Source organism: Miniopterus schreibersii (assembly GCF_964146895.1).
Source record: "Miniopterus schreibersii genome assembly, chromosome: 8".
Lineage (NCBI taxonomy): Eukaryota > Metazoa > Chordata > Mammalia > Chiroptera > Miniopteridae > Miniopterus > Miniopterus schreibersii.
Window position 1 is genome coordinate 43,513,681 of NC_138109.1, and position 499,843 is coordinate 44,013,523.

A 499,843-nucleotide genomic window follows, 5' to 3' on the forward strand; every position below is an offset into this window, starting at 1 on the left:
CTGGTCAGTTCTTACGTATGACTTACTCTGGAGTCTGAGGTAGAAATGTTAGGCTTAAACCCTTCATATGAAATCAAAGAGAAGGGGAGCTATTGATTGTTGTAGATTATGTTAAAGGCCCCCAATGGATTACATCTGATATTCACACCCTCTTTAGTCACCTCCCACACAGATACACCAGCATGCCCGCCAGCTGAATGCAGTTGGATATGGGAACCCACACCAGGAAAACCACCCCGCTGACCCACAAAGCTATGAACAAATGAAAGTTTGGTTTTTAATCTACTAGATTCTGCGGTGGTTAGCAGTAATAGCTAACTGATACGGTGATATTCTTAGGTAATGATATACTCTGAGAAAAATCCCCAGTAGTAATGGTAGAGTGCCAACATATTTTAGCTACATTTATTTTAAGAAATCTTATCCTATGGTTTGTTCAATCATTTTGGAATTTCTAATGGTTAGAATATAAACTGCTTTAATTTCTTATCTGAAAAAAGAATATGAATGAACATAACCATAAAATTATCTGAAAATAAGTGGTAAAGTGGTTATTGTGGACCGGAAATTTTAAAAAAACTGAGGATACCAATAACATTATCAAGCAGACGATTTTCTATAACTTCAGAGAATAGTACTGTGAAGAATAAAACCTGTTGCCCAGCAGGGCTACAAAGTTATTCTGCATGTTTGACTCAGAGCCATTCAGGGACCGTATCTCCTAGATTATAACTAATTCCCTCTGAAGATATGGCTCTGCCTATTAATACAGATTTGGGAAACTTCAAAAAAAAAAAAATACTTTTGCTGCTATGCCATTGTTTTCTGGACTACATTTATTGCTTTCCTTTTCACTTCACACAGCTGAGAGTTAAATTCAGCTCTGCAGGACTCAGTTGTCCTATGTTCTTTTTTTTCCTGAATTTAGCAGCAACATACTGTGAAAGCTATGCTTTCGCTTTGGATTTGTGTTTTTCTTCCTCTTTAACTGATAAAGTCCCTTATTTTTTCTATCATATTAAAACCCGAATTGTCCTACTGGCCAGCTGGCCTGATAGATATACAAGCCAATTACTGGCCACCATATCACTTTAGTCTACACGACCAGTTGATCAAATTGCAAATTACTCTGACTTTAAGGGGTAAAAAGTGGGCAGAAGAATGAATGCTAGTTCCCCCATTTCCCAATCTCTCATGTGTAAAGGTGAGAAGAACCTTCTTAAGATACTATACTATTAGCAAAACCCTCACTGAAAGGAAAAATAGATGTTTCTATGGTCTTTTCTCTTAACTGGTTTTAAATTACAGTGCATTTACATCTTATAAAATAGATCTTCAATACATCAAGGAAGAAAATGTAGTAAAGCAGTTGAGTCAGTGGGTTCTAGATTCAGATAGACAAGGAATTACCTGCCAAGGTGGCCATGGGCAAGTTACCTAACTTCTCTAGTCTTTAGTTTTCTCCCATGAAATCAAATAATAAGCTTGTTGTAATGAGTCAAATAAGACAGTTGTTATAAAGCTCTGGGCTGAGTTTGTTGCATATAGTGAGTGTTCAATATCAGTAGCTGTAAACAGTGGCCATGCTTGTTATCTTCATATATTTGCTTGAAGAAACAACAAAAAATACCCCAAATTTTAGTCAGCCCAGTAAATTAGTAGAAGACAAGTCTTTATCAGCAACTTATTTGCTGGCCAGCAAAATGCTTCATAGCTCAGACAGGAAAATGTCCCTATTTCCTGTTTGTTATAGAAGGTAATTCTGAGTGGATTCAATGAGCTTCACCCCTATAGGGTTGAGGCTGAGTCATTCATCAAAGGCTGTTAGAAGTCATCTATATCTCCTCTCTTGGTGACCTCACGTTGCACTGTTGCTCGTGGGTGTTAAATGGGCTCTCTCCAGGGCATGGCTTTTATACATAAACTCTTTAAAGGGAGCACTAAAGTGCCTCAGCAAAATTGGGCACTGAAAATGAAAAGCCCTTTGTGTGTGTTGAAAGTTGTTAATAATACACTATCTCAATAATTGCTATCACAGAGCAAATATTAGGCTGCTTGGGTTTATGCAGCTTAGGAAGCTATATGTGGGGGGGGAAATCTTTTTCCTAAGATAGAGCTTCTTCATATAGAGTAAAGCTGATGTAGTGAGACAAGGATTGAACTTGGTGTCAGGAGAACTGGGTGGCATGCAGCTCAATTTACATTTAAATTTTATTCCAGTGGTTTATCTCCCTGTCTCAGTTTCCTTATTGGGAAATTGGAAATAATCATACCTATCTACAAGGCTCTGTGAGGTAATGTGTGTGATAAAACATCCCACTGTAAATATTTTTTTATATTTTTATATTTTTTATTAAATATATCTTTATTGATTTCAGAGAGAGGAAAGGAGAAGGAGAGAGAGGAGAAACATCACTGATGAGAGACTCATTGATTGGCTGCCTCCTACAGGCCCCTGACTGGGGATCAAGCCCACAACCCGGGCATGTGCCCGGACCAGGAATCGAACCCTGATCACCTGAATCCTAGGTCGATGCTAACCCGAGCCATGCCCGGCCGGGCCCCACTGTAAATACTAAATAATATGTGCAAAAATATGTTTGCTTAGACACTTGTTAAAATGCCAATCCCTGGGCCCTTCTCTAGAGATTCAGACTTATATGTGGCATGAGCCTACAAATATAAATATTAAATATGCAGTCTATAGACCCTCAGACCCTCTGCAGGTACCTGTGGACCACTGTTTCAGAAACCTTATAATTATTGTATATTGTATACTTTTAAGTTATTCAGTACAGCTAATGGTCAGAAAAGGAGGAAGTGTACCAATTTTTTTCTAATGTTTCAAAATATCAAATATGAGAATCCCTGAGAGAAACATATGAATTCAGAATGTCCTTCCCCCCAAATATTTTCAGCATAATTATTCTTATCAAGGGTGAAGCAAGGGATGAAAACATTAATGTGCCAATAAGGAAAGACAGATTTTAAGGCCCCAACCGACATAATACCATGTGCTTAAGCATATGAAAGGCTTGAATGTGAATAGAAATATGAGAGAGAAGACAAAGGGTGATACAGGCCAAATTGATATTTGTTTTAGCTTGAATACACTAGGTAACACAACCGACCTGTGACTTCTTCTTAACCATGTAGCTGTGGCCTCCAAAATAACCTGTGTTTGTCTTAATCAATAACAAAAACCCAGGACAAAGCAATAAATGGGGGGGAATCAAAATGTAATTCAATTTCACAGTATTTCTTTTTTTCCCAAACCAGATTCTGAGCCATAGCTGTCATTGTACAATAGAAACAGGTGTTGTCACTAGTTTCCAAGTGCTGCTATTACAAACACAGATAATCTCCACTACCCCCATTACCAGGAAAGTGCTTACAAAGATGGAACCAGCATCTTCCTCTTGGCTATCATTTGAAAGATGCTCAAAAAACTCCCTTCTGTGGCCAAAAATTTCTTTCTTCCCCTGACCTTCACCAGTAGATCCCACATAACCTCTTTTATTTTATTTATTTATTTTTAAACATATCTTTATTGATTTCAGAGAGAGGAAAGGAGATGGAAAGAGAGAGAGAGACAGAAACATCAATGATGAGAGAGTCATTGATCGAGCCCGCAACCCGGGCATATGCCCTGACCAGGAATCGAACCCTGATCGCCTGGATCCTAGGTCGACACTCAACCGCTGAGCCACACCCGGCTGGGCCCACATAGCCTCTTTTAAAGGAGCATTTGGAAGTCACTACGAACTTATAATGAATTAAATGAAATATATGTTTTAATCTATATCATCAGAAGAAGATAAACATAAATTTGCTGGGTTCCTATCTGTTTTAGGAAGTGAGATAGCCAATTCACCCTTGAAAGTTTTGGGTTTTTTGGGACAATGTAAACCAGTTTATTTTGAACCAACTCATCTGCTTAGAATATCTAGAAAAATTTAGACAAAATAATAAAGTGAGATCTGTCTGTGAGCATTGTTTGTAAGCTACCAAGGAAGTTAGTTTCATCAGACTAAGATTCCAAAAATGAAAGGAAACACAAAAATGTGAAGCTGAAGCCTAAAACAACTTCTTCCTCAAAGCTTTTGCTGATTTGATAGTGGTAGCTGAGATGCTGAGGAATTTGGGTAGATTCCCAGGCTGGGTAACAACAGTTGGAGATCAGGACCCAAGAGTAGAGGGGTCCCAAAAGGGAATATCAAAAAGTTAGACCCCCCGTAATAAGGGTTGACCTGAAATATACCAGCCCTCTTAGGGCTTCAAATCTTCTCAGTTCCTGTGTCCATTAAGACTACATGCCCTTAACCTAGAATCTGACAGAAGCAAGTCTACAACCTCACTATTTATAAGCTAACATTAATTTAGAACTTCAAATTTTCTCTAGTAAATTTCATCTAATCTTCTGAACTAGTGGTGCTGGGTTAATTGAATATCTGTACAGAAAAACAATGACTAGATTTTTATTTATAAAAACCCATAAAAACAATGTTTAATAAAGTTAAAAGTGAAAGGCAAAACAATCACACTTATAGAATATAACACAGAAGCAATAACTGTCCAGGAGAACATCTTTGACTACACTAAATATAAAGAATTTATATAAATCAATCAGAAAGGTCAGACAGCCCAATTGAAAAATGGACAAAAGATTTAAATAGGCATTTTACATGAGAGGATATTTAAATTACCATCTTCAAGGAAGTGTCATGAAGTGAAAAATAAGACTGCAATGAGCAATTACTACACAGCCACCATAGCACTAAAACTTTAGATTGACAATAGTATTGGCAAACATATGGAGCAATGAAAACTAGCACACACTGCTGGTAGGAGGACGCATTGGTACAATTACCCTAAGAAAACTACCTGGAAGTAATAATTAAAGTGACCATGTGCATGCTTTATGACCTACAATCCCAGACCTAGGAATGTGCATATAAATGCACCAAAAGACATGTATTAAATTAAGAATATGTACAGCAGAATTATTATAATTGTCCCAAACTGGAAATAACCCAAATGTCCATCAACTGAGGAACAGATAAATAGGTTGCAATATATTTATACAATTCAGGAAATTCAGAGCATAAAAACACACACACAAATCTTTGCTACATACAACAGTATGAATGAATCTCACAAACATAATGAATAAAAGAATCAATTTTTTTGGTAATTTTGTTTGTATAAAATTCAAAGTAGGCAAAATTAATCTTCGGTGTTAAAATTCAAGAAAACAGTTATCCTTGGGAAGGAGGTGTTCAATACTTTGGAAGTGTCATGAGGAGAGCTTGGTTCTTTGTCATTTTCCTATTTCTTGACATGAATGGATATTACATGAGTGTGTTCTTTTGTGGTCATTCACTGAGCTATACACTTGTGCCTGTACTTTATCTATATTAAGTTTTAATTTAAAAAGTTAACATTAGCCCAGACGGTGTTGCTCAGTGGTTGAGCATCTTCCAGTGAACCAGGAGGTTCAATTCCCAGTCAGGGCACATGCTAGGGTTGTGGGCTCAGTCCCCAGTGGGGAGCATGCAGGAGGCAGCCGATCAATGTTTCTTTCTCATTGATGTTTCTCTCTCTCTCTCTCTCTCCCTTCCTCTCTCTGAAATAAAATTTTTTTTGGAAGTTAGCATTATATTCTTGGTGAAAGCAACTGATTTTTGTAGTATCTTTTTCCTTATATTAGATTGTCAGCTCCCTGAAATCACCAGCTAGGGCTATTTACAAGATTAATTGTGGCCATGGCCTGCAATTGAATTAGAATCTTTAGGCATGAGACCCAGGAGTTTGTTTTTTAGAATCCCCCTGGATGCATTTTAGCAGCCAAGATTGAGAACTACTACACAAGGACCTCCAAGCCTTTCTCAGTTGCATTTATTTTATTTTATTTATTTAAATTTTTTTTTTAATCCTCACCTGAGGATATTTTTGTTCCATTGCTTTTCAGAAAGAGTAGAAGGAAGAGAGAGAGGGGGAAACATTGATGTGAGAGAGACATCAATTGGTTGTCTCCTCCAAGAACCCTGACCAGGACCAGGGACAAGCCTGCGACCCAGGTATATACCCTTGGCTGGATCAAATCTGGGACCCTTCAGTCCACAGGCTGATGCTCTAACCACAGAGCAAAATTGGCTAGGGCATCGGTTTCATTCATATAGACAAAGCTCTATTTCCCATTTGGTGCTCAACAGTATATATATACACACACACACACATATATATATATCCATGTACAAATATGTATAATGTGAGAATATACATCTTTTTTTTCTTCCCATAATGATCTGTAAGCTCAATATTTGCAGGAAAAGATGATTGATCTTTGCGTCCAAATTGAACTACCTGTGCTTAAAAAGTAGTTCAATTTTTGTTCATAAATGATTATATAAAAACTGTAGGTTTCTGTTATATTTAGTAAATTGAATCTTGTTATATCAATATAGAGTTCACTGGGATTTCTCAAGTATTACTTAAAATAGTAAAGCTCATAGTACAATAATTCTGGGAATTTTGTTATTATCACCATAGTATATCTGAATGGGGAAAATAATAACTGAAGCTGGTTTGTGTAGACCTTTAGAGACAGACTGGGCTATATGATATTGTTCAAGATTATTAAAATATTACTCTTAATGGTAGGCAGAATCCCAAGATTTCCCACCCCTCTGGTATGCATACCTGGTATAATTTTAAGGATTTTAAACTATGTATCTATAATGACAATAATAGATTTTGTTTCGGTGATTAGGTTATGTCATCTGGCACTGTTGACTTTAAGAAAGGGAGATCATCCAGATGGGCTTGACATAATCATAGAGACCCTCTAAAAGTAGAGAGTTTTCTCCAGCTGGTAGTGGGAAAAGCTTTTAGAAACATGCATTCTGGCTGGCCTGGAGGACAGCAAACAATAATTTTGTTAACTGCTGATGGAGAGCGGTGATCTCAAGGAGCTGTGAGTGACCCCTATTGAAAAACGAAGATCTCAGACCTACAGTCATTAGGAACTGAATCCTTCCAACAATCAGTGAGCTTGGAGAGGACCTCAAGCCAAGATGAGAACTACAGCTCCAGCCAAAACCACATTTTTAGCCTTGTGCTACCCTAAACAGAGAACACAGCCATGTCGTGTCCAGACTTCTCAACTACATAACTGAGTTAATAAATAGGTATAGTTTTAAGATGCTAAAGTGTGGTGATACTTAACAAATACCTAAAAATGTGGACTAGCCTTGGAAGTGAGCAGTGAGCAGAAGTTGGGAGAAATTTGAGGGGAATGTTGAGGAGCACACTAGAGTCTACCTAAATTACCTTGACCAGACTGTTAAGGGAAACATGGATGTTGAAAATGCCATTGATGAGGGCTCAGAAGGAAGTATGGCATGTACTGTTGGGAACCAGAGCAAGAGGGCTGGATCCTTGTTATGTACAGGCAGAATGTATGTCCTGTAGTCATGTGGAGAGCAGAAATGATGAGTGATAAACTCGAGTGTATAGCTAAGGAGATTTTCAAGCTGCTTCTGTTTAATGTAAAATGGGAGAGGAAAGAGACAAATTGAGGGAAGAACTATTTAACCAAGAGATTCACTGCCTAGATAGCATACTCTACAGAAAAGGCTGAGGGTGGGACTCTACAGTCCTTTGCTGAAACGTCAGAAAGATCAAAAGTGCAAAAAATTCATTCACAGGAGATTAAGGATATGCCTTACAGATCTCAATCAAACCCAAGAGACCTCCAGGAAATTTAAGAATGTTGTTTCTAATCCTCCTCAACAGGAGGTCAAGATAAAGGCATTATCTTAAAAATCCGTGGATGTAGCTTTTGACTAATGGAGTGGATCCCTGTGAAATCCACACAGGACCCACAAGATTCCTGAGAAAATTATGTCAACAGAAACACTGTACGCTTGGATTACAAGAAACAGAAAAAGTGTGGAATTCAAAGGGGTTCCTGAACCCCCAAACTTTACTGGCAGGCTGATAAAAATACTCAGCTGCAAACACTTACTACTTATCATGAAAAAGGTAGAATGACTCAGAGGGCACAACCAAGAGCCCAGAGGATATCAGGAAGGACCCAGAGGCAGGTCTGAGCCTTGGAATATTGTTCCTAGACCTTACACCAGGATCAAGGAGCTCTAGCTGGACTATGCCCAGATGGGTTTCAAAATTACATTAGACCCATGACTGTGTTTTATCTTCCATTTTTCACCTTTAAAAACAATTTAACAGTGATGCCTATAATTATTATCTTATGCCTGTACTATGATTGTATGTTGGGAGTACTGGGGCAGATAATTTGTCTCATTCCTGTCAAAAGTCCAGAGATGGAGAGGAATTTTGCCTGCAAGCTCATTTAATGGATTGCTCATTGGAACCTTCTTTAGATGCTTTAGATGATGGCATTTTGAGCTTTTAACTGATGCTGAAATGGGATAAGACCCTGAGTCACCTTGGGATGTGGAAGGGGAAAGAGTAGGGTGGACTGAAAAATGTGTAGCACCTTAAGGTTAGGATGAGAAGTAGGCTATTCCACAGGCAATGGAGAATCACAGAGAACTTATCCATTTTTCACATGACAAAGTTCAACAGATGCCTGAAGGAAAAGCCTCTGTTGCTGTAATGCAGGACTTTTTAAAAAACCGTGTGTGTGAAATGAGGCATGATTCATAAAATGGAAAAACTTCACTATAAAGTGGGCTTCATATACTCACAGAGATCTGGTTTCCTGTCGTTGTACAGGTCCAATGAACAATGGCAAGATGGTCGTTCATTAATCATTTTGGAATTTGCCTTTTGTTGGGAATATTTGTCAGGAACTCTTTGATATTTCAGAAATTACAAGCCTCTTTTCTGTCAAGAAAAGACACGTAATGGGCTTGTGTTTGTATTTATTTACGCCTTGCAAATTTAAGCAGTCTCTCATCAGCATTACATCTGTGACAGCTTTTTAAAGTACAAATTAGGAAAACCTTTTCCCCCTAATTACCCTCATTTTAACTGCAAAGGATGTCATTTCTCCAGAGTTTTAGTGTATCATATAGTCAACTATAATGAGGCCATTTTTCCCCTTTGTTTAACAAACTCCAGAGTTGCATGCTTTATAATTCCCCAAATTTTGTCATGGTTTCTTTAGCAGATGATGGTCTCCTGCACTGTAACTGATTACAGCACGCCCTGGATTGACACCGTGAATGAATCTCCTAGGCTCTCCACTGACTGTAGTGCTTCTGGAATTTTGGCAGAAGCATTCAACCGTAGACCATCCAATTAATTAGAAATTCGTTTCAAAAACAGAGCATTTTTATAGAAAGTTTGACATAGGCCTAAGGGATCTAGAAACCATGGCATATGAGGAATGAATGAAGAAATGAAGGACATTTAACCAGATGGAAATAAAGTGTTACATGTTTATTTAGAGAACGATATATTTAGTGTTCAGTAATGTACTGGTACAAGTAGGTGGACATTAAATACAAATCACTATTTGGAAGGCGGATCTAAAACCTCAACTTGCTCAACAAAATAAATTTATTTCTCCTAAATGATTTGTGAACATTTCGCAGGAGAACTAATTGAGAGCCTATCAAATTTGTATTGGACATCAAGACTGCATTATTTGTGTAGACTGCATTGGGTTAAATGGGCACATGACCTAAAGTCCCTTTGAACTCAGAGGAGAGGATTCTGTCTTGCAGGGTTTCTGATGTAAAGAAGGCCAGCTCAGCTGGTACCAAAAAAAAAAAAAAAGAATAAAGGTGACCTATATTATCTTTGTAATAGAAACTTTTCCTGACAGAATTCAAAGCAAAAATAAAAGCATCCTATAACTAAGAGATCTGAAAGCAACCTGGAATTCATCTTGTCCAAACTTCTAACTTTACCAGTGAGGAAACTGAGGCACAGAGAGTTGATATGACTTGCATAAGATGACACCAAGTTCATACCCCTAAAAGGTGGGCAAGTCAATCCAACTCCTGGTACTGAGGTTGTAGCTCTTATTAGTAATTTGGGCTGTAATTAGTAATTGTGGGTCTTTTGCTTATTTATTCCCTTTTAAAATATCCTTAAGGAACACTGTGTCCTTCCTTAATTTCCCTCCATCATCTCACATAATAAATTGACAATATTAATTTCCACTTCTCTTCTATATCCCTCACCTCATTTCTAATGTCACACTAAACACTTAAAAGCCCCACATGCTTCTTCAGTGAAATAACAATGGGCGATGGCTGCATGCTTTAAGGTAGACTGAACCTCAGGTTTAGGGACACAGATAGCAATACTAAAAATGAAAAGACTGTTGCTTGCTATTGTCCATGGTGCCGCAGAGGCCAAAAGTCATGAAATGAGAAGAAAAGGGAAAGAGGCCGTAGTGCATGGAATTACATCTATTCTGTCACTTTTGTCTACTCTATTAATTACAAGCAAGTCTCAGGTCCTGCCCATGCTCAAGGAGAGGGCATCACACAAAGGCATGAATGCCAGGATGCAGGGATTGTGGGAATCACCTTAGGGCCTGTGTGCAGAGTCAGTCAGACACACCTGTTCTTTAAGTTGGCAATAGTGACATGGAGAATTAGGGACAGTGAGGATCTTATACTTAAGTAAGTAGTAGCAGTGGCAGGAGCATCAGGCTCCAGGGACAGCTGGTGGCAGTCCTCGGGATCCGATACTGGCAGTTTGGTAGGTATGCCACAGAGACTGGCGTTTTTGAACAGGGCCAGTGGTGTTGTCATAAAACTAGTTCTACAGCATGATTTTGGCTGTGGCTTTGGCTACAAAACTTCCCTTGTTTCTCCACTTTGACTTACCTAGTGATTTCTGTGAGTTAGTGAATACTTTCCAATAAATTCATTTTGTGCTTTACTTTAATCAGCCAGACTTGGTTTCTATTGTGTGTAATTAAGAACCCTGACTGGTACGCTTAGTAAAATAAAAATTGTTTTCTGGGATTCTAGCCCACCTATACCCCTCCTGCCTTCCCTTACTATAGACAATGAGACAAGATTATAGTCATTAAATTTGGATGTAAACAACATTAGAAGAGAAGTAAAATATGTTTCTTTCTCTCTAGAAAGTCCTCCCCTGACTCTTAGATTAGGTTAAATACCCAAGCTACATGTTTCTATGATGTGTGCTTCTCATAATAGTTATCCCATTCTACTATCATTATTTAAGAAAAGTCTTCCCCACTCCAGTCAAGTCTTCTTTGTCCATAGATACCATCAGTCTAAATCAGTGCCTACTACACAGTAGTTTCTTAAGTGCTTGCTAAAATAATGAATGTGTAAGCAAATGGACAAATGAATTTATAGTATTCCTTCCTCTACACTCCTTATCCCAACGGAGTAATCAATTGTGTCTAATTTTGGCAGCTCCAAGTGTTAAGTGTTCTAGAATTAACCTTTATTTAGATCATTTTGAACTGTTTTTCTGAGAATGCTGTTTCAAAATTTATTCATAGCTAAATTTTCTAATTTTCTTAACATCAAATCAGCAAATAGGTCCTATTTCATCTTTTGACCTACCAGAGATTCCCCAGATAATTTTCTAAACTTTATGCCATTTGATACAATATCAGATAAAATTCTTGGATGATGTTTGCAATTAATTTTATCTGTTCTGTTTCCAAATTTTACTACACTTCCAATATTTTCTCTTCTTCACAAATTTTTTATCTACTCTATTTCTCATCTGTCTACAATGTTCTGTCACCATAGCTTTGTTCATGCCAGTCCTTTCCCTACAACACTCACTTCCTCCTTCTGCAAGTATTCAACTGCTACTCATTCCTTAAGATCCAACAAAAAATATGATCTCTTCTACTGTCATTTTCCTGCCCAGCCCAAGATAACCTTTTTCTCCTTCGCACTCTTACATTTATTATTTTCAGACTTCTGTAATGAGTATGCATGTTTTTATCTCTTTTTGTACAATGTCAATTCCCTGAGTATACAATGTACGATGATTCATTTTCATATTATTTGAGGACCTTATAAATAATGTGTATTCAGTAAATACACAGATGATCTCACAATAGGAGAACACAGGATACAGTAGCTATAAAAGCAACCCCATTAAAGACTACCTGTGGAAACTGATCATCTCCCAAATAAAATATGCCAAGTCCTCTAGATTGCTTTATGTAGGTATAATCTAAATACCACACATGAGTATGACCTCAATTGTGCAATCAAAATGATACTACTCATAAAAATCTTATAAAATTGATCACTTCTCTCAGTTTCTATGGTTGTCATTAATGGTGCTATGTACCAAATACTCCTGGCTTTTTAGCATCTACTTTCCAGGCACAATTTGAAATTGTGTGGGGCCTTGTGACTCATCTTGACCAATGAGTGTGAGTAAAAGGAACATTGGCCAGTTCACAGCCAGAACATTCAATTGCCTGGTGAGACTTTGAGAGTCCTCCTTTCACTCTGGTATGGTAACTTATTCATTTAAGATGGTGCAGCTCTCTCCTCTGGGTCCCTGAGACATTATGATGGAGAGAGGTCCCTGATGATTTACAATCAATAAGAAGTAAAACCTTGGATACTTAAACCATTGAGAATTGGAGTTTTTCCATTTCCACATAAACCAGGCTACTCTAACTGATGGCACCTTTATTTTCTTTTCAATCTAGCAAGACTGGATATACTTTATAACACAAAATCCCTACAGTTTTTTATTTCACTCTCCCTTTTGTATTATACTTATCACCCACTGCTTAGAACGTCAGTCATAATTTATGCACACATGAAAGGGAGATAGAATCATTGATGGGGAAAATTGGCTATTATGAATTGAATATCGTGACAGGCTTATGTAATGAAAACATAAGGGTGTAACAGAATAAATTTCTTGAGAAAAGAAGAAATGATTCAACCTTAGTTTGAGTGTAAAATGCCATGAATGTTAAACTACAGGCTGAAATTCCCATGGACATTTGTTGTTTATTTTGAGAGTTACTTAAAAAGACAAGATGATGAATGCAACTAATAAAAAAGCTTGGGTTTTTAGACTATGATTATAAAACAAAAGTTTTCTATGTTAAAGTCTGGATTTTTATTAGATAAGCATACTCACAGAGGAAATTTATATTAATCTACAAATAAATTGTTATACCTTTCTAAATAAGGGTGCTATCTTTGTCACACATTTTCACAAAATTTCAACAAATCTTTTTTTTTTTTTTATAGAGAATCTAAACTTTAGATATAAGTGACTTGCTCTAGGACATAAATGTAAGCAATAGAAGTTAAAAAAAAAAATAGTATGACCTATGGACTCAGTCTTGGAATGGTGTTTATTTTAACAACCTGCTTCCTGATAGCCAAAAAGTGATTTGAGCATGATAGGAATATTTTATTGAAGATCATAGTAAGCATTTTATACTAGAGTAAGTTGCAGTAAATTCTTAATTATTATGTCATTTGAACTCACAATGACATATGGGTGTTAGGAAATTTCTTTAAGCTGTGTGTTTAAGGAGGACCATAGAAACAATAAGAAAGTCTCATCCATCGATCTTGAAAGAATTGCTGACATAGCCCTTATGAATTCCTGACACAAGTAGTTTTTGTGCCATAATATTAAGAAAACATGACCCTGGGAAAGACAAAATTCACTGGACCAACAGGGAGATGATGCTCAGGTTATTGTTAATAGGGAGAAGGTTTGCTAAAGAAGAATGTCTCATAGAGAAAGAAGGGGTCTGTGTTTCACAGAGACAAGTAAAGAAGCAAGTCATCGCAGTCTTAGGAGACTCATGAGGGAGGGTGGAGGAAGGCCTTACCATGGGACAGGTGAGGGCAGGAGTGGCTGGGAACAAAAGGGTGAGGTTACTTCATAACTATCAGATTATCTAGGCATAAAGGGCTCACAAAAAGTTCATCATCAATTCCATATCTGAGTTTCGGTCAGGACACAACATCACTCTAAGTGTTGTTACCGAAAGGGGGCTTACTACAGGGAATTAGTTGCAAAAGGAAGGGCTGAAGATGCACACAGCAGGGGAGCTTTCACTAGCCGTCAGGTTCACCACCGCATGGGTAGTGTGGAGAACCGAGTGGTAACCAGGCTCTGCCAACCAGGGCAGAAAACTGCAGGGAGCTCTACCTGATGATCACAGCGAAACCTCTGCGAAATCTCACATCTGCCGAAGCCCATGCATTTGCCTGCTGCTGCCAAAGGAAAAAATAATATGGCTCTGCCTCCCTTCCACCTTGCAAATCATGCTCGAATGCCCCTCAGCGGTAGAACATAAATAGTATTGCAAGTCCCGGAGACAAGAGAATCTGGAAAATGTGTTCCCTAAATACCCAGTCACTGTGACACAGAAGAAACCCTAGAAGGGTTTGGCTGCTGGTAACATTAAATTTAATTACCATGCTAATTTTTATTCTTTTAATAAAAAAAATAAAGAGATTTAATTCCTGACACTGAGCAATGTTTCTCCTTGTCTCACCTCCTCAGATCTCTCTTACTCCTTGCTACTCCCTCACCTTTCAGTTGCCAGACCTCCACCCCCAATTTTTCATTCTCTCCCCTTTTACTCTCTCCTCCCCATCTCTTTTCCTCAATTTCTTTCTTCAATGTCCCATAGTTTTCTGAGTACAGGTCTTTTACCCCCTTGGTTAAATTTATTCCTAGATACCTTATTTTTGTTGTTGCAGTGGTAAATGGGATTGTTTTCTTAGTTTCCCTTTCTGATAGTTCATTATTGGTGTCATCATTTCTTAATGCAGACATAAGTTTCCCAGTTTCCTTCTATCCTACAGTGGGCACAGGGAGATAAGGAGCATCTCAACTTCCCTACTCAAAACAGCCTATGAAAAAATATTACTTTTGTTGTTAAATAAAAACCCAAAATGTGGGTAAAAGTGTGCAGTCCAAACTCTGCCTGCCTGCACTTGAATCCTGACACTGGTGCTTAATTGTTATGCAACCTGGGATCTAGGACATCTTACGTTTCTGAGACTCCGTTTCAAGAACAGACACAGGGTAAAAGAGAGATAAAATAAAGACCAATATCTTGTCTCATTCAGAGTTGTTGAAAGTATTAGTAAGGTGTAAAGCATTGAATACAAATACTTCATAAAATACTTTTATGAAGTACCAGCCACCGAAGCAAGAAACCTCACAGTCATTCTAGGCTCCTTCCTCCATTTCACCCTCCACCATTAATTGATCAAAAAATTTGGCCAACAATACCCTTCAAATCATCTCCCACCCTACTCTAATTTAAATGCTCAGCAACAGTATCTCCTACCTGGACTGCGGCAATCACATCTTAACTCATTTTTCTTATTGTTGTTGTGTCACTGCCCCTCTTCCTCGTTTACCTCCTACCTCTGTAGCCAGTGGTCTTATAGTATGGAAAGTGTGATCAGTTTAACTACAATTTTAAAACCTTCACTGCTTCCCAAAGACATATAAAGTTTAATCTCCAAAGTGCAGCAGATAAGAACCTCATCTTCCAAATTGGCCAACCTGGACATCAGTGGATATCAAACTTCACAGCAAATCAGTGTCACCTGGGATGTTTGTTAAAAATGTAGACTTTAGATCCTACTCCATGAATAGTATCATATGATAAGCTTCAATTAAAGGCTAAAACTCTGAATTTTTAACAGTCAGTTTAGGTAATTCTGGTGTGGGGTTTTGAGACCATTTTCTGAGAAATGAACTGTTCCATAGGTCCGATAGCTGACCATTTTTCACTACCCCTACTCTTGCTCCATCCTATTTAAACAGCAAATATGACATGCTTTATATGCCTTTTTACCTCTACAACTGTTATTTCCACTTCCTGGAAAGGCCTTCCATACTTTCTATGTTGCTAATTTCCATTTTTCTTTCAGTATTTCATTCAAATGACACTCCTGTGTGCGGAGATCCCTGGGTCCTCTCAGAGAGCACTTAGTTATATCGTCTGTATTTTAGTAAGATCCTGTACTAGCTTCCACTTAGCCTTGGGTTATAAGGAAATTTTAAATGTTAGACCTCTCTACTAGACTAATAAAGGCATGGCAAGCCGGAAAAGCATCCCATTCATTCCTGTGTGATCTTTATCCAGGGCCTGGCACATGTTAGGTGGTCAGTAAGTATTCATTGGCTGAAAGAAGGAATTAGTAAGTGTTAGAAGCTCACTTACTTGTGATTATTTAAGGACTCAGGTCATCTCTAAAGGGAAAATTTTTCCTCCATAAGCTTTCTGATCTTATCTGAACCACTATCGCTAGACATTATCTCAATTCTTCAAAAGGCTAAGAGATAAATATTATTACTTTATATAAGAAACTCCTGACAAGAATGAAAACTATTTTCTGTTTATTTGATTACTTTATTTCAATGAAGCAGAAACTGCAATACACTGAAGAGTTAGAAGGTGAAAAGGGGTTGTACTTTTTAAAAATTCCTTATTAAATACAATGTCCAGACTAACTCAGGTATCACCTGAAGTGTGGGTAACTTTGCCTGAATGTAGAATTTTGTAACTACCCCAAACAGTTCATGGGTGCTGCAGCTGGTGCAATTTGCTTGGCCATGGGAGTGCATGATCCATAAGTTTACCTGGGATTTGAAGCCAAGCTTTGTCTGCACAATGCAGTGATCATTCAAAGAGGGGCTGGTGTCCTTTCCAACATTTTACTATTTCACTAACAGGAAGTATTAAGAACTGGCATTGTTGACTTTACCTAAGGCCTGTGCTTCCAGAAAGCAAAAATGGTTAAAAAATTCCTCAGCCCTTTTGTATGTATTCCAGGCAACGGTTTCCTGCAAAGAATCGCTCTTTCCCATATGACTTATATAAGGCTCCGGATGACCTCCTGTTTATCTATAACAAGTTCAGACACAACTTCCAAATTCCGATATTTGTCTTATAAATGGTTAGCTAAACTGTTTGTCCCTACCAACAAATCTGGACAAAATGCCCACTAATTTGACTTGACCAAACTGGAATCAGGCTTCTCTCCTTTCCCGAGGCCCCCGAATTTGGCTCACCATTGAGCTTAAGTAAGCAGTGAGAGCTTAAACAGGGGTTGGAACATGGAGCAACCCCCATTTAACAGCTCCTCCCAAGATCAGTTTGCAAGAAAGACATTTCCTGTCCAATCAACTGCCCATCCCACTCCCAACCCTAATGGTAACAAAGAGATGGGTAAGTCATGGTTTTCTTCACCTCCAAATGTACTGGTCTATTATAATAATTTCTTTTTCAGAATCATCAATTAGTCTTGACATCAATAAGTACAGACAGATGAGGGGAGTGATGAACAAAGGGCCTATCATTTGATGTGTAGAGTTACTACTATGGTCCAAGGAATGTGCTAGTCACTTTACTTGAACAAAATTGGGGGAAACTAGAGTTTAAAGGTAATTACTTAAATAAGGTAGCAATGCATCATGATTGAGATTTAGTCATAGGAACCAGTCAATACACAAGAAGAGGTAACCATTTATCAGAACGTTCTTATTTTCAATAGGTGAAGGTACAAGATATTAGCAGCTTCAATTTCTGGGACTGGTCCCCTAGGATTTGCAGAGAGAAAAAGTGTAAAAAAATTATAAAGGAGAATTTTCTAATACAAATGTTATATTGACTTTTTAAAAATTATTTTACTTAACTTCAACTGGGCCCTGACATAAGGGCACTGAGGGATTTTTTGTGTGGAGGGTAGAATCTTAGGCAGCTCTGTTTAGCATGATTGATGATTTTTTTTTTTTTTCAATTGCATGATTCTCATTAAAAGAGCTCTCTTTCCAGGGTATTTTTAAATTGAGGCATCACTGTACAAGGCAGCATGCAGTACATTTATTTTAAAAGTTTCATTTTAAAAAACGGCATTGTTCTTTGGCTTGAAATTCTACTATATAATGCTGTAAAGTTTAGGTTCTGTAAGTGTACAAATTGAATGTTTTAATTATGTTCCAATTCTAGGCACATTATGGAAATCATTATTTTTGGCTTGTGTATTCTAATTATATTCCTAAGATTTATAGATGTGATTAGAAGCATGTGGATATTCAGTGTAACACAATGACTTTTTGAAAGTGCTATTTACAGCTGGTAATGTGTGTGCTTCATCATTCTCCATCTGAGCTATGATTGTCTTGAAGAACAGAGGTAGCTACACTTGTAACAAAGAGGATAGAGTATACAATAAAAATTTAAAATGAAACCAGAAAATAACATTTTTTAAATTTCAATATTACAACAGTGGGGTAACTTACAACAAATAAGAATATCAAAGGAATAAAATAGAAAACTATCAGCAATTACATTTTATTTTTGCTTTTTTTAAAAAAAGTTTTACATTGATTTTTTTTAAAGTTAATTTTATTATGGAGAGGTTTACAGATTTCCCCCGCTTTCCTCCCTCCACCTATCTCCTACCCCCTCCTAGGCTTTCACCTGTCTATTGTCTGAGGACAGGAAGAGATTAGACAATTAAAATTTACCTATAAAAAAGAATAGTGGTACCAGAAGTAAGGGTAGAATACTGAAAAGCTATCATTGGTACATATAATTTCTAATGTAATATTTTATGAAGAACTCATTGCTTAACCAAACTAGAACATCCTGTTACTTTCACACAACACTTAGTATTGGAATAGCTCTTAATTTACATTAACAGGGATTCAAATTTGCTGTATAGAATAGGACTACAGCTCTGCTTTATTATGCTAATTTAATTTTGACACATAATAAATAAACACATTATGTGTTTAATTATTTTAACTATTCATGTATGAAGAAAATAGGAAGATTATTTTTCTTTGAAAGACAAGGGTCCCTGTGAGATTTCCTGGCAGCAAGCGTGCTGAAATCAAATCTTACCATTTCCAATATATGCTATTCCTCTTCACAAAATCTTGGTGAACTTTAATTCTTCTATCCCCTTCCTCAACCCTTTTGTGAAGTCCAGTTACGGCCATAAAAGGGACAGCAGCCTATTTTAAAACATATTTCTTTCCTTACAGGACAACACCCAATTTCACAAGGTTTTACCTCCCACATGGCACCATAGCTGGTTAGTTAGTGAGCCATTCCTACATTTTATAAGGCCAGCTGCAACAGGATAATGGAGAAACAAGGAATTCCATAGTTTTAATCCATTATTATATTTCTTTTACTGTGAAATTAGTACTTTGGTCAAGAGCAATGTTCTGTGGCATATGATGACCCTAAACAAAACATTCTATTAGTTCACATGTAGAAGCATCACAAGTATGACTACATAGCAGATAATAGTTGGTGGTTACCATAGGGGGAGGAGGGGTGGAGAAGGGTGAAGAGGGTAAGGGGGGTCAAACACGTGATGGCAGAAGGAGACTAGATTTTGGGTGGTGAGCACACAAAACAACATACAGATGACATGTTATAGATTTGTACACTCGCAACCCATATAATGTTATTAACTAATGTGACCCCAATAAATTTAATTTAAAAAGTGTCTGACCAGTTAAGATAAACCACTGTCCACTCCACGAGGGAAGGAGTCCAATGTAATGTCCAATCTGCTAATGAATAGCTGGCTTGATCTCACCCTGCAAATGGTGGTGTGTTCTGGGCTCAACATTGTTCTCATTTGTTGGCAGGCTGGGAACACTGCATGTGCAGTAGCCATACCAGCCTTGATGGTTGAACATGTGTATAGCCTTCAACCTTGATGCCAAGTCCACTTTTCCATAAAGCAAGCACCATATATTAACTTCTTAGGACTGCTATCACATCCCAAACTGGGTGGCTTAAAATAACAGAAAATTTTTCTCCCACAGTACTAGAGGCCAGAAGTCTGAAATCAGGTTGTTGGCAGAGTTGATTCAGACAGGAGGCCTTAAGCAAGCATTTGTTCTATGCCTCTCTCTCTCCTACTTCTGGAGGCTGCCAGAAACCCTTGGTGTTCCTTGGCAAAAACTATAATTTCTGCTTCCATCTTCTCATAGCCTTCTTCCCAGTGTGTCTCTATGTCTCAGATCTTCCTCTTCTTTCTTTTATAAGAATACCAGTCATTGGATTTAGGAATTACCCTAAATCCAGGATGATCTTATCTCAAGATCCTTAACTTAAAATTATATCTGCAAAGATCCTATTTCCAAATAAGGTCACATTCAGAGGTACCAGGGGCTAGGATCTGTACATATATTTTGCAGGGCACAATTGAACCCATTGTGCAGCAGGTTGAAGAAAGAAGTTGATTGAACTTGACTGATCACAGCAAAGATTCATGTTATTCAAACTGGCCCAAACAACCCTCAGGTTCTTTTGCCTGCCTCAGTGAAACCAAACATATGGCACAGGTGCTGATGGAAGGAAAGTGATTTATTCAGGTGCTAACAACCTGAGAAGATTGCAGGCTTGTGCCTTAACAATCACCTTAACATCTCAGGGTAGGCAAAGGGCTTGTATAGGGAGATCATGGGAAGAGGGGAACTAAGGAATGCTGGTGATGTACAGTTTCACATTCCAGCTCTTAGGTGGTTTCAATAGTGTCTTTTGTGTGTCAGCGTCTGGCTTTTTTTTTCTCTGCAGGTTGTATTGATGATATCTGGAGACAGAATGTTGCAGGTCTGGCCAGCCATTGGCATCTGTTATACTCCTGTGGTTGAAGCTGGCAAAAAGGGGCACTGAAACTACTGCTGCCTATAACATGCTTAAATATGAAACTATTAATATTTAAGCTATAAGTTTTGCTAGCATATTCTTCTTTTTAATTCTTGGTAAGTTAGTTAATTAAATGTGAGGTTTGTTATTTTACCCTACACCATGTTACATTACTTCCCTAACTACTGAGATATTCCTCTGCTCTGAATGCCCTTTGTTAGTCATTCACATGGAGCACAAATATCATCATAATCTGTGCCTATCCTGAGACACCCATCCACATACCTCATCTGTACATTTTTTTGTTAACAAGTTGACAAACTTTTCTCTCCCAATCCTGACCATCTGGCCAAATTGTTAGCTATGCTCCATGAATCAGAGCAGATACATTCAGTGTAGATCTATCATCTTTCTATTAAATTGTCAATTAGATATACTGTTTGAATTTTTGCTATTTGTGAGAATCTACTACCTTTCTATCTTTCAGGACTTTGCCTGTAATGTTGCAACAATTCTTTTCTGGCTAATACCATCATATTGTGCAGAATGATTAGTAAGCCTAGGACTAATATTTTTCTTCATCAGTCAACTAGTTATAAGGGCTTTCTTTGACAGGGGATGGCAAACTGTGGCTCATGGGACAAATCCAGCCTGCTTTTATGAGTAAAGTTTTATGTGAACATAATCATAGTCATTTGTTTACATACCATCTATGACTGCTCATATACTCTAATGGCAGAGTTGAACAGTTGCAATCATGACCATTAAGGCCCATAAAACCTAAAATATTTAGTATCTAGCCCTTTACAAAAATAGTTTTCCAACTTCTGTTCTATGGGATCATAGAAATGGTTGAAGGAAAGTAAATAATATAGTTACCATAACAGTCTAAAATCATGCAATTTACTTGTGCCTTTAATACCCGTCCAAGCCCAATTTGGTATTATTTACTTCCACTTGGTGGTGATGTACTGCTGTACTCACTGAATTGGTGGATCAGATGAGCCCAGTTCTTGTCACTTGCTGTCCCATTATGTGGGATTCAGCAAGTGAGGCACTATTTTTAAAAATAATAGTTCTTTTCTAAAGAAGACTTGATTTCTTTCCCTAAACCTTGTGATTCACCCCAACTAGGCTTGTATCAATAGAATTTCTATCTATCATATATACTTTCAGCATCATCTGATCTATTGGGTCACATGCACCAAGTAAAGGAAAGTTTACATTGTATATTGGATCTGTTGCAAATTCTTCTCTTACTCTAGGTTCCTCTCAATACTGTTAAGCTTATTGGTTATTTAGTAATTGAAACAGAGAAGCACCTATAAATATAGTTGTATGTTGTTCCTAAAATCCAAATAGGTCCACCAAGCATTGTGTTTTTTTCTTAGTAGAAGGTTATATAAGGAGTGAAATATATCATTTGTTCATGTCCCTTAGTTTTCATAAATGTATTTTCCATACTGGGATTTTTGTGTATTACCAAGTCATTTAGAATGCTTTTTGCTATAATATCCAAAGAGCATGATGTCATCAGTGTAGTGGACAAGCATGATATTTTTATAAAGGCAAAATGACCAATATTCCTGTAGTATAGATTATTACAAGAGAGCCACGGAGCTAACATAGCCCTGAGATAACACAGTTAAGGTGCACAATTGTCACTGTGAGATGAAACCAACTACTTATCATCATCCTTGCTAAACAGTATATGAAAAGCATTTTTCAGCTCAATCACTGTACCAAATGCCAGAGGCTGTGCTGATTTACTCCAATTAAGAGGTTAATCTGGAACACAAGCTGCAATTGGAGTACCCACCTGGTAGGTTTATGATAATGTACATCCTGCAGGACCCATTGGGCCTGGCACAAGTCAAAAAGTAAATTGAGTGAAGATGTTATAGGAATCACTACCTCGAATCTTTCAAATCTTTGCTAGTGGCACTGCTTTCTGAAATTCCCCCAGGAATTCAGAATTAGATTTGATTTTCTATTTTGGTTATTACTGACTTCTCAGTGGTTTTTACATAGCCCTTCCTAATAATAGACCTTACTGACATAATAATAGGTCAGCAAGCCAATGTAGGATTTCACTAGTTGCCAAAAATGTCTATTTAAATGATACTTTCAGGAACTGATTATGTCTGCATAATCACCGGGACTCACTTTGAGAAAGTCTTAGTCCAAAATTTGATTTAAGACCTAACCTTTATAAGCCCCTACTATTGGACCAGAGGGGTATTTCAGGTCCTGGGGATTAGTGTCAAATCTGAGCCACTGTTTAGTAATCCTCCCCAAGTCTATTTTCTTCCATTTCTTTAGTAAAGGTTTGAAGATTTATGATACTATGTTGTGGCGGTGCAAGGGAACTTGACCTTCCCTTCAATAAAGTGACTCTTGATCTATGAATTGGCTTAGGTATGGAGACTGGGAAAAGTCCTTTGTGACAACTCAAATTAGAGTTCTGGCAACCAGACTCAGAGTTTTATTTTTATATTATTTAGATCAAGTAATATTTTAGTAAGTTGTTCATCTGTTCTATTCCAAGGAACAAAGCGATTATTTAGCCACCGCTAAAACTCCCTGTGGATAAAACATTTTGATTGTCCTCTGACTTTGCTGCCTATTATGTTAACTATACCCCATATTGTATCTGGTGTTTTAAGGATTTGCACCAGGCCTTCACTACTCCAGCATCATATTATTCCTACTGTCTCCAAACTATCATTTATGACCTTCAGAGGAAATTCACTCTAAAACTTTTAATGGATTCTGGTGCGCCCTTCATCAAGAAATCGAGAAGTTCCTTCGTGAAAGGAATGCCTATGTACTTGCCTAGGTGATTATCAAATTGTGGTCCCTAGACTAGCAGCCTCAGCATCACTGGGAAATTGTTAAAAATGCAAATTCTTTTTCCTCAACTCTCAGAAAATTTGAGGGTAGGGCCAATAATTTGTGCTTTAACAAGCCTTCCAGGTGATTTTTACTTACAGCCCCAAGGACTACCATTCGACATGATACCAAGTAAGTTCTGGTATGGAATGTTAATTATCACTGAGTTGAGCTATCAAATGAGCTCAAAATTTTCAAATCAGTCACATGAACTGCATGATCCATTCCTGGCTGCTGCTTCTACCACATTAAATATTGAATGTTGATGTATTAGTTTGCTAGGGGTTCCATAACAAAATACGACAGATGAAGTAGCCTAAACAGCAGAAATTAATTTTCTCACAGTTCTGGAGGTCAGAAATCCAAGATCAAGCCATCAACAGTTTTGATTTATCCTGAGAACTCTCTCCTTGGCTTGAAGATAGCCACATTCTCAATGCATTCGCATGGTGGGCCCCTGGTGGTTCTAACTCTTTTTACAAGGACACCGATCATATTGGATTAAAGCTCAATCCTAATGGCTTCATTTTAATGCAGTCCCTTTATGAAGGCTCTATTTCCAACTATAGTACCATGGCTTATCCCAATGTTCTCATTTAACTTTACTACCTTAAGGGATCTATCTCAAAATATTCTAAGGTGCTGGGTGGTTGGCACTTCAACATATGAATTTAGAGGGGGCCCAATTCAGTCCATAACAGTCAAATAATTGCAGGCATATCAATAAAATCATCCCAGTGTAATGTGGTTTTATTCTCCTTGATCTAGCACAGCATATATTCTCATATGTATTTCCAAGTTTCTGCTAATATAAATAAAAATCTTGCAATACTAATTAGTGGCTAGGTTTCTCCTTTATATTGAGACTTTATACTTGTTCCACTGAGGTATATTGAGGATATTTGATTCTAGTCAAATAGAAATGGAGGTTAGTGGGATGGAAATTGAAAAGAATAGAAAGAATTAGATGAAGTCATTGATGCTCTTCAGGCAAGGAATGCCTAGTTTCCTCAAATAGAAAAGAAAAGATTGTTTCTATATTAAAGGAAGGTTCATGGTAATATGGAGGTTCAGAGTTCTCAGATACATTCAAATCCACACAACTGTAACTGTTCTCATTCTTAGGGTCCCATTCATTCACAGCCATTGCCTTAATTTCAGAGACATGGCAGAACTGAATTTAAATTGTGTTATAATTCTAAGACTCACATAAAAGTCTTTAATAGCCCCAGTGTGGTAGCTATTCAGTATCTTAAGAAATCCTTCACCATAACCACCATAACCACTGCTTACGAGAATGGGATAAAACACAAGCCTGGCTACCCAAAGTCTAAGAATATTGGTCTTAGATAAAGTATCAAATCAGATAAACAGAAACAACTCAAGGTTTTTGAAGTAGACAGGAATTTAATATAGTGTATTAGATAATGAGGGCTGGAAAACAGAAGGATGTGCGTTATTACCTTTAGATTAAGAACTATAGGAAATCATCATCACTCCATAGGATCCCAAGAGCTCACACAGCTGATATTCCTCAAGCTTCCATCTCTGTTATTTAACAGGGCTGAGTGGCCCTCATTCACCTTTGCCTCTTCTGGAGCCACTGCTGGAATGGGCATTGCTGGTGTTACTGCTGTTGCCACTTCCAGAAGTATGGCTCCTATATCCCTCCCATCTTCTAATCTCAGTAGACCGCCTGCCACACCCTCTAGAAATACTCTTCCATAACATTTATTTTTGTTGATTTGTTTTCCCAACAGGATTCTTCTAACTTAGAGATATGTTTAAGGAAGTAAAAGTTTAGAGAGGTTTCCAGTATATTCAAGCACAGACACCTGCTTTAGAGTGGGCTACATGGATCCTCCTCTCTGGGATTCTGCCAACTTCAACAGCCAAAGCCAATCCTTACTGCTTCTTTGGACTCAGTGTGTCTTTGTTGACCATCACTCCTCTATCCATACTTTTTTGTTTTTGATAGGTCAATATCACTGATTGAGCTATAGTTAAATCACTGATCCTACCCACCTGGCAGACTTTCTGTATTCGAATATGAGTTATCTAAAATTTTTCAAACAAATATTGCTTTAAGTGCTTTAAAATATTTATTATAATATTAAATATTAATTTAAAATATTAATAAAATATTAATTCTTATATGCACTTTATGAAATAGGTATTATTATTACCTGCATTTTACAGATGAAAATTGAGATAAACAATGGTTAAATAACTTGTTTAAGGGCTTGGAGTTAATAAATGTTTGAGCTGAAATTATCAACCCAAGCAGTCTAACTCCAGAGCCCACTCTCTTAAGCAAGATGCTGTACTGTCCATGAAGTTAAAACTTTATATTTCTCTAATACAATTTATATTTTATAATTCGGTCTTGTAGTATGGATTTCCAACTGTTCTCCAGTCTCTTCTCTATCTCACCTTTGTTGAACCTCCCTAATATACGAGAGTATACACATGTCCACACATGTGCACGCATGCTCTCTCTCTCTCTCTCTCTCTCTCACACACACACACACACACACACACACACTTCAGAATTCAGAAATATAGAACTGCTGGTAGTTCTCATAACCCAACTCATTGCTTTCTACTTACATTCTTCTATGTATGCTTCTTCCTCCATAGTATACCTTACCTTACCTCACCTCACCTCACCTCACCTCACCTCACCTCACCTCACCTCACCTTACCTTACCTTACCTGCCTGGAGAGCACTTTTATCTTTAAACTTCACCTCCCAAACACACACACAATTCCCAATAGAATTCTTAGCTTTTATATAATCAATAAAATCTGTGACAGTTATATAGACTTCTGTTTTTGCAATTATTATTTATATGTCTGTCTCCATTATTGCACTATAAACACAATGAAGATAGAATTCAGGTCTCATTTATCTTTACATCCCCAGGGCCTAGCACAATTCCTGGTGCATAAAATATATATTATAAATACTTATCATGTGTAATTAAAACTCATTTTGCCTATCCTTTGCTTTAAAAATCTTCAAAAATTCTCTGTTGGCTACTAAAAAAAACAAAAAGTCTAAAATTCCTTAGCACTCTAATAAGCCCTTCTTAATATTTGCCCCTAATTTATTTTTCCAGCTTTTGTTCTCAGTTAAACACACACAAAAATAAACACCACTTTGCACTCCAGCAAAAGTTAACTAGGACCACTTGAAGGTTCCAGAAGACAATTTCTTCTTGTTCTTTTTTTAATTGAGATATAATTGACCTCATAGCATTGCTTAAGTTTAAGGTGTACAAAGTGTTGATTTGATACATTTATGTATTGAAATATGATTGCCACCAAAGCATTAGCTAACACCTCTATCAATCACATAACTGTTATCCATTTGTGGTAAAAACATTTAAGGTGTAGTTTCTTAGCAACTTTGAAGAATATAATACAGTATTGTTGACTATAATCAGTATGCTAATGACTGTCCCAAGTTATTCATCTTCTAGTTGCAAGTCTGTAGCCTTCATCATTTCCCCAATTCCCTACCCCCTAGTCCTAGGTAAACACCATTCTACTTTTTATTTCTATGAGTTGGGCTTTTTTACATTCTACATGTAAGTGATATCGCATAATATTTGGGCCAAACCTCATCATTCTGTAAGCATATCCTGTAGTTTCTTGCTTTCGTGTCTTTGCTCACATTGTGTTCTTCATCTAGGATTCACTTAATCCAGTTTTCACTGCTCTTTGAAATTCTGCTGAGCTTTCAATGCCCACTTAAATGTCACCCTCATTAAACCATCTCCTATTTTCTAAGTCAGATAAAATGTACCTTTTTTGATCATCTGTGAGGCCACTCACTATATTCAGCTTTCTTTCTTATTTATGTAAAGCCACAGTTTATTTCATACAAGGCATCATTAGCTCCATGGGGGAAGGTACCTATCTACATCTGCATTTCCCATCCCAGCTCACCCCCAGCAATTACTCAGCATTAGCTACTGCACTAACAATAAGATGCTATTCTTGTCCACATGCTTACTCATTGTTAATTATAATCACATGAATGTTATGGCTCAATAATGATAATCAATAGCAAAAATAAATATATTTTGTCAGTCACATTCTGGTGTGTCAGGAAGTATGTTATCCATTGGTCTAGTATTTCAGGTTTTAGTATTCCTGTTTTAGAAATAAGGAAACTGAGGTTCAGAAAACATAACATATCTAAGATCACACATCTAGTAAAGAAAAGAGCCTAGACTTAAATCCTGGTCAGTCTGTCTTCGGCACCTGTGCTCATACCAATAAACTATATTCCCTACTTACCATATACAAATGCACTACCCCAACCATTTTACATATATTATCATATTTGATTCTCAGAACAACCCTATGAAGTATGTATTATATTCTCCATTTTACAAGTGAGGAAACCAAGATTTCTATATGAAGTCATTTCTGAAAATTCACATAGCCAGTAAGTGATGGAGTTGAAATTTGAACCAAGACCATCTGATGCAAATCTTATCTTAGATCATAAACTGTCTTCAGCATAGGTCTTTCTGCTCTAGCATTTCTTTCTCTTGGTCTATGGACTATTTAGAGTATATAAGGGAAGAACAGAGTCACCAGATATTTAAAATGCTTTCTTCTGGCAAGTAAAGGACCTCAAATGCCCCTAAGTCACAAGGCATTATCCATTTCAACAATGTCTTATCTTCTCTGAGCCCCAGGGTAGAAAAGAGACCCTAACCTTATATCTAATTGATTATTAGTCACCTAGACCTCTTTTCAGGAATTAGTTTTGAAAGGATTATTGATTCACAGGTGTGCAGATTTTTAATTAGTTTCTCTCTTCTTACAATAGTATTTATGGTTAAATTAATCAACAGGCAGGTAAATGACTCATGGCAGGTACATATGCAAATTATCAAGTAGTGTCTGACATTCTTGGCTTTCACAGAAACTCTGTGTTCAGTGGTTTGTTGAAACAGATTAAAAATTTTAATGGGCAGAAGCCCACACTGTCAAGCAACAAGCAATCAGGTAAACCAGCCCTGGGAAGAGAGGAAAGCAGGACAGAGTCCCCAGGATAACGCAGCCCTGGAGCAGGTGGCCAGCCCTCACCACACTGCATCTACCTGTTAGAAGATGCCCCATGGAAAAGACAGCTTGCATACTGGCTTCCTAATTTGTTTTACTACCAAAGTCGTGTTTTTATGATCAAAATAATAGTAACAATAATACTCTTATGGCCTTTTACAGTTAATAACTTTAAAGCCTTTTTCTTGTAGCCATCTTCTCATAGTACATGGGCATATACCATAAAGCTATGTAGGTATGGGAGGGTTTGGAAAGGCTTTCTAGATCAATCTTATTTTCTTTTAGGCAATGTAAAACATTGAAATATGTTTGACTTAATATTCATAGGAGTAGGCTGTAAAGTAAGCATGAAATTTCACAATAAATGACTAACTTTCAAAGAAATATTATTCTTGCTTCAGCTAATTTGTGTGGCACTTCCAGAACCTTGGGAGTTTTGCTTTTACTATGTTCTACCACTCAGGGAGAAAGTTTGAGATGCAGTGGTAAATATTATTTCAGTTCAAGTTTATGAATTAGATAAGCATTTTTATTAATTTTGCTAAATGGATTTGGGTGATTTTTATGGTTGCAGGGTATTTTAAGGATGTTTCAAGCCACATTTTCTATTTCCTGCCTTTCCCACTATCCACTTGTAAAACCACTCAAAATTCTGGGTAACTTGTTGGGCCACATGAGAAATGAATAGGTTCTCTAAGGAGATGAAAGCAACCCACTATACTCCACCTTCGCGCTGCCCGTGGGTGTTTCATGATTATTCACTGACCCTTTCCTAATTCGTATTTTCCTACCTCTTTGATTACCTTGCTTGTCATGACTCAGGAAACCCTTCTGGATGGGACCTGTGACCAGTTGACATTTTAGGTAACCAAGGGCACACTCTTTCAGACCTCAGTTCATCAGAGTCAATAGCAGTCATTCTGCCAGTGTTATCTGGTTTCTTTCCTAACTTGATTGCAGCAATTATGTCCCAAAGGGGAAATCAGTCATTCTAGCCAGAATGTTTTATGACACGTCTCATTGTTTCATCTCTACCAACAGACCTTCATCATGCAGCTGTTCCCTAAAATGTGTGCGATGTAAAATAGCATTTGGAAACAGTATCACGGAGTAATTTAGAGCGTCTCTTCTGAAGTCAGCACACCTGAGTTTCAAACCCGGCTCTACCACTGACAAGAAAGTTGTTAACTAGAGTCAGTTTCTCATCGGTATAATTGATACAATGTCCTCATGAGAATCATGTAAGAATTAAATGAACTAATGATTTAAGTAGCACTGTGTCCTTTATTTAGTATAAGAGATCAACAAATGAAAGTCACATTTATTATTGTTGATATTATTATTGTTATAATACCTTTAATTAAATAAAATATGAAAACTTCAGAAATCATTGGTATATAGCTTGACGAAGTGAATGAATACAGCTACGTAGACACCACTCAAGTCCAGGGTAGCAGCACCCCCCAAATTCTTGCTCATGCCTCCAGTCAGTCATTAACAATCTGAACGAAACAACATTTTTGCTTCTATGACCATCAATTAGCTTTTGTCTCTTGCTATAACTTACATGAATAGAATAACATTATATGTACTCTTCTGTGTCTGGCTTGCTTTTCTCAATATTACATTTGCAATTTCTTTGTGTTGCTGCCTGAAGCACAATTTATTCATTCTTATTTCTGGTTTACAACAATACAAAATGTTCTTATTCATTCTTTTGTTAATATTCATTCCGCTGTTAAATGTTTTTAACATTTATTTCTAGTTTGGGACTCTTTTTAATAATGCCGCTATGAACATTCTTGTACATGTCTTTAGTTCTCATTTTTGTTAGATGTATACCTAATCGAGAATCACAGGGTATTTTCAGTTTTTGTAGATACTGCAAACCAGTTTTCCAAGTGTTTGGTCTGATTTACACTTCATCTAGTAATACATGAGAGTCACAGCTGCTCCACATCTGCACTAACAGTGGGTAATGTAAATTTTTAAACCGTTCTAAGTGGAATGGCATCTGATTGAGGGTGTAATTTGTATTTTCCTGATGATTAATGACATTGAACACTTTTTAATATGCTTATATTTGGTCATTCTGATATATTGCGTTTGTTCGAGTCTTTTGCTAATATCTCTGTCCCTTTTTTTATGGCTTAATACAAATTTTGTATATGCTCTAAATATAAGTCCTTTGTAAAATATCTATCAGATATTGTGATCTAGTGTGTGGTAGGGGTTTTCACTTTATCAATAGAACTTTTGATCAACTTTTAAAAAAAATTTTGATGAAGTTCAATTTCAATCTTTTCCTTTATAATGAATGTTTTTGGTTTTCTATTTAAAAATATATATTTGCCTATCTCTAGGCTGCAAAATATTCTTTTATATTATCTTCTAGAAGGCTTGTTGTTTTAAATTTCACATTTAGGTTTACAAACCGTGTAAAACTATATTTGTATGTGTGAATGAAATGTTAAGGTGCATGTTGTTATCTATATTTGCACCAGTTACCACAGCATCAGTTATTTAAAGACCATCCTTTCCCAACTGCATTGCTCTGTCACCTTTGTTGTAAAATGACCACATAGATTTATTTTTTAAATTTCATTAACTTCTATTCATATTGTCATTATTTTCTTTTTCCATATTTTGGAGATCATTTGCTGTTCCTTTTTGTAGCTTTTTGAGACAGATGATTATAATCATTAATTTTTAGTGTTTTTATTTTCTAACATATGGATTTATAGCAAAACATACCTTCTAGCTGCTCTCCACATGTTTTGATAAGTAGCATTTCAATGTAATTTATTCAAAATATATTTATTTTAAAATAACCCATGATTTATTTACAAATGTATGACTTAATGTCAAAGCCTTGCGGAGGTTTTCCTTTTTATTACAGTAGTCCCGCCTTATCCACAGTTTCACTTTCCACAGTTTCAGTTACCCATGGTCAAGGAGGATCCAAAAGAATTAGCTGGAAAGTTTCAGAAATGCGTAACTCATAAGTGCCATTCTGAGGAGGAGGATGAAATCTCAAACTGTCTTGCTCCGTCCCACTCAAGAAGCGAGGCATCCCTTCTCTAGCCTGTCCACTCTGTATACCACTACTCTCCTGTTTGTCACCTAGCAGCCCTCTCCGTATGACAGTGCTTGTGTTCAGATAACCCTTATATGACTTAAGAATGGTCCCGAAGCACAAGTGTAGTGACACTGGCAATTGGGATATGCCAAAGAGAAGCTATAAAGTGCTCCTATAAGTGAAACAATAAAACATAGTGTGTGTTTTAGGATTCGGATACTATCCATGATTCAGGCATCCACTGGGGGCCTTGGAATGTATCCGCTGAAGATAAAGAGGGGCCACTGTATTAGGTATTAGCTTCAACCAAGTTCTTCATGGTCAGCAAATCCTCTGAATTATGATGAGACTTGCCAGACATAATAATTCGTCAATTTTGGTAAATGTTTCACATGTACTTGACCATAAAATGTTTCCCGCATTTGTTGATGCTGTGTTTTAAGCATGTGAATTAGAACATTTTTGGTATTCACATTTAGATTTGGTATCTAAATCTTCTATTCCTTGCTGAATTTTGGTCTATTTTTTCTCTCAGTTAGTGACAGAGATATGATAAAATCTCTAGCTATAATTATAGGTTTTTCTATTTCATGCAAGAATTTGCCATGACTATTTTAGATCCATGTTATTAATTGCAATATAATTCCACAAATTATGGAATATTAAGTTTCTGTTGAATTAACCCTTTTATATTGTGAAAATTCCCTTTTGTCCCTAATAATACTCTGTGTCTCCAAGTGTTCTATTAGTAAAATTTGCCTGACATTCTTTTAGCTACAGTTTTTACATCATGTTACCTTTTATCTTAATTTTGCCTTTATATTTTTTATTCCAGTTTTAAAATCTTTCTTTTTCTTTGGGTATTTATCTTATACCTATAATGTAAATATTAATTTTTGTAGAGTTTAATCTACCATATTATTTTTTGCTCTTTGTTTCATCTCTTTTTCTGCTCCTTTGTTTATATTCTATTTGTTGTATCAAGCATGTTTCATTATACTCTTTGTTCCCCTACAGAACTTATTAGTCATACTGTCTTATTACCCTTCTAGTAGGTTCCTTAGAGATACCAACAAATACCCTTGACTTGCTACATTCTAACTGAAATTAGTACATTATCCATTTTGTAGACATGCTAAACACCTTAGAGAAAGAACTCTTTTACCTAATTCGATTTTTATGTTACTATTCACATGCACTGCAATTATACATATTATTAAACCAAAAAGACACATTGTCAGTGAACCGAGATCCAGTTATTGCCCTCATCTCCAAATGTACCTTTCTCTGCCTGCTTTGTGATCCTTAAGCTGCACCCTCTGTTTCTCTTTGCCATCTGGAGCAATGCTAAAATTTGTCAGTAGGGGACCCTGCGGTGACAATGGAAGGCAATGCCAGCAGGAAGACACCTTCCTTCTGGGTAAAGGTCCTTAGTGTTTTTATTTAGCTCGGGTGCCCTGCAGATTTCACCAACAATTTCAACTCTACTCCTAGGCCTTGCCTTCTTTATCTGATGGCCATTTCCATGGGCTTCAATGTGCTTTTTTGGCAAGCACATTGAATCCATTTTTCCCCACCTAAGGGCTGCTTCTGAGAGGCTCCAACGGGCTGTTTGCACAGCAGCGTTAGAAGCAACATCAGGCAACTGTTTTCCACCCTAGAGACCTATTTCTTTAAAGCAGCTCCAGCCTGCCCACGCTTTCCAGCCATGGCAGGTCATTTTTAAAGATTAGTTTGGGCTTGTGCCCTCTGGGACCTTTCTTTACTACTGTGAGGTAGCATGCCCTAATGGTGCCCATGCCTCTTTTTAGAAAGTCTGAGTCTCAGCACTGGAATGAGGCAGGGGGAGAAGAGAGAGGCATTGGCTCTCGAGTCCTCAGTTCCTTTGCCTGTCCTGCGCTCTCGGCCTAGGAATAACAGCTGCTTGTCGTTTCTTTCACACACTACAATGCACCCCCTACAGTACTCTTTTACCCCTTTTAATAGCGATCTTTGACTAGTGAACAAATCTTTACGTTCAATTTTCTCTGTTCTAATAACTGGTTTGGTTTCTGTCTCCGAGCTAGATCCTGACTAATACACTCAGATTTCCAGAAGTGTTTTCTATTATTTATCATCTCTGGTGCTCTCTAGTCCTGTCTGCGTTTCCGTGGTTCTACCTGAGATTGTTTTCTCTCTGTCTGAAGAATAACCTTGAGTAATTTTTAAAGTGTGTGTCTAACAATAAATCACCCCAATCATAGTCTAAAATGCTTAATTTTGCGTTCGTCACTAACGAATACTTTTGCTCTGTGTAGAAGCTGAGATTGGCAGCTACTTCTTTTGAGCACTTTAAGGATATAATTTGTTGTCTGGCTTTATCATTCCTGGTGATGAGTCTGCTGTCATCTCATGGATATTCCCTGGAAAGCAATGTGCCTTATCTCTGGTTACTCTGAAGGTCTGCAATTGTTATTTAAGTAGATTTTACTATTATGTGCCTTGGAATGGCCTTGCTATTTCTTCTTAGGCTCACAGAAATCCTTGAATCACACTGACTGATACCTTTAATCACTCTTTAAAAATTCCCAGCCACTATATTTTTTCAAATATTACTTCTATCCACTCCCTCTTTCTCCTGCTTTATGATTTCATATATATTTATATTAAATCTTCCCACCGTGCCCCTTTCACGCTTCTGTGTGTCTTCATCTTTGGTTTCTCCGCGTGTACCAATTTGGAAAACTTTTACTGCTTTGTCTTCTAATTTATTATCGCTCCCTTCAGCAGGTTGAATTTGTTGTTATAACAAATCTATCAAGTTCTTTACTTCCATTATTATGTTTCCCACATAAAGTTGTGTTTTTTTACATAGACTAGTTCTCTCTTGACATTTTTATTTATTTCCATAAACATATCAATAATAATTATTTTATGTCTGTGTAATTTTACTCAAATGTCTGGGTCATGTGTGGGTCTATTTCTATTGTAAACTTTCTTGGCCATTTGGTTCTGCTTCTTTAAACATCTATTAATTCTTCAGTAAATTTCAAAAACTTTATAAAGTAATTATAGTGTCTACCTAGTATTGCTTTTATTTTTGCATTACTTTAAAACTAAAGTCAAAATTTATATCTAAAGAAAAGCAAAGTTTACTCTGATATTTGAGGGTTTGGTGGTCTGTGTATCTCATTATATAGTTGAATTCTAGAATTCATCTATATAATTATGGTCACTATTTAAGTCACTGTATATTTATTATTGGCTTTATTGATTTATTTTGACACCTTCTAATACCTTTCTATGTAAGAGTGCATGGAATACACTTTTTTGAAAGACTCTAATAAAGAAATCCCAAATAAATACTATCTTTATTTAGGAAATAAGTTGTAATTGGAGAAATTTGCTTTTGTCTTGAGAAATTCATGATATAAATATATTGAACACATAATTATTTTTTAAATCTAATAATTTCTATTTAAATGACGAAAAGTCTTCCAAGCATTTGAAATTTTTGTAGTCAGTAATAACACAAAAGTCGCAGCTAGATATTTAAAGTCTGGGTTTATCTTATCATCAGGTATTGTTTTAAAGTCAGAGTTACATATTAAAAAATATTCATGGAGTAAAAAAAAATCTTTAAACAGCTATGTGACTACATGACTATGGGGAAAGAGGGCCAGAGACAGGAAGAGAAGAAAAGAATATATAACAAAAGATAATAGTTTCAGTGAATTTCATATTTCACTATGGTGGAAGAATTATATTTATATTAGTCCTATCTAAATATAGCGGAGCAACTCAATATGCTGAAGACAGGGTATTAAAATAGAAATACTTGGGCTCAATTGTTAGCAGGTAACATAAGCAGACTTCAAATCTGATTCTAGTAAAAGGTGTTTTCTTCTTATGCTCTAGTCCCATATCTGCACCTCCTGTAAGTGTAGGCGAACAGTATTTTTCAGAACCAGCACTATCAGCCTGGGCTGATTCACCTTAGGACCACTGTGTATACTTTTGACACCTACTCTTTCCTTTGGAGCTGCCCTAAACCTCTCAGTTTTTAAATATTGGACACTGATCCATATGACCTTAAGGTATTCAAGGGTCTCTTTGTTTTTAGTAGCAATACTGTTAATTACACAATTGCAAAACTTATATAAATAAAATTAATATTCTGTCTTCTTCTGTGTCCCACAAAATAAATAAGCAGATTTTTCACAAAACCTGCTGCTTTGTCTATAATGGTCTAAATTAACATGATTGAGTGTCAGGGTATTGATTGCTAACTCTAGGACCTATTAAATATTGAACTTTGGTGAGAGAGGGAGAGACACTAAATAAGACTTGTTAAATAAATCTTTGATGTTGCTTATAGAAATTCAATATAAAACATTGAGCCCCATGGACTGAAGTTCTTGGATTTCAAGAGACATTTCAGGTATAAAAATTACCACACTGCAATGAGAGAATTGATCAATTTTTAAAAAATTATTTTTGAATTGAAATTATTTTGTAACTTAGAAAGATAGGAAAATGACAAATTGTAAATATTTTAAATACTTCTATTCAGACCTTCACAAATTGTTTCCTATTTATTAAGAAGCATACTAAATTTTTTTCTGTAGTTGGTCAACAATCAAGCTTTTATTGGATTTAGGAAGTATATATTTTGAGGTACTGCACTGTTCCTAAAAACAAATCTTAATGGCACTCTCAGTGAGCACTGCTACTTAAAATTTCTTTGAAAAAGCTTGCCATGTTAGTTTTACTCTATTCAGACTTATTCTGTACGAAGAACTGTGCTAGGCACAGGGGATATGGAGATGAGTAATATAGATTTCCTGTCATCAAAAAATGAAATAAATTTGCAAGAAGATTCACTGTATTAGTTTAAGTATGAATTCAGCATGGTTTTCTAACTTACCTTCCAGCTTCCTAAGGAAGAAATTTTCTAGATATTTGACAAGGTTTTGCCTCAAAACATAGTAACAAATTAAAGCGAATGTACATACAAGCTATTTTCTTTCTTATTTTTCATATGTACAGAGTTTTTGCCTAGTTGAAGTAATAAAAAATAAACTCTTCTTCAAAACTAAGAAAATCTGTCTTAGAGATAAAGTAACAAAGCATTTTCTAAATCTTTTCTTCAAAACATTAGTTGTGTACGATTTTAAGATTTTCTATATAAAAACACTTTGAATCAAAATGAGTTTGTGAAATAAATTTTCTTATATAACCTCTGTGAAGAATCCCAACATACATAAAATATCAAAATTTTTGAGAGGTCCTGTGATTTAAAAATTCTATGTAAGTTTGTTTAGCCTAGCATTTCCCACTTACTTAACAATACAGCCTCCCTTATGAAATACAAAAAATAATAATAATGCATTGTGGAAAACAGTGGAATAATAGAGTTCACACAGCAAGGAAAGCAATACCTAATTTTTTATTCTCAGGCCTGAGTGCTTTCCACTAAGCACACTTGCCTGGCCAAGTAATGATAAGAGAGTAAAGTTAACATTCTTACAGGAGATTGAGTCAATGGCCCATTAGAGCAAGAGACCAAAAGGTGGGATGTTGACCAGAATGCAAAAAGAAACTGTATTAGAGAGGGAACCAAAATTTCTAAAAAGAGCCTATAGAGTAGTTAACAGAAAAGGCTTTGGACCCAGACTACTTGTGTTCAAATAAACTCGTTACTAGCAGTGTGACCTTGAAAAATTTGCTTAACCCTATGTGCCTCACGTTTCCTATATGTAAAATGAAAATAGGGATAGAGGCTACCATAATCATATATTATGGTCACTGCATTAGTTAGGATTGCCAAAGCACTTAGACCGTTGTATAGCACATAAGAAACCACATCAAGTTGTATAAACAGTCTTCACAGTTCTCTGTCTTTACTGGGTCTCCTAGTTGATGGATTGCCTTCTTCCAATTAAAAAATCAATTTTCCTTACAAATTCAAGCTCACTGAGCTAATACCCATCAAATATCATGTTTGGGAAATTCACAAAATGTGTTTATGGAGTAAATAGAGCAAAAAAAGAAGAAAAGAAAATATTTATATATGCTCGTCAAATCTTCAGCCATGTTCATATCCAATATCTTGGGGCATGCTCACTGGAGAAAACCAACTAATCTCATGTAATGAGAACAACAGATTATTTTCTATATTGGTCCCTGCTGCCTCCAAATGTTTGCTTGTGGACTTGGTTACACAATGTTAATAATACCAATATGTTTACTGAGTGCTTGCCATATACCCTGTTCTCTTCTTAGGGATTTATATGTAATTTTTTTTTACTGAATTACTACAAAAATCTTATAAGTTAGATATTGTTATTATTCCTATTTTATAGTTAAGAAAATAATAGAAAATTTTTTCTTACTACTAAACAAATTAAGTTTAGAAAATTTTTTAAACATTGCAAATATTTTAAGTTCTTGCGGCATAGAAAATAGCCCTTAAACATGAGTCTTTCTAAGATGGGGCTGTTGGAGAGAATGATTCATAGTTTATAGGTGGTGAATATTCACAACTTGCCATTTTATACATTAAGAGTGGTTTCTCTTTGATACTTACCGAAACTCATAAAATTGCTATTATTATTCCATGTTACAGAGAAGCAAATTGAAGTTCAGTGAAGTTAATTTGCCGGTCCATGTTCACAATGAAAATGATCCACTTATTTCTTTAAAAATGGGAAAGAAAATCTGAACATGAAGTATACATACTTTTATCACTGACACTAAATAAAGAAGAAATGTTGGCAGTAATGGTAGGTCCATAAGACATTATCAAAGAAAGAAAGGTCTCCAGTGCTAAGCTAGAAACACACAAGATAATCAGAACATCTTTAATGAGATTTTTTTTTTTTTTACTGCTCATTTTCACTGTGCAAAAGATGGTTATGGGTTCATTTATTTCATCAAGAACAAAGCATAGGAAAGTTGCTTTAGTATGTACTAAATAGGAACAAAAATTACATAGGAAATGAGAATCTATATAATTCAGTATTTCCCATGAAGGCATATGTACATCTCTAAATTGAACATAGGCCTTTGAACCACTGCTGAATTACAGGAATGTTCAGAAGAAAATTCATAGTGATTTCTTTTTGTATTTACTCATGTCTGGTTTTCCTGTCAAAATGACATGGAGCATCCCCCAAACAGCATAAATATATCTCTCTTAGCTATCTGCATATTTTCAAATCACTCCAAGACCTTCAGTTCTAACAAAATGTGCATTGTTTTTCTGTCTTTATGCTTGCTATGTGTTTGAATCCCCCATGAGCTAAATAAGTAAATTTCATGACTTTTAAATTATCATCTTGAAAATATTCACACCTTAGTTTAGCTACTTAAGGAAAAGAAATCTTTATAATGCATCAAGTACTATTTACTTCATTGTCAAGTTTGGAAAAACATCAGCTAATTGTCAAGAAAATTTCAAGTTTATATTCGAGGTTTCAAGCATTAAATATTATGAAAATGCAAAGAAGACCCTGTAGTTCACTTCTCACTTGTTCTAGGATTTAAATCTACTGCCTAAAATATAATAAATTATTGGGTGACAATTAAATTTTCTTTGAATAAAAGTTGTGGAAACTAAAAAAAAAAAAAAAAAAATGTGATTCAACTCTCTCCTGTCTATATAAATGCAAGGGAACAGTAACCTAAATGTAAATAATGCCTGGATTATAAATCATAGCACATTCAGAGAACTTCAAGTAGTTCGTTGTAGCCAGAGTATGGAACATAGAATCTTGGGTTCTAACAGTAGGCTGACTTATATTTGAATCCTACCCAGCTATGCCACTAACAAATTGTATAGTGATGGGCTAATAACTTTAGTTTTCTTAATCTCAATGTCTTCTTTTTAAAAATTATAATAATTATAAAGACTGATTAATTATGAAACATACATTATAATTATATACCTTTGCATATTAATTAATTCCCATATAAAGGAATGTTATAAAGTTTACATGAAATAATGAATGCAGTCTACACACTGAGCATTGTAAATGGTAGATACTTTTCTTTCTTTGGTTAGATTAAAAATCTGATTTAAACTGAAGAGGTGAGAGCCACAGCTTGAAAAATCTGTTATGCCATTTAAGGACTTTAGATTTCATACCATGGTATACAATGGAAAGCCATGGAAAAATTTTACTCTGAAGAGTACCACAAAACCTTTTATAAAGATCATTCTGCTTGCCGTGTGGAGAGTGGATTGGAGAACACAATAAGGAAAACAGTTACAAGAATATTTCAGTGATCAATGAGGGAAATAATAAAGGCTTGAACCAAGTGAACCACAGAAACCACAGAGATTATAAGGAACCAGGAATAATGGAGCATGGCTCCTAATATAATGTTGCAACATTGAGAAGGGAGCAATCAGGAATGACATCCAGCCTCGGGAAGGGAGGGCTAGATAAGTAACATAAGGTTGGTTTTAAAGAAGTAGAATTTGAGTTGCCTGAGGACATAAAAATGCAGAGGTCTATCATACAGCTAGTTATGTTGCTTCAACTTGGATTTTGGAGTTCAAGACATTTGTGGATCACCTACATATAATAGGTAGATGAAGTAACGGCACTATACATGACTGCTTATATAGATTAGTGTGATGAGAGGAGAGCTAAGTGTTGAACTTTGGGAAACACCAAAATATAAAAGATAGGTAGATGCTAAAGAACTTAAAATGGAGACTGAGAAGGCACATCTGTATAGTACAAGGGAAATCAGGAGATACTGATGCCAAGGAATCCGAAGTAGAAGTATATCAAGAAGAAAGAAGTGGTTAACCCTGTCAAATGTTGCAGGTAAATAAAGTAAGGTTAGGAGAGAAGAAATACCATACGCTCTGACAATCATTGGGTCGCTTGTGATATTTGCAAGAAGTTTCATTGCAATGGTGGAGACTATAATAAGACTATAGAAGTTTGAAGCATGTATGAAACATGCTGGTAGACTTTTTTTTTTTCCATAAGTGGGCACAAGAATATTTATGATCTTAAATCTTTTACCAGAATTTTGTTACATCTCGTCAAAGGTGGAGTCTATTTCCTCAAACCAGAGTGGGACTTTGTGACTGTCTCAATGAACAGAACGCAGCAGAAGTGATGCTGTGTGACTTCTAAGTGTAGATCATAATAGGAAATTTTATATATATAATCATTTCTGGTTCTTGAAACCTCCCAACCACATTGTGAGCAAATCTAGGTCACATGGAGAGTTAGGTATTTTGGCCAACAGACCCAGCTAACATCTCAGCGCTAACACCAGCACCAATCGCTTGAATGAGCAATCCTTTGAATAATTTTAGCCTCTAGCTTTGGGGCTGTTTCAGCTGATATGTCTGAGGCAGAGATGAACTATCCCAATTGAGCACTTCTCAAACTGCAGATAAAATATTCTAGATGTTTTAGGACACTAGGTTTTGGGTAATGTTTTACATAGCCATAGTACATACTATAAATACAGAGAAGAAAAACACCATAGATGTAAATTATTCTTTGGAAGTAACACTGAAGCATTGCAGGAGAAAAAGAAATTAATAACTGAAGGAGGTTAGAGAATCCTCATTCATTTGGGAGTTTTTAATTTTGTTATTAAAAGAGTATCATCCTAAGCCATACAAGATGCAACATGACAATAAATGTTAAGAAGAAATAATATTGGTGCAAATTCTGTGTCCTGGTGGGTATAAAGGATACCGCGCAAAGATCATAAAGGGTGTGATTGGTTTTAGAAAAGGGAAACTGATATTTGTATGTATATAGGTGCTCATACATGTGGGCAGAAGAAGCTAAAGATCATACTCAGTATTCTAAGTTGTCTCTATGAAACCAGAGGCAAAGTCACCTGCACTGAAAAAGTGGTGAGATAGGTGGGAAACGGGCAGAAAGAATAAAAGCATCTGCGTGCAGTTAGCCTGTAAGTTTGTTCACACAGCAGTACATACACATCTTTTGTTCCATAGATTTAACTACCAAACACCACTGAAGACCCCTCATACCCAGTCCTTAACTGTAAGGCAACCGTTATAGTGGCAGCTATCAGTGTTGATTAGATGCGTTTTTTTTGTTTTTGAAATATATATAAATGGAATCATAGTGTAGGTACTCCTTTGTGCCTGGCTTTTGTTGCTCAACATTACACGTATTAGATTCATACGTGTTTTTTCAAATGGGAGCAATTTATTCATTAACAATGCTGAATGGTATTACATTATATAAATATAAAATTTATTTTTTCAATTTAGTATAAGTGGACATGTGAAGTATCATCTCTTTGACCCACCTACATGGCAGGGCAAACTTTTATTATTAAACTCAAACATCTGATCTTCTTATCGCCCTGCAATAACCCTTTGAAGTCCCAAGGTGCATTATCTCACCCTAGCTCAGAATGTCTTACATACCTACATGCCCCTTTCTATCTCTGACCCTCTTGTGCATGTGGGGCCTCTGACTCTCTCATGTTTGTGGGTTATATACAGTTATATATATATATCAGCCACATTTGCTGAAAAGTCTTTCCTTTCTCCATTGGATTTGGTACCTTTGTGAAGGTGAAGATTTATTTATGAGCTGATTATTCTATTTCATTGTTCTAGTTATCAACCTTTACGCCAGTACCATACTGTCTTGATTTATAGTAAGTCTTGAAGACAGGTCATCTCAACTTTGTGCTTTTTTACCATAGCTTTGATAGCCTAAATCCTTTGCATTTTGTTATAAAATATTAAATTTCCAATCAAAGAACAACATGGATTGTCTGTTTATTTGGGTCTTAAAATGTTCTTGAAAGTTTTTTTTAGTTTTCAGGGTAGAAGTCATGCACATCTTTTGTTAAATTTATGATTTAATTTGATTTGGGTTGCTTTGGTAAAGGAAATTGTTTTTTAAATTTCATTTTCCAATTGTTTGCTACTGGCATATAAAAATACAATTAATTTTTTTATATTAACCTTGAGTCCTACAACATTGTTAAATTTAACATTCAGTTCTGTATTTGTTTTGGAGATTTTATAGGATTTTCTATATAAATAATCATGTTATCTACAAAAAGACAGTTTTACTTTTTCCTTTGTGATCTATGCCTTTCTTGTCTTATGGCTAGGTTCTCTAATACAATGTTGAATAGAAGTCATGAGAATGAGAATTTTTGCCTTTTCTCAATTTTAGAAAATCTTAAATATTGTATCATTGATTGTCATGTTTGTGTTAGTTTCAGGTGGTTAAACAATCATATACTTTACAAAGTAGTCCTCCCAATATTTCAAGTGCCCACCTGGCATCATACACAGTTATTATAATATTGTTGACTATATTCCTTATGCTGCATTTTAAATCCCTGTAACTATTTTGTGACTACAATTTGTACTTCTTAATATCTTCTTTTTCACCCAACCCACAAACCTCCCTCCCACCTGGCAACCATCAGTCTGATCTCTATGAGTCTGTTTCTATTTTGGTAGTTTGTTTATTTTGTTCTTTAGATTCCACATATATGTGAAATTATATGGTATTTATCTTTCTCTGTCTGACTTATTTCACTTAGCATAATATCCTCTAGGTCTATCCATGCTGTTGCAAAAGGTAAGGTTTTTTTTGTTACAGCTGAGTAATACTCCATTGTATGTATGTACCACCCCTTTTTTATCCAGGTTGGCACTTGGGTTGCTTCCAGATCTTGACTATTGTAAATAATGCTGCAATGAACATAGGGGTGCATATATTCTTTCAAATTAGTGTTTTGGGTTTCTTTGGATATATACCCAGAAATGAAATGCTGGGTCATAAGGCCAGTAGTGCTGCTCAGATCACCTATGTCTTTACTGAGTTCTGTTCTATTAATTGCCAAAATAGAAGAGTAAAATTTTCAACTATGCAATTTTTTAAAATTTCTCTCTGTAGTCTTACCAACTTTTGCTTCAAGTACTTTGAGATTTTGGTATTAAGTGCATACACATATATGATTTTTAGTTCATCCTTATATGTTGACTCTTTTATCATTGTAAATGTTCTTTACCTCTGGTAACATCTTTTATTTTGACGTTCAACTTATATTCTAGCCTTCTTATGCTTGCTTTTTATATAGAATGTATTTTGTATTTATTTTTATTTTTTTGCTTTTCATGTATCATTTATTTTTTTATTATTTTTTAATTTATCTTTATTGTTGAAACTAATATAGACGTCCTCTTTTCTCCAATGACCCCTTCTACCCTCCACCACCCTCCCCCCCACCTCAGGCCTTCACCACACTGTTGTCTGTGTCCATGGGTTATGCATGTTTGCATGTAAATTCTTTGGTTAATCTCTTCCTCCTCCCCCCCCCCCAACTTCCCTCTGAGAATCTTTAGCCTGTTCCATGCTTCTGTGTCTCTGGATCTATTTTGCACATCAGTTTATTTTGTTCTTTAGATTTTTAACTTCCTTCTATCCTTATATTTATAATATATATCTCTCTGACAACAGATATTTTGCTCTTGATTTTTTAAATTCATTCTTGCAATCTCTACCTTTCCATTAGAGTGTTTACTGCATTAAATATTAATACATTATTATTAATATGGTTGGATTTAAGCCTGATGTTTATTATTAATTTGCTCTTTGACCCTGTTCCCCACTCTTAGTTTTTGGTTTCTGTCCCCCTTTTCTTGCCTTCTTTTAGATTACTTGACTAGTTTAAGGATTCCATTTTAATTTCTCTATTAGTATTTTAGTTTTACTTTTTGTGTTATTTTTAGATGTTCCTCATGATTTTTTAATATACATCTATAATATTTTGCAGTCTAGAGTTAATATTATTTCACAAAAAATTGTAGAAACACTGAAATAATGTAGATTCGTTTATTACCCTCTAATTTTTATGCTTTGATTATGTTATATATCTAACATACATAATAAACTCCACAAGAAAATGTCATATTTTTGCTCTAAATAGTATTTGTATTTCAACATTTACAAAACCATGATATTTAACAAATTTTGATATTTATTTTATCTTAAAGAGCCAAATTCCTATCTGGTATCATTTTCCTTCAACCTGAAGAACTTCTTTTTGGAATTCTGGAAATGTAGGCCTGTCGGCAATAAATTCTCTTAGTTATCTTTCATTCAAAATATCTTTATTTTGCTTTCTACATTGAAGAATATTTTTATTGCATATGGAATTCTAGGTTGAATTTTATTTTTCTTTAGCACTTTGTTAAAATGTTATTCACATAACTTTTTTACTGAGCAGTCAGTAGCGTTTCTTTCCATCCTTGAGCATAGCTCTATAGTTACTATAAAATTCTCCAAGGCTGATTTCAACAGCTAGGTCTCTTGCGGATGCTCTCTATTTTGTTTTTTCTCTTAAGAATGGGTCATATTTTCCTGGGTTGTTGTGGAGTTTTTTGTTTGTTTTTTGGTAATATTGTGCATGTCAATATTGTTTGCAACTCTGAATTCTCCTGTAGTCCTCTGAAGAGTTTGGATTTGTTTGTGTTGCCTGTTCTTTTTCCTGATCCTGATTCTTGGTACATCAAAAAAATATTTTTTAATGTTGGATGTTACATCTGAAAACTTGTGGGCTCAGGATAATATCTCCCTTTGGAGATGGTTTATTCCATTCTCTGATAGGCAACAGAAGGCAGATCACCTCAGTCTAATCATGGACTCAACTGACTTGAGGCTGGTTTTCAATCTCTAGTGGGCTCTAATTTTCTCTTTTTTTTCTAACCCATGTTCCTGGAGTATAGCCTTCCAAGGGTCCCAAATGACAGGCTGGGTTATATTTTAAAGCCCTCATTCTTGGTGACTTCTAAACTGTTTTTTTTCTCTCAGCACTAGAAAACTACCAAAAATTCTACTCTTCTTTACAGTCACGCTTGGCTTGATTTCTTAATTTTTGGCATATGCAGCTGAAATGGCAAATGTTTTGGTGGTTAAACATGTGCCCAGTATTAAGGTGACACATTTGCACCTTTCTTCTCACTGAGATCTGAAACTGTCAAATCCAGGTTGCTTTGGTAGGCCCAAACTCATCTTCCCAGCCTGAGGAGGTTGCTTTGAAACTCTACTGGCTTCTCTGCCAACATCTAGTTGGCCAGCTTCTTGACCTTTTGGCCTCCTGACCTATGCTGAAAATGAGCAAAGGCCCTAAGAGGAAAAGCAGCATGTAGAAATTGGGCACACCCTGATTAATTTCCCTTCTCCCTTTTATCTGGTCCCTTACATCCTGACTACCTTAGAAACTTTCTATATCTTCATCAAGATTTTGGTGGGGTTTTTGTTTGCTTATTTTCCTGACATAAAAATCATTCTAGAAATTTTCTAAATCATTTTTATAACAAAAATGTTTATGATAACATTATATTCAACTGAACTCATGTTCTACAACTTCCTTAATGTCTTCTCATTTTACAACATTTATAATCTCATTTTCACAAACTTTTACAGTAAGCATCTTAATCCATGTAGCTTTTTTTCTGAATAATTATTTTTCAGAATGAATTGTCAGGAATACAAGATCCATTAATGTTTCCAGGGACATGAACAATGTAGATCTCATTAAAGGCATTTTTTAATAATCTTTCAAAAAGGTTGTGCCAGTCTACAGTATCACTTGTACAATTGCTGCGTTTTTATCACATGCTCTTCATCACTGAAGAATTTTATAATATTTAATTTTGAATGATTTAATAATTGTAAATACTCTATTTCAATTTGAATTATCTTTGCTTAAAAAGTTAAATATTGTTTTATATTTGGGAAATGGGGAGTAATTTTAAAGACTGCATGCCAATAGAGCTACTAGGTTAATTTCTATAACTATAACAATATATATATATTAGTCCATTTACCCAGTTGTTTGGGGTATACTTTTTCCTTGTATTTTAAGCAGAATCTTTCATAATGTCCAACATAGGATGTACTCCATAAACATTTATTAAATTGAATACCATTTTCTCTTTCATTTTTCATTGATTTCAGACAGTCTTTGAATAACATTTCAGAAGCTTTATTTGCACATGGTACAAAATTGTGGCTTATCTGTTTAAACCATTTACCATATGTCCAATGTCCTCCTTTCCTGAATGCCTCATTTTGACCTACTTTACCCATCATGAGAAATAATAGATTCATAAGTTATATATCAGTTATCTAGACTTCTATCAGTAGGCTTTTTTTTTTTTTTTTTTTTTTTATCTAAAGCAAACTGGCAAAGGGGACACAACTGTATTCCTGGACTTGAACAGGAACATAATAATAGGGTTTTGAAAAATGATGACATTACTCAAGGCTGCTAGATAAAGCATGTCAGCCAGTGCTGTTGATTGGAAAAACAGTAAGTTCTGCTCAACCATTATTCTCTACACTCCTATCTGTCTGTAAGCAAAGATAATGGAGCTAACTTGTCATCAGTAATGTGGTTTTGAATTGCTTTCCTAGGAGTAGAAATCAATTTGCAATGATCCTTTCTTGTATTGTAAAATTTCTGGACAAGTTGAAATCATGGCAAAGCAGTTTATTATTATTAATGATATTTTATATATGGTCTTCTCATATAAAAGAGCTGCTGTTCTTGGTGTAACAGCCAACATATTATCAATTTGGCTAGTATAACTGATTGTAATAGTTTTGTAGGCAGAAATATTAATGTTATTTTAAGGAAAAAAATTCACATTAAAATATACAATGCTCTTTTAAAATTCTCTATAGATTTAAAATTATATAGAAACATAAAATATAGTATATGCATCTTGACTCTATAAAATCCTTATATGTGCTATATTAAATTTAAAAGTATCGTTTATTCAGGCAATAACTGCAAGTGTCTCAACTGAATTTACTTATAGTTTATTTAATTAATTATTAAATTAATGAATTATTTTTGAAATATGAAGCCATAAGCTACATTAAGGATTCTAAAATCTCATGAGGCATTGAGAAGCAGGCCAAAAGTTATGAAAAGAAGAAATTTTATTTGTTAAATAAAAATAAATATAAAAAACAAATTTCTACTTTACTTATTTTTATTTTTATTGATTTTTAGAGAGAGAGGAAGGGAAAAGAAGAGAAAGAGAAACATCACTATGAGAGAGAAACATCAATAGGCTGCCTCCTGCAGCAGGATCAAGCTCACACCTTTTGGTGCACTGGAAGATGCCCAACCAACTGAGCCACACCAGCCAGGACAAAAATAAATATATACTTTAGAGTTCCTCTCTTCCAGAACAGCGAACTAGTAGGAAAAAAGTGTTTACATTTAAATGACTCAAAGAAATACAGAAAAAAAAGTCCTTCAACTCTTGAAATAAAATTGTATTTATTTGGTTCTATTTCCAGGTTTGACATAATGAGGTTGTTCTATTCCTCATGTAGCCAATAATCAATTACCCTTTCCACCAACTCTTATAGATAGTTATCTACACTGGGATTTTGTGGCTAATGAAAGATAGGCATTTCAAGAAGTATCCAGGGAAGCCAGTGTTATTTTGATAACTCATCCTTTTGTCTAGTTAAAAGCAATTAAAATATCAACCAAGAAAGCCAAAGATCTACAAAATATTATTTCCCAATAGAGAGGGTATCTTAACCCCACTAAAGTAGAAAAGACATAGTCTCAGGAGAAGACAGGCTTTTCACTGAATATACTGTACATTGAACTTTGTAGAAAAGTCATTACAACTTTTATATTTTTTTGCTTTTATCTTTATTACATAATATTTTATTTCTAGACCTGAGTGTTGGTTACTTGGGTATGCCTCAATAAAACAAAAATTATTTAAAATTTAAAAAAAAGAAACTTCACATATTAGAACCAATTTCCAAACTAGCATATATCTAATCTAAACACTTCCTGCCACATAAACTTAGTGTGTTTTAGAATTGAGAAGCCCTGAGTTTTTAGATATATTTTTATTATTTTGAAATAAAGTCTATTTCCCTATCAAATCCCTCCCCCCCCCCCCCCCAAATACCTAGGTCTATCTTCTAGAACTATATGGAATAAGTCTATGCTCCTTTTCTGAAACACACCCCTATAAGTAGTAAGACAATTTTTGAAGCAAAAATATTGGGATCATATTGGTAGTTTCTATATGTCTTCATGCCACATTTTATTATTTTCAGGGATTCATGAAACCCAAAACTTTGAACATATTGAGAGTGACTTTCTATAATTTAATGGGCTAGTTTATTTCTTGACTTTGAATTCGAGCAGACTTGTGAGTTTCAGATAATGGCAGACAGCTCTGAAGTAAGAAGCAATCATCAGAGGCCTTACCACAGAGGGCCAGAAGGCTTTTCCTAGCAGCATCTTGGACTGCATTCCTGGATCAAGGAGCAGAAGTTGTACTCTGTTCTATAACTGTTGAAAATGCCTTCCCACCATGACTCCTCATGTCCAGCGTGGTTTTCTGTTCTATTGAGTACCATAACAATGCCACTGTATCTAATATGGAGTGTCCCTGGAGGCAGACAAGAATCTGGCTTGCTTTGAAGAGTGAATTATTTGTCCTTGGTTACAGAAATAGTAATGATCTGTTCCTGTGTAATTTAACAACCCCTTCTTGCAACATTTGTAGGAATCATTCTGGGGAGTAAAAGCTTAGTAGCAGCAGTACAGCATTTAACCAAAGGGATTTCATTCTAATATTATTCTCATCCTATTTATTTTCCGTGCTGCTATAAATCTTCTCTGCAAATATGTTTATCACCTTCATACAGGCACCCCGTAATTTTCAGGGTAAAAGGCAGAGTCTTCTTGTGACATGGAGAAACTTTCTGACCCTACTTCTCCCTGCTTTATCTGCATCATCTATTGCCATGACTATCTCCACTCAAACCCCAGCCACAAAGAACCACCAGCACCCCAAAGCCCCACATGCATTCTTGCCTCAGCTGCCTTGTGTGAGCTATGCCCTTTGCCTAAAATGCCCTTTCCTACCACATTTCTCTTCAATGTATACACACCAATAGTTGTCATCTCATCAAATATGCTTCCCCTAACTCCTGAACATCTCTGTGTGCAGCTCCATCCTAGCACAAACCACACCTATATTGGAGCTTTTATTTTGCCCACCCATAGATTGTGAGTGTCTTGAAAATCAGGGGGTCTCTGCATACACCTATGTATCCCCCGCATCTTGTACAATGCCTGGCACACGGTAGTCTCCCTGGAAAATTTATTTTTCTTGTCTTGTACTTTGATAGTTGATAAATGTTCTTTAATATGATCCCTTTACAACCAGCTGCACACATTTATAAGAAAATTGGCCAGACACTGGGATGAAAATGTAAAGAAACAAACCTACCTGTCCCCAATACCTATCAAAACAATGTAATAATTAACCTTGTTGCCAAAGTTGTACAACCACATATCGAACAGATCACAGACCTTTTGGAATCTGTTGTCTCACTAGGAATAATGGGCATTTTCCTTTTTGATAATGGCTGATGTTTGTTATTTTTGTAAAGATACCTCGAGTTCTACTGCTAGTGACAACCATAAACACCTATGTGACCACTGTATGTAGAAAAGCTGACAACTGTGAAGTCCAGATAACAATACATTTGTCATGCTCTTTTACAGTGACAAGTAGAAAACACTGCTTTATATTTTCAGCTTCCTGGTAAATACATTTTGTATCTTCTTTCAAATATTTCCCAGTCATCATGGCTGATGGATTGACAAGCTCAAAATCATTTTGTCACAGGGAAAATTTAGCAAAGCTACACAGCATGGTTCAAGATAGAATAAAGTTCAGAAAATAAAAGAACATGGGTAGAAGAAAATACTGTCTACATCAGGGCATGCTACACTTAGATTAAAGAGAAAAGTCAAAAAACATTTCTCTGCATAAGATTATCCCGCCTTTATATACACAAACATATACATTGTTTTTTTCATTCAGTAAAATAATAAAAGCTGCCAATAGAGAATTTAAAACACAAAGCATGTCCTTTTACTTAGGAATAACTACTAATAATAACAATCTAGTGACCACCCATTTTAATTAAAATAACCCAACCAATTCCTGTTTGTAATTCTAGGCACGTCCGTTGCTATAGATATGACCATTGGAATTAGCCTGACTGTGTGGTCAGCCCCGCCATTCTCAGTAGTGTTCAGTTACCTGTATTGTATTGTGAGTGTGGCATGTACAGAGATAGGGGATTATGTGAGAGAAATATTTACTCAGCACTAACTCTTTGCCAGGTATTGGTCAGTTTCATTACATGTTTTTTAAGCATTACAAGAACCTGATGGGTATTTGTAGGATCTGCTTTTAACATAGGAGGAAACTGTAACTCAAATTAATAGCCACGTCAGGATTAAAATCCATATCAAAATGACTTCAAAGCCCCCACTCATTCCATAGCATCACATTATCAGTGCGACACCTCCCTTGGGGTTCCATCTTCATGTAGTCGGTGTCAGTACTGAGCAGGATGGGGAGCTGCCCAAATAGGCGACATCTGTATTCTGTCCTATCAAGTTGGCCTAGTTTATCTGCTTCCATATCACATGCTTAAATTTTAAAATATGAAATATAAAAATAAAAAGCTTTTCTCATTTGTAAAAAATAAAAAAGGAATCTATAGTTCTATAGCTTTAAAGCTTCACAAATGATTCTCATGTGGATGCTAAACAATATTCTGAATTTTTCTATCTGCTTAAGCCAAATCCCTTATTATCTATTAAAAACCTACTAAGGCACACTGACAAAGGCCAATTTTCTACTAAAACCAAATAAGTAGCAGAAAATCCATCTTATGATTTTTCTGAGTTGTTCCCAGAGCATGGAAAGTATCCCTCATTGACCAGAGATTGTCCCAAAAGTGCTTTTGACATAAAAAGAAGTCATCAGCCCACCAGAGGAAGGGCTAAGTGGTAGAGAAAAGATTAATAGTTTGTGATTAACCTGGAACTTCCATACACATTCTAGAGTCCACCCAGGGAAAAGGGGAGGGGATTAAGGGTTCAGGTGGGTTAGTTTTAAAACAGAGGCAGCTTTTCAAGATGGACTCAGCTGTGTCCACACAAAGAGAAATAAGCTTACAGGGCAAACTCTTACGCTCAAATTGAAGAGACAAAGATGTGGATGAATCACAACTTACTGGAGCAGAAACCAATGAGTAAAATTCCTCCTGGGAGCCAATGCAGAAGTAGGAAAGCCTAAACTTTAATTGATGAATCTCTGGAGACTGTGTGGACAAGTCTGAGAAATAAAAACTCCAGAAAGGACCTAATCATCAGGGGCTCCCATACTTTTGTGAGTTTTACTGCCAGGAGCTCTCCCAGGTTCTCACCATGGGAGAAAAAGCCCTCTATTCTACCTACAGGAGGAGGGAGAAAAGGAATCATTCTGAAATATGCCAGAGCATTCAAATTATGGAAGATGATTTTTCTAAACAATTTTGTAAAAATTAGCCTTGATTAGACCTCGAGACTATTAAAGGCTGTGATGACATAACATTGCCATTATTATTATTATTATTATTATTATTATTATTATTATTTTAATTTTCACCTGAGGATATTATTCCATTGCTTTTCAGAGAGAGTGGAAGGGGGAGAGAGAGAGAGACAGAGAAAGAGAGAGAGAAATATCCATGTGAGAGAGAGACAGACATCTATTGGTTGCCTCCCACACACACCCCAACCAGGCTGAGGATGGAGCCTGCGATGGAGGTACATATGTGCCCTTGGCTAGAATAGAACCTGAGACCCATCAGTCCATGGGCCAATGCTTTCACCACTGAGCCAGACCAGCTAGGGCCATTGTTATTATTTAATGTTGAATTTATAGAGAGTATATATTCCAACCATTAAGAAATGAAATTCACAGAATATCTTTCAAGGAGATGAGGGCCTTATAAGATAGAAATCAGAAGAAAGCTAAGAGAAAGTTTACGAAATTTCTGGGCATCTTATATAACTTACCTTAATCAACTTTGGCAAGAATCTGTAACTCCAAACATTTTGGAGGGATATTATTATACAAAGATACACTCAAATGGTTTGAGCAAAACTCTGTTAGGTAAGGACAGCACTTGAAGCATTAATGTCCATGCTGTTTACTTTTTTAACCAAAAGCTAACTCTATAACTATATTTTTTCTACAGTAGTAAAATAGAGTTCAGTTTCACCTTTAGACAGTTACTAAATTATAAAGGTTTTATGGAAGCAAGACGGACATTTAATTACTACCACAAGAGCAGCACCATTCCAATGTAACATTCAATAACACATTATCAATCAAATTGAATTCTAAGGCTGCTTTTTACAGAATACACTCTCAATTATGTACAATGTCATGAATAGTTTTCTAAGGACCTTAATCCATATTGGCTTTAACCCTGTCCCCTAGGGTTCTTTTCAGAATTAAATCTGAAGTGAGAAATTATGATGATAAAATAAACAGCACGGCACAGCATTTAACAGTACTACGCACAGACTCAATTCTGTTGCTGTGTCACAGCTAAGCACGAGCTGCAGCAACTTGACTGTGACCTGAATAATTAGAACCAAACCAAACAAAACAAACTTGCATTAGTTTTCGCCTTGAAAAACTATGCCGAAGTTTTATTTATCAAAGAAATTGTCCACAAAGTCTTCTCTTTCTTCTAGTAAATAATTTTAAAAACAAAGGTAATTCTACGTTACATGCTGTACACCATGAGGGTAACTTGGACAGGCTCATGGGCATTAACAAAAAAACAAACAAAACAACAGCAACAAACTCCTGCTTATTTTTTTACCAGATTAATAAGTTGGAAAAACAAATTTTCTTTTCAGAGATATTTAAGCTTAAACCTAGAATATGAGAAAAGGCTAGATTTCAAGGAGCTTGAAAGAAAGTTGATTCTACTTACAGGGAAGAGAACTGCAGAGGCTGAGCTAGACAAAGGGCTTAGCATATACAGCCCGGTGCTGCTTGATGACAGTGTGATGTGTTGTGTTAGGATATGAGGATGGCTATGGCATCACGAGGTGATAGGAATTTTTCAGTGTTATTATAATCTTATGGGACCACCATAGTGTTTATGGTTCATCATTGACTGAAATCTCATTATGTGGTGCATGATAGTACAAGATACTACTGGAAGGTCAGTATGGCTGAAGTGTAGGAGTAAAGCAACGGTGAGAGTGATACAATTTGAGTTTGGAGAGATAAGCAAACAACAGTGCATGCTTGTTGCCTGGCAGTGTCTAAAATAATAATAGTGAAACTAGTAATATTAATAACAACAACAATAATAAAACAGACTTCTTTCCAAGGACAGTGGGACTATATATAAAGGTTTTAAGTTAGAAAATATTATGATCACATGGGGCTTTAATGAATGCAAAGTGAAACCATGGAGACAAATTAGGAGATAATTTAGATTGGAGACAATAATTACTTACCCTCGGGTAGAAGCAATGATGACAGAGTGGAGCAGACATATTTTAAATGGATTGTATAGAACCAATGGAAGTAGGGTGGATTGGATATGCAATCTACAAGAGATGGAGATATTTGGAAGGATTATCAGGTTTTTGAGTTTATGATTCAACATTAGTAACACTTAGTGAGATGGGAGAAGATGGGAAAAATAGGTTTTGGGGAAAAGTCAATAGTTCTGAAAGGTTAACCAAAAAAAATGTAGTGAGAAGCAATAAAGATGATTCTCTCAAAATATTTTACTATGAATGGAAGCAAAGAAATGTGGAGAAACAAGGAGGCATATGTGAGATCAAGGGCAGATTTCTTGGTACAGCAGGAAGTACTCTGGAGGTTTATATCCTGATGGGAGTGATATACAGTACAAAAGGAGAAAACAGTGGTGCAGAAAAGGGGGATTGTTGTCAAAGCATCCCTCTGGCTGGCTGACATAAAAATTTAAGGAAAGGAAAGAGAATGATGAAAGTGTTGGAGTGTTAAAAGTAGAAGTCGATTCCTCAAGTAGATGAGAAGGGTGGAATATGGAACACAGCGAGGAGGAAACCTTTATCTATCATAACTGGAGGAAACCGAAGCAGATGGGACAAGGTGTGAAATAATGATTTCAGAGAGTGAAAAATGAATTTTATAAGAAAACACAGCAGAAACTGACATGCAGAATCAGGGACCTCTTTGAGGTTTGCAATGATGAACTTTAAGTGAAATCTGTGCTAGGTGATTTTTTCTGGCAATAGTCATTTCCTTGGATCCAGGCACAGAGGAGAAAATAAATTGGTTTCTCTAAAGGTTGCAGATACATTAGGTGATAACTGAGGGAGAGAGGGACAAGTGAGGTAAGGATGTTTGCAAAGATGTGATTATCATTATAGACTAGGGCATTTAACCTGAACAAGGAATACAGTTAAGACAGGAGGGAAGAGGCACAGTGATAGTGAGTAAAGGTGGAGTCTGTGTTTTTGATCAGAAGGAAGTTAAAGAATTAAAGTTGTGCTTCTAGAGTCAATATCTTAGAATAGAAAGTATGGTTACATATTGGGATATTTAAAATCCAGATCTAAGAGAAGGCTCAGTTTCTGATGATGACAGCATCCAATGTGTGTCCAGAAGAGCAGATGGCTGAGGTAGAGTAGACGAAATAGTCATTGTAGGTGGAGAGGAAAAGAACAGAGATCCCAGTTTCTGTAGACGTCATCGATACGTAAATCACTAAGGATGTGTGGAGGAGAGGAAGACTGTGAGCCAGGAACAGAAGTTTTCAGTGTGTGTAGTAAACTAGGTTTCAGTTGCTGCATCTATGAGGAACAGAGCATATTTGTTTCTTTGAATTGGTCTTTTTAATGCAACCAGATTTATTTCTCTTTTGTTCACATGAGCTCATGAAAAATGGAACTTCTCTCTTTTTTAAAATATGTTTTTATGGATTTTAGAGAGAGGAAGAGAGAGAGAGAGAGAAACATACATCGGTTGCCTCCCATACACACCCCAACCAGGGGCCGAATCTGCAACCTGGATATGTGCCCTGACCGGGAATCGAACCTGCAACCTTCTGGTGTGCAGGGCAACGTCCAACCACTGAGCAACACCAGCCAGGGTGAGAGCTTTTTCAATTATGTATCCTGAAAATTTTATTTATTACAAACCAAAATGCTCACCACTGCAGGTCTAGGAAGTGCTGAATCCAGAAATGATTGTGAAGAGCTAGACAACACCAGGGAAATCACAGAGGAGCTGGAACAGCAGGAGCGGAGGAGAGAAAGACATTCAAGAGCAAATTACAGGGAAATGGAAGAGAGTTTAAATTTGGGGGGGGGATCAAGTGATTGTTAAAAAATGTCATGAGTTATATATTTAACTCTTTTCTCCACTATATCCAAGCTGAAGATGGGCATTACATAGACTAGTTTCTTGAATATTAACATAGAGATAATAACACGTATGCCATCTGGTTGTTTTGAAGGTTAAACAAGGGGAACTATGTAAAGCCCATTTATTATGAAAGGTATAGGCTAAGATGCTACAAGAAAAAGACCTAAAATTATAGTTACTTCAAAAAGAAATGTATTTTTCTACCACCTAGCAGACCAAGGTGGGTAGATGAGCCCTGTTTCACAAGGCCATTCAAATTCTTTATATCTTAATATTTTCTCATATCCTATGGCATGGTTTTGCTCATGGTTGAAGCTGGCTGACCTCCATTTCTGTGTTCCTGTTTGCAGGGGTTGGGATGGGGGGTGGAGAGAAAGAATCAAAGTCCAGGACAGACAGTTTATCTTCAGGAAGCTGACACATGTCATACATGTTTCAACTTCTAACGCACTGGCCCAAACTTAGTCACATGGCTAGTGCAGTTTCTAGCAGGCCAGCCCTGTTCTAATCCTCAATTTTGGAGCTTTTGGAGTCAAATACCAAAAGAAATAAGAAGAAAATGGATCCTAAGACAGAGTTGCAGTCTCTACCATAGCACCTATGACAATACTTGGTCCATGTTATTAATTATTAGTTCCATTACTTACTCTTTTCAGGAATACCTTTAGTCCTCCTTGATAGACTTGATTGACTTATATGTGAAAACACATTCAATTTTTATTTATAAATATACAATAAAATTGGATTCCTTGATGATTATTGACATACCCCCAAAACCAATTCAGGAACACTCTACATGTACAAGTGTTTAACCCCATGTACAAGGGTTTTTCTGAGTCCATTCCCATAATAAAATGATGGCACAGCATGTGGTTTAAGTATATGGAGAACTTGAATATGGAGTCTACACTCAAACACTTGGTATATCTGGATATGGTAGAGATTTATTTATTATTTGACTAAGTGTGACAAATTTGTGTATATGGGCCCAGCCCAAGTAAAAATACTCATAAGTAGCAAATTAGTAAACGTCCATACATTACTTTCTGTTGAGTTACTTTGGTAATTGCCCTCACAACAACATATTGTCTCTGTGACTGTCTAGTCTCATTACGGTTTGCTCAGCAAGCATTTGTTTGCTTCTGAGTACCTCTCTCTGCCTGTCCAGCACATGTCCCATGAAGTAAGAGAACATTTGCCTCTGATTCTACCAAAGCGTTTCCAGTGATGATCCCATGCTGAGTAATGTGGCTGTAGCAGTACTAGGGACGTGTAAATTAGGGTGTTAATGAGGAACCTAATCCGCTCAAATTTACAGAGTTCCCAGGAATCAGGCTCATAGAACTGAAATAGGTCATTACTACACAAAGTCAATTTTATTGGGAAAATAAGGCACTTAACTTCTATTGGCAAATAAAGAACTTTATCACAGGGACTCTGTAAATTCAATGAAAAAAATTACACAACTAATTCCATTTAAAACAACAGCTTTTTACATGTGAGTCTGTGTATAGAGCAAAGGACTTTCTGACTCTCCTCCTTTTGATCACTACGCACCATCTCCTGTAAAGTCATTTTGTCTGTTACCTTGTCCAGAGGCTTTCCTTGATAATTCCCTGTACTCTTGTGTTCTATTTTTAACACTTTAAAAATATTTTTAAACTGTTTAGACTTGTTAATGCCTGGGTGTGCAAAAAAAAAACAATGTTATTATGATTTCATTGTTTAGCTGCTAATACCATAAATAGAGAAAGAAAATGACATGTAGCTAGCACATGCTATGTATCAATTTTATTCACATACATATTTTCGTTAAATCTAATGCAGTTTTGTACGATGGTTGAAACTCATGTCTGAGTTTTGAATTACGGTCTTAGGTTTGAATTACCTGCTTGCCAATTTTTGTGTAAGTCACCTTAGATGAAATAAGCCTAAATTTTCTTATTTTCATAGTTACAGAAGCTACTCAGTAATGTTGCTGGATGGTGAAATAAAGTCATGTGTACAAAGCACGTAGATTATCCTGATATGGAGTAAACAGTAAATAAAGGTCAGCTATTATTTTTGTTATTACTAAGTGCTTTTGAAGTTGGAGGTATTGTAAGTCCACTTGTATCAATGACAAACTTTTAGGTTCAAAGATTTTAGGTAATTTGAAAAATCTAAGTAGAATGGAAGATGTGGAATTTAAAAATCTGTCTTTGTTTTTGTTTGTTTTTTGTATTGTGTTCTTGACCAACACCTAAGCAAATAGTTGTTTTTAGGACTAAAAGCAGCAGCCCATTTTTAGGCAGGGAGCTGGTAGTATATCCTGTATCCTGGGTGGGTTGAGAAAGAAAGACAATATTGTTTTCTCATACACATTGGATCCTGTTGTTTTTCACATGGTATTGTTAGAGAGACTGTGGTTTTTATTAAGTAGCTTTTGTTTTGCAAATGCAGCTTCCTCCTCGCTGCGCCTTCCCTTTAAAGGGAAGAGAAAGGAATCCAAATGGGTCAGACCTGAAGCTAAACGTGTAGACAGTGAAGGAATTCTGCACTGGGTTCTGAGAAGTCTGCATTACTGTCAGCTTCCTAATCCAAAAATTGTATTGTACTATACTATGCTATTGTTTCACTTTTAGAGAACTAATATTATCCTCTTAGAATCAGAGTAAAAACTTAAGAGTTGCAAGTGTTGAGTCAAGCAAAGAGTTTAAAGAAAAATTAGGGTTCATGTAGCAAAGAGAAAACATATAAATACCAAGTTTAAAGACTGTATCATTCATCCTGTCCCTTGGGGGCAATTTGCAATGCAGCCATAGTAATGATATTCAAGTATACATAAATATATATACTCATGTGTATATAAGCCATGACATATTGTATATAATATGTCATATATAAATCATATGTATTTATTATTATATATAATGTATGTCACATATAAAAATATATATATAGTTTAAATGGAGTTCGTTCTAAAGCTTGGCACTTTGTTAATTCACAGAAAATTTATTTCATTTATCTCAAGGAATGCCAGTGATTTTGGCAGACATATTCTACTTCTACACATATCTTTTTGTGAAGCTAGATGAAAAAAAAGCTCTACTTGATTCCAGTGCCCTGGTGAATGGACCTCACTTTTAGAAGCAATGATGAAAGTTGCTTTGGTTGGGGAGGGAACTAGTGGCAGGGAAATAGAAGATAATTGCAGTGTTCTGGGTGACAGGTGATAAGAAATTAGATTAAGTGGAGATGTGGTGATAGAGAAGATATATTTTTAAATACCTGGAAGTATTATGTTAGAAATAGTACTTAGAAATTAAGAGGAAAAAAGTGGAATGAATCTTGGATTTGGACTTTGATGACAGGTGAATAAGTTTTTAAAAGACAAGTAACAATAATTAGAAACAAGTTGAGATTTAATAAAGATCATCAAGATCATTCAGATGAAAGTTAGGTATACACAGTAACCGAAAGTTTTAAGAAATTTTATAAAACTTACTATTTAATTTTTTAAGAACTTTATTAAACACCTATTACGTGCTTCATAGCAGCTTTTTACAAGCATTGTTTAAAGATTGTATTATTAGTCTGAGATTTAGCCTCGAGTATAATGTAGTATTTTTGAAGAAATTAATTGAAAAATGTTAAAGCTGTAGTACTTATATTTGTCTGAGGCTCTTATCTTTATTCAAAGATTTGTTTTGTTTTAATGTAAGGTTCTCTGACCCAATATAAAGATATTTTAGTTTGGTTATTGCTGGAATACTTGAAGACCAAAAGTCTTATATATGATAGTATGGGTTATATTTGTTTTAGTGAAATGTCTAAACAAGGATTTTTAAAAAACCTTAATATTGCTCTGTTTTTCTTATTCAAGCAGCATCCATTCAGCTTAGGATGTGTAGGCACCCACATTGAGGTGACACATCCAGTTAATTCCCGTGAGCCAGGCACATTGCAAATACCACCTCAAATCAGCAATTCATTTTAGTGTATTTTTCATCCCAAAAGTGAATTTTCTCAAGATTTCTCAGATTGCAGGATTATATAGCTGTTCTAGACCATCCAGCTGTTTACCCAAATTCAAATTGAGGACTTCGTTATGAATATAAATGAAATATGTGTTTTTATTTAGTCGCGTTCTTTTGGCACAGCCTCAGATAAGGCAGCACAACATTAATTAACACCTCATATTTTTCTTTCTGTCACAGGAGACTTTCCATTTCAGTTCTAGTGGATTGGGAATAGAAAATGATTTTGAAGCGGTGATTACAGCTTTATTTATCATTGTTCTCATTTTCCACACACAGGCCCTTGACTACTGTAAAGGAAGCATTCTAATACTATGGTTTTCTAACCAATGTAACTCTTTGTTTTATCTTTTTGTTGAAAACTTTAAAAATTACAAAATATGTGTCTACCTTCCCAGTGTACAAAGTAAATATGAACACAAAGTCACATTACCTTAGATTAGGAAACCAGGCATTGCAAATTTTACAGCAATGAACAAGGCCTTAAAACTCTCTCATCTTCACATCTTTTACTTATAAAATTACAGTAAGGAAGTTTAATTCTTAGATAATGTAGACAGTAATTGAGATAGCAAGTAAAATAGTAAAATACAAAGCGTTTTGTAAAACTGTAGTAAAGTTCTTTTCATTGCAAGGAGTAACTTGTGCACTCAACAAATATCGAACACGTACTATGTGCCAGCCATTAGCAGTATGAAAAAAAAATAAGGTGAAATCCTTCTTTTAAGAATCTCTCAGCACAGACAAAGATGTAATACACTAAAGAAACACTGCCAATCCAAAACGACAGAAAGCACAGTGGATATGAACATGGCTTTGAGAGTACATAGAGTAGCACATATCTAAATCTGCAGAGAGATTTACCTATGGGCATCCTCGAAGCATGAGTGGAGTTGTTCATTGGGTTAACAATGGTACAAACGAAAAGTCTCCTTTAAGATCTGGAACAAGGTAAGGATGCTCACTCTCATCCCTTCTGTTCAACATAGTATTGGATGTTCTAGCTAGAGTAATTAGGCAAGGAAAAAAAATAAAAGGCATCCAAATAAGAACAGAAGAAATAGAATTATCTCTGTTTGCAGATGATATGATTTTTTTATGTAGAAAATCCTAGACTCCACACACACAAAAACACTAAATTCATTAAAGTTACAGAATACAAAACCGATATACAAATATCAGTTGCATTTATATACACAAACAACAATCTGAAAGGAAAATTAAGAAAATAACCTCAGTTACACTAGCATGAAATGATATGGTACTGGTATAAAAACAGACATATAGGTCAATAAAACAGAAAAGACAACCCAGAAGTAAACCCATGCATATAAGTCAACTGGTCTTCAATAAGAGTGCCAAGAATACATGCTGCGGAAAAGATAGTCTCTCCAATAAGTGATGTTGCGAAAACTGCAAATATCCATGCAAAAGAATGAAACTGGACCTTTTTCTTACATCATAAACAAAAATCAGTCCCAAATGGATTGAAATCTTAAGTGTAACACTTGAAAGCATAAAACTCCTTGAAAAAAAATCTTAGGAAAAAATCTTGCTGACCTTGGCAATGATTTTTTGGATAGAACACCAAAAGCACAGAGAACAAAAGCAAAATTAGATTAATGAAAAGCTTCTACACAGGAAAGGAAACAATCAACAAAATAAAAGGGAACCTATAGAATGGAAGAAAATATTTGTAAACCGTATATCTGATAAGGGGCCGATATTCAAAAAAATATAAGGAACTCCTACAAGTAAGTAGCAATAATAGTAATGATGATGATGATGATGATGATAATCCAGCTTTAAAATGTGCAAAGGAACTGAATAGACATTTCTCCAAAGAAGGCATGCAAGTGACCAACAAGCACATGAAAAGGTGTTCAACATCACTTATCATCAAGCAAATGTAAATCAAACCTACAGTGAGTTATCACTTCACACCTGTTAGAATACCCTTTTGTTTTTAATCCTCCCCCGAGGATGTTTTCCATTGATTTCTTTTTTTAGAGAGAGAAATATTTATGTAAGAGGAAAACATGAATTGGTTGCCTCCGGTATGCACCCTGACTGGGGACTGAACCCTCAACCTAGGTATGTTTGCACACCCTGACTGGTGATCAAACCTGCAACCTTTTGGTGTATGAGACAATGTTCCAATCAACTGAGCCACCTGGCCAGGACAGAATAGCTTTTTTTTTTAAAGATACATGTTGACAAGGATATGAAGAAAAGGGAACCCTTGTACACTGTTGCTGAAAATGTAATTGGTGCAGCCACTATAGAAAACAGTACAGACATATTAAAAACACAATTACCATATGATCCAACAATCTCACTTCTGAATATATACCCAAAAGAATTAAAGTCAGGATCTCAAAAAAAATATCTACACTCCCATGTTTATTGCAGCACTATTCACAATAGCCAAAACATGGAAGCAACCTAAATGTCCATTGGTAGATGAATGGATAAAGGGGATGTGATATATATATATTTAGCCTTAGAAAAGAAGGAAAACCTACCATTTATGACAATATGTATGAATCTGGAGGACATTGTGCTAATGAAATAAGCTAGACACAGAAGGGCATGATACCACTTACATGAGGAATCTAAAATAGATTCATAGTGCCCGGCCGGGCGTAGCTTAGCGGTTGAGCATTGACCTAGGATCCAGGCGATTAGGGTTCGATTCCCGGTCAGGGCACATGCTCAGGTTGCAGGCTCGATCCCCATTTGGGGGCGTGCAGGAGGCGGCCGATCAATAATCTCTCATCATTGATGTTTCTGTCTCTCTCTCCCTCTCCTTTCCTCTCTCTGAAATCAATAAAGATATATTTTTTAAAAATAAAATAAAATAGATTCATAGAAGCGGAGAATATAATGGTGATTGCCAGAGGGTGGGGGAGGGGAGAATAGGGGGTAATAGGCAAAGTGCACAAAGTATCAGTGACAGAATGAATAAGTCCTAGAGGTCTACTATGCAGTACAGTCCTTATAGTAAATAACAGTGTGTCATATATTTTAAAATTTGCTAATGGGTATATCTTATAATAATCACAAAATACCAAAAATAAAAAGAGGGTAGAGGGAAACTTTTGGAGGGGATGAACATGTATGAAATAGAGTGTGGTGATGGTTTCATGGGTATATACTTATCTCCAAATTCATTAAACTGTATGCATTAAATATGTACAGCTTTTTGCATATTAATTACATCTCAGTAAAGTAGTTAAAAGAAGTACACGCACACACAATTACCAAAGGTAACTCATAGGGAAAATGATGAAAAAAACTGGTTATGGGGAAAAAGACAAATAGAAATCTAAATTAACAAGATCAAATTTGTTATTATGTAAATAATACTTGTATTATTTCAGTAATATTCACAGAAACTTTTTGAAGGAGACAAAGATTAATACTGTGTTCATGGATCAGTAAGTTCAACATATTAAGGATGTAAAATCTCCCCAAGTTGATTCATAGGTTTAATGCATTTTTATAAAAAAGATGAACTTATTTTGAAATGGGTATGGAATGTATAGTCTCTAGAATAACTAAAATAATATTGACAAAGTAGAAGAAATCACTCTATCTGATATTAAGGCCTATTATATAGCTACATTGATCAGGATAATATGATATTGGTAAAGAGATAGACTCTCTTATATCAGAATAGCAAATCTAGGAATAGGCCTACACAACTATGGCAAATTGATTTTTGACTAAGGCGCAAAAATATTCAATGGAGGCTGGAGGGTGAGTTTGATTTGCATCCTGTAGTATTCAATTTTTTCTTCATTGTGTACTCTATTAGTAAAAATGTCTAACCATGTGCCTCCAAGATTTGTGGACTCATTTAATTATTTATGTGTGTGTGTTCTACTGTACTAACTTAGGAAGAACATGTGCAAACTATATGAATGTTTGAAGTATAAGATAAAAATAAACATAACTAGGGATTTTAAAAGTTTATTCCTGCACCACAATCTTGTATACCCTTGAGATGTAAGCACCACAGTTTGAAGATGGCATCGTAAACAAAGGGAAGTTATTAAAAGATATTTTTTCTTTTTTTTTAGTATGACATTTGTTTTTATTTTTCCCCTGAAATCACTGCCCTGAAATGTTAAAAAGGACTAATAATATAGATGATATTCTCACAGTGTTAGTCAGAGCATACCACCCTTCTCTAGGGAATATTCTCTGTATTATTAATAGTGGAAACTTAAGCAGTTTCTGGAGGCAACAGAAGTGTGAAGAATCTTGGATTTGCTCATTATATTTAAATATGTGTGTTAAGTTTTGTAGTGCTAAGAGTGCAGAAAACCAACATAGACTTTTTAACTTTCTCCTAACCAATTTCTTCTTATACTTTCTCTAATTTATCTCCCTGCTAAATAGTGATTGAGAACTGTACCTTGTTCACAGTGTGCATACATATGTGTATACATTAACATTCAGGATGATGATGAGGAATTACTAAACTCAATATATTACCATTAAATGTTTATCATTTTATTTAAAAATGTCTTTTGTTAGTTTTTTCTGTAGCTTATGGAAGGTCAGAACAAATAAATCTGGGGTCCTTCATAAAGACAGGACAATGTTGTTGTGTTGTATTTCTTCTAATATGACCAATAGATATTATTTGGTAAGCAAATGTTAGAAATAATATTTTGTACATAAAGTGCAAAGTAATGAGCTAAACATACCATGAAAAGCACTAAGAAGGACTTGGCTGAGTATTATAAGAAGTCTCACCACCACGCTGACATTGCAGGGAGCAGGAAACGGAAGGGAGATGTAATGGCATTGCCCCTTCCTAATAACGGGAAGACTTGAAAATCACACACATCACTTTTACTTGCATTGCACTGGTCAAAAATTTAGTCATGTGGGGAAACTTAGATGCAAATGGAGATTCGGAAGTGTAATCCTTATGTGAGTTGAACTCTACCTAGCCAAAATCTCTATTATTCTAGATGAAAAGAGAAACAATATAAGGGGAAATTGAAAGTCTTTGTCACACTTTCTAAAAAGAAAATCTTCATAATTCTAATAACAAAAATCCATCAGTGATAGCACAGTTTAAAGTTCTACTGATATAAAAATGTCAGCTCCATTAACCATCTAAAGACTTGCATTTTCTTTGGGTGGTGCTAACCTGACCTTTCATTATATTTCATTTTAGATATTATGTGGAACATTCTTTGACTTGTTGAATTACTTGACTAATAGATTGTCACATAAGTTAAGTAGACACTCTACATCCAAACAAAAAAATACTTCATAGATCATCTGTTATAATTCCAAATTATATTGAATATATTTTTACTTTATTCCCCATCACCCTTGTGGATTTTTATATTTATAAAGGTCTATTCTATTTCAAATTTGATGGCTATGCATAGTATATGAAGCAATCTATATTTATGTTCCTTGCAAAGGCCAGAAGTTGACTAGACTCATCTAGAAACAGCTCCTGTCAAAATGTAGTTGTGCACATCATGAATACATTATTGCTGCTGCAGCATCTGCAATGTATGTGCACACACTGCTGCAGACTTTCCGCAGACTGCAGCAAATGCCAGACACATGCTGCTCTTTGGTACAAGGGGGAAATCAGCATGTTTTTCTGTGAAAGTGTGGTCCCCAAATTAGTGTGTACTGCAAAAAAAACAAAACCCCACAAAAACCAAGTACTATTACAACAGTTTCAATAATTAATCTTCCACTTATAGAAAATCTACACATATGCTAATCTATAAGAAAATTTTATTATCCTATATTATCAATGACTCAAAAATATAGATTCTAAATGAAACTTAAATGTCAATCTCTATTTATTAAAATAGTAGTTTTTACCAGAATACCAAAGGTATCATCTACAAATGTAGATGTAGAAGGAAGAAATAATTTCTAGTTTATTAAATGATGTAAATACTTGCCATTTTATATTACTTACATTGTCTGTATAGTAATAAGCAGACCTATAGTTAAATAAAAATAATGGAATGAAAGAAGTAGATGTTTTAATAATCAAGTTTTATTTATTTTCAAAAATAAAAATCTTCAATTTAAAGTATAGCAGTCAAGAAATGATCATAGTTGAAATCACTCCTAATTTACAGTCTCCTGACCAGTATGTTTTGACAAAATCAATGAAAAATAAAATTAATATCATCAGAAACATTCCACTGATAAAAAGAGAATTTTATAAAAGTAGAACACAGAATGAATTCTTGAAAGTGAGAAATATGATGACCAAAATAAAAATATTCAAAAAAAATCTTTCAAAGTGTTGGAAAACAGCATCACCTGAGAGAAAAATAAAGAGACAAAGATAGCAAAAGTAAGAAGGAAAAGAGATAAAATTAAAGAGGCAATATAGGGGTTTATATACCTAAATAATATAAGTTCTTGAAAGAATAGAGAAAAAGAAGAGAGATATTACCAAAGATTTAATAACAAGATTTTCCATAATCAAAGAACTTGAGTCTGCATTGATAAGAGGTATACCAAGACAGCATTATAAAAATATCAGAGTCCTGTGGATACCAAGAAGATCCTAAAAACCTTTAAACAGGAAAAATAGGTCAAATACAAGGAAATAAGGAGAAAACATGGCATTGTACTTCTCAGTAGCAATTCCAGATACTAGGACACAATCAGCAATGCCTTCAATATATTGAGGAAAATGAGTTCCAACAAAACTCTAAATCTATTGCGAGAGTAAAATTTTCATGCATGAAAGAAAAATCACATTACATCTCATGCACATTCTTAGGAGACCAACAACAGATGGTGTACCTCAGCAAAACAAAAAAAAATAAACAGAGAAAAAAATATGAGCAACAAAAAAGATAAGCAAAGAGAATTTCCAAAATAAAATTAAAGGAAGTCCCTGAGTGACACCTATTTATCAGGCTGAAGGGGAAAAAAAATCTGTACAAATTGAAGCAGAAAAAACAAACAAACATGAGTTTTATACCTTGATCCCAATTATGTTAAAGTAAAAATCCCAAATTTTATATTTTTATATGAATGTACATAATAAATACAAAGAAAAAATCCAAAAGAATACATAACACATTGTTAATGATACTTTTGAAAAAGCAAGTTAGACTGTTATAGAAGGAGGCTATGGAAAAGGGATTCTATTTTTTTCTACTGTGCATATGTATTTTTAAATTATGTTTGTTTAGTAGTGTATTTTTAAATAATGAGTATATATTTAAGCATTAATTCAAGTTGCAGAGCAATATGTATAAAGAGTGATCTTAGTAAGGTAAAGAAATAATTCTGGAGTTGTATGAAATAGAACTTTTGCTTTTTCATCCATATAATCTCTATTGCTATATTTTTTTATGATAAAATGCATTTATGAATTACTTGTGTAACTTTAAGATTTAACCATTAAAAATATACAACTTTAATATAAAAAGAGCATCGTATGAAGGAAAACTGGAGGGAAGAGAGAGAGATGGGGAGAAAGGAGATGAAAATAAAGCATGGAAATAATAAATCATCTGATGTTTGGCAATATTTGTGAACATGACTGTAAGGTATTTGACCGACCAGTTAGAGTGTTTAGAAAAAAATATATAGCAAGCGGTACATGTAATATTAAACAAATAGATAAAAATGAGACAATAATGAGCTCTAGGTAAAATTAAATGTGTTTTTTTAAAGGAAATATATTCATAGTACACTACTTGGCTCTGCAAATTGCATAATTCTAGTAATGTAAATACTAATAATTTCACCAAAAAAATGATATAATTATATGGAGAAGATGAGGAAGAATGTTAACTCATAACTCTTAACTACTTTAATGAAAAATTTAATAGAGTCAGTTAGAATTCATAAATCAAAAGAAATCAGAATATGCATAGTATTTAGAAATACGAATGTAAATACCAGAAGCAGCAGCTAAAAAATTGGAAAGTGGCTGGTTCTGGGTAGCATAACAATGGAGAAAAGGTGCTGGACACAGATTTTTTTACAATATAAGGGTAACTATTTTATTATAAGGATTCATTAGGGTGCAAGTAAAAAATAAACTGATGCCTCCACTGCTCTTTCAAATATACTCTGTAGCCTCTTCTTTTCTCTATCTCTTGGGTGAAATTTCCAGTAGGCACAATAACTAGTTTAGTTTATTCTCAGATAACAAAATGTCCTCTGCTCATTTTTGGACCCAAGCATGGTAATTACATTGTCCAGACTCAGCTCTCCATAGTCTTCTTCATTTTAAAACATTTCCTCAATCCTCAGGATCATTTTAGGCTGGGAGTGAGTGGCAGGCATTCTGGGAGCTGCACAATCTAAAGCAGGCAGCTATTGCTCAGTTTCGGCTGATGGCCACACAGTGATTTAAAACCTCCCAATTGCAAAGAGAAACTAAAGGAACAGACTGACAAATCTCAGGGTCGGGTAGGGGGAGGAAGAAGGGAAGAGATTAAACCAAAGAATGTACAAGCATATATGCATAGCCCATGGACACAGACAATAGTGTGGTGAAGGCTTGGGGCTGGGTGGAAGTGGGTAAAGGGCAGGAATGGGGGACATCTGTAATACTGTCAACAATTAAAAAAAAAGGAAAAATATTTAAAAACTTTTTAAGACAAACAAAACTTGTGTGTCAGCCAGATCCAGCATGTAGACAACCCCTGATCTTCAGATTTCCTTGTACAATGTCTGTTGTATATTAATGCTGTTAAATAGATGGATTATTTCCCGTGGTACTGTGTACTTTCCTCTAAGACTATTAGTCCTAGATTACAGAGCTGCCAAAACCAAAGTCAATAACTCAGTCCATTCAATCATTTAACATATGTTCATTAAGTGCCTACAATGTTTCAGGCACTGTTCAAGGCACTAAGGACACAGTAGTGAAAACAAGCAGGCAAACAAACCAACCAAAACCCTGTCTTATGGAACTGAGTCCACTGGCAGACAAGCAAATATACCAGATTATAGTTAATGTAAATGTTTAGGGCAGAAGCATTTATTTAATCCTCATAATAAAAGATAACGATGATCGCATCAATTTCCTAATTTCACAGATGAGAAAATTGAAGCCTAAGAGGGATTAAGCACCTTGATTAACCTGACACTGATATTAAATGGCAAGGTAGAAACTTGAATTCAACATTGCCTAACTCAAGGACCTGCATTATAGTATGCCAAACAAAGACCAACAAAACAAGGAGTTTAGAAGGTGAATTAAAGCAAAGAGGCTATGTGGAAAACATGATACAAAGATCACACACGCATCACAAATGTGTGACATCAAGAAATAACTCATAGCCTGGTTGGCATGGCTCAGTGGTTGAGCATGGACCTATGATCCAGGAGATGGCGGTTCGATTCCCGGTCAGGGCCCATGCCTGGGTTTCAGGCTCGATCCCCAACAGGGGGCATGCAGGAGGCAGCCAATCAATGACTCTCTCATCATTGATGTTTCTCTCTCTCTCCCTTCCTCTCTCTGAAATCAATAAAAAATATATTTCAAAAAAGAAAGAAAGAACTCATAGACAGAATATTGGGAAATTACAAACAGGTGCACACACTTCGTATTCAGATATCAAAGAGAAAGAAATTCTTTAGACAAACACATGATAAGTATGCAAATGATAATTGTCTCAGCTGAGATGCATTTGGTACCAAATAAAAGATGTGAACAATATTAGCTTACATTGGACAGACATTTGGTGTTTATGCACAAAACTAGTAGTAGATGGTCCTATATTTGTTTATAGCAGCTCAATATTGTTAAGATCCCAGGGTCTTTTCAGTCCTTCTAAAATATATGCATCTTGCTGGTGTTTTGTTGCCCCAAGGTCACAGTGTCTAAATGAGGGAGAGAAGGAAGGGTTATTCTCTCTCTCTTTTGTGGGTCTCTATCAGGGAGAAAAAATATTTCCCTGAAGTCCCTCCATGTATTTCATGTATTAAATACTAACTAAAACGAATGGGGTTGTTCAGACAAATTATGATAGGTTTTGACTACTGTTGATTTATCTATGTGGCCAGACACATTGTTTCTTGGACAAAATTAATGTTCTATTAGCAAAGAGAAAGGGATAAATGGTTGTTGATTAAGCCACTAATAAAGTCTTCTAAAAGAGTAGACAAGCAAATATTTGCTATGCCCATTATATACAAGGTACTTTACAATTCAAACAAATAAGACTGTGCAATGATCTGTGACTACAAAACCTTCCATTTGTAAATATTAGGGTCAGAATTTTGAGTCAAATACTTTATGGATTTGATCAAATGTATAAAAAGCACTAACCTATAAGAAATGAAAAGCCCTTCAAAGAAAAGTCACAAATAAAAACTAAAATACAATCTTGACTTGAGTATAGTATGAAAAGGTAGTGGATTCTTGCACAGAGATCAACTGTACAGTTGGTGACAATATCTTTTATTACTACAATTTCTTAACCCTATTGGAATTGGTTACACACAGAGACACAATCTCTTTTAATAAGCAGTAAAATCAAGAGCTTCATGAGTAACTTTTAGAAACTGATCCCTCTCAGTCTTTCAGTTGCAGGCAGGCAAGAAAATATCTCAAAATGAAATTGCCTCTGTACCTGGGAAACAACTATATATATGTACTAGATTAAATCAGAGCACCAATTACTATTACAATTTTTTTTTTCTTTCCTTGTGTTTCTAGGGTTTTGCAGACAAATTAAATATAAATCCCGTTAATTCACACACACACACACACACACACACACACACACACATCATTTAAAGGACAGTGGTGTTCTTCATATATTTTCTATTGTTGTATCTTTTTAATAATTTACTCTCATTTGTTCCCATTTTTGTTCTTCCATGATGCTCACAACAAATATGATTTTTAAGCTTCACAAAGTTATTTATAGACACTCAGCACACATCTTATGTCTATAGTAGGAGTCTTTTTCCAAGTTTATTACCTCAAATAATGTAGAGAAATACAACCACTAGGATCTCACTAGACAGAAGGCAATGGAGGCTATGTCTGGTTTACTTCCCCCTTTTCTCCAGCTCTGTATCATCCCTTCATGCTTCCTAACCCATTGTGGCAGATGCTTTCAGTATTTTGCCCATATTCGCTCAGGCTCTTTACCTATTTTCCACACATAACCTTCTGCTGTTTTTCCTTTTAAGAGCTGACAGCTAGCGCCCATGGATCTTTGTTTATAGGCTGACCTCTGGCTGCCACAACCAGCTTTGTCTGAGCAGAAGGAAAGCATAGGAATTCAAAGGCTCCTACTCTGCCACCCCTGCCTCCACCCAATTGTTGCTCATGAAGTGGTTAAATCACTAAACTAGCATGCTGGCTAGAGAATGAGAAAGAGGCAGAACAGACACTGGCAAGGTAAAACCAATGTCTACTACAAATATAATTCTGTGGTCTAAAATTTGTTTTCAACTCATAGACCCATGGCTTCCTTAGTAAATGCAATCAAATGTAAACCAAATCATCACCATATAGTCTATGAAAATGCTTTGAAATGAGAAAAAGTGGGTAAACATCACAGTGAATAGACAAGTTATATTTATCTAAGTCAATCAATGATACATTTAAGTCTTCCCTTAAAGAATTGCTCACCCTTCAGTTGCCACATATAATGTCTTCTTTGCTGGACACCCAGACTCAAGTACCAAAGAATGAGAAAGAAAAGAAGAGCTTAATCTGATCTAATAATTTAAGTATTTAAGTAAAGTGTTGATCATTTATACTTAACAGATCAATTAGGCAATACATCAGAGAAGGCTGCCTTAGTTAAGTCTCTGTCTTTCCTGGTTCCGCTATATTTGAGTTAGTGATCTTTGATTATATTGTTATTCTTTGGCCTTGCTTCATACTCAAATTTAAGAGTGATCTGGATTACTGACATCGTCTTTGATTATGTTAGCCTCCTTTAAGATGCCGAGAACCATGGTTAACACAAAACCAGAAAATGAAAAGAGCCTTAGATCATCCAGAATCACAGTATCTCAATCCTTGACCAGTGAATACATTTCTATCTGAAAACAACATCATCTGGTTTGGATGACTAAATTCTATGTTTGTTTAATTACCTTATACATCTCAGTGATCTAAACAATTCAATACAAATTTTTCTATTCCAATTTATTAGGTGGTCTAAGTTATCTTAAAGGCTTTGTGCAGTCACAGTCATTATAGTAGTAATAAAAAGTAATTCAAAATTATAGGTTCAAAGAGGGGAATGATCATTGCCAGGGGTTGAAGGGGGAAAGAAATGGAGAGTTGCTTATCAATGGATATGTTTCAGTTAAGCAAGATGAGTAAGCTCTGGAGATCTGCTGTCCAACATTGTTCCTATAGTCAACAATAATGTATTGTAGGCTTAGAAATTTGTTAAGACATTGATCTCATTCTATGTGTTCTTACCATGATAAAATACATGAAAAATAATGCCACCACCACCAACAACAACAATAGCAATAGCTGACTCATTCATTAACTATGCATCAGGCACTCTTCTAAGCACTTTGCACATTTAGTTCATTTCATTCTGACAATGGTATTATAATCCGAATTCTACGAATGGAACTGAGGCACAAAAAGGTTGTCATTGGCCCAGAATTAAAACCAAACAGTCACTTCAGAGTCCATAATTATCACTGCTATGCCTGTAAAAACCTGTTATCTATTCTATTGTTTAATATTTTATATTGAGAGTTATTATTGGAAGAAGTCAATTTTTCTGGTGTCTCTAATTGCAAATCTAGTGACAAACATTGAAGCAAAAAAACTAGATTTAACATTTTTTAATATTTTAATGTGAGCTCTGTATCATTGACTTAATTGATTTCACCATGTACAGCAGCCACATTAAAAATAAGGAATTTTCAAACAAATTGATTTTGTTGTCTAAATAGACACAACTTGATCTAGTAGAATACAGAATAGTTGAATCTCAGGGCTAATGGATACTTTAAACACCCAGTTTAAAATAAATAAAATAAACATTTTGTTTTGTTAAATTTGTTATTTTACTCTTTATATTTCAAAATGAGAAGAATTGCAACAGATTTGAAAGGTTGTAAGACTAGTATTTTAGACTTGGTTCTATGTTGTAAAGTTATTTCATCTTTGAAATAAGGAGGGAGAACTAGGTTATCTCTAATTTGCTTCTAGTTCTTATAGTCATACATAAAAAACTGATAAAATTTCTTTAAAATGTATTTCAAAACATGATTCTATTCTAAAGTTGAAAGGCATCTGAATTGTACACTTAAACATTTATTTATATACGTAATGTTTTGGGTTATATATGAATGTATTAATTAAACAGATAGCCTTTTCTATAGCAAACAAACGACTACAGGCTGTTTCTATAGACAAGTTGCAGTAGACCTGTTGAAACCATAATTCATTTTGCTAGTATTCTAAAAGGAAATGCAAGATATGGTTTTAGAACCCAATTATGGTTCCCATCTTGTGTCAAGTCAATTTTTAAAAGATAGTAAGATTAAATTCATGACATAAGACACAACATTATCACACATTAATACTTTCTTTCCCCCATATAGTTCATATGAAGTAGCTGATTATCATGGATTCACCTTGACTTAAGAGCTTTGTCCACACTTTAAATCCCAGGACAGGCAAAATTGACACAGCACATAAATATTGACAGAAATTCTGGCTTCTTCCTTATACTGCTTTGTATTTTATAACACTCATTGAGGGTAACGAGTCAAACCTTCATTACATAGCATAGCACTCATGTTGTCTGGAAAGCCTCAACTAACACATATAAGCAGCCTTAGGAGGGAAAGTTCTATATTTGGAGTTAATGTTTTCTATAATCATTCTGGTTGTATATGCTGCCTGCGGGTAATTTATATAATCTCATCTTTGATTTCCTTATCTATAAAAAGGTGAGCAGGAGTATGTTTACTAAACAGGGTTGTTGTTGGGAAGTCTCTAATAAGTTAAAAATGTATGATCTTCTTAGTAAATGAATAAAGTAAATGAATAAAGATCTCTCTTAAGCACTAGATCTCTATATCTACCCAATTGCTCAATAATAAAACCAAAATTGCATTAGTCAAGTACTTATTATGTGATTATGTGTCAAAATAAAAAAACAAATAGTTCTAACTTCATGGCAAACTGAGTTGGAATGGGAACAGGCTCCGGCTCAAATCTGTAGATATATTTGATAAAACAGCAAATTCTAAATACATAATCAACCTCAAATGCAAGAGATGAAAAACTCCAGGTGGTAGAAAAGAAGTAAATGCATGCCGTTTCAATAAGGACATTAGTTGATGCTGTGGAAACTTACAGAGGCGTTGGGCCAGATATATAATCCCTACAGGTTAGGGCTTGCGATTTTAACAACAGCAGGAAGCAGGAGATGGGTCTTGGTCCAGAGTAAGGTGAGGATATAAAACCCAGATGCCTGTACAGGGGATATGCTGGAAGAGCTTATATCTACTCTAAAATGAGGGGGGACACTCTCATCTTACCCTGGGTCTTGCATGGTTTGGGGTTCATATTGATACTACTTAAATAGAATAGACATTTCAAGATTTGAAGTTCAAAAGTCCGACCATGAATAGCAAAATTCTAGGGAGTTCATCCAAAAGCAATACTTTGCATTATGGAAAGTTTCATAACCCAGGGCCCTTGGGATGCTCATAAGAAAAACAGAACAGGGGAGAGGAAACAAGATGGCGCGTAGGTAACAGCGGCACCCGCCGCCTCCCGCAGCTACATCAAAATTATAACTAAAATACAGAACCACCACCACTCAGAGCCTCCTGAGATCTGGCTGAACAGAAGCCCCACAATCAGGGAACCGAAGAAGCACCGAGACGAGTAGGAGGGGGGGAGACACGGGCAGATCGGGGCTGAAACCAGGAGACGCGGCTTCGGGCCCACACCCGGTGCTACCGTTTAAACCGGGGAGGGAATCTCGGCGGTGGGGGTTTCCCGGAGGAGGGAGGAGGGAGGGGTCCCAGCCCCACAGCAGGCCCCCAGCCCAGGGCTTCAGGCCGGGAAGAGATGTCCCATAACTTAGGGCTGTGAAACCAGCGGGGACTGTCCCTGAGGGTCACGGAGGCTGCGGGAGCCCCAGCAGCTCCTCTAAAGGGCCCGGCACGGACTCACTCGGACGCTCCCTCTGAGCCCAGCGCCGGGCAGCAGCCTGAAAGGACCCGGGACACTCGGGGAGGAACTAACCTGCCTGAGATCAGGGCGAGAGGTGGAGGGGCGGCTTCCTCCCGGGCAGAAGGGCTGGCGGAGGCCATGGCTCCTTTGGCGAGTCCTCCCCGGACACAGCCGGCAGGCGGGCGCCATGTTTGAATCGCCAGCACCTGACTCCCACCTTTGGCCCCGCCCCGTGATTCCCGGAGGCCCCGCCCCTCCCCACCTGCAGCTCATCCAGGCCATTTCCAGGGGCTTTTCTGTGCAAGTGGCCTCTCAAGCCTCATGCTTAGGACTTTCCTAAAATCCTCAAATAAGCAGCAGCGTGACCCACACAGCTTGATAAGTTGCCCCAGGCCTGGCACTAGCGGCAGCCTGCATTGGCTCAGAGCTTGGCCTCTCTTGGGCACCTCCAAGCCCAGCACAAGTAGCAGCCAACTACGGTTTGCTGAATAGCTCATGCTGGGTGGCCCTGGGCAGGGCACTGGCACAGGCTGACTTTGCACCTCCTGGGAGGCCTCAGAGACAGTGCACCTGGTGGTCAGACTCGACCACCCTGGGTTACAACCTACCACATCCATGAGTGACACTCAAGGGGCGCACTTGGTGAACACCAAAGCCCCACTGAAGTAAATCCTGTTCCATAGGGGTGTCTCCAGCACAGCAGCTCTTTGGCTGTAGTTCCACTTGGTCCTCACAGCTGATTGGCCTGGGGGTCAGTTCCTCCCAGGGACACCAACAGCAACTAAGGCTCAACTACAACAGGACAGTGCACACAGCCCACACAGGGGAACACCTAGAAGGCCCAGCTCAGGTGACTGGGGAGGCTGAGCCACTGGACCCTACAGGACACCTACTACACAAAACCACTCTACAAATTCCAGGAGACATAGCAGCTCTACCTAATACATAGAAACAAACTCCTGGAAGCAGCCAAAATGTGGAGGCAAAGAAACATGTCACAAAGGGAAGAAGAGAAGAAATGTCTAGAAGAGGAATGAAATGAAATAGATCCAAGCAAGTTAACAGATACAGAGTTCAGAATTTTGTTTATAATGATGCTCAACCATATTAGTAACAGTTTTACAAAAATAACTGAGAAAATTAATAACATAATAAAGTACCAATTTGAAATGAAGGCTACATGAACTGAATTGAAGAATAATTTACAGGGAATCAACACTAGAGTAGAGGACACTGAGAATCAAATCAGCAATTTGGAACATGAGGAAACAAAAAACACCCAACCAGAAGAGCAAAAAGAAAAAATAATCCAGAAATATGAAGATAGTATAAGGAGCCTCTGGGACAACTTCAAGAGGCCCAACATTTGTATTATTGGGGTACCAGAAGGGGAAGAAAGAGACTAAGAAATTGAAAACCTATTTGAAAAAATAATTACAGAAAACTTCCCCTACCTGGGGAAAGAAATCGACTTACAAGTCCAGGAAGCACAGAGGATCCCAAACAAGAGGAACCCAAAGAGGCCCACAGCAAGACAGATCATAATTAAAATGCCAAGGTTAAAAACAAAGAGAGACTCTTAAAAGCAGCAAGAGAAAAGCAATTAGTTACCTACAAGGGAGCACCCATACGACTGTCAGCTGATTTCTCAACACAAACCTTGCAGGCCAGAAGGGAGTGGCAAGAAATATTCAAAGTGATGAAAAACATGGAACCACAACCAAGATTACTCTACACACAAAAGCTATCATTTAGAATTGAAGGTCAAATAAAGAGCTTCACAGATAAGAAAAGCTAAAGGAGTTCATCACCACCAGACCAGCACTACAGGAAAAGTTGAAGGGTCTTCTTTAAGAAGAAGCTAATGAACAAAAGAATCTGATGAACTAAATAGATCCTGAGACATTGATGCATGCAACAGACGATCATATTTCAGAGGAAAAAGGGAAGGAGGGTGGAGGGTGAGAAGAGATTAATCAAAGAAGTTATATGCATATAAGCATAACCCATGGGCACAGTCAATAATGGGGTGAGGGTCTGGGGAGGGGGTGACAGTGAGGTGGAGGGGGTCAATGGGGTGGAAAAATGGGACACCTGTAATACTTTCAACAATAAAGATAAATTTAAAAATAAAATTAAAAAAGCCTCCCAGGAGGTGAGCCCAGAAAAACAACTGATAAACCATGAAATTGCACCCCTAACTTTCACCACTCACAAAAATTAACTCAAAATAGGTGAAAGGCTTAACTGTAAGACATGAAACCATAAAACTCCTAGAAGAAAATATAGGGAAGAATCTCAACACTGGTTTTGGCAATGATTTTTTTTTTAGATATGACAACAAAAGCACAAAGAACACTACCAAATCAACAAGTGGGACTAACTCAGACTTAAGAGCTTCTGCACAGCAAAAGTAACATTAAACAAAGTAAATATGCAACCTACAGAATGGGAGAAAATTTTTGCAAACTATATATCTGATAAAGGGTTAATACTAAAATATATAAAATACTCATACAAATCCAATAGCAAAAACACCCCAAACAATCTGAATAAAAAAAAAAAATTGGCAGAGGAACTCTCAATTTCTTGTTCATGTAAGTTGCCTGCACTCTCCCTGCCCATTTTATTTTGCATAATACTAAATTCAGTATGAACTTCTACCCTAAGCTCTCATAGCCATGTCTATTCCAGTCCTCAGAAAAAAAAAATAATAATAAACTCATCCAGATACCATGAATCATCACATCCTAGAAAACAATGAGAATTATAAATAGTTTTCAAAGATTTGTATGTATTTTACCCCCTTTCCTGGATTGAATATACGTCAAAGATTGCACTCTACATCTGTGTGTCATCTCTACCTTTTTATATGAGGTAAACACTCTTTTCTATGTTATCTGACTTGTCTAGATAGAATAGACCATTTGGGAAAGTAAATAAGTAGAAAAGAAAATGTCCATATCTCCAACGGTTCTGGAAAAGGGTATATTAATGAGTTTTTTGTTACTGCAAGGAAAGAAACCAATAGTTCATTTTTGTTACGAGTTTTTCGAAAAACATCTATGTGAACTCACTGGACTCGAAGCCCCTGAAAGCCAGAGACTGGCTTTATTTCATCTTCATGGTGAAATGTCATGGGAATTTAGAAGCGGAAAGATAAGAGTTGCATGACTGCTCTGCTCTGTGGTGAGGAAAGACAAGGATGTGAGAAGCAGGAGGAGCAAGGGTATGTGTCCACGGTCTGCCTATGTTGAAAAAGCTTATCTGTGTTGCCCTTGGATTGACCTTGCATGCAAGTTTAAGGCAAAAAAAAAAAGGTTTGGGCCCTTGGAGAGGCATCATCAGAGTCTGGAGGTAGAAATAATGAAATCCTTCCCTGGGGGAAATAAAAACAAAACAAATTTAAAATGAAACTTACTTTCTGGGTGCAAAGAAAAGATCAGCATTACATTGGGGCACTGTAACAGATATTGGCATCAACTGTATAGATTGTTGAATAAATATCATCAGGTGAATGAAGATTTTGCCCTTGTTCCCATTCTCTAAGAGACCCAAATGCCCTTGCCAGTCCCTGCCAGTCAGTTTATTTATATTCTCTGTTGTACTTATAGTGTTTTGAACAGAGTAGGTATTCATTAACTGTGCTAAAAAATAATTTTATACCATTAATCATATATTCATTAAAAGTAGAATTTGAAAACAGAATTCAAAAAGCCTTAAGTCGTCATGAAAATCAGCTAATGGCACATAATTTCCAAAGCCTAGGCATATTAATAAGCATAGAAAACAATGATGAAAGAAAAAATTAAAATAAATTTTTACTTTAATCATTTTGGTATAGATTACAGCTACAAAGATATTTAAACACACATTGTGAGTGATATAAGCAGGCAGTTCAATTTTAAACTAAGGACTGTTTAATGGGATAACTCTACTACCTATATAAAATTTTGATTTATTTCCAAGAAAGTAAAATAATCTCTTTAAATTTAGTATTAACATAAGCATGGAAATCTTAAATTGACCACATGTGTGCTTTAGAGAAATCACAATATATCTTGACATATTTACAGGTAAACAATACATAAAGGTTCTGCCCTGGTCAGATAGCTCAGTTGGTTAGAACATCATCGCTATATGCCAAGGTTGTGGATTCAGTCCCCAGTCAAGGCACATACAAGAATCAACCAATGAATGTATAAATAGGTGGAACAACAAATCAGTGTTTCTCTCTCTCTTTCCTTCTTTTCCTTCCTCTCTCTAAAAAAAAATTAAGACAATACATAAAGGTTAAATAGCAATGATAAAATCTTCCTGGTCATTTTAGATATGCATTTAATATTCTAAAGTACCTGGTTAGTATCTGCATCCTGCTCCAGTACCTAGTTATATAATCAAAATAAAAACCACTTTCACTGTTTTAATGCTGTAAATAAATTGCATTCAGAATGATTTTCATTTTAAAATGCTTTGTAGTACATAGAGAAACTACTATTGAGAAAAAATACAACTTGTTTTTATTTGAAATCAAATATCTGAAAACAAATGATTGACAGTGAATTGTACTTAATTTTCTTTTCTTATGAAGGAACAAATACACTAAGCAACCCAACAGAGCCACTGGCCTATGGCATTTTCAAGCAACAAAACTAAGAAAATGTTATTGAGCTTGAAGATTATACGCAATGTCAACTGTGAGTGGCTGGTGGAAAGAATAAAGTTATGAAAAACCTTTGGTTGTATCTAAGAAATGCCAAACTGCCGTCTGAACACTAAAACATCCCTTTAAATGAACTGGGTGAAAGTTAGTTTGTTGATGTGGTTTAAATCCAGGAAGATATCAGAGATTTCTCAGATCTGTGACCTTTTTCATCGTAGAGAAGTGAGGAGAAGGAGCTTGAGGTTGGGATTGTGGGGATATGAAATGAACTGATAAAACTTCAACAAGTTTTCCCTGTACCACTGTTTCATGGCACTTAATAAAAACTTGTTTTCTATAGGGAAGACTTTGATTTCTTCATTTTTACCTCATTTCTGGTTATTTTATTGCTGCAAATAAACACCTTGTTGAAACAAGATTGTCTTGCCCATTTATAGGTAATAAGGAAGACCGTCTGCATTTCAAACTTTTATAAAAAGGCATAACGCTTAAATTCAATCTATTAAATATTGCAAGTATACAAATCAAATAATGTAATGTGCTTGTCTATTAGACTGGGAAAGTTTAAAAGGTGATTGGTACCTAGGGTTAACAGTGATGTGAAAAACAAGAATTTTGATACACAATTAGTGTGAACATGAATTAGTTTAACACTTGGGGAGGGATTTTGTACTATAAACTTTTTATATATGTATAGTTTCCATGCTATCAATAATATCTAAAAATATGTTGTAATATCTTACATTCAGGTCCTCTGCCCATTCTTAAATTAGATGTGCGTCTGTGTTAAACTGTATGAGTTCCTTATACACCTTGGATATGAACCCTTTATTAGATGTATCATTGTCAACTATCTTCTTCCATTCAGTAATTTATTGCCCTTGCCCAGGAAAACATCCAAAAAAATATTGCTAAGACTCACTCATGTCAGAGAGTTTACTGCTTATGTTTTCTTTGAGAAGTTTTATGGTTTTAAATTTAAGTATTTAATTCATTTTCAGTTTATTTTTGTATATAATGTAAGAAAGTGGTCCAATTTCACTTTTTTACATGTATCTGTCTTTTTTAATATGACTTATTAAAGAGACTGTATCTTCCCCATTGTATATCCTTACCTCCTTTATCACAGATTAATTGACCTTATAAATAAGGATTTATTTCTGGGCTCTCTTTTCTATTCAATTAATCTATATATATCTTTTTTTATGACAATACCATACTGTTTTGATTATTATAGCTTTGTAGTATAGTTTTTCAGGGAGTGTGATACCTCCCAGTTTGTTCTTTCTCAAGATTTTATTGGATAGGTGAGGTCTTTTGTGGTTATTTTTTTACACTATAATGTGTTGGCGAACTCATTTGTATTATTTTTATAAATACATTTAATCCTTCCTAGTTGATCTTTTTACTCATATTTTATCTAAGATAATCTTCCTGTTGGAGTACTGGCATGATAAATTTAGTCTGAACTGCTTATGAGGGGGAATTGCCAATACGATATAGCACTAGATAGAACAAGATTTTGTGGTTTCACAATCTGTTTTCAAGACATGTGTAGTGTGAAAAAAATTAAAGAAGCTACCATGGATCTAATAATGCTTAAGAATTAATAGCCCAAAAAGATAAAGAAAAGCAAAAGACATTTTGAAGAAGAAGATAAGGTGTCTTGTTTCCTTATATATCAATACTGATTATGAAGCCACAGGAATTTATGACAGTTTTCAATTGAGACAGTATGTAGAAACAGGTAGGACCAAACACACAAGCCAAAAATTGACCAATGAGCTGGTATATGATAGAAGCAGTAGTATGTACAGTGTTATCTCATGAGAAAAAAATGAAAACAGAAATAAAAATTAACCTCTTACCTTGCACCATACACAGAATCAATTTCAGATGGTTAAAGACTGAAAGGTAAAAGATCACATTATAAAGCTTATAGAATACAATATAGAAAAATATATTACAATCTTGTAGTCAAGTTTTCTTTTTTTTTTACTTTATTTTTTTTTTAAGTTTCTTTATTGTTGAAAATATTACAGATGTTCCCTTTTTTACCCCCAGTGACCCCCTCCACCCCACATCTATCCCACCCTCAGGCTTTCCCCATACCAATGTCTGTGTCCATGGGTTATGCTTATAAATATATAAGTTCTTTGATTAATCTCTTGCTATCAACACACCCCTCCCCACCTTCCCTCTGAGATCCCTCAGTCTGTTCCATGCTTCTATGTCTTTGGATCCACTTCATTCATCAGTTTATTTTGTTTATTATATTCCATATATAAGTGAGGTCATTTGGCACTTGTCTTTCTCTGACTGGCTCATTTCACTTAGCATAATACCCTCTAGTTCCCTCCATGCTGTGCCAAAGGCTCAAAAGGTCCTTCCTCTTCACAGCTGCATAGTTCTCCATGGTGTAAATGTCCCACAGCTTTTTTATCCACTCACCTACTGATGGGCACTTGGGCAGTTTCCAGATCTTAGCTATTGTGAATTGTGCTGCTATGAGCATAGGGGTACATAAGTTCTTTGCGATTGGTGTTTGGGGTTCCTTAGGATATATCCTAGAAGTGGGATCACTGGGTCAAATGGCAGGCCAATTTTTAATCTTTTGAGGAACCTTCATACTGCTTTCCACAGTGGCTGCACCAGTCTGTATTCCCACCAGCAGTGTACCGGGTGCCCTTTTCTCCACACCCTCGCCAGGACTTGTAGTATGTTGATTTGTTGATGGAGCCCTTCTGACAGGTGTGAAGTGATACCTCATTGTGGTTTTAATTTGCATCTCTCTGGTGATTAGCGATGTTGAGCATTTTTTCATATGTCTCTTAGCCATTTGTATGTCCTCTTTGGAGAAGTGTCCAGTTAGGTCCATTGCCCATTTTTTAATTGGGTTGTTTGTCTTCCTTTTGTTAACTTGTATACGTTCCTTATATATTTTGGATATTAACCCTTTATCCAATGTGCTGTTGGCAAATATGTCCTCCCATACAGTGGGCCCCCTTTTCATTTCGTTGGTGGTTTCTTTTGCTGTGCAGAAGCTTTTTATTTTGATGCAGTCCCATTTGTTTTTCTCCTTAGTTTCTCTTGCCCTAGGAGATGTATCGGCAAACATATTGCTATGAGAGATGTCTGAGAATTTACTGCCTATGTTTTCCTCTAGGATTTTTATGGTTTCATGCCTTACATTTAAGTCTTTTATCCATTTTAAATTTACTTTTGTGTATGGTGTAAGTTGGTGGTCCAGTTTCATTTTTTTGCGTGTATCTGTCCAATTTTTCCTGAGGTATTAATCTCTCTTGTAGGTGGGAGTCTTAGAGGAGGTCTCAGCAGAGTCTCTCAATAGAATATTCATCAGCTTTCCAGCTGTGGTCTTTCAGGGTCTTGGTCCCCGCTTGTTGGTTGGTGTGGGAGGGGGAGGGGTATTAGGGAGGGCGATCATTAGTCAATGGCTGCTTTTCTGGGCCTGGAACTGAACCACAACTGAGACCTAGGTGTGATCTTTAGGGAGGAAATACTCAGGCAGCCTAAACCACAAGGCCAGCTAGCTGTATTCTGGGGAAGGAAAGGTTACCCTGGGGACAAGGTTCTTGTTTTCCCAGTTTTGCCCCTTGCTAGGCATCTGGTGCTTTCTGCCCTGGTGAGTCTCTGTACCAGGCCCATCTTCCTTGCTCTGCTCATGTCTGTCTAACAGTCACTAGCAAAACTGCCCTGCTTCCTACCTTATGCACTGTCCTCCAAAGTGTCATCTCAAGTTTGTTTTTCTGTAATAAAGAAGGTTGGCTACAGTGAACAAAAAAAATTAGTGAACCAGAGTGACACACATCAAAATTCTCACAAACATAATGTTTTTTAATCAAAAGCAAGTTGTGAGAGAACGTATACTGCATTATATCATGTATGTAAGGGTTAAATTTCCAAAGCAATACAAAAATATGTTTAGCCGCAAAAGTGCATGAAGCTTAGTAATACATAAATGTACAAACAAAACAAAATTTAGGAATGAGGTTACCTCTGTGAGGTGGGGGAGCAGAAACAGAAGGATATGAGTGAATCTTCAACTTTCTTTCTTAAGGTGCTTGATGAGTAAGTACATCAGTGTTCATTGTACCTTGTATATCTTAAACATGCAAATTTATGTTTAAAAATAAAAATTATGGAAATGAATGAAAACCCACAATAAAGAAGCATTCTCCTTAGCTAGATGAGATTATTAATCTGAAAGGTTAGGTTCATGGTAAAAGCCATCTAAGGAATTTGAAGAAGAATCGTGATGAGTTTCACTTCCTATTCAGAGCTTCTCCCCTGCTTTTCAAGAGCTAACCACAAAGCAGCATTTCCTGCCCTTCAGGTATCCCACTGATGCTGATCTTGTCTTATCAAACTCTAAACTCTTCAACCTGTATCTCCATACATCAAAATTGAACGATGTTTTTTATTTCCCCAAAGACTAATCTCTAATTAAGTCAATCCTGCTAAGATATTAACTGTTGGTAAAGCTAAAATCATTGTGCTTTCTATGCATAGTTATATTTTAACCAGGAATTGACAAAGAGACAATCACTTAAGGCAATGGAGACATTTCTGGCCTTTAAAGAGAAAGACTGGGAAGATAGTTGGCATCTGATGGTTTAATATCAACATAATCTCTTTTTAAATTTCAAATAAGGTTAGTTCTGCTTGTCCTAGGAACAGATTATCATTTCAAAAATTTTAGTAGTGTGAATCAAAGTAATTGATTTAACAATTTACAAAATGTTATAGGTTTAATGTCTAGTCATTCACAGATGTAATCTGAATAACTAATCTGTTAAAGCTGGCTTGATCTAATTTTTAAAGTTGTTACAGTTTTTAGTGTTGGACCTCTGCTTGAATGACAGCCTGAGGATATTTAACATTCGGCTTTCTTTCTTCAATTTTCAGATAGTCATCTGTATTTCCAGAGGGTTGATGACAGGGCAACTTGGAGTTTAGAGACAGCATCTGAATTTGCATTTCAATAGTTCCATCATTCTATGAAACCATTGAAATCTCTTCAATATGCTTCATTGTTTAAATAGTGAAGGTGGCTAAATTTTGTTCAAGATTCATAAATCTTACAGAGAAAAAATTCGGCCATTGTATCCAAAGCCTATTCTACAGAGAACACTCTTCTCCCTTCATTTATTTATTTATTGTATGCTACAGTCATGTTTGTTAAAACCCATAGGCACTACATCACATCTGCACATATTTAAAATCATTTATCCTTTTGGATCTTTGAGGTCTGAAATTGTGGTTCTAGTGTAAAATAAAGAGGAAGGGAGAACATATGGTTTAAAATATATTATAGGGGAATCATCAATTTTTAATTTAAGGTTCCAAAAAACATCTTTCTCCTCATAGAATAGAAATAAGTTTGTTTCCGCTTAGAAAAACAAGTCCACTTAACACACGGAACATAACACCATTGGTAGGTATGTTGCCTGTTTGCAAGGGCCTGTAGTTACTCATAACTGGCTGTGATATTAGAATTCTGTGAAATAGGATTTTTGTAAAATATTTAGGTTGAAGGGAATGCATCCTGAAGTTAAAATATGAAATTCTGAGTTGAGCCTTTGTGTCCTTCCTGTAAATGTGGATAATATTATCCACTAAATAATCTTAGGAAAGGATTGAATGAAAGAATATATGTGAAAGTTCTGTGTCAAATGTATCCAAAAGAACTGGAAGCCTATAAAGAAAGGATTGCTACAATTGTATAATTGTTATGTCAGGTTGTTATTATTAGATTTTTCTATTCCTAATTTTTTTTCACATCACTTCATCCAGCTGAGACACTGAGATGTGACAAAATGTTTACAAGGACAAAACTATGGGGGTGGGGAGAATAGAGCTCTACAGAGGTCAATTCAAAAATGTATCCTTTCAATATTTTTTTCCATCTCCTTGCCATTTCAAAAGCCTTTCTCAGTGGTGTTTTTAAATGATATGGCTTTTCACAATATACTCATTCCTTTTTCCGTCTACACGACAATCATGAAATACTGGGAGGTTGTCCTTAAGAGTCAGCCCACCTTCATGGCCCAGATAGAGTAGACAATAATCCTCATTCTCGGTACTCCGCAGATTAGGTGTCAATCTCCAAAGTCTCTTCCTAGAAAATCCCTAACAGACAGGAAAGACTATTTTTGACCTTGAAGATGTTAGCCCTGCAAATCTAAGAATATAAGCAAGTGCATTTTCTTTTTAGTGAACCGTGAGCTTCCACCCACCCCAGAGTGGCAATGGAAAGCCACGCACCCGGCTGCACTTGCACTGTGGGACTGGAGAGAAGATGCTTGCTCTCCCCCAACGAGAAAGCAAGACCTCCAGCCCATCTTGCGCAAAAGAATGATTCCTGGATAATAAAGCCGTTTTCAAAGAAGAAATCAGGAGATGGGTTTAGAGAATAAAAGAGAAATCTAAATAGAGTACTAACTTCACCAATATGTGCCCTAACGTATTGCTGCTTATGAGAGTTTAAATAGGAGCGTGTGAGCTACAGTGTCCGCGTGTGCCTTTATTGAGGGGGTGCATGAATCTGCGCGAGTGTGAGAGTGCTCGCGGCAGGAGGAGCGGTGGTGAAAGCACCAAGGGGAGTTGGGAAACCCCTTCGCTTTTTGCGCACCTCCAGGGCAGCAACCCCGGCCTCCTCCCCCCCAAAAAAGGAACGTGAGAGCAGGCACAAAGATCGCTGCCTTGACTGACGCGAAGCGACCGACCCGCAGGCCGACTTTTCTCCTTGGCAGCCAACAACCTGCAGCGGGAGAGGCGGGCGGGGGAGGAAACCCCGCGGAGGCGCTCCCAGCCGCCCCTTTGCTGAGGTTGCAGGAGCAGCAGCCTGCGGAGCCGCGAGCGCAGCGTCACCGAGCCGGTGCGGGTGCAGAGGCGCTCAGCGAGCGCAGAGGCGGGAGCCGCCGCCGCCCGGGCGCTGGCGCTGCGGGACCGTGCGCCGCGCGAGCGCCGGGTCTGGTCCGGCGGCGGGAGCAGCCGGCGGTCGCGCGCTGCCGGGCGCCGAGCCTCCGGCCCCGGCCTCGCGCGCCGGGGGTGAGAGAAGGAAGCGAGGGAGCTCGGCCCCTTGCCCCGTTCAGTACACGAAGCCCGTGACAAAGCCTGGAGAAGGCGAGGGTTTCAGCTTTCCTCCGGGCTGGGATTTCTCTCCTTACGTTTCGGGGGAGCCCGAGTAGAGGTCAGAGGGGCGATCGAGAATCTCTCGAAAGGGGGCCGAGAGCTGCGAACGTGGTTACCCCTCCGGTCGCTGGAAAATCTCCTTGACATTTTTCACACTTTGAAGCAGCTGCAGCTGGTGTCGTCGGAAAAGGGGGTGGGAAAAAGAGAGGGGGCGGGGAGAGCGGGGAGACACAGCCAAGAGCCACGAGCGGCGCCTCCTCTCCTGCCGATCCCGGCACCTGTGCGCGGAGCCACTGCACCGAGGAGGATCCCACTCCGGACGATCCCCGGGCTTGCAGCCACGTACACCCAGCCCCTGGTAGCGGGCTCTCGCCGGAGGGGACCTGCAGCCCCCCACTCGGGCCACCGCGGTCGCCTGCAGCCGCGGGAGCGCACGGCCCCTCGGAGCAGCCCACTGTGCCCCGGTCCCCAGGGATCCTCGCCCACCTGGGGCGCGGCATCGGGCAGGGGGTGTTCCAGAGTTGGGTGCACGATTCGCCTTTTCTGCTCATCTCTTCTCCGCGCAGGATTTATTGTCTGTGGAGCCTTTTGGGGGTGGGGAGGGAGCCGCGCCGCCGCCGCCGCGGTTGCTGCGGTCGCTAGCGCGGCGCGCACGGCGGGCGGAGGCTGCGAGTGGATGCGCTCCTGACACCCCCGCCGGCGCTTCGGGCTTCCCCTCGGCGTCTTCCCTCGGGAACCTCTCCAGCCGTCCACCTGAAGGGCACCGACATCATGGTCTAACGTGGCACCTGCCTGGAGTCCCCTCCCTCTCCCTCCTGCTGCCACAACCCTCCCCGGCACCCCCTCCGAGGACGCCCGCGCCCACCCCACTGCGGACCCCGAGCACTTTACGGAATAACCTTTGGCAGCCGCACGATTCACTGTCTGCGGAACCTCATGGGCAGTTTCTCCTGCCGGCCATGTGAGTAGGACTCTCGTGCGGTGGCGCGGGGGCCGCGGCGACCGCGGGCGCGGGAGGAGTGGGACCCCGGCGGGGGCGGGGGCGGGGCGGGGCGGGGCGGGGGCGCGGGGACCCGCGCTGTCGGCGCTCCGGTAGCTGCTCGCGCGGAGGCGGCGGGGATGTGGTAGGTTTCGGGGCATTTGGAAATGGGGTGATAGTTGTGTGGGTGCGTGGGAGCGCCGAGTGGCCTGGCTGGCGGGAGACCCTAAAGGTTTCATACTGCAAAAAGGAAATGTAAAGAGCGAGCGCCGGGTGCGAGTGCTGGGACCCTTGGGAGAGCTGAGGTTAGTCTTAGCTCCTTCTGTGATCGTGGGTGTCTCCACTCAGCCCCCCCCAGGTGTCTGAGGGTGAAGCCCCCTTTTTTTTTTTTTAAGCGTGTCACACACACACACACACACACACACACTTGTGGCAGGTCTCTTGTGTCCCTTTATCTTGGAAGGTGTAGCATGACTGTTTGAGGTCGGCTTGTTTGAAAAATACAATTAGAAGATCTTTGTGCCATTAGGGATCGAAGGGAAAGGGTGGGGTTTGGGGACATGGAGGGGAAGGGGAGCGTGACAGACGGCGGGAGGACTGGAAGAAGCGGGGAGCCTTGGAGTGCGAGCTTCGCCCGGGAGCGGGGGACCGTGCCTCCCCCGCAGGGCTGGACAACTCCTGCGCGCCGCGCCTTTGTGCTGCTCGGCGGCGCCGCTCCGGCCCCGTCGGCGCCTCTGCCCTCCGCTCCGAGTCCCTGAGGATGCGGGACTAGTCTCGGATCCTCGGCGGGAGGCGGGAAGCACACCGGCGCCGCGACAGTCATGGCACCCCCGCGCACCCACAGTTAGACCGGTTGCCGAAGGTCTCCGGTCTTCGTGGTTTGCGGGGTCAAGAACGGGGCCGCGGGGTTGTGTCGGATGCCTCGCATGTGCGACTCCACGGGGACAGCCAGGGCCGCCGCGTCGCTCCCTCACGCTACTTCTCGGCCGTCAGGGCTGAATCAAGGACCCGCCCCCACCCGAGTCACAAAGCCCGTGGGCCGCGCGTCGGGGCGCAGCGCCGGGCGGAGGGAAGGGGTCACTTTCACAACTCGCGGGAGTCGGCTTCAGGAGGGAGCCACCCGCGCCTCCCGCGACGCCCACGCTGCCGTCGAAGTTCTCCTGCCGCGGGAGCTGGCGGGGCCGCGGCGCGGCGAGGCGCGGAGGTCCGGACCCGCCCGCTTCGGGGACTTCCCCGCACCTCTCGGCGCGCCCCGTTTCCCCGCAGCGGGAGCCAGGCCGGCAGGTGAACGCGTGCACCTGCGTTCGGTGCCCCGGGGCTCTTGATAGATGTAGAGAAATTGGCATGTGAGCATATTCCCCCCCCCCCCCCCCGACATCTCTAAGCACAATAGAGATTTTTATAGCGTGGGCGAGAGGCGCGCATTCCGGCGAAAGCGCGCCACGTGATCGCTCCCACCCGGGAGAGACCGTATTCGGAACTCGATTTTCTTTGTTCCAGGCTGAGCCTATGAGATGCTCCGCATCCCGGCTGCTTAAGTCCTGCTACAGGAGGGAAAAAAATATTAAAGTTGATGGGAGCCGGGGCTGGGGGAGCGTAGGGGGTCTAGAAGCAGAGGCGGGCAGACACCTGCGAGGGGCTTTAATCTTCTCTGCCCCCCCCCACCGCCCGCCCCACGCGCCCCTCCCCCTAGCCAGCTCCCTAGGTAGGAGGCAGGTCTTCCCGGAGCTGGGCTGGGAAAGTTCTCCAGCCCCTGCGCACGTGGGCTCCCAGCGCCCCGGAGCCGCGGCGGCCCGCGACCCGTCCTGCCGCCTCCCCAGGGCCAGGGTCGCCCCTCCGTCCAGGCGGCCGGAGCGGACCTCCCGGGCTCCAGGAGAGCCACCAGGAGATCTCCAGAAGGCAGCAGGGCAAGACTGGGATCCCTGCGCCTTGGAAACCACTGGTCCTGGGCAGAATGAGAAATCAGCACAGGATGCAGGAATGATTTTATTTTTTTAAAAAAATAAGACTCATAGGACCACGAAAGGGTGATGCTTAGCTATGCCTGCGCTGGAACTCCTGGAGGGATGGCTCAGGCCTGTGGCACGTCCTGGCATGTCACTATCAATTTAATGGAGGTAGCACTTGCTCTCGACCCAGCATTTAATTAGAGTTACCTAACTTGGAGATTTCTTATTTTATTTTTTACTCCATGTTTTATAAGCCATAATGGGCTGAAGTTTTTCAAATGTGGGCTATTTCCGTCCTGTGCTGCATTGCATCATACTAATTTGTTGTGGTAGGGAAAGCAGTCAATTTCCATGACATATTATGAAGTGAGAGTTCTTCATACATTTTATTTTTATACTTGACTGTCCAAGAAAAGATGTGTACTTACCATGGCAACCGTTACATTCTCCATCACGTGTGCCTGCACATATGCAGCTTCAGAATTAGAAACAACTTCTTAAAGAAAGAAACCTGTTTCAATGACAGTTGCCATGTTTTATTCAGAATTTTAGCACCACTTTAGGCTGGCATTAAAATGTTCTTAATTAAAATAGCATTTTACTTTCTTTTGTAAGCTTTTAATGTTTCTGCATCCTCTAGAAAATACAAATCATAGCATAAGGTGGTTTTGCGCATATATAGCTTTGTTCACTTTGGATTTTTAAAAATTGTGAAGATATAGTTAATATCACTGACCTTTTATCACTCATGAAAGTCATTAAATAACTATACTATCCATGTGGTGGTAATTCTCAAGGGAAATTTTTTTAGATCTCTCTTATTTTCAGTATAAAGTATATGGTAATACTTGATATAAAAACCTGGCTTCTTTAATCACAACTTAAAATGTACACTTTTTAGAACAGCTGAAAATTTGAGGGTAAGTTATGTTTTAATTGATGCATCAAAATTACATTTAGTGAAACTATAATTTTATCTTCTGATGACTGTGGCCTCAGTATAAGGGTAGATCACACATTCCATGATATTATAACTTCATTCCATACCCAGGTGAACAGAGTACACAGAGTAACCAACTATCAATAAATTACCCTCTGAGTTATTTCTGGATTCTTATTACATTTTTTTCCCTTCACATAAATTATCTCATCATTTTTGGAAAATTATTTATGTAAAGAATATATGCTATTCATGGAGTGTGACAATTATAATAGCCACACCATCAATAAAAGACATGGTAGTATTTTGTTCTTTCCAATACCAGTATCTGCTTTGTATAGTACCATCCACATTATTTTTTAGGTGAGTCAAATCAGTCATGTAAATTTGCAAGATAAACTGAGGAAAAACTCAATTCAAATCTGTGACACAGAATAGACCTTTAACTTGTGCCAGGATAACTGAGCATTAAGTAGTCCATACCTCCAAGTAAAGACACACTGGAAATGATCCTAGAATATTCTGAGAAGTTTTCACTTTGAATCTCTTTAGAGGCCACAGCAATATTCACTGGAGGGTTTTTAACACCTTGGGATTAAAAATGGAATTTTAATATTAAACTACAACTGACCATATAGTGTGGCAATTAACGTCTATTCTGAGGAAGCACAAAAGCATAAGGGAGATGCGTAGATGGTAGGTTTTGCATATGTGTTAAAATACTAAATCATCAATTGTAAATGAAAACCCCAAACTGGAAGTAGCACTGTCAATCAACGATGTTTGGAAGACGGTGGTCACAGACCAACACTATTTTTGCGTTATGAAGTTTTCAGGTGTGTTTTGTCAGTCAGGTTTGCACCATTCAAAATGTTCCTGTTTTTATAGAAAATGTTCTAGTGAATCATCCTGAGGTGGTGAAAGACTAAGAAAACCTTAGGTACCTCCAGAATTAACATGTGATCTTAAGTAACATAAGCCAGCCTCTTTTAATGATATAAAGCAGAGGTAGTAATAAATGCTATTTTATCCTAGTGCACAGCAAATGATAAGACAGGGTGGCACATGAAAAGTGGTTTGGACATTTTGGAAGAGTGCAACATAAACTTTTTGGTACAAATCAGTTTATACTAATGTGTGTGTGTGTGTGTGTGTAATGATGGAATAGTATGTTTTAAGGTATGCTATTTAAATAGTTAAATCTATCTATTTCCTGTTTCTGAAATTATGCTCAGAAACCCATGCGCTCGTGTGATCAGGACCCATCCCTTGTCACCTTGCTTCCCTCACCTCGGCACGTGAATTGTAACCATAACCATAGCAACAGCTCCCTGTTACTAAACACCTACCATGAGTCAGAGGCATTCCTTCAAAGTAATCCCCTAAGAAGCATCACTGTCACCATTTGAAAGATTAGAAAACAGAGCTCGAAGACAACAGTGACAAGTCCATGTAAAATAGCTAAAAAGTGATGACAATTTAAATGCAGATTTGGCTCTTGCACCTTTTTTCGTACCATGCCCTCTCCTTGGTCAGCACATATTGGTGACTGATAAGTGACTGAAACCTGTAGATCATAAAACTAGTTCCTAAAGAATAAAATAAAATAAGATAACATTTTGAACTAGCTTTTCAGAGTGATCTACATATTTGGTAATAATGCACCATCTTACCTTTGTGACCATCATTTAATATTAGTACAAAAGACACCGGTGCTTATCTCCTGGCATAATTAATTCATGGCAGAAATATTTAATAAGCTATTAGAATCTTTCATATGAAGGACCTTAAGGAAGGTTTCAATAAAGCAAGTTTTGAGTCAATAGCTGTCATATCTACTTTGAAACTATGGTGACATATCTGATATGTAAGTCTCTGGAGAGTTATCGTATGTGCTATTTAAATTATTAACCATGATAGAAAAGTTATCATTTGTCATTCAATGACAAGTAGAAAATTATTAAGTAAATTTAATAACCCAAAGTATTTTCTGCATACACTCATTCTTATTCCATGGTTCGGTCTGATAAATTACTTAAAACCTTTATACAAAAATATTATTTTACTTTAATACACATGAACGCAATAGTAGTTGCCAAAAATGAAGTATTGAAATTTATATGTGCATTGACATGATCTGTTTAAATATTTTAACAATGGAGCTTACATTGTTTAAGGAATTAATTTACTGACTTTTTAAAGATGGGTTTCCTTCCGTCGTGCCGGAATATTTCTGCTCTACATGAAGTTCAGTGAGGCTGAGAGCATCCTGGACATCTGAAGACAGTGCTCCCATGCCCAGGGTTGTAGCATAACAAATTTGTTAAGTCAAAACAAGAAAACTGTAGAATACATTTAATGTGTGTTTGTGCGGATGTGTATGTGTTCAGATAGAATTAAATTGTGTGCTGTTCAAGAGGTAAAGGAGTATGAGGACAAGTGAGAAGCTATAGGTTGCAATTACCAGGAGGAGACAGCTAACCTGAAAAGAAAATGCTGAGAGTATAAGTCCTATTACTATCATTATGAGATTTTCTTAGGGAGAAAGAGAGGGCAGTGATGTGAAATACAGAGCTAGCAGGAGAATAGATGGGAAAAAATAGTTGAAAAAGAGCTGTTTGACTTAATTCACCAAGACAAAATATTATAGCTATTTAGGCTATTATCATATTGAAAGAGATAAAGATACTTTCGTGGAGTGGCAAAATATTTTATGGCTGACTGGCTGCGTTATCAAATTATTTAGTAATAGAAGGAAAGGCAAGAAATGAACCTTACTGAGACAGACAGTGCCTAAGTGTTATGAAGACATTTGTTGCACTAAAAAGGTAAGTAATGGACACAAAGCTAACGTGTCAGCTGAATTTAAAGAATTAATATGACACAAATGGTGTAACTAAAATAATGTAAAACTACAAGCAATTAGACTTCTTGAGTAGTAAGTGCTTATGTGTTCTGCATCTAATGCATTCACCATTGTAGTTCCCACCATAAGTAAGCGTCTTACAGTCACACAGGATGGAGATGCACCTTAACCACATATTTTGAGCACTGATATCACGGTAAATGTTTACGCCAGTATTATTTTGAGTCAGTGTGATTCAGGACACGAAAAAATCTTTTTCACTTGACTTCAAGTGTGATTAATTTCGTAAGACAATTATAAAAGTTATTGTAATTAAATCAAATACCTATTTAAACTCCCAGTGATTGTTAAATATTAGCAATGTCCTTAGGGCAATGCCATATTTTTGAACATGGGGCACACCACGCAGATGCACACACAGCTGTAATTGCTCTGCTTTACAACACACACAGGCACAAACAGCTGTAATCTTGACTATTTTATGAGTTCATAACACTTTGGAGATGGAAAATTCTTAAGCAGGTCCTTTTTTACAAAAGAAGAAACTGAGCCCAGCTATGTTTCCTTTATTGCTGAAGGGCACCCGACAGTGCGAGAAACAGAAATGGAACCAGATCTCTTGGCTCCCAAACTCTGTTAGTAAAACCACACCGGTGACATGATTGGAGTCCTTTATACCTGGGCAAAGGGAAATAGAAAAAAGAACCTTAATGCGATAAATTCAGTTAATGAAGCAGGCCAATACGACAACCTCACTCAAAAGGCATTTCTTTCTCATTTCATTTTTAGCCTGAATTTTGGCCTGAGTTTCTATTTGGCCTAAGGGTTTTTGGACAACTGCCTTATCTTTCCACTTTGATTTGACTGTCTAAGCAGTTTAATGCTATAAATTTAACATCTATTACATATTCTATTTTTAGAAAGACATCTTTATTTTAGCCCTGGCCGGTGTGGCTAGGCTGGCTGAGGGGGGTCCCATGCTCCAAAAGGCTGCTGGTGTGATTCCTAGTCAGGGCCCACGCCCGGGCTGTGGGCGGGATCCCTGGTGGGGGGGGAGCAGGAGGCAGCCCACTGATGTTTCTCTCTCACACTGATATTCCTCTCTCTCTCTTCCCTCTCCCTCCTTCTCTCTCTCAAAGTCAATAAAAACATACATTTTTTTAAAAAGATGCCTTTATTTCAGAAAAATGAAATTTCACTAATATTAAAGCAGGCTAAATTTGGATATTATGTCCTTTTCATGAAAATTAAAATGTTTTCTTAAAATTATTGATCTTTTTAGTACAATGCCAACTAAATAAATATGAGATGAAGAATAAGATAAATGGATTTTCTTCTAAATTTGTTGACTTCATTAAAGAGCAATCAGTGAGTCTTTTTACCAAAAAGCAAGAATAATGTCATGTAAAGTTATGCCTTTCTATAAAATATTGCCTTAAATATTACTTAGATAAGCATTCTAATTAAGAAAATAAAATATGATACATTTGGAATTTATAAAACATACTCATTTCTATGAAAAATTTTTTATTAAAAAATTACATTTTGAAGGTCCTTTGAAATAATTCCCTCTTACTACTAAATATCTGTGTATATGTATGTTATGACTTTGTTCTGCTTTCCTAAGACAAATTTAAAATAAATTTTTTCTCATTTGATTTTTTTTTTTCTAATGTTAATATTTTGAGCCCACTCTTTCTAGAAGCTTCAGTTCCTGGAAAACTTAGGACACGATGTTTTTAGCCCTGACTGCTAAAACATATCAGCAATAATTATAAAGCATTTTTGAAATTATTCACGCCTCTTAAAATATGTATTTGGTTCATAAACAATGACATATAGAGATATTTACAAACAAAAGTCTTGATTTAACAAAATATACCTACATAGTCACATATAATAGCCCTCTTTAAAGGGCAAATTAAAATGTCTTAGTACAGCAATAATGTTTAAAATTGGAAAGAGAAAAACCAACAACCCATGGTGACTACATAGTCTATTACAGATCAGCACGTTAGCTGTGCTTTTCATTGGTAGATTGGTTCTTGTTCATGCCAGCTTTCGGTGTACTGTTCTGGGACTCGTGGGCGTGATGGAACGGAACATATTTCTGTATCTGGGACTAGAATCCCACACACCATTTTACATGACAAAATTTAAATGTCTTGGACTAGGTGTTAAAGAGAAGACAAGGTGTCCAACTTTACCAGTCCAGGGTTTGAATTACCTCCATAATGAAACCTGTTTTATTTTTCAAAATATCTAATTTTATTTAATAAGATCATTTAGACATATTAGGAGTTAAGGGCACTTTGTGTTGCTTATTTGCTTGCCTGCTAGCTTACTTGCTTTACTTGACATAGTTAAGGTTTGCATCCTGCAGACAAAAAGCAAGCTGCTGACACTCAAAACAGTAGCCTCCAAAGTGGGATACAAACAAGGGAAGAGAAGTGCAAAGCTGATGTATTTTTGTACTTTGGCACAGGAAGAAATTACTAGAACTGCAGAGCATATTTATTTTTTATATAAAAATAATAAAGAAAATAAACTTTATTAATAGTTAACAAATATATGTATTAACAGGATCCCATTGTATATGGAGATTGGGTACATGCTTATTTATGAAAATATGTTAGAAAAACTAGGAAAACAATGGGTAAAATTGAGAATACACTTATTTTAAAGTCTGAAATGTGCTGGTGAGTAAAAACAGAGCAAGGTTTGTATATAAACAGTGTTTAGCATCTCTTTTTTTCTTAATATAATTGTCTCTATGACAAGCTCTTAGGCCCTTTATGTATCTCACCCTAAATATACTCCCTGAGCCAGGCCAAGGGCACTAGTCTTCTGAAGCAGTTGGCAAGATATATGTCTTTTCTACTGTTTATTAATTAGCATAAACTCAGCCCTGAGGACATGGTTTTACGGTGGCTGCTAAGGGAATAACATGTCAGTCTCTTTGTAATCAGTCTTAGGGATGCCACTCCTTTTGGCTCTGCATGGGACCAGGACAACCCCAAACCTCAAGGATACAATTCTTCTTTGCATGTGTTAAGTTATCCATAATTTTTAGAATAGCATTTGTTCTTAATCTTCTTACCCTTTCCATGGTAGAATTTATTTGTCTGATTATGTGTGAAAAATACATAGGAATGCAGAAAAAAGGAAAATTGAATTTGGATTCTGGGAATATGGATGGATATTTTCTTGTCTTAAATGTCACTTGCTTTTATGTTATTGTTTAACAATGGTTAGGCTAGTCTCTTTTGGGTATAGAATGTAGAACATTTTATTGGGAGTCAAGAATTACAGTCTGGCCCTGGCTAGTAGGGCTCAATTGCTTGGCGTCATCCCATACACTGAAAGGCGGCCGGTGCAGTTCCCGGTCAGAGCACATGCCCAGGTTGCAGGCTTCATCCCCAGGAGGAGGCGTGCAGGAGGCAGCCGATTGATGTTTCTCTCTCTCCCTTCTCTCTCTAAAAGTCAATAAAATCAATCAATCAATCAGTCAATAAATGGAATTACAGTCTGATAAGCTCACATTGTAAAAAGTAATATAATAGCTTCTAGTACTTACACTGAAAAGGAAGGCAATAAAAAAACCCTCTACAATGCTACTTGAAGGGTTTTACACTCTCTTCTGGCTTTGAGTAAAAGAAGACACTTTTTTTTTTTTAAATCCTCACCCGGAAGATATGTCTTTATTGATTTTAGAAAGAGAGGGAGGGGAGGGAGAGAAAGGGAGAGAGAAACATTGGTTGCTTCCTGAAGGCACCAGAACCGGGGATCAAACCCACAACCTGAGTATGTGCCCTGACGGGGAACCGACCCCTTGACCTTTGAGTGTCCCACACACCGCTCCAACCAACTGAGCTAGACCGGCCAGGGCGAGACACTTACTCTTAAACTGAGTAAAGATCACTATTAAGTTGGTAAATTCTTTTTAGAGCGCTTTGTTGGATGAAAAACTATATAGAATATAAATATAGTTTGATGAAACTTTAGAGTTCCTTGATTACCTTTTTTTCAAAAACAATCCTTTTTTTAAACAATCAAACCTTTCAATTGTATGATTTGTGTAATCACCTAAAGATCACTTTTATTTGGTCTTTTCTGGGATGCTTCAGTTTTTTAGTGTGCTTCCTTCAGATGATCCTGAAGTAATTGTTTGTTTAAATGCTGTCTCCAAAACCAGCACATACAAAGTGGCGCACCTGATATTTTACCCCTAGCAAATTAGCTCACAGCATAGTGCAGAAGGAAAAAAAAAGCATCTTCTGTGAATGAATGGTTTCCCTTATGCTTCTGAATGCCTCTAAGTAACTCTCCTCGCCATTAGTGTTGTTCCCCTCAATTTCTCCTCTTTATTTTCTGAGAACATCATAAGATTGTACTTCCCAGACCTTCTTTGAAGTTAGGCATGGCATGTGGCTTACTTTGGCCAATGCAATAGGAACAAACAGTGAGGTGTGTCTCTTCTGAGTCAAAGTAGTTATGATCCAGTGCACTGTTTGTTCTTCCCCTGATGTAACAAATATAGAAGCACGTGTCAAGATGGAGCCTCCATCAGCCTGGCCCCTGAACAAGTCAAGTCACCCCTGCCCACCTGCATTCAGCATGTAGCATGAGCAAGAAATAAGGCATTGCTGTGTTAAGATTTGGGGAGGGTTGTTTGTTACCCAAGGTAACCTAGCCTTTCCTTCCTCTCAAATTCATTGAATGATGTTCTAGTGAAAGTAGTATCCTGATGTCCAGTGTATGGCATCACAACAACAGGGGTGTTATGCCTCTAATTTAGATTTTTAATAGAAAAAAAGTATTCTGTTTTATGACTGATTAAAATTATAATAATTAACAAAGCTATACTTAAGAGATACAAAGACTGATCTGATCTACTTGGTAAAATTTTATGGGTTTCAAGCACTATGACTTTCTCAGTTTGTAATCTTGTGTACACACATATTTTGATACACCAGAAGTCTAAGAACTCTGCTGCTATTCTCGTACAATGCAGTAATGACTCCTCGGATTTGTGAAAATAGAAACCAGGGTGAGACAGATATTCTCATTCTGTAGATTGTTGGGACAATATTTATAACAAACAATCTACCACACCTATGGAAATGAGCAACATTTTCTCAGTTCAATAAATTTTACTCAAGTTCATGCATTTATTCATGCATTCTTTCTAAATAGTTACTGTGCTGTTACTACTCTGTGCCAGGTCCTGTGCTAGGTAAGGCTGGTTACAAATAGGACCCTTCATTTCATGGTGCCTATTGTCCAAAGGGATAGGCAGACATTAAACAAATAATCACTCTAGGGATATATAATTTTAAGTTATGCTAAGTAAGAAGGAAGAGACCAAGGTACTGAGAGTGAATACAATAAACAGTCTGAGCAGGAGAAGTAGCATATCTGATGAACCGATGTTTAAATAAGGCCTCTAAGTTGATACGAGTTACCAAGGCAAAGAGAGGGAGCAGGAGAATTCCAGCTGTGCAAGTGGCATTTGCAAAGTCTTTTAAGTCCTGAGAAGATGGTGCAGTGGAAGGCAGTGCCATTGAAAAAAGGCCAGTGTGGCTGGATATTAGGGAGCAGGGGTTGATTGGCATAATATGAGACAAGCATAAGTCAAATCCTTTTAGGATTTATTGACCAGTTTAAGAATGAGATCTTTTTATTCTGCAACCTACGTGAAGTCAGTAAGCATTTTTAAACAGAAGGAGGCCAGAGTGGAGGAAGGGATTTATAAATTAGGTGATGTTTACAGTAGGTTAGGAAAGAGACTAAGATATCTTGTGCAAGCATTTTGGTAGTGGAAATGGAAAGAGGTGGATAGAACTGAGATATGCTTTGTAGAACCTACTGGACTCATTGTTGGATTGATAGTTGGACAGGGCTAATGAAAAAGTGTGGTATGAAGGATAATACCAAGATTTCTGAAAGGAATAACTGGATACATGGAAGTACAATTTATTGTCTGGAGAATCCTGGAGAGGGAGTTAATCTATTCGAGTATAACTAGAACACTGATACTGATGTGAAGGAAACTGAATAACTGGCTGACATATTGATAAAACATGAATCAGAGCATGAATTTATAAAATTAAATACCCTTATATAAAATTACTGGAAACATAGTGGATACTTTTGAGGTGGGAAATAATTAAAGCCTCTTTTTAAGGAAAAAAGTTTTCAATAAATGATCATTGAGTGTGCATTAGAGGGACCCACTTTATATCTCTCTCTTGGTTTTCTTTTGATTTTTTTTTTTTTTTTGCACGAAAAGTAAACATGAATGCATACTTATTCCTTCTGAATACTAAATTCTTCCATCTTTTTTTATTATGCTTTAAAGTTTGGAAATAACAACTTACTTCTGGTCCTTTTGTGTTTGGTTTACTGCGATAAGCAGAAGGGTGTTAACCATTCATATAGTTTCTTTTAAATAACACAACTCAACTACTTTGTAGTCTCTTGTAGCCCTGTAGCTACCCAGATATCTGTACTGTTGACTTCTCTGGGCATGGCCACACACATTTGCAATCTTCCCCACATGGTTCCTGCTCTAGAGCCCTTCCCATTTATAATATCCTGGTGCTAAGTTCTATCAGTTAGGACACACAGTAAATTTCTGCTCACAGAATGCATATATAAGTGAAGTGATAATCTTTTATTCATGTATAAGTTGCCAATTCATTATTTTGGAATGTGTTCAGCTTCAAGTTACCAAAAATTAGTGGTTTAACTCAGTAAGACAGTTATTTCATCCCTCCAGTTAGTACTTGCAGTGGTAACTAACAATTCCAAAACATCTCAGTGGCTTACAGCCACAAACATTTATTTCTCACTTACAAATGTGTGAAGCAACAATAACTCTGCTTGGCTCTGTTCAATCAGTCTTCTCACTCCAGCATCAGACTGAAGGAATAGCCCGTATCTGGGATGTGTTGTTGTGGAAGAGGGCAGAAGCAAAAGGCCAACTGACCCACTCCAATTCAATGAAAGTTTCTGTTCAAACTTAGCATATTTTATGCCCTTAGACATTCCTTTGGCCAGAGCAAGTCACATCACCCAGCGTGGAACTGCAAGGAAATGAATGAGTGAACATCCCTGCTGGTATCTAGGCTCAGTGATGCCATTAGGAACTCTTGACTCTTTCCAAATCATTGTCTACCTCTTCGGTAGTGTTCTTAGCATTTATTTTCTGAAAGAGTTTTCCTACCTTAACAGACTGCCTTCAAGTGGACTGGCACCAAAGATAATAGCAACAGTGGGTATCAATTTTGAGTTCTCTAGGTCTCTACCTCTCGTTTTTTTATCCTGGCCTCAGCATACAGATTTACTTAATACAGTGGTACTTGTGATTATATTTTGATTTTTCTCCTTTGATTGAGTTGAAATGCATTTTACAAATTTCTTAAATAAATTACTTTTGCTATGTTTTGCCATTTCCTTAGCATAGCTATTTCCCTGGCATGGGGCACTTGGATAAAATAATATTCATCTTGAAGTTTAGGTTAGTAGTAATTCAGTTTTTGCTTGGGGAAACAAAATGTCATATCTTTTTAAGCATTGAGGCTTAGTTATGAAATAGAATTTTGTTTTTTATGAACATCTAGAGGATCTGTAGAGTAATTTAGATTTTAAGAATGGATGTACTTTGGAATGTTCAAGATAGCTATCAAATGATAAAGCTATATTAAGTGCCATTTAAAACCTTTTGCATTTTATTTTTGGTTTTATTCTACTTTATCTAGAATTTTGGATTATAACCATCATATATTTCATGAACCGTATTTTCACAAAAAAATTTATTCTTTGTTTTGTCAAACAAAATTATTAAAATTGGATTATTTCTCATTAAAATAGCTTCTTCAAAAGTAAATGGATTAGATCATTCATGTTTGACCTCCCTCTGTGTTCTTTTGAAGTCACTTAGACTGGTAACTACTTCAAATGGTAACACAATCACCACTAAATGAGTGTTCTTAAAATTTTTGTAATCACGGAGTACTTTTATGAAGGAAAATAGTACAAAAAACTTCAGTGCATGAATCAAAGACAAGAAAGATTGCTATGTTTGAAAATCACTATGTTTTATATTCAAGAATTGTCATACTAAATTATAATTATTTCATGATTTCTCACTTTCTATTTTAACAGAAAAATACTTTATCCCCAATTGGAGAAACTGTGAGAAAACATAGGCATTATTTATTTTCAGCTACAAATTATCAACAAGTTTAGAGTAGCGCTAAGTCATCTGAATTGTCTTATGAGCACAGACAGGGTTGCACTGTATTAGCTCTTCTTTTTTGTGTTGATTGACAGAGGGTGATATTATCCACACAAAGACTCCTAGAGGGTTTCACTTTATCACACCAATTATCAGTGTGTATTCCAGGCCTCTCCAAGACAGAAAGGTATTTGGGACTGCCAGTTCTGCCTCTTAATGAATATCTTCTGTGCCCAGCTAAATAAGCAAAATGATAGAGAAAACACAACGCCAGGATAATCTGAGACACATGAAATGACTTGCTTGTTTTGCTGAATATGGCTCATTAGGATGGCTTCTGTTTTCATACTCGTCGGGACTTGGGATCACTTATTTCCCTCATCCTAAATATCCTATTGAGACTGGTTACAGTTTTTGTGAAAGTGAACTCCAGGCTGGTCAGCAAAAAAAGCGCTTCAGAGGCAAAGGTGGACAGAGGATTATTTCCTCAAAATTTCATTTCTCTCTTATCCCATTGACAGAAATATTTGAAGGTGTTTTGGGGGTCTTCTATTTTAGAAGACATGGAGTTCTTGTTCCTGGTGTTAGCCAACGCATAGGACTCTCCTGCCTTCTGCCACATTGATATTGAACTGTTTGTTTTATCAAATATTAGTCAAAAATTTATTTTTCTGACATCTGTGGTTTAGTGAGTGGCACGCACAGTTAAGTTGCAGTCAGACCAAATTTATGGATTTAAACATTTTCTGTTTCTTTCTTGCTAGGCAACCTTAGGAAAGTTATTTTTAACTCTACATCGTAATTCATTCATCCTTGAAATGAACATAATGCTGCTCATTTCACATAAATGTTGTGATGACTAAATAATTGATGTAAATATAAAAAGCATCTAGCACAATATTGCCTTAGTAATACTTCAGACATGCAAATCAAATCACCTTATTTCCTTCCCATTGAAAGTGTCTATTGACTTGCCATTTATTTTGGGATAAAGACTGCAATCCATAATTGTCCCTACAAGTCCCTCAAGCCTGGTGGATCTCCACACTGCAGCTCCACTCCCTACACGCCCAGGAACGTTGGCCTTGCAGCCTTGAAAAGGACCCTGCTCTGCTCTTCTCCGGGCTGCTCTCCTCACCTGGCTAGCTCCGGGCCTGCCTCCCTGTGGAAACCTGCTCGCAGAGCCGGTTTCGACACTGTGCAGATAGCACAGTGCTCTACAGGGTGTTCCATACAGGCGCACTGAGTGTGAATTGCTAAAGTGATCTACAATTTTATCTTTCTCATCCTTGAAATGTTTCACCTTAAACATTTACAAAAATGCTGCAAAATGAAATTATGCAAAATAGAATAAAAAGAGAAGAAAGGAGCTCACGTTTCTTGGAACCTACTGTCATTTCAGGAACTCATCTAGACATGCTGTATGTTTTTTTTTCTTGTGTAATCCTCACCAACTCTGTAAGAAAATATGATTTTTTAGGAAAGAGGTAATATGTATGTAGCATTAAGGTCTTTGTGCCAAATCAAGAGGAGGAAGGGTAGCATGCAAATTCATTTATAGATTTAAAAAGCACTTTTTGTTGCAAAGCTAGAGAGTTACAGGAAAGTTTTATTACATAAGGAAGATTTCATGTCGTAGAATATTTTAATCCTTTTTAGGGGAGCATACATTTTCCTTTTGTATATAGCTCAGGCTAGATAAAATATAAAGCATTTGAAAAGATGATAGTCTACATCTTGTACATAATTTATATATTTATAAATAAAGTCAGTATTATGAAAATAATTTCCATGACATAAGGAAGTATCTATGATGTCAATCCTCATTTGCACCATAAACACAAAAAGGGAAGCTTGGAAAGAGCCTGTGGATGTCAAGAATAAGTTGTGGACGACCGCAGTAAACATTTCTTACAAGTACAATATGCGATAAAACATTCACAGCCAGTTAAATGAGGGCCACTGACCTTGTCAGAATAACACAGCCAGCCTCCGATGAATTCAGAAAGAACTACATGAACTGTTACTAAGAAATATATCCTTCTGAAATTTTTAATTAGCAAATTGTTCTTGTTTATCTTACATGTTTTATAAGATAATTCCTTTAGTTTCCTTACACCCCAAGTATGGTAAATGTCAACTAGATAAAAATCTTTGCTCACAAAAATGATTCTTATAAGAATCTGTAGAGAATGGAGGGTTATTGTAGACTTAAATCTACTACTGTTAAATAGTGGAAGTACTAAGAGCTGGTCTGATACTCAGCCAGGCTTGCAGTCTCGACTTATGTTAGATGATAAACCAAAATTCCAAAATAAAATGATTTTAAGTTTCTGTCAATTTAAAATATTGACCTACCTAAAAGTTTTTTTTCTTTCCTTCTACCGTCTTTCCTATATGTAAGAATTTAATATTATTGTAATTGGTGTTTATTTTTTTAATTTATCTTTATTGTTGAAAGTATTACAAATGGCCCTTTTTTTCCATTGACCCCCTCCACCCTACCCCCTCCACCCCACCCCTCAGGCCTTCATCCCACTATTGTCTGTGTCCCTGGGTTATGCAAATATGCATATAAATTTTTTTGTTAATCTCTTCCCTTCTCTCCCTCCCTGCCTTCCCTCTGAGATTCGTCAGTCTGTTCCATGCTTCTGTGTCTCTGGGTCTTGTAATTGGCCTTTCTGACACTAGTCTCCCTCACCCATCTGTCAAACTAATCTTTCTGAATGCCTTTTTAGTAAACTTAATTTTCCTTCTGGGAGATCTCTAGTAGTTCCCACTGCTTATAAGAAGTCTTAATTTCTGAAGTTGACGCTCACAAGACTTCAAGTTCCACTTACAGCTCTCTCAAACTTATTCTCTCTTTCTTCTTTTTAAATTTTTATTTAAATGATCAACACCTCTCTCTCTTTTTAAATATGTTTTTACTGATTTCCAAGAGAGGAAGGGAGAAGGAGAGAGAGATAGAAACATCAATGATGAGAGAGAGTCATTGATCGGCTGCCTCCTGCATGCTCCTTACTGGGCATTGAGCCCCCCCCCCCGCCCGGCATGACAGGGAATGAGACCGTGACCTCCTGGTTCATAGGTGGACGCTCAACCACTGAGCCACACCGACCAGGCCATTCTCTCCTTTACACTCATACTCCACACTGTAGAAACTGAGCTGAGTTCTCCAAAGAGATCAAGCTCCCTCATAGGAGTGTTTTAAAGATTACATAGGACAACAGATAGAAAGCAACAAGTAAAGAGCCTACCACTCACTATTTGTTAAGGGTTAATAAATACGAGTTCACTTACCACTTGTTTTACTGAGTTCATACTTCCCTTAAAAGTAGCAGTGAATTAATTGTCCAAAGTCAGAGTGAAATATATGTTCTATTGATTATAAGGATAAATGTGAAGGAATGTGGTGTAGGATTTGTGGTCAGTAGCCAAGGGCTTTGGCTTCAGCTGGGCTGGAACAGGCTGTCTCACTGCCTCCCCTCCGCTGGGAGACTGGGAGGGTTAGTCTTTCTCAGGCGTGGTGTCTGATGTCTAAAATAAGCCAAGTCTCCCTGTTCTGACAGGGTACTGGGGAAGACTAGATGAGATAATGCATGCCACTTACTTATAAAAATGCCATTCCTTTTCAAACATTTTTATTGATTGATTTTGGAGAGAGCAAGGAAGGGAGAATGAGAGAATGAGAGAGAAAGAGAGCTGTTTTTAATTTAATATTTTAGTAGGTTTAAATTTATAGACACAGTCACAAACTGATATGCCAAATACAACTCTTAAAATCTATTTGTAAGATACCAAAGTATCTCTCAAGGTCTCATTTTGTACTTGTTAAGTTTACATGTCTTACAAACTTTATCAACTCACTTTTTGTCTGAAACAGTATATTCTTCATCTTAGTTTTCCATGCAGCTGCTGCCCTGCTGGTGCGTGTGCGTGTGCGTGTGCATGGACGAGCCTGTGCATGTGCCCGTGAGCGTGAGGGAGACGCACTGGGGAGGGGGCCGTCCCCCTGCCGTTCTCTTTCTCTGCGCTCGGGTCTCTGCGGAGGTGTCCAACCACCGGATCAACCGCCCGCACTACAGCTGCCCTGACGTTTCTGTGTATCCCACCTGCACCTCTTCACTCGGGTATCTGTATTTTATGTTCCCCTTGTTTCAACTCCCCATCCCTTCAGATACACCCACCCTTCCAGCACTTCATGTTCATCTCAGAAACTTTTCATCTCACTGGGGTATGAAGAACTTTGTGAGGTGCTCCCAGCCCCAGGTCTGGAGATCTCCTTAGTCTGTTGCCAGAGTGTTTTAAGAGGCTTGTAGACTTTCGGGGTTATATTTTGGGAAGAGAAGCACAATCCCTGAAGAGATGCTGTTGAAGCTAGTTGGATGTTTCTATCACACCCACCCTGAGATTTTAATCCTAATAGTGGACTGATCATCAGGCACCTATGGTGTCCATACTCTGGTTTTGTTCACTTTTAATCATTTTCTCTTCCTATTTGAGGGAATGCCTGTTTCCTTTGGAGGTAGTAAGTCACCGATTAAGCCCTCAAGCACTCTTATACTCTGTGACTGATAGACATAATCTATGCTCATTCCTCCTAACTTGATCCTTGATCCTTAATGTCCAGCTATTGAAATCCCAAGAAAAAACTCTCTATCTCAAAAAGTGTTTGACTCTAACTGTTGTGCTGGATAAAGACTTTAAACACTCTATTTTGAAGTTCAAGGTTGAACAATAAATTTGTTCTCAGCTATGTTCATCCTTTCCTTCTGTTCGAAGGCCATTGGTCCCCACAGTTCTAAGGGACACAACAGGTATAGGAAGAAAATATTGGACAGAATATTGTCCATGAAATATCTCTGCAACTTAGAAATTCCACTAATTCTTTAAAATAAGAAACCAATTATATACTAACATTTTCCAAAAGATAGTTAACAAATTTGTTTTTTTGTTCTGTATCTTCAACTAGAGTGTAAATTGAAGACAAAGGCTATGTTAAGCTTATCTGCACACTGAGGCTAATAATGTCTATCTCATCAAGTTATTGTGAGCATTAAATGTGATAATGTAAATAAAGCACCCAGTAAATTTCTAGCACATGGTGGGTCTCAATAAAATTAGATATTTACTCTTCCTCTCATGTTGTTATATTGTATTCTTCCATAGCACTTAACAGAGATGGTTGACAATCAGAATCAGCAAAGTCTAATAATATTAATAATACATTTTCACAAGATGAGGATGATAATGACTTATTGGAATAGAAAAATAACTCCCCCCCAAAATCCTATAAAAACAGCCAGATATAATCATTGATTGTTGATTCTGGATAGCATACCAGAGGAATATGCTGTGCCCAGCAGTTATAGGAGTTAATTCAATTTACTTTTTGAAACTGTCCAAAGACTTTCTGAAAATAAAGAGGCAAAAACAAAAACAGTGGTAATCAATGCCAAAAAAATTGGGTGTTCAATTACCACTGAAGAACATCCACTTTATCTACTTTTTAGTTACATTTGTTCACACAAATATCTGATGTTGAGAAGATTTTATGCTGCCACTTCATGAAAAGGCAGAATAGTGGTTTCTTCATAGATGTCAAGATGGGGAAAAAAATCTCTGCCCAGCAAACATAAATCACATATGCTTTGGAGTAAGGCCATATGATCCTCAAATACGATCCTCATATCCTCAAATCCAAAAAGCATAATAAAACAGTAACTTTCATGATGGATTTACTCTGGGGACATTTATAAATATGATCTTTAGTAATTTGACAACGACCTCTGATTCCACAGTTTTTCATAACCCAATATCACCAAAACAAATATTCTTTATTTTTCTACATTATCTGGAAATTTACAAGGATTCTAATCTGTGAATCAGGATTAATGATCAGGTGGGTTCTTAACTACCTAATTCTTCATCCAATTAGATTAAACAGAAATTAGATGAAGCGAGGAATGGCCATTTTTATTCTTATTAATAAGGCATTAGCAAATTTATCACATCTACCTATACAATATCTCCTTAAGGCTGGCATACAGTTTTACCTCAGTAATACAAAAACGCTCCTCATCTCTCTCAGCATTCTCATTACTCCTTTTATTTCCTTTTTAATTTATTTTTCTCCTCCTTCCCCTGTAAACACTTATTAAAATATAGTGATCTAATTATGTTCCCTATATGCAAAGCTTTAAGTCAAGGGGTGGGGATGGACTTAATTCCTACTCTTAATCACTTTATAGTCTAGAGGGGATTAAAGGGGATTCCATTACTTTATGCCAGATGCCATGAGAGGGTAGCATAGGTTATCTCTCCTCTCACATGTTCTCTTTCCTCACACCCTTCCCCCTCTCACACACACACATGAACACACACACACACATACACACTCCTACCATATGTCTTCAGCCTGTAAGAAGCAGCATATGTTCCAGTTTAATGGAAGTTTTGAATAAAGTCAAATCATTATATAAAATATGCTCATTCAAAAGAACATAAGAACATCACCTGAAAGAGATCAAGATCCAAACTTTCCGAGAGATTGTATTTTATTCCTAACATAAGAATAAAAAGAAAAAATGAGAGAGCAAGTAACTGTTTTTGGCTCAAAAATGCTGACTTTTGGGGAACACTTGAATGTTTTCATCACTTTTGAGTCATTACATTACAAGTACCTAATGCCAGACAAACACCAGTGCATTATTTTTTTAATCTAGAGGGAGAATATTGCCTCATTTGTGTTCAGGACTAGATATATGAGTTTTCTCTCTACTGGGATTTTGTCTAAAACATAACTGAGCATTTAGGGGGCACTGCAGAAATTTAAGAACAAACATTGGGAGTAGAAATGCCAAGCATCTTACTTTCCGTTGAACAATAAGAGCTAATACTTTCATCTATCAGAAGTACTTTGACAAATGTCTTACATCTATTTAAGCTTCTCAGCATCTCTGGGAGCAAGGATATTTTATCTTCCTGATTTTTCAAATGATTTTTCATCTGATTTTGCAGATGTGTGACTGGAGGGGATGAGTGATCTTCTCAAGGCCTTAAGAGGCAGAGCTAGGATCCTAACTCAGGAATCCTGACGCTTAACGTCTACTTCTCAATGCCTCATAAGGCTTTTAGGTTTTCACCTTTACATAACTATTTCTAATCAATATGTTGTTTTATGCTGTATACAAATTTTTCAAAGACTCTGTGTTTGGTTCATTTTCAGAGAATTAAATTTGACTTTGTAGCATGTGGTATGTAAGGGAGGCTGAGTAATGAATGGAGCATAAAAGTGAGAATTCTGTAATTTGTGTTATTTCAAAATTTAATTATTGGAATTTTAGTTAATTGAGAAATAATCATATTTTAATATAAGCATATTAATAAGAAAAATAATGTAAGTGCACGAAACCCACAGTAGAATCCAAGTGACTCTAACGATAATAATAAAAATACTATATTTGGATACCTAACAATGATTTATATTGTTTTTTATTGCTTTGCTTTTAGAACTAATTAACAGATGGTTAAAGGAATATTTCTGCTTTATTCTTAAGCAAATAAGAGATATTTGATAAATATTCTTTTTAATTGATTTTTTAAAAATAGACTGACAGTTTGAGATGTCTGCAGGAAGCTTGGGTGTGTGAAATGTAAAATATTTTTTTTAACTTTAATATTTACTTGTTTTTAAATGTCCTTTATTTGTAAAACCAAATTGCAACAATATCTGAGGACATTTTTAAAACTTTCAAAACAGCAGTTCTCATTTCTTCTGTACCCTCCTCTGATTTAGCTGTTAGGTACACACGTTTTAGAGTTGACGTTCATCTCTTGACTCGGTAAACCCAGCATTCAGAATACAGGCTTTGCAGTCAGAGGAACCTGGCCTGAGCTTAAACCTTTGTCCTGCTACTTCCTCTCTGTGAAGACAGAAGCTGGGAACTTCTTACAGCCCTTAACACACACAACTGACTCTACATCCCTTAACACAACCTATCCACAGACAAAATCTCCTGTCCCTTTGCCATTCATTAGCTGGGTGACCTTGGGAAATTTGCTTAATATCTCTGCAGTCTAATTTTTTTCCTTGTAAATGGGGGATAACAATACTCACTATTGAGAATTGTGATGATTAAATGAAATAATCTATAAAGTGTCTAATACACTGAGCTCAGTAAGTGGTAGGAGTTATTAATATGTATATTTCTTGTTTGTATGACATTCTATGAAGTTGATATACTACATAATTTATCTCCTCCTGAAGTACATTCAGTCTATGCAGACATTCTCCCTATTATCAATAATGTCCAAATTACATCTTATTGTATAGTTCTTTATCCCTTTATTGACTAAAGTCATTGAAATAATTTATTAGAAGTAAAAGTCTTGTATGATTGATTATGAACAGTTTTATGCCTCTCTATACATACCATCAAATTTGTTTTCCCTAAAGGATTATACTAATTTTTGGAGCTTCCTCTGACCAGTTTTATTTGGCAAGCATTCCAGAATACAAATAGTAACATAAGTGTAACTGTACTCTTTTCTAACCCCCAGGAAGGCTCAGTTCATGCTAACAATTCTGTTATGGCTCCTAACAATTCTGAAATGTCTATGGAATTACTTTTACAACCTACTTCTCAGGGCTTGCTATTGCATTCTCCCTCTCCTTAGCTTCCTTCATCTTACTCATTGCGAAGTCCCATTCATACTTTGTCCACACAGATTTTCCTGCTCACTCATGCTTTTCTCTTCCTGTTATCAATGCCTTAGTCCAGATTTTCATCATCTCTGGCCTGAAATGTTCCAGTAGCATTTTGCCTGGCCTCTCTGCCACTCATATTTTTCCCTTCTAAGTCACCGTCTCTGGTGCCAGCAGGTATCTTACCAAAACCTTAATGTGGTCAAATCCTGCATTTATGTTTATTCTTTATGTTGCTTCTCTCCTTGGTGACTTTGCTACTTGTTTGCCTGGCTGACTCCCACTGGACCTGGAGAAGGTGTTACCTAAACTGTGTTACAGGATGAGAGGGAGTCTTACATCATTTCCTTTCAATATCAACATATATAATCAACACACATAGAAGATGATGCACCGTACCTAAAGAGAGTTTTGTAAAAATGATCATAGTTATATTTTTTGAGTATTTACCGTACATCAGGTGCTATTTTAAACATTTCACATGGATTAATTCATTTAAACCTTACAATTACCTTCTGAGGTAGGTAGTATCATCGTGTCCTTTTATTAAAAATGAAGAAAGTAAGGCACAAGAAGATTCATTAACTTGCCAGACGTCTCAGCTGGTAATGAAGAGGGCTGGGTTTCAAATCCAGAGAGTCTGGCTTTTAACCTCTACTAGACGGACAGCTGCCTGGTAATTCATATTTGTTCAGTAGTAATTACTCCACTGCAACTGCTGACTTGCAACATTATTTCCTTACCTTGGTTTTCCTGCTCTAACAGTGCAATGGGCATTACCACATGTAGTCAAGTTCAGCTGGTGCAGGCTTCCCCGTGTGTCAGATGTGGTGAAATCCTGTAGCACATTCATTCTAACAACAGTTCTGCCAGACGGCACTTCACTGATGGATTATGGCCTATTATGAAATCTGTACAGATATCACATCATTTGCCTCTTTTGAAAATATTTAACTACAATTATTCCATTTAAGTTTCCAGTAAATTTTCCTTGCTCAGCTTTTATAATAAAACACATCTTTTTATTTTAGAACATCTATACTTAAGTAAGAGACGGCCTACTCTTAGGCTATTAAACTGTCTCATAAAGAGTAGACAGTGTGATTTGATGTGAGGATTTAATTACCTTTACTTGACTGTTCTAAGTAATCATCCTCAATCATACACAAATGGACAGTGTCTGTGGGTCTACATCTGTAGGATGAGGACTGTTCAGATGCTTTAAAGCAAAGATTTTGTGCTTTCTTTTCTGAGGAAAGTCCTTCTTAACAGTAAGAGCACTTAATTGGTTCCAAGGATTATTCTTCTACTTTATTAGGATTACCTCCTTTGCTCTTCACAACAACACTATTACTATCGTGTGTGGTTTTTTTGCATAAAAAATTAAAAATCCAGAGAGATTAAATAACTTGCTCAGGATCACACAGCTCATTAAATGGTAAAACCAGAACAAAAACCCAGGCCATTTGATTCTAAAGCCCTTACTGTTACCCAAGCAGTCTAGTGGAATGTTCCTGAGCCTAGATTCATAGAAGTCTTATAGTACCTAACACCTCACAGAGCTCAACTGAGGCACAAGCAGATTGGCACAGAACAAGGTGCTTTGAATTTTAGAGGTAAACCAAGGGATGGAAACAATAGTGTCTGTTGAAGTATCTAACAAAGATAACCTATTTTATAACTAAATGGTAGTTATAAATACATTTTCAACTTTAATTGGAACAAACATGTTTCATTTCAAGTGAACAGAAATTCAGTCACTTGTGTGAGTGGGAAATACGTCCGTTTGTCAATGTGAACAGGTTCCCTCTCCCCCCTTTCACTGGTATAAGAGCTGCATATGGATCTACACAGAGCTAGTTAAGCACGTCGATTGGGAACAGTCTGGAACCAACCACTTGGTGTGCTGGTGAGGCAGGCAGACACACTTTAGAAATTAATTCAGATTTTCATTGACTACCTTATAAAACTGAAAAATAAAAGTCAATAAGTACTACTGTTATCTTTCAATGTTATAATGGGGTGCTTTTCTGCTTCAATATTATTAATGATACCTACACTTGGCCAGTATTTCTCACTTTGCTTTCACAAAGCTTATCTTATTTGATCCTCACAAAACTCTGTGGAGTTGTTGCTATAAGTTTCCCAACCAGGATTTGAATCCAGGGCCTTAACCTATAAACCAAAGACTATATAATGTATATTCATTAATTTATTTTCTCATTCATGCAACAAATGTGCATTGACTAATTACTATGTGCTAGGATCATTAAGCTCTTGAGGATAAAGCACTTAATAAAATAGTCAAAAATCTCTTTCCTCATGGGACTTATATTCTGATGTGGGGTTGGGGGTCAGACAAGAGGGAAGTAGGTGGCAGTTAATGAGTATTAAAAAAACGAGTAATTTATAGATGATATTGGAAATCATAAGTGTTTCAGTATCAATAATTGATAGCTTAGTTAATTAATTAATCCATATCCAGATATGCTTTATTAAGCAGAACATGTTGAGTATTTAATTTTGATTTTGATATACAGATGTAGAAGCTTAATTCATAATTGTTGAATGAATAAGTTAAATGATAAATGAGGTAGAGACATGAACGTTATTAGATTTAGGGAAAGGATCTGTAGTTTCTCTACTGACTGTGGTTTAACTGACCCATTCATTTGTTTATTTGACAAATATATAGACTGAATGCCTACTGTGTGCCCTAGAGACAAATATCAATCGATAGGTGCATAGCTCCTGCTGTCAGAATGTTAAGAGTTTTCCAGGAAAGACAAATTAAACCAAGCAAGCATTGCAGTTCTATGGTCAGTGAAAGTACATGATCATATGGGAGAGGAACTTAGTTATCTGACTCAAATAGACAGGACTTAATGGGTGAAAGTGACATTTGCATCTTGAGGAGAAAACGAGTAGAAGCTGGTCATTGATTGAAAGATAAACTAAAGTCATGTACAGAGGTCAAGAGACTACAAAGAGTTCACTGATTTTCTCAACTATTGGAATCTACTATCATTTAAAGGGTTTGTGTTCTCTGAGTTTTTAGAAGGAAGAAAAAACTGTCTTTTGCACTTCCTCTAGCCTCTGTCCCCTTCTACCACATACTATAAATACAAATTCCCATTAAATGAAGCTGGCCCCACTAGCTGTAATTTAAGTAACAAATCTTCCACAATGAATTTCAACTCCAGCATCAAGCACAGTGTCTCAGCCCCTAGGAATGTGCCTTACCCATAAAAAAAGCTCAATAAATTGTTGGTGACTGAAAAGAGGTTTTTTGACTTGAAACTCCAAAGTGGCTGGATTTTAGAGTGAGTGCGGAGAAGACACTAAGGAGAGATGTTTGAGAGACAGTCTGCTGGACTGACTTATCTATTTCAGATGATGTCCATTTATCTTTAATTTAACATAGACTGCTAGGATAGTAAGTAAAAGTTAACATCACAAATAACATAGAGCAATATGATCATTTTCTTTGCGATTATCACCTTTGCAAATACTTTTGTGACTCAAGGAGCTCATTTAAGTCATTGTCAGAGAAAAGAGAAAGAGGGAAAGCAAGGAAGACTTGACAGGAAAAAAAATCACTAGAGAATGTTTCATGAGGAACTGTTGCCATCCACCAAGTGGAATTTATATGTGGGAGGTAAACTGATTTGAAAAACAAAATGCTGTTAATGTATCATGTTAATAAATTTAAATCTGAATATGTTGTCCCATCTACTAATGCTTACCTGGAAAGATACGGTTAGTCAGTTAACTAAATTACAGCTTTTTAATGAAGTGTGAGCTTTTCCTATTCTGTTGCTATAGTGTCAGGTTACTAAACTTCATTTACCTTCGATCCTGAAACTAAACTCAGGAATACAGTCTATGGTAAAATATCAGGGAGTATATTTTGATCTGTTTCAAATATATTAAAATATGTAGTAATGGCAATATCTTGGACAAACTCAGTAGAACAATTTTGGGCTGCAAATCTTTGCAGAGGCCTTTTTGAACAGTAAATTGGTGTATGGTTGACACAAGGGCAGGCTCATGGTTATTCTCAGAAGTTAAGGGATATTATTTCCTTGTTTTAGAATTTTTTTCCTAAGAATTTTCCAAAAGCTAAGGTTTAATTTTTGAAACTTAGGCTGTGCTTCCCTGGGAAGTAGTCCCTTGTCTCCATCAAGCAACTGATGTTTTTCTAGCAGGCAATGTGAATAATGATGCTTAATATGGTAAGACAAATTATGATAGCCAATATTATACTTTGTAATTAGAAAATACCTTGTACATACATTGGTATTCATAACTGTCTAGTAAGGTAAGTGTCATCACCACCATATACTAAATATAGAAAACAGAAAAGGTAAAGCAGCCAACTAAGAGGCAACCAGGGAAACTTACCAATAGGAAACGACACCGCTCCAAATGAAGTCAAATCTTCTGTTCCCCTATCTGTGCCTTTCCACTGAAATGTTCAAAGTTGGCCCAGGATACTTACAGCAGTCCTCCCTTGTCCATGGGAGATGCGTTCCAAACCCCCCCGTAGATGCCTGAATCCATGGATAGTATGAACCCTATATATACTGTTTCTTCCTAGATGTACATACCTATGACAAAGTTTAATTTATACATTAGGCACAGGAAGAGGCTAACAACAATAACTAATAATAAAAAAGAACAATTATAACAATATACTATAATGGAACTTATGTGAATGTGGCCTTTCTCTCTCTCATAACCGAGATTCTACTAAGTGACTAACAATGGGCGGTGTATACAGCATGGATACGATGGACAGAGGGATGATTTGCATCCTGGGCCCCACAGAGAGGCATGGGATAAGATTCCTTCACCCTGCTCAGAACAGTGCACAATTTAAAATGTAGGAATTACTTATTCCTGGAATTTTCTAATTCTCCATGTAATATTTTTGAACCAAGATTGACAGTGAATAACTGAAATCATAGTTTAGGGGTGAATACTGTGCTCTATTAGTTAGGCTTCTCCAGAGAAATGGAACCAAAGGATGTAATATATGGCTTGGGGGGAGTAGTTTTTTTTTCACTTTTCTCTATTAAAAATAGTGATTTGGATCGGGTGAGGTCCACCCATATTATTGAATCTGCTTTATTCAAAGCCTACTGATTTAAATGTTCATCTCCTCCAACAAACACCTTCCCAGAATAACATTTGTCCAAATAGCTGGACACCATAGCCCAGCCCAGTTCACACACAATATTAAGTATCACGTATACCAAGTTGTTTCCAGCCAACATGTACAAAGGTATATTGAATGCAATTAATTAAGTCAAGGATGCCATTAGCTAAGTCAATGATCCAACAGTCTACAGACTCCACATGCCAAATATTTCTACTGAACATTATTAACTTTGGTCTCACTGGAAGGCTCTTGCTCTCTTCCTTTTATACCCACCTGCTTCAGACTATTTCAGTCATGCACTCTTCTTACCTGACCTGGCATGGTAAATGAAGCATAATAATTGCTTCAGATGTGCCTGAAATTCTAGAAAGAGTCTGTATAGAGAAAGAAAAAATAAAAACAGTGAATATTGCTTATTTCCCACATTTAACTAATGTGTACCTCACAGGGATGAGGTAGAAATGATCTCAGTTTTACAAATGATGAATCAAAGGAATATAGTCTAAGTTGTAACCCATTTGGATTATAATCTAATGTTTAAATAAAACAAGTAAAAGGCCTAGGATCCCACAAATAAAATAGAGTACATCAATTTCTTTTTGGCTTACCTGTTGTTTTCATTTAGCTACATGTATTAAGAATCCTTGTGTACACCCGAGGAAGCAGACCGGCCACCTTTTTGATCATTTTATCTTGTTCCAGTGTTTCTGTAATTGATCTGTGAGCATAAGCACAAGCTAAATTTTCACGGGCACTTTATTGCATTGCTTAGGACCTTCTCCTCTCATGATGCATGGTGATGGAAGGTGATTTGACTTTGGGTGGTGAGCACACAATACCATGTATCATAGAAATGCACACTTTAAACCTATAGGACCCTGTCAACCAATGCCAGCCCTGCACATTTTAAAAGAAATTAAATAAATAATAGGAGACTAGACAGAATATAGGATGAATTCCAGTCTTTACTTCCTCAGCCATGTTGTAAGTTGTCAGTTTTTTTAAAAAAATTCAGTATAATAAACTATAGTAAGTCCTTTGATTCTATAAGCTTTAGAAAATAATTGTTTATTCACCTGGAAGTGACATCTGATAAACTAGAAGCAGCATACTACCAATGAAAGTACAGCGGCACCTCGGTTTTGGACCGTCTCCGTTGAGGAGCATTTCGGGTCCGAGCGCCGTAAACCCAGAAGTAAACACCTCGGTTTCCAACCCGCCTGGGGAGTGGAACCTGCCCCAGGGCCTCCGCTGAGGGCGAGGGCCTGAGGCCCAGCTGTCGGCTGCGGATCCCTCGGGTTTCCAACGTTTCAGAACTTGACCGGCCTCCCAGAACGGGTCACATTCGAAAACCGAGGCACCACTATAGTGAGAACCGGAGCCCGAGGTCTTAGCCTTGGCTCCTCCACTTACTGGGTTGTGGGATGGCGGCAGACATGACTAGCTGTCTACTTGACATCTAGACGCCTTTTCCTGGCTGGCAGGGCCCTGGTTTTATTTGGGTACCTGCCCTCCCCTACTAGTGTCAGGGAAGGAAGGATCTATCGCCCGCTCCAAGGCAAATCATGCCTGGTCTAGCCCAACCATGGCCATTCCAGTCTCTTTGCCAGTGATTGTTTTATACCCATTTCTGGCCTATGAGACATGAAAGGAGGTCTGCAAAAAAGTGTCCTTCATCTTAGGAAGATACCCAGAAAATAAACTGCCTCTTTTATTCCTATGCACATTTCCTTATTTGGATATTAGACCTGAAATCAATATTATTAAATACATCCATATTTGACAATAAAATGAGCCAGTCTTAAAATGAATTTGAATTTGATTCAGGATTTGGCAGAATGGAGAGATGGGAGCTCCCCAGAGCCACCCTACCTCTAGACTTACCTTATATGTCAAGTTCAAACAATATTATTTATTGTTTAATTCAACATAAGTCAGATTTTCTATTACTTTCAGTCAAATGCATTCTAAATGATGTAATTGCCTTTTAATGAAGAGGAAAGCACTTCCTCTGTGGTGATTCCATAAACCTTGTTTCATTGTTTTTTTCTGTTGTTTATTCAGACATACTAGAAAAATTTAAATTTAGCATAAATAAATAAATAAAACTACTTCAAGTTGAAAAATTAATGCTCCCCAAATTCCAGCACTAATGCTGATGCAAGCAGGTAGATCATTTAACCTTTCTAAGGCTCTTTTTTTTTTTTTACACTGTCCATGGAAATGGTAATAAACCTACAACATAGGAATTTACTATAATAATGGATATAAAGTACTTTACTATAGTGCCAGACATCGTATAAGCTCTAAATAGAGGCTAATTCTCAATAAATGTTTATTGGCTATCTGTACTATTCATTTCTACTGTAACTATTTTTGCTTCAAAAATCTTGTAAGGTGCCTGGCTGGCATGGCTCAGCGGTGGAGCATCAACCTACGATCAAGGAGATTGTGGCTCGATTTCCTGCCAGGGGACATGCCCGGGTTGCAGGCTCGATCCCCAGCAAGAGGTGCAGGAGGCAGCCAATCAATGACTCTCTCATCATTGATGTTTCTATCTCTCTCTCCCTTCCTCTCTCTCTCTGAAATCAATAAAAATATTTTTTAAAAATATATTGTAAGCTTAGTTACTTTCATTTCTTATAGAGATCAAATAACAAATATATAGCTATAGCGAGTATCTCATTGTATTTTTATACAATTCTTATAAGCTCAAAAAGGTTATAGATTTGCTTTAAATTACATTGCTAAAAAGTGGCAAACCCAAGACTTCTCTGTTCTCATGTTCACTCTAACACAACATAGCCACCTTCCCAGAAGTAACAGAATTGAAGGAGGGGGCCTATCCAGTTTGGCTTAGTGGTTAGAGAGTCAAGCCATGGACTGAAGGGTCCTGGGTTAGATTCTGGCCAAGGGAATGTACCTTGGTTGCAAGTTTGATCCCTGGGCCCCGTCGGGGCACATGTGGGAGGCAACCAATTGATGTGTCTCTCACATCAATCTCTCTCTCTCTCTCTCTCCCTTTCACTCTCTCTGAAAAGCAATGGAAAAAATATCCTTGGGTGAGGCTTAAAAAAAAAAAAGAATTGAAGGAGGAAACTGGCTGTTAAAGGTCAGCAAAGTATATGACAAAGTAAAAACTAGAAATATGGTCAAGGAGGAAGAGATAGGTAACCTCCATAGAGTGATCGTAAGGACCAAGTTTAGAACGGCAAGGCATGCAAAAATACAAACCCAAAAGTCCCATTACGCAATCACTGCATTATAGGAAAGTACATACATGGCGTTTAGAAAAGATCATAGTCAGTATGCTATGTCAATTTAAAAAGCAAGATATACAATATGATAATCTCTAAGCACTACTTATTATTTATTATTTTCCAGTTAAATCTAGTAGCAAATTACTATGAACTCCATTGAAATTATGCCACATATATAAAGTATTACTGAATTATGCACAGTGTCTACTGACATGGGATCATCAGAAAATAAAAGAAAACTAGTCCCATGAATTTTATATTTGCCTCCAGTAATATATTTCCATTGTGGTACAGAGGACAATACATTGAACTAAATGACAATTTAATTCTTTCAATTACTTTCATGACCACGAGCAAGTATGTATCTCAGTTGGAATAGGGGAACAAGTCTGCTTCTTTCTCTGGAGTTCCATGAATATAATCTTTATTTTAAAAAACCTTTTTTTAGAAGTAAGGATAAGTATTTAGATTTATAGAAAAATTGCAAAGCTTTTACAGGGAGTTCCCATACACCTCCGGGCCTACTTTCCCCTTTATTATCTATGTTGGTATGGTACATTTGTCACCATTAGTTAACCAGTATTGGTACATTATTATTAATTAAAGCCTGTTCTTTATTCATATTCCCTTAGTTTTTACCTAATGCCCGATTCTGTTTCAGGCTGTCGTTCGAGGTACCACATTGCATTCAGTCATCCTGTCTCCCTAGGCTCCTCTTGGCTGTGACAGTTTTTCATATTTTCCTTTTTTGTTTTATGACCTTGACAGTTTTGAGGCATACTGGTCGGAGGTATTTTAGAATGCTCCTCTATTGAGACTTGTGCTATGTTTTTCTTTTGATTAAAATAGGGCTATAGGATTTTAGTTGAAAAGACACCTTGAAAACTTGCCAGTGCGGACTCATGGATGTTTATTTATACTTTAGGTTTTAATCCAATACAACTTTATTGCTCAAATTGTTCCAGCTTTAGCCATTAGGTACTCTATCATTTGACTTGTGTGTGTTTTTGACATACATCCATGGTTTTTATCACTTCCTTCTTTTGTGGAGCTATAGATGCTCCAGGCTCATCTCGTATATCTCCTGACCAGTCCCAGAATTGGCCATTTCTCCAAGGAGCTCTGGCACCTTTGGTTGAAGAATGGTATTAGAAACCAAACTTGGAGCACTAGGTGTGTTATTGCTACTGGGGTATCGTTGTTTCCAGGCCATATCAGCTGACAGAGCAAGGAAATATATGTGTGCATACTAATGTGTGTATTATATATCCAGAAATATTTCTGTGTGTAACCATTTATATCTGTATTAAGCTAAACATGAGTTCATGCTGTACTCAAGTCTAATGCATTGCACATGGTTTATTCTACCCTCCTCCTCTTGTTTCTCTATAAACTCCCATTCCAATAGTGAGAAACCTGGTTTCCACTCTCCACCACATATTTACTTAATTGTTCAATTCTACTATACATGATAGTGGTTTCAAAATTGTTAAATCATTTATGGGAAACAACTTTATTAACTAGAGGACAGTACTTTTGCCTTTACTGTTACAGACTCCTTTCCCTTCATCTACAGAGTTACTTAGGTTAGCACCCTTTCCTCTGCCAATACAGTCATTTTAACATAACAATGTAATCTCCAAATTGCTAATGATAAATATATTTTTAAAAAATATTAATACAAAATTGTTGCCAGATCAACATGAGAAAATAAAGATACTAGGTTATACCACCAACTTATTTTATACTGTCTTTTTTATTTATTAACAAGAATAAAATGGATACATATGTCTTTTGAAGCCTAAATTGTTTTCAAATGTAATATTTGTTAGTTCAATGTACTACTTTTTGCACCTTAAAAAGAAGCCACTGCTTTTAAGAGCTGGGATCAGTTCTGTGAAGGTACTTCCACTGATTCACACATATATTTTCTTTGTACTTTTATGATCAAAACATTACTCAAATTAGAAAATGTTGAAGTATATAGTTCCAATAATGTAGGCATGATCTTTGTATACTTTTTCTTGTATTTCAAAGAGAATCTTAACGAGTTGGATGGACAAATTTGTCAATGTTACTTTACAAATAAAGAAATTGAGATTTTGTTAAGTCCATGTTCATATAACTTTAAAATGCTAGAGCAAGAAACAGAACACAGATCTTCTGTCTCCCTGTTCAGTGACTGTTTGACAGCATCTTTCTGTCATCTCCATATGGATTTACTCTAACACATATATTTAATTTTTTTAAAAAAATTTATAATTAACTGGTGGTACTAAATGACAAAAGCAATATTTCTAGTAATCAGTACAAGATTGATCATGATGCTTCATAGAACATTGTACACAAAGTTAACTACAAGAAAGTAACTGTCCTTTAAAATAATGATCCATACAAGTTGTATACAGCTAGGTGTTATGATACTTGTTTCATTATGTATCTGAATTCTACAAAACCTTTAAATGGAAAATGTTAAATAAGATGGATTTTGATCAAACAAATTAAAATTAATTTTAAAAGTACTGATATTCACTATCATTTTACCCTCTTGTTCTATGATACCATAGAACAAGTAATCCTAGTTTCCTAGGACTACTGTAACAATTACCACAAACTGGGTGACTTAAACACAAATGTATTTTCTCATAGTTTTGGAGACAGGAAGTCTGGAATCAGGGTGTTAGCAGGGTTGGTTCCTTCATTGAAGGAGAAGCAGGCTGTTCCATGCCTCTTCTAAATTCTGGTGGCTTAGGCTCAGGCAACCAGTGCTTAGCAAGCTTTGTTTATACGTACATCACTCCAATCTCTCTCTCTCTGTTCATGACTTTCTTTTTCTCTTTCCTCTTTTTCTCTCTCTTGTATGGATACTCATGATTGGATGCAGGGCCCCCCTAAACCTGCATGATGTCATTTAGAGATCCAAAAATCCCTTTTCTAAGTAAGATCACATTCACAGGTGTCAGAGTTTAGGGCTTGGTCATATCTTTTTGAGGCCACTCTTCAGTATACCAGAGTATGTAGCATAGATTGTAGAATTCAGATGATTCAAAAGAATGTCAATAAATTTTGCTTATATGATCATGGAGAAATTTGGAAATGTTGATGATGTCTGTGATAAATAGGAGATTTCCTTTGGTTGTTAAGAAAAGAGCTTAAGTATGTTAGAAATAATTTGATGTGCTATAAGTAATTATATTTTATAACTTTTCATTACATGAAATGTAACCTACATTTACAATTAATTCATATTAATTATGTTTCTCACTTAAATATCATTTCCCCAGATATTCTGTATACATTATAACTTCTGTTTGATTAATATCTCAACCCAAAAGACTAATGGAAACAATTTTTTAAGCAAAAAAAAAAAAAAAAACATAGAAATTTTTGTTTCATTTATTGGCTAGATGTTTGGTACAACACAGCCCTAAAATTATTTTAATTTTATATAATATCTCCTTAATAATATTCAAATTTCTGATTTTTTAAAAAATTTTAACTTTATTGTACATTCTTTAGCATACTAGAATATAGATGAGAGTATCAAAACCACTCTCTTTTGTAGCTGTTTTGCTTGTGCCCTTGTTTTTTTCTTTTCTGTATCCTTAGTAGTTTGATTGCATTCCCAGAAATTAGGTTAGAAAATAAATGTGTTTTTTTCAAATATATGAACCATGTACAAAGTTTAATTTATATCAGCTTTTAAATTGTTTCTTGCCTTATCAAGCTTTTGAATATTTTAAGATTTTTTTTTCCCTTTTTTTTTTTTAACCTGGAGAAACAAGTTGTTATTTGGGACTTTTTTAGAAGGCAAATCTGGATGTATGTTATTCCTTCTGGGACTTTACATCGATGGATATGCAGTTTTCAAATTCAATATCTAAAACCCCAAACCTCTCAAAAATTATACAGTTTACTGGTTTTATTTTATTTGGCTGCATTATTTCAAATTCCATCCTAGCCCACAGAGCTACACACCACAATTTTATTTTTGGCCTTCAAAACAATATAGGTTTTTTCATTTTAAATGTGTCGATAAAAATGTTATGTTTTTTTAAAAAATGTCTTTATTGATTTCAGAGAGAGGAAAGGAGAGGGATAGAAACATCGATGATGAGAGAGTCATTGATCCGCTGCCTCCTGCAGGCCCCCGACTGGGGATGGAGCCCGCAACCCGGGCATGTGCCCTGACCGGGAATCCAACCCCCATTGCCTGGATCCTAGGTCCATGCTCAAATTCTGAGCCACGCCACGCCGGGCTTTTTTCTCTTTAATTTATTTATGTCTTCAAGACTATCCCGAGAGGACTTTTTAAAGCACCTTTCTTTGGCTAGTTTTGCCTTAGCCACCACCTCTGCCGCAACCCTCCCCCTCACATTCCTCACTCCCAAAGACTGTGGCACCGTTTCCTGTCATCTGCAACTTCTGCAGCCACCTTTGAAATTCTCCGGGCACTAGCCTATTGGCTGGAGGCAGTCACGTGAGGCGCACCTGTAAGGGGGCACTCAGGGCGGAGTCCTGCACTGCCAAGCAGCATCCCACAGCTCCCTAAAATAACTTAATACATTGGTCATCTTCCCATATTCAGTCCCTGACTTAGTTTCTTTTCAGCTTCTTCAACAAGTGTAGTAAATATTTAAGCGCTTTCAGTGCACGGGACATTTTGTTGGGCAATGGAGTCACAGGAGTGAAGAAGACATTAAGAACTCCACCCAGAGAGACCGTAGTATTCTACCAAATAGTTTACCTAAATAACTTTAAAATAAGAACTGGGAATTTCTCTAAATTGCTATGTACATAGCAGAAAAGAACAAAATTTAACAGAAAAAAACATGTTCATATGATCTAATACAACACAGTATTTATAAAATTGGTATTTCTCCATGGGAAAATTTTCCAGATAAGGAGGTAGTTGATGACTATCAGAGGCAGCGTGAAAACATTAAGCTTTTAGCTGTTTAGATGGGAAAGAACGAGTGTAAAAACAGAGAAAGAAGAATGGAGGGAGACTGTGGACTTCACAATTTGACCTTGAGCCAACCTTGCTTTATTAAAATTCTTAGAATGTTGCTTCTATTCTGTACAGTCAGCCAGATAGTGTGACATTTTATCCTTGGATTTTTCAAATCTAACCCACTTCCTCATACTCATAATGATAATTAATTAGAACAATAGTAGGAAATGATTCAATATGTTAATTTTTACATTTTTCCAACCTTAGCTGAAGAAAAAAATTACTATATGAAATCAAAAGGTTGGATAAATTTATGAGTCTATCTTAATTTTTTATGTGTGTATGCACAGAGAGCGACAGAGACAGACAGACTGACAGAGAGAGAAACATGGTTGAAGAAAACTAAAATTGTAAGAAAGAAAAAAATAAAGTGTTCCCACCCAGAAATAAACAGCGATAACACTTAATCCTAAAAGTGCCTCGATGAGTACTATTATAATTTTCATTTTATGGATGAAGAAATTGAGGCTTAGATGGTTTAAGTACTTATAGAATAATGCTCAGATGGTAGGTGGCATAGATGTATAGATGTGACTTGAACCTGCCTAATTAACTTCAAAGCCCTATTTTTAGCCAATGTGAATTGTCCTTGTAAATTATTATTTCTAATGGTTGATATATATGTATTTTATTTAACTAATACTCCATCTTTAGGTATTCAGGCTGTTTTTATTTTTTTCATATAGAATGCTACAGTGGACTTTGGACAATTTTGTCCACTGTTTGTTTATATAGAATAATGCTTAGAAATGAGAGGATATTTTACAAATGACCTTCCAGAATTATTTTCCATATATGTAAAAAAGTAGAGTGTTAAATTGAAGCCCAGTATGTCCCATCAGCCAGCTTCAACAGTGATCATTTTACTACTCTTGCTTATCTATGCTATTTATTCTGCTTACTATACTATTTTAAAGAAAATCCATATAACATATCATTTCACTGATAAGTGTTTCAGTGTGTATGACTAACAGATAAGAACTGAACTTTGTAATGACTTTGTTTCTTTCTTGCGATTTATGTGTTGAAGAAATAGAATCATATTTCCTCAAAAATTTTCCATGATCTAGATTTGACTAATCCATTGTGGTTTTTTCAAACCTGTTCTTTTTTCCTTCTTTTCCCCCCACTATGAATTGGTGGTTAGATCTAAATGCTTGGTGAGAGTCTGGTTGGATTTTACTTATTTATTTATTTGGCAAGAATATTTTATCTGTGGCACCGCGTACCATATCAGGAGTATTCAATTTTAGGTTACCCCATTTTCAGTAATGACAAGATTGGTCTTTGGATTTGAGCCCATGTCCTTTAGTCTGTCTTTCCTTTTTCATTCTTTTAATTCTTCTTTAGTATTTTCTGATCTGATAGTCTGAAATTAATAACTCATTTTCCATTGCTATGAATACTAGTGATATTGATTTTTTAAAAATTCTCGCTGACCTTAGTAAATTGCCTCTTTGTCTTTTGTTCACTGCATCGTGGAAGAATGAACAAGTTTTTCTTGTATTTTAATGTAGTTACATTAGGGACATGTTTAACTTTTTTACATAGAACATTTTTAAGAGACAGTGCTTTAAAAAATATTTCTAATCTAATAAGAAAACACATTTTTTTATATACTGGTTTAATTAATTATAACCCATAGTGGTTATACGGTCATAAAACAGGTGTGTATATTAAATCTCCAAGGCAAAAATATTTCAGAAACTTAAGAAGAAACACAATTTTCTACACAGGATATTTTAACAAATTTAGTTTTCTGTAACAAATATTTTCAGGTTCACAGTTATACATCAATAGTTCTTGAGTTTTTTATTGAATCTAATTATAGGAAAGATAATTTTTCGTATTAAATACACTTAGGCAAGAAATTCAGCTTTATGATGAAAATATATAGAATAGGTATAAATGTAATTAAAGTATTATGGAAAATGTCCATAAGTATTTGCTAAGTTTTTTCTCTCAGCAGAATATAATGAATAACCTAGTGATTTATTCTCAAAACGCTTTTGTCAACAGCTTTTTTTTTTTAATTTATCACCAATGATTTTAACTATAATTTCAACAAAATTAAAGTAATTTGGCTCTGAATGTATTTTATTGTCACATATTTTTCTATTTTTTTCATTTATTATTGATAACCTTTGGTTTCCTATGTACTGCAGATATTTTTCCTAGGTTGTCATTTCCCTCTCACCTTATTTACTTTGTTTTAAATTTGTAGTAGTTTTAAATTATCTGAGGTAAAAATATGTTAGAACAGTTGATTTTTGTTATTTCTGGTAGTTAAGTTCTCAGAAAGTTGCTACAGACACTGACTTAGTGAACACGGATCATTTCTTGTAGGAGAAATACAGGTTTAGGCTCCTGTGAGCCACTGGTCACAACGTTTTTATTAACCAATCAGTATATAACCTTGTTTTATGTGTGCTCTGTTTAAAGGCACCTTATTTAATGTATATTATTGATTCATGAACATTGAACTCATGGCCAATAACACTGTAACTCAAGCCTGAAAAAGCTCATCTAACTCATTTTCTCTATGAAGAGCATGACAGCTTTCTCTTGCTTAGGAACATGAGGCAGCACATCAGCACTATGCTCAGGGAACATTTAAAGAGCAAAATCACCAACAAAAAAGTACAAAAAATGCAAAAATATACCACTGAATGCCACAAAATGACACATTTTTGATGTATGAGAGATGAAACAAGAGGGCAAATCATCACCTTGTTCAACCTCAGCCAGAAATATGCACATTGAGCTACTCAACCTGTTTGCCACTCTGTGCATAAACATGTCCACAAGTGACCAAAAAGCACCACAAATATTGGCTGGGAGTTATAAATAAATTTTTGCAAAAAGGTATAAATTTGGAATCTCCATATAACAAGATTGACTATTTTCCATTTTGATGTTTCCTTTGCTTTTCTCTGTTATCCACATTTTAATGATGTCTTTGAATAATTCCTCTTATGATCTCACATTATTGAACTGTATTGCATTAAAAATAAATAAATGTATTTCAGAAACTGCAATTAAAATAATATACTGAAACTGTGTTTTATACAATCAAATAATATCATTTAGATTTTTAAGGATTTAAGAGTTGAAGTTGCTACATCAAACTTTGATCTGCTACAAGATTAAAAAAATTAACACATGCTTTCTTTCAATCAACAATTATTTTTTATCATTTTATGCATTGTTATGTTGGAGTTAATATTCTAATATGTGGAAAATATTTGAATACATCTCACTTAAGTTTGTGAGACATTTAAGAATTAGGTTATTGGGAATTCTACTATATGCTTGAATATACAAGGTTCAATTACTAGAAAACATCCATAGCCTGGTTTAAAAATGAATCATTATGAAATATTCTTAAAGAGAAGATCATCAGGGTTATCCTGAAACTTTTGTTACTGACGTGGAAGCTTTCTTTTGACCTAAGGGAATCGTATAATGAAAGAAAGGGTCAGGGATTTTAAACTGTTGGTGTGAGGAACTGGTTTCTTAAATTCGTTTTTGTATTTTACACCGAATAATGTAATTTGGCCAAAACATTTCTAAAGTTTTAAACTTAATTTTATAAGTTAAATATATGTACACACAAACATATAGTCACTTTTATAGCAACTCTATATTGAAGATATCATTACTCTGCTATACAAGTGAGGAAACTGAGGCTCAGGGATTTAAATAGCTTACTCAAGTCAGGTAACTTGCCCAAGATCACATGGCAAGTGCTAAAGCCAAGGCCCATCTTTTCACTCTTCATGCTCTTAGTTTCAGTTACATTAAACAATTTCAGGTTCTCTAATCTGGCACCCTCTTTCTCATTTCTTGGCCTTTCCATATGCTAGTTCCTCTTCCTGAAACAATCTTACCTCCCTCCAACTTCCTTTAATGAACCTCCCTCATTCAGTTTTCACCTCAAACATCCTCCTCCCATCTACGAGAAGTGGCTCCCAAGTGTAGCCTCTGAACACTCGGTGCCTCCCTGTTAATACTGATCACACTCTGTTATGTTTGCTGCCTTTTGTGCTTGTATGTACCATCGGTAATGCTGGGAAGTATGTCTTGTTCACTGCTGTATTTTCAGCCCTTAGCACACTGACTAGCATATAGTGGGTCATTTGACTTGAAATATGTGCTGCTTACAGGAACACATATTTTCAAATGTTGAGATAAGCACTATTTTTCTAGATTCAGCAAATGTAAGCATTTTTTATAACTTCTGAGATGGTGAATTTTCTGAAACATTACAATAGACTTGTGAAAAGAATCTAGAAAAGAGGGATTATTTTGGAAAGATGTCTTTCTAGTGTTGCTAGGTTATACTTACAGGGTAAATGGCTGGAAAAAAATATCCAAGAGGAAGGGATAATGAAAAACAGTTAGGGGTTTTCATTAAAAACCTAGAAAACAGTAAGGAATAATGGGAAGAAAATATAAGGTACAGGGGTGAACAAAAGTAGGTTTACAGTTGTTCACATGGAAAAAGACATGCAGGTTATGATTATTACAATAGCTTTATTAACAAAAGAATATTACAGTGTAACTGTAAACCTACCTTTGCCTACCCTGTATTTATCTAACGTATCGGCAATTGAAGAACATTCACCTAATCATACATCTATTCCTGACAAATTGATTCAATTTTTATTCCATATTAACTAAGATATATCCATGGATACATCATATACATACACAAACTCTTCACTGGAAAGTTTTATTGGTGTACATTATCATGAGAATTTGTTAATCACTTTTGTGCCTGCAGTGGCACCTGGGAGGGAAACCAATGTAAAATGAGCATGACAGAAACAGGTGGTCTTCTCAGACAATTTTATTAAGACAAACACCCAGGAGCATCATAATGAACCATTAATAATAATAAATTTTTCATTATAACAAACAATTTCCAAACCCATCCTGTTGTCAGCATATTTCAAGCAATATTAAATACAATTGGAATAAAACCCTGAAGTGTGTGATAACTGTGTATCACTCTTTTCTATGTCAGTAAAACTGAATGAAAATCAGCTAGGGAATGTGTTCATTTGTACCTATTAGTGCTGTAGGCAGATAAAACTCTCATTTGTCCTGGCCTCTGTGGCACCTTGATATCACTGACCAAACACCAATTTGGGCTGTGTTCTTTTGTGAGGGAAGGAACAGGAGCAATTTAAATTGCCCTTAGGCAACTTTTATTGTCTTCATTCCTGTTCCCTTTCTTGGCACTGATTACTTATCTTACCTCGCCTATTAACTTCTGTGTGACTTGAGGGAAACAGAAATTTAACAACGTGTGTAATCTATCTCATTTGTAAAATGCAACTAATCTACTTACTATGGCAATGAGTCGAAGTCTTAATAAGAGGAAGTAACTCATTATTATAATAACTAGAAACAATTTATAGCAAATTTGAAAGCTAGAGATAGGTTGTATAAAATGTCTCTCAGTGAAACATAGGACATATCCACAATGTATCCTACTGGGTAGGATAAAAACTAGCTTAGGCATGATAGCCCTCAGGAAAAGAATAGTATAATGAGTCCTTGTTTATCCATTACTTAGATTCAACAATTAAAATGTTGCTATAGTTGTTTTACCTACTCATATTTTTTTGTGTTGTCTTCAATAAAATACTTCTAAGCAAGATTAAATAGAAAATAACTAGCTTAGGTAGACTATATTTATGTTTTTGCATGAGCCTGGGCATAGTTTTCTACTTTTCCTTACTTTTAGCCAAATATTTGGCATAAACTATTCAGATTAAATATAAATATGCTGGACCATAGATACATGTAATTACTCTTTCTGCTTTAAAATCATGTGTTAGATTTTTATCAACAATTTAATTCTGTTTATTAAAAAACCTTTAGACACTTCTATAGCAAATACTCTTAGGTCCCTTCTTCTTTGCTAGTTGCATCATAATAAACCAGCCTCCCTTGCAGCTAGAGTTGGACTTGTAACAGTAGTTCTGGTCAGTGAAATATTAGCAGAGGCAGAGGGTGAGAGGGGCTAGGACAGTTCTTAAAATGGTTTTGTTTTTCTTATAAGAGAAGCAGAAGCTACTGATACTGTTTCTTCTCCCTTTCTATCATGTTCAAAGCAATATGCATATCTACAATAGCCTTCTTGAGGAAAAGACCAAAATAATAAGAAAGAACAAGGAACTGACTTTGTTGAGCTATTAAATTAATGCCAACAGCTTCCAACTTTCAGAATTCTAATAGCAAGAATAAAAATAAACCTTTTTTTTAAGCCACTGTAAGTGGATTTATTTTATGTTTAACATATTCTTAAAACAAGATGATAGAGTATATATATGTATATATATATATACATGTATATACACATATATATACACACACATATATATGCAATTATATATACTTATATTCATATACATATGCTAAAAAGGGAAGATATTTGATGGAGGGAATGCAAAAAATTCAGTTGTATAAAATTCAGGTTCAGATTCTAAGATAGCTGTGAAGTAGGTGGAAGCTACACTCACCTCATCCTGGCACCAAACTGGATTTACAGCTAAATTATAGAGCAATCGACCTGAATAACCAACTGAAGGACAGCTGGACAGGAATATTATGACCTAGGATTTACAGAAGAAGCCACATAGAAACTGATAAAAAGTGTGGAGATGCAGACAGGGCTGGGCCTTGCATCCATGTGTGGTTACTGAGAAGCTGGAGGGTATCTCAGCTGCAGAAGTTCTCAGCTGCAAAAGTGCTCCTAGTATCCCCAAACCCGAGCACCAGGGCTTGGAAGAGGAGCCTGCATAGCACTTAGCAGTGAAAAACAAGAGATATGCTATCTACCTATAAGAGGAGGGAGTATGTAAAAACCAAGGTGCTCTCTTAAAGGGCCAGCACATGGGATCTTGCTCCTGGACTATCATGCAGGGCTTTGGTAGAGTGAAGGAGACTCAGGACATATGGGAGTCATAAAGAGAAGACCTGGGAGTCATAAAGAGAAGACCTGGGTGATGTGGCCCCAAGGAGAGATCTGGAGGGCCAGTCACGGAGGTCCCTGTCCTGACTCCCCATCCTGCACTGCCCTCAGGCGACATCTTCTCAGGGTTAAGCACTCATATTCTTACACCACCAGCCTGGGGAGTGTACTGACCAGGACCTCCAACTATTGGCGACACCACCTGTAAAGCTTGATTCCTGCAGAAAGGTCTGTTGGCTGCACCCAACAGGGATCTTTGGTGTGCTCTTTTTCTGGAGAAGCTCTAAGACAGACAGTCATTGAGCTGCATTTGGCTTTGGAACAGGGCCAGTTCTGCCTCCTTCCTGCAAGCTCAACCAGTACCACCCCCAAAAGGAAACTATTTTGATATGTCCTCCCATATCCTGGCAGCTCCACCCTGGTAAGCTCAATTCTGCAGGGGGAAGGGAGTGCTGCTCAGTATTTGGAATACATCTCTCTCAAAGTCTCTTGACCGTGATTTGGATGAACACTGGGTTATGAGGCTGTGGATGGTGGTAGGGAGGCAAACACTTCAGCACCACCTCCAATGGAATACTGTTTTGATCGGTCCTTCTGAATCCCAGTGGCCCAAATGTGCTGAGCTCAGTTCTCACTGCTCAGAGCTGGGACCTTTAGAGTATGTCTCCCTCAGAGGTGCAGAATATACATTTCTTTCAAGTGCACATGGAACACTTGATAGACCACATTCTCTAAGATAGACCACATGTTAGGACATAAAACAAATCTTAATAAATTCAAGAAGATTGAAATCATATCAAGCATCTTCTCCAACCACAATCCTATGAAACTAAAAATCCATTATAATTTAAAAAGCCTGAAAAACACAGAAATATATAGAGACTAAAAAACATGTTAATAAACAACCAACTGGTTAAAAATGAGATCAAGGAAGAAATCAAAAGTTACCTTGAGGCAAATGAAAATGAACACAGAATAACCAAAATCCATGGGACAGAGCAAAAGCAGTCCTAAGAGGGAAATTCATAGCATTATAGGCCTACTTCAAGAAGCAAGAAAAATCTCAATTAAGCAATCTAACCCTACACTTAAAAGAACTAGCAAAAGAACAACAAACAAAGAGTAAGTAAAAGGAAGGAAATAATGAGGAAGGAAATAATAAAGATTAGAGCAGAAATAAATGATATGGAGACTAAAAACAATACAAAAATTAATGAAGCCAAGAGCTGGTTCTTTGAAAGGAAAAGCAAGACTGATAAACCTTTAATCAGACTAATTTTAAAAAAAAAGAAAAAAAGAGAGGACCCAAGTAAATAAAATCTGAAGTGAAAGAGGAGAAGTGACAACTAACACCACCGAAATACAAAGGATTGTAAGAAAATATTACAAACAACTGTATGTCAACAAATTGGACAACCTGGGCAAAATGGATAAATTTCTAGAAACATACAATTCTACAAGACTGAATCAGGAAGAATAAGAAAACCTGAATAGAAAAATTACAACTCATAAAATAGAAGCTGTACTCAAATGCCCCCAGCAACCAAAGTCCTGGACTGGATGGCTTCAAAGGCAAATTTTACCAAACATTCAAAGAAGAATTAGCATCTATCTTTCTCAAACTATTCCAAAGAATCAAGAGGAGGGGAGACTTCCAAGCTCATTTTATGAAGTTAGCATTATCCTAATTACAAAACCAGATAAAGACACTACAAAGAAAAAAAATACATAGGCCAGTATCCCTGATAAACATAGATGCTAAAATCCTCAACAAAATACGAGCAAACCAGATCAATCAAGCAATACATTAAAAAGTTGAGACACCATGATTAAGTGGGATTTATTCCAGGGATGCAAGGTTGTTACAATATCCTGCAAATCAAAAAATGTGATGCATCACATAAACAAATTCAAAGACAAAAATAACATGATCATATCAATAGATGCAGAAAAAGCACTTGATAAATCTAGTACCCAATTATGATTAAAAACTCTCAGCAAAGTAGAAACAGAGGGAACATACCTCAATATAATAAGGCCCATATTTGCACAGTCAACATCATATTAATTGGTCAAAAACTAAAAGTGTTTCCCTTATATCAGGAACAAGACAGAGGTGTCAGCTTTCACCACTCTTATTCAAAATACTGCTAGAAGTTCTAGACACAGCAATCAGACAAGAAAAAGAAATAAAAGGCATCAAGTTGGAAAGGAAGAAGTAAAACTTTATTTGTAGATGACCCTAAACACTTCATCAAAAAACTACTAGAACTGATAATTCACTAAAGTATTAAGATACAAAATAAATATTTAAAGATCAGTGGCATTTTTATACACCAATAATGAAATATCAGAAAGAGAAATTAAGGAAACAATTCCATTTACAATTGCAACAATAAAGAAGTAAGGGACCTAGGAATAAATTTAGCCAAGAAGGTAAAATACCTATAGTTGGAAAATCATAGGATACTGAAGAAAGAAACTGAAGAAGATACAGATAAGTGGAAACATATACCACGTTTATGGATAGGAAGAATTATCATCAAAATGTCCATACTACACAAAGCAATCTATAGACTCAGCTCAATTCCTATTAAAATACTGCTGACATATCTCACAGAACTAGAACAAATATTCCAAAAATTTATATGGAACTGTAAAAGACCCTGAATAATCTTAGCAATCTTAAGAAAGAAAAGCAAAGTTGGAAGTATCATGCTGCCTAATATCAAACTATATTATAAGGCCATAGTAATTAAAACAGCATGGTACTGGCATATAGGTCAATGGAACAGAATAGAGAGCCCAGAAGTAAACCCATGCCCTTATGGTCAGTTAATATTTGACAAAGGAGGCAAGAACGTACAATAGGGTAAAGACAGTCTATTCAATAAATGGTGTTGGGAAAATGGATATGTGCAAAAAGAAAAAAAGAAACTAGATCACCTCCTTACTCTATACACAAGAATAAACTCAAAATAGGTTAAAGACTTAAATGTACGTTGCAAAACCATAAAAATCCTAGAAGAAACATAGGCAGTAAAATCTCAGACATTTCTCATAGCAATATTTTTTCTGATATATCTCCTCGGGCAAGGGAAACAAACAAAAAAATAAACAAATGGGACTACATCAAACTAAAAGGCATTTGCACAGTAAAGGAAACCATCAACAAAATGAATGGGAGAGCATATTTGCCAATGATACATCTGATATGGGGTTAATTTTCAAAATTTATAAAGAACTTATACAACTCAACATCAAGAAAACAAACAATCCCAGTAAAAAATGGGCAAAGGACTTGAATAGACACTTCTCCAAAGAGGACATACAGATGGCCAACAGACATATAAAAAGATGCTCAACATCACTAGCCATCAGATGCAAATTAAAATCGCAATGAGATATCACCACATACCTGTCAGAATGGCTATCATCAATAAATCAACAAACAAGCATTGGTAAGGATGTGGAGAAAAGGAGACCCACATGCACTGTTGGTTGAAATGCTGATTGTTGTAGCCATTGTGGAAAACAGTATTTAGTTTCCTCAAAAAATTAAAAATGGAATTGCCTTTTGACCCTGAAATTCCATTTCTGGGACTATATCTGAAGAAACCCAAAACACTAATTTGAAAGAATATATGCTCACCTATGTACTTTGCAGCTTATTTACAATAGCCAAGGTTTGGAAGCAGCCTAATTGTCCATTAGTAATGAGTGGACAAAAAAAGCTGTGGTACAGTGGCATACTATGCAGCCATAAAAAGTAGGAAATCTTACCTTTTATGACATCATGGACGGCCCTGGAGAGTGTTATGCTAAGTTAAATAAGCCGGTCAGATAAATAAGCCAGTCGGAGAAAGACAAATACCATATGATTTAACTTTTATGTAGAATCTCATGAACAAAATAAACTAATAAACAAAATAGAAACAGACTTATAGATATACAGAACAGACTGACAACTTTCAGAGGGGAAGGGAATGGGGAACTGAGTGAAAAAGGTGAAGGGAAGCCTGGTCAGTATTGCTCAGTGGTTAGAGCATGGGCCCCAGACCAAAGGGTCTCGGGTTCAATTCCCAGTCAAGAGCCTGTACATAGGCTACAGGTTTGATCCCTTCGGGGCTCTAACATTGACGTTTCTCTCTCTCTCTCCCCCCCTTCCCTCCCTTCTGTTCTCTCTAAAAAAATCAATGGAAAAATATCTTTGAGTGAGGATTAACAACAACAAAAAAAGGTGAAAGGATTAAGCAAAAAAACCAAACCAAAACAGACATGGACAAAAGTACTGTGATTGCCAGAAGAAAGGAGGTGGGGGAAGGCGGAAGAAGCAAAGAGGGATAAATGGTGGTGGAAAGAGGGTTGGCTTTGGGTGGTGAGCACACAATGCAGTATGCAGATGATGTGTTCTGGAGTTGTACACTTGAAACCTGTATGGTTTTTTAACCAATATCAAAGTCACCCCAATAAGTTCAATAAAAATAAAATAAAATGCAGGCTCATGTTACTATGAGGTTAACAATAATCACTATATTAACAAAACCAGTGTAATTATAAAGTTTTTTTTAAGAATGTAGACTGTTGTAACCACCCACTGGATTGAAAAACTTCCCATTGATCGGGAAGCAATCACTTTCTAACATCCCACTGCCCACCACCCCCTCCCACCTTCAGACCCTGACGACAGAGAGGACAAGAATTTTAGCTCCCTTGGGACTGGTCAGAGGATGGGATTAATCACCAATTATGTATTACTAGATTCCTATTAATGCAACTATTAATTTACTCTAATTTAAAGGACAAGGCAACATTTAAATGTGATTATCAAAGGAAATAAATATTTCTCAAGTGTCATTTATGAAAGTAATGCTGTGCTAGCATTGTAAGCTATACAAAAGTATAATTTTTAATATCTGCCTTCAATAAGCTTAAACATTGAATATGTTTAAGGTAAACTTCAAGGTTCTAATCAAAGTGAAGTAAATGAAATCTGATGTCAGTTTTAGATACCTAGAAAGTGGGGTTTTAGTAGTAAAATTTAGGTCCTTTTTGTTATAAAAATATGCCTAACTTTTGTACTTATAAAATAATTAATAGATCTGTTATTTTCTGTTAAAATCAAAACTTTAGGACTGCCATACTACATAAAAGCCCATTACAGTACTCACATAACCAAATATTTAGTAAAATAAAAATACATAGTGAATCCATCAAGTCCTATGTGTTTGCTTCCTAAATTAATTTAGCAATCTTTCATTTACAGTTATTATTATATAGAAAGCTTAATGAGAAAGTCTTTTTCCAAAGGCTTAATGACTTGATACATTCATAGACTTTACGATTGAGGGAAATAATAATTTAAAGCCTAGAAAGACCAGTTGAAAATAAATTTCACGTAAAATACTCCACATTGCTAATGAATAACCACGGATAGTTTGGGTTCTACCTCAAAGATATGTTGTCAAAAATGTTAGCTTTATCAGCTCTTCAGATAAATGAAATGGCTTGTATTTCAAACTGGAAGGGACACATTCAGAATGGCATGGGATGGGCCAAAATAGGAGCAATGAGAGTAATTGAAGAATTGTTCCATAACAAATTACTTCCTCATGCCCAGTGAAACTCCCATGTTCAGAACACTCTGCAGGAAGGTGAGAGGAACATGTGGTCCTCAAGAAATTCTGTCAGAATGCATGCCTAACTTTAAATTACTAGATCATATTTAAATGCTGGAAGTCAAAGTTATTCATTGTTCTTTAAAAAAATAATTTCCATATTGAATTTGCATTTTTAATCCTACATATATTTATCCCAAGCTTCAGGACAAAGAAATTCAATTTCTAATCAGTAAAACAATTAGTAATTGTCTGGTGGCCAGTTTCATTGTTCGTGTCCTTTTTAAATAGATTTTACTCACAGCTGTGATAGTTGAATGGATGTCCCAATTACATTGGAATATGGTGGCAGCAGCAAGAATTTAAAGTTCATCTCTAGGCAGGGCTAAGATAGCCTCTAGCATAAATCAAGGTGATATAAGTCAAATGCAAGTAAGTGAGCAAAATCAAGCATATTATTTCTAAGAGGGGAGGGATCACATCTGATTTGCTTACATGGAATCACCAGCACCTACTACAATGCCTGGCACGTAGTAGGTTTCCAATCAATAGTTATTGAATCTCCACTTTAAATAAAAGGTCAGAATTATCTTGTGATTATTATTTATAAGAACATATTAACAATGAGGATAGAATGTGGCACTAAATTCTTTGTGAGCTGAAGGGTGTGTTATATATACTTTCAGTCAAAAATCAAGAAATACTCTGAGAACTCATGGGGCTTCTGTCTATAAGTGGAGGAAATAATTTTGTCTGCAAAATTCAGAATCTCAGTACTTATGGTAAGAGTAGCTTAGCTGACTGCTATAACTAAAAAAAAAAAAAATCCACAAATCTTAGCAGATAACTATAATAAAAGGTTTATTTCACATTCTTTTCAAAGTCCAATGTGGGTCAATAGAGTGCAGGCTACACAAGCAGTCATTCAGGGACCAAGGCTCTTTTTTTCTTTTTTTTTAAATCTTCTCCCTCTAAATCTTTGGAATTTTCTGCATGAGCCAACAGATGGAGAAAGAGAATAAGGTATTTTTGTACTCCAAAATTGGCACACATTACTTCCGCTCACATTCCATTGTCTAAAAATAAGTCACAAGTCCATGCCAAAAGGGTTTGGAAAATGTTCTCCCACTTACTTTGCTCAGGAAGAAGGGGAGAATGTGGAAACTGATCACCACTAGCAGCGTCTCTTATGGTCCACCCTTCAGAACATCACATATCTGTTTTACTCTTTTTCCCATGCATAGGACATACTCATTCTCCCTCCAGAAAGGCAATCCAAAATCCCATTCAGTCACTGGATCTAGGTGAAAGCACAGGGCCAGTACTTGGGCGATAGGCAGTCACCACCATGGGATCTAGATACAATTCCTTGTGGGCCAGCAGCCTAAGAACTAAAAAAAAAAAAGTGATCCAACTACCTCATACGTAACAATAATATACAGTGATTTTAGATAGAGAAATAATGGAAGGCACTGGCCGATAACATTATGAAGTATCTAACTAGGTAGGATGTGAAGACGCCTGCTGTGGTGGGGGTGGGAGGAAAGTTCCTTGATTAAACTTCAGTTCTACTAAGAACGCCCTCATCCCAGACCCCTGGCTCCAGGCTCTGGGAAGTTCTTCCTTCTCCATAACCAACACTGCCATATCTGACATGGGCATTGGTGGTCTGCCTTCCTTGGTGGCTGCCCAATATTGACAGCTTACTTCTGGCACATGCCAGTATTGGGGCCAGAGAGTTATTTTAAATATCAAATGGGTTCAGACTCCTGGTTTATTTGGCCATAAAATTTTCTTGAAAACTTAGTAGGCTTTTGATCTAGTCAACTCTATGTTAGTAACTATACCCGAAGTTCTTTCCTGTATATCCATCTCTACTTAATCACAGCTGCATTCAGCTATCAGACGTGGTTGGGAGGCTGTATCCTGAGTCTGATCTTTGCCATAAGGATTAAGACTTAGTAGGCCTTTGACTGGCTCCAACAGCTTTGATCTGTTTTATTTCCTTTGTTTGGAGCTTAGAAATAGTTGTCTTCAGCATTCCTTCAAGGGTTCAAATTTATGGACCTTCTCTTCTTTATCATTTCTGTCAAACTGCCAATTCTTGATTAAGCTCGTCTCTTTCTCATAATATTCTGCTTAAAAGAGCAGCAATGGCATCCAACATACAAGATCATGTTGATTCTTTCTTTTTACCTCCTCTAGAGCTATGGGCTCTGCGAGCAGATGCCTACTTCCCACATCGTCACTGGTGATAGTTTTACCACATGTTTGAAAAGGCAGAAGAGAGCTCTCCGGCCTCCTAGCTCTGTCTCCTTGCCATCAATGGCTCAAACACCTAGCAATACTTTCACGCCCCATATTTTAATTTTAGTCATGGTAACATCCAACTTCAAATTATCAATTTCTGCCTTCACAGAGGCTTACTGCTGCAATAAACAACCTCAACATTGAGTAGCTTAAACAGTAAAAGTTTATTTTTTTACTCATTTCACAGTCCAATGTTCTCAAATTGTGGTCCATGGACCTTTGCAGGAGTGGTGGGTGGCCTGTAAGGTCCAAACTTTTTTCTTAGTAATTAATAAACATTATATTTCTTTTTCAGTATGCTCACGTTTGCACTGATGGTAAAAAACAAACAAACAAAAAAAAACAACTATGGTGAATAAAACTGCTGGCATCCTTGCACAAATCAGATCAGTGGCATCAAACTGTAATAGCAGTCACTGTCCTTTTCACTGCCACTCATTTGCAGTCAAAACATTATCCGTTTCTATTAAAATAGGTCCTTCGTGAAGGAAGAATAATTATTTTAATAAATCTTAAATCTTGACTTTTGAGTGCAAATCTTTTTCATATTCTGCTGAAGAAATGGGAATTATGCATAAAACACTTCTGCTGTGCACCAAAGTACATCAGTGGTCTAAAGGGAAAGCCTTTGTTTTATTGTGTGAATTTCTGGATGAGAGGTGAAGGCAAGTCTCACTCTCTTCCAACCTAAGAATTCCATCATGCAGCTGTAGATTCTTATTGTTTTATATCCATAGCACTCAAATTATCCTTTCTCTCTTAGATTTCTGGTTGTATGCCAACAATTCATGTGACCACCTTTCTTAGAATACTTTGGAATTATTACAGTACAATCACTGGTGTTTCAGCCTTTGGGAATGTGGCAGGTAATGGTTTTTATGCTTAAGGATGGCCACAAGAGGCCAGTGAATCGAACAGTATAGACAGAAACTTGGATGAAGATTGAAGTAAATATAAAAGAAAATCTGACTAAAGAGGAAAACTTAGGAGTGGGAAGAGGGAAGTGTCTGACATTTAAGTGTTTAAAATAACTTTGGTGTTTGCTTTAAGCTTAGTGAATATGATTAATCTTTAATTACTGAAAGACTAAGAGGAAAAAAATATTACCACTACTTTTAATTAATTATGGAAACTATTATGGGAATAATCATTTTGGTGCATTCAATTAACAAAAGAAGGCAGTAATTATAGAATCTAAAATAGATAATAAAGATAAGATCAAAAAAGGAGAAATCAGAGCTAATAGCATAAATGTTATGGGAAACCAAGTAATGTAACTGTATTTTCAACAGAAAATTTGACTAATTTTTTCATCTTTTTTTGTCCACCTGAGTTCGTCATGAAAATAATTGGAATTTTATTTTCCTGGAATTTATTTTACAGGAAAGGTTTTAATGTAATCTTTTTCTTACTTAGCAAAGTGTATTGTTTGCTCAAGGAAGACCACCAAAAATTTGGTAATGTGTGTGTACAAATTAGCCATATCCATCCAGTGCTTGTGAAACTAAGGTAATGAAAGAAATATCAAAATTAGGTTCATATCATTCATTATTTGTGTTTATTTTTAAAATAGTATGTCATATCTTGGCTACTGTGAATAATGTTGTAATAAATATGGGAGTACGTATATCTTCTCAGTTTTCTATTTTAATTTCCTTCGGATATGTATACCCAGAAGTGGGATTGCTGGGTAATGGTTGTTTCTATTTTTAATTTTTTGAGGAACCTCCATACTGTTTCTACAGTGGCTAGGCCAATTAACATTCTTACTAACAGTGCACAAGTTTTCAAATTTTTTCCACATCCTCAGCAATACTTATATCTTATCTCCTTGATGGTAGCCATTCTAAACAGGTTATTCACAATAGCCCAGACATAGAGACAACTTAAGTTGTTCATCAGTGGAATAGATAAAAAAAAGATATGGCATACACACATAACACACAATGGAATATTTTTCAACCATGAGAAAGAAAGAAACCCTGCCATTTGTGACAATGCGGACAGCCCTCGAGGGCAGTATACTAAGTGAGATAAATGAGACAGAGAAAGACAAATACTACATGTTCTTACTTATATGTGGAATCTAATAACAGCAAACTCATCAAAACAGAGGGCAGCGTGGTAGTTAGCAGGGACTGTGGGGTGGGGTAATTGGGGAGATGTTGGCCAAAGGGTACAAACTTGCAGTTGGAAGATGGAGCAAGTGCTGGAGATCTAGTGAGCAACATAGTGATTATATCCAACAATACTGTATATATATATACTTGAGGCTGCTAAGAGACTACATCTTAAATTTCTCACCACCAAAAAGAAATGTTAAATATGTGATGTGATAGAGGTGTTAGCTAACACTAAGGGTGGTGATCATATTGCAATATACAAATGCATCAAGTCAATACACTGAACACCTTAAACTTACACAATGTTGTTATATGTTAATTATATCTCAAAAAATCCATATTGAAACATAACTCATATCAAATAATCCAATGGACAGTATTAAATTAGTGTAAATAAGCACAGTGTGTATAAGTTTTTAACCACATTCCATGCAGATATTAGAAAAAAAAAATAGATGAAAACAAGTTCCCTTAATATATGGGATTAATTCATCATTTTAGGTGGTTTCTTTGTTTGGGACATACTCTTTGAATGAGTGAATAAATGAATGAATGCTGAACCAACTTCCTGGTTTGAAAGAACCACGGGGCATCAATTCAGTACTACCTAGGTAAAGAGTAGAGTTATGGCCCGGCCGGGCGTGGCTCAGCTGTTTGAGCGTTGACCTGGGATCCAGGCAATCAGGGTTCGATTCCCGGTCACGCCACATGCCCGGGTTGCGGGCTCGATCAATGACTCTCTCATCATTGATGTTTCTATCTCTCTCTCTCCCTCTCCTTTCCTCTCTCTGAAATCAATAAAGATATATATTTTTTAAAAAATTAAAAAAAAAAAAAAAAGAGTAGAGTTATGTATTTCTTGGACAAAGAACAGCCAGATTCATGTTTCCAGGTTGCGCAACCACATATATGATTCTATTCAATTTTGTTCTGCTTTAAACCTATTGAATCCTTTTTCTGTTCCTGGCATATGACAGTTCCTTCTGTTAGGAAGCTTGCATTTTTCTTGAGCAAAAGGGAAGTGTAAAGTCCAGTTAAACTGTTCCTTAACTAACAAGATAAATGCAATGTAATGTCACTACAGACCCAAAGGATCTTATAGACACACATGCGCGCACACACACACATACACTCTATATAAATGTGTATATACACACACACACACACATATACACACATATATAGGTATATTAAGATATATTTTTAGGAGGAAGAAAGGCTGTGGTTACCTAAAGACTTCAAGAATCTTTGAATCATTTGCTTTCTTATTGTGGCTGTGTAGTAGCTCCAGTATCATGTTAAATGCAAATGTTGATGGATACTATTTATGATGATTTAGCATCAAGCATAATATTTGTTGAAGGTATTAAGCAGGTACTTTTCTTGGGTTAAAAACATTTTGGTATTCTTAGTTTGTTGACATATGCAAAAGTCAGAGTTGAAATTCATCTAAATCTTTTTGCAGCTATTGAAGTAGTCATGGTTTTCTCCTTTAATATGCTCATTGGGGAAATTACAGTAACAGACTGTCTAAAGTTAAACCAACCATACATTCTTGGAATAAACTCATATCGATCATAAAACATATAAATATTTATATCTGACTTGATTTAGTTTGCTAATATTTTATTCATGATATTTCAACTATGTTTATGAGTGAAATTAGACTCTGATTTCTTCTCTTCTATTGCCCTTGTCTTGCTCTTTGACATAAAGTTTACAGCAACTTTATATTAGTTGGGAATATTCTTTCCTTGCATTTCACCTCCCCTCCCTCTCTCTTTTCTCTTTTTTCCCCTCTCTTTCCTTTCTCTACCATAGTTTGTGTAAAGTTGTTTATCCAAGTCACCTAAGCTTATTGGGGGGGGGGGGGGATTGTAATGGTTTGATTCTGTGTTGGGTAGATTTTAAATTACTGAATAAATGTCTCTAATGGTTTTAAATACATTATAGATTTTCTAATTCTTCCTTGAGGCTGTTCAATTGTTTATATTGTTAATAATCTAGAAGCTTGAAACAGTAAAGAGGAAATTTAAAAAATACAGAAGCATGCTGTTTGAGGCAGGACAGTCTGACTCTAGATTCCTGGATTTTGTTCTGTGGGTTTTGGGTGAAAGCTGTCTAGGTCATGAAGTTATTATCTTTATCCAAACATCCTGGGTGGAATCTGTCACTTCATGCAGTTGTCTATTTGGTCTGAAAGTCTTCGTCTGACACTTTATCATGTCCTCAAAGTTTGTCTGCCTCTCAAGGACTCCTTCAAGTCTTCAGCTTGACAGTGACAGGAGGGTACAGATGTGAGAAACAACACTCTAGCTTTTGTTTACTGTTAACAGTGCCTACTCACGTCCCTTTCACTGTCCTAAGGGGGATTTTTTTCTGATGCCTTTTTCAGAAGATGGGATCTCCAGGAACATCATCACAATGGTAGAGATTGAAATCCTCTATTTAGGCAGAACACATAATTAATTTTTTAAAATATGTTTTTATTGATTTCAGAGAGAGGAAAGGAGAGAGAGAGAGAGAGAGAAATCTTGATGAGAGAGTCATTGATCCACTGCCTCCTACATGACCCCTACTGGGGATAGAGCCCTAAACCCAGGGCTGTGCCCTGACCAGGGATTGAACTGTGATCTCCTGGTCAATGCTCAACCCTGAGCTATGCCAGCTGGGCCACATAATTCATTTTTAAAGCTGTAATCCATGATTGCCATGGGAAGAAGAACATGTTATAAATAGTGTGAACTTTTTAATTTGTGAGGTAGCGGGCACTATGATTGCCCCTGGTTAGTAAGAATAATGGAATTAATTACCAGAAATGAAATCATCTTAGACTCCTTATACATTGTTCTTTGTGTAATATACACGTATATTCCTGAGAAGTACACAATCACCAAAATTGATATTTTTATTTATATCTAATCAACTTAGAAAGACTGAATTTCTCTTTTGATTTGTCATTTTAAAAAATTCATGGGGAGAAAAAGTGACATTTGTAATATTTTGAACAATAAAAAAATATATATTTTTTTAAATTCTAAGTTTGGTAAATGACATAGCTATTTAATTTTGAGTTAATTAAAACCTAGAGCATTAACCACAATGTTATTTCTATTATCCTTTTATTTGTAATATGAAGGAGCAAAGACAACTTAGGCTTAAATGAAATCTTAATGGTTTATTATTTGGAGTTGGGACTTGAATTTGTAAAAAATAAAATCAATAAAGATTACTGGTGGAGCAAAATACTAACATAAGCCATGATATCTACAAAACAAATAACAATAAATAAAATTATAAGAGGAACTTACTTTTCTTTCAAAAATAAGGGATCAAGAATCAAAATGGTTAGAGGGTTAATAAAATATCATTAGTGATAAAAGGAACTTATTTTACCTGACTAGGGAATAACTTGGACACTTTACAAAAAACAAACAAAAAAACCCCATCAAATTCTAAATTCCTCTACACCTTCCATATAATACTTTACAGTAACTGATTTATAACTTTTTTTTATTAGGAACAAATCCACTAATACTGGGCCAACATTGTAAAACAATTTTGGAAGACAATTTATATATTTCTTCCAATTTACCATCCAGATACTAAAACTCCAGGCAAATCGAAGTTGCCAATCTCAGAGCTTTTACATGTATATGTCTTCAAATTTGTCCTTTTATTAATTATAAAAATTTCAATTAATATTAAAATGTGTATGTTTAGACATAAACAAATATATAACAGTGGAAATATAAGGTAATGTAAAATCTTTTAACTCTAGCTTTAAAAGGTAAGTAAATTAATCAGCATATTGAATAATGTATACATTGTTTAACTTATATTAATAAATTTTATAGTTTCCTTTAGAAACAGAGAAACTATATTTATCATTCTTATGTATATTTTTAATTCTCTGTATTATACCTAACATTATCTCAATCATTTATGTTAATTGCCACCTTTAACCAAAATAATCAGCACTTGTTTTTCTGGAAGATAGGAAATCAAAGAATTTCCAACTATGTTTTCTGTGAACACACTTTCTTTAGAACTTTAACAAATTTTATGGAGAAAGGAGAGAATAAACAGCTATATAATCATGTAAGACATTGGCACATACCACTGGTTTATACCCATTCTACATGTAAATATGTTAGAAGTTAAAACTATGCTTACTGATATGTGCTTTTATATTTTCCTTAGAAATTGTTTAAGTAGTCAACAATCGCTTATTAATTAATTCATTTTAATAATAGTCAAAGGTTTTTAGTTGAATGAAGATCTGGAAGTACTAATTTAGGCCATCCATTAGGACTTCATGGTTGGTACCATGGTAGCATTAAAATAAGCCATAACACTAAACCATTTTAACGATAGGTAATAGTATTGTTTCATTCAGTTGAATATAACTTTATGTTTTTGAATTTATAAAACCTTTGTGGGAACAATAACAATTTATAAGACCTATTACTAATATGAGAATTTTTATGAAGTTTGAATCCTGAAATATTTAACCAAATTTTAGTTTAGTTAAAATATTATGCTGACACTATTTTTGCATAGTGATCAATTCAGAGAGAAGATGTAGATTTGTAAACTTGAGGGTGACATGTATTTAATCAGCTCTCAAGGTAGAGAGCTACATATCTTACATAAACCCTAGAAGAAGAAAAAAGTAAATCTTCTATATGAGGGACACAAGGTGTACCTTGATTGATTGTATGTACTAAAAATATGCACAAACTAAATAATGGAGTGGTTAATGATATATAAAACCAAGCTTGGAACATGTCTTTCTAGAAATAATATATGATGACAAAGGGCACAGATTTTAAAATCTGTCACATTAGCATTCAAATCCCAGTTTTACTATTTCCTATTTAAGGCTTAATTACTTCATTACTTCAGCTTTCTGAATTTTTATTTCCTCATCTGTTAAATGGCTAAAACAAGGTTGCTGAAATTATATGTGATTGTAGGCATAAAGTTCCAGCAAATATATCTTGGAACATTCCCCATGTGCACTTCAAAAGAATATGTATTCTGCAGTTTGGGGTGTAGAATTCCATAAATGTCAACAAGATTAAGTTGACTGAAAACGATGTTCAGGTCTTCTATATTCTTATTGATATTTTCTCTACCCATTCAATTACTGAGAGAGAGGAGTAGAAATCTGCAAATATGATTGTGGATTTCTCTATTTCTCACTTCTATTCTGTCAGCTTCTGCTTCATGCATTTTGAAGAGCTCCTATTTCGTGCATGCACATTTAGGAATTTTATGTGTTCCTGATGAATTACCCTGTTTATCGTTATGAAAAATCTCTCTTTGTTTCTGGTTACATCTTTGTCTTTTATGATGTTACTCTAGTCCCACCAACTTTTTTATATTTATAATTTGTATGATACATCATTTTATATCCTCTTACTTTCAATGTACTGTACCTGTGTTTTTATATTTAAAAGGTATTTTGTAAACAGATAAAGTTGGATTTTGCTTTTTTAGCCAAATAGTTTCACTGGTGAATTCTATCAAGTATTAAAGGAAATAGTGAACCAATATAAAAAAGACTCTGCCAAAAACTGCTGGAGGAGGAAACACTTAGCAACTAATTCTGATACCAAAACTTGATATTACAAGAAAAGTAAAGACCGTCTCACTAGGGAGTAGACACAAAAACTCTTAAATATTTTTAGCAAATTAAATCTAGTAATTTGTAAAAATGAGAATACATCATGAGTGAGTGAGGTTTATCTGAGGCTTAACATTCAAAAATCAATGTAATTTACCATATTAACAGAATAAAGGAGAAAAATCATATGACCATCACAACTGATGTAGAAAGAGCTTTTGACTAAATTCAATACCTTTTAATCATAAAAACCCTTAGCAATTCTGGAATAGAAAAGAACTTCCTCTAATAAGGGCATCTGTGAAAATCCATAGCTAATACTTAATAACTAATTGAATGCATCCCCCTAAGACAGGGACAAGACAAGAATATCCACTCCTATAACTTGTATTCAACATTGTGCTAGAGGTTCTAGCCACTGCAGTAAAGTAAGGCATAAAGTTCAGAAAAGAAGTAAAACCCTTTCTGTATTTACAGATGACATCATTGATTTTATAGACAACTTGAAGGAATCTATAAAACTACTGGAACTAAGCAAAGTTAGCAAGTTCAAAATACGCAAGTTTAATATAAAAATGAATTTCAAAATATTTACTAGAGCATCAAACATTATAAAATACTTAGTCGTATGGTGGACCTTATGACTAAGTATTTTAGTCATAGAGTTCAAGTCTTTGGTTTTCAAAGATTGCCTGGTCTTTCCATAATGTTTCTCCATTGGTGTGTTCTTTTTGGAATTGTAATGAGTCAAGATACTTGACCCTCAAATTTTATAGCTCTAATTTTTTTCTCTACTGGTTCAACTTCCTTTGTATTTTTCATCAGACTCCAAAACACACGATCTTAGCCACTGCATTCTACTACCTCTTTTAGAAAATATTTTTGTAATAAATAATTTTATGTTTAATAAAGAAATATATCTTATAAAGAAGAGAAACCACAGAAAGGTATTACTGTGCATTCATAAAATAAAATAAAAACAAAATCGGGTTTTATAGAAATCATACAATAAAAGGTCCCAACTGTTGTTTTTTTGTTGTTGTTGTTACTGTTTTGTTTTTGTTCATCCTCACCAGAGGATATTTTTTCCATTGCTTTTAAGAGAGAGTGGAAGGGAGGGAGAGAGAGAAACATCAGTGTGAGAGAGACATCGATTAGTTGCCTCCCGTATGCATTGGGGATGGAACCACAACCCAGATACGTGCCCCTGACCCTTGGGTGTGCAGGTGACAATCTAACCACTGCGCCACACCAGCCAGGGCTAACTGGTTTTGATTTAGAACTGTGATAAATCTTGATGCCCCAAAGATTTTTTCAGTAAACAATTAAAATTAAATCCAATGGAAAATGTTTTTTCTTTTCCCAGATTGCAAAATCCTCAGGGTTTGAGACTATGTTATATTGTTTCAAAACCGAGTGGACAATTTGTAAAAGTTTGTTATGAATGATGCATCATGGACATTCTAAGATTTTGGAAATTATATTATTTATATGAATGATTAAAAAATACACATAATAGCTAATCGGGCAACATACTTAGATTTAGGCGGATAGCTTTACTCCCTTTTTTAACACAGAGAAATATGCATAATATATACCATGTGTTTTAAATTTCATTTTTGTAGCTATAAAAATAATTTAGAATTGCTATTAAAGTGTGAGAGCCTCATATATTTATTATACTTTATTCTATTCTCCATCTGCTAAAAGATGCTTTAAAAAACTATCTGAGGGTCTGATGAGTATTTTTGCATAGATTTCCACTTAAGCCATCATTTTACATTTTTCTTTATCTTTTTGGAGTAAAGCAATAAAATACTAGTGTAAATAAGCTAATCCATCATATTTCAAACACTTATAATAATGTGATAGATACATATCACTTAGAATAGCACTGATATAAAAACTAGATATTAGGGAATTGCCCATATTTGTCTTCCTAGTTTCTTGGCACAGTAAATGTTAAATATTGACTTCCAACTTGAATGTCAACATTTTATAACCTAGCTAGTAGTCCTTGATGCAGTATCCTTATGCATATCCCAAATTAGCCAGGAAGAACAAAGGTTGAAACATGAGACAGCAATTAATGAACAAATTTTGTAAAGAGAGGGCTTCTCATTGGCTCCTGTGCTGCCATAAAGAAACCTGTATTGGCCCTGGCTGCTGTGGCTCAGCAGTTAGACCATCAGCCTGTGCACTGAAGGGTCCTGGGTTCAATTCCCAGTCAAGGGCACATAACTGGGTTGTGGGTTCACCCCTGCCCCTTCAGGGGCATGTACCGGAGGCAACCAATCAATGTGTCTCTCTCACATTGATGTCTCTCTCTTTCTCTCTCTCCCCACCCCTCCTTTTCTCCCTCCCTTTCACTTTCTCTGAAAAGCAATGGAAAAAATATCCTCTGGTGAGGATTAACTTATGTATTTTGCAATTTTTTTCTTCAAGGCAAGGCAAAAATTTTTCCTGTCACCTTAATGTTAATTCTATTTATTTCTCAAAAAAAGAGAGAGAAAATTTTTCTTTTAAATATGCTTTGGAGTAGTCTCAAAAACGTTTTGATAAAAAGCCAAGCATCCATGTCATTTGTTACATAGAAATACATTGTTTCATACACACAGCAATTACAGTAAGTCCTCACTTAATGTCATCTATAGGATATGCCACTTTAAGCAAAATGACATAAAATCAATTTTACCATAGGTTAAATGATATAAACAAGAGTTAAGTCCCTGTGGCATCTCATCAACATTATAACAAAACAACACTGAACAAAACATTATTCAAGGACCTGCTGTATTTATTAAGTACGCACTGTGGGCTGTCTGTGAAGTCTTTGGCTCTTTGACACATGCATGTGTATAAGCTTTGTAGTCAAGTAGTGTTTCTACCCATACTTTCTGAATAAAATGTAATGTGCAATTTCTTATAATCATAAAATTTTAATTCTTTTTTTTTTAAATGTACTCCAAGTGCTTCAAATTTGCAGGCACACTTTGGCAGAAATTGGGAACATATTGCAAGCATCATTACTTAGGCATTGTCAAAAGCTTACCTAATTTACTGGCTATATTTTAGCACATTTTTCATTCGATTATAGCTGCCACAGATAGGAATGCTATTCTCATATGCAAGTTATAGTGGTTATGACAAGTATAGATGTCAATTCTAGGATTATAGTCTGAGGCCTCCAGGTAACTCATCCCCAAGACAGTTTGGCACATCTAGATTTATAAAAAATAAGTGGTGAATGTCAGCTCTTTCTAATTAGGTGAGAAGCCAGAGGTAACACCTGAATATAACTAAGTTTTGGAATTAACTCAGAAACATAAATTATAACTTTTTAATATTTTATTCATACTGTTCATATGTAGTTTCAAATATGCAAATCTATTTAAAGATAAAAATGCTTAACAAAGTTGTTTTCTGAGGCAAGTTTACAAATTAGCTATGCTACTGATTTAGAAAAAAAGCGCTAAAGTTTAAAAGAAAATTAACTAACTTTCTATGTAGTTGAGACCAAAATTATGCATCCTTTTGATCATAATGAAATTTTGAAAATCCAATATCTGTGAATTCAAAGATTATTTATTTTTGCCTCACAACATCTACTCAAGTTATTTTAAAAGGTAGTAGCAGGTAAAATTAACTGGGTAATTTATTTAAAAGTCATAAGCACAGGAAGAGCATAACCAAAATACTAAGAAACTTATATTTATCTTAGAAACAGGATAAAAATATAGCAGCATAAGAAACTTAATAAAAGTATCAAAATATGTGGAAGTTTTAAATTTGTCACTAGTTTACTTAGGTTGTCACCTCACTTTCTCTTTTAGTGCAGCTCTTTCATCTTATCAAGGAAAACAGTATGAATAAATTTTACAGAACATTTTTAGATGGAATATAAAAATGTAAACTGCTGATCTCTTTACTTTTTCTTTAAACAAATCCAGGTGAGGGAATATATATCTTAACTGTGTTTCTTCCAACTTAGTTCTTAATAGATACTTGCTCCCAAAATAAGAGTTGTGATAAGAAGAAACAACAACCTTTACTGAATTGCATCTTACGCTACAGAGTGTGTCCCAAATAGACCTTGAGATGCCTAGGTGCAAAGCGAGCTTACCATTTCTAGTACAAAGAGTCTAACTTTTCAGGTTTTTAAAAAGTCATTTCTGAACCCTCACCCAATGTGTTTCTTTCACAGATTCATTTTTAAAAAGATGGGAGCTATTATTTATGCTACAAGAGAAGCTGCAAATACACTTCTGCAAGTGAGAGCAAACTTAAGACAAGTAAATAGTAAATATGGAACTTGCTTGCCATTTATTTACCATTGATAAGTGATAAATTGTTTTACTAACATAAATGGGCTGCACTTCTCATAAATGAAATTAATAAAAAATATACATTTTGATGATAGATTATCAGAATTACTCAAACCAGGCATGCTGGCCAGTATTTTCCTGTTGTCATTCATCATGATCAAGGTTTTTTACTAAGATGGTACAATATTCCGTATCTCACAGCTAATTGGTCTCATCAAGCCAGTAAGCAAATGAATCCCTGTAGTGAGTTAGGCAGATTGAGACAGCTATGGACTTGCTCACATTTCTGCAATAAATTTCTACTGGATAAATATTTAATGGAGTTAGGTAAAAGAATTAACAGACCTTATATGAATGCTTGAGTACAGTTATTACTAAAAGACATTTGTGTCAATTTTGGAGTACATTCAATTGCAAGTAATATAAATCCCTTAAAACACACTAAAGCAGTTATGTGTTTTATTTTTCTACACTTACCTCCAGTACAAGTAGTAGTATCAGGCTGGTGAAGCAGCTCAGAGATGTCACAGGAAACCCGAGCATCTTCCAGTGGGCTACCCAGCCATGTGGATTTTGTCCTGCTTATTGCCTGCATGTTGTATGTGCCATCTCTACCATCACATCCATGCTACAATCAGGAAGAAGAGAAAGGGCAAAGAGACACAGAGAAGTCAGCAGAGTCTATAATAGGCATTATATTATAGGCATAATACGTTTTAGTGTTAAAAGAATAGTTCACTTCTTTTGGTCAATAGTGTGGGCTCTGGAGCTGAATTCTAATTGCCCCAGTGGAAACAGCACAAATACTCATCAACACATGAATGCACAAATCAGGTCTGGAATGTTTACATAATGGAAATCTACTCAGCAATAAAGATGGCCTGACTACTTATATAGATGAATCTGAGTCATTACACTGAGTTACTGATTGCTGCTTGTTACTATGGAGTACTAACTATATAATTTCATTTATATGAAGTTCAGGTGATTTAGAGGTTTTATTTTGTTATTGGCTGGCTTGCATAGTCTCAGCTATAATTCAGAATCGTGAGGCTTCTCAATAACTGAATACAAGATAAGTAAACGTGAATATTTTTAGTACTTTGCAATGAACAATGCTAAGCTCACAGGAGCATTCTAGGTCAATGCTTCTCACTTTACTTTTCCAGGATAGATATCTCTCAAAAGAAAGGGAAGCTTTGATTCTGACCTATAAAATTACCTCCACTCTCACCCCAACTGTAGCTGTTTGATTTATCCCTTTTGAAAATTATTGCTGTTGGCGTGTGGAAAAATTATAATTGACCAATGCTTCATTAAAAAAATCCCAACCCACAGAAAAGTATTTTTAATATCAATACAAAATTCCAAAATTATGGAAGAGATTATTTAAGACTTAAGCTTTTATATTAAAATAGCATTCTAATTTTTAAAAATCTTGACCTACACCTAAACCATAGAGTCAGTCTTTCTCATCTCAATCCAAAGTGACAGAGGCAAGTTCGGCAAACACTTCCTATCTGGCAGTAATCAGACCATAAAACTTCAGTTGATTAAAAAAATCAACCTTTAGCACAAAAGATTAATAGAAATGAAATTGGTGCTTTTTTTTCTTTTATCCTCACTTGAGAACATGCTTATTGATTTTAGAGAGAAGGGAAGGGAGGGAGGGAGAGAGAGAGAAAGAGAGAGAGAGAGGAACATTGATGTGACAGAGAAACATTGATCAGTTGCCTTCCTGTATGCTCCCCTACCGGGAATCAAACTTGCAAACTTTTGGTTTACGGAACAACGCTCCAAGCAACTGAGCCACAACAGCCAGGGCAAAATCTGTATCCTTTTGTTAGGGGTGTCATTACAAAATTCCACAGACTAAGTAGCCTAAACAATAGAAATTTATTTTCTCACAGTTCTGGAGTCTAAAAATAGAAGATCAAGATGATAGCAGGTCTAATTTCTTCTGAGACTTCTCTCTTTGGTTTGCAAATACTCACCATTTCACTTTGTCCTCACATGGTCTCTTCTCTGTATATGCCCCTGGTGTCTCTTTATGTGTCCAGATTTCCTCTTCTTATAAGGACACCAGTCAGATTAAATTAAGGCCTACCCTAATAGGCCTTAATTGATTTAACTTAATCATCTCTTAAACACCCTATCTTCAAATACAGTCACATTCTGAGGTACTAGGGGTTAGGGTTTTAGCATATGAATTTTTGGGGGCGGGGTGCACAATTCAGTCCATAACACAGTCTATTTAGAGATCACTTTTCTTTCAGATATATTTTTATGTTGTAGTAAAACATCATGGATTTCTGATCAAGAACCTGCTTATTAACAAGCACAGAGAGCAACTTATTTAAGTACAAGGCGTAATAACTTAGTTTTAGTGATGAGAGCTATTTCAGATTGGATCACAAATTGACATATGATGTCTTATTAATGCTTCTGTTGATCTAACTTTTTATATTTTCCCCAGTGCCTATTTACATAATGCTAGCCGGTGTGGATAAAAATGCCATTCTAGGTCACAGATTTAGGAATGAGCCATTCAATGCTAGTGAATGTAGACTTTACTTAATACTAGCAAAACAGCTGATGATTGATTCTTTTTAGAGACTCCGGTGTAACAGAGTGTTGCTAAAAGAATGAGAAAATAAATTTTTGTATAAAGGAAAGTACATTCATGACATATTGTTTTATTTGTTGTCATTTTTATCTTGACTTTTCTACTGGAATTGAACTAGATTTAAAAGGAAAATCTTTCTCTCTCCTACATCTTTAAATAGATTTTATTAAGAGTACTCTTGATGTATATTGGTTATTGGTATTTGTTTGGTGCATTCATTGGTGCATATCACAGTGCTTATCATTATAGTGCTGCCAGGCAGATAGTTCTCAAAATCAGTTCAGTGTACAAACTTCTGACCAGGCTACACATACCCAGATATACCCACCTATATTTACAGTTGTACTTCTATTCACTTGATTTCACTCAGCTACATTTTTTGGAGTGCCTACTGTGTGCCAGATATTGTCCTAAGCACCTCCCCTTGCTTTTTTGTAATTTTTCCCTGAACAAGAATATCACCAACCTTGAATTTCCCAAGTTGGTCAAGAATGCCATGTTTTCACACAAGATCTTCCCCAAGATCATGCAATTTAATGGTCTCCAGATATTGGAATTTTACAGAGAAATGATTTTTTTTAATTGGGGCATTTTATTAGACTAATAATAATAAACTTACCATTTATTATCACATCATTTTATGAAAAACAACATTTTAATTCCCAAAAGATTGCTTAACGCAAACCTCAAACATTGCTTATTCCTCTCATTTCCCAACTGAAAATTTTATCATCTGCAGTCTAAAATTTGGGGACCACTGATCTGGAAAACAAAACACAGGGTAAGAAAGGCAGTAAGTATTGAGGGAACTAATTAAAGACCTGTACATAGAATAGTGCATCCCTTCTTAACCTGTAAGTGATTTTCTAATTAAAACATCAAAGAGATTGTTGCTCTGTAATATTTGAAAGAAATGGCATTAGGCTTACTCAGTGTATAATAAAAGATAAACAAAAAAGAACCTTCCTTTTGAAAAATTGTGATGTCACCCACTTGTGTCTTTCGTTTCCTAACAAGATTCTCCAGGTTATTTACCATGTCTTGTATTACAAACATTTTATCAATATAGAAAGTAGAGTTTCAAGGTTTTTGGCATTAAACAGAAAGTTTAGATCCTAAAGATTGATTAAATGCTGATAAATGCCTATAGTAATGCTAGTAAAGATAAATTATTTTATTTTAGTAATAATATAATGAAAAGGACTGAGAAATAACTACCATAATCCTTTACTACAATATAATTATTTAAAAAAAGGAAGGATAGGAAAAGAAAAGAAAGGAAAATAGAAGATACAAATTTTCAATTAGAAGCAAAATAATAGTGATTGATTAAGATATAAAAATCCATATCAGTTATAGACCCCAAATTAGATATTTGCATTGTAAGTCTGTGCATGTGAGAAAGATACTGGTTACTGACCCAAATTCACACTGACCTAATTTCTCACCAGTACTTGTCTTTTTCTAATAGTGATAAATATTCCTGACATATTATACTCTGTGATTAACTGGAAAGAGTAAAGCATAATATTTTTAAAGTATAAATACTAGTCAAGAACATTATAATTATTTGTTTAAAACAATTTATTGAAATCTTAATGGCTCTGTCTTTTGAATTGATGTAAAAAATTACCAGTGCTTCAAGATATTTCTTTTAGGTAGAATTATTTCAGAAAATCATGTAGAACCATATGTGGAACCAGATTAGAAGGTTACCTATATTGCCCAATTTGAAAAGTGCTATAAAAACTCCCAAGGACCCTTCATCCAGGTACTATATATCTGAAATACTATAAGTTAAATACATACCTTTTTTTTTTGCCTAATGTATCTTAGATATAAAATATTGTAAGAGGTAATATCGAGTGAATCCATTAAATATTACTGATTTAACCAGATCTGCAGAGAATCTAGATAGAATAAAGGCAAAGAAAATATGGGAAATGAGGAAAATGAACAAAAAGAGACTTGAGAAATTTTGCCAAGGCACAGTCCTGCTGAAATCAATTTTTATTATGTTATCTTTCAGGCTATTCATTCATTTCAGGTTCACAGATTTATTTACCCCTCATGCTTATTCATAGAACATTTCTGCCAAGTGAAATCAATCCCTTTGATTTGTTAACGCTGAAAATGATAGAATCCATTGGTTAAAAATGTATATAACATTTTACTGGTTCTCCATAGTGTACCTTGTAACAACTGTTTTTTTTTAACTTATCATTTTTTATAACACTTTATTAAATGTGTTGGGGTGACAGTGGCTAATATGAACATATAGGTTTCAGGTGTGGGTTTCTATGTTACACGGTCTGTATATTTAACTTACCATTTTTATACTAATAGAAAGGGCATTGAAAGGCCCTTACTTGAATATAAAGAAAATATATATATACACACACACACACACACACATATATATATATACACACACACACACACATATATATATGTAAAGTTTAGCAATATTATTCTATTATAATACAAGTAAGTCAGGGTCAATAGAGATCTTAAAGCCTAGAAATTTTGGAATTAGAGAAATGTGAATTTGAATTCTATTTTTCCTACTTTCTATTCATGTCATCTCCTACAGCTTATATACTTAGCATTCCTAAGGCTCAGTTCTCTCATATTTTTAATACAATGGCAATATTTTAAGTATTTCCTATAGTTTGTTTTTAATCCCTTCTGAAGTACATCATCATTATAATTAAATTTGTTTGTTTGTTTTTTAAAAAAATCCAGCTTCTATTACTATCAGCATGAAGCACTAAATACCCTGAAAGTACCTTCCCATGAATAATGCGGATAAAATAGAAATGATATTTCTATAAATGAATTGCTGAGCTAGCTAGAAAATAAGAGAGGAGCCAAAAGCTAAATAAAGGAGAAAATCCTGGAAGGGGGTAAGAATTGAAACTAGATCTTACCCTAAGGGCATCTGCTAAACTGTAGGAATCCTAAGCTTCTGTGTTAGTGGCTGGAAATGGCCAGCCAGTGAGGCGTAAAGCTGAGATTTTCTCTGGAGTACATACACTCCAATCTGGACCTCAAAGATAAAATTTCCAAGAAAAATGAGCTCATTGTATTAAATCACAAAACACACAAAGGAAGCAAAAACCATCCGAAGCCTGGCACCAGGCATCAAGGGTCGGCAGAAACAAGGACCAGAAGAATCATACCACAAAGTCTTCAGATACTGGAATTTTCTTAAATGTCTGTGTTTCAAGAAATAAGGAATTAAAATGTGAGAATAGAATGGGAGTCCATCAAAATAACCAGATGGATTAATAATAACAAGACAAGCATAATTAAGGAAGCCAACAAGGTATGATGAGGCATCCTGGGGCCAACAACAGCAGGAGCCATTTTCACTTCTGTGACTAAAGGAGCATGGAAGAGAGGTTGTTACAAGAAACTGGAGCCAGTTGTAATTGGTGCTATTTCAAAGGGTCCCCTGAGAGGAACTACAAACTTTGGTAGAAGAATGCAGCTCCTGCTGACCCACAGCCTACTAAGGACACAGCTTGGGAAATAAATAGCCTCCCTCCCTGCTCCCACACTCAGTGTCCTGTTGGTACCTTTCATCGGCCAAACACAGGGGATGCCAGGGGCAAGAAACTTGGTTGAGGCGAGTCCTAGAGGTTAGCGTCCCAGCACACAGAGCAGAGTGGAGAGGGACGAATGGAAGGGCAAAGAGAAAAGAGGTTAAGAGATATTGAGGATAAAATACAAAGGCCTAAGTTACATTTAAACACAGTTATACAAAGAAAAAAACAAGGAAAAACAAATCTTCAAAGACGAAATGGGCCATTTTTTTAGAATTACTGAAACACAGTACACGTCAAATCAAAAGGCAAACCTGATATAAAAAAAAAATTCACAAATAGTCTCAGAGTGAAACCGAAGAACACCAAAGATAACAAAAAGATCTTAAAAGTCGGCTATAGAGAAAAGGAAGATTGCCTACCAAAGGAGAGCCGTTAGAGTCATAACTGATTTCTCAACAACAGCAAGGGACATGCAAGTTCGAAATAACACCTTCAGTGAGCTATGAGGTGTCTGTCCACATTGAATTCTCATCTTTCAAAGCTATCTCTCAAGAAGAAGTGCAAAATGTGGACATTTTCAGGTGAACAACTGAGAGGTTTAAAATCTCCTGATGTTCAAGACAATTTCAAAGGATCAACTTCAGGAAGAAGTGATCAAAGGTAGAAGGTCTGAGATGCAATAAAGTATTAAATAGGTGGATATATCTAAACATGGACATCATAGCACGTAATTCTGTGATGTCCATTTGAGTAGTTCCAGCTCTTCGGATACTCAGTCTCAAATAGAAATTTAATTGGGTTTTTGCTGAAAGCCATGTTCCTAAATAGATATTATCTTGACATTTTGTTTTAGAAGATACAATGTGTTGCATTTTTCTTTCCTTAGTATAAGATACTAGAAGATTGAAAGTATTTATGCTTTAATACATCTTAGAAATTGTAAATATGATTCTGGTTTTTTTTTTATCAATAAGAATCATTGCCATCAAACAGTTCTCACCTGATTAATCATAACAGTTCAATTGTTTAAACAAAATGCTGAGTATCTTCTCTGCCTCGCACCACATGCCACAACCCTAAAACATTTACTAGGAAAACAGTGTTATAACATTCACAAACCTCAGATCTCACAGTCTTGTGACTAAGAACCATTGGCCTTTGGGTGGAAACCATAGCTGAAAGATTCATCAGGGAGAGGAGACAGGAGAACAGGCAGAACTCTAGGTAAGAACTTGGTCTTCACATCCCCGGATGATAAAGACTATGATGCCATTTATCTTACACACTACAGTATGTGTTTAGATGTGTATGCACATTTTGGAAAGAATAATATTTATTCATATTTGCCAACTCTACCCATTTTACTTTGAGAAAGGAATACATGCTTTTCTTGCCAAATAATTTCGGTCCACACACATTTTTTTTCCTGCATCTACAAAATTACTTTATATGATAATAGTCCTTTTCCTGAGACTTCAGAAATGTCCAAGTGCATGTGGAATAATCTGGGAGCAGGGCAGTTCCTTCGTTTAGGCAGCTGTGCTCAGGTGAGAAGATCAGAGGAATCAGAAAATCCAGACAAGGATCTGGCTTTGCTGCTGACCTTGGGTGAGTGAGTCTCAATTTCTTCATCTGCAAAATACCAAGCCCACAGGCTCTTTATGAGGCATAAATAATATATACGAAGATGTTGTATAACCGTAGATCACATCAGAGCTCTATCGGGCATACATTTATCTCTAATTCCATTCAGTCAATCATTTAAAGATGAATATTTAATTTCTACTGTGTTTTATGAATTGTGCTATGTCCTCCAGGATGATACAACTTCTGCCCTCAAGGGTGTTTAGTGGAGGCTGTAGTGATAAGACCTATGTGTGGGACCCTGTAGTAGGACAGGGAGACAGAAGATAACTGGGTAGGTGGCCGAAATTATAGGAGGTTTTCCAGAGGAGAGAGAATTCTGCATTCTGGTAGCATTAGTCTTCTCATTTCATAAATGTTGACTGAAAATCATGAAACCCAAATGTTGACACAAGTTGTTTCCCTGTTCCTTTAAAGTCAAAGTAGGTGGGGGACAGAAAGAGAAAATGGAGAAAAGAAATCAAACTAGACTCATAAATGTATTAAATAAATGTATTGATTTCTAGGTGGCAGGCAATTATATTGCATTTTTATACTTCATCTTACTTAAAAAATACATTTTTTAAAATAACTTTCATATGCTATTAAGTTTAAAAAGGATAGATAGTCCAGGTGTAATCTTCTATCACCACCTGAGTGGTAATAATCTTATTAAAGCACCTAGCATTTTTTCTGTATTTTTTTTAGCATCAATTGTATCTTTGCATAATTATGTTGATTTGACATTAGAACTTTTTCAGGGATTCTCACCATACTTTAAAGGCTATATTTCTTCTACATTGCCCACTTTGTTTTTGCTCTTGAGAGTATTTTGGATGTTTATTTCTCATTAAGCCATCTTTACATTTTGCCATCCTGTGACTATCATTCATTTTTGTAGGCAAGTGTTTCTATTAATTTCTCCATTTACTTTACATAGTTGTAAGACTTATTTTTCTGAATTACTCTGAGTTTTAGTTAACTTAATTGATTGCCTTTTTGTGATTTCGGCAATGAGCACATTCCTAAATCTTGCATGTAACTCAATTGTTTCTGTAAGGACCTTCACTAAGGGGAGCTTGCTATTTCTTGTATTGACTCAATTAGTTAATAAAATACCTTCATAAAGATAACAGACTTCTGATACAGTATTACTTTCTGCCTGGGTAAAAAAAAAAACAAAACACCACAAAAATTTATTTTTAAATAAGAAGTAATTCAGTTTAAAAACTAGAATTTTGTGAATAGTGTGCTTCCTAAATTTATGAGGAGCTTGACTGTTTTCCATTTGCTACACATGCTCTTCTCATTAATTTTATAGATTTTTTTGTACAGTAATTGTTTGTTACAACCTTATAAAGTAAATCATATACCATTATAAATGAGCTTAGCTGCTTAAATGAAGGAACTGTTCTCCTCATTTCCAGGTTTTTCTACTTTCTCTAGGCTTCTTCTTGAATCTTAGAGAAAGGACTACTATCATTTAGAGATTTTAGATTTTCAAGAAGTCCGTAATGATACACATCTATTTTGAAGTCCAGTTCTTTGAAAAAAAGGTGAAAACAATATGCTATTGTGTTTGTCATTTCCTAAATGTGTGACAAGGCAATGTAAAAACAAGTTTTTCCTCTCTGACACAACTGGTGATTCTTGTATTTTTGGTAAATCATCACCACTTTTCAAAATCCAGCACCTGACTCTCAGCTTGACCCTATGCCACCTATCTTTCTGATCTATTAAACATTTCACTCTCCTAAGCAGTTTAAGTGTAGTTCAGATGTAATTTCTTTTCACAATAATCTTTCTGTTTAACTTCAGTTTGTCCTTATTAACTGTCAACTCAACATATTTGGCTGAGATAATTGGGTATTGATTATTTCTGTGCTGTCATTTGCAGTTCACATTGGGCCTTTATAAACACTTGAGATTCTTTCTAATGGCTATTGCATGCTTAATATGTATGCGCAGTTCTAGTCTGGGGTTAGGGTCACTGTGTGCTGAATTCAGGCTCAACTTCCCTTAAAAGAAAACAGCAGCGCAGTGATAAAGCAAGGGCATTTTCCACTGCTTCTTCAGCTCTTCTCTTTTTTTCCTTGAATTCTAAGCCAAATAAGGAATTCTGAAATTCAGGGGGGAGGGAGAGGAGGGACAGTCAGCTTTATAACTTTGTGAGATGGATGGTCACAGCATGCTGCCCCTTAGTCTCTTTTTCAGGGCAGGACAAACTATTAAACATTATTTCCAAAAATAATATCGCAATTTTATTTTTCCTTTTTCATATGCATGCCTAAACACACTTTTTTTTTTTTTTTATGTCTTTATTGATTTCAGAGAGAGGAAGGGAGAGGGGGAGAGAGAGAGAGAAACATCAATGATGAGAGAGTCATTGTTCGGCCGCCTCCTGCAGGCCTCCCACTGGGGGTTGAGCCCGCAGCCCTGCATGGGCCCTGACAGGAAATTGAACCTCGATGATCTCCTGGATCATAGGTCAATGCTCAGCAGCTGAGCCACGCTAGCTGGGTTTAAGCACACTTTTATTTTTTAATCCCTATTGTTTTTATTTTAGTTTGCCATGAATTACTTCTGTTGAGTTTTAGGACCTACAGAAGCATAAGTCAAAGTGACAATAATTTATATTCAACATTTGAAGATTTCTTGAACATCCGTGACTCACTTGGTGAGAATCCTACTCTGTGAGACACTAAAAAAGCTAATAAACTGACAATATCATCTATGCATAGTATCATTGTGAAACGAAGGTTGGAATTTGGGAGTCAAAGGACCAAAGTTCAAGTCCTTACTCTGGCTTTCCTGTGTTACTTTGCATATGTCACTTGTCAGACTTCCAATTGTCTCTTCTGTAAATAGTGAAGTGCTATAACCTACTTCAGAATGGTCATGAAAGTTAAATAAAGTAAATTATGGGAAAGTATTTTAACAACTGTGCTTTACGATATCAAAGCCCTCAAATGGCTCAGAATCTATGCAAGTAAAGGACACAAACATTGAAATGGAGACTAATACTAGCTGGAAAATCAATGCTTGCTCTTCTGAACATTTAGTAGATATAATATGGAAGATTCAGAAGGCAAGCACTGAGTACATGTGAAGTGGTTGGATTTGTTTCTGAGTGGAATTGGGACTTAAAAAATTGGTCTTCAAGAATGGATACAATTTGTAATATAAAAATAGACTGTTCCACTAGGAAGGAGCAGGCTTCATTCATTCAATCATCTGTTAAATATTTATGAAGGATTTACCATAGTCTGTGTACTGTGCTGTGTGAATGGAATATGAAGTGGCTATGAAAAGAAAAAAAAATACTTGACTTTTTGTCACATGGTATATGTTTTAATCTTTGGGCTCTGACAAATGAAAATGTAGTACTGCTTTTGCCACAGACTAATAGGGTGAATTTTCAGATTATAGTCAACATTGCATGGCTTTGTACTTTAACAGAAATGTTCCTGGACATTCATTGTCAAATTTGAAGGCAACAAATGTTACCATTTTTTATATCTTACTAAACTTCGCAGTCATATTGATTGCTATTTTAAATACAAGGGATTATGTTTATTTATAGGTATGTAGTTTATTGTGTCCAATTCTGCTTATAATCAAGTTAAATAAAAGCTCAATGAAATGCCAGTCTCATTTTTTAAAATGTCTGCATTTGTTTAAGATTATTTAATTTAAGATTATTAAAACATAATTAAAATTTTTACTTTTCTAGAAACTAATAAGTCAAGGATATTTACTCTTTGTAATTTATCTTATATTCATTTAACTAAATAAAAAAATTCCTTGAGGAGCCTTAAGGAGCTTACAGAACACAAAGCAGAGGGGCTTGTAAATACTCAACTCATAGCTTGTATACAGACCTTCATTTAGAGGCTTATCTAAATTGTCTATTTATCTAATAAATCCATTTAAGCACTACAATTTTCTAGTTTGGGATGTGCTCACAAAGCAGCAAATATAATAATAAGCTCAATGAGAAGAAAAATAGCTTTAGTAGCTTTGGTAACTTGGAAACAAAACAAGTTGATTTTACTTTTTAATTGATTTCTTTGATGTCATGATTGAACCACTTTTCTTGGTCGTAATCCTTATGTACTGATGGGGCACCTGGTCCCCACAGAGTTGCATTACACTGAGGAGAGCAGCTTCCAGATAACTCCTCTCACCCTTCTCCTTTGATCCCCGGAGGCCCTGCAGCAAAGGGAACCTGGGGTTGACCTGCCTTCTGATAACTGGTCAAACTTCATGGCTGGTGTGGAGAGAGCAATGGTGAGAGGCTGATGTTCAGGTTGAGTGCAAGGTAATGGCCTACTAGGAAAGTGTTAGGAGGTGCCAGTGAATGGCTGAGGGAAAACACACAGGTTGTGGGTAATAGAAGGACAACATTATTTGGACAGTCATTCACTAGTTTGACTACCTGGTTCACACCCAGTGATCACAGGAACATGCATTTGCCTTTGGGGCAAGATTAGGGGAGATTCATTCATTCAAACAACCAATACTTCATGAATGCCGAAGGCCATGCTAAGTTTTTCCAATAGAGAATAAGACTGACATTATCCCTGCCTTCATGGAGCTTACAGTACAGGAGAAAGGCAGGCATTAAACAGAAATTCCAGAAGACTAATATGTAATTGCAATTTAAAATAAGTGCCACGATGGAAAACTCCAGGCTCTGGGGTTGAACCATATTTGGAGACCTAATTAGATAAAGGGGTCAAAGTGATGATTAGCAGTTATTCAGATAGAACAGGAGGAGGATTATTCGAGGCGAAGGGAGCAGTATATGTAGAGGCCCTGGATAGGAAGGAGTTTTAAGTGTACATTCAAGGCACTTAGATGTGCTAGGAGAGCTTCACAGTTGAAAACTGTAGTTGAATGAAAAAGTGTTTCTGCAAGAAGGCGCATGGGAAGTTACTGTGAGCCAGTTCTACTGTGAGGAGTTAAGTTGTTCATTTGTCTGCAAAGACTTTCATATGGAGCACTTTTCCAAGACTTTACTTCCCTGCTTTTATTGACTTGAGTTCAGAGGTCTTCAGTGGAAATTTGTATTTTTGTCAGTCACATGCTGAATAAGAGCTTCTATATATGCTGTGCTGTCTACTACAGTAGTTAGATGTGGCTATTTAAATTTAAATAAATTAAAATTCAATAAAATTTTAAACTCTCAGATTCCGTTCCTCAGTCACACTAGCCACATTTCAAGTGATCAATAACTGAAAATGGCTAGCTGCTACCGTATTGGACAGCACTGATATTAAACCTTTACATCACTGCAGAAAGTCCTGTTGCACAGTTCACCTGGTAGTTAATAGCATGGGCTCCGGCGTCAGACAGTTCTGGATTAGAATCCTGACTGTGGCACTGACTTGCTGTATGTATGATTCTAAGCAAGTTAAACATCTCTGAGACTCAGGTTAACCCTGAATAGAATAAGAATGCCATAGATAATGTAATATAGAAAAACCTAACATAGCACCTGGCACATAACTGACATTTTAGAAACACTTATACCTGATATGTCTATTATTTTAATCCAGCTCTCTTTCTTCTAGTGATGCCATCCTTCTTTCTCCATCTAGTGAGAATCCATCTCCACCATATATTCACCCAAGCTTTATTTTCTTCATTTACCAGTCATATCCCCAATCCAGTCCACAATTCTACATCAGTCTGAACTTGTTCTCTGACCCAGCTGTCTGCCAAACCTTATCAAAGGAAATTATTTCACTATTGAGATTATCAGCTTTCTAGATGGGCAGTGTTCAGGTTCATATGGTTGACCGCCAGGCAACTTGGCAAGCCTTTAACTATACTTCTTGCTGCTCTTTTCATTTTTGGTAATACCCGTCCTAACTGCAGTCTCCACCCCAGATTCTCACCTCACCTCTGTATCAGCATGCGACTGTCTCCTGGAATGAATTCATTGAACTTCCTTCTCCTACATCTGCAAGTGTATATATTTTATTTACATGGGTTCCAACTGTCAGTATTGGGACCGGTGTGAGGCTATAGTAGAAGCACTTGATTAGTGTTAAAAAATACATCTACCTTGATCTGACCTCAGCCTACTGAATGAAAATCTTTAGTATTGCAAATGGGGGAACCTGTATTTGTTTAAAGCTCCTCAGGTGATTTTGTGAACTCAGTTTGGGAGAGTCATGGACACCTTTGCTTATAATCTCTGATTGTTTTCTCATGCTTTTTAGTATCAATCTGGCTGCCTCTATTTCTTCTCAGCAGTTGACATGTAGGCTGCACTTTTCAGAGCTCTTCAATGAACTGTTAGAGCATCTGTCTTGCCTGTGGTCATCACACTTAATCTCTCCTTGCTGGAACTGTTAACACACTCCTGCTGATGTCTTGCCAAATTTGAGAGTGGCTAGAAGAGCTCCTTTGCTGTGTCCTGGCTGTGCTCCAAGACTTGATTGTTGGTTATTTTGTCTAACCATTTAATGCAAACTGTAGATCATAGATGACACCAGTGGAAGGGTTCAAGCAGCCAGACATGTAGTCTCAGGAAGATGGGAGTCTCACAGCTATATAACAGGTTACACATGAACATCATCCTGTAAAATTTTTGATTCAAAGTGTTTTCTACTGGGCATAACATTTAGCATTCTGGAGAAAAAGGGACATTTAATGCTGTTTTAAAATTTTTTCTTCTATTAGTGTGTTGTATATATAATTTATAGTGAGTTTCTTTGGCCCCTTTATATTTTTGGTGGTTCTCGAAACCTTAAATGTCACGGATAGAAGCAAACATTTCAGTGAAAATACCTAATGATAAAAAATCAACATGTAATTTATCAGATCAACAAATAGACATATATATTTGTGTAGTATTATATTTCTACATTTATAATATGTATACTATTTATATAAGTATATATTAAAATAAATATTAATATTATGTTTAATAAAAATTTCATCATAATTAAATTATGCATTACCTACTGGAATTTCAGCTATTCAGTCTCCCAGTGGAATTATTTCCATGACTCTGATTATCCATTATAATTCTTTATTAAATAAAGCCCAGTTTTCATGTTTCCTAACATACCACACATTTAAAATTTTAGTATATTATTTCATTTTTATTTGGGATACTTATGATAAATAATAGTGACATTTGCTGAGCTCTTGAATTGTGACAGACATAATGTAAAGCATTTTACATATATTAACATACATAATCCTCACAACAATCCTATGAGGTGGCTGTTATCCCCAATTACTTATGAGGAAATTAAGGCACAAAGTGCGTATTTTTTCCTGAAGTTATTATTCTTTAAATGACAGAATTAGAATTTGAGCCAGGTTGTCTGATTCCAGAACCTAGGCTCATCACACAGCTGTGCTCCATATCTAACGCTGCGTATCTACAGATCTGCTCGTGACTGTTCCCAGAGTGCAACCTTTGGGCACCATGATTCCTGGGGAGTTGACTTGGGGATCTCTCCTGCCAATAGCAACCATATAATGAAATTGTTCTGAAGCCCTATTAGTACTTTATAACTTGTATTCCAATTCTTCTGATATACCCTCAAACATAGTTAGATGGACATTAACTAGACCACTTTTGTTTTCAGATATTTGATTGTAAGAGATACAAAAGGAAAAAGAATAGCTCATCCAAGAGAGTGGTTTACATAGATTTCCAACCAGGATAAGTTACCAATTCTCATCAGAGTGTAATCATGATGAGTAAAATTGGTTTCTAAAATTACATCACAATTTTATGTAGACATTTGCATGGGCAGGTTATGTTTGCTCTCTTTCATGATTTTGAGCTTATAAATACTAGTGAATAATTATTAGTTCACTTAAATTGATATTAGCTCATCATGGAAATTCATTATTTGCTGAAATGTAATCAAAACTGCACAATGAATTAATTCAAGAGTCAGAAACTAGAAAGTTTATATAATTTAGTTTATATATCTAAGCCTCATGGGGAAGCTGCAGGGATAAGTCTGGAAGCTTACTTTCCCCCCATATATAGTGTTAAAGCTAATTATGTCATAAACAATTCAGGTTTTCACTTGGTTTCCTGTTATTGTATTATTATAACCTCAAGAGAAATAACTCTTTTTTTCACTTGAAATGAGTTTCAACTGAAACTGTTTCAAGTTATCATTGCACACTGAGAAAGATTTTCTTATACTGCTTATACACAGGCATGAACATATGAACACACAAACACATAAAGCATCTTCTACATATAAATGGACTGGTTTCAGGAAGTATATTTGAAAAAGTGTTTTTAAGAACCAGTGACAGTGTCCCACAGAAATAGTGTTATTCTACTGTTCCAGTACAAAAGGCTATTCATCTCATATTTCACACTATTTTACATAATGCTTTTATGAGATCGCCCTGTCCTAATTTTCATCTCTGGATGCCAGAAACATACTCCTCTGTACCACTAACCCTAGAAGACCCACCAGCACTGTAACCCATAACAACCATGAAGTTTTCAAAGGTATATGTGCTATCGGCCAGCACAGTTATCAAAACCAGTGATATCACATTAGAATAATTATGTGGATATTAATAAGCTATGTTTATAATTTCAAAAGGATAAATAAGTATCATGGTTTTGTTATGAATTTTCAAATTCTGAGCACTCAGCAGTATTTTAGTTTTATTAAAATGAGTATATAAAACTATAAGGTTTACTAAAACCAGAAAATACTGATCACAAAGTATATGTTGTTAAATGTGCTAACCCAAGTTGCATTGGATGGATTTTTTTATTATATTCTGGATGCCAGCATTGCTATGTCACTAGTAACTGAGAAGTACACTTTATATGAACCAGTTTTTCAAGAAGTGACAATTATTGGAATTAGAAAACCCCTCCCAATTTAGTCATTTTCATGAAAGAGAAGCAGCAATTCCTTGTTTGAAACAGATATTCTGAATGTTGGTGAAAGATATATTCTCTTTTCCTAAAAGGTGACCTGATTTTTGATAAATTTGTTTTCTTTACAAGTAATCACCCTTTAGTTAGTAGGTCTCTGCCTTAGTCACCTGGGCTGCTATGATAAAATGCTGCATACTGAGTAGCTTACACAACAGAAGTTTCTTTCTCACAGTTCTGGAAACTAAGAAACCTAAAATCAAGGTACCAGCGGATTAATTTCCTGGTGAGAGCCCTCTTCCTGATTTGCAGATGACAACCTTCTCACTGTGTCCTTATAAGCCAGAGAGAGACAGAGAAAGAGAGAAGGAAAGAGAGAGAGAGGCCAACCTCTGGTCTTTCTTCCATCATGGGTGTCCATCTAAACCTAATGACGTCCCAGTGTTCCACCTCCAGGTACCATCACATTGAGGCTTTAGGCTTTAACATACGAATTTGGGAGTGGGGGGCACAAACATTCAGTCCATATCAGTCTACAATTGGAGAATGTGCATATGAGTGTCCACATGGTGATTTTACATTTTAAAAATAGGAATGCCTTTGCAAAATCAAGCATTTCCCAGTTTACCACAGTCCCTGCCACTCCCTATTGTATTACTCCTTGCTACATACCCAGTGATGTTGTCTAACAAGCCTCTGTAGATAACTTGAATTATTGACTAATGATTTAAAGCACTTATCTTTTCAACCAATATCAAGATTATGATATTAATATATGTTGATTCTCTTTTTTTAGGATGGAGAATCTAATAAGGGGAAGGAATCCCCCACAATATCAGAGAAGTCCTTGTAAAGAAGTTCGTACAGCACTTCGGAAGAGGCCTGAAGAGGAGTGTAAGTATTTTTATACTATTAACTATGTTCTAGATAGATTTTGGTGAGTAGCATTGTAAAACTACAGGGTTGACCTTTTAAGTAATTAATAAAAAAATAGAGGTACTTAGTAAATATTTATTGAATCAAATTGAATTTATTTTTTAAAATGTATTACCACACGGGACTTGGATTCAGACCCTAAAAGCATTGTTAAGATGCTCTACCGATAATTAGGTTTCCAAATGAGATTGAAAAAGGCTATATAATCTACCACATCTTTTTTTTCAGATAATCATGTGATGAATATTAATGTTTTCAGGAGTCCTAAAGTTAAAAAATTATTTTGAAATGTGTTTAAAATTAACATTCTCTGGTTTCCTTTGACCACAATACCCTTTCAACATTTTTTTTTAAACTGAGGACTCTGAAAACCACTGCATTCAACTAAAGAAAAAATATCTAGTGGTAAATATAAACTCATTGAACAAAGAGAAACATTTGATTTAATCCCATTTAGGAAAATATTTTGGAAGACGGGAGACATGTATCCACCATAAACTCATTTTATTCTATCATCATATTATTACATATTAGAGTGTATAATTGTCTGGAGAGATTTTATTTAAATATTTCTAGTTGTTAGCATTTTTGGAAATGTTTGACATAATAGTTGCATTTTAAGTTTCTAAGATGATCCATAATACTAACTTTCCTCATGGTATTTGCATATAATTATCTTCAGGGGAGTAAATCACATTCCATTATGACAAAATTTATCTCAATTTTGTTCTTTTCCAGGAAATTACATTTTATAAGCATAGAGCTAATGCAGTGTGTTCATTGGCATGTACAGTTTAGTAGATTTTAAAGATTACATTGGCATTTTAAATTAGTTTGAAGTACTGTTCTGAGTAAAGACCAAGTACATTAAATCTGGGCACACTCATGTCAAGTACAATGTTTTTGTTTTGCTCTATTTTATTTTAAAGTCAGTAGACAACCTGATTTGGTTGGCATTTATATCATTCAATGTAGTGTTAGTCTTCTTTTGATTGGTAGATTCATAGCTTCTAACACTATAAACAAAATCTAATTAAAAGTAAAATTGTAAGTGAAGATAAAGTCCATGTGTATCTTAAAATAAAAACTATAAGATGCAGACTCTTGCATCTTTTATTGGGTTCATAGGAAGGTCTGGGGGTTTCTCCCCTATGCTAGTTTATCACAATCAGCTTAGTCTGTGGTGTAGTTCTGTAAATTTTATTTAAAAATGTAGAAGGAATCTTTGTAATTAAATATACAGTTGATACTTACAGAGTTACTATTTAACATATACGAAGTAATTTTTCAGGGCTCTTGTACTGACTTGGTCTAGGCCAGAGGTTGACCAGCTATGGTCTATTGAACAAATCCAGCCCGACACCTGTTTCTGTAAATAAAATCTTATTGAAACACAGCCATCTCTGTTTACTTAGATATCATGTATGCCTGCTTTTGCACTGCAAAGAAAGAATTCAATAATTGTGACACAGACTATATGACCCACAAAATCAAAAATATTTACCTGATTCTTTACAAAAGTTTTTTGAATCCTGGTATGGGTCAGTAATTCTTAAAGTGTGGTCTCCAGACCAGCAGCAGCATTTGAGAAGTTGTTAGAAATGCTAATTTTAAGGGCTGCAACCCACTTCTACAGAATCAAAATCCCTGAGATTCAGGTCCAGTAGTCTGTATATTTTGAAATGAGCCCTACAAAAAGTTCAGATACAAGCTCAAGTTTGAAAACCACTAGCGTGAGTCAAATGACTGGCTGTGGATGATATTAAACCATCATGGATGCAAAAGACTAATGATTCTAGGCATATTTCAGAGTTAAGTCTTATTGTTTTCTAATATAAGGCACGTAATATAACTGATGCTTGTGTTATAATAGGAAAGTCCTCATTGATTGGATTACGGCTGTTGGGCCATTTTTTAAATATCACTACAGGAACTCAGCTGGATTGACTATGTTGTAGAACATGGAATGACATAATGATAAATGAGAAACCTATGAAATATTGTCCCCTTTTGGAGAGGTCTTAATTATCCCTTGTTAGTATAATGAACAGTTCTTCCTGTCCTGTTGCAGACCAGTGTCGAATCATTAAGAAAGAAGCCTTTTTTAAGACTAGAAGCAGCATAACACTAGCTAACTAAGATATTAACTTTAGAGTCACACAGAAGGGTTTATTCTCTAATGTGACACTTAATGTGACCAGCTACAGGACTTTCAGTATTTTTTAACCTAAGACTCAGTTTACTTACTTGAAAATAGAGAAAAATTATAAACTACCTTGTAGGGTTGTTTTGAGAATTAAGGGAGATATTTAGATTAAATACTTGGTACAGAACCTGGGACATAGCAAGTTTTCTTTTTTTTTCTTTCCTCTCTTTCTTTTCACTTGTTATTATTGTTGTTGTTCCAAACTAATCATATGTGTGAGGATAATAAACCATATTTCTGATCACAGAAATGAAAATCCACAGAAATTACTACCACTATTTTTAGAAACAAGAACGCATGGCTAAAAATAGGTTTTAAACAACTGACATAAAGCTGAAATTCTTACAGCAGTGTTAGATAGTAATGCATATTAGACAGAAATTTGTCTCATACAATGGCATAATTCTTTCCCATTCTACAAATTCGGTGCGGGATACAAACAAAGACTTGTTGGTCAACTCCCGTGGGAAAGTGTTACCTTAGAAAATCATCATAGAAAAACAAATGGTAGTGGCTTCCCTTTACTGAGAACAGAAAGGGGTAGTAGAACTTAACTCGGACAGAGAATCCTCCAGATTGAAATAGAGCCCTCTTGCATTTAGAAATATTGCATACAGGAAGGTTTTATTAAATAGCATGATTCATACTAGCTTTTTTATAACAGTTTATACTCTTTTAGAATATTTTCAGTGTAAAGATCAACATTAGGTCACCAGACATAAGTCTTAACCAATTATTTCATGTGAACTATATCTATGCTGAATCCAGCATAGCAAAGCAAACTTCCAGTAAAAATAAATTGTTTCTTATAAAAGACAGACTTTTAAAGATGCTCAAATCATTTCCCATTTAAAAAACAAAAACAAAAACTTTGTTCTCAAAACCACAGACCCATTCAGCTACATCCCCACATTCTTGCTCTATTTCCACCTAAACCTCTCTGAAGAGTCATTTATACTCACTCCATTTACTTATCTCCCACTCGCTCCTCCAAACCTGTGTAATCTGGCCTCTCCCCTGTCACTATACTGAAACAGCTTTCATTCCCACCATCAATAATCTCTTTATGTTGCTGTGTTAGTTTTCTGTTGTTGTGTTACAAATTACCACAAATTTGGTGGCTGAAAAGAGCACTCATTTATTATCTCACAGTTTCTCTGTGTCAGGAATCTGGTGGGGCTTAGCTGGGTTCTCTGCCCAGGGTGATACCAGGCTGAAGTCTTATCAGAAGCTCAATTGAGGAAGAACCCACTTTCAAGCTTAGTTAGGCTGTTGGCAGAACTTGTTTCCTTATGATTGTATGCCCAAGAGCCCTGCTTTTTGCTGACTTCAGCTGGAGGTCACCTTTAGGTTTTAGAGGCCTCCTGCAGTCCTTTTATTACATGCACCTTCTCAACCTGACTATTCACTTCATTGAGCCAGCAAGGAGACTCTTTCCTCAGGGAGGGTCCTGTCCTTCTTTTAAGGTGTCTTACCTGATTTAGCCAGGCTCACCGAAAATAATCTACTTTTGGTTCATTCACAATCAACTGATTTGGAACCTTAGCTACAACATCACCTTTTCCATATTCTGTTAGCTAAAAGCAAGTCACAGGTCCTGCCAATCAAAGGGGAGGAGATTACACAGGGCTTGAACATTTAGGGGTGTGATGATCATGGGGCCATCGTAGAATTCTGCCTACCACTAGCTAAATCCATCAGGATGCTTTTTTCAACATTCTTTTTACTTATTAGCTGAAATCAATACTGTTGATCATTTCCACCTTTTGAAAATCCTCTAGTGCCGTGGCTACCATAATAGAATACACTCCTGGTTTTCCTCTGACTCTCTGGTTTTTCTTTTGCATGTGCAACTTTCTCTTTCCAACCACTACATACTAGAATTTCTGAAAACTGAAGCCTTCTTCTAAATATACTCGCTCCATGGACAGTCTCACTACACCCACAGCATTAGTTATTTCTGTAATCAGATGACTCACAAAGTAATACCTCCACTCCCCATGTACCCAAATATCTACTTGACGCAACTCCTTGGATATTTTGCCTGTGCCTCAAATTCACCAAATCCATGATCTTTCCCCCAAAACCTGAGCTTCTGCCAGTGTTTTCGGTGTGAGTGTTAGGTACTCGTAACTATTTCAGTTCAAAGAACATAAATCTGGGAGTCATCTTTCATACCTTCTCCTTTTTCTTCCGACATTCGCTATAATTTCAAGGCCTGGAATTTCACTTCCTGAGTATGGTGGGATTTTTTTTATTGATTTCAGAGAGAGGAAGGGAGAGGGAGAGATAGAAACATCAGTGATGACAGAGAGTCATTGATCGGCTACCTCCCACACGCCTCCCCCCGCTCCAACCCACCTGGGATCGAGCCCACAGCCCAGGCATGTGCCCTGACCGAGAATCGGACTGTAACCTCCTGGTTCATGGGTCAATGCTCAACCACTGAGCTATGCTGGCTGGGCCTGAGTATGTTTTGAACCTGTTCACAAATCATCTCCTCTGAAGAGATTTGAAGATTCTACCAGATACTCCTGTAAATGGCCTTCCTATGTAGTGTTCTGAACACTTTGATCTTAAAATGATTCTATGGTCACTGTTCATTCAAGAAAGACAAAAGCCTTACTGAGTTTATAGGATCTGGCATAGTCTGGCTTCTATCCACCCCTCACTTTCATCTCACACTATATTCTCTTGCCCTTTGTGTTACAACCACATGGGTGTTCTTTTAATTCAGTGATAGGAACATTGAATATATATATATATATATTTAATGTTACAGAACCAGAGAACAAAAAATTATCCTGGAAAAGAATAGTATAGTTTTAGAAAGCAATAAATGCAGAAATTAGAAAAAAATTAGGAAGTTGTTAAAACTTTTCAATAATCACAAGAAGATAAGTACTTTAGGAAATAGCTGCAAAATAAATAATATGGGGGGAAAATAGTAATTTTTTTTCCAGAAAGAAAAAGAAAGAACTAAAAATGAACATTGATGAGGAAAGAAATTATAAACATGAAGAGCAAACTTAAAATCCCCACTGGAGTCAATAAAATAATTAATACTGTAAACATACCAGGAATTTGAAGAACAAATAGTGGAAATCCATGAATACAAAGAAAGCATGACCAAAAAATAAATATGGAGGGACATAAAGACAAATGTGAAGAAATAAAACCTAAGAATTATAAACTGTCCTAAGAAAAATCAGAGCAACTTAAAGGAAAAAATCACCAAGGACTTAATTGAATATATTTTTCAAAGTTATGAAAATATCTGACTACATATTGAAATGTCTTACAATGCACTATACTGTCAGTTAAATGAGAGCCACACCCAGATATATCCAGACAAACATTTTAGCATTACACTATCACCTCTTGGAAGAGCAAGGTAGCTGTCTTACCTACCTTTATGTCAGCAGCAAACAGCATAATGCCTGGAGTTAGGAGATGTTTAACAAATATTTCAGAATGAATAAAGAAATAAGTTACTTTACTTTAAAAACAAAAGTGTACCATAGGAATCTGCTTGAGAGAAAGAAAGAGATAGTGAGAGGAGAGAGAAAGTGAGAAAAAGAGAGAAGGGAAGGAAAGAAGGGAGGCAGGGAGGGAAAAATTTCTGATTATGAAACAGCATGGTCTCACCTTTCCCTATTCCTCCCAAAGTTCAATTCAACACCCTGAAAATTATTCAGCAGACAATGGTAAAACGGTTTCTGAAAGCTTGAATGAAGATAGACTTACTGGGACTGCCAAACTGGAGGAAAGACAACATGATGTGTTCCTTGGGTTTTCTTTTCAATTTCCATGCATCCCTGGACTGGGCACTGGAGAGACCTGCAACATCACCTTGTCAAAAGATATCATCATCATAATTACAATCATAAAAAGCAAGAAAAGCCTGTTCTCTCAATCCACCTGCAGCCGCAGAACAGTGAGGCCCCCAGGCCATCCTAGTCCTACTGTCCCTTTCAGGCAGACCTATCTTATGGTTATGGTGGCAACAGTGAAACCCTGTGTCTTTGTACCTTTGCCCAATGGCATAAGGAGGCTGAGGCCCAGTGGCTTCTGTGCCTACCCTGAAGGTAACTCAGTAACATTAGGGAGCCCAAAAAAACACCTTTCTACCCTGGTAGATGGCACCAGTAGAGTTTCAGCAAGAGCCCAGCAGTGCCAGAAGAACAAAGTAGACCAGAATAGCATTAGCATTACAAGGGATCAGAAACTCCCCTTTGAGTGCCAGTCATGGACTGAATGGGAGTCCATCTAATGGCAGGGCTTCTACAAAGCCTGGTAAGCAGGTGTCTTTGTTCCTGGAGCCCTAGTGGTCATTGCCATGTGCATTGCTGTGGAATTGCTTGGGCCTATGCAACTGCTGTCTTTTGTATGTTTATAATCTGGAGGATTAACATCCTCATGGTCCTGACCCCAAAACAGCTGTTGTTAGTTAAGAAATGTGTGCCTCTAGGGGCCTCATGAGGATAAGTGCCTGATCTTTCAAGAAACTTGCTTTCCTCGACATTGGACTGTTTCAGCCAGACATTGAGTAGAATTTCTATCTGCTCTATCTTATTTACAGACATGAATTAGGCATGCTGTGTTTCTTCTCCTTTAAAATGCTTAATTCTATAAATTTCTGGAATGTTTCTTAAGGGCAAGGCAATACCTGTACCCTCACCTCTAATGATTTTATTATTTTGAAACTCACCTAAGTATGCTTTACATTTTTTTGTTGGTTTTCTGCCTTCTATCTTTAGATTTGTCCAGATTTTCTGGGCACTTGTTATAGTGTCCCCATTCTTCAAGTTGTAGTTCTCTGTTGCTATTGCACTGGACTCCTTAAACACAGCTTTAAAAGGCCACATCATCAGTAGTTTCCCTGATTCTGTGCTCTCTTGGGAATTCATTCTAGATTGCGCCCTAAAATTCTGTCTTGGCTTTGGTTAGATTTCTTCAGGCTTCAGTCACAATTGTTTGACTTGGTAATGCTGACACATCTCTTGCTTTTCTACTTGCCTCTTTAAAATTAGAGCTAGGTCTGTTCATTTCTTTTTCATATTTGTTTCTCTCCACCCTCAAGATTCCAATTTCTATTTCATATCCCATAAAAATCTCAAGATTTCTCCTAAGGAAATCTCTCTTTTTCCTCCAAAATAAGCAGCCAGTTTTCCTTTATTTTGTTTTTATTTTTCTACTCCTCTGTTCTGATAATAAAATTGAAGCATGCCTCTTTTAACACCACTTCAGTTCCTTCTGGAAACCTTACATAAACTTGGTTCTTAAAAGCCAAGTGCTCCAAACACAGTCTTTGTTATTTCTTTGCATAGTTTTTAGCTGTAAAGTAATTTCAATGACTTCTGTTATCTTTTTCACTTTTACCTAGGAGGGCAGATTCTTTTCATTGTCAAGGCTCTCTATTACTTTTTATTTGTTTATTAATCAAACTCACCACCCTTCTTTGGGCACATCCCCAATGAAAGATTTCTGAATTATAAGGCCACAGACAGTGCTTGTGTGATTATCCAGCCTAAAGCTCAAGATCATATAGCAGTAACTCAAACACTGTGGCCGGCATCCGCTAATGTCAGCAGGATCAAGGCGGTGTTGATAAAACAGTCCCATCTGTTGAAAAACAACCACTTGCTTGGGAGTAAATCTGCTGTGAGCCACCATAAATCCTCAAGTCAAACCCTGCATAACCCACTTGCTAAAACTGAAAGCCCACGGCCATATGCGTGGGTCCCATCAAAAATTTCAACTGTTACTTGAGTTACCAAGATCTACTTTTTGTCTATTTATGTTTATTACTGATAAAACTCAAATACTGATATTAGACTGATATTAGAGGATGTGGTTCAAGTGCATGGCTACAATGGTCTTCCTAAGATTTGGCCCATCTGGCCTCATCCTCTGGGGCATGCTGCTATACAGCTGAGGGCTTGGCTGCCAAAATCAAGTTTTCCCAGGCAGGCTCCAGAAGGAAGACAGGGGGAGTGCTGCAGCTATGCAGAACTTACCAATCAGATAACTCCTTCCACATCCATGGAAAAGAGAATGGGGCAAGAGCCAAGAAAGTGTAGGGAAAATGCCTCCTCATGGAATCCTGAGAAGTAAGAAACAAGTCTATCCCCCCCCCCCCAAAACACTGCTATGGCACTTATAACCATGGAACAGCTCTGGCAGAAGTTCTCAGGGGCTCGGTCTGCCACAACATGAGTTCACATCAATACCTAGGACACCTGTCCCAAAATGAAGGGCCAACCCAGAGAACTTCTTCTGATAAAACTTGCATGTGCATGAAGCACCATAACTCCATTAAGATTTTTCTATGATAGTTTAATTTAATTTTCAACCCTCAGTACTTTCTTATGCTGATGCCACCTCTCCGGTACCTCATGAATTTGACCTCCCGTCAAAACACTTGATCTAGAAAGACTTCTAAACCATGCCACAGAAAGCAAAGGCTCTATCCAGAGCTGCCATTAATTAAATCAACAAGAAGCCTCCTATAATTTGAGAATCCATCCGGCTCGCCTATGTTTTCACTCCCCAGGAACACAAAGAAGAGTACACAAAATTTCTGGAGTCCTTTCTTATCTCTACAACCAAACTCATTGCATCCTGCTTATATTCTAGACATCTCTTTATAAGTAAGATTTGAACAACTGTATTTCATGACATGATTAAGGTACAACTATAGTTTTGTCTGCCTCTGTACAGTTAAAGGGGGATAATCTTCCCCTGCCTCTGATGTCATTGACCCACTCTTAGGGAGTAGACAGCCCTGTGATTGCTTCAAGTCACAAAACCCAGCCTCAATTTTGTCCTTAGGTATGTCAGTCCAAATATTTGAGCAATGCTCTAATCTACAGTAGATTTAAGGCTTTCCTTCTCTCACATCCCCATCGCTTCTGTAGTTGCTTGCCTGACTTGAGACAAGAAGGTATGGTCAATGGTGTAATTCATGTTCCTTGGAGTTTACTGATGGACCGATCCATTAACAACTAAAACTCTGATCCACATGAGGCTGTTTATATATGTAGAATAAGTAAGTGTTTTTATGAAATAAAGTCCTGAAAACAAGGAATGTATTCCAGCCCCTTTGGAGGATTCTCTGGTTTCATTAGATTAAAGAAAATGTAACTGTTTAATTAGAGTAAGCTATTTTTTAGAAAGAGTTGGCTTAATTTATTTTCAAATTAGTATACAGGATATTTGTTCTCAAAGATTTTAAAAGTATCCCCAGTATTGTATGGGCCAGAGGAAATATATGTTTTAATTGAGGGTATTCTTTATGAAATATAGCAACAATTTCTAAATTCTGTTTTGAAGTTCATTTACATTCTTCTATAACAAAAATGAGGCAATATGTTGTTTTATTTTGTGTGAGTTTGAACATCCTCGTGTCAAGAGCAAAGCTAAATATGTTCTTTTTCATTTTAAAAGCAAAAATATATGTGATTTATGCCTTAGCAGTTTACAGTCAGGCAAGATAGGAGGCATCAAATAAGTGCATCAGTTCTTACTGCCCTCTTTTGGAGCCAAGTGACGCAGCTGACAGTAAGCTTGACAGCTTTTGTGATCAGCAACATTTTTGTTGGTATCCTGTTATTATTAATAATACTTTGGCTACACAGTATTACCAGGGATAATCCATGGTGGAACAATATTCCCTGCACCATCAGCCACAAAATGATTTTTAAGCTTTTTCTAAGGCTTTTTGTTTTTCAGAGTTTTCTCCCCTTCGGCCAAATTCTTCACTAAACTTGTTATAAAATTAATTGGGAAGGGGAAAAAGGGAGAAAAGACTTTTAAAGGCTCAATCTTTAATTCTTGACTCAAAGACTATGTTTACCAGCTTTTAAGAACTACCGTGTATACTGAAGGATACAATCAAGACTCAGTGTGATAGCGAGGTGACCTTAAAATATATAAAGGATGAGAGAAGGATTTTTGATTGAATATACAATTATAGCACTTGGGAAAGTCATTATCGAAGTGACTATTTCTAATATGTGAAATGTAGACAGTATTCTAGACATAGTATACTATGTACTTAATAGCCACAATGCCTTTTGTGTTTAAAAAAAAGAAAAAATCAATGAGCCAGGAAAGGGTGAGTGGTTTTATGACTAGCCATTATCCGGGCATGTTTTCCTCTCCTAGGATCAATTGCAGTGTTTATTATTTGGACATAATTTATATTTTTGTGCTGTGTATTATCTACACAATCATTAAGCAAAGTTCATGTGATGTCCTATCCCTTAGCTCACTGATCCATCTGTATAGAATCCCAGCCTTCAATTATTGAGTACTCTTTAGTTTTTGTGAGATCCTGGAACACCCTGAAAACACCAGAACTTTTAAATGAATCTCTCCTCAGATTCATAAACCACATTTCATTTTTACCTTGTTTGATTTATTTTTATCTTGAAAATTCCTAACATGTCAAATTCTTTTAAATATTATCAACACTTTTAATATCCTTTATAAATTTTTGTTGCATTAAACTCAAAATTATGAACAGAAAGTAATTTTCCTCATTATTTCAATTTTTAATTTGTAAACTTCCCCAGAATTAGAAAGACACTTTTACCTACTCTTCTTACTCAACTTCTACCACTTCAGCGATAAATAACCCCACGCCTTAGCTTTACAACAACAAAGGTTTATTTTTCACACTATTACATGTTGGCTAAATATTGGCTGGGTCTCTACTCTGCCTTCTCTTTGTTCTAGAATCTAGAAAGAAAAAGGAGCCCATGTCTATGCTTTACCACAGAATGCAAAGAGCACTAGGAAGAGCACAGGATGGCTTAAAGCTTCCCCTTGGCTTGTATTCCATTATTCAAAGTGAGCCATATGACCTAGGCTGACATCATTGGGGCAGGAGGTGTCGTCCTCCCAAAGAAAGCAGCACCCCTAGGAGGAGCCTGATAATGTAGGAAAATGCTCCAAATATTGTTGATCAGTCATGTTCTACTACATCTTCCCTTCAATATCACGTGGTCATATCACTCCCTAATTATTTCTTATGTGAATTTTCAACCCCAGACTCAGGCTGTAGCTCTCTTCTTTCAGCAGTTCTTTTACTGCAGGACTGAATGCTAAATTCTTTTTTTTTTTTTTTTAAATATATCTTTATTGATTTCAGAGAGAGGAAAGGAGAGGGAGAGAGAGAGAGATAGAAACATCAATGATGAGAGAGTCATTGATCAGCTGCCTAGCCTGCAATACGGGCATGTGCCCTGACTGGGAATCGAACCCGATCGCCTGGATCCTAGGTCGATGCTCATCCACTGAGCCATGCCCGGCCGGAGTGAATGCTAAATTCTTATGCTCTGTCAGGCCCTACAGTCATGCTAGATGACCTCAGTCTTCAATGCAATAATGTAAATGAAAGCACCTATTCATCTTTAGCAAATATAGGTAGGCATACATTGTTTTTTATTCTCTTATTTCCAACATCATCCTTCCTGGCTCCATTTTGCTTGCATAGTTATGTGTTTTTGTTCGGTCTCAGTCATCTAAAGCAAAATCTCTCACTTGTGCATGGATGGAAGGAATTTTGCTGTTCTATCACCAATTACTCTGAGTTCCAGTCATTTTGGCTTCAGAAACAGAGCCTTGCATGCACCCCTCTGACTGCTCCAGAAATTATATTTACATTTATATAGCATTTTACATTGGACTTTTTAGAAGCAAGATCACACTGTTTCCTCATATTAAACTAATTGTTGACAATAAGCAGCCTGCACGTCATTTTCATGTATGGTATGGTTTTAGCAACATCTCATTTATCTTTTATGTATCTGTGCACTATTGATTTTAAAGATGCAAAACTAATCTAACTAGCCAGGTTATAGAAGGAATGAAGGGCAGAGGAGTTTAGATTTAATGATGTAGGGAATAGGAAATAATTTCGTTTTCTGAAGCAGGAAATAGGAAAACAACATGGCATCGGTATCATAAAGTAATAAATAGTATGGGTTTTATGTCAGACCATTCTGGATTGGAATCCTGTTACCATCAATATGGCCTTAGTATCCCCATCTATTAATGAAGATCACACTACCTACCTCATAGGGCTCTCATCCATTCACTGACTCAACACATTTGGGTTCCTACTTTGTACTAGATGTTGATGAACAAAACAAACTCAGCTTTTGACCACATTATGCTCACAGTCTAGGGACAAACACAGAGCATATAAAAGAAAAGAATCTAATTAATAGTGAACAGGGCTCAGAAAGAAAGCAAACAAGTGATAGAGAACTGGGATATGTGTCTTTAAATTCAGTGGTCAGGGAAAGCCCCTCTAAAATGGTGATATTAATGAGGAATAAATGAGGAAAAGATACTGTAAGCTGTTGAGGGCCCTCCCATGTCCTCTTGACTCCCTAACATCTGGTATGTGCTTCTGGCCTCTAAGTGTAAGCAGAGTCAAATCCTCCTGAGAACATTCATTCAGCTTGTAGTCAGTGTCCAGAGGAGTTAACATCTCCAAGTGCAACCTTCAGTCACTGACAGATGGGAGTGGGGCAGTAAGTCGCTCTCCTTCCTCCTTCCACTGGCTCACCCTGCGGTATATTGCATGCTCTCTCTCAGAGTCCTCAGCAGGATAGAGCCCTAGTTGCCCAGAGCAGTAATTGCTTCATTACACACCTGTTACTGGCTTCCTTCCCTTTCCTCTTTCACTTCTTTTCTCTTCTATGTTGTTTCCTAGAATTGCCTCCCCAATAAAGTATTTATTCTCAGAACTTGTCTTAGGCAGAGTCTGTTGCAGGGTGCAACCAACCTGCGAGACATATCATCTCCAATCGCCTAGAATAATATCTGGAATAAAATGTGCACTCTGCAAATGTTAGTTGTTCTTTTCACCCTTCTTTCCCTGAGTGAAACATGCATGATGAAAATGTCTTAGGAAGTCACCTCTGGACTATGTTACGGTTTGGAGGTACGTAACGTTAGGGTGCTAGAGACCACTGAGGAGGCAGACTGTTGCTTTAGAACTGGCAAAAAAGCAATAAAGACCCAGACAGGCCAAGGTGAGATGCCAGCAATATTTAGTTACAATGGCTCGTTTATGACTCTTTTGTATCCCTCATTGCATATTATATACTCTGCTGGACCACATGGTTCTATGAAGTGGTGATATAAGAGAGTATTGGTGTCATAAAGATAACCCTGGGTAAGAGAAATTGTAAATATTATTAAATCCATAAAAGTAGGTAGATCAGCAAATTGCTCTGTGAAATTGGTTAGAGCTTCCCAGGTCTCCTGCTCTTATCTGTCATACCTGACCTACCTACCAGGTAGTGCAGCACCAGGGGAACTGTACAAAGACCTCTGATCTCCATCAGGACCCTCAAAGCCCCAATATGTGGTGTGTGTGTATGTGTGTGTGTGTATACACACACATACACACACACACACACACACACATATATAATATTGTTCCTTCTCTGTGGAATTTCATTTTAAGGATGTATTGTCTTTTTCTTTTCTTGTCGGGGTAGCATTGACTGATAAGATTATATAGGTTTCAAATGTGCAGTTCTATGATATACCATCTGTATTGTGTTCCCAAAACCCAAAGTCAAATCTTCTTCTATCACTTTATATTTGACCCCCTTTACTTTTTATTTCCCCTTCACCCCCTTCCCTCTGGTAACCACCATACTGTTGTTTGTGTCTCTGAGTTTTTGTTTGTTTTTCTTGTTTGTTCATTTGTTGCTTTCAGTTTTATATCCTACATATGAGTGAAATCATATAGTTCTTGACCTTTTTTTGTCTGACTTATTTTACTTAGCATGATATTCCAAAGATCTATCTATGTTTTTGCAAATGGCAGTATTTCATCTTTTTTCATGGCTAAGTAGTATTCCATTGTATATATGTACCACAGCTTCTTTATCCATTCATCTAATGAAGGACACTTTGGTTGTTTCCATGTCTTGGCCATCGTGAATAATGCTGCAATGAACCTAAGCTTGCATATATTTTTACAAAAAAGTGTTTTTAAACTTTTCAGGTAGATACCCAGAAGAGGGGTTGCTGGGTCATATGGTAACTCTATTTTTAATTTTTTGAGGAGCCTCCATATTGTTTTCCATAGTGACTACACCAGTTTATATTCCTACCAGCAGTGAAGAAGGGTGTCTTTTTCTCCACAACCTCTCCAGCACTTGTTATTACTCATCTTGTTGACAATATCCATTTTAACAGGTGTGAGGTGGCATCTCATGGTAGTTTTGATTTGCATTTCCCTAACAGCTAGTGAAGTTGAGCTAGTGAAGTTGGTAAATGAATGGGACAATATCAAACTAAAAAGCTTCTGCACAGTAAAAGAAACCACCAACAAAACAAAAAGACAACCAACCAAATGGGAGAAGATATTTGCAAACAACAGCTCCGACAAGGGGTTAATAACCAAAATGTATAAAGAATTCACACAACTCAACACCAAACAAACATTCCAATTAGAAAATGGGCAGAGGGCATGAACAAACACTTTTCCAAAAAGACATACAAATGGCCAACTGATATATGAAAAGATGCTTGGCAGCTAACTTAAAAATTTGTTTTATTTGGGAATAAAGGCAGTGACAGGAGTCAGACTGAAAGGGTGAAGGAGAGGTGCTTAACCACGCCCACTGTATGTTCAAGCCTCTCCCATATAGGATCAAAGCGATGCTTACAGGCATTATTTTATATAGATAGATAGATGGTAGATGATGATAGATAGATGATAGATAGATATAGATAGATATAGCATAAAATCAAAGTAAAAACAATGTGCTTGCTATATAAGTGCATTTTAAAGTTAAGCACTCCTTGTCTTCTCTTCCAACTCATTTTTCACTTCTAAGCTAGCTTTTAATGGACATTTTGAAGTCTCTACTAGATCATGGAAAATTTAAAAATTTACTTCCTACCAGTGCCTACAAGGTCTCACCTGTTACTTACTTGTCTCTCCAATCTATTATTTGGCTATTCTCCTTTATGCCGATTAGGCTTAGGCATACTTGCCATCATTTAGATCTTCAAAATATGTCTCATGCCTTAGTGGTTGGGGGATGTTTTTCTTTCTCCCTGGAATTTTCTTATCAGCTACTTACATAAATAGCTCTCTCCTTCTTAGGTGTCTACTTACATGTTACCTTCTTAGTGAGGTCTTCCCTAACCACTTTACTTATCTGAAGCTTATAATTCAACCTAAATCTGTTCTCTATCATAGCTCCTGCTTGGGTGAGTGCTTATCACATTCCTTCGATATGCAGTACCTGTACTTCATTAGCTCCTAGAAGATTATTAGCATCAAATAGTCAATTATCATTAGTAATCATATCACAAAAAACAGTAAGAGAACATTAACCATGAGACAGAATTAAAGAAAGTTCTTAGCCAATTCAATCTCTATTTCAAAGCATTCTTGACATTTCAAATCCCCTGAATTTTTTATTTATTCAGTAGTTGGAAAACTAAATCTAAAATTTTAGTATTATCATGAGTGTTCATTGTGCCCTCTGGATTCGATAGGTTAATTTTAATGAACATTTAAACACTTGCATTAGGCAATCTCATTTAATTATAATTAAGATGTGAAGCTGGGAGTTGTAGTGCTTGGCATTCTAATCTGGCCTATTTACTGTGTAGCCGTATCTCAAGGGCTGCAGCAACACTTGTGAAATATTGCAGTGTCTGCAGAGTGATAAACACTGATTAGAAGCATATCTGAACAGGTCCTTGCCCCTGGGAGATTATGTTTTAAGTAAGAACTTATACTGTAAGGACTTTTCATATGTATTTTCTACTTTTGAATAGCAGGTAAAGAAGGCAGGTCAAACTGGGGTTAAATGCAGCTGAGGCAATGGAAAGATACGGAAAGTGCAGGAAGGGATGGGCTGCAAGCAAATGAGAATTAGCATCCATCTAATGTATACAATGAATGAGTATGTGCATGTGTGTGTGTCATTTAGATCCAATTAAGGACTGAGTCAGAAGGTTATATTTGAAGGAGGTTAACTGAAGAACTGGTAACCAGAAGTGCCACAAATGGATTATGGCCCAAAGCAAGGGACCTTTCCAAAGGTTTTCAAACAATGCTTCCATTTATAAGCCCTCCCAGCAAGTCTTTCAAAATGGACAATGCCAGGGAGGCCCAGGAACTATATCATAGACCATGAGAGCACTGAAAATAATACCTGAACATTTATTTTTTTGAACACGTTATTTTAGGTTATTTAGTAAAAGAAAACCATCAAGGCTGGTATGTTCATCTCTATTATAACCAAAAGTTTCTTTTTCTCCCCCTTAAAAAATAGCCTTAAAAATGTAATGTTACTTATAACTAACTTATAAAAGAAAAATAAAGTACTATGTATAAAAGAATGTCTTTCTAACATTGTCTCCCATCTCTGAGTAGTGTGCATGCCGTACTAGCTATGGCAGGACCTAATTCCAGGCATATGCAAAGAACAAAAGCAGGTCTACTCATCCTAAAAATAACATAACTCTATATTATAGTATCATAATATAACTATAATGTAAGAATATAACTTTTACTATAATAATATAATATAGTATATAGTATACTACAGTACAGTATAGTATAGTATAATAGTAATAGTATAATAATACAACAATACTAGTAATTTATTGTTCTAAATTGAGACATTTATTTCATTATATTGAATGGAGAACCTGCCTGAAAGTGAAGAGGCACTTTTTATTTTCAATAAAATAGCAACAAAATAACATAAAACAAGATTATGGTAATTTATTTTTAAGTATATATCACTTTCTTTGGTCCTGAAATCATATATTTTAGTCTTGAAACTCCATTTGCAATAATGAAACAATATAATAACAACCTTTCTGGTGAGGAGAGTGCTTGGCTGTTAAGAAGGATTAAAGAACACAAATTCAGACCTGAAGATCTAACTGGCATTACTGAGTGATTCACTAGTCAGGCAGCATCCCACCTAGTAAACAGAGTTTCTCCAAAGAGTTGTAAAATATGGAAGGCTTTAATAGGTATGACAGAAATTTTACTAGCAAAAGAAAAAAAAGGATTGTTTCAGACCAGGCCGCTTTCCTTTTGGGGAAGGCTGGATCTTAGAGGGCAGATTGCCTCAGCTTCCTTTGCAAGGGGGCGTTGTGGATGGAGAAGGCCATGACAAATTATTTCATTGGTACTGACCAAAAACAATTCCAGACTAGTCAATTAAGATTACATTCCCGGAGAAGGTTGAAACTGTAATTAGGTCAGGTATTAAGTCTAGGTTCCATGTGATGGGCTTTAGCACAAGTGACTCCATTTTGGATCTGTGGTTTTCTTTAACAGAACTTAGTTTATATTATTTAAAATGAAAAAACTACTTATGAGACACTTAAGATTAATTATTATTTTGATTTTACAGATAAGTTAAAATAGATGAATTCCGTTTTCTAATCTGTGGACCTAGTCTATATTAAGTAGTATTTAATCAGATTGTATCTTTGTATTTCTACAAAATTCAGAATAATAGATTGTGGACTGTAAGCATTTTATAATGTAACACTGTATCAAAGGTGTGATCACTTTTAAATTTAGTATAAAAGTAAAAAACATAAGTATTAAGAATAATTATAACTACAAGAATTAGTTAATTTCTATTTCATACTAATAATGTATCTGTAATCAGAAAACTACTTCAGCCTGAGCACATGGCTTGCTAAGCTTTATTTAGTCTAAGACTACATGTTTTATACAAGTAAAGAATTGTATCAGTTAAATACATAATCTCCAGCATTTTAACTGCTGTTTAATAATTCACTATAGTTTTTATTCTCCAAAAATATCCTTTAGAGTCCTAATTTTAAGGAAAGGTTATTTAGTATCTAAGTTTTACAATGTACAATTGACTTTACTAAGCAGGTCTTGAATATTTTCTTGGTTCTTTCTCTCCCCCTTTTAATTTTTTTATTAGAAAATTGCGCTAAAGTGTAACAGCAAAGCTTCCCTTTATGACTCCGGAAACCCACTAGGCAGTGCCTGCCTCTGTGCATGAACTAAATACTTCTCTGTTCCATTAATAAGTGGAGGTTCCCTGTAGTTCTGACTTATATATTTAATAATTATATATTCATGGGATTTATAAATGTAAAGGCTTTACATCAAGTACTCAAACAAATACAGCGGTACCTTGGTTTTCGAACGTCTCCATCGATGAACATTTCGGGTTACGAACGCCGTAAATCCGGAAGTAAACGCTTCAGTTTCTAACGCGCCCCGGAAGTAGAACACGCCACGCGGCCTCCGCCGAGGGCAAGGGCCTGAGGCCCAGCTGTCGGCTGCTGATCCCGCGGGTTTCGAACGTTTCAGAACTTGGATGGGCTCCAGAACGGGTTACATTCGAAAACCGAGCTACCACTGTAGTTTCAAGGTATCATTTTTTTTCATTTCCCCTATCAACCGTGGTTTGTAAATGAATAGAGTATAAACTAAAATAATAAATAAATGTAAATATTTTCATTAATCTCATGGAAATCACTTTTTGAAAATAACTTTTAATAATTACAAATGCATATGGGTATTTTAGGCTTAATTGTTATAATTATAATATATGAAACACATTAAGCTATGAATATACACACATGTGATAAGTGCCACTGTCAAAACAATTTTTTTTAATTATCACTAGGAATTACCAAATCAACATTTAAGGTGTAATAGTGAGAACATAAAACTTTATTTTTTCAGAATAATTAGAAGAAAAGTCAGCTCTGACCTATAAGATATGAAATATTTCAAAAGAAATTCTGTTTTTGTAATTTTTAAAAACAAGGAAAATACATTTCTCATTTACTATTTAGTTATTAGGAATAAAACAGGAAAGGAGGAAAATCACTACACAGAGAATTTCCTTGCTGCTATTGAAGTGTTGTTTTAAAAAGGAATATTGTACAATAGTATCATCCTTTTGTTCCACACTGAATTTATATGTTCACAGCTCAAATATTTAAAATGTAGTGTTTGTGGAATTATTCTGATAGGATGCATAACCTGATGATTAGAAAAGCATCTGATTAAGCTTTTCACATTCCATTCTTGCTCATTATGTTCATTTAGATGTATTTGTTAATTTATAAATACAGTCATTTAAAATTTTTTAAATTTTCTTTTTTTTTTTTTTTTTTAAAGGAGCCCGCTACATGAAAAAAATGCAAGTCAAAGTGGTCACAACCTAGAAGTCTGCAGAGACAGGAATAACTAGCAAGTAGATACTATGTTATTTTGCTATGCTTAAATATATAGAATTCAGCAGTGTTCTGAGAATTTTACTCTATATTGACCAAATAGTCTTGTAATTTTAAATTTATATTTAGTAGTATTTGTGTTAACTATATTATATCACAAAAATAGGAAGAGAAATAGTAACTACAAATTTCAGGAAAGTAATTTTCTGTCAGTATTAATGAAATGATTTTGGTCAGAAAGATAAGTTTAAATATTGTCTCTCAGGTCTTATTTCAAGAGCCCTAATTCAACAATATATTTCTTTATGAAAAAGAGTAAGACCCTCCCTATGCCTTGTGACAAATTTAACTAATATGTAAATATATTCATTTCTCTCATAAACCATTAATAGAAATTATATTATAATCATGCTTTTTAAGACTACAGTAAATTACAATCACTTTTGAAGGTTACATTTCAAAATTTCAAGGTGATATCAAATGAAATCCAGACACAAACAGGAGCTTTCCATTTATCAGTACTTACTGACATTTTCAAGAAATTGAATCCTGCAATGTTTGGATGAGTGGATTAAGAAAGGATTTAAGGATGTGGCAAGGGTAAATAAGATTATTTAAATGGCAGGAAACATCTTTGAAGCATTTCATTGTTCCATGTTTAAGTGGTTGGAGTTGATTCTTTCTCTTCAAATGTGTCTTGAAGATTGTAATAGAACCAGGAATGTTAAAGTTAAAAGGATTTTAGAAAACATTTACCTCAAATCTTTTGTGTATATGGATTAAGGAACTAAGTTTGCAATTAGAAACTTATTTTACATGTTAAAATTACATTTATATATACATGTATATACACTGATGCATTTATATGCACATATATACATAATATACATTTTTTATTTTTATTATTGGCATTATTACATATGTCCCCCATTTTCCCCACCTTTGCCCACCCAGTCCCTGCCCTCCCCTCCCTCTAGCCCTCACCACTATGTTGTCTGTACCCACGGGCTATGCACGTCTGTTCTTTGACTATCCTCTTTACCTTCTTTCATCTCATCCGCCCCACCCACCTTTAAGATAAAACTTAAGTCGTTAGTTCTTAATTTAACAAGTATTTTTCAGTGGTGATGATTATATTTACAAACAGTAATGTATAAGAAATGATGGCAGTATCCATAATCAAAATATTTTAGAAATTGTACGTACCTTTATATTAAAATCCTATAATAGTAGAAATTTCTATAATTATAAAAATGTTTAAAACTGTGTTTCGGTTGCTTAACAGTACAGGTTCCTAAAGAATTATATAAGCCAACAGAAGTTTCTACTCTTTCAATCTGCTTTTGTGGCTTTATAAATGACAAGTCTTGGATAATAAATACCTCACCTCACATCTAAACTCTTTTTAGATATTTATACAATTGGAACCATATATTTTGATAAGAATGCGAAGCTGTGACTCAATAGAGATTAAAAAAAACACATCATTATAATGTAAATTATTAGACCTTAATGTATCTGGTTTATAAATTTAGACTTTTTATCTTGGGTTTTCATACAGTGATACAGGCTTATCCTAGCAGCATGGAAAGCAAAAGCACTTTCAAAATTCTAATAACTATTTTAAAATAGTTCATTTGGGCTATATATATATATTTTTAAATATATCTTTATTGATTTCAAAGAGAGGAAGTGAGAGGGAGAGAGAGAGATAGAAACATCAATAATGAGAGAGTCATTGATCGTCTGCCTCCTGCACGCCCCCTACTGGGGATCAAGCCCACAACCTGGGCATGTACCCTGACCGGGAATTGAACTGTGATCTCCTGGATCATAGGTTGATGCTCAATAACTGAGCCACACTGGCCAGGCTCGGCTATCTTTTTAATAAAGGAGAGAAAATTGTAAAAACGTTGAGGAATTCATTGGTAACAGACAACATCAATTTTAGCTCAGAAGGAAATGAAGAACTTAACAGGTATTGAAGAACTTAAGAGACAGTGAAAAAAGGAGAAACATCTGGTAGACTGTTGGGAGGGTCTGGTGGTGGAAGACCAGAAATTTGATGCTTTCAGTAATCCAGGTGGTAAATTTAAAGAGTCAAACTAAAGTGGTGGCAGTAAAGAGTGGGACTTTGATTTGAAACAAATACCTTCGTCACTGTCTTCTACAGAAACTTGGCTTAGGTGAATAGTGATCCCATTATTTGAGATCTGAAACATTAACGGAAGAGAAGATAACTCTGAGCAGAGGATGTTAAAATGCTAATGTTAGTTTGGCCCGTGAAATTCAGGTGCCTCTAGCATAGCAAAAACGGGATTTCACAGGGATGGTGGAAACTCAGCACTGAAGCTCTAGGACCAGAAGACATATGTGCCTAATTTATCTGAATAGAGGTAGTTATTGAGGCCACCAAGATTTAATTAGGCAGAAAACATACAGAGTGAAAGGGGAACATTACCACAGGTATAATTCCTAGGGTCAATATTAGGTCATCAAAATTCTGTTTAGAGGAAGTGGAATCAGCCACAAAAAAACTGAGTAGTAGTCAAAAGTAAGAGTAAAACTGGCTTCTAGTATTTTTGCTTTATTTTAAAACACACACCCCCCCAAAAAAAAACAAAGAAGCAGAAAGATTCATAGATATGAACAGTGTTATGTGCTGCTGAAAAGCCTGGGAGGAAGAAGACTGAGAGAGCAAAAGTTTTTGCACATCACAATTAGTCAGTCATTGGGAACCCGAACTTTGGAGGCCAGATGGATTTATGAATCCTTTTTAATATAGTGACTTTATTCTTTACCTTATCTCCTTTCTATATCAATCCCAATGGTAGAATTATGTTGTTCAGATTTATCTTTAGGTAATTTTAGATCTTTTAAAACTCAGATTGACTAATTCTCAGAATATCTTTCAGTTATAATCACCCTAAAACATCCCATAATTTGAATAGCTAATTCAGTTGAATGTATCTTGGTTCAGGATATCTTTATTACTGGGTAATCCTATCAAATGTATAGACCCCCATTATTAATTATTTCATTTAACAATCTCATAAATGATTTCCCACAGTAGGCTGACAAATATTTTATTTGCCTCTGTGCTGGAAAAAAAAACAGTTTTTCCTTTACTCTCACACTACTACACACTCACAAGACTTCTGACAACAGGTATGGGGGTTTCCTCCCACAACAACCAATTTTCTGTGACACCAGCTGGGCATCCTACAATTTAACTCAATTCTGACACTTTCTACCTGGAGATAGCATCAGACCTCGTAGGTTAAGCCCTCAGTCACTTCAGATGTCCCCCACACACTTCAGATGGCAAATGCAAGTAGTAGGTCTCCAGGTTACCCACAACTTCGGTACAACTTGGCTACAAATTGGAGATTCCCATTACCTCTTCCCCTTGGATTCTGTTATTTGCTGGAACAGCTCACACAACTCAGGGAAACACTTACATTTACCCATTTATTAAAAGGATAATATATAAAAACGATAAAGGATACAGATGAACAGCAAGATGAAGAGAGATATGTAGGGCTAGGTCTACCCATTTATAAAAACGATAAAGGATACAGATGAACAGCAAGATGAAGAGAGATATGTAGGGCTAGGTCTACAAGGGTTCTCAGCACAGGAGCGTCTGTCCCCATGGAGTTGGGGGGCGGGGGTATTACCCTCTTAGATCGTGAACATGTTCACCATCTGGAAGCTCTTTGACTCCTGTACTATTGAGATATTATGGAGGCTTATTCATTTAGGCACGATCAATTTTTAACTCCATTTCCAGCCCTTCTTCCTTCTTTGGAGAATGGGAGATGGGGCTGAAAATTCCAAGCTTCTAATCATGACTTGGTCTTCCAAGTGGCTAGCCCCCATCCAGGAGCCATGCAGGAGCCCACCCAGAGTCACCTTATTAGAACAAAAGACACTCCTATCACCCAGGAAACTCAAAGAGATTTAGGAGCCCTGTGTCAGGAACTAGCATCAAAGACCAAATATTAGAACAAAAGATTCTGCTAGTGCTCTTATCACTTAGGAATTTACAAAGGTTTCAAGAGGCCTGTCAGGAACTGGAGACAGAGAGTGTATGTATATCTATCTCTCTGTCTATCTACCTATCATCTATCAATCTATCATCTATCTATCTATCTATCTATCTATCTATCTATCTATCTATCTATCTATCTATCTATATCTATCTATATCTATCTATCTATCTATCTATCTATCTATCTATCTATCTATCTATATCTATCATCTATCTATCTATCATCTATCATCTATCTATCTATCACCTATCATCATCTATCTTTCATCTATCTATCTATCCATCTATCATCTATTATCTATCTAGTATTATTTCACAGCCGCACAGGTAATACTTTCATACAGTTATACTGTTCCTGGCATGTTGTAGGTACTTATAAGTTATTTTTTAATGAATGAATGAATGAATGAATGAATGAATGGGTGCTTTTCTCCCTTTAGATTATTCCCCCATTCTTTTTAAAGTACTGTTACCAACTTCTTGCAGCAAGTACACTCAGAATTATTTGACTATCTTTAAATCCTTAAATAAATAAGACAGAGGAAAATAAGAGTAACACTTTTATGTAAGATTCCCACCTGATTCTCATTAGCATTATTATTATTTTTTTTTTTTTTGCCCTGACACTATAGACTTAATTTTCATGGTTGTAGTTAGAGCATAATAGCCACCAAATCTTTTTAAACTTTTTCTGGTAAGTCTTTGTACTGCTTTTTTTGTCCACAATAAAAATAGCTTTATTGTTTTATTTCAGGTTATATAATCTATGCTTATTGTAAAAATTTCAACCAATGCATAAAAGTATAATGAAGAAAGTAAAAATTGCTTGAAAAGCCACTCAAATGATATAACGATTAATATTTATCTTCCTTATGGCTTGACCACTTTATCATTATGAAATGCTTCTTTTTATATCTAATGATGATTTTTGCTTAAAGTCTACTCTTTCTTTCTTAATACAACTACTGCCAGCTTTCTTTTGGTTAATATGTGCATGTTTTTTTAAATTAAATGTATTAGGTGACAATGTTTAATAAGATTATATAGGTTTCAGGTGTACAATTCTATGATTCATCATCTGTATATTGCTATATTTCTTTTTGAATCCTTCTACTTTCAGTTTTTTTGTGTTCTTATAGTATTTATGATTTCTTGTAAACATCACATAGCCTTTTTTAAAAAAGCCTAGTCTGATAATATTGGTCTTTTACTTGGAGTAGTCAATTTACATTTATAATTATTTGCTGATATAATTGGGTTTTATCTATCCTCTTACTATTTATTTTCTCTTTAACCCTCCTAATTAGATTTTTTTTCTCTCCTTTATTGCTTTCTATTGAATTTTGTATTAATTAGATACTTCTTGCTGTTCAATGTTTTTCTCTATTATCATATAATATTTTCCATGAAGAATAACCTAAAATTGATGACCAATTTGTACAGGTTATAGGTGGCATCTATATGGACAGGAATTCAGAATCTAAAAAGTGAAATCAATTACACAGTTTTCAGGTCCTCTATTGTCAATATTCAACTTTGGTGTCTAAGATTATTAATATTATGAGAGGAAAGAAAGTCATTGAAAACTGAGTGAGCCACAAAGTAGCTCTCAAAGGAGAAGGAAGCTGGAAGTAAACAGGGAAGTTGACAGTACTTGACTCTCAAGGCTGTGATGGGCAGAGAGAGAGACTAATACCAGCTGCACACCATCGGCTCCTGGCCAGATCTCTGCATGAGCCAGCAACCTGGCTTCTGTGCCCTGAGGTGTTCTGATGCCCTGTGAATGATTTCCCAATGCTGCTATCTTCATCTGACTTAATTCCTAAATTTCCTATGTGGAACAAAGAGCCCAGTTCCTACCTGTGGTCTGGTTCAGTACTTTCTAGCTGAAATTTAGGAACTGAGTTTAGTTGTTTAAATCATAGCAGGAACCATAACCTGGAGAGGAAAAGAAAGGCATAAGGGAGGGAAATTGACATTTATTGATTAACTTTTATGTAGTCCAAGTACATTTATACACACATTTTTTCTCACTTGGATCTCATGATATCCTCTATAAGAGAAATGAGAATCTAAACTGCAGAGAAGTTAGTTAAGTGACTTTTCTATGGTTACCAGTTAGTTACTAGAGGGAAACCAGTGGTACAATCTATTTCTATATGACTCATAGGAACATTCTCTTTCTACTGTATTGCCAGGAGGAATGAGTTTGCATGAGAGACATTATTAGATAGAGGGAACATCATAAAATTTTATCACTATTGAGAAACTATAGTCATAGCTTTATGAAATAGAAATGGAACAACTCCTGCTTAAAGCAACAACAGTGGAACAATGACAATAGCAGTCAGTATTGGTGCTTTGAATGTGCCGTCTCTGGCCATAGGGTAAAGAAAGGGCAGGTAGGTGGGGCTCATGGTGGGAGGAAGGGAGGGAGAACAGCTATCAGGAGCAGCCAGGGGACATCCAGGGAACAATACCAAGTGGGCTTTTGTGACAAAGGATGGATATTTGAGCTAAAGATGTGGATTCAGGGGGTTTACCATAAAAATGGGAACTAAAGCCAAGGGTACAAATGAGATTTCCCAAGAAAGAATACAAAGCAAGGTCAGAAGAGAACCGACAGCAAAACTTGGGTTAATAAAATAAACAACTACCAAAAAATAAAATTTTTGGAGAGGTAGGAAGAGGGTGAGGGTAAAAAGTGAGTTCACAGGAGCAAAGGAGGAAAGGGTGCTAGGGGGGAAAATTGCTCAACAGAGTTAAATAAAGGCTGCAAAGAAACCTAAGAGTTCATGGAATCTGGTGGTTAAGATATAGTAGGGGGCCTGTGGAAGGGCTTCATAACAGTGTGGATTAAGGAACTGAGTGTGTCTTAGGTTGGGTTCCTTGGAGACAGGCTCTGTGATAAAGCTAGGATTGCTGGGAGTGCCAGATAGAGAAATTAAACTATGATGAGGTTGCAGTAGAGGCCTCAATCAAGCCTAGGATAGCACTCGAACTGGGAAAGCCTTGCAGATCACGCCAAAGTGAAGCAAGGTGTCTGCGCTTATAAACCAACACTAGCCAGTCATTGGAGGAGTGTAACCTAGGAGAGATAATTTCCTTCAGTAAAAGGCAGTGCCCAGAGAGGGATGCACCTATGAGCCATTAGCAGGCAACCTTCCGGCAGCTGGAAGAATGAGTGGTTTCTTCCTGCAAGGGACCTGGGTTAGAGAGTGCCTCACAGCACCCCAGGAGAGAGGAGAAAATGAATGTGAAGGACTAGGCTACTATTTTAAATACTTTGCTGTAAGGGATTTTAATGCAGCCACTAATCTTTTCCAGATTCTTCCCCACCACCCACTTCTTGCCAGCCAACTCCTTTACTGACAGGTTTTTTTCATGGATAGATGCTTCATTGACTTATAGGGCTCCAATTAAATAGCTCTCTTTTCCTTTACTGTTCTTTATTAATTGTTATTCTCAATCTATCTTGTACTATAGAGGCAGATGTAAGCCTAAATGCATTCCTGTGGCCACCCCATTAATACATGTTATGTGAAAAATAACCATAGTTTAGAGAATTACTTTTTCCAGATCCATTACCATTAGGAAAGAGGCTTTCCCTGGGAGCTCTAAGTTAAGGAATTTAGAAATTACAAGCCAAGACTTGCTGTATCACTGCAAGGTTCTGAATGCATTGAAGAGTTCGCTTTTACATTTTTCGTGTGGGCCTTTACATTTGCTTAGAACACTCTAAAAAATACTGCAATTATAAATACAAAATCTTAGCATAATCACATGCAAATGAATATAAAAATGGTTAAATAAAAGCTATTAATCACTTTGGTGATTATTAATTTATGGCAGCTCTGAGTGTGGGGACAGTGTAAAAATAGTTCCCAGGAGAGATCTGAGTCAACATGCACTTATATCATCATGTCAACCACATTTATCACCCTGATCCTTATGACCCTATAGGCACTTATTGCTTATCAACTGTCTCTAGCAGTCACCGGGGAAGTGTAAATACTGGCAGTTTTATTACTTTTTATTTTAGAATGCATGGGATTACATATTTATTTCTCTTTTTAAATTATCAATAGTTTAGTATTTTAGATGTTTTGGCAGGTTTGTTTGTTTTTTGTTGTTTTCTGTTTGTTTGGTTTTTTGGAAACTGTGAAGTTTCAATATATTAAATTCCCATTTAACAAAAAAACACCCCTCCAAACCCCCCCCAAAAACCAGAAACGTGTACAGCTTTATGGAGTTCTAACTAGAGACTGTTTGTAAAAGGCAGATTTGTTCTTGGTTTGAAAATACCATACAAACACACACATGCACACACACCAAATCTGTCCCATCTGTCAAATTGCCTGGAGAATGCTTTTAACAAGGAATGAAGCTACATTAAAGGCTATAAAATATGCAGCAAGAGAAAGAAAGATAAAGCCGCCCTGCAGTTCATTGGCTTCACCTACTGTGCAGTGTTCTCCGTGTGAACAAGACAGATTGGGTAGTTATTACTCCATCAAGATATCTGCCATTGTGGAGAGTAAGAGAATCAGAAAGAGAACACTGGATTCCAAACTCCAGCTCCTTCCATAATTATCAGCCAAGGAAATGTGAAAACTAATGACATTTCCTTTCAGTTTAGGGGAGCAGATCAACTTTTTCTACTAGGAAAAATACAAGTTTTATTTGCAGTCAAGGATCTGCAACTCCATTAATAATTATTACTAATTTGGCAAGTGAGAGAAGTGAATTTTAACTTACAGTTTTGCAGCTGTGTCTCATGGAAAGCAACAAATTGCTAAAGGGTATGTTTATAAGCTAGATATTGACAACTTTATAAATTTATTTATTGTTTTACCAAAATGTGGAAGCAGCTCAAGAAAATAAGACTCATGTGGAAGATGCTAACAAAAAACTAAATTGCACCTAATTTAACTTCCTAAAAAACAGATAAGGCAAAGCATTTAGACACTGTTTTGCAAGGTAGATTTTTGCTTGGATTGTAATTTTGAAAGGTGTTCACTTTTCTGTCAAATAACAAATTGAAAAACCATTGTCTGGAGCAAAATCTTCATTACTAAACTTATTGAAAGTGGTCTCCATCTGTGAATGTTAGCAAATCTATCCAAGGATTCTCTGTTGATGCATTTTGAGGACAAGAGAATAACATGAGATGTTCTGAACTGTTTATAAGCACCTATGACATAGGAATGACACTATTTAAAGATCTTGCTTATTAGTAACAAGAAGTTACTATTTGGTATTCCCAAGTAAAATGTGAAAATGTATACCTCCCTAAATGTTCTCCCTTTATAGGGGAAAAAAAAAAAAGACATTTTTATCGTTAAGTAGTTAATTTATTTAAAAACACTATACAGTGTTTTACTTTATTTCCTTTATACAACCTGTGGAGCTAGTCTTCATTTAATGCCTAGGAAGTATAATAAAATAGGAAAACAATCCATAAAAATGTATTACCATTTGCAAAAACAATTCCAATTTAGTAATAAAAATTAAAAACGGATTTTATAAATACTGACTTTCAAAACATCCAGACCATAACTTCAATAAAAAGGATTTTTGTTTTTGTTTTTTTAATAAAGGAAATATTTAGCACTATGGCAGATAAACTGATTTTTAAATTTTTTTTTACAAAATCCAACATTGTTGCCCTGGCCAGGTAGCTTAGTTAGTTGGAGCATCATCCTGGTGCGCCAAGGTTGTGGGTTTTGATCCTGGTCAGGGTACATAGAGGAATCAACCAGTGAATGCATAAATGGGTGGAGCAGCAAATTGATATCTCGCTCTCTCTTCTTTTGTCTCTCTCTTCTCCCTTTCCTCTCTCTCAAATCAATAAATTAAAAAAAAAAAATTGGACATTGTTGTACAATCTAGTGAAAAATAGGAAGCATATACAAAGTTAATTGTCCAAAAGAAGATGTATACAATCACTGAGGAATTCCAAAAGTCCTAATCAATAAAAAAGAAGTACACCTAAAAGCTTAGAAGTAATCTAAATATCTTGTCCAAACTTAGGAACTGTAAAACAGTAGTTATTTTAAGGTTTTATATGTTAACATTCTGTAGTGAGGGAATGAAATAAAGGTTATTTCATATTGACAAATAGACAGTAATTTAGAGAAAAAATAGGTTGAGGTAAATATAATACTGCAGCCCCATATTAAAGAAGATACAGAGAATTTCTGCAATGCTCAATTGAGCTTAAGATATACTTGTAATATTTTGACTCTAAATTTTGACAAAATGAAAGAATTGTCTGTATCTCCTTTTTATAAACAGAAATAATTCTTTTTTTAAATTCAAAAATCAGATGTGGATGAAGACTGGGGTATAACAACATGCCCTTTTGAACATATACATTCATTAAAATGTACTTCTATAGACTAAACCACTGTAACACCTTAGATATAAACCATCTTTATGGTTAGTAGAATCTCTATATATTCCTGAGAGAATGGGAGTTAGTCAATGGCTCAGGAATTGAAGAGGCTCTGTGCCAGCTAGACGTGCAGAGTATCTAATTCCTATGGGAGATTCCAGTGTAGGGAGAGATCTCAATGGGTTTGGGAAGAAAACAACGAAGAAAAAATTATCAAAAACATATATTTCTGTTAAGGCATGGTAAATTTAGAGAATCGTAGAAACGAGAACCAATATAGTCTATACATGAGGACAGTTTAAGAAAAAGTGATTTGACTCAGATCATGTGGCTACTTAAATGGCAAAACTGGGACTAGAATTCAGGTCTCCTGACTCTTAATCTAAAACCCTTTAGTGGAATTCTGGCAAGATTCCTGAAGATACTTGATGTTCCCTGTTAGACATGCAATTAAGCTTCTAATTGGTCCTTGTTCCACTTCTCTGTGAACATGCCTTTCTTCAGATTCTGTGAGAGGGCACATTATTCACCCAGGGGCAGAGAAGAGAGTGTGAAAACTAAGTGAGTGAAGTAATTTTTAGTTGTCCAGTAAACATGGATAATAACATGATTTGATTATTTGTTATTTTGGGCTCATGTTTCCTTTTCTCTGTTAACTGAGTACCTAATTCATTTATCTTAGGTACAAGCGAATCCAAATTTATTTTTAATTTTATTTTTAAATAATAGTGGGAAAATGTTGCAGGCTTCCCCTGAATTTTGATGTTAAATGTCATCCCCGACTGCTCTCTTTTTTAAGCTATGAAAACATTATTTGCTAGCACTAAAAACCTCTTCCACTGATTTCTCAACACTGTGCCTATTTTTATGCAGAGAAATACTGTCTCTGCTAAAATAGTAATTTTTTTCAAAGGCATTTATTTAGCTTTACTCTATCAGATTATGCATCTAGTTGAGCGGTTTTACGTCTCAGAAATCATCCATCCTGCTTTCTTAACGTTGTTAATTGCCCTCATCTACCCAGCAACTCAGCTGGGCTTAGTGTCTCCTCTTGCTATCTTTAGCGGGTCGTAAATAGGAGTTTGAGGTGTTGACTTGGTGCACTTTCTTGCAGTAAGGTGCACTGCAAAAGTTGGAGCTTCATTTAAATGGCATAAATAGCAGGGGATTCATTTGGGAGGGTCACATATATTTATCAAGAATCCAAGATCCTAAAAAAAAAAAATGAATCCAAAACCCTGCTTAACTGTATTTTGTTCAATATTAATTTTTTATCATATTACTAAAGCTAAACAGTCATTGTAGAAAAGTTATAAAATACATACAATCAAAGAAAACTTAAATATTCCATAAACCATCAAAGACAACCCCTATTAAGTTCCAGGCACATTCATCTAAACACACATGCACACATACACACAGCCACACACATGAAATAAATAATCCTGAATATTTGCTATGTTAAGGTTTTTAGTCTTAGTAATATAAGACAAATATTTTCTTTCATTAAATATAATCAGTTTTGAAAAGCAATGGAAAAAATATCCTCAGGTGATTAAAAAAAGATAAATATAATCAGTTTTGAATTAAAAATAGTAATACATGGGTTTTGTGTTTATATTATCTCTGAATTAATGAGACTTGTAGCAGCCCAGCCGGGCGTGGCTCAGCGGTTGAGCATCGGCCTAGGATCCAGGCGATCAGGGTTCGATTCCTGGTCATGGCACATGCCCGGGTTGTGGGCTCAATCAATGACTCTCTCATCATTGATGTTTCTATCTCTCTCTCTGCCTCTCCTTTCCTCTCTCTGAAATCAATAAAGATATGTTAAAAAAAAAAAAAATGAGACTTATAGCAGCCAGAGTAGAGTAATATAAGCAATATAAACATCTTATCATTCATTATTCATCTACATCATTTTTAAAGGTAGCATAATATTTCATTACGAGTACAGTCTATTTATTTAACTAGTCTTCTATTCTGCTTTAGCTATTCCAGAGCTTATAATAATCTGCAGCTGAGTATTTTATAGGAACTCTGATAATGAATCACACCTATTTTTTTAAATTCTGCCAATTTTTACTTTTTTTTTTTATATTGTCAATTTATCAAGCATCTTATAAAATTGAAACCTGGAACTATTTAAAACAAATTGCCTACCTTTTTAAAATTGCCTTTATGTGTTATTCTTATCATACAAAGTGTTTATCAGTAGGTGGCTGTTTGAATGAGGTGCTTAGAAATATTGAATAGTGCCCCTTTGAGAGACAGAGAAAAAAAGACTATTTTTATTCAAAAACAACACGCTGATGGATCTGTTAGTTGTGAAAGGCAAAGCCACCGAGGGGTAGTTTATGTGAGAGAAATTAGACGCAGAAAGAGCTAAACTACATTACTTGGTAAGCTATCAGGTATTACAGATTTAACTCTGGGCAGCTTGAAAATAAAAAATACTTAACTGGATCCTTGGAGGACTCTTAATAGCTTGAAAACAAACAGAACCTAGATAAAGATGGTCAAGTGAGAAATTCCTTAGAGAGGAAAAACAGACTATAAATATGCCCCAAACAGCAGTTTTTAGGTTACTGGGTATAATCCAAAATCCCAATTTTGAACAATAAGAGAGTTTGAGAGACCCAACTAAAAACTAGGTAGCAAGTGGTCACTATGGTAACCAGAGGTGAAATGATGCTGATGGGAAAGAATACTGTTCGATTGAGGTTATGTATAAAAGCCACAGAGAAAGAAATCAAGTTGCTTTTTCCCCCATATATTTCTTTCTGAATTAGAAAGGGAAAGATATAGGGATAGGCACTAGCTGGGAAATTTCACAATATAAATTATGTTGTCTCCACTGGCCTTGTTGGCGTTAGCAGAAGGCAGCAGAGATAAGGGTAAGGACTGTAATTAAAGGTGTTAGTCATAGAAGGGGACAGCCATGGACTTTCAGCAGGTGCATTGTAAGCCCAGGAATATAGAAGAAGTAATGCTTCCATGCCACCAAAGATCAGGATGGCTTGAGGCTATCTTTCCACTGCCAGTGCAGCTACAGGATGATTTAAACTGTACAGCCTCAGAATGGAAACAACATGAGAGAGCATAAGGTTAAAATAAGACAGCAAGCACACTTTTAGAAAGTTAATTGATTTGACTTTTGTGTTCATTTTTTTTCCAATTGCTTACAATATTTACATTTTCTTATAAAAGGGAAAATAAGCCGTTTACTGTTTAACTAGGCAATATATTGGTTAATATATGTGGTAGATAATTTATATTTCATTTAATTTAACGAAGAACTAGTTATTGAAGACATGAAATCATATTTTGTCAAAAAACATTTTACTTTGTGTACAATGATGGCCATAAATCTGAATTTTCAAGATGCCAATCATCAGAGGAGAAACTGGATGCTGGTTTATGATACTAAACAAAGAACTATTATTAGGCAAACTGAATTTACTTGAAAGGTTTATAGTAAAATAATGCCCTTGCCACCTGTTAGTCAGAATCTGGTTTCATAACTACCCAGCATTCACAGATATGAGCAAATTCAAAAGAGACCTCTAATATACAGAAAAACCAAGTGGCGAAAATACATAAGACATGAGCGAGTTATGGGTTCTACTGTATGATTGGTCAGTTTTCTAAATAGAAGGGGAAAAAGATACTGAGTTTTGATGGCTATACACACCAAAAATTGCTGTATTAGTCAGCTAGGGTTGCCATTACAAAATATCACAGTCTGAGTGGCTTAAATGATAGAAATTTATCTCAGTTTTGGAAACTGGGAGTCCAAAACCAAGGTGCTGTCAGAGTTGGTTCTTCCTAAGGCTTTCCTTTTTGGCTTGTAGATGGCCACCTTCTTGCTGTGTTCTCACATGGCCTTTTTTCTGTGTGTGTACATCTCTGGTGTCTCTTCCTCTTCTTATACAGACACCAGTCCTACTGGATTAGAGCCCAAACCTTATGACTTCATTTAACCTTAATTACCTTTATAAAGACCCTCTCTTCAAATATAGTCACATTGGAGATTAGGGCTTCAACCTAATGAGTTTTAGAGGGGTCACAATCCGATCCCTTACAATTGCCACCCCCCCAAAACAGAGAAGACTAAAAGTATCCATTCATAACTTTGCACAGAAATATTTATTAAACATTCACTATGTGCCAGACACTGCGCTAGGCATGGGAGGAAGTGCAGTGAGAAAAGGCAGACTGGGATCTTCTTCTGCAGATGAATGGGTAAAGGGGTTATTTAAACATATTACATTATGTGAAAAGTACTGAGTTCACTGAGCAGTGTAGGAGCATGTAACAGGGGTGGTTAAATGTGAATTTCAAATATTTTTTTAGTATAAACGTGTTCTAAATATTGCACGATACATACTTATACTATCCACTGTTTATCGGACTTTTAAATTTAACTGAGCATTCCATTTTTTACTGTTTTATTTATTCCTTTCTAAATCTGAACTCTATAATTCAATTCACGGAAATTAAGAAAGCTCCACAGAGGAGGTAATATGTAACCTAAGGCCTGAGGGATTGAATGTCAAGAAAAGGAAAGGAAACCAAAAGAAAAGACAAGAAGAAAAGATTCCTGCAGGAAAGAAAGGTGCTGGAGACCAGCAGTGAAGGTACAGATTGCAGGAACGCAGAGTAGATGAAAACCTGTAGTGAGAAGCAGGCATTTGGCAGTGATTTGCTATAGAAATAAAGAACAGAGACAAGCACGAGGAGAAGATGCAAGAAATAATACCCAGTTCTACTAGCCTCCAAAGTTATTCAGCAGAGGAGCCAACTAAGGGAGAGACACCAGCCGTGACTAACTAATCACCAAGTCCTGTGATTGTAACTATTTACTTAATCTTTTACTCTGTTGACTTCTCTTGCTTCTACCTTCTTTCTGGCTGCACTTTCTCAAGAACCCCTTGGGTTTCCCAGCCTTCTTCAAACTATTCTTCACTGAGCAGCAAGAATACAAAACAGATCTGATCAGATCCTTTCCCCCACTTAGAACCCTCAGGACATTTCCAGATGAGCTTTCATCTTTTTAAGCCAGTACAAATATTCAAAAAGTGATGCTAAGATTTAAAAAGCTGATGGAGATTTTAACATAATTTTAAAAGAACAAGAACAAAATTATGAAAACTATATGTGTGTATGTTTGTGTTTATGCAAGTTTTGTGCCATAAAAACTCAGAAAATTGCCTAAAATCCTTACAGGTGCTAAATCATTTAAAGCAGAGTAGAGCTATATATGTGAAATAATAAGAATCATAAGTTACCAACTTCTGGACAACATGGGAGCAATTTCATTCCAAAATTGTTCGTTTCCCTATGAAAAACTAAACATCAAATAGTTTAAGACACTAGTGTGCATCAGAATTAAGATTCAAATGCAGGTTTCTTGGTATCTTAATATACTATGCTTTTTTAAAATATATCTTTTTTGATTTCAGAGAGAGGAAGGGAGAGGGAGAGAGAGAAACATCAATGATGAGAGAGTCATTGATCAGCTGCTTCCTGCACACTCCCGACTGAGGATCGAGCCCACAATCCGGGGATGTGCCCTGACTGGGAATCAAACCCCAATCTCCTGGATCCTAGGTCGATGCTCAACCGCTGAGCCACGCCCGGCCAGGCAATATACTATGCTTTAATCTTGCTATTTTGTATAAATTATATATAACTAACTAACAATATGACCAGTGAAATAATTTCCAAACCAATAGTAGTTTAAAGGCTAATATTTATATTAGAAAAATAATTTTATCACTTTATATATTTATTTTAGGTATGTTTAGTGATTTGTATACATGTGTGTATTTATAAATATTGTGAAATATCTCAGCAATGTCTGTGAATAATTTTGGGATATGAGACCCATTCATTTAATAATATTTACCAAATCCTGTACTAGCAGAGTCAGCCATTCTCAGATTAAAGCAGAAACATAGTGACTAATATTCCACAGAGATATGTAGATCATTATTTTAAATCTTGATGACTGAAAATACAACTACAGCAGTGCTTTTAATTTTTTCAATCATTTTTTTATTATCTGCAGAACATAATTATAATGTATAAATAACTAAGAATTTTCAAAATTTGATAAATATTATTTTGTTCCTGAATGAAAATAGCATATTCTATTGTTACGGAAAGCAGAGTTGGTATCTGGTCTTGTTTATTATAACCTGCCAGCATGTTATTTAGAATGTAAATGTTACTATAGAAGACATTTCATGACAAAGATGACTCATCATTTCAATGTTGCCCATATGTAATGTCTAGTCAAGCATGAAAGTGCTTTGACTTTTCTTTCTGGTGAAATTTAAAAAGAAATTTCAGCTGTATAGGAAAGAATACTTTTAAAGGAAGGAATCCTGTAATTAATTGTCTGTCTTGGTTAGGGTTGGCATCATGAGTCCTCAGAATGAGTTTTGACAACTTACAACAATAAATGCTAGAAAGTGCTCTAAGGGCAAAAGAAGAGAGTAACTTACATCCTAAGGAAGTTGGAAAAGATTTGCTGAGGGGGTGATAGTCCAGCTGTCTCGAGACTGAATGATGATTTTTCCAAGTGAAAAAAAGAATGAAGATCATTCCTAGCAGAAAAATGCATTTGCAAAAGCTGGGAAGAATGTAGAGGCATTGTGGATATGTGTTGTGTTGCAAGAAGCTGGCAACATTTACAGGGTAGGCTATGTGGAAACCAACTAGAAAACTATTTAAGAAGTCAAAGAGAAGGCTGCACGATCCAACATTCCAGCAATGACTACAGAGAACAGGGGCCACATTTGAAAGTTAGACTCATTTGTGACATTGAAAGTGGAAAATGATAGAAAACAAGAGTGAAGGATGGTTCCAGAGGTTTAGCTTAGGAGACTGGATGAGTTGTTCAGTTATTAACTGAAAGATGGCAGAACATTACAAAGGTTAAATTTTATTAAACATTGTTACCAGTTTAAAGGGCAGTGAAAGTAGTTAGTCAATAAGCAAGTTTGTACAGGGGGAGAAATTCACTGGGGAAAACAATCCTAGGAGACTTACCTGAAATAGAAACTTTTAACAAGAAAAAAAAATACTTTGCCTCTGATTTTGAGGTTAAATGATTGTACATATTTTCTCTATTTCTATTTAAAAGTGAAAAATATCTTTTAAAAATATGATAATTTTTAATTTCTGTACTCTGCCCAATTATGTCTGCTATAATCTCTACAAAACAGAGCACCAATATTCAGGATAACTCTTAGACAAGCAGGAAAAATTAATTACTCTAAATATATTCCTTTTACTATGGGGAAAATATTTTAAAATATGAATAACATGTTTAATTTAAGAAGCTAAAAAGATTAAGTATCTGGTACATTCATTTATGTCAAAGCATCCATCTTTTCCCTACGTTGACACTGCATGCTCTGAACTTCAACACACACATGCACACACGGCAATGTATATAAATACATTTAATGAATTATTTTCAACTGTCCTTAAACACTAAGCAGATGGTCCAGGAGAATGGTGAAATTATGTCACTTTTCTGATTCAGATGAGATTTGGCCCCCTGGTTCAGAGATGCTCTAGGTAGACAGTTGTTACTACTTAATGAGAACCCAGGTGGATTTTGTCTCCACTGACGCACATTTCTGTACCTTGTTTTGTTCTACATATATTTAGAAAATGTGAAATAGAAAGATTTGTTCTGACAGCATCCATATGTTAATCTCACTGTGGATTGAGCTCTAACTGGCTTCATGATCAAAGTAAAACATTGAATTTATATTCTAAAAGAATTATTTGGTCCGTGGCATCCTGTGTCAGTTAGAAAAAGAAATAAGATCTAAGGCTTGGTGCAAAAGTTCAAGGTCAGTCAAGAGAAGTGCTACCCGGTGGCATTTCCATTTGAAAGAATTTGTTATTGACAATGGAGAAAAAAATCTTAGAAATATATTTCACCCCATTTATTCATGTTATTGTAAAAATCACTTCCCTGAAAACACACAACCAAATGAGAGCTTAAATTCTATTAACCTTCTCATATAAAAATGTAACTTTTATATAATCATTTACATGGTTCTCTTCTAAGGGATCCACCTGCTCAAAAACTATGGCCAATAGTAAACTTCCAAGAATATCTGGATTATTCACACATTATGCTGGAACTATACCTGAGAATGAGTCTGTCTATCTAAATGAGACTGTTCCTGTAACCGAACAGTTAGAAAACCATGATATAAGCTCTTGTCCAAGAAAGGAGAAGAGAGTTTCCAAGGTGATATTTAAAAGGCAAGTGATTGGTGAAAAATAAATTGTTAGGAAGCCCTTAAGTTAAGTCCATTCAACAAAATGATTTTGTAAGCATAAATCAGAAGAACAAATGAAAGAAGAGATTAAAAACACCTTAAAATATACTTTGCTATATCAAACTGACAAAGATTGGAAATAAACTGATAATATCTGCTGGCAGTGGTGCAAGGAAATGGATTTTCACATCTAATACTCTGATCAATGTGAGTTGGTCCAAATAATTGAGCAATTTTACAATATTTATCAAGAAGAGTAAAAGTGTTCAAATACTTTTCATCTAGTAAATGCACAAGAACATATATTTGAGGTTGTTAATTATGGCATTGATTATAATTTGGGGAAATGCTGAACTATATACATTTCTAGCATAGGAAAAAGATTGGTCAAGTAAATTGGTAGACATATTCACAACAAAATATTTCATAGTCTTCAAAAAGTATGTTTCAGGGAATGTTTAATGATATGAGACATTGTACTGTGAACATATGAAAAAATGTTCACAGCTTAATGTTAAGTAGAAAAGCATGACACAAAACAATATATTTAATCTTAACAATACAAGTGTGTGTTTTGTGTGAGTGGGTGTATATATCTGTCTGTCTGTCTGCCTGTTTATATTTAGAGTGAAACCTTAAATGAATGATAGGAAATGCTCTACTATATTAATAGTGCTTTACTTCTAGATGATAGGAGTATGGTGAATTTTATTTTCTTACACTTTTCTCCAGCTTCCAAATTATCAATAATAAATATACATTACTTTTATATTCTGAAAAAAAATAACAACTGGAATTTTGAGTAGCACAGTTTGGGTTGAGCAGAATTGTATGTCCAAAATGTCTAAAAGGTTCTCTCCTTACTCTTATTTTGTTCTCTCTGTGCCAGTATAGAATGTTCATTCGAAAAGCATCACTGAGGTCTATTCCACATGACTTGGTGGTTAATAGTGTACTTTCTAAGGTAACATAATGTCTAGTTTCAACCTCTCAAATGTTCTTCCATTTGCTCTCATTATCAGTTTGGGATGTTCACAGTGACGTGTAGTGCTCTCCCTTGTCTGTTAGAACTGCTCCCTCCAAACAAGATATTCCCATCATTTCCATATGGTGACCATTATATCAATTTTTCAAAATACTTCTGAAATATTTAACTCTTTGGGTTCAATGTTTAGGTTCAGATCATTGATATTCACTATGTCTACTGATTAAGTACATTGAGTCATTTATTTTTCCGTATTTCCCCCCCCCCAAGAATTTAGTGGATAACCTATGCATTTTGTTCTTTTGATGATGTCACACACTTTTCCTAAGAGTGTCTAATTTTATATGTTTGTTGGACAATTTTACTTGCATCTGAAATTGAAGTTTTAAATCTTTTTCAACAAGTTGGTGAATCTAAGGCCAAAGAAAATTTCCTCCTTTGCCTCTGTTCATTAATCTGTACAAAAAGAATTTTACATTGTATGTCTGCCTTGAATTAGGAATACAAATAAAAGGCAGAGTTCATGGTTTAATTAAGAACTCGTAGTATCTCAATAGATTGATAAGGAAACAATTGTAATAAGTCTATGCCAGATTGGACCCTGGGTTCTATGGATGCTGGAGATGACACGCCTAACTTTTGTTTGGAAGTTAAAGAGAGGGTTGTATTAGTTTGCTAGGGCTGCTACCATAACAAAGTACAAACTGGGTGACTTAAACAACAGAAATTCATTGCCTCATAAGTCTGGAGACTGGAAATACAAAATCAGGTATTATCGGTGTTGGATCCTTTTGAGGGCTGTGAGGCAAGGATCTAGTCCAGGACTCACTCCATGGCTTGTGGATGGATGTCTTCTCCATGTCTCTTCGCATTTTCCCTCTATGTGAGTTTCTCTTCCCATGGCCTTCTTTCTATGAAAATAGGACCCTACTCCAATATGGCCTCATCTTAACTAATTACATCTTCAGCAGTCTTATTTCCAAATAAGGCCACACCCCGAGGTACTGAAGACTGGGGCTTCAACACATGAATTTGGGAAGATACAACTCACTAATAACAGGGACAGTAGAGGCAATTTTTTCTACAAGAATCATCTTTAAGTTTAATTAAAAATGGTAAGGAAGACTAATCCAGGAGAGATAGTAGTTCAGGAGAAGAAACTGGTAATGTAAAGACCTAAAGGGATGGAAGGTACAGTGTGAGTGTGGTGTGAGAGGAGGCTGAAATCTTGGCAACTGCTTATAGACCTGCCTCTGCAATACTACAGGGTGGATAGTGAAGGTGGCAGGGAGCCAGTGAAGAATCTAATTCACATTCAGATCTGAGTTCTGGAGATGGCTATTCAGGTAGCTCTGTAACCTTCGTGATGTACAGTCTGTCTTCCGGCAGGACCCCATCATTTAGGCATGCCTTTCATTTAAAGAGCTCAGCTGCCTTCTTTTAAACTTCTAGTTCTCTTAGCAAAACTTTTACTCTTTATTTTACTCTTGTAGTTCTTTCAAATTCTGTTGCCTTTCATCATCTTCTAAATAATTTAATTCAGTAAGAATTTAAACTCAAAAAATCCATCCATGGCATTTATTACTTATAAGATGAATAAAGATAAATATTTAAATACTCAGAATGTTTTAAATTACTGTTGATGATTGTACTTTTAATCACATATTATAGAATAACAATCAGAAAATTCACAAAACAGTTCAGTTTTAAAATGAACCTCCAATTCTGCCATGGGAAGCTTTCCTGAATGCATTCTCACATGCTTTTAACTTCCTTCCAGCTTTAAACTCATTCAGTTAACTTGCCTTTTATTTTTACTCTTCTTTCAGCCTGAGGGTGACATCAAGCAAGCTTATTTGTTTCATAAATCTCTTAAAATCTTTCCAATTATAAAGTAACTGCCTAGATTTATACCCAAAGCAACTTAATTGATTAAAAGATTATCACTACAAGCCCAGTTTATTTAGTTGAGTTTCAAAATTGCAGCATTTGCTCTAAATAGTGAGAAGGCACAAGTACCGCCATCATCAGCATTAATTAAAATATTAATAAACATAGATAATGCTAGAAGTTATCTAGAGTTATAATTGAAGAATGAGTATAAAACAGCATGAAATGCCATTTAAAAATGCTTTCTTTGAGTTGTTTATATCAGATTGAAAACATAGGTCTTTCATCATGTCTGGTGAAGGGCACCATATTGACATTGTGTCACAACACAAAAGGCAAGGAATCCCTGAGGTGAGAACTACATGGAAAATGCTTTCTTACTAGTTCCTACTAAATGCACCTACTCAAATCTTTGAAAGATGTGGAGTGAAGTGTTTCACATAAAGTGGACTTTTTTACAAAAATAAATATTTACCACCTTGTACCCAAATTTTCATTAAATAAAATATTTGATTAAATGACATCTAAATGTATTATGCACAACTCTGGCTTCTCAATAAATCATGCTGAATAACTGATCTTTTTCTTAATAACTCAGTCATCATTAAGAACATAAATCATCTTATACTATAGTATAAACATATATCAGAAGATATTAAGGTATAAGACCATCTTATGAATAATTTATTTAAGGGTGAGGTACGTGATTAGACAGGTTCAACCAAACTTAAGATTCTATTAATTAAATAGCCTCTATCTGAATACTTCTGTTCTATTCCTTTACTCTCTCTCTCCATAATCAAGCCTTCAGATATCGTTTCAGCAGCTCATTAATTTAGGTTGTCACCTTATGAAAGTTAGATCTTCGAGAGTGTCCTAAATCTTAAAAATTTGTTTCTTCATGATGCTCTTGGCTGAGGTTCACAATTTACCTGAAAGCATATTCTTTAAGAAACATAACTGTAACAGTTTTTCTTTACATAATTAGAACTTTTTTCTGAATTTAGGCTATTACTAATCTAGTCTTGAAGTCTGATTTCTACTGTCCTCTACTGCTATATTTGCATATTTAAGTCAGTAGATAAAAATTCCAAGAGAGAATGTGTGGAGAGAGGATAGAAATATTAAAATACTGTTATTCACCTGTGTGATCCAATAAGGAGACACTGTGAGTAACCTTGTGTATGCCACTACTTGGTGCAGATCTTCTCACAAGAGATTTTTTCCCCAGATTGATTCTATAATCCTTAGGTTGATGTTTTTTAAAGTAGTTAGTTAAGATGACAATGATAATGGCAATGTGGAGGAGGAAGAAAAGGAAAGCAGCATTTTTTTATAGTCTGGAACAGTTAGAGAAATCTTTAAAAAGAAGTTGAGCTTCAATAAATGATCTAAACTCAAATCCAATGGACTTTTTTAATAGCACACACTGTGACTCATAGGCAATGACGTAAATAAAGAGTAAAACAGAACATTCTATTTATCATTCTAAGATGTTCCATTTTATAGGTTTCTGTAAATATCAGTCACTGTAATGTTTTAAGACCTGCAAATGAATTATAATCACCAACATGGTTTATGAAGATAGCATGGGGTTAGCAGAGATTGGCAGGATTGGTATAGATGAAGAATATGGCTAAGAGACAGGAAGTATTGGGTGTAGTGTAAGCTAGAGCACAGAACTGGAATAGTATGCTTATGGAAGTACTAGGTAAACTAACTGAAAAACTGAGTTGAAGGGAGTTTGAACATCAAGCTAAAATATCTTGTAGACCAACCTTTCCTAAAATGTGTGATTCATAATACTGATTCCTAATTACAGTGATAAACTTTAATGTTTTCTGTTTTTTAATGTTTAAAAGGGTGTTTAGGAAACATTGGTTTGAACAAAGATAAGCATATTTCTTTATCACAAGGCTTCTCTGAGCCCTTAATATGCTAATGCATACTACTTATTTCTTAGAGAAAGATATCACCCAGGAACACAGACTGGGAAATGCTGCTCTTGAAAATGTAGACTCAGTGAAGCTTCTAGAACTGAGGAATGGACATGCATTTTAGGAGACTGGTCAAGATAATGTGTATGCCAGTATGAAAAGTGGATAAAACTTTAATATTTTCTTTTAGAGCAATTATCCGAATCTGCAGTTATGGATTTATTTGCACGATGTTTTGTTCAGTATCTGTCTTCCTCACCACCCAATAAATTCATTAGAGCAGGAACCAGAGCTCTTTTATTTCACTGGTATTTCCTACTCATATAATCCAGTGCCTACCTATCACAGAGGAGACATTTAATAAATAGGTGTTGAAAAATGATGGTAAAGGAAAGATACCTGGAAATAGTATACTTCCATACAGCTATGTTTTTGGCAATACTACCAGGATATGATAAGGGTCTGATCCAGATTGAATGAATGGTAAAGAAAGGAAAGAGAAGATGTAAAACATTTACTATAGAAGAAAAGAAAGAAGAAGCAGTGAAAGATGACCCCAAGATACAGAATTAAGAGAATTAAAACATAGCTAATCAAAACAAGAGATCAAGAAGGAAACACAGTGGTCTAGTATGAAGTAGGAGCTTAGTAAATATTTCCAAGCTCTGCTTTAGACTAGTTGAATTTTACTTAAAGACAGGTAGTTTATTAAGCAGAAACTAAATCAGGAATGATGGTTTATATTAGGAATCATTCATAGAAAGAGACCCTTGAAATCTGTAGATGAAAATTCTTGGGAAGAAAGTATATAGAGAGAACAGAAGCATTGTTGCTCTTGGAAGAAGTCACTTGTCTAAAAGTATAACTTGGAAATAGTTGATAAGCTTATTCTTGGTACCAGGCACCATGCTTTTCCTCTTTATTTCTTGTTTTGATTGCTAATGTGATAATATGAGCATTAAAGAACACAAGGGTTTTTTCCTAATGATAGTTCCCTGATCTTTATCAAGACAAACTGGTGTCCATGTATAATAATTGCAGGCTTTCAGATATTGTAATGAGATGAAAACAAATCCCTGAAATCTGAGTATTTTTGAAGTGTGATCATTTTAACCATCAAAAAGCAAGCTTTAGGTGCTCCACTTGGAGTCCTAGAATCAACATGCATATTGTCTTAATGAGGGGGTTTCAGAGATAGACTTGAGGTTAGGTAATGGTTTTAAAGATGTTTCTTGAAGTAGGACGTGGAAAGAACTTGGCAGTTTTCCACATCCCTGTGGCACATTTAGTGAAGCAAAGGGTTTCTCAGTGAATAAATTAGAAACATTTGTTATTTGAAAAGCATAAGTCTGTGCCAGCTAAGGACAGCCAGAGTATTTGTCACAAGAAATCTTGGAAAGATTGAACTTTCCTTTATCCCCTTATCTTTCAAGATATGTAAAATATTCAAGGATAACATGACAGACTTAGGTATAAAGTCCTAAGGAATGCAGAGGTATTGAAAGTTGGGTATTTTTTATCTCTATATTCTTACTAGAGTCAACTACTTCAGGCAAAATTTTCAAAGGGTTGAAATCCTTTTTGGTGTAAATTATCAGTAGAGAAGGATTTGAAGTATATAGCAAGGTGAGTCTTCCTTTGACTTCACCTAGGTGAGGCCTTGTTAGCAAGCCCTGCTATTTAAATACATTTGATTCTGGGAGAATGTTGAAAGGGAGGCTGTTGACTGGACACTGTGGTTATAGAAAAAATCCCTTTAGCTATTCAATACAGATTTTTAAAAATATATGATTCAGGAGAGAAGGGAATCAATGCAGTGTTGTGAGTATCCATAAGAAGATGTTCTCATCTTTGATCTCAAGGAATTTACTAGAAGGGCCTTATCAGGACGAGATGAATACCTGTTTTGCTTGTGCCTTTTTAAATCCCTTTGAAAAACTGAAAATCTAAGAATTCCTCTTTTGGATGTGTGCTGAGGATATGTAGTAACATAAGAAATCAGATTGTTTCTGAGTCAGGCTCCAAACACTGGTATGAAGCTCCATGCCTCTGTGGTATACTGGACAATGGTCATGTTTCAGAAAAAAATACATATGCTTCTGTATATTATGTATGTAATGTATATGAACTTTCTTGTGTTTTGTGCTCAGATAATTCCTGAAAAGCTTTCTCAATTTTACCATATTACATTTCCATACTTTTAACATTCAAAAAATTCTTTAAAACTGATCAGTAAGAGAGAGGACAGTGTTATTTCCCTCATTGTCACTCCTCCATTCTGTTTAGCATCTATAAAGTATTCTATGTGAAAATAACTTTCATATGTGTGAGTGTGTGAGTGTGTGTGTGTGTGTGTGTGTGTGTGTGTGTGTGTGTGTGTGAGGGAGGGAGGGGAGAGAGGGGTGGGGGGAGAGAGGGAACTGGTAATAAAGTCATGTCTAAATTTTCATATGCTAATCTGTATACATTGCTATCAATGTAATGCAGGATCTGCTAATGGAAAAAAAAAGTCAGTGGCTCTTGGGTAAGGAGATATGAGATCCATTCTTAGGTCTAGAAATTATTCTGTGTATGACCTTATGCACATCACAGACTCACTAAACCTTAATTAGTTATTATTAAAATATGGAAAATAATACATGAATGTCTAGATATAAGAAAAAACAAGGTGATAGGTTATAAATTGTTTTGAAATTTTTGCAAGGACTGTGCAAATAAAAGTTATAATCATCTTAGCTTTCATATTCATTGGCTAATACAATTAATATTTTTAAAGTATTAACTCTGGATCAGATACTAGACAAGGTATTGGAAATAAACATTGTTGAACAGGCTAGGCATGGCCCCTCTCCTCACAGAGATTTCAGTCTAGTGAACAAGATTGATATTGAATTAAGTAATTAAAATGTGATCAAAGAGAATTGCAGCATATAGTTGGAACATATGCTCAAGAATCCTAACCTGCCTTGATGAATAGGAAGAGGCTATTTTTCCTTCTTAATCTAATTTTTTTTAAAGACAAGGGAAATGAACTATGCAGAGGCAGCCTTATTGCTGAAGGCCCTAGCATAAGAAATATTGTGTAGTCTTAAGAATATAAAAGGAGCTGTGAATGTAAGATGCACAGAAAAGAATGAGAAGAGTGAGTATGGAAGGCTGCAGTCAGACCACAGTACATTATCATCCTTGGTAGGCCAGAGAAAAAATCTTGGACTTTGCCTAGAGGTCAGAGAGGAGTCATTAAATATCTGTACCAAGAGGGTAACAGCATAATATTGGTGTTATAAAAAGGTGACTCCAGCTGCATTGTGGCGGGAAAGAGAGAGGTATAAGTAAATGCAAGAGATAACAGTTTGAGCTAGGTTGCTGAGAGTTGAAATGAAGGAAAAAAGATTGGTTCAAGAAATGTTTAGGCTATTTAATGGTTAGGACTTGGTGATAGATGTGGGAAGCAAGTGAGCTAGAGGAGTCAAAAACAGTGCCAAAGTTTCTATATTAAGAAACTAGGTGAATGGTATTTCCATTCACTGAGACTAAGAACACAGGAGGAGGTGGAGGTTTGGGCAGAATAGTAGTTGCTAACACTGTGAATGCTTAAAGCTTGAAGACACAATTAGGTATTTTTTATGTGTTCTGTTATTTTATAGAGGACTGAACTGATAGAGGTAAAACAGTGTGCACAAAGGCACACACCCAGGGAGTTAGCTCCATGGTCTTGACCATCATTATGAACTCTGTACCTTTCAAAGCATCACTTCAGTTTTAAACAGCTACCTGTGAGACACCTGTAAAACATAAAGTGGAAATGATAAGCGAAATAAATCTGAGTAGAGATTTAAAAAATTTTTTACAACAATCCACTCATCAAAGTTAAATGAAGCGAGAGTTGGGAAAGGTGAGTGAGATGGAAAGGGAGAAGATTATATAATTAGAAGGGAGTAGGACCAGGCAGGGGGCTCTAAGACTACAAACCTCAGTGTTTGGTAGAGAAGATAACACCTTCTCAAAAGATTGAAATGGAGGAAATGAAGTGCAAGAATAAATGTCAGAAGACTGTGCTGTCAGGGGAGCCAAAGAAAGGGAGTGTTTCCAAAAGCAGGATGTAGTTCTCACCCCCATATTCCTAATAGGTCAACTAATGAGGGATTAAAAGTCTGAAAGCAATTAAAGAAAAACTTTTTTAAACATGGAAGTTAATCTCCCACCTTCCTTATCTGTTCTTACAACCAAGTTTCCACTAAATTAAAGAAATTTAAAAATACATGTACTCCTAAGGACAGAGAAAATAGAAGAAGATATCAGGAGATAAGAAATTTCAACAAATTTTGAGAAGACAGGGAACGAAGATGTAGTTTATATTCATCTACATGCAGAGTACATTGTTAGCTACATTATAAAGTACTCACAAAGGGATACGAAAATTAATTTACTCCATAGACCTACTTAGAGTCTTGAAGACAACAGGTACCAGGCAAGGAACCGAAGGTACTAAGCACTGAAAACAGGAAAATTGACTAAAATTCTCTATATACAAAACTGCATAGCTATGCCCCAGACAGAAGCTGAGAATATTCTTTGGCTTGCTGCCAGATCGTCCTGCAGTGAAACCTATTATGCATACAAAGCTTCCAATTAGCTTTTTAGAGCTTCAGATTTCAATACTGAAGGACAGCCAGGGATCACCAGACATTTTTTTAATCCTTATCTTGAAAGCTAAAGACCTAAATAAACAAACAGAAAATGAAACTCAGAAATAACACAAGAAATAGGAGGAAAGAGATTTAAAGTATATAGTTAATATCTCCTGAGAGAACATGAACATTTTATGGGCCCCTGAAATACAAACAGGATATGATGAAAAAGGAGCATGCATTCAGGAAGCGACAAATAACTTTTGGAGAGTAAAAATATACTACCTGATATAGATATTAGAGCAAGTGGATTTAGAAGGCAAAGTTGAGGAAATCTCCTAGAAAGTTGAATAAAAGGACACAGACATGGAAATTACAAGAGAGAAAAAATAATTATTACCAGATAGATCTAAAAGGTAGGTCCTACATCCAGCTAATCAGGATTGCAGGGAAAAGGGAAAATAAAAACAATGAGGAGGAGGAAATTATCCATTAAATAACAGAAAATTTAACAACATTCAAAGATAAGTGCTTCCAAAGTGAAAAGGCCCGTCAAGTATCTAGTACAATGGAATTAAAACAAAACAGAAACCATCAAAGCACTTTTTCATGAAATTTCAAAAGACCACAGATAAGAAAAAAATTCTAAACTGTTCTGGTGCAAGAGAATGTGGGTGGAAAACAGGATTTTTATTAGTAATAGGCTGGATTTCCTGGCAACTTTAAAAGCTAGAAGATATTAAATTAAAAATGCATTCAAATACAGAAGGAAAATTATTTCTAACCTAGAAGTATATATTCAGCCAAACTTTCAATTGTTTGTGGATGAAATAAAACCATGTTCAGGCATGCAAACTTCTCAATAAAATGGACCTACCATAGGTGCTTTCTCAGTAAGTTAGTAGATGTTATATTCCACCATTGGATGTTACATTCCAATAAGTCTAGATATCAAAAGACACGAGATCCAGGAAATAGTAGATATAACACAAGAAGGAAATGCAAAATTCACAGAATAATAGTGAAGAGACATTTCAGGATGACAGATATATATCAGGTCTAGAAAAGCAACCAACCCATTCTGGCCGGGCGTGGCTCAGCGGTTGAGCGTCGACCTAGGATCCAGGCGATCAGGGTTCGATTCCCGGTCAGGGCACATGCCCAGGTTGCGGGCTGCAGCCGATTAATGACTCTCTCATCACTGATGTTTCTATCCCTCTCTCTCTCCCTCTCCCTTCTTCTCTCTGAAATCAATAAAGATATATTAGAAAAAAAAAAGAAAAGCAACCAACTCAGACAGGAGCAGGAAGATAGAGTGCTCCTGAAAGATAATTTCAGGAGAGGGTGGAATGACTAAAAATCAAATTACATGTGTTTGACTATACCAAGACAAGATAGGATATTAAATTAGTGGAGGGTACATAGAAAACCCAACCAAAGAAAACAAGAGGCAATTTTTATAGAAACAAAAAGATGCACAGAAATAAAATGTGATTAAATTGCAGTGGAATATAATAATCATAAAATAAATACTATTAATTTAAACCTATATATATTATATATAGTATAAATTAAATTAATAGCATATATATTATATATATATATGTTGATTAGAAGTATGAGGCAATTTATTAGAAGAAAATAAACTGCCACATTTCATACTAGAAACCTGTAATTGAAAAATCAGGAGTTGCACTAATTGAGGTATTTAGAATTTTAGGGTAGAAATAAAGCTCTAAAAAGTTGAAAGTTATTATGTGTAGGGAGTATAAGTCAGGAATGGAAGGAATTATCATTGAGCAATAGTCCATGAATTAATATGGAAATTACCAATGGGTGGAGAGGATGACCAAGAGATGATAAGTGGTATGAGGAAAGGCAGAGAGATGTTACTGCCAGGCAATGAGACCATCAAAGGACAGGGGTTTTACAGGATGAGAGAAGAGCAATAGTGTTTAGAGAACAAGGAGGATAACAGTTCCACTTTCCAACTGTGAAGTGTTTAAGGTGTTTGAAATCAACATGCCCCACTTGTAAAGCCCGTAAATCAACCAAGTTTCAGTTGAGACCGCAATGAGGAGGGAGCATTTCGTGAAGAGGATGAGGCTCATTGAATTTGATCATGATGTAGGTCAGAATCTCAGAGTTCAGAGGGAATAGAGGGAAGAGAAGTTGGGCCAGGGGACACCCTCAGCACATTGTAGGGATAAGAGATGGAACAGAAAAGATGATCAGAAGAGCCTACATTTTGTGTCAAAGAAAGGCAAAGCAGTTATAAATGAATTAAATTCCAAAATCTTGGTGGACAGTGAATCCTCTGGCCAAAGGGCTCAGGAGCAGACTTGGATATTCTTTTTTCTTGGTTCACAATAAAAATTTCATAGTGGCAGCAAGAGGTGGGTATCAGAAATAACCATGCTGTTCAGCCCAAAAGGGTAAGTGCAAGGCATTGGGCAACAAAGAGCATGAACAATTGTTTCCTCACTCATTTGTGGGTCACTCAAGTCAGACAGGGTATATACCTTTAGTCAGCTCTATGGCATCATAGCTGGGTGGTCAGTGTGGCTACTAGTGACTCAAATTAAAAACCTGGAATCTCTTAAGACACCTTCCTTTCCCCCATTGCCTCCCCTTTCACCTCTCATTTAATCCATTGCCAACACTTTGGATTCTGCTTCTTAAATCTTTCTAATTTATCACTCCTCTCCATCCTCACTGCTACTATTATAGGCTAAGCCATCATTGCTTACCTTTACAACTGCAATAACCTCAACAAACATTTACTAAGTGCCTAATAAATGTCAGTAATTTAGTAGATGCATTTATTGGTTGCCTAATACGTGTTAGATCCCACATCGAAACATAAAAGTCACCAACTTATAATCAGGGTTGCTTCCATATCTTGGCTATTGTAAATAACACTACAATAAACATAGGGGTGCATATATCTTTTCAAATTATTGTTTTGTATTTCTTCAGATATATTCACAGAAGTGGATTTGCTGGATCATAAAGTAGTTCTATTTTTAGTGTTTTGAGGAAGTTCCATATTGTTTTCCACAGTGGCTGCACCAATCTGTAATCCTACCAACAGTTCACAAAGGCTCTGTTTTCCCCACATCCTCGCCAACACTTGTTTGTTTGTTGATTTATTGACCATTCTGACAGGGGTGAGGTGATATCTCATTGTGGTTTTAATTTGCATTTCTCTGATGATTAGTGACTTTGAGCATCTTTTCATATGTCTGTTGGCCATTTATATGTCCTCTTTGGAAAAATGTCTATTCTGGTCTATTGCCCATTTTTTAATTGGATTGTTTGTTTTTTTAGTGTTGGGTTGTATGACTTCTTCTTAAATTTTGGATATTAACTGATCACATATATTGTTGGCCAGTATCTTCTCCCATTCAATAGGTTATCTTTTCATTTTGTTGGTAGTTTCATTTACTGTGCAAAAACTTTTTAGTTTAATGTAGACTTTGGATTCTTTTAAATCTTGTGATAAGATTGTTTCAACCCCCAAGAGCAGGGAGGGCACAGATCATATGGAGATTTATCTTCTGCTTTTAGGGGAACAGAGTGGTCAGGCTTTTCTTCTTGCAGAATAGTTTAATTTAAATAATTAATATGCCATTTGGAGATATCTTGGGGTGGCCTGCCCTGGGCCCCAACAGAACTCAATTATTATATAGGAAATAGTACAAATAATTAGGAAGCTACATGATTAGTACTCTGGGAACTCAGAGGGAGATACTAGTCATTATTCTTCCTGGGAGACATTCACAGACATAGTGACCTTTTAGTTAGAATGAAAAATTTTTTAAGCGAATTATCAGTACCTGATATGGTTGGGGGAAAGAGTCCCAAACATGTTTATTTATTTATTAATGCATTCATTTGTTCATTCTACATTTGTTATTGAATATCTATTATAAGCACCAAGACAGATGCAAAAAATGACAAAGCAGTTTCTACCCTCAAGATGCCTATTGTCTCTTAGAAGAATGACATGAAAATAATAGATTTAATAAAGTGTTGTGGGTACCATGATACAAGTCTGTACAAAATTTATGGTATTTAGTCAGTTTAACTCACAGAAAGTCATACCTAGGATATCAGACGTTTCTACCACAATTACAAGTTGTTTTCTCCCATTAAAATCATAGGATTCACAAAGATAGGCCCTCATTCTGAAGCACATAACCAATCCAACTCTAATCTGTCACTCCAATAGAATATAAGCTTCATAAAAATGGAGAATTTGCTCAATTCACCACTGTATCCCCAGTACCTAGATCAGTGCTGAGAACCGAGTGCTTATTCAATGAGTATATGTTGACTGATGACATGAATTTGTGTGTCAAAAAGAAGACATCATATCTGTGAAGCTCTTTATCTGACCTTCAATTATAAATGGTAACTTTGCTGGGTAGAGAAATCTTGATTGTAGGTTCTTGCTTTTCATCATTTTGAATATTTCTTGCCACCTCCTTCTGACCTGCAAAGTTTCTGTTGCAAAATCAGCTGACAGTTATATGGATGCTCCCTTGTAGGAAACTAACTGTTTTCTCTTGCTGCTTTTAAGATGATCTCTTTGTCTTTAACCTTTGACATTTTAATTATGATGTGTCTTGGTGTAGGCCTCTCTGGGTTCATCTTATTTTGCAAAGCTATCATTTAGAATTGAAGGTCAGATAAAGAGCTTCCCAGACAAGAAAAACCTAAAGGAGTTCATTACCACCAAACCAGTATTACATGAAATGTTGAAGGGTCTTCTTTAAGGAGAAGTTAATGAACAAAATAAACTGACAAACAAAATAGACCAAGAGACATTGAAGCATGCAACAGACTGTCATATTTCAGAGAGAAGAAGGAAGGAGGGTAGGTGTGGGAGGTAGGAAAAGATTAACCAAAGAAGTTATATGCATATGTGCGTAACCCATGGACACAGACAATAATGGGTGAAGGCCTGGGGAGGGGGTGGGAGCAGGATGGAGGGGGTCATTGGGGGGGGGGATGAGACACCTATAATACTTTCAACAATAAAGAAAAATAAAAAAGAAAAGAGAAGACATCATAAACCTTAGAGATGAAACATGAATATTTTTGCAGAAATGGGCAAAAAGTATTTTTTCAATAATTTCTGGAGGTTTCTGTTCTGCACTGTTATTTGTGTAAAGTTAAAAGCATAGCATAGATCTGTGTTTACAGTGAGGGTGTAAGCATGGTAATAGCATTGCACTGAGTCAGGATTGTATTCTAGCCCAGTTCTGCTTTTCCCAAACTGTGTGATAATAGGAAGTCTCTTACCCTCTCTAAATCCATTTCTTTACTTGTTAAATGAGAATAAATCCTATCTTATATACCTTGTAGGGTTTAAGGATTAAATGATATAATGCATGGGCATGTCCAATATAAACTTTAAAGTATTATGTAATTACAAACTATATACCAACGTTAAACTTCTAAGTTTTAAACAAGAATTCCCTTGATAGGCAGTTGATTAAGTAATTGGGTTTTTTCTCTCTTTTTCTTCAGTGCAGTGCCTGGAGATGACCACCAAACGGAAAATCATCGGCCGTCTGGTGCCGTGCCGATGTTTCCGAGGTGAAGAAGAAATCATCTCAGTCTTAGATTACTCCCACTGCAGCCTTCAGCAGGTGCCAAAAGAGGTCTTTAACTTTGAAAGGACATTAGAGGAGCTTTATCTAGATGCCAATCAAATTGAAGAGCTACCCAAGGTAATTTTGACAGCCTGAAATATACTCTGTATATGAGCATTTCATAATTTCCAAAGACTTGGCATAATGCTAATGCTAACTAAGGCCTGGTAACTGACTAATTACTCAGATTGGTATAAATTTCCTTAATATTCTCATTACCTTTTTATTTATTTATCAATATTACTAATTTATTTTAACAAACACCAGTCAGAATTTTTGGAAAATATGACACTTTTTCTAACATTTAAGAGGAAAACTTTTTTTCTTTATTTTATTTTATTATTTTATTTTATTTTTCTCTATTTCATTTGTAACTTCATGTGATATATTAATAACCAGGTGAACTCCATGGAAATCATCATTTTTTAGATTATGCCTTTTTATTTTAATTTAAAATGACCTCCAAAAAAATATGAATTGGTGGGTTGAGATCAATATCTTATGTTTTTTTGAAAAAGGAAAAATATGACACTTTTCAGAACTAAAAATTTTGTATGTTGTATGTTCAGGTGACATTGTTTTAAAACCTTGAATTATATGGTCTAAGTCTAAGAGATACTTTTCTTAGACTTCACACACACACACACACACACACACACACGTGCAGTTAATACTATTATGAAAAATGTTTCTGGAATTTGAAATCTTTGATTATTACAAATATCACTGAATTTATGTGGCATACGATTAATAAATACAGTGTAGCAGAAAATTTAATATCAAACTTTGCGCGCACACTCATGCACACAGCGAGCCTTTATATCATTGTGCTAGGTAAAGAAAATGTCTCCTGTGATCTTGTCCTCCATTGCAGAAAAGATAGGGTGACAAGAAATTAGCTAAAGCAAACCAAGGCCACACAGCGGAGAAGTTCAAAATCTAAACCACTGGATCCTAATACCACTTAAAAAAGTGACTCAGATTAATTAATCAACATGGCATTCACATGTGAAAGATTTGCACAGTGACTAGGAGGGGAAAAAAATTTATTTTCATTGCTTGTGCTAAATAAAGTGCATATTAAATGTCCAGGAACTAGAAACAGAATCTTCCTTAATAAAACTAACTTCATTATCAAAATCTAAGTATAGCATGCTGATCAAAACAAATTATGAATAATTATTTTTATTTAAGGTTATTAATTATTGTGTTTATAAACACTTCAGAGGCAAAAACTATTTAATGTATATTTCAAAACCAGTATACTTATTTTTTGACAACCTAAGTATATAGATCTTTGCCCAGGAGAACTGGATCAGACCTAAAAATAATTTTGGCCAAATGGATTATCATTTGGATTGCACATCTAGTAGAGGCTGGAATGAAATGGGCTTTCCCTTCTTCCACAAGACTATGAAGACTTGAGGGCAGAAATGACATCTTTGCCTCCCTATACACATGCATACATGGTGACTTTCACATAATGGTTACTCAACGTATTTGTTGTCACTGCCAGGTGAAACAATGCAGAGAACTTCATGTACTATGATACTTGGCTAGCAATTTATAAATGTGGCATTTAGTTCTAATTTAGAAAAATAAGCACAAGTATTTTTGTAGGGAAGGCCAATCTAGGATTTCCAGATAAAAATAAAGGCCATCCAATGACATTTGAATTTTAAACTATAAAGCAGACAATTTTTTAGCAAATTATACCCCAGATGTTGACTGGATATGCTTATACTAAAAAGAAATAGTTTATTATGTCTGAAATTTAAATTTAATTGAGCATCCTATATTTTTGTTTGTTTTGTTTGTTAAATCTGGCAGCCCTAGGTCCATCTAGTCAATTAAAATCTTTTTCTATATCCGTGTGATAGATTCTGTAATACAAATAGTAAAAGCATGATTAATTAATAAAACATTATTTATTTAATATTCACTACAGAGTATTTTAGGCTCGTTGGGTGGAGGTGTTATAAGAGAAATACCAAATCTTGCCTCCAATGATTTCACAAACTAATTGCAAAGAAAACAGTATCACATTTGTGATACAACCTCCACTTCTTCAGAGAATTTCCTTGATTCACAGAGTCACAATGCTATATAATTTTTGAGTAGAGGCAACCTTGGAGACTATTTTATTTAGCGTTTAGTATTACTAATAAACAAATCCAGGCCAGAATAAGTTTTTTCCTTAGGCCACATGGGATGTTGTATTCTATCCAAAACTATTACCAAAGCCTATGTTTTAGTTAGGATAGAATAGGTTATGCTATAGTACCATGTCAGAATCTCAGTGGATAACCAAACAGTTTTGCTTTGAGTCCCATGAGTTTTCAGAGGAACCCATAGCTAAAAATTCATTCAACTTTCCACTCAGTGCAGAAATGGCTACTTATTATTTCTCTAGCAACAGTCATCCAACCTCTTCATGTACATTTCTATTAATGAAAGAAATCACTAACTTAAAAAGCAGATCGTTGCTTTACTGGAAAGTTGTAGTTAGTAGAAAGTTCTGCAAAAAATAATTAAAAACAAAATACTGGAAGAAGTTGGGTACTAGAGCTTAATTTCATGTGTACTATGGACTACAAGGCCCCAAACTGATAAATTTACATTGAGAAAACAATTACACACATGTGTTATAGAAAAATAACATTCAGAGTAATTTGTCTGCATTTCAGAGTGTTATAGCTTATTTTTTTAAAAGTGGTATATGGTATATCCCTACAAGGAAATATTATTTGGCAATGAAAAGGAATAAAGTGTTGACATATGCTACAATATGGTTGAACCTTAAAAACATTATGCTCAGTGAAAGTAGTGAGGAATTTATCAAGAAGGGATGTTTTGAGTGGTGAAAATTTTGCCATGGCCTGCCTCCAGTCACTGAACCATGAGTAGCAGAAATCCTCATTGACTCTTTAAACAATAAATGAGCAACAAAAATGCATCTGAATAGTGCCAGCAGCCAGCAGGTAAAATAAAGCTGCAAGTTAATGACCAGCCAATGGGCTATAACAACTGTGCGGGAGCTGTTTGTGCTCAGCCTTTACATAAAAGCCACACAGGCTCCTTGCTCAGAGCCTTGGCCCCTGCCCTTTCCTCTGCCAGCATTCTTTTTTTCTTTTTCTTTTTAAATTTTATTATTGTTTAAAAAATTATAGATGTCCCTTTTTCTCCCCAATGACCCATTCCACCCGTTCCTTCCCCCTCCCCAGTCCCTCTCCCCACCATTGTCCATGTCCTTGGGTGCCAGCATTCTTTTCTGCATGGTCTGCTCCTTCATTTCCTTCAGTCTCTGCTCAAAATCACCTCTGCAGAGAAGCTTTCCCCCTTTATCTTCTACAAAATAACACCTACCACCACCACTCCTTTATATCTCTAGAAAATTTTCTAGTACAATTCAATTGTTAAATAGTATTAAGATACTGCCTACTTTAATAACTCCCTTTGATAATGGTGTCTGTTATTTTACAGCATAAGACCTTTGACAGTGGCCAGAGGTAAAGGAGGATGGGAAAAGTTAGAGTGTATCTGAAAAGGACACAAAAAATAAGTTCTCTCACTTAACGGAGTTTCATTTATTTAATTGTTTTTTATTTTAATTTTGGGTGTTGAGGTGAGGTGGGATAATTTTTGTGGTTCCCCCACAATTCATTACCTAATATAGTGCACTCTTTGCTTTTTTTTTTTTTTTTTTGTACTCTCAAACTCTGAGTACGTCACCCATATAAATTAGAGCTGCCAGATATTTTTTCCAAATAAAGAAATGTTCTCTCTGATTCTAGAAGCAGTCAAAGAAGGGACATCATAGAACTTATTTTTACATATAAGGAGGTGGAGAAGGAAATCAGTCTTCCAAAATTCCTTTCAAACTTAATGTTTAGTGATTCACTCATTTGAAATTTTTTTTAAAACAGAAAAAAATGATAATAGAAGGAAGCATTCTGACATACAGCCTAGTAGCCATAGTTACTGGTTATCATCACAGAAGTACTACAGAACAATGTAAGGAGTTCTGAAGAAAGAGGACCTGGGTTTAACACAGTTCTGACACTAATTAGTCATATCACTTCAGACATATTCTTTAACCCCTTTGAACCTTAGCTTCTTCACCTCTAGTAGATGCTAACAAATTTGTTACTGCTTGTCTCCTAAGATTGCAGTGAGGATCAAATAATAGAAAGTATATGAAAGCCCTATAAAAACAGCAAAACGATGCACAACTCTTGGGTTAAGAGAAATAGCTTATTTTGAGAAGAAAGGGTGTATTTTGCCCTGGCTGGTTTGGCTCAGTTGTTAGAGTGTCACCCATGGTCTGAAGGGCCCCAGGTCCAATTCTAGGTCAAAGGCACATGCTTTGGTTGCAGGCTCGATCCCTGGCCCTGTTTGGGGCACGTGAGGCAACCTATCAATGTATCTTTCTCACATCAATGTTTTTTTCTCTCTCTCTTCCACACTCTGTGAAAAAGCAATGGAAAAAATATCCTCTGGTGAGAATAAAATTAAAAATGGGAGAAAAGAAAGGGCATATTTTTTAATAAAGTTGATTTACTTCCTTAATATAAATTTAGACAAATTCAACAGTACAATAAAAAAAAAAAAAGCTTTAATTGGTAAACAAATAGCTGTGAATTTATAGTTGTCAGTTTTTCTTAAAATTGTAGTCCACAAAAACCAATTGAACCATTTTAAGTAAAATGGACATTTATTGGAAATATATCTGGAATTTATAAATTTAATTGGAGCCTGAAGAACATTATATGGGAAAAGGGTAGGAACCAAGGGAGCTCTGGATGGCTTCCCAGAATTTACAACATAGGCCAGTATGGGCCACACACTGCTGCTCTCACACCCCCAGATAACCATGATGTTTGTTCCAGATGCAAATTTCAGATGCCTCCAAAAATAATGTACAGTGAGAGATGTCCTTAAAAGGAAGGTCAAGGTTCTAATGTAAAAGAGGAATGGATGCTGAACAGCAATAAATACATACGTAAAAATAAATAGATAAATAAATAATAAATAAATAATAAATAAATAAGTAAAATGCCCTCCAATCTTTTATTTATATATATATATTTTTATAAATCTTTATTTCAGAGAGAGGAAAGGAGAGGGAGAGAGAGACAGACAGAAACATCAATGATGAGAGAGTCATTGGGAATTGAGCCTGCAGCCCGGTCAGGGCACATGCCAGGGTTGCAGGCTCCATCCCCAGCCGGGAGAGGCAGCCGATCAATGACTCTCTGATCATTGATGTTTCTATCTCTCTCTCTCCCTCTCCTTTCCTCTCTCTGAAATTAATAAAGATACATTTAAAAAATAAATAAATAAATAAAATATATATATATGTATATATATATATATTGGCTTCAGTTATATTGATTCTTTCTTTTTGTCATTCATTCACTGATATTTGCTACCTAGGTAGGATTCAGGAGCCTGAGGCCATGTTTTTCTTAAACCTTTAAATAAAATTATTTGAAATAAAGGACACTTGCTTATCTTGTGAGAGGTTTTATATTAATGAGATCAAAGGAACCATAGAAAGACTATTTTAGGGTGACAAATTATGAAATGCTAATTCATAATTGTGATTTTAGTTTATTGAAACTTGAATAAGCATTGATTATTTTTTCTTCTCAAAAGGAATCTTTCAAAGTGAAAGAAACTACTTTATCACCACAGTTGGTGATTAAACATTTGGTATGTTGAGAAATATGAAAAGGTTTGCTCTAGATTAAACATGGCTTAAACTGTCAAATGTAGAACATAAAAACTACCATTTGTTCAATAAAATTGCCTCATAATTTTAACAATTAAGGAATTATCTTCTTAAAGGTAATAAGAAGATAATTCCATAAGTGTTTGTCTTGCAGAAACATAGAATTGTCCATAACTTTGGCATTTTATACAAGTAGTCCAACATATATATATCTATAGAGGGCTCTCCTAAAATCCTGGGTTTAAATAATGGGGAAAATACGACCTTCTTCAATTCTATCACTCCCTCAAAAATATTCAGGATGCGTTATTCTGTTCTCCAGTGCCAAAGGTATAGAATTCATATGAATATGTAAAACCATGTCCAGAATAAAACTGTCACATAAGTGATGCATAAATAATCCAAATTTGTCTCTGTTTAATGTTTTGCCTGAAACATCTTTCTCCAAGTCTATTCTTTTATTGCAATTATTTTGCCATTCACATGCAGTTATTTTTTCAATAAATAAATAATGTAGATGGACTCTCTAGAGGCCCAAAGGAAAGTGAGATGAAGAACAAATTTGTATATTAAAAAAACCCATAGTTTATAAATGGATATGTTAGATAATTTTTCTTATTCAGATTTCAACTTTTGTTTAAAATGTTCTACTGGCCCAAAAGTTTATAGTATTAACAACCCTTAATTACATGTATTAGTAAGAAACCAGGACTTCTGTTGTGCCATTGTCATTTTTTGAGCTGTTTTATCTTCCAACTGAACATTTACTCATCCTATCACTTACTGCTGACCTTTACCCAAATATCAAGTCTCATTGAAATCTGTTTCAATGAGATTGAAAACTCATTTGCTGACTTCTACTGCCAATTTTAGGTAAAATATATCTATTGATCTGTTCATTCAGCAAATCTTTTTGAGTACTAATTATATTCAGACAGCTGTTCTAGGTGATGGAGATATATTATTCAGCAAGATCAACAAGTTTTTATTCTCAAAAAATCTACATTGCTGTAAAAAAAAAAAGAATGAAGATAATTTTTAAAAGAAACTGTTAGGTAATGGCAAGTGTCATGATGAAAATAAAGCAGAGGAATTGCTGAAAGACTATTTTAGTTGAGAGGACAGTGAATGTTTCTCTAAGTGACCTTTTATGTTAAGTTGTGGGTAACAAGGAGGAGTGAACCATACACATCTGAGAAAAAGCATCCAAGACAAGGGAATACTCTAGGGTAAGAATGAGTGTGGCATGTTCAAAGAACAGAAAGAGATAAGAGGTGAAAGCAGGAAATGCAACAAATATGTACTGAGCATCTACTGTGTGCTGGCACTTCATATGCAGTAGGTTCTGTGTTCTCAGAGCAAATCTGACAAATAGGTTTTGTTATCCTCATTTTAAATCCAGGGACACTGAAGCACATGAGGCTAAAAGAATAGCATGATCCTTAGAATACAAATTACTTCAAATCCCATGTCCTTTTCACTTTACTAATCTGAAGGCAGACCTTCTATAATTTGGTATATGACTAGTCTTGGGGATGACCAAGGAAGGAAAAAGGATGATAAGATTTTTATCCTAGAGAATTGGGAAATTGTACTATTGAAAATATTTTTTTAAAGGTCTATTCAGGTCATTTGCCCATTTTTTAACTGGGTTTTTTATCTTCTTGGTGGTGAGTAGTATAAATTCTTTATATATTTTGGAAATTAACCCCTTATCAGATGTGTCATTGGCAAATATGTTCTCCCATTTAGTGGGTTTCCTTTTTTTCATTTTGTTGCTGGTTTCTTTTGCTGTGCAGAAACCTTTCAGTTTCATGTAGTCCCGTTTGTTTATTTTTTTCCTTTGTTTCCCTTGCCCAAGGATAAATGTGAACTGAAAGAGACTTTGCTTGGGGGGATAGGCACACGATGCAGTGTGCAGATGATGTTTTGTTGAGTTGTACACTTGAATCATGTACGGTCTTGTGAACCAATGTCATCGCAATAAATTCAATAATACATAAATAAAAAGACAAACATAACAAATTCTGTTTTAGATACAAAGTGTGAACTATTAGCCTAGCATCCTCATAAAGACACCAAAAAATAGGGAGGTATCTGAAACTGAGCCTTAGCAGATCTGGACTGTCAATACAAATCTGTCTTTCATCCAGAAATTAGAAACAAGCAGCCATGTTTTGTTTGGCCTGCCAATTTTTGAAAAGTGAGCTAGTAGCCAACTTATAAAATATCATATATATTTTTTTAAAGTCCAGATTCCTGGATTCTTTAAAAAAAAAAGAAGAAGAAAAAGAAGATCTGGTGGGCTCCATATGCCCAACTGGTAACAATTAGGTAGAATTGAAAATCACTGGGCTCTTGATGAAGCAGCTCTAGTTGGCCACAGGTCCCACCTTGGCTGCCACTAACAGTGAAGTTGCCCATCCAGCTCCCATAGGAAATTGTGTTTGCAGCCTAATCTTTTCATGAAAACGTATCTACTATATGCCAGATACTTTGCTAGTCACTGGGAAAATAGTGATTGAACATACTTACATTGAACAAGTAATTGCATCTAGTATGCTGTCTTCTATGATAAAAGGGGAAGCAATGAGTGTTTTGCAAACATTTGGTGGAGCATCCTGAGGAATGTCATCACAACTAAGATTTAAGGATGAGTAAGAGTTTGCAGGAAGAGAAGTAAGCGGTTTCCAGAGAGAGTGCAAATGAGGCATATTTAAAGAACTGAAAGAAATCAAGTATTGCTTAGACACATAGTGCAAGAGTGACACTGGAAGAAATGAGGCTGGAGAAATTATAAAGACCTTCTGTGCTAAAATCAGAAGTCTGAATTTTATCTGGTATATGTGAAAATTCACGGGGTAGCAACAAGATCAGATATGTATTTTAGAAAAAATAGTCCTAGCTGCACTGAGTAGACATAAAAGGGTAAACTCGGAGGTAAGAAGGCCTGTAGAAATCTACGAGAGGATGATGGCCTAGCCCAGGATAGTGACCTTGAGGATGGAATGAAGGACACAGATTGGAGAGGGTTTTTGGAGGCAAAATTTACTGGGTTTGGTCATCTGTTCGATACCTTGATACCTGAAAGAGCAAGATGAGTCACAGGTTTCTACTAGATTCCCAGGTTTCTACTAGAGGATGTGGAATAAACCCAAAGATGGAAGGTATAGGATCCAGGAAGCCAGAGCCTAGTCCAGGTGTGGAGGTAGCAAGTGAATATCTACGGAAGTCATGCGTGCATCATACTGAGGCAGCAGCCCGCCCAGGCTGGAGCCAGCTACACCAGGTGCAGGGACCAGTTCCTCCAGAACAGAACGTGGACCCAGCAATTACTCTGATGTGCTTTAGCGCTTCGGAATATAATTGCTGGGCATTTGACAGAGCTGTTTGAGCATTTGAGGGGGAAAAAATTAAGGATAAATGTATAGAAAACCAGGCCAATTACAGCAGCTTCAGAAAAAAAAAATTTTAAGAGTAAAAAACACGAACATAGCGTGTAAAGAAACATTACTATCAGCATTGACTACTGATACAATAAAACACTTGAATGTAAGTATATCTGGAAGATGAGGGGGGAAAAAAGAGTGATGTGGTTGTGGTGGTGACAAATTAAGATTTTTCACCTGCTGTCATTTGAAATACTTATGCAGTATCTATAACCGATAAAACAAGAATTAGAAATACATGTATATTTTCTAGAAATATAGAAGAAAATATAAGAAATTATAGCTGAAAATGTTGGAAGCATTTGCCACTAGGAGAGGGATTGTAGGACTCAAAGGAGAGGACAGAGAACTGATGCGCAATGCTTTTATAAAAATAAAAATTAATTTTAAATAAGAAAAAGGATGGAAGGGGATTAAGCTGGTAGAGAAAAGCTCCAAGGGTTAACCTTTTAGTAAGTCCGACCAAATGACAGTACTTCCTTTTGAAAATGGTCCAGAAGACACACTGATGAATGTAAACATCCAATGCCCAAGTGAATTATAAAGCATCACTTGAGCAAATTAAATGACATGAAAAGTTAAAATGTAAATTTATAAAGGCAGGCTAATATTTGCTATCTACTCTTGTCACTAGTTCTTATAATACTAGTTAACTGATTACTACATGTTTTAACGTTATTCATTTCCCTGCTCAGTCCTTAATATGTGAAGTGTTTCTAAATCAGAAGGCATTTTACTAACGCAGCAATTTCAACTTACTTCTAGAATGAAATCAACCTTTAGGGAATTTCTCTAGAATATAATAAATAATAAATACTGTAGGGAAATTTTTCTAGAAATTTAAAGGATAGATGTATTGAAAATCAAGGAAACACAAAATGAAGAAGTTCAGAAAGTACTTTTTTTTATAATCTAGAGAAAAAATTCTCCATTAATTCCGTAAAGGCTGATTTCATTCTGGAAGTGAGTCGAAATTGCTGCCTTAGTAGACTGCCTTCTTTCATACAGAACCACTTCCCGATACAATTCTTAACCAGGGACTCCTGGGAAGTCAGGCCATGCTCAGCTTGTTACAGGAGCATGGGATTCCTTCAGTGTAATTTCGAGCCTGGCCTTCCATAGAACTGGCCAGTAGTCACATGGAAAATCACCATGTAAACATTTGCTTTCAAAATGATGCACAGGTATCTGAGGCCATGTAGTGCATTTGCTTTAAAGAATGACAATTAAAAATTTTCTAAGAGAGAAATGTGAATATGTTATGGAACCAAATGCAAAATTCATTTGAATTGCAAAGAAAAACCATGTTTGCTCTGTTCTGCTGTTAGAGGAACTGTGATAGAAGTTCAAGAGAGCCTAGACTAAACTTCAGAGATAATGAACAGTTCCTTGGGTAAGGAGAAATGATGGGAAAGAGATGCAAAGAATATGCATAATGTAAACTCACAGGTATTGCCCGGCAGCTAGTATTGTTTAACTTCAAAGGTCAGCTCCAGAATTCCGCTGCATCCTCTAGTCGCTGAGATGAGCGGTTAGCAGGGACACATCCTGTGTAGTGGAGAGCAGTAGAGTTTTAGAATCTGGCAGATCTGAATTTGAATCCCAGTTTGGGGGAGGTCCTCAGCCTCAATTTCTCCTCTAGAACCTTCTCCCAAGAGAGCATCCACCTTGGAGGATTGTTTTTGTCATCTACCAACCTTGTGGGAATTCTTCATTGTTGTAGATTAAAAAACATAATGCTTGTAAGGTGTTAGCGTGGGTCCTGGCGAAACAAAATCTTCAACAAATGATGGCAATTGTTAGGAGCTGCAGTACCTTAAAGAACACCAAAAGGTTGACTTTTTTCTGTAAAATGAGAAATGATACTCCCACTTTACAAAAAGGAAATCCTTTTCTAAATTAATAGTGATATAAAAAAGAGACATTATTTTGCAGATATCCAGTCTTCCAAAATTTAATAGGAACAAATAATTAATTTTTAATAAAACCCTAGAGATATTTATGTTTTCTATACAAAGAGGCAGCTTGCTGTTTCTGTAATGAGCCCCAAACAGCAAAACTGGGCTAAATCTTGACCAGAGATTGGTGGGAATACCAACCTTCTCTCTCTCTTTTTAAAACCTTTTCACTGCTTCTTGATTTCCCGGTAACAGTGTAGCCTTGCTGTTGATTTTTCATTTTGGCATGTATGTGCGTGTGCGTGTGTGTGTGTGTGTGTGTGTGTGTGTGTGGTATTTATTGCCAAGAGGGTTATGTTTTCTGTTTTCTTTAAATGTTAAGTGGATAAATTAAAGGTTTGTTCTCTTTTTTTGAAGTGACAATAAAGGTTAATTATGTTGAATATAACTCCCATGGCCCTTAATTGTCTCTTTCCTGTTTGTCAGTGGCCTTAAATAGGAATAAAGATTCTCTTTATTTGTTCAAAATAATTAAGAACTGACTCCATAAAAGCTTGTAATATATGTTCACCACATGAATTTACTCATTAGCATTAACGATGGCAGCTTCTGTCATTGCCAGAAGCACCACCAGCCTGCAGAGAAGGTCTAAGTCCCTGGAGAAGTGGAGCAGGGCCAGGGTGAGGGCCAGCAGGACAGGGCGTGGGGGATGCTGACACAGGGAAGAGCACATTGTCAAATGTAACAGGAAGGCCAAGTAAGGCAAAAGCTAGATGATCCATTAGACTGGGCAGCAAAGTTTCATTTGTGACTTTTACAATAACAACTTTAGGGAAAGGAGGAGAGAGCACCTTGATCTTCCCGTTCTCTCTAGGTCATCACATCCATCCATTCTCCTGTTCTCAGCCACCACACTGAAGACTTACAGATCTACTTGACCAGTTAAACCCTATTTCTCCATTTTCAGATTTGTACATGCTTTCTGGATTTACTTGATTATTTCACTCAACAAGTTTAATTTCCCCTTGAAACCTGTCTCCTGTGCTGAATTCTGTGTCTCAGTTGAGTGGCCACCCAGTCCCAAGGCCAGGATCCTGTCATATTTTGCTTACTCCTTCCCTTCCTCTTCAAACCAACTGCCAAATCCTGTCAATTTTGCCACCTCTTTCTTAAATCTAATCTCACCACTCCACTGTATGAACAGAGACTTCATCAGGCCCTCACCCGTCTCTTAGCAGACTAATGGGACAGTCTCGTTATTGATATGAACCCACCCACCCCCAGTTTATTCTTCACACATCCAACAGTGATGTTTCCAAATGTAAATATAACCAGGCCGTAATCTCAGTTAAGGCTGTACCCTGTCTCCTCTCTAATTCACTGGGGGAAAGCATGCAACTGAGGCCCCCCACGGCCTGGCTGTAGCCTACCTCTTCAACCCCTTGCTTCTCTTCTCACACAAAGTGTTCTGGAAACACAAAACTCTTTCTTGCCTCTAAGCTCAGGCTGTTTCCTCTGTCTCATATGCTACTCTAAGATTCATCTCAGCTGTCACCTCCTCCCACAGGTTTCATTCTTCTCTGACTGGCACAGTTATTTAACTCTCCTCTATGCCTCCACATGATCATTGTGCATGTCTACAGCTGCACTTACCAAACCTATGGGGATTACTCTTTCAGTACATATTTGTTGAATGCCTATTTTATTCCATGGAAACAGGGTTGAAGAGGAGAGACTCTAGAATATGAGACTTTGTCTATTTAATCTTTAAACTAGTACAGCATTTGGTTCAAAGTTAGGATATCACTAAATATTTGTTGCATAATTAACTATAATATGCTTTTGTAAAAGTGGATTATAAAAATATGTATGCAAGATCATATAAAAACAGAGTAGTGCTCTGTCCGGAGTGGCTCAAGTTGTTGGGCATTGTACTGTGCACCAGAAGGTTGCTGGTTTGGTTCCTGGTCAGGGCACATGCCCAGGTTGCGGGCTCAATCCCTGGTAGGGGGCATGCAGGAGGCAGTCAGTCAATGTTTCACTGTCACATCCATGTTTCTCTCCCTCCCTCTCCCTTCCTCGCTCTCTAAAAAAATCAATAAAAACTATTCTTAAAAAAAACCCACACATTTAAAGCTGTGCTTTTATATTCAGATTTCACTTTTTCTTGTTTTCTTCTTGGTGTTATTAGTTTGCTTCCATCAAGTAAAGCAATCATGAATATGTAAGTTAAAGAACATTTTCGTTTAAAATTTTTAAATGCAATTGTTATCAGGAAAAATGTGTATGGTAAAGTGCTATGCCAATATAACAGATATATTCCCTTCCTCTAAGACAATGACAAATGCTAAAATAACCTTGCTGTTCCAAAGGGAAAAAATGATTCAGAAACGCCTTTGTACAAATTGTTGCTGAAAAGATCTGTATTTTAAAACAACAGCAGTGATAGTTATTGTTTTCTAGGATAAAATGCCTGGGTATTTATTGTAGTTGCTGTCTTCCCACGGGGAGGAAAAGAGCTCGTCTCCACAGCACACTCAATATTGCTAAAATGCACTGGAAGGGATTATAAGTGTTCCCTTTTCCTGCAGCTGCAATCTTATTTGATGCTACCAGCAGTTGTCAGGCTCCACCCCTCCCACACCAGCCCACAGCTCCACCCCTACTGAGACCTTAAAGTGTTGGACCACAAAACCTTCCCTTCTTTGTCCATTTACTACTGGCACCAAGTCATAATGATTTCTCTTCCCAGTATGTCTCCCTCCTTACCCCTCCTGACAGTGCCTTTACTAACACTCTCATTATTTTTCATCTGGATGTTCCCTAATCACCCACTGCCTTGCTTCTGGTCACAGGTGCCAGTTGTTACTCAAAAGCAAAAATCTGAGACAGTTGCTTCCCTACTTACGAACATTTAAGGGGTGGATGCGAATGGGAGGGTGCAGTGTAGACTAGTTTGAAAGGCAAATTCACACATCCAGGCTCTCTAGGTTAAGGGCAAGGTCTAGGAATGTTTCTTTCGGAATAAAATGCAATATGCAAAACATTTTTATAGTATTTCTACATTACACTTTATTTTATTTTTTGTATTTATAACTACTTGTTGACTATACACTTGAGGAAGGGGCTACTTAGTTCATTCATCTTTGGGTCCTGGCACTACGTGTCACTGAGCAGGTGTTTGGGAAGTGCTCATGGACTCGAGCAGCCAGGAAGGAAGGGAAGTGGGAAAGAAAGAAGGGAAGAAGAAAGGAAAGAAAGGAAGAAAGGAAGAGAGGGAGGGAGGGAGGGAGGGAGGGAGGAAGGAAGGAAGGAAGGAAGGAAGGAAGGAAGGAAGGAAGGAAGGAAGGAAGGAAGGAAGGGGAAAAGGAAGGAGGGCAGGAGGGAAGGAAAGGAGGGGAAAAAAGAGAGTAAATGGATGTCATAATTAGAAACTTACAATTTCACCAAGTGCATATGTAAAACCATTTTTCCTCTGTTTTAAGTTGACTCTTTTCTTAGTAAAGATAATTATCAACACTTACATTAAACTAAATAATTTAAAAACATTTTATTATAACGTGCACAAAATAATTATCTCTTTGAAACAGCTTTCAAACAAACTTGGAAACACTGCAGCTTGCACACTTTTAAAGGGATTCAAAGGAGGAACTTCTAAGGAACCAGCTATTCAGTGATGCCAGCTCATTAGACAATCAGACCTTTTTCCTGGTGGAATCCACTTGTGCCAGCATATGGCATCAATAAACGTCTCATTGAATATTTATGATTTTATATGAAACTTTTCAGGAAAACATTTTGTCTTTTTAAAATTCACAAGCAACGAATACTCTTATTTGTCATGCAAAAACAAACAGCTTATTTCCTATTTTTCTGGGGAACTGTTTTAATATACAGTTATTCACATTCCTGACGTTTTTATTGTATCCTTGATTTTTCCAAGCCAGACTATAAAGGTGATAATAAAATGCTAATTCAAATTGTAATAGTTAGCATTTGTATAGCACTTCAGGGTTAGCAAAGCGTTAAAACATATACTCTCATGTAACTCTAATTTAGGTTCTTGTTGTCAATAGTCGTTGAATTTAAATCTTCTCCCCTAATCCCCCTGAGACCATTAGGATGGGCTCAAGATTCCCTGTCTCATTCCCTCTTCCTTACCAGACGGCCTCCAACTGTTGTCACTTGTCACTGTTTTCTTTCCAAAGCATGGATCTGACGATGCAGAGAAAGCAAACGTGCTGCAGTAAAAAAGGCTTTGTATCAGACAAAACTGAATGTGAATGCCTGCTCTGGTACTTTCTTGGTATATGACCTTATAAAAGTTAACTTCCTGAGTTTTCTCACCTGCAAAGTAGGGATAATAATACCTTCCTTTCACATTGTTGCAAGAACTAAAGGTGATGTAGTTTAAAATCTATCTAGTGCCTCGCAGATATACACTAAGCACTCCAACAAATTGCGACTCTCTTGTTATCTGTCACTCCCCTGCATAAGAATATTTCTGAAACAACTATTTACTGAGAAAGTACCATGTTTCAGGCATTGCATTATACATTGAAGATGCAACAGTGACTGGAGAAGCTCACAGTCTAATGATCTCAAAACAGGGACATCCAGGCTTCAATAGGGATAAACACAGAATGTTATGAAACTACACAAGTAGAGCATGTAAACCAGTCTTAAGCTGTGATCTTTTTATTTTTTAAACCTCACCCTAGGATATTTTTTTCCAATGATTTTTAGAGAGAAAGTAGAGGAACGGAGGAGAGAGAGAGAGAGAAAGGAGAGAGAGAGAGAGAGAGAGAGAGAGAGAGAGAGAGAGAGAGAGAGAGGGAGAGAGAGAGAGAGAGAGGGAGAGAGGGAGAGAGATCACCATGGGAGAGACACATCCATTGGTTGCCTCCTGCATGTGCCCTGACCTGGGCGGGATCAAACCTGCTGTGCGGGCCTACGCCCTCTACCTTTCCCTTTTGTATGCAGATCAGTGCTCTAACTAAACTGAGCCAAACTGTGATCTTAAAGTTGGGAAGGCCTGAGTTTAGAGAATAGGGTAGAGAAAAGATGGGAGAGGGTGGGGAATGGAAAAAAGCTTCAGCTGTGAATTTGGCATTTGCAAAGGTGAGGCAGAGCACGGTGAGTGCAGAAACTGGCGGCAGCAGTGTGGCTGGAGATACGTTAGTGCAGGTCCACAGAGGGGCAGGTGGGAGGAAGAGACAGGGACAGGGCAATGACAAGATGAGAAACTGAAGAGATGAAGGGCATTGAAAACCACATTAAGAAATTTAAACTTTGTCCCTAAGAGAGCAGAGAACCTTTGAAAAAGTATAAGCTGGAGATGGACCTGACCACATTTGCATTTTTAGATGTGACATTTCATGACCTGTCACAGGAGTCCTTAACTTGGTCCACATAGCCATGCATGGGTTTCTGGTAATTTGCAAGTTCCTTGAAATTGGACACAAATTTGTGTGTGTGTGTGTGTGTGTGTGTGTGTGTGTGTGTGTGCGCGCGCGCGCACGTGTGTTTTTCTAGAGACAGCATCTGTAAGGCTGACTCAAAAATGAATAAAAATCATCATCTAAACACTTCCTGTAGGATAAAGCTCAGACTCTCATATCTTTTCCATATCCTGGCTAAAACCTTCATTTTCTGTTTCCTTCCACAATGATTAGAATATAGCCACTTTTCATTTTTTGCCATTCATGATATTCCTCTGAGTCTTTCCTCCTAGCACGGCTCTCTGTACGGCCCTGCTCTTCGCATGCAGTCCACCCCTACCTCCCCACCCACCTTCTGCTCACAAAACTACCCCCCTCTCAAAGTCTGGCTGAGCTATTTCTTCCTTCTCCAGGCATTTTCTTATTTTTCTTTCCCACTTTTCTCTAGCTCAAGCACATTTCACAGTCATAGAGTTCAAATGACCCAGCTGGAATGAGGGATGGACAAAGAGACCAGTGGACTAGAAATAGAAAATCCAGAGACTGACCCATACTTATGTGGATATCAGATGTACAACAGAACTTGTCTTGCAAATCAGTGGGGAGATAATGGTTGTTTTTAAAATGGTGGCAGAACAACTGGTCATCTATAAAAGGAAAGGACTGGATCCTACTTCCTATCATCCTCAAAAATAAATTCTACAGGCGTCAAAGCAAAGCATGAAAACCTTCAGGAGGAAAAAAATTGAAGACCATCTGCACATATTAAAACTGAGAGATAAATTTGACTGCTGTAAATGCCTTTTTATTGAAAGATAACATAAAAAGAATGAAATGTTGAGCCATATATTGAGAGAACTGTCAAAAATTAGTATCCAGAATATGACAGTCTTTCAAATGAATGAAACAAGAAGAAAAAAAATGTTCAGTTTTATTAGTAATTTGGTAACAGGTGTTACTGTTTTACATACCACAAATTGGAAAAAATTAAATAGTCTGAAAAGATCAAATTTTGGAAATAGTATGAAGAAATAAGGATTGATATCCCTGTTGGTGGGAATTTCAGTTGTTAAAACCACACTGGAAAACAATTCTATTATTTTGTAAATCTGAACATACGCTTACCTCCTCAAAGAAATTTTTGTATGTAAGTCCACTAGCAGATGTAGATAAGAATATTCTTAGTAGCATTGTTCATATTAGAAAAAATTAAAATCAACCCCAAAGTCTATGAACATTAGAAAATGTAAGAGAATTGTGTTATATGAAGCATAAAGTTATAAAAATGAATAGACTTTATAAATCAACTTGCAATAATGTTAACAACATAATATTGAATGAAAAAGTCAACTTGCAAAAGAAAGCATACAGTATTATTTCATTCTTATAAACAGACAAATCTAAATATTTCTTTTTAGGATTACTGATGAATTTCAGGCTGCAATTTAATCCCAATTATTCTACCTATATTCTGCCATTTTTTACATAATATTTTATCACCATTTGTATTTTGTAACTTTCACTATGACTTTTTCTCTGACCCATGAGTTATTAAATATAAGTTTTTATATCCAAATATACAAGCTTTTTAAGTAACCTTTGCTTAATAATTTATAACTTAATTGCTTTATGGTTTAAGAATTTGGTCTTTTTATTACTAACTTTTTGAAGTTTGCTGAAACTTCCTTATGTCTAATACCTGGTTAACTGCCGATTTTTCATAGATACTTTTTTTAAAAAAGTTCTCATAGAGGGTGATTCAGTGCTCTATACACGTCCACTCGGACAAGCTTGTGGCCATCAATTCTTCTATAGCTTTTCTTTTATTCTTGTCTGTTTTTAATCAATTATTGGGAGATATGTCTTCACATACCCTGTTTTGATAGTAGATTTGTAACATCTACTTATAGATATGCCAAATTCTTCTTCAAATATTTTAAAGCTATGGTACAAGGTGCATACACATTTAGAATTATATTCCTGCTGATCTCAAGTGTTTATTAATATGTGTCACTCTTTCTCTCTAGTACTATGCATTATGCTTTAAGTCAGTATTGATGTATACACTTTTTTTGGTTAATTTTGTGAGTTTTATCATTTTTTCCTTCAAGTGTTACATGTATCACTGGTAATAGTATATAATTGAATTACTTTTCATTTTAATCCACTCTGATAGTCTTTGTTTTTTAAAATTGGAGAGATTAATTCATATTTATTAATGGCAACCGCTGGTACATTTGCATTAATTTATTCCACTCTATTCATTTTTATCTGTTTTGCTTCTAAGTACTTACTTGTTTTTAAATTATATTTACTACAGATTTTTTTCTCTTTATCTTATTTTATTTATTTTGCCTCTACACACTAGGAAATTATACATCTTATATATTTTTATTTAGTTGTTATCATAGAAATTTTAATATGCACATTTAATTTTAATCTAAAGTTAACAAGTATCTTTTCCCTCCTCTCAAACAATGCAAGAAGAATCTGAGAATGTTTTTAATCTGATTTTTTTCCTGATATGTATGTCTGCATCGTTCAGAATTCTGGTTCTACATTAATTTTCCCCAGATTTATTGAGATATTACTGACATATAACATAAGTTTAAGGTGTACAGTATGGTAATTAAATGCAAGTATATTTTGCACAATAATTACCACAAAACATCAATAAGATACCACCTCTCTCTCTCCCTCTCTCTCTCTTTCTATCTCTCATCATTCTTTCTTCCTCCCCCTTCCCTCTTTTTTTCTTCCTTCTTTCTTTTCTTTCTTTCATCTCATTTCACTCAGAGCCAAAACTGGGAAAGACATGCATTCCCCACTGATTCCCTTCGCAAGGCTCCGTTTTTTCATCTAGACCCCAGCTCAATATGGAGTGGTCTCTAAGCCAGTATCCCACCCTGTTCAGATCCCAGCCAGTTTTCTGGCTTTCCACTTGCAAAACAACAACAACAGCAACAACAATAAAACCTCACAGCCTTTGTCCATTAGGGACCAATAGAAACCACCAAAGCAAAAGCTAAACACAGACCTACTTAACTCTGCGTTATTATCTTGTTATTCTGGATTTTGAGGAATTCCTGTAGATTCTAGCCAGAGCTCAGTTATCCGTGAAAGCAGTGGTGTGTATGTTGGGGAAGGGGGTAGTTTTGTTGTACTGAAAGGTTTTTCTTTGACAGTTTAGTCCACCATACTGCTGAAAACAGAAATTGGCAATATCTATTATTTTTCATTTTCAGTGCTAAATGTAGACCATAGCATATAATCGGTATTCTGTCATTCCATAAATTTATTTTAAATGCACGTAGATGTTGTAGACTCAGAGCATTCATCCCAAGATCTAAGTCTCTGCATATATCAAGCAAATATCTGAAACTAGCTTGAATTACAGATATTTTGAATTGGGAGTATCTTTAGGCGCTACAGGAAAGATGCAATATTATACCTCTTCAGACTTCATCTGCTTACTTGGGTGACTCATTTTTTCATCACCTCTTCCAAGAATATTTTAATGAGTCAACCCCATCACCATCATGAACATAATCTGGTTCAGATATCCTCCCTGTGTGTTTTTACCATACCAGATATTAACCTTGGCATAGTTTTTTTCACACTGTATTTAATTTATTGTCTAAATATTAACTTGTAAGGAATTTGAGCTCAGTTGCTATGTCTTGTTCATTTTGTATATCTTGCACTGGGCATTGTGTCCAGCTTGTAGCAGGTATCAATTAGTGGCTTTCAATGAACAGATGCATAATTCCTTTTAGAATATACATTTTTTGCTCCAAATATGTTTTTATTTTCAACCTTTAGACCTTTCTCTTTGTGTTAGCTCTCTTAGAAGACACCTAACCATTGCTTTCTTGAGTCAGGAATGTAAATCACATACTCTTCACAAACCAATTTCTGTCAGAGCTAAATGCTTCCATTAGCCCAAGAAAAAGAACTTTAGTACACAAATATTTTAAGACTCAAAACAATGTTACTGTTTTTGAAATGCGAGATATCAATAGCAAGTGGAAGGCAGGATAGCTATAACCATTAACAGTCTTATTCTAGCTACCAAGTATGTTCACTATTTTATACTGTATTGAAGAATTATGCTTATTTCATAACCATCCTTGACTTCATTTTCATTCAAAGTTTGAATCTTGAAGGAATCATTAAAATGTCTTCTTAATTTCTTTCCAGTTTATAGATATCATGACTCATATTCAAAAGTTCACTTTCACTTTGTTTATGAAATTAGATTCCACGATATTGTTTACCCCTCTGAAACTTCTAATCCTATAAAATACCACTTTTAGCTTTAAAAGTGGTATTAGTAAAACTTTACTAATTTCCCCTCTACTTATATAAGTATTTGTTAAAATATATTTATTAACCACATAATATGTACAAGACACTTCCTACTGACTTTTGTATAAACAGAGGTGAAACAGGTTGCTACCAAGATGTATTAGATATGATTTCTGCCTTCAAAGATCTCATCATCTAGCAAAGTAAGAAACAGGTTAGATAGATGATAGATGATAGATAGATGACAGATAGATGACAGATAGATAGATAGATAGATGATAGATAGATAGATGATAGATAGATAGATAGATAGATAGATAGATAGATAGATAGATAGATAGATAGATAGATAGATGATAGATGATAGATGATAGATAGATAGATAGATGATAGATAGATGATAGATAGATAGATAGATGATAGATAGATAGATAGATAGATAGATAGATAGATAGATAGATAGATAGATAGATGATAGATAGATGATAGATAGATAGATATAGATAGATGATGGATGATGGATGGATGGATGGATGGATGGATGGATGGATGGATGGATGGATGGATAGAGATGATAGATAGATATAGATAGATAGATAGATAGATAGATAGATAGATAGATAGATAGATGATAGATAGATGATAGATAGATAGATAGATAGATAGATAGATAGATAGATAGATAGATAGATAGATATAGATGATGGATGGATGGATGGATGGATGGATGGATGGATGGATGGATGGATGGATGGATAGAGATGATAGATAGATGATGATAGATAGATAGATAGATAGATAGATAGATAGATAGATAGATGATAGATAGATGATAGATAGATAGATAGATGATAGATAGATAGATAGATAGATAGATAGATAGATAGATAGATAGATAGATAGATAGATAGATAGATAGATGATAGATAGATAGATAATAGATGATAGATAGATAGATAGATAGATAGATAGATAGATAGATAGATAGATAGATAGATAGATGATAGATAGATAGATGATAGATAGATAGATAGATGATAGATGGATAGATAGATGGATAGATAGATGGATAGATAGAAGGATAGATAGAAGGATAGATAGATAGATGATAGATAGATAGATAGATAGATAGATAGATAGATAGATGATAGATAGATAGATGATAGATAGATAGATAGATAGATGATAGATAGATAGATGATAGATAGATAGATGATAGATAGATGATGATAGATAGATAGATAGATAGATAGATAGATAGATAGATAGATAGATGATAGATGATATAGATAGATGATAGATAGATATAGATGATAGATAGATGTTCCTCTGTATCTGCATACATAAATATTAATTTTGGCTAACAGTTATCATCTCTTAATATGTGTTAATCACAGTTTTACATGTTCACAGGTAATTCACTCCATCAAATCAAGGCCATTGATTATAAGACCCACCATTATTATAGTAGCACTAAGAAGCATTCCTTAAAAATTGTAATTTACTCTTGATTATAAGATAGCTCCCAAATATCAAAAATGTTAATATGTGAAAAAATGCAGAACTTAAAATTGGCACAATACAGTAACTCATAAAGAAATTGATAGGTTCAGAGACATTAAGCAACTTGCCTAAGACAATACATCTAGCAAGTGGGTAAGTGGAGATTGAAGCCGCATCAGTGTGATTTCAAATGCCGTGCTCTTATAGCCACTATACCAGCGAGGTCTTGGATTCTCTATGTAATACGCTGTTCAGGAGTTACCATATCTTTTGCTCCTGAATGGTTTCATTTAAAGCTGGAAAAGAATACAGGGATATGTTTTAATTCCTGAGAGAAATTGAGAATTTAGTTGAGATGATGATACTTGAATTTCAAAAGAAGCCCACCTCTGTTTTGAAAATTTGTCTAAATTTGGCATAAAATGGTTATAATAATCATACTAAAGAACAGTTAGCATCCCTTACCAACAGCAGTCATGAGGCAATTGATTTTTTAAATCCATGAATGTATAACATTAAATCCATGAATTTATAACATTACAATGCATGTAGATATAGTGACCCTTACAGGGTGATATAACTGGACAAAAATTTAGTTAACTTTTACCAAGAGTGTAGATATTTGTTTTTCTGTTTTTAAGGGAAAAATTAACAGTTCATAGAAATTATCTATCAAACTTTCCTTTTTAACTTTTATTAAGAAAGGGCAGTAATATTTCTGTACAGCATATTGAAATTCTAGCACTACATGAAGTATTGCAAATAATCTTTGTAAGGAACCACAAATGATTAACCAAAAACAAGAAAATACATATTTCATTTTAAGTAGCAGACAGTACAATCTATTTTTTTTAAATCTAATGAGTTAAGAAATAACAACTATGGGTTACATTGTTTCTGCCTATAAATAATGAATTACATGTAAGAACAAGCGGTAGTTAAATGTACTCTGGGCCAATTGCATCGTCATGGATACCAGAGACTTCATCTGTGGAAATTTAGCAAAACAGAATTAGAAATGTCAAACAGAAAGGATCTCATTAAGATAATTCTTCCAGAAATGAATAAAAATTCTGTCCCAGCTGTTCATATCTTGAGTAGTCAAGATGAAATGGACATAGCTAAAAAATCTGGTTTCCCAAAATATAGTACTTTAAACACTTGCATCAGAATAACCAGATCACTAGAGTGCGTGGTAAAAATACGCAAGTTGACCTGCGTCCCAGACCCACTGTGTCAGTGCGTCTTTGGGTGGAGCTCAACAATTCACATTTTAAGCTAGCACCCCTACCTACCAGTGATTATAAGCATACTGAATTTGAGAAGCATTGCTTTAACATTCACTGTTTCCCCACCTAGTGCTTTGTACTGAAGGCATAAATTAACCAATCACTAGTGATTATTTTCACCAAATATCAGAGGTTAAATGTTTCATTTACTAGATCTTTATGAGCACTGTGGGGAGACACGAAAGAAATGCGAGCTCATGTACTCAACTGTACATTAATTCTCGCATGTCATATAAGCAACTGTTCAACATGATTAAGTTGAAGTACTATTTTCTGAAATCTAACGTAGTGGCAGGAAAAGAGAATTGAGGTGATCTTCGCAGCTGTGGTAGTAGAAAGGAAGGGACAACTCCAGAAATTACTTCAAAGAAGAAAATCTATAGGGTCAGTGGCAAGTTGAACATTAATGGTAAACAGAAAGGGGAAAAGTAGAATACCTTGGGTTTTAGATCTGGGTAGCAGAGAATTAGTGAGGCACTAACGTGGGGATAGAACACATTCTAAAAGCAGTCAAGAGTATGGGTGGAAAAAGGTGCGAGTTTGTAGCTGGCCCGTTCACTACCATATTTATAAAGATGAATTGAATTTTGTTACTGAGTTTACGTATGAATGGAATTAACCAAATTGAGATCTAATTAATCTTTTTTTTTTTTTACAGCAACTGTTCAACTGTCAAGCTCTACGAAAACTAAGTATTCCTGATAATGACCTTTCAAATCTGCCAACCAGTATTGCTAGTTTAGTTAACCTTAAAGAACTCGACATCAGTAAAAATGGTAAGATTTCATCTCATCTCTACATAACTTTTTTACTAAAAATATGCTTTAATGTTTTCTCTTAGCAAATGATATAACACTTTTTCTTTGATTTTGTTTGCAACCCTAAGTTAATTTTATTGAGGAGTTAAATCTTAATTTATAAGTCAAAGACAGAAAACTTCTCTCCCCTTCTCTTACTGGTGTGACTGATTTCCCTCTGCATTCAGATATGTTATTTAACCTTTTTTAGAATTTTTTACAGCCTTTACAATGTTTGTTTTCCTCATTCTCAGAACGTGTGGTGGAGGGTCAGGGGTATTTTACGTAAAAATAGAAAACATAGATCCTTTAAGGCATCATAATTGAGTTAGAGATATGCTTGATAGTGAACATAGTGCTTATAATTAACAATATGATCTTGTAAACTTCAAATTTGTTAAGATAAATTATATTAGGTGTTCTTAACACACACACATACACACAAGTAAAAAACAAGAAAGGAGAAACAAAACAACCAACAAAGGGACACAGGACATTCTGGGAGGTGTTGGATATGTCTAGTAACTTGATTGTGGTGATGGTATCATTGGAGTTTGCATATGTCCAAACTCATCAAATTGCATATATTAAATATGTGCAGTTCTTTGTGCATCAATTATACTTCAATAAAGCTGTTTAAAAAAAGGGAAAAAGGAAAAAAATTAATTTGAGTTCTCTAAAAAAATAGAAGTTAGGTAAGATTGGCTTGACATTCTAAGTAAACAGGAATCTTAATTTAATCTGTTTTGTTAAGGACCACCAGGCAAACTTCTTGATCACATTAAATATGACATTACTAAGAAATCCTGGACCATCCTGTTTAAAATTAAGATCTTGCTGTTGCTATTCACTGAGAGCAGACCTTATTACTCCTTCCAGTTTTATCTTTTTAATAACATTTATAAGAAACTGACATACTATATATTTACATCCTTTATGTATTGTCCGGACTTCTCTTAGTAGAGCTAAAATTCAGTGATGTCTCAGTGTCATTGTTGTTTTTGTTACTGGTGTATCTGTATTGCCTATAACAGTAGGTGGTGCATTGTAGGAGCTCATCACACAGTTATTGAATGAATTTATGAATGAAGGGTTCTTCTGGATGAACATGGAACACTGTTGAAATGTACCAGTGTGAATTGCTAGTAAGATTTCTTCAGTTTAAGTCTATGAGAGTCATAGAGGAAGTTTATTGTCACTGGGGAAATAAGACTAACACCTATAAATGATCAGTGAGTATCATAAAACACTGTACAATGAAATGCTTAATTACATGGCACAAATTCTTAGAGAATAGGAAGATTAATTAAGACTGCTTTATTATTAGAGCAGAGTTCAAGTAAAGGACGTAGCCTGAGGATTTCCATGACACATAGTGGCATCTGGATAAAGAAGAGCATTTTGTTTGAAAGAAACAATAAGGATACAAATGGGACACGCACACATTCATCTGTACCAATTTGACTTACCACTTAGAGGGTTTTCAGGAAAACAATTTCAAAAGGATCATATACATGATTTTACTCATGTGTGGGATATAAAACTGAAACTCATAGACACAACAGTATGGTGGTTAACAGAGGGAAGGGGGTAAATAGAGGGTAAAGGGGGTGGGCACACAACGCAATATGAAGATCATGTATCATAGAAATGTGTACTTGAAACCTATATGATCTTATTAACCAATATCACCTCAACACATTTAATAACATAAAAAAATGATAATAAATAAAAGGACCATATGCAGACTTAGAGAATAGCAACTAGACTTAGGCCCATTGAAAGATGACATTACGTCTACCTTTATTCTTTTAAGATTAGATTTACAGGCTACATATTTATATGGGTTGGTATTTCTGTACTTTATTAATAATCAATACTGCTTATTTATTTAAATATACTCACACATCAAATGCTACTTTCAGATTACAATTTCTGAGAACTATAGGATGGCCAAATCTACCACATCCCTTGGCCTTCAGAAAGGTTTAGCTGGAGATTCCAAATAAATAAAAATCTATCTTAAAGAGGATCAGAAAAAAATTCATCACCAAATATAAATACAGAACTGATAAATATGAGACTTGGGGGAACTTAAGTTTGTGAGCATCCCTAAACGTCCTTGTGAGTATTATTTAGGGACATTTAGCTATGTTTATGATCTCTATATTCTGGAAATATTTATGCAAAAAGACACGCCAGACATGGCAAGCCGCTCTGCCAGGTTAGTCTAGTACAAAAGGTTAGATGAGCATGATGATCCACGAGCTGTTGCTAGAAGTTACACAAACAGTAAAAGATGTTAACACATCACCCCTTTCAGAAATCATGCCTTAAACAGCTGTCACTGAATGCTGTGGCAGAGGCCTGGACCGTTACTTAAGGAGCATAATACATCCTTTGGGAACCTGTCAAGCAAAGAAGGAGCAGATAACAGAGATAAGTGCCGTGTCAGCAACACATTTAGCAAGGTTGGGATAGCCCTGGCGGAAAAGAGGCAGGGCATGAGAGAATATATGAGAGAATGCCAATACCAGTATTGGTATGCAGAGACAGAAAATGGAACATTTATTTTTAGATAGAGACTCATTTAATTGCTACTCGATCTGGTAAAAATTTGCCTGAAATGTGCCTGAAGTTGATGAGTGTCTCCTTATGATAATCTAACTCACCTGGAGGCTGAGTTTAAACCTGATCTTATTTGCCCATGTGGCCTCCAATCTTTACTTTTCATTTTCAGTTTTTCCACCTGCCATCCGGATTCACAATTTCTCCTTCTATAATTCAAAAATACTACTTTATAATAAAACCTTTAAAGAAGTGAACTATGGAGTGCAGAAAGATATCTACACAATTTGCGTGAATAACTTTCATCGACCTCTCCCACCACATCTCCAACTAACATTCCCTCTTCCATTTCATCCGCAGGCATTCCCAAATGCATCAGCTGTTTATTGTGACATAACGAACTATATTTTTTCTTTGCTCAAAATATTCCTTTCTCCCCTCTGCTGCCCCTCATTAACCAGAAAGAGTCCTCTTTACCTTTAAAAAGACTTTTCAGATGTCATTTATTCTGGGATATTTTCCTGACACCTTATACACAAAGAGAATTAATTGCTCCTTCCTCTGTTATACCTTGTGTATGATTTTGCTTTGAACTTGTCTCACTTTGCAATTTAATATCTCTGTATCCCCATATATTTGACTAGATTGTTAAACCCTTGAAATCAGGTGCTATTTTCTTCATCTCTCTATTTGAAGCCACTAACACGGTACCAGGCATACATAGTGGTGCTCAATAAATGTTTCCCAGCTTAATAACATTACACAGTAACATTCTTTTAAAATATATAATACTTATTTAAATAGGGTGGGAGAAAAGTAGGTTTACAGTTGTTCTTATGGAAAATAGTACAATAATTAATCAATAATAATAATACAAGAATAAACTGTTTCGCATACTGACAACTGTAAACCTACCTTTGCCCCACGCTGAATTATATTACTGTCAAGAGCCTACATAGGCGATGGTCCTCACCTCTTATACTGAGGACATGCTAAGTGCTGTGACTGAGTGCTGGAAAATATAGAAATGAAACTGCAATAAATAATGACAAACCACTGAAATCAGCTTTAACCTGTCATACAGTAATACTTTTAATTAATATCCTTGGTCTTTGGGATAATGACTACTTCATTCAAGCTTTGACCTCTCCCTTGAGCTTTAGACTGATACAGCCAACTGCATGCTGAACATAGCTATAATATGTCCCACGAATACCCCCAAACCTAATATATTTCAATGCGAATTCATCATCCACCCCAATCTGCTTTTCCTTCATTATCCAGTTCTCTGTTAAAGTTACTGTTATCCACACAGGCCTTCAATGCAAAACTCCATTCTTCCTCTGACTACCATTCATTCAGTCACCAAATCCTGCCAAATACACCTTCTAAATATGTCAAGTCTGTGTTCTTTTCTCCATTCCCATACAATCTTAATTTAGTTTCTTTATTTTTTCTAGGCTATTTAAATAGCCTCCTAATTGGTCTCCCCATCCCCATGATTGCCACCACTGTTCCCAAACCCATCCTCCACAAAGTAGCTTTAGCAACCTTTCTAAATTGCAAATATAACTAGGTTGCATTCACTTTAGATTCTTCAATTGATCTAGGAGAGAGTGTAGGCTCCCTAACACAGCATTAAAAGCGCCCACAATTGACCTCCACCTACACTTCCATTCCATCTGCCCATCTCACCAAAGATGATTTACACTTTTTAACTTCATGGTCTATGTACTCATATATTTAATGCTATTTCACCGTCTCTGTGATTTGATTTTATTTTCTCTGCCTAAATCATCTTTCACACCTCTTTTACCTGGCTCAATATTACTCATCATTTAAAATTCAATTTAGCATTAAAAACATTTGACAGTTATATTAAAATATTGACGTAGTCTTAATATTTAAGCTATTAAGCATTTTAAGCATGAGGAAAATAATGAAACCACAGCGTGCTCACCATGAGATTAAAGTGTTAATGCTTATTATAGATATCACATTCTAATTTTTTTTTTAAATAAATAAAACATTACAGAAACTTGTAAATTCTCATTCCTATCCCTTCCCACTTCCTCCCTCTCAGAGTTAGTGTGTTTAAAGTTTCAAGGAAGTACCAATACATTATATATATTGTTCTGCAAGTTTTTCATTCCACGTTATGTTTCTGAAATTTGTCCTTGATGATCAATGTGGATCTAATTGTACAAGCAAAGTACCAAGTTCCCACTGCTTCATATCTCTGCCAACACTTGGGGTTATTAGTTATTTTAAATGTTGGCCAATCAGATGGAAGGGTATTTTAATTTATATTTCCCTAATCACTAGAGGAGTTGTCCCCCCCACCCCCGTTTCTTTTTCTCAGCAAGTGTAGAGTATCTTGCTCTACAAATTATCTATTTTGGTCCATTTTTATTTTGGATTGTTTGTTATACACGTGGACACTAGTCCTCTGATTAAATGGCTTACAAATGTCATCTCTCAATTCGTGGCTTGTCTTTTCACTTGGCTTGAGATGCCATCTGCCATAGAGAAGCTGCCGCTTTAATGTGCTAAAATGTCTCACTCTTTATATCTTACTTAAGAAAGATAGAAATTTTTGTAGCTTACTTAAGTTTTTTTCTACACTAATACCATAAAGATATTGTATATATTTTCTTCCATAACTGTTAGTTTTTCTTTTTACATTTAGGGCTTTAATTCATTTCAGACTTATTTTTTGTGCTATATATGATCAAAATTCCATACGAATAGATGATTGTTTCAGCAACATTTATTAAATAGTCTTTTGTTTCCCCACTAATTTCTAATTCTACCTCTTTTACATACAAAAGACATTTTTCCAAACTCTCCATCCCGCACCATTGGCTTATTTGCCTATTCCTGTGCCAATAGCACATTGTTCTAATCGCTAAAACTTAATATTGAGTTTTACTATCCTATAATACAAGTTCTCTTTTTTTTTTCAAATATGTCTTGCTGTTCTTAGTATGCAATTCTTTCATATATATTTTAGGTTCAACTTGTTGAGGTTCACAATTTATTGGAATTTTTAAATTGGCTTGAATTTAAGGACTAATTTGGGAAGAATTAATATTTTTGTGATAGTAAGTATTGTAATTCACACACATGTTATTTACCTTTTGTTTAGGCTTGTATTTTTTTCTTTCAATAAATTTTTCAATTTTCCTCAAGAAAATATTTCATTCATTTTATTAGAGTTATTTCTAAGTAGTTTAAGATGCTAGTATTATAGATTGTATTCTCTTTCAAAAAGTACTGTATCTAAATTTAGTTGATGCTATAGAGAAGCATTACTAATTTTGATATATTGAGCCTACATTCAGCCAAGTGCTAATTTTAAGTCCTAATATATAACCAGAAGATTCTTAATTTTTCTGTATAAAGTCATATCAACTGAATATGACTATTTGTTTTCTTTTCCATTCTTATAAATTTATATCTTCTTGAGTCTGTTTTTTATAAGCTAAAATTTTCTGGGAAATCATCTAGTGCACCATCTAGTTTATCAATGTCATTGTCAAGCATTGTCCTTAGGCTTCTCTTTTGTGTTTTACAAATCTCTACCACACCTGTGGCTGTTTCTTCCCTTGTATCCCTAATATAGTTTTATTGCACCATCTATATATATATTTTTTATCATCCATCCTGCCAGAGGTTTTTCTACTCTACTAATTATTTAAATACTCCTTTGGCTTATTAGTCTCTCTATTGGTTGGTTATTGGTTTATTTTCCAATTATTGATTTCTACTTTATTACTTCCTACTGCAGCTATTTTTATCATGCATCTACTTCCTTAGGGCTTATTCAGTTGTTTTTAGTATTTCACTATATTTTTTTGCCATCTGATGTACTTTAATTTTTTTTCCCACCTCCCCTCTCTCCCCCCAGCAGTCACCACACTGTTGCCTGTGTCCATGAATTTTTTCTTTCTTTTTTGCTCAATCCCTCCACACACACACCCCCACACCCAACCTCCCCACCCCCCAACAGCAGTCAGCCTGTTCTCTATGAGTTTGTCTCTATTTTGCTTGTAAGTTCATTTATATTTAAAGCTTTTTTGGTTATCATAGTGTTATTGTGATATGTTGCAGATTATATGGTCTGGGTGATACTAATTATTTATTGACTTTCACATTGTGGCCAAGTATATGGTCAAGTTTTAAAATATAGTTTGCTTCTTATAATATAAATATATGTTCTCTGATTATTAGGTATAGGCTAGGAACCTAGTAATTATATACTTTTATTCTCCATTACATTATGAGTTTTTAAAGGTCAAATACTCTTTCTTAATTTTTGCATACTTGGAACACTGAAAACATTCAATACTTGGAACATTTACCTACTTGGAACACTGAACACACCTAATGAACTGAAAGAAATGAACTGGAAAATGAGATTTCAATCTCTTGTGTTCAGTAAAGATTCTATTATTTCATAAAGATTCTATTCTTCTCTTTTAAAATTAACTACATTAACCTTGATCATTTTTAAGAAAATTTCAGTCAACATTTTAAAATGTGATCATATGTGTGTGTGTGTCTATATCTATGTCTATGTCCATATCTATATTGAGAAGGAAAGAAAAGTAAATATCCATGCTGGATGTAAATTACCCTTTCTCTCTTAAGTCTTTCTGATCCCCAAACTACATGCAGCAATCCATGGATGAAGGCATCAGCTTTCCGTACCAATAGATCTTTTATCCTTTATTCATCATATCTTAATTCAATAGTAAAATAAAAACTCATGTCCACCTGAGATGATGCATTTTATATAATGTGATCTCTGAATAGTCTCAGCCTGTTTATAGAGCTGATTCATGGTCATAATGGAGTAAATTGTTTTATATGATAAAGCAAAATAATGAATGACAAGGTTTAATTAGGCAGTGATTTAGTTTTAAGTATGATTGTTGATTTATCATAGTTCAGAGAGACTATGACACTATAATTAAAGGACTTTAATGAAAATGAATTAATGTGAAAGCCCTTCCTAATTCTGTAGCAATTAAGTGATTTTTCTCTCATCCTCTAAAACTTATTTCTATACAAGAATATATTTTAAAAGCATCATAGTGGGCAAAATTACTATTGTTAGTCGTAATGAAAGACAATCAGAGTTGAAGGCATTATTTTGTGTTTTACCAGGTTACCAATTATTCCTCCCCTTCCCCAAATGCATGCAAAACACTAAAGACAAATAATATCCTCAATTTCCAGTAAAGAGAGGGTTTCTGTCAACCACATTCAATAAAACATATGAGTAACCAGTTAAATGATAAAAATCTTTCAAATATTGAGCATATTAAGAATAGAAATTCTGGTTATATCTATATGGTATGAATTCATAGGGAAGCTATTTTGGGATGCCTTAAGAGTGTTGGGTAGAAAATGTTACCAAGCACTTGTTCTCGATTGGCAATAAATATGTTCTTGGCTGTCTGACAAATCATTAAACCATTTGTTTAGAGTAAAGCTTATTATTTTGCCCTATTAAATGTATGACTTTCAGCACCCTTAATGTGTTACTTATCTGAAAATCACGAACACTTCCCTCACTAAAAGACTACTTTCCTTTTCTACAGAATCTACTTCTGCCCAAGATTATAGTGTTAAAATAACCCTGGATTGACTCCCTCTATTTCTGTTACTGAGCCTGATGGCAACACAAACCCAGTCTGTTCTACTGCCACCTTCTCGGCCTTGTGCCAGGACTACTAACTCTTTCAAATGTCTTCATTAGCAAATACAATCAACAAAAAATGTTTTTGTGTGTTACTAACACTTACTCCATGGGGGATAGAGTTTGCAATCAGGCAATATATCTAAATATAAGGAAGCAAGAAATTGTTCTCACCCTCTCATCTTCCTGAACTGTGTTGGGCTGTGTCACCTAGACTGATAAATTTCCCTAGAGTCACAGCAGAGCCTTTTCTGAGCGGAGTGATTAAGTTGTCTTCTGTGTCTCTGTAAATCCTAGAAAATTGTAAGAGAACAAAATCAGACTGGTATTGAAGCATTGTGAGCCCTCTCTCCACTAGGCCATACTCTCTCCTAGTTTCAGTGTAAACTCCTTGAAAGCAAGATGAGAACTGCTGCATGTTAGTTACACTCTTTCTAGATCCACAATAGCCATTATCAAGGTGTAGGCATAGTAAATGCTCAATAAAGTGGTTAATTGATATTGAAGGAAAAAATCATTAGTCAAATATGAAGTAAGGTTTTTAAACAGTTTGTTTCACATAATAGTGAATTATATGTTTATTGCTGAAGCAGAGAGAGCATGGGAGAAGGAATCTAGTGTCATTTTAATTCATTTTGACTAAGATTAGTTTCTCTGTGAATGAACTTGTTGGTCAAAATCATAAAGACTTCTCAAAATTATCTCTAGGCATGTCTTTAAGGCATGATCAGTTGCATAACTGTCTCAAATTATTGATTACCTGCATTTGGTTTTTCTCTTTATAATGCCACGAAAGTAGGCAGAATCTTGCAGACCTTTAGCTCTTTTTGCTTATGTACCTACTGAGTTCTTGGCTCCCTTCACTAGAGTGCTTAGAGGTAAGGCCAACCATTCCAGTCTATTTCTTCCCCTCCTCCCCCCTCCTCCTCCTCTTCCTCCTCTCTCTCTCTCTCTCCTCCTCTCCCTCTCTCCGTCCTCTCTCCCCCTCCCTCCTTAAGATATGACTGACCTGTACAGTTTCTCCTAAATTTGCTAACCTAATTGCTGAATGCTTTTGCTTCCTCCTCACCAGCAGATTGCCCCTCTGAAATCCCCCTCTAATCACTACTTACTATTCCGTAGAGTATTGTCCCATATCCCAAATATAGTTGGGGATTGTGGGCTAATACACAAAATAATATTACAGTTTATGCTTTTCAACATCAAAAAATTTTTATTTTATTTGAATTATTCTGAATAGAGATTATTCAAAAAACATTTCATATCACTCACTTTTGTTAAATGAGTTTAATTAATGCCATTGAACTCTCCCAGGTTGACTTGAGTTCATCATAGGCTATGTTTCTGGACTATTTTTTCATAGGTGTGGCTGCTTGCCTCTACACACAATGCAGTGGTATAATCAAATTCTCCTGTTAGCTTCATAGTCTCCCCATCACCACCTTTATTATCAGGCTACCAGTTACAGCTTCTTCAGACTGACACCCTGCTTGTTTTGAGCAGCCCCCCCCCCCTTTCTACTTGTTCCTCCTCATTGCTATCTGTTGAACTATATATAAAGAATACAAAGATTCTGAACTTGACTTATCACACTTGTTGGCAGTATGTCAAATTCAAAAATAACTTTATTATCTGATTATCACACTCAAAATTCCAGAAAATCCATACTACCTGAAATTTGACCAAATAATGATAGAACAGATGGAGTTTGCAATGTCCCTGTGAGAATGCTACATGGTCAACCTTGAGTGTGCATTAAACTCCGTTTCAGAATGTTGGGGTTATTTGTACTTGATACCTGCAAAGTATGTATGTAGGAAAAAAATGCAATATGTAGTACTTTGTTATAAATGTTACAGTGCCAATCTTGAGTAGCTAAAATTTATATCCAAAAGTAGTTTAAATTGGAGAGTTGGTGGAGGCAGCTTAGTATAGGTAAGATGTGGTAGTGTTCGGAATAAGGTTTCCTTGGCTTCACATCCTGGCTAGCCTCAGAGCTTCAGTTTCTTCATTAGTTAAAAGGGAATAATAAACCGCATTATAAAATTGTTGTGAAGATGGAAAGCAAAGTGCTTATAACATTTTCTCAATAAATTTCATTCTTTCTGCTCCTGAATCTATTTCAATTTTATTAGATATACAAATAACTGCCTGCTTTCTCGAAACTGAAAAAAATTATAAAAACTGGTATCACAATTAAAATATCACATTAATATCTCATAAATTTTTTCTCCTTTTTATACAAAATGTATATGGCACTTAAGTCGTAGAATAAGCCATTTGGGTCGATGATATCTGTGAAATTCATAAAATGAGCATTTCAAAATGTGCTATCCATAACTGTTATCACATGTACTAGTTTATATAAACATTTATAGCTAACTAACATAAATTTTAATGCATTAAGAGAACACTAAATAATTCAAAATTTGGTATTTGTAGGAAGTCTTTTATATTATGTTTGCATGGAAAGAGATAGTTACCTTTTTCATCTTAGAAAAGGTTATTTGAATCTAAAGCCTTTTACTAAAATCAAATGTTTCTTTCCATGTTTGTAGTGTTTTGGTTCATTGCTTCGAAATATTGATGCAAAAATATAATTAGATGCAATTTAACAAGTACTTGCTGAGTTACCATTGTTTTCCTGGACCTGATCAAGATAATGTCAGGAATATCAAGAAATTGAATATTCCTGACATTATCTTGATCAACTGACAAACAGTACTTTCTGACTCCATCCTGTCTTTCTAGAACACCTCTTCCTATACAACTCCAGCCACCCTTTGACCCCAGCAGAACCACCAATCTATTAGTGCCACCACCTTCTCAGGATTTCTTCCCTTCTTGATGTTTTTTCTGCCCTTTTTGCATGGCTTAAATTCCATGGTCAGTCATCAAATGACTTTCCTGGACACCCTTGCTTTTCTCTCAAGTCACCATGTATACTCAGTAAAATTACAATTCTGGCTGAATCCAGCTCTACCTGTTGCTGAAAGGATCTGGAAAAAAACCTCAATCACACTATTGGTATCACTTTAAGTTCATGATTTCAATATCAAAGTACAGCCTTAATGCTTCCCAACTTCTTTTATCCATTGACTTTCCTCTTCTGGTGACTATTTCGTGTTTTCTTCTGTCTTCAAACCTTCCACACCTCCTCTGCCATCTTCGTGGCAATTGACCCTACTCCACTGAGAACATTAAAGCTCTCAGAAGAGAACTTCCATAGGCTGTTACCATCATAGCTACCCATCTACCAGCGTTTGCACCCATATTCTCTGATTTCCCCCTGTTAGTACAGGTGAACTATGCCCAATCCTCTCTGAAGCCAGTCTCCCCACTAGATAACCATCCCCTCTTGCCTACCCACAGCCATCACTCAAGCAGTTCTTCTCCACCTCTACGACATCATCAAGATTTTCCTCTCTGCCTGTTTATTCTAATCATATACAGACACACTGTTATTTCTTCTATTCCAAAGAAAACTTGGATGTGACAACTGAAAAATAGAGATTAGAACTTGAATTGTATGGTCTACAAATGCTTGACCCTGTTTTCTCCAATAATCACAAGTAAAAATGATTAGAATAAGATATATTATTAAAGTAAAAGATAGTTATTTCCTTATTTATGGATAAATAAATTTGAAAATCAGTAAAACTCCATCTTAGAAAATGTGTATGTATGTGTGCATATTTACTATATAATTTAAAAACACATGTATATACATATACATCTATATATATAACCTTTTTATTATTCAAAGACACTGTGTTTCAGAAAATCTGACAGACCAGTCTCAAAGATTGGTAATAAAAATGTGGATTACAATAAAATCTGTCATCAGTTTTATAGGAAGTAACATAATGGGATAAAGAAGAACAAGAGATATGATGTTAAAAAATTGAATTAAATCCCACCTATATCCATTTCCATCTATAAACACTCATTAAGTATTTAAATAAGTCACTTAATTCTTGTGAATGTGTGGTTTTTCATCCATAAAATGAAAATAATATCGCTTAATGTATCTTCCTCACAAGATTATTTGGAGAATTAAATTATTTTACACACTGGCATAGAGAAGTCTAAGTTACCATTCCTCTTATTAACACATGAGTTTTATCTACTATTTATTAGGTACTTATTAAGTGCCAGACATGCTTCTAAGTGCTTTACATTAATACCATCTAATACTCAGGACAACTTTTAAATTAGGCAAGAAATGACTGAGTGACACTCGAATATTATGTCTGTATAAGATTACATGGTTGGTTAAGTGATAATACAGGGATTCAGTCACCTTTCCAACCTGTGCTTGTAACTACTGTGCTATCCTACTTCTCCATGTTGAGATTGAACTACAAGATGAGGTTATGCTCTAAGAACTTTTCCTAAATTCTAAATCCTATAAAGTTCCCCTGCCACCTATTTTTCCAAATGTGTTTCAGCTTTCATAAGCAAATTAAGATAGCTGAAGGACTGCAGCAAAAAATAAAAATATTGCTCAGCACAAACTAGTTATATATTTATAATATATAAATATATGCATAGCTATGCATATTTATACATATATTCGTACAATTTACTCTCCACCTGCAAAAGCACTTATGTCAGCTACTATATTGATTAAACATTGGGATATTCTCTCATCGCACTAATTCCTACCTCCTTGCTGTTTTCCTAAGTAGATAAATTTTATAAGTTTATACCTGAAGCCAGCTCACTTTGACCTGATTGGTAATTCCTTTCCAACTGACACCCTCTGCTTCTATTTATTTCTAATAGCTGTAGATAACATTTATGCATCACTTTCTGCCAGTTACTTTATCTGGTTTATCTCTGCCAGTCCTCACTGCAAATCTCTGATGAAACCATTCATCTAGTCACCATTTTTTAGAATAGGAAACTAAGACATTGTACATTTAAATGACTTGCTTACGGTGCCCCAACCTGTTTGAGTAATAAAATTGGGATTCCATCTTAATCCAATAGACTCTGCTCTGAGCAATTTTAAGTGTAAAGTGTGAACAATATAACACAAGTTTTAGAAAAAATGTAATAGCATTTTTAACACAGCAGGGAATTCCATTTTCAGTGGAAGCTAAGGAGATACAGTCTTTTCCGTAATTCGTGTTTTATTTTGCTCTGTTTTCATACCTTGGATTATACATAATTTCAGGAACTATCATTCTACGGCAGTGTGGACAGAAGGCGTCAGGCACATCAGTGTGTAATGAGCCCAGATTGGTGACTGAATAGGAAAAGCTAAAGGGAAGAAAGAAGAAGCCTTACATCCTGTTGGTCGCAGATATCCAAAGAAAATATGAATATGAAGGGAAAATGTTGAGGATAGTTTAAGGGTTAGCTTGTTGACTTATGGCAAAGAAGTCAATAAGCTAACCCTTAAACTATCCTCATTGTTAACGTCTAGTTAATGAGGGCAACTCATTTAACCCTTAAACTATCCTCATTTTTTTTTTTAATTTATCTTTATTGATTTCAGAGAGAGGAAGGGAGAGGGAGAGAGAGAGAGATAGAAACATCAATGATGAGAGAGTCATTGATTGGCTCCCTCCTGCATGCCCCCCACTGGGGAACAAGCCCACAACCCAGGCATGTGCCCTGATCTGGAATCAAACCATGATCTCCTGGTTCATGGGTCGATGCTCAACCCTGAGCCATGCCAGCTGGGCTAACCTCATTGTTAATGCCTAGTTAATGAGGGCAGCTCTAGGTGTTATGGTTTTCCAAAAAAGAGAATTCTTCTTTTTCATTTGATTCATACATAATAGAGCTCCTAAAATTCTTCGGGTTCTTATTAAGAAGGCAAAATGCATTGGCAATAATTTTAGGACAGCATCGTTTCTGATGAACTTTCACATAGGGAAGAATGGCATGAGAAATGTCCCCATACCCTCTTTCATAGCCCTACTTTACACTGAATAAACCAGCTGCTTCACTGGGCTCCCAGGTCCCGTGGCCATGTGGTCTAGGTCAGCGGAATCTAGGAAGGTGGAGGGTTTTCTTCCTTAAGTATCTATCATCAAAAAGTTCAACTAAATTCAGCCGCAAAATGTTTGTCATCCTTCTGTCAGATATGCAGTACTTAGCAGGACTAGTATTTTGTGGGCATTTTCATATCTTTAATAACAGTTTTAAAAATTGAGAGCAGGTCGTATGGCAGGCATATAGGAATGGCTCCATAGGGCCGTTTCCCTTCTAACTTTTGCAGGGGTTACTGTATTTGATTCATTTGTATCAACTGACTGAAATGTCCTCCCCATCTTTTATCCCTGACACTCCTATTTAGAATTAGGTTTTGTGGTTACTGATTTTCAGTAAGAAAAACTGGTGTTTTTCTGTCACATAGCCAACAGCACAGCTGTGACAGCAGATGAGCAGTTCTCCAAGGGCAATCATCTAGGCTGGCTCCCTCGGAGCCCCCAGAGAGGACCCGGGAAGGGCTGCTCACCTCTTCACCTTCCAGGCAGACGCAGAGATGGAACTGTGCCAGTGCCAGCCAGGAAGAAATGCATGAGATTTGTTAGAGCCCGATATTAGTTTTGGAATATCGATTGTTTTTGTGATTTGTCCTTAGGTAATTTTCAGATGTATGTGTTCAATCTTCCCAATCTTATACAATGAAGGGAGCAAAGGTTTTATCTTCTGTTTTCTTGTATCTGCTGATTTCCCCTTTCTCCAGTAGCAGCACTATAATAACTAAATAAACCCAAACTATTTGTATTTCTTTAAATACTTAAAGAGCAAATATCTACCTTATGTCAAATATACAGTTGTCTGCAATTATATATCGAATTTCCAATTATTACTATCATAAAATATTTAACATTTAAATTTTTATTTTTAAAATGTGGGTATATGTGATATGATGCCAATATATAACATTAAGTTATTATTTTTACTTTAATAATACCCATAATGGTTATATTGTATACTTAATAATTAACAGTTCTTAATATTACAGTTATAGCTTAGAGAATTTTTACTGGAACATTTTCATATATTTTTCTTTTTTTACATTTTAGGTGTACAAGAATTTCCAGAAAACATAAAGTGCTGTAAGTGTTTAACAATTATCGAAGCCAGTGTCAATCCCATTTCTAAGTAAGTATGAGTGATTTCGTTTTATTTATTTTGTGTCTCCAATGGAATAATGTACAAAAATAAAGAAAATTCACATAATAGATTAATTCTAAATGGTGCACTTAAGACAATTTAATAGAATGATGGGAAAGGCATAATCAAATCAGAATAATCCAACAAAAGATGATTAAAAGTGTTGCTGAGTAACAGTGAGGACCAAATTGGTGCCTAATTAGGCCTAATGCACGTGGGCAAGACTTTGAAGCAAACTGTGTCATCGTTTTTCTGTGGCTCTCAGGCAACATGCCATGGACAAACACTGAAACTAAGGAAACAGTTAGTAGTTGTGGTCATGATGGAAAATCAGCACCAAGGATCTGATGAAAGTTCAAGAAAGTGCAAGACTTTTATGAAAATACTAATCATGCACTTCAAGCTGGAAAAGGAATTAACTAAGACCAGGAAAAGATAGCATTTGTGTACCAGAGATTGTAAGCAAAAGCAAAAAAGACAATTCTGTGAGGATAGCAGAATGGAAGAAAAGGGTGGTAAAGACGCTTTGATCAAACGTAAGGTATTTGTGGCCATGATTCATTATTCAAGAAATGCCATGGGAAAATGAGGCCCAGCCTGTGGCCATGTTGGCGAATTAGTTATGTCATAGCAAGAGAGTGCACTGTGGATTAAATAAGTTTTTAAACCATAAAGTGAATGGAGTGTGAATGAGCCAGGAACCTCAGTGTTAAAGTCACTTAACAATTGAAGTGGACTTAAAATCTGGAAAAGCTATTGACAGAGTTGTAGTAATATTTGGAATAGGTTGAAACAAATCAGTGAAATTGGAATGTGGACGATGAGTTTCAGAGTAAGACTGGCATTTTAATTATACAACAACTGAAAGTAGGATTTGAGAAAACTTCCTCAGTCCTTTGTCCATGTGATGTTGGAGAGACTTAGAGAAACTGAAACCCACTGGAAAGTCATTTGATAAATGAAATGTTTTTAGAGGACCGAAGGAAGTTTATCCAAGGAAATTTGAAGGGAAAGTTTTCACCAATTGAGTTGAGGAGGTAGTGAGGATGGTTTCTCGGTGGATCATGATATGAGGCTATAAATGAGAATAGGAATGGAATGGACTGTAAAAGAAGGAGATTGAAGGTTAGAGGGAGATCTTCATGCCAGGGATTTATTAGAGTTTCCTTTGTTCCTTCTCAGAATTTGATACTATCAGGTTTTTGTTTTTTTGTTTTATTTAGCCAGTCTAGTAGATGTGGTATCTCATGGTGGTATCTCACAGTAGTTTTAATTTATATTTTTAATGTCAAAGTAGCATTTCATTTATTTACAATCTATATTACTTTTTAAGTAAAAGTTCAGATTTTTTGTTCATTTATATTGACTTGTCTTTTTACTATTGATGTATTAGAATTTTTTATATATTCTGTCTAAAAGTCCTTTATCAGATATTTGTTTGCAAATAATTGCTCCTATTCTGTGACTTATCTTACCATTTTCTAGAAAGTGATTTTCAAGAGTAGTTTTTAATTTTGAAGAAGTCTTATTTAAACAATTTTAATAGCTTATGCTTCAAGTTCCTACCTTAGTGATCTTTGCTAAATTCATAGTCATAAAGATTTTATCCTGTTTTCCTCTGGAACTTTTAAAGTTGAGATTTTACACTGAGGTCCATGATCCATTTAAAGTGGAATTTTATATACAGGCAAAGTGTGAGGGTCATGTTTTGGTTTTTGTTGGTTGGTTGGTTGGTTGGATGCATATGGTTTCCAGTTGTTCCAGTATTGTTCGTTGAGAAGATTACCCTTGCTTCATAAACTCACCTGAGTACCTTTTATAAATCAGTTGATCATATGTGCGTGGTTCCACTTCTGAATCTTCTTTTTTGTAAATTGATCTATCTGCCATCTTCTTACACCAATTCTATACACTCTTTTAGAATTACTTACTATAGAATTACTTACAATAGCTTTATAGTAATTCATACAATCAGAGAATGTGAGTTCTTCATCTTTGTTCCTCTTTATCAATATATTTGGGATATTCTGTGCCCTTTGATTTTTCATATAAATTTTATAATCAGCTTGCCAATGTTTACAAAATTTTAAAAAATCCTTCTGGAATTTTGTTAGTGATTGCACTGAATCTGTAGATCAATTGGGGGAGAATTGTCATATCAGAAATATTGAGTATGCCTATCCCTAAGCATAGTTTATCTGTATACTTATTTAGATCTTTAAAAAATTATTTTATGAATATTTTATAGGTTCCAGCATATAAACTTGCACATTTTTTTATTTTATTCCAAGTATTTTATGGTTTTTGTGCAATTGCAAGTGATTTTTCTATTATTCAATAATTTATTGTTGCTATGTAGAAATAGAGTTAATTTTTTGATTTGGACCTTATGCACTACAACCTCACTAAATTCACTAATTAGTTCTAGTAGATATTTTATAGATTTTGGGGTGATTTCATAGGTGGACTATCCTGCCATTTGTGAGTAAAGACAGTTTTATTTTATCCTTTCCAGTCCACATGCCTTTTATTTATTTATTTTTCTTGTTTTATCCTGGCTAGGACCTCCTGTACAATATTCCCAGACTTAGGGAGAAAGCATTAGACTTTCACCATTATGTGTAACTGTTACTTGTTTTTTCATTCATGCTGTTCATCGGGTTGAGGAAATTTTCAATAACCAGTCCCTCACTTCCTTTTTTTTTTTTAATTTTTTTTTTTTTATTGATTTCAGAGAGAGGAAGGGAGAGGGAGAGAGAGAGAGATAGAAATATCAATGAGTCATAGATTGGCTGCCTCCTGGACGCCCCCTGCTGGGGATTGAGCCTGCCCCCCCCCCCCCCCCAGCATGTGCCCTGACCAGAATCAAACCTCGATCTCCTGGATCATAGAGCGACGCTCAACCACTGAGCCACCCCAGCCGGTGCCCTCATTCCTTTTAAGCCCTTTTCAGGAGGGTCCTCTTAAGTTTAGATTTCTATTTTACATTCTTTTCAAGGAAATCTAGGCTTTCTTTGTTATGCTTTTCAACAGTTGTTCAGCCTCTGACCACTGCCTGATTCCAAAGCCACTTCATGTGTTTAGGTATTTATTACAGCAGAATCTCAATTCTAGATACCAAAACCTGTGTTAGTTTTCTAATGCTGTATAAGAAATTACCATAAGCTTAGTGGCTCAAAACAGCACACATTTATTATCTCTCCATTTCTGTGAGTCAGGAATCTGGCCTTGGTTTAGCTGGGTTCCCTGCTTTAGAATTTCATCAGGCTGCAATCAAGGCATTCGTCAAACTGTGTTCTCTTTTGGAGGCTCAACTGGGGAAGAATTCACTTTCAAGCTCACTCAGGTGGCAGAATTCTTATGCTTGTTGTTACGAAATGAGAGCCCCAGCTTTTTTGCTGGCTGTCAGCTGGAGGCCACTTTGGGATCCTAGAAGCTGGTACAGGTCCCAGCCATGTGACTCCAGAGGCAGTTCACAACATAGCAGCTTGTTTCTTCAAGACCAGCAGCTGAATATAGTGTCTCCTAGTAAGATGGAGTCATATACTGTTAAGTTTTGGGAGTGACATGTCATACTTGCCACATTCCATTGATCAGAAGCAAGTCACAGTCCTACCACACTCAAAGGGAGAAGATTATACAAGGGCATGAACATCAAGAAGTGAAGGACATGGGGCTACCATAGAATCTGCCCACCATGTCTTGCTATCTGGTTTGCTGAGACTTTTTATTGTCAGTAGATACTGAATTATTTCAAAACTTTTTTTTAAGCAACTACTGACATGATGATATGGTTTTTCTTTTTCAGTTTAATGATATGTTGCTTTACATTGATTGGGTTTTGAATGTCAATTTAACTTTGCTTTCCAGGTATAAATTCTACTTGGTCATGTATTATTACTCTTTTTATAAATTAATGGCTTTGATTTGCTAGTATTTTGTAGAAGATTTTCTCATCTATATTCATGAAGCATATTAGTCTGAACTATCTTTTCTTGTAGTGTCTTTGTCTGATTTTGATATCAGGGTAAAACTGGCTTCATAAAAATAGTTGGGATACATTCCTTTCTATCTTTTATGAAAGTTTTTATAGAATTGGAATTATTTCTTTGTTAAATATTGATAGAATTTGCCAATGCAGCCATCTAGGCCTGAATGTTTCTTTATGGGAAAGCTTTTTTTGTTTTTGTTTTTTACTAAGGAAAATATTTTATTTATTTATTTATTTTTATCTTTATTGTTGAAAATATTACAGATGTTCCTTTTTTTCCTCATTAACCCCTTCCATCCCTTCCCCACTCCCCTCCCCAGGCCTTCATCACACTATTGTCTGTGTCCTTGGGTTGTGCATATATGCATGTAAATTCTTTGGTTAATCTCCCCCCACCCACCCACCCTCTGAGACTTGTCAGTCTGTTCTATGCTTCCATGTCATTGAATCATTTCTGTTCATCAATTTCTTAAGTTCTTTAGATTCCACATATGATGTGATGTTTGTCTTTCTCTGCCTGGCTTATTTCACTTAGGATAACATTCTCCAGGTCCACCCATACTATCCCAAAGAGTATGAGATCCTTCTTCTTTACAGCTGCGTAGTATTGCATGGTGTAAATGTCCCATAGCCTTTTTATCCATTCTTTATGGGAAAGCTTTTAATTATAAGTTTAATTTCTATAATAACTATGGGGCTATTCCAATTACATATTTGTTTTTCTTGAGTGATCATTGGTAGTTCGTGCTTTTCAGGAATCTGTACATCTCATGTAAGTTTCCAAATTTATTGACATCTCATTTTTCATAATATTTTTCATTAGCTCTTTAATATCTATGGTTGTCTAGTGGTGCTTTCTCTTTCATTCCTGGTATTAGCAATCTGTGCCTTCTTTCTTTTTCTCCTTTTTTCTGTTTTATCAGTCTGACTAGAGGTTTATCAACTTTATTGCTCTTTTAAAAAAAAATAGATTTGAGTTTCATTGATTCTTTTAATCTGCTGCTTCTCTGTTCATTTTATTTGACACAAGTAATCTCCAAGAATTTAGTCATGAAAACCCTGGAATATAAAAGTTATAGTTTTGAGTGTTTTCATCATAGTTTTAGTTTTAGATATGAACTTTGTAATATAGCCTAAATGCCTTAACCAAGTCATTGATGGTAATTATCACAATAAAATTAAAAACAACTACTCAATGATAAAAGCATGAACCAATATTTACTGAGAACTTGTTATGTCTCAGGCTTTTAGATACATGATTGTATTTTTATCTTCACAGCAATCTTAAGAAGTAGGCAAATCTTATCTATATACCTTTTTACAAATGAAAACACATGAAGATACTATTTGAATCCCTAGGTCCCTTGTACTGTATTTCACCAGTTCTGAAGAAGCATTTTGGTTTTGGTTTAAATTAAAAAAATACATTTTGAAAAATTTGAAGTATTCTTAAAGCTCAATGATAAGGAAATTTCAAATAAATTATGGCACATCAACTAGATGGATCCAAATATTATGTAGAGAGTAACCATATGGCTCTGTTTACTCGAGTCCTCCTAGTTTACACCTCTTGATGTGACATGATTAATAATAGCTCCCAAAAATGTCCTAGCTTGAGTGATAGATCATGTAGTCACTCTGGTTATACAACAAAATTAAAAGATAATTACAAAGTAAAGGGAGAAATCATGGTACAAGTTTGCAGTGATGTTAAAACAATTAATTGTAAATTAGATTAGAGATACATGAAATGGTAATGATGGTTGTGTTAAGGTGGAATTATGAGCAGTATTTTTTCTCTTTATGTTCCAAACCTTCTGTAACAGTGTTACATTAATTTTATAAATTTAAATATTTAGATGTGAAATATATTTCCAGTAGAGTAAAAGATTTTACACTGGCCTTTTTTTTTTTTTTTTTTTTTGGCACCATTTGGCTGTTTATTTCAAGTTTACAAAGAAGCTTAAACATCTGTGGAAAAACACCAAAAGCTTATTTTTCTCAAGTTAATGTCTTTTTAAGTGATAAATACACAGTATTTAACTTTGTACACCTGATAAAGGAAAATGCCCAGTAAAAAGGATCAGGAATGAAACAAACACTGGGCAGTAAATAAATCACAGAACAGCTTCTTAGTCACAACACATAAAACCTGTCATTTAATTTGCTTTAACTATTCTAGTGGAGGTCAAATGCTTGTAATATGTTTTTATTTAACTTCTAAAGTGAATGGAATTAAAAAAGAAAATGTTGAACCAAGGATATCTGCAGCCTATCTTAATTTGCCTCGTCTAAATTAGTATTATAGTTAATATTGAAAGATCAGAATAAAAACAATACCATGCCATGTAAAAGTAATATAATTGCTGACATTTATTGAATTCTTAACTGTGGGGCAGATTATCATTTAATCATTGGAACAACTCTGGGATTGGATGTTCACATCATCATTTTAGAAATAAGAAAACTGAGTCTTAAAAAGATTTGCAAAGGTCACAGATAGTAACTCAAACAACTGTGATTCAGACCCAGGTCTTTTGACATCAATGCCCATGTGCTCAACCACTAACCCATATGGTGCGTGGTTCTATTATCTTTTCTTTGTTGTAGTTTGAATATGTCACTTTTAAGTTAAGAAAGTAATAAAAATTTCTAGGAAACACTAAGAAAGGGTTTTCCTAGCAGAGAGAGAAGTATTCACCGATACATAAAAAATATCTACTCTTTGAGTTTTTTAATAAATCAGTCAAATGTGGAAAACTGTTATTTTAGGGTAGTAAAATCATTTCATTATTGAGAGCCTCTTAGTGTAAAATGTTGGGTTTCATTGAAGAGCTTGGAGGAGAGTGAAGACAACATATGTCTGTCATCTTCACCGAGTTCATCTATCTTGCTGGGGAATATCTTCTTTCTCGCCGCTCCTTCAGTATTCCCCTGGAAATGGTGATATTGACAAATGGAGCCATTTTCTCTGTAAGAAGCAACAAATTTGTACCATAAAGTTATAAAAAATAAAATGGACTATCTTCTTTAGCAGGTCTACTCTCCTTGTGTGTTTTTCAAATAATATATTTCAAAGTACAAAACTAGATCATTGAGGAGATTATAAAATTCCTTGTCTTCAAGGAATTTATAATTTATCCTAGCAATAGAAAATTCTTAACCTTATACAAAAAATAATTGGTGTAAGCATGTTGCTAAATCTCTGAATGGAATTCTATAAGGAAAGTAAGGAAGAAGACATTAATTTTGAATCTAAGTGCAGAGTAACCATTCAATAATTCTTATTGAAGTGAACTGCAATAAAAAATAGATGTGGTGTTAAATAAAACATGCTGTATAAATATACCCTTTAAATCTATATTTTTTTAAAAGAATGGTTCAATATGAAATGTCAACTCATCTTTGTTTATAACCAGGCTGGAAAAAGTACCTTACTTTGTATTATGGTTTCTCATATAATTTCTTTTTGGCAGTTCAATTTTGCAATTGGAATCTGCACAATGTGGTCAACTCTTAAATCTTCAAAGAAATGTTGTATGTAAGAAGCCACATTTTTTGCAGCATAAATTTTTCCAAAGAAGCAGCAATTAAGAAATATAGTTTTGATCAAAGAAGTAGTACAATGTAATGCCATTTAGTGCATACATATGCAGAATAGTAGACTAAGGGAAACTGGATGGTTCAAATTGGACCTACAACTAGAAAATTAGTATTTTAAACCCTTTCTACTTATTAATAATTTCAATGTTAAAGTAAATTATTACATCAAAGGTTTTAACATTTTTCTCATTTAACATGCATTAATCTTTTCTAAAAAGTCATAAATGATTCCTTCTTTCAAATGAGCATAGTAACCAAAAGGACTTTAAAGATAGCATTTAAATGTGGATTGAAATATATTAAACATCTCTGCCATTATCATAAAAACCATCATAGTGTAAGGATATGAGTTCCCATGTATTACAACAAAGGAAAATATAGAGAAAAACAGTTATCTCTCATAGATTTTTTTTTAATCCTACAGGATAAACTTCAAACCTTTGAGTCAAATATTCAGTACCCTCTAAACCCTGTCTCCTACTGACATTCTCAAATCTTAACTCCTAATAATCTCAAACATAAAATACTTTCTCAAGAACTCACCTTTTTTTTTTTTTTTTTTAAGAACTCACCTTCTTTTGGTCCCCATCTCAGGTGAATTCTTACCTCTGATTTATAAAAACCCTCATCCTACCCTGCCTCCTTTCTACCTCCTTTCTCCTTTTCATGAATCCTACGTCTCTTTTAGAGCAAGTTTATGGAAACCCTTATGAGGGCATATGCAAACAATTCAACTGCAAAATACAAACTGGAACAAGATATATCCAGCAAAAATAATCAGTATACAATCAGGATCCTAAGAATGTATAAAATAGTCCTACAAATTAATATAAAAATTGTATTACAATTTTTATAATTGTATTAATTATATTGTATTAATATAATTAATTGTATTTAGTCTGTATTCTCCAAAAGCAGATGTTTAGAAGAGAATTCAAGCAGTATATTTAGGAGATGGTCTCAGGAAATACTTATAGAGGGTGTGTTATCAAGCTATTTATTAGCATGGACCATTGGACCTTAATCTCTCCGGGGAACTGTAGCAGACTGTGTAAGACGCCTGTGAGGGGGCTGAGCTAGTTATACTCCTGCCAGTCATTAGTTGAGGGCTGTTCCTGAGGGGTGTTAATCTCATGTAACCAGGGATATAACTTAAATAATCTCTTGTCCAAAAGGATATATGTTCAGAAATATTCACAGAAGCAGTGTTTATAATGAGGTGAATAATAAATGAATCGTGATATATTCATACAGTTGAATACTATGCTATGGTGATCAGTCATCTACATCAAAATGGATGAATTTCACTACTAATGCAATTTTTAAAAGAGTCAAAATGTTCATAGTATAATTTGATTTATATACTGTCCAAAAACATACAAAATCACTCACTTTTTTAAAGGATTTAAAGAGGTGTAGTAAAACTTTTTATAAAGCAGAATAGTAAATACCATTCAGGAATTTGTGGGGCAAATAGAAAAATGAAGTCAGAGGGGCACCCAGAAGGTTTTAAAGGTACTTGTTATTTATTAAGTTATATTGTGGGTACATATATTATTTTACATACATAAAACATCTTATAACAAAAGATTGGGCAGAGGAAGAGAAACCATGGAATGAAACTGAGCTATAATGCCCCAGGAGTAGGAGGAGAAAGCAGGAAAATTGGAATACTACAAGCCAAGGAGAGAGCAATTAATGATGGCAACTGTTCCTCGGCAGTGTGGGATGCAAAGTGACATGAAGTTAGTGGAATTGGGACTTAAGAAGTCATTGAAGGCTTTGGTGACTGCAGTTTCAGTAATAGGGTTGGGACATGTGCCAAAAACAATGGCTTGAGGAGGAGTAAAAAAGGCAGTATGGATAGGCAGCTCTTTAGTCTTGCCGGCACATGCAAGTAGGGAGATAAGTCATAATTTCAGGGGAAGGAAAATTTGAACACTAATCAGAAGTATTTTTCTAAAAGAGCATAGTCTTGTCTAGACCATTGATAAAGGCATTAAGATGTTTAAATAGAAATTTAGTTATAGGAAAATATTTAATATCCTTTTAGGAAAAAGTTTCCTGGAAAATCTTTAAGTTCAATCTTTTTGGTGAAAAAGAATTAAATATTTTAAATAATTATTTTATCTAACTGGTAAAATTTCTCCAAAGGATATTTTCTCAACTCTTTGAATGACTCTTAAAGCCTTTAGGATTCTATTCATTCTTGTTTCAATATTCTTGCTCATTTTCAATGAGCAAGAATTGGACCAACTTGAATTTTAATAGACATACATGATGAGTCTGCTTTAAAGAAATTATCAGTTAAGGGGACAAAATACTCCTTCCTTTTCATACTGGGCAGCTTTAGTCATCACTGTAACAAAATGTAGGCAAATTTTAATGATTAAGTGAAAGAGTAAGTAGATATCCTTGCCTGACTATATATGTGAATATTCTCCTGAGAAAGAACATTACATTAAAAATTTTTAAACATGGCATACAACTTGAAATTTCCTTTTTTAAAAAATCTCACTGGTGTGCATAAGGTTAGGCCAACAGTGAATGATGTTGCTGACTTTGGCAGTGACATAAATCTCAGCGTTAGAGCAGCATGGAGGTGGGTGAATGCCATTTATTTTAATAGCAGGCAAAATTTTCAAGCTGTAACAACATGCTCAATAAATTCTTCCATTACTGTAATACCAAAGGAGAGTTGAAAAATGTATTACACTTCTATTTGTTTCCTTAGAGATATATATTTTTGTTCTGTTCCTATGGCAACATCGATGCAGTGACTAAACCTTTAACTTCTTCCTAGACTCCCTGATGGCTTCACACAGCTTCTAAACCTGACCCAGCTCTACCTGAATGACGCCTTTCTTGAATTTCTTCCAGCCAATTTTGGAAGGTAAGGTTGAGAAAGCTAAATGATTCAATAAGAATTTAGCAGAGCTAGTAGGTGAAGCTTTAAAAGAAACCATTGTGATAAACCTCATCATTATTCAGTAAATGGGATGATGTTAACTAACTTATGAAGCATTTTACAAAAAATAAAGTGAAATTAGGTTATTAATAATCAAATAAATTTCATAAGAGTTAAATATAAAAAATAAAAAAGATCTGGAAAAGGTCCACATGAATATTTATGGCTCTTGAGTTGGAAGATGCCTCTATAACAGGGGAGGGGAACATCCAGCCCACGCCATATACAGCCTGAGAAATCATTTGGTCTGGCCCTGCCAAGACAACCGCAGGAGGGACTTGAAATTCAATAAATCTAGGAGCTTTTTTCATAGCAACATAAATTTAAATTAAGTGAATCACAATAATAACATAAATTTTGAGGAACAAGTAAGGCCCTTGGCAGAGAAAAGGTTCCCCACCCCTGCTAGCATAAAAACAAAGGAACTCATAAATGGATAAATAGATGTGAGTACATAAATACTTTTAAAATAAAATAACATCAGAAAAATATTTAACAATTAAGGAAAAACAATAAACTGGGAAAATATTTGCACCATATATGGGAAGCAAATTATATCCTTAACTATAAAGAATTCTTACATATGAGTATGAAAACAAAAATCTCATTAGAAAAAAATGGGTGAATGACATATACAAGCAATTCATAATAAAGTACAGATTGCCAGTGAATGCATGAAAAATGTTTATCCTCACAAAAAGTAATACATATTAAAATGACAGTAAAGCACCATCATGTTCTAGCTTATTACAGAGATTGTTTCTAGAGAATGAGGAGAGAGACAACCTCACACTGCTGATGACAGGAACTTTGTGCAGGGCAGTGTGATTTAAAAGGTTTGAAAATATTTACAACCACTGCTTCTGCAGTTCATTTCTAGAAATGTATCATATCATCATCAAATATCACACTAGATTTTATGGACAAGAATGTTTATCATCATTTCCAACATGATAAAGTAGAAGCACATCCATCTAGGAGACTGGTTAAATATATTATGGTGCATCCATATGACAGTGTGTTATGGTGCATCCAGATGACAGTATGTAGAGATTTATCGTGTTATATAGGGAAATATGCTTTTAATTTATATGGTAAGTTATGTTTAGGAAAATATAACAAAATATATGAACTATGTTCCCAGTATGAACATATATATGCATGAAATAAAAGACTGGTTCCTTGGAAATGAAATTATGGAAATTTTTCTTTTTATCTTTATATTTACAATGTTTCCAGGTGTTCTGCAATACACTGTTCTTTTCCTTCATTTTTCTTGAGATAAATTGACATACAGAGATAGGAATCAAAACAAAAAAGAAAGAAGAAGAAACCAAGATGAATATGCAAAAGCACAGTAAATATGGGCAATTGTAGGTGAAATAGTTCAAATAGGGAATTATTCCCCAAATACTAAGAATTCAGAGGATCCATTTAATGTGTAGACATTAGTAACAAGAGTGTGTCCCAGGCTGCTGACCATAACAAGTAGTTAGGTGTGAAACGCATTCCTAACCACAGACGTGGCACAGCAACAGAAACCGTGGGCGCCTTTCACCTCCTCATAGGATTTCCCCAAGCCCAGTACTGTCACAGGACAGTTGATGCTATAGATTTTTAATACACATCCACTTCAGAAATGTTAAGATGTTCATCTTAGAGTCAATGAAATATGATATTCTAGATTACTTTTTTCACTGTCCAATTATTGATTATAGTAATATCTAACATATTAAAACTTAAGATGTGCCAGGCTTTATGCTTTATATGTGTGACATTATTTAAGGTCCAAACCCTATACATTGTGGTTGCTGTTATCACATACTCATTGTGATAAGGAAGCTTACGTTAGGAGGGGTTCATTAATTTGCCCAGTGTCGCAGAGGTAAAATATGAGAGTCTGGATTTTATCCAGGTCTGTCTGACTATAAAGCTCAAGCTCTTAACCACTATGCTATATTATTTGCTTTACAAGTTTATTTATAGTCTTTTGAGGGAAAGTATTGCCATGTTCCACTTGGAATTTAGTAGATATTCAATAATCTGTTGAATGTATAGAATTAAACAATAGTGGCTGTATTTTTTAAAAACATGAAATAACTTTATTTTCAGGAAATTCTGATTTTACAAATGATTTGTCAAATTTCATTTTCACAAATGATATTTGTTATTGTATTGATATGACCCTATCCATAATCAACTTGTATAATTCTTTAAAATCTGTAACCAAGGTAGGTAATGTTGGACATAGTTGTTTAGATAATATAGTGGTTATTTACTGTATCATAGTATCATTGTTCTATAGAAAAATATTAAAAAGAAAATTTTTAATTTATTTATACAGACTTGTCAAATTGCGGATCTTGGAGTTAAGAGAAAATCACTTGAAAACTCTACCAAAGTAAGTGACTGTGTATTTTCTAAATTTTGAATTGTGCTTTTTTTTTTCTCACTAGTAGGAAAAAAATGACTATTTTTACTTTCGCTATGCTTTGCCATTTTGATTGAGTGAATTTTTCTATATTTTTCCTAGATACTGAAAAGTACAGTATATTATAAGAGATTCACATTTAATAAGAATGAATCCTGCCTTATTAAATCATATAATTACAAGGTGGGAAGAGTCCATTTAAGGTTTGTCTAATAGCTAAACTTACACACCAGGAAATTACTGCATTGAAACTTATAAAATTGATATTTTTAAGCTCAAAAATAATCAACAGTTTCAAAAGGTTCAACCCAATACGATGCTTATTTTTTTCAAGTTAATTTATGGATTGTGATAGTTTTCAGTTTGTAAATCAAGACTATACAAAAATATTACATAAAAATGATTAAATTTTTTCTGGAGATCTGAAGTAGTTTGGAGAAAATTTATATTCATACATTCTCTCAATCTGTTCCTTTTTTCTAGTCTATTTAAAATTTGGTTTATATAAAAACACAGGATATTTTATGTAAAAACTAATACCTAAAATTTTATGCAATGTTTAATTTAATAAAATGCTTTGTTTTACCCTGCCATGACCTAGTCATGTCTACTAATAGAATTTTGTGTTGTACATAAAAAAATTTTTTTAAACAAAAATTATTCAAAATGATTTTTATTCAAATAAATTAATATGATTTGTATATGTTATAACTAAATTATTGAAAGTACCATGTTGCTATTTTACCTTCCTGTAGTATTGCCGAAAAATACTGAGTACGATGTTTATTTTTTCAAAAATCAGCAAGAATTAGAGACCTTTCCTGTGCTGAACCAAAGCTCAATTGTATTTTTCACTTTTTAAATCTTTTCTCTACGCAAACTGAACTGAATTTCATTGATTTTTTCAAACCAATATTTCAATAAAATACGTTCAAGTACATTTATGTATGCTATTATGTATGACAATTTTGTCAATTCAATACAAGACTTTCAATAATGATATTGATTTCATTTAAATATATACATAGAGATAAAACATCTATTCATTCCTCCATAAGTGGAAAACAAGGAGAAAATATGAGGAGGAAATGTCCTTATATCTGGATACCCTGCACTTTCAAGTAGCCTTTCTCTAAGCTAAAGCATTATCCATAAGCCTAATGAGAGGCACCTTTTCCAGAGTGGGGGCAGAAACAGAGATGGCAAAAAAATGGGGAGTGTTACTGGTTCAGCATTAATGTCCTGTAAATGCAGCTAGTGCCACCATTTCCAGGCCCTGTGCTTTAAGTGTTACATTTAAAATAGAATGGAAACATGGCTAAGCGGAAACTAAACCACAGTGAAACAGCAGTTGCCCCCTTCATCTATTATATACATTTAGATGGAGAAAATATTGAGTGTGTGGAGGAGAATCCTTTCCCTTCTGCTCTCAAATAATGGTTTCGATGTGAAATATAAATCTAACATAGGTTGTCAGGTTTTTAAATAAATATTTTTAAATATAAATTTTAAATATAAGTGAAAGCCTGACCATAGATTGCACTTAAGGACTTTATATGAGATAGCTGTGAGAACAGTTCAGAGTCATGAGCAGCAATGCTCACAACTGGTGCATGGGTGTTCTGTAGACTTTCAGATTGTGGTCCAGTATCAAACAACTAACATAAGTAGAATAATATGCATGCAACTATGTTTGACCTAAGGAAACACTGTAAAGATGTGTAGAAATGACACCAGGTCTCCTTGGTAGACAGTTATGCATGTATAACTTGTATAGATGTTACAGTTTTTACATTTAAAAACAATGTCAAGTCATTTTCAATCTAGTATGTTCATTTTTTAACTTATGGACGAATATCTAAAGAACCAAAACATGCATAAAATATAGAGAACTGTATCTTAGTTTTTAGTGTCTATAAAATTGCAGAAAGTTCTGTCTTCAATAAAAATAAACTGTATTTCACTATTATACATTTTACCTTCTAATCACCAAATCTAGACCTGTAACAGGGATATGTGAGATCTTTCCAATCTCCTTTACTTTGTACTTCCAATGAAAATAAAGGAAGAAATGTAGTTTTAGGAAAAACAATTTAGTTTTTTGTAATAATTACTCCAAGAAGAGGTAGCTCACAAAGATGCCTAGTCTTCAGTGGGTTCTCAGTGAATTTCTCTTCTTTTTATCTTCTGTCTTAAAATCTATGTCTGACAATCTGCAAAAGGTAAAAATGTATCAGAATTATGATATGCCATCCATTCAAATGTGCATATCTTGGGTAAACTGATAGACACATTTTGGTATGTGCAGATTCTAGAACAGATTCTTTCAGTTATTAAATAGAAGTCAGTATTATAAATGTTACACTGTTTTGTGATCATCCCTCTAGATATATCAATGAGTGAGAAAATTTAAATTGCTCAGATACACATTTGCTTAAAAATCATTGAATGAGTCAGTCTTGACTATGAGTAATAATTGAGGACATTGAACATCTGAGGAAACTAGATAACCAAAAAGAAAAACCTTTAGATTTCAAGATACAACTTTCCCTCATAGCAGAATTAGCCTCTCAATTATGCTTTCTGAGGGCAAGTCAGAAATGAGTGAGTTCTCATTTTGACCCTTTTGTGCTAGCAATTTCTCTGTCTAGTGTTCTCTTACCACAGATCGTTGCCTGGCTAGACCTTCCTTATGTTTACACCGTTCTGATGGAGAGCCTCAGAGGCTTTCCCTGGGCACAGCGTATAAAATTGCCCCTCTTAGCCTTTATACCATCTCACTCTTACATTTGATTCTCTTCATAGCATAGATTATTCTGACTCTGTTTACTTGGAGATGATCTTCTCAGGAGAACCAAAGTTCCATTAAGGAGAGGGTTTTCTTTTTTTATGTCACTGCTGAATCTTCAGAGCCTAAAGCAGTGCCTGGCACACAGTGAGCACTCAACTCAATAAATAAACAAGAATGCTGATACAGTAGTTCAAATAAGAATTGTCGTGTGACCTGGATATTTTATAAGTTGATTTTTCTCCATAGAAAATTATATAGGATAATAAATACTATAATCAGATGGGTCTTTGGTGAGCATTAGACAGGAGAAAATAAAGATAAATGATTGGGAGGTTCTCAAAGGCTGATAGCTGAGACCTGCATTTTAAACTTACACACACACATTCTCTCTCTCTCTTTCTCTCTCTCTCCCCAGTTGTTTCAACTTACACATAAAGCTAAGGGCATGACAAGAGAGGAAAGTAATTTCAAATTAATAAAATTAATATTTATAACATCTAAAATATCCAAAAGTGATATAACTTATTTCTTTTCTTTCATCATTAAAATGTGATGCATTTAATCAAGAAACATAATATATGTCAAGATAACAAGGAAGGGCTAAGAACAGCTTTTTAAAATGAAACTTAGGAACCATTTCTGTGGAAGTAATATAACAGCATAAAAAGGGCTAGTAATAATGGTGGGTTTTTACTCTTAAATAAAAGTTTCTTTCATATTTATGGAAGAATTTTTCTTATACTTTAGTTAAAATATGGGCTGTCCATTATAATATATTATGGTTAAGAATGACTTTGTTCTAACCAGAGCTAAAATATGATTTTATGTAACTGTGTGTGATAATTCTGAAAATATGAAGTAATATGAAGAGAAGTAAACACAGATTAAGCTAGCATTAATGTTTATATTTGTCCTGCCTTCTGAGTGTACAAGGCTTATGAAGCGTGATTCCTCAATCTGCTGTCATCATACACTGACTAAGAGCAATATTTCAGACATGTTTCAGTGGAATTACTGGGGAAATATCAGGAGACAGAGTAAACCCTAATGAACAAATCCAAAAGGGGAAAACTGGATGAATCTGGTGGGTAAGGAACTCTTAAAAGTTGTTGGAAGAAGGAATTTAGAGTGAAGATTATAAATATGAGGTAGTACCAACGGTTTTTAGATCATGAACCCCTCTGAATAGCTAAAAAATGTAATGGAATCTAGAAAAGTATTATTTCTGATATTTCAACTATATCAATTTCCAATATATTTGTAGTCAATTATGAGTTTTCACATTTTTATTTTCACCTAAAAGTAGATTATTTGCCATTTTGTGTAAAGTAAACCATATCAAAATATGTAGTATACTATGAAGGAGCACCAAAAATAAGACCCTGTCAGTTCTAAAGTACCAAAATTTGTCAAGTGGATAATTTTAATTATATAAATGTTTCCTGTATGTTTGCTCAAAAGAGAATATTTCATTTGGTTTATAAATAGAATTATATTTCACTATCATCTATGAAATTACTTGACTCTCCATGGGAAAAAAATTATTAAGGAATAATTTAAAGAAAAATTTTCCCAAGTACACACATTAATAATACTCTAAAAGTACCAAGCTATATATGCTTGAAAACCAGTAAATAGTGTACCCATTATACATGATTTTATTCCTTAGGTGTCATTGCTTTTATTTAGTGATTTCCCCCCAGAAAACAAAGATTCAAAAACTCTACATTATTCCCCTGCTCTGAATGTGTAAGGACCCACACACACTCACAGGTGTCAAAACATTGTACTTATCTAGACATACTCTAAAAGAAAAGATCCCCTTGAATTATAAATATAAATTAAAGCCAGAACTACAGTAAAACACTACTAATGAAAGATATTAGACCATGAAAGTCAAGAAAAAAACTGAGGGACTATTTCAGATTGAAAAAGACTGGATATTATAACTAAAAATAGTGACTATGAATTGGTTCTTTTGCTAGAATATATATATATAACTAGCAAAACTTGCATGGGGGCTGAGGACTGGATAGTAGCCATGTATCGATGTTAATTTCCTAATTCAGATGGTTGCATTTAGGTTTGGTAGGAGAATGTTCTGGTTTCTAGAAAATAAACACTAAATTACTTAATAAACTGATGAACAGAATAGATTCAGTGACATGGAAGCATGGATCAGGCTGACGAATCTCAGAGGGAAGGAGGAGGGTGGGTGGGTGGAGAGGGAGAGAGTAACCAAAGAATTCATATGCATATATGCACAACCCAAGGACATGGACAATGGTGGGGAGAGGGACTGGGGAAGGGGGTGGGGTGGGGTGGAATGGGTCATTGGGGAGCAAAAGGGACATCTGTAATAGTTTAAACAAAAATAAAAATAAATAAAAATAAATTTAAAAAAAAGAATGATGGAGCACCAGGTGTGCAGTGTCCTCTCAAGTAGTTAGAAAAGTTATTTGTATGGTACTTTGAAACATTTTGTAATTTTAGTGTTATTTAAGCATAAAATCTTTTTAAAAGAGATTTTCAAACATAAACTGTTTAAAATTAAAATAAAGCACTATCTCATGGAGAAAATCACCAGCTTCAGTTCTGACTTACTTGTAGATATAGAGGGCAAAGGGAGAGTTTGCAAGGGGAAAGTTATGTACTAAGATGCTTAACTATTTATAAAAATAAGCATTTGTACATATGTGATAAAGGTTCTACATAGGTGAATAATATGTGTACTGTGGGTTCAGTTTTTCTATCTAAAGATCAATAAATACTCTATAATTTTCACTCAGATGTTTATTCATTTGCAAATAATATATTTTAGTTTTCCTATAAGTTCACTTATTCTTTTTAAATAAGATTACTCTATAGTCAGACTTAGAAAAATAGAAGGCACTTGTCATGTTTTCCTTTTTGAAACCTCTCTTCCTTTGTTATCTCTTTTACTACCAGTTATCATTATCAGCATAGTGAAGAAAAATTCATAAAATGATATGGATTCTGAACTAGACATTCTAAGTCATTTTCTATTCTCATTTCAGTGATTCTATTAATGTATTTATTTCATTTGGCATTACTGTACTAGTTACTTCAATAAAATATATCAATCCATTCCATGGTTCTTTTGTAACAAAAGATTCTATTGTTGGGCATAGCTTACAGAATAGATTTTTGATGTTAACTCTCTTTTTATGACTATAGTACATAATTGGATACAATGTGTTTTTATAATCATATTACCTTATGCTTTTACCACTGTATATCGCTTTATAAGGCACAGTGTTTTGCTAAACCCATGGTACCATCCCATCCTGAGTTACCATTAGTGAAAGTGACAATATGACAAGCTAGCTAACCAAGGGTAATCATATTAGTGACTTCTGGTTGTAGAGAAAGAACTGTACTTAGAACTAGGTATTTTCTTCTTCTCACCTGGTCTTATACTTTAAATTCAAATTAAATAAGTGATAATTATTATATGCTATACTTAAAAACAGTCTATAAATTATAATGTATTATAACAATATAATTATTAGAGTCCCCTCTAAAATAGTAAACATATACCTCCCAAAGATTCACTAAGGGCAAAGCTATAGAAAAAACCCTAATTTTATTTCTTTTTAGCCTACTTTCAACATAAAATTAGGATTAAAATGTTATAGTTAGCTAAGGTTGAGTCCCATCTAGTGAGGAGCTAGGGAGAGGGCACAAAAGCCAAATAAAACCATGAGATAAAATCACTCTTTTCAGGGTACTTCAATCAATACCTACTCTGATCCCTGATGACTAAATTTACCAAAAGATAAAAATTGCTTGGTATAAAATAGTAATGTTCAAAGTTCTGTGGCTTCAGTGTCATTAGATCTCAAGGGTTAGTCTCTTGTGGAACAATTAGCATGTACTCGGTTTTTTCACCTGGGAAGAGCCGCAATGTACTTCAATGGGTCTATACTTTGCAGTCAAACCAACCTGGATTTATATTCAGGCCCTTGTTGCTCGTTTATAAATTATTTAACTTCTTTGAACTTCAGTGCCATTATTTTTAAAGAATATTTGTTGATAATTACCTCCTTTAAACTGTAAATTATAGTTTGGGTCATAGTTGATGAAAATGAGGTTTTTGATCACTTACAATCAGGAAAATAATTAAACCGAAGTAGTATATTCTGGCACTTGGAAAACTTGAGTGTGTGCAAGAAAAGTTTAGCATGAGTAATATATATTTTTTCATTTTATCTCATAAAATCTCTGTATTAGAAAGGGAATAGAGGATGATTTTAGTATTTTCTTTATAATAAAGGCTTAAAAATAATGTATGATGCTATCTTGCTTCTCTTATTTTTAAGTAATATGGTAATGAGAAAAATAAATGATTGTCTCTCATCCTCAATAGTGTATATAAAAATTTTAAATATCCAGTTATCAATTCTTAAAGACTGTTTTCTTTTTAAAATTAGTAGTTTATTTGGATAAATGGGACTAAGATACTAAAAGACATGATGAAAAATAAACCAAAACTTTCAACAAGCACCAAGAGGAACATATCCACCATTTGTGACTCCATGTACTTTTACAAATCCATTCACTGCAGCTTTGCAAATTTAAATAATTTAATGTAGACAATTGCTCTCCCCTTCATGGATAAGTGTAGTACCTTTACTAAAGATATATTCTCAGCATCATACTAGTGTCCGACCTGGTCTCAGTATCTTGGACTAGAAAAATAAACAAAGACACAGAGGACCCAGAGGACCTAGTTAGTAGAGCTACTCCTGTGTTCTGAGCTAGTACCTCTCTGGTGGTGAATCGCTGACATTTTCCCTAATTCCAATTCCATATCCATAGCCAGGGCTCAGCTGAAATATTCACCACAAAGCAAACAAAGCATTTTCATCTTCCTTCTCTATCCACCACTCCATTACAAAACCAAACCAAACCGATCAGAAATCCCAGGCCCCTGACTACACCGCCTCGTGACAGCGCCGTCCTCCTAATCACAGAAATGAGAATTCTCCCTCCTCTTTTCCCCTCCTACTACCCTCACATGCACCTGCCTTCAACTTTGCCATAGTTACGCACGTCCCTTCCTTCCGTCATTGGTCATTGTCTTATTGAGTTTCTTAACATTGCTTACCTCGGCCTCCAGGAACTCCGCCTTCCTCTTCTCTCTCCCACTGGAATCCATCTCCTTGTCAGAGCTTAAGCTGGCACATGTCAGTGTAAAAGCTCACAGTGACTGCTCACAGGTTGCAGGAGACAAACTTGTCGAGACCCGTCATAGTTTGGAGTTAGCGTTTCTACGGTCATTACCTCCCAACATTCACCATCCCACAGGTCTCTCTGCTACATCCAATATGCAAAACACCTTTGCATCTCCAAGCATCTTTCTTGGAACCTTCTCCTTTCCTGTCTGAAAAACTCCAAATTATCCCTTAGTTTTTCCATCACTTTTGCTGTGAAACTGGTCAGAGATTCTGCAGAGTAGTAGCTTTGAAAATCTGTTAAAGTTTTTCAAGGCAAAGTTTTCATAAGAATTTTTATCTAATTAGAGTTTAATTCAGAAATTTAATAAGCTTAATTTTGTGATATTTTTTTCTTACCATCTTGATTATGTTATTTGAAGTTCCAACTCTATAATCCAACTGTTAAGTAATTGAGGCTAAATAATCTGCTTTTCCTTTATAATTACAAATTTTGTTACAGCACAATCTTAGCAATAGTGAGCCCTCAAGAGGTGTTGGTGAATTGATTCTTGGTGGCTGCCTTATGATAGTTTGACTTGCAAATTTTTGACTTTACAATGATGCAAAAACCTTACATATTCAATAGAAACTGTACTTTGAATTTTGAATTTTTTACCTTTTCCTGGGCTAGCAGTATGCAGTCCCATATTCTCTTATGATGCTGGGCAGTGACAGTGAGAAGGTTTTGCCCAACTGTAAGTTAATGTTCTAGCTAGGCTAAGCTATGATGTTTGTTCACTAAGTTAGGTGTATTAAATGCATTTGCAACTTGTATTTTCATTTTACAATGAGTTTATTAGTATATAACCCTAGCGTAAGCCAAGGAGCATCTGTATTTTGGCAAGTACAAGAAAAATACTAAACTTCAGGACATACATTTTTTTTTACAGCATTTTAAGATTTCTCTGCCATTCATGTTTTGATTTTTACTTTTAAAAATGATTCTTGATGAGTAAACAATAAACTACTTTATTATTGATAGTTGTTCAACAATACACACTAAAACAAATGAAATGTATCTAACTCTCCATAGATTTTCTGCTTTTTTGTGTCTCCACTTTTCCTCTCTACTCAAGTCAGGGTTAATTCAGGTCTTTCAATATGCAAAATACATCCTTAAAAGGCTTGATTTCCTGTTGAACAGCTGCAAGGACAATATTTCTAAGTTGTTATAGTTTTCGACAGTTTCTGTGACATTTAACATCATTGCCTGAGCAATATTAAAAATAAAAATTCACTTAAGATATTAACTCCATGACATTAATTTCCTCTAATGTATATTTCATATTTCCTTGTAGTGATATGACATTTTAGTTTGTCCTTTCTTGGCTTTTAAAAATTATGATTTCTTCCCTGCCATATTCTTAATATTATTATGTTTAGTTTTACATCATTTACACTCCAAAAGATCCCAAACCTTTATGTAACTATATTGTGTTTCTATTCATTTTTTCTTTATATTTAAACTTTTAAAAATGCATTAAAAGGACTTCTGTTAACATTTAGTAGATAATAACAATCTTTTCTAGTTATAAAGTAAATGCCCTATAATTTTCTAAATAAGAAATAAAATGTGTTAGGTTAAAAGGCTATGGGTCTTATCAAGCATTAGCTGTTTAGATTTATGTTTGTTCTAAAAAGATAGATTGAAAATATTATGCTACATGAATTAGTTAAAAGTAAGAAAAACACATTCTCTATTAAGAAATATTCACTGACAATTTGGATAAATTCATTACTTTTAGTCTTTTATTACATTAAAATGGTATTACAGCTATTGACTTCTGATTGTAGTGAAACATTTCTAAATTAAACAAATTACTAATAGCAAAACTTTACTTTGATTAAATGTCTTGTGGAATTTCTAAAAGCAAAAGGAAAAGCATTTCTTATACTAAATAGAATTGTAAAGGGCATTTCTTTAATTATTATATCCAATTAAATGGATACACATTTTAAAATATACTTATATGCTTTAGTTTATGAGAGGAAGATTTTATACCTAAAGGTTCTATTTAAGAGACAATATAAAATTAAAACCTTTGGCTTCCCATTGCTTATATGATAACATCTAAATCACTATACATGGCATTCAAGACCTCAGTCTGACACCTACCTTCCCTCCAGTCATTCCCCTGTTTAATTCCCTAAATATGACTTGCAGGTTTGTGCCTCTGTGCACTTACTGGTAAGTTCTTACTTCACATGACTTCATATCACATATGACTTTCTCATAAACCAGTTTAAAAATAACTGATTGTGTACCTAGCATGTACCTAATGTGTCAGACACTATCCCAGGTGCAAGAAGATGTGACAGTGAACAATAGAGTCTCTCTTCTTCAATGATTTTAAAGCCTGGCAGAAGAAGACAAACCATTAACACAAACAAATAAATGAATAAGACAGGTAATTGCTATAAAGAGAACAGGATGATGTTATAGGACATTTTTAGGTTTCGGGGTTTTTTGTTGTTTAAGTGGTTAGATGGTAGTTTGAGGTTTCTTCATTTTTTTTTTTGTTTTTTGGGCTAGGCTGCTCAGGAAAGACCTTTGTAAAAGGTGACATTTGCTTTTAGTCACGTAAGACAGGAACAGAAGACTGAGCATTGGCATTAGGAAGATAGAGGTCACTGGTTGGAGCTTGATAAAGCTATTTCAATGATACATTAGGTGCAGCCTCACTGGAGTGGTTGAGGAGAGAGGAGGGATTAGCAAAAGGAGATAACAAAGTAAAAAAAATAGAAATAGGTAAATAACTTCAGACAGCTAAAATATAATGATTATATAGGAGAAGCAATATTCTAAAAACTCCATTTCCACAGTCACCCTCAAATTTAGCCAACATTCCCTAAGCACTGACCTAGGGGCTAGGATTACACTACTATAATAGCATAACAATTCAACAAACACAAAAATTAAAATTGAGTTCAAGTATGACATTTAAAAAAAAAAAGAAAAGTGCAGACAACACCTTCACAAAGTTCAGTCGCAGAATGGAACCATGAAGAGGCCGCAGTTAACTGGATGAGCATGTGGTGTCATGGAAAGGATTTTTAAAGATGTATGATGTTAAAGCATATTTGTAAGCTTATGGGAATGAACCAGTGGAAACAGAAGAATTAATGATGCAGGGAAAAGGGAAATAATTACAGGACCAAATTCCTGAGGAGGTGAGGGAGTGGGGTGCAGAGCACAAGTGGAGGGGGGCGGCATAGAAGCAAGAACCCTACTAACATGGAAGCACAGAGTCCTAGACAAAATGGATATGAACACAGATTGTTGGCTAGGGAGGGGAGAGATGAAAACATTCTCAATTGCTTTGATTTTCTCTGTGAAGCCTGGAGAAGAATCATCAGCTGGGAGCAGTAGGGAATGTTGGAGATGGAGGAAATGAAAGTGTGAAAGCTGTTCTCTTAGAGAAGGGGACAGTGAATATATTAGGATGGTGTCTTAGAATCACCTGGCAGTGTTGACTCCCCATTTGAAAGTTGAGTTTATATATTTGAAAGAAATCCATTCAGCAAGGTTGAGCTGTCTTCGGAAATCCTGATACATTGCTGCACGTACAGGAGGAGGCAGTTGGCTGGGTTTTGCCAAGCGTGCCAGGTGAAGGAGGAGAGGGCCGAGGGAACTTCAGCTATTTACAGGTGAGCCCTGGGGTGCGGGACTGCAGATTCTGAGGTGGGGGATGGAGGTAGCTGAGGAAAGAGAAGAAATGTTTTATGTGTCCTCTCCTTTTCGATATACTATGAATTTTTAAAGTACAATCCAAATGTCACTTTGTAAAGTGTCTCCTGACACTTCGGTAACAAGCTAATTATTTCTTACCCTGCTACCATAGCATTTTATATATTCTTTATAATAGCCTTTATCACATTGTACTGGGTTTCTTATTTGTGAGTTTATCCCCAAGAAAACTGTAAACTACCAAAAGAAAGAACAGTATCTTACTCATTTATCATTAATATTGACAACAATGTGGGGCATAAAGAAAGTTCTCAAAGAATATTTGCCAAAATGAAGACAGGCCATGCTTTAGTGCCTAGAAAAATGCCAAGCAATTGGCGGGCACCTGATGAATACTTGATTGATTGTAAGGGCCAGAAATGAATAGGAAGTTAAACTCTGTGATATTTTCTCATTAAATGATTTGTCCACTGCTGCTGCCTCTTATTAAAACATTAACTCAAGCATAATGCATTGTTTTTCTTTCTTCTCACTTCACATGCATGCCTTTTAGCCATTCCACTCACCGTTAGCCTTTAGAGAGTATACTATAGATGCCAAGTTGGTATTGCTAGCTCATGGTTTTTTGTGGGTTTTTTTATTTTGTTTTTTAAAATATATCTTTATTGATATCGGAGAAGGAAAGATGAGGGAGAGGGAGAGAGAAACATCAATGATGAGTCATTGATGGGCTGCTTCCTGTATGCCCCCCACTGGGGATCGAGCCCACAACCTGGTCATGTGCCCTGACTGGGAATCGAACTGCAGTCTCCTGGATCCTAGGTTGATCCTCAACTGCTGAACCACGCCAGCCAGGCTATCTTGTGTTTTTTAAGAATGTTGGCAATAAAAAGATGTGACTTACACTGACTCTTTTAGTCATACATTGTCTTTATTTTCCTGGGTTAATTGAGTACATTATTTATTTTAATTGAAAAAAATGAATATCAACTTTAGATATTTTCTTTGACTATGTTTCTTTATAAGAAAATATGTTGTATTATTTTATATAGAACAAATTTCCATAACATTATGTAAATGAAAATGTGTTCTAAGGAAAGGAATAATGAAGGTACAGTGTATTGTGAGGCAATATGGCCTCTTCTAGATTGCCAAATATTGTTGCCTGGGAAGCAAAGCATTTAAAATACTGTGCATACAAATATTCATAATGCAATTATAATTTGCTATAGATGTATTTTACCAAAGTTTTTATACCTTACTAAATGCATTCTGCTTGGAAATGTTTACAGAACTATTAAATCTTCTCTAATACCCAAATGCAATTACTGCTAGTCCCCTGGTGGGACTGCTCTCATAAAAAAAAAACACAAAAAAAACCACTAAGAGATGATAAGCAGTGTGTCCTATTGTTGTATTGAAGGAACCATTATTTAGTAGTTTGTGATCTATAAGAAATTGTAAAATAAGCCATTTTAATGGATTTCTGCTCTATTTGAGTTATCATTAAGAAATTAGTACCTTTTATCTTTTTTCATTTAGATATAATTCCTGATAGTTTTTGCATTTAAAATACGTAGTCAGACTGTCAAAGAAAGAAGTATGTTGAAAGAATCAATCCAGGATTAAGACAGAACCGAAATTGAGTGAATTGTGGGAGAAAGTCAATGAGAAATATGAATTCAATTGATTGGGGCAGTGGATAGCTATTATGTTTTATAGCAATGAGGAGAAACCTGAAGTTCTTGCTTCAGGTGTAATTCAGTAACTTACATATTATTTTGTATATTTTTTATCAAATATAGTGAACAACATTCAATATTGGATTATAAGTGAAATTTACGCCCTTACAAAATATAGCAGACATTCCATTTATAAGATTTTGAATAGATGATACAAAATCCCATGAAATAAACTGATTTTGTTTTCTATTCCTGTTCTACCTACAAAATAAGTATTAAACAAGTAAATCAGCATAGTTCTTTTTAAACTCTTCCCTGTTTTTAAGTTGAGACCTTGGATATAATTGTAATAAGGGTAATTAACTGCCCTAAAAATTGGTCTGCTGTTTTCTGACATTTTTTTGCCATCTGTATTTTGAAACAGAAATGCACACTGGTTTTTCCCTCTGGGATTACTAAACAAGTAAGATGAAACAGGAATAGTAATTTTTGGTATATCATAAACTCTTTATAACTATCGTACCTGGGGTAACCTGATACAACGGGATCCAGAAATCTTTATTAATCTCACGCAGAATGAAGTTATTGCTTGAAAAGTATGTAATAAAAAATAAATGTTGCTTTGGAAGAAAATAGCTGTTAGGTGAGCTGCTTCAACAGTTTAATAGCAAAATTTTAAAAAACCTTTTAAAATCCAATGCAAGTTTCCAAAATATACCAGTAATTTTAAAAAGTAAAGTATTCTATCGGTAATATGCTTTTTAAGTTTACAAAATAAAATCTACCTTATTTTTTTCTTAAGTCAACCTATGTTTCAATGCCTACATCAGGAGCAGGAAAAGCAACATAGCCAAGTGGAGGGGGCTTCAGAAAACATGAATGCAAATCTCTTTCACCCCTTAGTAGCTGTGTGTTTGAGAGCAAGTGAATTCACTTCTTTGAACTTCAGTTTTCCTATCATGTATTTAGGCACTCTAAATAATACAATATGCATATTATACCCAATAGTATTTGCACATACTTGATGCATGATAAATGGAATGATTCTTAAGCTTGCAGAGGGAGAGAACAAAGAAAGAAGCCAACAGAAGCTTCTCAGGGGGGATTCAAATACGGCAGTAGTCCTTGCTCAAGATAAAAAGAAATTCAGAAAGAAGGCCATACCCAGGCAGGCTACACCCTGTCAAATACCCAATAATACCATGCCAAAAGTTCTCTCTTGATGTCCTCTTTGCTCTTTCCTTTCATCCTTTGAGTTGGGGATTTTGAGAGCACCTCTAGGTTCCAAGTTTACCAATTCTGCCCCTGTTTTGTTGGCTGTACCTCACAATGGCAGTTACACAGCAAGATCTAGATAATGCAGCTCACGAAGTCAAAGCACTGATATTAGAATCACCCCCCATCCCACTAAACCGTGAGTCATAAGTTATTTGCACTAAATTGCCGTGGCACAAGGGCCCATTTTGGATTTGCTGAGTTATTTGACCTCTAGTTCCTGAGGAACTGTCCTCTGTGTCCTTTTACCTTATTTATCACAGTATCCTGGCATCCTGCCTTGCAGAGTTGAACAACCAATCAATAATTGTTGAATAAATGAAGAAGTAAAAGTCATTTGTTTTCGCAGAATAAATACTGTTATTTGGAACTGGAAGGCCTAGAGATACACAAATAGCATAACTGAAACAAGGAGCCCTATTGTATGTGTACCCCTGTACACCACCGGCCTCCAAACCAGGCATCGTGTGTCCCATATTCTCATGCTGAAATCTGGAAAGCTTATTCAAGTCAAAATTTAATCAAAACCTTAGGTGGACATATGAGTTATTAATGTGACTGAAGAAAGATTTATTTATAGAAACGATGTTCGAAAAATTTCAAATTATTACTTTTTGTTCGTTACAGTGGATGGTTAAGATCTGTATACTTTATTTATTTGCTAATATTTATATGTCTTATAATACTTTTAAGGTCAAGTAGTCAACTTTCTTGATTATTTTTATACTTACTTGATAGTAAATATAATAGCATGTTTTATGCCAGGGTTAAGGCCTATTATGTTTACAAAGTGTTCTTGTCTTAAATAAGACAATATAATTGCCTGAATATCCATGAAGATCACATAAAGATTCATTTAAAACTATTAGAATTAATGGTTGGAATTTTTAAATTCCAAGACCATTAGAATTTAGGAAAGTTGCTCTTAACCAGAGTGCTATGGACATGAGAATCCTATTGATACTTCACAACTTGCCGGTTCCAGAATGAATAACTTGTGAATGCTGTTTTTGCGACAAGTGATTGTTCTTATCATCATGACAGTGAGCACTAGGCGGAACCTTGCCCTGGGTGGGGACTATGGTACTGGGTGGAATGAGACTCAATTTCTGTAAATAAGAGGTCAGAGCATCCACAGTCAAGCCAATACCAAAGAAGATAGCATGCCTATTGAAGAGGGATCTTTTTTCTCCAGAACATATTCTAGTTCAGGTAAAGGCAGTAAACAGTATTATTCAAACAGCCAAAAAGTACATAAGGATGAGTAAGGGATAATTTAACATTATAGATGCTTTCATAAATACTGTGTGATATTGTTAAACTCTCACAACTATTACATTGAATTATTGCTGACTTGTTTAATGTTGCCATGAATCTTTTAATATGTTCAAAATATGCCACCACAATTTAAGATATGAGAAAACCTACAGAGAACACACAAAAATAAGAATTTCTATCTAAAAGCATCCATTTGAATTGATAAAAATTTAAAAAGTAGTTCTAGATGTTTGACTTGATTTAATAATCTAGTCCTTCCCTACTGCACCCATTTTCTTGGTGATTTTTCTCATGAGGCAAGTTTAATTAGGTGATCACTGGGAGTAAGGAAAATATTTAGCACCTACTGTTGTTTTTATAGGAAGACTAGACATTTTTTCAATCAAGACACACACAAAGCACAGTTTAGTTGAGTTCTTATGTCAATATCCAACGAAGAACCCCTTTAGTCAGAAAAAAGAAGAGTAAAATTTGTATTGTATTTATATCCCAATCAGATATTTAATAGAAAATGGCACTAGTGAGTCACTCAAGGACAGACTTTGTTATAAAAATCTGGAAAGGGTAAATTTTAAGGAAATGGTTTTTGCAACTATAAATTACACTCTTAACTCTAGGAAACTGATCAGGAAATGATTGTCACTATTCGCAAACAAAAATAACTTCCTCTGCTTCCCCCAGAAATTTGTCCTGGATCATCCCAAACCCAAATTCACTACTTCATGTACAACCCATTATAGTGCATGTTTCTGCTGAGAGTGGCTTATTTTATACCATTTGTGTACATGAGGATTATTTTAATAAATGTACCAGAATTGAGAGTTATGGTCATTTTCAGCAACTAAATGAAGGCAAATTTAAATACATTTAAATATGTAGACAATAAATACATGTATTGTGATTTCTACATTTTACAGACTGAAATTTATTTAATAGCTTTCCTAACATGTTTTATTTATATCACACACAGATATAATAGATTTATTATCTATATGTTATCAAAACTATCATTATATCAATTATGATCCCCAAGTCCATATGCTATTGAAAGACAGACAATCTGAATATTCTATCTTCTCTTTTTGATTAGTTAAAAAAAGCTTTTATTGTAGTTGAGCCAAGAATTTTATTCCCTTTTATTTTGCTCTGGGGACAATTAGGGTTAATGTCTTCTGATATTAAGTCTCTTGCTTCTGACAAGAGTAATGTAATCACTTTGAGGAAGCTTTTCTAAGCTAAATTATAAAAATATAAATGTTGCCAACCTTTCTCTAAATGTTATGTTTTTGTTAAGAGCTAGAAGAGTTGAGACAGGAATAAGGGAGCCAAAACAGTGGGAAGCTCTTCTTTATACTGATATTATATGTCCATTTTGACCCAGTTTTAAATACACAAAAACTTTCCTAGAGAACATACTCCAGTTAGTTAGATTTTAATAAGTGTTGATATTTGAAGAAACTGTATGAATCTTCCTTTATTGAGAAGTTAAATTGAACTAAATAATCTGAGCAGACATTTATACTGAATATATGTGTTTCTCCTACATTCTACTTATGAGCTCAATTTTCTTTTTTTCCAGTGCTTTCCACAATTCATAAAATTTAATTCACCATTCTTATTTCTCTCTCTTTTTTTTTATGTAGCATCAGTTCTCTGATAAAGTTTTTTAATTGTTTTTTAAAATTTAAAAGACTCATTAGATGACGTACATATTCTTTGTTACATTCTGTTTTGCTAAATAGTTGGCTGTCATTGTATTTTGGGGGGCCCATTTTTTGTTTTATGTTATTCTGGAGAATCTCTTGCTACCCAGAAGAATCAATGCTATTCTGGCTTGCCTGTTTAAAATCTTATATCTATTCTCCATTTAAAAATTGTTAAGAAACAATACTGCTGGAAAATTTATACTTGCTATTTAAACTGGTTTTCTGTCTATGAATCCCTTAGCAGCTGTAGTAGCAACATCAGCCATCATTTCACAGTGTTTTTTTTACCTGCCAGCATTATACTAAATTGCTTTATATTTATCAATATATTAATCCACATGGATCACCATAATATAGGTATCATCAGTTTCAACTTTATAGATGAGAAAAATAATAAACAAAACAGAAGCAGACTCAGATACAGAGAACAGACTGATGGTTGCCAGAGGGGAAGACAGTTGGAGGACTGGGTGAAAAAGGTGAAGGGAATTGAGAAGTACAAATTGGAAGTTACAAAATAGACATGGAGATGTAAAGTACAGCATAGGAAATATAGTCAATAATTCTGTAATGACTATGTATGGTGCCTATCAGGTACTGGAATAGCCAGGGAGAACTTTGAAAAGTAGTATATGATTGGCCAATCACTATGTTGTACAACTGAAAAAGTAATACAAAATAATCTTGAATGTAAACTGTAACTTAAAAAATTTTAAGTAAAATTAAAAAATGGAGAAGAATTTATAACAAAAAGTATTAATGACAGAAGACTTGCCTTGTCCAGTATCAGAACATAATATCACTTATATTTATTAAATAAATATTGTCATAAAATAGAAAATAAGTCAATGGAACAAAGCACAAAATCAGAAATAGATCTTAGTATTTTTAAGAATTTTAAATATGACAAAATGAATATATTAAATCAGTGGAAAGAGTGTATTAATTAATTAATATCATTGGTACAGTTAGAGGCCTATTTGAAATTTTTAAAAAAAATTAGCCTCTGGCTTATTCAATGTACAAAAACTGTTGATGATTATTTAACTTACAAGTTTTACTGCAGCAATGTTTGGAGTGACCAAAACAACAAAAACAAAAGCACAAACAACTAGGAAAAATAAAAACTCATTAACAGAGTAAAGGCCAAATAATGATATAGTGACACCTTAAAGCCAGTAAAATGATGATTTTTACAAATTATTGCTGAAGGAAAGAAGAAAGGTTCAGAAAACTGCATATAATTTTATTTTTATAAAATAATGCCACAACCCCTTTTATTTATATGTGATTAGGTAAGCATTAAGGAAAATTTAAAAAGTGACATACTGGGTTATATACTTGGGTCACTTGAGGCTGGAATCAGGGTGAGAAGAGTAAAAGAGTAGAGTGGAGAGGGGGAAAGGAGGAAAAAAGTAAACAATTTGAAAAAGTTAAAACTATGCTGGAAAAAGTAAATGTGCCAATCATTTATAAATTTAGAAAAGTTACATTTTACTTTTTGTGTATATGTAAAGCATTTTCAAATAGAAAATAAGTTGAAAAGGACTGCCAATTGGTTATTCCAATTGTTACCAGCAATTTATGAATCTGTATTATAACTCACCACATCTTCAGCAGTGTTAATATATCTAGGTTCATACAGAATGTTCATTAAATAAATTCAGGAATGGGATTATTAAACAATATTCAATGGGCACAACTTAATATGACCTTGTGCCAACATACTGCTTTAGAAAAATGAGAGTGTCAGTAAAATTCTAGCTGTGGTGACTTGAGAATTGCAAATGCTCTTTAATGGACTTTGACTCTCAAAATGTAACAGATTCGATTTACATGATGAGTCCTGCTGGATATGACAAGCAATTTAACTAGTCGATTTTACATAGAGTTAAGAGTAGAAATCAGATTAAAGAGGAGGAGTCCTGGCAAACAGGTTTGATAAAAGCTAAGTACATCCAAGGAGGTAGAAAATCAAGTTCAACTGATTAACTGGAGTCAAGTTAAACTGGTACTATAGAACTAAAAAAAGTAGCTGTCAGTGGTAGTAGCCACGGCATAAGAAGCTAATCAAAAATCTCAATTTTAGACCAGAGGTGCTTTGCTTTATGCCTTTATATGATGCAGTGTCTAGGTGGGGTGGAGCTGGAAATCACAGGTGTTCTTGCAGTTCAAAGACAAGTACTGTCTGGTCCTACTCACACTGGATAAATTCGGTTGCTAAAGTCTAGATTTCTGGCACTTTTTAGAAGTTATCTAACATGTAGGACAGGTTTATCAGGTTGAATTCCTTGCAGTTGTACCTTCTTTATTGAGACAATATTTCAGTGAAGTTGCAGTAGCTTTGTGTTTATGTGGCAGGGCAGTTTCTGGCATATCTGTACATAAAAGTCACTTTCTACCTTGGAAAGTCATTAGTCAGTACAATACCTTCCAAAATTAACCACAAAAGTACCCTCCATAAAGAAATCTATTTTTCTGCCTTCTCACTTATGCTGTAAAGGGAACTATTTATTGCCCAAGACACTATTAAAACATGTTTTCAGTATACTACACAGGTCTCAGCCAGACCTCCAAGTCTAGGTTGAATATGGAAAGCCAGTAGTAGATTCTTATACTGTATATGACAGATGTTTTGTGGGGCAAAAGTAGTGGCTGAGATCCCAAGAGAATTGGGCCTCTTTCAACAAGGGTGAAACTATTTTTACAATAAAGCAGAAATTAAAATAGCATTGAAGCATGCTAGTGAAGAATGCAGTAGAAGAGTCCAGATTTCCAGATTTCTGCCTGGAAACAATTAGTCCTATCTAAAGCCTACCAAAAGGTAATAATCATGTTACATTTGGATGACCACATTAACAGAAAATCCTGACACAGAACAGGGTCTATTGGACCTGAATAACAGGGGGTATTGGGAAGGCTTTCAGCAAGTTTAGGTAACTAGAGATATTATTAAGTAAGAACTCTCACCCGGAGAACACTATTGTAACAATCCTTTAGAGTTGTGGTCTACGTTCTCTCTTTTCTTAGTCAATCTTACAGGTAAATTATCATCTATATGTTGCAGTGCACCATGGGTACCTTAAAGTCAACAGTTCTAGTGCTGAACTCATCATTTGTCACTATCTATATTTTTTCCAGTATCCCCAAGCTCATTAGAAATAATAGAAATAACATTTTCTAGAACCTGTGAATCATCCTAGGTCTATTTCTTACTCCCACATCCAATCAGTCAACAAATTCTGTCAAATCTGTCTACTTTGCTTATTCATTTCCTTTGTCTGGAACTCTCTGCTCCCAGATCCATCCGTGGCTGGCACCTTTTTTATCATCCAAATCTTCAACCAAATGTCACTTGCCCTAAACGTCTTTGATGACCTAGCCACTCCCATTCCAGCACTTTCCAAATACCTTATTTTAATTTATTTGTAGCACTGATAATTATTATTCAAATTACCTTATTACTTATCTCCTTTCTAAAATTTCTCCATGAGAACATGAATCTTGCCAAGCTTGCTCATCACTGTATCCCCACTGCCTATTATACTGTCCAGTTCATAGTATGCATTTAATATGAATATAGTTTTTAATTCATTCATTGCAGAAATCATTCCACAAATACTTATTAAGCACTTGTGTGTGAGGCATTGGGTTATGCATAGGAAATGCAATAGTGGGCCAAAGCAAACCGTATCTTTGTACTCATGGAGCTAATATTTAATAAACACCCCTTCATCAAATAATTATGTAACTACATGTAAAATTACAACTATGAACAGTTACTTTCAAATCTGCATTCCCTCTCTTAATCTCTATTCCCATTGCTTTAATTCAGGTTATCATCATCTCAAGTCTCAATTATTATAATTATTTTTCTTCCTGCCTCCACTCTTGCTATACTCCACTCTTGTTTTTCCAAAATTAAAGTGCAGATCTTAAGTCATTTTCTATCTTAAAGTTCTTAAATTCAGTGACCTTCAAGAAAAAATATCTACACTCCTTAAGATAATTATTCTTCATGACCTGCCCCTCAACTTTCTCTCCTTCATCTCCTCATCATTTCTTTCCCCTCTTCACACACTATGCTCCAGTCACCCTGAATTATTCTTGTCTCTGGGCCTTTGTGCATGTTGTTCCTGCTACCTGGTCTTCTTTTCCTATTTTTTGATGAACTAATTTACTTATCCTTTATGATTCAGTGGAGGTAAGCTCCTCAAGAAATGTTTTTCTGAACCCACTCAGACTGTCTCAGTCATCCCTTTTCTGGACTTTCTTAGCAAAAAAGAAAATTATCTCATTATGCTTTAATTGTTTATTTCCTTGCTTGTCTCCCTTACAGGACTATGATTTCCTTTAGGGCAAAATGACTTTCATATTATCATATCCTAGATTATCATTGCCTAGAGCAGTAACAAGTTTGTAGAATAAATGGAAGGATGGTTGGATGGATGCATAGATGGATGATTTTATTTGGCAAAAGTAAAAAGTGTAGAATGACATTCAACACAGCTTCAAACAAACACTATTAAGAATGTGTGTAACACCTACTGGCCAGAACAGAGAGCTAGTAAAGCTCATTTTGGATTTTTCAAGCACTGTGTCAAGCAGCACTCAGTAATTCACTCATAAAATTTATTCCATATTTGTTGATGTTAGGAAAAGAACATCAATTATCCATACCCTTGTGAAGTGTTGGAAGAAAGGCAGCATGGCAATTACATCATCAGGCTGAAAGGCAGTTGTAAGATTTCTACTACTGATGAAACACTGCTTGAACAAAGGGTGTTAAAATCCTCTAGTCTTCAGTGAGGAACTGTGTAACCAAAGAAGAAAAGCTGTGATTACAAACTTTTTTGTCACTGGACACATGGAATCGTCGAGGCAATACCATATCACATGTTAGATAAACTTGAATATTTGGACTAATAAATAATATATAGTACAGACTAAGACTTACCCATGAATATATGGAAATTCCCATTGCTGTCCAAGGGAAATTGTCTATGTTTTCTAGAGAAGACCAGCATGAGGGCGCAAAGATAAGCTGATTCTCGAGAAACCCTCTGGATCCATTTGCAACAAGAAAGTTGCTTGCTGCAGTTAGTCAGTAGGGACAGAATGAGTTTAGACCGAAAGTATATAAATGAGGTGGTTCTAGTTGGTCTACCTGAGAACATCCTACCAGGGGGGAACTGCTTCCACCTTACACCCAACAAACAAGATAAAATAACTTCCCTTACCTGAAAAGGGTAACTTAAGCACCAATACAGGCACTTACATATCAGCTGTTGTCCTAGTAATGGTGTCAGTTGACTACCTGCAAAATGTCTGTGCAATATTAAGCAAATATTTGTTAAATACCTGCTGTGTTTCAGGCACTAGACTGCATGAAGCCTAATTATAAGAAGGAAAAACTAAAGGTAACTGGTGGAATGAAGCCATAGTAAACTTTTAGGAGTTAATACTAGTAGCCACCAGAGTCTGACAGCCAAGGAATTAAGGTCTTCAAGAGCATCAAAATAAGTGAGCTATGAAGACAGTCCCTTTTATACAGATGACAGAGAGAGAGCTACTGAACAAAGTACCAGTCACTTCAAAAGTGACCTGAAAATTGGCCTGCAACCAGAATAATTTTAGATTCAACAGCAGTAATGAGTGAAGACATAATTCCTAGGTACTACTGCCAAGTGGAAAAGAACATTCAGTGGTAGATGGAATGTTTGAAAAGGAATAACTGTGCCTAAATGTATGTCATCTAATGTTTAGTTGTGAGTAGATAGATTTGCAGTTGTCAAGACGGCAAAAAAAAAAGAAACAAGGTAAATTCAACAGGGTGCTTTTGCTTTAGGTCTATTACTGTTTCTCTAGGGTCTGGAAATGGAACAAAAAACTGGAGAGAATGTGGAGAAGCCGTAATAAGTGACCCACAGAGGCAGATGGGTACAAAGGTCTATCCTTTCATTCTCCCAAAGTAAATTCAAAGAACTTTTAGAAATTAGGATCAAAGGGCATCCAGACTTTTCAGACATGGACCTTATGATTTCAAGGGTTATCATTTTCTTTTTTACATCTTACTATAATCCTGCCTCAAGAATATATATGTTTGTATGTATGTATGTATGTATATGTTTATATGGCCGGCTATTCCATATAATGAATGCATCAGAACATTCTTAAAAACTATAGTAAAAAAATCATAACAGTAACCATTCCTATGGTGGTGTTGTTCAAGGCAAAGTTTGTTTTCAGTTAGCTTCAAAATTAATTTGTTAGCACAAAATATCAATTCTGCATTAGTGCTCCTGTGCTAATTATTGCTCACCATTAAGGCTCCATTAAGTTTCCATGTTTGATATGATGAAAATGTACCTCTACTGATTACTGTTTGTGATTTAATGAGTTATTCTTAGGATAATAATGCTTTTAACAATATGTTTATTGTTTTACAACATTTGTGAATAGACTTAAACCTTGAAAAGTTTGTATATATTTAAACTCACAGAAGTAATAAATCACAGTTTGGGGGCTTAATGGGACTCTGGTGAAAATAAACTAGTAAAAGCTCTATTATAAAGAACTTTACAAACCTATCATACATCTCCATGGCGAAGGAATTCAGAAATGTAAAAATGAATATTTTATTTCAGTTTAGATTATGAATTCATTACAAGTTATTTATTTTGTTAGTCTCCTTTTTCTCTTTTAGTAGTCTGCCTACCTGAACCTAGAGTGAACTTTTCTCTAACACAGACATTTAGACCTTTTAGCAAAGATAGATAATTGGGCTGGAAGTCTAGATATGGCATCACTGGTACATGTTATTTGAAACTCTGGGGGCACATCCTTGTATACTGAATGATAAGAGCAATGGGCTTGGAACAAAAAAACCAACATTTACAGAACAGGCAGAGAATACACCCATGAAGGAAATATTAAACTACAAGGTAAAGCAGAAGAGTGCCTTATCATAAAATCTAAGCAAGTAGAGAGCTTTGATGAAGAGAATAATTAATAGTTAACGACAGCAAAGAGATCCCAAAGATAAAGACTGAGAAATATTAGTTGGATTTGGAATGAGGTAGAATTTTTCACTCTGATACTTAACAATAATTCCTTGAACTTCTGTGTGTGAGGCTCTGGGTAAACCACTGTTAAACATGCATTATATTTCATTCTGAGTTTCACTCAACAGACTAAGGAAAGTGTCATTCTGTCTGTTTTACAAATTTTAAAAAAAAGATGGCTCAGGAAAGTCAAATTACCTGCTTAAGGTCAGCAGACAGCAGCAGATGTGGGAGTCAGTTCTAGATTTCTTTCCATGTCACCAAAACTGACATGATTAACCACTAGTAATGCCAACTCTCTAAGAGCAAGGCAATTTCATTAAGTTGGAGGGGCTAGAGATCCAGAGAGCATTGGGTTGATGAGCGAATGTTTGGTGGGGAAGTACCATAGACTGCCTTTTTCTAAAGAAAAGACAGAGAGTAATTCATCTTGATCTTCATTTTTTTCATACATTGCCTGGCACACAATAGATGCTCAATAAATTTTGGTTCAGTAAACATGAAATAAAGGTTCACTTGAGCTAGGCATAAGGTATATATATATGTTAGGGGGTGGAAGCAGAGGTAGCAAAGGTGTAGATTGCACACAGCCCAAGAGGAAGGAACCAGTAGAAAGGATAACACTAAAAAAAAGAAAAATACTTAAGAAACTAGATCCTTCTTGGAAAAGGTTGATAAGACCTGGGATCAAGTGCACAAGTAAGAATTTGACCTGCAGCCCAACCAGCATGCCTCAATGGTTGAGTGTGGACCTATGAACCAGGAGGTCACAGTTCAATTCCCTGATCAGGATATGTGCCGGGTTGCAGGCTACATCCCCACTGGAGTGGGGAGGAGGGGTGTGGTAATCTCTTATTGAAAAAAAAAAACAAAAAAACCCACTCAGATTGCAGATTATCTCAGAATTTTTTGAATTCTCCATTCAAAATCTGTCAATCCCTCCCTTTTACAACTCTTAACCCACTCCTGCAGTAAATTGGAGGTCATAGATAAATCACTCTTTCACTTAGTTATTAAACTCCTTTGAAATACCTTAGCATATCAACAAAATATTTTGAATGTTATCAGGTATATTTTAGAGCAAAGGACTTTTAACATTGATTTAGCTTGAACACAGTTGCATTTACTTAATTCAACCTTTTCTATACAAAATAATGCATATGATTCAAATTTACTAGTCAGCTAAAGGCCATTCTGCCAGATGACTGCATTTTACAATAAAAGCACATTCTTAATTCATTGAGTTTTAATAATCTCATACTGAGAATGACACACCAATTGGAAAAATTTGCACAGTGTATTTAAAGAATAAAATATTACTTGCCAGTATACAGATTTATCTATTGATCACCTTGGTATTGAAAGAAAATGTTTTGCACTCGGGCCCTATCTTCAAAGCCAAATTGTCTGCTGCAGTACTTTCAGCTTTCAGGTGATGTTGAATTGTGGCTGATATAATAACAGTCAAAGAATACTGACTGCTCTATTGCTGTTCTGTTAGAAAGGTCCATTCTTGAATAGTCTGTATGCCCTATGAGAAGGTCAAATGATAAGGCAGAGAGATTTGAGATAAAACACTAAGATTTCATTGTTTTGAGTTTGCCACCTATCCAGTTGCATGTTTCAAATTCTTCAAGAAAAATGCGCAAAGCACACAATTGTATTCAACCTGAGCCTCAACTTGAGCTACATAGCATTATTTATATGTAATTTTAAAAATATGATAAGATATATAAAATATAATATTCCTTGTAATATTTGCACATGCTGTTGTTTTTCTTGTATCACTAAAATAATAATGTGACTGTAATAAACATGGACCGGGAGAGTTATGATAATGATGTGAAATAGCTATACTGATTTGTAAATCAGTACATCTTTTAAATGACTATTTAATAATACAACCAAAAATAAATAAACTAAAATTCTAGCAAAATTTAGCAAATTCTCACAAAGAATTTGTATATGTATTGCCTGTGAATTAAACATACAGACAGGTAATTTTTGTTTAAATAGTCTATGTGCATTCCTAATCTGCCTATTTATTGTAAGCATTGACTTGTTCAACTTTTAGAACTTTCACCAAGTTTTTCTAATGTAATTAATAATCTGATGGATTTGTGGACTCTATGCCTTCTACTGTGAAAATACTTTAAGATTAGTGTGCACTAATTTCAATCTTATGCAAAAATATTGTAATTAAAACTATACTTTCATTTTTTAAATTAAAAATATTAATTACTTAGATGGGGAAAGAGAAATTTCTAATGTAGCTAAGGTATTGAATCATTTAATATTATGTATAACCATAATTGCATTTATCTGAGACACCATGATTTTCTGTTTTGTTATTTAAACATATCCAATTGTTAAATATTATATGTTAGTAAAATTTTGGCATTTAATTCATTTGAATAAAATATAGTACATCAAAAATTGTAAATAAAATATATTTATGTCATTAATTGAAACAGGATTGGTGACTTTTCTGGAGCAAATGGAGAGTAAAATGAAAGTAAAACAATAGCCTGATGAATTGATTCAGGATGACTTCTGCTGAAAAATTATGTTCAGTAAGAATCTGTCATTATAATTTGTGATTATTTGTCACTTTGCAGGTTATCAAATCTAATGAATTCAGGTGCACAAGCTGTATAAATGATTGTCATAAAAATGCCAATGTTTTAAAATTTAAAAAATGGTGACTTAACTGATTTAATTCAAAATAGCCATGGTATGTTCATTTGAGTTACTGCTGTGTTTCCAGATATGGTAAATCTTTTGTAAATGATTTTGTTCTAATATATGCATTTAGCATTTTGCATCCAAGTCAATGATTTTTTTAATGTTTCAAAATACAAATTACACATATTTTAATTAAAACATGAAGATGCTGGGTGAAAGTTGCTGTTTTAAATATTTTATTAAAAATAAATGAGAAGAATGATTATTTTTTACAACTCAAAACTTTCTTCCAGTCAAAATACTTTTCATGTAATAAAATGTATTACATATTGTACATTGTATAAATATCCACTAAAATATATGTCTTTCACTGGTTTCTTTCAGTGTTGTTTTCACATATAAGAGCTTTATTCAAACATACAGATTAAGCTTAATTATTCTCATATGAGAGCTGATATGTTTGAGAAAAAATGTTATTTAACAGAGGACATTCATAAACCTAATTTTGTTATTTTTAGAAAGAAAAAGGGACACTGAAATTCAGAGTAAAATACCAATGGGTTCTTTATATTCTGCCTTAAACAGCATGCATTGGTGATGCTCATTTTGTTATTGTAGAGAGTTCATTTAAATGAGCAGAAACAAACTTGGAAGTGAAAGTTAAAGCAAGTTATTTTTATGAAAATGATTTATCACTCAGTAATCTTTATATGAATATTTTGCTTTCTCCTTTCAGGAAGTATGCATGTTTTTAGTCACCTGGTCCAGTTCCACTGAGTTTAACTTTCTGTTTCTATCTTATCTCATGTTTTTCCTAATTCTAAGCTGTACCATTTTACAAAAATCATGTTTAACCATTTTTCTATGGAATTATGTTAAAATAAGCAAATATTCCACCTCCCTGTACCGTAGGCCAATTGTTAATTATTTTAGTCACCTTCTGCATTAGGAGTTCCATCTTTTGGGCATTGAAATTGATTTTTCTCATCTTAGCATCTGAAGATCCAGAGTGTGCCCCTTGCCCAATCGCCTGAGACTATACAGTGACACCTACAACAGAGGATGTGGAGGCAGCAGCTTTTCGGTCACCAGAAATGGCAACATCAGGAGCGTCAGCACGAATAGACTTTTTAGAGGTAGTTCTCCCAAACTATGTTATGAAACCAAACATTTTTGGTGTGCTACCCACTGATGGGGGCTGCCTTCTTGCTGCCTAGCGTTATGCAAAATGTTTGGTCTTTGTTAAAGTTTAACAATGACGTTTCTAACTAATGTAGAGAAACGTGATTTTTTTCCCAAGTGTGTTGAGTTGCCTTAACTTTTAATATGAATTTTTATCAGTCTTGGGAAAACATCAGTACCCATATTTTTGTCAAATTTATTTCCCTATTATATAAAGCTGCTGTCACATGTATTTTTGTATAAATATTTTAAAAATATATCAGAATAACCCATCATTTTAAAGGCCATCTTAATGGAGTACATAAGAGACTTTCTCTGGTCAGCTATATTCTTCAGAGACTGAAGATGGTAGCCCAGTTTTCTGTCATACTCCCTAATGATGTTCATTGTGAACTTATTTTGCAAAGATGCTTCCCACATGGCTTCAAGTCAAAATATGAAAGGCCAGTGATTGACTGGTCTTATAAATGCTTTCATTTTATGTAATTTAATGTGAAACAGTTATTTTGTAGCTATAAAACACATTTGTTAATTAACCGCATTGGCTTTATCTGTACAGTTCAGTGACTTACAGCATTTCAATTTATATGGAAAATGAGTCTCTGCGATGATGTTCTTGCAAAATAAATAACAATGGGCATAATGGGTGCCTTTCCTTTGAACACTTTTTATATATCACTTAGAAGTAGGATATGTTTCATCTTGAATTTTTCAAGAGTTTGAACTTCAACATACAGAGGACTTCATGTTGGTGTAGTTCAACAATTTCATCATTCACACCATCTTAACTTTTTTTGGAACAAGGCAAAATACAAAGAACTTATACTAGGTCTATTGGAACTATTGCTTGATTATGGAATTCAAAGATTCTTTTTATAAACCAGATATGAGCAGGATATAAACTTAATAGTTTTTTCTCTCTTTTTTAGTTTTGTTTCTATTTCATTTTGTTATTTAGGAAATTACAAACTATTACTCTTTTTTTCTTTTTTCTTTTTTTTTGCAAAATCTACACTCTGGATTTGAAATGTACTTTTCTGAATATTTCCATTTTGTTTTAATGCATTTTAATTATGTGAAATAATTTAACATAATTTTATTATATGTTTATATAATACATAATGGCTATTATATATAGCCCTTTGTGAAAAACACATATACATATGGAAGTGATTGTTGGTTTTTTTAGCTCAACTTGTATAAATGCCAATTTTTCCATAAGTAGTTATGAAGATCTTTATGTAAAAATTCATAAATCTACTTGAGTTTGTACAACATTGTTTTTAATTGTGTGTGCCATACGCTAACTTCTGTTATTTTCACATATATTGCATATATGTCTAGAAACTGTATATCAAAAGGTGTATTGATAATTCTGAGAAGACAAAGGTAAATTTCTGACTCAACTTTAAAATAAATTGTGCTGTTTTAATGTAATTTTATGTGTTCTTATCATGACCTTCAAATACCATTTTAGATATTATTTAAAACATTCTGAATGAAAGTAGCTTTAAAGATTAAAGATATATTACTGCCTTTTTACCTTTATCATATTCCAGTTAAGAAATTGGATTTTTCATTGTTAAAGTTTGAGAGTCTTATAGAGTTGCAAGTAGAGTCTGAAGCAATATACATTAATTCTGTTGTATAATTATTTTGTTGGCATTACCTTAACATAGTAAGCCATGTTGCTGTTCTAGTTTTATGATAATGTATTGCAGTTGAAAGTTTGTATACATAGGATAAAGGAAACTATTCTCAATGACAAAAAATTAACAGGTGATTTGAACAAATTGTCAAAGCAGGAGTGGTTTAAACTGCATTAGCAGAAGTGATTACAAAAGTAAGAAATTAAATACCATTGAATATAATACTTCATTCATTTTTGTCCCCTGTTAATACTATATGCTACTGTTAGGTTCCAAGTACAGTATAAATCAGTGTAAATTCACTCACAATGTTTATGTCACTCTAACTCTAATGTTCTTTAAGAGCAGTCATGTATACTAATTTAACACAAATGTGAAATGTGTTCATTTATAGTTACATATTTTTAACTTCTAGATATATTTTTTCAACAAGATAAAATAGTAAAAGGACAAAATGTGTTTATATTCATTTGTAGTTATTGAAATAATAACAATGTCTTATTTTTTTACAAATATATTCTGTTTATTATACATTTATGAGTACTGGAATATGCATATTAAATGAGAATTTGTTTAAATATAATTAATAGTAAACGAAACTGCAAACACCCCTTAGGAAGGCAGCACAATATCCTTGCCCATTCTCCAGGATACCAAACACAGCATAGCCCTTCCCTCCCTCATAAGTGTCACTTCCGGGAACCTGGGCCACCAGCTGAACATACTGAGTTGCCCTTCAATATCTTATTGACACCTCATGAAGAGAAGTCATTTTTTATGGCTCATAGGAGTAACTCAGAAAATAAGATGCATCTTCTTTATGTTTCTCAGAAGTTACAATTTCCTGCAGGTTTAAGAATTTCATATACTCTCACATCCCTATTTTTTAGTTTACGTTAAATTTTACCAGCTAGTGTTTCAGTCATTTTGTATTTTCTTTTGAATCAAGTTAACTTTTCCTGTAGCAAAACTGGCATATCTACATTTTGTCATAAAAAATAAAATTATTTTATCAGTTTCTAGTCAAAAAATTTAAAGAAGTCATATTAGCTGTTGTAAGTTTTATTTTATGTTGCTTGCTTTTTCCATAGCAATCAATATAAATTGGATAAAAACTGATAGTTTCTATTTATTGGCATAAAAACCGAACAATATTAGTAAAGCAAAAATTATAGCATCTGGATGTCATTACAGTAAAAATAACAGTTTCAGAACATCAGGGGGTTAGATCAGCCTGAGAATGTGGAAACTGCACAGTTGCTCCAAATCTCATTGAAGTCAGAATCTTCTAACAAACCAGTAATTGCCCCCATCCTTCCCACACACAACTTGCTTAGCTTTCAGCTGTATGGTACATGCAGATAGAACATTTGAAATCCAAACTCTTAGTCACCTCTTCTGCTTGGCAAATTTTGAAGAGAATACAGACCTTTAATTCATTCCAGTCCAGTAAACATTCATTGAGGGCCTACTGTTTGCCAGGCATTGTGATTACCATCAGACACACCGAGCGCAACAGAGCCCCTGCCGTTAGTCAGATGACAGTCTGGTAAGGAAGACAGACAGGCAAAGCATTACATGCGGTACAGCATGTTACAGGGGATTATGGAAATGTGATAAATAAACAGAAATAATTCAGAGAAGCACTTAATCCTATTGGCAGAGTCCAAGCGAAAATTTGCAAAGGAATGGAAGCCTGAGGAGTCTTTTGAATAATAAATAGGAATTGAACACATGGGCAGAAGGAGGAGTGTTGCTTAAAGTGGAAACCTGTCACGGATGAAATGTGGAAAACAGTGTGCATGCGGACAGAGTGATCACGAGGTAGATGGATATCATAAAGGGGCTTGTGTGCATGGTTGGACTTCATTTTGTGAACAATGGTGAGGTTTTAATGAAAGGATTGTAAGGAGAGAAGTAGTAAGTTAGATTTGTGAGTGATGGGATAAAATTTATTAAGTAAGGATTCACAGGCACGCTCTCCTCTAAGGAAGCAAACAACAAAAGTCACTTGGTGGATTTTGTTTAACAGCTTTATTGAAGTATAAATTGCATAACAAAATTCACCCATACTTAGTGTATAATTCAATAATTTTTGGCAAATTTATGGAGCTTTTGCAATCATCACTACAATGCAAGTTTTGAACATTTCCATCACCCCTACCAAAAACCCCTCATACTCATTTACAATGAATCCTCATTCTCACTCCAGCCCCAGGCAACCACTAATCTGCTTTCTGTACTATAAATTTGCCTTTTCTGAACTTTTTTTTTTAAATATGTCTTTATTGATTTCAGAGAGAGGAAGGGAGAGGGAGAGAGAGATAGAAACATCAATGATGAGGGAGTCATTGATCAGCTGCCTCCTGCACACTCCCTGCTGGGGATCGAGCCCGCAACCCGGGCATGTGCCCTGACCGGAAATTAAACCGAGATTTTCTGGATCTCAGGTCGATGCTCAACCGCTGAGCCACGCCGGCTGGGCTGAACATTTTATATAAATGGAATCATACATTGTATAGTCTTTTATGTCTGGTTTCTTTCACTTATAATGTTATTGAAGTTTCTGTCCAATTGTTATGAGGCAAATGGAACCAAAGTATTTCACTCCCAAGGACACTGTGAATACTAGGAAAGCAAGACACATGAGAAGGATGTTATGTGAGCTTGGCCGAGGTGTGGAAAATACAGGGGATTGAAGGACCAAGACAGTGAGGACAGGATGGCATGGAAAGAGAGTTCAGTTAGGACAGAAAAATGAGAAATGCCCAGTAACATGAAAGTAGAAGATAGCATGTCAAGCTATTTTAATTAAATTTTCTGAAAACTAAATATTGAACTTCTATTTTCTCCCTACCTTAAAGGTTTGTAATAGGTGTTTGTAAACCACCTATTGGACTTCCTGCTTCTGTTTACTACTCTAGAGGCATCACAAGTTTTATTAGGGTTCTTGGGTTAAAATCACTTCTCCAAAAAATGCATTAGAGAAAGCCAGTAAATCATGTCAGGCTGACATCTGCAGTTAAAATATAAAGGGACAAAAGTGAATCTAGAACAAACTGCATTTTCCTTGGAAAACCATCTGGGACAATGTGGTGGTCACACTGAGATTGGAGCTGCACTTTTTTAGAGAATACAGGATTGGTTTAAGAATTCTACTTCAGTTGGAGAGACACTTAGGTGCAATTATGAGACCACCCAAGTCATAAAAAAAAATTTTTAGGGTTTTTTTCTATAAAGAAAGACAAGACTCCTGGCATATTCTCTGTATCTACTTTCAAGCTCCTCTCCACTTGCTGAGAAGGGCTTCTCTGCTAATCTGGCTGCTGCAGTAGGATTAAAGATAAAGCAATTTTGCAGTTGCTTGTATATACTACTAGTTACTAGAAAAATCATAGGATTACAGGGCAACAGATGGAATAAAAAGCTTGAGTCTGGCCAGAATATAACCACCACTTGAGTGTACCTGGAAAGACAAGTTTAGAAACAAAGAAGCACTGAGTAGGAGAACCTGACAAAAATTTCTAGACTTAATGTCATGCTGGCCAAGAACCCAGGTTAACCCAAGTTAGAGCCTTAGGACAATGCAACCAAGGCAGGCTGGTCCTCAAGTGCCAGGAAATGGGAAGGAGGCTGCCATGCCCTACCTCTCAACAGACACTGTGGTCTACTTGGGTGACTTCTTGGGGTGTTTAGGGGCCCTCTGGAGCCACCTCAGGGTAAGGAATGGAGCTCAGTCCCTAAGCTACAGAGTTAGGGTCCCCTGGCTTGGCTCAGGATGGACAGGACAAATCTGGGAACCTGCGTGTTTATGTGATCTGTTTGCTTCTCTTAGAAGAACTGGAAACACCCACCAGCTGTAAAACTGAGACTCTGATCTTAAAAAGAGAAAAGATGAACTATACTAATGTACTTACATCGTGAGAATTGGCTCTTCCTCTGTGAAGGGTCCAGAGACATTGGACAAGAATCTGCATACTCTGGGGTTGGGGTGGGAAAGAGACACTTTAAAATGAAATGAGGCAGGATGGAGGTTTTTGTATATTTCCTCCTGCGTTCCCCACTCAGCTTCTTCCCCCACTTCTGTTTCCTGAGAAGAAAAGACAACAGTCACTGGAAGACTATTCCAAAGAAAGGTTATCAAAGGAGGAGAATTCTACTCCCCTGTGGGCTTCATGTGGAAGCCAGAGGGGACAGGACAGGACACATAGGAGCACACACTGTGGGACTTTATCCAGCACTGAGCATAGCGAGGATGGAAGGTAACGAAGGGTGAGCATGATCGCGGGAACAAGAAGGAGATTTATACAGGGTAAGAGAGTGAGCTTCGGTGTGTTGTAGATTCGGACAGAAAATATCACTAAGAAGTGCTGTGATCCAAGTTATTAGATCCCCTTAAACACTGAAATAATCTGAGAAAAGAAATTGCCACTTGGAGGGTATGTTTCTTTGCAACAGTAGTAAACACTGAGGGCTGGGAGACCAGTTGCTGTCATTTGGCCAGGAGAACATGAGTGCCATGGCAGCAGAGTGAAGACGATAAAGAAAAAAGGGGGACATTTTTGGAAGTGAAATTCAAAGGCCTCTCATCAGAGTGTAGTTCATTCTTGGCATATATAAGGAAAATGGAAAAAGGTCCACAAAATCAAACTGCCTCCATATTACGCCTTAAATCAGGGATTCAATCTGGGGCTTTATGACATGATGTGAAAAGGATTTCCCAGACAACAGACATGGTCATGTTCAAATGCAACTGATAGCAAATAGTATAAAGCATCTTGTATTAACACCCATTTTTAATTGACCATAACCCTGCTTCTATTTCTTAGTTTGATTAAAATGGCTCTGTGAAAACTCCTCTGGTTGCTCATCCCTAGTCACTCTACCACATATGCATGTAGGACTTTGAATATAATGTTGCTAAAAAGTTATCGTGTTATAATTAGTTGTTTGACGGTCTGTTTATTGAGCTAGTAAGTGCTTTGACCAAAGTTAGATTTGTTTAATGAATAGAGAAGATATGGCAATCAGAAGAAATACAATTTTCTGCTAAATATTTAAATACCTTTATATGTAATAAAAACAGCACAAATGTCTAAAGTTATTCCCTATAGCTATTCAGAAATTGTGAAACTGTCACAAAAATTATTATGACCACAACTCCCCGTGAAGCAAATACATGTATTTGCTGCTAGTCTCAATTAGTCTGGCTACTAGAACACTGTTGAGTTTGAACTGCTGGAATCATTCAGCTAGTAGGTGTACAAGTGTCACTTCCATACGAATGACTAAGATGTGATTGTAGTCCATTATTTTAAGATTTGGCAAATATCTTTTAAATAAGGTGATGATTCTGGCCCTTCTCATCAAACTTTACCTTCTTGACAGGTTGTACTAAAAAAATCCATCATTTCATCTTCCAGTGTGTAAGATCTATATGCCTACTCTTATGTTCTTTGCATCACAACTAGATTTTAATACTTTATTTATATACTTACTTACCTTCTGCATTTTCTAAACTGTAAGTTTTTTGAGGACAGGCATGGTGTTTTACACATCCTTCAGTGTCCCTAGCATACTGGCTTGCAAATGGTATGCATAGCTAATAAAATAATAAAGATAGAAAGGAAGAAAAAGACAATACCCACTCACCCCACCCCCCAAAGAAATACTTAGAGAAAATAAGATTATTCCTGGTTGCGAGGAAAAAAGGGTGGATTTGAGAACATTTGTTCGAGGCTTTAAAGAGGAAGTTCTATTTCAGTTATGAAGAGAGCAGTAGCATACTAGGCCGAGGAAAGTCCAGGGCACATTTATGGAATAAGGAATGTCCTGATTTGGCTGGCAGTTGGAATAAGTTAAATTAAGTAGTGAAAGTAAAAGTGGAAAGGCAGCTTGAGGAGTTTGGAAATTGCTAACTAGTAGCTATTAAAAATACTCTTAAATGAGTAACAAGGAAGAGTTGGTTATTAAGGCAGGAGTTGAAAACTCAAATAAGAGAAAATAAGTGTTAGAGCAATATCCCATAAATAAAGCAAGTGATGTGTTTAAACACAGCACAAAACACATTTTTCAATCTCTTTTGAGCAGCTAGTACTTAGATCTGAAAATACATGGTCATATGCATTACAACTCAATCGTTTCCCCCTTTAATAAAACAATAATCGAAACATAACTGATTTAGCCTGTAAGCAATCTCTTATTTCTTGACAGTGAAGGGGAACTAATATTTATTCAGTGGATATGAGTCTCTTTACTCACAACATTATTTCATTAAATGGTGTAACAGCTGTGTAAGATATGTGTTGTCACGTTTTCACCAATGAGGAAATTGAGTCTCAAAGAAACTAAACAAGTTTACAGAAGATTACTCTGGTAGAAATGGCAGGACCTGGATTCAAACCCACTTCTTTCTCTAGTGCCCCATAATGTACTGACTGCACTGTTTTGCTCAGAGATTCAAGCTCTGCTTAAGTTATATTTTTAGCAACTTCAAATTATTTATGCTAATGTTGCTCATTTGATTGGTTTACTTGCAAGGCACTTGGGTAGAAATCAAATTTTATTAACACCTCTTATAAATTATAGATATTTGTCACTTAGGGCAAGAATAGATTGTTCTTTTGAGGTTCTTTTCATTTGAAAACCATTTCAGGTTGTATCTGGGGTTCTGGAATTACAGATTAAGCATTCAGTCCTCAGAATGACAAGTTGAGATAATCAATGACTTTCTTAAGGTTGTATGGGTGTCCGTTTATTTGTAATAATGTAAGACATCCATTGCTGCCTTTCATTTATGTTTCAATGTCTTTATCCATTTTATTTGTCCTTTGTTTTAAAATCAGGGTGGTTCCTTCTTTTGCTAACATGCATTAAATTTTTAAGGCTCTCCAAAAAGTGCTTTCAACACTATTTTTTTAATCTGCACATTAGCCTGGTAAGGAATGCATAAAATATATTTCCCATTCAGCTAATAAGAACATTAATGTTATTTTCTAGCATATCAATAATATCCTTAGTGCCACAGGCAATGCACTGATTTTGTGTCAGCTTATGCTATTTGTTCTATATTTCTTCTTGAGGACAAATGTTTAGAATTATAATTCTCATTATAACTTGATGCTTTGCAGGGAGGCTTCACACAAACTGGTAAAGCTTTGAAATATAAATATTTTTATATAGTAATTACCATCAAATACAATTAAGTATTACAGGATGTTTCTATACAGTAATTACTGAACAATGTACTTTCAGTATTTCTTGATATAGTAAATATAGACGCTATGTACCTTCTAATATCAAAGTTTTTGTTATTTTAAGAGATTTCTAAATTTGCTTTTTATACAAAATTTATCACATTTGAAACTCAAACATTTTTATGTGATGTACATAATTGATACACATTTTGTTCTTTGGGGAAAAATATAAGGAAATCAGAGAAATTTTTAGGCAAAAGCAAAGAATATCATTCTCATGATCCTTCATCAGCAGTTTTGTGTGGGTGTCTATGATTGTAAAGGAAGACAGCCATAAAGAGGGTTAAAATGGGAAGTAAATATGGACACACTGAGATGAAAGCTGTAAACAGTCATCCTAGTTTTGTCATTTAGTAATTCTAACAGAAGAGAAGAAACGTATATTCTGTTAACACGAAGCTTAGGGGACAGAATAAGGAATTAATGTAGTTAACATTAGTGGCAGAAAACTCAATAAGAGAATGAAAATTAGAATCAAGGAAAACTTGCCCAACACTTGTTAAAAACTCGCAATGTGTTGAGCGCTGCACTATGTGGTGAAAACGTTAAGGATGACCTTGATCCTTTCAGTGAGCTTCTGTCTGTGTGGAAGAGACAGTGTAAGCCCGAAAACTCACGCCAAGGGCGGAGAGATGAGACACCGATGCACTGTGGGCGGTGCTGGGGCGCATTCGGCCGGGGCGTTGCTCGCGCATACCAGGAGGTGAGGCTGAGAAGCAGAACGGGGCCTATTCGAGTCAGGGTTTGTATGCCGGTGTAATGGTTAGATCAATAAAGAAAAATAAGCCTAATTCAGTCAATTTTGCAAGAAATAATGTCCACTGGGTTTTAGCTAATACAGGCACCAGAATCTTAACTCTAATAGGTAACATAATTGCTAATATTTACTGAGTTCTGAATTCTTTACACGTAATAGCCTGTATAGCCCTCACATTAACTCTTTGAAGTAGGTAATGTTATCATCTTCATTTTACAAATAAGGAAATGGAAACAATAGAATAACTTGCCCAATGTCACAAAACTGGTACGGGGGAGAGGAGGGGTTTGAAGCGTGGCCGCCTGATTCACAGGCCCTGCTCTTAATCACCACGGCACAGCTGGGCACAGTCGACCCAAACTGCACTGAAGTTTTGAGCATATGTGATGATATATTGTAAAGGTTTGAATACATGTTGAATTCAGGAAGGTTTTGCTAACATTTGTTAGTAAAATACTCAAACCTTCGTTTTTTGGAAAACGGCTTTATTGAAATATAATTGACATCTATTAAACTGCATACAGTGTAGAGTTTGATCAATTTTGACACACACACCAGTAAAAACATCACCAGAATCAAGACAATGAACATATCCATCGCCTCCAAAAGTCTCCTCCTGGCCCTGCTCACCCACCCCCCACACAGACAAATTCTGTTCTGCTTTCTGTCACTACAGATTAGTTCAAAATTTCCAGAATTTTTTATGCATGTAATCATTTAGTATATCTTCTTCTTTTGTCGGCTTCTTTCGCTGCCATAATTATTTTGAGATTTGTCCGTCGTAATGTTTATCAATTTTATTGCTCTGTCTTTTCACGTCTTGGTGGATATTTAAATTGGTTTCTTCCAGTTTGGGGCTATGAGTATTCATGTACAAGCCTCTGTATGAATGTTTAGAAAAAGAAGTGAGGCACAAGGAATATGTATGTTTTTGCTTACACAGCACACAACATGAGGAAAAACTAATCTGTGCTCTCAGAAATTATAACAGTGCTTATCTCTGGGGAGGTAAGGTAGTCACGAGAAGGGTGCAGGAGGGAGGCTGCTTTCAGACTCGGGAAATATTTTGTTTGCTCATCCTGATATTAATTACATGGGTAACCAGTTCAGTACATAAAAGTTCAGTAAGCACTGTATTTCTAGGTGTAATTTTATTGGTTTCTTACACTTTGATTAAAAGTTAAAATAAAAGTGAGTGAATGACTTGGTCTGGTTCCATGTAGATGATTGTCTACATGTTGTCTGGCAGGTCTGTTTTTTACTTCCTAGCCCCTATTTCTGTTCCAGTTATATATTCCAAGAGCATCCTCCTTGTAGTCCTGTGCCATTCCTTTTATACCTTTGCCTGTAATTGCTTGGTTTAACAAGTCTTCCTTGGTGCACTGTAAACTTTCTGAAATAAAAAACGTCTAACTGTCTCACCTTTGTGTTAATTATCTGGCATGGTGCTTGGTACATGGTAGACAGTCAACAAACACTTAGATAAATGATATGAAATCTTCCTCGGTGGTTACTTATGACCTGCTCAAAATTTAGCCTCTGAGTCTTCACTATTTGGTTTCTACTAAAGGCTTCGCTTCCTTCTTGTCTAAAAATTATTGGTTAGATTGTGTGAGGTTGAAAGTTTTTGTTCTAACCTCAATGTTTTGTTTTAGCATACGTTTCAGAATAATAATAATTTCTATTGTTGAGGATTTATCATGTGCTCTGAGCATTTTACATCTACTAACTTATTTAAGACGCACAACCAAACAATGCGGGTACTCGTATTGTTCCCATTTTACAAATAGGGAAACTGAGGCATTGAGAAATTAAATATCTTGCCCAAGATCACAAGGCTTGTGACAGTCTCACTTCAGAATAATACTGATAAATTTGGACCTTTTCCTGAAATAATTTGATATCTGAGCCCAGAAATGACATAATCAGATTATTCTGGGCTCACTCTGTGACAAGCATAAGTCTAGCTTGGAGGCAAAGTGGAGGCAGGCAGACTAGGGAAGGGGCTGTTACAAAGTCCTGGGTTACCACAGTCCAAGAAGTGAGAGGGACTCAGGGGCTCTTCATCTCTTAATCCCTAATTCTAATACTACCTGATATGAAGCCATCTGAAATTCGGGTCCGGCAGTGGGAATGAAAAGAGAGCATACATTCAGGACACGGATTGGAGGGAGAATGGACAGGTGCTTGTAACTGACTAGATGGAGGGAGCCAACATTTAGAATGGCTTTCAAGTTTCTGTTTTATGCTACAAGGAGGCTAATGTAACGTTCATCCAATTAGGGAGCAGAGAAGGAAGGGGCAAGTTCTCTGTGCCATTGTTTCACTGGGACACTCAGTTCCTCCTCTCCTTCTAGGGAAAGTGGCTCCATCTTCTTTTTTTGGCACTAACTGTTCTCCATCGCTAAGAATGAATAATACAGTGTGAAGGTCCAGGACAGTGTGACCAGGGGGCCATGGCCTATGATAGCCTGACAGGCAAATAATTCTCTGAACCAGACTTCTCTGTGGTGAACTGCTCTTGAAAAAGAACTTTCTGCCTCTTCTTTGGACATTAATGCTCAGAAAGCAAAGGCTCCTCGGATCCCCAATGTTGCCAAAACATTTTTTGAGAAAATACTATTTCTAGAACATGTCAAACACCTAGGTGAATGCCGATGCATTTTCTTTGCTTGGAATTCCTTTTCTGCCTTCTCTATCTAGTGCACTCTTTATCTCTTAACCCATAATTCCAACGTTATCTGATATGAAGCCAATTCCTTGGCCAGGCCCTGAATTACAAGTTCTCATAGCAGTCTGCCGTCTTCTGGGTAGCATGAATCCTAATCATCATAAGTAAATGCATTAATTTCATAATCATTTGATTACTAAATTTTCTTATAGAACGTAAGCTCCACCAGGGTGGGGACTGTGTTTTTAGTGTCAGTCCTTGCATTGCTGACACATACATAATAAAAGCCTCATGGTATCCATTATTATTGTCAACTGTAAGCTTTTATGACTACTACACTAGGTTGTGAGGTACCTGAAGGCAACAACCACATCTTAGTCCCAGCCCTTAGCCAGCATCTGATGAACTCAACATATATTACTTACATGATGAAAGAATTATCTGGTTAATGAATTTTAAAGATTTAATTTACAGAGAATTTGTAAAATGAAGTATCAGTGTAGTACAAAATTAAAGAATTTAGATCATTAACTTGCTATTTTGTCCACAATGATAGCAATAATATGGAGAATTCTCTTTGTGTAATTAGCTAAATATTTTGTCACATTAACAAAAAGTTAATCTTTCCTCAATAAAATTCAGGTTCAGAAATATAATTTTTCAGGAGAGTATGCTGAGAAGCAACAGTTGAATGTATGACTATTTTAAAGCAAGATTTACTTTACATGAATATAATTATCATGAGAAATAACGCAATTAGACTTCAGTGTATTTTATAGTTCTTTGAAATGAGTTTCATTATGAGGCACATTTCACAATGGTCTCATTTAGAGTAGATTTCTTACCCATTGTTATTTCTATTGTACAGTCTATTATTTCTGATAGCTATCTTATTATATTTGATTTCACAACTTCTAAGTGCTGATTGTTATAATCATATTTTAGCATGATAATCTTTATGCCAAATTATATCCATGGAAAAAAAATTATTTTCAGTTAAAACCAACCAGAAGGTTATCCTAAGTAAAATTTGTTCTTAAATTGCTATTTTAAATGAACATATGGAGCCGAAAGTACACATCATTCCACTTTTTAAATAAAATCTAATTATATTTCTATGTATTGAGAGACACTATGAAAAAATATGCCACTAATGTAAGTTTTAGCATTTTAAATGGTAAGGGAAGAATCTGTGGCAATAACTTCATATAAAAGAAACACTATCTAGTTGAGTCTGAAGCAGATATTATTGTAAGGAGAAACTGAACTTAGAGAAAAAGATTTTGTGGAGTAATTTTCTTTGAAGATATAATAAATATAAAAGAGAAGAGAAATACAGATTTGAAAAATATTAACATCTTTACCTGATTTCTGAAAGTAAAGTAATAAAAAGTAAAAGAAACTGAATATATATAGGATCACAGTCATGGTTTCTGAAATGCAGAAATTATACATATCAGAAGTCACACCAAAATTCATGCCATCAACAATTAGAAAACTATAATATTGAGAAGTTAAATGCAGAAAGGGAAAAACATAAATAACTATTAAACCTAAAAGATTTATAAATTTTTTTTTTAAATTATGATTAACTTATAAAACTCTGCACTTTTCTATATATTTTCTATTCCTTTTAAAATTATTTAAAATGTACCTTTGTAGTTAATTTAAATAGTAAGATATTTATTTCTTTGTTAGCTTAGTATTGTCAAAAATTTTTTTCTAAGCAAGATCAGAAGTGTTAAAATTATTTGTCTTTATTTTATATTTTTTGCTTAAAATCTACTAAAACTCAAATTATTATATCAGGATTTTTTAACTTTATTTTTATTGTCCCCACCCCAGCCCTTTTTGCCTACCTCCACCCAGCCCTCTAACCCCCTTACCTCTGGCCATCACCTCAATGTCTCAATGTTGTCTGTGTCTATGTGTTACGAATATATGTTCTTTGGCTAAACCCTTCACCTTCTTTCATCTTAACATGTGTGGTGTATCAGACTCTTTTGAGACTTAAAAGACCTCTATTTTTACTTTAGCTCTGCCACCAACAAACATGTGACACACTCTTAAAGGCACCTAATAGCACAGTAGAGTGGGTGTATTTGGAAGGATGCTTTTGGCTAGAAGAAACCGAATTCTCATTAAGTGACTTTTTCAATAGTAGGTACATTGTCGCCTATAACAGTGTCAAGGTTAACGGTTCCAGACTTTGTTTCAGTAGCTTAATGATTTTATAAGAAGCCTGGGCTTTTTCTGTTTTTCTATAGCGCTATCCACAGCATGTTGGCTTTCAGCCTTGGACTTGTTACCTCATGATTGCATAGTGTCCACTGCAACTCCAGACGTCACATTCTCACCCAACTATGAATAAAAAGAAGGACAGGGAGGAGGTTCTCATGTCTCCCTCCCTCTTTTAAATCAAGGAAGAAGCTTTATCTTAGACTCTCCCCCAGTAGATTCCTCTTCCAGTTCTAGTGGCCAGAACTGAGTCATATGTTCATGTCCCAGGTGCAAAAAAAGGTTTACCTGGCGGCAGTCTGGCATTTCCAGTTTCTGATGCAGGCAAGGCAGATGCTGCTGTCAAGGAAGAAAGGGAAGGAAAATGACAGTTGCCTGGGAAGCCAGCCAGGGCTACCTTGCAGGTTATTTCAAAGGCCTTTGTCCTTTGAAGTTCAAATTCTCTGATGTGTTAGTCACAGGGTTGCCTAAGTATTATACATCTGATAGAGGTTTAACAATCTAAGACCAGATCCACATAGAAGTACATGAATCAATATTCAGAAAGCTCAATGTGACAAGTAATAGGTTTTTCTAGGATGTATGGGAGGAAACAATGTGCCCGAAACACCTGTGTGTACACATGAGTGTTGAACGAGTCTCTTAGAAAAGAAACTTCTTGCTGTTCCCTGTTCAGTTATCTATAAAAGTTTTTAAATAGCTTAACTCTGCTTAAGCACTTTTTCAGTACCATTCAAAATATCTTCATGAGCATGTAACGTAGGTTGCAATAGATTCTAGTGACAATGAGCCTCTTCATCACTGATTGTTTCTCACAACCTTTTGCTTGTTCTGCTGCAGTGTAAGCTATGAGCTTCTTCCCCAGCAGTGTAGCTATCACAGAGATAATAGGCGTAGTTCCTGTTTGCATGGTACCTTTCCCCCCACAAAGAACCCAGAAAGCCTTACAAGTACGATTATATCTTGGCTGCATTGTCTTGAGTTAGGAATGCACAATAATTTTAGGCCAGCGGGAAAATTCATGTACAGAAAACCCAAGAATACTAGAGAGAGAGGAATGAAATTCAGGCTTCTCCTCAATCTAATTATACCTTACGTTAGAAGGAATTGATGCAGAATTTGTCTTCAATCCCATTGCTGTTCTTAAGATTCTGTTTTGCACCTTAATCTATGTCACTGAATGGGTATGCCTTACTGTATAAACTAGAGGTATTCTTGAGAGAGATTACTTGTGAGTTTATTTCTTTATACAGAATATTTTTTCATGCTGTGAATTAAATTAGAGATAAATAGAGGAAAGAAAATGTTTTCAATAAGACATCACAAAAATCAGTTTAAACCTTTAAATGTTAGTTTTTAAAAGGAAAAAGCATTTCCAAAGCAAATACTCAAATATACAAGTTATATATTTTAAAATTTTATTATGATAAATATTTATTAAAAAGTAACATCTTAATTGAGAAACATTAGCATACTTGTCAAAAAATTGTCTTTCTAATATTTTATGACAAAATACTGGCTGATTAGTTTGATTACATATCCTTCTGGAAGATTTCAGGAAGCCAGTTTAGCTTTTTATTGCTATTGTTTAGGGAGAAGTTGAGTTGAAGTGATAAGGGAGTACATAAAAATCATAGCCATGACATTATCTTTAAGGTACAGTAAATAATCAAAGGAACATTTTTATATAAAAAAATCAGGCCATAGAAATTATGTTTTATCTGCCATTGGGTACAAGATTTTTAATTTTTCCTGGTGTGTAAAGATTATAAGTTTATGTTTCTTCAGCATGAAGTGTGGCAGCTTTTTCATTTTTAAAGAATGTCAATTCCTAGGCATCCTAGTCTTTAGTATCTGTGCTGTAAAGAACAATTTATTTTAAAAAATTTATAACATAAGGTTCATTTCAAGGGAGATCATTAACAAGGGAAGAACATGAAAATGTGGTAAAGTTAGCAGGTCTAAGTTATAAAATGTAAATGTCTGTTAAACATGGAACACAAATTAAGCAAAGTGGAAAGATAGTATGTTCTTTCTCTAACTTTCAGTAAGAGAAAGGCATTGGAAATAACAGCTGAAAGTTTTCCTATCCTTGTGTCATGTACAGTCACTAATTAGAGAGAGTATTTGAACACATTTGAAGGACAAGTTCAAAGCTGGAATGCATGAGCCCATAATGCACAAGCCTGTGCCAAACCTTTGCAGAATCCTGCGAGAGTCAGCAAACCCAAGTTATTGCACTGGGAATTTATGGGCAAACAGCAGTCCTGCCAACTGTACGTGGCTTCAGAGGTAATTCTATACTTACATACATAAAACCTCTGAATATGATAAAAGGACAATCCTAGATTATATAATTTCATCAAGATGACAGATGAACCTAGATATGCATTATTTTCCTTCATTGTTCCAACTGGAATCTTTTTCCAGGTTTGTGACTGGATAAATGCTATAAAGTAATAGCATGGTAGTAAGGACTTAATATTCACAAATGCCATTGAATGACAGTATTAAAAAAATGTCCCTGGATTCCAGTAACATGTACCCTTAAAAATGAGAGATTCAAATAGTATATAGTTACGTAGTGTCAATTCCCTAATAATGAGAATTTTCAGTCCTTAATTTATCTGTCAGATCTGTATTCACGTGTTCGAAAACATAGAGTCTTAGGAGCCTATTTATATCATAAACCCATAAAGTCATCTAGATGTGAGATTTTAAGGACTGATGTTACCAGAGGTTGGGAAACTATGGCCATGGTCCAAATCTGGCATCCGTCTTTTTGTAAACAGCACTTTACTGGCACACAGCCATGCCTATTTGTTAGCATCCCATCTGTGGCTCCTTTTGTGCTACAGTGGCAGCTTTGAGACAAGGATCATACGCACAGCAGAGCCTGAAACACTTTCTGTCTGGCCCTTTACGGTAATAGTTTGCTGACTCCTCTTAGACTAGAGTGAGCTGGAGAGCACATACTTTTCATTAGGACATTCAGATTTAATCAATGGCCAAGCAGACAAATCAGGCCAGATTTAGATGGAGATGATCCTATGTCGACTCTGTCACTAACTTTCTGTGTGACCTTGAGCAAGTCACCAACTCCCCTCTCCCTGAGAAGGGAGCCTTTTCTTTTCTGAGGTTGCAGCGAGTAATGCCAAAGAGCAGACACCAACACGGTCTTTAAAGGGAATGTAAAAGTCAGGCTAGGATGTCATGTCCAGAAGAGTCAAAAATGCAAGGAGAGCCTGAAGTGAATTTTGAGAGCCAAGGCTACCTTAAAGTCTAACAGGTCAGAATTGCAAGGAGACAAATGAATGCGATCTGATGGAATTTAAATGCTCATAATAAGATACTTAAAATACACCGACGCCCGTGTTTTCATGACCAAGTATGTATGTGACTCCATGGACTGGAATGGACAAGAACGCAATTTCATCATCTTCAAAAAGTTTTTCAAAGTGTGGTCCTAGCCTAAGAAAGGTACTGTAGGAAAGAAAAGAAAAATGTTCTTGGTCACATAAACAGGAAATAGTTCCGAACTATTTCCATCCGTCAGAGGATCTCAACGAACATTTGTATGTTTTACCTGAGAAATCCTGCCAATAAGAAATCTAACTTTTTTTCTGCAGGCTTTGCCAAAATGTATCAGCCATCTGAATTTTTTAAAATCAAACAACACCTATAATCCCTTAGGAGAACTTTAGGAAACGCTGACTTAGGCAATTTCTTGTTATTTCCAACTTTGAAAGCATTCCCAAAGTATTTTAATAGCTAACTCTTACAGAGCACTTACCAGGCATCCGTATTTGTGTGCTTTACCTATACTATTCTAATAATCACAATAATCCTATGATGTAGGGATTCTTATTAGCATTCCCATATTGACCATGAGAAAACTAAGGTGCAAAAGTATTCTTTAATTTGTTCACAGTCAAATAACTAGTGAGTGGTAGAATTGGGATTCAGACCATTCCGACCCAGGTAGCCTGAATCCAGACTCCCTATCCTTAACTACTCTGCATACAGCATTTTGTTGCAATATTTCAGCTATTCAGAGAAGTGAAAAAAATACCTAAACATTTCACCTAATATTTCTTTAATTATTTGAATTTTTAAAAAGCATGTTATTGGAAATATCAGAAAGTCAACTTAACATAAGATTTAAGTATCCAGGAACTGGTGAACCTCTGACTTCTCTGCCTTTATCCATCAGGCACGTTCCACAATACTTGAGCTAATGTATATTCATTGCAGTATTCATTAAAGCTGTAATGAACAAAAGGGAGTGTAAACTATCAGGCTATCTCCTTGGCTACTGTTAATTAATTGTAGATGCCTGATAGAAATTGAGTGGCATGTCTTTGTAGATATCCTAGTATTCAGACTTCTCACCGGTGAAGGATAATTCATATAGGCATGCATGAATATCTTCATTAAACAAACACTGATTAAGAAGCTATTTATGCTGTGAGTAAGATTGGCAAGTTACTTGCTTTCATGGTGCTTAAATCTAGCAGGGGAAAATAATTGGCTAACATATAAACATAGGTAAAGGTTAAGAAGAAAATGAAACAGGACAAAAATATATAAAGTGAAGGCAGAAAGGAGACTTCAGTTTGGAGAGTGGGGATGGACTATTTAGGAGGAAACGTGAGCTGAGCTGAGTAAAAGGTACCAGCTCTGAGACTGAGAAGCAGGAGAGACAGCAATGATAAGAATAGCAATCCTAGAAATTTTACACATTTCTACAATTTTACATATATAATAAGTCCACAGGTGGGTAAACTTTGCTTAATACAATCAATTTTATTAGAATTTGCTCCATTCGATAAGTAGGTAAACTTACAAATCAGCAAGATATTAGGTTCTGCTAGACAGAGATCAAGCTTTCAGCATTATTGACTGAGAAATGGCCCAAACTTGTGAGCAAGTCCTAATATCTGCTTGCTGACCTATGACGGTGATCATGTCTTCAAGACCAGTCATTTGTAAGGGGAAATCATACCAATTGGATCCCTGTGGGGACAGAAAGATAGGACCCAGACACCTGTGCTTACTGTAAGGGAGGTGCAAAGTCAAATGAGTACATCTCTGCAGCAGGCTGGCTTGAATTGCATGAGGACAGGCCACAGGGGAACCAACCTCATATAGTATAGTAAGGAGGTAAACAAATGGAGATAAAAAGTTCACCCTCCTCCTAATCAGTAAAGTGAGGAGATAAAGGCCTAAGGTATTTCTCTAGCATAGTCTATCTCAATTCAAGATGATTTTGTTCCCCCACCCCAACCCAGGGCACATTTGAAAAGATCTGGAGACATTTTAGTTGTGAAAATTGGGACGGTGCTACTCATATCTGGTGGGTAGAGGCCTTGGAGGCTGCTAACCATCCCTGGTGCACAGGATCACTGCATCCCAGAAGTCCCCTTAGGCGGCTATTAGGGCGGGACAATAGGGTTTCCTGCAAAAAAGTCTAATGGGAATTTTTAGAGTTACTGTGGACCAAAATCTTCTCCTTCCTTTGAGGACACATGTTAATATTGTACTCTTTTATTATTTATTATTTTCATTGTTTCTTTTTGTATGTGCAAATACATGTGATTCATAGAGCAAGGTTCTCCAAAACCCGGCTGAAATGTCACCTCTTCTTGAGTTTTCCCTAATTACTCAACTGCTAGGGTTTTTTTGGGTTTTTTTGAGCTCCTATGGCAATCTATACATTTTTTCCTGGCACTTATCACCCTGTGAAGTAACTATTCATTTAAAGGTCATTCCCATTTAGAAAATAAGTCGTTCTGAGTATAGACTGTGTGTGTGATGTGGTAAACATCCTACAGAGCTCAAAATAAGCTCCTATATTAAAGAAGTAACCAGTCAAAATGTTACTAGTTCTGCAGTTGGGAAACCCTGAGTCCCAGAAATCTTTGTAACTCCAATATCCACATGGTACCTGCCACAAACTGATGAATGCTCAAAAAGGACACTACTGTCATAAAAATGCCGGGAGTTCTATTTTATTTATCTGACAAAGCTTTACTTGCTTGTATCCTGATGAAGTTAAAAACCTATTTATACGTTCATCTGAAAGGAACTTTTTTTTGGACAATTTGATAGAATGATTATAGTTTAGCAGCTAGCACATGAACAAGAAAAGCAATAAGCTGTGTTACAGGCGAGCTAAAGTCTTGTGGGTGAAAACAGTCCATCTGAAAGGTGTGCAATGTAAGAGGTAATATTGAATGACATCTTCAAAAACAAAAGTAAAAATGTAGCAATTTTAAAGATATAAAGTGTGAGAAGTCAAATTGGACAGACAACTTCAAAAACAGAAGAATGTACTAATGGAAGGAAGCTTTGGTATAATAACCAAACAATGATGGAAATTAAGAGCATCCAAATAAAATGAGATAAAATTAAAACAGAAGAAAAGATATTTTAAGTAGCAGAACTTAAGCTTCAGGAAACAGCTCAGAAAACCTCATGGGAAAGAAAGCCTTTTTGTTGTTATTCCAGAACAAACAAAAGAAAAAATATTGCCCATTCAAAAGAATGAAAAAGGAATGGTAGGAAGCGAGGTTCTAAATTTAAAATATAGTTCCTAGATATGAATTTATGAACTATAGTTTTCAAAAGCAGTAGCCTAAAAAGAAAAAGCCTTAGTGATGACATGAGAAGGTTAACTTTCCTCCCACAAAAGGAATCAAACTTGAACTGCAGCAATAGAAACATAAAAAATAATAGCTTCTTTCTACATTGTCTTGGTCAGCCCACACTATAGAATAGTGTTCATCTGAGTGCCACCTGGTCGTCAGCGGTGGGGAATGTTCGGGCTCTGTGATCTAAAGGGTGTCTCAGTTCTGCCGTTGCCATACAAAATAACCCTGGATAATATGTTAACAAATAGGCATGGCTGAATTCCAATAATTCTTTATTTACAATAACAGGAGTGCCAGATTTGAACCTGGCTTTGTTTTGGAAGAGAAACACTGATACATTTTACTAGGTCTAAATTAAAATGATCAGGGTGTTCAAGGGTTTGAAAATCCTTTCACACAGGGATGATTAAGGGGTCACTAATATTTAATCTAGAAAAGAGGTAAATCCTTTAACTAATGAAATTTGCTTTAGGATACTCAGGTACAACGTATCACTCATTCATTTCATAAAATTAATTCTGTCTTGGTTATTGATCACCAGAGCTGGGAAAAAAAACAAAACTCTGTTCTCAAGTTTGGATGATACCCTCCTTGGAGACTATGAGAACCTCCAAGTTCATACAATCCAGAAACTGAGGCAGGGCCTCTGGTCTTCGGTTCCTGGTGGTTCTCACTGGAATATTTGTTGCCTAAGGCTACAAGGCCAACTCAGGCAGGTGGCTCTGCTACTCCTGTGCTCATTTCTCACTCACTTGCCACGCTTGGCCACTCAGTCCTCCTTGACTCCCAAGGCCTTGGTAGTCTTTGTTTACTTGTTGGTATGTGGGGTCTAGGGACAAGATTTGCAAGGATTTGCCGTTCTTCAATATTTCCAGGCTCAGAAGAAAATCTAATACTCTCCTCATGGGGCCCAGCCGCTTTTCCTATAGATGCACCTATTCAGTGGTACATATTTGGCCGGAGGTGAAGCAGATCTTCTCTTACAGTGCTGGCCGGACAAGTTGCACAACCTCTGGATGGCTGGTGGTCCCACAAAGGCCCTTTTGGGCATCTTAAAACATAATTTTAAGATCTTGTGGAGAAAGGAGGCATGTACACATAAAAAAATGATATTTCAAGAAATTAAGTGGTAAATGTCAAATAAATCATGGAGAAAAAGGCAAATGGTATATATATTAAAAAGAAGAAGTAATTTTTAGGTGGAGTAGACAAGAAACATTACACTTATTTTTCAAATATTTATTTCAAGTCAAGGCCTTTTACCTGAGTCCTGTCCCCCTCTTTTCTCAAACACACACACACACACACACACACACACACACACACACACACACATATTTTCCCTAATAAGGGTTTCTCGCATTCACTGCAAAGTCACTGCAGTATTTTAAATAGAATTCACTACATCCAGCTTATATCCACCTTAGATTAACTCCATTCCCCCACCGCTACTCAATCAAGAAAATCAAGAAACTATCTTTAAGTTCTTTCCCTCTTGTACCTCCCACATCCGGTCAGTCACCATCATCACCACATCGTTCTCAGGACTGTATTTTATGTGGCCTCTTTGCCAGCACATCCTCTCCCCATCACCTACACCATCCCAAGCTGCCAGAGTGAGCCTTCTAAAATACAAGTCTGATAAACCTTTGCTGTCTAAATCATAAAGGCTTTTACGGCCGTCAAACTAAAACTCAAACTCCTTGGCCTGGCACATATGGCCTTATGATCTGACCCTTCACTACATATTATTCCCCATTTCTCATTACTGATCTTATTTTTTATTATTTCTTACTATTATTACGAACCTGCTATTTCCTGAGGAGGCCATAATCCCATAACATAAGTCACTTCAGTCCTAACCTTTGACCAAAACCTTTCAGTGACCCTCCCTCTTACTCAGAATCAAAGCCAACTCTCTGTAGGGGCCGTTAAGACCCCATGTTATTTAGCTCCTCCTCTGCCTCTGCCTCAGCCACGCTGCTCTGCTGGGGCGTCTGCAAGCGAGCACCACGTCCCCGCGTTAGAGCCTAGGCCCTAGCACGCTCCTTCACTTCTTTCAAGCCTCGACTCAAATGCCCTCCTGCCTGATCTCCCTATTAAAAACTACAGTCCTCTGTATGAATTCTTCCTGTTTCCTCCACTATTTATGTTTTCCCCATAGCACTTACAGCCTTCTAGCATCTTATTTTACTGTATTTAGTTTATTTATTGTAGCCTCCTGTCCCCCCACCACTGCCACATAAAGTCCTTTTGGGCAGGAGTTTTTGTCTCTTTTCTTTCCTGCTGTATGCAGACCTTGGAAGACTGTCTGGTGCATGATCTTTCAATAATAGTTGCTGAGTGCACAAAGGACACACACGGTTTTGTATTCCTGAGTGCCCGACAGAGTCTGTGTTATACTAGTATCTCATTTAATGCTCATAAAAGCCCTGTAAGATCATCACTATGTCCACTCTAAAGATGAAGGAGCTAACGTTTCTAAGATTTGACTCAGTGACGCCTCCAGAATTTCTGTATAGTCAGCATATACAAGGACAGCATTCTGGTGAGTGGGGAGATAAAAAATTAGATATTCAGAAATACACCATCTTTTCTTATGTTGCATGTTGTACTTGAGAGTGGTTTGAGAAATGCTGATCATGTACACGTGTGCTAAGGCACCTCTAACCTTTGGCAGCAGCTCTTGCCCAAGGTTTTGCAGTTGTTCAGAGCATCCAAACCAATGTGTTTAGGAGACAGTGAGTACAACAGTTTATCTATAGCAGAAGCCCATTCAGGGAACTATAAAATGACAAGATTGATGATGATATTGTGTCTGTATTGTGAAGCTTTAGAATGCTTTGCTAGGAACTGGGCTATCCATTGGTTCCCAAACCTGTGGTGACTCTTAAAAATATAGTTGCTCAACCTATACCTCCTACTTGGGTAGATGTTTAACAAGCTTCCCAGGTTTTTATTAAGCAGCCCACCCTGTACTCTAACTAGACTGGCATTTGGGAACATGGTAAACTACTAAAGGTTTTCCGGTGGCAGTTTGCAAAGATTACTGTTATTTGCAGTTGAATTCTTGCCAGGAAACACTCCCACTGCTGTGCACTATATAGCCAGGTAAATCTAACAGGGAGGTGGGTGAAATGTTCCTGGAGTAATGTGTCAAGCTTTGCCTCACAATAGTATTTTTTTCCATCTGTTACAGGTCAATGCACAAACTGGCCCAGCTGGAAAGACTTGACCTAGGAAATAATGAATTCAGTGAGCTGGTAAGCAAATGCATTTTTCTAAAGTTGATAAATACACCCTAGGAGATTTTTTTTTTTTTTTTTTTGCTCTGTCTTTGTGCCTCAGGTATTAAATCAGCAAGTACACATTTGCATTTGCTAAATAAAAAACAAAATAAAATGTGGGGATTAAAATAATTGTTTGACTGTATAGTAAGCCAGAGAGAACTGGATAATATTAGGATTCACTAAAAAGGGGCGGGGGGGGTAAGCAAATGCAGATTGACAGTTTTGGGCACCAACTGTGTGGCAGGCACCATGTTCAGTGTATTACAAATGTTATTTCCTCCTGCTTTGACATGTTTTATGTCAAAACATAAAACACCTCAAATATGTCTTTTTTTGGAAAAGAGCTCAGAGTGGTTACCAACTTACATAGCTTTAATGTGGTTCAAAAGGAATTAAACCAAGACTTAACTCAAAGTCTGTACCTTGAAGACGTCTGCCTTGGAGGTTCCTTAGTGAAGAGAAGACGTCAGTGGTCTTCTGTTTCTAATTATACTGAAAGTGTCTTTCTAGTGAGCACACGTTATGACCTCACTGCCATGAAAACAGACAGAGTTCTGATTTCTCCTTTCAGACCTAAGTTTCCTTTAAAATTTGCCTGAAGACTAAAACCTCACATGCATATTAGAAAGCAAATACTCCTTTGCAAGCAGACTCAGCTTTCTTTATTCAGAAGTCTTCCACTTGAATGTCTTCAAATTTCAAAACTCCAAGTCATCTCAAATGTGTTTTAACTATTTTTAAATTAAAGCACTTAAGTAAGTAATCAGCTTTCCTCTCCCAGCTACATTGGTAGCAATGGGACCATGTGTGAGTTTTTGAACCTCTCTAAGCCTCGTTTCCCTCATCTATGAAATGGAGATTATAATGGTTCCTCCCTGACTGGGCTTGTGTGCGAATTAAATGAGATAATGCAGGTGCAGGGCCTGGAAAAAGTGATTCTCAGGAAATGCCAGTGTACAGGGCTGACGGTGTAATTTACACTGTGTTGAGTGTGCAAAGGAGTTAACTTCTTTTACTTTGACCACAGCTAATCTGGTCATTATCCCACCCTCTGTTAGCTGTCTATTGAAGGTAAAAACTGAGTATTATTCTTCTGTGATTAAAAGTTTAATCTGCTTCAAAAAGTTACCTGGTCCCTTTTGGTTGTGTTCCTCTTCCTTTCATAAAAACTCTGCCTCGCATGTATCCTCTCGCCTTCCCTGCTTCTCTCCTTAAGATGGAATTTGGGTATGTGCAAAGGAGGCCACACATCTTTCTGACCTGAGGAAGGGGCCTACCCTGGCCTCAGGCTGGTTTGCAGAAGATCGCTGGCAGCACATGCTGGCCTCTGCGCGGCTGTCTGCAGCTGGTCCTGCCTCCTGTGTTCAATCTGCAGTTTTGAAACTGTCAGTTCTTTGGGCTCAGGCGATATGCCCCAGTAGCACTGGCCATCTCCCTCTTGCTGGCATTGCCACCACTCTGCTCTCATTGGCTATGGATACATGAGTCTCTGTCCTGTCTTCCTTCCAGCACCAGGCTTGGCAGTTCATCCCCTGGTTTCCATTGTGAAGGTTCTTCTCCAACCATAACCCCTATAGCGGCCCATAGCCACTATACATAGGCTCTCGGTGTCTATATGATGTGCAGACTGAGAGAGGCCAAGTACAAGTAAAGTTCAGAGCCTCCCTCTGCCTGCTCCATCTCACTGTCAAGTTTGCCCTGCTTTGCATGCACTCAACCTACAAGGTGGCCTCAGACGGATATTAGAGGAAGCGGACCCAGTAGATAGTCTAATGCACCTCTGGCATTTTAAAAATAGATATGTATTAATATAGGTAGAAAGATTGGTAAGGATGGTAAAAACAACAGTGGCAAAACTAGCTAATACTGAGAGTTTTAAAATTAGTTAAGAAGCGAGGATCTGCCCATACTTCTATGAAGAGATGTAGCTTAGCCTAGTAGTTGAAAAAACATGGACAGTGGATCATGACAACCGAGGTTTGACTCTGAACTTCACCTCTGGCAAGCTGGGTACCTTTGGGTTTGTAACTCCCTCTCCTCAGCATCTTCTTTAGTAAAACAAGGGTATCAATCTCATCTACTTTGTAGGCTTTTTGAGAGAATTTCATGCAGGATACTCTATAACGAACACTTAATATATGTTTCAATGAATTTTGATTTCGTTGGGGGTATCATTTTGCAAGCCTTTCACTTGTATGGTTTGCGAATCAGTATTTTACTATAAATATTTGGATCAACAAAGATGAATAGGGTATATTTACTTTTTTGAAAATGGACTTACTAAAAGTAAATTTTAAATACATATATTTTAACTTATGCTTTATGGTATCTAAGAGATCATCTGAGCAGAAAGATTTTTTTGAACTCCCAGTGTTCCATACTTGTCACAAAATAGACTCTTTGTAATTTTTTCCATTTATCCTAGGACACTTACTTTGATAATACACAGTTATCTGGAGGAGTCGGGGGAAGTATAATTATGGAACTTCATATTTCTAATGTTACTCACTTTTAATCAAATGTCTGGCTTTTATTAGTCATATATGTGTGACTATTGTTTCTCTGACAATACAACCTTTAATGAGAAAATAAGGGTTTTCTATGATAAGAGGCCTCTAGAAATAATGCCATATGAAGGAAAGGGGATTAAATTCTATTCTGTAGCTAGATATTGACACCCAGGAGATTACTGTTAGATGATTCACTTTGTGTGACATGGTAATGAGACAGATGTGGAGAGAAGATGGCAATAAGTAAATTTTTAAAAACCTTAGAATGTGAAAGCCTAATAAGAACAAAAAATTGCTTGCTTAAGAATCAATATAAATATCCTAAATGAGATTTGAAATTGAAATATCTATTTAAGGATGCTTTTGTTATAATGAAAAATTCTAAACAGAAAGTATTATCTTATGTTTCTAACAGCCGTAACTACCAGAAAATACTGGGCAAAGTTCTGGGAACATAATAGACTCTTAACCTGTTTTTTAATTGTTTTTTTTCCATGGCTTGTTTTTATCAATATAAAATTAATAAATGTGTATTTTTTAAAATTTAGAAAGTTAAAAAAAAGTATAAAATGATAGTAAAAGTCATCCACAATCTCATCCCCGTATGTAATCATTATCAATATTTCCTAGTATAGTCTTCCTGCCCCCCCCCGCCCTCATTTTCTCTTAATGAGATCAAATGTGTATTATTTGGGGCCAGGTCAGAGATGGGACACTATTTGGTTGATTGTGGAGTTGGAAAACATCAATTCTTAAATATCATCTGTGTACTCTGGGTAGAACAGCCTTCTAACTGTCACATAATAGTATGAAATTCCCAAAGTCATAGAATGGTCAGGGCCACTAAAACAGATTCAGTGATTGCCACAGAGCCCAGAAACCCTCTGGTAGGTGTATATTTCAGGCATATAGAGAGATCTATTCAGTGAACTAAGAGTTCCTATGGTCCTGAACCAGTGGAGGAAATAATGGAGAAGAACATGGAACAGATTGAGCAGCGGAGCCGGGAGGATGACAGGATCAATAGGTGGATCCAGAAACAGTGAGAGGCCCTCCTGACCATCCCTCTAATTTAGCCCCAGCTTCCAGCTCCCAGCCTCCCTCACTCCCTCTCTCCTCCCCTCCCTGCACTGGAAAGGAGAGGGCCATGGTATGAAGGAAGAGTTACTTAGAGCCTTCAACAGCAGCACTATGGGGACCTTCATCAAAAGAGTCAGTCATAAGGAGCAAAATAAGAAAGTTTTCTGCAAGCCAGAAAAAGAAAAGAGCTGAGCCCAGAGGAGACGATAGCAGACTGCAAAGTGGTCTGTGTGCAGTTTACAGTTCAGCAACTTACAGCAACATGGGCAAAACCCACTGACGACAGAGGGCCAATGGGCAGTGGGAGACGGGTTACTGTGGTCACTGGAGCAGCCTCTCCTGCTAAGTGGGAGGCTCCCTTGTCTCCATCCCGCCTCCCAGCCACAAGGGCACTCCTAAAAGAAATAACTGGGGAAGGAGGTTCCCAGGAAAGGCCAGACTTCTTGATCTCTTGCTAGGGAGGTCAGAGAAATGTGATTTGAAATTTCACTGTAGCTCTGACATAATACATACTGGTTATATGTTTTCATAGAGATATTTCTATTTAACAAATTGGGATTATTGTATGCATTCTATTTTATATTAATGCATGATTATCCAACTCAAATAATTAGATTCTTTATAAACATTATAAATTATAAGCCTTCTCTGCAGCTGCATTGGAAAGACTGTCAAATAATAACCAAAAAGTAGTGAATTAAAACTCAAATTTATGAGAAAATACTAAACTCAAAGAGACTTGAAATTTTATTATATAAAATTTGATTCATTTAAAATAATATACCTCATGTATAATTAAGTTACAACACATAATAAAATGTGTCCCCATGAACCCACCGCTATATTCTTATGAACTAAAATATCACCAAACCTGTATGCTCTTACAAATTCTGCCTCATTCCCAGAGGTAAATGCAATCCTGAATTTTGTTGAACATTCCCTATATTTGTATGTGTCTCTAAATGTTGTATTGGTTCACATTTCTTGTTCTTTGTAAAAATATGACTATACTACAGCTTACCCTTTATTTTCTTCATGCACAATAATTTTTGTCCAGTTTTTTTTATTACATTGCTGCTATGATTACTTCTATAAGGGTACATTTGCAAGACTTTATCTAAGGCATATATTTGGAAGTGGAATTTTCTGTTCATAAATTGTGCACATATGCAACTTGAAAAATAGTGTTTTTTCCCAAAAAACCTAGTTGTACTCATTTACCAGGAATGCGTAAGAGTTCCCATGCTTCACAACTGCACCTACACTTGATATTGTCAGGCTTCTAGTTTATGCCAATATAATGGCTGTACAACAGTTTCTCATTATGATCTTAATTTGCCTATCTCTGATTTCTAATGAGATTGATGATTTTTCAATGTTTGGGGCAATTTGTGTTTCTTCTTCTGTGAAATACCTGTTTATGTATTTTTACCCATTTTTCTATAGGTTTCTTTTTTTTGCAGATTTATAGGGATCTTTTATATATTCTAAATACTAATCTTTTGTTGATTATATGTAGTACAGATATTTCTTCCCAGTCTCTGTAGTCCTTTTACTTTATTTATATTGTCTTTTGATGACCAGAAGTTCTTAACTGAAATATAGTAAAATATGTACTTTTTTATGTGTCTCATTTTGTGTCTTGCTTAAGAAGTTTTTGCCTCCCCAAAGTCATACACATGTTTTAATGTGTTTTTATCTAAAAGTTTGAAGGTTCCATTATTCATAATCAGCTTTACTTCCACCTGGGCTTAATTACTTTACATGCATATATTATATTTTTCTTAACATATTCTGTTTTGCAAGCGGCATTCATTAAGCTGTCCTTCCTTTTCACCTGAATATGAGTAACCTCTTAACAAAACATGATTTCCATATATTCAAAGGTTACTTTCTTCATTGGTCAATTTAGTCTGGGGGTACAAAAACTACAGTCCTAATTAGCACAAACAATAAGCTTTTGATATCTGATAGGACAAGTCTCTCTAACTTAGATATCTGCACATTTATATTTCATAAGAATTTTAGAATTAGTTTATCCAGTTCTTCAAAAATAAAAAACATTCTTCTAATTTGATTAGAATGCATTGATTCTATAATTTTCTATAAATCAACTTTGATTGATAATAGAAAATTGTTATTTTAAGATATTTATTTTCATTAGGCATCAACATGACATATCTCCATTTATTTGTCCATTTGAATATCTTTCAGCTAAGTTTTATAAGTTTCTTCAAAAAAAGGTTTTACGCATTTTTAGTTCATTTATCCCTAAGTACCTATATTTTTGTTGTAGTTATCACCATACTTTTTCAAAAGTTATAATCTCCAACTGTTTTGTTGCAGAATCCATTTGATTTTGGGGTTTTTACTTATATCCAACTACCTACTAAACTCTCTTAGTAACATGAACAATTGCCTATAGATTCTTTAGAATCATCTGTGTAGTAAATCAAATAGTCTGTGAATAATTGAACAGAAGCAGTGTTATTGTCTGATTCTTAATTTTAATGGAAATGCACCTAATGCTTTGTTATTAAAAATATTATTAATAGTTTGGATAAGATACCCTTTATTAGGTTCAAAATACACCTTCCTATGTCTAAATTACTAAGACAATTTATCATAAGGAGACACCAAGCTCAATAAAAAGCTTTCTCTACCTTTATTGAGGTAATAACATTTTTTCTCCTTGAATCTGTTAATGCTGTGAATTATACAGAGATAGTTTCTAATGTAAAACTACTTTTGAATCTCTGAAATCATGATGTGATGATGATCATGACCTTCTATCTAAACTGTATTCAGTTCAAGCCTGTCTAGGAATTTTTTAAATCCTCACTCATGTGTGAGATTTGCAGACATTGTTCTTGTGTACTTTCTCTATCTGTGGGTTTATGTTTCTCATCAGTTTTGTAAAATTATCAGAACTTATCTCCTCAGATGTTGCCCTTTATCTATATGGTCTGTCTTTCCTGCTAGAATTTGGGTTAAATATGAATACGGATGTGATATCATAAATGATTTTAAAATTCTATTTTATTAATTACTTCGTAAGTTTTTTTCGGAAAAACAGTAATCAGATAAAGGATAATTTTGAAATATTTATTTTGTATCCCTAAAGAAAGTATTTTGTACCTTCTATTGAAAATATTTGGGCATAATGGTGAGATCATTTTAAGAGTATTTTTAACTCTTTGAACTATTTAATGTACTAATCACTGACAGATATTTCTTAATTATAAACCACTCAAATTCTGCATTAAAGAATAAAACATAAATTTTAATAAACAAATACCTAAGTGATAACCACAAAAATATTTAAAGAGTTAAAAGAGTTACTTCATGTGATAATAAAAAACATTTTTTTAAAACACAATGAAAAGATGGATTGAATTTAAAAGTTCAGAGAATTCATCGGGAAATGCTAAGTCTACAGACCACAAGAAGCAAGAATTTCTAAGCTCAGTATTCAAAATGAATTAACTTTTGTGGCACTTTTCAGTTTATTTCATAGCATCAAACAAAAATTTCAAATAGTTAAATAAAGAATGGAGAAGCTCTGAGAAGAAATACCAAGAGTTGTATAGAATATCTGCTTGGGCTATGCAAATACTACAAATGTGGTTTCATAGAAATTTGAAACAGTGGAATACTTATGCTAATGTTTTAACTTGTAATTAAAATTGATTTAAATTTAATTAAAGAATTTAATTTAAGAGTTAAATTCATTCTAGTAAAAGCATAGCTACCGATGGTTTCAGCTCCCTAGTTTGCCCAGAGTGTGCTCATTTTTAATTACCTGGGATGCATGTATACCTAAAGCAAACACTTTATTTACATATTCAGGAATTTTCTTTATAAGTAATTACAGCATCGGTTTCCCAAACCTATTCATCAAACTTTGTAAATTATTCTTCAAGTAAAGCTTATAAAAAGAACAAAGTAATAAAATGCAATTTGTCATCAAATAACTGGCTACCCCAAAAAAATGGGAATAGATCTGAAACATCCTAAGCATGAACGCCTCCATTTCTTGCATTTGTAAAACAGTACTAACGACAGGTATTGTAGATATATATCACAGACAGTGACAAATGTTATTGATATATCAAGAAAAATTTGACCAATGCAACTTATCTTTTAAATTATTGCAGGCACATCAATTTCTTTATCAGTCAAGGTCCAGTCAGGAGGTGGAAACTATCAACTATTTCACAAAGAAAGGTTAATATAAAGAATGGTTAATTGTGTTTTAGAGAACTAAAAGGGCAAAAAAGAGGCACTGAACGGTTACAGACATGATCACTCTAGAAGCAGCTCAGGCCTCTCGGGCAGGGAACAAATGGAAGGAGGTAGTGTAGGGCATTAGGAAAACCTGAAGCTGGGACTCAGGCCTCTAAAGAGGCCGCCAGCTGGTGGTGTCTCTTAAGGGGCCTGATAAGGCTGGTTCTAGGTGTGTGGAGAAACTACAAACTACACGCAATTGCTGTCGCTGAAGTTCATTCATTGCCAGGACAGGGAGCACTGTGGCCGTGGGTGCTACTGCTGAGATGCTAAAATGACAAGGAAGTAAAGCCAGGAGCAAGTCCCATGTCCTCCTCTGGCCCCCAGTCTCTCTCCGACACACCCAGTCGTCAGTGCCTGACACACAGCCGCCTGTCAAAAAAAATGTTAACCTCGGGATTACAAAGCAGAATATAGAAAAGTGGGCCCACACCTTAAACATTTAAAATAAATATTTCTTTTTTCCAACTCGCTTTCAGTGTCATTTTCTCCAGAAAGCTTTCCCTGTACCTAAGCAGAGTACCAGGGTCCCAACAGGCACTGGATAAATATATTTGAATGACTGAATGAAGCACGATTTGATTTTAAAAGTGAACAGTTTAGCCAATTCTCATCATCAGATGAGAATTGATGCGACCACTTCTAAGATGGAGGAAATACTGTAATTTATCTGAAAAGCAGTCATTCTGTAATTAGCTATCTTTTGAGGAATCTATTTCAATTCACTTTGAGACATACTTCCAAATGAGTTTCTCCATGAAACTTAAAAGTGCAAAATTTGTAACTGTGAGCAATAAATAAATAAAACTGTATTTCCACTGACTCTGAAATTTGAAAGGAATCCCTGATGAATCATTCAAACAAATGTGTTTCCAGAATGAAAATAATTGTGAAGGCTTTTTTTTTTCCACAAGAAGATCAAATTGGGGTGTCCACGTTTATAAAATGCAACATCTGTCAACTTAGGGTTTTAATAAGCAATCTCTAATGTCACACCTACAAATAAAGAAACTTATTTTCTTGCTTTCAAACTTTCCCCTTTGTAGCAATAAAAAAAGTCATCTTTGCTTTTGTTTACAATGGAAGAAGTTTTTCCCTCATTGCTATTTCTCATTATTTCCTATCATAACTGGGCAGTATAAAAGAAATTAATTAGCTCTGTTTGCCTTTCCATAAATAAATTTTTCTAAGAAAGGCATGTATCTCAATGTAGTCAAGTACCTTGGTGATTCTGTCAAAAGTTTCTACCAGGGAAATTAAAGAAAAAAGAAATGTTCCCAGGTTGAACCAGGGTAAAGTACATTAACTAAGAGTACAAATTTAAAATCAAGACTTCACAAAGAAAATAGGAGATTATGCAGTAATGGAGAAAGCCCAAGAGAATATTCTTGAGTTGTGAATAGGGATTGTGAATCACCCACACACAAAAAAAAACTGACAAAAATTGTATTTAGAGTAATCAAATTCAAACTGAAATCTTCCTGACTTATATACCAAATTGGTAATATCTCGATTTATTATCTGAGATTGAGTTACCAGAAAAAAGTTAGTTGATTTCAGATTTCACAACAAATCAAACTAAAAGAATAAAAATGCTAAAGAAAAATATAAATAAAGGGAAATGAAGAGCGTGTGTGTGTGTGTGTGTGTGTGTGTGTGTGTGTGTGTGTGTGGTAATTAAGTTAGGGTGGCCAGAGAAGCTTCACTCAGAAGGTGACATTGTAATAAAAAACTAAAAATAAGGGAGGGGACCATATAAATATCTGGGCAGAAGATTGTTCTAGAAAGAGGGTATAGGAAAATTACAAATACTAAAGATGAGAGCACACATAACATGTGCACATCAAGAAGACTATAATGCCTAGACTAGATTAAGTGAGGACAGCAGGTAATAAGCTATTTGGGAGTGGGGTGGGGTGGGGTAAGGAGTAGAAGTAGAATACTGTAAGACATTTTAAGGATTTGGGCTTTTCTTCTGACTAAAATTGAAGCTGTTCTGAAGGTTTTGAACAAGTAGAACCCTTGGTCTGACATATATCACATTATGTTACATTATATTGCACTAAGTTACAGTATGTTACATTACATTACATTACATTACATTACATTACATCATTACATTGCCAGGATCACTTTGACCTTTGTGTGTGAATACTTGGAAAGTGGGGCAATATGGAGTTAAAGAGACAATTAGGAAGTTATTGCAATAATATAGGCAAGAAATGATAGTGTCCTGGATTGAAGTAGTTACAGTGAGGTGGTAAGGATCTGATTTCTGGATAAACTTTAGAGATATAGGCCAGAAAAACTAATCAATATGTCTGTCTCACATTGATGTTTCTCTCTCTCTCTCCTTCCTTTCCACTCTCTCTAGAAAATCAATGGGAAAAATATCCTCTGGTGAGGCTTAACAGCAATGAAAAATATATAGGCCAGAAGTAGGATCTGAACTTGTCAATTAGGTACATTGTCTTTCAAAAAATAATACAAAGCTAGAAATACATAAGTAAGTACAAAAGTGAATGTTTACTTAAAATGAAAAAAAAAAAAAAACAGAATTTTAAATTACAAATTAAAATTAATAAAATACAATTTTGAAAAGCTGATAAATGCCATAAACATCATCAAATCCAGGAAAATAACATAACACACATTTATGATGCTCCTTTTCCCCATGCATTTTGGCTTCATGCTCTTTGACAGTCTTTTCACATGACAGATACTTTGTAATATCATTTTATATGGAGATAATAGAAAAATAATCCAATTTTTTCTCCACCATGGATTTTATTACTGCTAGTTCAGGAATATTTCAACTTTACAATTTTTCATTGTTACACCTTGTAAAATTTTAAGATTGTTGTCAAATTTGGGAAAACCTGTGACTCAATACATTTTAAGCCTGTTTCTCCCCCTCCACAAAGTACTTCTGGTGCTGGGAGCCCACAGACCTGTTCACGTCCCAATATATCCTCTGTTCCTGCACCTTTGTGTCCTAATGGTCAGGGGAGTTGGCTCAATGAGCAATGGGAGTATTTCTGGAAGCCATTTCTACGCTAAATGGATACCAACAAGTTAACTATATGCAGACATGATTGCAAACCATATAAATATATTCCACTAAAGCTATAGTAAAGGTATTCCCATGCAACTTCCCTTTATCCAGCACCCCAAAAGTGCCTGTAACATGAGGGACATTACAATAGAGAGGAAGTCGGGGTAGAAATTAGAGTTAAAATATTTTACTCTTACTCAGCATTCCAGGCCGAAGCATATACCAGTATTCCTATTGCTGAACTGTAACAAATGACCACAAAGTTAGTGGCTTAAAACAATACAAATTTATCATCTTACAATTCTGGACATCAGATGTCCTAAAATCAGGGTGCCATCATGGCTTTGTTCCTTATATAGGTCTCATGGGAGAATCTGTTCCTTGTCTTTTCCAGCTTCTAGAGGCTGCCTACTTTCAATGGCTAGTGGCCTCTTTCTCACATCACTTCAATCCCTGTATCTATCACCACATCTCCTCCTCTGGCTCTACTTCCATCATCACATCTCTCTGTCTTCTTGACCCTACTGCCCCCCTGTTAGAAGGGACTTTGTGATTGTATTGAGATGCTCTCCACCCCTGGATAATACAGAATACTCTATCGAAAGAGCCTTAACTGAATCACGTATCAAAATTCTCTTTTACCACATAAGGTAACATATTCACAGGTTCTGGAGATCAGGAGATTGATATCTTTGGAAGTCCATTATTCAGGCTACCACAGTCTGGCCTCTGCCCTGAAAGGTTTGTCTGACCCGCATGAAAATGCACTCATCCCAACTCAAGTTCCCCAAAAGTCTCATCCATTAAAACATCAACTGAAGTACAAACTCTCATCTAAATCTCATCAGCTCATATTCCCAAACGTCATCATCTAAAGCATCTAAATTAGTCATGGGTAAAGTTCTGGGTATAATCCATCTTGAGGCAAAATCTCTTCCATCTGTAGACCTGTAAAACTAGAAAACAGTTAATCTCCTTCCAAAGTATAGTTGTACAATAGACATAGAATAACAGTTATATACATTCCCAGATGAACGAAGTAAAAAACAATGGAAGGACCAAAAGAGTCTATACTCAGAACCACTCATGTTAGAAGCCAATTAAACAGATCTTCATTGAGCAGTACCAGTTAGTGAGATAATTCTAAGCGCTAATTCCTGACTGTCTAGAAGTCCTCCAGTTGCTCCTTATGGACTAACCATGGCCTGTTTTGCTCCCAGTCCCTGCTTTTCAAGTCTGGAAATTTTCTTTGTTTAAATATATTGCTCTTTTAGTTGTAATACAGAAATATAAAAAGAAAAAAGAGAAAAATTCCCTTCAGCAACCTCCCAGTCTCATTCCCCATAGGTAAGCACAGTTTATTGTCTGTCACCACTTCTATGCATTTACAAACAGGCACCTGCATATGCATTTTCCCCATTAAGAATATACAATGGCCCACCTTGTGTGGCCCAGTGGTTGAGCATCAACCTGGGATCTAGGAGATCGAGGTTTGATTCCCAGTCAGGGCACATACCTGGGTTGTGGGTTCAATCGCCTGTGGGGGTCTGCAGGAGGCAGCCGATCAATGACTCTCTCATCATTGGTGTTTCTGTCTCTCTCTCTCCCTCTCCTTTCCTCTCTCTGAAGTCAATAAAGAAAAAAAGAATATACCATGGACGCTGTAATCTTTTATTCATTTTTAAAAGTTATAAATGGTTTCCCACAGTGGGCATCATATTATTTCTTAAATCTATAACCTGTTGATGGACATGTGTGTTTTTTCTGTATTTTGCTATTTTAATGATGTAATAACTAATGTTTGACACATACATGCAAATATTTGCAAAGAATGGCTTCTCAAAGGTAAAATTGCTAGATCATTGAATGTGCATATTTTATTTTAATGGAAACTGCAAATTTTTCTCTCAAATGCAGTACTAATTTACACAAACTTTTGGAACTCATTAGAGAAACCAAGCAATTCTGACTTCCCAGAGGGACCTCTTTCTGTTTGTATTAAGTCACAGGGATTGGCACTGAATATTTTTTACAAATATGATTAAATCTACTTTGTATCTTCTACAAAATTCTCTAAGTCCCTCTCTCTAAGTCTTCTTAGTTTTACCCTTTCCTGTTTACTCGCAGCAGCATTTCTTCCCTTTCATTTATTTTCAGTTTTGTTCTTGTTTTGTCATTTCAGTGGAGCTTGGAGAGAGATGAGAGATAAAACCATTCTGACTTCTGAATCAACTTGCTGTTTATCACCATATGTTAACACTATGTCTGTGTAGGTAATCTGCAAGCACTGAGGATAGATACAAAGATGAGTGAAACATAAATTTTACCTTCACCACAATTAACAGATAAAAGGTGGATTGGTGGACAGATAGGTTGGTGAGTAGGTAGGTAGGCAGATAGATGGTAATAGATAGATTAGATAGATAGATGATGATGATAGATGATAGATAGATGATAGATAGATAGATAGATAGATAGATAGATATAGATAGATGATGATAGATAGATGATAGATAGATAGATAGATAGATGATAGATAGATAGATGATAGATAGATAGATAGATGATAGATAGATGATAGATAGATAGATAGATAGATAGATAGATAGATAGATAGATAGATAGATAGATAGATAGATAGATGATAGATGATAGATAGATAGATAGATAGATAGATGATAGATAGATAGATAGATAGATAGATAGATAGATAGATAGATAGATAGATGATAGATAGATGATAGATAGATAGATAGATAGATAGATAGATAGATAGATAGATAGATAGATGATAGATAGATAGATAGATAGATATAGATGATGGATGGATGGATGGATGGATGGATGGATGGATGGATGGATGGATGGATGGATGGATGGATGGATAGAGATGATAGATAGATGATAGATAGATAGATAGATAGATAGATAGATAGATAGATAGATAGATAGATAGATAGATAGATGATAGATAGATGATAGATAGATAGATAGATAGATAGATGATAGATAGATAGATAGATAGATAGATAGATAGATAGATAGATAGATAGATGATAGATAGATGATAGATAGATAGATAGATAGATAGATAGATAGATAGATAGATAGATGATAGATAGATAGATAGATAGATAGATAGATAGATAGATAGATAGATAGATAGATAATAGATGATAGATAGATAAAGAAACCTGAAGAGTGACTCTTTTGGGGGGAAAGGCAAAAAGGTTTACAGTAAGGAAAGACTCTAAAGTTAAGTAGGGGAGAAAGAAAAGCTCATGGTAGTTGTAGAAGGATGAAACAGAAGGGTAGGCTTGGAGAGCTTGAAGTGGTTAGATATGGCTCGGTACAGATTCTCATAGGATAAAGGGAGGCGCAATTAGAAAAATAAACAGAAGCAAGGGCATTAGAGTCCTTGAATGTCATGTTAAAAATTAGCTATTTATCTCATGAATAACAGAGAAGCTGAAATTTTTTAAGCAAGAAAATAACTTAAGATTATATTTTAAATTTTACCTCTGATATGAAAAATAAATTGATCCCTCAATCAATATTTTTTATTTATAACCTATTGTGTGTCACAAATTGTGATAGGGGGACTAGAAATTTAATGAGAACAGATTAAAAACAGTGATAAGTGAGAGTTATTATAATAGATTTGAAAACAGGTTAAATAACCAGAACTAAGAAATGAAGACAGAAGAAAGGAAGGAAAAGAAAAAAAAGGTTAGATTCAAGACATAAAGAACTTGCAAAGAGGGCCTAGATAAAAGGGAGAGAGAATCCGGTATGTTGGTTTTAGTTATCATTAGGGTGACTGGGTGGGTAACGTTGTTGTTCATTGAAGGGGATGTAGGAAGAGGAAGAAGTTGAGTAGGAAAAGGTAGAGGCTCTGAACACACTGAGCTTCAGTTACCTTTGGAACACGTAGCTAGAAATGCCTGGAAGAGAGTTAGAAATACAGATCTGGAAGTTAGTAAATGTGACTGAGCTAGAGAGAGAGGTTTGAGTCCCTGGCATGGAAAGGGATAATAATAGAGGAACATATATAGAATCGGAAGGGGAATTTCGGAAAATAACACAACAAATATGGAAAAGTTTTACAAGCTTTATGTTGTTGTTAATGGAACAATTGAACAAAGCTACTAGCTCTTATTAGAATTTAAGTTTCACAGATCAAAGGATTTGTTCCTCTTGTTCAACATTGTATCCCTGAACCCAGAATATTTTCAAGCATGTGATAGGTTTTCAGTAAACATTCCTTGTTTGGATATATTTATTATTATTTGTCTTAGACACATGTATTTGTTACAGGGGTGCATTGGGATGGTGGCTTTTTCTGATGAAACCTCTCACAACCCTCTCCAACAGCCACACAATCCATGAAGAAGTTGGATGCCAGTTCTTTAACTCTATAAAAAAAGTTTATTCCTTAAATTTGTAGCTCAAATTAAACTACAACAGTCATTACTTTGTAAATTTTCAAACAGTTGATTTTACAGAATAGTTACTATTTTTTCCCATTCCAAGTACACATTTTATATTGTGTTTCTAAGACAGAAATCGAAACTTAAGAAAATATTTATAGTTTATATGGAGAAGATAAAAAGAAACACGCATCTGTAATCAAGTTCTCAATGGGCTAGAACTGCATTATTCATTTTTAGACGCCTCCAGTATACTCCCAGCATGACCTCTGTGATTGTCGACAATGGACAATGACAATCTTCTCATAGCTTAACGTGGCACCAACGGAGCGGAGAAACCCCCAGTGGGGCATGGTCCTCCTGTGTGCTGTGGAAGCCCTCCTTCTGAGAACAAAAACAATCTCTCTTAATCAGTCCACAGAAATTTTTTCAACTCCTGCTGTGTGCCGGGCATTGCAATATATTCTAAGGAATTTATAAAAGTATGAAATGTGGCAGTGCCTTCAAAAAAAGTATGAGCTCTTTGAGGAGAAGGGGACAAGGCATAAAAAGTGGCATAAAGTGTCAAATGAGATGTCCAAGGAATAAATGCTACCCTGAGTGAGGTCAACTTTCAAGGTCTCCTAAGAGCTGTCCCAGTTTGCCCGTCTAAAGTGTCTGCCTGAACCCACCACTATAAAGATAATAAAAATCATCCTCCTTATACCCTTCACTAGGCCAAATTTTGTGGCTTGCTATTCTCCATACTTGCAGCTATGTCCCTGCTTCTATGTCCTTGTTTGTACTGATGCTTCCTGCTGGAAAATCCTTGCTTTCCCTCCTGTCTAGACTGTATTATGGTTTGCAAATCTTACCCTTCCTCAAGACCCAGCTCAAATGCAGTAGTTTCTCAAAAATTCCCTGATGTTGCTAGCTAGGAATGCTCTCCCCTCCTACAAATCCCACTGTAAAGAGATCTCCACCGCACCCATTCCTTCCTTTATGATGCCGCTGTTGTCCCTGTCCATGTAGATGCATGACCCCAGCACACGCGTCCCTTCTCCCTCCCCCACTGCTTGGTGAATATTATCCGTAAAGGGGTTTGAATCTCTCAGAACCCAATGAAACTAACTTGTGGCTTCAGTGCATCCAGTGCTATTGACTCTTTCCATCCTCCATGGTCCATGAAACCATCTCACAAGCCTGTTCTATTTTTTAATGTAATAATTACATAACATTTTATTTTTATTGTGATTAATCACCTGCCCTAACTAGGATGTGAGCTCCTTGAGAAAGAATCTGTGCATTCATCTTAGTAACCCCTATGTCCAAGCGGTGTATATTAAGGGAGCTTCCTCAAATTACCATCAACACTTGTTTAAAATTTAGATTTCTGGGTCACACTCTCAGAAATTCCAATGTAGTGAGTCTCATATGGAGCCCAGCAACCTACACCTTTTAAAACTCCCCAGAGGATTCTTAACCACAGTAAATTTGAAAATGGTCTCCAGTTAATAAATATATGTGAATGAATGCTGACTCTTTTTTCTTTCGTAAGCTTTGGCATTGTAAGAAAAAGACATGTGACAACCTAATTTTAAGTATATGGCCTAGCTATTTGAACACAGTAGATTCTCAAACACTGTGGAATTAATGTATATTAATGGGATGACTAATGACTAGTATAATTTTAAAAAGGTTTCCCTAAGGCATAGAATTTGCTGGGCCTTGAGCAATGAGTTTGATTTGGATAGGTGGGGAGTAGAGAGACCATCCTGGCCAGAAGAGTGGCATGACCATAGGAATGATGGAGCCGAGGAAACACAAGCATAGCGAGGGTCGGTGATGAGATTAGCTTAACAAGAGCAAAGGTCCTGAAGGCAGAGGAGGGGTGAAGCCTCCTCCCCACTGTATAAAATCAACCTTAGTTAGCGGAACTCTGATTTTCATTTTAATTTAATGAAAGCAAAAATAAGTGGTTTTGATGTGATTAATGACCAACCAGGGAGCTACAGTGCTGACTTGGCGAGCATCCACCTTCATGGCATGTGTAGAAGTACAAGATTTAGTGCAGAATTAACGTGCCCAAGCATCTGTTCACAACTCCATGTGAAAAAGAAAGAAATAGACCTAAGCATATGTTACAAGTTAAAGTCTGGGCAACTTTTTTTTTCATATCCTGTTGGTAGGATTTTTAGTAAATTGCCTTACCTACTTGATAATGATTTTGAATATTTAATAACCATAATAATGATAAAGCAAAACTTTTTTTGAAAGCATTCTGTTCACACATGAAGAACAGATTAACTTGTTACCAAAAGGATAATAAATTTGCAGATAAAATATATTTCTTTGGTCTTAAGGCATATCTAGCATCAACCTATACGTCTATAATTAATCCACTTGGACATTAGCTCATTCATCAATCTGGCAAATGGTTATTAGCAATTTACTAATAGATTTCAAAGCACTGTACACAGAATGTTAATGATAAAGCACCATACGCATGACACAAATTGAAAGATTTATTCCTACCTGGAAGAGAGGTTGATATGGAATGATTAATTTAAACAGGTTATTATTTATTCATCCATTTATTCAACAACTCCTGATGAATGAATGTGGCTCTAAGACTTTATTTTATTCTCTGTTATATCCCCGACACTAAGCAGTGTGTTTGGTATATGTTCAGTGGTCAATAATATCTGATGGTTGAATATATTTATTGATCACTCTGCCAGGCTCTCATATACAAAAGTAAAGGGAAAACAGAGTCTGTGAAGTTTATAGTCTAGTGAGGAAAACAAATATTAATCAAGTACAGTCAGAAATGTAAAATCCCAGCCATTGCAATTGTTGAGGAGCTTCTAAAGGAGTTTGGCCACACATGCCCGGTTTGTGGGCTCAATCCCCAGTCGGGGGTGTGCAGGAGGCAGCCAATCAATGACTCTCTCATCATTGATGTTTCTGTCTCTCTCTCTCTCTCTCTCTCCCTCTCCCTTCCTCTCTCTGAAATCAATAAAGATGTATTTAAAACAAACAAACAAACAAAAAACCTATAAAGGAGTTTGGCGAAATACATTCCTGAAGAAAAAAATCTAAAGATCTCGAATTGAAGTGTGAAGGATGAGTGGAAGCTAACCTGGCAAAGGGAAGGAGAAAGAGCACTTTAGGCAGAAGAGGGGCAGGGAGGAGCATGGTGAGTGCACAGGGCCTGCAACAGAGATCCAGAGGAAGTCTCAAAAACGTGGGTGGAAATCTAGGTAGGTGAGGTGAAAGTATGTAAAGACAATTCTTAGGGAGTTCTAGAATTATAAATATTAGACCAGGTTCTATAGGTAAAGAAATATCTCATTTAAAGTTGCTACAATACAAATTGGTTTGAGTTACAGCCTCAAAACTCATTGCTCATTTGTAATATAAAAGAAAAATGTCTCTGATAAAGCATACTAAATTTTTACAGTGAAAAGCAAAACAATTGAGCATGTAATTTCAAATTACATAACCTTGATCTTTGTAGATTGCACCAATAAATATAATTTTACTAAATTACACAGTAGCAATTAGCCCTCAAATGGGGGTTAATAAAGGAATCAACACATTATCATAAGAATAATTTGGGTGTACTGATGTAGAACTATATTGACAGATTAATATACCCTGGCAAACAGCTCACTCAACTGTTGTATAAAACTAATAGAAAATATATCATTTATTAACGTAGTTCACATGATAGAACTTGTGCAGAAAATAATAAACCCAAGACTTTTAAAGACCTTTAAAGCAAATGTGTAAACAATGAAATGGTAAAATCTGACCAAAGAAATAACTGACTTTATTCTCTCACTAGTTATTTATTATACTCAGGTAGGCTAATATTATTTTTCTCAATTCATTTTGACTTTACTTTGGCCTTGTGTACTACTATAATTTTTACCAGAGTGTTTGCCTCTATATCTGATCTCTCTTCATTGCCCTGTATCTACATTTTGTCTGAGATCAAATTATAATATTCTTCAGTTTCCCCTCCCACACATATGCATGCACCTGTATCCCATAACACAGTGCTGTACATGAGCTTGGTACTTGGAGAGTACTTGTCAAATTTTCAGAAGCAGCCTGTTTGAATATTTACAAATCAGTATTCCAAGTTTTAATACTAAAATGAGAAGTATTACAAATTGCTAGGTTTAGATTATTATTTAGATAATAAGTGTTAAAATAACCAGGTTTAGAGATAAATGTTGTAGAATGTTATACATTTTTTTCACCAGTTTATATTATTTATATAAGACATGGTAAAACAAATATAATAAATACACGATATGTATCCCATTGGTGTTCTGATTCGATCCTTAATTGAGAATAAATGTATAAACGGAGTAAATATTAGAATGTATTATAAAAGTAGAAGATGAAGTATTCAGAAGTAATAAATAAAACAAAGAATAATAAAAATATGCAAAATTAATAACTCATGTTCTACTTAAAATAACCCATAGAACTCTAATAATGTTTAAAAGTATTTATGTCCCTCAAAATGCAGTTTAAAAGCCCATGATGTGAAACATGCAAGATTGTATTAATGTTCATAACATTACTATGCAGTGAAGTAAAACAGGATAAGTATAAGGTTTTCCACTTCTCTAATGAGAAAATGAAAGCACAGCAAGATAAAATCTTCTAATGATAATATAATCTTTTTCTTTTTTTCATTTAATAAGTATTTATTAAGGATCCAGTAGGCTAGGTGGTGGGGATGCAAGGTGATGACTCAGTTATAGCATTTCCTAACTGATACAAATCAAAGACAGGATGATTTTGGAACCCAAATATGAATGGGTCTGGTCTTGTCTCAGTTTTTGTCAGCCACTAATGAGCTACTCTTGCTACCAAACACATAACAAAATGGTCTTCACATGGAAAGATTTACAATTTTTAATGTAGTTCCTCACTTCCACCAGACAAACTTAAGACACTGACAGGGCATAATGACCTGCTTTATCATTTTTTACTTTTAGGCAGAAATAATAGCCCACACACACCTGACAGTTCAGTTTCTTACTTGATGCAGCTCTTACTGTTTAGCAGACTGATGACATTAATTTATCTGTTGTTTCCTGTTCAAGTAATGGGGCATTATACACTTTAGTAGGGAACTAATTATCTTCTACACCAGATATTGATTATTGATTTTTCAAAGAATTCGAATTCTGAATTACATTGCAATTACTCTGAATAAAAGTAGTCTTGTGATTCAGAAGATACTTCAGTTTGTACTACATCTTTACGACCTTCAAGGGTCATTGCTGGCATTTTTGCAACAGACACACAGCTTGTGTCAGGGACTCAGAAATGCAAGCCCTGCTCCAGAAGCTCACATTAGTGAGTATGGAACTAAGAGTTTAAAGAGATTTCAAGTTATTGATTTGCCAGATAAAATAACTTTCACTGTATTAAATAAGTAAAATCCAATAATGTTATCATCAAGTAGTAATACAAAGAGAATGTTCCCACTATCTATAGAAAATAAGACTAATGCTGCACATAGCTTCTTATATAAATCTTAGCAGTTTTATTAAAAACATTTCTCACTAATCCACATTAGGGAGTTGACTAACAGTAGTAAATAAAATATAGTGACTCAGATTTGTTTTTCATTCAATGAAATATCTATAATGGAAAAATATTTATTTGATACAGAAGAAAGAAAACAGTTTTAGGTATTTTCAGAGACTAGCTCATAAGAATGTGTACATTGTAGAATATGGTATATCAAAGTATATATATGTGTTTTCAACATTTAAAAATTTAATAAGAGATAGAGATTTAGGTATAACATTGAAATTATATAGGTCACTATAATTACAATTTTCACTAATGAACACTCATACATCACCCAAAGATTCCAGAATTTAAAATTACATTGGCAACTGCATATTTTTTCTCTACCTTGAGGGAAAGGGGGGGGAGGTAGAAGAGGGTAAAGGAGGGATAAGTGGTACTAGAAGATTTGACGTGGGGTGGTGAACAGACAATACAATATACAGGTGATGTATTATAGGTATACCTGAAACCTTTATAATTTTATTAATCAATGTCACCCCAATAAATTCGGTAAAATAAAATAAAGAAAAGACAACCATAACATGCCCTTTAATCAACTGGACTTTCATGTAAGTTTTGCATTTCTATATATAATATTGTTTTTTCTTCCTGATTTGCTTTATTGTCTGACTTTAGCAGCTAAGTACTAAGTCTGACTTATATAGCTGTATTTTAGGGACCCCAGCTTCAAAATGGAGGGGATGATGACTTTCAGAAGAATGGTTTTCATTGACACATCAGAATGGCTTGAAGGGTGAATTAAAGACAAGGAAGCACAGATAAATAGTGGCCATACTTTTCTAAAGTGTCTCTATAAAAAAAAGCAAACTAATGGAAAAGTAACTGGAAGAGGCTGTAGAGGCAATAAAAATAGTACTTTTTTTAATGATTAGAGAAACTAAAGCTTATTTGTATGCTGCTGGAGGTGACCTGGGAGAGATAGATTGATGTGTGTAGAAAGGAGATAACTCCAGGCCTGGATCCCTTCAAAGACAAGGAGAGATGGAAGAGATGTGATCTAGAACTCAAATGGACAGGATGCAGACACAAATTTAGGAGGGCCAGCGTTGGTTAGCTAAAGAGAACCACAAAATGTCTACAAAACATATAAACATATTGCACTAAATCTAAACTTAATGTGTCCCCAACTCAACTTCAAATAAGCCAGATCCCAAATGTCCCACATTATACCCAAGAAAGTGTGATGAAGGGAAAGTCTATGCAGCAAACGACAGCAAGTTTAACCAATTGCCTTTAAAATATACCCCTTTGCAAATTTTCTCACCAAGCATGGGAGAAGCCTAAAGCTTAAGCTTAATTATCTTTGGAGTAAGTGCACTTCTGCTGGTTTGTCTACGGTAAGTTACGATCTGGGATAAGAGGAGAATACTTTTGACTTGGTTAAGGAACAATGAAATAGTCTCAGAGATTTGAAAGCAACTTCTTGGGGCAAACTAATAGATTTGCATCCAGAATACAATCCCTATTTCAACTATTGGTCATAAGTTTAAAATTATACCAGTCAGCCAAACTGATTTTTTTTCCCAACAAATCTTGGTGCAGTAGCAGAACAGGCAGAAAGATGGAGTCAGCTTAGGTTGAGTTCAGGCAGGTGACGTGACACAAGGAAAGAGGGCAAATATTCTGACTGACATGTGTGAGAAACTGTCTATGATGATAGATTTTTATCATTAATCTCAGTAAGACAGTAAAGATAGATGAATCAAAGATAAATTGAGCATATCCGTGATATGTCATATTGAGAACTGCTGCAACTACTGGAATGCATGAACTGGATGTCTAGGAGTTGACAGTCAGATTGAGATTTCAGAGATGATACTGGTATCTGTGATGACTAAGTTTAAGTGGGATCTTGGGAGTGAACTACTGAGATGGAGTAGAAGAAAAGATTGCTTATGGATGGGGGTTGTTTGTTTTGTTCAATTCAGATGGAATTTTTGAAGCACTAGAATGTACAGGTTACCATGGGAGAAGTTGGTGACACAGAGTAAACAAGATTCAGTTTTCTGCTTCCAGGAACTCACAGTAGTGCTATGGTGGGGATGCCAACACAGAAGAAAGGACTCCTCACCCAATCAAGGAAGAGCAGAACAGGCCTAGAACATTTGCAAAGACCAAATGGCAAGATAAAGTACGATGCCTTTAAGAACAACAAAGAGTTGGGTTTTCCTTGAGGCTGTAGTTTGAATGGAGGAATAGTGAAAGAAGCAGCCGAGAAGTAAGTGAGGGTCAGGTAAGAGTTTTTATGACCCAGTGAAGGCATCATGGCTTTATCATCTTTGGGTAATGAGAAAACTGTTTCAGGCAGGAGTGGACATAATGAAATGTGTAGACAGAGGGTGGAGGAAGGAAGTGACTGCAGGTTTTTGGAGAAAGAAGGCAAAAGGGCCAGCTTGAATTATGAGAGGAGTGTGTACGTGTTTTACAGTTTTCACTCTTCAGTTGGGATTCAGACAAGGTCATCAAAGTTTACAACCGAGGTGGACAGTAGTGCGTTCAAGTGGAAATCATGAAACCAGTGTGGCTCCCCTTGTCCAATTGTTAACGTTTTGTAGAAACCAGCCTAGGAAACATGAAACACCAGAATGAAACCTCCATGAGGACTTCTTTGTTTTGTTCACAGTCTTTTCCCAGTGGCTGGTACTTAATAGTCTCTTAATAAGTACTAATTAAATGAAATTACTGAATGAATTAAAGTCTGCCTTTAACACCTGATCTTCTCCTTTGGTAACTTCATTGTAAGGTAGCACCGTGCTAGGTGTGAACCACTTATACCTTTTCTCTGGAATACTCCTCTCCTTTGAAACTTTATTCATCATACCTTATAAAACTTCAAAATTAGGCCTTTGCCATCCCCATATATCAGCCATATAATTTGGAGCACAGTAATTTGCTTCTTTATGCCTGAATCTCCTTGTCTGTAAGATGGAGCTAATAGCTAACGTTCTTTGAGCATTGAGCACTAACACTTAGGGCCAGGCAGTGTTCTAAGCACTTTAAATGCTTTAACACAGTTAATTCTCATTATCCCCCCATGTAGGCAATACTGTCTTTAACCTATTATGAGTGAGGAACCCAAAGCAAGATCTTACAGGTGTTCAACAGAGCTCAAATCTCAACTCAGTCTGAAACCATGCTCTTAACCACTCTCCTCTGCTCACTGTAGTAAGTGCCCAGTAGAAGTTAACTTATGTCATTATTTTGTTTAATTTTTGTTATTTAGATCTTTTTAGGGAGTTATATGTTTATTGACAGAGCTGTCACTACTTCCTGTAGGAAATTAGACTATTTTATTCTAGACAGATCTAACTTGGAAAAAGCCCCTCCTGTGTGGTGCTTACTTACACCTACCTTCCTACAACTTTCCTCATTGATTCTGAATTGGGGGTGAAGACAGGACAAATCTGCCCTCTCCTCCTTCCAACAACCCTGGATATTCAAAGATGGGTGTCTTTGACACCTGTATCTTCCATTCTCCAGCCTAAACAGTTTGGGTTATTTTAGCCATTTCTCCTATGGCATGGTTTCCAAATATTCTATGAATAATCTCTTGTGTGTTGGAGACACCTTTATACTCGGGCACCTAAAATACTGTAGTCCACATGTGGGCTAACGGTTGCATATAGATCAGGATATTGGCAAAAAATATTTTGGGACAGCCTTGTCACAGTCTGAATTAACTTCCCAGGGACTAATTTAGTGCCATCTTTGCATGGGTAGGTACTTATAAACAAATGAATTAATGAATACTGAGCTTACTCTTGAGTTAAATCCCCAATTTTGTTCACACTGACTTCTGCTTCTGATTTATACTTGTCTGCTTGGTTTGGGGACATATGGCAGGACTTTACATTTGTCCCTATTAAACTTCATGTTGTTAAGTCTTTGAACATTTTCAGGTCATTTTAGATACTAATTTAGTCATTTCATGTATTGCCTCTCCCTCTCAACATCATGTCACCTGTAGGTTTTTTTTCCTTTGTGACATCAATATACTCACCTGAGTATTTAAATGGAATTTATTACACACATTCATATTAAAATATTCATAAGAGCTTATGGCTGAAAGTGTTTTAATTAATTATAAATTAATCACATTTTCTCAGCAGTGCATTTTATTAAGTGTCAGTAAGAATATCTATTTTTTTCATTCAGTAACTTCTAAACTATAAAATATTTTTCCTAAATATTACCCAATTGGAGTAATTAAATTTAAAACATAGAATTTTATGAGCATTTTAGGGACATTGACATCTGAAATAAAATTGAGAAACATAAAACTAACGTAAACTGGAAATAGTCTCAGGCCCTATGGAGCTAACCTTTTCATCACCAACGAAATTAACGGGAAGTTAAAGAGTCTCAAGACATGTAAAACAGAACAATTGAGAGGATGAGCAAGCAGCTTGTCATCAAGAGCTGAGCAATTTTAGTCATCCAGTTTTGTGTATCAGAGTTTCAAGTGCATACTATGCAATTAATGAATAAAACATTTTCCATTTGTGAGAGCTAAAGGGCTAGTAATAAGCCAAGTGTATTATGAAGTGAAAGATTTAAAGAAAAATGGAGAAAGTTTCTTAAAATGTCATCGTGATTCCCTGGCAAATTGCATACTCTAAAAGTTAATAAACAAAGATGGTAAAAGTAAAAAGAAATAAAAAATAATACTCTGAATTATGATCTCAAAATTTAGAAAAAATATAATAATTGGAATATCTCAGTGAATATCATGTCACTTTAGTGAGAGAATATAATTTTTAAAATTTGCATTGGCTATTTTACATTTATTGATTTGAGAAAACACCTTCATGTTTATCTGCATTTTGAAACAGCTTCCATTCTGTTGCCTTCCAGTTGTGAGTAGTCTCTGGGAATAGCAAGTTTTTGTTATTATATCTGCCAGATAATCTCATCAATTTAAAGACACTTTGAAGTTCTCTTTTTAATACTTAAAAGTTTCCTAGTTTAATTTTGACAAAATTAAAGTCAGATATTATGATTTTCATACTTAAGCTTTCTCTTAATGTCATTGGAAGAAAAATTTAATAGGTATATAAATAAATACAATCTAATTCTATTATCAAAATTAGTGGAATAAAAGTAACACATATAGTCAAATCCATAGAACAGCCTAAGATTGCATATACATGATGTGAGTTATTGGAATTTGTTGTAGTCATACAAAATATGTGTTCTGTTTATGTTACACTGATGTAACTATTTTCATAGCTCATTTCAACAAATCAAAGTAATATTCCTTCAAAAAGAATTATAAGGTGGTTAGGTAAATGTCAATTTGAGGAAAAGACACTGAGATGTTCTCTAATTTTTTCCTCATTATTAAATGTAATGTCTACACACTATAGGAAATTTGGGAAATATAGAAAAAATGCAAAGGAAGAAAAATCAACCATAATCCCACTACTGAAATTCAAAAATTATTTGTTTATAGCTTCTTCTCATTTTTTTCTAACTTTTTAAAGTAAAAATAAATGTAAAAATATTTTTTATAAAATATAAAATTTTAAAGTAATATCTCAAACATCTGCTAACCAAAATGAACAAATATTAATTATTTTCATATCTGAGTTAGTTTTTTTTAATATATCTTTATTGATTTCAGAGAGAGGAAGGGAGAGGGAGAGAGAGAGAGAAACATCAATGATGAGAGTCATTGATCAGCTGCCTCCTGCATGCCCCCCACTGGGGATCGAGCCCGCAAACTGGGCATGTGCCCTGACTGGGAATCGAACCGCAATCTCCTGGAGCCTAGGTCGATGCTCAACTGCTGAGCTATACCCAGCCAGGCTTGAGTTCTATTTTTAATTAAAAAAGTAAAACACTGTAGTTCAATGAGGAGTCATCTGTTCTCCCTCCTAGTCCTATTCCTATTCCTCCCTCCTAGTCTGACTTCAACCCTAGGACTTTGAATTTGGTGGGCATCTATTCCATATATCACTATTATTTACTGTATGTATGTGTATTTATAAATATATAGCAGTGTGTCTTCAAGTTGACGTAAGTAAACTTGTGCCATATGAATTGTCTCTAACTGCTTTTTCAATCAATATTGTTTGCAAGACCTATCCACCTTCATTCATAAAAATAGAAATTATTCATTTATATTATTGTATACTACACCAACATATGATTTTATTATTATTTGGTTACCTTCCTTATGTTGTTTATTTATATCGTAACCAAATTTTTGTTGTTATTAATTATTCTACAATGAAATATTTCTACAATAACATTTTTCTATATTTCAGATCATTTTAGTATGATAGCTGCCTAAAAGTGGATATGAATGTTTTCAAGACATGAGAAACATATTTGAAAATGTTTTCCTAAAAGGCAACACTAATTTATGTTCCCCAACGTAGTTTATGTTAACACCTTCACCAGCATTAAATACACCAAGCCATTCTTAAGTTAATTCATTCACTTTTAATGGAAACAATTGACTTTGGGATGAAATTAAGTAGCATGAAAAAAGGCAATTTATGTGTTAGGTTGGGTGTAAGCCATTTAGTTTAATTCCAAGCTCCACTTTAATACTGTCTATTAATCATGAAATGCCATTTCATCATCTTTTCATTGTGGTTTTGTTTCAGAAAGGTTAAGTATTGATCTGTTAAATACAGTTTGTCTCTGCTATTATTAGGAAGTTGCTGAAATTTCTTCTGTGGTACACTTTATTATAACATCCAGTAATAAAAATATTATCTTTTTTTAGAAAGTCATCATCTGATTTACTTTCTTTATTAGACATTTTTGAACACCAGCATTCTTCATTATTTCAGAATTTCAATTTTAAGCTGCAATATGATGGCATCTTAGGAGCCAGAAATAATCCTAGCTGCAGTTATACAAACTTCATCAAACCATTCTCATTTTCCCCAGGAAATAATTATCAGATTCTTTATTCATAAAGTAGGACTATATTACCTTATTATGGTATTAGTAAATCAAAATAATACATTTTGAAATAAAGTAGAAATATAGGTTAGCATTAGTTATCCCTTTCCAAGAAGTCATAGATGCCTAGCACCCCCAGTAGAACCCAGTGTAAGAGATGTTTTAGAGGTACAAATGTTCAGCTGTATCTGCCACTTTGTCAGACACAGCCAAGTGCATCAAAGGCTACCCAGATCATTAGCGATCATTCAGGGCCTTATGTTTTCACAGTGTCCTCTTCTGCCCACACACAAAGCCTTCATACTACCTAGGCTTACAGCCTGAATTTTGTTATTTCCTAGAATACTTCAGAAATCTTAAACTCCTAACTTGTGCTCTCTCATTCTAATTTTTTAATATGGCTAGTTGTTTCAATCCCTCACTCTTACTACAGTCCTCTCTGACCTCATGGAAACCTGAGTTCTTTTGTTCCTTCTGTATTTTCCTAGACTGCCAGTCCCCCATCTGGCCCCTCAGAAGTTAAAATAACTGTCATTGATGTAGCTCTTTAATTCCCCTTAAATGATTCAGTATATACATAGTCCCCAAGTGTTCTATGTATATAAAATTCTTGACCCTTTCTGCTCAACAGATCACCTTAATCCCTATTTCGTCAAGAAAATTTGTGACTTTCAGACATGCTCTCTCTCAACTTCCAGCCACCCCACACAGAGGGTGCCCACCTATATCCACGCCATTCTTACCATCTTCCCTTGAGTCTCTTCCCTTGAGGTGTCTCACTTCTCTTCAAGGCCAGCCCCTTCTGTGCTATCAGTCCCATCTTTTTTGTTATTTATTGGAATCAATCCATTAATTTCATACTATTTTATCTGTCTTTAATCCGTCCTTCGCTAGTGTCTTTCTATCACCTTTCTTTTCCCTTGAGCTCCTCAGTTTCTTCCTAGCCCCTCAACTTCTCTCCTCTTATCCAGACTTTACAAAGAATATTCTATCTGCATTGTCTCCATTTATTTGCCTCTTGTTTATCTTCAAACCTATATAATATAGTCATCACATCAAACAGCTATCACTAAGGCTACCAGTGTCCTGCTATTTCCAAAATTGAGTGAACGTCTTAAGTCTTTTACTTCATTCAGCACCTCTCCTGTGTATGACACTCCTGTTCACTTTCCTATTGTTAACACAACTCTACTTGTTGGATTCTAGTAACCCCTTACTCTCCTGAACAGTATACCTTCTTGCCCTTTTCTGTAGGTTGCTCTTCCTGTTTTCAGCTCTCCAGTGTTATTGTTCCCCAGGGTTTCTTTCTCAATCAACTGTACTTTTGATACCCTTCACATTCCCCATAGGGAGCTTGTCCGCATGGGTTTCTATCTCCACAAAATATATGTCATCTCCTTAGCTCAGATTTCTTCTCTAAGTTTCAGATGTGAGTAGCCAATTGATTCCTCGACATTTCCACCCATGGCTCACAGGAACCTAAAGTTAATCATGATCTATACTGAATTCAATCTCTCCCATCTATCTGCTTCTGCCTCAATATTCTGCATCTTCATTGGTGGCACCACCACGAGCTGGGAAGCTGGGAGACATGCATGACAGACTCTCTCACTCCCATATCTAGTCACCAAGTCTGACGGTTTTCATCTTCTAAATGTTTCCTGAATCCAACTGTTTCTCCTTATTCATCATCTCTTTCATTACTAGCCCTAGTATGTTTTCTATTAAAAATCTTTTAGTGGTGTTGCTTCACCCATACAACAGAGTCCTACCTCCTTTTGGCATTGTTTCTGTAAATGCTGACTCTGAGGAATATGTAGCTTATAGACAAACAGCATGTTTATATAAAAATCCTAGGAACAAACTTAAAAAGATACAGACTCTGACCATCAGTCATCTGGGAGACTTGCTGACCTTCAACCCGAAAACCAGGATGACACACGCCAGAGCACCTCTTGACCTCAGTGATCTAATTGACAGTGGCAATATTCTCCCCCACATTTACTTATGCCTCCAATTCCACAGCAGGATGCCCTGCTCTGACTTCAGATTTTGATGCTTGTTGTAAAGGAAATTTCTCCCAGGAATAGTCACACATTCCATTGCAATTGCTGGCTAAAGGCATCTGGTAACATCTCCACAGTTGTCCTGGAAGTCTCTGACGCCCTTCTAATGTGTCACAGATGTATGCATAACTCCTACTGATCCACAATTACCAATATTCCAATCATAACATTGATGCAGTTTCATTCTTTTCCACTAGTATGATATAAAATACATTGGCTTTCTTAATTAGGTCTCAAATTTTATTAAACTATAGTTGTATCTTATTTCAGCAATAATTTTTTCAGAAGAGACAAACAAATCCGACTTCAGGTATGGCTTTTCAGGTTAACATGATGTCATCAGGATCCATCTTTAAATTCAAACAGGCTCTCCCACTATTTCATGCCTGAAGAGCCAGGCTGTACCCTTCCAGTTTTGAATTCAGCCGGGAAGGCCAAGTGTCTTTCCCCAGAAGGCCCATTCGAAGAATTACAGCGGCACCTCGGTTTTCGAACATCTCTGTTGAGGAACATTTCAGGTTACGGGCGCCGTAAACCTGGAAGGAAGCGCTTCGGTTTTCGAACCCTCCTCGGGAGTGGAACACACCGCACAGCTCCCGCTGAGGGCAAGGGCCTGAGGCCCAGCTGTGGGCTGTGGATCCCTTGGGTTTCCAACGTTTCAGAACTCGGTCTCCGGAACGGATCACATTCAAAAACCGAGGCACCGCTGTATCTGCTCTGAAGGGACCATGTTCCCATCCTCGAGCCAATCCCTGTGGCCAGGCGACTACAGAGCAGGAATTAGCTTAAGCTTTCGTCACTCCCCTGGAGCAGTAAAAAGGAGTCGACTTCAAGGGAAGCAGGTGGCCTAGAGTTGGGGAGGGGGTCATTTCCGAAGAGAAACCAGGAAAATGTCATCACAAACAAGAAATGATGCTGGCAGCGATAGCAACCTCTATTCTCTGTACAGTCTGCTGCCCAGGAGGCAGAATTGAGAGACACCTTCCTGTTAGGCAATTGAAGTGTTTCCTTAGTGCTTTGTGCCACACCTTGATCATGCTCGAGCTCTCCTTTCTCCCAACTTCTCTGCATTATTCTTTCTTCCCTGTGCTACCTGTGTTTTGGTTATTTATATGCATTCATCCCCCCAGTTAGATCATCAGCTATTTCAAGTCAGGAATGAAGTTTGAATAACTGTGGATCCTGCATTGTGCCTTTCACATAGTAGGCATTCCCACTATTCAACACAGTTATTTGTTGAGTAAATGAAGGAATGAGAAATGAGTGGGTCTTACTCAGACTGTTATCACATCGTGGTAATGTAATTCCTGGAGGGGGGTGTAAGGCACTAACACACACAAACGATAAAAACCTACTGTGTGCCAGGTATTATGGCAAACAATGGGGATATGAGGATATCGTGATTGAAAAACAAACATCGTTCTGCCCTTTAAAAGCTTATACTATAAGAAAGAAGTCAGACACTTATTGAATGGAGTATAATAAATGCCCCAAACGATGACTGCAGGGTGTTAAAGGAAAGTACATTTCAATTTTTTAAATGTAGTTCTGATGGTTTCCAGATCAATTCTAGGTTGGCTACCTCAGGGGCCACCAGTTTTGCTGGAGGTTTGTTAAATTTGGAATTTCTTGGAGGATTAACATTAGATTCCCAAATATAAGTTCCAGACCAAGAAATTACATCTTGTCTTATAATAAGAAAAGACTAATTTTTGTTTGCTTCCCTCTCTCCTTTCTCTCCACCTCTCTCCCAGCCTGAAGTTCTGGATCAAATACAGAACTTAAGGGAGTTGTGGATGGATAATAATGCATTGCAAGTGCTGCCTGGGGTATGTAAGTTTTTATTATACCATGTTGTCTGGCATGTGTGTGATATATTAATTGTAATTGATGATTCTCTTAAATCTCAGTGTTTGCATTTCAAAGTAGTAACACATTTGTTGGGAGTATTCTGTTACCAAGTATTTTTCACCAATTTGTTTTTGAGTATTTCATATACCCTTTGTGGCTGTTACAGGTATGTAAAATGTATGAAAGGCTTTTCTTGTTCTCTTAGGAATATATTTTTTCATTTCTTTCTACATTTACTATTTTTTTAAAGCTGAAAATATTACATTGTTATATTGTAGAAAAAGAGATGCTGTGTATAATATCAAGTCTTTGTTTTGTGAAATCAGCCTTATTCTTACATGTAACTAATTAATGGTTTCTGATCATAATGTTAGATCTCTTCTACAAAATAAAAATCTGTCTCTTCTACAAAATAAAAATTAAATATCACTGTGCTGGTGATATTTAATAAAACCCATTTGAATTTTTGAAAATGGCAGGGATCATAGGTGTTAAAAACAGAAAGTAAAATTAGAGTCAAAATTTTTCCTCAACCTATGGGCAGTAGGTTTGCCAAGCAATTCATCTAGTGTAGCTATTCCTCTTTTTCCATCCAGTGAAAGAATGACTTTCCATAAAACATTGCCTCTTGCCTCTCACAATACATGCATTCAAATAAGGATGTGTACACACACACAGACACACACACACAGCAAACACAAGACTCCCAGTGGCGACAGACAATTCCAAACTTCTTGCATTAGGCTAAGTAGCCAGAGCAGCTGAATTTGTAATACTTCTTCTGCCACTGAGATTTAGGTGCATGTTCCCAAAGCCAATTTTATTCCTCTTTTGAACTGACATTAAAATTTCTTTAAATGATTACAAAAGCCACAGGAACAAGAAGCTTATTCTCTTTTGAACAAGTGTGAGACCACACAAAGAAGAAACTCTGACAAAAGATTAGGGGAAAAAATACTTCCTTTTCTTATTGAAAAGCTACATTTCTACTATCATCACAGAGACAAACCAGAACACCATGCATATCTTCTATTTGTTGATTTATTTTTTTAAATATATCTTTATTGATTTTAGAGAGAGAAAGGGAGAGGGAGAGAGAGAGTTGAAACATCAATGATGAGAGTCATTGATCAACTGCGAGCCCGCAACCCGGGCATGTGCCCTGACTGGAAATCGAACCTCCATCTCCTGGATCCTAGGTCGATGCTCAACTGCTGAGCCACGCCAGCCAGGCTATTTGTTGATTTATTAAAAAATCATTTACCAATACACCTGTCTGAACCAGAAACTATGCTAATGTCAGAGTTACAAAGATAATATATACAATGATCTTGAATATGTTTGAGGAGCTCACACGTAACAGGAGAGAAAGACCTGGATTCCACTACATATAGTAGAGCCTAATTTGTGCCATATTGAAGGAATGTACCAATCGTGGGGCAACACAGAGAAGACACTCATCAGTTCCCTCTGCAAGATCGAGGAATCAAAATGTATGTCTAGTCAGAAAAATTTCCACCTGCTTCTTTAATATATTTATTCAAAAACACACAGCATTTATCACAGGCTAAGCATTTATCTAGGTGTTTTACAAATATTGACTCCAAATCCTCATAATAACTATGAAATTGGGTTTTTACCATCCCCATGTTATGGAGGAGGGAAGTGAAACAGAAAGACTAAGTAACTAAGTAACTGTCCCAAGGTCACACAGCCAGCAAATGCGGAACTGTAATTCCAACCAACTCTGGAGGCTGTTCACTAAGATGCTCCTTAATTTGGTCTCTATAGAATCAGTAGAAGGTGTAAGTGACAATTAGGTTTATCTTCCTTTTCACAATCATTACATTCCCAAAATCCAATCTTGCAAATCAGTTCAGACCTCAAATTCCTTAGTAAGCTTATTATCTAAATGACAAGGCAGTATGAAATCTGTAAAACAGATAACTCTGCGTAATTTGTCTATTGCAATAGCAGATTTTTCTCGTATACTGAGAACTTTAAGCAGACTTCTCACTTTAGTGAGTACACTTGAATCTCACATTTTGCTATACTCCTTGTGGGAATTCCCACAGCTCCCTGTTGTAACTGGGCATGGCTTTCTGAATGTCAGTGCTGGCAAACGGCTTTTATACAATCACCTGGAAACACATGACTTTGAAAGGCTAATGTCGGATGTGGTCTTCAGCCTGTGTCTATCCAGTTTCACAGAATGAATAATCTGAAATATTTAGTGTCATAAGACACAGGAATAAAAGCAAGATTATTTTATTATTAGTTCATGTGTCAGAAAACATTAAGTTAATACGCTTTTTAAACAACTGTGGAAGCCTGGGCTATCGTTTTCCCACTGTTTTTCATAAATCAGAGAAGAAAATAAATTATGAAAAATTAGTCTTCTACATAACTCTGTCTTGTGACCATCCCTCTAAAATCAATCAACCAAAATATGACTAAACGATGTATTGAATCCACATTTATTTTTAAACAAGCTCCAATATTTTCTTTTGCTTGTGATGGCTCCTGCTCTTTCCATTTGCTCTCCACTGTTCACCTAAACAGCCTCTGTGTCCAGGGGGATGTTGGAGGGATAATATCCTCAAGGACTCTGAGATCCTGGGACTCAAAGACCTTTATGACTCTAAGATACTGTTGCCTTTATAAGGTATTTGAGAGTGAGGGTTTTGATCAACTAAAAATAGCCTGGCCCGCGTGGCTCAGTGGTTAAGTGCCAACCCATGAAGCAGGAAGTCACCATTCAATTCCCGGGCAGGGCACTGCCCCGGTTTCGGGCTCAATCCCCAGTAGCGGGCGTGCAGGAGGCAGCTGATCAATGTCTCTCTCATCACTGAAGTTTCTATCCCTCTCTTTTCCTCTCTCTAAAATCAATTTTTTAAAAACATATTAAAGAGTTTTTTTGTTTCCAAAGAAATAAAAAGATGTTTAGAAACTTCAAAGCAAGTTGTGCAAGTTTATTGAGTTGTGCTGGAGAGAGCAATGAAGGAAGTTTCAAAGAAACTTTATCCTTGTGATAAAGGAACAAGAAAAGAGATGCACACCCACATAAACACATATATCTTTTTTTTTCTTGCTCACCACAAGAGAAGAATGAGATAAAGCAATAGAATAGTTCCTTGGGGTGGGAAGCTATAAGCTGAGTGACAGTGTTTTTCCAAGTGACATATTGCTACGCATGGTGAGAAGCTCAGCTCTCTGGCCTGACTCACCCGAAGGACTCGGTCCCTAGCCTGGCAACTATTAACCTACTCCAAGGCTTTGTTCCCACTGTCTGCCCATATGGGGAGCTGAAGAAGCAGGGCTAGAGCTGCGTGCTGGGCTAATTAGGGAGTTAGAGGGCAGAACTGCCAATAGGCTTTGTAGTGTGTAATCCAATAAAAGTGAGTTTAAATTTAGCTCCACCCCTTCTTAACAGGGTAACCTGGGAATGTTACCTGGGGTAGATGCTGTAGTGTGTCTTCCTTCTTCTGGAATGAAGAACTTACTCTGTTTCCCCAGCTTCTGGGGATGCTGCTTGCAGCTCTCCACCCTCTTCAGGAATTGCCTTCAGCTGAAGAGAACCTCCTTGCCCAGGGCCACACCCCTATTCTGGGAGACCTCCACCCACTGACCAGTCAATGCAGGGCTGTAAAAGCCCGGCCCCTTCACAATTCTATGGCAGTTCCAGCTTCAGTGCTCCTTAAAGGGTCAGCTGAAAACTTCCGCAAGACTTGACCACAGCCGAACTTCTTCGCCTGCCCAATCCTACTTCCTTCCTTACCTCTTCCTTTCCACCGGTATTGATCCTAAGAACATTCTCTCATGAACTTCTCTTAGCCTCTGCTTCCCAGGCGACCCAGTGGGTGACATTACTTAACCTCTAAGCTGTAATGTGTTTGAAAGAGCAGATTCTGAGTCAGTAGGTCTGGAGTGCGTCTAAGAGTCCAAATTACTGACAGGCTCCCAGGTGGTGTCCGTGCTGCTGGTCTGCAAAACACATTTCGAGGAGCAAGAATATAAAGTATTCCATCAAGTAATGAATATAAAGTACTTAGCACAGTGCCAGCTGTGTGCTTGTGTGGAATAAATTTATTTCATTTACTTGGTTAATTATACTTTGTCAAATAAGTAGAGACAATATAGTAAAGTGGACACAGGTAGAGACCAGACAAACAGATGAGCCACTGAACACTGGTACATGTGGGACATTTATTGGCAAGACATATCCTTAAAGAAAAGGAAAATTAAGACTTTCATCTCGCTTGAAGTCCTATAGTCCATTGTCTCAACGAAGTGATTACTGTTGCCTCCGTGCCCAAGGTCTGACTTGATTCTTTCCCTGTCCTCAGCAATCAGTTACTAATTCAGTCACTCCACTCCTAACTTTTTCTTCGGCCCTCTTCATTCTCACTTCTGATGCATGAATTCAGGTCCCTCTCACCTCCTCAGCTAAATTGCTTCCAGATCTTTCTAATGCGTCACTCTGACTCCAGTCACGAATCTTCTCCTTAAAATTCCCTGAAGTTATCATTTCAAAGCACACATCTGGTCATGTCATTTTCCATCTGAAAAGCCTTGGATGGCTTTCCTTGCCTGTTAGATAGAGTTCGTATCTCCCTGCATAACATGTAAGGCCTTTCAACAGCTCGCTTCTTATAATGCTGACTTCATCACTATATCCTGTCACTTTGAGTTTCCCACCCTTCCTCAAGCATGCTGGGCCTCTTCACACTCCTCTGGGAGCGTATGTGCTGTTCTCTCTTCCAGGTACGGATTCTCCTCTTCTTGACAAGTAGCATCTTCCAGGCAATTTGCAGCCTTGTGTTTCTATTGCATGGCCTATATGCATTTTTTTAGTGCACATATCGTAGGGTATATACGTATTTGACAGTCCCCTTCACTACTCTGAGCTCCTTCATGATAAAGACTTTGTTTCATGACAAGTCTCTCCTCACCCTCAGCTGACTTAGTCATCGTTGTTCTCCAGTGTATCACACAAGCCCTGACACACAGTAGATTCTCTAAAAGGACTGTTGAAGGAATCTGCAATCTGCTTAGTGTAGGGTAAAGTCCAAATCGCAATTTAAAATCTTTCTTTTGCATTTGAAATTTTAAGAATCGACATGTCAACATATGTCAATTGCAAACATATGCTCTGGTGACAACTTTGTGTTTATTTAATTCAGTGGCAACTTTGAGATTATTGCTGTGTGTTTTTTTAACTGCTGTATTGAAATAAAGTTCACCCATTTAAAGTATACAATTCAGTGGTTTTTAGAAGACTCACATAGTTGTGCAGCCATCACCAAAATCTAACTTTAGAACACTTCCATTACCTCTAAAAGAAGCCCTGAAGCCATTAGCAGTGACTTCCATGCCTCCTTCCCCCAGCGTCTAGCAACCCTAATCTACTCTCTGTAGATTTGTCTACTCTGGACGTGTCATATAAATAGAATCATACAATGGCTGGTCTTTTGTGACTAGCATCTTTCACTGCATGTTTTCAAGGTTCATACATTTTGTAGCATGTATCAGTGATTCATTTTTTACTGATAAATAATATTCCAATGTGCAGATATACCACATTTTATTTGTCCGTTGTCAATTAATTGGGTTGTGTCCATTTTGGGCTGTTGTGAACAGTACTGCTTCGAACATTTGTGTTTTTGTGTAGACATATGGTTCATTCTTGAATAGATACCTAGGGATTACTGGGTCATATGCAAACTCTAGTTTAACATTTCAAAGAACTGCCAAACTGTTTTCCAAAGCGGCTGCACCACTTTACATTCCTACTAACAATTTACAATAGTTACAGTTTCTGCACATTCTTACCAACACTTGTTATTGCTGTAGTTTCTTTTAAAATTAATTTAATAGTGTTGTGGTTTTTACAACTTTTAAAATGTCTTTTGAAAGTCTCTTAACTAACCCTGAGTTTATGCAATGTCATCAAGTCTATAGGGAAGTTAAAGATGTTGGTATACCTGGATATGTCAAAAAACAGAATAGAAACAGTTGACATGGACATTTCTGGATGTGAAGCCCTTGAGGACCTCTTACTATCATCCAATATGTTGCAACAGTTGCCGGACTCCATAGGTGAGAATGTATTTTGTCATAAATGTTTGTCAAATTTGGCATTTGTTTTGTTCGCAGTATAGTTTGTCTGCAGATGTGGGGAATATATTGTTAGCTTGATATTAATAAATTATCAAGTCCATTATTCAAGATGATAAAGTAGTATTTTACGAATATCTTAAAATTAAATGGTAACTCTAGTTATCAAATTCAAGAAGGCTCTCTTATTAAAATGATCTTACTAAATTGATATATTTAAAATTTTTTCAGATCTCCTAAGTTGTAAAATGTTATTGTAAGGAGTATATATCTTAGATTTATAGTAGTTTGATAACTATGTATGTCACCTTTTATTACAGTAGCTTCTATTCACATAGTGTTGCTCTATTCTATTTCTAATATGTTGTAACATTCCTATGATCTAGGAATAACATAAAGATGTAGAATAAATACAATGGAACTATATCTTATAGTTCTATTACTTTTAAAAAGACACATTGTCATTTACTTGCTGAGATTCAGGAGGGCAGATCATTTGTCTGTTAGTATATATTAAACACTCAATCCATTTTGTTATAAATTTTTATATGAGTAAGATAATAAAAGAATCTAATTTAAATAATGAGTAAATTTTTATAGCTATCTTGCTATTATTATTTATGAGAGTACTCATCAAGTAGAGTAATCACCAAGTCACTTAACTATGGAATATACTTTTTAACACTCTGAATTAAATGTGTCATATGTTCTGGAATGTATTAATAGTTCTGAAAATTAAGTCACCACCTAGGTAGCCGGATTGAAGGGAAGCTAGAAGACAAGGCAGCTTCCCCAAATTATTCTTCAATATCCTATCGCTTCCAGTTTCAGGCTAATAGAGAACATAATTTTAACAAAACAGGCTAGCTTTACTTTTCTTTCTAAATTTGATGACTTTTTTATTTATATAATCACATATTTCATAGCATGTGATTATATAAATATTGTATCGTATTTAACATATGATTATATAAATATTATAGTTGTATTTCTCCAATTTGCTCTGTCATAAGACTAATCTGAGCTTTATTAAACACTTCCACACTTGCAGGCTCTTTCTCTGAAAATTCCGATTCAGTAAGTCTGTGATAGGCTCACTATTCCTAGATCAAACTTATGATCAAGCAAGTTTAGGAAATACACTTTTGGGCAATAGACGGTAAGGACATACAATGGTAAATAGAGCACCCTCTGGTCAAGATACACTCCTACTCAAACACCACTCTATACATCTTCGAAGAAATAATGAGAATAGAAAAATAACTTATAGTCATCACTGCCTCGTTGATATGAGGAACTATATCTGGTATATGGCAAGTGCTCCTTAAATATTTAGAAAATAAAATAATTTAGCCATACTTAAGAAGAATGAACATCTATCTACCTGAACCTAAGATAGAATAAAAGCATACCAGTGACCCCAGGCCTGATGGTCTCCAGACTACAAACAGCAGTGGCAGTCTTAAGTGCCTTTCCTGCAGTAAAAACAAACAAAAGACCAAAAAAACCCAAAACTTTAAGCATAACAAAGAAACTCAAATTTACAGGGGATTGAAGAAGGGACCCCTTTTCTATGAAGAGAGAGAGCAAAAACCTACAGCTGATATGTGGAGCTAGGGTGGAAAGCAAACACATATACAGATTCACTGCTAAAAACTGCGGCAAGTCACAAGCTGGTTTGCACTAGATTTGCAACATCCACATGGGATGAGAGCACCATGTTGCTAATATAAGACCTGGTTCTGAACTCTAGAAACGTGAGGGTCAGGTGGAGGTAATCATAAAACTGCCAGACAGGCAGCAGTGAGCATAGATATTGAGAATACATTCACCCTCACAAATGAGCATTTAAACAAAAAAATATATATTTAAGCTAATATTGTAATGGCAACCAAATATTCAAACTAGCAGGAAAATTTACTTCAAGGGAAATCAAAGTTATCAAGCAATGTAAAAAAAGATTTTAAGTATGTGTAGATCTTCAAAGAGATAAAAGGAAGGAAAACAGTTTTTTTAAATAATAAGAACTTATAAAACAAAAAAGAAGCTATGAATATGAACAGGTAGTTATTTTTAAAATAACCGATTAGAAATCCTGGAAATAAAAATGTCACATAGAGAAATAACATAGGATATAATTATTTGTTTAAAATATTTTTCTTTAAGAAAGCAAGCTAGGAAATTAGCCTGCTGGTCTGGGAAAGGCAGCTTTGTTGAGATTCTGGCTTTTCTACCAGCTGTGTGACCTCAGACAAGTTCATTTTGAGGATTAAATGAACCAATCTATGTAAAATTGTGTGGAATAATGCCTGGAACATTGTAAGTACTCAATCAATGTTAGCTGTTATAATAATATAATAACTATTATAATCAGATTTAATGAGTGCATGGCTATTTGGCTTTCAAAATTCTATTGCATATGTATAAATTTCATGTAAATATTAGCTATATTTAACAAATTATATTAATATTTTGATATATTTACTGCTAATTATATAGATTTAGCTAAAATCATAGTAAAAGGCCTTCTTTCTCTTCAGTATTTCCTAGTTGGGAGTTTAGGATAAAGAGGTTGGGGACTGGGGAAGGGTGTGAGTAGAAGGAAAAAAAAAATAAGATGAAATACTTTTGCTTCCTGGGGGGTAGACAGAGCGAGTCCAAGCAGATGTGTTATAGAAATGCAGTAAAAGCATTATCTGCCAAAGGAACATGAGTGACAATGACAGTGAGGCCACTGGCCTAATTCCCTTCCAAGGGCAATCAGATTCCTACAAAAGCTCCCGTGTCTGTTCAAAAGGCGCCCTTTGGATGAACTGTGCGAGTGACAAAGTAGCCACATCGCAAATGAGTGAGGTTCCTTCAACTCCACAGGCCAGGAACTAAGCAGGAGGCCTAACTTGCTTCAGGTTTCAAAGCTGTAGAAACTTCTGTCAATTGTCAGAGCTGCTCCCTACTCCATTCTTCAGAAAAATCCGTTGCTGCAACCTCTTGGCCCGAGTCCTTAAGCTGCCTCGTGATTTTCTCACTCCTGCATCCCCCGGGGGACCGTGCTTCTCCTAAGGAATGCTTGCACACCCGCCTGCTTCATGGGGCTTGCTCAGCCGGCTGCCACCCGGCCCCAAGCTTCCTGTGGCCCAGGCACGGGACGCCGAGACTGTGGGCCCTCCTCTAGCCCCGCTGGTGGGCAGGCGCAGTAGTTTGACCGGGGTTAGCAACTCATACAAAACTGACCTATAATTCCCAGGCCCCCGTGTTCTTTCCACAATTGACGAACAAGCTCAGTCTTTTTTGTACACTCCCAAGGTTGATATTTTAACATCCACACCGGACAAGCTAAGGTGACTCAGTCACCCTTTGAACATCAATGAATAGGACAGTGGGTGTTCTGACTTGAGAGATAAATGACCCCAGTGTGGATTGTCCTCTTTTTCAGGTGCTGCTGTTTTCAGCACTGTGGCCTGGGGTCACAAGCTGATGTATTAGGCTCTAAATATTGAAGGTATTTTCTCAAAGCAGCCTGACAGTGGTGGCACTTTCCTGCCTCAGAGCAGAGATTGTGAGTGCTTCTGAAGACTGTGCAACTGAGCATACTGAAATGTAAAGTGCAACAGCGGCTTTATTGCACAATTTGGGGGGCTTATCTATGCCTCGGAGGAAGCCTCACAGCACCCGAGGTGGGCGGGCATGACCTATAGCAGCGCCTCTCAAAGCGTGTTCACGGAACCCCGCCTGTGCGGGCACTCTGCAGGCACGCACGCATGTGCCAGGGTAACTGGGCAGTCGCGCTGCTACATGAGTGTATTAAAAACTCCTAGAAAACTCATTTTAAAAATCTGTTTAATTTTGTTTAATTTGGCATTTCCCAAACACATTTGACCTCGGAACCTACTATATCCTTCAGAATAAGTTTTCTGCAAAACAAGTAGTCTATAACTTATATGCATGTTTCAAATGTGAAACAAAAACCAGCCAACTATTAATGCTTTGCCCTCGGATTTTGGCTACGTGAGCCATCTTGATATTATAGGTTCTGCTATGGCTGGTCAAAGGAAGCTGTTCTTCAATTACTCCGTGGCTAATATTCATTAAAACCCTGGGACTAGAGCAAGCAGTAGGGTTATGGAGGGCATAAAGCAGACCGGAAAGATAAATCGTTGAAACTTCAGTTCTTGGCAAGTTCTGCATAGTGTATTAAAAATTTCAAGTTTTTGTGCTTACTGCTGATCCAAGTCAAGGATTTATGGTCGTAAAGAGTGTGACGTCCTGTGTTGCAGTTTTCCAAGTCTATAATTATAACCACCGCGTTGTAATACTTCAGTACCCGTTTGTTCATTAGTAGGCTTAATTCAGATTTGTTTTCAACGCGTACGACAATAGGAATGTTAGTCATTAATGCTTAGGAGTTAAATATTAAATCACAGCTGGCTTGAAAAATTGTGGTCCATTTGCAGCATCATAGAAAAGGAAAATGTGGTAGCATTACTGTCACCTCAGGTGTCTGTGGAGCATTATGTTTGTTTACTTGTCTGCGTTGATGTACTTGAACTCCCATTGACATAAGTTTTTTGCAACTGGAAGCTCAAATCTAGACTGCGCACAAATATCAGTTCATAGGTTGATATAAGCAGAGTGCAGCCAATGAACAAACATTCACCTCGAGCAGTTCTTGTATTTCTTTTATAGTGCATTTCCCATCAGAAATCTGTTCCTGGGTATTAATAAGGCTTCTCTATTTTAGGACTGTTGAAAAAACTGACCACTCTGAAAGTGGATGACAATCAGCTTACTGTGCTGCCCAATACAATCGGAAAGTAAGTGCCCAAGTTCCACACCTCGGCCTCTCTGAGGCCAGAGACAGAGGGATTGGCTGAGCTTTTTACTTCAAAACCTTTTCCACGACGGATACCAATAATCTGGTTCATGTGTAAACTTATTTTAGGCCATATTTTATTTATTATTTATGTTTTATTATTAGTTATGTATTTGTATATATCTTAATTTAGTTTTATATCTGAATATCACACTGACACCTAACTATATAAAATCATGAAAAATGCTTACCATGACTCTTTCATAAGCAAAGTGATTACCCAGGCTATCAATTCTACTCTTGCCTGTAATTTTCCACATTATTAATTTGGTGTTTTCACTGAGTAGTAGCTCTAAATTCACTTGAATATGTCTTAAAATAAAATCAATTTAATCTGCATTATGTATACATTACCATTAAATTATTAGTAACAGTTGATATTTATAGAAGTTTAGTGTATTTTAGAAGCTAAGGAGTAACCAGCTGTTTTAGCTTACATTTTTAAAAGCTTCAAGATGAAAGATCATCATTGCCTTTTAAGGATAAAATATATTTTATTTATTTGAGAGCAATTTATATCTAATTTTATGTTGACTTTAACATTTGGTTCTCATATATATTATTACCAGTGTTTATTATTATTACCATATATATATTATTACCAGTGTTTCACTGAGATGCTTTTGTTTACAACTTATATAAAGTGAGAAATCAATAAGGTGTCCTCATTGTGAAATTATGTAAGACCATTTTATAGGGATCTTGCTCCACATCTCAGTGTAAAGAGTTATATAAATCCGTAATTTAACAGATTTGGGTATACTTGGGGTGGGGGGCTTTTTTTAAGAAACAGTTTTATTAGGTATAATTGACATGCAATAAACTGTACATATTTAAAGTTTGCAATTCAGTAAACTTTGACATGGATACAAAGCCATGAAACCATCACCACAATCAAGATGGTGAAAATATCCTTCAATCCCAAAGGTTTTCTCATGCCCTTTCCTCTCCCCACTCCTTCACCCCAAGTTGGCAAGTAACCACTAACACAGAAAACTTCACTTTCCAAGAGTGGAACAATTGAACTAAATTCAAGTTCCAATGTTCAGACTCAATTGTTTTCTAATATTTTAATGTCCTCACCATACCAGTATGTGTCATTCTACAGTTGCTTCCATTTTCTCCAATATAAAAGTAGAGACAAATTTACTTTCTTTAGGGGTACACAAAAGTAATTATCTTTATCAGTCTGATGCTTTTTAAAAACTCTTCCTATCTAATTATATCCTTAGGCACTAATCTTTCTTGTTAGATCAATAATGAATCCAACGCCATTTATCTCTACTAAAGTTATGATTGGTATTTCGCCACTATGTTCATATTTCTTATATAAATTTATAGAAACTAATAACTAGATCTGTGAAGACAAGTTAAAGAGGTTGGATTATCTAAAAAGAGAAAATTAAAGTTACTTTTTCAGTATGCAAGTAAATTGTATGCTAGGTTATTTACATATGTAGTTTTCTTTTCATTTTAATTTTTAAAAATTGATACTTTTTTCCTTAAAAGTATAAAAAATATTTACCAAAGATAAATGGACCTAATCAATCAAAAGGTTGATTACTAGTTTAGAGGGATAACGGTTAATAATCTTATCATAAAAGCTTCTTTTTCGAAGTTATTTTTAGTGCCACTGTCATCCTCTTTTTGTTTCAGGGAAAATAAAAGGGAAGTGTTAGAGGAATGGACTAATTACAAAACAGAACTTTTTTATAAAGCAGTAGGAAGTAAATGGGAAAAATCTGTCTCTTCTGCTCAGTTGTTCTGTGAACCTAAAACAGCTCTGAAAAATAAAGTCTATTAAAAAAGAAGAATAACAACTGACAAACTGGGTTATTTGGACTTGGGTATTGGCACACATTTTGCCAAAAATGAACAAAGTGAGCTTGACAGTTCAAGAAAACAACTGACAGTGTTTGTTGCCAACAATAAAATTAGAGCTATTAAGCAAAAGTTAGAATTTTGGAAAATTCTATCTGCCGCTGTGAGCTTGACAGCTTCCCAATACTTAAAGGCTTTTCTGATATTATGAAATGTGCCAACATTTGGAAAATCTGTATAAATTCAGTGGAGCAGCATCTTCCAAACAACCAACGCATGAGTTATAAAATCAGACATGAGTAAAAGACCCATTCAAAGAGCAAAATAGACCAGTTGGCTTTAATGTATTAGTATAAAGAGTAAGAAAAGTTCATTGGTATAGTTTCAGATTGCACATTGCAATTACCCCTAAGTAACTGCCACTTGTTGAGTTTTGGTGTAATAGCAAAAATAATCACAATTATCTTAAAAGGTTTTTAAATTCTTCTCCCTTTTTTAACTACATATCTGTATGAGGCTGGATTCTTTTTTACATAATTCAATCAAAACAATATACCCAACAGATTGAATACATAAGCAGATAAGAGAATCCAGTTGCCTTCTATTAAACCTAACATTGAAAAGATTTGCAAAAATAAAAAGAATGTCACTCTTCTCATTCAATGGTTTTGTTTTGGAAAATATAGTTACTTTGTATAAAAATATGTTACCTATATTAACATGTTATTGGGTTTTCATTGTTATTTAAGAACAAAAAATAAATAATTATTTTTAAAATTACTGTTTTAATTTATAATATGGTAGATTCCAATAGACATAAACAATATAAACAAAAGTTCTTAAGGTTTACCAGTGATTTTTAAGAATATAAAGGGGTCTTAAGACCAAAAAGTTTAAAGATTTCTGTTCTATATCACACCATGGATTGGATAGTAAAATTATGACTATTGTCTAACTTACGTTCACACTTAAAGATAGCACCTGTATACAAATGTGTTGTATTTACACTAATAGCAAAAATAAACTAAATTTCTAAAACTTTATAGTACACCTTAATAAGCAATCTGTATGAAGTAAAAATAATAATAATTAGTATTCTTATTATAATGGCTTTGTTTTCCTTAGAAAATTCAGAATTGATAGATCAGAGGTTTAGTTCAAGGACAAGAGTTGAAATTTTATCATGATCCTATCAAATGGCACCCAGATCACATACAGAACCATGTTTTGTAAATAGTGGAATAATGTATATATTTTATTATGCACCACTCTACTTAGAACTCTGAGGACCCAAATCCTAGAAATGTTAAGACCAGCAGCAGCAACCAAAAATATTTTTATTCTGCACATAGAATGTTTCCATATGTTAGATTTGTCTTTGGTAATTTTTAATACTCCAAATATTAAAACTGGAAGAATTCATTTTTCAACATTTTTCACATTGAAATCAATTCCATGACTTTCTTGCCAATGATGTAAAATTGTTTCTTTTTTCTGTTGAACCTTAATTTGTGCCTAGGAATACCAGCTGCTCTAAGAATTGAATGTGCAGTGAAAATAATAGTAACTTTTTGTGTGTGTTCACATTGCACCAGACACCAGGTTTGGTGGTTTGCATACCTTCTTATGTAGTTAAAGGCCCATTAATACTATTTAATGTGTATTGTTATCTCCCCATCAACAAATACAGAAAGTCAGGTTAAGAGAAGTTACCAAATTTCAAAGCTAAGCTGCTAATTGAACTATATGTGATGCCTCTTAATATATGTGATAGTTGAGTCACATATTTTGTAATATTTGGTAATTTAATGGGCCCCATTGCTCTACAGGCAGAGGATCTTCCATAGGAACCTTCTCTCTCTTAGCTTTATTGTCTTGGACAAAAGCAATAAAACCTCAAAACTCTAAATAGATATTTTAATAAGTCATTCCCTCACAGAGGTCAAGCAGAAAGACAACTGGGCTGGTAATGAGAAAATCTAAGTAGCTACACAAAGCTGAGCAAGTTCCTTCTCTATGGGCCTCAGACCCCTAAAGGATAGTGCAAGGAGCACTGGCTTTGGAGTCAAACAGCGTGAGTGTGAATCCTGGCTACACCACTTATTGTGTGAACTTGGACAAATTACTTAACCTTCTTGTTTATATTTTCACCTGAACCTAAAATCTTCCAATTCTTTAATCGAGATGTTTAGTCTATATTATGTCAGTACTCTACATGGAAAATTCCAGTAGTCTACTTACTAGATTGCAGTGATACTGAGAAAATGAATGAACTTTCTTTTAGGTACCTGAGTGCTAAAACCCGTGCTTCTCTCTGTTCCCTACGTGTGGAAGGATACACAAGGAACAGAAGTGTACATGGCTTTGAAAAAAGAACTTGGGGCTAGGGAATCAAGTAAATAGGGACACTGCTTTTATCGTATACACTCCGTGCTTTTTAAAGTTTGTATCCTGTAGCATTATTCTAGTCAAAAAATTAAAAACAAAACACACACACACACAAACCCTTCATTAGATAAAACCCGAATTACTTTACACTAATATTCAAGTTTTTCCATACCTAACGTAGACTGGTGGTTCTCAGCATATGGTCCCCTGATCAGCAACATCAGCCTCAACTGGGAACTTGTTAGAAATCCAAATTCTCAGAGACAACCCAGATCCACTGAATCAGAAACTCTGGATATTGGGCCAGCTATGAATGTTAACAAGCCCATCGGGGGATTTGGAAGCACACTAAATTTCAAGAACCACTATGTAAATTCAGCTACTTTTATAGTTATCAGCTAAGTATCTTCTCAAACCCTGCTCCATTATGCCTACATTAGAATTGCCCCATGTGATGGTTTAAAATGAAGCTGCTATAGAGAAGTTAATCAAAGCGGTTGGTTGGTTGGCTCTGGAGCTAGACCTTCTGGGTTCAAAACCTGGCTCTTTGATGTGCTGTTGGGTAACGTGGAGCCTTAGATTTCTCCTCAGTAAAACGGAAGCCATAATAATCATGCCCACCTCTGGAAAATGTTGTGAGGACTAGATGTGTTAATAAATGGAAAGTGCTTGCAGGTTCTATGAATGTTTTTTGCTTTTTTTTTTTTTTTTAATAAAAAAAAATTATTGACTTAGTTTATTTGAAATTCTTGGATTTGGATTTCCAGAAATAAGTTTAGTGTTTTTACAATTTAATTATTTTCCCTTCTGCGCACCTAAACCACTGCAGCTTCCTCCTCTAAATTAAAAGCTCTAGTTCACTACAAATAGACCAGAATTTCCTAAATTATATTCCTTGAAACAGTCACTACTTGAGATTTTAATAGCTATGAAGAAAAGTTGCATGAACAAATAAGTGTTGGGAACTCTGTACACTAGATAGAGAACACTCTAACTTATGATATTTTTCCATTTATGTCAGTCTCATTTATCTTCGTATCATCATTTAACTTTTCAATTATTTTTCCAATATAGAATATAGACCCCTTGTGGGCTGGGATCACATCTTGAGCATGTTGAATCTCTTCCATTGTACCAAGCAGTATGGCACCAGGGAATGTTTGCAGGACTGGGAACTGATTTCAGTCTTGGCTTCTTCACTCATTAACTAACTGACCTTAGACATGTCACTTTGCATCTCAGAGCTGCAGTTTTCTCACCTGTAAAATGAAAATAATTATACAACTGAGAGGTTGTTTTGAGACTTAGTGTTGCTAGCCTTCAATAAATTATACCAGTCATTAATAGACATTTATTTATTGATTGTTGCTTATTTTTATCTGTGTGAGGATAGTTATATAATATGAATGAAACATCCACTTCTTAAAAGGAAAAATGTTTTCTACTTATTTGCAAATATGATAATAATGCATTCTCTTACTCTACTCAAGCTATCATAACAAAAAGTTAAGAAATCTCTCAGTATCCTAACTTGAAGCATATGGAATCTTTTTTTTGTAAAGGTCATTTGCAATGAGCCAAGTTATTTTCTACTCAGAAGTTACAGATCTGTTCACTAAATACTTTCAAACAGTTTTTTGAATTGGAGTGAAATTTTCTCCTATAATAAAAAAATTACAGATTTTTAAAAAATATATCTTTATTGACTTCAGAGAGGAAGGGAGAAAGAGAGAGACAGAAACATCAACGATGAGAGAGTCATTGATCGGCTGCCCCCTGCACGCCCCCGACTGGGGATCAAGCCCGCAACCCGGGCATGTGCCCTGACTGGGAATCGAACCCCGATCTCCTGGATCCTAGGTCGATGCTCAGCTGCTGAGCCACACTCGTTCAGGCTACAGATTTTTTGAAATAAATCTACTTAACTTCCCAAACAGTCCAAAGAAAGGCAAAGGTTAATAATTAATTTGGAAAGAAGGGAGAATCAAGTGAAATGAAAAGTATAACATCCATACAATGATGATAACTGCTCAAAATCAGTTAGATATTTCAAAGGTAAATATTTCTAAATGATGAACTATTCTTAGTGGCTAGTTTCCATCACAATTTGACTGAATTCTGCTTAGACTCTAGGATTTAGTACAACTGGGTGAGTTTTACTTAGTAATTTATTTCCACTATTTAGAAGCAGCCCAAGTAACTTATATTAATGAGAAAATTAAGGATGGAATATAAAAGTTGATTCCTAGCCTAAATGAAATGTAATCAATTTTATAATCTCTGAAAATAAAGATAATAGCAAAGTTACGTAGTATTCCTTATGTGCCCATTCTGAGTGCTTCACATGTATTAACTCCTCTGCATGTATTTGGTCCTTACAACACATGGTTAAGTACTGGTATCACCCCCTTGGGACCAGTGATGAAACTGAGGTACAGAGTAATTCGATAATTTGATGAGGACATTGCCACAAGTAATTGCTGGAGTCCAGACTCCATCCCAGCTGGCTGGCTACAGTTTGGTCTCAAACCCTGGGCTATTCCGGCACCTTTAGGCAGTAGCTTGTGTTTCCAAACAAATTTTATATCTTTCTCTTTAATTATTATATCCCTTTCAACTAAATCTCTGCTAATACAATTACAATTCTTCACAGTCATCTGAAATTTGTCCAGCTCTCATGTCTTACTAATAAATACTAGTAATTTTACATTTTGTCTACTGAGAGATTTTATTTACATGAGTCAACCCATTTTAAAAAGGAAATGTCACAGCCCTGGCTGGGTGGCCCTGTTGGTGGAGTATTATCCCCTACACCAAAAGGCTGCAGGTTCAATTCCTAGTCACGGCACATACCTAGGTTGTGGGTTCGGTCCCGTCAGGGCAGTAACTGATAGATGTTTCTCTCTCACATCAATATATTTCTCTCTCTCTCTCCCTTTCTTTCTCTTTAAAAAAAAAAAAATCTATTAAAAAAAAAGCATATTCTCGGGTAGGAATTTTTTAAAAAAGAAAATATCACAAGATAATTTTTACATGTTTCAGAAACAGATTGTTCAAAATTTGTTTTTTTAGGGTTCCTTAGCATGCATTTAATCCTCATGAAACTTCATATTAGGCATTACCAACCAATTTTACAGATGAAAAATTTCATTAATAGTAAAGTTCACTCAGTTTTTAAGTGGCCACACTAAAATTGGAACCCATGCCTGTCTGAATATTTTGCACTGAATTATATTCTGTTAAGAGTTAAAAGTGAACTAAGAAAGTGAAGCCCAAAGCCATTTATTTTTATGTTTATTAGTATCTACATTAATAGAAGATATAATGGCTTCTGATGGTCATAAATGCTGTTCAAGTGAAATTGTGGATTGTCTGTGAAACATATTCACAGTCCCTATTAGCTAAGTAATTGAGGGTTAATGAGACAGTACGATCTTCCCAACCAAGACTAATTCATGGAGACTAAACTAAAGAAGAGAAAAATGGAAGGAATATTTTTTAGAAAATTAAGTCAATACTATTGTTTCATTTCAAGCATTACTACCTCCAGTTCTGACACTCGTACCGATACATGAAGAAAGGCAAAGCCTTACTAAACACAACTCTTGTAATATTTATGTGGATTTGAGCTGTTATTGACATGGGGGGGGGGTGTTTAAACGTTACTCTTAAAGTGCTTGCAAGGGCTTTATTTAAAGCCTTGCGACTTAATGTGTGGTCCCAGGACCAGCAGCATCCACATCAACTAGAAGCTTGTTACAAATGCTGGATCTGGGCACCATCCCAAACCACCGAATCTGCACTTTAGCAGTTCTGGTGATTCATATGTACACTGAAGTTTGGGAAACAGTGCTTTACAGTACTTTATACCTTCTTGGCAGCTTTTTTTCACTTTGAATGGTATCATAATAGACTACAGATAAAACTACAAAATAAGGTAACTTTCAGTCTTTTTTTAATATGTTTTTTTGGGGGGTTTTAGAGAGAGAGGGAGAAAGAGAGAGAGACATCGATGCGAAAGAGCAACATGGATGAGCTGCCTCCTGCACACGCCTGCTGGGGTGAGCCCGCCACCCAGGCACGTGCCCGTGACCTTCTAGCGCGTGGGAGGACGCTCACCTGAGCCACACCCGCCATGGTGGTTTTTGGGGTTTTTTGGGCACAAAGTATAATGAATGTATTTTATTTATTTATTGGGATACAATTGACATAAAACATATTAGTTTCAGGTGTGCACCATAATGATTCGCTGTTTGTATATATTGCGAAATGATTACTACAGTAAGTCTAGTTAACATCCGTCACCATACAGTTACAATTTTTTCTTGTGATTAGGACTTCGAGATATGCAATACAGTAGTTATGCTGTTCATTACATTTTCAAGACAATGATTTTATAAGTGGAAATTTGTGCCTTTCGACCACCTTCCCCCATCTGCCCAACCATCCTTCATCCTTCAACTGGCAGCGACCAGTCCGCTCTCGGTGTCTGTTTGCTCCGGTGTGTTTGTCGGTTTGTTTTTAGCTTCCACACATAAGTGAGATTATATGGTATTGTCTTTCTCTGAGTTTTTTCACTTTCTTGGTCTATGCCAGTGATAATCTGAGTAAATGTGATACACCTGTATTCATATAGATCTGGTATTAAAATACCTCAGGTGATTTCTAACAACATAGCCATTAATAAAGTCAGTTGGATTGTTGAATTATGAAATAGAATCTCTTGAATTTCAGAGATCATTGAAGAGTGTGTGTTTTGCACCTAGTAGCTTTTCTCTGTATCTCAGAGATATAAAATACTCTCAGGCTATAAATTATGAATTCAGTATATCCATGGTACAGGGAAAATGCTGTCTTTTTAATGCAGGAAGTTCTTGCTTTGCACAGTCAGTCGGGGAGACTGTGGAAACAGCCACTCTGCAAGCTGAAACTGCAAAACAGTCATAATCAATGAGCAAAATTATGATTGTTCTGACCAAAGCTCTTTCAAAACATTTTTTAAAACATTAAACACTTTTACAGTAGGTTATAAATGTATAGGGAAATGGAAAAATAGTAAAACCAATATTTATTTAGCGTACTGTCATCGTAAGCATTAGGAACATCGAGAATTACAATGCCTTATTTATTTTGTGGGGGGAAAACTATCAAGATTAATTTGAACAATTCTTGCCTTCTTTTCATCATGTAAATTATAATTCAGGGTGAACATTTTTTCTATGAGGCAGTGAATTGTAATACTCCTTTTCAAGCTTGGACTCGCTTCCAAACTTTTATTCTTCATGCTTTCACGAAACATCTCTGAGAGTTCCCTGAATGTGAAGTTCATGACCAGCGTCACTGGGACATCATCACTTTCCTCATTTATGTCAACAGGTTTGCCTTCACTGAATTCTGCTGGCAGCATATCTACAGTCTCTCAAACAGTGACAGGCAAATTTCAACAGCTGGCCTTTTCTTCTATAACTATTTAAGTTTGATTCAAATCCTACAAAGTTATTTGCACAATGTGCTAAAAGTCTCTGCTATACTGCACCCATGTGACTTGCTGTTCCTTCCTGCCGTGATGCTTGAATGTTTTCAGTCACATGCTTTATGTCATTATTTCTTCCAAAACACAGCTAAAGATAACGTGGCATCAATAGCCTATTCAAAAGCATGTGTAAGATGATAGGTTTTCAAAGTTGAAATAATTCCTTGGTTCATTAGTTGGATTAATGAAGTTGTTCTTGGTGATAAAAAGCAAACCTTCACATTTTCATTTAAATCCCCCAAAGAATTAGGATGACCAAGATTATTATCCAACAGTAGTAGTGCTTTAAATGTTCAATTATTGTGCCTGTAGTGTCCCTCTACTGCTGATTGACAAGTAGGCAACACAGGTATGTTATTTACTGTCCATGTGTGAACTGAGTAACGCTGTGCAGTGACTGATCACTGACAGACTTTGAAAGAAATAATGTGATTAGTCACTGGTCATGATGAGCATCTGTTATTTGCCCTGTGATTGATAGACTGAAGAGTTAGCAGTGAAGTTTATATTTTACACAGTTACTCACAGTTAGTATGGGAGGTAACTGAAATTTGAGCCCTGTTGTTGAGGAACTATTATTATTTAATGAAACCATAACAACTGAAACCTGTGCATATCAGAACTATGCAAAATAAGGACAGCCTTACTGTGTGACTCAAGACTAACTTCAAGACATGTTTTTATGAAAGAAAGAAGAAATAAGATACTTTATATTTTTAATTGTTTATTTGTCTTCTACCAGAAACATACACCAGAAATTTTTATTTTAAAAAATCCCTTTTACTTTTATGACCACTTGCTGAGTGCATGAGAGCAAACCATTGATAGAAATGTCTTTTAATAAATTCTACCACCCAGCTGGCGTGGCTCAGAGGTTGAGCATCAACCTACGACCAAGGAGATCAAGGTTCAATTCCCGGTCAGGGCACATTCCCGATTCCCAGCAGGGGGTGTGCAGGAGGCAACCAATCAATGACTCCCATCATTGTGTTTCTCTCTCTCTCTCTCTCTCTCTCTCCCTTCCTCCCTCTGAAATCAATAAAAATATATTCAAAAATAAACTCTACAAAATTTATTAAGTGCATTATGTGTAAGACACTGTGCTAGACTTTTTTTAGAAACAAACTGTTATGGGTTTCCTAAATACAATGATTCTGTGGCCACCAACACACACACACACAGCCACACAGCTATGCACACCTGGCACCCAGTGACATGACCACCTCTGCATATGGGGGTTTCAAAGGATTTAGAAACAAATGTATTAGGGTTCACTAGTACAAAGAAAATATATATCTTAAGTATGTATTTTATGACAGGTACTGTGCTAAATTTTTTACTTATAATAGTTCATGAAATACTCAGAGCAACTACATGAGGCATGAACTATTAGTATCCTCACTGCAGATATAAAGAAATTAAGGCTTAGAGAAGAGTTATATAACCAGTCTATGTTAAAAAAAAAAAAAAAAATCATTTAAGCAGCACTTGCCAAAGAGATAATACTGAAAGCTGAATGCTGTTTTACCACATCTGGTTGTTGAAGCTCTTACAGATCATAGATAGTGAGTTACTTTGATCAGTGTCAGACTTGACCTGACTGAATTCATTTCTTTTTGACTCATGGATAATGGGACTTGATATACCTAACAGACTTGTGAACTTATTTCACCCTGTACATAATGTGCATTTTTAATCCTTAATTAGTATAACCCACTGTTAACACCCCCTTTTGGCACTTAACTTTTCCACTCAGAGCACTACCCAGTGAATTTCTTCCCTGGTACATTCTCCTGCCTAGCAAGTAAATTAAGTCAGCTTTCATTTTTGAGCTGTGGGTTTTGTTTTGTTTTGTTTTTTTGATACCCAAGATAATACATCTACTAATTGACAGAGCTTGAGCACAAACCCATTCTGACTGACTTAAAACCCACATGCTTAATCTCTGTGTAAACTAAGTGATGGGAGTAAATGGCAGTCAAACCAGCTAGTTCCAGGATATAAAAAAAGAAGTTGATTCTACAGTCTAGTCCAGCAGACTCTAATTCATTCTTCTCTTTACAAGGGCAAGACTGTCCCCCTTGGGGTTCCTTCCTATTACAGTAATAACAATGATATGAGTGGTGATGACAATGTAATAAGGTTAACAACATCATCAATGACAACCTAAATACAGCTAGTGCTTCCTCTGTGCCAGGCCCTCTTCCTTTCCCGGCTGTCTCAGACCAGCCATCAGAAGGGCTCGTTCCCTGGTGATAACTTGCGTGTGCTTTCATACAGTTCCTTTCTGTAGATCTGGGGTCAAGCTGCCTAAGTATGGAGTGGTAGTGATTGTGACAAACGAGAACTGTGGCCAGAGGCCGCAGCCATTACTCTATTTCCGTGACTTTTCCAGTATTGCCAGATCTTCCCCTTTTTAAAGAGGTACCAAAAGTCTGGGTCATTATGTCGAGTTTACCACTTTTTAAAAATACTATGTAAACCAAACAGAACACATGTGCCGGTTGAAATGAGCCCTGAGGCAAGGTGATACACTGGACCATGCTGTCTGCATTTAGGTTTCAGCTTTCCTGCTGTGTGTGGCCTTGCGCAAGTTACTTCACTTCGTTAAGCTGCATTTCCTTGTCTGTAAAATGGATTTTAAAATAATAGGTATAGAATTGTTGTTAGCAAAAGATGAGTTATTTATATCTCCAAAATGCTTAGTGAAATACCTAGCATTTAATCAGTATTTTCTTGTTACTGTCTGGCCCCCTCTACTCTCCTTTCTTGGACCAGCCTCCTACCTGCCAGTTATATGTATTCATTCCAAGGACATACATTATGAACATCTGACTATAAATGGCATCTACATTGTATTAAAAAAAAAAAAAAAAGTCTCTTCTTTCCAATGGCTGTTAAATGACAGGTGAATTTAGAAGGGGTGGCGGGGGAAATAAACTATATTTCTTTTTCCAAATGGAACCACTTAGTAAATGGTATTGAATCACTTGGCTAAACTGATAAAAATACATTTATATAAATTATGCAGTCACTAGATAAATAACTTTTTTGCTGAATTTGGATATGTGGCTTTTTCAAAACTTTTTTTCCATCTGGCATTTTAAAATGTCTAACTAATGTATTTATCTTTTCAGTTTATCTTTATTAGAAGAATTTGACTGTAGCTGTAATGAACTGGAGTCACTACCGTCTACTGTTGGCTACCTTCATAGTCTTCGAACATTAGCAGTCGATGAGAATTTTCTTCCAGAATTACCCAGAGAAGTGAGGAATGAACTTGTTTCTATTAATTAACCTCTAATGATTCTGTTTTAGGATTAAATCTTAACAGCTGCAAAGGCATTTTAGATTTATGAGTTGAGATTTGAATATATATAGGAATTGTCCATGTATATATTTGTTAATCACTCTCTCTTAAATGACAAGTGATAAGTTTGTATATTGAACCGTGAAAATGCATTTACTTAAGCATTACTTGCAAAGAAGAGTAATAAAATATTGTAAATTAATTAATGCTAAGGAACATAATTTTGAGTAATTTAATTTATATATTTTGCTTTTAAGAAGAGCAATAAATAACATTTTGAGATCATTATATTTCCATTCCTAAGGTGAAAGATTTTTAATGTTAGTAATTTTTTTTAAGTATCATGTTGCAAAACAATATTATTTTACCTTCTGGATACACCAAGAGGTTCTGTTTGTTTTTATCTCTAAATAGGAGCTTTATTTATTAATGTCAAGGAAAAAGCGTGAAGTATACTTTCAATTTAACATTTTCTACAAAACACTTCCATAACAAAGGAACAATAATCCATATATTATTTTAGAGCCAAAAATTATGAGTAAAAATGACAAATACCATTGTAATATGAAATAAAACTAACTTTGCCAAAGAAATGTCAAGTACTTCACTTTTTGAATATGTATGATCTATTATAAACATAGCTATATTAGTAGTCACTTGGATGGGCAACAACAATGACTTATAAAAACAATTAAGTATTCTAATAATAAAATTTCAAAGAAAATTCTTCCTTCTTGATATGTAAAAGTATACGAGATATATGTTGCCTTAATATCTAAAGCAATATACATATGATACACACATATTTCAAAGAGTGAGATTATAAAAAATAAAACAATACACATATTAAGAGAATCTTAAAAGTGATAAGAAATTTGTAAATTAATCAAATTGTTTTAAAAATTATAAATATTAATTTAAAAAATATTGTCTACACTGTGATTCTTTACTGTTTTGCTGTTGTTGTTACCTATAGATTGGAAGCTGTAAGAATGTAACAGTTATGTCTCTACGCTCCAATAAACTGGAATTTCTTCCTGAAGAGATTGGACAGATGCAGAAACTAAGAGTCTTAAATTTGAGTGACAACAGGTATTTCTGCAACATCACAATCATATATGAGTTACTACTAAAAGCAAATTATTGTTTCTTGTTAATAATTTTGGAAACATAATCTATGTAAAGTGTGTGTGAAGTACAGGGAATGCAAATAACGTAAATATGCAAATATTCATTTAGAAAATGCAGAAGCTAATTTATTTTTAGAGATCTTTCAAATTATTATTTGATTATGTTAAAATTATATATTATGTTGTATTTTAAATTTATAAAATTTATACACCCAAATTCATATACCGAAATCCTCCCATATGCATATTATGAAGACATGGAAAATAATTGAAATTAAAACCTATAAAATTGATTAATAAAATTATGTGCATAGATATGAATGTATGCAGGCATATATGGTTTCACATATACTTTTATGTCTTCAGTAAATTAAATGGACAATGTGCATATAGTCAACAACACCAGAATAGTAAAAATATTGCCTGGAAGCTAATCCTAAGTAGTCATAAGGTTTGGACATTATGGTGAGGACAACCAAATGGTCATTTAGTCATGTTCAGAGCAGGACCAAAAAAAGAAAGGATGTCACAAAAGTGTTATGTTGGTGGGTGGGGAAAAAGGAAAAGTAAAACTGCAATTCATCTTTGTTTTCACCACAATTATCCATAAATAGGAAAGGATAAGAAAAATTTGACTAATGATAACTGCTAAGAAGATAGGTGATTGCAGAATAGAATGCTTGAACTCTGTTTTCAATAAGTTTCAGTCAGACTAATAACATGAGAAACTGAGAGGATTTGCAACAAAACTCTCAAAATTAGTTTGTATGGAATCATGAAGCATGTTCAGGTTCTGAAAGTTTCACTAAGTGTGGGAGATCTCGTTTGTTTATTAGTTTAAGAAAAATACAATAATGTAAATTTCAAAAACCATTCACTTAGTAGCTCACTAATAGTCACATGTAAGAGAATAAAACATTTTAATAAAAGGTTTGGGATTTTATTTTTAAAATCAGGGTAACAAAGAAGCTTTATAGCTTGGTGCAACAAAAGTAAGGCATGTCAAACCAACCTCGTTTCCTATTTTGACTGGGTTACCAGGCAGAAAAATGAGGGAAATGCTTTGAATGTTGTGCCTGATTTTCAGCAAAACATTTTTCAAAATTTCCTAATTACATTCGTGTGAGTAGGATTAAAACAGATCATGGAGATATCATAGGAAGATGGAGTCCCAGTGGATTCAGTTACAGTCCCCCAATGGAACCAAGCTCCATTGTCACCTGGAGGGAGAGTTTCATGATGAGCTATAGAAGACTCTCTTAAATTCTTGTTTTGCTCAACTTTTATACATTAATAATCTGCATAATGATATAAAAATGTTTATCAAATATTTTTAAATGATTCATAGTTAATACTATTAATGGAGTTATTTATTCAACAAATACAGCATACTTGAGTACCTACCAACCATGTGACAGACACATTGCTAGATGTGAGTGCAAAATATATGAATAACATACTGAGACTCTCATAATATCAGGAATTTAAATATTTTATCAGGCCAGAAATGTAAGCTAAATTCATCTCCTAATACCATGACTGAAACAGTATATGGCCAAATTAATATTTTTAAGTTAATGAATTTTTCAATGAATCTTAACCTGAGATTACAATTAATATTTAGCCAAAGCTGAGGACAGAGTTGAACATTACCACCAGAGAACCAGCTGCTTAGATAAAAGATTAAATATGAAATGTTATCCAAAGTCATTATTCCGGTTTAATATTTAAAATATAATAAGTTTTTAAAGTTTGGCATTAGAGTTCAAGAACAATGATTCCTTTGCACTGTAAGACTGCTTCTGTGGTTAATTTTGTGCACATTGTGATACTAAATAAAAGCTATTTTGAGCAACTGGAAGAGCAAGAAAAATATGGGTAATATCCTTCTCTAACAGTTTTTCTTCTTCATACTCTACATTTGTGGCTAGATTGATGATGATTTATCATGGATGTTGTTGTATATGATTCTGGAGAGTTTCCCCCTTGTGTAATTTTGATATAACAGAATTGATATTCTACTATTAATTCATTGCCACATGATGCAAAAAAAAAAAAATCTCCCCATAAGACCTTACTTGATAGTTTCTGGCTTCAATGAAATTAAATAACTAAAAATTGGAAACATCTTTTATGAGTAGTTTGGTTTAATGTTATAAATGCTAGTATGACAAAGAGAATTATTATACAATTTAATCTTTTATTCTTTATATTCTTATTTATGTTTTATAAATATAATCTCAGAAAGGTTATTATATTCTTCCTAAAGTTATCTAGCTAATGTACACTCTGTTGATATTCATACTGGCTGTCAATATTTTTTCATAGTTACTAAGTTATATGAAAGTACTTAACTGCTTCCACATATAAAAATTACTGTTTCCACAGTCCTTATTTATTGTAACATTTCCCACTTCCATTATCAAAATATATTTATTCATCAATTAGCTAATAGAATTTCAACATATTAAAGATGTAAGGAAATTTTCATTATAAGTTATTTCTAAAATGTATCTGTATTCAGAAGTGGACATGCATAAAATAACAAATCCATTGGCATGCCTTGTTTGTATTATCCTGCTGACTAGCTGTCATGATAATCACAATTTATTGATCACGCACAATTTAAGGGGTATCAGATAGTATGTTGAAGTAGGCATTTGGCTATTTGGCCCTCCAAAGGCTGAAGTGAAAGCTAAACAGATAATTTTGATTGAGTACCAAGGCTGATGCCAAACTTCATCTAACTCAAAATTACATTTTTAAAGATTCTCTCTTTGAATATCTACTACGCAATATGAACCCTGAAGAAACAAAAGGACACACTGTCAGGAGCCAACATAATGTTGGGAGCTGTAAATTCTTTTAACAGTAAGACAGACTTGGCCCCTTACTGTCATGGAGCCTACAGTTTTGTGAGGTTATCGGATAGTAAAAAATAATAATAATAAGTCACAAAAATAAATATAGAATTACAAACTGTGATATGTTTCAGGAAGGAAAATATGAGGTGCTTTGAGACCAGGTTAGGAAAAATATTTTAAATGAAGAGTCGAGGAAAAGCCTCTTTAAGAAAATGGCATTTAAGCTAAGAGCTAAAGGATATGTGGGATTTAGTCAAGTGAAGTACGGGAGAAAGAATATTCCAGAGAAAGAAATAAGCTTGGTTTACCCTCAGAGCAGGTTGAGCGCAAGCCAGTGGTGCTGAAGGGACTAAGTCAGGAAAAGAGTAGCAGAAGCCTGTGGAGGCCCAGCGGCTCTTGTGGGCCAGCTCTTGTAAGGTCTTAAAGGCATGTTAAAAATTTTGGATTTTATCCTAGATACGAGGGAAGGCATTTGTAGGGTGCGAAGAGGAGATTTTTACTTTCTAAAGATTGCTCAGGCCACTCAATAGAGAAGGAATTGGGGGAAGAAGAATGAAATCAATGTTATAGTATTTTAAATAATTCTTTATAAAAATGAACTCTATCCATCTTTACCCATGCTATTAGAATGTCCTTGTTTTTGCAGATTAAAGAATTTACCATTCTCCTTTACCAAACTTAAGGAGCTTGCAGCTTTGTGGCTTTCTGACAATCAGGTAACAACTTTTATTACCTGATTTATTTTGTTTATTAAGATGAACTATAATTGAAACTTTGTATTACTAACTTTTTAAACAATAGATACACCTCTGACAATTAGTATAGAAGGTAGATTCTTTATCCCCCGGAGAAGAGATTTTTGTAAAGGTAGCAATTCAAATATGTATTTCCTCGCTGCACACAAAACAGAACTATAATTCCCAACCCCTTTAAAGCTTCAATTTAGCATCTACTTCATTCTAAAAAAATCTAATATACAAAATGATCATTTTTATGCCGTTTTAGCTCTAGGTGATACATATATGTCCTTAGAGAACATACTTTAATTATACCTCTGAAGGTAACGAATGAGAAATTATTACCTCAGTCCCCACAAGAGGGAATTACTATCCTCCATGTTCCTTTTTTCTCATACTTTTAATTATAATCAACTTAACTCTAAAACGTTACTCAAGAAATTTGCAAGGATCTTTTTGCAACTATTACCAGTATTTTCTGTAAAATTGTTTTGATTTTATGTCCTTTCTCATGAAATTAGATTATGATTGAATCAGTAACTGAGTGTTAATAAATAATTTTATTAACTGGAAAGGAAGCAGGAAACAGTTGAAGACACCTGATTTGCCACCAGGAAAACTGGTAATAGACAATTTCGACATCATTTATCGATCCTCTTTCACTCTTTTCCTGTAATCCTAAAACTCTGAAACACCTATCCCAAACTACAAATAGCCAAAATTAAAACAAATCATGTTGAATTTAGTTTTTCATCATTTCCTGAGCGTGAAATCAGCCTCGTTCAGACTCCTAAGTACTGGGCTACTTCTGTGAAAAATTAAAATAAACGTCTGCAAAGCTGTAAAATGTTACGTGTAAGAATGTTTGTGTTTCTACAGTTATTGCAGCACTTGCTTCCATCTACTGAGTAAAAAATTAGATTGTCATTCAAATTCAAATCTTATCAATGAACTGTAGATCTTTCAAGGCATCAATATATCATTATAAATAAAGCACTTCTGGCATCAATGTGGATTATGGTAATGGAACAGTCTATTCAGTCTTGCCTTGTGAGAAAAAAAAATCCTCTAATATCATGATTTATTATTCTTCCGGGAGGGTAAACAGAACAGTGACTGCATTATTTAATTTTTATTTAGAACAGTGACTTAATGCTCTTCTGACTTAGTTTCATGAGACAAGTTGGTATCCCCAATCCCCTTTATGCTTCATTTCTATTAATAAATGTCATGAAATAAGCCAATTTTTAAAAGAGACAAAGATCCTTTCCAGTATATTTCCATATATAATATCAGAGTTCTAAAAGCCCTTTAAAATAGTATCTTTGAAGTCAAATTAATTAATAGAGAATGAAATATTACCATCTGTAGGTCAATATATTGTGATATATCAGATACAAGTACAGTTGCTTATCTATATGTGGACCCTGTCTTTGGTTACAAAAATAGCTCTTAAATATAAATGCTTTATGCTTTAACCAAATTGAATTCATAGATGATCTTGCATAGCATGTGTTTGATAGCAAATTCCATTTGGTGTTTTTGGGGCAACAGCTTGTGAAAATGAATAGGCTTATAGAACCATTCCAAAAGCTTACTTAGTTGAAACAATTTAACACATTTTTGGTGTCTTCAAGATTAAAACTAACATTGCTCAGTGAGGATGAAAATCTTGTAAAAGAGTATACCAGAGAAAAATAAAATTTCATTATGAAGACCTTAGAATTTGAAAATATTCCCCAGCAATAGTCTTATTTTATGTTATACTTTCTAATTTCATTAATTTTTGCCTTGCTTTTCTTTTAATCTTTCATTTAGCTTGGTGAGTCCAGACTATTGATCATGATCATACATAAAATAATATTCTTTGTATTTGCTAGCTTATTGGTCTAATTTACATGTTTTTTGCTTCCAGTCCAAAGCCCTTATCCCTTTACAAACTGAAGCCCATCCAGAAACAAAGCAAAGAGTATTGACTAACTACATGTTTCCCCAGCAACCTCGTGGTGATGAAGGTAAATTGTCAGTAGAAATTTCTCCTATACTTATATAATAATGGATAAAAGAGATTCATTTTGTTCTGATCTCTGGCCAGGAATACTGACATGTGGGCAATGCTATAAAGATAGGTACATGACGCCCAGCCGATGTGGCTCAGGGGTTGAGTGCCAACCCATGAACCAGGAGGTCAGGGTTCGATTCCTGGTCAGGACACATGCCTGGGTTGCAGGCTCGATCCCCAATAGGGGACGTGCAGGAAGCATCCGATGGATGATTCTCTATCATCACTGATGTTTCTGTCTCTCTCTCCCTCTCCCTTCCTCTCTCTAAAGGAGATAAAAAACATATTTTTAAAAATTCAAAAAAGAACTTAGAAAAATAAAGATAAGTACATAAATCATTTGGAGGTTAACTATATGTATGAATCTTATCTTCACACTATAATATTTTAAGTAAGATTCCAAAAACAAAACTCTTCCTCTTTATCATAAGAATGTTGACTGTTAGGGTCAGTTTCTTCTCTTGGTGAATTACATGACCCAGGTGAAATGTGGTACCCAGCTCATTGAAATGAGCTAAGAAGAGCCAGATCATAAGGAAGATTGAGAGAGCTGGTTTATTTCCTGTGTTCACTGATTTCATGAACAAAATTTAAACATTTAGTCCAGTGATCCCAGGCCCCAAATTATTTCATGTTAAGAGTCAACCTTAACATGATGACCTGCAAGTGATGACCATTCTTTCTTTTTCAAGTTGAGTTTCCCCTAAACAACATCAACAACTGACAGGAAAAACCTTTTCCAATAATTCAATCTTCTATCCTATGGTCACATTATTCATAAAATGTTTAAAAGAGGTCTGTCCTTTACCCCTTGAAACTCAGCCATAGGCTCCTTAGCCCAAACCAGCACAGGCTCTTTCATGCACATTTTCTAGTCTTACAGTCACAGTGCTTCTTAGGAGAGTAAACCCACTGTAATCAATTAAATTCACACAATCCACTTGAATGAGACCAACTCCTAAAAAATAAATTATTGGCATATGTACTTCTTATTTTCAGGGATAATTATAAGAAACATCTTTAGTCTTTGGTTTAAACATAAATTAATCATTTGGGGATATTTTAGGGTATTTTAATTCAAATTTGAGTTATCAAAGTAGGAAAAGGGAAATCATTTTCATATGTATTTTTCAGATTTCAATAAAATTGATCTTTTGAATTTATGAAAGAAAAGCCACCCTGTTCACATGGTATAAGAAAAGAGTTATGTAAGAATTGTGTTTTATTCATCTATCTTTACTTATATTTACATTTTAATATCCCTAGATTATCAAAATATTTCTTTTCAAAAATATGTAGGGGAAAATGAAAGTGCCTTATATTCACTGGTTATTTCTGAGATCCAGTTTCACAGATTAAATCCCTGATTTGTTCCAGGGGGGGAAGTAGATCTAGTTAGGTAAGGCGGTGTTAAGAAATTAGCCTTGTTTTGGTCTGGTTTCCTTTGGAAAGAAGAATCAGTATTAGAAAAATTTTCTTGCACTTTCAGCAACTCACCCTCTGGTTTTCCAAGCAGAAGTGTATTAAATGAATTTTCAGAATCCCTTGCAACAAAAAAAGGAAATATCATTAGCCAACAGTTTAATATAAAGATTTATAAGCCGTTTATTTTCCCTGTTAATTCGAGACACATTTAGACTAATGAGACCTTCACGTTAAAAGACTAAATTTTTCACGTTTGTTACCCTAAAAATAAACTCCCTTCCATCACCCTCCTAGCCAACCCCTCCCCCGCTCCCCCCACGCATACACACAGGGTGCAACCTTAGACACTTTACAAAACCATCATTATGTGGTACCTTTTATAAAATCCTGACACAGTTTAGTAGTTAAAATATGGGCTTTGTAATTGCACAGACGTGGAACAGAATCCTGCACTCACCACAGAGAAAACCGCATGACTTTCACCGAGTCTTAAAACTCAGCTATAGTTTTCTGATTAGTAAAGCGAGGGCCATATTAGTACTACCAGTGCGTTGCCACGAAGACTAAAAGAGATAAGCCGGGCCAGAGTGCTTGAGCTGGTTGAGCGTCATCCTGTGCACCAAAGGGTTGCCAGTCAATTCCCTGTCAGGGCACACGGGAAGGCAACCGACTGGTGTTTCTCTCTCCTATCCATGTCCCTCTCTCTCTCTCCCTCTCTCTCTCTCTCTCTGTCTCTCTCGCTGTCTCTCTCTCTGCCTCCCTCCTCAAAGAGTGTCCTCAGGTGAGGATTAAAAGAGATAAAACTTTTTAAATGTTTAGTCCAGCTCTCTATTATTTCTGTGCTATGAAGAGCTCTTTCTCTACACTGGAAACTTCCCAATCTCAGTACAGTGCTGCCTCGGTTTTCCGATGTCTCGGTTGAGGAACATTTCCGGTTAGGAGAGCGGTAAACCCGGAAGTAAATGCTTCGGTTTCTGAACCGCCCCGGAAGTGGAACGCGCCAGGCGGCGTCCGCTGAGGGCGAGGTCCTGAGGCCCAGCTGCCGCTGTGGATCCCTCGGGTTTGATCATTTCAGAATCCCACGGTCTCCTGAAGGGGTCACGTTCGTAATCCGAGGTACCGCTGTATATAATTAATGTACACTTAGGAAAGCTGAATTTGTGCTCGAATATTAACAGACCGTGTAACAAAGATCAAGGGAATTTTATTCCCTCTTTCCTTTCTTTCCTTCTTTCTTTCTCTCATTTCCTTTTCTCTTTATGTTTCCCTTTTTTAAACTTACTGTATTTGCGATGCCTATCACCATTGTTTGTGTAGTGTACTAAGCTCTGTTAATAACACTTTGTGTAATCACAAGAGCCAATAATATTTTGGAATCTCCCTGCAGATTTCCAGTCGGACAGCGACAGCTTCAACCCTACGCTGTGGGAAGAGCAGAGGCAGCAACGCATGACTGTTGCCTTTGAATTTGAAGAAAAAAAGGACGATGACGACGGCGCTGGGAAAGTTAAGGTGAACCTTTTAATTTGTGTTTCTTCTCATTGTTTTTGCTTGTTCAGTGTTATTATGGAAATAGACGTTGGGACAAATGGAGTGATCTCTGCACTAGAAGGCCAGACCCATCTTTCAGTCTCAGGGCGGTGCCTTTCATCAGAGCAGAAGGACCATTTTGGAAGCATGGTTGTGCTTGGGAGCGAGGCTAAGGCCCCAGGTCTGACTGAGCACATGGGATGGGCCACCCCGTCTTACAGAAGAACATGAAAGAGATTCAAGGTGATAAAGAGCCAGGAGAAAAATCTGGGTGATAGGCTTTCTTTTCTTCGCTGAGCAAGGCGTCATGCAGACTACTGAAGCCAAAACACATTCATGGAAGAGCCGATGGATTGATATATTTCATTGGCATTAAAATCGCTGAGAGATTCTATGTTCCTGGGATATTTGGGAAGAATTTATGAGTTTTCCCAAGTGGGAGGAGGAGTTTTAAAGGAGGTGATGGCTAATAGCAGGTGATGTTCTTTGGGGAAAATAAGTTCAATTTTTTAACTCCAAAGCATTTTTTTTTAAATCTTTTATTGAAATTAATGTAAGTAACAAGATTGAATTTTAAAATCTATATTTTTCATTATTTAAATTTTAAAAGATCAGAACTGATATAGACTTTGTTAATATCAGATTTTTATGTTATCATTGTAGCAACATCTTGAATCTCTCATTAATTTTTATGGTATTATTTGTGCACTTTTTTTTTATCATGGGTACTACCAGCTGTCACTCTTAGTAACTAATTTCCTAAGTAACTGTATAGTCATTCTATTAGTAGATTTACATTGTTCTAATGTATTCTTTTCTGTCCTCTCCACATTTTCCAAACTTTTTTCTTAAACCAACACACTTTAGAACCTGACTAGAATTAGACAGTAAGATAATTGACAGGGCATATCTATATTATTGCAGAGAACCCAAAATGGATTTCCAAATCAAAATGATAATTCTGTTAAAAATTTGGGTTAAAAAATGTTTCTGGAGGATTGATTAGTGCTATCTAAGAACCAGAGACATTTTTTTATTGTGAATTCCTAGAAAAAATAATACCAAACTAAAAATAAACAAAAACCTTTAGAACTTTTCAGTTCATTTTTTAAGGATTTCATATGTTAGATCCAGAACCAATGGATGATGCATTCTATATTGGACCTTTGATTCATTGTTTTACTTCACTGAATGTCAAAAACTACACACTTCTTCCTAAAAATCTATATTCAAAGGATCCAAGAGGAAAAGAGTGTATTTAATATACTCTGGTATGTGTGTCAATGAAAACATAATACATAGTCAATGCAAACAATTATTTAGAAGCCCTGTTTGTGTGTTATGTAATCAGGTTTGTTTATAATCAGAGTAGGTTCATTATACTTTAGAGTGCATTTTTCTCTATGTTTATTTATATTTAGTTTATTTATATTTTGTTAAAACCATATGTGTTTCCTAAATCTCAAACTAATTCACTTCAACTAATTTGAATATTTCCAATGCCATTGGCTATTGGACAAATTAGAACACAAACAAACTTCTAAATAAATCATCATGGAAATATGATGAATGGAATGTACTGAAATCGTAAACTAAACCACACTTTTCTGGTTCATTACATGTACATTAAATTTAGCACAATTTTACCTTTAATTTACATAAAATTTAAAAAGGAACCAGTAACCTATGCCACCAACTTCCAAATGGACTAGAGTATAATGCCCTACTTATAGTGTGTGTAGTGTAGTATGAATGCAGCATTGTGTGAAGAAATTGTGACACTTTAGCTTCATATGCTATTGGTACTGTTTTATTGCATAGAATTAAAACTAATTTTCTGATGGTTGTTTTAAATGCATTACCCAAAGTGAAAAAAATAATCAAGAGTAGAAAAATGATAAAGTGAAAGTATTGCTACAGTGCTCCTCTTTCTCCCAGAAAATGGAGATTCCTTCTCCCACAGGATCACTCCTGCCAAGCCCCCTGGGAAAGGGGCCAGCGTGGGATTACTCTCCAACCTGCCAGACTGTCTGGCGATTGCTGCACACCATGGGCCAGGTGTGATCAGCAGATCCAAGATATGCCCGTCCCCCAGAATGACCCACAGCTGGCATGGGGTTGTATAAGTGGCCTCCAGCAGGAAAGGAGCATGTGCACTCCATTGCCAGTTGCAGCACAATCCACCACTCTTCCCTCTCTAAGTGGCAGACAGGTAGGCCTAGGTGTTTGGGGTAGGAGAATCCCCCATGTAGAGGCAACCTTGGAACAGTGGTTTATGGGGTATGTTCTGCATGATTTGGGGTAATAAATATTGATCATAGTAACTTACCAATTGCCAGTGTTTGCTCCCAATTTAATTTTTATTCATTGACATTGGCAATGGGGAGGGAGACCTGAGCCAGAGGGGAGGGAACATCAATACAAAGTGCCTAATGGTGGGGTATCCAGCATGGTTTTTGAGTTGGGTGCATCATTTTTATTTATGTTTTTATTTTTAAAGATTTTTTTAATTTAAAGTGTAGGAATACCAATAGTCGAGCAGAATGTTGATGACACTATTGATACAATCTCAATTGTCCTCACATATACCCACATTTTTAAAAAATGTTAATTCTGGGGGAGATTAAATAATGAAACTTGATTCTTAAAATAGCATAAGATTTAAATTGAGATTTGCTAAGAATGAACTTTAAACACAAAGATGGCATCTGTTGAGCATCAATTTACCTTAATTTGAAGGCACAGATGATGAGAATTCCTGTAAGAGAAGATTGGTTTGGGAGTTGTGGCAAATGGGGTTTGTTTATCTCCGTGGGTTGGGTGTTCAAGAGTTGAATGGAAAAAATAAGCCTGAATGGGGACTGAAAGAATGCTGCATTTTTTGTAAATTTTACCATCCACATGTAATGGACTAGATTCTTATTCTGTCTTATATTCTTTAGACAATATAAGGCAAGCTGAGAATGCATTTTCCTAACAAAAACTGCTAATATGTCTCTTTTGTATGTAAAGTATTTCAATTAATTCCTAGACTAAGAAAATTAACAATCAATAATCAAAGCATTAACTATTATTTCTCTTACTGGAATTTACAACCACAACCAAATCAAATTAGAATGTAATCATTATATAAGAAAACCACAGTTCTGTGTGAATTTAAGATATCACTTCTAAATGCCCTAGCTATTAACACTAATTTTTTCTTTATTGCAAATTTTGGGGAGTCTCCAACATCTTGCAGCTGCTATTTGCATTTACTGCACTTTATTTAGATCTGAGATATACAGAATTCTGTGAAACATTTTTTCTATTTTCAAAAATTACAATAAAATAGCATTTCAGTAAAAATCTTGCATTTTAATAAATTTTATATATGAAATGAGCAAATACTTTATGGTGAGTGATATACACAATATTTTGGTAAGAATATAATTAACAGATTTCTCCCACCTATGTATATAATAAATGAATTTACATATATATTCATCCCGTATTAGAATAAGGAAATATTTCTAGCCTACCTATTTATAAATATAAATAAATTGCTTTTGTATTTGGGCATTACTGAGCTATGAATATAATTGTGTTTATGATCATGTTTATTCATTTCTGAAGTACAGCACATGAGTTGAAAAGTAGAAAGAAAAAACAATCTATAAACTGGTATAAAATATGCTTTTACAGAGCTTACAAATATCACAGAATTATAAAATTATAGTTTAGTTTAAATTATAAATTATTGTTAGCTTTATGTTGTAAAACATTGAAATTATCTTTTTACTTAATTCAATAAAATTCACATTTTAGACTTACAGTATTTCTTCTACAAGATTGAATAAATATATGCTGCACTGATACGAGAGAATAGCTCTGAGTCAAGTACTATGGGTTTGAATTTGGGCATTGCTACCTACTAGCTATGTGGCCTTGGGCAAGTAACTTACACTCTCTGAGCCCTGGGTTTTTCGTTGGTGTTTTTTTTTTTTTCATAAAATGGTAACAGATGCTATAATAAATTGTGAAACTTAAATGAAACAGCATTATAATTTATCATAAATTATTAATATTATTAATCCTTTATTATTTATACTTAAAATATGTGGTTAAATAATGAAATAAGTATTATTATATAAATAACTAATAATAAATATCCTTATAAAACATTTTCCGTGGTGCCTGACATGTGACAAATACTGAATAAATGATAGTTGTTGCATACAATCTGAAAAAAAAACAATTCAGACAGTTATAGGTATTGTGGTTAGACATATATAGTAGAATCTAGCTTGCCGAAGGAATTCAGATTTTAAAACTATGTAAATAGAATATGATATTAGAAATAGTATCCTATCTCTGCATAGAATTATCTCATTTATTATCTCATTTTAACTCTAGATTAATACAAGCATGTGGGAGAGATATTATCATTCCCACATTATATGAGTAGAAACTGATAGGTGGTGAGGGTAAATCTAGCTTAAATTTAGGTCTTTGGACTATAAGTCCAGTAAATTCTGCTGGTTGACTAGTAAATGGTAAGCAAAAAGCTTATTATCTAGGTGGAACAAATCCAAGTTTTATGAGACCTGAAGTTTCCACAGTTTGGAGAGGGGCCCCTTTAATGAAAAGAATATAAAATAACTGTGTAAATACATAAGTAGGGCTCTCACAAGGCTTTGGAAGGAACCCATGCAAGTGACAGGCCCTAAAGCTTAAGCTTCATTAGCTTTATGGCAAATCCACTTCTGTTTCTAGATTTAAAGATATTTGCAGAGATAAAATACTCAAACGTGTTCTGGTGATGTGACCAAAATATCACATTAATTTGCTTATAAAATAAACAGAAATTACTGCTACCATAGCCATTAGTAAATAGTCATCTAATTGTGTCAGATGGGACATAGCATCTACAAAAAATAGATTACATTATTCAGGGAAGTATTTAATTCAATTAAAGGAGAACACTTCACACTCTTTTCCTTTGATTTAATTAGAAGCACAGTTTTAGCACAGAGGATATTTTAAGGCACATAGAATTTTAACTTAATGTCCTACTTGAAAATTATTTTTCATTAATATATTGTTGATTATTAAAAATTAAAAGATGGTTTTAATTGGCATTATAGTTGTACCGTTCTATCATTTACATTTTCAGATGTGGTATTTGGCTTTTAGCCCTTTGATGTCAAGTACTTTTAAACAAGTTCAACAGTATACTTTAAAACTTAGATTTAATTTGCAATTGACATTTCTCCTACAATTTAAACAGCAGATCCAAGATGCATGCATCCCAATGGACTTTTTCTAGCATAGATATCATTCTTTTTATGTTTGTTTAAGAATGCATTATAAATTAATTACCCTGAGATATATTTATATTTCATTCTAACAACTTACCCTTTTTCTGTAAAGTCTAACTTTTTCTTGCATTATATTTTCATGCCTTTATGTCTATATATTATTAATGTCATCCTTGTTTATTTGGGAGTATAAAAGATTAAATTACATTTAAGCAATACATACACTAGCAAAATTATCTGATTTTTCATCAACTTTCCAAAAATTTATTGGAAAAATAATTTTGTATTTTTAGTACTGGAAGGAAAGTTAAAAATCATTTAAGGAAGTCCAATGCCAGTATTTGAGAAGGAAAAAGAGCCACAAGAAAGACGAAACACTGGAATAACTAAGTTGGTGGATTTGCTAAAACTGCAGATGAGCAAAAGCGTTGGAGTTCATACTCATAATCCCCAGATCTAGGCCACCATTATAGTTTCTTACATCCTATGAGTTACATCGGTGTGTGAGGGTGGCGATGCTTGTGCCCTTCCCTTTATTTTTTGTCTCTCATTCCCACTCTTCCTTCTTCAGCTTCTCTCCCACCTGCTCCTCCCCAACCCCACACACACTTTCCACAGACACATACTCGCCACAATCACATAAACCATTCCATTTTATAAAGTTGGTTCTACTCAGATGCAAAAGGCATGACTTTTGGAACAAGCCTGGCCAAATAAAGCTGCCCCTTATTGTTCCTCCCACTCTGTTTTAATCAGCATGAACAATTTGTATCTATTGCATTTAAGTAATATTATAAGTACTCTGATGTTGATTATGAAAAATTAAAAGATGAATATGGAATGTCTCATATTTTCCCTCTCTAAATTAAATGGGAAAAATAATCATTGATATATATGTTCCTTAAAGTCAGACTGATAAACCAAAAATAAGTTCAAGAGTGGAAATAAATAGCTGAATAAACATAAGCCAAAATTTATATGTTTGCCTACAATATCTTAAAAAATGTTCACAATTTTTATTTCTCTTTATGGTAAACATTACCTACAAAGCATGTTCTTTATTAGGCTAAAATTTAAATGTAAAGCCACCCTGAAACATATTTTCTTAAATATTAACAAGAATTAGCTACCCTTCCTTTGAGGTAACATGCTAATTAACATAGAGCTGAAGCATATTGGGTAGCAGATATTGTCACCTCCCGTTTTTTTTTTTAATAAATGATAACTCACTCTACTTATAAATCTTTTGGGGTCTTCTCCATCACCTGCACTGATATTTCAAAAATATTTTTAACATCAAAATAATTACTTATAAATAATTAAGATAGGGAAAAGAACAGCCTAAAGTATAAAAGCAGCTGATAGTCACAATTAAATTTTTCAGAGATAACCAGTCACTTAAGTGTTGGATGTACTGCTATTTCAACCATTATAGGGTAGGTCTAAAGATAGGATATAATCCCCAAATTGTGGTTAATCTAGAAGGGTGGGCAGGGGTGAGGAGAAGTCCCACAAGGCAGAGTGAGAGAAGAGCACTAAGTGTTCTGCTCTCTGGAACAGTTTCTCAGCCAGCTCAGCACTCACTGTACTGCATTTGGTTATCCGACTACATATAAAATGGCATAGTTTTGTGAACATGCTTGCTGAAGATGTTTTTATATTAAATTTCTTTTTATAAACTTCTAGGTTGAAATAAACCTAAAACGATACCCAACTCCTTACCCAGAGGATTTAAAGAATATGGTAAAATCTGTTCAAAATCTGGTGGGTAAGCCAAGCCATGGAGTGCGTGTTGAGAATTCAAATCCAACTGCTAACACGGAGCAAACTGTGAAAGAAAAATATGAACACAAGTGGCCTGTAGCCCCAAAGGAGATTACAATGGAGGTATTTCAAGGTTATTGGTAATTGCCAGTGTGGTTTGGATCTTTTGGAATTACTAAGTCATATGTGCTGTTTTTTTAACTGAATAGATCTTCCTTACATTTTATTTCCCAAAATATAAATGGGGTCTCTCTACTCTTTCAAACTATGAGGGTTGCATTTAATAAATCACAGATAAATGATACCCTCATGGCCTAAAGTCATTAATACAGGTTGAAAAGTTCCAATACACACAGAAAAAATAATTTGCTCACCCAGCTAGGCCTGGCCAGTACATGCATTATATCATTTTCATGATATCCTTTCGGCAACCTCAAACTTTCATTGTATGAATCATTAAAAGAGAATAAATGATTTTTCCCCCCTGCAAATTTCAGTAAAATTCCTGATCAGATTTAGAGCTAAATTTTTTTTAAATGTTTTTGTTTAGTTTGCAACCTTATAAGAAACACTACTATAAACAAAAAAGGGAGGGGAAAAGCTTTAAAATTTAGCTTTTTTAAATCTAGTCAAGTGAGCTTAATTCCTGTACTTTAGAATGAATTAGATACTCATCCTTATCAATTTTGTTTGATCTGAAAAGAATTCAACTACATGTATGCCACCTCTGCACGACCTCCTCATCAACTCCAGATAATTTTCTTATCACCTTTGTATCCTCATGGGAAACATCATGAGTATGAAAACACCTAGAAGTTACTATACCTGCTTCTCTAAAATCTAGATTAGCAAAACTCTTTTACAAATCTGCATCTCAGAGCATCAATTTGTTTAAACACCAACTGTATATGTAGCACTGTGTTAAACATTGTGAGAGAGAGAGAAGAAATGTGAAATGTGTGCATAGTCCCCAACTAATCTAGGGCCTTCCCAGGTCAACTTAACAAAGGTGAAGTAATTAGGGAATATGTTATATGAAATACGATCATATGGTTGGTTGTGCGATAGACAATGTAATACTCTAAGAAATTAGAGAGAGAAGCTATCACTGCCAGTCAGTTAAAAAGTTGCTTGAAGCAGTTTAGTGGTGAACTGCATATTAATAATTGGGTGATTATTTTAAAGTCAAAAAGAGAGGAAGGCATTCCAGGCCAAGGGAAAAGCTTGAGCAAAAATAAGCATGGTGTGCACATCTGCCAGTGGAGGTACCATACCAGCCAGCCCAGAAGAGGCATACAGTTGGATATGTAGGGAAGAAAATTTAAGTAAATATTCATTTTGTCGCCTTTTTTCTTTTTTCTTATAAAATCAGTATTATTTACTTTTCCAAAATATTACATATATGCTATAGTAGAGCAACATACTTTTCTTTAATGTCTAAGATGTTGCAATAATAATAAAAGACAGAAAAACAACATTTAGCAGGTACACACTAAAAACATACACTTTGTGTTTAAATCCCATGTAATCACAGTTTAACATCGAAATAATTTTGAGGTCATGATAATTCATAAACTGAGTAATTTTACTACAAATAAAGAGATCTTAAAATTGTTTCATATAGGGATGTGATAGGTGAGGCATGGAAAAGATGGCTTTGGTCATGAATTTAATAGTAACCTTAGTAGAAAAAATAACTCTTAAAATTATCCCACAAGCACTTCAAACCTAACAAATCCAAAATTAAATGTAATGTTTTTTCCCCTAACTTGCATCTGCCCCAACATTCCTGATCTTGATCTCATCTGGCACCATTATTATCTACTTGTTTGCTCAAGTTAGAAATTTGGGAGGTATTCTGATTTCTTTTTCCTGCCCCTTCCAATTACCAAGTCCTATACATTTTCATCTAAGTATATCTCCTGTATCTTCTCAGGTCCTCAATTGTGTCTTGCATTCCTGTAAAAACTGTCAACTTCTTGGCTCACCTTGTCCTCAGCCTCCTCTTTGCCTTACTAATGATGGTCTTTCTAATACAAATCTAATTTTTCTCTCCTTTTTTTAAAAATTTTTAAAATTTATTTGTTAATTTTTTATTACACTTATTGGGGTAACATTGGTTAATAAGATCACATAGGTTTCAAGTGTACATGTCTATAATACATGATCTGTATATTGCATTGTGTGTTCACCACCCAAAGTCAAATCATCTTCCATCACCAAGTATTTGGCCCTCCTTAAAAACACTGTGGTAACTTCATCCTGTCGAAGCTTCTTAATTAGCTAGAGTAGCCAAGCTCAATAGGGAGAAGACTGAAGCTCAACCTTCAGTTTTATATTTATTTCTATGATTCACCTCTCTTTTTCTTAGTTTTCTTCTACTGGCTTTTTCTTCTTGAATAAAAATTTCACTGGTAATTTCAATACTTTCTCTAAAATTGAAATTCTAAATCTTTTCCCATGATTTAGCACTCTAAGAGCAAGGAGAAGCGTTGCTTTCAGTATCCTCTCTTTTCCAATTACTGCACCCAAATTAAGGGAACCCACTCAATATTTTCAGCTTCCAGGTCATAATAAAAGAGATAATCAAGTTTCTAACTAATCAGTGTATATTAAGCATTTTTATGTTTTGCACTTGTATGCCATTCTTCAGTAATTACTTAGTTTATAATGTCAAGAATGTGGAGTAGGGTATCACACACTGCATGATTTATCTATGTGGTTAAAGATGGAAATCCAAAAAAAGAAGAAAAAAACAATAGAGGTAGACAGAACCAGAAGCAAGAAACAGAAAGAAAGAAAAAAGTAGATTAGAAATACAGCAGAGAAATAGGGAAAAGGAAAGGCAAATCAACATTTATTGCCCACTTTCTATTGGCCAACCCTATGCCTAGAGTTTTAACGTGCTAGATAGATACGGCCAGTAGATCCGCATGAATGAGGACAGGGAGATGAGAAAGTCCCCTCTGCTCTGTTCCCCTCTGCTCCTGTTCCCCTCTGCTCCTGTTCTCCTTTATGCCTGCTGGGGTTTGCGTTCGCTTTTCCCCCACTGTTTCATTCCATTCAGGCTGCTAGAACAGAAAACCATCACTGGGTGGCTTATAAGCAAAACACATTTATTCCTCACAGTACTGGGGCTGGGAAGTCCAAGGCCAAGACAGCAGCTGGCTTCGTGTCTGGTGAGGGCCTGCTGTCTGATCCATCAGTGTCCATCCTCTCTCTGTGACCTCACATGGTGGAAGGGGCTAGGGAGCTCTCTGGGGTCTCTTTTATAAGAACTGTAAGTTCATTCATGAGGGCTCTACCCTTACTACTCACCTACCAAAGACCCTACCTCCAAATACCATCTCATAGGTTTTAACATATTAATTTTTGCAGGGATACAAAAATTCTGTCGGTAGCACCAGCTCTTTATATGGCTAGAACTTCCTCATCTTTTAATTTTCAGCTTAAAGATTATTACCTCAATGAAAAAGCCTTCTTTGATCCCCCTGATCAGTAGGACCCTCTGATCACCCTGCTTATTTGCATTCAATATAATAAAAACATTTATGATTATTTTATTTATTAACTTCAGACTGTGAGTTTCATGAGGGCAGGGGTGATGTCTATCTTGTCCATCATTGTCTGCCCAGTGTCTAGGGCAGTGCCTGCTATAGAGTAAGGGCCCAATAAATATCTATTGATTAAGTGAATGACTGATATGGTCTAGTGTTGTAACTCTGATAACATGTCTGTCTCTTCATCCAATTAGAAGTTTATTAAAGGCAAAAACAATTTCTCTGAGTTTTTCTTGAATTAATGATTGAGTGTTGGCTGCCCTTCCTGTCCACATTTTATCACCTGTTTGTTGAATAAAATGTATTTTAACAACCACAGTGTACCATATGGCCAACAAAATGAAACCCTTCCTAACTCTGATGATCTAATACATTATATTATGTATACTAATACATTAATATATTACTATGAGTAAAGATAAAAATATTATGATGGAAAATATTATAGAGTGAGGAAGGCATGGAAAGAGGAGACAAGGAAGGAAGGAGAATGGTACAGTGAATAAAGCTGTGATATAAAATAAGTAAAGGCTAGAGGTTCCTGAATTCTTGGTATACAAATGACTTTAGTGTTTTAATTATTTTGATACAAGGACCCTAGACCAAAAGGAATACCTAACAATCCCATTTATTAAGTAATAAGGTCCAAACAACTTAGTATATGTTTATGCTCTACTTGTGATTGTTTGAAAACAATACACATAAATTAAAAGAGAACATAATATTTTTCTTTTATTTTTAAATAACCAAAACTACTTGTTAATGGAATGTGTGCACCTGTTGGACACTGCACCTACCTTCTCAAACCTGGTATTATATTAGATACTCCCATCTAATTTCCATTTCATATTGATTTTCTGGGACCCTTGATGTTTGATCACAGCAACCACTAAAAACTCAGCTTCACAAATATTCTCATCGAAAAGAATGTGCAGTCTCATGTTGAAACTGAGGGCTACCTGGAGGGAGCAGTTCACACAGTGTCTAACTTATGTCAAGTACTGCTTTGTTTCCTCAAATATTTAGAGTAACCTGTGCATCCCTGTGAATTAGCAAGAGCACCATATGTGCCTCAGAGCACAGTTTGGGAACAAGAAGGTCTTTGAAGTCCAGCAGACTATAGATTCAAATATAGATTCAGATATCGAATCTACCTTATTTCCAACTGTGTGACCTTGACAATTCACTGAAACCTTTCTGAGCTTTGATTTCATTACCTTTAAAAGTACAGATAATAGCAACATTCAGAGTTTGTGTGGAAATGAAATCAGATGAAAACAAGTATTTACATACAGCCCCAAGCACAGCCTTTTTGGCACAGAGGAAAGCTACAGTTTGTGATAATTCTGCCTCCTACAAGAAAATTACATGTTAATCCTGCTCCACCCTCTTTTAATCCTTCTGTGAGTCACTACCTTGCATTACAGAAAACTTCTCACTGGATACCTGTTTACCATGTCCATGTTCATAAAGGTTCTTCACTTTTTCTTCTGTTAGAAAAGTTTTTCTATGAAGGAACCACACATTTTTCCTGGCAATAGAGAATAATCAGTTACCCTGGAAATGTCCTTAAAAGCTTTTATTGATCCTAGACCTATACTCTCAAAAGCTCAGGCACAAGTTTTTTTTCCTCTTGGACTTCTACCTTAGGCCCCCTTTCACTACAGCACTAGCAGCCAAGAATTAGTTTGATGAAATGCATTTAAAAAAAAGAAAATAATAATTTTACCTTTTTGTTCCCCTTCCATTTCTGTCTCCTCACCAGGAGGAAGTATGGTTCAATGTGCTTAAAATAGAACCTCCACTAAATTTGATTTCCCACCCATAACTTCCACTGTCTTAGAAATAGTCCCCAAAGCTTCACCTACTTTTCCAACATGAACTTAATTCCTCCAGCCTCTGTAAAAGAATTTATAGAGGAAAAAGTCAGTAATTAATTTCCTCTGTTGGACAGTTCACTTTGCCTGTTCTGTAAAATGAGAGATGAGCTTTTCTTGGGGTAGACAATAGAGCACACACACTATCACACAGAAGACCTTCAAATAGGACAGCTCCCAGTTCAAATCCTGGCTCTACCACTTAGGCAATTTATAACTTGGATTTATGACTTTACCTCTCTGAGCCACCATTTTCTTATCTGTGAAACAAAGATGACAATAATAACTTTACATTAATAAATAACAATAAAAATAAGGTTGTCATTTAAATAACTAACAGGAATAATATAGAATGTTTAGCACAGTAGCAGACATGTAATAGTTTCCGTATAACTGATGTCCATCATCACCATCATCATTATCATCATTGTTATCATCATCACTTTGCTCATAAAGATAAGTTTAACTGGATCAGTAAAAATTCACTCTTCTTGCTTTAATAGTGTTATTCTCCTTGGTGGATGGCCACAGAACTCTAGAGAAAACAAGTTCATGATTATCTAATACTGTCCTTTCTTCCCGGTCACTAGGGCTCTTTTTGATTCAAAATAGAAATTCTTGAGCAGGACCAGAGCCTTGAACCTGAGTCAGACCATAGTTACCATGCAGACCTCCAGTTACAGTTTTGCATGTGGTACAGTGTGAAAGTTTGATTTAAACATACAAGATAACTTGATTACTGAATGTCTAAGGCATAAGGGGGAAAAAATAGTAAAACCATTATATTTACATTTCTGTGTTGTACAACTATTTGTTGCATTATTTTGACTAAAACAAAATGCCTATACTTCAATATTAAGTGTCATAAGGATATTTTCATATTATTTCAACAAATAAGGTATATTTCTATTTATAGAATATTAGTGCAGGCAGAAATTTGCACTATTTCTTACTGTCGATTACCTTCGTTTTATTGATGAATAGAATAAGTTCTAGAGATGTACACTGACTTGCCCAAGGTAACCTGATCAATAAATGGTAAAGCAGTAATGAAGCAGAAATATGCTACCTTATAACTGAAATTTTTTTGAAAGTCAATGTATTTTATGCCTTTCATGGTACCATTTATCAAACTTGCAGCTGTTTCTACTTATAAATTTCTGCAAAATTGTGCAACTTTTATTCTCTGTTCTGCCAACTTAAAACTTTGTAAGTTTCTTATGCTACACCTTTGAAATAATTTTCAAAATCTATAAAAACACAGATTTTCCTCTTCATCTCTAGTATTTCCATCAATCCTAATCTCTTTCCTATTACTCTTCAATCTGATACTTCATTTTAAGTTTCTAAAGTTTCACAGCTGAGCTCCCCAGGAAGCAACACAATATAAGGGGAGATCACTGAGCCAGAGCCCAGTAGAATCACACCTCCATGCTGAACTTTTGTCTATTTGTAGGAACCTGGGCCTTACTGAGTCTCAGAATCCCCCTATAGGAAATGAAATTGTTGGACTAGGTGATCTTTTAGTCTTCTTCCTCTAAAATATTCTTTAAAAACAAAAACAAAAGTATCAGATATACCCAGGTATTTCATAGGCAAATATCCCCATATAAACCTAACCAAAAACAATCCAAAAGATAGAACTCAAGCCAAGAGTTAAAGAAATGTATGTTTCTCTTCAATACCCAAAGACCTAAACCTGTCACTGTGGGGACCTTAACATTTATACTAAGAGCTGCTCTCTGATCATCAATCACAGATTAGTTATCAGGCAGGTCCCATCTCATTTTTTTAGATTTTTGTTCTCAAGTATATTCTTTCTCTGAATTAATAAAATATTTCTAAATGTGTTACATTAATGTTCCAAACTAATGAGAATTAATAAATGAAAAAAAATCCTGAAAATTGTTTTTTGCATTCAAATTAACCTAAAGGTTAAGTGACAAAAGACATAAAGATACGGCTGTGCATAAATTTATATCAATACATACACAGACAAGCCATTTTTATATCTAGAAAAAAGTGAGAATTTGGTATTTTTGCCTTCCCTAATGCTCTACCACTACCTAGCTACTTGGGAATAATAATTTGAAGTATAGAAGTTTAAAATTTATGTGATTTTTACATGTTAATTTGTCATTATAAAGTTCTATTCTCTTACCAGTGTTGTTCATTACACTCAATAAATCAATTTAGAATGAAGATTTAGCAGGCTAGTCTGATCGTGAGAAAACTAGAAACCGTAGGAAGGAAGCATGATAGACAAGAGAAATTGGGGTCACTTGGGAGAGAGCAGGAATTAAAAGGGAGATTGGAGGCATGACTTATAGGACCCAATTTTGCATTATTAGAACTCCTACATGTGCTTATATTAAATATATGGATGTATTGTATTACTCATATACGGCTTATCTTAATTCAGTCCTATGTTATAATGAGTAACATCTCACCTCCCCAACTAGATTGTAAATTCCCAGAGGCATGGGTGACATTTTATCTTTCTTTGGAACCTTTACAGTTCTTTGCACAGTGTCCGGCATATAAACAGCATTCAACAAATGTCTAATGAATAAATGTACTCATTTAAATTAGAAAAAAAAATGGGGGCTTACTTCAGAGATACATATGATTCACTTCTCTCAATGCTCCACAGTGACTTACATTTTAGCGCCCCATAGTTAAATCTGAGCCAAATGAAGATATTGCCATCTCGGTTAACCATTGTTTGAATGTTTACTTTCCTTGTCCTATATTATTGTATCTCTCAGGATTCTTTTGTTCATCCAGCTAATGATATGAGGATTGGGGAGCTTCACCCTTCATTAGCTGAGACCCCTCTGTACCCACCCAAGCTTGTTCTGCTAGGGAAGGACAAAAAAGGTAACCCTGTGAGCTGCTGTGGGAAATATGCCCAGATGCATGTGCATGACCAGTCACCGGTTGTAGACTATCACCCACTGCAGTCTATAGAAATATTTTATAATTATGTGTTTCTAACATAAAGCAATATGCTATCTTTTCTTCATACTTGCTTTTCTGTGTTTATAATTGTCAGTGTTCAGAGCATTATAATATTTTCCCTTTACATTTCAGAATCAACTGATGAGTCTGAAGTTGACAAAACTCACTGTCTGAATAACAGTGTTTCCTCAGGCACTTACTCAGACTACTCGCCTTCCCAGGCTTCCTCAGGATCCTCTAACGCCCGGGTTAAAGTGGGGTCCTTGCAGACAACAACTAAAGATGCAGTGCATAATTCTTTGTGGGGTAACAGGTGTGTTTAGAGTTCCCTCTTTTCTTTTCCCAAATGCTTATTTTCAGCCACTTTAAAAAATGAAATACTCTTAACTTTGGACTTGTATCAGCACATGAGTGATATAGAAGACAGAAGGGGCAGGTAAGCAAATGTAGTCCCCTAGGATTTCCAAGAGCATCTTGACCCCATTTTATAAAGCAAAACTATTATTTAAGGGAGAGATGGTAGGAGATTAAAAACAGGTCGAGATTATAGGACAAAAAAATTAAAAATCAAAAATTGTTTTCAATACTTATTATATGCATGTAGGCATTTCACCATTCAAAATGGTGTTATGGATTAAAGTACGATACATGTAAAGCCCTTATATGCCTAGTACAAAGTAAACATTCAATAAATTTTTCATTACCATCATCATTTTATCACCAACTGGAAAAGTTAGAATATAGATAAAAGTATTTAGTCTTTCCAAACTGGATTATCTCCATTTTACAGATGAAAACAACTAAACCACAGACCACAATAAAGTGACTCAATGAGATAGTATTTGGTCAGTTCTGAGTCCCTTATTTTATAACTTGCTGCTATAAATAGCAAATAAAAATAATCATATGATATAGGTAGTCAATGACTTTTATTCATATTTTACTGGTAACATTACTACTGTTGGCAATAAATTCTTTGGCAATTAATAAATAACTCTTTCTATACATTGATGCCCATGGTAATATTAACTCTTAACTCTATAAATTTATTATTTGTGATAAAACTGATATTGATTTAGGTACTTTTTTTTATTAGCAAAAGCACTTAAAAGTCTTTTTCTCAGTGATAAAATATATATAATTCAATATTACTATTGTGCAAATGGTTTAGAATAAATTTAGAAAAATAAGCATCTTCTAGACATACTGTGGTCACTGGTGTGAACATGTCGATGACCAAAAGTCAAGTAATTATGATATGATATGATATAATGTAATGTAATTAATGTAATGTAATAATATAACAATGTTATATAATAGCTCATAATACAATTTATATTATAGAAAACAATGCATGAGTATATTCCGTATGCAGTGGATTTAATATTTTCAATACCTGGCCTTCGAATAAACTTTATTTGAAGATAGTTTGGGTTTACTAGGTATACCAAGCATTTATAAACGAGTAGTTTATAAATATACTGATTCAAAAATTCCAAGAATTGGGACCAGGGATCAGGTGATTCTAACTACCAGACAGGCTTCAAGACCATTGCTGAAGATCTATATAGTTCATTCAGTCATTCAGTCATACATTCAACAAATATATATATTTTTTATGTCTTTATTGGTTTCAAAGAGGGGAAGGGAGAGGGAGAGATAGAAACATCCATGATGAGAGAGTCATTGATCGGCTGCCTCCTGCATGCCCCCCGCAGGAGAACGAGCCCACAACCTGGGCACATGCCCTGACTGGGAATCGAACCTCAGTCTCCTGGATCCTAGGTCGATGCTCAGCCGTTGAGCCACATCCGGGCTGGGCTCAACAAATCTATTTTTAATGCCCACTTTCTACCAGCCACTATGCTGGGCCTGAAGAAAAAAAAAATATCTGCCCTCATGAATTTACATTCTAGCAAAGGACATACACAATAAATATAATAGGTAAGTAAAATATATATGTTAGAAGCTGATGATTACTAGGAAGAAAGCAAAGTCTGAGCAGGGTAAAGGGTGGATTTTTTAGACCTGAAGGAGTAATGCTGTCTCAATCATAAGTGGGGTATGGGGGAATGATCAGTTCAACCAAGGATGGTGGCATTCTGGGCTGCTTGTTCTCTTTCTGGGGAAGACCCATATTCATACTTCTTCCCATTATCTTCACAGGATTGCACCATCTTTCCCACAACCTCTCGATTCAAAGCCATTACTCAGCCAGCGGGAAGCTGTTCCCCCAGGGAATCTACCACAGCGTCCTGACCGGCTGCCAATGAGTGACACCTTCACTGACAACTGGACTGATGGCTCACATTATGATAACACAGGGTTTGTTGCAGAGGAAACCGCCGGCGAGAATGCCAACAGTAACCCTCTCTTAAGTTCAAAATCTAGAAATGCACCTTCCCATGGACGCAGGCCTTTGATTAGGCAGGAGAGGATTGTCGGTGTGCCCCTGGAACTGGAGCAGTCTGCAAGCAGACACGTGCCGGAAACAGAAGTGCCTCCTTCCAATCCTTGGCAGAACTGGACCAGGACCCCTAGTCCTTTTGAAGACAGGACTGCTTTCCCTTCCAAATTAGAGACGCCCCCCACCAACAGCCCACTGCCTGAAAGGAAAGAACATATAAAAGACTCTGTTGAAATTCCTAGCCCTTTTTCTCCAGGAGCACCATGGGAGTATCACGATTCCAATCCCAACAGGAGTCTTACTAACGTCTTTTCTCAAATCCACTGCCGCCCAGAATCTTCTAAAGGCATTCCCATGAGCAAAAGCACAGAGAGGCTTTCCCCACTAATGAAAGACATCAAGTCCAACAAATTCAAAAAGTCGCAGAGTATCGACGAAATTGACATCGGTACATACAAGGTTTATAACATACCGTTAGAAAACTATGCTTCTGGAAGTGATCACTTAGGAAGCCATGAACGACCAGATAAAATGTTGGGACCAGAGCATGTCATGTCCAGTATGTCTCGAAGCCAGTCAGTCCCGATGCTGGATGACGAGATGCTCACTTATGGAAGTAGCAAAGGGCCTCAACAACAGAAAGCTTCCATGACAAAGAAAGTCTATCAATTTGACCAAAGCTTCAATCCCCAAGGAGCAGTGGAAGTTAAAGCTGAAAAGAGGATACCACCGCCTTTTCAACACAATTCTGAATACTTGCAACAGCCCAGCAAAAACATCGCCAAGGATTTGATCAGTCCGAGAGCTTACAGAGGATACCCACCAATGGAGCAGATGTTTTCATTTTCTCAGCCGTCTGTTAATGAGGATGCTGTGGTGAATGCCCAGTTTGCAAGCCAAGGTGCCAGGGCAGGCTTCTTGAGAAGAGCTGACTCCCTGGTGAGCTCCACAGAAATGGCCATGTTTAGAAGGGTCAGTGAACCTCATGAGCTGCCTCCGAGTGATAGGTACGGCAGGCCTCCGTATAGGGGAGGTCTGGATCGCCAGAGCAGCGTTTCAGTGACTGAGTCCCAGTTCCTGAAAAGGAATGGCAGGTATGAAGACGAACACCCTTCATATCAAGAAGTGAAAGCTCAGGCGGGAAGTTTTCCAGTTAAAAACCTTACCCAGAGGAGGCCATTGTCTGCAAGAAGCTACAGTACAGAGAGTTACGGTGCCTCCCAAACCAGGCCAGTTTCAGCTAGGCCTACTATGGCAGCTCTTTTGGAAAAAATACCATCTGACTATAACTTGGGTAACTATGGTGACAAGCCATCAGATAACAGTGATATAAAGACGAGGCCTACTCCTGTGAAGGGAGAGGAGAGCTGTGGTAAAATGCCTGCAGACTGGAGACAACAGCTGCTTAGACATATAGAAGCTAGAAGGTTAGACAGGGTATGTTTGGCCTTTCTCTGTAAGAATATCCCGCCTGCCTTTAGTTTACTTTATTGGCATTTCTAAGTACGTGTAGTGAAGCATGTACTACATGAATGAATAGATGATCGGCATTTTATTTATCTTTATATTGTGGGGAATTGATCATAATAGTTTTTCTTGGATATTGTTTAATGCTCTTTGAGATTCCATAACCTATAGGTGAGTTATTTATCAAATCGAGCCTACGTATTGTTAGTAAGGCAGAATTTTACTTTATTACACGGGATGGTGCTTCAATCGCTTTCTAGCCATTAAGGCAAAATGCCTCTCCTAGGACACAGAACTGTTCTCTAGTGACCTAAAGAGTATAATTTTTATTGAATCCATAAAAAGTGAGTATTTTGCCCCTTTCTGCACAAACCTACTTTTACTAAAGTCAGGTCTAATTTGCTTATAAAATTTGCATATAGTTATCACTATGGGACCACTAAATTTATTACTACTTCAAATGAGCAATAGTCTTCCCAACAAGAAACAGAGAAATAAAATAAGAAGAAATTGAATGCCCTCCTAAACATTATTTTATTTAATAAAAATCCTGCCCTTTAGAATGTTAGTCTTTATATAGGAAGAAATGTTTAAATTCAAATCATACTACAGACAACAGAAATAGATGATGTCTTTATGAAGACTATAAATGTACAAATTTAGTGTGTGTGTTGCAGCAAAAAAGGGAATTTAATACCAATTCAGATAAAAATTGAGTCACAATGAAGCGTGGAATATATAATTATTGAGGAGTAAAATTATATATATATATATATATATATATATATATATATATAAAAAGCCTAGAGTTAATTTTTGTTGCCTACTAATTTCTCTCTAAAAGAAATCTGCTTTCATTTTCTAGAACTATGATCAGTGACCATACTGAATGTCCTTTGTGACTTTGATATAGAAGCCTTTGTGTCCTCTGCATTGACCTTAGAATCTAAAACTCTTTTTAAAAATAAGGCCTTTTCTCATTTTATAGGTTTAAAATCTTAAGTGTAAATTGGGACTCTGGGTAATAATATATTATTGGGATGTTTCACTTAATAGTTTTATTATTTTATTTGGTGTCCTGCTAAAAGCACAGGTCACTGGGTTTATTATATATTTCTTTAATATTGAATTTTGTGTTTTCAGGTATACTCTTTTTAAATAATTATATTGTTTGTAGGTCGTGTCTACATGACAAGAAAACTATTATTTTTAGGGAAAGAGTAAACTAATAAATGTGGGAGTGGGTGTCAGTTTCTCAATGTGGAAATTGGTTCTGCCTTGCCAAATATTTCATCAGAATGTCTGTTTCAAATAGGTGTGCTCAGTCCCATTGAAGGGAGCCTCATCAAAGCCTCATGCCTGGCTGTCAGTGGGAGACACCTGGTCGGTTGTCACCATTCCTTACCTCAAGTTATTCCCTCCATGTAGACAGATAACTTGGAGGGCAAAAATACTTGGGGCCAAATAATACAGTACAGTTTGGAAATTCTGGACTTGTGTAGACACGACCATATGTAACAGGGTAAGATGAACTAGTCAAGAAAGGTTATAAGAAGCTTTTTGGAGCATATGTACAATGATTAGTAATTTGAGGCAACAGAGGAGTGAGTGGAAACAAAGCATAAAAAGAAAAGACAAATTCTGAACATTTGGTACCATCATTTATTTACTGGTTTCCCAGCTAAATGGTTTCTCTTCTTTGATCAGAGCTACTGAAAAGTAGGTGACCCCTCTAATTGGAGTAGGAATTTGGAGGGAGGAAGATAAGACTGTGGAAGGGAGTTTTGGATCACCAGAAATCTGGAGGCCCTGCCTATCCCAGGTCCAGATAAATAAAAGTAAACCCATGTATTCTCATTGCTGTGACAGCACTTCCTTTTTTAATTAGCCTCCATGTATTCCTTATTTGGTTATAATTTTCTTACTCTGTCTTTCATTTTTCAGAGCAATTTCAATGCACATTCAATAGCTTCTCATTTAATTTTAAAACATTAAACTACCTAAGATTATTGCTTCAAGTCATTGGGTCCTAGAAGCTCTTCCTCTTGTTTTCTCCAAGTGACATCTCTTTCCCCCTCTCAGTCGAGTTACTGAGCTATTCAGGCTGTATCTTACTTGAAACTCAGCTACTCAGCGAGATGAATTCAGGGTACTGAAGCACAGACTTGTTACGTAAAACTAGTTTTGACATAGCTGTGCTACTGAACATTCTGTCCAAAGTCAGACTGCACCAGAGACATGGTGTGCTGCTTTCCCAGTGAGATTTAGTTGAGCAATTTGAACCCTGGAAATCAAATAGTTACACTGGATCTATAATATCTTTGTCCAGTCCTCATAAAACAGAACTGCCTGCAGGCCTGGACACTGGATAAGCTCAACAGCCCAGCATAATGTTGGTTAAAGATCTCATTTGGTACTTGCAGAGGCAGCTCCAAGTACTGCCCTTAATAAAAGATGCTTGTTTTCTCCTTTCGATTAAGCTCAAGGCTCAGGTTTGTACCACAGAGCCCCATTGTGACTGAGAGAATTTAAAACATGAACCCATGTGTCTGAGACTGCTGCTCTTCTATAGGAGCTGATAGAGCACTAGATTAGAGTGGTTCTAAACCATAAGGAATCATTCGAGTGCTAGATTGAACTTTTCAATGACCTTTTCAATTTTGGCATAGTGACAATGTCTGGATGAAACAATCTAAAATCCATAACAAATATAATTGGTAGATAAAGCACACTATCAGGAGTATAATAGTCTTCCAGTTGAGTTCAGTAAAACTTTGATGCTAAAAACCATTACTTTGCAAATAATGCCCTAGAGTAGAATAGCTGTCTACTGTTAATGTTTAATACTATTTAGTTTTTTAAAAGGATACTAACTTAACTTCTGTAGATTTTTTTTTTCAAAATAAGAGAATTACTTAAAGGACCAAATGCTGAATTATTACATTCCGTGATATGTGGGAAGAGGTGATTGTACCGATGAAACCTATTTGATGTCCTGGCATTCAAAATGTCTTAACTTTTAAATGAAGTTCTGTAGAAAAAATTAACTTTCAGAAACTTAGAATAACTTTAGATGGGTAGCCACAACAAAAATATCACCAATTTTCAGTTTTCATAGTTATTTAGGTACATTATATAAATAGTATTAATAGTTCAAATCATAATTCCTTTAGTTTCATTATGCAGTTTCTCCAATTTAAATGCAATTTTTAAGAAACAAAAAAAAAAGAATATTTGGATCCTTATACAATTTATTTGATTGGTTTGACTAAATTAATCAGTAAATTCAGTCAGCAAGTGGTCATATTGAATGAGTATTTTGACCAGCTCTTTTTCTGAGTTGCTGTAATTAAGCCTGTAGACTTGAGAAATAAAGGAGACTGATTTTGGCTTTAACACAGCAGTTATTCGTTTTAAGGCAGAATTAGAAGCTAGTATTTGTCTTTTGTATGTAATGAACTCATACTGTGAAAGAGAACATGAGATTTGCAGCTGACAAAATTTGATTGACTTCACTGTTAAAATTTTTAATTAACAGACCACCACAGATAAACATTTGTCCAAAATCACTACTATCATGATATATGAGATAGATTTCTATGCCTTTGAGTTAGCAGCAAATGTAAAACAGAATGTATCTTTGCTTTTTGTCTTCTCTGTAGTTTTGGATGGTACTCATGTGCATAACTAACACTGTTTACGTATGCTTCTGTGTGACTGAGTGCATGTTTTCAAAAGAAAGTTACTGTTTGCTCGCTTAAAGTTAAATGTTATAAATTTAAACCTGTTCATGTAATAATCAGTTTGTTGAGCATGTGTTCACACCCTGTCACATGATTATTTCCTCTACTCAGAATGCTGCTTACAAACACAACACAGTTAACCTTGGCATGCTGCCCTATGGAGGTATTTCAGCAATGCATGCAGGCAGAAGCATGACTTTAAACTTGCAGACTAAGTCTAAATTTGATCTACAAGAACTACCTCTTCAGAAAGTAAGTATGGACTGCCCTACATGTGTCAGCATACCAAAGCCAATTAATGTCATTCGTACACTTAATGTGTTTAGGCTGTACATACAACCCTGCTTACTGACTCTCACGAGTCCACAAAGCACAGGGCAGGTAATGTAGAGCCTGAACTCTTCTTAGCTGCTAAATGAGTATTTGTAGCTAGACTGATTATCAGGTTCCTGCTTTGTAGCTTTGCTTTTTGGATTGAGCAGGTACATGGCTTTTTGTGTTGCTTTGTCTCATTTTTCATATTATTCATTTTCTTTTTCTTTTATTCTTCGTTTTTTCCATATATATTTTTTTGAGAGAGCCCTAACTTCTCTTGCTGATGCAGTCTACGAACAGAGCTAAAAATTATTATTAGATTTCTGTTGATTCCTTTGGAAAAGACAGAGTCCTGTATTAGAAGGGAAATGAAGTGATCGACACTTCTAAATGCTTTTTCAGCCCATTTTCTTCGCAGGAAGTATTACACAGAAGTAAAACATGAGAAACAAGTTTGTGGCTTCACCAGCAAATTGTTACTCAACCCAAGCTAATGAAAAAGTAGCAAGTTCACGTCATTTTAAAAGAATATGTAGGCTCATTTGAAAGGGGATACACTACAAGAGGAAACATTTCCATTGTCAAAGGAACATTTCTGCTCGGTTTATTCAGGCAGAGCTGAGAATGGGCATTTTACTTGTTTCAACTGATGAATGCCTTCTGTCTTGGTTACATTTTGATGGAGACTAATGAGTCATTTTTACATAATATGTCATTATGACTTTATTATTAATAGAGTCATTAGCCTAGTAATTTTTATGGGGGGAAAAAAAAGCAGCGCAAAGTGGGGATAACAGAATGGCGTAGCTTCCAAACACTTCTCTCCTAATAAAATTAATGACCATATGGAACAAACTCCCATCCCAGCAAAAGGAGGGTCGAAAGACTTCAAATTCATGTTGTATTGTTGAATTAGTCTTGATAATAATCCCTAACTCTGGATTGTTTGCTTCCTACTGTGAGTAGAGAAATAAAATCAAAGAGGCATTTATATTCACAGCTTTATCATCACTTTGGAAAAAAACTAAGTTAAGAACATTTGAATGTTGTTTTTCCTATCTTGGGTCTCCTGTTGCAAGACCAGTGGTGAGTGAGTAACTTTCTCTCCAGGGAGGAATTTTTGCCAATGTTCGTGATAGAACCACTCCCTCTACAGCCGGTTTCAAAGTACTAACTTAACTTCACTGGTCTCAGATTGGGGCTGAGTACAGATGGTTTGCACGAGCTAATACAATGTGCCACTATCAGCAAGACCCTTTTGGCTGAGCCCCAGCTTTGATGGACCCTGCTCTTCATGGTCTCTGGGATGCACAGGGCTCTCATCCTCTGCCCTAATGAAAAGAGAGGCCTTGAACTTATTTGCACTAAGTAATAGGTGAGCTATCGCAGTTTTAATAGGCACCTTTCCTGGAGGGCTTGACAATTAATAGAAAGGAAACCCTTAAACTAAAATGATAGAATTTCAAAATTCAGGGAGATTTGATGGAAGCTATTGCTTAATCCCTTAAAGTTACACCATATAAATATCTCCTTATTTTGCCTAATTTTTAGCCCTATTTACTCATCAATCTATAGAATACAGATAAATTCAGTGCTGAAAATGGTAATATACTTTGAAGCACTCTTTCTATATGTCTAAATTATCTCCAGATATAATTTAGGTACCTCTGTATTGCTACATTAATTTTCTGATGCTGTTTGGGGCACCCTAGACAATGACTTCATTAATGATTACTATATCTCTAGGATGATCTATAACAGAAATATTTCAGAGTTATAATATTTAGAGACTCTTTAACCTTCCTCGGTTGGGCACAGAAATGATCTAAAGGAATCCTCTTTGGAAGCTACATTCAACTTCAAACCAAGAATAATTAAATTATTGAAAGACTCCATTTGAAAATGAATTATAATCAATACTGCATTATCCACACAAAAAGAGAAAGAGAAGGCAAGGGGATAGAAAAGGAACACAGGTAGGACAACTATTGTCATCAAAAGATTTTATGACCCAAAATTATCAGTTTAAGGCCTCTAAACTTTAAGCCTTTTAGGCATCTGGGACAACTTTCTTACCCTGCAGCCACTGCAGGAGCTTCACGTGTGGGCACTGGTGGTGCTCACTCAGTTTTGAGACTTCTCCAGCCTCTGCTTCCTTCCATGGATTCCAGTCTAAATCTCCACCCCTTCACCTTTGAGTAGGTACATCTGTTCAGCAGAGCTTCTGTAACTAGAAAATTTATCTGGTTTTTCTGCCAGGCTTTCCCGTCACTCTCTCTTAAGATGTAGCCTCTCCGATTCTCCCTTAGATCCACTGACCATTGTTGCTAACTGGTCCCATGCTTGAGGCTCAGTTTCCCTAAACTCTACAGGAAAGGAGATAGACAAAAATGATTTCCCTCTGATTTAAAAATGCACAAAAATCAATTACAACACTTGTCTTGCTACTTAAGATAATAAAAATTAATATCATATATTTATGATTTCTTTGCAGTCCCTGAGTGTTTGTTAGCCACGAGAATTCCACTAAAATACAAAATAAGATCAATTTATAAGCACACGTTTTCAGCAGATAAAATTGGCAAAGCTGTTCATTTTCTCATGGAAATCCTGGAGCTCTCTTTTTATTCATAAAATCCCTGAATGATAATACTGGCCATCTCTAGTTAGGTGCTATGGCAGGTGGCTCTAGGGTGTCCTAGAAAGAATGAAGTACCCTAAGGAATCTAACGTTTTTCATGTATTACAAGTTAAGCAAGGAAAATAAAGGTGCAGCATACTTTTGGGCGGTGGTGCCCTCCCTAGGGAACATTCAGTGGCTGAAATCCAGACTCTTTTCCCACGCTCCCTGCTTGCCAAGCCTTACCTCTGGCAATTAGCAGAAAGGACCGCCTTTGTGTATTTCCTCAGTAAGACACACTGAGCCTGTCTTTTTGTAAGTTATGCCCCCAGAAAAGGGAGCCTTTTTGTGATTCCTTCCTTCCCCCATCCTCTCCATTTTGGTAATTGACAGAAAGGCACCATCTGTGTGAGCTGAGATCCTGACTCAGCACATTATTATTTATTTTTTTTGTATTTTCTTTTTTTAGTTTACCAAAACATACCTAGTTAATTTTTCCTCAAGTCTCTTTAAATAAATTTGTAGTAAGCTAATTAAAGGATATAACTATCTGTGAATGAAGACTGAAAAACTCTGTACTATAAAGTATTTGCACAGTGAATATTTAAGTGGGCAGAAAGGGAAGGCTCTCCCAGATTTTGCTATGAGTTTTGAATGTTCCTAATGTTTTTATATTTATTACATACCAGGTTGGGTATTGTACATTTTTTCATGAATTATGAGCTAAATATAGGTTTTTTGTACTATAAACAGGAAATTACATTTTCTAATGCAATTTTATAGAGCCCCTTAAGATATTAAAAGAATGCGAATAAATACAACAAAATTAGTTTAGTAAACTTAATTTTCTTTAATATTTTCATTTATTGATAATGTTTCCAATTTCATAAAAAGTTAATGGTACTTGTGATCAGAACATTTAAGACAAAGATCAGCTATTAAATTATAAAATTTTTATATTTTCTATTTATTCATTCATTCATTCATTTACTCATTTATCATTTATTGACTGCTTCTCCAAAAAGCATTTAAGGCAACTTTCTATGATGTTATTAATGATTCTGTGTGCTTCTTCGGATGTGTTCTGTTGTAACTGAACTTAGCTATTGTCTTGAAATTTTATGTTATCAGAGACCAATATAATACAGTTGACCCTGAACAACATGGGTTTAATGTGCACAGGTCCACTGACATCTGAGTCTTTTTCAACAAATACTGTAAATATATTTTCTCTTCCTTACGACTTTCTTAATGACATTTTATTTACCCTAGCTTACTTTATTGTATGAATGTAGTGTATAATACACATATGCAAAATATGTGTTAGTCAACTATGTGTTATCGGTAAGGCTACCAGTCAACAGTAGGCTATTAGAAATTAAGTTTGGGGGGAGTTAAAAGTTATATGTGGATTTTCAACTGCATGGGAGTGGGCATCCCAACCCCGTGTTCAAGGGTCAGCAGTATTGTAAAATGTCAATTCAAACTACCATTTTTATTATCAAAATTAATGGTAGAATAAATACTTTGATAAAAGAAAAATAAAAAATAGGCTTTATTGAGATTCTACTATGTACCTGGTACCATGAGGTACTTTAAATGTGTTTTTTCACACAACTCTTACAAAAACCCTCATGGAAAGTATTTCTCTTCATTGTATAGATGAGAAATCTGAGACTCATGTATCCCAGAAAAGAAGTCACCTGTATTTTTACTGTTTTACTATTGTAGCCCCTGCACCTAGCATAGTGACAGCTAGAGTTTGAGTCTAATTCTGTGTGGCACCCAGGTCCCTGCTGTTTACTGTGACGATGCCTTCTCAAATGCTTGTAAAAACATTTCCTTAGAACCTAACTCACAACAGCTGATAAAGCTCTTTTATACACACTATTATCTCACATAATCTTCATAACAATTCAGAAAAGTAGATATCATGAGGTGAAGAAAAGAATACACAAGTAGAATATTAATTTATCCAAAACATACCATGACCCAAATCATTCCCTTTGTACTCCAGATCCATGCTTTCTTAGTTAACTGAGCTTGCTAAACGCTAATAGTTACTTTGCACATTTAAGATCCACTCATACTTCGTGAGCACTCAGTATCACCGAGAAATATGCTTGGTAGCAATGAAAAGCCAAAGGATGTGAACCCAGGAAAATCATAAATTAATCATCCATGCTACTGCAGCCCCAGAGACAAGCAGGGATGGGGAAGAAATCGTTGGCCTCTCCTAACTCCCCACCTGCAGGTGTCCAGCTGCCAATATAAATAGCATGGTCTCTTCTACCCTGGAGCAATTGGTAATTTGTTTCCTTTTCTTTTTTATTAACTTCTACCACCATAATATTATACCATAGCACCTAGTGCTTATTGGCTTATTAAAACAGACACTAATATAAATTATAATTTCAAGGGAAGGGATGCTGAAATTATGGAAATATATGTATTAAATAATCTTTTCATAGAATTTTGCCTGGAAGAAAATGCCTCAGTATCTGTTTTATTAGTTGATACTCATTCCACTATAATCTGAATTAGGTAAATTTAGATAGCAATGTTAGCACCTAAACGATTTTAAAAATTCTATGCCCTTTACTACTGGATCTATGCAGATGACTCAGAATCAAATTGTACCAGCATTTTATATGCATTTACTTACCCTAGTTCCAAAGGTTAGTTACTTAATGCCTTGCTTTTTTCTGAAAGCAAAGCAAGATTTATGTAGCACCTTGGAGCAATTTATGCCTCTAGCTTCTGTTAATCTTGCTGCATTTATTATTGGCTACCTACCCTCAAGAAGGATTCTTTCAACTTTCAAATTATGCAAAATGCTTTTGTCTTATAAACCACATACATTTTCATAGGCAGTAGCTAAAATTACCAAAATAATGATAGTACCCATACAGATGCTTCTTCATCATTACTATAAAACCCTGGTTTAAGAATCATCTGGATGTTATTTTACCATCTTCAGATTGAACCCTGTGGTGGTATAATAGTTTAGATACAAACTTGGCATATATTTATCTTTATAATACCTACTTTTTTCAAAAAAAATATGCAAGAAAATAATATAACAATAATTTCACTAGAAATACTTGGGGGGGAAATATTTTAAAGCATTTTTTGAATCTATGGTAATGCCTATCGTGAACTATGTGAAAATTACTGAGCAAAATAGATCCTTGAGTTCTTAAATGATATACCCCACTTTGCAAAGTGCCAAATTATAATACCACACTTATATAGTTTCTCCAACAAAATGCAGTAAGTGAATTTCCCAAGCTTTTATTACACCCATCAAATTAGCAGATGAGAGCAAAGCCACTGGGTCAGCTAAGTCCATTACTCTTATATGTGAATCCTGTACACACCCATGTACTCACATATGGACACATATATACACACATGTATGCACACACTCATATATATATTCATACATACACAGAGAGAGACACACATAAACACACATATTCATGCACATTTACATCTCAGCAAAATTAGAAATTACTTCTTCCAATAGATACATGTGATCATTCACAGAAGTCAGGATCCTAAATGTTAAATCTACAAAGGTCCATAGCAATCTTTGGGAGCAGCATCTATTCAGTAAAACTTTTACCAGCATTACTGAATTTCTTAAATAAAATTTTTGATTTTTCACTAAATCACCCTGACCATTTTCTCTATTATTTTGAAATATTAAAGATCTACAGAATTTAGAAGCGCAGACAGTGATGCAAGGTGATGATTTTCCATGTCCATGTCTTTTAGATTTAATTGGTTATATGTGGTGAGAATAAGAAGATTTATTCTTAACCTTTTAAAGTATCTAAATCAAATGTCTAGAATGTGGTGCTAAAAATAATTGAATGAATAACTGAACCTCAATTTGGTTATTTTCTCTGAAATAATAAATTTCAACAGTAATAACTTCATTACTATTTTTTACATTTTTCAATTGCTCCTTTTAACCTTCTATGGAATTTTAACAACTGAGCAACTCCATTCATACACAGTTCAGTAGCACTTTATCAAAAGTAAAGTACAATTTTTTGTTAATAACCATGCTCATTTTGGGAAAGAATGTGAACCTATCATATAATTCTCTTTTGGTTCCCCCTTCCCAAACATGAATAAATTGTTCCCATGGTCTATTTCTGCAAACTTACATCACCCTTAGGGTGTCTTAAAAACAAAAAGACCAGAAATTTCTTGAAATTAATAAAGAAAATTGTTTTCAGGCAATTTCTTTAAGTTTGCTGTCTGGCGAAAGTATTTTTTTATGTGCGTGCATATTTATGTTTTCTTTGGCCGTAATAAAACGAAATTGGTACAGTTGCTGATCCTAACTTTAAAATGAAATAGAATAGTTTCTAAACTAATGAAGAACCTATATCATCATGATATTAGGAATTTAACTAAAGAGTTTTAGTTTTTTTTCACACCAGAAGGAATCTTGCAATTCTCAGTTGCTCTCTGTGACTAGGAGTCATGTCTATAGTGATCCTTCTGGCCAACCGAACTAAGTTAAGTGGAAGAAAGAGAAATGGGGTGATATGGAGAAAAAAAAAAATACCTGTGTTAAATTCTGGCCACGTCTCAAAAATCTGTGTTGCATAGACCTAGCCAGATGAACACATTGATTTTCCCACTTCACTGGCAAAGAAACCAAGCCAGAAAAAGCATGGGCTTGTAATGCCTACCCTGAATAATTATATTTTAACTGCTTAATTTTAATAACTTGAGTTGTCATATTTTAATATCTAGAAAAATTGTGTGTGGACATATGCAAACATATTAATCTGGAAAAGGTAAAAATTAGAAAAATAATGCTTAAAGACAGACAGATGGACATTAAATACTTATCTGGTTATTTTCAAGTAATACATTCTTTAAATGTTATCTATGTTTGGTTTCCAAAGAAACACAAGGAAATTAATTCCTACCTAACCCAGGAGCTTCAGTTCATTACCTTTTTTCATACTTTCTGATAGGCGCATGAAAAAGAAATTCACATGGCCAAAGTATAAGAAGAAAATTGAGTTAGCTCCTTACTTTTCACTATGTCCATTAGACCTTAGGAAAGCTTCATCTAGTGTCATAATAAATCTTATTTTCAAATAGTTCCAAGCAATGCTTTGTAAAAATTCATGTAGTCAGAATATAGATAAGGTGGTTATATAATGATTTTCTAAAGGAGACAACTAGGACTATTTCCATATAATCAGATGAAACCTGGCAAGCAGCCCATCTCTGCCATGTTATAAAGAGAATGGTCTGGTTCTTCCATTCTAGCTTTGAAAGACAGTACCTCAGAGTAAAGCTGCACATACACACTCTAGCCTGGCTTTATTTATCTGTAGTGATCCTTCAAAACATCTACATAAAATGGAACAGGGAACACTAAACATAATATCTCACCCATAAGAACTCCCCAGGAAACCAAGTAGTTAGCACGTGTGTATCCTGTAGGTTAGGGGAGAAGAAAGCTTTTGTGAAAAATTAATCTGCTTTCAGAAGAAAAATATCCCACTATTTTATCCCTCCATGGTGTGTGATTACTTGCTATTACTCAGGGCAGACTACGGAGGATGCCCCCACATAAATAATAATAAAGGGAATTATTATTTATTTAAAATAATAAGCAGTAAATCAAAAAATAAAATATATATGAAGAGTTTAAACTTTAATGCATAAGTGACCTATATAAATAAATTTAGAATTAAAAGTCATGATTTATTTACACTGTGATTCCAATGGTACAATGATTTTATGTTTTAATTTTTCCCTCAAAGCTATCTGTAGATAATGTTATATAACCATGAATCGGCCACTAGGCTAGTGTTAACACTATTTTGGTTTTAATGCAAGACATATGCTCCCAGAATCAGTACAGCCTTATAAACTGTGTTTTAGGCTATGGTTTGGAATATTAGAAGTTATATACTGTGTTTATATGGTATCAATTTATACTCTAAATAGTAATATCATACAAAGAAACAAGCAAGTATTAAATGTTGTGGTTTCTATCAGTTGGTTAATTTTATTATGATTATTTTTATTTGGGTACTGTGAATACTCTAAACTTTTCTTTAAAATTTAGTAAATAACTCTAAGATTGTTATTTTAGTTGAATTTCTTGCTGTTTCAAAAAAACTGTCGATATAGAATTTTTTACTGAGTAAAAATTGTATAATAATCCAGTTCATGACATATGTTTTTCTGCAATTAAACAAAATTAATTTTACCATAATCATTAGGGACTCTCTTCAGAAAACTATGATAAACTTCTATTGCATCACTAAAGAATGCCATACCATTTTTGCAATAGACCCCGTCCCAGCAAAGCAACATTTTAGACAATGGACAAGAAGATCTATCTCCTAGCGGCCAATGGAATCCTTATCCTCTTGGGAGGCGGGATGTACCTCCGGACACCATTACTAAAAAGGTAAACAACTTTAAGTTAATGGCACCAACCATGAACCTTGCACATCCATTGTACTCCATATCTTGTGTCTTAACATCATTTCTAGCTTTGTGATAAATTTAAGCTAAATATCATCTCACTATAAGAAGATTGGTGAACTGTAAGTGCACTGGAAAGGATGAAAAATGAACATCGCCAAATGTTCAGAACTGGTAATAAATTTTTGTAAACAACACTCTGCCCCTTCTCTGCAGATACTAGCTCGTCCTACTAGTGCCTAACACCCATCTTTGAAGTGCAAGTACAGGAAGTTGTGCAACATATGCTTCTGACTCTCTTGGCTTCAGGGTTATGGTGTAGCCAATTTGCATGAAATGAAATTTGACTATAAAAGTTGTAGTCCTTCATTCATCCAATAATTCACTTAATAAACCGGGTGCCGCACAGCACCATGTTTTGAGCAGCTGCTAGATGCTGGGGAACAGAAATGATAAGATATGGTGTCTTACCCTTAGGATCTTTTAGTCTAGTGAGATAAGCTGAGTAATAAGTAGGTAATTTTAAGACTATATGTTGAATTGCCGTAAGAGCTTTAAAAAAGACTGAGAAGACAATTGCAAGGTATATGAGGGACGAGGGATTATATTCCAGAATATATATTTTTTAACTCCTACAAATTAATAAATCATACAATAGAATGTTTTAAAAAATGGGAAAATACATGAGGAATCAGAAGAGTAAATAAATATCTTAAAAACAATCTTTTAATCAAGGAAATGCAAAAAAGATCCTATTTTTTACTTGCCAGATTTGGAAAATCTAAGCAAGTCTGAAAAAACTGACGTTGTTTGCAAGTATAAGAGCAATGGAAACTCTTTCATGCTGCTTGTGGGAAGAAAAAGGACACTTATAAAGCTAAACATGCACATACTCTACATTCCAACAATTTTCTTCCTGAGATGATGTTCTAGAAAAACTCCTGTATGTGTTATTCAAGACATTTGTAGTGTTTAGAATACCTGAAAATTGGAAAAACCCAATGAGTACCACCAGGAAAGTGTATACATAGATTCTGTTACACGAAGAAATACTTTACAACATGGAAATTAGTTAACTGCAATTATGATAATGTGTATAAATTTTAAAAAGGTAATTTGAGTGAAAAATGAGTTTCAGAAGATGTCACACATCAAAAATACCATATTTATAAATCTCAAAAATAAGCAAAACTGAATACATTATTTAGGCATAAGTACATGAGTGAGAAAAGTAATTTTATAAAGAAATGATTAACAAAAACTTTAGGATTGTTGTTATCTCTAAAGGGGAAAGTGGGTAGGATGAGGTAGATGGTATTATTGGTACTTTTCTATTCCTTAAGTTGAATTGTGGTTCTTACACTCTGGTTCTTCAGTTCATGACTGTTCATTTTATAAATGTGCTTCATAATTTACATATACACTACATAATCACAAACTTTCTTTGTAACCTAGGTGATGATTTTCCCCTTGATGATGACTTCAGTACTTGTAATATATATAAAATATCAGATTATTCACCCCAAATAATTGTTAACATCCTAATTTGCAGGTGTTACACATGTGATTAATCTGGCTGTTGAGTAATATTCAGCAGTACAAGTAACTATAATATGGTGTGATTAGTGCTGTGAAAATGGGATACAGCTCTATGAGGGTACCTGTTTAGTAAAGAAACTAAAGGAAGTTGAGAATGAAGAGTGGTGTAAAATAAAGCTGTAGGGATAATCAGAAGCCAACTCACGCTGAGCTTTATTGTGACGGAAGTGGGAAGGGAAACACGGAACTCTTTTAAACAGGGCAAATACATGATTTAAAGAGCACTGGTAGCTTTTCAGAGAATGAGTTGGAGAGGAGAAAGACTAGAGGCAATTGAGCCAGTTAAGAAACTTCTATTGTCATCCAGGGGAGAGTAGATGGAAGCAGTAAGGTGGTGGAGAGAAATGCATAAATTCAGTATATTCTTAAACATTACACTGGACATGGGGCATAAGAGATAAACTGCAGTTCCAAGATTGATACCCAGGTTTCTAATTTGGGCAACTGATGATATGCACTGAGATGGGAAACACAAAAAGAGAAAATGGAAATGGAGGAGAAAGGGGGCTTAAGTTTTAATATGTTGATTTGATGTATTGCTGGGACATCTGAGTGGAGTTGTTCCATTCAGAAGAGAAATCTTAGCTGGAGGTACAAACTTAGCCATCATCAAATGGAGCCGTGAGTGAGATAGACAGATGACAATGAACTCCACGAACACCAACATTTAGTTTTCAGCTATATAATATTAAATCCTTTGGTTATTTCCCCCACACACACTCTTCCATTCATACTGTTGACTTTATCCTAAAATTGGTTCCCCTCATTACAGAGTAAATAGAAACAGAGCCCTAAAAAACTCAAGGAAGGAGTTGCCTTTTGAACGAAAAGACAGAATTATGGTGGCCTCTGGAAGGGGATATTTAAAACGGCAGTCACCGACCATATCTAGACTGATGGGAGGAGGCCATTGGTGAAGAGGAAGTTGGAAAGCTCAGGGAAAGAGGGAAATCTGCTGCTTTATGAGGAAGGAGGAGGGGATGAAACTGATGGAAGCTGAAGGAGTGCCTACCAGAGCCTCGGGCAGATTGCTGACCAGAGGAGCCACATGCATATATGTAACTGCACAGGACTACTATAATTTTCCCATACGAGGAAAGCCTTGTTCATTTATCACTCTAGATGGAACTAAGAGGTGTTTACAGTGTACATCCATACATCCATTTTACATGAAGTCTATTTTCAGAGTCCGTAATATCGTGTTTAATCATACCATCAATACAAATCATGACGATCATTTTCTTCCTTCTCTATGTGCTTTAATAACCCCATGCAATCCTATATATTGATTAGACATTTGTGGGTTAGTTAACTTTATTAATGGCTAGAATAATTGTTTAATCTATCTGAAAACTTTATTTACCATTTATACTTCTTGTCAAATTGAAATAATATTCTATGGCTTTAAATTTTTATCGTGCCTTTTATGTGTAAACTCATTTGTATATTCTTCCTACTATCATGATTAGTATTTTCTTTTTTTTTAAAATATATCTTTATTGATTTCAGAGAGAGGAAAGGAGAGGGAGAGAGAGAGACAGAAACATCAATGATGAGAGAGTCATTGATCGGCTGCAGCCCACAACCAGGGCATGTGCCCTGACCGGGAATCGAACCCTGATCGCCTGGATCCTAGGTCGATGCTTAACCGCTGAGCCACGCCCGGCTGGGCATGATTAGTATTTTCTGACTACCCCATGTTATAGTTCTGAGATTTCAGAATCTATAAATAGATATGACTACCTATTACCTCACAGAGTAGAGAGAATAAAGAACGTTTTAAATATTCAAATTTAGTTTTATATTATATATCAATTTAATATTCAGTGAGAATTAACCTAAGGAAATGAAAATGGTAATGAGATTATTTGCCTGGACTGCAGGATTTACCAAAATAGGTGTGAGAATTGTACTATTATCTATTGGGTTTATATTTATTCTATAATGAATGTGGTTTTTTAATCAGTGTTACTTTTGCGGATGTCGTGAAGTGAGTAGTCATTAGGCTAGACAGGGTAAGAGTAGAAAATTAGAAATTGAACTACAAGTGGAATGGAGAACGAAAGGAAAGTAAGAGATGAAGAAGTCTTAGCCAGCACCCTGTTTGAGTCTTTTTCTCAAAGTCTCTGCAGATTTTTTTAATAGTTATCTCTGTGCCTACAGATACTACTATGATGCTACTATTGTGATATTACTACTATGTAGTACTAGTAATGTGACACTACTGTAATCAGAAAATACTGTGACACTGCAGAGTCAGTGGGAAATCCCTTTTAGAAAGGCTTTATTGAACTTGGGGCTCTCTGTTCTGGCTATTACAGCTCTTTGGTTGAACTAATACTCATGGCTATGACTAGCGGTACTTCAAGTACTGTAGTAGAACAAATGTAGGTACTCGCCAAGCTGTGGGTCCAGGGATGGAGGCACATAAAATAATTAGATGAAAAGTGTTTATCTATCAGAAAGAATTTTGTTCCTGTATCTGTCACAGGCCTATGTGCGGCAGCCGCTTAATCCACGGCAAAATGTTGAGGGTGTTACATCCTAACTTTTTTGTATAATGGTGTAATAGAAGGTGTAGCTTTAAATTTTCTCTTACTATGTCAGTCTCCAAAATTTCAAATTCTGATTTCCATTAATTCAAAAAGTCTGAGAATCACTACTAGAAGAACAAGCCACAGCTGTATAAATCTCCCCCTGAATTCAAGGCAGTACTATTCGAGCACTTTAAGAATTGCTGTTACAACCTTGCAATGGCAGAAAACTGCAGTGGTTTCAGAAGGAGTATCTTTATTTGAGAGCCCTATCACCTCACTGCCTTCACTGCTGCAGTCTGTTGGATTGTGCTGTAGTCACCATGCTAAGAACTATTGTGTACCATGTATTAAATATTACTCTCTGCCGGGCATTGTGCTGAATGCTTTAATGCATTTCTTCTTCCACTCCTCACAACCATCAGATGAGGTAAGCAGTGTTATTGCTACCCACTTTATGAAAGAAAACACTGAGTTTAGGTTTTCTCAGCTAGAGACTTAAGAGTTTAGGTTCAGTTACTTGCCAAGATCACACAGGTGACTAGATATTTTAGATTATTTTCCTCTATGTAACAGAAAAGAATATGAAGGTCATAGTATAAAATAAAAAATGAAAACAATGTTTATTTTAAATCAGACATTATATGATTTGGTAGAATCCTCCACAGGAATCACAAGGCTGTTTTTTCCTGATTCTGAAACGGCAAACTCTTTTAAAAGTATTGAGAGTCTTAAATAGGTTAAATACCTCTGAGGAGATTTAAAATTGAAGGATAATGCTGTCATGATATGTTAAAGTGTTGGGTCAGAAAACCACTGCAGCAAAAAGACTAAAGTGACGTGTTAAAACAAATAAAACAAAATAAATCCCTTCTGGAAAGAGTAACTAAGAGACTTTAAAGCCCTAGCGATATTAAATCTGAAAACTTGTTAATATGTAGGGACTGGCCACTCAAAGGCCTCTTTTAGCATTGTCTCTTTAGCATGACTCTTCTCCCCAAGTGGCCACTATTCTAGGTTTGGTGCACAATGATTTGGCAGTTAGAATAGTAAAGATGGGTTTCAAGAGTCAAAATCAGGAGAGACACAGTTGAGGAGAAAGTATTAAAAATACAGCTAATTTAGTCTTGGCTCACCAACTTGCCCCTTAGACTGATTTTGCCCATGACTTTCTCATATCTGCAATGCCAGCCATTGCTTGTAATCTCTGAGGTATACTCAGGAACTCATTCCAGGAAACTAAAAGAAATTATATGTGTTTTTTAGTCATTTTCATTTTTTTTTTCTTTCTTTCGCAGGCCCCCCCAAATTGGAATTTCTGCTTTTTCAGACTATATTAAGATTTTTTTTAAAACAGTGTGGTGATTGCAGGGGGTCGGGGAGGGGGAGGTGGAAGAGGGTATAGGGGAGATAAATGGTGATGGAAAATTTTTTTAAAAAATAAATAATAAATTAATAAATTAATTTTTATTAAATTTCTAGGAAGGAATATTCCTTATTTTAATTTTGGCATTCATCATATTTCTTAGTATAATGCATCTTACTGTTTCTCTTAGTACATATTTAGAAGGATAAAGCCTAAAAGATCTTTCGCAAGCTTAAGTTGTTTTGTTATTGATCATATGACAAAGTCACCAATTCTGTTTTTAAAACAACTGAGTCAAATTACTTCTGGGATTGATTTTGCACTTGGAAACAAAAGTCAGACCATTGTAGAACTTTTCAGAGAGTAAGAATAAACTGATGCTATTTTTTTTTTAAATATATCTTTATTGACTTCAGAGAGAGGAAAGGAGAGGGAGAGAGACAGATAGAAACATCAACGATGAGAGAGTCATTGATCGGCTGCAGCCCGCAACCCGGGCATGTGCCCTGACCAGGAATCGAACCCCAATCTCCTGGATCCTAGGTCGATGCTCAACCGCTGAGCCACGCCTGGCAGGGCACTGATGCTATTTTTAAATAAGAAATAAATGTTTAAAGGTACTACATTAAAAAAAAAAAAATCAATGTAACCTATGCATTTAGCAATTTAAACACATTTTATTATGCTATAAAAATTTTATCTAAATTATAATAAAGTTTTAATCATAGAAAAGTAGTTTTCTCCAAACCTCTTGCCATTAAAAACAAACATTGCTACCAGTACTACCTGTGACACTGGAATAAAAATAGCTACCAGTCTTGGCTTTTGCAGTTTAACTGAGACTGGGCAATGATACTGTTGGAATCCCTTACACCAAAGGTGGAGGGGAAGGTGGATGTAGCTCATTTACATAGAAATAGAAGAAAGTCTGGAATGGATCAGAAAGAGAGGTGAAGACTTAAATATTGAAAAACATCAGGATGGCAGAAAGCAGAGTAAATATTGAGGCTGTAATTGAGCAAGGCAAGATGTGAAAGAAGCAGATATGAAAATCAATTGGGTAAACCTTACACATAAAAGATAAGAGACAGGGAAACAGAAATGTTTCTTATTTCCTCCAACAACGTCAAATTCAAGAATGTCTGTTTTAATTTAAAGTAAAATTGAGTTTAAAAACTGATTCTAAAACTTGAGCGATTGTCAGTGCCATACACTCTCCTTTTGTACAGAAGGAAATACATCAGGTAGTTAACTTTTGCCTGAGGCTTTGTATTTTTTTCCTCCCAAAGCAATATACGTTATTACCAAAGAACTCCCAGGAGGAATGCCTTGGTCTCATCAGTCCATCAGCAAATGAGAACCACCTTCTCTATCACTGTGAGTGATGCGAAGCGCAATCCAGGCTCCCTCTTTTCCTACTCTCTTCCCTAAGCCTCATTTTTCACCTCTGATGGGAGCAAATTTTGCACTGGTTAGAGTGAATTTTTCTTCTGGTAGACCGGGCCATCACTGAAACTCAAAACCAGATTGGAATCCTTTGTAATGAGTCATTTTGAACTCAAACGTTTTTCTAAACATTAGGAAAAGCGATCTTCCTGAGTCAGTGGGTAGGCTGAGATTCTCCTCGCTTCCCTCCTCCTGTTCCCATCACCCCCGCCCCTGTTGCTGTCACTTAGCACTTTGTATTGAGCAACATAAAGGCTACATTGGTATCCATGGCGCTGGCACATTCTCCAGAGGGTGCCGAGCTTCAGGAAGAAATAGTAGCCAAATGTATTCGCAGTTAGTGAGTTCTTGCCCAGAAAAAAAACAAGAAATGAGTCAGTGAAAGAGCAGGTTGATGAAGTCATACAATTATAGATTTTTAAATTACAAAAGAAGAAATCTTTTAGCATAATCTATTGCAGAGTTATTTTCTTGACCAAAAGCCACTTTTTTCAGGGGACAGAAATTTTAAAACGAGGGTGGAACGAACAGTGGGAAGATAGCAAATGTGCTCAAATAACAAATAACCTCTATTGCTTGCAGGTCTTTGAAAATGACACTCTCGGGTCTAAATCTACGTTAATGCAACTCCCCTGTCCTTAGAGGTGTCCAGAAATGATCTGGAACTGCTTATTTGTGTGAATTGTTAAGTGCCCACTCCTTCATTTTCCCATTTGGCTGAAAAAAGTTTTAAGCAACAGTTCCAATCATACCAGTTGCCTGGGAGGTGAACATACCCACTGTCCCAAATATCCCTCCAGGTTGGGAGGGTTTGGCAGTAGGAAAGGTAGGTAGGTGAAAATTATACTTTACGTGACTTTTGTGTTAAGAATCAATTATTGATGCCATTGCTAAGCATTTACCAAACACCCATTGGAGGCTCTTTGAAATATCTGGTGCTTATACTTAGTGACTAGATTAAGACACCCACTAATTTCCCCTGGCTAACAAATATACAACTCTTTCTCTACTAGACTAGCCTCCACATGGTCTTTATGGAACAAATAACAATTACTGTTTTAGGACAGGATAAAAAATGCATTGCTTGTGGTTATGCAAGTTAAAATATGTAGAATAATACAAAGAATGATTATAGGAATTATAAGCTAAGGGCTCAAATCTAATCTTGAGAATTTCAAGTTACACTCATTTTATGTTACCAGTATCAGAAAACTGTCATTTAGATTAATTAAATGTATTTTTTTTCTAAAACATAGTTTATTGATTGGTTATCATGTTACCTTTTCCAATAAGTCAGTGCAGCCATGCCTGTTGCTATATACTAAAGAAATAAGAACAAATACATCCAATTAGATTCAATGTCCCCCATAATTGCAAATTACGGATATAAAAGAGAGAAGGCTAAATATATATAAAGACTTGCTTGTTAAACAAAAATTAATTGCCAAAGCAAGAGTACTTGGCCTGTAGGAAGTCAAAATTTTATGAAAATGGGACCCCTCAGAGTTAGCTACATGTACTTAGTAATAGTAGCTGAATCAGGAAGAAGGGTTTGAAGAATCAATGAAATAATTTACTTAATGATCCATTTCAAATATTTATTTCATTAAACTGAACAGCTGGAATAATACGTGTTTAATCTGATAATTTTAGTATTATTTAATTCATAGATGTTTTTAAACTTACTCTATTTTATTATGTAACTAAGTTCTCAAAAATAATGCAGGTAGGAGGCTGTGAAAATGCAAATGGAAAAACTCTTCTCTAACATAAGCTAAAGTCACAGCTGAATAAAATATTGTTTAGTTTTACAGTCGATTTTTAAATTAGATCTTCTACTTAATACAACATTAATTCTTTAACTAACAAAGCACATCCCCTTATCTCCTAATACCCAGCAGCAATACAGCTGTCTCTAGTAGTGAAGACTTCACTGTCATAAAATCAGGAGATTGTTCTCCTCCAAACTGGCTCTAAATTACTTCCTTGATAAAAATGTAAACTTAAACAGTGTCTATCAAATGGCTATTAAGTCAGAGGTAGCATAAAAACTTGTCATAAACTAAAGCAATAGAAAGAGTGGCAGATTAAAACTACTTATTCCATCAATTCTTGACACACGTTCCTTAAAATTATTCTACTTCAGAAAATTGAGATAACTCAATCACATTTATACTGTCTTCATTTTGGAAGAAATCTAAAAGAGAAAAAAAAGCAGAACTAGTCCAATGCAATAAAAATGTCCATGATTGAGTATGTAAATTGAAGACCTAAACAACATGACAACTGGCAGATCAAGGATTGTTGCCAAGTAGAGAATGTCAAAATGATAAGATTCCATTTCTTGCCACTTGATTTTTATCTGACTTACTCTACTACCTATGGTTCTAAGGAATCTTATGGGTGACAGAAATGATTGTCAAACTTTTATTGTTATTGTTAACATTTTCCTTTTTATTTTATTTTAAGAGTGTGTAAATCAGCATCATCACAAAGCAAATTGTAGGTTGAAAACTGTAGACTTAGCTCTAATTTAATCATTTTTGCTGTTATGGATACTCCCTTTTTTTTCCCTTTTGGCTAATAATTTCTCATTCCATGGCTATGCTTTATAAGTTGACTTTTAACCATAGAAGAATGTGCTTATAGAGATTCAATAAGCCAGAAATAACTGCCTGCACATATCAGCCAGCTGCCATCCTATGGCATATATATGCACTGGAGGGCAAAGCCCTACTGCCTCACTTTTTACCTGTCATTTGAGGCACTGGAGTATATCATCAGTATTTGTTTTTTAAAAATTTAAGATCAGCAAATGTTTTTAATGCCCCCCCCCCCAAAATACTGCACTGTGCCAGCAGAATGCAGTATTGCCAAATCCCCAGGGCAGGGGAAAGAACACCTTCCTACCCCCCTCTCTTCCAAACTTCAGAGCTCCTTTCCATGTACTTGTTCAAGTTTGCCCTCTAATGCCTAAGTGGGAGAACATAGATTTTTGGCATCAAAACTGCCCTAGCTAAATACAAATAAAACAAGAAGAAAAAAACAAGCTTAATCATTTGGTTGTCACAGTCATAAAACAATACGTATTCGGCACTGTAAAGATGCTTAACATACACAGTCATCATCTTCACAACAATCCTGTGAAACAAGAAGGCAGGAGCATGGAATTGAGGAACACAAGATTGGAGCCCAGTGTGTCTGGTTCCACAGCCTAGTCTAACCACTGTATTCTACTAATATGATATATCCCTCCCACCCCACCCAACAACAAAAAATCAGAATACATTGTAGGATAGCCCTGTTGCAATAGTAACCCACCTTCAATATCAGGGATATATTTGATATATATTTAGCTTGTTCTTTTTGCCACAACTTGGAATTATTTCTTCTATTTCGCTGTTCAAAAGAGAGAGAAAACCCTGGCTCCAGTCATATATTTAAAAAGGATTTTAAGTCCCCTTCAATTTGCTCTTTGTGACCTACACAAATCCAATATTTTAAATATTCCTAAATGGGCTTGTTTTACAAGCCTTTGTTTTCTTTCATCTAAAACATGTACAGGTTCTTTACCTTTATGAATCTTGGAAGGAAGAGAATCAGGAGCTACCTACAGATCCTTCCATCATGTTGAATTTAGTTCCTTATGCTAATTTTGTTCAATAATTTAGCTCATCGAACCTCCTGATGATATCTTCTAAGATTCTTACCGCCCCTTTCTGTTTGATAGTCTCCATTTTCCACAAAATAACCTAAGTCTTGTCCTAAGACCACTTGTGAAAGTGATAAAACCACACTGAATTTTGAAGCAAGCCCTGCAAAATGGCATTTACACCGATACATAAAAGCTAATCTCTGCACTACGCTGCAGAAAAAATTCTCTCAATGTTTTTTCTTATTTCTTAAGGTCTTACTTTGTATTTCTTTTAAGCAGGAGTGCGAGAGAAACTGTGAGCCTTAACTTTACATTTAATGGCCCTTGAGCACATTGAACTTTGCTGTTCAGTTTCCTCCTTTGGGAAGACAACGATGCATACCTTGTAGAGCGGCTCTGAAGATTAAGACTATGACGTTAGCCCTGGCAGGTTTGCTTAGAGCGTCCTGGGACTGAAGGGTCTCGGGTTCAATTCCCTTCAAGGGCACGTACCTCGGTTGCAGGCCCGATCCCCAGCCCCAGTCAGGGTGCGTGAAGGAGCTAACCAATCAATGCATCTCTCTCACATCGATGTTTCTCTCTCTCTTTCTCCTTCCACTCTCTCTGAAAAGCAATGGAAAAAATATCCTCAGGTGAGAGTTAAAAAAAAAAAAAAAGATTATGATGTTAAATAAAAAGATTATGATGTTAAATATTTATCACAGCACTGTCATATTGCGGAGGTGAGGCAATTAAACACCCATATCAGTGTTTAATTGATGGTAGCTACTATAATACTTATCGTTTGGGATAAAAATATGTAAATTATGGACAAGCAAAATCTCTGTTTAGCTTTGTTCCTAACAGCAGGTTGTTAATGAGACCAAGGTCATGAATTAGCATCCCTTTCGAGTTACTTATACATGAGCACAGGCTACACTCTTCATCCAGACAGTTGTCTTGAAAACATATCCAGTGATGGGGATGGAGATATCTAGGGGGAAATGAAGCTGAATCACAGCAACCTAAAATATTAGCCATAATAGTGAGAGGAAGCCGTATCATCTCTACTTATGGCAGAATTTTTTTTAATTTTTATATGCTGTCTCCCTCTATAAAAAAAGGCTACTTCTCAAAATCTGGAACAAATCCCTAATTTACTGCTTGCTGACAAATAACTTGTAAGGCATAGTCTCTCTGAGTAAGAGTTAGGGGAAGCATGGAGTTCAGACATTGGTGGATTTTCAAAAGTTGGGAATATTTAGGGATTCACTGACCTTGAACTAGGGAGGCATGGTTACCTGAATGAGACTGTTGCTGACTGCCTAACCTTCAGGTGCAGTTTCTAAAGCAAGCTGTCATTGATTAATTACAAGTTTAAAACAAGTTATAATTGGTGATTATTTATTGCTATGGCCAAAGGACAGTCAGACCTTTACTCAGCAGATAGGAACTTTTTATTCTCCTTGCCATTATTGAGTATAGCAATGTGCTCAATGTATTACATTATCTTTTTTAATCCTCAATATTCTGTGAAGCACTTATTATCTACAGTTTTCATATGATAAGCAAAGGGCTTAGGTAACTTGCATAAGATTGCCTAACTAAAAAGTGATAGAGCAAAGAATAAAACCCAGGTTCGTCTGACTCCAAAGACTGTGTTTTATCTGTACGGCCTCTATTAAATTTTTAAATTAACTCCTGGCATTTCTGTAACATTTCACTCCTATAATTTTGTCATTTCAAGAATGTCATACAAATAGAATTATACAATATCATACAGGAAGCTTTTGGGGTTGGCTTTTTATATATATATATAAATCCACCCTTAACAGAGCACATCACTGATTTCAGAGGAGATGAAGGGAAAGGAAGGTAGAGGGAGAGGGAGAGAGAAACATCAATTATGAGAGTCATCGATTGGCTGCCTCCTGCACGCCTCCTACTGGGGATCGACCCTGCAACCCAGACATGTGCCCTGGCTGGAAATTGAACCTCGATCTCCTGGATCCTAGGTCGATGCTCAACCACTGAGCCAGGCCAGCTGGGCTTGGCTTTTTTTACTCAGCATACTTCTCTTTAGAGTCACTCAAGTTGCTGTGTGTATCAGCAGGGGCTTCCTTTTTGTTGCTGATTAGTATTCTAAAGGTATGGATGTATCACAATTTTTTTTAACCACTCACCTATTGAAGGAAACCTAGATTTCTAGTTTGGGGTTATTATGAAGAAACTTCTCTAAACATTCATGGACAGATTTTTGTGTGAACTTGTCTTTCTTTTTTTTATTATTAAAAATGTTTAATGCTGACATAATTGCAGGTGTCACCCTTTTCCCCATCCTTTGCCCACCTCCACTCATCTCCCCCTCCCCCTCCCTTGGCCTTCACCAAACTATTGTCGGTGTCCATGGCTTACACATATTGATACATATTGTTCTTTAGTTAATCCCTTCATTTTATTTATCCAGTCATCTCCTCCTCCCTTGGCACCCGCCAGTGTGTCCAATGGATCCATGCTTCTGTTTCCATTTTGTTCATCAGTTTATTTTGTTTATTAGATTCCACATGTTAGTGAGATTATATGGTATTTATCTTTCTAAATATCTAGGATAAATGCCCAGGAATATAATTGCTGGATCATATGACACTTGCATGTTTAAGTTTTACTTTTAAGGACCTGCCAAATATTTTTCCAGAGTGGCAGCAGACTATGAGTGATCCAGTCTTTCATCATCTTCAGCATTCATTGTTGTCAGTCATTCTGATAAGTGGGTAGTAATATCTCATTGGGGTTTTAATTTGAATTTCTCTAATAGCCAACAGTGTTAAACATCTTTTCATGTACTTATTTGCTGCCATCTGCATATCCTCTTTGATGAAATATCTCTTTATGTCTTTTGACCATTATTCTAAATGAATTGTTTAATTTCTTACTGCTGAGGTTTGAGAATTTTTTAAAATAAATTCTAGATACTATCCTTTGTCAAATATATGGTTTGCTAATATTTTTCTTGAACTCTGTAGCTTGTTGTTTCATCTTCTTAATGTTTCACATTTAAATCTATGACCTATTTTGAGTCATAATTTTTATGTAAGATGTGAGACATAGGTCAAAGTTCATTTATTTTGCCTATGGACGTCCAGTTGTGCCAATACCATTTGTTGACTAGGCTGTCTTTTATCCATTGATTTGCTTTTGCACCTTTGCCAAAAATCATTTGGCCTTTATTCTTGTGGGTCTATTTATGGGTTCTCTGATTCACTCCATTTATCTATCTGTCTGTCCCTCTGCCAATACCACACATAATAATCTTGAAATCAGTCTGATTCTTCTCACTTTATTCTTCTTTTTCAAAATTGTGTTAGCTATCCTAGTTTCACTGGCTTTCAATATAAAGTTTAGAATAATAATATATATATATAATCTCTCTGGAGTTCTGATAGGAATTTGTTAAACCTGTATATCAATTTGGAGAGAACTGAGATCTTTACTGTGTTGTCTTCCAGTCCACAAATATGTCTCTTCATTTATTTAAATCTTTGATATCTTTCTTCAGCATTGTGTTGTTTTCGCCATATAAATCTTGTACAAGCTTTTCTGACTTACACCTAAGTGTTTTACTTTTCTTGAGTGACTGTGCATGGTACTGCATTTAAATTTTGGTGTCTACATGTTCATTGCTCACATACGTAAATACGCCTGCAAGTTGGCTGAATTCACTTGTGAATTCTAGGAAATTTTTTGCTCATTCTTTTTGGTTTTCTATGTAGACAATCATGTGATCTGTAAATAAGACATTTTAATTTCTTCCTCTCCTATATGCCTTTTACTTCCTTCTCTTGCCTTATTCTACTGACTGGAACTTCCAGCACCATGCTGAATAAAGCTGATGAGTGTGGACATCTGTACTGTGTTCTTGATCTTAGGCAAGAAGCATTCACTTTTTTCACTTAAGTTTTAAGTTAGTTGTAAGTTTTTTGTAGATGTTCTTTATCAAGTTGAGGAAGTTATGCTCCATTTCTATATTTCTGAGTTTTTATCATGAATGGATGCTGAATTTTGTCACATGTATTCTGCTTCCATTGGTATATTCACATAATTTTTCTTCTGTAGCCCATTAATATGGTGCACTGCATTTGTTGACTTCTGAATACTGAACACGCTTTGTATCACTGGAATAAACTCCACTTGGTCATGGTGCATATAATTCTTTTTATACATTGCTATATTCTGTTTGCCAATATTTTGTTAAGGATTTTTGTATTTATATTGATAAATGGTATTGCTCTATAGCTTTCTTTTCTTTCTTTTTTTTTTTTTTTTACTGCCCTTATCTGGTGTGTGATAATACTACTTACTAGCTTCATGAAATAAATTAGGATGTGTCCCCTCCTCTTCTATTATCTGGAACAGAGTGTGTAGAATTGGTGTGAATTCTTCTTTAAATATTTGGTAGAATTCTCCTGTGTAACCATCTATGCCTGAAGATATCTTTTCTGGGAATTTTTAAATTACAGATTCCAATCTTACTAGTTGCAGGGCTTTTTTTGGGGGGGAAGGGTGGCTTTTCAAATTATCTATTTCATATTGGGTGAGTTAACAGTAGTTTGTGCTTTTTAAAGAAGTGACCTGTTTCATATTTAAGTTGGAGTTATCTGTAGTATTGCCTTATTATCCTTATGATGTCTGCCTGATCTGTCGTAATATCTCATTCTTTATTCCTGATTTTGCCAATTGGTGTTTCCTTTTTCTTTGTCTTATTCAATCTTGCTAGACATGTGTCAATTTTATGATCTTTTCAAAGAATCAGCTTTTTGTTTCACTTACTTATTTCTTGTGTGTGTGATTCATTGTCAATTTCATTGATTTCTGCTCTTATTATTTCCTTCTTCCTGCTTGCTGGGTGTTTATTTGGCTTCTCTTTTTCTAAGCTCTTGAGATAGGATTTTAATTATTGATTTGAGGTAAAAATCTTATTGTTATTGTGAGGGAGATACTGATATTCTAACTTCCCGGGTAGTTTCCACAGATACCTCAGTGAAGGTAGCCATATTACTAGACCCTCTGTAGCCATCCTACTGGGAAAGTACCGTAGAAGGGTGCCTCATTACTTCTGGGTGGGGTGTAAGTCCATGCTCTTGTGTTCTCCAGTGACACCATGGGGGTTGGACCAATGGGGATAGATGCAGTGGCACTTTACTTGGCTGTTGGTGTGCCTTGTTACATCCCTCTGAGGGTAGAAGTCTAGGCTCCCCACTTGGAATTTGCTGGCATTGTTGGGATGGGACTACAGGTTTTTTCCATGGTGTTTGGCTATCGTAGGGCAGTCACTATCTAAGTTTTCTGTCTTGCTAGGCTGCCCTTTTTTCCTTATCTTTTGGCTAGATAGAGTAAGCTTCTGTTGAGGTTTTTCTCATCTGTACCTTTAGGCATTTTCAGCTTACCTGCTTCTTTAGCTCCAAGTCTAGGATATATGACAAAAAAATAGAATTCAGTGAATTCACCACTGTGTTTTTATTTGGTCCCTAGATCCCTAGCTGATCTGCTGTCTTCTGCCTACTTCTCAGAGTTTTCTTATATTTGTGTATACATAATGTCTAGTGTTTTTAATTTTTCTTAATGGAGAGAATAGGGGAAAGTATGTCTACTCAATCTACTGGGAAGCAGAAGTCCTACTGCCTCAAGTTTTAAAACTTAACCTGCATGTTAAAAACAAAAAAAGAACATGCAGAATACATGGTGTAGATATAAAGTGATAACTTTTGTTGTTGTTGCTGTTTTACAAAATTACTGAAACTGACTCATTTCAATGAGTGCTGCTGATGCCTTGAAATCAACTACTGAATTATCCTTTGTAGATGATTCTGTGTTGGTAAAATTGCTCCCAAACATTTTTAGAACTCCTTTGGACTTAATTTTAGAAGATGATTGTGTCCATATGCATATTCTCAGTGACATAAATTGTCATCTTTGGGGCTGTTTGATTTTTGGAAGGAACCCAAATGGTCAAAGAGTCAAGATGGGGAGTAAACCAGATGAACATGTTGGATAATACACTTCTAAGCCTAACATTCTTTTCTAAGGGAATAATGTGAACAAAAGCATTGTTGTAGTGAGAAAGTCATTTCTTTCATATCGTACAAAACCTCCCAAACCCTTTAAATGTAGCAAGTCAACGTTTCTTTTCTGTGGTGTTGACATTAATGTTTCCTTGTGTCCTATGGATATTGGAGTTTTTCCCTGGAAACGTAAACTTTGACAGCATGTTTTGGGGTCAACTTGAAAACACAGTATTCCATCACTATTCTCCTCAAATGCATGTTTTTTTGTCCAACCTCCCCTTGAAAGTTCAAAACAAATGTCAAATCTTCTCTATTTCTTTTTATCATTCAAAACGTGTAGCATAGGCTTTACAGAAACCTTTTTGTTCAAATTCCCCTTCAGGATGAGTCAGTGTTCTCATAGCTAACCCTCTGCTTGAGTAAATGCCATCTCTGACATTTTCTACATTTTCATCAGTCCTTTGTACTTCACTATGAGCATCCTTATTACCTCTCTTAAGCCTTCCTGATGGTCAGAAAACTTCCTCATCGCAGTTCCTCCACACTGTAATTGTTCTTTTAGATATCTTGTGTCCTTTATGTCTGCTTAACTTCACATCAAATTTAGTGTTAATTCTTTGCTTTCTGCAGCTGTCATTCCCCGTTCACTGCAGCCTATAGCCCAAACACAGACTGAAGGAACCACTGCTGATGCAAACAGAATCATTTTACAGCATGTTTCCTCCAAGCCCACTTTATGTTTTGCCAAGCCATATAAGAACATGAGCTTCATCACTTCATAATCATAGAAAGATTACTAAGTACACAGAGCCTCAGCCTTTTTGTTTAACTGAAAAATTCTAAGTCACATACATAGTATCTAAAATAGGTAATAGAGTAATTCAATAAGTAGGAATGGCCCTTTGGTGAATTAAAGAGCAGCTAAAGATTTTTAATATATTCTACTCAACAAGCTGGTCCTTTTGTTCCTTTTCAATTCACTGATAGTTGTAGTCAGACAGCCTTGGTTCAAATCCTGGCCCTACCAGTTTACTAGTTGGCAAATGTCTTGGGAAAGTTACTTAACCTCTCCAAGCATTAGTTTTCTCCTCAGTAAAATTGGGTAATAATAGTTATCACTAATGCTGTTATAAGGATTAAAGGAGGTAACACATGTCAGTTTTAGCTCATTGTTTGGCACCTTGTGTTTGGATGGCAGCTATTATTTATTAAATGCCAGTTACTGTGCCAGTCATTAAAGATGACAAGTAGGAAATGGTGCTTGACCTCAAGTTCCAAATTGAAGCAAAATCCTGAGCTCAAACTGTCCCATCAGAAGGAAAAAATAAACCAGAAAAAAAGGAATCTGAAGGCTATTACAGTTCTATAATATATAGAATTAATTTTGCACCCATGGATAGACCATTACCAGAATAGTCTAATCAATGAAGTGATTGTTAATAAACAGTCATTATTGATTTTCTCATGCAGATTATGCATTCTGGAACTCTAGCTATATTCTGGATCCTTCTGTTTTTCTGGGTGTTAAAATTCTTTGCTTGTCTATGTGATCACTTTCTGCCGGTGTTCCTCCATCCCACTGACTCAAGCACTGACTGAAGACCCACGAATATTATGCCAGTGGAGGTGGGAAGCAGATATAAAAGTAAAATCAGTTGACTGTTCAGTAGCCAGGTCAGCCAACCTTAGACTATACCCCAAGTTTCTCAAACTCCAGGAAATCATTTTCTCTAACTAACTCAGCATGCCAGTTAGTTCACTCAAAGTGTAGCAGTTCAAAAGGGGATACTGTGTTTATGGTGGCTTTTCTCCTTCCAAACAGGAGAACATGAAATCTCACAGACGTACGAGAGAATTTGATTTGCAAAAAGGAAAAACTTGACCAGTAGGCTTTTTACTCTTCTAGAATGGCTGAGAAGGGAATAGATTCCATAGAGAAATACACATTTGCCCTTTACACAGTTATCTAAATTGTGTCGATGATGTTGTAGTTCTGTGGTCACTGGCTAATTGTGTGGGACACTGCTGGATTGCTAATTGTTTTCACTGTGCTGGGATAGCCTGAAACTCTTTTTTGCATTTTTTCCTTCAGTTTCTCATACTGAAATATCTTTGCTGTTTTTGAATGTAAGAAACTGCATGATACCAAGACAACCAGTTAGATACCTAAAAATATAATCAAGTGGTATTTACTTTGCCCTATATATGGCCAAATAATAATTTCTGAATATTTTTTTCACCAAAATTACCTCTTGTTTTGAATCGAGCAATATGCCTTTCATCTTCTTCAAATGATTTTCTATGATCATTGTCATTTCCTGATGTCTCTTAAAAAATTAAAATTAATCTCTTCTTTTAAAATTAGAATTAATCTTTTCATTGAATACCTGTTTAATAATTATTCCTTTATTCCTCCAACCTTTTTCATAGTAATCAAAATCTTGATTAGTCAGGAAAATTCACAGGTTTCCTAGCTAATGAATTCTAAGGTGAAATTCATTTTTGAATTCCAAATTACCTACCTTTAATAGTTCAATAGAAAGAAAATGAATTCAGGAAGTAAACCCTCAGATCCTTCCATAGTGATGTGTGAAGTACCAAGCACAGCACTATACTAACACATATATTCAAAACATCAATGACAAGCATTCACTTCCCATGTTAGGCTTCCATGTTAAATTATACGTGATATTAAAAGGCATATACTAGATTACCAGCTCACAAAACAGAAATGGTTGCTTGGTAGAAAAGATATCAGGTAGAATGATTCAAGGAGCTGATGCTAGAAAGAAGGTGAAAAAATAGGAGTGAACAAAGGAGCAGGGGTTTGCACCATATCAGTCAAAGATGGGCAACCACAGTGAGCATGCCCTCTACTCCATAAATGCCTTTAAGAATTAAGAAATGATTATCATTTTAATTAGAGGTACTGATGAACCTCTGAAAGCTCATCATGAGATGATCTTCATACAGAGCTCACTTTGCAGACCTTTTCAGATCTAGTGCCTCCACGGGCTATCGATACAGGAATTTATCACATGATTAATTTTTAATATAACTTCAGGATGCCAAAAAACATATCTTTGATTTTAAAATGCATAAAATTAATAAATATTTATTATCCTCACTTGTGCAAGCTCACTAAGCACTTGTGGCATAAAGGAAAGTATGTAATTCAATTATTTTGCTTCAGAATTAAGGACCAGGTTCTATCATTTTCCTCTGATGTTTCATATATTATATCTCTCTCCCTGGTGTTTTTCAAAATAAAATGCCATATAGAACTTTATTTTTAAGTTGTGACTTCTTTTTCTTCTTGAAATTTCTTGGACTGAATTTTGTTCCCTTACAATGGGAGCTAAAATAAACTTTGGCAAACCACCAGATGACTCCGAATGTATTTAATGCAACCTTGCTCCAATATTAACATTTTCACAAACCGCAGTAGGCGGACCCTTGCTGTTTTTTCATTATCTTTTCTAGCCGTGGCTGCAAGCCCAAATGATGCCACTTTACCAGAGAGATATTCTGTACGTGTTTTCTACTTTAATCACATCCTTTCAGCACCACGAATCTTCATCTGACAGATTATCTTCTCCACAGGCAGGCAGCCATATCCAGACCTTGATGGGGTCCCAAAGCCTTCAGCATCGTAGCCGGGAGCAGCAGCCATATGAGGGAAATATAAACAAAGTGACCATCCAGCAGTTTCAGTCACCATTGCCTATTCAGATCCCCTCTTCACAGGCCACCCGGGGACCTCAGCCTGGACGGTGCTTAATTCAAACTAAAGGGCAACGGAGTATGGATGGCTATCCAGAGCAGGTGAGAAGAGTTTTCACAATTTGTGAACTTGCAGGAAATGTTCAGGGAAGTCCAGTGAATCCATGCTTTTTCTTCCCTCATTAATGTAGTCTGGGACACATTAATGCTGTCACTATGTTGAATAGAGTGGAGCACTGTTTGTAGGGATTTTATCATTATTTTCAGTGGTTAAGGACAACAACCTATAAGAGTTGATGGTTGGTAAAATGTCCATTTTACGTAAGGAAAAACTGATGAATCAGAACAGTTTTTGTGGTTTATCCTACACCCTCCCCTCTCCACCCCCCACTGCACTTTAGCTCTACAGCACCGCTTTGGGATGTCACAAAGCGCTTCAACCGACTAGGCGTGGTTACCAAGGCCGCTGGTGAAATTAACAGTGTGAAAAGCAAACTGTATATTCCTTTCTGTTCGTGGCAACATTTTTTAAGAGTCCTACCTTCTGATTGTTGAAGAGTACAGAGATAAAGTTTGCTATGGAGAAAATGATAAACAACAGTTAGAAGGGAAACACTTCTGAAATACTCCAAAAGCTACCGAAAAATGCCAGGTAGCACACAAAAACTGCTGCTCTTCTGTCCTATCTCAAATCAGAATTTGCTTTTCCATGATAAGAACCTGTTTTTCTTCCTTAGGACCAGAAAACTGAGTAAGATCTCAGCTACTAAGTTATATTAAGCTTAGAAAGTAAAACATTAAGATCTTAATACTCTTATAAAATTAATTTCTCTTCTTTGATTCTTCAGATAATTAGGCAAAGCTGACTTTGCCCACTGACTTCACTAAATTTTTCATATGGTATATAAAGGTTTCACTGTAGTATTAGTTCAAAGCTTCACATATTACCCACCTTATTTTCTGAACGTATCAGACAAGATTATCCTCATTTTCTAGTTTTCCCCTTTCTATTGTTAAGAGCCACTTATTATGTGGATCCCAGATGCTCTTGACAGCTCCTCTATTTCTTAATACCCTTCTTGGATCTGAGATTATGTATTAATCATTCTCAGAATTATAGATATTTTTAAAGATAATTTTTTCTGTCCTACCTTGATCTAGGCCAAGTGTTGGATTTAAGGTAAAACGAATCAGACAGGTGCCTTTAAGGAGGTAATGATGTGTGGTTTTTAATTCTTCAGAGATTCTAAAAAGTTAATGAAGTTTTAAATTATGCTCTAGTAAAGGCATCTAGAAGGTTAGAAATTGTTCATATCTCACAAATATTATAATCTCAACTCAGTTCTAAGATTTGGTTATTCCTAATAGCAGCTACATGGGTGTTTTTTTCTGAAAATCAATACATTTAAAAATTCACTGCGGTCAACTCCCCAAATTCACTGAGGTCTATCTTCACCTACCTTGAATAGTAAGTTTAGTGTTAGCATGCACTTATTCTGAACACTCTAAATTTAAAGATTTTTTTCACATTATCCCTCCAATAACACATAAATTGTACAGTTTGACTAATGAGAAGATTATTAAGTTTTAAAGTTTACGTGCTTATTAAATTTAAAACATCATGATTGAGAGATCATATTTAGAGTCACTTGCAAGTGTTTTGCTTCACCACTTGCAAAGCCAACTCTGGTGCCTTTCAAACCTAGAAGTAAAAATGTAAACATTCAATGGCTATGTTAAGGAAGGGACTTAAGTATGAAAAAAGTCCTGTGCTTAGAAGAGCCCACACTTAGTTTCATGCTCTGCTGTTGCCAACTTTTAATTCGTAATAATCATTGAACAAGGAGCCTCACAGTTTTTTGCACCAGGCCCCACTAATTATATAGCTAGACCTGCTTAAACATACTATTTCATTTAATCCTCACAATACTCTTTTTCCTTTTTACAAATGAATAATCCAAGGTACAGGGAAAATAAATAACTTGTGAAAAATATAATTGGTTGAGCTGTAATTTTAACCCAGGTTTATCTGATCCAAAACCCAAGTTCTATGTCCCAATCTTACTATTAAATTAGCAACACCATCTCAGATACTTGCCTGTTGTGGCCTCAGTGTTCTCTTCTGTTAAATGATATTAATGCAGCTACAATTCAGAAGTACAGAAACTGATTTCACTAGTCTGGATATGACCTCAGTAATGGGAAGTTTTGAAACTCCCCAGATGATTTTATTGTGTAGCCAAGGCGAGAACCAATATTTAAGATATTCTATCGAGCTCAACAATTTACCAGCTGAATAATATATTGTCATTCTAGAGATTATAGATGATGATCTCACAGGGCCTTACTGCTACATAACAACATTCTGTCATGGGCGTCCCGAAGATAAACCCAGTATTTTGTTAGAGCAAGATTAACACAGGCCAGAAGCACCAAGTCAAATGATGAAAACATGCTCCGAAAGAAGCTAACGCACCGCTGACTGCCAGGCTGCTGCGCCTGTCTTCATCCAGAAATTTCATTCATTGTTTTTAATATCTTAATAGAAAATTGAAATGCTCTCATTAAATAAGCTATTAATTAGCCTCCTAGATCTGACCTTTTGCTAGAATACTGCATTTCCCCTTTGCTAATTCTATTTTGTTTCCAACTGTTTCTTGGCTGTGAGGTATTCTCTCCTCTTTGCATGGCCCTTTGGGCCTTACCAGGCAGGTGGAACTCCTTATATGCGAGATGAATGCTCTCTCTGACATGCTTTATGGGACACAACAGTCGCAACACAACCTATTAGCCATACCACAATATGCCCAAGGGTAGTCTAGCTTCAGATAAGAATTTATGGTTGTTTTTCACATTTATAAAACCACAGTGTCATCTTTATTATTTCTAATATTAAAAAATATATTGAGGCAGTTCTTCATATACTTGGCACATATGGAATTTATTTCCCTTAGATTTTTAGTGCCTTCCAGACTGACAATAATGTAAAATAGATATAGTCACTACCTTGCAGGAGAAGGACTACAGAGTATTCTCAACGACTTACTTTGTAAATAAAAGCCTTTGCATATGTTTCCTTTCAGGTTTTATAGTGGCCTGGGGAAAGCCAGAGTGCATATACCTTCTACATATTACATTGTGCAAAGTTTTACATTAGAAAGAAATAACCTAAATCTTAAATAATTTAATTAGAAATGCACAGATATATGGGAAAACACAGAGGTTAAATATTTAAATCATGTAAGTTCCTTTTTCCCCATTTTCTAATTAACCACTAATAATTGTAAAAGGACTACAGGGTAAACCGGTGTGTTGAATAAAGCTAAAATATTCCTTGGAGCTACATCAAGTTATTATATGTTCATATCCACAGACTATGAGCCTTATAAATACAAACCTATTATAAGCTGTACTTTCTATCACCCTGTGATAACCAGTTTAACAAATCTAGCTCAATTAAAGGAAAAGTTATAATTAAACATATCTTTAAAAATAAAAACATGGGAGAGTACTTGTGGCAATTGCAGTTTTCCATAGTTTAGAAACTGTTCATTACTGACTCTACCATAAAAGTTACATTAGCAGATAATTTTTGTCTTTGTGTTGCAAGTGAACTGTGTAATATTTAAACATTCTATTCATTATTATGAAATATGACAGTGAATTAAGAATAGTTCCATTAAATGGCCAAGCTTAATTGACCCAGTTCCCAAAGAGTCACGATATATGCTGATTAAGTCAGGAATAGGCCTCGAATTTGCCTTCAGCTACCTAGCTAGGGATTAAAGGTACCTCAAAAATAAAAATATAGAGAGCATTTTGGGCATTTTCATTTGCCCATAAGCAAGTTAATAGACTAAGCAAGATTGCTGGGGAAAACATTAAGCTACTTAGGAAAGTAAAGATTTCCAATCACCTTTAAGAACTTTTCCCATATATATTTATACAAGTACAAAATATATGCTGACGTATTTTTTAGATATTTTTTTCTTAAGACTATATTAATCTTTTGCCTGCTAATCTCTGGTAACATTTGATTCACCTAGTTCCAGCACTTGTTCTGTACTTAAAAGTTATAGAAGTGTTCCCTTCCCTGGCTGGTGTGGCTCAGTGGTTAGAGCGTCGGCCCATGCACCAAAGGGTCACAGGTTCAATTCCCGGTCAAGGGCACATGCCTGGGTTGCAGGTTTGATCCCTGGCCCCTGGTCAGGGTGTGTGAGGGAGGCAACCAATCGGTGTGTTTCTCTCTCTGTCGTTCCCCCTCCTCCCTCCCTCCCATTCTCTCTAAAAATCAATGGAAAAAATATCCTCGGTGAGGATTAACCAAAAACTAAAATAAAAAAATAAAATTAAAATAAAATAAAATAAAATAAAATAAAAAAATAAAAATAAAATAAAATAAATAAAATAAAATAAAATAAAATAATAAAATAAAATAATAAAATAATATAATAAAATAAAATAAAAAAGGTGTTTTATTTCTTTATGTAACCAAAGTGTATGCCACCTCTGGGCTTTAAGTCTTTCAGTCATCTGGAGTCAGCCCCATCTCACTACACATAGAAAACTAGCGTTTTCACCACAACCCACACACACATCCCCAGCCCATGATCAGCAAGAATTCCTAAGTTTGTTATAGTTTCTCTAGGTCATTCCTGGCACTCGTTTCCCTTCTATGGCATTCTTGATCTACATTCTTTGTATCAACTCTTATAATAGCTGTCATCTTTACTATGACCTTACCGCAAGGTGGACCTACTCCCAATGCCATCATTTTCCCATAGTACTGCAAAGCACAAGGATCTTGTGTTTCACAGATGATTTGAAATATAGCACAGAATACTAGACTATTAGCCTTCCATTCCTAGATATTTTTGTTACTATTTCCTGCCCCAAATAATTTCTCCATTTTCTTGACCTCTTTTTTTTTTTTTTTCAGTGTTCTCTTTCTTCCAGAACCTCCAGCTGCCTCTCTGGAAGCTGCTGCTAAATCCAACTCTTTTTAATGAGTATTTCATTTGTCCTTTGTTTCACCTTCACTCAAGCTATGTCCAAAAGTTCACCCCTTTCTCAAACTGAAAGTCCCACTGTTTCTAAACGATAGAATTATCTACCAAGATGAATTGTACTACTCACCTAGGAAGCAGTAGAAACTTATTTAAATAGAGGTATTTTCCCTAACTCTACATTTGCAAATTTTCTTTTACTTATTTATACATCCTTTCAAATTAGTCAGAATATATGTGCATTTAAAGTAGATAATTTAAATAATTCACAATCTTTTGTTATAAGGCTTTTAATTTTTAAAAGCTGCTAATCAAAATTTAGTCTTGCACACAGTAATGAATAAATGCTTACTAATGTCTGCTTGCCAGGTAATTTCAAGCTAGTTTCAATCATAACTGATGCCTATAGAAACACTAAACATTTTTTCAGAGTTTATACTCTCTTTTGTGTACCAAGTTAACGTAGGCTAACCCCAAGAACTTAAATAAAATGTGAATTTTTCTACTGGGATGCAGTTATTTAAAGATATTTAGCTTTGATATGTATTTGATTACCTTTTTATATCTTTTTTGCATAGTTTTGTGTGAGAATAGAAAAGAATCCTGGCCTTGGATTTAGCATCAGTGGTGGAATTAGCGGACAAGGAAATCCATTTAAACCTTCTGACAAGGTAAGAAGTGAATTGCTTATTGACAATTTTAATTAGAAAAACAGTATTCTGCAGGGGGAAAAAAAAGGTTGGAAAAAATGTTGAGTTTCTTACTGTGCTTTAATAAGCTAGCTAACTATGGAGCCAATTAGAAACTTTTTCAGCCCAGGGAAAAAGAATTCACCTCAGTGCTTAACAAATCCTAAGAATAAGAATAAATAAATTTAAGTGTTCTCTTTGAAAGGAACATTGTTTTTGACCTTTTGTTTTGTTCACAGTTGTATATGTTTGTAAAGAAAGCTATTCAGGCAAGTTCTAATAAGTTGTGTCCAAATGTTTATTTGCAGACCACTTATTTGGGAAAATGTTCTTTCATAGGAACAAAATAATTAAATTAGGATTCAATGCCAAGGCCAGCTGACTGCCATCTCTTTAACTCATCATGTTTGTAAAGGATTTCCCTAGTAGAACTGTAGAAGTGTAAACCACAGAGCATAAATATTCTATGAAAAAATCAGAGTTAGCCATGGAGAGGAGTCAGGTCCTCCTTTCATGCTTACCCCTGTTTGTCAAACCATCGGTAAAGTTTTGCCCCCAACCTCAACCATTGCCTGAGCACCCAACACCCTGCCCATGCTCAGATCTGGCCTGTCTGATCCCTTTTAGACCACCTGACTTTTTATTTAAAAAATGTTATCCTGAGCCATATAACCTGCCCTGCTACCATCATTTTTTAATACTCTCAGCTTTGACTCCATTGGTAATTATAATTAGGTGATCATTGACACTATTTGCTTTTGACCTAATCAAATTTAATTGTATTAAGTGGCATCAGAAAACTTTAGGGTGATGAAGAAAGATGGAAATTAGATATGCATACAAGCTCCACAGGCTCTCTGTCTACTTATAAGTCACAACCTGGTGCAGATCCTTTCTGCTTACCATTAAAAAAATAACCCACACATCAATTTCTGATCATAAGACCTACTTCTGAAAAGACTCTGGTGTCCCTACTCTGAAGATTTCCATAGCCTGAAACGGAGCCCTTAATCCCTTATTTTCCTCCACGTCTTTCTAGTCTTGTTTCCTTCCATTCTTTATGCCCTTCCTCCTTTCCTTTCTGGAGAAAAAGAAGAGAGGAAGAGGATGGACCCAAAGCAAGAATTATTCACACTATACACATTAGGATGGAAGGGACTAGAAAGAAATCCCCAGTGACCACAGATGGGAGCTCTTTTCGTCAGCTGGTTGCAGCAGCTACATATATATATATATGAATGTATGTGAGGCAGCCCCTATATATTTAGGAGAACGTCAGTTAGGAATGTCTGTGCATAAGCATTTAATTTTGAAATGCTGTTCAGGATAACCATCAACGTGGTACATTTAAAACATTCCTGGTTTAGTAGGACCAAGTGTTTACTGAATTTTAACAAATTATTGATATATCTTAAGATAAAAGGTATACAAGTTCAAACTTATTAGAAGCACCTCATCGTATTTGTAAAAACTTCAAATCCTTCTGTCTTAGTCTTCTCGATCCTTCTTTCTGTCTCTGGATTTACATCTCCTCCCTAAGTTCCTTCAATGAAAAGTTAATAACCGCATCATTCTTAAGATAGTTGAAATTCAGAAGTCATTTTTTTCTCGCCTTTCTCACCAGCATATAACATCCTTTCACTATATTATTAGAAGTCATGGGGTAATGAATATTTTTAAATTAAGGATTAACAGATTGCTAAATTGTCAAGATGTCTAAATGCTACTGCTTTTCTGCTGTTATTTTCAACTGAAGGAGACAGTAGATGTGAGGCTTTCAAATAATTACCTGTAATTTTTCCACTATGAGGAAAATGAACACTGCATAACTATTACTTTAATTTCTCATTTGTACCATTTTGATGACTCTAGTGAGACGGAACTATTTCTATAATTTTCTAATTTGCTCTTTTGGTTAAATACAACAGATATAGAGCTTGAATTGTATAATGTTTCCATTGAAAGATTTCCCCTCAAAAGCTATTTTCTTTGCCTGATTTCTCTCTAAAATACTCCACAATCTGAAAAGTGAATCTCTATTATTGCAAAATTGATTCGGAGTGATTAAAAGTCCCAAATCAACAGAAAACTCTCAAAACTGCTCTTTATTTATTGAGTTCTTTTGGTGTCATGCCAAACACATGGTAGATAGTTTAAAGTGCTCAGAGGACATTGGCTCTGACAATTTACATAAGAATTTAATTCACTGACAAGGAGAAGGAGTAATCTCTTCATAATTCAATCACATTTCTTTCGTGCTAGTGCCCCATTCTTATAGTGGGTGCATAAAATTTATTTATTTTTTCTTTTTTTTTTGGTCGAGCCCACAACCAGGCATGTGCCCTGACCGGGAATCGAACCCCGATCTCCTGGATCCTAGGTCGACGCTCAACCGCTGAGCCACACCCGGCCGGGCGGGTGCATAAAATTTAGAGTAGAACCCAGGGCCTATACCAACCCAAAAATACCAAACAGTAAGAAAATGAACTTTAAAAATACCTCTCTCCAATGTTGAAAAGCATTGTTTTTTCATGAATTAGCTAATTTACAGCTGAGGGTGAGAGAAGCAAATTGAACAGATGATTAAATTCAACAGATAGCCCGGCCAGGCGTGGCTCAGCGGTTGAGCATCGACCTAGGATCCAGGCGATCGGGGTTTGATTCCCAGTCAGGGCACATGCCCGGGTTGCGGGTTTGATCCCCAGTAGAGGGCGTGCAGGAGGCAGCCCATCAATGACTCTCCATCACTAATGTTTCTATCTCTCTCTCTCCTTCCCCTTGCCTCTCTCTGAGATCAATAAAGATATTAAAAAAAAAAAAAAATCAACAGATATACTTTGTAAGGAGTCCTAGTCTTGCAAAAGCTTAAATTTAATATGATACATACTCCCTTCCAGTAAACACCTCATGGATTAGAAATATCCTCAGAAGCACACTATGTTATTTGACTTACTGTTCATGAATGTTTGAATGTCTCATAATTCTAAGTATCCATGATATCTGAATGTCTTAGAGGCATTGAAGACTTTCTCTACTAATGTAGCCAAATAGATTTGTACCATTCTCTACATTATGATTGATGGGAACCAGTGTTTCAGCCAAATGCCAAGGATCATTGTGAGAGAACATCCAAACTGACTGCCTGGTATATAGCCAAATAAAGAAAACATGAAGTTGTCATCCTGAAAGGCTGGGAGTGTGGGATTGCAGCAAAAGTGAGCTGTTGTTCAGTCTGGCAGAAGTTCCAATTTATATTCTGTGGTAGCATAAAAGTTTTGCAGAAAATTCTGAGACGGCCCAAAAGTTAACAGATTTTAGGGAGAGCTCAGGATTAAGCCGATACAGGCACTGTTTTGAGCCAGACTTTGAGAGCTTTAGAATAGGATCTGATCTTGCAAACAGAACTCCTCTTAAAGAACCCAAAGTAGTCCTAACCAATTATTGTCTCCTCAGGTTAAATGGATGAAGCACAATTAGTCCTGCAGTTCATATCATTGTCAGAGCAATGTTTAGTAGTTGAACACCCAATTCACTCATCATGGAGTTCATTAGTTTGGATTTATTGCCAGGTGAAAACATACTTGGAAAGAGAAAACTGGATAAAACTGGCCCTACCTAATGCTTGCCTCTGCCCTCCCACTGAAGTGGATGAAAGCCATGGTCGGGTTATTACAGGAAAACATTGCTGTCAAGATGGCAAGGTGCTAAAGAAAAGTGAAAGATCTTGATCCAATAAGTATGTGATAACATAAAAGTAATAAAATAATAGGCTTTTATTAAGTGTCCACTATATTAGGTTCTTCATATACGTGAAGTTATCTGATCCTCAAAACAACTTGTTAGTTGAGTGTTGTTATTACCCATTTCTCTGAGGCCCAGGGGGGTTAATTAAGTTGTACAAGGTCATTTAGCTGATCTGTGGCAGACAAGATTTGAACCTAAATTGATCTGACTACAAATCCTTCCCTCTTAATAAGCACTATGATGCTTGCCTCCATCTGAAAATGCCACTTAGCAGAAGAGCCACATGACAAATTTATACCCTATAGAGTTCAGGCTAATGTGATATCCTAATATTGAAAGTATCAGAGAGCCCTCTAATTAGTCATAGTCTAGATATTTGCTTCAACAAGTCCTTGGAAGTCAGCATGTATCCTCTATTGAACCTAGATAATTAGAAGCATACTGTACATAGTGGATTGCTAAGCAATTATAAAACTTTTGGACTAAGGTATCATTATAGTAGTGATTATGCCAGTGGAACAAATCGCAATAATCTTTGCCTGTATTTACATGTTCATAAAGTAATTGTTCATGATTGCAAAATACCAGTAACTTACCAATACAATTTTCATGTTGTATTGGTTAATTGGATATTGTTAGAAAGAAAAGCCTGAATGAATGGATGAGTGATACCATGTGATATAGTGACTTCATAAAGCAGCCCAAGACTCTGCAGATTAATGAATTTTTAGCGATGCATTCACATAGTTCTTCATTCAGGGACTAATATCCCTCCTTGCCTCATTTGAGGAGGCAGGACTAAGCTCCTAGAGTTTAAACATATTGGAGAAAACTCATAGCCCCTTTCTCTATATGCTCTAAATGTATAGCGCTGAACAGTCCCATGAACAATTATATAGTCATAGAATGAAAATGGAAGCTGTATTATGGATATCCTGAAAACATCTGACAGCAGGAAATACACATACTTGGGCACTGGGATCCAAGAATCACTTACTCTCCACAGTTTGATCATAAACTCTCATACTCCGCAGATGAGCCAACCTGTATTTCTACTGATTTGGGCAGTCTGCATGTAGACACAGAAATAATGGAAGAAACACATTCATGTTCTTATTTAGATGTCTTAATTGGCTTATGGTACAGGTAAAATTCCAAGCCAAAGAAGAATATTGGAGGCGTGGCAAACATAAAATATAATCGCCAATAAACTCTAAATACATACTCTGGAATTTCATAGTAAATTGCTGTATCTTATTCTACATAACTACAATCGTTTGACCCCAGATGCCAAAACGGCCTGCAAAGGACTTAGGCCCTCTTTCTTTACACCCCACCTTCTACCCTTAGAAAAAAATAGGACTTTTTTCTGTGTGGAGATGCATATTGCATCAAATAAAAGTATTTTTATAATTAATATTAAGAGAAGAAGGGTTAGAAGTGCAAAATCAAAGCATTTATTTGATACCTTTACCTGGGGATAACAATGGCCAGAAGCAAGCTTGGCAGTGGCAAATTCCAAAATGCACAAGAATAATTTTCCAGGTTTGCTCAGCCTCATGACACTGGGTGAATCATAAACAAAAGGTTGAAAAAGATACGCTCTTGACTTATGAAAAAGGTACATACCGTATGTCTATTTCCTGTCATGTATTCTCCGTGGATATACAAATCAAGAATAGCAAAGACATTTATCTAGAACTCCACACAGCCTATGATTTATATTTACTGCATAAATATTAAACTACATAAAACACATTTCCTTCATTTTGTACCACTGCTAGACAAATATGATTTATTTTATATATTTCTAAATTCATTTTATAATACAATTTTCACATCTGCCCATCCTTGATTCTACTTCCAGTGACTATATAATGCAAAGTCATTTGGAGAGTCTATGCATTATGTGAAAGTAACATTTCAAGATCAAGGGATAAATATCATACTGTTCATATATTGCATTTTGGACTAAATTTAGGGCAGGACAAACATGTTTTTTTATATATAAAACTTCATTTTTTAAAATAAATACTGAACATAAATTATTTTACAACACAATTGATCATTTCAACTGCGTCTTAATTTCGTTGCAGTTTGAGGTTCAGAATGCCACTTGGTTGTTTGAGGATAGTAAAAGTGAGATATTTTAAAAATTTAAAATGTGGGGGGTTTTGCCTATTCTGTTTTTGTTTTATATGTTGAGGGAAAAAACATCACAAGTCTATTCAGAAACACTGATAGAAATGTAGTCTTTACAGCCTCCTATTAATAGGATTCCCACAGGGATGACCACATACACAGCTTTTTAAAAAGTCATGACAGTGTGCTTTAGCCAATTGGGTAATGTTGGTGTCCAGACATTTTAATATAAGGAAGACATGGATTTCAGCTTATGAAAGAATATAATAAGATACAACAACACAGGCTCAGTTCTTCAGAATATCACTGGGGCATTTATATGAAAAAAATAAGGCGATTAAAAAATGCCATTTTAAATAACATTGGGACATTTTAATTCAGCAGTATATTTAGAAAATCACTAGAGTGGAGATTGCTATCACCGTGATCATTGGTAAAACATTTTTCAATGAAATTAAAGCCCAAGTGCATAGTCAGCTAGAGTAGTTGCTGGAGTTATATATTATTTAACCGTGTTCTGTTTGCTTCATTGTCTTAGCCACTTAGCACAGAACAAAATAAGCAAAACAAGGAGACGGAAGATGATGTGGGAAAGGATTGAGAGGCTTTTATAAAGTTTGTTGCTATTCATTGGGAAAATGTCAGACATTTCTCAATCAAAATTTGAAAGCACTTAAGGTTAGTTCGTATATAATACCTAATGTAATAATTAACAAGAATCGACAAGTCCACCAATGAATGTTAATTGCTGAGAATCAAATCGATCTTTTGGACGTGTGTAAAATCTTCCGTATTCCATTTACAGAGTTACCACCACATGTTTTAAGTGGTATGCCAGGGAACTCATAGTGTTTCTAGTTTCTTGCTTGAAAAGGTTATCACCAACTAGAATTCTTGGGAAAACCCAAATTAATAGAACTAAAACAAAACAAAAAATAAATAAAAAGGAATAGCTGCTAGGTATTGCCTATGGCAATGCTGTTTAACTTTTTTTAACTTGCCCAGATGACAGTTAGGATGTATCTCAATAATATTTATACAATAACAATATCATCCACTTTTTCCCATTCTGCCCCCAAAGTTGTCCTATGTTAGGGTAAGGGGGGAGTACATTTCATCTCTTGACTCTGGCTTCTGAAGAATCACTAATAGGCAAAATATAGAATCTACATATTTCTACCAGGCAAGAAGATAAGCAGAGCTTTCATTTTTATAGTTTGTATTTGTCTAAAGTCACTTCCCCTAGAAGGGAATTTTTTGTGCAAGTGCTTAATTGAAATGGCTCTCAGGTGAAAGCTCTGAGGGACTGAGGGAGGTAAGAGGGCAGAGGAAGAGGCTAAGCAGAGGTGTGGGTTACGGGAAGGCTGATTGTTCAGGCTGCTCTGGAGCACGATGTTACTACAGTTTTCTCACCTTTTGTACCCTGTTATCAGTCAGTCCTTGGCTGCAAGCCACTCCCCGCAGGAGGGTGTAACCTTCCAAGCATTTCCCACTAAGGAGACTCCACGCTGAGGGTAATTTTCAAGAGAGGTGTCAGATGTGAGCTGTGGGCCGCACCTGCAGGATGAGAGCACCAGTCTGATAGAGGGAATCTGGGCAGGTCACCAATCGTGTCCATAACAGCATTATAAAAACAATAGATTTTTTTTTCATCTTTCAAGCTAAAAGTACTTTAGTACCAGAGATTCTGATTTGCTTCCATCTATGAGAAGTACTGCCCTCGAGCCTGAGGCTTCAACCATGGCCTCAAACTGAGGGATCGCCAAAGCAACTGATGCTTCAGTACAGACTGTCTTAGATTGTTTTTGCAGTGAGACCCATTTAAATCTGCTTTTAAATCCTTGTAATTTTTCTGATTAATTTGTTTCTTTTTTAAAAAGACTGCTGGCCTGGCCACTGTGGCTCAGCAGTTGAGCATCAACCTATGATCCAGGAGATTGTGGTTCGATTCCCGGTCAGGGCACATGCCCGGGTTGCGGGCTCGATCCCCAGCAGGGGGCGTGCAGGAGGCAGCCGATCAATGACTCTCTCATCATTGATGTTTCTATCTCTCTCCCTCTCCTTTCCTCTCTTTCAAATCAATAAAAATATTTTTTAAAAAAAGGACTGCTATATTCTACAGAGTCCTAGTCTCTCTAAGAGATAGTAATCACTAACTGAACCAAATCCTTGTTCTTTTGTAACTAAAGAAAATGGTTTTAAAAACTATACATTAGTCAGAAGGAGCAGGGGAGTTTGGAGTGAACACCCTTAGATGAAAAAATTTTAAAAGCCATGTAAAAATAGATATGAGGGGTCCCGGAGCAGTGTAGAGGGGGTCAATAGGGGGAAAAGGGGGGACATCTGTGATACTTTCAACAATAAAGCTATATTTTAAAAAATAAATATGAGGAATCTAAGACAAGTAAAAAGAAACCAAGTAACTGCAAAGCACTTTTCTTGTGTCATTTTTCTCCGTGGGCTGTGTGAAGAAAATCATGAGAACTCTTAAGTTCTGTAAGTTCAAACTTAAACCCTCCCTAAGATCACTTGAATGAGTTGGGGGAGAGGCACAAACAGATAAGAATCAATTTTCAGGAAGGACTTAGACACCAAGTTACCTCAAGACCCTAGAACTATGCTGGAAAGCTACACTAATAGATTAGAATTTAGAGTGAGTTACTGTTAAAAAAAAAAAAAAGGCATGTATACATATACACACACATATGTATATAAAGATAAGGTTCATGTGTAGTGGTGCACAGGTTAGGTAACCAGGTTATATATGGAAAGATAAATCTAGAGTTAGATTACGCAGAAGGAATAACAGTTTAGGATCACTGTATAAGATCCAATGTGCTAGCCATTAAATAAAACCATGTTAAATCTAAAATAATAGTAATTTGACGGAATATAGCTTACAACAAAACAATTTTTTTACTTTAAAGCCTTATTTTAGCACAAGTGATCAAAAAAAAAGGTTTTACTGAATTTTTCAATTCATTATTTTAAAATGGTGCAGATAGTGTCAAAAAATTATGCAACTGAAAGGGCTTTGAGGAAGCCTGAAGGTTAATAATAAAAAGCTGATTACCGGTACTATTTCAGGAATAGCTAGGAAGGAGAAGCCACAGCCATCTACAGTTACCCACTCCTGTTTTTAATAGTTTCTACTATTTTAGGCTGTGTAGAAAGCTGAGAAGGAAAGCTATCAGGGGCTCTGGTCTGACAGAATCAGCAGGCTTTATAAAACTCAGCAATCCAAATATCCACCACCAGTTGAGGTCTCATATTAAATACTGGCTTTAAAGAATATTTCTTTTCTTTTTTCCAAAGAGACAAGAAATCTGGACATACAATGTGTGAAGGATTGTGATCATTTACTTTTAAAAGAAAATACAAAAATCAAATGAAAGGAACTTTTTTTAAACTCCAGAATTTCACCAAGAAATAAACAGGAAGCAAAGTTACTTCCAGCCACAATAGACAGACAGCCCAGAGATGGTTAATTATCAAATCATAATTTGGATTACTGGAGCTGCTAATAAAAAAAATTATAAAGTAACCAAAACCAAACACAATTTTCATTTTACATTCAAATTCTCCTAAACATAACCCATGATGATCAGTCTCAAACTATAAAAAATATTCTAGTTAGTCAAATTGTCATTTTAACAGGAATCTCAGATAAAAAGGAATAAACTGTTTATTTTTAATACTTTTAGCAAATCAAAAGAATAGTATCTTTAAAAAAAAACTTTTTCCCCCCAACTAAATAAGGCTTTACAGTCACCTAAGCGTGTGGTGCAAGACCCAAGGGCAAACCGCATGTATTAATTCTGTGAGGGTCGTCTGCATTATATTGCCACTGAGACATTTGTAATCACATAGTAATTTTTATGGTTTTATTAGTCTCCTCATTGCTCTAATGCATTATTAATAAATACGTTACAAATACAACCAAGTAATTCTATTTTACTATTTATTTAAAATTTGTGAGAGTTCGGAATTCCTTTAAACATGTGTGCATCAGATTTCTGTGAAATGTCTGGAGGACTTTGGTCAGCCTGAGGATTTTTGTTTGTATCTCTGTCTTTTGAGGCTCACATCTGCTCGGCTTCTAAAGCAATTCTCCTTCGTGTTCTTCTGTAATAGAGCTTACATTTCATCGTTCCGTAGACTAAACTTCAGTCACACACTGAAGCATCGTTTTCAGCCGCCAATGCCCCTTTTTCTCCCCCCCCTTCCTTCCCTATCTCCTCCCTCCACCTCTCTTTTCGTTCCTAATGGCCCTGGGACAAATCTCTTCTCTTGCAGCATATACATTCCTCAGCTTTTACGGTGGCAACTTGTTCAAAGCCTAAGATTTGACACTCAGCAATTAATCTTAAAATATTTTGTCATCACACTTTTGATCCATAGAAAAGAAACTATTGATAATACCTTTATCCTTGATGTGTCAAGTCTAATTAGTCACAAGGACTAATTAAATACAGTCTGCTCTGTATATGTGGTGCTACTCGTATAACCCAAACCATAGTTTCATTTTTTTTTTTAAATATATCTTTATTGATTTCAGAGAGAGGAAAGGAGAGGGAGAGAGAGAGATAGAAACATCAATGATGAGAGAGTCATTGATCGAGCCCGCAACCCGGGCATGTGCCCTGACCGGGAATCGAACCGCGATCGCCTGGATCCTAGGTCGACGCTCAACCGCTGAGCCACGCCTGGCCAGGCCCATAGTTTCATATTAACCTTGCTCAATTCATGAAAAAAAATTATATTATATGCCACATTTTTGGCAAAAAAAAGAAAAAAGTTCCCCTCAGAAACTATTGAATCTGTGGCTGTGTTTGTTATTTTCATGAGTCAGTTTTTCCTCCAGAAACACTCTTTGAACTTTCATAATTATATGAAAGCATGAAATACTATATTCTATAATATTTAACCAGTGTGTTTTGAATTGTAATTGTAATAATATGCAAGTTTTATTTGAGATGTGGCCTTCCTAGAAGCCAATTTCTTAGCATCAGCTAAAGCCAAGATTTTTCAGAATCTTAAAGAAAAGCGTATTTTATAAATTGAAGTTGCAGTCCCCTTAAGACAAGTTCTATTTTGGTGTCTCCATTTACAGTACCTGAGGCTGTCACAGTCATTCACCTTCATCATTAAAAAGCCACAGAAAGTTCCTTTCTCCTCTAAAGTTAGAATGTTAAGTGTTGGCCTTGTAGACTAACTTTCTGAGCACTTGAAAGTTTATGTCCAGCGCTGTAGAGGCTAAGGTAACCAGCAAGACAAGGTCAGATCTTAACACCGTGAAAAACCTCCCTTTTCCAAAATTACTTGTGAAAAGTATGAAACTTTTTAAAGCTTCATTATCGGTACCTTTGGAAAAACCATTTATGACTTGCATAAAGACTAGCTTAAAAATGGGAAGAAATATGAAATGGCAATAGGTCATGCCTATTTGTAGCATTCGGCCACCCTCTCTGGATTAACTTTGGCTCCAACCAGTGCGGGTCCCTCTGCGATGCATGAGTCCGTGGGCTCGTGTCTGTCTCAAGCACACCAGGATCCTGGTGTCTGAGGAGAGCAAAGACTTAGAAAGAACTGCAGCGTTTATCTTGCTCTGTTGTGAGATGCCTTCTAGAGGTGGCACTAAGGAAAAACCACGTGTTGTCAAGTCACTAAGGAACCTGAGAGCTGGTCCTGAGGTACAAGACATTAAAAAAAAAGACTCAGTGCCTGACCAGGCGTGGCTCAGCGGTTGAGCATCAACCAAGGATCCAGGGGATCGAGGTTCGATTCCTTGTCAGGGCACATGCACAGGTTTTGGGCTCGATCTCCAGTTGGGGGCATGCAGGAGGCAGCCAATAGATGATTCTCTATCATCATTGATGTTTCTATCTCTCTCTCCCTCTCCCTTTCTCTCTCTGAAATCAATAAAGATTACATTTAAAAAAAAAACAAAAAAACTCAATGATGCCCTAAGTCATTAATTAGATTCTAGCAACCATTACTATAAAGAGCTGATGCTCCTGACTTGGAGCTACCAAAGGAAGTAGTGCCTGAAAATTACCAGGAACCAGCAGGAAGCCCTCTAATTGGGACCCTTGTCCACTACTGAGAGTGAATAAGTTGGAGCCACTACCACTGAGAACCGCCACTAGAAAACCACAGATGAGACAGGAGACTTTTCAGCCCTCTTCACACCCCCTTCCCTCAGTAAGAGATGCAAATCCTCAACCTGTTGTTAATGCAAGGGAGCAATAGCACGTGTTGGCCTTTCAGTATACTCCAGCTTGAGAGCAAAGAAGAATTTCCTGACAATATATCTGGTACAGTTGGAGATGCTGAAACTCTCAATGTGAGTTTTGCTGGATAAAAAAGATGATGGATTATAGCTCACACTCCAGACTTTCAATATTATAACAACTTTTATTGACCCTACCTTAAGTGCCATCCACTGTTCTAAGTATTTGGTATATATTTACTCAATCTAAGGAGTGAGACATATACCATTAGTATACCCATTTTACTGATGAGGAGAACTACACAAAAGTTAATTAACTTGCCTAAGGTCACCCACTTATAAATGATGAACACAGACAGTCTAACTGCAGAGTTATGCTCTTACCTACTTTTTGTATTATGTGGCAGGCAGGAAAAAAATGCACCTCCCCAAAGACAGCCACGTCCAAATTCCTAGAACCTGTGAATATGTTACATTACATGGCAAAAGGGACTTTGCTGAGGAGATTAAGTTCAAGACTTTGAGATGAGGAGATTATTCTGGATTATCCAGATGGGCTCCATCTAATCATATGAGTCTTTAAAAACAGACTCCTCTCTGTAGTCAGATGGGTATCCGACTACAGAGGAATGTTCAGAGAGATGAACAATTGCTGGTTTTGAAGATGGAAAATGGGGACCGTGGGCCAAGAAATGTGGACACTTCCTCAAAGCTGGGAAAGACAAGGAAACAGATTCTCCTCTAGATACTTGAAAATACTGCAGTCCTGCCATTACATTTGTTTTAGACCAGTGAGAGTTGTGTTGGATTTTTATTCTACAGGACTGTAAGATAATAAGTTTGTGATGTTTTAAGCCACTAAATTTGTGGTAATTTGTTCTACCACCTCATTGGAAAAGAGAGTTACTAAAGTATTTTACTTCCCTGGGCAAGACGGTTTCTCTATCATCTTAGGTGTACAGATTGTCTCACTAGTTTTGAACGTACTGCATGGTAGTTTGTCCCACATTTAGCATTCTACCAGATGTTACAAGGAACTGAACGTATTTTGGTTCTTGCCTGTAGAGTTACAAAATTGATCAGATGCCATGACTTGGATCTTTGATACATACAAGATGGTTTACTGCCATTTGGAAGTTAGGAGATGGCTTTTTCCCAAGCAGTAAGAAGTTGTTCTAATTTTCAGAATACCAATAGTCTGATAATTCTTCACCAAATTCTGTCATCAGTGCAAAGCATTCTTTGAAGACTCAGCATAAAATAAATTCATTGAAAGAGTGACACATTGCTACAATGAGCTTTTCAAAACAATGTTCAAGTTTTCATATTTCTCATCAATATTCACCACAGCAGAGACCACAAAATCAGTTCAGAATTACTGGGCCTCCTTCATAGCACAGTGTTTATTTACATAAATACGTAAATTCAGGGCACTGGCCTTTGCAGGCAGTGTTTTGGGAAACATTCTGCCTCCACAAATCATGAATGCCACAGACCATTATTAAACATATAACTCATTGCTATCTGTTTCAAATAACATGGCAGTATGCTGGCTGATGAGATATATATAGAAAAAAGAAAACTATTCCAGTGGTCAGTAGCAGTTTCTTAGTTGATAAAGTTCATTGATTGAAAAGAAATATTAAAGCTTTAGAAAACTGTAAATGTTTTAGAAGACTCAGGACACCATCAGAGTGAGCTTCAAAGCAAGTCTTTAGGACAGCAGTTGAATCCTGCAGAGCTTTGTGGTGGATGAAATTAAACCTGCTACAGACACTACATTTGTATTCTTTCAGCAGTCAGGTTATGCTGTGTTCCTAGCTCCTCCCAGCATTGCAGATGTGATGGTCTGGATTCATACAATCATTATTAAAATTATTCCTGTACTCTGAGCTGAAGAAAGGCAATCAAAATTAACTAAGTAGACAGAATTTGGCTCCTAAAATAAGAGTTAAAACAACTTAACCTCCAGCACCCAAAGATGTAGTGGCTTATTTGGGGCAATCGGGTCATTCTGTCTATTGTACAGGGACCCCAATAGCAAAGACAGAGGCTGCCAGGGGGACTTGTTGCACATACAGTCTCCAGGATTGGTGGCGTATGAGAGCTCTATGCCTAGTGTGAAAAGGGCTGTAGGGATTATATTTGTTCTCACCACCAGTGCCATTCATTGGCCTGGTGAATTCATCTCTGTGCCTTATTTGGCATCCTTTCCAACAACCAGTTTTCTTTTTCTTTCTGAATTGACCATTTGTACAACAATTGACCAAAGTTAACTACCTATTTGAGCATCACTCTTAACGGTGCCACATTAACCTAAAATCAAAAAATATATATGCACGTATATGTATACTTATATGTAATTACTTTCTTAGTGGTGTAAGTAATGCACAATCATTGTAGAAAAATTAGAAAACACAAAGGAGCAAAAGGAAATCTATGTATTTATTATATATATGATGTCTCCCACTACAACCACTATTAATGTTTAAGAGTCTGTCTTCGTGGATATTTTCCCACACAAAAATATAAACATACTTCAGCCAAGACACAGGGGCAGGGCAAAGGAAGATCTACAGTTTTTCATATGGGTAATAATATAATTAATAAATAATAAAAGAATAAACTGTATTTTGCATACTCACAACTGTAATCCTCCTTTTGCCCCACCCTGTCGTATGTCATACCATCCCACACAATGTTTTACAGCCCGCTTGTTTCACCGAGCACTAGTGTACTTCTATATCTGCCATCTAGGTCTTCATTTTTAATGACCACATGTTAGTCTATTATGTGGATTTACCATAACTTATTTAATCAATCCCTTGTTATTAGACATTTAGGTGAGGTTTATAATTTTATTTTTACAGTTAAGACGATGATGAACATATTGTAAATGTATATTGAATATTTTTCCAGTTATTTCCTTAAGTTCTGGAAGTTGAATTAATAGATTAAATGTTATGCAGTTTTCTAGGAATTTTGATGGCAATCTGTAGTTTCATCTTTAAATATGAAGGAAAAGAGATTGAAATCAGAAACATAAAAATCATTCAAAACCTTAAATAAATAAATTTCAGAAAGATCTGAAATGCTAAATGAAAACACACATAGAAGTATTTTAATTAGGGTCTGATTGTTAAACCACTTACACACACACACACACATGAATACTCAAAGTAATGGGTATAAGTGAGAGTTATTAAGTTTATGGATCAGCAAATGAGGTGATTTTCTAAATAATAGGCAAGAATATTAAAATATTGTTTTCTATTCAATTAATAGTTCTTAAGAATTTAAAAAACAATAACTGTTATATTGATATCTAATTCATGTACCATAAAATTCATCCTTTTGAGGTGCACAATTAAGTGGTTTTCACCATGTTCACAGAATTGTGCAACCCCTACTACTCTCTGATTTCAGGATATTTTTATAACCTCAGTAGAAACTCTGTACACGTTTTCACTCCCAAGTTCCCTGCTCCCCAGCCTCTGGCAGACTCAAACCTGCTTTCCTTTCCTGTGCATTTGTCTATTCTTGACATTTCATATAAATGGAATCATATAACGTATGGCCTTTTGTGACCGGCTTCTTTCGCTTGGCATAATGTTTCCAAGGTTCATGCATATTGTCAGAACATCATTCCTTTCTACTGCCAAATAATATCCCACTGAATAGGTGTACGCATTTCGTGTATCCTTTCATCAGTTCATTCTTCAGATCTTGTCACCATCAAGCTTCAAATACTTCCGTAGGTCCCCAGACTGATAAGCATGTCTATTAAAAGCGCATCTGAATCTGGCCCCAATGTGCTTCCTAGCTTCGTCTTCTCCCACGGCACCCGCCGGTCATAATAGCGCTGCTTGCAGTTCCCTGAACGTCACAGGCACTCGCACTGCAGCGCGTGGTTTCCCTGCAACCCTCCTCCTCCCCTTATCCTTTGGATGCCTTTCATTTGTCCTTCATAATTCAGCTGCCAGGTGTGTCCTCCTGATACACTAAGGAGAAGCTGGGTGAAACTTCTTTGATAATCTCTTGTACTTCTGTCATGACACTTGTTGTACTGTTTTGTAATTTGTGGTTTTCTTGACTTTTCCTCCACTATATTGTGAGCTCATTGGAGTCAGAAATTATATTCCACATATCTCTATAACTCTAGCAGCCAATCAAAACCTAGCACGTGGTAGACATTCAGTTGAATGTTTTCATTTTACATATATGTTCAGGAAAGTTTAATTTGACTCTTTTATAATCTAAATTAATCAATCCAGAGGTTTTGTAACTATGTAAACATACACTTTATATTTAAAATGCACGTGGAATTTTTCTTATGTTTAATTTGTTCATTTGCATTTTATATTAAAAATCTCAAGAACATACAAAGTAGCACTCATTAAAGTAAACCAGTACTTATATGTAATTCTAGTAAGGTTTTTAAAGTGCACATTGAATTTACAATATATCCAATAGAAGACATTTTCAATGCAAAATATAACAAGACAGTTTCAGAAGCTGTACAAAATATGGTTAGTACCATATTTCAAATGATTTAAGAAGGAAATGAAGACTGTGCAGTGAAATTAATTTATAAATCATAAGTACACTTTAAAAACAAGGTGAGCTTTTTGTGCAAATAAAGATGTTATTTTTCTTAACGTTGACTTGGAGAGTGATGCCCTACTTAAAACACTATAATAATTTTTAAAGTTTACATGTACAAACTGTTTTTAATCTTTTTTCACTGTACTCTATATGAATGAAAAGTTTTTAAGTGGGCCTTGTTCTTGATCATAGAATCCTAACCTCTCACTTCTGACTTATAGGGTATCTTTGTTACTAGGGTTCAGCCTGATGGACCAGCATCCAACCTGCTGCAGCCTGGTGATAAGATCCTTCAGGTAAGACAGCCCAAAAGCAATATATTAAAGTGCCAACATTGAAACAAATATGTAACTGTGTTATTAAGTTGAATGTCCTGAATTAAATGATAAGTCCTCCTTAGATTTCTTATTTGCCTTTATTGTTTTGGGGTGAGAGACAGGTCAGAAACCAATTCAGTCTGATCAAATCTTACTTCCCAGTAGATGACACATGGTAGCTGTTCTGCATATTTTTGTTTCAATGAATGATTCTACTTGGTAATATGAGAAAAATGGATACATATAAGAATCTATGCATAGTTATCAAGTACATGTAAGAGAAATGAAGTACCTAAATAGGATAAGTATGTGACTTTAGATGAGGGAGAAGGGACTGGCACATATTTAATTTCTCAGCAAGAAGCTCATTGCTATTTGAATGCTGTGAAACCCGTGGTTATATCTCTCTAGTCTCCCTACGTAGATGTATGAACACAAATTTAGCTGTATGTAAGGTGACTTTTTAAAATATATTGTGTGATGGACAAAGATGCTCTAGCTTAAAGCTCTTCATATCAGGAAAGGGTCACTCCAGTAAACACTTAAGTGAATGCCTGGGATAATCTCATCCATTTTGCCTGATTGGCCCTCTCTCTTAAGTCACTTCCCATAGATGAGGTGCTTAATCATTGCATGCATCACAGGGAAAGGCTCTTAAGTATCATCTAGTTAAGATTCAGTATTTTGATTTAATGACCCCAGAAATTTCCCGCTATATAACTACATGGAGCTATCTGACACTGCAGATATTTGACCATTTAGAACAATTATGAAATGGTTTGACATAATTTACTGAAGACTTAGGGATGCTATAAAGACAGGCCATGTGGGACAGGAACCATCTAGTCAGACTGGCATTATGAACACAGTTACAAAAATACAAAGGCCCCAGTCAACTCAGATCTGAAGAGATCTTCTATCTCCTATTTACTGAAATCCCTCAGAAAGTCCTAGAAAAGTAGAAGCCCTATATAATCATGTGTGTGTGCACACATGCACACGCCGGAATATTTTATTCTCAAGAATATTTTTAACTATCAAGAACATGAAAACTCAAGTTTTCAAAAGTGATAATTCTCTGCAAGACTCGGCTGCTTCAGCCTGTGGCAGCCTCACAGTAGAAACACCATCAACAGGTCCAAGTCCATTCCATGCAGGCAGGAGAACAAACCAGCAGTTGGTCTTTTGAGTTAAAGCATTGAAAGCAAAAAGACACATAAACTATTCTAAATATTTTCTTTACCACTTTATTATGAAAGTTCTATATTTTGGACCTCCTAACTAGACCATTGATCTTCAGCATTTTCTATCATGTCTATGGGACTCACATTCATTATGTGCAAAATGAATTATGACTGACATATCTGAGGTCCTTCTAGCTCAAAAAATTAAGTTCAATAATTTTATCAATTTCCATGAAAAATGGCCAAGAATAAACTAACAACATAACTCCGTAACACTCGGTAAATGCTGTTTAGCAAAGGAAATGGCTGGTTTTCTTCTCTACTGAATTTCGGAGAAATTATTTTGAATTCCAGAGGCTGAAAAACCTGTAGCTGGTGAATCTGAGATCTCTGACCTATTAGAATGCCAGGCTGGGTGGAGTAGCTTTCAATAGCTTGAGACAAGTTTGGGGAGTTGCCTTCATCCATGACAGAGGTAGCAAAAGAAGAATTTTCTCTTCAGATTCAGAAAAGAAATATATACAAATAGATAAAGATATGGTACATTTATCTACAATAGAAATAGAGATAGAAATGGAGACTGAGATGGAGAGAGAGAGATATCCTGCAGAAGGGAAATGAGAAAGAATTAAGTTCCTCTCTAGCTGCAGGGTTAGAGCCCTCTTTTCTGACTATGAAATTCTAGAAGAGTTATATGTGGGGACACTGGGAATTGAGTATTTCTAGTCCTGAGAGATATACAGCAACAGCAAAGTGCTCAGAAGAATGAAGTCCTGGTGCCAGAAGTAGGACAGAATTATGAGTCCAATCAGTTGAAAACCAAAAATACTGTAGAAGAACTGCATTGAGATGTGCCTTCTCTTCACAAATGACTATCAAGGATGTAACATTTTTATTTTTTGCTGTAGAACTCATTTGCATCTAGTACAATAAAATCAAAGTCCATTTTCAGTAAAAGAAAAATGCACATAGACCTTAATCAAATAAAGTACTATATTTACAGTTTCATTTGTACTAATTGAAAAGAACAAGTGGCCAATGATACTTTCTCAAAGAAATAAGAATGGCTAATTCTAAACTGAAATAAATGCCAAAATCACTTGCTAAGAGGGAAAAGTATGTTTTTTTCTGTTCATAATACTATTGGCTCTTAGTTTAAAGGACGCTGGGAAAGAATGGATTTATATCGTTGACTTGCCTGTCATTTACAAGATCACTAGAGCATGTCTTTACTGGAGAGAATTTATTTACAAGCATTGATGACAATGTACACCCTGGAAAATCAAACTAAAAGGGAAAACAAAACAAACAAAAAACAATGAATGAGCCCCCTAAGTGATCGCAGTTATTGGGTTTCATCTAACCCCATAGCAAATAACAAAAGGGATATGAAATAGCAAAAGAGATATACTTTTCCCAAACCTCCCCTAAACTCAGAATTTATTAGATAAGAATTATCTCTTTCTTTTTCTGTAACTCTTTTTACCCACTACTTTCTTTTTATTCTGCTCTGGTATTATGAGCATGTTACTTGAATTACGTGAAAGTGTGTGCATTAAGGGATAATGTTAATTAAAACACTTTGGGTTAATAAAACATACTCACATGATTTTTCTGTCATTTTACTATTCATCTTCCCAGAATACACACTCTATAAATAATGAACATGTTCAAATGACTTCCTGTGTTTCGTAAGTCATTTTGCTTTAAGACAACAGGGCAGAAGGAAAGAGCCTGTGCTAGGAGAGTTGACCCCTCATAGCCTTACTTTCTGTAGAAGTGGGTTACATCAGGGGGAGAGAGAACAAGCGAAAGCACGTGGATCATAAAAAATGTTATTAGATTGAACCATGGGAATTTGCTAAAGTCTGACCACTTTTGAAGTAGCAGTTATGTTGGTTTAACATCATAGTTTCTTTTTTCTAAATGTTCTTTCTCATGCTAAAACGTTCAGTCTAATTCATTACACATTTTACAATTATTCAAAATATACTTAAACATTGAAAATCCATTAATTATAGTTACTCTGTTGAAGAGATTAATAGACTGTAAAAAAAAAGAATATATTATACTTGATAGTTAACATAATTCATAGTTATAGCCTAAAGCTCTCTCGGAAGCATACTGTATACTGTTACATCACAGCGGTGAACCCCTATCCTGTTCATTTACCTGCTCCCCTTTTCCCAGACAAGGGCTTGACTATGGCAGGAGAAGAGATCTCAAATCACTTATAGATAATTAGTGGCATCTAGATATTACCAGTCATCAAAACAGATATTTTCAAATATAAGGTAAATAATTACATTACCCAAATGAATATAATTGCATAGTCTCTTCTACCTTGCCATAATTTTAAGAGTTTTAGAATTTGTAATCCAAAATGTATTCTTGTCTGTTGCTATACCTGTAAGATACCAAAATAGGATAATCAAAGAGACTATAATTCAAACAAACCAGATAGTTCCCTTTTTTTCTAGTCTTCAAAAACCTTGGCCCTACAATTCACATAGACAATTCAAGAAACCACGCTCAACAAATAGGTCTATCACATTGCAGTTAGTTCTTGGTAGGTTGTTGGGCTCAGAGCATCATATCAAGGCCAGAATCGTGGAGTTTGATGGCCACCAGGCCTGTTATTACTGCTCTGTTCCACAGCCACTGACAGTCCACTGCAGTCCTGGTTAGTGCCTTACAAGGGGAACTTGTGTGCCCTCAGGGAGCTCATACCAGGGAGGCGTGATTAATGCATGCAGTCCTATTAGAAAATGAATAGAGTACTTGATTTTGTGATGTAACTAATAGGTATTGTAGCAATGTTAGGAGAATGAACTGATTAACGTAAGAGGGTGTTTCTTGAAATGCCCAGAGGGGGACACTCATAAGCAAAAATCCAAGATGCTGCCCCTCCTGCTCTCATCTCATCCAGTGACTCAGGGCTTGAGTGGGAGAGGACAGACCTGTGTGGCAAGGGACACTGGGAACTGTGGAGCTCTCTGAGCATGGAAGGAATAGGGAACTGCTTTGCAAACCAAGGTAGGGAATTCATTCGTTAGAGATGTCCGTTCAACATGTTTGATAAGAAGAAACCAGGCATTCTAAAATCAGAACAGGGAAACAAGTAAATATCTTCATTTATTATCAGTTCTACATCTGAATTTCTAAACAGATAGTTCCAAAGTCTTCAGCTGAGTCTATGCTATCTCGATATATCCTTTTTGAGCCCGAATTCATGAAACATTCGCACTATAGTACATGTGTGCACTTAAGACAGAAGAGAAATTCTTTTATGTGTTTTATTCTATGAAGATATTTTTAATGCTACAGTAAAAGCCACTAAAACTTCAAACTTTCTCATATTTAAAAAGTGCACTATAAATTTTTTCATGTGAACTCTCTAAGACTTTAAGGCCTATAGTTCAGATTTTTGATAGAAAGGAAAAATTTTTAAATGACTTGGCATAGAATCAGTGTAGTATTGATTATGCAGTATGCTCAGCCCTAAATATATCCCAATACTTAATGAGTATTCTGCTAGATTAAAATTCTGAGATGGGAATTAATTCCAGGTAGTTACTGTAAAACATAATTTTAATTATCTAAGATTCCCAATGTTTCTGATAATGGCTGGCTGTCAGGAGTAGACAACGTGAAAGCTTGCCCTTATAGCTCTAGTTTGGTTGCTGTGTTTTCAGCTGTTCCTATCTCAAGAGCTATAGGCATTCGAAGTGCAAGTGATTAATGTATTAACGTATATCTAACGTACCAAATATATGTGCACTGGCGCTTTATATGTTTGTCCCTTGAGTGTGAGTTTAAACCAAACAAAACTCACGTGTCCATGTCTCCAATCTAATCCATGTACCTTTTTTGGATTCTAAAAAGAGCCACGCTGTCCGTATTGGATAATCTCACCAACGCAGTGGCCAAGCTTTCTCACAGACTCATTTTTAATAGAGCTTCAAATAATGAGAATACAACAGAATTCCTAGGAGACTTACAGCATCGTCTGGAGAATATCTGCAGTATAAATAAACATCCCTAATTTATTCACTTAACAAAACATTTACCAGAAGAAAATCAAAGATAAATCCAGGAAAGACCAGGAGGATGCAACCTAGAAACTAAGTGTGTTTTACAGTAAACTGATGAGCTGTAGCTGCAAAGCTCCACTTTTCATTGGAATAACAAATGTTATTTTCATTAACCCTCAGTCTTTTCATGTCTAAATTATGGAAAGGGGCAATTAAAGGAACATTTTGTGGCAAGATTTCAAGTGGAATTAAAATAAGGAAGGATATCTTCTAGAAATAATGAAGATTGCAGTAAAATGTTCCTTTACATTCTAAACCAGCTAAAGCCAGAAACCCACCCATTACATGTTTTGAAGGGTAAAATTGTCAGAATACATTTCCTTTCCTACATTGTTTTCTTATTAACTTCATTTCTACTTAATAAGCCACTCATTTATTTTCCATTGTTCATTACTTGCAATTTCCTCAAAATTGCACACATTCTATTATAATCCATAATGGACTGTGTTTACATAAAACATGTATATAGTCAAATGTGGCAATATATTTTAAGATTTTATTAATTTAGCATGTATTCTCCAACTCATCTGTTGCATTAATATAATGCACATATTTAAAATATCAAATGCATAAATGTGAAGTATATGCATTTTCCCCCCCAAAGCATAATTGGATTTATGCTGCCTTGGATTAATATTACCTGTACCAGCCTTTATTTCCTCAGCTCTTCTATTCACACACACATGAAACAACCACAAAACCTCACTGGTTGAAATACTGTGATTCTTCTGGTCTTCATTTTAATTGGAAAAGCCCCACACAAATGCAGTAACATAATTCTCTGATTCCCTGCGGTAAGTTCTCAAGATGTAAGCCAGATAGCCATATTCATTTCAACAACAATATAAATTCACTTCACTCTTCTGTCTTAAGAGTGGAGGAAGGTTCTCTAGAACTGAGATGCTATCTTCTTCCACTCAAACCCCTCATCGAACTCCCTCTGTCATTGCCCACCCTGGCATCAAGCCTAACATAATGTTCCATATCAAGAAATAGCTGACTTAATATTAAAAAGTGAATTCATTTAATGAACATTTGTTACAGTTCTTACAGTCTCACAACACCAAGTGAAATAAGTTGTGTCAAGATACAGATCGTTGACTCCTGTAATGTAAATTCCCACCTAGACATTAGCTGTGTGTGCTTGGATATTTTACATAACCTCTCTGATCTTTATATTTTCATCTTTTTAAAAAGTTAGGCTTGACTAAACAAAAAACAAAAGTTCTTTCCTCTGGCATTTTGTCCTATTCTCAAGGCTTAATGAAAATTATATTTCTTAATTTCAAGAAAGTAATAGTGGAGAAATATTAATAGTATGAGCTTACATTTATTGATTGATCGGGTATAGGGTGTCACGCCCTGTCTTACACATTTGATATATATTAATTCATTTAATAACTTTCTAAAATGGCATGCTTTCTGATCTTTCTGAGTCGTTCTGTTATTTTGAAGCCATTCCCAGGCAGTCGCTAGTTGCCATCTTTTAAATAGGCCTCTTGAGGTTCACCAAAGCTATGGTTTAGATCCAAAACATTTAGGGGAACTAGAATTACAGAGTCCCCAAGTTTATTTAACTCAGTGATCTAATTTATCAATCTGTATATTTCCTTCTGAGAAATGAGCTCTATGTTTGTGTTTCCAATTCTCGTTTGTACTTACAAAGCATGAAAACTAAAATCTGACACTTTAAAGTTATACTAAACGCTAAGTTATACAAAGGGTCTCCCTAACCTTGAATCAGAAACTGAACTTGAAGCCTGGTTCATTGGAAACAAACACAGATTCAAGGCCTGAGTTAACCTGGCTATGCCTTTTCCCTGCCCTCTCCCCTGTGCTATAGGAAGTTGGGCTTAATTGGGGCCACTAGGAAGTACTTGATTCTCTAGGATTTCCTGCTATCTTATGAGCCCTCTACCATGATCCCCTTCAGGATGACTCTTCCCTGCTCTCCTCCTGCCTGGATTTCTTGGAAACCAAGTTTCCTGTTCCCTCCCCTCAGTGTATTGGTCCCCATGAGAATCCCTGTCCTTTAGTTTGGCCATCAGGCTAGAGCCAGCTTTCTGCCATCCTTAGGAAGGATTGGGACCTGCTTCACCTTTCCCTCCCTCACTGCAGACAGATTTTCCCAGCTGCCCAGGTCTACAGCAAACACTATCTTTCAGTTCTGCTCTACACGTCCAGAGCTGCCTGCAACCATATCCTGCTCCCCTAGTCAGATTTCCCTTCATTCACATGCTCCCTTTCAACTTATTTTCTGATAAATCTCTGAGCATTTCCTGTGGGTAATACCAAGCTGCAATACAACCTCTGTTGCTAATGCTGCCACTCTGACCTCCTTCCTGAACTCCAATCTCTTATTTCTAAATGTACGATCAACATTTCCGTTGCATGCTTTCCCAGCACTGCAAACTCCATTGTCTTCCCAACTAAGCTTTGCTGTTCGCCAGGGTTTCCATTTCCTGTGAAGGGCATCCCTTGCTCAATCAGGTGCCAAATTTATAGATTCTACCCTAAAAGGTTTCTCCGTTTTAATGTATTTCCTCTCAAGTCTCCTGGCACTGCCCTAGCAGATATTCTACTTTTGAGCGAGAAGGCTCACAAATGGCTCCAACTCAATCAAGCTAGAGTTAAAACTGTAAGAATGAGCCCTGCCCTGAGTGGCTCAGTGGTTAGAGGGGCGTGGGTTTGATTTCTGGTCAAGGGCGCATACCTGGGTTGTAGGTTTGATCCCCAGCCCCAGTCCAGGCATGTGCCAGAGGCAACCAATTGATGTGTCTTCTCTCACATCGATGTTTCTCTCTCTTTTTATCTCCCCCCTCTTCCTCCCTTCCATTCTCTCTAAAAATCAATGGAAAAATACCCTCATAATCATGAGGATTAACAAACTATTATTATTTCAGTGATGTATTGAGAGAAATAATAATAAAAAACATGGGTTTGGAAGGTGGTGGCAAGCAAACTGATCTCTGGGCACAACCCCCACTCCAACTCTCCCCTCTCTCCCTGGCTTTCTCATCCTCTCGCTCTATCTCGCCAAACAAGTTCTGTTTAAATGTTTTACATATTGGGCTTTCTCTCTTCCTTTTGAGGAAAAAGATCTATGAGCTAACCCTATCTCCACATTAGCTTATTTTTATGGTTGCTTCTTATGCTAAAGCTTAGAGTCTAAATTCGTAGGTATTTTTATTTTTTAATTCTCACAAAAATGGTTCCATACATGGATCATCTTAAAACTCTTTTCCCTTAATGGGCTATTGCAGAATTTACTTGAAAGAGCCAATTGTTCTGTTCGGGGCTGGAGGAGACTCCAGGCTTGAGACAAGGACCTGTGATCTCTTGCTAATGACACTTGCCTGGTGTGAATACCAAGACACTCTTGGTAAATGCCTCAGAGAAGCAGCTTCCTTTGAAATTTTCCCTCTTCTTTTCCTTCTGCTGAACGACCCTAGTACTTTATCTGTTCTGATGCTAATTTAATTCAGCATACACTTGCTGAATGCTTACTACATGTTATAATGCATTTTCTGCATTATTCTTAGTTATGTCCATAGCTGTTTCCCCTTCTGGAAGGTCACTTCTGATGGGAGCCTCCCAGTTTCATCCATCTTACTTTCTATCCCCAGTGCCTGGTACAATGCTTTGGGCGCAGTCAGCATGCAACAGATATTTTTTATTGAAAAAAATGAAAACTTCAACATGGTGGACATGCACCATCCTTCTTTGAAGATCTTTTTATAAACGTGTCATTCAAAATTAGCAGCCATAATTAATTGGCTGTCTGGGTTTTGTACCACTTACGCCCTTAACAGCGCTATTATTTTGCAACTAGTAGTTCCTCAGATATGAGGATGGACCATGGACCACTCATGGCCTCCAAACACTAGAGCATTCTTTATCCCCAGAACACTGAGATATTCAAATTTTGAACAGGTTCCTGGAAGTTCTCAGTGGGCTTTGAGTTCATTGCAATTCTAGGTTTTGAGTCTACAGCTAGAGAAATTTGAGCACTCACAAAGTTATTTTCAAGATTTGACATTTAAGAATTCCATTATTAAAGTTAAATTTCAAAATTAAGGCATGACTTTTGGTCAGCTTGAAGGCATTAAGGTAGTTGTATAACTTCAAAAGTATAGTGGGATAAACATACTATATTTCACCCAAGTTTGCTACTTTCCTGATGTCGGAAGAAGGATGAAAGTAAAAAGCAGAATGTACCATATGCTGCTCTCTGATCCACGTCACCTTCTGATCAAAACAACATCACATGTTGTCTGTTTTTTACCATAACTTAAAGCAAGAAATTTGGGCTTTGAAATCACCCAAAATTTTACTCAGCTACTATTTCTGGCCACGGAAACAGCCAGTGCCAACTTTGATAGGCATTTTCATTAAGTAAATGTTATTAAATAACATCAATAGAGAAAAAGAGATTCTTTCACTTGAAATAAATTTGTACACATTTTTCCATGAGTTTACGTTTTTCTTTCCTAGTATTTTCCTTATTCGTAGATGTACTATGGTTTTTAAAAAAATCAATATTTTAGGACCTTCTTTATCATGTCATTAGCCAACAAATTTAGTGAACTAGTGATAAAATATAATTAAGCAGACAACTGTCACCTAAGTTATAAAGATTATACAGTGTTGCTAGAAGTGTCCTGCTGTTTTAAATTCAAAAAACCCAAAGACAGTGAAATACCTTGAGTGGTTATTTTGAAATAAGCATATTTTAAGCAAGCATTAAAAAAATAAAACTACAATGGCAATGTGCCCCAAATTAGTATCGGTCCATTTAAAATTGAAAACGTGAACCAATTAACTGGCTCTGTTACCTGGGCTGTGCCAAGCAGCCAGTTGGGTGGACCCTTCGGAATCAACTGAGTCTCAGGCCGCAAAGAAAACAGTTACGTAACTGCCAGTCACTAAGCTTCCAAGTTTCAGGAGGGTTGTGCTTTATTTTGGCCTTCATGACAGCAAAGCTTTATGAGATCCATGTCTCTACTAATAATAAAAATCATTCCAGTAAAGAAAATCTGCAATTTAATGTAGAGAAAACCAAAGACCCATGAGCACTCACTACAGGGAAGGACATCCATTTTGTGACATAAATATCAAATAATAGCCAGTTTGAATCCTGAAATTGTAACCTTAAGCTAATTATGCTTAAAATGAATTTTGATTGCATAGATTGAGGATTCTTGCCTAGGAGACGGTGGGCACGTCCACGGTCACTAACGTCAGTGTTTTAACCCTGAGGGATGGATCTCAGAGCTATTTGGATGGGATTAAGAAGCACTGGTGTAGATAAAGAATATATTTACAGTTAACAATGGGGGGAATAAAAATGATATCTTTTAAAATGTGCAAGCTAAGAACTTTCAAGTGAGTCAAAATAAAATCTAACTCTACTGTACGTGTCCAGTCATGCTTTGTGTGACTGAAATATTTGACCATGCTGATGGGTTTGTATCAGTGATTTATAACAAGAAGGCAGTAGTCCCGGGGACACTCAGAACCATCTCAGCTAAGTTCCTGTGAAACAAAACAAATCAAAACAACAAAACTGAATGACCGTATTTCAAGTGCACCTGTTTCTCACCGGTGCATCTCTGTAATTAGCAGAGGCTAAGACTACGCCAGGACAGCCCCAGGTAGGACATACTAGGTACTTGATAAATATTTGTTGAAGTAATAAATTGAGTTGAAGCTGGGTGAAATTAATTCGTTCATTCCATAGTTGCAATTCTATTGTGAATTTTTATGGAACTGGTAACTTTTGGTTGCTTGATGCTCCCTTGAATCTTATGATTAGAAATCATGATAAAGTGATAAGTGTCTTACATTGATTGCCCTGTTTTTATTTGCATGTTTACAGGCAAATGGACATAGTTTTGTACATATGGAACATGAAAAAGCTGTATTACTACTGAAGAGTTTCCAGAACACAGTAGACCTAGTTATTCAACGTGAGCTTACTGTCTAAATATTTTTTATAAATAGTGAAGATAACGTCTAGCCAGACCTAATGTTCAAAGATAAATTTATACATAGAGACAAATTTTGCCAATTGCTGGACCAATGGCAAACATTAGTGCCAAATGTATAATACTATATGTTAGCACTGATCATCCTTACAAATGTTAACTATATAAATATGATGTTCATGTGGTTATGTATTAGTTTTAATTGTCAGCCTCTGGCTGTGCATTGGTGCAGTTTTGTTTTTGGTTTTTGTTTTATTTTTAACCAAATAAGTTTCTTCTCAAAGTGGATTTCATATGATTTCGGAAGCACGGAAGCACACACAAGCTCTTTACAAATTCTGCTCTCCATCAGAAACACTGCCTCAATGTTGTATATGCCTTTATATAGAAAATACAAATATAAAGAATTGTGATTCCCATAAAATATTTCTAGCACAAGATCTATGTTGGCATATACACAAAAAAAGAGTATAGAGCAAAACAATATTTTCATAAACTAAACATCTCGGATTGAGAAGGAAAATATATCTTAAAATAAGACTTTACTATATGGAATCTTTTTCAATAAAAATTACATGATAATGCCTTATGGAAGTAACTGTACATATGGTATAAAGTGTTTCTATTTGGTTCCATATTAATTTGCTAAATTCTCATAACACAGAGTGAAATATTTCATAAATTAGCCATTTATCTCTAGGGCCTGAATAAAAATAGGACAAACTAATTTATTCGATGCCTTTAGCTAATTACAGCAGTTGCAGAGTTAAAACAACAGACTAATGGTCATTATAGGTCAATCTTTTCACCGCAGATTTAAGCAGTGGATGATGGGTGGCAGGAAAGGTATTGCTTTATTTCTTTCAAGTTTATATTGATTATAAACTGTAGCCCCTGTGATTTCTTTACTTGTAAATGTGGAATTTATTTGTGTGTTGCTTTATCTAATTTGCTACTTTTAAATAACTTGAAATGAGTCTTGGGGATTGATAAAATTTATCATTAAGAAATACTGCTATTAGAAAGTTATGGTGGGAGATTTAAAAACTTTGGTATTTAAATATGAAACTTCAAATATAATTTCTCAGAGCTATAGTCTACCTGTACTATTAATTTTAGTGCCTGTTTTTGTGGACAAAAATAGAGAAAATACTTTTGTTTCAGAAAAGTTTCAAAGTATATAAAATCCTGAATTTTGTCCGACTGGAGAGAAATACAAGCATAGTTAATATAGACTTAGTTATTTTTACATCAGAACTGTTTTCCCCAATCAATGATCAATTCATTTTATAATCCTTTAAACACATTTCTTTTATATATTCGTCATTAATTTGAAATCTCAGAATAATTTCCCAGAGTTGGTTGTATGAATTCTCTCTCATATTTCCATATAGCTCTTTTTAATATATATATAATAAATTTACTTTACATGCTAGTATTTCAAGTCCTCTTTTAGTATTTTCACAGTAGTATCCCATAATGATGTCACTGAAGCTCTGAGAGTAATATTTGTAAGTTAAATGTTTTATGGGGACACTGAAAATATTGTATTTTTGTAGGATCTATTAAAATGAATGTCACTTATTAGAAGTATAATGGTATTTTTTGGCAGTAGAATTTGTCACTTGAAGGCAAATGATACTTCACTTTATAGATGATGCACTAATTTTGATGTTGCTTTATGTCAGGGTGACATTATACCATGATTTTATAGAGTTTGACATTTAACAAATGATTAAATGATTGGCCTATTTAATATGTTTCCCAGGAGTAACTTTTAAATGCATTTTAATATATTTACAGTTTCTGACGAGAAATGTTTTTCAGAGCCTAATTTTCTTTGTCGAAAACTTGCACCGAACCACCATATCCAGCTGCTATTAGAGGATGATCATCATTAATCAAGACAGAGGCCCTCACTGGCCTCCCGAGACCACTTAAAGGAAAAACAAACTCAAGGGTGTAGTTTGGTGGCAATGAAGCAGCTCAAATCATTCCATCAGTTTCATTTAATCTTTTATGGTAGAGGTGGGAGAAGAGCCAGACATAGACCCTCCCAAGTCTTTTTTCTTATGTCAGGTTTCCACATCCACCCCCAGGCTTCAGGAGATGCTTCTGAGGCACAAAGCTAAGAGGACCATGATCCTAGCGAACACCTCCACCCCTCCTGATGTGACAGCATTGTCTTGGCCAATGCTTTAATCCTTCCGCTCTGCAGTTCAGAAATGAGAAAATGAGAAAAGGGATCTCTGACCAACTGGAAAAGAAATCTGATTGCCCGAGCACCTCATGGTCAATTGCACTGTCGTGCTGCAGACTGAAAAAAGGCAGGTAATAATGAGAAGAGGCATTGTTCTCGGTTGACTAAATAAAAAAATCACTAAGCACCTGGGGCGTGGGGGGCGTGGATTCCATGGGTGACCAAAACCAATAATACATTGACTGTTTAGTATTGACTTATTTTGGAGTAACTGGTTTTGCTGCCTGAAATAAGAATCTGGTTTACGTTCATGAAAACAAAAACCAAAAAAAAGTTAAAGGTGTGCCTTTAAAAAAAGAGAAATCAACAACAATAAGAGTGGAATTCATGATGGCTCCAAGAGATTCTACCTCTTGGTCTTTGATTTTCATTGGAATCTTCCTGCTGAGGAGCTGTCTCTGTCTGGTGGGTCAATCAGTAAGACACAATGGAGGGGAGTGGGAAGAAGCAGAGGGGGAAGACATAAGCACGGAAAATTAGCAGAATTGCTGCAGATTTTGCAAGCCTAATAGGCATTAGTGGACTTTTTTTTTTTTTAACTATTTACATGGCTTCTAATACATTGTCACAAAAGCTCTCTTACCATTATTCTAGCCTTCCAGACCACACATGTCCCCTAAGCAAATATAATAATTTCAAAATTATAAGTGTATTTTGAGAAGGAATAATCAAAGTCAGTAAGAGTACCAATATTTATATCATGCTGTTTTGCTCATTGAAACCTAGAAAATATATGTGTCCCAGTTAATTGGAACTGTAATTATACAGACATCAAACAATTCTGGTTGTTTCTGGGCCTGACCTTGGAGTACCATCTTGGGAAGCAGTTATAAAGAGGGGGAGACAAATCTTGTTTTCATTAAAAACAGAAATTATTTTTAATCTTGAAGATGATTACACATGTATCGCTAATATAATTGCTTATTTAAACTAGGACTGAAATGTCTTTTACCAGGAGAGCTAAAAAGAGAATATTCAGAGGGAGGAAAAACACTGAAGAAATTAGATTTATATATTCAACTATTAAGTGAAAAGTAGCTGAACTTACCAAAATGATTAGATGAGGGAAGCCAGAAAAGCATTTTACTTTTAATCATGAAATCTATTTAGTATCTCTACCACAAGGTAAAGCTTTGAAAAAGTTAGTGTATTTGCCAACATACCTTTCCATTGGCTGTTAACGCTGTCTTCAGTCAATACCTGCCCCTCATTGGCGCATGGATGAAGATGTCTATTCTGATTAATATACTCTTATCCTGAGGCAACAGTAGAGCATCACCAGATAAAAAGCCATGTTGGGACAGGACTACACTCTAAAGGCCTTTTTTGGTCATTACAATCAGACAACATGTTTGACTGATTCCTGATATACTGACCAAACGGGTTTATTGGAACCCTGAGTCAGTAAAGTGCAAATAATTAAATCCAGCAAGTTAAGAAGATGGGTCCTTTACTAGTATCAAGAAAAGCAGGGTTGAGATTCCAGTAAAGTTTCAATCACAGAAATGCTAGATCTCTCTGAGGCTTAATAAAACGTTCAAACACTGGGTTGGTGATGTATTTGATGGTGGTTCTAGTTATCTGATCATCCAGGAACTAGAGGGGAATCTTCAGATTTGAGATCACTTGCATGTACTTTTCTCCTTATCAATATAACTGCCTTTTATTAAGAAAAGCATTCTGCCTTGACCCAGTATCTTTCCCCATCTCAGCAAGACCATCCCCAAGTATCCATCATAGCAAGATGTGGGCTGTGGAAAAATAGATGTGCACTATAGAAAGCACGTGGGTCTGTATTAGAGGAGAAACTGGGTGTCAGCTCTTCTATGCATCCTCTGAGCTTCATTTGTTCTAAACTATTCAGAGAATGCATTTTCCAAAACCCCCCACTACACAAAAGTAAGACAGATGCAACCAAGTTTTCTAGTTATATTCTGAACCTTCTGGGGGCATTTCTGTTTCTCATGCTGTTGCTACTATAGATTCATCCCTCCAACTCCTCATGATGTTCCAAAGGCAGTGGGTGGCTCCTTCTATGCTGCTGGCACAAGGATAAAAGGCCTCCTTAGAGTCCTAACTGTTCAGAGACCCTGCAGTATCAATTGATGGGTCTTCTTCCAGCTCCCAGCTTGGGAGAAACTTTCTTGGGTGGTCACAGAACCTGGAATAGTAGCATTAACCCAGGAAGAGCACTTCTCATGTCTCTGACAACAGCAAACAAAGCTGGCAGCAGTGTCAAAGTGGAGGAAGATTCAACCTGTCTCATAAAAATCAGCTAGGAGGAGGCTCATAGAAGGTCCTCAGAATGGTAAAATTCAACATTTTAAAACCAGAGTGGGAACAAAGTTCTTTGAAGGCATTGCCACCCTCGCCCTGTGCACAACTTCTGCTTTTGAGGATTCAGAGATTTCTGGCAAATGAAGGGTAAAGTCCACTCTAGGATTTGGTTAAAAAGAATAAGTGAAAATCTAAGAATACTGAATTCCCCTGGGCTTTTAACTCTGTGATTATCATAACCTTTCCTGAGAGCAGTTCTGTGGGAAGTAAAGAGAGAAAAGTTGAGAGAGGGGAAATAACTCACTGGTTCCAACTTTAGAAAGCATTACTTCACCTGGTAGTTCCTCAGTTGGATTCTGCTGTAGGACAGTCAGCTCACGCTGTGACAACCCAGTGGGCACTAGCCCAGCTGTAACACAGGCACAGACTAGAAGGATCTCACAGCAGCTGCACCAATACTTCCCCAAATGATCCGGGCCTGCAAAACACTTTTTTTTTTTTGGTCATGGAAGCACCTCAAACAGTGGAAGGTTGTAAAATCCTTGCAGTGTTTATGAAGAAAGCACTGAAATCCTGTGACCCTAGTTAGCCTGGGGTTGGGACCAGTGTAGGCCTCACCCAAAGAAAAAATCATGGATCCAATTTCCACAGGTGTGATTTTCAAACCTAGCATAATTCCTCCCCCCTCCAAAAAAAACCAAAACTCTTTTTCTTTCTTTCGTTCTTTAAGCTGGCATAATTTTCAGTGTATGTAGGAATGGGTGTTAAGGGAAAAATTAAATGAATCAACCAATCTTTCTCTACTTTTGAAAGTACCTATGTTTTTTTCTTAACACTATCACTGTAGCAGTTGTATTATTTGTGCCAGTGTTTCTCCTTCTACAAACCAATGTGATGAGTAAGCAGCCTACAGTTAGGCATCTCTATGCTTAGAGTAAAATATCCCAGTACAGAGACTTTTATTTTCATCAGCAAACCGCATGTATCTTCCATAGGGAAACAATTACCGTAGCTGAATCTCAGATCCCTATGGTATGTCATTCATAAATTCAAAACATCTGGGGACATTTTTTTGAAGAACATAACAAAAACATTAAATACAAAGTTTATAAATATTTCTTGAGCATCAACTATATACCAGACGCTTCAAGGGATATAACTTGGTCGCCTCTGCTCGGAATCTCACAATCAAGTAGAAAGATGAGAGAATTTCCAGATCAAAGACAGTACAAGACATGTGGTGAGTCCCTTTGTCCTGGCCCTCCACTCATGTGCTGCAAAAGAATCAGCCTCTTGAATCAAATCTCTTTTGGGGTAAAGCATGGTTGTCCCATTTGGAGGTACAGGTGGGTCTCCCTACTGGGTTCTCTGGCCTTTGGGAGGCCATTTTGAATGTTTGTCGGAATTTGGGCAACATTTGAGAGCCTAGTGGATACTTTACTGGACAAGATAAATAGCAACCAGAATCCCTTGAATCTCTGGAAGAGAATTTTGCCAGTTTGTTCTAAAGAAAAGAGAGAATATATAATGAAAAATGATGTCCCTCGACCTGGCCCAGCACCGCATCTTTATGCCCCTGACATCATGGGGGAAAGAGACAGAAGTCAACACTTGAAAGACATGCGGTGGTTGACTGGAGCGATTCTTCTATGCAGAGTGTCCCCATAGGGTTTCTCCTGTGACCACTGCCTCTAGTAGACTGTCAGGGAGCATGGGAGTCCACAAGACCCAGTATTTGAACGACCCTCTCGGAGATGCAGTGAGTTGAATGGCCATTCGGGTGGCTGCATTCCACGTTTGTTTGCGTCACATCCATCGGTGGGGTGAAGAACATGTTCACTGCATGCCGTTCATCCCATCCTAGGAAAATACTGTTCGCATGAGGTTGGTCACACATCTCCACATATCAGACCTCTATTTCTCCTTCCAAGGAAAGCTTGATCCTCTGAACCTAGGAATTGCTTGTGGGGGGTTTTCTTCACTCTATATATACTCAACATTTCAGACACCTAGAAATCGTTGCATTTCCCTGAGTACTCCCTGTGTTTGTTTGTTTGTTTGTTTGTTTGTTTGTTTTTTAAACCCTCACCGGAGGATATTTTTCCATTGCTTTTCAGAGAGAGTGGAAGGGAGAGGGAGAGAGAGAGAAACATCGATGTGAGAGAGACATTGACTGGTTGCCTCCCACATGCACCCTGAGCCCCAACCAGGGCTGAGGATCGAACCTGCAACCAAGGCACGTGCCCTTGGTCAGAATCGAACCCAGGACCCTTCAGTCCGAGGGCTGATGCCTAACCACTGAGCAAAAACGGCTTGGGCTTCCCTGTGCTTTTCAGCCTCAGCCTTTGCCCACACAGGTCCCCTACTGAAATGTCTTCTCTCCCCTTTCTCTCCCTAAATTATCAAAATTATACGCAACCTCCAGGGTCCAGCTCGAACATCACCACCACCATGAAACTATCCCTAATCTTAACTAGAAGAAAGTTCTCTTCCTTAGTACCGTTAGATTATTTTTGTTATATTTTATTGTTCTTATCACATTCCACCTGAGGTCATAGTTATTTGATGTTTGTTCTCTCTCTCCTTTCAACTGTAAGCTCCTTGAGAGAGAGGATCCAACAATACGTAAAAGAGGCATTCTATATAGAAAAGCTTCCAGAAGTCATAGCTGGTTTTGCTTTCAGTGTGGCCTTAGTATCTGTCATAGTGTCAGAAGCATAGTAGGGGCAATGATTAAACTGGTGACAGGACTGACACGTAAACACACTTATTAAATACTGAATTAAACAGGAAGTTGATGTCCAATTTGCATAACCTTAAACCAAAAACCTTTCACTTTCTCAGTTCATCTACTACCCTTCGTTCGTTCGTTTTAAATTCTCTCTTTTGACCCAATCCTACCCCCTTCCTCAGCATTTCTCCTAAGACCTTTTAGGCTCTCTGTGCTATGTTCCAGCTGTTGTGTTTCATTTCCCTTTTATGTGTTCTAAGGACCTTAACACCATCCAAAGTTTAAGAAGTGTCTTTTGTTCATTTAATCGAAGTATATCATATCTATCCTGTTGATTTATTTGGGTTTTATTTCTCTTCTTGGAAGAAGTCAGGCGTCTAGATGTCAGAAGCTTCTCAGAGAAACGAATGCATGAGGTTGAACTGACAAAGCCATGGTTTTGGTCTTGCAGGTGTCCTAGAGATATAAGCCCAGTGCCCTCATTTTGCCAGAGGCCTGAGGCCTAGACAGGCGAAGTGACTTCTGGGAACTAAGGAGACACAAGTACATGGTTAGATCTGGTTTGAGACCCCATTTTAAGGTTCTTCTACCTGTACGTTGTGACTTGGTAGATTCCTTTGCCCAAGTTATTGTTTAAAATTTGGAGGTGTAAGGAACAGTAAAGGGAGTTGCGACAGGGATGGGGCTAGGGAAAGGTAGTTGGAAGAGGCAATCCCAATCCTATTTTAGCTCTAAAATTAATATAACTGCTGCCTCGTGCTGCCTGTTCTAGAAAAATGAAAAATCTAAGCACAGGCCTTTGGCCCTAGTTCAGCAGGACAGTGTTTACACATTGCATCTTGGCATCATTTCGCGGACAGATTCCACCACCTGCATCCCTAAAGTGGAACTGTCATATACTCCAGCCAAAATTATCAGGCCACTGCAACATCTATAGAATTAACATGATTAACTATTTAGATAAACAACAGAAAATCAGAGTTATCTTGATAAAAACCACACGCCCCTTCCCAAACTTTTTTGTAGAGGTCAGAATCTAGCCTGTAGATTTCAAAGTTAAAAGAACGCTGTTTGTACTGCCATTGGCACTGGCTTTATTTGATGCCTCCCTTGCAGGGGCAAAAAATGGAATCCAGCCCCTGAAAAGAGAAACAGTGTGTCTAACTGGGGAGAGCCCTAGGTTGGTAAACAAATAATCTCAGTTCCTTTATTACCTAGTAGGATCTTGCTTTTATTGCAAGTAAAGTATTTCTTTCTTAGCTTTCTCTCAAAAATATTTCCCATATTTTTCATAATGAATTGACTACAGAAGAGAGTGAAATATTCCCAAATACATTTCTCATATACTATTTTACTTATACTAATAATATGAATTACTTCATCTGCTTCTGCCTTTTTATTTCTTTGTATGAGAAGGACTTGTAATTATGGCTTCTTTTCATGAAAGAAAGTTTCCTTGAAAGAAACATCCATCATCATTTTCTTTGATAGTTATGGCGCCTAAAGCTCTCCAGAGGCCTACACGTTGGTCATATAGCCCAGTGTCTATATATTTATATGAGGAAAAGAGTGCCAATGTCTGAACAGAAATGCAGTAAAAATGAAAAGCAAAATATTAATTGAAAGGGTAACATTATTTTACAGTAATAAGTGGGTAAACTATTCTAGAATAGTGAGAGTACTTTTAATTCTTTTTAAGTAAGAATATTTTAGGATCGTGAGTAGTAATAAGAGCAGACAGGAGGACTGCATGAAGGAGAGAAGGTAATAAGGCGTTAATAGAGTAAGGCTGAGAAAGTCATAAGGAGGGAGATAAAGGACTAATAAATAGAACAGAGAGAAACCACATAATAGAAACCAGGCTCAGATTCAGACCCAGCCTTTGCCTCTTGGTGACCAGGCCCCTCCTGCAGGTGCCCCAGCAGCCCTTCCTCCCCCTTCCCTCCCTCTTGGCCAGAAGGGTGATCTTTCAGCTCTTCTTGACTTCTGGCCTCTTTCCTACTCTTCCAGAAACAGAAAAAAATTCAAAATAAAAAAGGCACATATTTGAAATACATTTTATTTCACTGCTATTTACTTCTAAAAATTATTTTTGTAATGTAGTGAGTAATTTTTAGTCAAGCAATTCCTCAGTAAAAGGAAAATCACTAAAAGTTAGAGAAAAAAATTACTGGAGAACTTTTCTGAAATAAAACCCAATATCAAACAGTAGAGTCATGGGTAAAAGTTCCGTGGGGAAATGAGGAAAGTTAGTGTTCTGTCATAAGGCCGAAAAGGACCTTGAGGAAGTCTGATCTGCCGACCTTCAGGGAAGAATGAATGCTATTTTAAAATTCCTCCGGAGAAGAGGCTCCCCTCACTAAACCACCCTTATGGAGCAACAAATTGTGTGTTTTGTCCCAATAAGACCCTGAGTTTAAATTACTGGATTCAAGTCTGACATATATGATCTTCATATGTAGTTGGACAGTCACATACTTTTTAGGAACATATCTGCAGTTAGGAAGAGGCGCCACTAGGTGGTGACCTTATATCTATATTTTATATCCAAGCCTTGGACAGTCCATTTTAATACCTGTTGTACAAATGTAACTATTAATAAGTATATTAACACCCCTTTCCATACTCCTGTGAGAAAATTAATTTGAAACAATGCTCTAAATTTAAACAATATAAGACGATATTTAAAAGTTATTCGCTTATTTTAAGCAGTTTCTATATTTTTGACTCAACCTCTCAGGTTGTATCAACCACTTCCAGAACCCAATCTTAGAAAGAAAGAATCTGCTCTCTCTCTGAGCTTTGGGTGAATGTGTGCTTTAAAGTTTGATGTTCCTAATTGTGCAGTTTAAGTACTACATCTGCCATTTAATAGTTCTCTAACTTTCCTGTGCATTCCAAATATTCTGTGCCTATCTGCCACTGTTTTAACTAAACTTCCTTCAAACATGCTCATTCCAAATACGCAGGAAGGTATTTGCTACAAATTATTTAAAATTTTTTTTTTAAATGAGTTCTCCAAAATGTAAATGTCGGAAGTTAATTTTGCCTAGCAAAGCCTACCTAATTTAATTCTAAAACGGGTCCAGTCTGAATATGTGTGTATAGCTTTATTTCCAGCTGACATCTGGCAATAACTAGGCACCTAATTTTAATGTAAGCTTCTAAGTTTTCATTTTAACTATGTGTACAAGAAATTAGCATAATATTATAATCAGGTTTTACCTTATTGTAAAGTAGATAGGAATGTATTTCAATATATAATATACCATAAACAATCGTCAGGTTCAAGGGGCAGCTTGCAGTCTCCCGCCAGCCTCCCTTCTCTCAGTAAGAATGGCTTTGGCGACGTGTCCCTCAAGCTATTTTGGTTCTTAGATATCTGGAACTTCTGGGCCTCTAATAACTGGATTACTCATTAAAAAGCCAAAAGTTTCTATTTAGTTCTAAGCTAATTATATGCTCCCCTTCACAGCTTAGCTCAGCCAGCACCCTTGTTTGGGCCTCTCCTTTGATCCATCAAAGCCCTACTTATTAGAAGGTTCCTGGTGTTTCTCTGCCAACCATTTAATCTTTTTTTTCTGACAACCCCAAGCAAAAGGAGAAGGAGAACAAGGTGTTCTTTCCCGAAGTCTTTGCAAAACTATTTAAATCCCCTGGCGTTTTCCTCCAAAGGAAACAGCTTCCTCCAGGCCACCTGATCCCCAGCTACTAATACAGTGTGGTCTTTCTCAGCAAAATCAGTTCAATCTTCTTTGGCGGTTGTTCTGTAACTTCTCTCTGACCTCAAGCTGAGGATTTTAGTTAACAGTCTCGGGTTTGCCTACCAAGTGTGTTTCCTCTCTTTTCAGGGAAGTTAAATGCCTCCTGAACAAATGTAAATTGCATACAATGTGGCCACACATTTTAAAGCAAATGCACCAGGGGAACACCATTGTTCCATTCTTTGGAACACAGCTCTTGGCTCTTTTATTTTTGCCTTGTTTCCTATTTCATCTTTTTTTTTCCCATTCCTTCTCAATCTTTCATGATAGGTTTAGTCTTAGAATCTGGAACTAAGCAGTAGAATGGAAATTAGGAAGAATTTGTGCTGACAATGATGAGAAAACTGCCTTGAAAGCTATTTATATACCCCAGTAGTATTTTTGTTGTTGCTGCTAGTGGCACCTCTAGAGTTTTGGTATCAGCTATTACCTAAAGTGGTTTTTTTTCGTTTTTCTTTTTTTGTCGTATACAGAAAATCTTAATTTTGTGTTCCTGGGAGCAATCTGTAGGTCAGTGCTTCCTACCAAGCAGCCAGCATAGTTCCCCTAAGTGCTGAGATATTGATTCCCTTGCAGGGGTGGGGAACGTCCGGCCCACGGGCCGTACATACGGCCCGAGAAATCATTAGGTCTGGCCCTGCCAAGGCAACCGCAGTTCCAGCTATCACATGAGGGGTGAATTAATTAAATGTTTGACCAAATATAGAAGGTTAATTTTTAAATTGGTATTTCATATGGCCCACGAATGATGTTATAAATATCCAAATGGCCCTTGGCAGAAAAAAGTTCCCCACCCCTGTGAACATAGGGGCCTGTGGCTTACTGCTTTCACTCGGTGTCTGAAGAGGCCCTGCCTGTTTTACTCACCTGTTCCCCATTATGAAGAACAAACGTGATCATTTGCCACCCATGACGCAGTGCAAGGAGGTTGGGAAGCTCTGCTTCAGGTACAAACGGGAAGATCACAACATTGGGTTGGAGAGTGGGAACCTCGGCAACTGAGGTAGGAGAAGAAAGCGGTGAGAAGCTGTAGCTTAAAATGCCTGGAGCTCTTTGAAATGCTCTTTTAAACACTCTTTGCGCTGCGCCCCACTCCCACCAGGATGCTGATTGTCCATTGTGCCACCTCCCTGCGGAATCGGAAGGGAGCGCAGTCAACTGAGACTCCACTTCTGTTGCTGTTGATTAGCCAGAATTCACCTGTAAAAGAAAAGGTGGTTGGTAGTGGGCAAGAATGATTTCCAAATTTTATTTTTCCTCTACATTATCATTATACAAACTGTTCCTGACTTATAATATTTGTCTTCCTTTGCCTTCCTTCTGTTTGTTTTTAACTCTCCATCTTTGATAGTCAGTCTTTGGACATAATTCTTCAGCCGTGCCTGCGGTGTCGTTCAGCCTAGCAGTAAGTGTTCTGGATGATTTAGAACCAGAGTCTCGTTAGGATCAAACAGATTCTCTAGCAGGTTGTCATTCTGATGTGTTCTTTATAAAACCATGAGTGTTGCTATCAGATATTACAGATCTATGTTTATGACCATTTCCTAGAGGAATTCAAACTCGGTGCTCTCTCTCTGTCTCTCTCGCTGTCTCACTGTCTCTCCCTCTCTGTCTCTCTCTCTCTGTCTCTCTGTCTCTCTCTCTCTGTCTCTCTCTCACACACACACACACACACACACACACACACACACACACAATCCAGAACTTGTTTTTTCGGTTTCACATATTTACCAAAAATGATAATTACTATCCCAGTGACATAGGGCCATAGATTATCATAAACTACTCAAAGGTAAGGGACCATGTCTCCTTTCCTTTTTAAAACTTTCCATAATATCTCCAGCTTGTTCACCTACACCCTCCACAACAATATATACTCAGAGTATTCATAACTATGAATATAACCATAGAGTATTCATAGTAACCTGTATGTAGGTTTGGATCGATCTAGCTTAAAGAGGTGTTTAAGTAATTCTCTCCTAAGTCTCCCCCTGGACCATCCTAAGATTTGTCTTCTAGCCAATCTATGTGTTTATCCTTAAAAAAAAAAAAAAGCCCAGCGGGGCGTGGCTCAGCGGTTGAGTGTCGACCCAGGATCCAGGCGGTCAGGGTTCGATTCCCGGTCAGGGCACATGCCCGGGTTGCGGGCTCGATCCCCAGTCGGGGGCGTGCAAGAGGCAGCGGGTCAATGACAACTCATCATTGATGTTTCTCTCTCTCTCCCTGCCTCTCCCTTCCTCTCTCTGAAATCAATAAAGATATATTTTTTAAAAAATTATCAGTGATTAGAAGAATTTATTTTTCTTGCTGTGCATGCAATTAATGAACAAAGGACTTTGAGGACAGTAGGAGATATAAAAAGTCATGGTTCCTCCCCTCAAGAAACAGTCTTGTAGGGAGACAGACACATAAAAAGTCTAATAAATGCTACTGCATAGGTACAAAGTAGGGGGGAAGAATAGGAAACTGTGTTACCACTTTCTCTCCCAGTCTAATAAAACGGCAAGTGCTTCCTTTCAGCGTTATTGCTGTTATAATGTAGATGAGGAATCCTTTCCTACCCCCTTAGGAAGGCAGGCTCCTATTCCTCATAAATGTTCTTTTCCAAAAAGTCTCAGGTGACAATGAGAATGTAAATAACTGCAGCAGCACCTTGAATGAACCATATCAGGGAGCGATGGTCACTAGGTAAGCTAAGCTTTCACTTTCCACTTAAATTTGACTTTGTCTTTCCAAGGGGTTGCCCCTTTAGGGCCAAAGTCAGAGGGGCTGCAGGAATCAAGGGCAGCTCCTCATTCCTGGAGGGAGGGCATTGGAGCTTGATAACACAGGCTACTCTCCCGTGAAGACAGTTTCTCTTGAAATCTTTGCTTTATAGCAATTCATATTTGTTTTAAACACCTAAAATAAATGTGCATAGCTCTGGTAGGTTTGCATGTTCTAAATATCATGCACATACAAAGAAAAAATAGCACCCTTTCCTGTTAGCAAACACCCCACCATTAGGGGGATGCTTTGAGCTTCAGAACAGAATAAGACGGGCTAGAATTCAGTAAGAAATGCAGCTTGACCGGTACCTATGATAAAATTTTAAAGAGTGCCTGGAGCCCTGCACAGGCAGAAAAGTCTGAGTCATGCCATTCAGAGGACAGCTGGAAGAGACGCTCTCCAAGGGCCCCCCGGCGTTGACAGCTTGAGCTGCCCGGCAATGTCTCTAAGCACTAAGAAGTGGTAGCCATCTAAATTCCCCCAAGTTATTCTGAAGCAGGAATCTCTTCAGACATTACATTGGCAAGAGAAACAGCAGATATGGGTTTTTTTCCCCATGTTTCTTTTTAACTTTATTTTTATTGTTGAGAGTATTACAGATGTCCCATTTTCCCTCCCTTTGCCCACCTCCACCCAGCCCCCTCCTCTGCTTTCCTGGCCATCTCCAACCCGAGTTTTCATTTGCTCTTTGAGGTTAAAATTAAGGATTTTTCTTTTTTTTTAACTCAAGTTAGGACTAGCCTAGATGTCAGACAACAACGGTATAAAAATAGTGGATTCAAAGTTGTATGAGTTCAACCATGGTCTGGAAAATCAGCTGCCCTTTGGCGATGAAAGGGTGGGTTTTACCTTGGAGAAATTTAGTGTCTTTGTGTCTCAATTTAGAAAATGCGAGTGTATTAAAACAATTTGTAATGGATTGTGTAGCAGGCTTACATTTGAACATGAGACGGTGCTTCTTAAATACTTAATCACAGGACTCCTGACCTTCAAGTACTACTCTGGTCACGTTGCTGGAGATAAAGGTTGAAAGGTATTGATAAAAGCCCATTATCTATGTATGTTTGGTGGCCCACATTAAAAAGCCTTTTTTTCCCCCACTATTAAATGAAACTATTTGCTTGACACCTCATCTTAATCCAGAAATACCAGCCACGGAGTGTGATGTCCTTGTTTTCGGTTGGTTTGTTTGTGGGGTTTTTTGTTTGTTTTTGCTTTTGGTTTAGTTTTTTGTTTTTAACAAAAATTGTATGTACTTAAAGTATACATACAGTAAAATGATTACTACAGTCAAGCTAATTAACATCTCACCTCCTCACACATTTGCCTTTGGGGGGGGACCTGAAATTGACTCTTTCGGCAGATCTCGTGTTCGGTACGATGTTATTAACCACAGTCCTCACGCTGTCCATGCGATGTGCAGATTATTCATCACATGCCCACGAGGCAGACACGACCATTCCACCGATAAACCAGCTTTTCTGATTTCCAAGTACTTGTGGTTGAAAACACTTAATATCCTAATACTGGCAAGATTGGTTCTTTTGTGAACTATATACTCACCTGTATGATAAACTAGAGAAAACTATGAAAAATTTTGTAAAAGTCTGTAACTCTTTAAGGAACACATATAGAAGGGGACGGCTTACACAACCTCAAAGAAAGTAGAAATCAAATTGGCCAAAAAGATTTGAAGGCGTCAAATTTAAATTCTCAATACATTGTGAGATTTATTATAACAGCTTTTTATCTTCCTGTCTGAAGAATGAACAGATGTGGTAAAACTATTCAATACAGGAGTGTCAGGTGGCCTTTCAGCCTGGAGGAGCTCAAGCACGTCCAATGAATGATTTACCAGTGAGGGAATCAGGACAGTCACAGAAATCTTTAGTTTAATCCAGACCAGAGAGTCTTCCAAGCACCTGCTGCCTGATTTTAGAGACCATATTAGAAATGAAAAGATGCACTCTCTTACTCATCATATGTCGAATCCAAAGGCATATGTTTGTGAAAACCCTGCTATAGATGACTTGCCTGTCTCAGAAAGAGACCTGCTTACCTGTTAGAGTAAAGCCACACTTTGTGTAGCTTTCGGTACTAGTCCTGCATCAGGTTAACGCTTCCCGCCTGCAAAGCCAAGCATGGAAGTCTCAAAGGTATGGTCAGGACAGGTATGGTCTCCCTGGAGCCTCTGAAACTCAGTTGAATACCGATTAAGAAATTATTTCAGTATAAGCAAGATCACTGTACTCAAATCTTTGCTTATCAAGTTTGCCTCCAAACTCTGCAAGTGGGAGAAAATTCAGGCTTTATTGGATTTTAGAATTCTGTAGGCTCTCTTGGGAAAACAGAAATTAATGGGCTTTGGGCATTTCAAGAACTCATTGTTGAGACTGTCAAATTCAAAGGATTTGGTAAGGATCTCTAACAAATAGAATAGCTTGTCATTAGTGAGCAAGAAATAAGCGTTTGTGGTGAAATCTGTGTCCAGTGTACTTAACACTGCACAGGGAGCATGCTCTATTTTTTATTTTATTTTATTTTTATTTTGCTTTTTAAAGAGAATGGCAGGGAGAGAGAAAGAGTGAGAGTGAGAGTGAGAGAGAGAGGGGGAGAGAGAAACATCGACGTAGAGAGACACATTGATTGGTTGCCTTCCTCATGCACCCCAACAGGGGATCGATCCTGCAACCGAGGTATATGCCCTTGGCTGGAATCGAACTCGGGGCCCTTCAGTCCGTGGTGGACGCTTCAATCACTAAGCCAAACCAGCTAGGGCCAGGGAGCATATTTTGTTCAGACCATTTGTAGTTAGATGCATCCAAAAGGCAATTCCCTCATAATGGCTTGTCTCCTACTTCCTGGGTGTTTTCTAGTTTTTAATTTGTGTGTGTTGGGAGGGTGGGTCAGGTGAACGGTTATCACTGCTACTTGAAAATTGGCTCTCTAGGAAGGGGCATGTCAGGTCATCTATAGTGTGACCTTCCCTCATCGCCTCAGGGCAACTGCATTTCAATGTGGACCAAAGGCTGAAGTCACAGGAATGAGGCATTAATCATAGGATCTCGGAAGATAGCTTTTGGGGAAGCTTAGGGGACAGGACAGGTATGGTCTCCCTGGAGCCTCTGAAAGTGCAATGTGCAGGCCTGCCTTTCTCAGGCTGGGCTGAAACCAAGCCCTTGGTGTAGACTGTCCTGGGATCCTACAGTCTGGTTTGATCAGTTGATCAAGTTCAGAATGACAGAGGTGTTCACAGGGAGGACTTGTATCAGGTGGAGTGGAATTATTTCCTTAATGGAAAACTAAATTCTAGGTTACTTGCAATAGCTGCCTTGTTGGGGGAGGAGGGTGCTGCAGATGTAAAAGTTGTAGTGGATATTTTTTGCTTTTGTTTTAATACTTGGGAAGATGTTTCAAGCAATAATATATTAGATGAGCAATACTTTTGTCAGGTTCAGCGTGCTGGCCTTGGAAGAATGAGTAGTATAGCAGGCTGCTTTGGTTTATCAAGCGAAGATGGGTGTGCCTTTCAAAGGGCACCTTTTGACCGTATGGTTCATTTACCATCTGAACCGGAGTTCAGCCTCCCCAGGAACGGAACTGGATTTTACAACCTACAGCATGCTTACTGCTTTCTCTCTGTCTCCCCCACATCTCAGCCTCCAAGACCCGCTAAGCTACCCGCTGGTTATCCATTTCATTGGTCTGGTCACACGAGGAATGTCCTGTTTCTTTAAATCCCAAATGTTCAATTTGCCATGTAGAAACCAACTCCCTATCAATTTTCTCCACATTTAATCCTTACCTTCTTGTCATATTTTCGTTTTTCTGCATTGGTTCCCATGGTAACAAGCCTGTTGGCAGAGAAAGTGTGACTCTGCTTTTAGCCTTCTGCACATTACAGAATCCTTCTCGTGATCCTCAGGCACGTGTCATCATAAAAAGGCAAGAAGAGACTAGTTCCCTAGGCTAATGCCTTTAATCTCTTACCCTACCACATGCGTTTACCCAGTCCCCAAACCAGCCCCACTGACCCGAAAGACAGCACTCAAGGGGACTGCCCAGCATGCCTTCACCTACTGATACAGCTATTCAAAGGGCCCTCCTGTCCACCTGCAGATGCAGGGATTGACCCTTTTGGTTCAGGAGGATTCCTCCTCTAGGTGTCAGTGACCTAACTGACATGAATGCAAAATCAACACAAAGGCCAGCTGACAAATGGCCAGCTGGGGGCAGTGTGGAGCAGCAATTGACACTCCTTTTTCTATAAAACACTGATTGCATCTGGGATGGATACAGCCCAGGGAATACGTGTGTCCTGAATGGAGCCTTAAAGCAGTGTCTAATGATGACATAGTGGGGATAGTTAAACAGATTTCCCCCTACTGAGCAAAGTGGCACATGAGGGAAGCCAAGGAGTCATCACAGAGAACTCAGCTCCTGAGGAAGGGCTAACAGATGCAGAGTAGAAAGGGCGTGGTAACTGGTGACTTGATGTGAGCAAGGGCGCTTCATCCAGTCGGGAGAATTCAGGGCTCACGTGTGGAAAAGGTAAGAAACCCACTGCAAGCTGGGGAAATTGTGCAGAGAGAGAAAGGTGTTAAGAGATAACTGCCTGCAGAAAGGGAGCCCGCAAATGAGAGTAGCTTCATGCAGACTTTGGCCCAACTCTGTATACAACATATTTTTCCAAGTAATGTTTTCCTTAAAATATATGTTTCGTTTTGAATTTTAGAGTTCTATTGTGGCTTGGCATTAAGTTACATGTCTAGCAACCCCGAATCTCCTATGTCCTCAATATTTAGAAAAAAGTAGGAACTGTTCATCAGAAATTAAAAAGTCCTCATATTTGAATGTGCTTTTATTTTTTGGAAAAGAATGAATTCAGGGGAATAAAAATATACATTAGAAATAAAAATGTGGGTATCCGTTATAGTTAAGAAAATTATCAAATGTAAATTATTCTTTTTTTGTCAGGTATTATAAAATATGTGACACCTAAGCACATTGAAGTTTTAGTTAGCTAATTATATTGTACAAAGATATTTTTGGCCCTTTAAAGGTTATTTTCCTACATTAAGAACAGTTTTCTTATATTAAAAACTTTTTATTGTGTCTCAGGTTTTGTGTCTCGGTAGAGACACACGTATATAGGTATTTTTCTTTATGCACTTGTGTTGCACAGGTAATGAGGTTAAATAATGCCCAGGCATGAAGGCCAGCTGATCTTTATGATAGCTAAATTAAGGAAAGTATTTGATGGACAAAAGAAATCACATTATATTTCTTTGTATCTTTCTATCCTTCTTCCCCTTCCCTAGCACTCTACTAAAGAACATCGCTTATTTAGTCAGGAAATCTTTACGTAATTTTTTGGAAAGTCTATAGGAAAACCAAGATGAAACTCTCAGGCAGATAGAACATAAAGCAGTTCTCATATTTGTTAGAATGGTAATTTATTTTCACAATGTGGTGCTGAAATAAATTTTATTTTCAATATTTGTAGAGTCTTTCCACTCAGAGGAGCCTTATTGGTCTTGAATGTGGAAAAGGCATCTGTTCAGGGCAGTAATGAATGTTGTATGCTGTTTTATTCTA

The 499,843-nt window shown here is 35.9% G+C and overlaps 1 protein-coding gene across 1 annotated transcript; it reads left to right on the forward strand.

The window, feature by feature from the left end:
* The first annotated feature begins 86,820 nt into the window (after positions 1 to 86,820).
* On the forward strand, positions 86,821 to 482,957 carry LRRC7 (leucine rich repeat containing 7). The gene is made up of 26 exons (XM_081144600.1): positions 86,821 to 87,971; positions 168,608 to 168,705; positions 221,942 to 222,144; positions 246,347 to 246,464; positions 261,810 to 261,888; positions 272,298 to 272,387; positions 274,807 to 274,863; positions 327,908 to 327,971; positions 359,706 to 359,780; positions 365,757 to 365,901; positions 370,658 to 370,730; positions 383,669 to 383,798; positions 384,818 to 384,933; positions 388,482 to 388,551; positions 390,488 to 390,587; positions 393,447 to 393,571; positions 395,553 to 395,801; positions 400,576 to 400,776; positions 408,859 to 408,970; positions 409,184 to 409,364; positions 411,218 to 412,895; positions 425,944 to 426,063; positions 446,325 to 446,546; positions 452,029 to 452,121; positions 469,084 to 469,158; positions 480,336 to 482,957. Coding segments are annotated over exons 1-26 (4,584 nt in total). The 5' UTR covers positions 86,821 to 87,969; the 3' UTR covers positions 480,444 to 482,957.
* Positions 482,958 to 499,843: the final 16,886 nt, after the last annotated feature.

Bases quoted from the DNA above. Each gene is read 5' to 3' on its own strand.
- LRRC7 (XM_081144600.1), top strand. The intron at 168,706-221,941 runs GTAAGTATTTTT...CTTTTTCTTCAG, and splicing joins GAAGAGGCCTGAAGAGGAGT to TGCAGTGCCTGGAGATGACC. The intron at 390,588-393,446 runs GTAAATTGTCAG...ATCTCCCTGCAG, and splicing joins GCAACCTCGTGGTGATGAAG to ATTTCCAGTCGGACAGCGAC.